This window comes from Pipistrellus kuhlii, unplaced genomic scaffold, assembly GCF_014108245.1.
Source record: "Pipistrellus kuhlii isolate mPipKuh1 unplaced genomic scaffold, mPipKuh1.p scaffold_m20_p_40, whole genome shotgun sequence".
Lineage (NCBI taxonomy): Eukaryota > Metazoa > Chordata > Mammalia > Chiroptera > Vespertilionidae > Pipistrellus > Pipistrellus kuhlii.
Window position 1 is genome coordinate 249975 of NW_023425541.1, and position 546838 is coordinate 796812.

Below are 546838 nucleotides of genomic sequence, written 5' to 3' on the forward strand. Positions count from 1 at the left end.
AAGGAGGAGGAAGAAGGAGGTGAAGGTGAAGAAGATGCCCAAGAAGCTGAAAACGAGAAGAAAGATGAAGGTGCTGGGGCGGAGCAAGCAACCAAGAAGAAAGATTGACCCCCCCTTTCCTTAATTATTTCAGGAATAATCCTCCTGAAACCAGGTCAACCCCATCACCAACCAAGCAGTTGAGTTCCTGATACTATATGAATTAAGAAGTCAATATATGTAACATTCTGATATGACTAAGGTTGTACATTATATGTTATGCTATGACTTTTCTCTTTATGCAGAGTATCTGTTTGCTTGAAGAGTGGCTTTCTGGCTTGCTGCCAGCCTGTTCATGGTCCACACTTATGAGTTCAGGATCTATGACAATGTGAATAATTGATATGTTTACAATAAAAACACATGAATACATGAATTCACTAATGTTAATGTTAAACTTCATGGAAAAAAATAGTCCTTTGAGTTTTGGTGGTTTGAAATTAAAGATCTCAAATCATTTGCAATAACATTAAATTACAAAAAAAAATACATTAGGGGCCAGGAAACGTTCGAAGAACTGGGGAACCATTCCCAAATCAGGAAAGGAAGTCACAGGGTGTATATTATTGCTATGAATACAGTATTTCCAACTATTCACAAGATATTCAATATAATGTATTAGATGGTTTTCGATCGCATGAAGTATGTATTTTCATAGAGTAATACTGGTCCATATGTTATAGTTATTGTGGTATGTCATATCCTATCTATATTAGTAAAAGGTCATAGCCTATCTATATTAGTAAAAGGGTAATGTGCTAATTAAACAATGAGACCTTCCAGAAGTTCTTCTAGACAAAACCATGGTGGTGGGGTCAAGGCAAAGGCGTTTAGGGGTGATAAGGCCAGTAGGGGAAGGCAGTTGGGGGTGATTAGGCCAGGAGGGGAGGGCAGTTGGGGATAATCAGGCTGGCTGGGGGATCCAGTTGGGGATGAGCAGGTCAGCAGAGGGGACCAGTTCGGGGTGGGCAGGATGGCAAGGAGGTGCAGTTAGGGGCAATCAGGCCAGCAGGCAGAGTGTTTAGGGGTGATCAAGCAGGCAGGCAGCTGAGTGGTTAGGAGCCAACAGTCTCGGATTTGGAGGGTGTTGTCTAACTGCCACTTTAGGCCCAATCCCACAGGGGTCTCAGATTGGAGAGGATGCAGGCCAGGCTGAGAGACACCTCTCCTCCCCCCTCCCCACCCGTGTATGCATTTCATGCACCAGGCCAATAATAATAATAATAATAATAATAAAAAAAAAAAATACCCTTCAACATTTCTTGTAATACTGGTTTGGTGGTGATGGACTCCTTTAGCTTTTTTATATCTATGAAGCTCTTCATGTGACCTTCAATTCTAATGATACCTTTGCTGGGTAGAATAATCTTGGTTGTAGGTCCTTCCTATTCATCACTTTGAAAATTTCCTTCCATTTTTTCTGGCCTGCAAAACTTCTGTTGAGAAATCAGCTGACGGTCATATGGCTGCTCCCTTATATGTAATTTCTTTTCTCTTGCTGCTTTTAAGATTTTCTCTTTGTCTTTCACCCTTGGCATTTTAATTATGATGTGGCTTGTTGTAGGCCTCTTTGGGTTTCTCTTATTTGGGAATCTCTGCACTTCCTGGACTTGTAAGTCTATTTCTTTCACTAGGGAGGAGAAGTTTTCTGTCATTATTTTTTCAAATAAGTTTTCAATATCTTGCTCTCTTCTCTTTAAGGCACCCCCATAATGTGAATGTTGGTACACTTGAAATTACTCCAAAGGCTCCTTACACTAACTTCATATATTTGGATTCTTTATCCTTTTTATATTCTGATTGGGTGTTTTTCTTCCTCATATTCCCAGTTGTCTGTTTGAGTTTAGGAATCCTGTGCTCTATTGTTGAATCCTTATAAATTAGTCTTTATTTCAGTCAGTGTTTTCTTAATTTCTGACTGGTACTTTTTCTTGTCTTTGAAATTCTCACCAATATCCTTGAAAGTCTCACTAAGTTTCTTAAAGCTCTCATCAATATCCTTCAGCAGCTGTATAATCATTGTTTTGAACTCTGTGTCCAGTAATTTTCTTGCTTCCATTTTATTTAGTTGTTTTCCTGGATAGTTCTTCTGTTCACTCATTTGTGACATACTGCTGCATATTGGCTGCTTCCCTGTGTTTGTTTCTATGTATTAGGCAGATCTTCTATGTTTGCTAGAACTAGTAAAGTGGCCTTGTGTATTAGGAATACTGTAGGATCCAGTAGCTCAGCATCCCCAGTAACCTGAGCTGGGCACTTTTGGTGAGCCCACGGTGGGCCATGTGCACTCTTTTGTTGTTGTTCAACCTTGATTGTTGTTGGTGTCACTGGGAGGAACTGACATCCAGGCCAATTGGCTGTGAAGACCAACTGAGCTTACAGTGGAAGAACTGTGCAAGAAACACCTCTATGGAGCAGGACTTACTTCAATGGGGTGTTGGTGCTCACTGAGTTTTCCCCTTGAGTGTGTCACTTGCAGATGTGTAGAGTTGTAATATGGTATGTTCTGAAGCTGTCCACTGGGTGCACTGGCTCTGGGACCCCTGGGAGGTGAGAGGTCAGACACTACCTGTGGCCACGCTCCAGGAGCTACAGAGCAATCTGTAGATGGCTGCTACTTGTATTGGGCTTAGAAGTGCCAAGTTGAAGCCAATCTTTGAAGCAAAGCAGGCTGGTGTTAGTGCCAGATCTTGGGCCTCTTATTGATATGTATGGGGCATGCTGATGCTAGCTTCTGCTTGTTTGAGATATTTTAGAAAAGTTTGAACCTGAGCCAGGACAGGACATTCATATGGAAAAGCCACTGTAAACAATTTGGGTAGGGCTGCAAATTGGATGGTATGAGGTCTCAGGGAATCACCAGAAGCAAACAGTGTGACCCATGCTGATAGAAACTCAGATATGGATTTCAGTCAGCTCTGTCATTAGGGGGAAGTCCCAGCGCTGGAACAATGGCCTCTGCAATCAGCCCTATCTGGTAGAAAGTTGTACCCGAGTACCTGCCCTGATGCCAGACAATTCAGTACCTCCCTATATGTCCTTGGATCCCCCAAAGCCACAGCCCTGTGCTGGAGCCTATAGGGAGTGAGTCCATGGAAGTTTATGCTTCAGCCCTTTAAGAGGAACTGCATGGGTATCCAGCAGCTTCTGTGTCACTCAGCCACAATTACCACTGGTTTTTACAGCCCGCTATTATGGTGACTTCTCTTCCCAGCTCTGGAACCCTGGTCTTGGGGTCTGGATTGAGACTGGGACTCCTTGTTTCTCATGGGAGGCCTCTTCAGCTAAGATATCCTTCCCAATTAAAATCAGGCTAACGTGGGTGTCAGACCAGCCTAGTTAGTGCCTCTGCCTCCCTACCAGTCTCAATTTATTTTCTTCTTTACTTCTCCACTTGTAGGACTTCCATTCAGCCATATTTCAGGCAGTTTTGAATGATTGTTATTCTGTATTTTACTTGTAATTTTTATGTGGTTGTGGGAGGCAGTGAGTAATAGTTTTTACCTATGCTGCCATCTTGGTTCTGTCCTTCCAAAATATTCTTTTTTTAAAAATCAAATCAAATTATACTATTCAGCTGCTCAATATCTCCAATAATGTGTTATATGATTAAAAGAAAGTTACTATAAAATTCTAAATAAACAGAAGGTGTTCAAAGATGGAGATGTAAGAGAATGTGTAGGAGTCTCACTCCTTTTATGAACACACTGAAGGCACACCTATATTTAAAGAAACTCATTTGGAGTGACAACTGAAAAGCTTCTATACAATAAAAACATAGAAAACACAAAACAGATTGAGGAAACATGGGAGCCTCCAGATCTGGAGGAACCCATCTAGAACAGAGGATGTGGTTATTACTATTGTTTCAATTCTCCCTTCACTTAAATAGTTCAGGAAGGAGCTCTATCCAGGTACTCTAGCTGACTTACAAGGTTACTGTAGTGCATTCCCAACTGCCTGTCTTGGAGTTAGCTCAAGCAGGAACAAGATGGTGCCATAGCAGACATGCATAGGGATTCCTCCACCACATCTTGAGCTTGATCTAATGGGTCCAACACGATGCTGAGGCTTCCCTGCACAGGTCACTGCAGCACACACTCTCTGGAAAACCTCACCTAGAGCAAAAATGGTAACAGCAAGGAACTGCAGTATATGCACCCAGAACATCCTTGCCCAGAGTAAGAGGAAAACTGAAGGACACTGCAGCACTTTGTAAACGTTTATTGAACATTTCATCCCAAAACAATATAATACACGTTTGTTGAAATGCACCTGAAACATTCTCCAAGATTAATCACATATTTGGCCACAAAACAAGCCTCGATAAATACAATAAAATCTAAACCATATCAACTCTTTTTCTGAAGACAGAATATGAAACTAGAAATTGACTATAAGAAGAAAACAAAAAAAAAAAAACTCCAACATATAGAGATTAAACAACATTTTACTAAACAACCAATAGATCAAAGAGGAAATTAAATAGGAAATCCAAAAATGCACTGCACAAATAAAAATGAAAGCACAACTTCCCCAAATTTATGGGATGCAGCAAAAGCAGTTATAAGAGGAAAGTTTATAGCTATACAGTCATAAATAAACTACAAAAATTACAAACAACTCTATTTTATACCGTATTTTTCGGACCATAAGACGCTCCGGACCATAAGATGCACCAGTTTTTAGAGAAGGGAAATGAAGAAAAAAAGATTCTGAAACAAATAGTGTCCTAAAATATTTTATGTGCATTAAAACCCAACATCACAGTCATAAACACATGTAATCAACCCTGTAAAGTAAACAGCAGCATTTAGAACCATTTTAGAGCCGGGCAAGCACACAGAGACCACACAGAGCCGGGCAAGTAAAAAAAACTTTTTTTTTTTTAAGTATATGTGTAGGCTATATTTGGACCATAAGACGCAGGGACTTTTTCCCCCCACTTCTGGGGGGAAAAAAGTGCGTCTTATGGTCCGAAAAATACGGTACCTATAAGAAATAGAAAAAGAAGAACAAACAAAATCAAAAGTAAGTAGAAGAAAAAATAAAGATCAGAGTGGAAATAAAGGCTGAAATGAGGTATAAAAAAATCAATGAAACTGGGAACTTATTCTGTGAAAGAATAAACAAAATTGGCAAACCTTTAGCCTGACTCATCAAGTACAAAAAAGTAAGCCCAAATAAATAAAATAATGTATGAAAGAGATGTTACAACCAACACCACAGAAATAAAATGTCCATTAATAATACTGTGAACAATTATAGGCCAAAAAAATTGAATAACCAGGGATGGATAAAATTCTAGAAACATAAAACCTTCAAAGACTGCATTGAGAAAGAGGAGAGAGAGAGAGAGAGAGAGAGAGAGAGAGAGAGAGAGAGAGAGAGGAAATCTCAAAAGACTGATTACTTGCAAAGAAAACGAAGGAGTTAAAAAAAAAAAAGAAAAAAAAACTTCTCCTCCAGACATATTGTACCAAGCATTTGGAGATAAATTTACACCTATTGATTTCAAATTATTTTTAATGGGAACACAGAAACACTGCCATACTTATTTATGAAGCCAGCATTAGCTTGCCAAAACTGAAGACTACAAAAAAAGAAAAATTCAGCCCAAAGTCTTTAATGAACTTACATGCAAAAATTCCCCCCAAAATATTAACATAGTGAATTCAACAATGCATTAAAAAGATTATACACCAGGATAAAGTGGAATTTATTCCAGCAGTGCAATAACACTGTGTCCACCACACAATATCAACAAAATCAAAGATAAAAATTATATGTAAGATTATCAATTCAGAAAAATAATTTGATAAAATTCAATAATCATTTATGATTATTTTTATCATTTATGATAAAAATGATAAAAATGATCGTTTATGATAAAAATGATCAGAAATATGGGTATAGATGGAATTTACCTCAACAAAATAAACATTATATATGACAAATCCATAGCTAACATCATATTCAATGTTGAAAAGCTGTTATATTTTCCTCTAAGGTCAGTAATAAGACAAGAATGCACAAGCTCTACATTATTATCTCTATAATAAAGAGTGTAACAACCTGTTGGGGTGCCAGGGCAACCCAGCACTAACTGATGAGGGGGCTGCAAATCAGGGCCAGAGAGAGGCCTGAAGAAACAGGGACTGATCAGTTGCCTCTATGGTAGCTTTTGACCAGTGCTTGTCTCTCTCTTTCTCTCCCAGTCTGGCCAGCAGCTGCACTTCCATTTCTCTCCAGGACTCCACCAGGGCTGCTGATCAGCCCTACTTTTCTGACCAGGCCCCGTTGATAGGCCCAGAGATGCTGACTGGCATGGAAACTGACCAATCAAAACCAAATCTGAGTAAAGTGTGAGGAACCAATGGAACCTCGGAGGCAGAGTTTTTTATGCTGACTGGCGTAGAAACTGACCAATCAGAACCAAATCTGGGAGCTTAGAGGTGTTTCTGTCCAGGGAGAGCAGTAGATCCCTAGGCCAGCTCCAACAATGGCCTTTGCAAATCTACAGAAAGTGCTCATCAGTGACAGCCTGGACCCTTGCTGCCAGAAGATACTGCAATATGGAGGGCTGCAGGTGATGGAGAAGCAGAATCTGAGCAAAAAGGAGCTGATAACTGAGCTGGAAGACTGCGAAGGCTTTATTGTCCGCTCAGCCACCAAGGTGACCGCGGATGTCATCAACGCAGCAGTGAAGCTCCAGGTGGTGGGCAGGGCCAGCATAAAAAACTCTGCCTCCAAGGTTCCATTGGTTCCTCACATTTCATTCAGATTTGGTTTTGATTGGTCAGTTTCCATGCCAGTCAGCATTTCCATGCCAGTCAGCGTGGACAATGTGGATTTGGAGGCCACCGTAAGGAAAGGCATCTGGTCATGAACACTCTCAATGGGAACAGTCTTGGTGCCATGGAGCTCACCTGTGGGATGTTCATGTGTCTGGCCAGGCAGATTCCCCAGGCGATGGCTTCTATGAAGGATGGCAAATGGGACAGAAAGAAGTTCATGGGAACCGAGTTGAATGGAAAGACCCTGGGAATTCTTGGCCTGTGGAAGATCGGGAAAGATGTGGCAGTCTGGATGCAGTCCTTTGGGATGAAGACTGTAGGGTACAACCCCATCATCTCACCAGAGGTCTTGGCCTCCTTCTATATTCAGCAGCTGCCCCTGGAGGAGATCTGGCCCCTCTGTGACTTCATCACTATGCACACCCCTCTCCTGCCCTCCACGACAGGCCTGCTTACTGACAGCACCTTCATCCTGTGCCAGAAAGGTGTGTGTGTGATGAACTGTGCGTGCAGAGGGATCGTAGACGAGGGTGCCCTGCTCTGGGCCCTGCAGTTAGGGCAGTGTGCAGGCGCAGTGCTGGACACTGTGTTCATGGAGGAGCTTCCACAAGAACATCATCAGCTGCCCCCACTTGGGTGCCAGCACCAAAGAGGCCCAGAGCCACTGTGGACATGGTGAAGGGGAGAGCCCTCACTGGGGTCATGAATGCCCAGGCCCTTACCAGCGCCTTCTCTCCACATACCAAACCTTGGATCGATCTGGCAGAAGCTCTGGGGACTCTGATGCAAGCCTGGGCAGGGTCTCCCAAAGGGATCATCCAGGTGGTTAATGCAGGGCTTATCCCTGAATAATGCAAGGAACTGCCTGAGCCCCACAGTGATTGTCATTCTCCTCAAAGATGCTTATAATCATGCCAATATGAACTTGGTCAATACCAAGCTGCTGGTGAAGGAGGCCGGCCTCAATGTAACCACCTCCCATAACCCCAGTGTGCCAGGAAAACAAGGATGTGGGGAAGGCCTCCTGAGCAGGTGGTCTTGGCAGGTGACCCCTAACGGGCTATGGATTTTGTCCAAGGCACCACACCTGTGCTACAGGTACTCAATGGAGCTGCCTTCAGACCAGAAGTGCTTCTCCCCAGGGGTCTGGCCCTGCTCCTGTTCCAGGCTAAGCCCTCCAATCCTGCCAGGCTGCCTACCATGATTGGGCAATTGGCAGAGGCAGGCATGCAGCTGCTGTCCTACCAGGTCTCAGTGGTGTCCAATGGGGACACCTGGCACATAATAGGCATCTCCTCCCTGCTGTCCAGCCTGGATGTCTGGAAGTAACATGTAACCAAGGCCTTTCAGTTTTATTTCTGACCTTGGAGCTCACCAGAACCAGCCCTGGGGGCTTTGTGAGCAACATTGACAGGTCATATTCCCAGGGCTCACACCACTTATGTGGTCTGACCCCTGTAATAACCACTTAATAAACAGCCCCCAACCCCCCCCCCAACAAAAACACAAACGAACAAACAAACAAACAAAAAACAAATCTGGGTCAACTGTGAGGAGCCAATGGCTGCCTAGGAGGTGGAGGTTTTGACTCTGACTGGCATAGAAACCAACCAATCAGAACCAAATTGCTGGCAGAGAAGGGAAGTTGGGGGCAAGATCAGGTTGGCCAGGGAGAACAGTTGGGGGCAAGATCAGGCCAGCAGAGGAGGGCAGTTAAGGGGTGATCAGACAGGCAGGCAAGTGAGCGGCTAGGAGCCAGCAGTCCCAGATTATGAGAGGAATGTCCGACTGCCAGTTTAGGCCCAATCCCACAGCATTCTGGTCACTGGCTTTATATATATATATAGACTAGTGACTCGGTGCATGAAATTCACGCATGGAGGGTTTCCCTCCACCCAGCCTGCACCCTCTCAAATTGTGGACTCCTCAGGAGATGTCAGACTGCCAGTTTAGGCCTGATCCCTTGGGCAATCAGACAAACCCTGATGGGTCCCTGATTGGAGAGGGTGCAGGCTGGGCAGAGGGAACCCCCACCTCTATGCATGAATTTTATGCACCAGGCCATTAGTTCAATATAATATTGAAAGTTTGAGGCACAGCAAAAAAGAAATAAGTGGCATCCAAATTGCAAAGAAAGAAGTAAAACTGTCATTATTTTCATATGGCATGAATGGAATATATATTCCATTAAAACATTAGAATAAATCTGTTCAGCAATAGCAGGATATAAAATTAATATACAGAAATCTATTGCATTTGTATACACTAATAACAAATTATCATGAGAAATTGATAAAACAATACCATTTACTTAAAATTGTGTTGAATTTATTAGTGTGATATTGGATAATAAAATTATATTAGTTTCAGGTGTACAATTGTCTAATACATCATCTACAATTGTACAATTGCATCAAAAAGAATAAAATCCTTAATAATAAGTTTAACCAAGATTAAAGACCTGAACTTGGAAAACCACAACACATGAAGAAAAAATTGAAGGAGCACAAATAAATGGAAATATATACCATGCTCATGGATTGAGAGGGTCAATATTATTGAAATGTCCAAACTACCCAAAGCATTGTAGAGATTTAATGCAATCCCTATTAAAATATTTTCTTCAATATTTTATTTATTTTTAGAGAGAGAGAAAGACAGAGAGATAGAGATAAAAAACAATGATGCTAGAGAAATATCATCAATTGGTTGCCTCCTGTATACCCCATACTGGGGATTGAGCCTGCAACCTGGGAATGTGCCCTGACTGGGAATCAAATGGGTGAACTCTGGGTTCCCGGGTTGATGCTCAACCCCTTAACCACACAAGCCAGGCAATCTCTATTAAAATATTAATGATATTCTTCTCAGAACTAGAATAAGTAATTCTAAAATTTATGTAGAGCAGCAAAAGACCACAAATAGTAAAAGCAATCTTGATAAGGAAGAACAAATTTGGAGGTATTATGGTCCTTGATTTAAACTATATTACAAAGCTATAATAATCACAACAGTGTGCTACTGGCACAAAAACAGGCACATAGAATAATGAATGAGACAGAATAGAGAACACAGAAATAAAACCTCTCTTACATGGTCAATAAAACTAGAACAAAAATACAAGAATTTATAATGGAGAAATGACAGTTTCTTCAATATGTGGTGCTCTGAAAATTGGACAGATGCATGGGGAAAAAAAGAGAGAGACCGGACAACTCTCTTACACCACCTACAAAAATAAACTCAAAATAAAGATTTAAATGTAAGACCCAAAACTATAAAGCTACTAGAAGAAAACATAGGTGGTGAACTACAGGTGTACAAAAATGTATTCACACTTTAAAAGATGATATCTCAATTTTGAAACTGAAATGTATTTTAATAAACACTGCCTTTTTAATTATTCAAAGAGTGTGTATGAATTTTTGGACCACCCTATATTTAACATTACCAATATCTTTTTGAACATGACCCCTTGGCAAAGGAAACACAAACAAAAGAAAAAATTTAAAAGGCTACATCAAATTTAAATGCTTTTGCACAGTAAAGGAAACCACTAACAAAACAAAAAGTCAACCTGCTGGATAGAAGAATAGATTGCAAATGATATATATAATTAGGGTTTAATATCCAAAATATGTAAGAAATTCATACAGTTCAATGGCAAATAAATAAATAAATAAACAATCTGATCCAAAAATGGGCAAAGGACATGAAAAAAATATCTCTCTAAAGAAGACATACAGAGAGTTCAAAATGGCAGCTGAATAGGCAGGCATGTCCTGTGTCTTTTCACAGAGCAGACAGAAGGAACAACTAAATCAAATAACATTCACCCAGAATTGGTGAATTAAACATAGCTGGTGAGACAATCCACTGCCAGAAAGGACAGAGGATGTCTAGAGAACAGTAGGATCAGGTATCTGGGCTGGAGAGAGAGACACATGACCAGTGAGACTAGAGGGTCAGAAGGAACCTGCACTGCACAAGTCCAAATCCCTTGGGGACACATATAACACTCAACTGTGGAAAGGGGTCCACCTGGCTGCTGGCAGCCAGGGAACCTAGATCTAAGTCCACAGCCACAAGAGGCTGCTCCCATAAAGGCAGCATGAAGAACTTCCGGAGCTGTGTAGTAGGGGAGAAGGGAGGGGGAAACTCTCACAGTGGTGTGATTTTTTTGCCTTTATATTTTCTTTGCTTTTGTTTGCTAAACCCAGTTCATTGGAACTTTCAATTATAAATATTCACTGAGTCTGGGGTGCAGGTGGAGGTGCAGTTTTGTGGAGGCTGGGGAGAGGCTATGGATGGGAATAGGACAGGGAGAGGTGACCAGCAGCCCAGTACTGGGACATTCCGGACCCTCCAAAGGTAAACAGCCATTTTTTTTTTTTCTGAAGAGCCAGCTCCTCAAAGCAGCACCCACAGGGCAACTATTGATAGTACAGCTGCACCCAGTCTACAGCTTTGCAGAGGAAAATGAATAACCCCAGGGAGCCCTGGGGGACTGGGTTGAGCAAATATTTGGTCCTGTATACAGCCTCACATAAAGCCCATATAAGAAATTGATAAGCCTGAAAGCAGGCAGATAAATAAAGTGGGCAGAATGGTACAACCAGCCTGCAACCAAGGCTGAGAAGATAGACACAGAGGAGCAGTGGATCACGAGGAACTTCAACACAGTACTGACTATTTAATAGGAAACTGAGAAGTGGCCAAATGAACAGTAGAGAGGGGTTTTAAACCAGCCACAATGGAACATTAAAACTCAGGTGAGCTGAAACCAGTTTGGCTCAGTGGATAGAGCATTGGCCTGCGGACTGAAAGGTCCCAGGTTTGATTCCAGTCAAGGGCATATACCTTGGTTACAGGCACATTCCCAGTAGGGGGTGGGCAAGAGGCAGCTGATCGATGTTTCTTTCTCATAGATGTTTCTAACTCTATCTCTTTCTTCCTCTCTGTAAAAAATCAATATGATAATTAAAAAAAAAAAAAAACTCAGCTGAAGTGAATGACATTTCAATTTTATTTTTAAATAAATTTTTTTCTTTTTTCTTTCTCTCTTTTTTAACCTGTTATTATTTGTATTATTTTTATTCGTTATATTTTTATTTTTATATCATTATTTTATTTTATCTTAGTTTTTTCTTTTGTCCACACTTTTCTTCCTCATTTCTTCCATTTTCACACTGTTTCTCTTCTGTCTCTGCTTTAGTTTTTTCTCTCCTCTTTTGTTAAACTCCTGCTAAAAATTGATCTTCTATATATGCATTATTATTATTTTAGTCTTTGTTGGTTTACTCATATATCTAATATCCTATCCCTTAGACGAAGTCCATGCACCCTTCTCTTATCTCTCTCTTCAATAGCCAATTTTTTAATCTTATGTTTTTCCTCTCCTTCCTTGGTCTATGCTTTCTTAATTGCTTAATTAGTTTCACTCACTAAACCCAAGCCTATCTGCTCTCTCCTCTATTCTCCTTTTCCAAAAATAGATAAATATATAGATAGATAAATTTTAATGTTTTTTTAATCTTCTTACCTCCTTACCCACTCATTCTCTTACTACCTATACTATACTAAACTGTGACCATTCCCATATTAATTAGTTTTTTAAATTAAATTGATATCTGTGTACATATACCATATCCCCCCCTTCCATACATGCCCTCCCTCCCCAGAGTTTTGTGTCCATTGATTGTACTTATATGCATTTATACAAGTCTTTTGGTTGATCACTTATCTTCCACAGATCTACCTACCCTCCCTGCTGTAATTTGACAGTTTGCTTGTTGCTTTACTGTCTCTATATCTATCTTTTGGTTCATCGGTTAATAATGTTCTTTATTATCCATAAATGAGTGAGGTCATGTGGTGTTTATTTTTCATTGACTGGCTTATTTCACTCAGCATGATGTTCTCCAATTCCATCCAGGTTACTGCAAATGATGAGAATTCCTTCTTTTTATGGCAGCATAATATTCCATTGTGTAGATGTACCATCGTTATCTGATCCAATCATCTGCTGTTTCCAAATCCCAGCTATTGTAGATTGTGCTGCTATGAATATAGGGGTGCATATATCCTTTCTGATTGGTGTTTCTAACTCCTTGGGATATATTCCTAGGGGTGGAATTACTGGGTCATATGGGAGTTCCATTTTCAGTTTTTTGAGGAAACTCCACAGTGGTTGCACCAGTCTACATTCCCACCAGCAGCGCACAAGGGTTCCATTTTCTCCACAACCTCGCCAATACTTGACATTTGTTGATTAGTTGATGCTGCCCATTCTGACAGGTGTGAGATTGTACCGCATTGTCATTTGTATTTGCATCTCTCAGATAATTAGTGTCTTTGAGCATGTTTTCATGTGCCTCTTGGCCTTCCTTCTGCCTTCTTTTGAAAATATTCTATTTAGGTCCATTACCCATTTTTTAATTGGATCATTCATCTTCCTTTTATTTAGTTGTATAAGCTGTCTGTAGATGTTGGAGATTAAACCTTTATCAATGATAACATTTGCAAATATGTTCTCCCATACAGCAGGCTTTCTTCTTGTTTTGTTGATGGTTTCTTTTGCTGTAAAAAAGCTTTTTATTTTGATATAGTCCCATTTGTTTATTTTATCTTTGGCTTCCATTGCCCTAGGGGCAGCATCAGTGAAGAAGTTCTTTTGGCATATGTCTGAGATTTTGCTGCCTGTGGATGCTTCTAGTATTTTTATGGTTTCCCGTCTTATGTTTAAGTCCTATATTCATTTTTAGTTTATTTTTGTGTATGGTACAAGTTGGTGATCTAGTTTCATTCTTTTGCATGTATCTGTCCAATTTTCCCAACACCATTTATTGAAGAGACTGTCTTGACTCCATTGTATATCCGTGCCTCCTTTGTCAAATATTAATTGAGCATAGTGATTTGGGTTGATATCTAGGTTCTCGATTCGATTACATTGCTCTATATGTCTGTTCTTGTGCCAGTACCAGGCTGTTTTGAGAACAGTGGCTTTGTAATACAGCTTGAAATATGGTATTGAGATCCCTCCTACTTTACTCTTTTTTCTCCTGCTTTTTAAGATTTGTTTTTCTAATTGCTGCTTTGCTTGGGTGTTTTTTCTACCTTGTCTCCTTGCTCACTGATGCTGTCCTCAGCTTCTTCTAGTCTGTTGTTGACACTTTCTATTGTGGAATATTCCAGAATATTCAAGAGGAAGGAACACTTCCAAACTTCTTCTATGAAGCCAGCATCTCCCTAATACCAAAACCAGATAAAGACAACACAATGAAAGAGAATTACAGGCCAATATCCCTCATGAACGTAGATGCCGAAATTCTCAACAAAATTCTAGCAAATCAGATCCAGCAGCACATCAGAAAAATCATTCACCATGACCAAGTAAGATTTATCGAGGGATGCAAGGATGGTACAATATCTGAAAATCAATAAATGTGATACATCACATAAACAAATTGAGAGATAAAAATCACATAGTCATATTAATTGAGACAGAAAAAAACAATTGACAAATCCAACACCTTTTTTTGATAAAAACTCTCTGCAATGTGGGAATAGAAGGATCATACCTCAACATCATAAAATCCATATATGAAAAACCCACAGCCAACATCATACTCAATGGGAAAAAATAAAACCATTTCCCCTAAGAACAGGAACAAGACAGGGATGCCCAACCTCACCACTCCTGTTTGACATAGTACTGGAAGTATAGGCAATTGGAGATAAGAGATCAACGGAAGGACTGGTATGCATGCATATCAGCATAACCAATAGATTGAAAACACTGGGGGGTGAGGACATGTATGAGGGAGGGGGGGAGGGGGCAATGGTAAGATATGTACACATATAATACCTTAAATAAATAAATAAATAAATAAATAAATAAATAATAAAAATAAATATTGAACAGCATGTTTCACAGATCTAGAACAAACATTTGAAAAATTAATATGGAACCAGAAAAGATCTCAAATAGCCATAGAAATCATGAGAAAGAAGAACAAAGTTGAAGCAATCAAAAGACCAGATATCAAGTTATACTACAAAGCCACTATACTCAAAACATCCTCGTATTAGCACAAGAACAGGCATATATAGAACAATGGAACCAATGAGAAATAAACCCAAGTCATTGCGCTTGGTTAATATTTGACAAAGGAGGCAAAAGCATACAGTGGAGTCAAGACAGTCTCTTCAATAAATAGTTTTGAAGAAATTGGACAATTAGATGGAAGAAAATTAAACTAGACCACCAAATTATACCACACATGAATAAACTCAAAATGGATAAAAGACCTAAATGTAAGTCACAAAACCATAAAAATCTTGGAAGAAACCATAGGCATCAAAATCTCAGACATCTTTTTATAAATCTGTTTACCCATACATTTCCATGGGAAAGGAAACTAAAGAGAAAATAAACAAATGGGACTATGTCAAAATAAAAAGCTTCTGCACAGCAAAATAAACCATTAAAAAAATAAAAAAGGGAGCCTATTGAATAGAATATATTTGTCAATGATACATTCAAAAAGGAAATCATACAACTTAACAAAAGAAAGAGAAGCAATGTAATTTTTAAAAATGGCAAAGGAGGGACCAAAAAGGGCAGACCTGTTTTGCTCCTTGTCCCAGGGCCATACTGGAAATACAACTAAATCATAGATCATCCAACCAGAATTAACAAATGAGGCACAGCTGAGGAGGTGACTTAGAGTAAGGAAGGACAGAAAACACCTGGAGTCCAGTAGGGAGGGTGGTGAGGTTCCAAGAAGGGTGACAGGTTGGTGGCCTGAGAGGGAGTAGAAAGCTGCATTATGGTGAAGCATAATAACCTCCATCTTGGGTAAAAACTGCTGTTCTAAATTTTACCCCTGCTATTCTGGCTTCTGTAAATGTTTGCTTGCTTAAATAACAGGGAAAAATAAGACTACTCCCATTCCAGAGAGGCCACAAACTATGCCCCAGACAGAGTTGTCAGTGTTGGCTCTAGGCCAGACCTTGACATATGGTCTCATGGCCCGTCCCAGAACACAGAACTTTTTCTCAGAAAGTTTGGAAGTCTCATTCCAAATTTGGAAGACAAAGAGCTGAACAACAAATAAATATGAAAGACTTCCACCATATTGGGCCCCAGAATTTGAGAAGCAAGATTTCCTCTGGGCCCGCTATCACTAGTGAAATGAAAAGGACTCCAAATAAATTTGGCTTATAGATTAAGGTGTCTTCTGACTTACAATATAACAATGGAAGAATCTGTTCCCTCAGAAAAATAGAAACCCAGCCCAGGCTGAGCACCAGAGCCCAGTCCCATGGTGGCAGGCATAACATCCAGCTGTGAAAAGGAAAAGCTACTCCCTGCTGGCTAAAACCACAGCCATGAAACGCTGTGCCACAAAAGGCAGCCCTCTTGAAAGGGGAAAACAGTGTGGTGTTGGTAGAAGAGAAAACCAGTTTCATTGTGGTTTTTATTTTGTTTATTTCTTTTGTTTTTATTCTGTAAACAAAGGACTTTTCCGTTTCAACCACTCACCAGAGCTTTGGCACAGGGAGGGAGGCTTCGTCTTTAGGTGCCTGAGGAAAGGCAGGGGTGGGAAGCAGGGCAGGGAAACTTAGGAAAGTAGCCAGGAATCCTGCATTGGAAGTTCATAAGCTCCAAACCTAAGAGCTTCCAAACCTAAATGGCCATTTCTCCACAGAGGAGCTAGCTCCTCCCAGGAGCCTCAGGGCAGGTGATAGAGCCTGCCATACCTTGCATTTTAAGTTTTACCAAGGAAACAAAAGCAGAGGCCAAGCTTAAGGTTCTGAAAAGTCTCATGGAGCCCTCAGTGACTGGATTAGAAGAGGGGCCATCTGCTCTGCTCTTATGGGAGCCAGCATGATAAAACTCCGAGGTCCCAACTGATCCCTTTGGTCTCCATACAAGGATCTCTGTCCAACCAAGAGCAGGTAATATTTTTGCCACTCTCAGAAAAGGAGCTTTAGGACAGGAAAAATCACCTATCATATTCCCTGAAAGCCAAACAGCAACAAACCCACCAAAAGCCCTATCAGAAACATACTCTTGAGTGTTTAAGATTGACAGCTGGCAGACAGAAAAAGAGGGCAGATTGCCCATCCCCCTTGCTTACAGCCAAAGCCTGTGGAGATAGACAATGGATAGGTGGATCTCTTTCAGATTCAAGCAGGTGCTAAAAGCCATAAAACTGTACTTGACAATGATTTGCACCTAAGTACCTAATAGTAATCCCAGAATTGACAGACAGAAGAGAAGAGTAGACTCCTAAGTCATTTCCCATGGGCTATTAAAACTTGGATGAATGACACTTCACATTTTTATTTTTTAAATTTTATTATCTATTTTATTGCACCATTTATTCCTCTCTTCTCCTTTTTTCCTCCTGTTTTCCTTCCCTGATCTCCTTTTAAGTTTTCTCTTTCCTATCTCCCCCCCCGCTTTTTAAACAGCATAACTATTATTGCTTGTCTCATTTTTTATTCTTATAAGTATATTTCCAGTAGGACATGATCTCACTCATCTAGGCGAAATGGTGAACAACAAGACTGATTAACAAGAACAGAGTCAGAGATAAGGAGCCATGCGTCAGACTGTTGGACCTCAAAGGGAGAGGGGATAAAAGGGAAAGATCAACCAAAGGACTTACGGGCACACATATGAGCTTAAATTGATCTTTTTTTATCTATCTGCTTTATTGATTTGTTATTATTCGAGTCTCTGTTTCTTTATTCATATATATAATTCCTTCTTTCCTGCTCCTACTCAATTCCCCCTTCTTTCTTTAAAATTATATTACATATGTGTCCCCCCCCCCATCGACCCGCTCCAATTCACTCCACCTAACCCCCCACCCAGATCTTCAACACCCTATTGTCTGTATCCATGAGTTATGCATATATGCATACAAGGTCTTTGGTTAATTACCTCCCACCCACCCAATCTCCCCTGTGCCAGGGCTCACCAGAAAATCCTGAGTAATGGATGAAGGATTATTCTAACACACGTTTCTGTGAAAGAAAGCCTGGGGGCTGCCTGGCTATATATTCTACATATGAGTGTGATCATCTGATACTTGTCTTTCTCTGACTGACTTATTTCACTTAGCATGATACTCTCTAGTTCGCTCCATGCTTTCTCAAAGCATAAGAGATTATTCTCCTTTATTGCTGCATAGTATTCCATGCTATAAATGTACCAGATATTTTTTTTTATTCACTCATCTGCTGATGGGAACTTGAGCTGTTTCCAGATCTTAACTATTTAAACTGTGCTGCTATGAACATAGGGATATTCTTTCTCATTGGTGCTTCCAGGTTCTTAGGATATATTCTTAGAAATGGGATCCCTGGGTCAAATAGCAGATACATATTTAATTTTTTGAGGAAACTTCATACTGTTTTCCATATTGGTTGAACCAGTCTGAATTTCCACCATCAGTGTACTAGGGTTTCCTTTCCTCCACATCCTCACCAGCACTTGTCATTCATTGATTTGTTGATGGTAGCCATTCTGACAGGTGTGAGATGGTACCTCTTTGTTCTGATTTGCATCTCTCAGATGATTAGTGATTTTGAGCATTTTTCATATGTCTCTTGTCCATCTATATGTCCTCTTTGGAGAAGTGTCTATTCAGGTCCTTTGTCCATTTTTTAATTGGATTATTTGTCTACCTTTTGTTAAGTTGTATGAGTTCCTTATATATTTTGGATACTAAAAATTTATCAGGTGTATTATTTCCAAATATGTTCTCCCATACAGTGGGCTTTCTTTTTGTTTTGTTGATTGGTTTTTTTGTTTGTTTGTTTGTTTGTTTTGGGGGGTGTTGTTTGTTTGTTTTTTGTTTTTCTTGTGCAGACAATTTTTATTTTAGTGTAGTCTCATTTATTCATTTTTCTCCTTAGTTTCCTTTGCCTTAGGAGATGTATCTGTAAATATATTGCTACCAGAGATGTCTGATATTTTGCTGCCAATGATTTCTTCTAGGATTTTTATAGTTTTCCAACTTACATTTAAGTTTTTTATACATTTTGAGTTTATTCTTGTGTGTGGTGTAAGTTGGTGGTCTAATTTCATTTTTTGCATGTATTTTTTTCAATTTTCCCAGCACCCTGTGTTGAAGAGACACTATTCACTCCATTGTATATTCTTGCCTCTTTTGTCAAATATTAATTGAGTATTATGGTTTGGGTTGATTTCTGTGTTCTCTGTTAGGTTCCATTGATCTATATGCCTGTTCTTGTGCCAGTATCAGGCTGTTCTGATTATGGTGGCTTTGTGGTATAACTTGAAATCTGGTATTATGATTCCTCCAACCCACCCCCCTCAAAATTGCTGGAACTATTTGGGGTCTTTTTGATTCCATATAAATTTTTGGCTTATTTATTCTAACTCTGTGAAATACGCCATTGGTATTTTAATAGGGATTGCATTGAATCTGTAGATTGCCTTGGGTAATATGGACATTTTAATGATGTTGATTCTACCAGTTGATAAACACTGTATATTCTTAAACTTGTTCATATCTTCTCCTATCTCTTTTTTCAACATCCTATAGTTTCTTAGTACAGGTCTTTTGCCTCTTAAGTTACGTTTATTCCTATGTATCTTAATTTTATTGTTATTGTTGCATTGGTAAATGGGTTTGTTTAGTTTCTCTTTCTTAAATTTCATTATTAGTGTATAAAATAGCCATTAATTTTTGAGTGTTGATTTTGTATCCTGTTACTTTGCCAAATTCATTTATTAAATCTAGTAGTTTTTGTTGGAGTCTTTAGGGTTTTCTATGTACAATAGCATGTCATTGGTAAATGAGAGTTTTACTTCTTACTTTCCAATTTGTATGTCTTTTATTTCTTCTTCTTGTCTGGTCACTGTGGCTAGGACTTCAAGTATTATGTTGAATAAAAGTGATGAAAGCAGACATTCCTGTCTTGTTCTAGTTCTTAGGGGAAATGTGTTTAGTTTTCGTCCATTGAGCATGATGTTGGCTGTAGGTTTGTCATATATGGCCTTTATCATATTGAGATATTCTCCTTCTATTCCCACTCTCCTGACATACCGTGTTTCCCCCAAAATAAGAAATCCTCTGAAAATAAGACCTAGTGCATGGAAAGATAAGACATCCCCTGAAAATAAGGCCTAGCACAACTTTGGGAGAAAAAAATAATATAAGGCACTGCCTTATTTTCAGGTAAACAGGGTATATATATTTTTTATCAAAAAGGGATGTTGGATTTTGTCAATTTTTAAAATATATTTATATGTTCATGTGATTTTTGTTTTTCAATTTGTTTATGTGATATATCATGTTATTGATTTGTGAATACTATACCAGCCTTCCTTCCCTGGAAGAAATCCCACTTTGTCATGGTGTGTGATCTTTTTAATATATTGCTGGATGTGATTTGCTAATATTTTGTTGAGGATTTTAGCATCTACATTCATCAGAGATATTGGCCTGTAATTCCCTTTCTTTATTGTGTCTTTATCTTATTTTGGAATTAGAGTAATGTTGGCTTCATAGAAAGAGTTTGGAAGTGTCCCTTACTTTTGAATTTTTTTGGAATAGTTTGAAGAGGATAAGTGGTGTTAGTTCTTTGAATATTTGGTAAAACTACCCTGTGAATCCATCTGGACCAGAGCTTCTGTTTTCTGGGAGTTTGAAAACACACGTTTGTTTGTTTGTTTGTTTGTTTGTTTGTTTTTATTACTGCTTCAATTTCATCAGTAGTTACCAGCCTATTCAGGTTTTCTGATTCTTCCTGATTGAGTTTTGGAAAGTTGTATTTTTCTAGAAATATATCAATTTCTTCCAGGTTGTCCCACTTGTTGGAATAAATTCATTTATTATGTTGTTATTTCACCTTTTTCATTTCTCATTTTGTTTATTTGTGCCTCTTTCTTTCATGGAGAATCTGGCTAGAAGTTCATCAATCTTGTTTATCCTTTAGACGATCCAGCTTTTGGGTTTATTGATCTTCTATATTGTTTTTTGGGGGATTTCTGTGTCATTTATTTCCTCTGTGACATTTATCACTTTCTTGCTTCTACTTGTTGTAGGCTTTCTTGTTGTTCTCTTTCTAGTTCTTAAATTATAGTGATAGATAACCTATTACTGGTTTTTCTTTTTTTGAGGTAGGTTGGTAGTGCTTTGGACTTCCCTCTCAGGACTGTTTTCATTGTTTCCCATGGATTTTGGTTGGTTGCATTTTCATTGTCATTTGTTTCAAGTATGTTTTTTTTAACTTATTCTTTGATCTTTTTTTGTAATCTATTCATTGTTTAATAGCATGCTATTTAGCTTCCATGTATTTGATTGCTTTTAAGCATTTTCACTGTAGCTGATTTCTAATTTCATTCCATTGTGTTCTGAGAATATGCTTGATATGATTTCAATCTTCTTGAATTTGTAGAGACTTAGTTTGTGTCCTAAAATGTGGCCCACCTTTTAAAATGTCCCATCTGCATTTGAGAAGAATGTATATTTCATACCTTTGGGGAGGACTGTTCTGAAGATATCAATTAGTTCCATCTGTCAGAGAGTGTCATTTAAGATTTCTGTTTGCTTATTTACTTTCTGTCTAGAAGAGTTATCCAACAATATCATTGGGTATTATGGTCCCCTACTATGATTATATTGCTGTCAATCTCTCCCTTGATATTCTCTAGAAGTAATGCATATATATATATATATATATATATATATATATATATATATGCTCTTGCATTGGGTGCATATACACTGAGTGGCCAGGTTATTATGATCTCTGCATAATAATCTGGCCACTCAGTGTGTGTATGTATTTATATGTGCATATATATATATATATATATATATATATATATATATATATATGTGTGTGTGTGTGTGTGTGTGTGTGTGTGTGTGTGTGTGTGTGTGTATATGTGTATGGATGATATATATATATATATATATATATATATATATATATATATATATATTAGAGTATTAGAGACCTGGTGCATGAATTTGTTCATGGGTGGGGTCCAGCCTGCCTGGTCAGTGGGAGGGGACATGGGCGGTTGGCTGGCCTGCCTGCTGGTCGAACTCCTGGTCAAGGGGGAAACTTGCATATTAGTCTTTTATTATATAGGATATATACTGAGTGGCCAGATTATTATGCGCTCAGAGATCATAATAATCTGACCCTCAGTGTATATTGTCAAGAGGTATATCCTCTTGTTGTATCGATCCCTTTAGTATTATGAAGTGGCCTTCCTTATGTCTTTTTATGGCCTTCACTTTGAGGTCTATTTTGTCAGATATAAGTATTGCTACCCCAGATTTTTTTTCATTTTCCTGAAGAATTTTATTTTCCCATTCCTTCACTTTCAGTCTGTGGAAGTCCTTTATTCTGAGGTAGGTATCTCATATACAGCATATATATGGTCATGTTTTCTTATCCATTCAGCTCCAATAAGTCTTTTGAATGGAGCATATAATACACTTATGTTTAAGGTTGTTATTCATAGGTACTAGTTTGTTGCTACTTTTATTCTTTATGCCTTCCTCCCTTTCTATTTCTTGTTTACAACAGTCTCTCTAGCATTTTTGCATTTCTGGTTTGGTGGTAATAAAGTCCCTTTGTCATTTTTGGCTGTGAATCTCTTGATTTCACCTTCAATTTTGAGTGATGGCCTTGCTGGATAGAGTATTCTTGGATTCAGTCCCTTGCTTTCTATCACTTTGTATACTTAATTCCATTCTCTTCTGTCCTGAAATGTTTATATTGAGAAATCAGTTGATGGTATAATCAGAGATTCTTTGTAGTTAACTTTCTGTCTCTCTCTTGAGCCTTTAAGATTTTTCTTTGTCTTTTTTATTTAATAATTTAATTATGACATGTCTTGGTGTGGGTCTTTTGGAGTTCACCATGATTGTGACTCTGTGCTTCCTGGACTTCTGTGACATTTTTTTTCCCCAAGTCAGGGAATTTTTTTAATTGTTATGTTTTCAAACAGGTATTCTATTCCTTGCTTAGACTTCTCTCCTTCTAGCTCCAGTATTATGTAGATGTTGTTTCATTTCATATTGTCCCAAATCTCCCTTAGGTTCTCTTCCTGCTTTTAATTTTTTTTTTCAGTTGCTTCTCTGTTTGGGAGTATTTTTCTACCCTGTCTTCTAACTTGCTGATTTGGTCCTTAGCTTCTTTTAGTCTACTGAAACATTACATCATATTTTCTTTTCCAGCTAGGTCATTGTTTATTTAATCTTGATTCTTACTCATGATTTTGCATTTCTCATTCAGCTCCTTATAATTCTCATTGAGTTGCGTGTATTTTTCACCCAGACATTTGAGCATCCTTATAACCATTACTCTGAATTATTTCTCTGACAAATTACTTGCCTCCATTTTATTTAGTTCCTATTCTGGAGATTCCTCTGTTTCTAGCATTTGGGGTTGTTTCTTTGTCTCTCCATTTTTGCTGTTCCATTATATTTGTTTCCAAGTATTAGATCAAACTGATCTGCCACTCAGATTTTTTGAGTTGGTCTTATGTATTAGATGTTTTGTGGGAACCAGTGATGCAGTCTCTGAGGCTGGGTGTTCTAGGTAGTCCCCCTGCTTGAGATATTTGGGTTCTCCTAATGTAGTTGGGTCTTGAATATTATTGGCCCATCATGGATGGAGTCTCCTCTCAGGAGAATTTTTTGGAATTTTTTATTCCAAAAAATTCAAGAGGAAGGCACATTCCCAAGCTCTTTCTATGAAGCCAGCATTCCCTCTGGTTGAGAACCACTACTGTATAGACTAAGAACATCAGAAAACATGAATATTTACATTATGATTCTTAACAGTAGCAAAATTACAGTTATGAAGTAACAACAAAAATAATTTTATGTTTGGGGGTCACCACAACATGAGGAACTGTATTAAAGGGCCCCAGAATTAGAAAGGTTGAGAACCACTGCTCTAGAGACTTTGAGTCTTCGCCGGATCTAGTAAATTAAAAACAGATTTTGACACTGCCCTGCAGTAGAGATAAAGAAGCATAGAGGGTTTCCCTAATATATAGCCACAAACTGAAATAGGCAATCAAAATGAGGAGACAAAAAAACACCCCCAAAGAGAAAGAATAAGATAATTTTCCAGAATAAGAGATAAATGAAGCAGAAGAAGGAATTTATCTGAAACAGAGTTCAGAGTAATGATAGTAAGGATGCTCAACCACATGAAAAAAGATATAGTAATTATGAAAACGAACAGACAGAAATAAAGAATGACATGGTGCAAATAAAGAACACATTGGAAGGAATACAGAGCAAATTAGGGGAAGCTAAGGATCAAATCGGTGAATTAGAAGTAAGGGTTGAAAAAATCACTCAGTTAGAGAACCAAAAATAAAAAAGCAATTTAAAAAGAGTAGAACAGCTTAAGGGAGCTCTGGGACAATATGAAACATAACAATATTTGAATAGCAGGTGGGTCAGAAGAGGCAGAAAGAAAGAAAGGGATAGAGAATATGTTTGGAGAAATAATGGCAAAAAACTTCCCTAACCTGGTAAAAGAAAAAAAATCACACAATTTCAGGAGGCACAGAGAACCCCAATCAAAATGAACCCAAACAGACCTATGCTCTGACACATCATAATTAAAATGCCAAAAATTAAATACAAAGAGTATCTTAAAAACAGGAAGAGAAAGATTACTGTTATCTACATAGGAGCTCCCATTATGCTGACACCTGATTTCTCATCAGAAACTCTAAAGGCCAGAAGGGAATGGCATGAAGTACTTAAGGTAATGGAAAGCAAGAATCTAAAACTAGGATTACTATATCCAGCAAGGATATCATTCAAAATAGACAATTAAATAAAGAGAAATAAAAAGCTTCCCAAGGAAAAAAAAAAAAAAGAAAAGAAAAAAAAAGGAGTACAACACCATCAAGCTAGCAAGCTAGCATTACAGCATTACAACACTGGTTAAAGAGACTACTAATGAGAGAGAAAGAAAACTAGACATCCAGAATTAAAATGGCACTAAGTAAGTAACTACCCTGTTTCCCCGAAAATAAGACAGTGTCTTATATTAATTTTTGTTCCCAAAGATATGCTAGGTCTTATTTTCAGGGGATGTCTTATTTTTCAATGAAGAAGAATACAGTACACATTTATTGTTAAATGAAAATAAAGGAAATTTATTACCTGTGTACAGTACGGCAGTACTGTAGTTGTCAACACAAACCAGACAAACTGTGAATCCTACAGTATCAAGAATTTACTCATTTATTCAATGACAATCATGTCATCATCTTCTGGAACATCATCATAATAATCCAATTCCTGAATTTCCTGGTGAATTTCTTGTGACTGCATTTCTTTCAGAATCAGTGGACCAAAGCTCTCATGTTTAGCCTGGGGGGGGGGGGCGCCTTATTTTCAGGGGGATGCCTTATATTTCACTCAGAAGGAAACCTGTAAGTAGGTCTTATTTTTGGAGGATGTCTTATTTTCGGGGAAAAACAGAATCAATAACACTAAATGTAAATGGATTAAATGCTTCAATCAAAAGACCTCATATAGCTGAATGGATCCAAAAACATGACTCAACTATATGCTGTCTACAAAAGACCCACCACAGAACAAAAGACACACAAAGGATAAGAGTGAAGGGATGTGAAAAAAATTTTCATGCAAATGGAGAGAGAAAAAGCTGGAGTACCAATGCTCATATCCAACAAAATAGACTTTAAAATGAATGCAATCTCAAGAGACATCAAAGTTCATTACATAATACTAAGTGGACCTATCCAACAAGAGGATATAACCCTGGTGAACGTATATGCACACAATATAGGAGCACATAAATATATTTTAACAAACTTCTAGAGGACTTTAAGGGAGAGATCAACAACAATATAGTCATAGTAGGGGGAAATAATACCCCGTTGGCTTCACAGGATCAATCGTCCAGACAAAAACTTAACAAGGAAACAATGGCTCTAAAGGACACACTTGATCCAATGGATTTAATTGAAGTTTATTGAATATTTCACCCCAAAGCAGCAAAATATTTATTCTTCTCAAGTGCACATGGATCATTCACAATGGTAGATCACATGTTAGGAAACAAAACAAGTTTTTACAAATACAAGAAGACTGAAATCATATCAAGGCTCTTCTCATATCACAGTGGACTGAAATTAGAAATCAACTACAGTAAACACACCCTAAAATATTCCGAAACATAGAGACTAAATAGCATGTTATTAAACAATGAATGGGTTACCAAAAAGATGAAGAAAGAAATCAAAAACTTCATGAAAACTAGCACACAACAACCCAAAAGCTCTGGGACACAGCAAAACAGTCATGAGAGGGAAATTTACAGCACAGTCAGCATGCCTCAAAAAATAAGAAAAATCAGTAATAACTTATTTAACAGTACAACTTAAAGAATGAGAGAGAACAAAAAGAAAAGCCCAGATTGAGTAGAAGGAAGAAAGTAATAAAGAAAAAAAATCAATGAAACCAAGAGCTTGTTCTTTGAAAGGATAAAGAAAAGTAATACACCATTAGCCAGACTAATCAAGAAACAAAGAGAGCAGACCAAAATAAATAAAATCAGAAATACAATGGATTGTAAGAAAACACTATGAACAACTACCAACTAGTTGGACAATGTGAATGAAATGGAAAAATTCTTAGAAAAATGCCATCTGCCAAAACTGAATTATGAGGAATCAGAAAACCTTAATAGGTGAATAACAACTGATGAAATATAAGAAGTACTAAAAAAAAAAAAAAAAAAAAAAATCTCAGCAAACAAAATACCAGGTCTAGATGGCTTCACAGGGTAGTTTTGCCAAACATTCAAGGAAGAACTAAAACCAATCCTTCTCAGACTATTCCAAAAAATTCAAGAGAAAGGCATATTTCCAAGCTCTTTCTATGAAGTGTAGTATTACTCTAATCCCAAAACCTGATAAAGACAACACAAAGAAAGAATTACAGGCCAATATCCCTGATGAACATAGATGTTAAAATCCTCAACAAAAGATTAGCAAATCAGATCTAGCAATATATTAAAAAGATCATATACCATGATCAAGTGGAATTTTTTTATAGGGATGTAAGGATGGTACAATATCCACAAATCAATAAATGTGATACATCACATAAACAAATTGAGACACAAAAATCACGTAATTATATCAATTGATGCTGGAAAGACATTTGACAAAGTCCAACACCCTTTTCTGATAAAAACACTCAGCAAAGTGGGAATAGAAGGATCACACCTCAACATAATAAAAGCCATATATGACAAACGCACAGCCAACATCATATTCAATGGACAAAAACTAAAACCATTTCCCCTAATAATAGGAACAAGACAGGGATTCCCACTTTTACCAATCCTGTATAAGTCCTAGCCACAGTAATCAGACAAGAAGAAAAAATGGCATCCATATTGAAAAAGAAGAAGTAAAATTGTCATTATTCATATATGATATGATAGTGAATATAGAAAATCCCAAAGACTCCATCAAAAACTTATTAGACTTAATGAATGAATTCAGCAATATAGCCAGATACAAAATTAACATGAGGAAACCTATGGCATTTTAATATACCAATAGTGAACTTACAGAAATAGAAATTAAAAAAAAAAATCCCATTTACCATTGCAAAATAAATAAATAAATAAAAATTGAGGTACCTAGAAATAAACTTAGCTAAGGAGGTAAAAGACCTCTACTCAGAAAATTATTGGCATAATTTTACTTCTTCTTTTTCAATATGAATGCCATATTTACTAGTGAGAGTCATCACTATGAATTAAAATGTTATGTGCATATTTAAGCAGCTTCATGTTTGTCTTCCATTCCATAAAGCTTGTTTTTATAGGACAAAACCAGCCATAAATTTGCATATATCTCTGTAGTCATCATGATGATTGTCTCTCTGTCATTGTGGACTCTGTACTACTCAAGCCCTCCTCTTTACATACACACAAACACACACTTTCATATTCCATGCAACTGACTGAGTCAGAGAAGTCTGAATATGCCCTTGCATATATTTTTTCTTAATCTCCTGATTCCATGCAGGCAGTTGGAGGTAGTAAAGATGGAAGTTTCTTATTAAGAGCCCCAAATGCTCTCAAACAGGATCCTCACTGTCTCAGAATACAAAAAACATATATGAAAAAGATCCTGGGTTTATGATCCTAGACTCCTGGAGTTTGCGTTTTCCAAAGTAATGGGCTCAGAACACTCACTCATATAAAATCTGATAGTCTGAGAGAGGAGGGACAAGATGGCTACCAAACAGATGGACTTGTTCTGATCTTGGCCCCAGAACACATAAAAGCAGCGTCTGAGTCACTCAGGGAATATTGATTGGCAGCTAAGGGGCAGCGGAACTCTAAAGGAAGGTATGGAAGGGTCCGCTGGACAGGATTTCCTGACCAAGCAGCCAGCACTGTGGCAGTGGCGACTTCTCCCGGTAGCTACAAGCTCAGAGGGAAGGCTGCACCATCTTACCAGGAAAGGAGGATCTTCTCTGAGGCCTGGAAAACCCACAGCAGAGGAGTCCATTGAGCAGCTGTGATGCCCCAGTCGGCACAAACACATGGACTCAAGGGAGTTCTTCAATCATTCACGGAAAGGTCAGAGTTTGCGGGGATAGCGTGAGGGTTCTGGGTCCCTGCTGCGGCAGCAGCAACTGTAGCCACAGAGCTCCCAAGAGGCCCCGCCTCCACTGTAGCCCCCCCCCCCCCCCCCCCCCCCCCCCCCCCCCGCACCGAGCTGCACCCAAAGAAGGCTGAAGCAAGAATCCTGCCCGGCGATACCCAGTGCTGGGTTTGGCGTAATCTTCCCCAGAAGTGGGACTTTTTTAAAATGCCAAGGGACACGGGACAGATTGTTAAGAATCGGGGCTGTCCTGTCAAGGGCAGAACATCTGGACACCTTGGCGCCTGATCCCTTTCTCCCCCTTGCTTCTGAATACTAGGGAAGGACTGCCCAGTTGGGCATATCTGGGGAAATTGTAATTTCCTGGAAACAAGGGATCAGAGCCAGAAGAGATAGTCTGGGAGCCAGTAGGCACTGTGGCAGCTAGAGCCATAGAGAAAGAAGGCCAGAGCAACCCAAAAGACTGGGAGATCAAACCAGAAACACTGGCCACCTAGAGGCTGAATTACAAACTGCCTTTTTTTTTTTCTAACTTTTAACTAATCAAAAATAAATGGACACAAATAACTGATGTGCAGTGGAACGCTGGGAACTGCAAGACTGTCTGGCCCGAGAATCAGGCATGCCAAATACAATAACAGAGGAAGTGAATGACCACTACTGGACATTTTTATGCTAATTTTACTATTCTTTATTTTATTTCCATTTTTCACATCTTTTATTTTATTTTCATTTTTTTACTTATTTTACTTAAGAAACGAATTTTTTTTCTTGTTTCCTTACTTGATTTTACCTTTTCAATTATTACATCTTTCAATCTCAATCATCACTATTACTACTGCTTTTTTGCATTTTTTCCCCTTTTTCTTCCTTTTTTTTTTTCCTCCAGTACCATTTTATTTTCTCTTTATTTTACATTGGGATTAGTCTTTATTCTATTTTAATCTCTACTATAGCATCGCTCAACCCAATTTCAACTTGACCTTTACACCATCATTCTCTTACTAATCTTTACCCTTATTGTCTCCTGTTTATCCTATCCCTTTCCAGCTTCAGTTTTTCCTCTATTCTTTCTGTATAACCCCTGCTAAAGCTCCCACCATACCTATAGATCTAATTTAAAATCCCTGATCCAAGTGTATAAATATCACTCTCTTCACTATATTAACTAGTTAAAAACAACACAAAACAAAACAAAACAAAAACCTGTTCTCCTCTCTATCATTTTGTCATTGTTTCCATGAATGTTGATTATAGTGAATTTTTATGCTTTTTAGTGAAATTGTTATGCTTATTCTTGTGTTGTTATTGGTGTTTTGCATTTTTAAAAAAATCCTTTGTTTTTGTTTGTTTTTTACTTCTGTACACCATAGTCTTACTTAATAATAGTGGATATTGTAGTTTGTATTAATCTCCAAGTATTGTTGCTGGCATTGGCTGGGATTAGTGGTTGTTCTATGGGAATTTTCTTCACATAAATATAGTTTGTTTCCCCTTTCTCTTTTACTCTGCTTCTTGTATCTCTCTCTCTCTCTCTCTCTCTCTCTCTCTCTCTCTCTCTCTCTCTCTCTCTCTTCCTTTTTTTCCCTGTTTTCCAACGTCATTTAGTCATTACTTTTTTCTTTTTCTATCTCTTAATTTATCCCTCTTTTATTTATTTTTTTATTTTCTATTTTATTTATTTAGTTTTTAAACCTTTCTTCTTTCTCTCCTATCCCCTAATTTGCCTTTCTCTAGGGGTCACCTTTAGTAAAGCTTATCAATATCACAAATACATTCTTGTTCAGTGCTTTTTGTGTTGTACCTGGCAGTGTTGCATTTTGTGCCTTTAAATCACCACAGAAGAAAGATAACCACATAACCAGACACCCTGAAAAGAGAGACCATGGGCAGACAAAGAAATAGCCCACACATGAAAGAAAAGCAGGCATCACCAGAAAAGGAAGTAAATGAATTAGAGGCAAGGAACCTACCAGAGCAAGAATTCAGAGTAATGATCATAGGATGGCTAAAAAGAATGGAAGAGAAATTTGATGATATGAATAAGAAACGAGAGGAAATGAAGAAGAACCAAGAGGAATTGAAGAAGAACCAAGATAAATTGAACAGGAACAAGACAGGGATGTCCACTTTTGCCACTCCTGTTTGACATAGTACTGGAAGTACTAGCCATTGCAATTAGACAAGAAGAGGAAATAAAAGGCATCTAAGTTGGAAAAGAAGAAGTAAAGTTATCCTTATTTGCAGATGACATGATATTGTACATGAAACACTCAAAAGACTCCATTGAAAAACTAATTGAGTTAATAATTGAATTTGGCAATGTAGCAGGATACAAAATTAATGCCAAGAAATCCATGGCATTTCTATACACTAACAGTGAAATTACAGAAACAGAGACTAAAAAAGCAATTCCATTTACCATCTCACCAAAAAAATTAAGATACCTAGGAATAAATTTAACTAAGGAAGTAAAGGACCTATTTGCGGAAAACTACACAACACTGAAAAAAGAGATAGAGTAAGATGTAAACAGATGGAAGAACATACCATGTTCATGGATTGGTAGAATCAATATCATCCAAATGTCCATACTTCCTAAAGCAATCTATAGGTTCAATGCACTCCCCATTAAAATATCAATGCCATATTTCACTGACCTAGAAAAAACTCTGATTAAGTTCATTTGAAACAATAAAAGACCCCAAATAGCCACAGCAATCCTGATAAAGAAGAGTAAAGTAGGAGGGATCTCAATACCATATTTCAAGCTGTATTACAAAGCCACTGTTCTCAAAACAGCCTGGTACTGGCACAAAAACAGACATATAGATCAATGAAATAGAATTGAGAGCCCAGATATCAACCCAAATCACTATGCTCAATTAATATTTGACAAAGGAGGCACGGATATACAATGGAGTCAAGACAGTCTCTTCAATAAATGGTGTTGGGAAAATTGGACAGATACATGCAAAAGAATGAAATTAGATCACCAACTTACACCATACACAAAAATGAACTCAAAATGGATACAGGACTTAAACATCAGATGGGAAACCATAAAAATACTAGAAGCATCCACAGGCAGCAAAATCTCAGACATATGCAAAAAGAACTTCTTCACTGATACTGCCCCTAGGGCAATGGAAGCTAAAGAGAAAATAAACAAATGGGACTACATCAAAATAAAAAGCTTTTTTTACAGCAAAAGAAACCATCAACAAAACAACAAGAAAGCCCACTGTGTGGGAGAACATATTTGCAAATGTTACCACTGATAAAGGTTTAATCTCCAACATCTACAAACAGCTTATACAACTAAACAAAAGGAAAATGAATGATCCAATTAAAAAATAGGCAATGGACCTAAATAGAATATTTTCAAAAGAAGACAGAAGGAAAGCCAAAAGGCACATGAAAACATGCTCAAAATCACTAATTATCTGAGAGATCAAATCAAAACAACAATGCAGTACCATCTCATACCTGTCAGAATGGCCAACATCAACTAATTAACAAATGACAAGTGTTGGTGAGGTTGTGGAGAAAAAGGAACCCTCGTGCACTGCTGGTGGGAATGCAGACTGGTGCAACCACTGTGGAGAACAGTGTGGAGTTTCCTCAAAAAACTGAAAATGGAACTCCCATTTGACCCAGTAATCTCACTCCTAGGAATATATCCCAAGAAACTAGAAACACCAATTAGAAAGTATATATGCACCCTTATGTTCATAGCAGCACAATCTACAATAGCTAGAATTTGGAAACAGCCTAGGTGCCCGTCAGCAGATGATTGGATCAAAAAACTATGGTACATCTACACAATGGAATACTATGCTGCCATAAAAAAGAAGGAATTCTCATCATTTGCAGCAACCTTGGTGGAATTGGAGAACATCATGCTGAGTGAAATAAGCCAGTCAATGAAAGAGAAACACCACATGACCTCAGTCATTTATGGATAATAAAGAACATTATAAACTGATGAACCAAAAGATAGATATAGAGACAGTAAAGCAGCAAGTAGACTGTCAAATTACAGCAGGTAGGGTAGGGAAATCTGGGGAAGATAATAGTTCAACCGAAGGACTTGTATACATACATATAAGTACAACCAATGGACACAAAACTTGGGGGAGGGAGGTATGTATGGGGGGCAATGTTAAATTATGTACACAGATAATAATTGAATTTAAAAAAAGTACCACAAAAAAATAAAATAAAATCTGATAGTCTGCGTTGGGTTTGAGAATATCTACTTGTAGGTATAGAAAAGAGTACCAAATTAACTTCACAATGAACATCATTATCTTTGTATGAATGCCAAACTTTTCAAGTCCCTGACATTTGAACCCTTTGATAGATACATATTTAAGTTCAACCCTACCTAGTTTTTCAAGTTTCCATCTCAGTCTGGGATCTTATGACACAATGGTAGGCAATGGATTCATACATAGTTTCTAGATATTAATCTCTAGTTAGACCTGAAGACTCCAGGATGTCTCTCAAAGCCAATCACAGATATCTATATTAGGCTTTTACTATTTCTCAATTCAATGAGACAATGAGTTCTGTCTTCTGCTTTTACCTTTACTATGAATTTCTGCTTGCTCACCTTTACTTATGTTACAACCTATCCCCTGAAGACAGAATCTGTGTTAGTGAACATTATAATTTTGGTCAGTTAAGTAAGTTCAATAATCCACATGCTGTGCCTCAGTCAGTCAATAAAAACCAGCATTAGGTCAAAACCGGTTTGGGCTCAGTGGATAGAGAGTCAGTTTGTGGACTAAAGGGTCCCAGATTCGATTCCGGTCAAGGGCATGTGCATTGGTTATGGGCACATCCCCAGTAGGGGGTGTGCAGGAGGCAGCTGGTCAATGTTTCTCTCTCATCAATGTTTCTAGTTCTCTATCCCTCTCCCTTCCTCTCAGAAAAAAATCAATAAAAAATATATTTTTTAAAAAACGCATTAGGCATTGTTCCTGACTACCTTGTGTATGCTTTTATCTCCCCATCCCTTATTTCACAGCTTCAAACCTTTGCTTCAACTGGGAGACTCTTCTGGCTTTTTGGACTTTAGTTTCCACATAAAAATTTTTATTCTGCCCTTTGCTTTGGTTTTGGCATTACTCTCTTGCCTGAAATGAAAACACAGTGAATTGGGAAATTTGGACAGCCCAGAACTTAATATTCACTCTACTTTGGACTTAGCAGGGCACAGGAAATTCAAGTATCTCCTTGGCTCTGGATTCTATTTTTCTATTATTGCAGTTTAAGTTGGCAATGACCCTTTTGACAATATTTTCCACAGAACACTCAATGAGCTTATAACTTAAAGAAACTATAAACTATAGTCAAAATTTCTAAGAAAATTTCACATCTGCTACTACTAAGCCAGGTATTACCCATCCTGGTCTTTGTTTAATTAACAATATGAATGTGAATGCTGTTTTGTGCATTTAGTTCTATTAGATGTATTTTGGTTTCATCACATTATTCTTCTCATTTAACAGTTGGGAGGGGAAAAAATTGATATAATTCACCCATTCAAACCCTGATTATAATTAAAAGGGACTACCATTCATTTTGCATTGTCAGTGCCTCGTATACTTGAAGGCTATTAATTTGAATCCTGAAAATCAATCTTTTGGAAACCTTAAGATGAACATAACCATGTTCCCACCACCTGACAAAGGTCATAATGCCAATCTGATGGCAATGAACATATTATCCTAATTATTATCTTTATAATAATTATTTCCTTTAAGAATTGTTCTATTATAGCCCTAGCTGGTTTGGCTCAGTGGATGGAGCATCGGCCTGCAGACTGAAGAGTCCTGGGTTTGATTCTGGTCAGGGGCACATGCCTGGGTTGTAGGCTCAATCCCCAGTGGGAGGAGTGATCAATGATTCTAGTCATTGATGTTTCTCTCTTTCTCTCTCTCTCCTTTCTGAAATCAATAAAAAGATTTTTTAAAATAATTGTTCTATTCTCAATACCTATTCTAGTGTTTCGAATTTCTATTCATATATACCCATCCCAATGATTTCTATTTCTACCTGTGCACAGCCCATTATGTGGAAATTGATAGATAAATGCTGAATAGAATATTTACTATATCTCCTAAATATGTGTAATTATAAATTCACCTTCTTTCACACTGCACATTTTGCCTAGGTAGTAGAATATTCTCCTTTAAACAGAATTACACCTTCAAGCATTCCTACAATCTCACCATGTAGAGTTGTTAAAAGTCAACACGAATCCTCAAACCTATAGAATCCAGAACTAAATGTTCAACTGACTACACAGATTCAACCTATTGTCCATCACTTCCTCTTTTGCCTAGCCCACAAAGGACTTGCTTTTTACTTCATGTTGCCATGTCTTCCTCATAAGCATAATATGAGACACTGTATCATATTGTGGAAGAACTTCTGGACTCACATGAGCATTGTGGTCAGCACCACTCTTCTGTTCAATGGCTATGTATATTAGAGTGATCATGGGAAGCTGCTGATTCATAATTCAACAGCTTTCAGAAAAAAAGTTAAAGCTTCTTAGTAGGCAAATTCAGGTGAATCCCAATCCTAATCCTAGAGAGGAATGGCATGAATGTGATGTGATAGTAGTGGAAGGTATCTTTTCTGTTCTGAGTCTGTGCAAACTTACCCACCCACCATATACTAGTACACCTACAGGCTAATAAAGTAAACAACCAGCCCAATTTTGTTCTAAAAAAATCAACCATTGTGTAAACTATGATATATTTACACAATGGAATGGTATGTGGCAATAAAAATGAAAGAACTCTTACCATTCTCAAAAACATGGATGGGCCTAGAGAGTATTATGCTAATCAAAATAAGCCAGTCAGAAAAATATAAGTATCACATGATCTCAGTCATATGTGGAATCTAATAAACCAAAATAAACTGATGATCAAAAAGAGAACCAGAGTCACAGAAGCATGAAAAGACTCTTGAACCTCAGAGGAAAGGCAGGAGGGGGAAGAGATGAACCAATGAACTTGTATACATACATGCATAACCCATGGACTCAGACAATGGGGTGGTGTGGGCCTGGTGGGGGAGGACAGGAGCAGTATGGAAGAGGTTAATGGGAGGGGAAGAGAAGGACATATGTAATACTTTCAACAGTAAATATTAAAAAAAAAAGAATCAATGCCTAGTACTGCTTCCTTCCCACTAATTATTATTGATTCCACATTGATAATTCTAGCACATGCTCTGGCCCTCTTCACCATTGGCAGTCTGTTTCTACAACCAAGGAAACTGTACTTCCTTCAAAGTTAGCTCTCTTTTACTTTTCAGACATGTTGCATTGTAAAGGTTTAAGTTTACTAGATAAGAGTGCCTGGGGCTTGACCACATATAAAGTGTTCAGTAATTAGGATAATTGACTATAATTCTGAATCTTTCCTACTTAACATTTTTTTAGAATAATGTACCAGTGGCTATTATAACATTACTATAGTCCTGGTGGATGAAATTTATGCACAGATAGGGTCCCTAAGTCTAGCCAGTGATCAGAGCAGATTGGGGCCTTCCAGATGCCAGCCAGGGTCTTCATTCAGCACCCACCCCTGGTGGTCAGTGCACATCATAGTGAGCAATAGTATTCCTGGTCTCCCAGTTGAACTTCCAAGGGAACACTTCACATATTAGACTTTTATATATATAACTAGAGGCCTGACACACAAAATTCATGCATATTTGAGGTCTCTATGCCTGGCCTGTGATCAGAGCTGATCTTCTCCAGCTGCTGGCAGCCAGCCCCGCTCCCTGTTGCTGCCACCTGTCTCCTTCTGTCTGTGGGGCAACTGGTGGGACAATCAGCACCCTGCTTGTTGCACTCACCTTGTCCTGGCACCACTCACATCTGTGCCACCCTCCCCTAGTTTATCTTTTCCCATCAGGTAATCGTAAAATGTAAAACACATTTTGTTATTTGATAGTTGGCTATTCAGCTGTTAATCAGTAAAAAAAGTTTTTTTTATCTGTTTTGTAGTTTTCGTTTGGCGTTCGTTGAAAAATGGAAAATCAAAAGGAACATTTTCGTCATATTTTGCTTTTTTATTTCCGCAAAGGGAAAAACGCATCGCAAGCTCATAAAAAGTTATGTGCTATTTATGGTGGCGAAGCCTTAAAAGAACGGCAGTGTCAAAATTGGTTTGCCAAATTTCGTTCTGGTGATTTTTCACTCAAAGATGAAAAATGCTCTGGTCGTCCAGTTGAAGTTGATGACGCCCTAATCAAAGCAATAATCAATTCGGACTGTCACAGTACAACACGTGAGATTGCAGAGAAGCTTCATGTATCACATACATGCATTGAAAATCACTTAAAACAACTTGGCTATGTTCAAAAACTCGATACATGGGTTCCTCACGAACTGAAAGAATCACAGTTAACTCAACACATTAGCAGCTGCGATTTGCTAAAGAAACGTAATGAAAATGATCCATTTTTAAAACGACTGATAACTGGTGATGAAAAATGGGTTGTTTACAACAATATCAAGCGGAAAAGATCGTGGAGCAGGCCAGGTGAACCAACTCAAACAACATCAAAAGCTGATATTCATCAAAAGAAGGTTTTGTTATCAGTTTGGTGGGATTACAAAGGAATTGTCTACTTTGAACTCTTATCACCCAACCGAACGATCAATTCTGATGTCTACATTGAACAACTAACGAAATTAAACAATGCAGTTGAAGAAAAGCGGCCCGAATTGACAAATCGAAAAGGTGTTGTATTCCATCATGACAATGCAAGGCCACACACATCTTTGGTCACTCGGCAAAAATTAATGGAGCTTGGTTGGGATGTTTTGCCACATCCACCATATAGTCCTGACCTTGCACCATCTGATTACTTTTTGTTTCGATCTTTACAAAACTCCTTGAATGGTAAAAATTTCAATAATGATGATGATGTCAAATCGTACCTGATTCAGTTTTTTGCTAATAAAAACCAGAAGTTTTTTGAACGTGGGATTATGATGCTGCCTGAAAGATGGCAAAAGGTCATTGATCAAAATGGGCAATACATTACAGAATAAAGTTATTTAGTTCCATGAAAAAATTGTCTTTGATTTTCTTTAAAAAATCCGCAATTACTTGCTTGCCGACCCAATATATATATATATTCAGAAAGAGCTAAGTTCAAATCCTGGCTCTGACACTAATAAGCTGTCACCAAGTAACTTAGTCTCCTGAACTTCAGTTTACACATACATAAAATCTGAATATTAATTTAAAAATGTTGGAGAGTCAAGATGGTGGCTGGCAGGATAGCAGTGAGGAGAAGTGTGAGTGAGTGATGGAGCAAAAGGGGAGTGTGGGGACATATGTGGTGTGTGTGTGTGTGTGTGTGAGAGAGAGAGAGAGAGAGAGAGAGAGAGAGAGAGAGAGAGAGAGAGAGAGAGAGAGAGATGGATCCTTCAGGAGTTTCAGAGGTTGTTAGTCTGAGCTCTACTTGAGGGGGAGATCCTGATACTGCTACAAGCACTCCCAGGGTGGCCAGCTCTGGAACAGAAACCATGCCATCTTGAAGGGGAGAGTTGCTGAGCCTGGGAGCCCAGCCTCACAACAACCTATACTGGCCTCAGACACCATACTGAACCCTACAGCCACTTTGACCAAAGATCTGCTACCTTGACTGCCAACCCACAGACACCAACCAGGACTCCAGCATCCCTGGTTGAAGGCTCCTATGAGACCTGGAGTGCATGCCCCTCCTGACAAATTGCCACTTGGGCCACGGGCCACACGTGTCCCAGTACCTGGGCCCTCTGGTGAGTCTCAGAGTACACAACTCTCCCACCAAGCCTGTTGCATTAGCCACAGGTCCTGCACAACTCAGCACCTGCACCCTTTGATGAGAGCAAATATGGAAAGACAAAGGACAACCGCTAATGAAAAGAAAAGGAGGAATCCAAAAAGAAGGAAATAAATGAAAGAAGGACATGAAATATGTCTGAAAAAGAATTCAGAGTAAGGGTCCCATAGTCCATAAACAGGTGGATAAGAAAGTCAACAATTTATTTAAGAATCAAGGGGAAATCAAGAAAGATATTGCTACAATAAAAATCACAATGTAAGGTTCCAAGAGTAAACTAAAAGAAGATCACCAAATAAGTGAATTAGAAGACAGTGAAGAAAAATACACCCAATCTGAACAACAATTGGGGGGAAAAAAAAACAAAAAAAACCCACAGAAAATAGAAGTAGAGCCTAAAGGAGCTTTGGGACAACATGAAATAAGGTAACATAATGTATAATAGGGGTGACAGAAGGAAAAGAAAAAGAGCAAGGATTAGAAACCTATATGAAGAAATAATAACAGAAAACTTCACTGATTTGGGGAACTAAAGTCACACAAGCACATATAGTTTCAAACAAGATGAACCCAAAAGACCCATACCAAGACATGTAGTAATTATGATGGCAAACATTAACAACAAAGAGAAAAATCCTAAAAGTTGTAAGAAAAACAAGATTGAGCAGAAAGAAGGAAATAATAAAGATTAGAGTGGAAATAAATGACATAGAGACCCCAAAAAAGGTACAAAAGATCAATAAAACCAAGATTTTGTTGTTTGAAAGGATAAACAAGATTGATGAACTTCTAGCCAGTATCATCAAGAAGCAAAGAGAGAAGAGCCAAATTAAAAAAAAAAAATCAGAAACTAAAGAAATGAAATAACAACAGACCCCACAGAAATACAAAGGATTGTAAAAAAAAAAAAAAAAAAATCTATGAACAACTCTATTCCAACAAACTGGTCAACTGAGAAGAAATGGATATATTCCTAGGACACATGACATTCCAAAACTCACTCAGGAAGAATAAAACACCTTTATAAGCTGATAACTATGGAGGATATTGAAGCATTCATAAAAATAAAAAATAAAAAATAAAAAAAAACTTCTAGCAAACAAAAGCCCTGGGCCAGACAGCTTCACAAGGGAGTTTTAACAAGCATTAAAAGAACTAAAACATATCATCCTCAGACAATTCCAAAAAATAAAAGAGGAATAAACACTTCCAAGCTCTTTCTATGAAGCCTTCTTTTCCCTAATCCCAAAACCAGATAAAGACACCAAAAGAAAGATAATCAGGATAATATTCCAGATTAACATAGATGCTAAAATTTTAAACAAAATATTAGCAAATTGCATCCTGCAATACATTAAGAAGATCATACAACATGACCAAGTGGGATTTATTCCAGGGATGTAAGGCTGATACAATATCTGCAAATTAATAAACGTGATAAATTCAGAGACAAAAATCACATAATCATATCAATTGATGCAGAAAAGCATTTGACAAAATCTAATACTTTTTCTTTTTTCTTTTCTTTATTGATTAAAGTATTACATATGTGTCCTTATCCCCCTTTAGTCACCCTACACACACTCACTCATGCTGTCATCTTCTGATGTCTCTGTCAATTAATTAGGCTTATATGCATGCATGCAAGTCCTTTGGTTGATCTGTCACCAGTACCCCTACCCTTCCCACCCTCCCCTACATTCCCTAAGGTTTGACAGTCTGATCAATGCTTCTCTGACTCTGTATCAGTTTATGTTGTACATTATATTCCACAAATGAGTGAGATCGTGTGATATTTATCTTTCTCTGACTGGCTTATTTTGCTTAGCATAATACTCTCAGTTCCATCTATGCTATTGCAAATAGTAAGAATTCCTTGGCTTTTACAACTGCCTAGTACTCCATTGTGTAGATGTACAATGTTTTTTAATCCACTCATCTGCTGATGGGCACGTAGGCTGATTCCAAATCTTAGCTATGGTAAATTGTGCTGCTATAAACATAGGAGTGCATATATCCTTTCTGATTGGCCAACACTCTTTCTTGATAAAAATTATCAGCAAAGTGGGAATAGAGGGATCATGCCTCAACATAATAAAGCCTCATATGACAAACCTATAGGAGAAACCAAGATAGTGGCATAGATAAACACCTAAACTGCTGCCTCACACAACAATTTCAAAATTACAACTAAAAGACAAAATGAAAATCAACCATAACCACAAGAAATATGAGTGGAAATTCTACAACTAGAAGAAAAGAAGAAAGCAACACAGAGAATCAGAGGAGCTGCAAAAGGCTGAGGTATGGACACAAGTGAGCAGGCAGCTGAGTGTCTGGCTGGCTTTCTCTAGCAGGAAGGAGACAAAAGCTCCCGACTGTGCTGAACCCTAGTTCTGATTGCACTGAATCCCAGCTCCAGGCAAGACCCTCGGATTTTACTGGGGGAATCTAGAGTGTCAGGCAGAAACTCATGGGAGCCATGAAAGGCAGAAGTCTGGAGGCGCATGCACAAGTGCTCTAAGAGAGGACTGATTGCTGAATGCCACTGGCTTTCTCTAGCGGGTGGGAAACTGAAGCTCCCTCACTATGCTGAATCCCAGTTCTGACTGCACTGAACCCCAGCTCCAGGCGAAACCCTTGGAACTCAGGCTTATAGGGGAGAATCTGGACTGTCAGGCAGAAACTCAGGAGAGCCAAAAAAGCAGAGGTCTGGAGGTGCACACATGAGTGCGCAAAGAGAGGACTGACTGCTGAATGCTGCTGGCTTTCTCTAGAAGTTAAAAAAAGAGACTGGGGTATTTGTTAAGCTTCCCTATATTTTATTGGGCCCAATATCTTCCCTGATTTTTCCTAGGCTTGCATCTTTATCCTATCTGATCTTTCCCCAAAATTTCCCACGTTTGTCTCCTCCCCTTTATGGTCACCATTTTGGCTTCTATTGTACTCAATGAAAGGACTTCACCCTGCAACATTGTCTCCCTAACCCCCATTAGTGGGGCATACACATAGGGGTTACTTTAAAGCTTTATTATTCTTAATCATATATCTGCTTCTGATTGGTTTAATCCCTCCCTTTTTGTTAATATCTAACTAACTACCTATAATAACAAAGTGGCTATATATATTATCTAGTTGACAATCATTCTTCTGACCTATACATATTTGTATGTCTAAATTCTGATACTGCTGCATGTGAGATTCTTCATGGCATACTAGGAAGACAATTGAGACTTTAAAGTAAGAAAATCTTGGAATAAAATCTTGCTATGAGGCCAATTAATTCTTTAAACTTTAGTTTCTTTTACTATAAAAATCAAATGACCCAACACATAGTATGTTCTCAATAAATACTTATCCCTTCTTCCATTTCTTAAAGAGGTTGAACTAACCTACATTTTTGAAGTTGAGGAAATGTAGGGAGGTGGGTGAATTTTCTCTCAGAGATGTAAAAGAGGGCTCTAGAATGCAAAGAGGCTGCTATGAGTGTGACCAAAGGAGCCAAAGGAGCCATAGAGAATAAAGAAGAGTTCCAAATTAAAACAAATCAGATTAAAGCCATGGCTCTCTTTGCATATTTTTTTCTTCTGGTTTCCTCACAGTATTCCTTCATTGTTTATCTCATGTTTTTCTCCCATTCTGATATCTGTTTTCCAGCCTCCCCACCCCAACACACACACACACACACACACACACACACACACACACACACACAAGCACACGCACGCACATACCACTACACTTGGAGTGAGTGACAATAAAATCCTACAAGCACAAAGAGCTTCTCTAGGAAACAGCAGAAAATGGAGGGGATAGGCTAACCCCATTCCCAACTCTGTGAGAGTGTTAATTTGAAGGATGGAGTGGTAGGTATGATTAAGAGGAGAAAAACAAGTTGATTCCTCAGGGCAAGGAAACTTGGTGGCTGAGGGTAGTCAATGTGACTCAGAACACCTTGTGTCCACAAGGCAATAGACCAAAAGATACACTTCTCTTTGTCCTGAAACCATGGCTTAAGCATATCCATGTATATATACAGTAGAATAACAAAGCACTCCACAACACATTTCATCCTTAATGTTGTTGCAATAGAAAACACATGTCCATTTTCCTGAAAGCTCAGCCAATTCCAAAAAACCTTTTCCTTGTTGCCACTGAATTCAGAAAGATAGCTTTAATTCATAAACTCTTTCAGGCAACACAACAGCTATGTAAGCAGCACTGTTTAGTGAAAACGGAATGAGATATTGAATAATAGTATTTTGTTTCAGATCTAAATTTGTCACTTACAAGCTGTGTGACCTAGGGCCAGAACTTATGTCTTCATTTCTGAGTTTATAAAATTGAAATCTTATTATATTACTCATGGTTGTTGTGAGAGCCAAGTGAAATAAGAATTATAAATTATTTGACAAGAAGATTCTGTGACTACTGCTTTCCTGGATGCTGAATCTTGGGCCCCCTGGTTAATTGCTGAGTGTGCACTACTCTAGCCATGGGCACATGGCTTCAGCAGCAGACCCCATGACACCCATCTCCATGGCTTCTGGCTCCTGGGCCCCTCAGAGAGTTACTGAGTGTGTGTCTCTCCAGCCAGGGGTACACTGCATCAGCTGCAGACTCCACAGCTCCAGCACTCTTAGTCACTGGATCATGGACCCTTTCATGATTCTAGAGTTAAGCCACCCTGTCTAGAGTCCTGCAGCCTTACCTACAGACTCATGGACACCTGAACCCCACATCAAGGGCTCTGAAACCCTTGTGTGATTCACAGAGTGATACCATCCTGGAAAGAGTCACTCTACATTAGCCATAGTTGCACTACCCCAGCTGCTGGCCTGGGACCACCTCCACCCAGGTTGTGGATTCCAGGACCTCACAGTGAGCTGTACACCAGTTACAGTTCAGGCAACTTTTCCACAAGTACATCCATAACTGCTTGCACAATGAGGCTGGGGATGAGTCACATTATCAGACAACCTGTAACAAGATTTTATCCACAAATGAGAAACTAACATTCAAGACCCAACTACACCAGGAGAACTCAAATAACTCAAGTAGGGGGTTCCACTAGAACACCCAGCTCAGGACATCTGAGATACTGCTCCACTGGGTCCCACAAATCACAAACTACATAGGACCACCCACCAAATAACCTGGGTAGCATAGCAGTTGGATTTAAGACATAGAAACAATTGTAATGGAACAACAAAAATGGGAGACAAGAAACAAACCCCAAATGAAAGAAAAAGGAATTGCCAGAAAATGAATTAAATGAAATGGAGCTAAGTAATTCATTAGAGAAATAATTAGGAGTAATGGTTATAAAGTTGCCCAAACATCTGGATGACAAATAAACAAAACTCAATAGGAATTAGGAGGAGCTGAACAAGAATTTCACTAACATGAATAAGAATCAAGAGGAAATGAACAATGACATAGCTGCAATAAACACAATGGAAGGTTTTAATGGTAGACTAGAAGAAGTTGAGGATTGAATCAGTGAGTTAGAAGGCAAAGTAGTAAAATCCACACAAACAGAGCAGCAACTGGAAAGAAATTAAAAATCAGGAAGAGAGTCTAAGGGAGCATTGGGTCACTTGAAATGAAACAAGATATGCATATAGGGGTGCCAGACATAGAGGAAGCTAAACAAGGAATAGAAAAACTTTTGAATAAATAATAACAGAAAGCTTCCCAGACTTGGGGAGGAAAGATGTTACACAAATAAAAGAAGCATGGAGTCCCAAGTAAGATGAACCTAAAAAGACAGATCATAATTAAATTGGAAAACATAAAAGACAAAGAAAGAATCTTAAAGGTTGCAAGGAGGAGAAATAAAGTTACCTACAAGGGAACTCCCTTTAGACTACCAACTGATTTCTTAATAGAAACACATCAGGTCAGAAAGTAACGGATTGAAGTATACAAAGCGATGCAAAATACAGATACTCTATCCAAAAATACTCTATCCAACAAGGCTGTCATTCAAAATTGAATTTGAAATCAGGAGCTTCACGGAAGAAAAAAAAATGGTTAAGGGAGTTTATTACCACCAAGCCACAATGCAATGATTGCCAAAGGGATTGCTATAAAGAAGAAATAAAAAGGGAGGAAAGAACACAGGCATAAAGAACAAAAATGGCAACAAACAAGAACCTATCAATAATAACCTTAAACGTAAATGGATTAAATGCTCCAATCAAAAGACCTAATATAGCCAAATGAATAAGTAACATAAACCATATATGTGTTGTCTACAAGAGACTCATCTCAAAACAAAAGACTCATACGGACAGAAAGTGAATTGATAAAAGAAAATTTTAGGCAAATGGAAGTGGAAAAAAAAAGGGGGGGGTAGCAATATTTATATCTGACAAAATAGACCTCAAAATGAAGGCCATAAAAACAGATAATGAAGGCCACTTCACAATACTAAAGGGATAGATACAACAAGAGGATATAACTCTTGGAAACATATATGCACCCAAATACGTAAACAACCTCTGGAAAATATCAATGGAGAGATTGACAGCAACAAAATCATTGTAAGAAGTTTTTTTGTTTTGTTTTGTTTTGTTTTTTTTATTGTCTAAAATTTTATATATGTCTCCTTTTTCCCCAATTTACCCCCTCAGCCATTCCCACTCAGAGCAACCTCCACCACCACAGGGTCTCTGTCCATTGGTTATGCTAATATGCATGCATACAAGTCCTTTGGTTACTCTATAACACCACCTCCATTCCTACCATTTGTCTTTGGATCAATTCTTGTTCATCAAATTATGTTGATCATTATATCCCACATGTGAGTGAGATTATGTGATATTTATCTTTCTCCAACTGGCTTATTTTGCTTAGCATAATGCTCTTCAGTTCCAACCATGCTGTTGCAAATGGTAAAAGTTCCTTCATTTTTATAATGGCATAGTATTCAATTGCGTAGATATACCACGGTTTTTTAATCCACTCATCTGCTGATGGGCCCTTAGTCTGTTTCTGAATCTTAGCTATTGTAAATTGTGCTGCTATGAAAAATAGGGGTGTATATACCCTTTCAGATGGGTGTTTCTGTTTTTTTTGGGATATACTCCTAGTAGTGGGATTACTGGGTCAAATTGAAGTTCCATTTTTAACTTTTTGAGGAATCTCCATACTGTCTTCCACAGTAGCTGTACCAGTCTGCATTCCCACCAGCAATGCACGAGTGTTTTCTTTTTCTCTACATCCTTGCCAGCATTTATCATTTGTTGACTTGTTGATGGCAGCCATTCTGACAGTTGGGAGATGATATCTCATTGTTGTTTTTAGTTGCAACTCTCAGATTATTAAAGACTTTGAGCATGTTTTCATATGAATCTCAGACTTCTGTAGGTCCTCTTTTGAAAAGTGTCTATTTGCCCATATTTGGTTTGAATTGTTTATCTTCCTTTTGTTAAGTTGTATGAGTTCTCTATAAATTTTGGAGATTAAACCCTTATCTGAAATATATTGGCAAATATGTTCTCCCAAGGACTGGGCTTTCTTATTGCTTTGTTGATGGTTTCTTTTGTTGTACAGAAGCTTTTTATTTTGATTAGTCCCATTTGTTTATTTTCTCCTTCATCTCCAATGGCCTAGGAGCTGTGTCTGTAAAGCTATTGTTACAAACTTTTTCTAATATTTTGCTGAAATATTTCTAATATTTTGCTGGCTATGGAATCTTGGAGGATGTTTATAGTTTCCTGTCTTACATTTAAATCCTTTAGCCATTTTCAGTTTATTTTTGTGTATAGTGTAAGTTGGTGATCTAGTTTTTTTTAAATTTTTTTTTTTTTTTTTTTTTTTTTTTACATGAGAGTTGTTCTGGATCTGTGGAATACGCCATTGGTATATTAATGAGTTTTGCATAGAATCTGTAGATTACTTTGGGTAGTATGGACATTTTAATGATGTTGATTCTACCAATCCATGAACATGGTATGTTTTTCCATTTGTTTATATCTTTTTCTAACTCTTTTTTCAACATCTTGCAGTTTTCCGAGTACAGGTCTTTTACCTGCTTAGTTAATTCCTAAGTATCTCAATTTAAATGGGATTTTTTTTTCATTTCTCTCTCTGTGAGTTTGTTATTGGTATATAAAAAGGCCATAGATTTCTCATTGTTAATTTTGTATCTTCTACATTGCCAAATGCATTTATTAGGTCTAGTAGTTTTTTGATTGAGTCTTTGGGATTTTCATGTCATCTAAATAAGGACAGTTTTACTTATTTGGATGCCTTTTATTTCTCCCCCTTTTCTGATCTCTATGACTAGCACTACTAGTACTATATCTAACAGGAGTGGTGAAAGAGGGCATATATGTATTGTTCCTGTTCTTATGGGAAATGATTTTATTTTTTCCCCATTGAGTATGATGGTGGTTGTAGGTTTGTCATATAAGGTTTTTATTATGTTGTGGCATGATCGCTCTATGCCCACTTTGATGACGGTTTTTATCAAGAAAAGATGTTGCATTTTGTCAAATGCTTTTTCTGCATCTATTTATATGATTATGTGATTTTTGTCTCTCAGTTAGTTTATGTGAAGTATCACATTTATTGATTTGGGGATATTGTACCATCCTTGCATCCCCAGAAAAAGAATCCCACTTTTTCATTGTGTATGATTTTTCTAATGCAGTGCTGAATCCAAATTGCTGGAATTTTGTTGAGGATTTTAGCATCTATGTTCATCAGAGATATTGGCCTCTAGTTTTTGTTTGTTTGTTTGTTTTTGTTTTGTTTTGTTTTGTTTTTTGTGGTGCCTTTATCTGGTTTTGAAATTAGGATAATACTAGCTTCATAGAAAGAGCTTGGAAGTATGCCTACCTCTTGAACTTTTTGGAATAGTCTGAGGAGGTTAGGTTTTAGTTCTTTGAATGCTTGGTAGAACTCCCCTGAAAATTGTCCAGACGAGGGCTTTTGTTTGTTGGAAGATTTTTGGTCACTGCTTCAATTTCTTCTGTAGTTATCAGCCTATTCAGGTTTTGATTCTTCCTGATTGAGTTTGTATTTTTCTAAGAATATGTCCGTTTTGTCAAGGTTCTCCATTTTGTTGGAGTAGATTTGTTTATAGTATTTGTTCATATTCTTTGTATTTCTGTAGGATCAGTTGTTACTTCACCTCTTTCATTTCTGACTTTGTTTATTTTGGTCCTCTCTCTCTGCTTCTTGGTGAGCCTGGTTAGAGGTTCATCCATCTTAGTTAACCTTTCAAGGAACCAGCTCCTGGTTTTGTTTATTCATGTATATTTTTGTCTTTGTTGTTTATTTCTGCTCTGCTCTTTATTATTTCCTTCCTTCTGCTTACTTTGGGGCTTTTCTTATTGCTCTCTTTATAACTCTTTGAGGTGTAGGGTTATATAATTTATTACTCTTTTTTTATGTAGGCCTTTAGAGCTATGAACTTTCACTGTGGCCCATAGATTTTGGATTGCTGTGTTTTCATTGTCATTTCTGGCAATGATGCTTTTCATTTCTACTTTAATCTCTTTGGTTACCCAAGCATAGTTTAATAGTATGATATTTAGCCTCCAGGTGTTTAATTCTTTTATTGTTTTTACTAGTGACTTGTTGTAGAAATATTCCTGTAAGACTTCTGGAGGGCTTCCCTCTAGGCACCACCATCTCTGCCGCCACACCCCCCTACTCTCCCGCTGTGGTGGGCAGTGCAGAGCCATCACCACCACCATCTCTAGGGCCCTGCAAGCTGCCACCACCACTGCATGCCTCACCCTGCATGCCCAATCCTCCACTGCTGCCTCTGGGGAAATGAGCACCACTGCTGAACCCCCTGCCCCACTCACCCAAACTGCAATGCCCACCACATCCACCACCCCCGCTGCCTCACATCCCTACCACCACCGCTGCGTGCTTCATCCTGCCCTGGCCCACATGCATGCCAGTGCTTTCCCTCTAGCAGCCGCAGCCATTTTATTTCCATTTTCCCTCCCTCTTCCTTCTATGCTGTCTTCAGTCTTCACTCCTCCCTCCCTCTGCATATGCAAATTAACCACCATATTTTTTACTCAATTTCCATACTCGCTCTGATTGGCTGGTGGGCGTGGCTGGTGGGCATGGCAGAGTGATGGTTAATTTGCATATTGCTCTATTAATAGGTAGGATTTAGTTGATTTCTAATTTTATGCCATTGTGATCAGAGAAGATGCTTGATATGATTGCTATCTTCTTGAATTTGAAGAGACTTTGCCTGTGTCCCAATATGTAGTCTATCTTTGAAAATGACACATGTGCACTTGAGAAAAATATATATTCTGTGGTTTTGGGGTGAAATGTTCTGAAGATGTCAATTAATTCCTTCTGATCTACTGAGTCATTAAGATTGATGTTTCTTTGCTAATTTTTTGTTTAAATGATTTATCCCGTGATGTTAGTGGGGTATTAAAGTCCCTACTATGACTGTATTGCTGTCAGTCTCTCCCTTGATACTCTCCAGGTTTTTTTTTTTTTTTTTTAATGTATTTGGGTGCTCCTGTATTGGGTGCATATAAGCTCCCAGAGTTAAATCTTTTTTTTGCATTGCTTCCTTTAGTGTAATATAGTGGCCTTCCTTTTCTCTTATTATTGCCTTCACTTTCAGATCTAGTTTGTCAGACATAAGCATTTCTATCCCAGCTTTTTTCCTCCCGCTTTCCATTTGTCTGAAACAACATTTTCCATTCCTTCACCATCAGTCTATGTGAGTCCTTTGTCCTGAGGTGTGTCTCCTGTAGACATAAGATATATGGGTCATATTTTCTTATCCACTCAGCTATCCTAAATGTCCTTTGATTGGGACATTTAATCTATTTACATTTAAAGTTATTATTGATAGGTACTTGTTTATCACCATTGTTATTCTTTAACTCTGTGTTCCTTCTTTTTACAGCAGACCCTTTAGCATTTATTGCATTGCTGGTTGGGTGGTAATAAACTCCCTTAGTCCTTTTTTGTATGTGCAGCTCCTAATTTCACTGTAAACTTTGATTGATAGCCTTTCTGGGTACATAATTCTTGGATTCAGACCCTTCCTTTGCATGACTTTGTATATTTAATTCCATTTCCTTCTGGCCTGATGTGTTTCTGTTGAGAAATTGATTGATAGACTGATGGGAGATCTCTTGTAGGTAACTTTCTGTATCTCTCTGGCAGCCTTTAAGATTCTTACTTTGTCATTAGTATTTGCCAATTTAATTATAATGTGTCTTCATGTTGGTTTTTTTGAGTTCATCTTAATTGGTAGTTTTTGAACTTCTTGGACTTCTGTGAGTTTTTTCTTTCATATATTAGGGAATTTTTCTATCATTATTTCTTCAAACAGGTTTTCTATTCCTTGCTCAGTTTCTTTTCCTTCTGGCTCCCCTATTATGTGGATGTTGTTTCATTTCTTGTTGTCCCAAATTTTCCTTAGGCTCTCCTCCTGTTTTTTTAAGTTTTTTTTCTTAGATGCTGCTCTACTTGGGTATTTTTTCCTACCTTGTATTTTAGCTCACTGATGCAGTCCTCTGCTTCTTCTAGTCTACTGTTGATGTTTCTATTGAGTTCTTTACTTCAGCAATGTCATTTTAAATTTCTTCTTGGCTCTTCTTCATTTCCTCTTGGTTCTTACACATATTGTTGAATTTGTCTTCCATCCTTTTCAGTGTCCTTATGAACATTGTTCTGAACTTTTTCTCTGACATATTGCTTGCCTCCATTTCCTTTACTTCATTTCCTGGTTATTCCTCCTTTTCTTTCATATATGGGCTGTTTCTTTGTCTTCCCATGGTCACTCCTCTCAGAGTGTCTAGTTATGTAGCTCTCTCTCCCCTCCATTGACTTAAAGGCACAAAATACAACATGAGAAGACACAATGCATAGGGCACCAAACACAAATGTGTTCACAATACTAGTAATCCCAAATAAAGGGGACCACTAGAGAAAAGAGAATTAGGTGATAGAGAAGATTGAAAAGATGATATTGACAGAAAAAAAAATATAAGAGATAAAGAGAAGAAAAAATAAAGGGGGAGAAATATATGTATATGGGGAGAAAATTCCAATAAAAGAACAACTTAACCAAAAACTGCAAACAACAAACACCCAGAGATGAAACAAACAACAAACAACAACTAATCCAAAAAATGCAAATAACAAACATCCAACCAATAAGTACCCAGATGAATTCGATGAGGCAGAGCTTATTTACAAAAGATAAGGTGAAGGAATTGAATGAATGTGGAAATAGCCACATTTCAGTATAGTGGAGGTAGAAAGAGAATGAGTGTATAAGAAAAAAAGGTAAAAAACAAAATACAAAAAAAAGAAAATAATATATATGGAAAATTATTTTTTTAATAATATATCTATGTAGTTGTCTACTATTGGAGGAGATAGGACTGAGTTGGTGATTGAAATTAACTAAGGTATTAGTAAAAGAATAGAGCAAGTGAGGAGAGGAAAAACAGAATCAAAGAAAAGAAAAAGAAAACACACAAACAAACAAGAACAAGACAGAAAGAAAAAGAAAAAAAATAAGAAAAAATTGGATAGTAAAGAAAGAGTAGAGAGAAGTATGCATGGACTTGGAGCAGGGGAGAGGAGATTAGATATATTAGCAAGATCAATTTTTAACAGAGAGTAAAAATAAAGGATAGAGAATCACTAAAGCAAGAACATGGTAAGAGAAACAGGATGAAAAAAGGGGAAAAATGAGGAAGAGAGTGTTGGCATAAAAGAAAAATTGAGATATAGTAAAATAATGCTAAAATAAAAATAGAACATAGAACACTAATCCCAAAATAAAATGCAATAAACAAAAAAACTTAAAAAGATAAAATGATAGTAGTAGTAATAATAATTAAAAATTAAAAATATAATAATAAGAAAAAATAAAATCAAGTGAGAAAAACATTGTTTCTTAAGTAAAAGATAAAAAATAAAAAAGTGAAGTAGTGAAGGTTGTTCACTTCCTCTACTGTTCTGCTTGGCATATCTGTTTCCTGTCAAGTAGGCAGCACCATACTGAAGTTCCCTTCAATCCACTGCTCCTCTCTTTCATTAGACACACTCTTGTTTTCAGGGAGGCAGGTTCTCTCTGCTCACTTTGTTTCTCAGCCCCCTTCAATTATATTTATACAAGAGTCAATTTTTGACACAACCCTTGGGTGGCAGTGTTTCTGTATTAATATCTGGGCTTAAAAGGCCCCTCTAATCAGTGTTTACATTCTTCTTTCCCTGCTGCACTTAATACTGGGGTTGGAGGGACAGACTGATCCAGAACTGGTTACCTGTTCATTTCTCCCGACTCTGATCCCAGTTTCCACAAAAACAAGTTTCCCTGGCAGTCTCGGTGAGTGTTTTTAATTGTACTGACTTAGCAAGCAAAAGAAAGGAGGTAAAAAGAAAAAAAGCCAAAGAAAGCGTGTTGACTCATGGTAACAAATTATCTAACTCATGTCTTTTTTCCCCTGGCACTGCACAGCCAGGATAAAATTTCAGGCTGCCTTTCTGGGCCCAGCCCAGCTGTGGGCTAAGATCTAGAGTCCCCTTCTGCCAGCAGCCTGGTGGAAACTCTTCCACATTCGAGGGCTACACTGACCCCAATGGCCGTAGATTTTGTGGGGGCACAGTCTATTACTGAGACTCTAGTTCCTGCTGCATGCATTTCTCTCTCCAGTCTGGATCCCAGATATCGCTTTTATCTATCCATGGATTGCCTCACAAGCTGTATTTAATTCACCAATTCTGGGTTTGTGTTGTTCGATTCAACTGTTCCTTCTATCTGTTCTATGAGAAGGTGTAGGACCCATCCACATAATCAGCACTGCTTTGTCTTCCCCTGGGCAGACTTTTTAGGTGCCCATGGTTAGGGAAGCTGGAGTGCTGGTATTTGTGGGTTTGCAGCTGAGGCAGCTGGTCCCTGGGCATTATCATTGCAGGGACCTGGGAAGTATCTAAGGTCTTCCCAGTTGAAGGCAAGGCTGGGCTTTCAATCACAGCCAGTCTCCCCTTCAACATGGCAGAATATCTGTGGCAGAGCTAGCTGCTGTAGGAGATATTTTAGCAGTGTATATGATTCTCAGCCAGAGGAGCCAGGTCCACCAGTCCCCAACAGTCCTGTGGAATATAGCTGTCCCTCACTCACAAACACAGCCAATCCCAGCATGTCCACACACGCGCAATTCATTCTTTCTCTCACACACTATCTTGTAGCCTGATGTTCCATCAGCAGCCATCTTTGATTTCCCCTAGTAAGAAGTTTTAATACCTCATTGACATCACTGGATAAATCTAGACAAAAAATCAACAAGAAAACAGAAATCCTAAATTACTCAATAGACAATTGATATCCTTAGATCATTTTACCCCAAACCTACGGAATATATAGTCTTTGAAATGCCCATGTGGCATTTTCCAAGATAGACCACATGTTAGGATAATTTGTTACCATTTTTTTTTTTTTTTTTTTTTTGCAATAGGCTTGTAGGGATATGAACTTCCCTCTCAAAAGTGCTTTTTGCTATGTCCCAATTTTGGATTGTTGTGTTTTCATTGTCATTTGTTTCCAGGATGTTTTTAATTTCTCCCTTGATTCCTCTGGTAACCCAGTCCTTGTTTAATAGCATGCTGTTTAGTCTCCATGTGTTTGATTTCTTTGGATTATTTTTATTGTAGTTAATTTCCGGTTTTATGCCACTATGATCTGAGAAGATGCTTGATATGATTTCTATCTTCTTGAATTTAAAGAGACTTTGCCTATGTCCCAAAATGTGTTTTATCTTTGAGAATGACCCATGTGCACTTGAGAAGAATGTATATTGTGTGCCTTTGGGGTGGAATGTTCTGAAGATGTCAATTAATTCCATCTGGTCTAGTGAGTCATTTAGGATTGATATTTCTTTGCTGATTTTTTGTTTAGATGATTTGACGAAGGATGACAATGGGGTATTAAAATCTCCTACTATGAGTGTATTGCTATTATTCTCTCCCTTAATGTCCTCCAGCAGGTTTTTTGTTTTGTTTTGTTTGTTTTTTATGTATTTCGGTGCTCCCGTATTGGGTGCATATATATTTACCAGGGTTATTTCTTCTTGTTGGATTGATTCCTTTAGTATTATGAAGTGGCCTTCATTATCTCTTGTTATGTCCTTCACTTTGAGATCTAATCTGTCAAATATAAGTATTGCTACCTCAGCTTTTTTTTAATTTCCATTTGCCTGGAAAAGCTTTTTCCATCCCTTCACCCTCAGTCTGTGTGTGTCTTTTTTTCTGAAGTGGGTTTCTTGTAGACAACAGATGTATGGGAATTGTTTTCTTATCCAATCTGTTACCCTATGTCTTTTGATTGGAGCATTTAATCCATTTAAATTTAAAGTTATTATTGATAGGTACTCATTTGACGCCGTTTTTATTCTATACCCCTGTGTTCCTACTTTGCTTCCTATTTCTTTATTTTTACAGTAGACCCTTTAGCATTTCTTGCATTGCTGGTTTGGTGGAGATAAATTCCTTCAGTCTTTTTTTGTCTGTGAAGCTCCTGATTTCCCCTTCAATTTTGATTGATAGCCTTGCTGGTTACAGTATTCTTGGATTCAGACCCTTCCTTTGCATGACTTTGTATATTTCATCCCATTCCCTTCTGGCCTGATAAGTTTCTATTGAGAAATCAGTTGCTAGACTGATAGGGGTTCCTTTATATGTAACTTTCTGTCTCTCTCCGGCTGCTTTTAAAATTCTTAGTTTGTCGTTTGTGTTTGCCACTTTAATTATAATGTGCCTTGGGGTCGGTGTTCTGGGGTTCATTTTGCTTGAGACTCTGCGAGCATTTTGGATTCGTGTGGGTTTTTTCTTCTCTATCTCAAGAAAGTTTTCTGTCATTATTTCTTAAAATACGTTTTCCATGTCTTCCTCAGTTTCCTTTTCTTCTGGAACCCTTATTATTCTAATATTGTTTTGTTGTGCATTGTCCCAAAGCTCCCATAGGCTCTCCTCCTGTTTTTTAATTTTTTTTTCTAGAAGCTGCTCTAATTGGGTATTTTTTTCCATCTTGTCTTCTAGCTCACTGATGCGGTCCTCTGCTTCATCTTGTCTACTCTTGATTCTTTCTATTGAGTTCTTCATGGTAGCAATGTCATTTTTCATTTCTTCTTGGTTCATCTTCATTTCCTCTTGGTTCTTCTTCAACTCCTCTTGGTTCTTCTTTAATTCTTCATGGTTGTTCCTCATTTCTTCTTGGTTATTATCAAATTTGTCTTCCATTCTTTTTATCCATCTTAGGATCATTACTCTGAATTTCTGCTCTGGTAGGTTTCTTGCCTCTAACTCGTTTACTTCCTTTTTTGGTGATGCTTGCTTTTCTTTCATGTGTGGGCTATTTCTTTGTCTGCCAATGGTCTCCCTTTTCAGGTTGTCTGTTTATGCGGTTATCTTTCTCCTGCATTGATTTAAAGGCACAAAATACAACACCACCAGGTACAACACAAAAAGCACTGAACAAGAATGTATTTGCGATATTGATAAGCTTTACTAAAGTTTACCCCTAGAGAAAGGCAAATTAGGGGATAGTAGAGAAAGAAGAAAGGTTTAAAAAATAAATAAATAAAATAAAAATAAAAAAATAAAAAAGGAGTGATAAATAAAGAGATAGAAAAAAGTAATGTCGAAATGAAGTTGGGAAACAGGGAGAAAAAAGAGAGAGAGAGAGAGAGAGAGAGAGAAGAAGCAGACTAAGAGAGAAAGGGGAACAAACTATAAATATATGTGGAGAAAATTCCCATAGAACAACCACTAATCCCAGCAAATGCCAGCAATAATACTTGGAGATTAATACAAACTACAATATCCATATTATTAAGCAAAGCTATGATAAACAGAAGTAAAAAAAGAAACAAAAACAAAGGAATTTAAAAAATACTGAGCAACAATAACAACAGAAGAATAAGCATAAAAATTTCACTAAAAATCATATAAATTCACTGTAATCAATATTCACATAAACAACAACAAAAGGATAGAGAGGATAATAGTTTTTTTGTTTTTGTTTTTTAACTAATTAATATAGTGAAGAGAGTGGTATTTATACACTTGGAGCAGGGGGGTGGAAATTAGGTCTATAAGTATGGTGAGAGTTTTAGCAGGGGGTATATAGGAAGAATAGAGAGAAACTAAAGCCGGAAAGGGATGAGATAAAAAAAAAAAAAAAAGGGTAAAGGTCAGTAAGAGAGTGATGTCCTAAAGGTCGAGTTGAGATAGGGTTGAATGATGCTATAGTAGAGATTAAAATAGAATGAAGATTAATCCCAATGTAAAATAAAGAGAAAGTAAAATGGTTCTGAAGGGAAAAAAAAGAAGAAAAGGGAAACAAAAAATGCAAAATAGCAGTAGTAATATTGATGACTGAAAATTGAAAAATATAATAATTGAAAAGGTAAAATCAAGTAATGATAAAAGGAAAAAATTCATTTCTTAAGTAAAAGATGTAAAAAATGAAAATAAAATAAAGAATAGAAAAATTAGCATAAAAATGTCCAGTAGTGGTCATTCACTTCCTCTGTTATTGTATTTGGCACGCCTGATTCTCAGTCCAGACAATATTAGAGTTACCAGCGTTCCCCTGTACATCAGTTTTGTAAGGTAGTTCTTAATTTTAAGTAGGCTATATCTTAGTTATTTGTGTCCTTTTATTTTTGATTAATTAAAAGTAATAAAAAAAATAAAAGGAAAGGAAAAAAGGGGAACCAAAAAAAAAGTCAGTTTATAATTCAGCCCCTAGGTGGCAGTGTTTCTGGTTTGACTTTTCAGTCTTTTTGGTTGCTCTAGCCTTCTTTCTCTATGGCTCTATGTTTTGTCCCAGTAGGCTGCCAGGGTGCAGGCTGGCCCCCAGACTGTCCTTTAATGCTCTGATCCCCTGTTTCCAAGAAGGCAATTTCCCTCTGCAGTCTCAGGATATGCCAAACTGGGCAGTACTTCCCTAGTACTCAGAAGCAAGGGGGTGAAGTGGATCAGGCGCAAGATGTGTCTGCACCCAGGTGTCCAGATGTTCTGCTTTTTGGGGTGGTCCCGATTTTTAACAATTTGTCCCACGTTCCTTGGTGTGTTTTTTTTTTTTAAAGACCTGATTTTGGGGAAGATCACAGCAAACCCAGCGCTGGGTCCTGCAGTGCGCGACTCCCTCTGCAGCTGCTGTCTCCCTCTGTGCAGCTCCGGGCGTGGGGCCAGCAGGGCTAGGGCTGCTGGTGGTGCAGAGCTGCTGGTGGCATGGAGTCGTGCAGGGTGAAGGTGGTCAGCAGCGCAGGGCTGCTGGTGGCACGATACCGCTCTGGGCTAGGGCCGCTTGTGGTGCGGGGCTGGGGCCGCACGGGACTAGGGCCGGTTGTGGTGCAAGACGAGTGGGTGCGGAGCCCATGGGGCGCACTGAGGCTACAGTACCTGCATGCTCTGTAGTGACCCAGAACCCTCATGTTTTCCCCGCAAACTCTGACCTTTCCATGGGTGACTGAAAAACTCCCTTGAATCCACGTGTTTGCACTGATTGGGGCATCACAGCTGCTTGATGGTCTCCTCTGCTGTGGGTTTTCCAGGCCTCAGAGAAGGTCCTCCTTTCGTGGTAAGATGGCGTAGCCTTCCCTCTGAGCCTGTAGCTCCAGGAGAGGTCTCTGCCGCTGCAGTACTGGCTGCTTGGTCAGGAAATCCTGTCCAGATGACACTTACCTTTTTTTTTTTTTTTTTTTGAGTTATGCTACCCCTTAGCTGGCCAATCTGTACTCCCTGAGCGACTTTTAGAAGCTGATTCTATCTGTTCTGGGACTAGGCTCAGAACCAGTCCGTCTGATCGGTCGCCATCTTGTCTTCCCCCTCTGATGTAGGACCTCTCTCTTCTTATCCCCAGTGAAATCTGACTTTTCTGTGTCGGAGTGAAGAACTCCTTTATATCTGCATATTTGTGCCAAATGGGGACAGGTGTTCTGGTGCTTCCAGCTGTTCAATGATTGCTGCAGTTGTGGATTTTCAGGCTTCTGATAAGATCCACTTTCCCTCTGCCACTGCGGGGCCTGACTGGACAAGCATTTAGTGAATATAATTCATTCCTCCAACTATGCATTGGGAACCTATCACACACCAAGTTATACTCTAGGCCAGTGTTTTTCAACCTTTTTTGGGCAAAGGCACACTTGTTTCATGAAAAAAATCACGAGGCACACCACCATTAGAAAATGTTAAAAAATTTAACTCTGTGCCTATATTGACTATATATAAAGTAATTCTCTTGAATAGGAATCAAATAAACACAAAGAAAGTATTTTATAATTACTTTATTATGAAATATTAAGTAAACAAAATAGTGAAAAATTATAAAATTCTTGTCTTGTCTGCACCTACGGCACACCAGGCAACATCTCGCGGCACACTAGTGTGCCGCGGAACAGCGGTTGAAAAACGCTGCTCTAGGCACAAGCAGTAAATTGTCCAAGAAGTGTCTTGGTGCTCAGCAGCTTCTGGTCTCTGCAAATGATTTTGGGTAATAACAAATGTATTCTTTGGCTGTCTTGATTTTTGTTTTGTTTTGTTTTGTTTTGTTTTGTTTACCCTTACGTGAGGGTAATTTTAACATTGCTTTTTAGATATAATGGGAGGGTGTTGGAGACAGGAAGTAAAACATTGATGTGAGACACATTGATTGGTTGACTCCTGCATGTGGGTTTTTTATTTATTCATTTTCATTTGTTTCCAGAAGTTTTTTATTTCTTTGGTAACCCTTTCATTTTTTAATAACATGATATTTACCATCCATGTGTTTTAATAGTTTTTTTTTAATAGTTGATTTCTAATTTCATTTCATTGTGATCTGAGAGGTTGCTTAATATGATTTCAATTTATTTTTTTTAACTTGTAGAGATTTGGTTTGTGTCCTAACATGTGGTCTATCTTTGAAACTGTTTCATGTGCACTTAAGAATGTATATTCTGTAGCTTTGGGGTGAAATGTTCTGTAAATATCAGATAATTCCATCTGATCAAATGTGTTGTTTATGATTGCTATTTCCTTGTTGATTTTTGTCTAGATCTATTCAGTGGTATCAGTGGGGTGTTAAAGTCCCCTATTCTGATTGTATTTCTATCCATTTCTCCTTTAAAATTCTCCAGAAGTGCTTTTATATATTTTGATTTTTCTGTATTTGGTGCATATATGTATACCAGAGTTCTATCCTTATGTTGTACTGATTCCTTTAGTAATATTAAGTGGCCTTAATTGTATCTTGTTATAGCTTTCACTTTGCAGTCTCTTTTGTCAGATATTTGTATTGCTAACCCAGATTTTTTTTTTTTTTCATTTCCATTTGCCTAGAAAAAATTTCCCCATCCCATCACTTTCATTCTGTGTGAGTTTTTTGTTCTGATGTGGGTTTCTGGTAGACAGCATATATATAGCTTTGTTTTCTTATCCATTCAGCTAACCTATATCTTTTGATTGGATCATTTAGGCCATTTATGTTTAAGGTTATTATTGGTAAGTACTTATTTACTGCCATTCTTATTCTTTATGCCTGTGTTCTTCTCTTTCTGTCTATTTCTTCTTCTTACAACTGTCCCCTTAACATTTCTTGCATAACTGGTTTGGTGGTAATAAACTTCTTCTTTTTTTTTTTTTGTCTGTGAAACTCTTCATTTCACCTTCAATTTTGAATGATAGCCTTGCTGGATAGAGTAGTCTTGGGTATAGTCCCTTAGTTTTCATTACTTTGCTTATTTCATGGCACTCCGTTTTGGCCTGAAGTGTGTTTTTTTTAATTGAGAATTCAGCTGACAATCTAATGGGAGCTCCCTTGTAGGTAACTTTCTGTCTCTCCCATAGCTTTTAAGGTTCTTTGTTTTTGCCCTAACCTGTTTCTCTCAGTGGATAGAGCATTGGCCTGCGAACTGAAAGGTCCCAGGTCCGACTTTAGTCAAGGGCATGTACTTTGGTTGCTGGCACATCCCCAGTAGGGGGTGTGGAGAAGGCATCTGGTCAATATTTCTAACCCTTTATCCCTCTCCCTTCCTCTCTATAAAAAAATCAATAAAATATATTTTAAATTTTTCATTAAAAAAACACCACACGTGTTACATTTTGGTGTAGTCTCAAAGAAAACTATGCATGTACTTGAGTGAGGCCAGATTGTATGCATTTTCTTCAAACAAAACAACATAATAGATTGTGTTCAGAAACAGCCATAAGAATCTAGCTATCTTCTATTAAACCAGACAATAAAAAGTTTTGCAAAAATCTAAAATGATATAATTCTTCTCTATATATTTTGTTTTAGAAAAGTTATGTATAGGTCAGTCTCTTCAGCCTCCACTGCTGCTGCCCCTCTGCCAGCACTCCAGCTCCAATTGGGCTGTCCATCTCCATGGGAGAGAGGGAGGCAGTGGTCGGCTGGGCCCGCAGCTGATGGCAGTGGCTGGTGGTCCTCCGTGCTCAGTGGTGTCTCCATGGGGTTGGTGTGAGGCGGCCAGTGCTTTGAGGCATTCCCGCTGCTGCACAGAGAGGACCCATCTCCCATGGACTGGGAGTTCCTGGAGGGCCACATCTGAACAGCTGGCAATGATTTCCTAAGTCCCATCTCTTCATTTTCCTTTGTGTTGCATTTCGGAACATCCAGAAGTCATGAACATGAATATCGTTGGCAATGAAGAGTTTGACTGCCATTTCCTTGATGAGGGCTTTACCACCAAGGACATCCTGGACCAGAAAATTAATGAAGTATCTTCTTCAGATGATAAGGGTGCTTTCTATGTCATGGGCCCAGAAGACATTCTAAAGAAACGCCTGCGGTGGCTAAAAGCTCTTCTGCGGGTCACCCCCTTCTATGCAGTCAAATGCAATGACAAAAGGACCATAGTGAAGACCCTGGCTGACATCGGGTTGGGCTTTAACTGTGCCAGCAAGACTGAGATACAGTTGGTGCAGAGTCTTGGGGTGCTTCCAGAGAGTGTAAACAAGTGTCTCAGATAAAATACACCGCCAGTAATGGAATCCAGATGATAACTTTCAATAACGAAGTCAAGCCGATGAAAGTTGCCAGGGCACATCCAAAGGCAAAGCTGGTTTTGCAAATTGCCACCGATGACTCCAAAGCAGTGTGTCGTCTCACTGTTAAATTTGGTGCCACACTCAAGACCAGCAGGCTTCCTTTGGAATGGGCCGAGGAGCATCAATATCATTGGTGTGAGTTTTCACGTGGGCAGTTGCTGTACTAACCCTGAGACCTTTGTGCAGGCCATCTCTGATGCCCACTGTGTCTTCAACATGGGGGCTAAGGTTGGCTTCAACATGTACCTGATGGATATCAGTTGTGGCTTTCCTGGATCTGAGGATACTAAGCTTAAATTTGAGGAGATCACCAGTGTAATCAACCCAGCCCTGGACAAATATTTTTCATCAGACTCGGGAGTGACACTCATAGCTGAGCCGAGCAGATACTATTTGCATCAGCTTTCACACCTGAAGTTAATATCATTGCCAAAAAACTGGTCTTAAAGGAACAAACGAGCTCTGATGATGAAGATGAGTTGAGCAAGAAGACCTTCATGTATTATGTGAATGATGGAGTATATGGGTCCTTTAACTCATACTCTTCAGTCATGCGCATGTGAAGCCCCTTTTGCAGAGGAGGCCCAAACCAAAAGATAAGTACTGCTCCTCCGGCATCTGGAAACTGACCTGTGAGGCCTCAATCACATCGTGGAGTGCTGCGGCTTGCCCGAGATGCACGTGGGGGACAGGATACTCTTTGAAAACATGGGTCCTTACACCGTGGCGGCTGCTGCTTCTAATTTCAGTGGGTTCCAGAGGCAAACAATCTACTATGTGATGTCAGGGCTGACTTGGCAACTGATACAGCAAGTCCAGAACCGTGACTTCCTGCCCGAGGTGCAGGAGGACACCCGGCGCCCTGCCTGTGTCCTGCACCTGGAAGAGCGGGATGGAGCTCCTTCCAGCAGCCTGCACATCGGCCCGAGTTAACATGTAGACGCCATTCCTGTAGTTGTTATGCAAGTATAGCTTGACATAAAGATTTGGGGGGACCACTTAACTTAATGATTGCTAGTTTGAAATGTCTTTGTAAGTTGAGATGACACAGATGGAACAAGGTGGAAGGCCTAGGCGATGGGGTCACACTTATGTGTTCCTATGGAAACCATTTGATTATTTCTTTTATATGGATTTTTATTCAATTCTCAAACATGCTATTGCAGAGTGCCCCTCAGCTGCCAGGAAATCATTTGTCGCTTGTGTATTGGCAGAATCAGGAAAGGCTGAGTGCTGTGACCTGTTTTACCAAGTACCTTGGAAATTAAAATAAATAAAATAAATAAAAGACACACACACACACACACACACACACACACACACACACACTAAAGGGGTGTCCATCAGCCCATCCTGCACCCGCTCCAAGCTGGGACTCTTCAGGGGATGTCCAACCAACGGTTTAGTCTCAATGCCTTGGGATAGAGCTTAAACCGGCAGTTGAAAATCCCTCTCACAATCTGAGACTGCTGGCTCCTAATCAAGCAGCTAGGCCTGATAGCCCCCTAAACCACTCTGCCTGCCAGCCTGATAGCCCCCTAACCACTCCCTTGCCAGCCTGATTGACACCTAACCGCTCCTGCCCCATGATTGACACCTCACTGCTCCCCTGCCAGCCTGATCACCCCCAACTGCCTTCCCCTGCAGGCCTGGTCCCCCACAACTGCCCTCATCTGCAGGCTTGGTCCCCCCAACTGCCCCCCCTGCCGGCCATCTTGTGACAACATGGGGCTGCCATCTTGTGACAATGTGGGGCAGCCATCTTGTGACAATGTAGGGGGGCATCTTGTGATGTAAGGGCGTGAGGGTCAATTTACATATTGCCTCTTTATTATATAGGATATATATATTTCATTAAAATATGTTATTTATTTTAATAAATAGTTACTATAGTAGTTTATTATTGTTATTTTAAATGAATTAATAAAAACTTTTAAAAATCCAAATTTGCAATATGGTAAACATCAATATATCAACTACAAAAACAAAAGCCCTCTGAGGTCCTCAATAATTTCTAAGAGTATAAATTGGTCCTGAAACCAAAACATTCTATAATAGTTTCTCCACTAGCTATGCCATCTCCTTGGTTCTTAAGTCTCAATACCTTACAAGCATTGAAGTCTTTTCACAGACATTCTCTTTAAAAAATATATATTTTATTGATTTTTTACAGAGAGGAAGAGAGAGGGATAGAGAGTTAGAAACATGGATGAGAGAGAATCATCAATCAGCTGCCTCTTGCACACACCCCCACCGGGGATGTGCCCGCAACCATGGTACATGCCCTTGACCAGAATCGAACCTGGGACCCTTCAATCCGCAGGCCGACGCTCTATCCACTGAGTCAAACCAGTTTTGGCTTCACAGACATTCTTAAAGCTTCCCTTCAAGTGTCATCTCCTGTCATTCACATCCATGCACCCTACATATCAGCTGCATCTGCATCAGGGAACTTGCTAGTTCTTCAATCTTTCATGCCCTTCTTCACCTCCATGCCTAGCACATCTAACCCAACTTAAATATCACATTGTCTCTGGAGCCTTCCTTCCTGATTGGAAAATTTATTGATCTCTTCTTACTTTCTCCAAGGCATTTTATAAGGCGAATTCAGAATTGCCAATTTTGAAAATAAAGAAACAAGTCAAAAGACAGAGACTACATTCCACAGCAAGTGAGTGGCAGAGATAGAGCCTAAATTCTTAGCATTATTTGACACTTGTCTTCATGGAAGTTGTTGCAGAGACTCAGAAAGCGTTGGAGGCACTGGACAGAAAGGGAATTAAGTTAAATTGAGCTAAAGAAATATTCTGGGTTAAAACATTCAACCTTTGACATTGGCTTGGTCTAAGAGCACTTAATCAGTCTTTACTCATATTGACTGCAGGTGAAAAGCAGCTCATGGGAAATATTCTTTCATTTTTCTTTTCTTCTTTAATTCTATTTCACATCATCCAATAATTATCCTTAAATGAAATGGTTGAGGTACCTTCAGGTACTCTGAAGATCACCTGAAGAGTACTGCCTCCATCTGAAGAAGCCTACTTAAGCTGATGTTGTTCTGTCAAGACTGCCTGCTGCAACAGTTGCCCTTATTTGGCTCCCTAGACTGTGATAAGAAATCTAGGTGAAACTAAAGCAACATTCAAGTACTGATAGAAAATGTAACTGTTTTGGAGCACTTTGCTTTTTCTATAATTTGTCAAATTGTGGGTATTTTATCTTTACAGAAAATTGGTTGTAAAATTTTGGTAAATGTCAAGAGATAGTTTCTGTGAGGTCTCCAAATGAAGCTAATCCTAAGGAATGTTACTTGTTCCACAGAATCTAGTGCTCCCAGCGACGGGGTGACAGGTTGTTAATGAAAATTAAATTATCTTGTTGGTATCTGAATTTCTTTAAAACACCCTCCCATGTATAAAGCTTTTAGGGTGGAGATGATCAGTTCAGTTTAACCCACATTATTGCAGCACACGTGAGCCAGACCCCATACTAAGAGCTTGACCGCACAGTTGAATAAAACTAGTCCCCTGACCCTAAGAAGTTATTTGACTCTTTAGGGATCCAGGCAAAAATACACATACTTACAACATAGAATTATTAGTGTTTGCGTAAGTATGACTGGAGAATGAATGGCTATAATACAACAGAGAAGGCTTTTTTATGGAGGTTATATTTGAGCAAAGCCTTAAGATGAATATGTTCACAGAAGGTCATTACAGTTTTAGTGAACCAAATGTAAAAGGCATGGAAGTAGGAAAGTTGAGCTTGTTAGTTATTCTCTAGTTATTTCTCTTCCCTCTTCTGTATCCCATGAGGCTGAACCTGTGGAAATGTGTCAACTTGTCTGTTGGATATGGCAGAGTTTGGCTAATGGGAGGTACTCGCAGATCAAGAGTGGGAGAAGAAGTTCTTGGAATTTTATCTTTATTCCTTCCTTGCTCTGAGTCTCATTTCTGGCACTGACTGAAATCTTCCCTGATTATAACTCTTACTAAAAACTTCTCCACAGCTCTAGCTCTCACTATGCTTTGGCAATACTGACCCATTGTGTTAGCCCTCCAGACCAAGGGTATAATGACTTACTGGTCTTCCTAAACCCTGAGTGCTTTACCATTCTTGTTGGTATCCTTAATCCTGCCCATACTTCTGAAATTTGTGGATTTTATTTCATATAGGACTTTTGCAAATATAAGGAGAACATCTATGGAATCAGATGTTATAAGATATAAAGTGCATGGCTGTGAGTCACGTGAGAGGAGACTGGAAGAAGATGAGACAAGGTCTACATAGAGTCTTCTATGTTCCTTTTATTAAAGACCTTGTGTGAGTAGGTCATGAAGAACCTTTACAAACCAATTTAGTTGGCAATTGGGAACTCTATTTTTTTTTAAATCAAAATGATCTTTCATTAATTTTTCAATTACAGTTTATATTCAATATTATTCTATATTAGAGGCCCAGTGCATGAAATTCATGCATGGGTAGGGTCCCTAGTTCTGGCAGGTGATCAGGGCCAACCAGGGCCTTCCAGCTGCCAGCCCAGCTGCCAGCCAGGGCCTCCCTTCCCAGGCTGCTGGCTGCTGACCAGGGCCTTCCTTTGTTCCTCGCCACCCCCTGATGGTCAGCGTACGTCATAGCGAGTGATTGAACTCCTGGTCTCCCAGTTGAACTCCTGAGGGGACATTTTGCATATTAGCCATATCTATCTATCTATCTATCTATCTATCTATCTATCTATCGATAGATAGATAGATATAGATATATATACACACAATATATATATATACAATATATATATATATATATATATATATATATATATATATATATATGTGTGTGTGTGTGTGTGTGTGTATATATTTGTTTGTTTCAGAGGAATTCTTGAGGTTTGTTGTTCTATTGATAGTTGATGCCAGAATTAATAGCTTGATCCTATTTAACATTTTCTGTGTCAGACACTTCACCTTCATTATCTCATTAAATCCTCACAGCAACTATTGAAGATGAGCACTCATTGTTTCTATTATAGAAGAGAAAAAACTAAGACTCAGAGAAGTAACTTGCCCTCTTGATTGTTAATGAATTTAAGAGGAAGAATTTGAACCGATGTTGTCTGAGTCTAGCTTTTGGATGGTTCATTACACTAAGTTGCATGGTGAATTGGTCTACAAGATTTTTAGGTTAAGCAGGCATTTCCAACTAAGTATCCTTATATTCCAGTCTCTGATAAAAGGTTGGGCACCTTCACTTTGCACCCCACTGGCCCCATAAAACCCAGCAACTATCTACATTTAACAGGATCCTTGAGAAAACTCAGCTGTATTGACTTAGGTTACCAAAATACCAGTACTCTGTGAGCAAGCTTAGAGGATCAAAGGTGCAAAGGACTTTGAAATCAACTTGGCCTCAATCTCTTCTCTGAATTGATTAACTAAACCACAGGAGATTAGTTAAGGGGATGGTCTGGGTTTGAATCCTGAATTCCCCATTTCCTGGCTGTAGGAACTTGAGCAAATGAGTTCAGCTATTTTGTGCCTCAACTTTCTCAGCTGTAAAATGAAGCTTAGACCAGTACTTACATCATAGAAATATTATCAGAACAAACATAGTAAACCCATGCAAAGCACTTAGATAACACATTTAGCATGCAGTAGTGTCAAGCATCAAGTGACCAAGTGATATGGGGAATACACATCTCATCTTAGCCTTTGGGGAAACTGCTTCTGCCTCCTTCTACAGAATGAGACTAGTTAAGGGATTGGTAACCAGCATCAAGGTGTCATTTAAGAATATATTCAGTTTCCAAAGAGCACTCCCCACCCCTTTTGTTACAGTTATGTGTTATAGTCACCACTTTCTTTGATGTGTTGTATATTTCAGATGGGAAAAGTTGGGCAATACCAGGGTTCCTAACTGCCTACAGGATTAAGCATGTGTCTTTATGCTGAGAGACAGGGCTTCTGCAGGCAGCTGCTCTATGCCTCTTATAAGCAGCATTATGGTATCCAAGAAGATCCCATACCCTAAACTCTAGTATCATGATTACATGATAGATGGGAGGTTGAAGATGTGATTTAGGTAATTATTTATTTTTAAACTAGAAGCCCAATGCATGAAATTCATGCAAGAGTAGGCCTTCCTTCCCCTGGCTGCTGGCACCGGCTTTCCTGTGGCACCTGGGACTAGGGCTTCCCTTGCAACCCTGGCTTTGTCTGGAATGTCGTCCAGAAGGATATCTGGTCTAATTAGCATATTATATTTTATTATTATAAATAGGGAAATTGTCCTGGGTTATCTGTATGAGCCCAATAAAATTACCCCAATGAAAAGTGAGCAATTTAACAACAGAGGCAGAAGAGGAAGTCAGAAGAAGGGGAAGCAAAATTATTTGATGTCACTCATTGTAATCTTGAATATGAAGGGGTCACACGTCAAAAATGGAGACCTCTCCTACTACAACAAGGAATTGAATTCTGCCAATTGAACTCTGCCAATTGAATTCTGAACTTAGAAGAGGATTCTGATCCCCAGATGACAACCACATCCTTGCTGATATCTTGATTTTAATTCAGTGAGACCCTAAGAAGATAATCAAGCCATACTATGCAGAATTTCTGACCTATAAAGACCATGAGAAAATAAGTGGATTTTTTCAAGCTGCTAAATTTGTAGTTATTTGTTATAGCAGCAATGGAAAACTAAAACAATGGTCCTGTGCCTCAATTTGTACATCTGTCAAAGGGAGGCAAAATACGTGGTCTTACCTACTTTATGGGACTGTTAGGACAAAATGAGAAACAAAAGAGTGTTCTGCAGTCTCAAGTCATAAAAATATTAGGTTATACTATAATAGAGGGGAAAATAAATCTGTTTTCAAGCAATTGGGTTGAAGTAATTAGGAATTTAACGTTCCTGAAATTTCCCAGAAGTGCCAATGTTTTGGAGGAATGCTTCTCCTCTCCTACAGAAGCAGTGCAGCATAGAGGAACCAGAAAACCTATGTCTCAATCTACTTCTTAGAGCAAGTTATGTCACCTCTCTAAGTCTCAATAATATGAGAGAAAACACCTGCTTACCCCCCATCTGCCACTTATCTTTCTAAGTGATTCTCATGTCCATTAGCTACAGATAACTGGCTATAAAGCAAATAGTATGCATGCATATAAGCCTAACCAATGGATTACAGACAACAGGGGGAGGGGGCAGTGAGGGCATGAGTGGGAGGGTTGGGGGTAATGGAGGATGAGGACACATATGTAATATCTTAATCAATAAAGAAATTTTAAAACATGGAGAAACAGATTCAGAAGGGATTTATCTAAGGCCACACACTAGAGCTCTGCCTAGATGGCTGTGTGAGACTCATCTGAAGCAATGAGTGTACACATATGATAGAAATAAAGTAGTGCCCATTTGAAAGGCCTATTTGTCCTCCGCAGTGTGTTCTCTGTTACTGGAAGAAGATATCTTTATTCTGGTAAACTACTCACCTAAAGAAAGCAAAGTTGAAAGACCGTTGAGTTGATACTCTGAGCATGTTTTGTGCCATTGGCATCTACATATTATAGTAACACAAGCAATGACATTGCTATAGCAGCTTCCCTTTAACAAAAAGAAATCAGAAATGTCTACTCAGATTTTTCAATAACTAGACCAATTATGTTTTAATTACTTTCCAATGATCTAGATGGCAAATGAGGAAGACTAAGAGCTTTTGTTTGGGAATTTTTTATTTGGTGACAAATATGTGGGGAATTAATAAAGAAGGTAAAAGCCAACCCCTAAATAATGACCACTAAATCCACCCATCATAATACCCTTTGCTAGGTAACTGTGGTATAATGGAAAGAACCTTGAATAGAATCCCAAGGACTTGGGATCTTCTTTAGGCATGACTCCTCATGTGTTCTGCCTCAGCTTCCCCAATGGTAAACTGGGCAATTAGACTAAATGATTTTGCAAGACACTACCAATCAAATACTATATGAGTTGTAAAAAGAGTCTACCTCAAGGCTGTGGTTCTTAACCTTTATTGGGTCATAGGCCCATTTGAAATTCAGTAGAATGTTATTAACATCTCTCCAGAAAAGGCAATTATTGAGGAATTCTGAACACCATTTCAGAAGCTTCGTGAAGTTCCTGAATCCATGAGCATTGTGTTAAAAACTGCTTCTTTCAGAAGATAAAAGCGATTAACTGCAAAAGACAAATATGATGCAAAGTGACAGCTGCCTGGCCTCAATCCATCTTAACATTTCCCCCCAGCATTTGACCTAAAAATTAAACTCCTGCAGGACAAACAGCAGCTCTCTTCTTTAAAGAACTGTTTTCAGCTCTTCTTTATTTCTTTCCTGCTTACTTGGAAAAGAAGCTGTCAGGGCAAAACAAACAGAAGAATAATTCAAATAGACCGAGGCTCTGACATGCAAAATGTGCTTTGCAGATTTATCTTAGGTGGCTGTATGCAAGAGTAGGAAGGCTACCTTCCTGAGTTCACATGGACAGTTTGTGGGGGGCATCACCCAAGCTGTCTAGTCCCTCAGGAGCAGACAGGTTCTTGGTAATATATTGCAGCATCAGAGCTCCAACCAGCCACCAGGATCCATATAATCAGTAAGAGACATGTTATGATTCTCTGATGTTTAGCAAACATTCCTACTTCCCTGCTTCCTAGGTAAGGCCCCAACCCAGGCAGCTTTCAGTTCAGAGAAAGACTTTGAGATCAGTGGTTAGTCCCAAATCATTCAGAGTTCGATGTCCTTTTGAGGAGACAGGAAGTTCAGGAAGAGTTGAAAACTGAGCTTCCCTCTTCAACTCAGGTCAGTGGATAGCTTGGTTTCTGCAGAGTCTGGCTTGAGGGAGTTTAGCCATTCACAGTCTTACAAGAGCTCAAAATAGAACTTCTGATGGGATAAAGACAGAATAAAAAGGAGAAATAAACTAGTTCTAGGACATGTGCCCCCTATTTATAGCATCCGAGAGCCTAAAAGTTCAGGGCCAGGAAGGAGCTGCTCTTCAGCACAAAATGACTCAGCACACAAGGTTTGAAGAAGATACTTCCAAAACATGGAAAGGGTCTTCAGAGGTCAAGGCTTTTTAAACCTGAAAGGGAAAGAGGAGAATAGGGAATTAGCTAGCACTGGTGAAGCACTTAACAAGCCGCTGAGTAGTGGGGCCTCTCATGGTAGGTAGCTAAGCATGCAATTGGTAGCTAATCTGAATAATAGGGACTGGCTAGGAAAAGGCCCTTATAACTCTGATCCCATGAAACAGGGCCTAAGATGGTCCCTATACGCAAGAATAGAAACTGTGTGCCTTTGGCTTCAATTCTAATCCCCCAAAGGTCTATAGGGGATGCAGAAGCCTGATACCTCTGAGATTATTCCCCACCCTCAGAACAAGGCCACTGTCTTTATAGCATTTATAACATTACAATAATTCCACACTTCCTTTTACTGGGACATCACATCCATTAGGACTAATAAGAAAAAAACTTATCTACCTGTGCATCTCTGAGTACTGCCAGTGATAAGAAAGAAAAGGTAGCCTGGGATAGACACCTGGATCTTATTTATGTGTATATTGGTTCATGTTATGCCAGCAATCTGATAGCCAATCACAACTCCTAGATTAAAAAAAAAAAATTCCATGAGCTCCATGGCTCCTGTTGACTTTAGCTAACTTATCCCCTCAGAACCTCAGTTCCTTATTTGTTGAGTTAAAATACATATTAATCTCCCTTTATCTAGCAATTTGATATGCATCAAATGAGCTAATGAATGTGAACGTGCTTTACATCAGACAAATATAAAGAACTAAGAAAGAAGTTTAGGGGGGGTAACAGTGAAATAGTGATTGGGTCTGAAAAAATAAAGTCCTACTACAGATACTGAGCTATACTCTTGGTTCCTGCTATAATGCCAAAAGAGAAGTTACAGATCTTCTTATAGACCCAAAGAATGCCAGAGTAAGAAAGTTACAATCTTTTCATTTTACAGATTGAGAAATTGAGGCTCAGAAAATGAAGTATACTTGCCCCAAATATCATAGTCTAGGATTCCTAGCAAACTTGTTTCAAAAGCAATTTGTAAAACTACACTGTAGTTTTGCTGGGGGAGAAAAAGGAAAGAAGAAAGAAACTTAAAAACACAAGAGAATCTTAGAATTAGAAGGCAGTAAGTAATTATAGGGTAATGAACTGGGACAAAGTTTCCAGTCTTTGAACCAACACAGTATTGCAATTATCAGAAACTTAGATCCCATAAAGAAGTCTTATGTGCACCTGGCCAGTGTTGCTCAGTGGTTGAGCACTGACCCATGAACAGGAAATCACAGTTTAATTCCCAGTCAGGGCACAGGCCAGGGTTGCGGGCTCAATCCCCAGTGAGGGTGTGCAGGAGGCAGCTAATTGATGATTCTCATTAAGGTTTTTCTCTCTCCCTCTCCCTTCCTCTTTCTGAAATCAATAAAAACATCCTAAATAATAAAAGGCTAATATACAATCAAATCGTAGAATGATCTGTCTCTATGATGCGCACTGACCACCAGGGGCAGACGCTCAATGCAGGAGCTGCCTTCTGGTAGTTAGTGCGCTCCCACAGGATGAGCACCTCTCAGCCAGAAGCAGGGTTCACCTTTAGTGAGGCAGCAGTGGTGGGAGGAGCCACTCCCACCTCAGCAGCAGTTGGACATCCCCTGAGGGCTTCCAGGCTGTGAAAGGGAACAGGCCAGGCTGAGGGAGCCCCTGAGTGCACGAATTTCATTCACTGGGCCTCTAGTGTATGTGTGTGTGGTGTGTGTGTGTGTGTGTGTGTGTGTGTGTGTGTGTGTGTGTATATATATATATATATATATATATATATATATATATATATATGGCATATGTTTAGCAAGGTTCTATAATCAGGGGTGGGAGACTACATACCTGAGTCTTCAACTCTCATCTCCAGGAAGTCTGCCTTGAGAACTGTGAGTAAAGAAGGAAAAACATTTCACTAAGACTCTAAAAATCAGAACTGGAAAGGCAAAGCAAGGGTAAGGGTCCTTACATACCAGTGTCAATGTGGTCATTTTAAAAAATGAGGAAGTGATTCCATCTAGATTTTTCAAAGCATTTAGCTCCATGCTTGTAGATTGAACTACCTCTCTGGCAGATTTAGAGAGTGCAGCCCAGACACAAAAACATCTTTCAGGTGCCAGACCTTGAGTGCCAGACTGTGGAAAGCTAGGAGAGCCCAGAGAAATTGGTCCAAGACCAAATACTACATTTGTTATGATCTCTAATAGAGAGAAGGGTAAGGATGGAGGCCAAATGCCATGTGAAACATGAATCCTTTTTTAACATGAAGAACAAACTATCCTTTCCTGGCCTCTTGATATACTTAGATCAATCCTAAATTAGACTTATCTAAAGAAAGCTGGAGGGAAAAGACAATCCTGAAGAGTCAAACCCCCATATAGTGTGGACAGAATATCCCAGACAAGAGCTGGTCCCAGGGCTCTATCCTCAGCTTTATTTTTTTCCTTCTCTCTTAAGTCTGTTTACATCTACTAGGTGTACCAATTAATAATGCAGATTTTTTTCAATAGATGGAGTTACACATATGTTGATATATATGCGATTTTGATATGTATGCTATTTTGTTATATTGACAGCAAACTTCAAAATTTTATGTCAAACTTGCTGAAGGTGTTAACATCATAGATATTTTTACACTTAAAAATGTCGAATTTCATGCCAAAAAAAGAGAGCATTTTGAGAAGTTTTAATTCATTACTTTATTTTGAAGAAAAAGTTATCATATACTTCAGAAACCTTAAGGCGAACATGCTCCATTTCAAAATCCTTGTGAACGCTGGTTTAAATGCTTTAAAAGTGATGATTTCAATGTGAAAGACAAAGAAGATCCAGTTCAACCGAAAAGTTTGAAGACCAACAATTACAAGCATTATTGGATGAAGATGTGTGTCAAACTCAAAATTTTATCTCAAACTTGCAGAAAGATTTAAACGTTGCTCAGTAAAAAATCTTTTACAAGCAACGGGAAAGATTTTTAAAGGAAGGAAAATGGGTGCCACATCAACTGAAGGAAAAACAAACGGAAAACCGAAAAGTCATCAGTAAAATGTTGCTTCAATGGCATGAAAGAAAATTTTTTTTGCATCGAATTGTGGCTGGTAATGAAAAATGGATTTATCTTGAGAATCCCAAATGCACAAAATCATGGGTTGATTCAGGACAACCATCAACATCAACTGCAAGGCCAAATTGCTTTGGAAAGAAGACAATGTGTTTGGTGGGATCAGGAAGGTGTGATGTATTATGAGCTTCTAAAACCAGGTGAAACCATTAACACTGATCACTACTGACAACAAATAATCAATTTGAACCATGCTTTGATTGTGAAATAACCAGAATGTGCCAAAGTAATTTTGCTTCATGATGACACACCATCGCACACTTCAAAACCAGTTAATGGCACATTAAAAGATCTTGCCTGGGAAGTATTAACCCACCTGCCATATTCACCAGACCTTGCTCATTCAGATTACCACTCGTTCTGAATTATGGCACACACACTTTCTGAGCAGCACTTCAAAATATACCAAGAAGTGGAAAATTGGGTCTCTGAATGGTTTGCCTCAAAACAAGATAAGTTCTATTGGGTTGGTATCCACAAATTGCCTGAAAGATGGGGGAAATGTGTAGCTAGCATAGGACATTACTTTGAATAAAGCACTTTTGATGTTTCTCTTGAAATTATCGTGTTTTCTTTTATTACAAAATCCGCCATTATTAACCGGTACACCTAGTATTTATTCCCTGAGTGATCATATGCCCACCCATGCTTTCAATCACCACCATATACTGAGGATCCCCACTCCCAAAAAAGCTACTATTCACATTTTTGTAAATTTGAATACCCCATGAAGTGTAATAGCTATACTAAAAAGTTCTACCCTAACTATCTGTAGATCCAGCCCCAAATACTAGTCTAAGTTGCAGTTACCTAGTGAAAATCTGTATCTGGACGTTCCATAGGGCCTTCAAAAACAGTGTCCAAAATTGAGTAGAGCAGCTTTTCCATAAAACCTGCTCTTTCATGGTTAATTATTATTACTGTCTATTTAATTACCCAAATTATATTTTCCTCTCTTAATCCTTCTACAATGTTCCATATTTGAAAAGTCAACAAGGTTTTATTGGATCAATCTAAAATCTCTCCTTCCATTTTATTCCTACTGGCAATGCCAGAGGTCAGGTCCTTGTAAAATCTTGCGAGGATAATTATCATCCAGTCTTTACTGGTCTCCCTGCCTCCAGTCTTTACTTCCCCATCTATCTTCCCCATTATCAACAGAATGATTATTTTTACAACTCAGTCAGCTCTGGATATGCACTGTCATGCTTAAAAATCTTTCATAACTCCCAATGGAATACAGTATAAAGACTGTTGCATAAGCTGTTCTGCCTTACTGAAATGTTTTCCCCCAACCCCCTTCACAATGAACCATTTCTCATTTTTCCTTGTTGTTGTTTTTTTAATTGTTGTGGAAGGGAAATGAATGAGGGAGTGAGGGAATTCATATGTCAGGTATACAAATAAGAAGCAAAAGGGGACAGGGCAAAAATTAAACAGATCATAATTTACATTAGAGATAGGAGAAGAGCCTGGCAACAATATCCACAGATGGGATTGACTATGGCTAGCCTGAGGATCTTGACCAGTAGCCAGCATATAGTCTTATTGATAAAAGTGGTGGTTAAAGCATAGGGGACCATCCATAGACACAGAAGCATAGAACAGACTGATGAATCGCAGAGGGAAGGCAGGGGTGGGGGGTTAGGAAAGTGATTAACCAGTAAAGATACATTTTAAAAAATGTGAGGGACAATACAGAAGGGATGGCTTCCCTATGTAAATGTTGAGTGAGAGAAACCTGTGGGTACTTAGGATGGTGGTTGATGACATACTGAAGAATAGGTGTATCTACTTTGGTCTTATCCATACTCTCAGCAATATGGAATCTGGGGGAAAATATTAAATCTAAGTTGCAGAGGCCTAGACATAAGATAAACAGAATGGCGCTCCAGCTTAAATTATCACCTTATATTATAGTTGGTTCAAGACTTCCCTGAACACTAGTTGACAAAGCCCTGGAAATAGTAACCAATCTTTCCATGGTGTCAACACTTGTTTGGCTATAGTTTCCATATGGGTAGTCAGTCTGCCTTAAAGAATCTATTGGACTTTGTTCATTCATCTTATATATTACTTCTCAATGTTTTGGTTCTCTGTCCAAGGCTATAGGTCAATCTCTCACATTTTTTGGTGTATTTCTATTTATCTTTTAAGCCCCAGATCAGATATCACCTCTTATAAAAAGCTTTCCTTCAGATGTTCAGTTTATTATGCTAATTTTTAGCCTATTTCATTCTATTTCCTTGGTATTTTTTATCATATGGTTTATTTTAGGAAGGGAGAAATAACCACCAGAAAGTAGAAAGTAGCCCTGTTCATATGTGGGTACTTTATTGACAGTATTAATCCCCACTCTTCTCTCTCCTCTTCCCTCCTTTCCCCTTCCTCCCTCCTTTTTTATTTATCTCTCCTACTTTTCTCTTTATCTGTTTTTCTTCCCCCCCCCTCAAAATAGACATTTGATTAGGCCTGCTTAAAAATGTCCTAGGTAAAAACTTTATTTTCAATCTATCAGCAAAAGAAATCTGATATTTTGACCTTACTTTTATTTGTTATAATGGAATAAATGGAGTATTTGGCCTGGTCTAGGGTTTCCTATGATTACTGCTAAGCAGAACTAGGGTGACCTGCTGTGGAGAATCATGTCCTGGTGAGGATATGTTTGACTAGATGATGTCAAACCTACCTCGGTTCACTACTGATAAAGGCACATTTTTCTGTTTTTAACCACCTACAAGAGTTATACTTCTGTCATCCATCCAGCAACATAATTTGAACATTCTTATAAGCAACATGAAACAAATTCATAAGAGTCTCTGAGGCTATGCAATCATTTGTCCAGGTGTTCTAGTAAAAATGATCCCAAATGTCAGGTCTTGGACAGTCTGTATTAGTACTTGAAAAGAAGGAAGAAGTGAAAGGAATGAGGGAGGGAGGGAAGGAGGGAGGGAAGGAGGGAGGGAGGGAATGAGGGAGGGGAAGAGAGAGAGAGAGAGAGAGAGAGAGAAAGAGAGAGAGAGAGAGAGAGAGAGAGAGAGAGAGAGAGAGAGAGAGAGAGAGAGAGAGAGAGAGAGAAAAAAGATTCTCAGGCCCTATCTTAGAGATTTTGTTTTAGTGTGTCTAGGATAGAAGGCAGGATTCTTTGTTTTTCCTTGAAAATTTTCAAGGTGATTCATAAGTGCAGCTAGTATGAGAACAATAACCTAAGTAGAATGTTTAGCTTTGAAATTAGGGCTATGCTTTTCTAAGGCTGTTTATGTTAGAGTGTTGCACTCTATATATATTTTCCAGCTTCCCCTTAAGAATATAATAGGCATAAATAAGTAAACTAATAAAAAATAAAACCTACATTGAGTGCAAAGTTTTTATAATATTGCTTGGCATGTGCATATTGTGTGTGTGTGTGTGTGTGTGTGAGAGAGAGAGAGAGAGAGAGAGAGAGAGAGAGAGAGAGAGACAGAGAGAGAGACAGAGACAGAGAGAGAGACAGAGACAGAGAGAGAGGCAGAAGGAGTAAGGGATGGAAAGGCAGTCAGGAAGGCAAAGAGACAATGTACAGAGACAGATAAAGAAAGAAAGACATGAGGAAAGAGAGACAGAAAAACAGAGGGACAAAGACAAAAACAGATAAAAGTAAAAAACACAAAGAGAGACTGATAAAGACTGAGAATGACAGAGATACTGAAAGCAACATACCACAGTTCTTCCTCAGCACATGCCCATGCCCACCTATCAAGGTGCCTGAGCTGAACTGAACAGGAAATCATGAAGCTCGTTATTGGCCAAACTGAAGAGGAAGCTAATGATATAGAAACTGATGGGGATATAAAAGAATTTATACCTTAAGAGAAGATGTGCTGGGGAATAAAGCAATGACCAAAAGAAGCAATGCTCCTTACCTTATGAAGCATCACTACTAGTGGGACAAGTTTATGGGCAACAAATTTCCTCAATTTTCATTTGTCTGAGAAAGTCATTATTTCACCTTCACTTTTGAAAGTTACTTTTGGAGAGTGAGAACTATATAAACAGACACCCAGAGAAGAGAGATCATGGGAAAACACAGAATCAGCCAGCATATGAAAGAAAAACAGGCAACACAAGAAAAGGAAGTAAAAGCAATGGAGGATAGCAACCTGAGAAAGAATTCAGAAAAATGGTCATAAGGTGGCTGAAAAGAATGGAAGACAAATTACACAATATGTGTAAGACTAAGAGGAAATGAAGGCCGAAACCGGTTTGGCTCAGTGGTAGAGCGTCGGTCTGTGGACTGGGAGGTCCCAGGTTCGATTTCGGTCAGGGGCATGTACGTTGGTTGCAGGCACATCCCCAGTAGGGGGTGTGCAAGAGGCAGCTGGTCGATGTTTCTCTCTCATCGACGTTTCTAGCTATCTATCTCTCTCCCTTCCTCTCTGTGAAAAATCAATAAAATATATTTTTTTTTAAAAGAGGAAATGAAGAACAAAGAAAAAATGAAAGATGACATCACTGCTGTGAAGAACTCAATAGAAAGCATTAACAGTAGAATAGAAGAAACAGAGGACTGCATCAGTGAGCTAGAAGACAAGGTAGGAAAAAAATACCCAAGGAATGCAGCATCCAGAAAACAAAGCAAAACATACACAAAAAATGGGAGAAGTCTAACAAAACTTTGGGACAATACCAAAAGAAACAACAGCCACATAATAGGGATGCCAGAAGAAGATGAAACTGAGTAAGGAATAGAAACCTGTTTGAAGAAATAATGACAGAAAACTTCCCTGATATAGGGAAGAAAAAACTCACACAAATCCAAGAAGCTCACAGAATCCTAAACAAAATGAACCCCAAAATATTGACACCAAGGAACATTATAATTAAGTTGACAAACACCAACGACAAAGTAAGAATATTAAAAGTGGCTAGAGAGAGACAGGAAGTTACCCTATTAGACTAGCAACTGATTTCTCAACAGAAACGTATCAGGCCAGAAGGAAATGAAAAGAAATATACAAAGTCATGCAAAGGAAGGGTCTGAATTCAAGAATACTGTAACCAGCAAGGCCATTAATCAAAATTGAGGGTGAAATCAGGATTTTCAAAGTAAAAAAAAAGGACTAAAGGAGTTTATTACCACCAAACCAGCAATGCAAGAAATGTTAAAGGGTCTGCTGTAAAAAGAAGAAGAAGAAGTAGGAAGAGAAGAAGGAACATAGGGGCAAATATTATTAATGGTGACAAACATGTACCTATCAATAATAACTTTAAATGTAAATGGATTAATAAAAAGACGTAGGGTAACTGAGGCATACAAAAACATGACCCATATACCTGCTTTCTATAGGAAATCTTTCTCAGGAAAAAAGACGCACACAGACTGATGGTGAAGGGATGGAAAAAGGTTTTTCAGGTGAATGGAAATGAAAGAAAACAAAAAAGCTGGGGTTGCAATACTTATATCTGACAAATTAAATCTCAAAGTGAAGGACATAACAAAAGATAAATAAAAAGGCCATTTCATAATACTAAATGGAGCAATCCAACAAGAAGAAATAACTCTGGTAAAATTAAATGCACCCAACACTGGAGCACCAAAATACATTAAAAAAAAAAAAAAAACACAAAACTTCTGGAGGATATCAAGGAAGAGATTGACAGCAATACAATCATAGTAGGGGACTTTAATACCCAACTATCACCATTGGACAAATCCTCTAAACAAAAAATCAGCAAAGAAACATCAATCATAAATGACTCATTAGATCAAATGGAATTGTCACAGAATATACATTCTTCTCAAGTGTACCTGGGTCATTTTCAAAGATAGACCATATATTGGGTCACAGGCAAAGTTTCTTCAAATTCAAGAAGACAGAGTTTATATCAAGCATCTTCTCAGATCACAGTGGCATAAAACTAGAAATTAGCTATAATAAAAGAAATCCAAGAAAATTAAACACCTGAAGGTTAAATAACATGCTATTAAACAATGACTGGGTTACCACAGATATCAAATAAGAAACAAAACATCATGACAACAAATGACAATGAAAACACAGCAATTTAAAATCTATGGAACACAGAGAAAGCAGTCTTGAGAGGGAAGTTCATAGCTCTATAAGCCTATTGCAAAAACAAGAAACAATGGTAATAAATTACCTAATCCTACAACTCAAAGAGTTAGAAAGAGAGCAACAAGAAATTCCCAGTATAAGCAGAAGGAAGGAAATAATAAAGATCAGAGCAGAGAAAAACAACATACAGACCAAAGTAAACAACATAAAAGATTAACAAAACCAAGAGCTGGTTCTTTGAAAGAATATACAAGACTGATGAACCTCTAGCCAGGTTCACCAAGAAGCACAGAGAGAGATTACCCAAATAAAACAAATCAGAAATAAAAGAGGAGAAATAACAGCAGACCCCACAGAAATACAAAGGATTATTACAAAATGCTATGAACAACTCTATTCCAACAAACTAAACAACCTGGAAGAAATCGCATATTCCTAGAAAAATACAAATTTCCAAAAATCATCCAGGAAGAATCTGAAAATATCAATAGGCTGATAACCATGGAACAAATTGAAGCAGTCATCAAAAAGCTTCCAACAAACAAAAGCCTGGGGCCAGACTGCTTCACAAGGGAGTTTTATCAAATATTCAAGAAAGAACTAAAATTTATCCTCCTCAGACTATTAAAAAAAAAATTCAAGAGGAAAGAACATTCCAAGCTCCTTCCATGAAGCCAGCATCACCCTAATACCAAAACTAAATAAAGACAACACAATGAAAGAGAAGTACAGGCTAATATCCCTCATGAACATAGTTGTCAAAATCCTCAACAAAATTCTAGCAAATCAGATCCAGCAGTACATCAGAAAGATCATACACTGACCAAGTAGGATTTATCCTCGATATTCAAGGATGGTATAATATTCGCAAATCAATAAATGTGATATATCACATAAATAAATTGAGAAATAAAAATCACATAGTCATATCAATTGATGCAGAAAAAGCATTTTACAAAATCCAACACCCTGTCTTGATAAAAACCCTCAGCAAGGTGGGAATAGAAGGATCATACCTCAACATAATAAAAGATAAATATAACAAACCCACAGCCAACATCATACTCAATGGGCAAAAACTAAAACCATTTCCCCTAAGAACAGGAACAAGACAGGATCATATCTCAACATAATAAAACTCTCTCCATTCCTGTTTGACATAGTACTGGAAGTACTAGCTATTGTGATTACATAAGAAGAAGAAAAAAAAGGCATCCAAATTGGAAAAGAAGAAGTAAAGCTCTCCTTATTCACAGATGACATGATATTGTACATAAAAAGCCCTAAAGACTCCATCAAAAAATTATTACACTTAGTAAATGAATTAGGCAATGAAACATGATTCAAAATTAATGCCAAGAAATCAATGGCATTTATATACACCAATTGTGAACTTACAGAACGATTGACTAAGAAAGCAATCCCATTTACCATTGTACCAAAAGAACTAAGTTATCTTGGAATAAATTTAACTAAGGAGGTAAAAGACCTATAGGTGGAAAACTACAGTATACCAAAAAAAGAGATAGAGGAAGACATAAACAAATGGAAGAACATATCATGTTCATGGATTAGTAAAGTCAACATCATTAAAATGTCCATACTACCCAAAGCAATCTATAGATTCAATGCACTCCCCATTAAAATACCAATAGCATATTTCACAACCTAGAAAGTACTCTCCAAAAATTCATCTGGAATAAAAATAAGACCCTGAATAGCAGCAGCAATCCTGAGAAAGAAGAACAAAGTAGGTGGGATCTTAATACCAGATTTCAAGCTGTATTACAAAGCCACTATTCTCAAAACATCCTGGTACTTGCACAAGAACAGACATACAGAACAATAGAATATAATAGAGAACACAGAAATTGACCCAAACCACTCTGCTCAATTAGTATTAGACAAAGGATACATGAACATACAATGGAGTCAAGACAGTCCCTTCAATAAATGGTGTTGGGAAAATTGGACAGATACATGCAAAAAAATGAAACTAGACCACCAACTTGCACCATACACAAAAATAAACTTAAAATGGATAAAGATTTATACATATGACAGGAAAGCATAAAAATAATAGAGGAATCCACAGGCAGCAATGTCTCAGACATATACCAAAGCAATTTCTTCAATGATACCATTTCTAGGGCAATGGAAACTAAAGAGAAAATAAACAAATGGGACTCCATCAAAATAAAAAGCTTTTTTATAGCAAAAGAAACCATCAACAAAACAACAAGAAAGCCCACTGCATGGGAGAACATATTTGCCAATGTTATCACTGTAAAGGTTTAATCTCCAACATTTACAGGAACTCATACAACTTAACAAAAGGAGGATAAACAATCCAATAAAAAAAAATAGGCAACAGACCTAAATAGATACTTTTTGAAAGAAGACAGAAGGAAGGCCAAGAGACATATAAAAACATGCTCAAAGTCTCTAATCATCTGAGAGATGCAAATCAAAACAACAATGCGGTACCATCTCACACCTGTCAGAAGGGCAATCATCAACAAATCAACAAAGGGCAAGTGCTGGCAAGGATACTGAGAAAAAGGGACCTTTGTGCACTGCTTGTGGGAATGCAGACTGGTGAAGCCACTGTGGAGAACAGTATGGAGTTTCCTCAAAAATGGAACTCCCATTTGCTCCAGTCATCACACCTCTAATATATCCCAAGGAACTAGAAACACCAATCAGAAAAGATATATTCACCTCTATGTTTATATCAGCAAAATTTACCATAGCTAAGATTTGGAAACATTCTAAATGCTTATCAGCAGATGAATGGATTAGAAAACTAAGGTACATCTACAGAATGGGATACTACGTTGCTATAAAAAAGAAGGAATTCTTACCATTTGCAGCAGCATGGATGGAACTGGAGAGCATTATGCTAAGTGAAATAAGCCAGGCAATGAAAGAAAAATACCACATGACCTCACTCATTTATGAATAATAAAGAACATTATAACTTGATGAATGAAAAGATAGATACAGAGGCAGTGAAGCATCGAACAGACTGTCAAATTACAGCGGGGAGCCTAGGGAGTGTTGGGAAGGTGTGGAAAGAGATCAACCAAAGGACTTGTATGTATGCATATAAGCACAACTAATGGACAGAAGACACTGGGGTGGGGGAAGTTGGGATGAGGGCATGTCCCACGGGTTAGGGGATGCTGGGAGAAGGTCAGTGGGGGGGGGGGGGATGGAGATATATGTACTAATATTTGTGATACTTTAAACAATGAAAATAAAATTTTAAAAAAGGAAAGAAACAGTACATGAGAGACAAATAGAGTGACAAAAGTTAGAGGGGAAAAAGATTAAAATACAGGGTGACAGATGGAGACAGAGTTGTGGGAAAGAAAGGGACAAATAGAGAGACAGAGACAAAAATAAAGAGAAACAGAAAAAGAGAATATAAAGAGCAAAGAGATATTTATGATACAATCATTAAAAAGTTATTTTGTTTTTCTTCAGTCACCTGTTTCTTACCTTCCTGTTTTCCGAGATGCTGTTTCAAAGAACCTGGTCCTGGAAGCCACCCTGTAAACAGAAGCCAACCAAGTCCCATGAATTGCTTTTGAATTTGTATGAGAACTAATTGCCAATGGAAGAACAAGAAAATATGAACCAGATGGGCCATCAATGCCAGGGTCTGCTTTACCTTATAAAGAACCTGGGTCTGATGAAAAACCTAAGTATCAGAATGTGAAATAGTTCAGAGATAATACCAGTAGGCACTCTCAAGGCTATGGTTGATATATTTTGCTACCTGTTGGTTGAGAATGTTCTAAGCATGTTGCCCATTCAGGCTATTCTTGGAAGAAATAAGTGAAACAAGTCCTAAGTTGCAAAGCATAATGTTTGGCATTGTGTAAATATACTTAGCTAATTAGTCAAAATGGCGAAAGCTTTAAAAAAATTGGTTCCATGCCATGGCTGGTGTGGCTTGGTTGGTTGAGCTTTGTGCTGCAATGACGGCCACCAGTTTGACTCCTTGTCAGGGCATATGACCAGGTTGTGGGTTCAATCCCCAATAGGGGTGTGCAGGAGGCAGCTGATTGATGTTTCTCTCACATCAATGCTTCTCTCTCTTTTTCTCTCCCTTCTCCTCTGTCTAAAATCAATAAAAATCTATTAAAAATAAATAAATAAGATGAAAATTGCCTCATTTTATAATTACGGAAAACAAGAGAGACAAAAACAGAAACACCAGGAGGAAATATGCTGAGAGGGTTATCAGACAATGACTGAGGAGAGGCCAGCCAGTTTGGCTGTGGCAGCTTTACCTCTGGCTCCTTTGTTTGCAGCCCAGCCTCAGGAAATGTGTGGGACATCAACTCAGCTCATACCTTGCAAGAGGTTCTCTGGAGAAGCTGAGTCATTTTGAAAGATTTTTAAAAAGTCATACCTTGCTTAGAAAAAAAAAAAGCCTATAGAGAACCTAGAAATTGACCCAAAACACTATGCTCAATTAATATTTGACAAAGGAGGCAAGAACATACAGTGGAGTCAAGACAGTCCCTTCAATAAATGGTGTTGGAAAAATTGGACAAATACATGCAAAAAAAAGTAAACAACCAACTTGCACCATACACAAAAATAAACTCAAAATGGATAAAGAATTAATTATAAGATGGGAAACCATAAAAATATTAGAGGAATCCATAGGCAGCAAAATTTCAGACATATGCCGAAGCAATTTCTTCACTGATACCACTTCTAGGGCAATGGAAACTGAAGAGAAAATAAACAAATGGGACTACATAAAAATAAAAAGCTTTTGTACAGCAAAAGAAACCATCAACAAAACAACAGGAAAGCCCACTGCATGGAGAACATATTTGCCAATAAGGGTTGAATCTCCAACATTTATAAGTAACTCATACAACTTAACAAAAGGAAGATAAACAACCCAACCAAAAAATGGGCAATGGTCTGACCTATCAGACTGGACCTCAAAGGGAGGGTAGGGATAAAAGGGAGAGATCAACCAAAGGACTTATGTGAACACATATGAGCCTAACTAGTGGTCAAGGACAATAGGGGGGTGGGGGCATGAATCGGGGAGAGGGATATTGGAATAGGGGGTTGAGGACAAATATGTGATACCTTAATCAATAAAGAAATTGATTTTAAAAAACAAAGAGAAACAGAGGAGCCTTTAAAAAAAAAAAAAAGGGCAACAAATCTAACTAGATACATTTTGAAAGAAGACATAAGGAAGGCCAAGTGACACATGAAAACATGCTCAGAATCTCTAATCATCTGAGAGATTCAAATCAAAATGACAATGTGGTACCATCTCACACCTGTCAGAATGGCTATCATCAACAAATCAACAAATGACAAGTGCTGGTGAAGAGGTGGAGAAAAAGGGATCTTCGTGCACTGCTGATGGGAATGCAGACTTGGAGAACAGTATGGAGTTTCCTCAAAAAATTAAAAATGGAACTCTCATTTGACTCAGTGATCCCACTTCTATGAATATATCCCTAGAAACTAGAAACACCAATCAGAAAGGATATATGCACCCCTATGTTCATAGCAGCACAATTCACCATAGCTTAGATTTGGAAACAGCCTAAGTGCTCATCAGCAGATGAGTGGATTAAAAAACTGTGGTATAGCCGAAACCAGTTTGGCTCAGAGGATAGAGTGTTGGCCTGGGGACTGAAAGGTCCCAGGTTCAATTCCGGTCAAGGGCATGTACCTTGGTTGCAGGCACATCCCCAGTAGGGGGTGTGCAAGAGGCAGGTGATTGATGATTCTCTCTCATCGATGTTTCTAACTCCCTATCCCTCTCTATTCCTCTCTGTAAAAAATCAATAAAATATATTTTAAAAAATAATTAAAATAAAATAAAATAAAAAACTGGTACATCTACACAATGGAATACTATGCTCCAGTAAAAAAGAAGGAATTCTTACCATTTGCAACAGCATGGATGGAACTGGAGAACATTATGGTAAGTGAAATAAGTCAGTCAAAGCAAGATAAATATCACATGATCTCACTCATTTGTAGATTATAATGAACAACATAAACTGATGAACAAAAACATATTCAGAGACAGAGAAGCATTGATCAGACTGTCAAACCTCAGAGGGAAGGTAGGGGAGGGTAGGAGTAAAGGGGAGAATTCAACCAAAGCACTTGTATGCATGCATATAAGCCTAACCAATGGACACAGACACCAGGGGAGGGGTGAGGCCTTGAGTTGGGGGAGGGGGGACAATGGGAGGATAAAGACACATATGTAGTAATACCTTATTCAATAAAGAAAAATAAAATAAAATATTTCAGGAAAAAATATAATCTATACTAATAAATGAGTAATATGCTAATAAGACTGGACATCTTTCACTTGTTCTTCTGGACAATACCACGGTGGCAAGGGCTGAGGCAGAGGCAATTAGAGGTGATCAGGCCAGCAGGGGAGAGCAGTTAGGGGCGATTAGGCCAGCAGGGGTGGGCAATTAGAGGTAATTAAGCTGGCAGGGGAGGGCAGTTAGGGGTGATCAGGCAGGCAGGGGAGAGCAGTTACGGGTATCAGGCAGGGAGTCAGAGGGGTTAGGGCGATCAGGCAGGCAGGCTGGTGAGTGGTTCGGAGCCAGTGGTCCTGGATTGCAAGAAGGATGTCTGTCTGCCAGTTTATGCCTGATCCCACAAGGATCTCTGTGGGATGGAGCCTAAATCAGCAGTTGGACATCCCCTGAGGGGTCCTGGATTGCGAGAGAGTGCAGGCCAGCCTGAGGGACCTCCCTCCTGTTAATTATTTCATGTACCAGGCCTAGTAATAATAGAAAGCCTCAAGGCACAAGTACAATGAATGAATCTGTTTATTAAATTACTTTTAAAACCAGTAGTAATAACAAAAACAAACAAACCAAAAAAAAGATAACTTCCAGAGCCAAGGGAGCATGAAAACAGAAGGTAATCTTACCACCCATCTGACATCAATATAGCTAGAAACAATGGTCTCCTATTACGCACTAAGGCCCAAGCTCGACAGCTTTGGGGAAATCTCTCAGCCCTCAGTGTAGAGTAGAACACTCTGAACAGAGTTGGTCTGTGCATTCCCCTAGGCCAGTGTTTCCCAAAGTGTGATACGCGTACCCTAGGGGTACGGGAAGAGTTTGGTGGGGATATGCACTGCACCGTGCTTAGCTGCGCCTAATTCTATGTTCTCATGAGTACGAGGGGTACTCAGCGTTACAAAAATTATAGAAGGAGTACATATATGTCAAAAGTTTGGGAAACACTGCCTAGACCATTAGTAGGCAAACTCATTAGTCAACAGAGCCAAATATCAACAGTACAATGATTGAAATTTCTTTAGAGAGCCAAATTTTTAAAACTTAAACTTCTTCTAACATCACTTCTTCAAAATAGACCTGCCCAGGCCGTGGTATTTTGTGGAAGAGCCACACTCAAGGGGGCAAAGACTCACATGTGGCTCGAGAGCCGCAGTTTGCCAACCATGGCCTTAGACTATGAAGTAAATAATGCCCAGGATTGTGTACTGTACACCCTTCAAAACCATAATAGTAATCCTGAAAGCCTTGCTGGTGGCCTAAGATTGGCCTTAGGTCAAAGATGAGGAATAATCCTACTTACACAGATGATGGGATTTCCCCTGCATTGCCAGCTACAATATCTGGCTTTGTTTTCTGGGGAGTAGCTGCCCAGAAGAAAGGATCTGGAGGTCTCACTGGGGGACGAATGATGGTTGGCTTTTCTCCTGGATGCAGCACTTTGCTGAAACTGTCAGAGTCTCCTAGAAGGGAAAACAATATAAAAAACCTTGATGGTTATCCAAATGTAAAACTACACAATATCAAAGCTATCTAGGCCATCTCCTTAGTGACCCATTTCTGTTTGGTCACTAACAACTCTGGATTTTTGTTTCTTTATAATTCTTCCAGCAGGTATACATTCAGAAAATCTATGTTTGAAAATCAGATCTGAAGTTTGTATTTTTGTGACCTAGAGTATTCACATCAATTTGCTGGTCTTATTAATTAAGACCAATAATATAGTATTTACAAAGATATTGATATATTTTAATTATGTACTAATATGTTTAGTACAGTGCCAGGCACAAAGTAGGTGCTTAGTCAATGTTTGATGATGAATTTCAATTTATTAAATTCATCATCATCAAAACTCAAGCTTTTTTCACTTAGGTCTTGACTATTGTAGCAGCCTCCTAAGTTGCCTTCCTGCCTGTCTCCAGTTTCCAAGTTAGTCAATAGAAAATACACATAATAATTTTACAGGATGTTTCTGTAAGTAGTATGGTGAAATGGATGAACTTACAAATTGGTGGTGGTACTGTACACCTTGCTTATTCTATCTTGCAATAGTGTGGATGAAATGCAAAATCATACATATGAGACATTTCATACTCAGTGACCTAATTGGTGCACTTTGGGGATAAGGTCCCTAGGAATTTAACCCTTCAAAAAGTAATTAAAACAACAACAACCCTTATGCACTGCTGGTGGGAATGCAGATTGATGCAGCCACTGTGGAAAACAGTATAAAGTTTCCTCAAAAAATTAAAAATGAAACTCTCATTTGACCCAGTAATCCCACTTCTAGGAATACAGAAACATCAATCAGAAAGAATATATGCACCCCTATGTTCATAGCAAAATAATTTACAATGGCTAAGATTTGGAAACAACCTAAGTTACAATCAGCAGATGGGTAGATTAAAAAACTGTGGTACATCTACACAATGGAATGCTATGCTGCAGTAAAAAAAAAAAAAGAAGGAATTCTTACCATTTGCAACAACATGGATGGAACTGAAGAGCATTATGGTTAAGAGAAATAAGCCAGTCAGAGAAAGATAAATATCACATGATCTCACTCATTTGTGGAATATAATGACCATAAACTGATTAACTAAAATAGATCCAAAGACACAGAATCATCAAACAGACTTTCGAGTCCCAGAGGAAAGGTAGGGGAGGATAAGAGGGGTGGGTAAGAGATCAACCAAAGGATTTGTATGCATGAATATAAGCATAACCAAAGGACACAGACAATAGGAGGGGGCTGGGACATGGGCTGGGCAGGGGAAGAGGCCAGGAGAAGTCAAAGGAGTGGGGGGAGAAGACATATGTAATACTTTCAACAATGAAGAATTTAAATAATATATATATTTAAATATATATTCCAATATATATTTATATTATGTAAGTAGTATGGTGAAATGGATGAACTTCCAATATATATATATATTGGAAGAATACATGTTTCTTAACGGCAAAAAGTCAGACCCAAACAAATGAGTCAATGCTTAGAAGCATTTAACCAAAACATATTATGTATGAACTGACAAGGACTTGGGCCAGATAAAAAAGTATATGCATGTAATATAAGTGAAAAGTGTCCACAAAAATAGTCATGGCCTAATGAACACAATATGGAAATAGACACATGCACAACTATGCAACTATGATATTCATTAAGTTTTCTTCTATAAACATTTTAAAGTAAACGTAAAAATATTAACTTTAATATTTTAATCCTATTATAAAATTTACCCTAAGCATTTTTATACCGTTTTTCTCCACCTTAAAGATCTTCTCAGTGAAAATTGAGGAAAAAACCAGGATGGTGGCATAAAAAACCTAAACTGCTGCATCGCACAACAATTTCAAAACTACAACTAAAAGACAGAATGGACATCATCCAGAACCACAGAAAAGCTGACTGAGTGGAAATTCTACAACCAGAAGGAAAGAGGAAAGCACACGGAGAATCAGAGGAGCTGCAAAGGAATGAGGTCTCCCAGCATAGACAGAGTGAATACACACAGCCTATTGGCCTGGAGATCAATTCCTCCCAGTGATACCAACAACGATCAAGACTTAACTACAACAAGGCTGTACACACAGTCCACAAAGGGGAGCACCAAGAGTGTCCACCTCAGGTGACTGGGGAGACTGACCCACTGGGCCATATAGGACACCTAGCACACAAAGCTACCCTTCCAACTCAGTGAAGCAGTGAAAATGCAGAGACAAAGTAACAGATCACAAATGAAAGAAATGGAGGAAAATAAACGACTGGATATAGAGTTCAAAACCACAATTGTAAGGTTTTTCAAGAATTTCCTAGAAAAGGCTGATAAATTTAGCCAGACCCTTGAGGATATGAAAAAGGACCAACTAGAAATTAAACATACACTGATCCAACAGAAGACTAAAGAAACACAACAATCAAGTCAAAGATTTGAAATACAAAGAAGCAAAAAACACTCAACTGGAAGAGCAAAAAGAAAAAAGAATCCGAAAATTTGAAGGTAGCATCGACCAGGAGGTCTCAGATTCTTAGAAAGAACAGACAGGTCTTACTTATTGTCTCCATTTTACAAAGAAGGAAGCTAGACTGTGTCTTACTGGGCATGCTATTCCCCTTAGCATCAAGCTAGGTACACTGAAGAAAAATGACCCAAATAATAATACAATAGTAATCTAATTTTTCTAACTTACTATATACCACTCAAAGCACTCTCCCAGAAGACTATTTGGTATTCACAATAAGCTTGGAAGGAAAGAACAGACGGATCTTACTTATTGTCTCCATTTTATAAAGAAGGAAACTGAACCCAGTTGATGTGGCTCAGTGGTAGAGCATCGACCTATGACCAGGTCTCAGTTTGATTCTTGGTCAGAGCACATGCTCGGTTGTGTGGTCCATCTCCAGTGTGGGGCATGCAGGAGGCAGCCAATTGATGATTCTCTCTCATCATTGTTGTTTCTCCCTCTCTCTCCACCTCCTCTCTGAAATCAATAAAAACATATTTTTTTAAAAAAGAAGGAAACTGAGGATTCGAAAGGTGAACTGACTCACCCATAATTACATAGGTAAGTGGTAGAGCGAGGATTGAAACCCCTATCTCCTGTATCTGCATCCACTGTTCTTCCCAGTGCCTGCTGTTTTATTATTATCTATATATAAAAAACTGTAATATGCTAATAGACCAAATGGTGGAACAACCAAACAACCAAACAACTGGTTGCTATGACTTGTGCTAACCAAAAAGGGGCACGCACGGAACATGGCAGGCATCAGCCATGGCAAGATGGTGGAGCAGGTGAGTGGTGGCTGCCAGCCCCGATTGCCCCTAAGGGCTTCTCCATCTCCTCTAGCCCCTGAGGGGTAATTGGGGCAGCAGCTGCTGCTGGCACCCACTGATGGCGCCAGTCCCACTTGCACCCACTACCAGCGCTGGCCCCAATTGCTCCATCTGTTAGTGAGTGTGAGCAGGGCTGGTGTAGGAGCAGCAGCAGCAGGATGGGAGCGGGGCTACAATGGGAGGGTCTGGGTAGGGGCACGGAGGAGGGGCTGAGACCCGGCCCTGTACCCACCTCAGCCTTGCACCCCACAAGGTGCATAAATTCATGCACTGGGCCCCTAGTTAGTAATAATAACAGTGGTAATGATAATAAAATATAACTGGTATAACTTTAGTTATCTTTTTACTGAACACCTGCTCTCTTCCAGATAGGATTCTTCTCTGTATTCACAAAAGGCCCAAGTAAATTGCTTAGCATGCAACTGATATTTAAAAAGTATTGAGTAAAGAAAAATATAGTTATGCCCATTAAAGGGATGATGAAAAAAGCTTTCCCTCTTTAAGTCCCCACTTGTGCTATCTGTGATACATACAAACAATGATATACTCATATTTCAGGGCTATTTTGAAACCTAAATAAAAATGTGTTCAATATGTTGGATATTGCTTTGAGAGCTTTTGTTCCCAGCCTTATGCTCTCATAAGAAATGTACACATATGATCTAACAGACTTCACCTCCAGAGGCTTAAAACTGAGTTGGAGAATGAAGTCACACTCAATGCAAATATGTGAAAAATGTAACTCTGCAACCACATTAGAGGGCCAAACTCAGGTGCCCAAAATAAGTAAGTAAAAGGAGAATTCCCTGGGGCAAAATTGTCAGAAGGCTCCATAGAAGGAATAGGATTTGAGCTGGACCTTGAGAGAGAGCTAAGAATCCTTCCTTGCCTCTTCCCCTCAACAATGGTCCTCCTCTTTCTGGATGTTTTTGGCATTGCCAGAGACAGGTTGAAGATGGAAAGAGTATATCTGAGCTCTTTTATAGCATCCATATTTGAGGCCATATTTCATAGGATCCAAAGTATGTAAGGTTATACTTCTATCATTTTCCATGCCTGTCATTTCCTGGGAAGATGTCACCCACCTACCCACTATCATTTTTTGAACTTCTATATATACCAGATGCCTTGTATATAAAATTTAATGAAACCTCACAAAAACCGTGTCTGCAATATAGGCATTCTCTCACAGTTGAGAAAACTGGCTCAAAGAAGTGAAGTTTATCTAACTAAAATTATATAGTTAGTAATTAGATTCTTATAAAAGCCAAGCAACTGCTGCCATTTTACTGAATACATATTATGTGCCAAGCACATAGATATTTCACTTTTACAGAAATCCTATGGACACAGTTATCTTCATTTTACAGATGAGAAAACTAAAGTTCACAGATCACAGAGATTATGGCATGTTCAGTGTCCCACACCTAGCATGAAGGAGGATTCAAAATCAAATCTGGGAGACTCTGCAGCCTAAGTTGTGTCCAAGACTCCACTAAGCTTTTGAGCCTATGGTCTTTCTACCAAACTGTAGTTCATAATAATTTATTTTCAACCTTAGTCCACAACCTGACTTTTACTACAATCTGACCTCCCTCTCCAACCCAATTTGTTCTCTCCCTTCCCATTCTCTGTCAAATGACTATAACCAAAAAAATCTTAGCATTCATAGATTTCTTAGGCTATCAATCTTCAACCTTAACTAACTTTCTTCTACCTTCTCTTATACCCATCTATACCCAACCTGAAGACACAGAGTAAAGGGAGATTGTTCCTTCATATAGATTCCTCCAGTTTTCTAGAATTATATCTTTCTTTCTATGACACTACCCATACTCAGCTATAAGTCTCATATCTTTTAGCCACTTATTATCCTTTTGGATCAATCTGAAGTTAGGCTTCAAGGAAGGCATAGAATGAAAAACAAACACAGTAGATAATTAAAGCATAATGAATCCAAACAAGAAAATTTGGATAATGGCCAACACAACCCATTATTGCAAGAGCAAGTCTATTACTAATACTTTTAGAGCAGATGCAAATGCCACTCATAAGATTAGTCACCCCAGTGACTAATCAATGGCCCTATGGCTGAGTAAGGCCTAACAAGCACTATTTCTCCAAGCCTAAGAGCATGCCATCACAATGCAGTCTTTTCCCTCCCTTAAGACAGAGGGAAAGAGCTAAGTAGGACCCCTAACCCACATGGCATAGGGTCCCAGTGTGGATATATTCCATACTTTTATCTCAGAACCTCACATAGAATGAAGGGCTTACTCCATGCTCCTACTGGAATTTTTTCTCACCCCCAATAGGAACATGGATCACACTGGGCTACAACTGACTGCTTACATGCCAGCCTCACCATGAACCTTGAGAGGCAGGGACCATAGACTTACATCTTCCTCTGTCCTATTGCATAACACTATGCCTGAATAAATAAACAAATACATGCAAGAATATGTCTTGCCCTTCCATTCTCCAAAGGAAACCCCAAAGTCCCAATGTAGAAGCTACATAAATACCCTTTCCAAAGCCAGGTCTGGAAACAGGTAGTAACATCAAAGGAAGGGAGGAAACTGGGCTTGTATAATTTTTCTCCCCCCAAATGAATGGTTCTTAGAAAACAGAAAAGGGAAGATAGCTCTAGCCACTTAAGAAATAAGAATGTGGTACTCCAATGGACATAGACACTAGGGGGGTGAGGGCATGAGTGGGGTGGTGGGGACCGTGGGGGGGGGGTAGGGAAACATATGCAATACCTTAATCAATAAAGAAAAATAGAATGTAGTACTCAAGAAGTCTGGGTTCAAGTCTTTTCTCTACATCTTACAAATTGGGTGGCTGGACAACTTATTTCAATTCTCTGAGTCTCTGTTTCTCCATCTATGAAATGGGGATACAAAGCCTACCTCATAGGACTATCACATGATTAGATATAACAGACATAGAGAAAGTATCCTGTTCCATGTCAGGAATAGAAAAGGACCCTTGGCAAAATTACATCAGCAAACAATATTGATCTTATTGTAAAGTTGACTTGCATGGAACAAAGTGATTTAGCATGCTCATTGTTTTTGCTATTTTTAATCACTGAGAAAAAATTTGGAGACTATCAAGTCCACTCAAATATTGGAACAATTCAAGGTAAGGGACAGGACAGTGACATAATTGGATCAATAAAGCAATGAGGCCTGTGCACTGACTTTCAGAATGATAGACAAAGCTTTGAACAACACAGGTGAAATAGAGTGACAATTCTAAGGTAGGCCTGCTGAGATGACAGCTCCCTCCCTCAGAAACTGCCATTCAAGCTGTTGTCTTATAGCTCAGAGTCACAGAACTTTTTGCAGCTTTGGCTTAATTGATATCTGTACTTATGCCTGGAATCTATCCCTGGAGTGGGAGCAAAACTGGGAGGAAGGGAGAAAGTAGGAGGTGGGAGTGAGCAAGGTCCAAAGAGGCAACACCAGAGGTTTGATTAATTTTCTATCAAGGCTAGAACTACTGCCTCAGTTATGTTTTCTGTAACCAAAGCTGGAGGCATGAAGCTTTGAAAAAAGCTGCGTCACAGTAGCCTTAGGCAGCAAGCAAAGCCAGGCAATGCTGTGGCAGAAATTTAAATAGTCTGGCTAACATTGCATAGTCAGGTCAGTACTTTCATTAACTGAAACCATTAGATCAGAGCAGTGACCACCAGCAGCGTGGGACAGGACTGTGAAGAAAGGGGAAGAGGAGAATGCAGCTGGGATTTAACTTTGCAGCAGCAGATGGTGAAAGCGGAACTGATAGGGAGGGCTAAGTTACTGTGTGTGCTGATATGATAGAATCTGGCTGACCTTAAGGGTTGGCGACAGGCAAGACAAACTTTACTGTGATGAACATAAGCTAAGTTACACAACTCTCTACCAGACTGATGTGAAGGTCAATATATGACTTATAAATTGAAGCAGATGTCTACATAGAAGTTTGGCCTTACTTGGCTACTTCCTAGAAGAGGCAAGTCTTACAGAGGGGAAAGGGCAAAGGGAGGGAAATAGTAACATATTTTGAATATTTACTTGTTATTCATTTTTAACCCTAGTAATAATTTTGTGGAGTGAGCTATTTTTTCTCATTTATAGGCATGGAAACTTAGGTGCAAAGAGGTTAAATAACTTAACTGTAATAATACAGATGCTTCAGTGTGTTGAGCCAAAGAATGCAGTCAGTTACTTAGTTACTGACTGTATTTCCACACCCCCCCCCCACACCACCCAAAGCATAGCTTTTACTGAATTGTGCCCTGAGACAATTTCATCAACCCATGCTGAGGCTGTTATATGCAACCATCCATGGGAGAAAATGCTTCTTAGAAACATTTTCTGTTCTCAAAAGCAGAAGAGTTGTGCTTTACTTGAATAACTGGGTTGTTGTTGTCACTTTAAGAACTTGGAATTATATAACCATCGAGGTTCCCCCCCCCCCTTTTTTTGTTTTCTCGAGAAAGTTTGGAGCCAAATGCTAAAGCAAGTGTATAAAGTTTCATGACAAACATTTTGTGTACTAACTCCAGTCTTTCCATCTTCCTACAATTATACCTTTTCACCCTCTTGGCCTTAACTTTCTTACCTATACTCTAGAATTTTTGGCTTTGCAGGCCACAAAGTCTCTGTTGCCACTACTCAATACTCATATAATTCTCATGTGTTATGACATACAATTTTTCTGTTGAGTTTTTATAACCATTTCAGGCCTTAGTTAGCTAAGCCCTGATATGAGCCTCAAGCATGCAGGGACTTTATATGTCTTATTCACTTTAACATCCTCAATACCTATTGTAGAATGGGGCCAGGCACACAATAAATAATCAATAAACATTTGTTTATTAAATAAATTATTCTTACTATTTTAAGTACTTATATTTTTCTATATTGTGAAATGCCTTAAATTGTTTTTGGAACAGGCCAAGGTATAAAACATAAGGCTCATTTTTAGAAGGTTATCAAAGTAAAAGAATCAGGGTTTGGATCTAAGCCTGGGTGCTATCAAAGTCCATATTCTTTCCATTATACCATACTGTTTTCATAGACTTATATTCTCCACATATTCCCGCTGGATTAGTCCCAATCTCCCTACTTGGGTCTTCATATGTTGTAGCCAATTAAATATGCAGAAGCCAGCCACATTGTGAATTTGTAATTTTTATTTATTTTATTCTTTTCAATTACCATTTATCCCCCTATACTCTCTTCCACCTCTATCCCCCCACAATCATCACACTATTGTCTATGTCCATGAATTCTTTCTCTTTTCTATTTTGCTCAATCCCTGCACTCCCTAACTCCCTTCGCCCTCTACCAGAGCTCTCTGCCTGTTCTTTATCTATTTTGCTTGTTAGTTCAGTTTGTTCATTAAATTCCACATAGGAGTAAAATCATATGGCACTTGTCTTTTTCTGACTGGCTTATTTAGCTTAGCATGATACTCTCCAGGTCCATCCATGCTGTTGCAAATGGTAAGAGTTCTTTCTTTTTTGCAGCTGTGTAGTATTCCACTGTGTAAATGTAGCACAGCTTTTTCTACCTGCTCATTTACTGATAGGCACTTGGGCTGTTTCCATGTCTTAGCTATTGTAAATAATGCTGTAATGAACATAGGGGTGCATATATTCTTTTGAATTAGTGTTTTGGGTTTCTTCAGATAAATTCCCAGAAGTGAAACTGCTGGGTGTTTTGCAGAAGTTGTGTCCCTTTGTCCTTATTTTTACAAAACTGGAGAGTAAGAATCTATAATAATAAATGTATAATATTCCAATTAGACTGGATGTCCTTTCAGACATCCTTCTGGATGAAGCCAGGACTGCAAGGGAAGTCCGGGTCCCAGGTGCCTGCTGGTGGCCACAGGGAAGCACGGATTCCAGGTGTTAGAAGGAAGCTGGTGCCAGCAGCTGGGGAAAGGAAGGCCTACTCTTGCACAGCTTTTGTGCATCAGGACTCTAGAAAGAAAATAATAGTTCACAGATTCAAAGCTTCTTATAAAAAGGTAAAGTGGTACTTGTGCCTTATTGAAAAAAAACAAAGGATTTGGTGCCTAGGAGACTTGGTAAGATTTAGAACACAGCTCTGCCAGTTAGTAGCCTTTGGCAAGTCACTTACCACTAGGAACCTCAGGTATCTAGTAGAAAAAAAACCAATAATAATAATACATTCTTCACAGTAAGGTTATGAGGATCATAAAGAGCATGTCAGTGCCTACTGCAATGCCAGGCACATAGCAAATACCTAATAAATGGCAACAGTAGCAATAATAATAATAATAATAATAATAAATATAATTATTATTAAATTACTCCACAAATAATGACTACCTTCTATGGGACAATTAGGCATTGTTCTAAGCACAGGGGATATAGAAGTAAATAAAATAAGTTAAAATTCCCTGCCCTCATGAAGCTTATATTCTAGCAATTACTGTGAATGATTTTTATGTTATTGTCTACCAAACCAATATTAATGGCAGTAAAATGGAACAGATTTCTACTTATATATCTCTAATTTCAGAAAGACCTGAAAGTGAAAAGTAGTTGGGTTCAATTTTGGTTCCCATGGGATTCCCAAGCACTTACCCTCCTTGTGATGAACTAGGGGCCGAGGAGCTGGTCTCTTTATGTGTAAAGAGGGGGCCTTGGTGGGCCCAGAGCCTGACACAGGTCCATTGGTGGCTTTGGTCCTTCCTTCATCGTGCAGCCTAGACACCAATTTCCCCATGTCCACCTCGGGGCAGGACTCCAATTTGCCATCTGAAGCAAGTCTGCTTGGGGACTTTCTCCCAGGATCAGGTTCCCCACTCTTCTGAATAGGCAGGTTGGGGTATTGTGGTGGTTTGGGGATTTCTATACTGCTGGTGATAGTACCATTGGGTGTTTGATGTTGAATTTTATCTAGGAAGAGTTGGTGCAAAGTGTAAGATTAATGATAATCTTTATCACCTTTTCATTGAATACATGCATACATGGTTTGAAAAATTGTACACATTTGCAAAGGAGCTATTATTATGGATTAAATCAATAATATCCTAAAAAATCAATCTCTGCCTGTCCCAATTCCTATGAAGTCACAAGTCACATCAGATAGGGAATCAAATTCAAGTTCTGAGTATAATTTTTCACCACTACAATTCACAATGAAACCACAATCTAACAAGATGCTTTATTTAAAAGGAATTTAAGAGTTGTCAATTATATATTCTATTAAATTTTTAAAAGAGACAGCATTTATTCCTTAACTAATTCTATTGACCTCAAATCTAATTTGTAAAGACCTCTCAGATTTCAAATTAATAAACTTAACAGAACTTAACTTCTTTCTCTATCTTCATAGAAAACAAAACCCAACTAGCTATTTTATGATCTAGCTTTTGTGATCTATATAATTTCCTGTGGCAGCTGAAAAATATAGGATTTTGTTCATGCTTTTTAGTTGCTCTGAGTCTTATTTACTTACAGATTTGAGACTGTAATGAGAACCAGGGATACTTTCTCTAGAAAAATTAATTTACATGAAGACATGCAAAATTTGGACAACTAATTTTAAGAAATTAATGTAGTCCTCTAAAATCACCTTCCTTAGTTACAGAGGACCTGTATCAGAGTATAGTGGTTAAGAACAGAGCTTCTGGTCAGTTAAACGAGACATGTCAAACAATTGTAATACATGCATCTTATTTGGATCCTGATTTTTTTAAATATTAAATATGAGAAAATGAGAATGTGAACATTAATTACATAGGTAGTAATCTAAAGAAATTACTGTTTTGTTTTTTCTTTTCTATTAGATATGATAATGCATTGTGATTTTGATTAAAAGGAATGCTAATCTTTTAGAGAGACATACTGAAACATTTATAAACAAAATGCCGTGATGTCATGATATCATGATGGGGCACTGAGTATGGTATAGATGAAACACAACTGGGTGTGTGGTGGTAAAAGTTAAAGCTGGGGGCCGAAACCGGTTTGGCTCAGTGGATGGAGCATTGGCCTGTGGACTGAAAGGTCCCAGGTTCGATTCCAGTCAGGGGCATGTGCCTTGGTTGTGGGCACATCCCCAGTGGGGGTTGTGCAGGAGGCAGCTGATGGATGATTCTCTCTCAATGATGTTTCTAACTCTCTATTCCTCTCTCTTCCTCTCTGTGTAAAATCAATGAAATATATATATTTTTTAAAGTTAAAGCTGGGGAATAGGTACATAGGGAGTAAGTTATACTTTTTTTCATCTTTTGTTTATGTTCGAAATGCTCCATAAAGAAAATGTTATAGAGGTATTGAACAGACTGTCAAACCTCAGAAGGAAGGCATGGGAGGGAAAGGAGGTGGGGTAAGAGATCAACCAAAGGATTTGTATCCATGTATATGAGCATGACCAATGGACATGGACAATAGGGGGTAGGGGCATGTGCTGGGAGATAGGAGCGGTCAGGGAGAGGTCAATGGAGGCGGGGAGACATATGTAAAACTTTCAACAATAAAGAATTTTTAAAAATAAAATAAAATGGCAGAGAATTAAAAAAAATTGAAAATAAAATAAAATGGCAGAGAATTAAAAAAAGAAATACAGGTTTAGAAATTAATAATAATAATAAATAATAATAATAATAAAAGAAATGCAGGCATTGGCCCTGGCTGGGTGGCTCAGTTGGTTAGAATACTAAAAGGTTGTGGGATCTATTCCCAGTAAGGGCACATACCTAAGTTGTGAGTTCAATTCCTGGTCAGGGCATGTACAAGAGACAACTGATCTCTCTCTCTCTCAATAAATCAATCAATCAATAATAATAACAATAAAAACACAACATATCCTCAGTAGAGAATTTAAAAAAGAAAGAAAGAAAGAAATGAAGGCTCTGGAGCTGGATGCCCAAAACTGATTCCTAGTTCTGTTTCTTACTAACTGTGCGATCTTAGGCAAGTTCATAATATCTCTCTACCTCAAATTTCTCCACAAAGAAATAGGAATAATAATCATTCCTACCTCTATGTTGCAGCAAGGCTTACATGGTATAGTAAATTTATTTCAGGGCCTTGTACATAATATAAACTCAATAAGTGTGAGTTAGTATTTATACTATTATACTCCAGGTAGGCAGTGAGGCAATGGATTCCATCTGGGAAGGAAGGGCGCTAAGTCTTGCTGCAAAGACTTTTCCAACCAGAGAGTTTTTTTTCTCCTTGGAACCTGTCACTAATCACTGCTGCCATTACCACAGGGGCCAAGAGGAGTTCATCTATAGTTCCCCTACTCTGGTCCAGGATAGATACATGATCCTACTTTCTTAACCCTAAAATAATTGCTATCAGACTAGAGCAACCAAATAAAAAATTAGCAGACTCATAAATATCAGTAGGGACATAAACACAGGACAGCCGTGTAACTAGATCATGTGCTTCCAGGACATGCCTTGTAGCAGAAGCCACCTTTAACATCTAGCACTTAGAAGTAACTGCAAGCACATTTACCCTCTCAAAACAATGATATAAATAGTGACATGAAATCCTTCCCCCATATGCTTTAGGCCCAACATCTCAGTTACTTGTTTCTTTCTGAATACTTTCTTCTTCTGGTGGAGGGACCTTAGAAAATTATACCCCTATTCTCCTTTAGGGGACACAAAAGGGGTGAGCTGTGCCTTACATGTCATAACAGTATCATCACCATCTCAATACAGTATAAGAGAATACAGTCTCATTAAGATATGCACCTACATAGCGTCACTTCCACATGGGAAGGATCTTTTCTTAGCTCACAGAAATAGGGGATGGAATGATAAGAGTGATGGGGACTTTGGAATTAGGCCCTTCTGCCAGGGTAACCATTTCCAAGTTCCTGATATGTTGAAAAGTAATGACAAAATGGCAATGATAATAGTGACAGTAATAATAATGGCAATACTAACAGATGGCATTATTTGAGCACTTTCTCTGTGCCAGGCTCTGTTGTAAATATTTTACATGGATTATCTTATGTAATTTCAAAACTAGTCTATAAAGTAATAAACTCCTTTTTAAAAATATTTTTTATTGATTTCAGAGAGGAATGGAGAGGGAGAGAGATAGAAACATCAACGATGAGAGAGAATCACTGATCGGCTGCCTCCTGCACACCCCCCACTGGGGATCGAGCCCACAACCAGGGCATGTGCCCTTTACTAGAATCAAACCCGGGACCTTTCAGTCCACAGGCCAATGTTCTATCCATTGAGCAAAAGACAGGGATAAAGTAGTAAACTCTTACTAGTCCCTTTTTACCGATGAGGAATCTAAGGCACTAAGAGGCTCATTGTTAAAAGACCAGTGTGGCAGAACTAATTGTCAAAGCTTGAAGTCTGTTTCCATAATCCACACTCCTTCTGAAGAGAGAAGTCATTGTTCCTTGAGATAATAAGAGTTCAATATCATCCCCTTTTCCTAATGAGACATCTGTTTTCAAAGAAAAACACACAGACCAGATTCAGAAACTGCAGAGTATTGGGAGTGAATCCTTATCCGACAGGGAGGCCTCTCTTCTATGTGTGAGAAAGTAGTGGGGAGAAGTTTTGAGAGATTGCACACTAGCCCAGCAAGATAAATACATCAATTATTAAAATATAAGCAGAATCACGAAAATAAGTGCTATGAGGAGGACAGTGCTAATTCTATCTGATGGGGTGGAGAAGATTTTGTAAAACAGGTCACATTTCAGCTGGCACTTGAAGAATTACAATAAGTGGGGATAAAGGAAAGGGGGATTTCAAACAGAACTTGGAGGCATAAAATATCATGGTTTGTCTAAGAAAATATAAAATTAAAAGTTCAATATGGCTTGATCATAGAAATCTATTTTAGATGAAAAGTGTGAGTAGCTGGATATGAGATTGTTAAGGTGGATTGGGGCTATATCATGAAAACCATTTTCTAGAACACTAATACCATGCTCAAGAATATGAACTCTATCATTGGGGTGCAGAGGACCATGACTTTTTGCAGAGAAATGGTATTATTACATGTGTTTTTAGAATATCCAATTAGATTCATTATGAAAAGTATAATAGATTAGAGAAATTAGAGGTAAGAAGACCAGATAGGGGACTGCTGATGAGAAAAATCTAAACTGGAGTAGTAGCAGCAAAAATACAGATTTAAGATATGTTAAGGGGCAGATGGACAGAGTTTATATACAGGGATGTGAAGGAGCCCATTATGATGGTGGAATGACTCACTAAAATACTACATATAAGTGTAATAACAAGTGTGGAGGGAAAAAATAAAATTCTACTAGAAAAGAACTGTGGTGAGTAGGAGTGGCTCCTTCTTAGAATAGCATTCAGACGGTATAGGAAGTACGCTATTATAGTACAAAAATGAGCTTTGGAATAAGATGAATGCAAATTATTGCTCTGTTATTTAGTAGTTGTGGGAATCAGGCAAACTATTCACCCTCTCTAAACCTCCAATATCTTCACTATATAGTGAATATATACCTACCTCATATAGTAAGTGATGAGCACTAAATGAGAATGAATTCATGCCCATTTAGTATGTCTATAATTCAAAAGATAATAAGCCATGGACTCAACTTAAGTGTCACTCAACAATGAATGAAGAAATTTGACATTTAGCTTAAAAAGAAGGATATCTGGCCATTTTCAACAATATGGATGAACCTGGAAGATATTATGCCAAATGAAATAGGCCAGATAAAAAGAAAAAAGACTGAATAACCTCATTGGTATGTGGAATCTAAAATGTTGACTAAATAGACGCAAAGAGAAGAATGATAATTATCAGGAGCTGGGAAGGGCTTGGGGAACAGGGAAATGTTGGTCAAAGGGTAACAAGTGGCAGTTATATAATATGAATAAGTCTGAATATCTCATGTACAACATGATTACTATCCTATAAATTAAAAGCCTAATATGCAAATTGACCAAACTGTGGAATGACCTGTCGCTATAACATGCACTGATCACCAGGGGGCAGATGTTCAACAGGCCAGTCAAGGTGGGTGCCAGTGGCAGCTTCCCCATTACCCCGCCAGTTGCCTCCCACAGAGGGAGGTGACCGGCAGCAGAGGTGGGCAGTGCCAGGCAGGCCTAGAGACCCTATCCATGCACGAATTTCATGCATTGGGCCTTTAGTTGTTAATAATAATATATATTTTTTAATTGAGTAGATTTTAGGTGGTTTCATAAAGTAGTAACTATGTGAGATGATATATGATATGTTAATAAGCTTGATAACAGAAACCATTTCACTATGTATATGTGTATGAAATAATCATTTTATATACTTTGCATATATAAAATTTTACTAAAAAACAAGTGTTGGTGAAAATGTGGAAATATTGAAACACTCATCCATTATTAGTGGGAAAGCAATACAGATGCTTTAGAAAACAGACTCAAAATAGTTCCTAAAAAGTTTAAAAATAGCATGGTCATATTACCCAGCAATTCCACACCTAGGTCTATAGCCAAGATCACTGAAAACATACATTTATACAAAAATCTATGCACAAATGTTCATAGCATCATTATAGCCAAAAAGTGGAAACAATTCAAGTGTCCATCAACTGACAAATGGATAAACAAAATGTGATATGTCCATATAAGTCAATATTACTTATCCATAAAAAGGAATGAAGTATTTATATATACTACATCATGGATGAATCTTGAAATCATTATGATAAGAAGACAGCTACCCAAACCACCACATATTATATGATTCAATTTATATGAAATGTCAAAAATAGGAAAATCCATAGAGAAAGATGGTAAATTAGTGATTTCCAAGTGTTGAGAGGAATGGGGTTTTAAGATATATAGGATTCTTTTGAGGGTGATGAAGATGTTATGGAATTAGATGGTTGCATAAGTTGGTGAACATACTAAAAACCACTGATGTGTACTTTAAAAGGGTAAATTTTATGCCACGTGATTATATTTCAGTAAAAAATATTAAAAATATAAATGTCTAGATTAGGTGATCCCACTGGTGATCTTCTGGTACAAAGCCCTCATCACACAGAGTAGCAAACTGAATCTCAGAATGGGGAAGTCACTAGCCCAAGTCAATCAGCAAGCTAGTGACCAAGATACAATTAGACCAATTTAGGTCTACTACCAACCAACTTGCTTATTTATTATACACATTTATTGAAGACTTACGATATGCCAGGTTATATGTTAGTACTATTGATACAGAATGAAAAAAAGGCTTTCTGCTGGCAAAAAGATTATACTCTCTGGTGTTTACTTGTAGAGATTATAAATAAGCCAATATATGAATTTACTCAGTAAAAATGAGATTATAGAATAATAGAGTAGACATTCAATGTGTCTCCATTTTCTCCTGAATGCCAACTCACCTCCTCTATGAAGGAGGTTATCCCTTAAACTGGATAATCCCTTTCTCTTCACACCCTTTCTCTCCTTAAACACACATTCATGTATTATAACGAGTAAATACTGAACACATGCAACTTATAAAAATTGTTCTAAAGGAAGGTGATAAAGTGGATTTTACACTCTAATGGAAAAGACAATAAGCATGCAAACAAATAGTAGTCAAGTGATATTAATAAAATAAAGCAGTATAAAAGAATAGGAGGAGAAGGGACTCTTTAACTAGAGTACTCTGAAAAGGTCTCTATGAAGAGATGGTATCTAGAGGAATTCTGAATGAAGGAATGAGCCTTGCAAAATTCTGGAGGAAGAATGTTTAGGGCCAAGAGAACAGCAAATGTAAAGGCCCTTAGATAAGTTTAGTAAATATAAGGAACAGCAAAACAAATGAGATTAGAACAGAGATTCTAAAAGGGACAAAGAGACAGTGAATTTCAGAAATGAGGACAGACAGGCAATCAAGGATCATAAAAAGCAGAATGAAATTTGAATTTTCTGCTAAACATAAAAAAGTCACTGAAAATGTGTAGCGGGAGAACCACATGGTCTGAATTATATTTTTAAAGTACGTACATCTTGCTGGTTGCTGTGCAGAATGAATTATAGTCAGGCAAGAAGAAAAGCAAAGATAATTGTTTGGAAGCTACTGTAGCCACCCAGGTAAGAGATGACAGTGGCCCAACCAGAAAGATAGCAGTGGGAATTAATAGGGTTTAGCATATAAGGTGAATGTAGAGCTAAAAGGAATTGCTGATGGATTAGATGTAAGGTAAAAGAGATAGAGAGTAATCAAATAAGATTCCAAAGTCTTGACCTTAGTAATTCAGTGACTAGTACTGCCAATTACTTAGATGGGAGTGATCAGAGGAAGAGCAGGTTGAGGAAAAATATGGAATCAAGAGTTTTGTTTTCAAGGGGGGGTGGAGGGGGCTGGGATGAGGGCATGTGACAGGGGGTATGGGAGGCTGGGGGAAGGTCAATGGGGGAAAAAGGGAGATATATGTACTACTATGTGTAATAATTTAAACAATAAAATAAAATTTAAAAAATGAACAAAGACAAAGAAGAATAAAAAAAAAAAGAGTTGTGTTTTGTGAATTTTTATACTTGAGATGCCCATGAGTTATCCAAGGAAAGCTACTGAAAAGGGAGTTTGAGATGGAAATAGAGGAGTAACAATAGTCCTAGATACATATATTTGGAAATCATCCTCAAATTTATGATACTTTAGAGTTGTAAGTTTGAATCAGATCATACAGGTAACAAGAAGTGGACTTGATTTTGCTTGAAAAAGTTTGTGTTTGGTTTGGTTTTTGTTGCAAAACTAGGGCTAAGAAGATGGCGAATGAAGAGCATATTCGGCACTGCATGCTTTACGAGTTCCAATTAGGAAGAAAAGCAAGTGAGGCTGCAAAAAACATCTGTAGTGCTCTTGGTCAAGATGCAGTTAGCGCCAGAAAATGCCAGCGTTGGTTTGAGAAATTTCGTGAGGGAAATTTTTCGTTAGATGACAAGAGTGGTCGAGGCCGTGTGTCCAATTTTGATCAAGAAGCTCTTCAAGCTCTTTTGGTGCAAAATCCTCAAATTACCCAACAAGAGCTTGCGACAACTTTAAATTGTTCACAAAAAGCAATTTCCAATCAATTGCGAGCACTTGGCAAAGTCCAAAAGTTTGGAAAATGGGTTCCTCATGAGTTGACCGACAACAACCGTAATCAAAGAGTCACAATTTGCAGTTCGCTCCTCTCTCGTCAAAACCGTTTGCCGTTTTTAGAGCATATTGTTACCGGAGATGAAAAATGGGTGCTGTATGTTAATTTGAAAAGGCGGCCTCAATGGTTGGACAAAAATGAGGCTCCGCAGCCCACGCCAAAACCGACTTGCATGCGAAAAAAGTGATGTTGTGTGTTTGGTGGAATTTTAAAGGAATTCTTCATTATGAACTTTTACCATCTACCCAAACCATTACAAGTGCAGTGTATAGTGCCCAATTGGAAAGGTTAGCCCAAGCTTTAAGAGAAAAAGAACCCGCGCTGATTAATCGGAAGGGCGTAATTCTTCACCACAATAACGCACTATCGCATACTGCAAGAATCACTGCTGAAAAACTGCGCCAGTTGGAATGGGAAGTTCTCCCTCAACCTGCATATTCTCCTGATATTGCCCCTTCCTATTACCATTTGTTTCGTTCTTTGCAAAACTTTCTTCTTGGAAAAAAATTTAATAATGAAGAATGCCTCAAAAATGCATTGACCGAATTTTTTGCATCAAAATCACAAGAATTTTACAACAGAGGGATTAAAATGCTTCCTGAGCGTTGGGCACAAGTAGTAGAAAACAACGTCAACTATATTGTTGATTAAATTTTGTTGTATTGTTTAAATAAATTCGATTTAAAAAAGTAAAAAAAAAAAAAAAAAAAAAAAAAAAAAAAAAAAAAAAAAAAAAAAAAAAAGTGGACTTGAAAAAAATCTGGGATCTTCCAACATGTAAAATTTGGCAAGAGAAGGAAACCCAGAAGAGATCAAGATAGATAAATTTAGTGAGGTAGAAGGAGAGCTTGGTGTCCTGAAAGCAACGTGAATTAAGGAGTTAATTAACTGTGTCAAATGTTATTCACAAGCTGAATATAATGAGAATAGGGGTGTGGGCATTTGGTTTGGCCATATAGAAATTATTGGTAATACTGGGGGAAAAAATGGTTTCAGTAGAGTAGGGGGGAGGAAGGCCGATTTAGAATGAGTGCAGTCTCCATACTACGCAATTATTCTACTGAATGGCATTTATTTGTTCACATACATCTCTCTTCAATTAGCCTATAAATTCCTTTGAGAGTAAGGATTGTGTCTTAATTCTACCTAATCAACTAGCACTGTTCCTGTCAGATAGTGGTTTAATCCATGTAAGCTGATTTTCTCCCCAAATTTATTGAGATATAATTGACAAATAAAAATTGACTCATAGAGAGTAGGCTGCCAGTTATTGGGAGAGGGTGCATAGAGAGACTGAGCAAAAATGGAAAAAACAACAATGTGTGTGTATATTTAGGTACACAATATGATGTTTTGATACAGGGATATATTGTGAAATGATTACAATAATCAAGTTAATTAATATCATCACCTCAAACAGTGATTTTTTTAATGTAATAAGAATATTTAGGATCTACTTTCTTCAAATGTCAAGTACACAGCAGTGTTATTAACCACTAGAGGCCCGATGCATGAAATTCGTGCACAGGAGCAGGGGGGGTGTCCCTCAGCCCAGCCTGCACCTCTCCAAACTGGGACCCTTGAGGGATGACCTAAATGGGCAGTCGGACATTCCTCTCACAATCCAGGACTGCTGGCTCCCAACTGCTCACCTGCCTGCCTTCCTGATTGCCCCTAACCACTTCTGCCTGACAGCCTGATCACCCCCTAACCACTCCCATGCCAGCCTGATTAATATCTAAATGCTCCCCTGCCAGCCTATTTGCCTCCAATTTCCCTCCTCTGCCAGCCTGGTCACCCCTAACTGCCCTCCCCTGCAGGGTTGTTCGCCTTCAACTGCCCTCCCTTGCAGGCCTGATCCCTCCCAACTGCCCTCCTCTGCTGGACATCTTGTGTCAGATAGGGCCAGGATCTTTGACCACATGGGGGCAGTCATCTTGTGTGTTGGAGTGATGGTCAATCTGCATATTACTCTTTTATTAGATAGGATAGAGGCCTAGTGTATGGGTAGGGGCCAGCTAGTTTGCCCTGAAGGGTGTCCCGTATCAGGGTAGGGGTTCCCTTGTGGCATGGGGTGACCTGAGCGAGGGCCTGTAGTGGTTTGCAGGCCAGCCACACCCCCTGGTGACCCAAGTGGAGGTCCTGGTATCTGGAATTTATTTATCTTCTACAACTGAAACTTTGTAGCCTGGGGCGGAGCCAAGCCTCCTGCTTATTCAGTGGCAGCAGCCATTTCTGCTTGGATTTGTTTTCCTTCTATAATTGAAACTTTGTAGCCATGAGTGGAGGCTTAGGCTGGTTAAGGCAGGCAGAAAGCTTGGCTTCTTCCGTTGCCTGCGAAATCCAAGCCTCCCTCCTGCTCTCTGTGGCTGTAGCCATTTTGGTTGGATTTATTTGCTCACTCACTCTGATTGGCTGGTGGGAGTGGCTTGAACACAATTTATTTTTTCACTTTATATCTTCCTCTATCCCTTTTTCCTGTAGTTTTCTGAGTACTGGTCTTTTAACTTCTTAGTTAAATTTATTCCTAGGCATCTTAATTCTTTTGTTGCAATAATAAATGTGATTTTTTAAAATTTCTTTTTCTGTGAGTTACTTATTGGTGGATAAAAATGCTATAGATTTCTAGGTGTTTATTTTGGGTCTTGCTACATTACAAAAATCATTTATTAAATCTAGTAGTTTTTTATGTAATCTTCAGGGTTTTCTATGTACAATATCATGTCATCTGCGAATAATGACAGTTTTCTTCTTTTCCAATTTGGATGCCTTTCATTTTTCCTCTTTGTCTGATCACTCTATCTAGCACTTCCAATACTATGTAAAACAGGAGTGGTGAAAGTTGACATTTTGTTCCTGTTGTTAGTGGAAATGGTTTTAGTTTTGTCCATTGTGTATGATGTTGGCTATAGATTTATCATATAAGGCTTTTATTATGTTGAGGTATGATCCCTCTATTCCCACTTTAATTAGTTTTTTTCAAAAAATGGTGTTGGATTTTGGCAAATGCTTTTTCTGCATCAATTGATATGATCATGTGATTTTTGTCTTTCAATTTGTTTATGTGATATATCATGTTTACTGATTTGGGGATATTGTATTGGCCTTTCATCCCCAGAATTAATCCCACTTGGTCATGTTGTATGATCTTTTTAATGTGGAGTTGTATGTGATGTGCTAGACATCTGTTGAGGATTTTAACATCAATGTCCATCAGGAATACTGGCCAGTAATTTTCTTTGTATCATCTTTATCTGCTTTGGGGATTAGGGTAATGCTGGCTTCATAGAAGGAGCTTGGGAGTGTTCTTTTCTCTTGAGTTTCTTGGAATAGTCTGAGGAGGATATTGTTCTTTGAATATTTGGTAAAACTCCCATTTGAAACCATTCTAGACCAAGGCTTTTATTTGCTGGAATTAAAAAAAAATTGCTTCAATTTCCTCAGTACTTATCAGCCTATTCAGATTTTCTGATTCTTCCTGATTGAGTTTTGAAGATTGTATTTTTCTAGAAATATGTCCATTGTATTCGTCTAGGTTGTCCAGTTTGTTGGAAATTAATTGTCCATAGTATTTTTTTTCTACAATCATTTGTATTTCTGTGGGATCAGTTCATTTCTTTCATTTCTTCATTTCTGATTTTGTTTATGTGGGTCCTCTCTCTTTGCTTCTTGGTGAGCCTTGCTAAAGGTTCATCAATCTTTTTATCCTTTCAAAGAACCATTTCTTGGTTTTATTGATCTTTTGTAATTTTTTTGTCTCTATATCATTTATTTCCACTCTGATCCTTATTATTTCCTTCCTTCTACTTACTCTGGGCTTTTCTTGTTGCTCTCTTTCTAATTTTTTTAATTGTAGTGTTAAATAATTTATTACCAGTCTTTCTTGTTTTGTGAGTAGGCTTGTAGTGCTATAAATTTCCCTCTGAGGACAACTTTCACTGTGTCCCAGAGACTTTAGATTGCTGTGCTTTCATTGTCATTTGTTTACAATATTTTTTTTTATTTCTTGTTTTAATCCCTTTGATAACCTACTCATTGTTTAATAGCATCCTCTTTCAACTCCAAGTGTTTAATTTTTTTATTGTTTTAATGGCAGTTGATTTCTTTTTCATGCCATTGTGATCTGAAAAGATGCATTATATGATTTCAATCTTCTTGAATTCAAATGGACTTATCCTTTGTCCTAATATGTGGTCTATCTTTAAAAATGTCCCATGTGCACTTGAGAAGAATGTATACTCCATAGCTTTGGGTGAAATTTTCTGAAGATGTCAATTAGTTCCATCTGATTTAGTGAGTTGTTTAGGATTGTTGTTTCTTTGTTGATATTTTGTCTAGAAGATTTATCTAGTGATGTCAGTGGGGTATTAAAGTCCCCTACTATGATTGTATTGCTGTTGCTCTCTCCCTTGATATCTTCCAGAAGTTTTTTTTTTTTTATGTATTTGGATGCTCCTGTATTGAATGCATATATTTTTACCTGTTCTATCGATCTCTTTAATATTATAAAATGGCCTTTATTTCTTGTTATGGTCTTCATTTTGAGGACTATTTTGTCAGATATAAGTATTGCTATCCCAGTTTATTTTTTCATTTCCTCATCTTTGAATATTTGACAATACTCCCCTGTAAAGCTGCTCTGGCCTTGTCTTTTGTTTGCTGGGATTTCTTTTGTTTACTGTTTCAATTTCATCAGTTGTTATTGACCTATTTAGATTTTCTGATTCTTCTTGATTCAGGTGTGGAAAGTTGTATTTTTCTAGGAATTTTTCCATTTCGTCCAGGTTGTCCAACTTGTTGGCATATTGTTGTTCATAGTATTTTTTTATGATCTTTTTTATTTCTGTGGGGTAAGTTGTTACTTCACCTCTTTTATTTCTGATTTTATTTATATTTTTTCTTGATGAGTCTGTCTAAAGATCCATCAACCTTGTTTACTGTACCTTTTCAAAGAACCAGGTCTTGGTTCTTTGAAACCAAAGCTGTACCTGGCCACACTTTGCTGTAGCTCAGTCTGGTTAAATGGAAGAAAAAAAAAGGAAAAAAAAGAAGAAAGCACATGTTTCTAATGTTTAATTTCACAATGCTTGTGAGTATACAATATTTTTTGTTGTTCCATTGTCTGTGCAGATATAGAGATTGTCTGGTTTGCTGACTCTAGAACATGTAACATATAATTGTCCATGTGAGAAGCAATCCGTGTCTAGATCTAAACTGCACAATTCTAAAGATTGGCCCTGAGCTTTGCTGATGGTGATTGCAAATGCCATTCAAATGGGAAATTGCAATCTCTTAAATTGAAATGGCATATCCGTTGGAATCATAGGAATGTAAGGACTGAGGACATCTTCACCTTTGAAAGGTCCTATCAAGATTGTTGCTTCTACCACGTTGCTCATTAATTTTTGTACTGCAAGCCGAGTGCCCCTTCAAAGCTTTGGCTGGTTGATATTTCACAACATGATAATTGGCTAGCAGTACCGGTATGTGTGGTGGCATCCCTGGCAGATCAAGTGAATTAAAAATTTCTGTTGGATAATTTCCCTTTTCATGTTTCCACAACAGTGTCGACGGACTTGTACGTGACTGATTCACTTTGAATGTTAATAATATTGTTAAGTTTGTAGACATCTTTGTTCTTGGCCGCAAGAATAGCTCATTCACTCAGCCAATCGTCATTCTTATAATTGGTTTGAATAATGGGAAATACTTTTTCAACCAATTCTTCTTTTGACGTCACTAAATTGCAGAAGTTATGAGGCAATGAAATTCATCCTGAAGTCAGATCAACTAGCACCTTTCCATTCCCAATTTCCAGCAATTGATGTGAGAATATCTCAGCTGATAGATCATTTTGCAGCTGGACACATATTTGTAGTTAATTTTAACATCTTTATGTGTTGCCACAAAGTAGAGTATTTCAGGCAAGCATTTATTTCGTCTGCTTGTGTTGATCGAGGAATTACAGGTAATGTTTGCCTGAAATCTCCTGCAAGCAATATTAATGCATTCCCAAATGGTCTGATGTCTCCATACAAATCTTGCAATGATCAATCAAGAGCCTCGAGTGATTTTTTTGTGCGCTATTGTGCATTCATCCCAAACAATAAATTTGCATTTCTGCAATACTTTTGCCATGCCGGATGCTTTGGAAATGTTGCACATGGGAGTGTCAATGAATTGTATGTTCAATGGCAATTTCAAAGCGGAATGAGCAATTCTTCCACCTGATAACAATGCTGCAGCTATTCCGGATGATGCAAGAGCTAAGGCTATATCATTTTGGGATTGAATTGCTGCCAGAATCAATCTAATTAGGAACGTTTTACCAGTTCCTCTGGTGCATCTAAGAAGATTTCTCCAACCCAGTTATTGACAGTTTGCATTATTTGATTGTAAATGCCTTTTTGCTCAAGCTTTAGCTTAGGAATATTTGATTGCACATATGACAAAAGATCACCCAAGTTATAATTTTGTTCACGACACAATTCTACATCAAATGAAGTAGCAGCAGATTGATTCGGTGATGGCATTCCCAATTGATTGAGAACTTTGTTCATGATTTATAAGCACAAATCTTCAATCATTATCAACATTGAAATGGAATCATAAAATAGGAAATTTGGAAATTGTAAATGGATCATAAATCAGAAACACTGAAATGGAATCGTAAAATATTTAGTATAACGTGTGTTGCTTTTACATCCAACAGATGGAACTGCTTTTCAAAAAAGCATGTTTTTACTTGTCACAGTTGTGACATCTATATAACAGTGGGTATAATGTATATAAAAACACGTGCGTATTCAAATGCAATGTTGTGTCAAAATTTCAAAGCAATCAGTGAAGCACTTTCTGAGATTTAAGATTTTGAACAAACAAATATTTATATTTTTATTTATACAGACTGTGCTTTTAGTCTTTATGTCATTTATTTCTGCTCTGATCATTACATTTTCCTTCCTTCTACATACTCTGGGTTTTTCTTGTTCTCTTTTTTAATTCTTTAAGTTGCAAGGTTAAATTGTGTATTAGACATTTTTCTTGTTTCTTGAGATAGGCCTGAGGTACTATGAATGTCCCTCTCAGGAATTCTTTTGCTTTGTCACATAGATTTTTTTTGTTTCTTTCTTGATTTTATTAGTAATCCATTCATTGTTAATAGCATGCTTTTTAACTTCTATGTGTTTGAATGTTTTACGGTGTTTTATTGCAGTTGATCTCTATTTTCATGTCACTGTGATCTAAAAAAGATGCTTGATATAATTTCAGTCCTCTTGAATTTGTAGAGACTTAATTTGTGTTCTGACATGTATATTACCTTTGTGAATGTCCCATGTGCACTTGAGAAGAATGTATATTCTATAGCTTTGGAGTGAAATGTTCTGTAAATGTCTATTAAATCCATTTGATCTAGTGTGCTGTTTAGACTTGCTGTTTCTTTTATTTTTGTCTAGAAGATCTATCCAATGATGTCAGTGTGTTGTTAAAGTTCCATACTATGATCATATTGCTGTCCATCTCTCACTTAAAATCCTCCGGAAGTTTTTTTTCATATATATTTAGGTGCTCCTATATTGAGTGCATATATGTTTACCAGTTATATCCTATTGTTGTACCAATCCCTTTAAGATTTGAAGTTGGCTTCATTGTCTCTTGTTATTTGTATCTGACAAAATAGACTTCATTTTGAAGTCTATTTTGTCAGATACAAATATTGCTAACACAGCTTTTTTTAAATTTCCATTTGCATTGAAAAAAAATTTCACATCCCTTCACTTTCATCCTGTGTGAATCTTTTGTTCTGAGGTTAGTTTCTTATAGACAACATATGTATGGGTAATGCTTTTTTATACATTCAGCTACCCCTTTGTCTTTTGATTGGAGCATTTAAGCCATTTACATTGCCCTTTTTATTCCTTATATCCATTTTACTCCTTCTTTCTCTATTAGTTCTTCTTGAAGAACTTCTTTAGCATTTCCTACATGTAGATTTGGTGGTAATAAACTCTTTTACTCTCCCCCCCCCCAATTTTTTTAATCTGTGAAGCTCCTATTTTCACCTTCAATTTTGATTGATAGTTTTACTGGATAGAATAGTCTTGGATTCAGTTCCTAGCTTTTCATTACTCTGTATACTTCATGCTACTTCATTTTGGTCAGATGTTTTTCTGTTGAGAAATCATTATCTGTCTCTCCCTTGCAGCCTTTAAGTTCCTTTCATGTCTTTAACATTTGTCATTTTAATTATGATGTGTCTTGGTGTGAATCTTTTTCAGTTCATTTTAATTGGGACTGTCTTTTCTTCACAATGTCAGGGAAGTTTTCTGTCATTATTTCTTCAAACAGGTTTGCTATTCCATGCTCAAATTCTTTTCCTTCTGGAAGACCTATTATGCAAGCTGCTGTGACAGTTTTGTGCATTTGGGTGCATCAGGCCATGGCTATTAGGTGGTTTCAAGCAGCAGGGCTATTTTTCCAGGGGTACCAGGTGATACACAGTGGGTCGCAGTGGCAGGTCTGTGCATCTGGGGGCATTTGGCCATGGTAGCAGGGCTGGTCACACCACATGAATGCAGTGGGCCCAGTTGGCCAGAAGCACCTGGTCTGTCATGGTGTGAGGGGGCAGCAGACCCCTGGTCCAGGTGTCAAGGTGGTGAGGTGGGATGTGCACTCCACTGGTGGAAGAGGCAGCCCAATTTGGTGCTGCTCAACTGGTGCAAGGGGGTGGCAGAGGATGCTCAGGTGGTGTAGGGGGTAGGGTGAGCTTGGCACTGCTCTGCTGATGGAGGAAGTAGGGTGGGAAAAACATCTAACTTGTTAATATGCCAGGGCAAGCCAGATGCTCCATTCACAGAGGGGGTGGGCCAGGTGCTCAGCTCACGGAGGGTCAGGGCTCTGCTCACCAACATGGCAGGGCAGGCCCCAGACTTGCTTGTCAAAGCATCTGGCTGGTCCTCCAATGCCCATAGTCAAGGCACACCAAGCAGCTATGTCTAGTCTGTGTGTCCAGGGGTTTCAGGTCCCAGCAGTGGGGGCATGTGCATCCATCTTTGGCTTAGGGGTACTGGAGTAGGGCCACTCTCTGCAGCCTCCTCCCACAGAGGACCCTGTATTTCCTTCAAAATGGCATGCTCTGCACTTTCAAGTGTAGAGAAACACCTGACTGTGCAGTACACAGCAGCTCTTCTACTGGAGCAACCAACCCCTAACACCTTCCCTCCTCCTCCCCACCCAGCTCCTTCTGAAAGATGCCCTCCCATACTTACACCCACAAACACTCTACTGCACACCAACTCACACACTAACCCTCATTCCAGTCCTGTCCTCTATCATGTTGCTCCTGCCATTTTCTTAATTGTTTCTGACTCTTACATTTTTCTTCCTTTCTTCCACTTTTGGCTGTCTTCTTTGATGATTTTATTTTTGTAGTGGTATACTTTGATTCCTTTCTGTATATATTTTGTATATCTGCTACAGGTGTTGTGTTTATATCATAAATTTTACATAAAGCATCTGTTCCATTGATATAGCAGTCTGTTTTAAGTTGCTAGCAAAGTAACAGACAACATGAAGATTACACTTTAACTTCTCCTTCCCCTACATTTTGTTATTAATATCATAATTTATATATTTTTAGATTATGTAACCATTAACTAAATATTACAACTATAGTCATTTTTAATAATTTTGTTTTAACTTTTATACTGGTCAAAAGTAATTTACACACCTTCATAGTATTAGAACATTCTGAATTTGACTATATACTTGTCTTTAGCAATGAATTTTCAATACCTTTATGTGTTTCCATGTTGTTAGTGTCCATTTATTTTAACTTGAATAAAGTCTTTCAGATTTCTTGGAAACCAGGTCTATTGGTAATGAAATTCTTCAGTATTTGTCTGAAAAAGCTTTGTCATTCTTTCATTCAGAAAGACTGCTTTGTAAGGTATAGTATTCATGGTTGACAGGTTTTATTCAATACTTCCTTTCAGTACTTATCATATATCCTTCCACTTTCTTGGGACATACAGAGTTTCTGCTGAGAAATCTGTTCACAGTGCTACAGTTTCTTTGTATGTGATGATTCACTTTTCTTGTGCTGCATTCAAAATTCTCTTTGTCCTGGTATTTTGAGAATTTAATATAGTATGTTCTGGTGATAATCTCTTTATGTTTGATCTATTTAGGTTTCTTTGCACTTCAATGATCTGGATGCTCATTTTCTTCTCCAGATTTAGTAAGTTCTCTTTCATTATTTCTTGAAATAAGTCCCCTCCCCCACTCTCCCCTTATCATCCTCTGCTCCTTCTGGGACTCTCATAATGTGTATATTACTTTGTAGACAATGTCCCATAAGTCCCTTAGGTTTCCTTTACTTTTAATCAATCTTTTTTTTTCCTTTCTCTTTGTTCCTCTGACTGGATAATTTCATATTACCTATCTTTATGCTCACTAAGTCTTCTGCTTGGTCAAGGTTGAGTTGAAGCTCTTTATTGAATTTTTCTATGTAGTCATTATGTTCTTTAGTTACAGAATTTTAGTTTGGTTGTTTTCTATGGTTTCTATCACTTTCTTGGACTTCTCGTGGGTATTCCTAGTCAGACGGTTCAAAGATCTCTGTTTCAATAGATTCAGTTTCTGGTGATTTATGTTGTTCCTTCGAGAGTGTAATATCTATGCAATTATTGCTAATCCATGAGGCCTTGTGATGTTGTCTCTTTGAAGAAGTAGGAAAACCTTCCAGTCTTAGAGAGTGGCTTTGGAAAAGAAAACCTTTATCAGTCAGCACACAAGAGATTCTGAGTGGGCCATTTGATGAGATCCACTGGTGGACTTGCTGCTGGAGTTCTTAGGAAGGCTGATCCAAAACCTAGGTCATTTGGTAGACAAGTCTGATGCCTGAATCTGCTGGGACAAACTTACAGCCTGGTGTCATAGGGCTGGTGCATCACTGGGGCTGGGTACACAAGGGTACATCCTGGATGCTGGGTCTGTGGTTATATCATGGAGACTAGGGGAACAATGGCTTGCCTGAAGCCTGGTGCCACAAGCTGGCCTGGTTCTGAGGCTAGCCTGGAGCCTGTGTCTGTAGAGGCCAGAAGGGAATGGGTTGGTACTGGGGTTAACTGGGGTAGACCTTATGCTAGTGTCCAAAATGAAGTTGCATGTTCACTTCATTCTCCTCCCCTCTCGTGCAGGGTAATTTCCTCAAACTTCACTATGTGAACTTGGGGGAAGAGTGGCATGGGTAATATAAAAATGTTCTTCCTGTCATATGCCATGTACTTTTTCTTATTTTATATCCTACTCGGGTGCTATAATCTCTCAGCTGGCTACCATAGCTCCCATGAAGGTATTCTGATGCATGGATAGTTGTACAGATTGATGTTACCCTGAGGGGACATGCTCTGGAAACTGTTCTTCAGCCATCTTGCTGATATCATTCCTCCATTTTAGCTGTTTGAAATTAAAATTTCAGAACATTCAGAAAGCACATTGCTCACCCATTTCTATGTACTGAGGTATAAATCTAAGAACATCTTGGATCCTCCACTGGCCTCCTAAGGGATCATGGTAACTGGCTTTATAGATTTATCCTCATCCTATTTACTGCCAAAAAACTAATTTGCTCTCTGGGCATACATTTTTAAAATCAGGCTTTGAGTGGCCCAGGAAATAAGAAAAATCTACATTTACATGGAGGAAAATGGTCACACCTCCACTTGTGCCTTCTTTGTGTCTAATTACTGTTAAGAAGCTAAAGGTAAATTTTATTTTATTATTTTTTTAAATATATTTTATTGATTTTTCACAGAGAAGAAGGAAGATGGATAAAGTTAGAAACATCGATCAGCTGCCTCCTGCACACCCCCCACTGGGGATGTGCCCACAACCAAGGTACATGCCCTTGACCAGAATTGAACCTGGGATCTTTCAGTCCATAGGCCGACTCTCTATCCACTGATTTCAGCTAGAGGTAAATGTTAGTACTGACCTTCACTTTCACCTAGGGAAGAGGTATGATAGCCAAGTGTCCTTTCCCGCAGTAAGCGCTTTGAAATCGTGATTGGTTTGTGCCTTCTAGCTGTCACTCGAGGTGGAGGCACTGGGGGTGCAGCACTTTCCTCAGGTGGGCCTGAATAGATCTGTAAAGGAGGAATATTTCCAGGAAACAATTAGAAAGATCAAGTTTTTATCTCCCTATGCTAACTACTAGTTGATGCCAGCCAATCTGCCATAGCAATTCTAAAATGACGAAAGAAATGGGGGAATTGTTTTAATCACTCTAGCTACCAGCAAGAGTTTAGAAATTTCCTACCATGTTCAAGGCATAGGATCTGGCATTTCTCAGTGTGGATGAAATAATACAGACAAAAACTCCAACATCAGTAGTAGATTGTCCACTTACAGCCTGGGAAACCTTAGTTAGGGTCACCTCTCATGTCTGAGCCTTAGCTTCCTCATCTGTAACACAGATAGGGTGTGGTGATAATGAAGTGAAAACTGTAATCAAGGTATATCGCATGAGTAGGGGAGATTTGGAGATGATGAAAAATGCCTACATGTACTCAATATTTCTAAAAGGATATACAAGAAACTGGTTATATTATTTGCCTCAAGACAGGATTGAGTGGCTGAGGAAAGAATGAAGGAAACTTGTTTTCACTCCTATATCATTTTGATCTTTTAAAATTTCATACCATTTATGCATTATTTATTAAAAATAGGGCAAAAACAAAGTGCTTTGGAAAATGTAAAAAGTATTGGATTTATGAGAGAGGGAGTTTAATTAAAATTTTTATATAGTGTCTCACTTTTTTTTTGTGGAGAATGATATTTTGGCCAAAGAATACACACTTTGGGAGGACACACATATGTGCAGAGGGAGGGAGGTGACCCTTATTCAGTGCAATAATGCAATCAACTCCAATGATTAGCGTAAAGAGAAATGCCAGAGCCCAACATTCTATCAAAAAAGAGTCAACATAGGCTGCATACTAGTAGTCACAGGGTTTATATATTTGGAAACACAAGGCAAACTTGTGTTACAGCTGAATAATGATAGAGAACAATGCAAGAATATTCACAAGATAGCACATGTCTCAATGTCTCATGGCTTAGGGAAGAGAGACTATGACATAATAGCAATCAGATGAGCTTTCAGACCATACAGTTTTGGGTTATATTTCTGGTTCCACTACTATTTAGTAACAATATTATAAATATCTAAAATTTTGTGAGCATTTGCTTAGGCATTTTTATTCCTTGTATTTCACCAAATACACCAGGGCCTTTGCAGTGAGAATTTCATCTACTTGCAGAGCTCTACCTCCAAATATCCATGTAGTTTGCTCTCTCAATTCAAATAGGATTATGGTCAAATATACTTTTAATAAGCCCTTCTAGGTGAATGTATCTAAAACTTTGACTTGATTCCCTCTATCCAACACTACCTATGCTCTTCTCCTGTTTAAGTTTTTGTGTGTGTTTTTCAATTCTCACCTGAGGTAATTTTTCCACTGATTTTTTAAAGAGAGAGTAGAAGGGAGGGGAGAGAAGGAGAAAGAGAAGCACTGATATGAGAGGCACATTGACTGGCTGCCTCTCTAGGTGCACAAACCAAGGCTGGGAATCAAACTGCAACCGAGATACATGCCCGTGACAAGGAACTGAACCCGTAACCCTTTGGCCCATAGACCAATGCTCTAACCACTGAATTAAACCGGCCAGGGCTCCTGTTTAAGTTTTTTTTCTTCTAAGCATTCCTTATCATTTTACAGCCTAGTATATGTGGTTATTTATTTATGTTGTTGTCTCTCTCCCTAGTCAATTGTAAGCTATATGGAGGTATATCATCATGTTCACTGCTATATCTCCAGCAATTAGTAGAGTGACTAGAATTGCTGAGCCAAAGGTCAAAACACATTTAACATTAAATGGCCAATTTGTTCCTTGAAAAGACCACTATAGCTACTCTCATTTTCCAGCTATGAGAGGACAAAAGGGACTAGATTAATATCTTCAGCCTGTAACAATTAAAAAAAAAACTGGAAAAATACATGGAACACTGGTTTTTAAGGCATTTAAAATATGTCCATGAAGGACAGTGATACACGAGAGATAGGAAAAAAAAAATAAGATGAGTCTTATGATTGGTCCAGCTTATAGACTGGAGTCTGCACAACATAATGCAAGGAGGGGAATTCAGAGAGAGCCCATCAGTCTCCCTAAAATGATGACAATGAATTGCAAGTATGAGGAGGGTTAAGAAGTGAGAGTTTTCAGGGCAGACTACCAGAGAGAAGACTGATGCACATAGAGTTCTGGAAATCTGTAGGGGTTCTCTGACCAACATATATGTGTGAGGCAATAACCACATGATAGAATTGCAGGGAACAATATTTAAGATCACAGAGTACCTGGAAGTGTTCCTGTTCTCACCAACTACAATGAAAAATAGAACAATTCAATAGAATACACAGAAAAGTTTTGCCTCATTATTAAAAAAAGCACACACACAAACACCCTAGAAGAAATACTATTCTTTTTTCTGCCTAACAAACACTAAAAGAAATACTTTTAAAAGAAGTACTTTAAAAGAAAGCATCAGGCCAAAGCCGGTTTGGCTCAGCGGTAGAGCGTCGGTCTGCGGACTGAAAGGTCCCAGGTTCGATTCCGGTCAAGGGCATGTACATTGGTTGCGGGCACATCCCCAGTAGGGGGTGTGCAAGAGGCAGCTGCTCGATGTTTCTCTCTCATTGACGTCTCTAGCTCTCTAGCTCTCTCCCTTCCTCTCTGTAAAAAATCAATAAAATATATTTTAAAAAAAGAAAGCATCAAACTGTTTTCAAGTAACTTAAATGTATCTCAGAAAATACTTTAAGAATATTATTTATAGAAATACAAAAAAAAAAAAATGGCCAAGATCCAAGAAGGCAAAATTAGCAATGTGTTGCACTGAATAAAAATTACCAGAAATAACTTATACCTCTTTTTGAATTTGATGATTTTTATTTCTTTTTCTTGCCTAATTATTCTAACTAGGAATCCAATACTAAGTCGAATATTAGAAGTACTGAAAGAGAACACGCTTATATTGTTACTGATCTTAGTGAGAAAGCTGTATACCTTTGACATCTGAGTACAATGCTAGCTGTGGTCTTGTCATACATGGAGTGTTTTGTTGAGGTGCATTCCTTCAGTATCCAATTTTTAAAATATTTTTTATTATGAAAAGATGTTGAATTTTGAAAAATTCATTTTTTTGCACCTAGTAAGATTATCATATGCTTTTTATTTTTAATTCTGTTAATGTGATGTCACATTTACTGATTGTGTATATGGAACCAACCTTGCATAATCATGGTGTATTATCCTTTTAGTATGCTGTTGATAAATCCCACTTAATCATGGTGTATTATCCTTTTACTGTGCTGTTGAATTTGATATGCTAGTATTTTGTTGAGAAATTTTGTGTCTATATTCAACAGATATATATGCCTATAGTTTTCTTTTTTGTAGTCTTTATATGACTTTGGTATCAAGGTAACTTTGGCATCATAAAATAAGTTTAGTAACATCACCTTCTTTTCAAATTTTTTAAGTTGGAGGAGGACTAGAATTAACTCTTCTTTTAATTTGGTAGATTTCACCAATAAAACCATCTAGTCCTGGGATTTTCTTTGTTGGGAGATTTCTGATTATTGATTCAATCTTCTTGCTTATTATTAGTCTGTTTATATTTTCTATCACTTCATGATTCAGTATTTGCAGATTGTATGTTTCCAGAAATTTAACCTTTTTAAATATATATATAGATATAGATATAGATATAGATATAGATATAGATATAGATAGATATAGATATAGATATATATTGATTTCAGAGAGGAAGGAAAAGGGAGAGAAACATCAAGGATGAGAGAGAATCATTGATCAGCTGCTTCCTGTAGGCCTCACACTGGAGATTAAGCCATCAAACTGGGCATATGTTCTGACTGGGAATTAAACTATGACCTCCTAGTTCATAGGTAGATGCTCAACCATTGAGTCATGCCAGCCAGGATATCCTTCTTTTCCAGGTTGTCCAATTTGTTGGCATACAATTATTTATAGTAGTTTCTTATTATTCTTTATATTTCTGTGGTATCACCTTTTCATTTTCAAATATTTGAGGCTTCTCTTTTTATTTCTTAGTCAAGCTAAAGGCTTGTCATGTTTTATTTATATTTTCAAAAAAGCTTTTAGTTTCATTGATCTTTTCTATTGTTTATCTGGTCTCTACTTCATTTATTTCATATATAATTTAACTATGATATCCTCTTGATGAATAGACCACTTTATCATAATATAATGATCTTCCTAGTCCCTTTTTACAGTTGTTAGCTTAAAGTTTACTTTTTCTGATATAAGTATAGCTACTCTTCTCTCTTTTGGTTTTCATGTACATGGAATAACTTTTTCCATACTTTCACTTTGATCCTATGTGTTTCCTTAAAGTTGAAGCGAGTCTTGTTGGATCTTGTTTACTTTACTTTTTAGTTACATTTGACATATACTATTATATTAATTTTAGGTATAGAATATAGTGATTAAACACATAGCTTATGAAGTGATCACACAGACAAGTCTACTATGTTAGACCTTGTTTTTAATTGAGTCAGCCACTCTATGCGTTTAGATTAAAGACTTTAGTCCATTTATATTTAAAATAATTATTGAAAGGATTTACCAATTCCATCTTTCTGTATTTCTCATAAGGCAGGTCTAGTGTTGATGAACTTACTCATCTTTTCTTCACTTGCTAAAGTCTTTATCTCTCCATTTCTGAGAGATGATTTGCTAGGTAAAATATCCTTGATTGGTAGGTGTTTGTTTGTTTGTTTGGTAATTTTTTTTGTTGTTGTTTGTTTTTGTGGTTTTTTGCACTTTGCATATCTCATCCAACTTTCTTTTGGTCTGTAAGGTGTTTGCTGAGAAATAGGCTGATAGCTTTATAGGGGTTTCCTTTATATGTGAGGGGTTTTGTTTTTTTTCTCTTGCTGCCTTTAAAATTCTGTCTTTGATTTAAGAAATTTTTTTATTATAATGTGTGTTGGAGATCATTTGGGGGTGAAAATTTTAGGTGACTTGTTAGCTTCAGAGTTGAGTAGTTTTCAGCCATTATTTCTCTCCCTGTCCACTCCTCCGTGAAAGAGAGGATATTTTTTCCATTGATTTTATTTTCAGTCTACTTTAAAAAAAATTTAAATTCTTAATTATTTAAAGTATTACATGTATCTACTCCCCACCTCCCAATTGACCTCTTCCTGGCCACTCTCTCCCTCCAGCACATGCATACTGTTCTATGTCCATTGGTTTTACTTATATGCATTCATGCAAGTCATTTGGTTGTTCTTTTACCCTCCCCTGACTTCCCTCTGAGGTTTGACAGTCTATTCAATGTTTCTGTGTCTCTGGATCTAATTTTGTTCATTATATTCCACAAATGAGTGAGATCATGTGATACTTATCTTTTTCCGACTTGCTTATTTTGCTTAGCATAATGTTCTCCAGGTCCATCTGTACTGTTGCAAATGGTTAAGAGTTCTTTCTTTTTTACAGCATCATAGTATCCCATTATATACATGTACCACAGGTTTTTAATCCACTCATCTGCCATTATTTCTTTAAATATGCTTTCTCCCATTACTCTCCTTCTGGGATTTTTGGAACTCAAACAATTAATAGATTGTCTCTTTTAATTAATCCCTTAATTTGCATAGACTATCTTCACCATTTTACATTCTTTTTTATTTTTGCTCCCCTGACTTGATTATTTCAAATAACCTGCCTTCTAATTCACTAATTCTTTCTTCAGTTTGGTTGAATATGATATTGAAGATCTCTACTGAATTCTTCAGTTCAGTCATAGTTTGTTTTTTAATGGTTTCTTTGTTTTGTTTTGTTTTTCTTTTCACTTGTTTATGCATTATATTCTGAACTTTATTTAGTTCTCTATCTCCTTTTTCTTGTAGTCCACTGAATTTCTTTAAGAGTATTATTCTGGCCCTCCTGGTATGGCTCAGTAGTTCAGCATCAACCTATGTACCAGGAGATGACAGTTTCCAGGTCAGGGCACATGCCTGAGTTGTGGGATCCATTCCAAGGAGATGGTGTGCAGGAGGTAGCCAATCAACGATTCTCTCTCATCATTGATGTTTCTATCTCTCTCTCCGTTTCCTTTCCTCTCTGAAATCAATGAAAATATCGTAAAACATTTATTTTAAAAGATGATTCTTCTTCATTCTTTGTCAGACCATTCCTAGATCTTCATTTCCATGGAGTCACTTATTGGAGATTTATTAGTTCATTTAGTAGTATCATTCTCCCTGTATCCTTTATTTTTATGGCCTTACATTGATGTCTATGCATTTTAAAAAGTAGACATCTCCCCCATTATTTACAGACTGGCTTCCACAGGCAAAGCCCTTCAGAAGTCAGCCCACACTGAGATTCTGGGTAGGACGTGTGGTGGTGTACAGGGAGAGGCTTGCAGCTAAAGTTCTCATGTAGGCAGGTCTGGGGCCTGGGTCAGCAGGTTTGGAGCTTGGGTCCACAGAGACAAGCCTGGTGACTTATTCTAAATGGATGAGCCTGAGGTTGTGTTCACTTGGAGAGACCTGTTCCTTAAGTCTGCAGTGATGGGACTATGATCTGGGTTCAGGTGGATGTATCCATGGGGTGGTCTTAGCATCTAGCTCCACACGGACTGTTCTGGTGATGGATGGGGCTGGGAAGCCTGGATTCATAGCAACTAGCCTAAAAGCTGGGGCCATGAAACCTGGCCTGACACTAGGGAAAACCTGGATTTTAGGGCCACAGAAGTAGGCATGAGAGCTGGGGCCCTGGGGCTAGCCTGGAGTTTGGGTCTATGGTGCCCAGCCTGGTACTAGGGCTGTCCAGAAGCCTCAGTTCATGGAATCTAGCCTAAAGGCTGTTGCTGGTGCTGGCGTGGAAGTGAGGTAGGCCAAGAGTTTGGATCCATAGAAGTTTTTATGGAGCCTGAGCAGGAGAAACAGTTTTGGTATTGAAGTAGCCTGGGAACCTATGTCTGTGAGAGGTGGTCTAAAAGCTAGGTCTGTGGAAGGTGCCCAGTTCTCGAACAGACCAGAAGTGTGGGTTTAGGAGAGCCTACCAGAAGCCTGGTGACATGGGAGCAAGCCAGAATTTGGGTAAGCCAGAAGCCTGGCTTTGTGGGATCCCACTGGTGCCTTGGGGCCTGATTGGAGATGTGGGAGCTGAGTGATATCGATATGGTTTAGGAACTTGGGTTTGCAGGAACCAACTAGGAATCTCATGCTGCAGGATCCATCTCGGGTTATGGAAGTCATATGGGGTCACAGAAGTTGGTGGACTCCTGAATGAGCAAGGAGACCACTGGGAAACTAGAGTAAACAGTGAAGTCTGTAGGAGTTGACCTGTTGCTGGGTAGATCAGCACTGGAGTCTGCAGTGAAGTCAGGTTCTCACATCACTGTCCTCCCATGATGAGTGTGTACCCTCTGTGCTGGACTTCCAAGGTTTGGGAGGGGGTTGTTGGTAGTGATATAATTCTATCTTCCCTCCTCAATAAATCTTATTTCTGTGATCCACCCATGTGTTATAATCCTTCACCTGGATTCCTTAGCTCTTGTAAAGATATTTGGGCATGTAGATAGCTAATCAATTTGATGTTTTGGGGACAGAACCAGGGCTAGAAATTCTTATACTGCCATCTTGCTGATGTCATTCCACAGTTGCTGACCTCCATATCTTCACATCCCATTTGCTCATTAACCTGGTCTCTGCCTACACTAATCTTTTGGAACTGTTTTTTTGTTTGTTTGTTTGTTGTTTTTTAAGATATTCATACTTTACTTCCTTAAACTACATAAAGTATAAGATAAAATAAAGGAAACTGTGCTTTCATGGATAAGAACCTACACTTTTTTAAAAAATTAAATTCTTTATTGTTTAAAGTATTACATTAGTCTTCTTTTCCCCCATTGACCTCTCCCTGGCCACCCCCACCCTCAAGCACAAGCCCTTACCTCCCTACTGTCTGTGTCCATTGGTTATTCTCATATGCATGCATACAAGTCCTTTGGTTGATCTCTTACACCCTCACCCCCAACTTCCCTCATAGCTTGTACAGTCTGTTTGATGTTTCTCTGTCTCTGGATCTGTTTTTGTTCATCAGTTTATGTTGTTCATTATATCCCACAAATGAGTGCAATCATGTGATATTTATCTTTCTCTTACTGTCTTATTTCACTTAGCATAATGCTCTCCAGTTCCATCCATGCTGTTTTAAATAGTAAAGTTTCCTTCTTTTTTACAGCAGTGTAGAATTCCATTGTGTAGATATACCACAGCTTTCTAAGTCATTCATCTGCTGATAGGCATTGAGGCAGTTTCTAAGTCTTATCTATGATAAATGTGCTGCTATGAACAAAGTGGTACATATTCTTTCCGATTGGTGTTTCTGTTTTGTTGGGATACATTCCTAGAAGTGGGATTACTGGGTCATATGGAATTTCCACTTTTAATTTTTTGAAGAAACACCATACTCTTTTCCACATTAGCTGCACCAGTCTGCATTTCGCCAGCAGTACAAGAGGGTTCCTTTTTCTCCACATCCTCGCCAGCACTTGTTTGTGGATTTGTTGATGACAGCCATTCTGACAGATGTGAGATGGTACCTCATTATTGTTTTGATTTGCATCTCTCTTAGGATTACTGACTTTGAGCATGTTTTCATATGTCTCTTGGCTTCTGTATATCCTCTTTCAAGCCTTATTTTGACTTTGCCCCAACAATTGACATGGGTGAAAATCCTATTCTAAAATAGCCTTTACCATGGGTATGTATGGGGGAGGGGGACAATGGTAAAATATGTACACAGATAATAATTTTAAAAAAATTAAAAAACAATAGCCTTTACCTTTTGACTTTCTGCATGACTATATTCCTACTCTCTGAACACTGCCCAGTTTCTTTCACTGGCTCTTCCTAAAGGCTGATTTTCCCCAAGATTGTGTTCTCTGTCCTCTATTGATCTCACCAAAACTGTTAGACACATTCTCACTAAAACAATTTTATCCACTCCCATGGATTGCAGTACTAATTTTCTCAAATTACTTCTATACTAATATATCTAACATCTGCTTAATACTACCATCTGGGTATCTCAGAGCTATCTGAAACTCAACACTTCTAAAATTGAACACAGTTAAATATTTTCTTATAACTATTTATTATTTAACCCTTTGTATGACATAAGCATCTATAGACGCAAGCAGTGGACCTTCCCCACACACCACATACATCTATAGTCACAAACCTCGCATATCAACTTTGGTCGTCCAATTTTAAAATCAAGACTTGTTACTGACATTTCTGTTTAAAGTATTTCAGTGATACTCTCTTTCTTTAAGACCAAGTCAAAATTCCTTAGTTTGTACACAAGGTGTTCCATAATCTGGCCATTGTCAACAATCTCCAGTCTCATCTTTTACTAATTCGATATCCCTCTTAAATTACAGACATTCCAGGTTATTATAGTTCTTTGCATGCTATGTTTTGTTATTCCTGTGCATATACAGAGTTTTCTATGTGGCAGAGGCTGCTAATTGCTTCCCAGTATTCAGTATCCATTCTTCCTTTTACTAATAGAAATAATTGAGTTTTAGCTGTGTACCTACGCCTATATTTCCTAGCTTCCCTTGCAGCTAGGTAAGGCCATGTATTTAAGTTTTAGATAATAGAATACAAATACAAGTTATGTATGAAGATTTCTGGATCATGTTTTTATGAAGAAATTGTTTGCATTGCATTGTTTCTTTCATCCTCTCTGGGAAGTAATTTGAGACCAATGGAACAGGTTTCTGGGATAGAGATTGAGGCAACATGGTGAAGAGAGCAGAACTACCCCACCAATTTAAGACTGTTCACCTCTGGACTTTTACATGAAAAATAAATAAACTTCTGAATTCATGTTTCTCTTTGTTATAAGAGGTTAGACTGTCCCTTAATTAATCTACTTCTCTTTAACTTTCAGGACTCCTGCATTACCCACTGTATGAAGCATTTTCTGACTTCCAAGACAGATATGTTTCTCCTTCCATGTGGTCCCATAGTATTTGATGTACATTTTCATCATAGTAGTTATCACACTGTATCCTGAGTATTAATTAGTTGGTCTACATTCCCTGGCAGTATCATGAGTCTCCCAACAGTGGAGATTTTTGTCTCATTCATCTCTAGAAGTAAGGCCTAATAAAGCACTAGGCAAAAGGTATCAGCTCAATGACAGTTTTTAAACTGTATTGATGAATTTTGGCTGCCCCTCAATAGCTGTTAAAAAGTAGAGCCTTGCCCTAACCGGTTTGGCTCACTGGATAGAGCTTCAACCTGTGGACTGAAGGGTCCCAGGTTCAATTCCAATCAAGGGCATGTACCTTGGTTGTGGGCACATCCCCAGTGGGGTGCATGCAGGTGGCAGCTGATCGATGTTTCTCTCTCATTAATGTTTCTAACTCTTTATCCCTCTCCCTTCCTCTCTGTAAAAAATCAATAAAATATATATATTAAAAAGTAGAGCTTTTTATCACTTATTCCTTCTCCAACTGGAATTATGAAAAGAAAGTATAACATAGAGATTAAAGAGTCAGCTATGAAACTGGACCACTTTCTTACACCATATTATAAAAAGACATAAAATGGGTTAAAGTCTTAAATGTAAGGCCTGAAACCATAAAAATCTTAGAGGAAAATATAGGAAGTAAACTATTTGACATAGTCTGAGTAATATCTTTTTTGATACATCCCCTCAAGCAAAGGAACAAAAGCAAAAATAAAAAAATAAGACTTCATCAAACTAAAAAGCTTGTACACAGTGAAGGAAACCTTAAATAAAACAAAAAGACAACTTACTGAAAGGGATAATATATTTGCAAATAAGATATCTGATAAGGGGTTGGTATAAAAAATATAAAAAACTCATACAACTCAATAACAAAAAAAGTAACAATCCAGTTGGAAAATGGGCAGAGAACATGAAAATACATTTCTCCAAAGAAGGCATATAGATGGTTAGCAGACATATAAAAGTATGCTCAGCATCACTAATAATAGGAAAATGCAAATAAAAAACACGAGATACCAACACACACTAAACAAAATGGCTATTATAAAGAAGTCAACAAGTAATATGTGTTGGTAAGGATGTGGAGAAAAGGGAATCCTTGTGCACCATTGGTGGGACTGCAAGCAGTTGTAGCTCCTATGGAAAACAGTGTGGAGATTCATCACAAAATAAAAATTGATTATTATACAACAGAGCAATTCTACTTCTGAGTATTTATCCAAAGAAAACAAAAACACTAATTGGAAAACAGTTGTGCTATGTTCATTACATCATTACTTACAATAACCAAGCTATGGAAGAAAAACCTATACTCAACAGACAAATGATGTAATGAGAAAACCAAGATGGCTGCATAAGGTATACACCTGTACGTGCTGCCTCTCACAACCACACCAAAACTACAATTAAAAGACAACATTTCTATCACCCAGTACCATGGGAAAACTGGCTAAATAGAAGTTCTATAACTAGAAGGAAGGATAAAAGAGCATTGAGACTAGGTAGGACGTGCACAAGTGCGGAAAAACAGAGGTATGGAGGTGTGTGAATTGGGCTGGCAGCTAGCAACTGGGTGTGCTGTTTTTTTCAATCCGAAGGGAGACACAAGCTCCCTACTGCTCTGAACTCCAGTTTCCAGTGAGAGTCTTGGGACCCAGACTCCTACAGGGAGAAGCTGGAGGATGGCTTTCTTGCAGAAGTGCATGCAGGAATCATTGTTTACTGCACTGGGGCATCAACGCAGAGACACAGAGAGGGCTAACTGGCAGCCATTGCTGTTTGCCACACCCTAGTGATTCCCTGAGACCCAACACTGCCCAATTTACAAACCTACCCAAACTGTGCACAGCAGCTTTTGCATATGAATGGCCTGCCCAATCACAGCTTAACCTAACAAACAGCAGATCAGTCAGATAGCTCCAAAACTTCCAAACCCCAAGCAAAGAGGAGAAATCTGAAGATATCCCTGTAGCTCCAGCTGGGTGGCCTCAGACAGGAAGAGAGAGTGAGAGAGAAGATGAAGAAAGAAGGCAGAGTAAGCAGAGGAGGGAGGGGGGCTAATATTGGAGCAGTAAGGGTGACGTGGTTATCTTCTATGCAAATCAGGGATTGTGGACTTGATACCTGATGGCTCTTCAAGATCTCTTTTGGATTAAATGATTTTAGCTCCCTTTTTCAGTTATACAAATTATTCATGTCTCATTAACAAAACTCTTTCCTCACAGCCCGTTCCTCTTCAAGGAACTACCCAACCCCCAAGATGGGTTCAATTAACTTCTATGGGTGGTAATGAGAGCTACTAATTCCATCTAGAAAGGGTACAGTCTATAGGCCCTGTCTCTTCCAAGTAGACTGACACATAATTTGGGAGCCTTTTGAGACCAGTTCTGACTATGTGGCAGTAGGCAGGGCTCAGAGAAGATACTCACTAGGCTTAAAACCACATTCTCTAAACGAGAAAAGTCTAGAAAAACAGTGAGGGTATTTCCTAATGTGTATCCTTTCTAAAATTAAAACATGGCCTGCAATATGTATTGCAACATCTTCCCCAAAGCTGGCCTACAGATGTAAACCTTGGAGCTAAGCTTTAATGTGGAAATGTTGGCAATTACTGTGGTAGGAAGATTCCAGTTATCTGTCTCTCTGTTCTGTCTGCCCTCCAAAGGCCACATTTCATATCTCTTTTAAATGATAAGCTGTAACCTATCTGTTACTGCTATTGCCATTGAGAAGAATAATGGAGTGAATGATCCTCCTTGCTCATTCAACTTGAGTCACTTTGACTTCTTTGATGTTCAACATGCCAAGTACCCTTTTGCCTCGGGAACTTTGCACTATTCCTGGATCTTCACTTCTCTAAGATAGCCACCATGGTTTATACCCTTACTTTATTAAGTTCATTGCCTAAATATCAGCAATCCACCTTCTATAAGATAATAATCTCATATCCTTTTTATTTTTATTCAGAACAGTTTTTACCACCTTATAAATATACCAAATTATTTGTCATCAGTCTCTCCCCACTAGAATATAGGATCTATAAAATAAAGTTCTCTGTTTTGTTTACATGTATATCTCCAGTGCCTATAACCTTGCTAGTATGTAAAATAAATTTTGGTAAGTATGTATAAAATTAATGAATATTATTAGCTCTTTGAAAATAGGACTACAAAGTCCTATTTAGATATAACTAGTGGGCTTGGGAAGAAAAACCTAGTAAAATATCTACAGTTTCTCTTAGAAGATGAGGAAAGAGTTGATGGGCTCAAGTTCTCTGGACTTAACTTCTGACACCGTAATTTTAATGAGAAGAAAACTTTTAGAGATGAAAAAATGGGTTTAAAAAGACCCAAGGAAAGAATCTCAGGCTATTCTATTAAATTCCCTATTGACTTCTTGAGTATTTATTAAAAAATTATTCTAATCATATTCTGTGAAATAAATAACAATAAACCCTTTGAAGACAGAAAAACAACAACAAAAATAAATCCTAAATGAATGGGAAACTCATAGTGTTTGATGATTTCATACAGGGAACGATGGGACCAAATACCAAATGAAATAGGATACAAAACTAGTTCTTCTGCATCTTTTCAATCATTGTAAATAGGAAGTGATAGCAATGGCAGGATAAGGTGAAAATATTGAGGTAGTTGTATCAGGTGCTATACTAGAGATTGACTAAAACATGGCTTTGGTGGAATAAACTTTTTCTATGTTCAAGCCATGGGTCAGAACTGTTCTTATTTTTTAAAATATAATATTTAGAAAAAGAGGAAGGAGGAGGGATAGAGATATAGAAAAATCGATAAGAGAGAAACATCAGTTGGCTGTCTCCTGCATGCCCACTACTGGGGATGAAGCCCTCAACCCAGTCATGTGACCTAACCAGGAATCGAACCAGTCACCTTCTGGTTCCTGGGTCAATGCTCAACTGAGCTAAACCACCAGGCAGAACTGCTTTTAATAGTGTACTCCTTCCTATATAATGTGTACTATGTGTTAGTTACAGTTCTAAATAATTTACATATATTAACTCATTTATTGATTGTATACAAATCTCTTTCCCTGAACTTCAAAGAAGATTTGGGAATAAAGGACATGGTTGATCAATAAGCACATTCCCTAAATTGCACCATTGAATAAATTCCTCTATCTACCTTTTTCATAGGATTACTAGTAAAGGAGGAGAGAATAACTGGAAGTATAAATGAAAAGTTAAAGAAATCATAAAATACTGACAGGGTATAAGCCCTCATTTTTCTTCCTCTGAACACAAGTGGCTCTACCATCAGTGAAAAACCAAGCAGGTGTTCTTAACTCTAGATTAAATCAATTAACTAGGAAGAAGATTAGAGAGGGAATTTGAGGTCAAAGGGTTGGCTAAGAATAAAAAGTGTACATTGGCCAAGGTCACCTGATAAGCAAGTGGCAGGGCTATGATATAAACTCAGATGTGTCTGACTTCAAGGTTAACACTCTTTCCTGTGTATAATATTAAAATCAACATTTTAAGTTTAAAAAGGAATTCCTTGGGTGGGAACAGTATCAGGAACAATTTATTTTCCCATCCTCCAAAACTCCAGCAAGAGGACAGAAAGATTTGTGTGTTTTTTAGGTTTTTCTGTTTGTTTTGTTTTGTTTTTAGATCAGTTAAGAACACTTAGGGTTTTGTTGTCTTTGATAGGGGGTGCAGGAAAAATCCCAAATGATATACAAAGAAAAATCTGATAACCCAGTGTTCTTTGTTTCCTGAAAACATGGTTAACAATGTGTGAATCTTAGCTGAATTAAAGTCCTGGACTAAGAGACCAAAATACCCAAAGAAAACGACTTCACTCTGCTGGGCCCTGGTTATTGCCTGGGGTTGTAGTCAGGAGTCCAACTCCTGGGAATCCTTTTTCTGAAGGCTCATCAGAAATCTGGATGGCAACATTTGTTGGGCTTTGAGACAAACCAAGGTAAGTACCACTTTCACTAGGAAAGGGGTTCATGATCTGCTTGCCTGTGTTTAGCCACATATTAATCTCCTTCCAGTTTCTTCTTTGCCATGCCTTAAAATGTGAAAGAGAAGAATTTTAACATAAAGCAATCATTTTTCAGTTGCCAAAAGCCATGATATCCAGATTTAAACATTTGGAAATTTTGGCAGAACAGAGCAACTATCCAGATTCAACCCAGATGCCGCTTCAAGGCTGCAAATATCACATTGTTCAAAAAGTATCTTGCCTTTCCATAAATCAAAGCTATAGGACTTGGCCCTGATGAATCCCAGATTTCCACCGAGTCTCCATTTACTAGTACACTCTGGCTGAGGCTATGTTGCACTTTCTGGGATTTGGTTATATTAGCAAAAACTGTACTTTGAACTTCATTAGAAACAAAAGTGGTAATGGGGTCAAAAATAATGAACTCAATATTTGAGAGAGGCCATTTTAAACATCAAGTATGTCACCAAGTTTTCAAGTTTTCTTTGAAAATGTCATGTATGTTGTTATCAAGAGCCAACTTTTTTTGTAAGAGGGCTGTCACCAGTTTTATATTTGGTCTTTGCAATAGTCTTTAAGGCCCTTCTAGAATCCTATCTAGTCTATCTATTCATTATACTTATGGCAAAACTCCAAAGGGGATCATTTATTCAAGGCTCCAAAACCAGTAGGTGGTAGTCCCGAGACTAAGACCCAATAATTCTAATCCCCAATCTGGTGCACCATTCCCTTAAAACACAGTACCTCCTATATGAACCAGTTTTAGACACCCACTGATTATATCTATTGGGTCTATAATTCGTACTCTGTTGGTCCATTACCCTGCGCAATTGTCTTGGGGAGAGAATACTGAGAGAGAGAGAAAGCATGAAGTCAAATCTTCATAAGGACACCTCCATCTACTTGGCCTGGATTATGTGGTTTCTAATAATAATGGTATGACATATTTCAAGTGTAATTTTACTTTTAGACCTATTTAGGATGATTTTAGGCTTGGGAAGTAAATAGTTTCTGTATCATTAACAACCATAAATTAAAAATGATCTAAGAACTTTTTTAAACAGCCCCTTTAACTATAAAGACTTAGTAGATATCAAGGTAAAAGGACTGGAAGAACACCATAATGGGCACTGGATCTAAATAGATCCTTTTCAAAAGAAGACAGGAGGAAGGCCAAGAGGCACTTGAAAACATGCTCAAAGTCACTAATTATCCGAGAGATCAAATCAAAACAACAATGCAGTACCATCTCACACCTGTCAGAATGGCCAACATCAACAAATCAACAAACAACAAGTGTTGGAGAGGTTGCGCAGAAAAAGGAACCCTCGTGCACTGCTGGTGGGAATGCAGACTGATGCAACCACTGTGGAGAACAATATGGAGTTTCCTCAAAAAACTGAAAATGGAACTCCCATTTGACAAAATAATCCCACTCCTAGGAATATATCCCAAGAAACTAGAAACACCAATCAGAAAGAATATATGCACCCCTATGTTCATAGGAGCACAATCTACAATAGCTAGGATTTGGAAACAGCCTAGGTGCCCATCAGCAGATGATTGGATCAAAAAACTGTGGTACATCTACACAATGGAATACTATGCTGCCATGAAAAAGAAGGAATTCTTATCATTTGCAGCAACCTGGATGGAATTGGAGAACATCATGCTGAGTGAAATAAGCCAGTCAATGAAAGAGAAACACCACATGACCTCACTCATTTATGGATAATAAAGAACATTATAAACTGATGAACCAAAAGATAGATATAGAGACAGTAAAGCAACAAGCAGACTGTCAAATTACAGTGGGAAGGGTAGGGAGATCTGGGGAAGATAAGAGATCAACCGAAGGACTTGTATACATGCATATAAGTACAACCAATGGACATAAAACTCTGGGGAGGGAGGGCATGTATGGGAGGGGGGCAATGTACACAGATAATTTAATAACAAAAAAAGGAAAAAATTTAAAAAAAGAACACCATAATTAAGATAAAGTTAATGTCATCTCAGTACAGTAAATGGGTAATTGTATAAAGCATTGGGAAGTATTAAAATTTGGTGGGAAATACTATGTGCAAAGTACTTGACATATTTATCTCACTGAATCCTCCCAATCGAGTAAAGAAGGTCTAATTATTAGTTCCATTTTTAAAATTTTCTTTATTAAGGTATTATATATGTGTCCTTATTCCCCCATTACCCCCCTCCCATTCATGCCCTTACTCTCTTGTTATCTGTGTCAATTGATTGGGCTAATATGCATGCATATAAGTCCTTTGGTTGATCTTTCCCCCTTACCCCCACCGTCCCCTACCTTTCCAGAGGTTTGATGTTTTGATTGATTTTTCTCTGTCTCTGGATCTGTTTTTATTCATCAGTTTATGTTTTTCATTTTCCAGTTCCATTTTTAAAATGAGAGGGGAAAGGCTCAGAGAGTTAGACTTGCTTGCTTAAGGATGGAGCTGGGATTTAACCTCAAGGTTGTTATCAGGTTCCAAATCTATTTTCCCATTCTTTACATAATATTCTCACCTCCATGGATATTTGGAAAGCCTATAGAGGTAGCCTGGGAATTACAAGGTTATTTCAAGAACTCTTAATCCAAGAAAGTAGCAGTAATCCGGCCATCATTCCTAAAATCCCAGAGGAAAGAAAAATCCTCCCCAATCTCAATGCTCCTCCACTGGACTGGGGAACTTGAGTCTGCTTCAGGTCTGGCTGCTAAAGTACACCTTATCTGGCCCTCTAGCATACTGTCAACAGTCTTTCTGCATTATCCGGATACTGATCTTCAAACCTGAGACTCAGACCATTCAAAGGAAAATAGCAAAGGTAAAGGTATATAATATGAGAAAATCACTGGCCATATAAATAAATGGACTATATCATCCTGAATATCTTTTTCAAATTCTCAAAACTATGATCCTATATTTAATATTTCCCCCCTTCCCTCCATCTCTTCCTTCCTGACTTTCTTGCTCAAATACAATAAAAAAAAATAAAAACAGTCCTAACTGGTTTGGCTCAATGGATAGAGTTTTGACCTGAGGACTGAGTGGTCCTGGGTTGGATTCCGGTCAAGGGCATGTGCCTTGATTTGGGGCACATCCCCAGTAGGATGTGTGCAGGAGGCGGCTGATTGATGTTTCTCTCTCATAGATGTTTCTAACTCTCTATCCCTCTCCCTTCCTCTCTGTAAAAAATTAATAAAATATATTAAAAAATAAAAAATGAAAATAAAAACAGACATTTAATTTTGATAGCCCATAACAAATTTAATCCTTCTCAGCCTCAGTTTACCTTTAAGTAAAATTAGGAATTACCTCATAAGTTTTGAAGCTTCAACGAGATGTTGAATGTTAAAATTTTAGCATAGTGCATGGCACATAGCAAACTCTCAATAAATGTTTATAATTATTTTACTGTTATAATTGTTATTTTAGTGCCATCTGGGCATATGAAAAAAGAAGCAAAAGGTATTTCCATCTGTTGCTTAATCTTGAGGATAATTCTTAGGGTGAAGATAATAATAATAAAAAAATATATGAGTCCTGGGGAATGTTTCAGCTCTTTGAACATTGGGGGATAAACCCTAACTCACAGATATATCCTATACCTATCACATTATCTCATCAGGATCGGAGATTCATATTCATTTCAAACAGGCCCTGACCTCACTTCAAAGTTAAGAGAACTAGGCCTTTGGGGGGAAAAAAAAGAGAGAGAGAATTGAAAATTTGAATACATGTTTTCAAAAGATTCACTAAGACTAATAAGCATGTCTGAAATTTCTCAATCTTAACAATTTTCTACTCAAAGGTGTTTTCTTTAGATTACACTTTGCTCTTAACATTCATTAATTAAAGATTTTTTTTTCCTAAAGATTCATTTGAAAATTTATGCTAAATCCCCAACTAACTACATATTAGAATCTGAGAATGCCCTCACATGTACAGGCTAATAAATTATTTTTAATAACTCTTATCTTTATTATTTCATAAATTAAAGGTAATGAAGTAGATGTCTGGCTTAATTAGATTTTTTCTCTCTGTCTAGCTCTCCATGTATGTGTATGTGATATATTTTGAAATATATAAAATATACATCTGTATAGCATAAATCTATATTTACATGTACTTCTATTTTTAAATATCTACCTACTAACATCCTTCAAAGAGAGTACAGGGAATATTTATTCTTTTGCTGCCCTCTAGTGGCACACAAAATTTACATAAATCACATTTCAGAGAATAAAGGAAGATCAGACTCTGACTAGAAGTTTCTTCTGGGTTGTTAGACTGTGTATTGGAAAAATACACAAATCAGAGTTGTTCCTTAAAAGAATTCTTGATCGCCTCCCCAAATCCATTACATGGCTATGATGTTGGGTTTTTCCTGGCCAAGGTCCGATTTGGCCATTTGAGAACATAGGCAGCATCTGAGTTCCCACAACCCAGTCAATTTACAGGAAGAACTGTCCTCCACGATCTACATCTGCAGCCAAGGCTGTACCATTCAGTTTCCTCAAACATGGCTTCTAAACATATATTTTTAGAGGTAACATGAAAATCCATTTTCACAGCATTGGTAATAGATGTTCTAATTATCTTAAAAATAATTATTCTCCCAAAAAACTATATTTAACATAGTAAAGCAAGACCCTGCAAGATTAAAAAGTAGCTTCGAACCCAGTAAAAGAGAAAAATTGGCAATGGAAGAGAACTCAAGGGAGGTTAAAAGTGCTAAGTCAACACCAGTAATGCAAAGACAAGTACAACTCTTTTTTTTCTTGAACATCTCACATAAAACAGATCTCCATCCCCTGAAGTGCAGCCTTAACACAAAAGACCTAGATTTAAGTCTAGACTTTGCCACATACCGCAATCAGTGTCTCTCTTTCCAAAGCCTCCCCACCTCCGCCAAAGGAAATAATAATATCCATTATTCAAGGGGTGGGGTGGCCAGGTAGAGGTAGGTCAATGGGGGGAAAAGGAGACATATGTAATACTACATGTAATACTTCCCAGCGGTCGCCTACATTTCAGACCTCACGAACCACCAGTGGTCTGCGGACCAATTAAAAAAAAAAAGAAGAAGAAGAAGTACATTGCCCCAGGAGAGGATGCGGATGGGTTAGAAGAGGTCAATGGGGGAAAAAGGGATATATGCAATACTTTCAACAATAAAGATTGACAAAAAAGAAAGTATCATTTTGAATAAAATAACAAGGTGAAAGGAATGGGGAAAAAAGGTACATTGCCCCACACTGGGCACATAATAAAAATCTAAATCCGAAAAGGCAGAACTGCTGGTTCCTAGCTCCAATCCAGTGATCTACACAGTAGTAAAGGAAGAAAGTGGATAACAATAAGTTGTGTAGTAATTGAGAAGATAGTTTTGCAAAGTGCAAGTGGACAACTGTCAAGACTTTGGGGCTGCTACAATAGAAGTCAACTTTCCTCTGTCAATTCAAATTGCTTCTATGTCTCAAGGTAGTAGCATCAGGTACATACCCCTCAGTGAGATGGGAAGCAAGAGAACTTAAGAATGATTGACATTGTTCTAGCGATCAGTGTAGCGGTAGATCTCTTACCTATCCATCACTTACCTACCCACCAGAGAATAATTTAGAGATTATTTAAATTGTCTTTTAAAATTCTTTAAAAAGACTTATAAATTGACTCCTTTAAGCATCAATTCTTCTGATGCATTTAAATTATATTTACAGGCCCTGGATATCCTTAAAAGAGAAACTGAAGAGATGGGCTGGCAGAAACTTAACACTAATATGTTTAATCCATTTTTCTATTAAAGAACAAGTGTAATGGAAAACACACATTACTAAAATTATAATACATGTCAACTGAAAATCATATCCCATTAACTGAATAACTTGGCAGGAACATATAATCCCCAATACTTGCAGAGCAGCAATAGCTCTCATATATATTATCTCTTTTAATCCTCAAAACCATTCTATGAGATTATACCTACAAAGTCCAGATTTTCTAGAACATATCATTTTGCTCCTTTTCAAAAGAAGCAATTTGATAAGTGTATTAATAACCTGGGGATTCATTTCATATCTCCATATGTTTTATATTAATGAATTCATAAATCAGAAAAGGTCCTTGGTTACCATGTCTTTGTTTAGAAAACATGGTCCGAGTACATCTCTGGTATTGCACAAAGGTCAAAACTTTAATAATTTAACACACTTGACAGTTGTTTATACAAGGGCCGAACAACTCCACCCAAAAGCTATCACTGGTTAGTTAAAATAACCCCCTACTGAATCATAAGGATAATAGGTAATTAGCATTTTAGTTGCTCTACAAAACACAGCGCAGATTATGCTTTTGATATCCTGCCAAAAGCACAGCAAAATCACACATTTATGAACTCAGTAGGGATTGAGGTCAATCATGGATAAACTGATTTTCTGGTAAAACTGGAGTTGGCCTTTCTCCTAAAAATTATATAGACAAAAAGAAAACAAAACAACAACAAAAATAAACACCCCACCTATTTTGTAATGAGAGACTAAACATGCTGGTGTCAGTCTCGTGTCTACTGTAAATTAATCAGAACATCTAAAATGCAATGAATAATGCAATGAGCTTTCAGGGCTCCTTACTATCTTCAGGATCAAGACAAAATTACTTATCAATTATTCAAGATGCATGATTTGACCCCAAAATGCTAGGGTAAGAAGAACATCCTCTAATACAAAATCACAGTCTGTATGAACGATCCTTAAGCAATTCTTGCCTCAAAGTTATTTGTTTCTCATCACCAATGAACTTTAGTTCTACTTCAGGTATCTATTTCTATGATCATAACAAATATCTCGAGGTAGTATAGTATATATCTAAACTGTCTGGTTTCAAATCTGAGCCTTAATACTTACTCACTCTGTGACCCTGGACAAGTCTCAACTTCTCTGTGCCTTGGATTTTCTTATATATAATTAGGTTTAAATGTTCTAATATGTGTAAAGAGCTTCAATGTTTGATAAATACTAAGGGCTTTATAAGTGTTAGCAAATACTTTCTTGTCATCACCTGAAAATTTGCTTCATATCTGACATTCAAAATACTAGTATCCAGCTCTGATGATAACTTCCTATCCTTCTAAAAATCTAATGCTTCCAGTCTTCCTATTTTAACACTGACTTCAATTCCCTTGATTCTTCCATTGTTCTCACTCTACCAATTCCCTCATTTCCTTCCCCTCCTTTTCAGTTTGGTCTAAATGGTGGGTAATAAACAATTACCAACAACCTCAGCATCTTTGGTCCCTGTTCATATTCTGCAATCCCCTAAAAACACCAATGGTGACAGCAGCACATAGTCTTTTCTAATTCAACATACCAGCTTTTAAACAATATTGTGAGGTATAAATCCTCAACAGGGATGGTACCACTCTAGATTTATGGTGTGCATTTTCCTTTAACAACAAAAAAACTTTAACAAATCCTTCGTCAGTTCTCTCTCCATTTCTTTGTAGGCTGTTCTAAATATGCTCTTATTCCCTTATGCCTCTAGTCTTACACCCATTTTCCCTTACTCTCAGCAGATAAAATAAACTTACATTCCACTTGAGAAAACAGTGCAACAATCATAATCACCCTCAAGTGTTCACAGACACTGCTTCTTCATGCCCCCAGTTGGCAAATTATATACATACTAGAGGCCTGGTGAACGAAATTTGTGCACAGATAGGGAAGATCAGGGCTTTCTGGCTACCAGCCAGGGCCTTCTTTTGTTCCACACCACCCCCTGGTGATCAGCACACATTCCAGCAAGTGATGGAACCCCTGGTCTCCTGGTTAAACTCCCAAGGAGACAATTTGCATATTAGGCTTTTATATATATAGGTATTCCAATTTATCTCCTTCCATAAAAGGCCATGCAAAGCCAATCTTTCCTCAAGTAATCAAGAGGACATCTGCTCAAACCTACTCACGAACCTCCCTACATCAATTATCCTCTCTCACTTGGATTTTTTTTTTCAATTATAGTTGACATATAATATTATATTAGTTTTAGGTGTATAGCATAGTGGTTAGACATTTACATAATTTATGAAATAATCCCTTGATAAGTTTAGCACCCCCTGGCACCATACATAGTTACTACAATATTATTGGCTATATTCCCTAGGCTGAATGTTACATCCCATGACTATTTTTGTAACTGCCAATATGTACTTCTTAATCTATTAACTTTTTTCACCCAGATCTCCACCCACCCCCCACCAATCTGGAATCACCAGTTTGTCCTCTGTGTCTATAAGTCTGCTTCTGTTTTGTTCATTCATTTATTTCATTCTTTAGATTCCACATATAAGTGAAACCATATGGCATTTGTGTTTCTCTGACTTCACTTAGCAGAATACCCTTTAAATACATCTATGTTGTTGCAAATGTAAGAATTTTTATGGCCATGCAACATTCCATTGTATATATGTACGACATCTTCTTTATCCATTCATCTATTGATTGGCACTTAGGTTACTACCATATCTTGGTGATTATAAATAATGCAGCAGTGAGAGGTATAGAGGATCTACCTAATACATAGACACAAAGCCAAACATACAGCCAAAATGAGGAGATAAAGAAATAATCCCCAAATGAAACAACTAGAGAATTCTCCAGAAGAGCTAAATGAAGCAGAAATAATAAATTTATCTGAAACAGAGTTCAGAGTAATGATGGTAAAGATGCTCAACAGCATGAAAAAAGATATATAATTATGATAAAAAGAAGAGTGTGAAATAAAGAATGACATAAAACAAAACATTGGAAGGAATACACAGCAGATTAGGGGAAGCTGAGGATTGAATCAGTGAATAAGAAGTCAGAGTTGAGCCCTAACTAGTTTTGGCTTAGTAGATGAGCTTTGGCCTGTGGAATCAGGGATCCCAGGTTCAATTCCAGTCAGGGGCATGTACCTTGGTTGCAGGCACATCCCCAATAGTGGGTGTGCAGGAGACAGCTGATTGATGTTTGTCTCTCATCGATGTTTTTAACTCTCTCTCTCTCTCCCTTCCTCTCTATAAAAATCAATTAAATATATATATTTTTAAAAAGAAGAAGAAAAAGTTGAAACTATCACTCAATCAGAGAACCAAAAAGAAAAAAAAAATTAAAAACAGGAGGACAGTTTAAGGGAGCTGCGGGACAATGTGAAAGGTAACAATATTAGAATGGCAGGTGTGACAGAAGATGCAGAAAGGAAGAAAGGAATAGAGAATGTGTTTGATGAAATAATGACAGAAAACATCCCTATCCTGGTAAAGGAAAAAGTCACACAAGTTCAGGAGGCACAGAAAACCCCAAGGAAGAAGAACCCAAATAGGCCCACAACCAAACATATCATACTTAAAATGCCAAAAAATTGAAGACAAAGAGAGAATCTTAAAGGCATCAAGAGAGAGAAAAAAAGTGTTAACTACAAAGGAGTTCCCATAAGGCTGACACATGATTTCTTATTATAAACTCTACAGGCCAGAAGGGAATGGCATGAAGTACACAAGGTAATGGAAAGCAAGGATCTGAGACTAACATTGCTATATCCAGCAAAGCTATCATACAAAATAGATGGTCAAATGAAAAGCTCCCCCACACCCCCCCCCCAAAAAAAAGGCTAAAAGAGTATATCAGTATATCATTACCAAGCTAGCATTACAAGAAATGCTAAAGGGACTGATGTACTAATAAGAAGAAACATAAACTAATGAAGAAAAACAGATCCAGAGACAGAGAAACATCGATCAGACCATAAAACTTTAGAGGGAAAGTAGAGAGGGTGGGGGGGGGGGGAGGGGAAAAGATCAACCAAAGGACTTGTATGCATGCATATAAGCCTAACCAATGGACACAGACAACAGGGGGTTGAGGCCATGAGTGGGAAGGGTTGGGGAATAATTGGGGATAAGGACACATATGTAATACCTTAATCAATTAAAAAAATTTAAAAAATTAAAAATAAAATAAACAAAAAAGGTAAAAAAGAAACACAGAGAGAAACCTAGCCATACAGAATTAAAATGTCAATAAATAAGTACCTATCAGCAATAACCCTAAATGTAAATGAATCAAATGCTATAATCAAAAGGTATAGGGTAAACTCACATGCACTGCTGGTGGGAATGCAGACTGGTGCAGACAATGTGGAAAACAGTATGGAGTTTCCTCAAAAAATTAAAAATGAAACTCCCATTTGACCCAGTAATCCCACTTGTAGAAATATATCCCAAGGAATCAGAAACACCAATCAGAAAGGATATATACACTCCTATGTTCATAGCAGCACAATTAACCATAGCTAAGATTTGGAAACAGCCTACGTGCCCATCAGCAGATGAATGGATTAGAAAACTGTGGTACATCTACACAATGGAATACTATGCTGCTATAAAAAAGAAGAAACGCTTGCCATGTGCAACAGCGTGAAGAGCATTATGCTAAGCAAAATAAGCCAGTTAGATTAAAATAAATACCACACGATCTCACTTATTTGTGGAATATAATGATCAACATAAACTGATGAACAAAAGCAGATCCAGAGACAGAGATGCATCAAGCAGACTGTCAAACCTCAGATGGAAGGCAGGGGTAAGAGATCAACCAAAGGACCTATATTTATGCATATAAGCATTACCAATGGACACAGACACTAGGGGAGTGAGGACATGTTCTGGGAGGTGGCCAGGGAAAGGTCAATGGAGGAAAAAGATAATATTGTAATAGCTATATACAGGACAGGGGAGGTAATTGAAATATAAGGGAGATCACTCTGTAAAATATATGACTGTATAATCACAATACACACACACACACACACACACACACACACACATATAAAAGAGAAATATGTAAATTGAAATTACCTCCATGACATCTACCAGCCAATCAGGAGGGAATATCAAATTAACAGGACAAAGATGGCGGCAGCTCCACCTCCCAACCACTCCAGGCACAGAGTGGCCTGGGAGGGCAGGATGCCTGCTATGAGGGAGAGGGCAAGGGGCAGTGGGAGCTACAGGAGTGGTGGTCTGACCAGAGTGAAGCAAAGCCTGTAGATTCCAGCTGGAGTCTTCGCTGACTCCAGCCGGAGAGAAGGCAGAAGGCAGTAGCCAGAGCGAAGGCCTGGGTCCCAGGTGCCGGAGGAAAACTGGTGCCAGCAGCCAGGTGAAGGAAGGCCTATTGCATGAATCTTCATGGAATGGGTCTTGTGTATGTGTGTGTGTGTGTGTGTGTGTATAACAATTTTTAAAAAGACATAGGGTAGCTGAATGGATAGAAAAACGTGACCCAAATATATGCTGTCTACAAGAGAACCACCTCAGAAAAACAGGATGGGAATGAAGGGATGGAAAAAAAATTCATAAAAATAGAAAAGAAAAAAGAAAAAAAAAGGTTGAGCAGCAATACTCATATCAGACAAAATAGACTTCAAAATGAAGGCCATCACAGGAGGCAACAAAGGTCACTACATAATACTAAAGAGATCGATCCAGCAAGAGGATATAACCCTGGTAAACATATATACATCCAATATAGAAGCACATAAATATATATTTTTTAAAACTTCTAGAGGACTTTAATGGAGAGATCAATACTAATACAGTCATAATAGGGAACTCAAACACCCCTCTGACATCACTGGATAGATCTTCCAGACAAAAACTTAACATGGAGACAGACTCTACAGGACACACTGGATCAGATGGATTTAACTGACATTAATAGAACATTTCACCCCAATGCAGCAGAATATATTATACATTCTTCTCAAGTGCACATGGATCATTCACAAAGATTGAACACATGTTAGGACACAAAACAAGTCTCTATAAGTTCAAAAAGATTGAAATTATATCAAGCATCTTCTCAGATCACAGTGGAATGAAATTAGAAATCAACTACAGTAAAAACACCTCAAAACAAACAAATACATGGTAGCCAAGTACAATAGCATGTTATTAAAGAATAAAAGGGTTACCATGAGATCTAGAAAGAAATAATAATAAAAAAAAATCTTCCTGGAAATAAATGAAAATGAACACACAACAACCCAAGATTTCAGGGACAAAAAAGAAAGTCTCAGGGACACAGAAAAAGTAGTCCTGATGGGAAAAAAAGATGGTGATCAGAAAGAAGGTAGGGAGGGTGAGTGTGTGAGAGAGTCAGGGAGCGATAGAAGAGTGTGTGGATGTGTGTGGGTGTGTGTGTGACAGAAATAGGGACAGTTAGATCCTGCAGGTCTTGTAAGGGGTTGCCAATCCAGGCAGTCTTAGACAGCAAAACCCCGCTGCCACCACAGACACTTCAGGGAGGACACCAGCAGCACAGAGACCATGCCATCTTGAAGAACAGAACAGCTTGAGACTAGGATCCTAGCCTCACCACCACCCAGTCTAGTTCAGTAGCAAATTGAGACCCTACAGCCACTCGGGTAAAAGACCTGCAACCTCAGATGCAGACCCAGAGACACCAAGACTCCAGGCACCCTGGCCGTAGATTTCTGTGAGTCACAAAGCCAATCCCCCTCCCTGCTGGCCCCAAGGCAGTGGCATAGGAACTGCCAGACCCTATCTGCACAATAGGGCTTTCTGCCCACACACAGCAGCAGCAGCTCTACTGTGAATTTGAGCCTTGGTGTGCAGGCATGGGAAGTTTGTTTCCTGTGACCAGGCTCCATGCCTCCAGAGGGCTCGAACCAGGGGACTTTGTTTCCCATGACCAGACCCTGCACCCAAGCAGGGAGGCTGTGCTGAATCTGAACCTGAATGTGTGAACTCTGGGAGTTTGTTTCCCATGACTAGACTCCATGCCCACATTGGGGGGGGGGGGGGAGAAAGGGGGGCATTGCTGAATTCGAGCCTGGGTACATGGACATGGGGAGTTTGTTTCCCACAGTGTACACCCATGTGACCTGACCCCATACTCACACTGGGCAACAGTGCCACATGACTTTGATTCAGGACAAGCGCACACAGAAGGCTGCTTTCCACAGGGCAAGAGTGGAACTCTTGCTGACACAGTGCGACTATGCAACCAGGTCTCCTAAGCAGAACGGGGACCCTGAATCTCCATGCAAGAGACAGCAATGGGCACCAGTGACTAGGCTCTGTTTCTCATTGTGTGCACCTGGGAACCCTGATTCCCAGTACATTCACACTAAGAGCCAGCGACTCCAATGCTTGATACATGTGTACAGAGGACCTTGATTCTCAATGCAAGGCTGCAACAAGCAAGAAAGACTCTGATACTTAATTTTCAGCACAGTCACAGGGAGCCTCTGACTCCTGACACACAATAGGGGACTTTGAATTTTGGCAAACACCAGCAGGTTTTCTATTTCAGCATGGTGCAGGCAGGGTCCCTGATTCTAGGTGTGCAGACGAGGCCACAATAAGCACCAATGACTCTGATCCAGGGCAAGCGTGGCTCCAACGAACCCACAGCAGCAACACATAGTGTGTCAGAGCAATTCAGGGACACTTGGAGGGGTGCAAAACTCTTACTGCATGTGGCCCAGGCCCCCACAACTCAACAATTGAACCTTCTGGTGATAATCAGAATGGGGAGACAATGAAACAATCCCCAGAGCAAAGAAAAAGAGAAATCACCAAGAAAAAATAAGTGAAACGGAAGCATGCAACATGACAGAAAAATTCAGAGTAAGGGCATACACTTCATACACCAGATGGACGAGAAAATCAACAACCTATGCAAAAATCAGGAAGAAATAAAAAATGATATAGCTACAATAAAAAGGAAGGCTTCAAAAGTAAACTAGAAGAAGCAGAGGACTAAACTAGTGAGTTAGAAGGTAAAGTACAGAAACAAGCGCAATGTGAACAGCAAATGGGAAAAAAAATTAAAAAGCAGGAGGAGAGCCTAAGGGAGATTTTGGACAACACGAAATGAAGTAATATATGTATAATAGGGCTTCCAGAAGGACAAGAAGGGCAGCAAGAATTAGAAAATTTATTTGAAGAAACAATGACAGAAAACTTCCCTGATATAGGGAAGAAAAAAGTTACATAAGTATAGAGAGTCCAAAACAAGATGAATCTCAAAGACCTACACCAAGACAGGTCTTAATTATAATAGCAAATGTTAATGACAAAGATATAATCTTAAAGACTGTAAGAGAGACAGAAATTTAACTACCAAGGGATCCCCCATTACATTATAAAATGATTTCGCAACAGAAACACATAAAGCCAGAAGGGAATGGTAAAATATACAAAGTGATGCAAAGCAAGGTACTGAATCCAAGAATACTCTATCCAGCAAGACTTTCAATCAAAATTGAAGGGGAAATCAGGAGCTTTGCAGAAAAAAAAAAAAAAAAAAAAAAAAAAAAAACAGGCTAAGGGAGTTTAAGGGAGTTTATCGTTATAAAGGCAGCAATGCAAAAAATGCTAAAAGGAATGCTGTAAAAAGAAGAAATGAAAAGGTAAGAAGGAACGCAGACTCAAAAAATATAAATGGTTACAAACAAGTACCATTTCAATAATAATGGTAAACGTAAAAAGACTAAAAGCTTCAATCAAAAGAAATCGAGTGTGTGAATGGATTAAAAAAATGACCCATATATATACTGTCTACAAGAGATCCACCTCATAACAAGAGACTCACACAGACTGAAAGTACAGGGATCGAAAAAATTTCTTTCAGGGAAATGAAAATTTAAAAAAATCTGGGGTACCTATACTTATATCTGACAAGACAGATCTCAAAGTGAAGGTCATAAGAATAGATAAGTAAGGACACTTCATAATATTAAAGGGATTGATACAACAAGAGGATATAACCCTGATAAACATATATGCACTCAATGCAGAAGCACCCAAATGCATTAAAAAAAAAAAAAAAAAAAACAACACCTGATGAACTAAAAGATAGATACAGAAGCAGCAAAGCACCAAACAGACTGTCAAATTACAGCGGGTAGGCTGGGAAGTATTGGGGAGAGGGGGAGATATATCAACCAAAGTACTTGTATGCATGCATATAAGCACACCAACGTACACAAGATACTGGGGGTGGAGGGGATGAGGGCATGAGACAGGGGGTAAGGGAAGCTGAGGGAACATCAATGGGGGGAAAAGGAGATATATGTACTATTATACATAATACTTTAAAAAATTAAAAAAAAGAAAGAAAATCAATTCTGAAAATAAATAAAAATAAAAAAACTTCAAGAAAAGAAAAAAAAAAAAAAAGCCCTTGTCCGATGCAGGGGAGTTTTACCAAACATTCAATGAAGAAATAACACCTATCCTCCTCAGACTATTCCAATAAATTCTAGAAGAAAGATCAAGTCCAAGCTCTTTCCATAAGGCCAGCATTAACCTAATTCCAAAAACAGATGAAGGCACAACAAAGAAAGGGAACTACAGACCTATATCCCTAATGAACTTAGATGATAAGTCCTCAACATTTTAGGAAATCCGATTCAGCAATCCATTAAAGAGAACATACACCATGACTCAGTTGGATTTATTCTGGGGATGCGTATTCTGGTAAATATTTGCCAATCAATAAATGTGATACAGCACATAAACAGATTGCAAGACAAAAATCACATGATCATAATGCTCCCTAGTTAGCTGGAAGATTTTTTGATTGCTGTTTCAATTTCATCAGTAATTATTGGCCTATTCAGGTTTTTTGATTCTTCCTAATTGAGTTTTGGAAGCTTGAATTTTTCTAGGAATATGTCCATTTCATGAAGTTTGTCCAGTTTGTCGAAGTAGAGCTGTTCATAGTATTTTTTTTTTTTTACAATCTTTTGTAAGTATGGGGGGTCAGTTATTACTTCACCTCTTTCATTTCTGAGTTTGTTTATTTGGGTCCTCTCTTTGTTTCTTGGTGAGCCTGGCTAGAGGTTTATCAATCATTTTTATCATTTCAAAAAACTTGCTCTTGGTTTCACTGATCTTTTGTGTGTTTTGTTTTGTTTGTTTTGTTTTGTTTTTTGTCTCTATGTCCCTTATTTCTGCTCTGGTCTTTATTATTTCCTTCCTTCTGGTTACTCTAGGCTTTTCTTGTAGCTCTCTTTCTAATTCTTTAAGTTTCGAGCATGATCCTAAGCAAAATAAGCCAGTCAGAAAAGATAAATATCATATGATTTCACTAATTTGTGGAATATAATAAAAAACATAATCGGATGAACAAAAATAGAACCAGAGACATAGAAGCATCAAACAGACTGTACAGCCTATGAGGAAAAGTGGAAGGAGGATGAGGGAGTAAAAGATCAATCAAAGGACTTATATGCATGCATATGAGCAAAATGGACACAGACAGAAGGGGATGAGGGCTTGTGCTTGGGGGAAGAGGTGGTGAGGGAGAGGTCAATGGAGGAAAAAGGAGACTCTTAATACTTTAAACAATGAAGAATTTCTTAAAAATCACATGATCATATCAGTTTCAGAAAAATGCAGAAAAAGCATTTGACAAAATCCAATACTCTTTTTTGATGAAAACTCTCTGCAAAGTGGGAATAGAGGTATCATACCTCAACATAATAAAATCCCTATATGACCAACCTACAGCCAGCATCATACTCAATGGGTAAATACTAAAAACCATTTCCCCAAAGAACAGGAACAAGACAGGGATGCTCCCTTTCCCCCTCTTATTCAGGATAGTAATGGAGGTACTAGCAATAGTGATCAGATAAAGAAAAGAAATAAAAGGCATCAAATTGGAAAGAAGGAAATAAAACAATTCATTATTCACAGATATTGTACATAGAAATCCCTAAAGACTGCACAAAAAACCACTAGATTTAATTAATAAATAAATAAATATGGCAACATAGCAGGATACAAAAGTAATTTCCAGAAATCTATAGCATTTTTATACACTAACTAGAGGCCCACACGGGGGTGGGGGTGTGTGTATGTCCCTCAGCCCAGCTTGCACCCTCTCCAATCTGGGACCACTTGAGGGATGTCCGACTGCCAAAAGGGCAGTCAGACATCCCTCTCACAATCCAGGACTGCTGGCTCCCAACTGCTAACTTGCCTGCCTTCCAGATTTACCCTAACTGCTTCTGCCTGCCAGCCTGATCACCCCCTAACCATGCCCATGCCAGCTTGATTGATGTCTAACTGCTCCCCTGCCAGACTGTTTGCCTCCAACTTCCCTCCTCTGCTGGACTGATCCCCCCTAACTGCCCTCCCCTTCAGGGTTGATTGCCTCCAACTGCCCTCCCTTGCAGGCCTGGTGCCTCCCAAATGCCCTCCCCTGATGGCCATCTTGTGGTGGCCATCTTGTGTCCACATGGGGGCAGGATCTTTGTCCACATAGGGGCAGCCATCTTGTGTGTTAGAGTGATGGTCAATCTGCACATTACTCTTTTATTAGATAGGCTAGAGGCCTGGTGTATGGGTGGGGCTGGCTGATTTGCCCTGAAGGATGTCCCAGATCAGGGTGGGGGTTCCCATGGGCATGGGGCGGCATGGGAGAGGGGCTTGTGGTGGTTTGTAGGCCAGACATGCCCCCTAGCGACCCAAGCGGAGGCCCTGGTATCTGGAATCTATTTACCTTCTACAATTGAAACTTTGTAGCCTGGAGTGGAGCCAAGCCTCCTGCTCGCTCAGTGGCTACTGCCATTTCTGTTTAAATTTGTTTACCTTCTATAATTGAAACTGTAGTTTTGAGTGGAGGCCTGGGCCAGCCAGGATGTGTGGAAAGTTTGGCTTCCTCCATTGCTAGGGAAACCCAAGCCTCTCTCCTGGTAGCCATCTTGGTTGGGTTTATTTGCATACTTGCTCTGATTGGCTGGTGGGCATGGCTTGCAGAGTGATGGTTAATTTGCATATTACTCTTTCATTAGGTAGGATAAGAAACTCTCAGAAAAAGAAACTGAACAATTCCATTTACCACTGCGACAAAAATATTGATTCTTAGGAATAAACTTAACCAAGGAGGTATAAGACCTGTACTCAGAAAACTACAGGACATTGAATGTAGAGATAGAGGAAGTTTTAAAGAAGTGGAATAATATACTATGCTCATTGATTGGTAAAATCAACATCACTAAAATATCCATACTACCCAAAGTAATCTATAGATTCAATGCAATCCTGATTAAAATATCAATGGCATATTTCACAGACCAAGAACAAACACTCCAAAAATTAATGTGGAATAAAAAATAATAATAAATAAATAAATAAAACATGCCGAATAGCCACAGCAATATTGAGAAAGAAGAACAAAGTTGGCAGGATCACAATATCAGACATCAAGTTCTACCCCAAAGCCACTGTATTCAAAACAGCCTGGCACTGGTACAAGAACAGGCATATAGACCAATGGAATAGAACAGAGACCCTAGAAATCATCCAAGTTATTATGCTCAATTAATATTTGACAAAGGATCCCTAAGGGTTCAGTAGATAGAGCACTGGCCTGTGGACTGAAGGGTCCCGGGTTCAACTCTGGCAAGGAGAACATGCTTGGGTTATAGGCTCAATCTCGAATAGGGTGCATGCAGGAGGCTGCTGATCAATGATTTTCTCTCATCATTGATGTATCTCTCTCCCTTCCTCTCCTTTCCTCTCTGAAATCAATAAAACTATTTTTAAAACTATCTGACAAAGGAGGCAAGAATATACAATGGAGTCAAGACAGTCTCTTCAATAAACAGTGTTGGGAAAACTAGACAGGTACATGCAAAAAAATGAAGCTATACAACCAACTTAAACCACACACAAGAATAAATTCAAAATGGATAAAAGACTTAAATGTAAGATGTAAAACCTTAAAAATCTTAGAATAAAAAGAAAAGAAAAAGAAAACTTAGAAGATACTATAAGCAGCAAAATCTTAGACATCTCTCATAGTGATATGTTTTCCTATACATCTCCTTGGACAATGGAAACTAAGAACAAAATGAACAAATGGAACTAAATAAAAAGTTTCTGTACAGGAAGAGAAACCATCAACAAAATAACAAGAGAGCCCACTGCATGGGAAAACATATTTGCCAATTATATTTCAGATAAGGTTTTAATCTCCCAAATTTACAGAGAACTCATACTTAACAAAAGGAAGACAAACAATCTAATAAAAAAAAAAATGGGCAGAGGACCTGCATAGACACTTTTTCAAATCATACGTACAAATGGCCATGACACATATGAAAAAATGCTCAAAGCCACTACTTACCAGAGAAATGCAAATTAAAACCATAGTGAGATATCACCTTACAAGTATCAGAATTGCTAAGATCAACAAATCAACAAACAACAAGTTGCTGGTGAGGATTTGGAAAAAAGAAAACCCTAGTATACTGCTAGTGGGAATGCAGATTGATTGATGCAGCCACTATGGAAAACAGTGTAGAGATTCCTCAAAAAAATTAAAAATGGAACTCCCATTGATCCAATGATCCTGTTTTTGGGAATTTGTCCAAAGAATCCCAAAACACCAATCAGAAAGTATATATGAACCCCTGTGCTCATAGCAGTGTTAATTACAATAGATAAGATTTGGCAACAACCCAAGTGCCCATCATTGGATGAGTGGATTAAAAACTGTGGGACACTTACACAATGGAATACTATGCAGCTGTAAAAATGAGGCATCTCTTATCCTTCGGGAGAGCATGGATGGACCTGGAGAATATCATGCTAAGTAAAATAAGCCAATATGAGAAAGACAAATATAACATGATCTCACTTATTTGTGGAATCTAATGAACAAAACTAATTGACCAACAAAATAAGACTGGAAGCATTGAGGCATGGAACAGACTGCCATACCTCCATGTGGGGGTGGGCAGGCAAGGAGAGATAAACCAAAGAATTGATATACTTATATGCATAGCCCATTGGTATGGACAATAGAGTGGTGAAGACCTAGGGGTGGGTAAGGGCTAGGCAGAGGGGGGAAAATGGGTGGGAAATGAGAGACATGTGTAATACTGCTAACTACAAAATAAAAAAAGATAAAATAAAAGATAAAAAGAAAAACCTTTGGAGAGCTTGAATTTTGAGCTCTAACTCTCCGGTCTTCTGCTTTGGCACCCTGATAATAAATGGCTTTAATTTCTCTACTGCAAAAAAAAAATTAAATTAATTTTTTGCATGTTGGCTTTGTATGCTGTGGCTTTGATAAACTCCCTTATTAGTTCAAGGAGCATTTTTATAGATACTTTGGGATTTGCTATATAAAAAGTCATCCCATTGGCAATAGGAAAAGTTATATTGGTTACTTTCTGACCTATATGTGTTTTGTTTTTTGTTTTTGTTTTTTTGCTTGTTTTAAATATATATAATTGTATTCGTTTTAGAAAGTAAGGGAGAGGGAGAGAGAGAGATAAAATCATCAATGATGATAGAGAATCATTGATCAGCTGCCTCCTGCATGCTCCACACTGGGGATCGACTTCATGTGCCCTGACCAGGAATCAAACCCTGACCTCTTGGTTTATAGGTCAACACTAAACCACTGAGCCATGCAGGCTGTATGTGCTTTTTAAATTGAATTTATTAGGGTGACATTGGTTAATAAAATTACACAGATTCCAAGTATATAATTCTACAATATATCATCTATATATTGTATTATGTATTTACCACCCCAAGTCAAATCTCCTTCCATCACCATTTATCCCCCCTTTATTCTTCTATACCTCCACCAACCCCTTTCCTTTTAGTACTTCCCACACTATTGCCTGTGTCTATAAGGTTTGTTTTCTTAATCCTTTCACCTATTTCACAAATCTCAGCATATTCTTAATTTTTTTAGGAACCTCCATACTATTTTCCTAATGAATGTACCAGTTTACATTTCCACCAACAATGAATGAGGGTTCATTTTTCTCAACAACCTCTCCAACCCTTGTTATTACCTTTCTTGTTGATAATAGCCATTCTAATAGGAGTGAGGTGGTATTTCACTGAAGTTTTGATTTGCATTTTCCTAATAGTGAAGTTGAACATATTTTCATATATCTGTTGAATATTTGTATATCTTCTTTGGAGAAGTGTCTATTCAGATCCTCCGCTCAGTTTATAAATGGATTCTTTTTTGGTATTGAGTTGTATGAGTTCTTAATATATCTTGGCTGTTAACCCCTTATCAGAGCTGTTGTTTGCAAATATCTTCTCCCATTCAGTCAACTGCTTTTTTATTCTGTTGGGAGTTTCTTTTGCTGTGCAGAAGCTTTTTAGTTTGAGACAGTCCCATTTGTTTATTTTTGCCTTTACTGCTTTTGCCTTTGGGGTCATAAAATGCCCAAGGTCCATAAGTTTAGTATCTATGTTTCCTTCTATGTAATTTATTGTTTCAGATATTGCATTTAGGTCTTTGATTTATTTTGAGTTAATATTTGTATATGGTTTGACTTATATGTGGAATCTAAAAAACAAAATAAATGAACAAACAAAACAACAAATTCATAGATACAAAGAACAAAATGTTTGTTGCCAGGTAAGAAGGGGGTGAGAGGCTGGGTAAAAAAGTTCAGGGATTAGGAAGTACAAATTGACAGTTGCCAAGTAGTTACAGACTATAATAGTCATCAATATTGTAATAACTACATATTGTATTAGGGGGCGTACTAAACTTATCAGGGGAATCATGTTGTAAGTTATATAGTCTAACCACTATGCTATATAACTGAAATAAATCTAATATTGAATGTCAGATTTAATTGAAAAGTGAAAAATAAATGAAACTGTAAAACCACTTCCCTTTTCTGCTTTATTTTTTTCTTAAAGCTTCTTATAATTAGATCAAGTAAAAAAGTATAAATAAGGATAGAGACAGAACCTAACATACTATATATGCTACTAATTTTAAATACATACTCTTTCTATACTTTCTTTAGAATATAAAGTTATGAGGGCTATATCTCCAGTGCTTTAAACAATACTTGGCAGATAATAAGTACTCAATATATATTTATTGAATAAATCAACCAGTCAATAAATGATATCTGGACTTTAGAACAATGGTCAGGGAATTATAGCCCACAGGCCTCCTGCCTGCTTGTAAATAAAAGTTTATTATAATACTAGAGGCCTGGTGTGTGAAATTTTTGCACTGGGGGGGGGGAGGGGAGTTGTCCCTCAGCCCAGCCTGCACTCTCTCCAATCTGGGACCCTTCAAGGGATGGTCCAACTGCCGGTTTGCAGAAATCGGGCCTAAACTGGCAGCCGGACATCCCTCTCACAATCCAGGACTGCTGGCTCCTAACCACTCACCTGCCTGCCTGCCTGATTTCACCTAACCACTTCTGCCTGCCAGCCTGATAGCCCCCTAAGTGCTCCCCTGCTGGCCTGATTGACCTAAATGCTCCCATCCCAGTCCAATCGCCCCCAACTGACCCACCCTGCTGGCCTGATCGCCCACAACTGCCCTCCCCTGAAGGCCTGGTGGCCCCCAACTGCCCTCCCCTGCTAGCCATCTTGTGACAACGTGGAACGGCCATGTTGTGATGACATGGGAGTGGCTATCTTGTGATGACGTGGGGCAGCCATCTTGTAATGACATTGAGCGGCTATCTTGTGGCAGCTATCTTGTGATGATGTAATGGTGGCCATTTTGTGACAACATGGGGCAGCCATCTTGTGATGACACGGGGGTGGCCAACTTGTGATAGCATGAGGATCAATTTGCATATTATCTCTTTATTATATAGGATTCACTTGTTTACATGTTGTCTATGCCTTTCCAATACACAGCTGTATGTGAGTAGTTGTGACAGAGTTCTATAACCTGCAAAGTCTAAATATTTACTATATGGTTCTTTAAGAAAAGGTTTGCCAATCCCTGGTTTAAATTCAGAGTCAATCTTTCAGGAATCTCTAATCTAATCTACCTAAAACTGAGCTTTTTTGTACCTCACTGAAAGTTTCCCATTCTGCATTTCTTATTTGTATGAAATACTAGGCACATGGATGCCCCCCCCACCAAAAAAACAAACAAACAAACAAACAAACAAACAAACAAAAAACACTATACTTCCCTGACTCTCTTCTAGCTAGATGTGACCATGAGATTAAATTTGACAAATAGTAAGTTAATGAAAGTAATATGTATGACTTTCAGGCCAAGACCTTAAAGGAAAGAACTGTATCCTCTACTTTCCTTTATTTTATCCTTCTCAGTTGATATAATATAGAAGATATTCGGCCATGCACATGAAGCAGTACCTTAGCAACGGCACAGAAAAAAAAGAAGAAACCTGCATTTGTGCCCATCGAATCACCATACTGGCCCTGGACCATCTTGCTGGATTATTCCACAATAAAAAATAAATGCCTCTTGTGTTGGAGCCAGAGTGTTTATATATAGAGTCTTAGAAGACTAACTTCTATCTAATGTAATACATTTGGTGGACATTATATTTCAACTGTGGATATCACCTGGATCATATCATCAGTCTTATCCACTTGTAGAAAAGCTTTTATTGAATTATGCCCTGTTAGGATAGCATTGGCTATTACAAAGTGTAGAATCAAATGTAGGAACATCTGAAGCAAGTGCACAAGACTTGTCAATAAATAATTTTTGTCTTGCTTACCGTATTTTTCGGACCATAAGATGCACTTTTTTTCCCCCAGAAGTGGGGGGAAAAAGTCCCTGCATCTTATGGTCCAAATATAGCCTACACATATACTTTAAAAAAAAAGTTTTTTTACTTGCCCGGCTCTGTGTGGTCTCTGTGTGCTTGCCCGGCTCTAAAATGGTTCTAAATGCTGCTGTTTACTTTACAGGGTTGATTACATGTGTTTATGACTGTGATGTTGGGTTTTAATGCACATAAAATATTTTAGGACACTATTTGTTTCAGAATCTTTTTTTCTTCATTTCCCTTCTCTAAAAACTGATGCGTCTTATGATCTGGAGCGTCTTATGGTCCGAAAAATACGGTAATTCCTGGGTCCATTTTCTGTCTCTATTCTCATTTATACTTTTTTACTTGATCTAATCATAATGGATAATACCTCATATTTTACATATTGTAAAAAATATAGCACTTTATTTCAGGATGATATAAGTTTAACTAAGTATAGGTATCACTTTCTTTATAGTTTCATTGTACATATAGCTTTCATTTCCTTTGTTTAAATGTCTATCACCATATTACACTGCTAACTCCTTATAGTTATAGTGATATTTTTCTCCTTCTATACCAAGAGCATGGTGCTTGATAATGAAATAGTTACATAATTAAGCAATATTTGCTGAATAAATTAATTTCACAGTGGCAAACATGTTATTAAATGTAATTGTGCCATAATGGAATTTCCTTCCATTATCAACTTGACCCAGGAAAGGAGACACAACTCTAAAAGGTAGCTAGGAAAAAGTGTTACATGCTTGAAGGAGTGATGGTGAGGGCAGGAAATACATACCTTAACAAAGTGCTCAATTAGGATTTCTACGACAATGTTCTGGAATTTGATATTCATCATGGCAGCCACAGTATCCTCCTGAGCTCTCATCAGCGTGGGACCAAAGATTACCCCCATGTTGGAGGGGGTCATAAAATTCTCTTTGCTGTGCTCACACACACTGCCAAAAGAGAAAGAAAATTATTAACAAGATTTTTACCAAGACTCTTAGATGATACAGAGGGTAAGCGAAATTAAAATGTAGATGAAAAGAAAAGTTGTAAATTGGGGAGACAACATTATAAAGAAAACAACTAATAAAGAATACAAGACAGTATATAATTAGGGGCCAAAGTGAGAAATAACTAACTTAGTATTAGTAGCACTATAGAAGCTAAGAGAAGTGGGTTGGGGAGCTATACTAAGAAAATATTTGGAAAGAAAAGAAAGAAGCAATATGGCATTCCAGGCAAGGGTATCTATACTAATAAAAGAGTAACATGCATTTCGAATGAAGGTTAATTTTCTAAAGTACAAATTTTTTAGATGTAATTTACTCGCAGTATATTTCCCCTTACATGATATTCTTCCACTGTCACCCCCTTTTTTAATTTAAATAATAGGAAGCTTTTGGAAATTTTATAATGTAGTCTTGATAGCTTTTACATTTTAATTATTTGTGCTAAACTATGACTGCTTTAGGTTCATTACATGTTATGAAATTTTACCATGAGACGCTCTGCCAATAAGAATTTTTGTTAGTACTTTAAGAACAGCTTTGTGTACAGTACAATCAGTTTTTCTAGAGTATTTGTTTATTTCCATTAGCCAATTTATTTCCTCTGAGAAATTCGCTGCTATTCAACTGTCACACTCAACACTCTAACAACAATCTTATTTACCATGTGTGTATTAGTGGAAATTATTATTTGCCTTCTTGAGAAGGGCCTGAGAATTCCTGCTACTAGGCTGGACTTGCATGCTAATTAGAGTGGATGTCTTCAGACAAAGCCACAGGGGCTTCAAGGCTCCAGGGCTCAGGCAGTCATGGGCTCAGGCAGCTGCAAGGCCCAGGGTAGGTAGGATAGAATGTGATTAGAGGGGATAAGGAAGGAGAAGGAGAGGAAGTAAGGCCTGCATGTAGACAGGCCAAGAGGAGAAAAAGAAAGAGAAGGAGAAAAAGATGCAGGAGTGGAAAAAGGAAGGAAACACTGGGCTGCAGTCTGGAGGGGGTGGTGACCACAGGGGGCAGAGCAAGGGTACCCAGCGAGGGGTGGAGCACAGGCTGCAAGGAAGGTGACAGCCCCACAGGTCTGGCCAGAGGGGCTGAGGCACTCCAGTTTCTAGGCAGAAGTGTCCCAGCCCAGTAGGCCTTGGCCATCCTCTCTGGGCCAGGTTCCTGCACTAGAAGGGGAGGCGCAGCTTAGCTGCAGTAGAGTAGGACACTAAGGAGGGTACCCTTTTCGCCCTCAAGGGCTGGACCCCAAAGACACTGGCAGGGTTAGGTTGGTGACATGTCAAGCGTAGTTTGTTGACAAGTTGGGGGCAGGGTAGCTGGAAGAGGGGGGCCAGTGAAAGCCTGGCTGGGGCTGGCCCTGGGCTGGGGGTTAACACCCCCACACACACCGGAAGCTGTAATATCAAAGTGTGCTCAGGCTGGGCTGGAAGCAGGTCCCAGAGAGGAAAGAGGAAAGTTTAAAAGAGAAACCAATGAACATGTGGGGGGGGGGGGGGGGGGGGAAGCAGGGGACAGGGCTGTAATAATAAGGAAGAAGGGAGGGAGGCAGGTTTCAGGCTCATAAGGGAAAGGCTAATAGGGGAGAAGGTAGGAGGAGTAAGAAAGAGACAGAAACGGGAAGTGAAGGGAGAGAAGTGAGGAGGGAGGGAGATAAAGAAAGCAGGAAAGAGAAGGATGCTAAAATGGGTGAGGCCAGGAAAATAGTCAAAGAAAAATAAGAAACAGAATGTGAGAGCGAGGGGAGTTTAAAAGGAGGCGTTAGTAAAAAAAAATAAGTACAGGGTGATTTTTTTAAATGTATTTTTATTGAGTGTGATTTTTAAATGAGAAGTCAGTACTAAGAAAAGCATGGACAGAGGGAGAAAAAAAAGTATTTTTTTAATTAGCCTGTAAAAAGAGTAAAAGAGTGAGGGAGGAGGGGGAAGAATGGGAAAAAAGGGAAAGAGGGACAGTAGAACTTTAAAAAGGAGTCAGTAGAGAGCAGAGTTAAAGAAGGAAAGAGGATGAGTGAACTGTAGGAGCTACAATGAAAATCAAGTACAGTTGTCTACTGGGAACAGATTTTAAAAGTAGGAGTAAGAAAAGAATAAAAGAAATGATAGTGAATAATTAGGTAGGTAGGTAGGTAGAGAGATGATAGATAGATAGATAGATAGATAGATAGATAGATAGATGATAGATATTCAAAAGTGGAAATAGAGAAGAATGTATGGGAAAGGTAGGATAAGGGAGAAAGAGGAGGGGAAAAAAGGTTTTAAAAGGGGAGCCAGTAGAGCTTAAAAGGAGGATGGCAAGAAGTAAGGAATGGGGGAGGGAACAAAGAAGGTCCAAGGGAGAAAGAAAAAAATTAAGGTGGGAAGGAAGGAAAAGGGGAAGGAGAAAGATGGGAAGAAGGATGATGGAACAGAAGTAAGAAAGGAGGAAAGAAAGTTTATAAATGAAGGAAAACGTGTTACATAAAGGAGAGAGAAAAATTGTGTGAGAGGAAGGAGCCAATAAAAAAGTCAAATACAATTGTGTGTAAAGGGGATACGATTTTTTTTTTTAAAAAAAGAGAGAAGTTAATAAAAAAAAATAGAATAAAGATAGCTAGGTAGATGTGTGAATGAATAGACACTTGCACAGGTAGATAGAACTAATTTGAAAAAGGAGAAACCAGTAAATAGTAAAAGTAGAGAGTTAGAAAAGAGAAGAAATGAAAAATGTTAAAAGTTGTCAGTAAATAGAGGGTAAAAGAAGGAGTGGGATGGAATAAGGTGGAGAAGGGGAGTGGAGGGAAGAGTAATAAGTTTTAGGGAAAAGGGATAGAGAAAAAGAAGTTTTAAAAGGAGAGCAGAAAAGAAAATGCTTTTTTAAAAAATGAGAGAATGTGTACAAGAGAAATTTTAAAAAGGATGAGCCAGGAAAAAGAGACAATAGGAGGAAGAAATGAGAAGTTCAAGAGTAGGAGTCCGAAAGAAAAGAATTCAGTACAATGGGATGATGAGTTTGTAACCTGCCTCTGGGATAATAAGTCACTTTAGCTCCCTCTACCTTCAACCTTTAACTTCTACTTCCAGTAGAAAGTTTCAGGTAGGCATCTCAAGCACTGGCCACCTCAAATGCTTTTTGAAAAAGAAAGTATAAAAGAAATTATTGTGAAATAGACTTATCCTATATAATAAAAGGATGCAAATCAACCATACTGGGGGAACGACCTGTCACTATGAAACACACTGACCACCAGGGGGCAAGTGCAGTGTCCACAATCAGACATCCCCTGAGGGCTCCTGGACTGTGAAAGAATACAGGCTTGGCTGAGGGACACCCGCCCCCCGACCCTTAGCACATGAATATCGTACACCAGGTTTCAAGACCGATATAATAAAAGCCTATAAACTGATGAACCAAAAGATAGATATAGAGACAGTAAAGCAACAAGCAGACTGTCAATTTACAGTGGGGAGGGGAGGGAGATCTGGGGGAGATAATAGATCAACCGAAGGACTTGTATACATGCATATAAGTACAACCAATGGACATAAAACTCTGAGGAGGGAGGGTATGTATGGGAGAGAGGGGGGAGGGCAAAAAAAAATCGATAAAATATATTAAAATAAATAAATGAATAAATATGCTTTTATGCATTTCAATAAATAAATAAATAAATAATAAAAATATTAAAAAAACAAAAAAAACCCTCCTGACATGCCCTGAATTTGTTCTCCCTATCAATGTAAATCATTCCATTCAAAAACAGAATACTCAATACTATAGTCTTAAAAAAAATGTTTAAAATAGAAATAAAATTCCTGAAATATAGAAATAAATAAATAAATAAACAAAAATAAAAGCCTCATGTTTAAATTGTCCCTCAACCCGGAGTTCAACTGCTCACTATGATGTGCGCTAACCACCAGGGGGTGGCGCAGAACATGGCACCGTCACCTCTTGCCGGCTACCTGGGGATGGGGGTGATAGGGACAGAGGTGCAGTGAGAATGCAGGGTGTACATCAAGCTTGTTCTCACTCCCTCTGCTACCCTCCCCTGGGATGCCAGGGCTCAAGCCTCAGGGAGGCCCCTGTGCTCAGGTGCCCGGGGCCTGTGAGGCGCTTGCCCCACACCAGCACAGCATCTTCCTGATGAGCTGGGTCGCAACTGCTGGGACCACCGGGGCCAGTCAAGCTCCCTGTGGGTTTGAGCAGGAGCTGGTCTGTGAGGTCAGCCAGGAGAGAGCACGCTGCTTGCCTGGCTTCTGTGTGGCATCGCTGGGTGACCCAGAGGACCATGCTGTGCCCCAGACTGCAATGTCCAGCTGTGCTCACTGCATCTCAGTGTGGGGACTCGGGAGACATTACTCGGGCTGAGGGATGCTTGTGGGGGCCTGAGGACCCAGGTGCGGCCCAGGGCTCAGAAGTCAGCTGGCACCTGTCCTTCCATGCCAGACGCTCATACTTCCATTGCCGGCCAGGCCTAGGGACCACTCCCATACACGAATTTTGTGCACTGGGCTTCTAGTACTATATATAAAGAACAGTATATAAAGTGTCTACCAGTCTCTCCAGTTAGGAATCCACCCTCCCCTACCCTGAGTTAGAGATGCAAAAAATTTAAAGAACTGAAAGTGATCCTTAAGATTAGCCCTTTATCACTGTCCTCATTTTATAGATTAAAAAAAAAAAAACACAAAAAAAACAGAGGTCCAAAGAAGGAAAATATTTGCCTAAAGTTACTGAGAACCTAATTATCATAGGGCCTTTAATCCCCAATTTTCTGATTCCTAGTCACCTCCTGAGTTAAATTTCCTTTACTGATGTCCTGTTTTTCATAGGACAGGACAAACTCTTGTGAAAGTTACAATTAAGGCCTTCTATAACTTAATAACTATTTCAAATCCACAATGTGCAGCTTGGGCTCTGAAGCTGATGTGAGTGACTCATTACCTGTGCACAGTGACTGTTAGTGACTTAAACTCTCTGGGCTTCAGTTTTTCCACTAGCAATAAAATAATTTCCACTTCAGAGGTTTGTTGGATAGAGCTAAATTGCTTTAGCATGGTATCCTAAAAATAAGCCATTAGAAGTACCTGCTTTTATTATTACTTCTCCAGGAGGCTCCATGGCCTCAGACTTTGATATATTACACTGCTTGGGTCATATTTTCGTGATAAACCATGTTGTTTCAGACCTCCATGTCTTTGCTCATTCCCTTTGCTTATAATGTTGTCCTTCTCCTAGATCTAAAGAATGTACATTTCTCTATTGAGATTCATTTTATCTGATATCTCCTTCAGGGTAATTCTAGCCTACTTTCCTCATCTTGATTGTCAGACACCATTGGCAAGTAGAGTATATTGCATATATCTGTTTATTACAACTTCTCGTACTAGGAGGTAAACAACTTTCAAGTATGTGTACCTTGTGCACAGCAGGTAGCAATTAATTCTTTTTAATGGAACTGAGTACCTCTATTGCTCATTAAAATAATACTGGAGGTAGCCAAGTAAAGGATGTGCTGCCTTTTGGTCAAAATAGCTGTGAGCTTAGGGAAATGAGGAGACAGGGCAGCTCATGACAAACCCTAATTTCTAAAATCCATCCAAGATGGCAGAGTAGGGAGAAGTTGCACTAACCTCCTCCCATGACTACATCAACATTACAACTAAATTACAGAACAATCAACCTGGATAACCATCTGAAGACTAACTGAACAGAAATCATATAATTACGAATATATACAGAAGATGCCACAAAGAAACTGGTAGGAGAGGTAGAGAAGAAAAATGGACTGGCCCCTCATCCATGTGTGGTAGTGAAGAATCTGGAGGAATATCTCAGCTGCAGAGGTCCCTCCTCAAGAGCAGGAGGTCTCAAACCTACTCCACGCTTCCCAGCCTCAAGCACAAGTGTTGAGAAAATGAGCCCACATAACATCTGCCTGTGAAATTAGCAAGGATTAAATCTTCCCAGGTTACATGGAGGGCTGCTGGAAACCCAGGCATGCACTAAAAGAGATGGTACAGAAAATCTTATTCAATAGGCACTCATGTGGGCTCCAGTGAAGGGGCAGTGCCTAGGAGGTTGCCATGGTCATACAGGATGAAACTGAGTTGTGTAGCTTCAAGGGGAAGGCTGGAGTGAAAGCTGCCAAAGTCCATGTGTGGAGTTCCACAGAGGACATCTTTGCTTGGTTCACCACTGCCCCACAGGGCATTAGCCTAAGGAGCTAACTAGCCCCACCCTGATGACTTCCAGAGATCCTGTCCTATCCAGGTCACACACAGTTGTGGGCTCTGCCAGTGGCAGCCAGCCTGAGCTTATGTTGCAGTCTTCCTTAAAAAATCTCTTCAAGGAATTTTGGGCAAGCTTGGGGCATGCCAGAGACATACAGGGAGAAGCCGTTATATGGTTTTAGCACAAGGGCCATTTTCCTGTGCAGAGCCCTAACTGAAACTGCTGTACACTAGTGAACTCTACTGGCTCCCACTTGACAACTTCCTTAGACCCTGCCTCACCACAAAGGTCCACAGGACACAAGTCAGTGAGAATGGGCTGAGTGGCCTCAGAAGCAGTACTGATACAATCTGAATCTGTATTAAACTGCTGAACACAAATTGCTCTTACATGATGACTCAATGACACTTACCTCATTCAAATTATGTACCACATGAGGCTATTTCAGGGGCTGAGTCTAATAGACAACTAGCAGGTGGATGAAGGACTCAGGTGATATGGGACATTTGTTGACATGACCCACACCTGGTCCTACTATCTGCCAGCCTTTAGTTACATAGCTGGGCTTTCCAACACACAACCAGGACCACCATATGCAGTTAACAACAGTGATTCCTAACAGGTAGCTCAGGGATAGTCACAGGCAGAATCTGATATTGACCTGCACTGGATTCCTGCACAAGATTTCCCAGAATCAACATACCAAGTGGCTGCTTTCAAATCAGAATAGAGCACTACATGATTACCTAGCTGTACAAAGAACATACCCAGAGGGAGGTCTAAGAAGGCACCAGATCATGCTGGGGGAAATTCTACTTCCTGGAGTAAGAGCCCACACAGCAGCTTGCATACTGAGCTCAGGCTCAATTCTCAGAGTTAGCCAGCCTGAGGGTCAACTCCAACAGACAGGCAATGAACACTCAATTACATGACCCCCCCCCACACACACACACACAAAAATAAACAAACAAACAAACAAACAAAAAACACCTCAAGTGATCAGGTGAACTGCACAACTGAGTCCACATGATATTTACAACATGATGTCATCATATAAACACTAGAAGACACATCCAATTTAACTAATACATAGAAATAAATACAGAGAGACAGCCAAAATGGGGAAACAAAGAAACATGCCCCAAACAAAGGAATAGGAGAATTATCCAGAAAAAGAACTGAATGACAATGGAGGCAATCTACAAGATACAGAGTTAAAAACAATGATGCACAAAAAAAATAACAATAATAATTAATAAGAACTTAAACAGAATATAAAAAGACATAGAAACCATCCTACCTAATAAAAGAGTAATATGCAAATTAATCATCACTCTGCTACACCAGCAAACCACACCCACCAGCCAATCAGAGCAAGTATGCAAATAAATCCAAACAAGATGGCTACAGCCACAGAGAGCAGGAGGGAGGTGTTTCCCCGGCAACAAAGAAAGCCAAACTTTCCGCCTACCCTTGCTGGCCTAAGCCTCCACTCAAGGCTACAAAGTTTCAATTATAGAAGGTAAACAAATGCAAACAGAAACGGCTGCAGCCACTGAGCAAGCAGGAGGCTTGGCTACAAAGTTTCAATTGTACAAGTTAAATATATCCCAGATACCAGGGCATCCACTTGGGTTCCTGGGGGTGTGGCTGGCCTGCAAACCACCACTGGCCCCTCACTCAGGCCGCCCCACAACTCAAGGGAACCCCCACCCTGATCCAGGACACCTTTCAGGGCAAACCAGCTGGACTCCACCCATGCACCAGGCCTCTATCCTATCTAATAAAAGAATAATATGCCGATTGACTATCACTCCAACACACAATATGGCTGCCCCCATGTGGTCAAAGATCCTGCCCCTATGTGGACACAAGATGGTCAGCAGTGGAGGGCAGTTGGGAGGGACCAGGCGTGCAAGGGAGGGCAGTAGTGGGTGATCAGGCAAGTAGGGGAGGGCACTTGGGAGGCATCAGGCCTGCAAGAAAGGTCAGTTGAGAGGGACCAGCCCTGCAAGGAAGGGAAGTTGAAGGCAGTCAACCCTTCAGGGGAGGGCAGTTAGGAGTGACCAGGCCAGCAGAGGACGGAAGTTGGGGCCAAATGGGGTGGCAGGGGAGCAGTTAGACATCAATCAGGCTAGCATGGGAGTGGTTAGGGGATGATCAGCTGGCAGGCAGAAGTGGTTAGGGGCAATCAAGAAGTCAGGCAGACGAGCAGTTGGGAGCCAGCAGTCCTGAATTGTGGGAGGTATGTCCGACTGCCTGTTTAGGCCCGATGCTGGTGGGATAGGGCCTAAATGGGCAGTCGGACATCCCTCGAGGGGTCCCAGATTGGAGAGGGTGCAAACTGGGATGAGGGACAATGCCCCACTACAGCCCCCATGCACAATTTCATGCACTGGGCCTCTAGTTAAAAATAATAAGTCACCGAAACCAGTTTGGCTCAGAGGATAGAGCATCAGCCTGTGGACTGAAAGGTCCCAGGTTCGGTTCCAGTCAAGGGCATGTATATTGATTGTGGGCACATCCCCAGTGGGGGGTGTGCAGGAAGCAGCTGATCAATGTTTCTCTCTCCTCTCATCGATGTTTCTAGCTCTCTATCCCTCTCTCTTCCTCTGTGTAAAAACTCAATACAATATATTTAAAAAATAATAATAATAAGTCAAGGAGGAGAAAAATGGTGCTGACAGAATGGAGGTGAGGGAGAGATTGTGAGTGAAGGTGAAAGGAGAGTGTGTGAGTGAGTGAGGGACAGTTAAATCCTGAGGGAGCAGCAGGGGCTGGCAGATCAGGCTCTCTTGGATAGGGAGAACCCACACCACTACAAACACTCCCCGGGTGTGGGGCTTGGGCACAGAGCACAAGTCATGTTGAAGAGGAGAGCAGCTTCTTCTAGGAACTCATCAGCATCACCACCCAGACAGGCCTTAGACATAGCCCGCGAGCCTGCAGCCACTCCAGACAAAATCCTGCTGTCCTAGCTGCAGACCTGCAGACCCTATGATCTACACCTCCAAGGGTGCACAGCTCTCACAGTAGTGAAAGTAACCCCCGCCCCAGCTGCTGATCTCTAGAAGTCACAGTAGCGCTTCTTCAGTGCACAGGTCTCCAGAGCCAAATGCTCCAGAGGCCATACTTGGGTGCCACTGTGAGCCCCGCTGGGCACTCTCTTATCCAAAAAAGGACAGACTGCCCCGACAGTAGAAATTCTGAATTCCTCTTTCCTGAATACCTGCCCGCAGATACCTCTGTCACTCAGTTTCAGTGCCAGGGCCCCTCTGAGTATGGGAGTGAGCCACCCTGGCAAATGCACTGCAGATGCCCTGCAAGCCTCCACTGGGCATGTACAAATCCAACCAAGAGCACAAGGCCTCCTGCAATAGTATTTCGGACTTCCCCCACTCCTGGCTGCCTACCCACAGACACCTCAGTCACATGGCTTTAGCTCAAGGGACCCTCTGAGTACATCGGCCTGGCAAACAGCATCACGATGCCTGTTAGCTGCCTCTGAATGCATGCAAATCCAACCAAGGGCTCAAGGCCCTGGCAGCAAAAACTGAGTCGTCCCACTCCACAGCTGCCAACATCTGGATCGCATCAGTAGATTAGAAGACAAGGTAGGAAAAGGACAGCAGCAACTAAAAAATAAACTTAAAAAACAAGAGGAGAGTCTGAGAGCTTTGGGACAACACAAAACGAAACAACACCCACATAATAGGGGTACAAGATGGAGAGGAAGAGGTTCAAGGAAAAGAAAACCTATTTAAAGAAATAAGGACAGAAAACTTGCCTGATATGGAAAAGAAAAGAAAAAAACAAAAACAAACAAATAAAAAACAAACAAACACACAAGTCCAAGAAGCACACAGAGTGCCAAATAAGATGGACCCAAAAAGTTCAACACCAAGACACATCATAATTAAATTGGAAGACATCAACAACAAACTAAGAATCTAAAAGCCTGTCAAAGAGAGACAGGAAGTTACTACAAGAGATCTCCCATTAGAATATAAACTGATTTCTCAACAGAAACGCAAGAGGCCAGAATGGAATGGAATGAAATATACAAACTGATGCAAAGCAAGAAACTGAATCCAATAATACTATACCCACCAAGGCTATCATTCAAAATTGAAGGTGGAATCAAGAGCTTAAAAGGCAAAAAAGGGCTAAGCCAGCAATGCAAGAAATGCTAAAGGGACTGCTGTACAAAGAAGAAACAGAAATGCAAGAAGAAATACAAACATTAGGAATAAAAATAACAACAAACAAGTACTTATCAATAATAACATAAAACATAAATAAATTAAATGCTCCAATAAAAAGACATAGGGTGGCTGAATAGATAACAAAACATGACCTATACATTTTCTGTCTGCAAGAGAGAGTTCTCAAAACAAAGGATTCACACGGATTGATGGTGAATGGATGAAATAAAAATTTTTTTCAGGCAAATGGAAATAAAATTTTAAAAAAGCTGAGGATGCAATACTTATATCTGAAAACACAGACCTCAAAGTAAAGGCCATAACAAGATATAAGAAAGCCACTACGTAATACTAAAGGGAGGAATTCAACAAGAGGATATAACTGGTATACATACATGCACCCAATTTAGGAGCACCCAAATACATAAAACAATTTGTGGAAGATATAAAGGGAGAGATCGACAGTAATACAGTCATAGTAGGGCTCTTTAATACCCCACTAATACCACTGGATAAGTCTTCCAAACAAAAAATCAGCAAAGAAACAGCAATCCTAAATGTCTCACTAGATCAGATGGACTTAATTGACATCTTCAGTACATTTCACCTGAAAGATACAGAATAAACATTACTCTACAGTGGACATGGAACATTTTCAAAGTAGACCACATATTAGTACACAGGCAACGTCTCTTCAAATTCAAGAAGATAGAAATCATAACAAGCATCTTCTCAGACCATAATGGCATAAAATTTGAAATCAACTACAATAAAAACAATAAAAAAATAAAACACTTGGAGGCTAAATAGCATGCTATTAAACAATGGTTGGGTTACCAAAGAGATCAAAGAAGAAACTAAAAGCATCATGGAAACAAATGACCTTGAAAACACAACAATCCAAAATCTATGGGACACAATGAAAGCAGGCCTGAGAGGGAATAGCTCTACAGGCTACCTCAAAAAACAAGAAGAAGAAAAAATGGAAATAAATTATCTAACTTTGCAACTGAAAGAACTAGAAAGAGAGAAACAAGAAAATCCCAGAGTGAGCAGAAGGAAGGAGATAATAAAGATCAGGGCAGAAATAAATGACATAGAGTCCAGACAAAACAAAAATCAAAACAAACAAAAAAAACAATACAAAAGATCAATGAAACCAAGAGATGGTTCTTTGAAAGGATAAGCAAGATCGATGAACCTCTAGCCAGGCTCACCAAGAAGCAAAGAGAGAGGACCCAAATAAACAAAATCAGAAATGAAAGAGGCAAAATAATAGCAGACCCCACAGAAATGCAAAGAATTGTTAAAAAATACTATGAACAACCGAAACTGGTTTGGCTCAGTGGTAGAGTGTCTGCAGACTGAAAGGTCCCAAGTTCGATTCCGGTCAAGGGCATGTACATTGGTTGCGGGCACATCCCCGGTAGGGGGTATGCAAGAAGCAGCTGGTCGATATTTCTCTTTCATGGACGTTTCTAGCTCTCTATCTCTCTCCCTTCCTCTCTGTAAAAAATCAATAAAATATATTTTAAAAATACTATGAACAACTCTATTCCAACACACTAGACAACCTGGAGGAAATGGACATATTTCTAGAAAAAATCAACCTTCCAAAACGCACTCAGGAAGAATCTAAAAATCTCAATAGGCTGATAACTATGGAAAAAAAAATTGAAGCAGTCATCAAAAAGCTTCTGGTAAACAGCAGAAACCAGTTTGGCTCAGCGGTGGAGCATCGGTCTACGGACTGAGGGGTCCTGGGTTCGATTCCGGTCAGGGGCATGTACATTGGTTGCGGACACATCCCCGGTGGGGGGGGTGCAGGAGGCAGCTGGTCGATGATTCTCTCTCATCATCGATGTTTCTAGCTCTCTATCTCTCTCCCTTCCTCTCTGTAAAAAAATCAATAAAATATGTATTTTTTAAAAAAAGCTTCTGGTAAACAAAAGACCGGGGACAGATGGTTTCACAGGGGGGTTTTACCAAACATTGAGGAAGAACTAAAACTTGTTCTCCTTAGACTATTCCAGAAAATTAAAGAGGAAGAAACAATTCCAAGCTCATTCTATGAAGCCAGCATCACCCTAATACCAAAACCAAATAAAGACACCACAAAGAAAGAGAATTATAGGCCAATATCCCTGATGAACATAGATGCTAAAATCAATAACAAAATTCTAGCAAACAAGATCCAGCATTACATTAGAAAGATCATACACCATGGCCAAGTGGGATTTATTCCAGGAATGTAAGACTGGTACAATATCTGCAATTCAATAAATGTGATACATCACATAAAAAAAGTGAGAGACAAAATTAAATAATAATATTAATTGATGCAGAAAAGGCCTTTGACAAAATCAAACACTCTTCTGATAAAAACGCTCAGCAAACGGGGAATAAAGGGATCATACCTCAACATAATAAAAGCCTTATATGACAAACCTACAGCCAACATCATATTCAATGGGAAAAACTAAAACCATTTCCACTAAGAATAGGAACAAGACAGGAATGCCTGCTTTCACTACTCATGTTCAACATAGTACTGCAATCAGACAAGAAGAAGAAATAAAGGGCATCAAAATTGGAAAAGAAGAAGTAAAAATTGTCATTATTCCCAGATTACATGATACTGTACATAGAAAACCCTAAAGACACAATAAAAAAATTATTAGACTTAATAAATGAATTTGGCAATGTAGCAGGATACAAAATTAATGTCAAGAAGGCAATGGCATTTCTATACACCAACAGTGAACTTACAGAAAGAGAGATTAAGAAATTTCCATTCACACACACATACACACACACACACACACACACAAAAAAAAATTAAGATACCGAGGAATAAAATTAACTAAGGAGGTAAAAGACCTCTACTCAGAAAACTACAGGACATTGGAGGGAAAAAGATAGAGGAAGATATAAACAGATGGATGAGCATGCCGTATTCATGGATTGGTAGAATCAACATCATTAAAATGTCCATACTACTCAAAGCAATCTATAGGTTCAATGCACTCCCCATTAAAATACCAGCAGCATATTTCAAAAACTTAGAAAGAACTCTCCAGAAATTTATCTGGAATAAAAAAAGACCCTGAATAGCCACAGAAATCCTGAGAAAGAAGAACAAAGTATGTGGGATCTCAATACCAAATTCCAAGCTGTATTACAAAGTCACTATTCTCAAAACAGCCTGATACTGGCATAAGAACAAACATATAGACCAATGGATTATAATAGGAAACCCAGAAATTGACTCAAAACGCTATGCTCAATGAATATTTGACAAAGGAGGCATGAACATACAATGGAATCAAGACACCCTCTTCAATAAATGGTATTGGTAAAATTGGACAGATACATGAAAAAAATGAAACTAGACCACCAACTTACACCAAACACAAAAATAAACTTAAAATGGATAAAGGACATAAACATAAGATGGGAAACAATAAAAATACTAGAGGAATCCACAGGCAGAGAAATCTCAGACATATGCCAAAGCAATTTCATCAAGGATACTGCTCCTAGGGCAATGGGATATAAAGAGTAAATAAACAAATGGGACCACATCAAAATAAACAAGCTTTTGCACAGCAAAAGAAACCATCAACAAAATTAACAAGAAAGCCAACTGTATGGGAGAACATATTTGCAAAGTGACCACTGATAAAGGTTTAATCTCCAACATCTACGGGCAGCTTATACAACTTAATAAAAGGAAGATAAATGATTCAATAAAAAAAAATGGGCAACGGACCTAAATAGAATATTTTCTAAAGAAGACAGAAGGAATGCCAAGAGACATATGAAAACATGCTCACAGTCACTAATTATCCAAACAGTGTTTCACAAAGTGTGGTACGCGTACCCCCAGGGGTACGGAAAGAGTTTGGTGGGCATACACGTTGCACCGGAGTTTGGTGGGGATATGCACGGTACTGTGCTTAGTTGCGCCTAATTCTACATTCTCATGAGTACGAGGGGTATTCAGCATTACGAAAATTATAGAAGGGGTACACATATGTCGAAAGTTTTGGAAACACTGATCTAAGAGATGAAATCAAAACTACAATGTGGTACCATCTCACACCTATCAGAATGGCTATCATCAACAAATCAACAAACGACAAGTGTTGGCAGAGATGCAGAGAAAAAGGAAACCTCCTGCATTGCTGGAGGGAATGCAGACTGGTGTAGCCACTGTGAATAACAATATGGAGTTTCCTCAAAAAACTAAAATTGAAACTCCCATTTGACCCAGTAATCCCATTAATAGGAATATATCCCAAGAAAGTAGAAACACCAACCAGAAAGGATATATGCACCACTATGTTCATAGCAGCACAATTCACCATAGCTAAGATTTGGAAACAGCCAAAATGCCCATCAGCAGATGACTGGATCAGAAAACTATGGTACATCTACCCAGTGGAATACTACACTGCTATAAAAAAGAAGGAATTATTACCTTTTGCAGCATCATGGATGGATCTGGAGACCATTATTTTAAGTGAAATAAGCCAGGCAATGAAAGAAAAATACCACATGATCTCACTCATTTATGGAAAATAAAGAACAAAAAGATAGATACAGTGATAGTAAATACTGAATAGTCTATCAAATTACAGCTGGAAGGCTGGGGAGTCTGGGAAGGTGGGGAATAGAGCAACCAAAGTACTTGTATGCATGCATATAAGCACAACCAATGGGCACAAGACATAGGGGGATGGGATGAGGAACATGCGACAGAGGATAGGGGAGGCTGGTGTAAGTTCAATGGGGGGAAAAGGAGATATATATATATACTACTATATGTAATATTTTAAACAATAAAAAAAGCAACAACAACAGAAAGTTTCACATTATAATAATATTACTAGTACTAAAGAATGTACGGGGTGATGTTTACAATTTTTTTGCAGTTCTCTTTTTAGAATATATCTCATTAAGAATGAGTCAGAGGACTTTGTTGATATGTTAGTTGGAATCGTTATCAATTTGATAAACATTTAAATTTGTTACCATTTTGTGTTTAGTTTTAGGATTTATAATGCTTTCCTTTTGATTAAATTTTACTTTTTGGTTATATGAAACATTAACATGGCTCAAAAGTCAAAACCAGCCCAGTGACCTGTGGACTGAATGTTCCAGAGTTCGATTACAATCAAGGGCATATGAAGGAAGGAGACAATCAATGATTCTCATCATTGATGTTTTTTTGGGAACATATATTTCATTTCTCTTCAGTATATACCTAGGAGCAGAGTTGCTGGTTCATGTGGTAAATATGTTAGCATTCTACATCATTAAGTTTTATTTATTTATTTATTTATGTTATTGTGCTTCCTTTGACAAGGGTAAGGAAATATGTGTTTATATTCTTATTTCCCTCTTTTTTTTTTCTCACAAGAAAGGTAGATTATATATCCTGTTTTATACCTTGGGTTTTTTTTATTGTTGCTGTTTGTTTTATATTCTGGAAATTTGTAACATCCTGAAAGTCACTATAAAAACATCCTGGATATTACTCCATAAACAAAGTCAATAGTTTTTCCCCCCATTTTTTTTATGACCACACTGTTTGAATTATTTATTTAACTAGTCCTCTATTATTAAACATTTGTGTTGTGTCCAATTTTTTTTTATTAAAAATTATGCTGCAATGATGAACCTTGTGCATATGTTGTTTTGTGGAGATGTCTTCAAAGTAAATGCCTAGAATTGGGATTGCTGTGCGAAAGGGTAACAACATGCAGATTTGTTAGATATTGCCATATTCCCCTCCTCTAGGTCTGTATGTATTAACACCAGCAATATATTAGAGCTTTGGTTGCCAACCTTCCAGACCTCAAGGACCACCAGTGGTCCACGAACCACCGGTTAGTGACCACTATATTATAGTACCTGCTGCCTGAAGTCTCATCAACCGAGAATACAGTAACACCTTAGGATTTGACAAAAGATGGTATCTCCATTTAGTTTAATTTGCATTTTTTCTTATTATGAGTAAAGATCAGTTTCTTTTTCAAATTTTCAGGGTATTTGTCTTTCTACTTCTTTGTTCTGTATGTTTGTTGTCTCTTGCTCATTTTGTTTTAAGGATTTTAAGAACCAAGATTCTTGCAATAAGGCAGGTGGCCAACCTTTGGGTGGATGGAGAAAGGTGTTACTCACCCACTGCTAACAGGAGACTCCTCAACCAAGTCCTTGACTGTTGCAACATATTGATATTCTTCAAAAAATCAGTTGGAAGAACATTTCGAGATTAGCTAGTCTAGTCCCCTCATGTTATAGATGAACAAACTGAGGCCCAGAGAGTAGGTAGAACTTTCTTAAGGTCACACAGCAAATTAGTGATAGAGCTCAAACTTGAACGCAAAGTTTGTTTCCCTCAGGGCAACTTCAAATTAACATTGAAATGGCTTATATGCTGATTTTTGTACTTTCACTGAGATTATCACAAATAACACTTTTCAAAAGAAAGTATCTCTTAATATTCTTTGTTAGCCCAAATTGGAAACATTGGCAACAATTATAAAATCCATCCTCTTATCAAGTCTACTTATCTGCATTAGTGTTTGTAATACTCATTTAAAAATGTAGAATACCAGAGCTGAATCAGATCTCAGAGATATTTTATTATATCACAGGTAACCCGAAATCTAATGAAGCAGAGTGATCAGGAGTTATCACAAAGGGAGGCCAGGAGGGCCACTTAGCCTGGAGCCTCACCTTCACTTAGGACCTAAATTATCAGTACTTGAGATCCTTTCCAAATAAGGTTAAAGTATATCATCACTGCATTTTTGTAAATGTGTGGGTAGCTTTATTTTATTAAATATACTTAAAATGCATAAAATTTTCTAAGATTATTATCTTATTTCTTTACTTTTTAAAATACCAAGAGTGGCCTAGAAAGTGATCTGCCCATGATAATCAAGTAAGCTAACAGCAGTACTGAAACTCTTGGAGATACTGCTTTCTGCTGCACCAGACTGCTTCCAAAGAGGCAGCAACTGGCTGTTTATGAGTCAAGTAAATTTGTCTTTATTCACATCATTGAACCTTTTAGTCAGGAAGCATGCCCCTTATACACATCCATCTTAGAGCCCATTACTATCCCTATTCTCCAGAATGCTGCAGTCTGTACTGGCCTTCCACACCCAAGCAAGAAGTTGACTATAATCCTATATTATAAAAGCCTAATATGCTAAGTGTCCAGTAGTCTGGCTGTCCCTTCAACCAATCAAAGCATAATATGCTAATCATATGCTTAACCTGCTCAATCGCTCGCTATGATGTGCACTGACCACCTGGGGGCAGATGCTCTGACTGATAGGTTAGCTTGTTGCTGGCGTCCAACCAATTGAGACTGAATGAGATGGGGAGAACACATACTGGAGCCCTCTCTTGGTTCCTCCCTAGCTGGTCAACCCGCCCTGGCACCGATTGTGCACTGGTGGGGTCCATGGCCTGCACCCTCTTGCAATCTGAGACTCCTCAAGGGATGTCAGAGAGCTGGTTTTGGCCTAATCCCGCAGGCCTGGGGGAGTGACCTCACTAATGCATGAATTTGTGCACTGGGCCTCTAGTCTTAACAATAATTCCCATTTCTTGAAAGCTTCCGGGGCATCATGTACTTTACCTGTGTTCATTCAAATCCACAAAACAATCCTGCTGCATGGTAAGCAATATTATTGTCATTTCAGAGATGACCAATCAGAGGCTAAGAGAGGGTTGCTTAACATTTTCCAGCTAAATAAATGGTAGAGATGGAATCACAATCCAGGTTTATCTGAGAGCAAGGCTTGTGTACAGCTCACTATACCTTGCAAGATTGTCTCAGTTATGACAACCCTTCAAATAAGATGCATGACACTGGGAGGATATAGACTAGGAACCAGGCAAAATCATCTTCCTTACAGAGCACTCAGCGTGTCCAAGATCAAGCAGTTGAGGACTTGGAATTAGAGATGGCAGGCAATTTCTTTTTAGTGCTATCATGTGGGCCAGTCCTCTAGTATGAACTCTTCATGAAACACCAGAATTTACTTACTTGACCAAGTGCCTTATAAGAAGTTCTAGCATCTCCCGGTTTTTTTCTGGTAGTTTATATACTAAGGAGTGAATAGCTCCCAGCCGATAATCCAGGTTGTCAGACTCTGAGAGAGAACAGAGACAGAGAAAGGTTTGTCTTCTAGGCAATTGTATCAAGTAAACTTTCATACATATACACATGTGTACGTGCAAAGATAAACAATAAGAGACAGCGAGAGTGTCAGAGAGATGAAAAGAGACAGAAAGATAAATAGGCACAGAAACACAATGGCAAAAAATATACTAAGACACAAAGACAATGTGACAGATAGAGGAAAGGCAAAAAGGTAAAAAAAAAAAAAGAGAGAAATAAAAAACAAGATAGGCCTAGAATGATGAAGAAATTAGAACAGAGTGGAGAAATATGAGAAGAAAAGACGAGACTTTTAGCAGTCAGAATTTGGGGTACAAAAGGTTGCTCTTAAAATTCCACATGTAAAATTTCAGATGGAAACCTTTGCCCACCCACCATCCTTGTGGTTCCTAAGAAAATTACTGAGGGGGCTCAAAATAAAGACCAATAGGTATCTTGCCTCAACAAACATTTATTATAAGGACAAGCCTCATGATTGTTTTTCCTGCACACCACACAGTACATGATGCAGGAGGAGGGTCACGTCGAAGTAGGCAGAAATATTCATACATGGGTCTCGGCCAAAATTTTTAATGCTTCTTCAGCAGCCAATTTTTGGGGTGATGCTACATGTCTTATTACCAATGCACCTCTCCACCCTCACTTGCAGTTTTAACATCTAGAAAACGTACTACTAGAACTAACAGATTTGGAATAAAGACTCACAACACAAAAGGCATTTGAAAAGGAAAATGCTGGAAATGACTTGAAACAGCAAGTATAATGGAACCATTATGCTGTCCCCTGGTAGTGTGAGCCAATGTTCTTGTTCTGATGGAAGAGGCACAATCAATCAATAACCTATCACATCCCTCAAGTTAGCCAGTTTTCTCCAAACTATTCAACTATTATTGACTTATGAAAAATAACACAACACTTAAATTAGACAGCAAGTGAGAATACTTTCATTTGGCAGCGCATAAAAATCTATGTGTTTTTCTCCTCCTTCGCCTGCTCAATTACTTTCCTTCACGAAGTTTTCTAGGCCTATTGCTGTAAATATTAAGAAATCAGGATAACACAATTAATTAGTAACAGAAATACTTACTGGCAGCAGAGACCAGCTCTTTATGTAGTCTAAAGGTCATTACAGGTTCAGAAAGATTCCTGAAATTAATGAAGACTGTAAGTTCCTTTGGGAAGGGAGTATTCAGGCCATAGATACTCAGTTCTGTGCATAGCAAGGCTGAAGTTTTTGAGCCCCACAGTTTAGTGACTACACACATTATTCTCCTCACCTGAAACTTTGTCAGAGGAATCCTATTTGCTAGTAATTCAATAGAAGACCTGTAAAACTATCGACTATGACTTTGAGCAAGATCGTTAATTCATTCCCCAAAATGAAAAGAGGCACAAGCCAATCCTGCAAAATTCCAAGCGAACCCACTCTAAGTGCTACTATGAAGTCTTTACAGTTTGATAGTTGCTTAGTGGTTTTCACATCTGTCTTCCCATTTGATCCTTCCAATGATCCTGTGTGGTGTAGCAGTTATTCAAATAAGAATTAAATAAAGGAGGCTCAAACAGGTTTATTTAGTAAAAGCAAAAATATTCACTTAGCATCTACTTGTGTCTGGCATTATGCTAAGTATTGGGGATCCAGAGATAATTATGACATAATCCAAAGTTCCAAGGAGCTAGTAGTCTAATTGAGGAGAGTGTCATATACAAGATTTCCAATGCAACAGGACAGTGTGACAATAAAATAAAGATAAGTGGTGGGTGGTTCAGAAGAAGAAAGTAATCCACTAAAAAATAAATAATAATAATAATAATAACAATAATAGCAAATTCTTCACTGTTCTAAGTTATATACATACATTTACTCATTTAATCCTCATGTCAACCTTATCAAGTATATATTAATATTATTAATATCTCCATTTTATAGACAAGAAACTGAAGTTCAGAGAAGTTAAATAATTCATCCAAGACCACACACCCAGTAAGTGCAAAACTAGGCAGTCTGCCCCATCCATGCTCTTAATCACTGTGCTATACTGCTTGCCACTGTTATTACTGTAGTAATCCAGGAGAGAGTTAATAAAGGTCTAAATAAAAATAGTGGAATTAGCAACAAAAATACCAGTAAAAGGTGAGGAGAGTTATTGAAAGATAGTAAAGACAGAAATCCAACAATTGGGTTTGTTGATAAGGGAGAGAGTAATCCAGTTTAGGTGATTGGGTAGAATAGAAATTGATTCAGAGGGTAGAGGAAATGCTATGTCAGAGGGGTCACTGGGATAGCCAAAGAGGTATGTCTTTTAGAAAAATGTATAGAGTGAGCTTTTGGATCTGCAAAGTAGATATAAAAATCATGAACCTAGGACAGTGGTTAAAACCACGAGAACAGATACAACTGCTCAAGTAGAGACAGCTATCTGGCAGCCAACACCTACATGAGGCTTTTCAACATTTATTTGTCTAGAATAGTGTATAAAAAAGAAATGGAGTTGAATCAGATATCAGAATATAAAAAAATGAAATATTTCACATAAAAATGCATGTTTCTATTAAAAACTTTGAGGGGATCAGTGGGAAAAGGGGGGACATGATAATACTTTCAACAATAAAAATAAATAAAAATTTGCTAAAAAATTTGAAAGATATGGCTACATTGGGCCCATATGATTATTTGTGGAAGTAAAGAATAATGCTGTTTATATATAAACAAAGGGATTGTGATACAAATAATTATTCCATGTGCAATATGTTTAATATGAAAGTAGTCTATTTCACACTAATTTTCAGATCCTGTCTCCTGTGGATATCTAAATTTTCCATCCCTCCAGTGTAGGAGAAAGAGAAGAGAGTCCTAGAAAATAGCAGATAGAAAATTCATAAATGAATGAGACTGCTAAAAATGATGAAATAGGTGGGAGAAAAATCTAAAACCAAGCAATATAGCAGGATCTAAAAAAGAGGAAGTTAAAGGAAAAAAAAAAAAAGGCTTGTTAACAGCTTCAAATGATACAAAGAGTTAAAAGAAAGACTAACAGCTGAAACTGGTTTGGCTCAGTGGATAGAGCATCGGCCTGCAGACTGAAAGGTCCCAGGTTCGATTCCAGTCAAGGGCATGTACCTTGGTTGCGGGCACATCCCCAGTAGGGGGTGTGTGCAAGAGGCAGCTGATCAATGTTTCTCTCTCATAGATGTTTCTAACTCTCTATCCCTCTTCCTTTCTGTAAAAAATCAATAAAATACATTTAAAAAAAAAGAAGAAGAAGAAAGAAAGACTAACAATTGTCCATTGTGTTTAGGATCAAAAGAGTCACTAGTGACCTTGACAAGAGCAGCATCAATAGAGTGGAGAGGAAGGGTCAGATTACAATGGGTGAAGCAGTAAATTGGGAGATTAAGTAGAGACAGGGAGGATATATTACTTCATATACTGAAGTTTAGTTTGGAAGAGGTAATCTCATCTAAGCTCCTGCTTCCAATTATCTTCTACATTGTCAAAGATTCTAAAAAAAAAAAAAATTATCCATTTTATTGGTTTTTTAAAAAATTTTTTACAGAGAGGAAGGGAGAGGGATAGAGAATTAGAAACATTGATGAGAGAGAAACATCAATCAGCTGCCTCCTGCACCCCCCCCCTACTGGAAATGTGCCCACAACCAAGGTACATGCCCTTGACCAGGAATCAAACTTGGGACCTTTCATTCTGCAGACCAACACTCTATCCACTTAGCAAAACTGGTTATGGCAAAGATTCTCAATTTTTTTATCTGAAACCTAGAACTCATTTTTTTTATATTTACCATATATCCAATTGCCTATTAAAGATCTTGTCCTGATTTCTTCAAAGACATCCAAGTTTGACATTTCCAAAACCTAACATCTCAAATCTAGGATTTTTCTTGTGTTTCCAAAATCAGTAAAGGCATGACCGTCATTTGGTTATATAGGCCCAAAACATGGAAGTCACTGTTTTATCTCCCTATCCTCTATCCTAATACCAAATTTTTCTCCCTAAATCTATTTTTATAACCTTTTTTTTTAATTACAACTTACATTAGTTTCAAGTGTACAGTATAGTGGTTAGACAATTATATAGCTAAATCTCTTGAGTTAGCTTATTTCTATTAATACTCCACTGCCATCCCAGGCCAAGGAGAAGCACAATATTTTTCCTGGATCACAGAAATACCCTTCTAATTGGTTTCTACCTCTACCTACTTTGCTTTAGTCTAATGTGATCTCTCTATATTTTTTCAAAATACAAATCTCATCATGCAATCTCCTAATTAAACTCTTTTAATACAGGGGTTGGCCAAAATAGGTTTACAGTTGTTTATATGGAAAATACTTAATAAATAATACAAGAATAAACTATGTTAGACATACTGACAACTGTAAATCTACTTTTGCCCACCACTGTATATTCCCATAATTTTAATATAAACTTAGGCCCCAATTCTTATAATGTCCTATAAAGCTGTGCATGACCTGGCCCCTACATATCTCTCCCCACTCTCTATACTCAATACCCCACCTCTACAGGTACATGAAGTTTCTTGAAGGGGTCTTCCTCCCCTGTATTTCAGGCCTTTGCATGTTTAATTCTCTCTATCTGGAACAGCCTCCCACAGTTGATTCCAAGTTACAATTCAAACCTCAGTTCAAACAAACAACCAGAATAAATCAGGTCTTCCTGTTATTTGCCTTCACAGTACCTTGTATCTTTCCTTCAGAGCACTTATTATATCGATAGTTTGTTATATTTGTACTAGAGGCCCGATGCATGAATTTGTGTATGGGTGGGGTCCCTCAGCCTGGCTAGCCCAGTGGGGAGGGCCGGGGATAGGGACCACAGGAGGTTGCCAGCTGGCCCTGCCCCGATCAGGGCCCATTAGGGCCAGACTGGGTTTGGGGATGGGCTGAAGGAGGTTGGCTGGTCAACCCTGCCCATATCAGGGCTCATCAGACTGGCCAGCCAGGGGGAAGGACCACAGGAGGTTGGCCAACCACGGGAGGCCAGCTGTGGGAGTGCAGTGACCACCAGGGGGCAGCTCTTGCATTGAGCGTCTGACCCCTGGTGGTCAGTGCGCATCATAGCGACTAGTCAACAGGTTGTTCGAGTCATTCAGTCATAATGGTTGCTTAAGCTTTTATATAGATAGATGATAGATAGAAAGATAGATAGATAGATAGATAGATAGATAGATTTTTAGATAACTATTTGTCTTTGTCTGCCTCCCTCACTGTTCTATAATATATGCCTATAGCCTAACACTATGCTAGACTTAGAATAGGACATGTTTATTGAATGACTCTGAATGGTGGGTTGAATGAATGAAAGGTCAAAGAGATATGCACTAGTAAAGCATATTTATATTCTGAGGGGAAAGAGTCAGTTGAATGAGAAAAGGTAAAGATACAGGAAAGAGAAAGGATCATTTTTAGAGTATATATATATATTTTTTCCTTTTTTTTTGGAAATCTTAGAGATAAGGGGTGAGTTAGGTACCTAGAACACAGATGCAGGAGACCCACTGTGAAAATACTGATATCTTTGAGGAATCTTAAGAATGTTGATTAGCTAGTGCATATTAAAGGCCCATAAATAAGAATCTTAAGGATTAATATCTCTTATTAGGGGTGCTATCCACTCACACTTGATTTTCTCATCTTTTAAAAGGGTCATACTGTTTATTGAGGGATGGGCTGGAAAAGATGTAATGTGGGAAGGAACTTAAGCTATATAAAACTTTTAAAACATTGATTCATTTTAAGGAAGCTACAGACAATTATTTATTTTTATTATTCTTGTCATCACAAGTCTTCTGAAAGTAAGCAGATTGCTGTCTTTAAAAAATTACTGAAGCAACTCCAAGAAAGCCACATTCCTTGGCAGAAAGGAATAAAGAGAGAAGATGCTCCAATATCAGTGGCCTTACAAGTCAGACATATTTAGGTTCAAATAATATGAGTTGTGACCATTGATATTATTAATAGGAAAAGGGGTGTACTTCAATTACCCCATCTTTAAAATGAGTATTAGTGCTACCTACCTTATATAGAGTTATTGTGAGGGGAAAACAAACAAACAAACAATGAAACTGTCAGTATAAACAAGTAGAAAACTGGCTAGCAAAGGATAAACCCTCCACAAAAGTATCTCTTTTACTTGTCAGATGCAAAAGAAATACTCCTGGAAAGAGTATTCATATTCATATAAAGTTATAGGATGATGCTACAGTAGAAGGTCATTTAACAGCAATATCTGAGATCCAATATATTTTGGATTAGTGATGTTTTCCAGAGCTTAAGTAACTATCTTAACGACTAAAAGGTATACCAGTAATAAGTGAAAAGAAGACATTTTAGCACATAAAGTATGATACATACTATGAAACATAAAAAATAGTAAGAAATTCATATGTTTAAAAATATAGATATGTGACAAATATTTTTACATAATACAGATTTATGCCAATAAATTGAATAATATATTAATCATCATTGTGAGGCTAAAAAATTTGCTGGGGAATAAACTTTTTCCCCTACTGCTGCTACTTCATTTAATTCCAACATTTTTGTGGTTGTATTTTATTTTTCCCCCATTATATTGATTAAAGCATTAGGTATGAAACCCATACACAAGCATACAGATTATATTTGTGCAAATGTAATTTAATGTTTCAAAATGGTTATTATCTACCAAAACATGTTAAGAACCTTAAATGGTCACAAATCCCGATTATATAATACTAGTGAGCACATAGTGAGATCACTATCGAAGCAAAATAGCAAAACTTAAATTTTAAGGGCATAATTTAGAAAATAAAATGTTCCCCTTAAAAAGAAGCACACACCTCATAAACACAGATAACACAGAGGCAAAGGGGAGTGGAGGCAGTTAGGAAAGGGTAAACAGGGGGTAAATGGTGACAGAAGGAGACATGACTTTAGTTATTAAACACACAATATAATATACAGAGGATGTACTAGTATTATAGAATTATACACCTGAAACCCAAATAATTTTACTCACCATTGTTGTCACAATAAATTCAATAAAAAGTAATTAAAATAAAATAATTTTCTCCTTAAAAACCCAGTTTTCAATAACTATTCTATTATTTTGATGCTTCCCTTGCTTAAATTCCCAGATTTAATTTTTTTTCCAATATACATTCTCCTTTAACAGAAATCCTTTTCCCTTGCTTTTTCTTTAGCAATCTGATTCAATATCCTGAAACGTGGACCACATTAACTCCAATTTCCATCTAGACACTTCCATCTATCTATCTATCTATCTATCTATCTATCTATCTATCTATCTATCTATCTAAAAGCTTAAGCAACCACTGACCAGCCATCCAGCCAGTAACTATGATGTACACTGATCACCAGGAGGAAGACGCTCAATGCTGGAGCTGCCAAGCTGTGGTGACTTGGCAGCTGAGGATCTTGGGTAATGACCCCGGAACCAGAGAGGAGGGAGCCCCATTTTGGGGGTGTCACCCGAGAATAGCCCTCTCGCAATCTGGGACCCCTCAGGGGATGTTGGAGAGCCAGTTACAGCCCAATCCTCACAGGCCAGGCAAGGGATCTCACCATCAGGCCTCTAGTCAACTATAAAAAGCAAAGTCCCAAATCATATCAGACATACCTGAGGTAGAATTTCAAGGAGCTGGTGATTGTCTTAATGTCCCAGTCATTATTATGAAAATCAACATCTCCTGGGCATTTAGGATCTAATTGAGAAAAAAAAAAGAGGAAAAAAAAGTTAACTTTCCAAAAATCTTATGTTTTACCCCTTTAAAAGGAAAATAAAGTGCCTTAATTAAAAGACAGTTACTCTAAATAGTTTTCAAGAGATGAAAATTTATAACAAAAATATATTTGATATCTCAAAAAATTCCCTTGAATTTATTTCAGTCAGGCATGTAAAGAGCTTGGAAATCATCTCTTCCATTCACATGATAAGAAAACATGTAATAAACAGGAAAAAAAAAAAAAACTCCTCTTAGATCAATTAGAGGACTGAGGTCATACTTAGGGCAAATTATTGTCCCCAGAACTGAAGAGATACACAGGCAGATACAGAAAATTAAAATTTACTAGCATCAAAGCACAGGAGTAAAATAAACCCTTGGGAATATGTACAGTGTCAGAAAAACCCAATCTGCAACTGAGAAATTGCTAAAGGCTTGGTATGGATGACTTTGAGAGTGAAAAATTCTATAGGGATCCAGTCCTAGGTGGAGACTCCACACTTTTGTGAGTTTTATTTCCAGGGAGTCCTATCAGGTTCTCACAATGAAGATCTGAGAAAAATCCCTCATATTTCTGTGCTTTTGAGAGGAGAGAAAAAGTGGCCTTTTAGAATTTATGCAAAGAGCATTTCATTTTTCTTCACAAGAAACCCTCAAGAGAAATTATTTTATCAGATTCTCATGTACTGGCATTTTACCAGGGCTTAACTGACCTAGGAAAAGGGAAATTCCCAACTACAGACAAGCTTGTCTTCTATCTTTGCTAAGTGGTAAAACCAAAATAAAACTGAAGGACACTTGTGATGGTCACAGGTCAGGAGCACAGGATCACTAAAGACTAAGATGTAATTATAGGAATGTAGAATGCTACCCTTTATCTGACACCTTGCCACCACATCAACAGGCCTTCTTGATAATAACATGAAAATATGACTAAAATAACTATGCTTCTCAGATAATATTTAAGAAGACTCTAGGGAAAACCAAAATCAAGAGGGGAAATAAAAACAAGGATACCAGATATAAGTTTGGCCTCTGATTTATAAATACACTTTTTAGCAATTAACACAGGCTAAACCCTAACAAGATAAACAAACATCACACTAAAGGTTTGTTTATCGCATTTCTGTTTATCAGTTCCCTTTACTGATTACATCATGTCTGGCTTGAAACAAAAAAATTGCAAAATACTAAAAAACAGATACTTTTCAAGAGATACTAAAAAACAAACAATAAAACACAATTTGAAGAAACATAGCTGACCAAACAACAAGAATCAGATATGGCAGAGATGTTGGCATTATCAGACTGGAAGTTTTTATGATTAATAAGCTAAGGTCTATAAATGATAATATGGGCAACATAAAAGAGGAGATGGATAATGTAAGCAGAGAAATAGCAGCTATAAGAGAAAATCAAGAGGAAATTCTAAAATAAAAAACACATTAACAGAAATGAACAATTCTTTTGCTATGCTCATCCATCAATGTGGGGAAGTATGGGACTTGGTTGGAAAATCTGTAAGGATTCTCTGAAAAGTCAAAGCCCTCTGTGGGACCTTGCTGAAGGTGGTAGTTCTTGCCTTGACTTTTCCAAACAAGTCTAAGCCCCCAGGTGATTTACTAGAATCTTTATGTTTAGACTTCAAAATGTCCTTGTTTGAAAGATACTACAAATGCAGGTGTTTTCTCAAGAATGCTTACCCTGCTGATTGTATCGAGATATTAATTTTAGTTCAAGCAGTTATGACAATAAAAGCCTAGGGAGGCAGGTGAACAGGGCTGTTTGCTCCTAAAGTCAAATAGCTCCTAGCTTTCTCTTTCACAGAAACACATCAGAGTAATCTATTCATCTGTCGCTCAGGGTCTCCTGGTCAGCCCCAGCAAAGTGGTGCACTGTGTGAGGAGCCAAGAATGCAATGCAATGCCACGGAACCCTTGAAAACAAAAAGTAAGAAAATGAAAGTGACTGCACAGTAAGTAATTGGAACCCACTTGCGATTTCCAAGTTCAAGGGAGTTGTTTCTCAGCTAAGAAATTCACTATCTCTGTTATGCTTCTTAAAAATGTGAGTTTAGTCAAAACCGGTTTGGCTCAGTGGATAGAGCATCAGCCTGTAGACCAAAAGGTCCCAGGTTCGATTCTGGTCAAAGACATGTACCTTGGTTGCAGGCACATCCCCAGTAGGGGGTATGCAAGAGGCAGCTGATCAATGATTCTCTCTCATCGATGTTTCTAACTCTCTATCCCTCTCTCTTCCTCTCTGTAAAAAATCAACAAAAAATATATTTTAAAAAAATGTGAGTATATCTTCCATTAGAAAAATAAGCTTATTTCTGAAAGTAAGAAAAAAAGGTTTTTCCTGTATATGCCTAGAAAGCAAAGGTTATAAATTTATTATTAAAATAATTATGTTATTTTAATCAGAAAGTTACTTTAAATGAATAGATTACTTAATATTGTTTAATAATACTACCTAATAAAAGAGTAATATGCAAATTAATCATCACTCCACTCAAACCACATCCACCAGCCAATCAGAGAGAGTATGCAAATTAACCCCAACCTAGATGGCTGCAGCCACAGAGAACAGTTGAGAGGCTTGGGTTTCCCCGGCAACAGAAGCCAAGCTTTCCACATACTCTGGCCAGCCTAGGCCTCCACTCAATGATACAAAGTTTCATTATAGAAGATAAATCTCAAGAAAAATAGCAGCAGCCAGGTGCTGGAAAGAACAGGCTAGGGTTGCCCCCAGCAATGGAGGAAGCCAAGCTTTTCACACACCTTGGCCAGCCTAAGCCTCCACTCAAGGCTACAAAGTTTCAATTATAGACGATACAAGAACCCCAATAGAAATGGCTAACAGCCACAGAGGGAGCAGGGGGCTTGACTCCACTCCAGGCTACAAAGTTTCAATTGTAGAAGATAAATAAACCCTAGATACTAGGGTCTTTACTTGGGACGCCAGAGGGTGTGGCCAGTCTGCAAACCACCACAGGCCCCTTGCTCAGGCCACCCCACGCCTAAGGGAACCTTTACCCTGATCCGGGACACCCTTCAGGGCAAACAAGTTGGCCCCCACCCATGCACCAGGCCTCTATCCTATCTAATAAAAGAGTAATATGCAGATTGACCATCATTGCAACACACAAAATGGCTTCCCCCATGTGGTCAAAGATCGTGCCCCTGTGGGCACAAGATGGCCATCACAAGATGACCAGCTGGAGAGAACAGTTACCCTACAAGAGAGGGACCAGGTCTTCAAGGAAGGGCATTTGGAGGTGATCAAGCCTGCAGGGGAGGGCAGTTAGGGGTGGGTCAGGCTGGCAGAAGAGGGCAGTTAGGGGCAAACAGCCTAGCAGGGGAGCAGTTAGGCATCAATCAGGCTGGCAGAAGAGTGGTTAGGGGGTGATCAGGCTGGCAGGCAGAAACAGTTAGGGGCAATCAGGAAGGCAGGCAGGCGAGCAGCTGGGAGCCAGCAGTCCTGGACTGTGAGAGGGATGTCCAACTACCTGCTTATACCAGATCCCACTAGGTCTAACATCCCTCGAGGGGTCCCAGATTGGAGAGGGTGCAGGCTGGACTGAGGTACACACCCCCAACCCGTGCATGAATTTTCTGCACCAGGCCTCTAGTAGTAACAATAGTAACAACATATCTCTCTATATAAAAGCCTATTATGTAAAGTGTCCCTTCGGGAGTTTGGGAGATCAGGAATTTGATCGCTCGCTATGATGTGTGTTGACCATCACAGGGTGGCATGGAATGAAGGAAGGCCACAGCCAGCAGCTGGAAGGCCCCAATTAGCCCTGATAGCCCACCAGGCCTAGGGACCCTACCTGTGCATGAATTTAGTGCAATGGGCCTCTAGTAATAATCCTATCTAATAAAAGAGTAATATGCAACTTAATATGCTACACCCACAAACAACCACCAATCAGAGGCGAATATGCAAATAAACCCAACCAAGATAGCTATGGCCACAGAGAGCAGGAGGGAGGCTTGGGTTTCCCTAGCAATGGAGGAAGCCAAGCTTTCAACCTGTCCTTGCTAGCCTAAGCCTCCACTCAAGGCTACAAAGTTCCAATGATGGAAGATACCTAAACCCAAACAGAAATGGCAACAGCCACAGAGCTGGAAAGAGCAGGAGGTAGGGTTGCCCCTGTCAATAGAGGAAGCCAAGCTTTCCACACACTCTGGCCAGCCCAGACCTCTGCTTAAGGCTACAAAGTTTCACTAATAGAAAATACTTAAGTCCCAACAGAAATGGCTGCCACCACAGAGCAAGCAGAAGGCTTGGCTCCGCTCCAGGCTACAAAGTTTCAATTGTAGAAGATAAATAAACCCCAGATACCAGGGCCTTTGCTTGGGTTACCAGGGGACATGGCTGGCCTGCAAACCACCACTGGCCCCTCGCCCAGGCCACCCCACAGCCCAAGAGAACACCCACCCTGATCCAAGACACCCTTCAGGGCAAACCAGCTGGCCCCCACCCATGCATCAGGCCTCTATCATATCTAACAAAAGAGTAATATGCAGATTGAGCATCACTCCAACACACAAGATGGCTTCCCCCATGTGGTCAAATATCCTCCCCCATGTGGACACAAGATGGCCAGCAGTGGACGGCAATTGGGAGGGATCAGGCCTGCAAAGGAGGGCAATTGGGGGCAATCAAGCTTGCAGGGGAGGGAAGGTAGGGGTGACCAAGCCAGCAGAGGACAGCAGTTGGGGGCGACCGAGCCTGGAGGGAAGGGCAGTAGTGAGGAACCCAGGTCTGCAGGGGAGGGCAGTTAGGGGTGACCAGGCCTGCAGGAGAGGGCAGTTAGGGGCAAACAGGCTGGCAGAGGAGCAGTTAGACATCAATCAGGTTGGCATGGGAGTGGTTAGGGGGTGATCAGGCTGGCAGGCAGAAGCGATTAGGGGCAATCAGGAAGGCAGGCAGGCAAGCAATTGGGAGCCAGCAGTCCTGAATTGCAAGAGGGATGTCCTTCTGCCCGATTGTAGGATCAGGCTTAAAAGGGCAGTCGGACATCCCTCGAGGTCCCAGACTTGAAAGGGTACAGGTTGGTCTGAGGAAAAGCCCCCATGCACGAATTTGATGTACTGGGATTCTAGTATAATATATTTGACTAGAGGGAAACCAAGATGGCAGCATAGGGTAGACACCCGAATGCGGCCTACCACAACAAATTTGAATTTAGAACTGGAAAACAGGGGAGGCATTGCCCTGAAGCACTGGACAGCTAGCTGAGAGAAGGCTCTGCCATCTGGGAAGGAGAGAGAAGGTGCACTGACCCTCAGAAACTGTGAAGGTATGGAGAACTGAGCACGCGAAAGGCTCTGGCTTACTCCCGGTGGGCGAAGAGGGTGGGCCGGGCTGAGTTACCTACTGGCCGACTGAGTTCACTGCTGGTTTACTCCTGGTGTGTAGAGAGGGAGGACAGCTAACGCACAACTGGCTTTCTTGTTCGGGAGGAAAACAGAATCACCCTATTGCTCTGATAGACAGTCCCAGTCAGGGAGGCAGGACTGTCAGGCAGCAGGCAGAGATCTCTCAGAGGTGTGTGAAGCCAATGGCCATTACTGCAGGACTCGGGAAGGGGCCGACGGGAAAACAAAGTTTGTATGCACCAACCTGAGACTCTGCCCCATCCAAGCTGAGCACAGAAGCTCTCCCAGAGGTTGGCTTTCTCTAAGGAGGGACTGGCCAGAATCCAAAGCCTGTCTGCACCTCCACCAAAGAGGTGCATGCGCCTGCAACCAATTTAGGGAGACTCACCGTGAACAGGACTTTTCTAAGGTGAGACTAACAAGGAACCAAAGATTGTCTGCGCCTCCTGAGACTCTGCCCTATCCAAGTGGAGTATAGAAGCCCTCTTAGCTGAGACACTGCTGATTCTTACAGCCAATTGGCTTGGAGTCAACGCTTCCCAGTGATACCAACAATAAGCAAGGCTTAACAACAAGTCTGTACACACAGCCCACAAAGGGCTACACCAAGACTGTCCACCACAGGTAACTGGGAAGGCTGTGCTACTGGGCTCCACCAGAACACCTAGCACACAAAACTATTCCATCAAATCAGGGAAACAACTAAAATGCAGACAAGAGGCAGGACACAAAGGAAGGAGATGGAGGAAAAGAAAAGAATGGACATTGAGTTCAAAAGTACAGTTAAAAGGCTTTTCAAGAATATCCTTAAAAAGGCCAATAAAATAAAAGACCTATGAGAAGATGAAAAGGAATCAACTAGAAATAAAAAGGGATCAACTAGAAATAAAGAATACATTGTCTGAAATAAAAAATATTACACAGAGTCCTAAAAACAGACTGGAATATTGCAAGAATCAAGACAAAGATTTAGAACACAAAGAGCCATAAGGACACTCCTCTGGAGAAGCAAGAAGATAAGAGAATCCAGAAAGTTTAAGATAGTGTAAGAAACCTCTGGGACAATTTCAAGCGAACCAACATCAGAATTATGGGGTCCCAGAAGAAGAGAGAGAGCATAATACCGAAAGAATACTGGAAGAAATAGTGACAGAAAACTTTCCCCACCTGGGGAAAGAATTAGACTTACAAGTCCAGGAAACGCACAGAACCCCAAACAAAAGGAATCCAAAGAGGACCACACCAAGACACATCATAATTAAAATGCCAAGAGCAAAAGACAAGGAGAGAATATTAAAAGCAGCAAGAGCAAAGCAGGTAGTTACCTATAAAGGAGCACCCATGTGATTGTCAGCTGATTTCTCAACAGAAACCATGCAGGCCAGACGGGAATGGCAAGAAATATTCAAGGTGATGAATAGCAAGAACCTACAGCCAAAAATACTCTACCCAGCAAAGCTATCACTCAGAATCGAAGACCAGATACAGAGCTTCACAAATAAAAAAAATAAAATAAAAAAGCTAAAGGAGTTCATCACTGCCAAACCAGAATTATATGAATTGCTGAAGGGGTTATTTAGGAAAAGGAAGAAGATAAAGATAAAAATTATGAACAACAAATACATAACTATCAACAAGTGAATCTAAAAACCAAGGGAATTAAAAAATCTGATGAACAATATTAACTGGTGAATATAATAGAATCAGAGGTATGGAAGGGGAGTGGACTGATGATTCTCGAGGAAAAGGGGAGTGGGGGTGCGGGAAGAGACTGAACAAAAACTGTGCACCTATGGATTAGGACAATGGGGGGGTGGGGAAAGAACAGAGGGTGGGGTGGCAACCTGGTGGTGGGGGAACAATTGAGGGGGGGAAGAGGAACACATTTGTAATAATCTTAACAATAAAGATTTTTTTAAAATAGTAATATATTTGACTATCTTCCCAGTGTTTCAAATTTTTTCCTTATAAAGGAAAATTTTATACTCAAGGTATATATGAAGCTCTGTCAAATAAGGTAATAATAATATATTCTATTTATATTAGAATATTAAGTAGATTCTAATATGCTTTCATTTATAACTAATTGTTACAAGTTAATATATTATGGAATATTGTGTTGTACAAAAAGGACAAGATTCCATGTCATTTGTATTATAATCAAATCAATAACTGTCATTTTAAATCTCTTCTCATTTGGAGACAGTCACTATTTTGTTATGATACATTTTTTTAAAAGTTACATCTTCTCAGGGATCCATAGTAAGGACTTTGAATTATTTCAAGCTACATATCTCTGAGAATAAAATTTCAGATCACCCCCTTGAATTGGATAAAAATAATTAGAACTCTATAGAGTATCTATATTTATAGAAATACAGTCAAGAAAAATCAGGAGAAAAAAATTAATTATAGGACTAAATGAACTAAAAATAATCATGGTTTTAGTGATTATTGTTATGGCAATGTGCTTGTTTGCATGAATCCAATAAGAATCTGATTTCTTCATAACAGGACATAGGTCAGTTTCTAATTGTAGTATTATTAACCAAAACTTTACTGGAATGTCATGTCTAAAAGAGAGAAATGCTAGGACTTTGAATGTCACCAGAAAACTCTGAGGAATGAAAATTGACTTTGAAGCTGATAAGCCCCTTGGATAAATAGCCTGGTACCATGCTTGGTCACGTGATTCATGGCAGTCTTTCCAGGTAAGGAACAAAGGCTGCTTCCCTGAGAGAAGGCATGAAAGGAACCTCAAGACACCTGTAGGGACCTCAGCTTGAGGAATGCACCCCAATTCTGTAGGTATTGCAGGCAAAGCTTGATGGCAACTGTGTAGCTTGGCTTCTTGGCCGTAGGAGTACATTTTCTCATTAAATTCCAGCAAAGCATGTTTTTTTTAAAAAAAATAGCATATATAATAAACTGTTATTCTTGCTGTGTTCATGCAAATAATCAGGTCAAATTAGAACTAGACTTACTGCAGTAAGTACATTAGTCTTTAATAAAAATGAGGGTGATTTTAGACATAAATCATTTCAACAGGAAATTATTAGAAACTGTTCTAACTTTTGCCCAATAATATTAATTTTATAACACAGTTTGTCTTCACCAGATTACAAGCTCTACTTACATCTTGGGAATACCACCTCTATGTACCATTGCCACCTCCTTCTGTGCTCAGGCCTCATCACCCTCTAACAGAGAGCTAGGATCTCTTGGTTCTAAGAGAAACCTTCAACCTGCCTCAGCAGGAAGAAGTTACAGAAGAATTCCAGTGTCCCCTTTCCCTAAAAGAATTCAAAAGCCAAGATCCTTGAGAGTGGTATAGTAGGCAGTTAGACAGATATGAGCAAAGCAAGGAAGCCAACTAGAAGATAGACTCTAAGACATACTTCTCACCACTCCAACTACTCTGAAACTAGGAATAAAGGAATCTGTGTAGAAATAACCTTTCATTATAACTAGAAGGAATTTATAGTTTTCGAGTAATAGAAGGTATAGAGATAAAGGAAAAAGGAAATGAAGTAGACAAACAGAAAGGATATGTATAAGTTACAGAAAGTATGTGTAAATTACAAAAGGTATATATAAGTTACAGAAGATATATATAAATTGTAAAAGGTATGTATCAATATAAGTTATAGAGTCTGTACAAGAAGAACTAGAGTTGAGGAAGTAAAAATTGAAAGAAGGAATATAAGGAAAGAAATATAAGAGGAAGAAATAAAATTAGAGTAGGAATACTTAAGAATAATTGTAAAAGTCATAAGAATGTTTATAAATGCTATAGAAGGTTTATAAAGAGAAATCTTAAAAGGAATTTTAAATATACTGAATAATAAATCCAATAGAGCACCTGAATTAATCTGAAAAGTAACCATATTATTTTAAATCTTAAAACACATATACTTATATGTGAATAGGGGGTTAAGTTTTTTGTGTGTTTTTTTTAAGTTTCCTTTTCAAGGCTTATGTGAAGTAATTAGGAAGGTGACTCAGCTGTGAATCCAACAAGCAGAATCAAAAAGCATGGTCAGACTGACCCACCAGGAGTCAAAACATCATCTCATTGCCTGACAACAGCTAATGTCTACAGACCCCAGGCCTGCAAGTAACTACATTCCTCACCCTACCCCACTCCCCTTTATAATCCTGTCCCCTACATCTTGCTAGAAGGCAAGATTTAATAACTATAAGTATACTGTCTTCTTGATTAGTCTAATCAGTACTGTCATGGTAATTCTCTTTGTTTTTCATATAGTCTACAAAATAGGAACTCGAGCAGTAAACACACTTCACAGACCAAGACATTCCAAGGCAGAAAGTTTGCCGCCTCCCTCTGTCTTCTGCAGCCAGCAAAACAAAAAGGGGTAAGATGTGGGAAAGCATGGGACTTGGTTGGAAAGTCTGTAAGGAGGATTGTTTGAAAGGTAAGATGCATGTAGGGGACCTTGCTGAAGGTGGCAGACCCTGCTTTGAATTTCTTAAACAAGTCTGAGCTCCCAGGTATTTCACTGGAATCTTTATGTTTAGAATCCAAAATGTCCTTGTTTGAAAGTCACTGAAAAAGGGTTGTTTGCTCCTAAAGTCAAACAGCTTTTGACACTGTCCTGAATTAGGGACTGAGAGGTATAGACTCTATACTATAGTGGATCCACCTAATACAAAGTCACCAACCCAAACAGACAGCCAAAATGAGGAGAAAAAGAAACAACCCCCTAATGAAAGAACTAGAGAATTTTCCAGAAGAAGAGATAAGTAAAGCTGGGATAAGAAATTTATCTGAAACAGAGTTCAGAATGATGGTAAAGATGCTTAACAGCATGAAAAATGATATATAACTATGAAAAAAAAGAACAGTCTGAAATAAAGAATGACATAAAACAAAACACTGGAAGGAATACACAGCAGATTAGGGGAAGCTGAGGATCGGATCAGTGAATTAGAAGACAGAGTTGAAACTATCAATCAGAAAATCAAAAAGAAAAAAAAACAATTAAAAAACAGGAGGATATGGAAGGGGAGTGAACTGACAATTCTTGGGGAAATGGGGAGAGGGGGATGTGGGAAGAGACTGAACATAAACTGTGCACCTATGGATGAGGACAATGGGGGGTGAGGAAAGGGCAGAGGGTGGGGTGGGAACCTGGTGGAGGAGAGCAATGGAGGAGGGGGGGGGAAGGAGCATTTGTAATAATATGAACAATAAAAATTTATTAAAAAAAAAAAAAAAAAAAAACAGGAGGAGAGCTTAAGGAAGCTGTGGCACAACATGAAAGGTAACAATATTAGAATAGCAGGTATTCCAGAAGAGGTAGATAGAGAGAAAGGCATAGAGAAGGTGTTTGGAGAAATAATGGTAGAAAACTTAGCCCTAGTAAAGGAAAAAGTCACACAAGTTCAGGAGGCACACAGAACCCCAAGCAAGAAGAATCCAAACAGGTCCACACCCAGACACATCATAATTAAAATGCCCAAAATTAAAGACAAAGGGAGAATCTTAAAGGCAGCAAGAGAAAAGAAAACGGATACCTACAAAGGAATTCCCATAAGGCTTACATCTGATTTATCATCAGAAACTCAACAGGCCAGAAGGGAATACAGGCATGAAATAATCAAGGTAATGGAAATCAAGGATCTGAGACCAAGATTACTATATCCAGGAAGGCTATCATTAGATGGTCAAACAAAGAGCTTCCCAGACAAAAAAAAAAAAAAAAAAGGCTAAAGGAATATATTACCACCAAGCCAGCATTACAAGAAATGCTAAAGGAATTGCTGTAATGAGAAGAAACAGAGAAAGAAACCTAGCAATACAGAATTAAAATGGCAATAAATAAGTACCTTTTGATTATAACCCTAAATATAAATATATTAAATGCTCCAATCAAAAGACACAGGGTAGCTGAATGGATACAAAAACATGACCCAACTATAAGCTGTTTACAAGAGACCCACTTCAGAACAACAGACACACACAGGATGAGAATGAAGAGATGGAAAAAAATGTCCATGCAAATAAAAAGAAAAAAAAAAAAAGCTGGAGTAGCAATACTCATATCCAACAAAATAGATCTTAAAATGAATGACATCACAAGAGACAACATGGGTCACTACATAATAATAATAAAGGGATCGATTCAATAAGAGGATATAATCCTAGTAAACACATTTGCACCCAATATAGGAGCACTTACATGTATTAAAAAAAAACTTCTAGAAGACTTTACCGGAGAGATTGATAATAATACAGTCATAGTAGAGGACTTTAACACCCCTCTGGCTTCAATGGATAGATCTTCCAGACAAAAAACCTAACAAGGAAACAGAGACTCTACAGAACACAATGGATCAGATGGATTTAATTGAATATTTATAGAACATTTAACCCCACAGCTGCATAATATACAGTATATTCTTCTTAAGTGCACGTGGATCATTGACAAAGATAGACCACATGTTAGGACACAAAACAAACCTTTACAAGATAAAGAAGATTGAAATCATATCAAGCATCTTCTCAGATCACAATGGAATGACATTAGAAATCAACTACAGTAAAAAGACCCAAAAATATTCAAACACATGAAGGCTAAATTGCATGTTATTAAACAATGAATGGGTTAGCAACAAGATCAAGAAAGTAATAAAGTCACCATTTGGTAGTATCCTAGTAACACAGTAATTACTAATTTAACAAAGCATCATAAATAGAAGCTAAAAGTTAGTGGGTGAGTTTGATAAAGAAAATGATCATCTCTAAATACTCTGCTAAATAAAACTTTTCATTGCAAAGGAAAGAAAAGTAACTTTACAGTGGAGAAACCAGGCAGATACTACTTTTACCAAATGATCAAATTAACAACATAATAATGGCACATAGGTATCATGTGCCTTCTCATATGTTGTACTGAGAAAGATACAGATAACTTCTCTGATATTCCTACCCAAAACCTATAACATGAATCTAACCACAAGAAAACATCAGACAAATACAAAATAAGGGATGATCCATAAAGTCACTGGCCTGACAAAATATGCATTTTTCTCAAGTGCAAATGGAATGTTTTCTAGGATAGACTATATGTTAGAACACACACACACAAAAAAGTCTCAATGAATTTAAGAAGATTGGAGTAATATCAAGTATCTTCTCTGACCATAATGATATGAAGTTATAAATCAATCACAAAAGGATAAAAATGAAAAAACACACAAAGATATATAGGCTAAATAACATGTTACTAAACAAATGAGTGGGCTAAAAAAGAGATCAAGAAAAAAATTAAAAATTACCACCAAACAAATGAAAATGAACACAAAACAATAAAAAATTTATGGGGCACACAAAAGCAGTCTTGACAGGGAAGTCCATAGCATTATAAGCCTACCTTCAAAAGCAAGAAAATTCTTAAACAATGTGAAACCAGCATTACCCTAATCCCAAAACCAGATAAAGACACCACAAAAAAAGAAAACTATAGGCTAATATCCTTGATGAGCATAAATGCTAAAATCCTCAACAAAATTCTAGCAAATCAGATTCAGAAATACATTAGAAAGATCATACACCATGACCAAGTGGGATTTAATCCAGGAATATCCACAAATCAATAGATGTGATCTATCACATAAAGAAACTGAGAGACAAAAATCACATAATCATATCAATTGATGCACAAAAAGCATTTGACAAAATCCAACAACCTTTCTTGATAAAAAAAAAAAAAAAAACTCCCAGCAAAGTAGGAATAGAGGGATCATACCTCAACATAATAAAAGCTCTATATGACAAACCTACAGCCAACATCATACTCAATGGGCAAAAACTAAACACATTTCTCCTAAGAACAGGAACAGGACAAGGATGCCCACTTTTACCACTCCTGTTTGACATAGTACTAGAAGTACTAGCCATAGCAATCAGACAAGAAGAAGAAATAAAAGGAATCCAAATTGGAAAAGAAGAATGAAAATTGTCCTTATTCTCTGATGACATGATACTATACATACAAAATCCCAACAAATCCATCAGAAGACTACTAGACCTAATAAATGAATTTGGCAATTGATCAGGATACAAAATTAACACCCAGAAATCTATGGCCTTTGTAAACACCAATAATGAACTCTCAGAAAGAAAAATGAAGAAAAAAAATCCCATTTACATTGCACCAAAAAAAAAATTAAGATACCTAGGAATAAACTTAACTAATGACATAAAAGACCTGTATTCAGAAAACTACAGGACATTGAAAAAAGAGATAGAGGAAGACATAAACAAATGGAACAACATACCATGTTCATGGATTGATAGAATCAACATCATTAAAATGTCCTTACTACCTAAAGCAATCTATAAATTCAATGCAATACCTATTAAAATACCAATGGTATATTTCAAAGATCAAGAACAAACTCTACAAAAATTCATCAGGAATAAAAAAAAGGACCCCGAATAGCCACAGCTATCCTGAGAAAGAAGAACAAATTTGGAGGAATCACAATACTGGACATCAAGCTATATTACCAAGCCATGGTCCTCAAAACTGCCTGATACTGGCACAAGAACAGACATATAGACCAATGGAAAAGAATAGAGAACCTAGAAATTGACCCAAGCCATTTTACTCAATTAATATTTTACAAAGGAGGCAAGAGCATACAGTAGAATCAAAAGTCTCTTTAATAAATGGTGCTGGGAAATTTGGTCAGATAAAAAAAAAAGAAAAAGAAAAAGAAACTAGATCACCAAATTACACAGTACACAAAAACAAACTCAAAATGGCTAAAGGACTTGAATGTAAGACATGAAACCATAGAAATCCTACAAGACTGCATAGGCAGCAAAATTGCAGACATATGTTGTAGCAATATCTTTACAGACACAGATCCTAGGGGAAGAGACAATAAGGCAAAAATAAACAAATGGGACTACATCAAAATAAAAAGCTTGTGTACAGAAAAAAAAAAAAACCATCATCAAAACAACAAGACATCTTACTGCATGGGAAACATATTTGCCAAAGTTATCTCCGATAAGGGTTTGATCTTCAACATTTACAGGGAAGGCATACAACTTAACAAAGTAAGATAAACAATCTAATTAAAAAAAAAAAAGGATCTATTATATATACTTTTCAAAAGAGGACATTTGGAAAGCCAAGAGACATATGAAAACATGCTCAAAGTCACTAATCACCCAAGAGATGCAAATCAAAACAACGAGGTACCACCTCACACCTGTCTGAATGGCTATCATTAACAAATCAACAAAGGACAAGTGCTGGAGAGGATTTGGAGAAAAAGGAACCCTTCATCACTGTTGGTAGGAATGCAGACTGGTACAGCCATTGTGGAAAACAGTATGGCATTTCCTCAAAAATTTAAAAATGGAACTGACTTTTGACCCAGTAACACCACTTCTAGGAATATATTCTAAGAAAAGGAAACACCAATCAGAAAGGATATATATATGTGTGTGTGTGTGTGTGTATGTGTGTGTGTACCCCTATGTTCATAGCAGCACATTATATATATACATATATATATATAGATATATAGATATAGATATAGATATAGATATAGATATAGATATAGATATAGATATATTGATATATATTGATATATATTGATATATATTGATATTGATATATATATTGATACACACACACACACACACACACACACACACACACATATATATATATCCCTATGTTCATAGCAGCACAATTTATAATAGCTAAGATTTGGAAACAGTCTAAATGCCTATCAGCAGATGAGTGGATTAGAAAACCATAGTACATCTACATAATGGAATACTATGCTACTATAAAAAAAAGGAATTCTTACCATTTGAAGCAGCATGGATGGAACTGAAGAGCATTATTCTAAGTGAAATAAGCCAGTTAGGGAAAGAAAAATACCAAATGATCTCACTCATTTATACATAATAAAGAACATTATAACTTGATGAACAAAAAGATATATACAAATGCAGAGAAGCATCGAACAGGCTGCCAATTACAGAGGGAAGGCTGGGGGGTAATGGGAGGTAAAAGATCAATGTAAGGACTTGTGTGCATGCATATAAGCATAACCAATGGACGCCCGACACTGGGGGTGAGGGTGAGGGCATGTGCCGGGGGTAGGGGAGGCCAGTGGAAGGTCAATGGGGGGAAAAAGGAGACACGTGTACTACTATTTATAATACCTTAAAGCAGTGTTTCCCAAAGTGTGGTATGCGTACCCCCAGGGGTACGGGAAGAGTTTGGTGGGGGTACGCGTTGCACCGGAGTTTGGTGGGGATATGCACTGCACCATTCTTAGCTGCGCCTAATTCTACGTTCTCATGAGTACGAGGGGTACTCAGCGTTATGAAAATTATAGAAGGGGTACACATATGCCAAAAGTTTGGGAAACACTGCCTTAAAGAATAAAAAAAGACTTAAATATATATTTGCTGTATGACTCAGAACTTGCTTTCCTGGTTACACATGTAAGAGAAATGAAAATGTATGTGGACACAAAGGCTTTGACATAAATATTCATAGCAACATTACTGAAACTAGCCCAAAACAAGAAATAACTCAACTGCTCATCAACTTCAATAGTCTACTATGCAGGAATAAAAATTCATGAAATATTAATACAGAGGTACATTATGCTAAGTGAAAGAAGCCAGACAGTACAAACCACATATCATATAATTTCATTTTAATAACATTTCAAAAAAAGGAACATTCATAGAGAAGAAAGGAGTTTACTGATTGCCTGGGACTGGGAGATATTATCTATAAATGCACGTGTAGGATCTTATTGCAGAAATGAAAATGGTCATAACTCATTTAAGGTATGGGTGCAACATTCAACAAAGTTATTAATATCATTGAGTTGTACACTTGAAATCAGTGATTTTATTATATTAAAAAAAACTAAAAGTTTTTAAAAACCTGAATATATACATATTCCACGACCCATAAATTTTCCTCCTAGATATATCTGTAATATATATCACACATGTATGTTCGCCTTAAAGGCATGTAAAAGAATTTTCATAGCAATGCTATTTGTAATAATCCCAAACTGGAAACAATAATAATGTCTATTAACACAGAATGGATAAATATGCTATAAAATGTTAATACCCTGGAATAGTATACAACAATGAGAATGAGAAAATTCCAACCATAATAATGACACAGATGGATCTTACAAACTTATTGTTTGTTGAAAGAAAGATTCCAGGCACAAAAGAGTGTAAGATGTTTGATTCTATTTATATAAAAAGTAGTAATAAAGAAAACTAGTCTGTACTGATATAAGTCATAATAATGCTAAACTTCTGATATAGGATTATGATTAGAAGGGGTCAAAATTAAACTTTTATATGTAGGTTATACTCTAGGACTTTTTTAACTTACCCAAGGATATGTTTATTCATTTTAGAGAGAGGAATGAAAAGAAAGAGTGAAACATCAACTTGAGAGAAAAATATTCACTGATTGCCTTTCATTGGCACCCAACCTGGGGACCTAACCTGCAACCTAGATATTTGCCTGACTGGGAATTGAATGTTATTTTCTTTAAGAATAAAGCAGAACAACTTTTGTCTTTGAACCTTTTTCACCCATTTTTAATTGAGCTCTAATTAACTGAGAGAGAAATAAACATAGATCTTACATGTACATTTTTGACACTTTTTAAAATGTCATATCATGAACTAAAGCACACCACACAGTTAATACAATATTATTGGCTACATTCCCTATGCTGTATTTTACAACCCCATGCCTATTTTGTAACTACCAATCTGAACTTCTTAATCCATTCACCTTTTTCACTCAGTCTTCCAACCATCCTCCCCTCTGGCAAACTCCAGTCTACTCTGTATCTATGAGTCTGTTTCTATTTCATTTGTTTATTTTATCCTTAAATTTCTGCATATAAGTGATATCATATGGTACTTATCTTCATCTGACTTATTTCATGTAGCATAATACCCTCCACACCCATCCATGATGTTGCAAAAGGTAAGATTTCATTCTTTTTTATGGCCATGTAATATTCCATTGTATATATGTACTTCATTTTGTTTTGTTTTTTTACCTGCTCATATATCAATGGACTTTTGGGTTGCTTCAATATCTTGGCTATTGTAAAGAACATGACAATGAACATAGGATGTATACAGTTTTTCAAATTAGTGTTTTGGGTTTCTTCATATATATTCCCAGATGGAATTGCTGGGTCATAAGACAATTCCATCTTTAATTTGTTGAGAACTGTTTTCCACCGTGGCTGCACCAGTCTGCATTCCCACCAACAGTTCAGGAAGGTTACTTTTTCCCCAAATCCTCACCAGCATTTGTTTGCTGATTTCTTGAGGTTAGGCATTCTGACTAATTAGTAAATCACTAACATTTCTCTTAGAAATATTGTTTTCTGACCTATCTCCTCAGACAAGGGAAATAAAAAGAAAAAGTAAGAAAACGGGACTATAACAAACTAAAATGTTTTTGCATCGCAAATGAAACAATCAACAAAAGTAAAAGATAACCTACTGAATGGAAGAAAATATTTGACAATGTTACATTTGATAAGGGGTTAATATTCAAAATTTATAAAGAAATTAGACAACTCAAAAGGAAAATAATAATAATCCAATTAAAATATGGGCAGAGGCCCGGCTGGTGTGGGTCAGTGGTTGAGTGTTGCTCCATGAAATAAGAGGTCACCAGTTGAATTCCCAGTCAGGGCACATGCAAGGTTGTGGGCTTGATCCACAGTAAGGGGCATGTAGGAGGCAGCCAATCGATATTGCTCTCTCCCATGGATATTTCTCTCTCTCTCTCCGTCTCTGTTCCTCTCTCTCTAAAATCAATTAAACATATTATTTTAAAAATTTAAGTGGGCAGAGAACCTGAATAGATATTTTCCAAAGCAGACATACAGATTTCCAATAGACATATGAAAAGATACTCACCATCACTAATCATCAGGGAATTACAAATTAAAACCACATGAAAATAGGTGGTTTTGGTTTCTTCATACACACACACACACACACACACACACACACACACACACACTGAGTGGCCAGATTATTATGATCTCTGAATGCATAATAATGCATAATAATAATGCATAATAATCTGGCCACTCAGTGTATATCCTATATAATAGAAGTCTAATATACAAATTGTCCCCTCGACCAGGAGTTCAACCAGCAGGCAGGCTGGCCAACCATCTATGTTCCCTCCCCCTGGCCAGGCTGGCTGGACCCCACCAATGCATGCATTTATGCACTCGGCCTGAGAGAGAGAGACCAGATTACAGTGTGTGTGTGTGTGTGTGTGTGTGTGTGTGTGTGTGTGTGTGTGTGTAGGGCATTGGTACATGAATATTCGTGCACTGGAGGTGGGCCCCTCAGCCCCACCTACACCCTCTCCAATCTGGGAGCCATCAGGGGAGCCATCTCCAATACGGGAGTTTCTGTTTGTCTTTGCAATTATATGAGCGAATTGTCTGAGACCCCAACCCAGTTTGGTTTGTTGCTCACAGAATAATAGAGGCTTTTTTTTCTTTGGCTCATTGGTAGAGATTTACTGGAAGTTTTAGAATATCTTCCCTTTTATTTATCCTGGACACTCTGATTTTACTTATGTCTCTCACCTTTACTTTCCCTCCATCCCCCACCTCAACAATTACTTGCTCCAGGCTCACTTTGCTCTAGTGTAGGGGTGTCGAACTCAATCAGAGAAGGGGTCAAAATCTAAAATCCAGCCTAAATCGCGGGCCGAATGGTTTACTGAACAGTCATAAACTGTCATTGTGATGGAAAGGCAGCGGAGTGCAGTGATGACAGCGCGGTGCGGGCCACATTGCAAGGCCTGGCGGGACAGATTTGGCCCGCGGGCCTTGTGTTTGACACATGTGCTCTAGTGTCTAGGAGATCCATCTGCCATCAGAACTACGATTCCCAGCATTCCTGGTGCTCCTTGCTCTCTGGGCTTCTGCTTCTGGTCATGGGGCTGTCATCAGAATTACTATTCCCAGAATTCCTGGTGCTCCCCATGCTCTGGGTTTTCCCTTCCTGCTCTATCTCCTTCCCAAGGCCTCCCACTCTGCCACATCCTCGAAATCGCCAGCTCTCCCTTTCTGCCCTCTGTCTGGCAGCCACTCCACTCCCCACAACCTCTCCTGCTCTGCTCTCCACCAGGCACCTATGTATGCAAATTAACCCACCATATTTGCCATGTTAATTTGCATACTCACTCCTGATTGATTGGTGAGTGTAGTGGAGGTATGGTCAATTTACATGTGTCTCTTTTATTATATAAGATAATGCTGTGGAATCTCCCAATAATAATAATTACATGAATCAGAATCTTCTCTACTCAATAAGAAACAAGCCATCAAAGTTGAGTTATGTATTTTTAGCCCTATCTAAAACTTCAGCAAAATCATTGGCATGAAAACACAAATTCTAATCATTTGGTAAATGCATGGCTAATCTTGTGATTGCATGAGATTGGTCATGCATTCACATTACAAAAAGGTCTCCAAACAACCTCAGGAGCACTCACATACCTGGAGTTAATGCAGTCCTGTACTTCGTCATGATAGATAATATTTTTTGCAAAAATTTGAATAGTTGCATAATTATGCCCTTTATAGATGTATTTAAATAGATATTTGACACTTTTAATTGATTCACAGGCTTCAACATATATATGACAGTTATATTTGAGGCACAAATATGGGTTATAAGGAATAATCCAAGTATTATCAACAATTTTATTTCCAGTAAAAATGGTACTACCAGATCTTCATTTGTATTTGGGATATTCATCAATATTTCCAATGGTTGCATTTTGAAATTCTTTTGGATATCCTTTTGAACATTTTCCATTTTCCATAGATGGACTATTTTAATTTTGTATTCCACATGGCCCATGTAACATATTTGATTTTATAATTTGCAAAAAGTTGAGGACACCAGTCCTTATCTGAAATTTCTGCCTTAACAATATGGTCAATGTCATCTTATGAACATAATGTGGACTCACTATCTAATGTCAATAATATGTGAGAGTGAGGTAGTCCATGTTTCTGAAATTCAATGACATGAATTTCAGCTATTACTTTGCCAAATAAATGGAATTTACATATATCATTTAAAAGAACATTCAGGTTAATGTTAAAAATCCTGGCTACCAAGTCAGGTCTGTTTTCAACTTTTTGCCAGCATTGTAAATTGTTTGCAATATCTGCCCATTTGGGGTTGCATGTCATGGTTATGAATAAATCAGGCTTCCCATACTTCGTTACAATTGCCATAGCATCTTGATATCGCTGCTGCATATTTCTGGGTCTACCCAGATGGAAGTATTATCATTTTACCAATCAGCACATTGTCATTTTCAGATCTAGATTTGAGATAATCCATCAAACCACTATATTTTTCAACTCTCAACTTAGATTGGTTTGGTTTAATGAAATTTATCTGATTGGCCTTCATTTTTTAATATCAATCCGCAATAAACTGTTAATTTTCCTGCATTTAAAATAGATTTAACATGTCCCGCACAGAAAGATGAAATCCATAATATTGCATTTGTGTGACTCGTGTCCTTACATTTTGTAGCAAATGTAAGTAGTGTTGTTGTCAATTACACTGTTGTCTCTGAGTGTTAATGCAATATTCATTCCCCAGCCTTTTTCACCATGTGGGAAAAGAATAGGCTATGTCATTGCATCTAATGTAGGAAATAAGATACTGATTTGTTTTAGTGGCATTTGAATTATTGGAATATAGTTTACAATGAATGAGAAAGTCCCTTTCAAAAGGAGGTTCTCCATCTTCATTTCTGAATATGATAGCAACCTGGATTACACAGGGAGAATTATATCTACCTGGGTCACTGTTACAGTTGTATTTAATTGCCATTTTTACTTCTGTGGGAACAATACCTTTTGTTTCTACTTCAGATTGGGCTTTCTTTTCCTACCTCATGTAGCATCTTGTATGATTTTGTTTATTCATTTATTTCATGCATGAGGTTGTTGATGTTGATCATGAGTCTCTCTGGGCAGCCTTGGTTTTCTGGCATTGCTAATCTTTTACTTGTAGCTTCAGTTGTATCCAAAATATAGAGTTGAGCAAACTTCTGAAAAACACCATCCAAAGGATGTAAAGTTCCAGTAAAGTGATAAACTTGTCTGTGTATTCTAAAAAAGTATGGCTCATATCCTAATGGCAATGCAATATTTGCACCCATGGATGCAAAAGCAAAAGAACTATTTATGGAACGAATATTTTCCATGAAATTTTTACTGTCAGAATCTTTGTTTGTCATTAATCTTTTTAAATATGCCGGGTAATCTGGAAAATGTATATCATTTGGACAGACTTACCCTTTGCTATAACATCAAGTACATTTCCCATTGGAAGGTTTTTCATTAGAGAAATTTAGTGGTAGGCAAAACTCACATCTAACAGTCATTCCACCACAACTATGTTGAAGAATTGCATCCTCATGTATTCCATTTTCACTGAGAAGGCAGTTCCTACCAGTATTGGTAGTATTTGTTGATGACTGTTCTCTGGACATATTCTGTCATCACCATCACCTTCTTTCAACTTCAAAGGTACGTTGGTCTTTAGACATTCTGTCCATGATGCCGGTGTTTTTTAGCTTCAGAGAGCCTTTTTACCAATAGCTGCTCTTCAGACACATTATGTTGCAGGCACCACCTTCTTTCAAGATCAGACATACGTTGCTCTTCAGACATTTTTTGTCGATAATGCCGGCATCTTTTGGCTGCAGAGCTACGTTGTATAATATCAACGTTTGTTCTTTAGACATTGTCCCACCTCTCTACTGTCATGGCATGAGATGCAGGTGAATGAGAGTCCCGGCTATCAGGCCGCTGAAAGCTGTCTGACCAAAGGTTAGTTCTGTGGGGGTGGGACTTCCTCCTCCCTGCTGTCAGTTTCCACAGCTATGATGAGGAAGCTGGGTACGACCAAGGGAGCCAGGCCCTACAAGCTACCCACTCTCCACCTGCTCTCCTGTTCTGCTCTCCATGCCTTCAGGCTAGGCCTGGTGCCACCAGCGCCACTACCCTCACCTCCCAGGGCCCATTGATGGTCCCAGAAGCCTGTGGGCATGACCAGCACTGATGCCCTCACCTCATGGGGCCCGACAATGGTCTTGGGAGCCTGCCCTCACCTCCCAAGCCTGGGATGGTCCCGGAGCCTGTGGGTATGGCTTGGCACTGCTGCCCTTGCCTCCTGCCTGGCAATGGTCCTGGGAGCCTGCAGGCATGGATATGCAAATTAACCCACCATGTTTGTTGGATTACTTTGCATATTCACTCCTAATTGCCTGGTGGGTATCACAGAGGTACGGTCAATTTGCATCTTTCTCTTTTATTTGTGTGTGTGTGTGTGTGTGTTTGTATATATATATATATATATATATATATATATATATATATATATATTAGAAAGTATATTTTTAATAGAAAAAACAGTCAACTACTTCTGATAGCAAGAAAGTAGTATTAATGACTAAATAATAGAACAATAGAACTTTAATAATTAGGATTATAAAAATAGTGCCCAGCCAGCATGACTCAGTGGTTTAGCGTCAACCTATGAACCAAGAGGTCATGGTTTGACTTGGAGTAAGGGCACTTGCCCAGGTTTTGGGCTTGGCCCCCAGGGGCATCCCTCTCCCTTCCTTTCTAAAATCAATAAAAAGATATATATATTTTTAAATGTAAGGCCAGTTTTGGAATGGTTCATCTAAAATCTCAAGAAACTGTAAAATATTCAGAATTTTGTGAAAAAAATAGAAAATTTCTTTTACATAGTATGGATATAATCATTATTATATGTGAGATTGTTTTACCAATATCAATGGAGAAAGAGATTTAAGAATAAACTTTATACTGTAAACCTAACAATTATGTTCCCTAAGTATACAGAAACTGTCTTTTAAGTCACATACAAAGTATTATTTTGGAAGGCAAAGAGTAACTTGAGTACACATTAGGTTATGTTTAATTTAGTTGGCTGGAAAAAATAAACTGTAGCATACAAAAAAAAAAAAAAAAAAAGAAAAGAAACTATTTACACCAATAGATTTTTCCTATTTAAATATCTAAATAAAAAAAATAACCTAATTATTTTCTATTCAAAATCCAGGATAATATTTTAACCAAATCTTGGCAAGAAAAGGAGTTTACTTAACTACATGACAAGAGTGAACTTTACCTGAACCCTGTGCAACAAGGAGACAGAGAAGGTTTAGAATTCTCCCCATCTTTTTGGTTGTGAGAAACAACTAACTTCAAAGGACCACCTTGCCCTCGCTTATAAGACAAATCTCAATCTTTTCATATGACTCATGCAAAACACATGATAACTCTCCTTACCTGCTTCTATAAAACATCAAATTTCATTCCTCTTACATGAGATGCATCCCATTAATAAGGCTCTTTCCATTGCAACAGTCTGCATAAAATCACCCCCTTAATTATTTGTCCTTTACAAAGCTACAGAAATCAAAACACAGTGGTAACTAAGACAGTAGGTATTAAAAGTTATCAACACAAAATTTAAAAAGAGAAGGTGTCATAGCAGCATAAAGAGACATAAACTAATGGAACAAAACAGAGATACCAGAAATAAATCTCCCCATATATGGTGAAATGATTTTTTGTAAGGGCACCCTTCAATGGGAAAAGGACAGTATTTTCAACAAATGGAGCTAAGAAAATTCGGTATCCACATAATTTGGGATTCCTTATGGAAAGTTCCTGCAAAGCATACATACGTAGTCAATTACCATTTTTTGTTGCACTTATTTAAATAATCATGTCAAATCTAATTAGGCTAGACTTATTTTGTAAAGAGGATTCAAAAAGGGGGGTGACTTGTCATTAGAGACATTTATGTTTCAATGGAAAACTATAGTACACCTTTAAGGATCATTAGATTCTTGTTCTGTTTATTGTCTTTGAACTGTCTTTACCCTCTTGGTAATTACATTTTGTCAGTGCCTACCAAATTCTTAATTATTCTAGTTTCCTTCAATATTTGATTCCAACTCCCCAAACTAACATTTCCAGTTTTTCCCAGACTCCTGACTTGTCATCACCAAGGACAAAAACTGCCAACTTCCCAAAGCCCTGGAAGCTGAATTCAGACAACAATCTTGATTAGAACTTCATACAAATTAACACAACATATCATGTATGGGGAACATTCATGCATGAGGTTGCTGCTCCATATGCCACGCAGGATGCCATTAGTTCAATATCTAGAAATCCTCATAATTGATTGCCCAAACATCAGGTCTCAACAAATAGTTCAGCTGCTTTGTAACAAACAAATGGTGACCAAATGAGAAATTGACTTATATTGTTCAAAGAATAAAGAATGTGTAGTCTTTCCTTAATCAAGCAAAAGGACAGACATGAAATCAGGGTCAAGATGGAGTATTATAATAGGATGATCCTGAGCTCACCTCTTCCCATAACACACACACACAAAAAAAAAAACTACAACTAGATATAGAACTATCACTGTGAACTACCTGAAGATTAGCAGGACATATTTTTCCATAACTAATATAAAGAAAAAGCCACATCCAGGTGGGTAAGAAGGGCAGAGATATAGTCTAGTTAGGACCCACACTCACAGTGTGATGACCCAAAGTAATAGGGATATCACAACTGTAGAGGTCTATCCTTAGGAGTTAGAGATCTGAACCCTACATGGGCTCCTCAGGGCAGCACATCCACATCAGGGAAAGGAGTACCCATATTCTCTATACTAATAAAAGCTATATTATTATCTCTATAATAATAATATGTTAATTAGACCAGACGTCCTTCCACGTGAAGATGGGGCTGCAAGGGAAGCCTGGGTAGCAAGTGCCAGAGGGAAGCCGGTGCCAGCAGCTGAAGAAAGGAAGGCCTACTCTTGCACGAATTTCATACATCAGGCCTCTAGTCTAGTTATAAAAATCAGTGGAGCTTACATTTGGGAGAGCTGAAGAGCTGTAGGAAACCGAGACTCTTCTCTTAAAGAACCCAAGCACAGCCCAGCCAATGTTGCTCAGTGGCTGAGTGTTGACCCAGGAACCAAGAGGTCAGCATTCAGTTCCCAGCCTGGATGCATGCCTAGGTTGTGGGCTCAATCCTCAATAGGGGGTGTGCAGGAGGCAGCTGATCAATGATTTTCTCTCATCATTGATGTTTCTCTTTCTCCCTCTCCCCTCTTCTCTATAAAATTAATAAAAATATACTTCTGTGGTTTTCTAAAATATATTTTTATTCATTTCAGAGAGAAAGGGAGAGGGGTAAAACAGATAGAAATACCAATGATTAAAGAGAATGATTGATTGGCTGCCTCCTGCACATGCCTCACTGGGGATCGAGTATACAACCTGGGCATGTGCCCTTGACTGGAATTGAAACTGGGACCCTTCAGTCCACTGGACAATGCTCTATCCACTGAGCCAAACCAGCTAAGGCTAAAAATATAGTTTTAAAATGAACTTATACACAAAATGCCTCACAATGACTCCCAGCACAGAGATGCACCAGTCTAAAAAACGCCTAGGTCCTATGTGAAGGAGATACATTGATCAATCTTAAGACAAGAGCTGGAAGAGCAGGTATCTGTTGGAACTTTCTATAGGGATGGAAGTACTTGCAGGTACCATTTCTATTTTTTTTATAATGTTTCTTCTTATCTGTATCAAAACTCATACTGAACAATGAATTCTGGGTTGCAAAAGAGGCTTTATTTTTAGCACCTCTATGTAGTTTTTGTCCACAAATTACAAAAACAAATACAAGTGCTATCTATGTACCATTTAAAACAATTTTCTTCCACCTAGCTGAGAGGTGCCATTTTTGACATTCTTAATTAACCTTATTAATGCTGTTTACCCCAGACTGGTGTTTTAGAGAAGCTGCCCACTCAACCTGCCTACCCCAACTTACACCCCTACAAAGTGGTTCCCACTCTATCACAAAAAAGCAGACACCCTCAGCCTATACCAAAACTCAACCAAAACATCTCCAGACCTACACCCAGCATGCAGATCCAGCAGGCACTAGTATCTCTCAAAAATGGCCCTCACCATGTCATAATTGAGGGGATGGGCTCAGATAGCATCAGAGCCCTTCAAAGCAGGTCCTGCACCACCACACCAAGTAGATAGCCTCAGATGGTATCAGTACTGTCTCTAAAGTGGCTTCCATTTTAGGAGCAAACCCCCACACACCAAAGCATTCTCAGTAGTCAAGGCCAAGCCTTCCAGCCAGCAGCAATGAAGACCTATTGCTCACATAAGTGTGCCAAAGCCATTGTGGTAAAACCCACCAGAGTTCTGACCTACACACCAGTGTTCCCACAGCAGCCACAGCCAAACCTCAGACATCCAGGGTGGGAGACAGCCCCACCCATCAGAACACAGGCAGCGGTTGTAGCTGGGCCTTACAGACAATCAGGCCAGAGGCTAACCCTACCCAACAGTGTACCCACAGCAGTCATAGCCAGACCTCACAGACAGCTAGGCCAGGGATGTGTCCTGCACACCTGCATATTGACAAGTGTTGAGGCTGAACCTCATAGCCAGTAGATTTTGGGGCCAAACCCTTCCCACCAGCATGTCCCAGAAATCACATCCTATCTAATAAAAGATAAACATGAAAATTGGCCATACCTCCCTATGCCCACAAGCCATGCCCACAAGCCAATCACGCATGAGTATGCAAATTAACCCAACCAAGATGGCAGTTGATTTGCATATCCAGGCATAGAGAGAAGACTGAAGATAGCATAGAAGGAAGCCAAGCGCCACAGAAGACAGCGATGCTGCAGAGAAGCAAGTTGGGGGCGGAGATGGGAGAAAAGCAGGCAGGGCAGAGGGAAGCAGGCGGAGCAGCAGAGAAGTGAGGGAAGCAAGTGGGGTGGCGGAGACAGACACAGAAAACCTTATTCTTGCAGGAATAGGTCCAAGGAAGCCCTATTCTTGCAAAAATCTAGTCAGATTATAATAGGTGAGTGGACACAACCTATACAAGGGAAACCCCTGTACCACATGACTCTGGAGACCAGGGAAGATTGTGCCACTGGGTACCACAGGAGATCTTCTACATAAGGCTACTCTTTCAAGAATGGAAAATGTATCTACCTAATACATAAAAACAAGTGCAGTTAGGCAAAATGAAGAGATAAAGGAATATGTTCTAAATGAAAGTTTATGACAAAAACAAGAAAAATAACTAAACAAAATAAAGATATTCAATCTACCATATAAAGAGTCCAAAGTCATGATTTTAAAAGTGTTCACTAAATTCAACAAGGAAGAACACAGTAAGAACTTCAACAAAAAGATAATAAATGCTATAGAAAAGGATCAAATGAGACTGAAGAATACAAAACTGAGATGAAAATTACACTAGTGTGAATCAACAGTAGATTAAATGATGCAAAAAAGAATATTCACTGGTCTAGAAGGCAGAGTACAGCAGTGAAAATCACCCAATCCTAACAGTAAACAGAAAATAATAATTTTTAAAATGGGGTTAGTTTAAGGCACGTCTGGGCCATCAACTGAACTAACATTCATATTATAGGGATCCCAGAAAGAAGAGAGAAAGGGACAGAAAACCTGTTTGAAGAAATAAAAGTTTCCCTGCCTGGTGTGGCTCAGTTGGTTGAGCATTATTCCATGTACCAAGAGGTCACTGGTTCGATTCCTGGTCAGGGCACATGCCTGGGTTGAGGGCTCAATCCCCAGTAGGATGCATGTAGGGAGCAGCTGATCAATGTTTCTCTTTCATCAATGTTTCTCTCTCCCACTCCCTTCCTCATTCTCTAAAATCAATAACATATTTAGAGGGAAAAAAGAAATAAAAGATTAAAACTTCCCTAATCTGTGAAAGAGACATCCAAGTTGAAGAACTACAGAAATTCCCAAACAAAATGAACCAAAAAAGGCTCACAACAAAACACATCATAATTTAAATGCCAAAAGTTAAAAATATTCCAAGTGTCCATAAGTAGGTAAGAGGATAAAAAAACCTTTGGTACATTTACACAATGGAATACTACACAGTCATAAAAAGAAGGAAACCTTATCCTTTGGGACAGTATGGATGGGCCTGGAGATTATTATGCTGAGTGAAATAAGCCAGTCAGAGAAAGACAAGTATACATGATCTTACTTATATGTGGAATCTAATAAACAAAATTAACTAACAAAGTAGAAACAGTCCCATAGATACAAAGAACAGACTGACAGCTGTCACAGGGAATAGGTGATACAGAGATGTGTGAAAAAGTTGAAGGAATTAAGAGAAAACAACAGTACAGTAAAACACTGATATAATGGATTAATTTGAGCAAGGGGGTGTCAGTTGAAGCTGAAAGTAGGTTTTCCAAATGCATATGTTAAAAAAATGACAAATTAGTTTACCTGTTTTTACTTATGTAGAAACATTTGTGTAATTAAAATTAAGTGTATGTACAAAAATTTTAATTTCACAGATAAGTTTTCTAGTTGTATTACTGTAATTTTAAATTTATACTGAATAGGTATAGTAAATGCATGCATTCACCAGTCACCCGAATAAACAAATAAACAGGGCTGAGACATGGCTTACTGCACATGTGAACATTGTAGGCATGCAAAAACAGAACCAGTTACCTCAAGATGCAACATGATCATGTGCTAAGCATTCCTCAAACATTGTTTATGAGTGGTGACTTGGATTTAAATATGTAGACTATAGTTGTAGATATGAAATATTTATGTCAGCAAAATTACTAGTCTTTTTTTCTTAGAGAAAACATGTTAGATATATTGCCTATTCACTAAAATTTGTCAAAAATAACAGTGAATTAATAACAAAGAATTACCTGTTAATTTAATTATAAGCAAATCTTATTCAAAAGCATTTTAAAATTAACAGGTTGTTAATTTTTACATATGGCATACAGACTGGAAATTCTGCCTGTTAAATCCAAAGTCCATTAAACTGAGGTCCTCAAAATCAAAGGTTTACTGTGAACCGATTAACAGAGGAAAAGGATGTGGGGGAGGTAGCAGAGGGTAAGGGGAGATAAATGGTGATGGAAGAAGACTTGACTTGGGATAGTGAACACATTATACCACACACAGATGATGTATTATAGAACTATACCCCAGAAACCTCTATAATTTTGTAACCAATGTCACTCCAATAAATTCAATGAAAAGTTTGTTAAAAAGTTTTATAGAGAGGACCTTAAAAAAAGCAAGAGAGAAACAACCAGTAACATACAAAGTAGCTCCTATAAGAGTAAAAACTGATTTTCAGCAGAAACTTTCCAGGCCACAGAGGATAGCACAATATATTCTAAGTGATGAAAGGGGGGGCGGGGGGGAGGGGAAATTTCCATCCAAGGCTACTATCGATATATCTGGCAAGGCTACCATTCAGAATTAATTGAAAGACAGGTAAGCAAAAGCTAGAAGCATTCTGCAACACTAAACTGACATTATAAGAAATGTTAAAGGGAATTCTTTAAGCAGAAAAGGAAAGGCTAAAACTATAAATTATAAAATTCATAGAAGAGAAAATCACCAATGGTAAAGGCCAAAATATATTAAAGGTAGTTAATTAATGACTTACAAAGCTAATATAAAGAGTAAAAGAGGAAAGTAATAAAAATTACCTATATCTACAATAATTACTGAAAGACACACAAAAAGATGCAAAATATGACATAAAAAAACATAAAACATGGTACAGGAGTAAAATATTTGATACTTTCAGAATGTTGTCATACATAAGCAACAATCAACTTAAAATAAAATTCTATATACATAGGTTGTTATATATGAATCTCATGGTAACAAAAAAAACCAAAAACCTATAATAGATACACACACAAAAAGAGAAGAGAATGGAATCCAAACATAATATACCTTTTAAGCCTGGTCAAAGTAGCTCCAGTGGAGAGGTTGAGGAAGAAGCCAGATTGCAAAGGGTTTGAGGAGTAAATAAGATATGAGGAAGGAGAGATGCCAGTCATTTCTCCCAAGGCAAGATTGTCTCTGACCCAATGTAGAAAAATATGTGTACATTTTACCTTTGGAAATATCTCCTTTTTAAAAAAATTCTACAACCTCTTTAGTAATGTCTCCTTTTTCTTACAGTCATACTTCCTAATACAAAACAACAATAAATAAAAATTATGGAATTAAAATTGTTACCAAAAAAGGCATTCAGCAGCTTCTGAACTTGAATATTGCTGCCCACGGTTCGGTACAATCCCTCTGTCTTGATCCCTAGGAAAGAAAATCAGGTCAGATTTGTTTATACAGCTAGAGCTTTCATTTACCTCAGGGTAAAAAAAGTAGGTACTTACACACTGGAGTCAGTTCAAACAGGAAAGGGTTACCCTATTCTCTCCAAGCTCTCCAGATCTCTCCTACAATAGGGGAACAATCCTCAAGCATCTCTAGAAATTATTATCTTCATACTTTCATTTGGATTGTATCAAGCCCTCATTAATTTGAACAGAAGTGAACATACACTATAGTAAAAAGAATAATTTGTTTAGGTGTGTAGCAGCAGAAGATTGAGAATGGTGCTACCATCTTGGAAAGGAACTAGAATCTAATTGAAAAATAAAATAAAATAAAGCAATGTCAACCTTCAAGAGATCCCTGAGCAGTGACAGAAAGGAAGAGAGGGTTGGAGTATGGAAGATGAAAAATAAAAGGCCATTTTATGCATGGAGAGGACTGAAGCAACATTTCAAAGAAAAAAAATAGACTGGTCATACAGTACACTGACCCATTTATAATAATCTATAATAATAAAAGCATAACATGCAAATCGACTGAATGACCAAACAGCAGAATGACCATCCTGATGACCTCCCAGTCAGCCACGCTATGAAACCCACTGGCAACAGGCCAACGAAAGCAGGTGCAATGCCATTGGTCAGGGGCCTGGCCATTGCCCCATGACCACCCTGTAGAAAGAGGCCTAGGCCACTCGCCAGCGGGGTGATCGATCGATCAGGAGGCTCCACAATTGCCCCAAAAAGGGAGGCCCAAGCCACTGACCAGCGTGCTGTGGTGGATGGACAGGGCCTCCCCCTGTGTGGGTGACATATCACGGAGCCCAAACTAGGTGGGTGGGCAGGGCCTACCTCTTTGGGGCGATGGATGATGGGGCTCCTGGATTGTGGATTGTGAGAGGGCACTGCCCCATCTCCGAGTACATGAAATTCATGCCCCGGGCCTCTAGTTTCTAAATATTATGAAAAAGAAACTTGAGAATATCAACAACCTGAAAAAAATGTTTATTCCACATTTGTCTGAATTTGGTTTTGCATCCATCAATTTTTAAACCAATATCTATTCTGGCACAAACTGAACTACAGTTTATTTAGGACTATCATCACAGTCCTACTTGAGGAGTACCAGGTAGTATTTAGGAATACTTTAAAAGCCATTTAAAGATCATTCTCTTAAAAAAGCAGGAAACCACAAATTACCCAAATATGCTTGTGTATCACTGGGTTTGGAAATCACTGAAATTATACAAATTGCATTAGTGTTCAGTGTTTATAAACAGTAATTGGTCCTGAACAATTGATTACATCATTGCTACTTTCGAGAAATTGGCCCAGGATAAATTCACATTGGCTATATTCAAGCAATACCAAGCTTATGGTTTATTGCCTTACCTTTTGTCTCAATGACATTGATGCATTTTCTAACAAACTTGAAGCCTACTTCATTCAGCTCCACTGTTTCGAGTAAAGAAAAACAGAGTTAGATGTTGATGTACACAAGCTTCACCTACCAAGCATTCAGTTATCTTGCTAAGATATTGCAGAGAGAACTAGGGGTTTGACTGGTCATATCCAATCATCGGAACTATCTAGAAAGGTCCTTTTCATGGGTGGGGGGTAAGAGTTTTTACTCTTTATAACACAAAATGCTTTTAGTTAGTCCTTTGCATTATGTCTGCTTTAGGCATGAACAACAACTAATGTGAAATGTCAGGCTGGAAATGGACACAATTTCCATGTGTTTAGAACAAGAAGGATATAATGTGCTTTTTATATCACTGCTGCTATACCCACCATAAGCTAAGATAAAGTGACTTCCTCAAAGGACAATTTTTTTTTCAAAATAGGTATTAATTTCATTCCACAGAGTGACATCCATAAACACACTTGCATCAATATTACATATCATTGATGACATCATTTACTATGAATAAGACAGATGGCAGTTTATAACATCAGTAGATCAGCAATTTGACTCACTTTCTTCCTGTTTCGTTATGGGGCTGTGGTAAATCTACAAAAGAAGAGAAACAGAAAGATCCATAGCTGTAGTGAATCATTATAGGTAAGTATGGCTAATAAAATTAAATAAAAACCATTAACAACTCTAACAAGAAGGAAAAGTGGGCTAAACAGAATCATCTTTGTCTAAATCTTTAGGAGACAGCTGAAATAATCCCTGAAGATTACATTGGATTTCACACTGCTCACTGCAACTAAAGTTATGACCCTCTTAGACATTTATTTAGATAAAGCTTGGAGGGTTTTTCCAATGGAGCAAGAGAGCATAAGAGAAAGGAAGTGGATTTCAAATGGGTACCTGGGTAATGGGCATGTGATGGTAAAATTTAAACATTCCCAATACTAGCCTCCCTGTCCCCAAAGACTGGTTAATAGGTGTTTCTCTGTGGAAAGACAAGTGTCCAACTGAAAGAGATCCAGGAAGTGAGAAGATTTTTCTGCATCATCTTGAACTATACATTTTAATAGCTATGAAAAGACCAAAGAAGAGATTCTTGACTCTTCAAGTCTAGCACTGGTTCTACCTCATTATGAAATCTAGAACATGTCCTTTTCATTCTCTAGACTTCAAAATTCACATATCTAAAATGATCAGAATTAGATATGTTCCTTCAAGCCTATCAGCCAAACAAAGCCCATAAAATTATTCAGTCTGCCCCTGCCAAGACATTAGGGGTGAGTTAATTAAATGTTTGGCCAAATATAACAGGCTAATTTTTAAGTTGACAATTTTGTATGGCCCGCAAATCAATCAATCTATCTATCTATCTATCTATCTATCTATCTATCTATCTATCTATCACTTATCTATCTATAAAGCCAGTGACTAGAACGCCATAATGACTGGAACTACCAATCACTATGACATCCACTGTGGCCAGCAAACTGGCCTGATTGGGGTGTGGGGCTGGCCAGCCAACCTCCCAAGGCACGGCTCTCCAGCCGGCCACGCCCCTGATCTGACTCTCCCATCGCAATTGAGGGTGGGGCAGCCAGCCAACACCCCCATGGCCCTTCCCCCTGGCCGGCCCCACCCCTGATGGGCCCCCACCACTCTGATTGGCCCACAGCCTCTCCCTCCAGCCAGCCCCAACCCTGATCAACCCCCAACTCCAATAGGAGGTGGGGCCGCCAGCCAGCCAACCTCCTACAGCCCCTCCCCCTGTCCGGCCCCACCCCCAATTGGCCCTGCCACCTCAATTGGGGCAGGGCCCGCTGGCCAAGGCCAATCTCCTACCATCTCCTCCTTCCGACAGGCCCAATCCGTGCATGAATTTGTGCACTGGACCTCTAGTGATGTTATAAATATCCAAATGGCCCTTGACAGAAAAAAGGTTACCCACCCCTGCTTTAAGCAAAGCATGCAAAACATGTATAAGTTTAATAGATTGGTAAGTTAAGTAAAGCAGCAACAACATTAGCAATGTTGGGATACAGGAAAGCAATGTTAGGATACAGGAAATAAGTTCTCTATATGCCATCTGTTAGCATGCTGTAACAATCTTTTATTTTAAAAGAAACAATTTTGCATATGTGTATATACCCATGAATATTTGAATGAGAGAGGTTTCCATGCTGGCCCTTGCTGCCACTTTGACAAACAATATATTTGTATTAAGTCTGCCATAATCAAGCTGGTAAAGTTTCACATTCAGTGAGCCCATGTTCTAGCATTATTCTCCACAAAAACCCTTCTGTATCCTAAAAAAACTAAAGAGAGAACAATTTCAGGAGAGAGATTCAAGAGGAAAATGCCTTGCTAAGCCTTCTAGCATCCTCCTAGAGAAACACCAAAGACATGTAATAGTTAAGCTCCAGATTACTGGGAGGGGAAGGAGAAAGGACAGGTCCTGGAATACATTCTGGATGGCATTCCTCACGATATCATTTCACATTTATAGCTATCTTCTTGGTTGCTATAAATGTAATTTTGGATCTGTGCACTCCTTTTTCGATTCCAGGGAACTGATGACAATGAAAGAAAACCCTGGAATATATTTTCCCTCCTAGTAAGGTAAATAAAGCAAGGAGATTATACTATATCCAAATACTGTTAAATCACAGTAGCTTTGCACCCACATTTCAGACTAGTTAAAAGCACCTAACAATAAAATATCACATTATGGTTGACAGACTGACTTTCATTTGATTTTTAAATAAATCCTGCAAGATAGGTAGAAAAGAGATTATTAAAGCCATTTTACTAAAGAGAAGAAAACTGAGTCTCAGAGAGATGAAATCACTTGCTAAAGTTTATACAACCACTGACTGGCAGAACCACGATCCAAATCTAAGCCTTTCATATTCCAACAGTATGAAGCTGATATTATTTCATATGTCACCAGAAAAAACCTACAGGAAATATACTGAAAAGAGAAAATTCTTTTCAATAATTTCTTACTGTTCATATTGGTCTTTATAGAATAATCACTAATACTAACACTTTAAAGACTCTATCCTCCTGTACAAGAAGTTTCTAAATAGAATGGTACATCTTGGCACACAGGATGGCAATGCCATCTCCTCCACTAAATGTGCCCTTAAAGATAATAAACTGATTTCTGGGAGTAAGAAGGGGCAGCAAAAACAATTTTGAATAAAATTTTAATAAATGCTTGTTTACAGCTATGCCAATTATTTTCAGTCTTTCTATATGAACATATATTAATTATATAAAATGAAAAAGGCTTAGTTTTCTTTACGAAGATCTTGTAGCCACAGCTGCATAATGTAAAACTGGAGCAAGAATTTTTGGGCCCTGGATTCTAGGCCCAGCTTTGATGTCTTCTGTGTGGGCAGTCCTAGAGATGCTCCTCACCTTACTGTTGTTTTTTAATTTATGGGTTTTAGAGGGGGCGGGGAAGAAGGAGGGGGGGGATATCAATTTGTTGTTAACTTGCCTTACTTGTTAAAAAAAAAAAAAAAAAGAGATGGTAAGTCAACAAAATTCCTGCTGGCTCTAAAAAATTTGAGTCAGATGGATCTATTACCCTTTAACTGTCCTAGACCTACTTGTACCACTAGAGGGGACTCATACGCTTGGCAATGCTGTAGAGGTATCCCCAGTGTCTGAAGTAACTTACAGGCTCTTTCCCATCCATGGCCTCCATCCATAGCCTTCTATTAGCTTCTGAAAGGGCCTGTAGGGTGATGGTTCCTGGCCTAAGGGAAAAAAAATGAGAAGTTGAAAGCAAAACACTCATCTGAGAGAATGGAGTCTTGTGATTTAAGGTCCCTCTCAGCCCCAGGAAGTGTCACACTGCATAGGCACAGGCCTAATCAAATTTTTCAATCTGTTTTACTCAGAAAATTTTTCAAAGTATTTTTTACTCAAAAAACAACAGAATATTGCCGAAACCGGTTTGGCTCAGCGGTAGAGCATCCGTCTGCAGACTGAAAGGTCCCAGGTTCGATTCCGGTCAAGGGCATGTACGTTGGTTGTGGGCACATATCCGGTGGGGGGGGGTGCAAGAGGCAGCTGGTCGATGTTTCTCTCTCATCGACGTTTCTAGCTCTCTGTCTCTCTCCCTTCCTCTCTGTAAAAAAATCAATAAAATATATATATATTTTTAAAAACCAGAATATTTAGAGAACAGTAACTCTGGGAACCCCGAGGCAAGGGGTATCTTGGCTAGGGTGGGGAAAGAAAATAGGAGGGCAGATGCCAGGACACCTCACCATAGTACACTTAAATTGGCCCTATACTGCTTGAGCCAAATTGAGGCTCTCCCTGCCTCTCTCAGAAGCCAGCCATTTGTTCTGAGCTATAGGGTGAGCATGTTCATCATGGGCACATTCATCTTCAGGAAATTCGCTTTGCTACTTCCACCAATAGGATGCCCAGGAGAATTTCCAATTGGCACAGCATGCACAGTGTCTAACGTAAGCAATCTTATGACTAATAATAACTAAGAGTTACTAAATGCTAACTAGGTATTAGGTCCTGTTCTAAGTATTTTATAGGCATTAATTTATTTAATATATCCAGGAAGCCCATAAAGCAGGTACCACAGAGGATGTTTTATTTTTTTTTAAATCCTATTTTACAGAAGCAGTAATTGAGGAATACAGAGGTTACCTAAATTAACATATTGGGTAAATATAGTAGATCAGAATTTGAATTCAGTAATTCTGGCCTAGAAGCCATGTTCTTCCTTAACCACTTAGCCAGTTTGGCTCAGTGGATGGAGCGTCAGCCTGCGGACTTAGAGGTCCTGGTTCAATTCCAGTCAAGGGCGTGTATCTTGTTTGCAGGCACATCCCCAGTAGGGGGTGTGCAGGAGGCAGCTGATTAATGTTTCTCTCTCATCTATGTTTCTAACTCTCTATCCCTTGTCCTTCCTGTCTGTAAAAAATAATATATATATGTAGCCTGCAAGTAAGTAAAATAAAATTGCCATTGAGGCCCTCTGCCATGATGAAGAGGCCTTATAGTGTACAGTACACTATAAGGCCTCTGTAAACAGTACACTATAAGGCCTCTTCATCATGGCAGAGGGCCTCAATGGCAATTTTATTTTACTTACTTGCAGGCTACCTATACCCAGAGATATCCCAAGTTGTTGTATTGTCTTTTTCAAACTTCAAAAAACAAAACAAATTGGAAATTTGGGATTGACAATATTATTACAAGCATAAAGTCTCCTTGCATTCTTTACCTCACTGTGCCATTATGAGAAGCTTGCTCCTCTCACTACTTGTATAAGATGAGACCTCTCTCAAGTCATGAAATTATGAGAACAATGATGAGAGACCTGGAAAAAGTCATTGGAGCTCTGTGGGCCTCTTTCGTTATCCATAAGGGTATTAAAACACACAAGTTGGAAGGTGCTTTCTAGTCCTGATATCATGCTATTCCTGTTCTACCTGCCCTTTCATCTCTTACTTCATTAAAGTACTCCTTAAGAAAGAACACTCTTAAATCATCTTTAAAAAATAATCAATTGAAAACCAAGACTTGGCTTTGGATAGTGAATTCTTTCATGTCTATCTTTCTCTTAGAAACCCCCAACCTTTTGGATATATCTTACAGGGCTAGAAAGTCTAGAAATCTTTGTAAAGGAAGCTATGTAGATGAATCCTGCAGCCAGAAAGAAAGAAAACAAGAAAATGAGCAACAGACAGAAAAGCAGAAACTGAAGACCGGATACAATATTAAAACCATTCTGAAACTGAGTTTCTTTAATTGGGAAATAAAAAATCCAGAATATGTCCTTGCTTCACTTTACAGAGAAGCTGAATAAACAAGTATTGTACTATTCAGGAAGCATTTATAGATTTTTAAGTGCTACAGCAAGTCAAATTCAAAGAACAATACTGTTTATGAACAGAATGACAAAGTACTGACATCTAATCCAGGGTCTTCTATTCTGACCTAAGATAAATCTTTTGCCCTTCCTGAGGTCTCAGTGACCCATTTGGAACAAAAAGGCATACACAGCATATTTCCAGAAGAGTGTAGTGATTAAAAGTGCGAGCTTGGAAAGTAGAATGACTGGATTTAGATCTTGGCTCTACCATTTTCCAGTTATGTAATCTGACTTGTTTACTTTCTCTCTGTCTCCTTGTCTTCCTTTGTAAAATTGGAATAATAATACCCTTACCTCATGTGACTGTGGTAAAGAGTAAAGGACATTATCACTTAAAGGGCTGAGAATAGTGCTTGGCATATAGGAGGTATTCAGCAAATGTCAGCATTTGTGCTGCTGCTGCTGTAGTTGTTATTATTATTATTATCATTGCGATTCAAGCTCTGATGGGTTATGAACCTGTGGCTTCAAATGTTGGTAGGAACACTAATAAAAAGATATCCTCTATTCCTACCAACATTTGAAGCCAAAGGCTCATAGCCCATCAGAGCTTGAATGGCAATGATAATAATAGCAATAACAACTACAGCAGCAGCAGCACAATGCTGACATTTGCTGAATACCTCTTATGTGCCAAACACTGTTCTCAGCCCTTTCTTTAAGTGATAATGTTATTTAATGCTGCTGCAGCCACTGCCAATCACCACAGCCACCAAGGTGTTTTTATCAACACTGACTCCAGTCCCTTCACCAAGAAAAAATGATAAACTTCATTAGGCATTTTCAAGATGTGTCTTTCATAGGATATGCATTTCTTTCTTTTTCTTTCTTTCTTTCTTTCTTTTTTTAATCCTCACCTGAGGATATGTTTCCATTGACTTTTAGAGAATGTGAAAGAGAAAGGGAAAGACAGAGAGCAACATCAAAGTGAGAGAAACACTTTGATTGGTTGCCTCCTGCATGAGCCCTGATCTGGGCCCTGGCCAGGGAGGAGCCTGGAATCTAGGTACATCCCCTTGGTCAGAATCAAATTCAGACCCTGCAGTCGGCAGGCTGAGGCATTATTCACTGAATCAAACCAGCTAGGGCAGGATAAGACATTTCTTAGCCCTCCAGCAGCGGATCTTCGTTTTTTCTCCAGAACTGTGGTGGAAAAACTCTAAATCACCTTTTTGGATTCTTATTACCCAAGTTACTAAGAATATTACCAGTGGCATACAGGAAGCTTAGCCAATGTGCAGTCAGAAAAGATGTTTCCTCTATAGTTCACACCAATCGCAGGATGGGCCCTGCCCAGGCCTAAAGCCTCTGGCCGAAGCTCCCTATGATCACCAGCTCTGCCCCTGCCCAGGCCTGCCCAGGCCGAAAGCCTCTTGGAAAGGAATGGAACCCTAGCTCCTTACAATCAATCACAGGGGTTCTGCTCCTGCCCAGGCCGAAAGCAGACCCCACAGCTCCCTGTGATTGATTGCAGGGGGTACACTCCTGCCCAGGCGATCAATCACAGGGGGCCCACTCCTGCACCAGGCCAAAAGCCTTCAGAGCTTTCGGCCTTGAGCAGGAGCGAAGCCCCAGCTCCCTACGATTGATCGCAGGGCGTATGCTCCTGCCCGGGCCTTACCTCACAATGACCTGGGTGCCAGGATGCTCCTGGGACACAGGTGCTGGGCAACTGTGTATGCAAATTAACCGCCATCTTGTTTGGGTTAGTTTGCATAGTTACTCTGATTGGCTATGAGTGTAGTGAAGGTACAGTCAATTTACATGTTTGTCTATTATTAGGTAAGATTATAATTGGTCCTCCAGGTTCCTTTCTAGTAATATGATCATTCCATTAAATAATATTCTATTACTCAGTACCTATTCCATAGAAGCAATAGACTGAAATAAAATATAGAAGCCTATTTATTCACTGAAATTTGGACCAACCTCCCACCTACATAACATGTGTTTATCCAAAGTAATTTCAATTGCTCTCATTTTAAAGTTTAAAGGTTAAATTCCTCTCTTAAAAAATGTCCTCAGGTCAAGGGGGGAAAAAAAATGGTGGGGGGGGGGGGGCACCAAAGAGAAACAAATAAAATGAAGTCCAAAATTTGTAAGCCTTGTCTGAAATCAGAAAGTTGATAATCAAACTAATTCCACTAGACATAAATATCTGCAAAGTAGGAAAAGTCTGTATGAAGTTTGCACCAAGTGGAAGAAAATATTACTCCCCAGTACTATTACCCTTCATCACATCTAGCTCCTATTAAAATGTTGTCCAGCCCAGTCAATATAGCTCAGTGATTGAGCATTGAGAAATTCACTGAGAGGTTGCTGGTTTGATTCCTGGTCATCATTGTTGTTTCTATCTCTCTCCCTCTCCCTTCCTCTCTCTAAAATCAAAAAAGATATATATTTATTAAAACTGTGTTCCAATTCACTTGTTCTTATATGCTACTAGAGGCCTGGTGCACAAAATTCATGCACTCAGGCGGCGGGAGGAGACAACCTCAGCCCAGCCTGTGTCCTTTCACAGTCCGGGAGCCCTTGGGGGATGTCCAACTGATGGCTTAAGCAGGCAGTTGGACATTCTTAGTTCTGCCAGAGAGGCAGCAGAGGTTCCCGATACTGACGATACTGACGCTGCACTCACCAGCCATGAGCCCAGCTTCTGGCTGAGTGGCATTCCACCTGTGGGAGCACAGTGACCACCAGGGGAAGATCCTGCATTGAGCATCTGCCCCCTGGTGGTCAGTATGCGTCATAGCTACAGGTCGTTCCATCATTCAGTTGATTTACATATTAGCCTTTTGTTTTATAGCAGAGTTTGGCAAACCTCGGCTCGTGAGCCACATGCTGTTCTTTGGCCTCTTGAGTGTGGCTCTTCCACAAAATACCATGTGCAGGTGCACATGTACAGTGCGATTGAAACTTTGTGGCTCATGCGCAGAACTCGGTTTTCAGCCTGGGCGAGTCTACTTTGAAGAAGTGGCATTAGAACACTCAAGGGGCCAAAGAACAACATGTGGTTCGAGAGCCTTGGTTTGCCAACCACTGTTATATAGGATATTAGGAGATTTTAAAAGGAATGAGTTTTGTTATCTTGTCCTTTTTGTCACATCGTTAAACACTGACCTTTTGCATATATGATAGCAAATTAAATCCTAGGAATGACTTTTTCTGCCTAGAGCAGGTGAGGCAAAGCTGATTGAAGCTTTCATAGAGAGAACCAACACTGGGCCAGGTCTAACAGGGATCTCTGTGAAGGGTGGCCAGAAGAGCTAAGACAACGATATCATGAATAGATTTGCTCATTTTCATCAACAAGAGATGATAGAGGAAAAGATCTACCCAGGCTCAGCACCTTGTACAGGGGACATAATCAATCCACACCAGCACAGCTTACCTTTCATTAGTTTCTATATCAAAACAGAATCTCTTGTCAATAGACTCCGTCTTCCTTCTCACGCAGTACTTCAGGGTTAAGTCCAAGGGCCCCTGATAGAAGAGAAGGATTAATAGTCAATTTGGGAGGGGGGGGTGCACAAAAGCTTCTGCATTCTACAGTGTCCTTTGTGTCACTTGGAAGGCATCTGTATAGCCTCACTGAGAACCTTTGTCTCTTCAGATGGTAGTTGCAGCAAGATGGCAGATGGTTTCTCCCTGCTCCAAAAATCAATAAATGGCTGAGATGAAAAGAAAATTATATTCAAGGTAGGCCATCACTCTTTTCCAAATGCACCAGATTAAATAGGAAGCTCATTTCACATCATGTAAGCCTTACCTTGTAAGGGGAGTGAAGGAGAAACAGGCTGCCCAGAATCACATTAAGTGTCCAAAATAAACTTTTTGTTAGATGTCTAGGTAGGGAGATTGCTATGATTAAGTGGCTTTCTGCAACCCTCCTTTCATTAAAGTGGCTAATGGAGGAGGGGGAGACAAACATTTCTCTTCTTCACTTCTAGACTCTCGAGAATGTCAGAGTTTCCAAAAGCAATGACTCCAAAGATAGGGTTGGAGTAAGGAATTTAATGTGTGTATTAGTTAAAGTGGCATTTGGTATTTCATATGCGCAGAATGATTTGGCCCACCTTAGCCTTGTGGGCACTTAACAAGGCCAATGAAATCCACCTTTTCCATAGGTTAAAATTCCCCAGCCTTACACTAATTAGTTTCCCTCTATTATTTCAACAGAGACAATGTGGTATAGGTAAGAGAAGTAACATTTATTAATCTCCTACTAGGTGCCACATATTACACTAAGTATTCATAAGCCAACTTTCTTCATAATCTTTGGAAGAAGCTCAGAGAGGTAAAATGGCTTATCCCAGGTCACCCATGTTGGTATAATGAAAATGGCACTAAACTAAGAGGCTTAAAACCTGGGGTTTTGTCTCAATTAGGCCATTTACTAGCTATAGGATCTAGGGAAAATAATTTTGACTCTCTGAATCTTAACTCCACAGCCTATTAAATGGGAATAATACACACACCTTACTGTTTCAAATTGAGAAACACTCCCCAAATACCAGGCCTATGCCTAAGCACTGTACCATCTAAACTGGCTGATACAGCTGATAATCCAATTATTTTCTCTCTTTGACACACTCAACCACCAAAAGCCTATTCTTCTGCTGCTCCTGCACTATGCAAACTCAACTCTAAATTCATCTTTCAATCTGTCTTTCCTGCCCCAGGATTTAGAATATCAAGCATTGTTAGTTGCTCAAGATGAGAATGATTCATAACTGCATTATGTACTCACCCTCCTACTTTAAATTCTGAATTCCCTCACATTTGGTGGCATCACAGTTCAGGGGCCTAGGTCTTGCCCTCCACTCCAGGTTCCCTTGCAACCACCCCCATGAATGTAAAACTACTATTTCATACATGTATCATGCTCTTTAATGATTCCATAACTTTGCATATACTGTTTCCTCCACCTAAAATGACTATGTATATTATTTGCCTGGTTAAACTCCTACTTGTTCTACAACCTGCAATTTAGTTTGATTTCCTCTAAAATCCTTCCCAAATCACATACATTGACATTATGTGTTTGCACAATTAATTTATATTAAAGCTTTATATTTTCATGAATCGTTTCCTTACTTAACTGAGAAATCCTCAAGAATGTGGGCAATGTTTTATTTATCTTTATATCTCTAGTGCATAATAAACAGCACTAATAAATGTTTACTACGTCATCAACCTTGCCATTTTTCTAAGAAGAAATATGACACCAAGCAAAAAGTACTTTACTCAAAATCAAAAAGCTTCTATGCCACCCTGGTCAGCGTGGCTCAGTTAGTTGGAGCATCATCTTATGCACCAAAAGGTGGCAGGTTCAATTCCTGGTCAGGGCACATACTCATGTTGTAGGTTCAATCCCTGTTAAGATCCATGTTTCTCTCTCACATTGATGTCTCTCTCTCTCTCTCTCTCTCTCTCTCTCTCTCTCTCTCTCTCTCTCTCTCTCCTCTACCCCCACACACACACTTGCTCTCACTTTCAAATCAATATAAAAAATATCACCAAAACCGGTTTGGCCCACTGGATAGAGTGTTGGCTTATGGACTGAAAGGTCCCAGGTTCGATTCCGGTCAAGGGCATGTACCTTGGTTGCGGGCACATCCTCAGTAGGGGGTGTGCAAGAGGCAGCTGATCGATGATTCTCTCTCATCGATGTTTCTAACTCTCTATACCTCTCTCTGTAAAGAAATCAATAATATATATATATATATATATATATATATATATATATATATATATATATATATCTCCTCAGGTGAGGACTAAAACAAACAAACAAACCATGTTTGGGAAAGTGATCTGTAAAGTGAGCAGCACAATACAAATGGAAGCTGATAGGCTGAAATAATAGGGAACAGTGTTGAGTACCATAGTCAGAAAGAGGGCTAATTAATCTATCTTCAAATTCAACTAACCATACATCACAGTGTTATTGCGAGAGTAAATGAGGCACATGATGGAAAGTATTCAGCACCTGACACACAGCAGACATTCAATACACAGTGGCTTTTTTCGATTTTATAATACTCATTTATTTGGATTATTTGGATTTCTAGAGCACAAGTTAATGATAGGAACTAAGTCAGAGAACTGACAAGAAGTCATTTCCAACTATAATTGAGAAAAATTCAAGTAATTATTTCCACCTCCCCTCCCTTCATAATGGAAAAACATGTTCCTCTTTCCATTCCATAAGAAATACCATAGGAAAACTATTAAGGCTGTGACAGGCTGCAATTTTGCAAGCAGCCACTCAATGAAAAGGGAACATGGGGAGATAAACTAAAAGAAGGGCTTGCTCTTATATGTTAGGAGGATGTGAAATTGGCATTCACTGCCTGTCTTGAGTTTTGCAGTAGGCACCTCTGAGCAGGAGAGAAAGGGCCTAAATGACCTTACTGTCTAAAAAAGGAACTTTCAAGTCCAGGATTTGGAAAGTAATCCTATATAATGAAGAGCTACTATGCAAATGGTCATCACACCATAATAGCTCAGACACTCAACAATGGGAAAAGAGGAATGCGGACCAACCAGTCACAAATGAGCTCATGGGAGAGGAATGGGGACCAGCCAGGCAGCGACCCAGGAGAGAGACAAGCCGCCCACCCCACGGTTCTGGGTGCCAGCAGCTGCACCTGTGCCCTGGGAGAGGGACAAGCTGTCTGCTCTGCGGTCCCGGGCACCAGTGGCTGGGGCTGGGGCTGGAGCCCGGGAGAGGGACAAGCCACCTGGCCCACAGTCGCCAGTGCCAGCAGCTGTGCCTGCACCTATGGTCTGGGAGAGGGACAAGCCACCCGCCAAAGGTTGGGGCTGCAACCCGGGAGAGGGACAAGCCTCCCACTCAGTGGGTCCAGGCACTAGTGGCTGCGGCTACACCTGCACCCGCAGTCTGGCCCAGTAGAGAGACAAGCTACACACCCCGCAGTCCCAGGCGCCAGCAGCTAGGGCTGCAGCCCGGGAGAGGAACAAGACACCTGGCCCACAGTCCCCAGTGCCAGCAGTTGCACCTGCGCCTATGGCCTGGGAGAGAGTCAAGCAACCTACCCTGTGGTCCCAGGTAACCAGCACCTGCGGCTGTGCCTGCAGCCCGAGAGAGGGACAACCACCAACCTTGTGGTCCCAGTGCCAGTGGCTGGAGCTCCAGCCCAGGAGAGGGACAAGCTGCCCACCCAGTGGTCCGGGCCACCAGCATCTGCACCTGAGCCTGCAGCCTGGGAGAGGGAGTAGCCACTCGCCCCAGAATCCTGGGTGCCTGCGGCTGTGGCCCAGGCGAAGCTGCCTGCCCACAGTCACCTGCGGCAGCGGATGGCCTGGACAAAGCCAGCCCAGATTCTGGGTGCCTCTGGCCAGCCAGAATGAGGGAATTCTGGGTCCGGGTGCAGGGCGAGGCAAAGGTGGTTAGGGGCAATCAGACCAGCAGGGGAGCAGTTAGAGTCAATCTGGCTGGTAGCAGAGCAGTTAGTGGTGATTAGGCAGGCAGGTAGATGTGGTTAGGGGCAATCAGGCAGGCAGAGGTGGTTAGAGGCAATCAGGCAGGCAGAGGGATTGGGGGTGATCATACAGGCAGGCAGGCGAGCAGTTAGGAGCCAGTGGTCCTGGATTGCAAGAGGCAGCCGGACATTCCCTGAGAGATCCCCAACTGGAGAGGGTGCAGGCCGGACTAAGGGACACCCCTGTGCACGAATTTTGTGCACCAGGCCTCTAGTCCTTGCTGCGTGCCTGCCTCCAGAGTCCCCGTCCCTTCAGCACCCCCAGCCACCCAAAGCCAGCCTGAGGCACAAGCAAGCCTCAGATGGTGGCTTCCCAGCCACCCAGGGCCCCCTGAGGCTCAGGTAACCAGGGTCAGCTGAGGCTTGCACTGCCAGCAGTGGCATCAGAAGTAAGATAGGGGCATCACCTTCCCCTGATTGCTGGATTGTATCTCGCACCTGAGGGCTCCTGGGCTCTAAGAGGGGCCAGGCCAGGCTGAGGGACTCCCCCTCCAGTGCATGAATTTTCATGCACCAGACCTCTAGTGTATATATAAAAAGAAAAGAAAGAGACTGCAGGACAGTATTGTTTATAAGCACTTGCCTATCAGGTACATCAGCTCAGTTCCAACGGAAAAGAACTAAGATCTGTGCTTTGGAATCACATCTAAAGGTGCATTAGCAGTTGGCAGACTGAAAAGTAAGGAAAACTTTGAAGTCATGAATGAGTAACAGGCCCATATGGAAACATGGATGAAGGTTCTGAAACACCTTCATACCATTTGGTATCCTTATTTAGAGTTGCATCCCTTCTCCAGTTGACATTAGAAGCAGAGTAACAAAATGTGTGGTTAAAGAACAAAAAAAGCAGTTTTTGGCATCCTGCAACTAAATCTCAATCTTCTCTAATTTTCCATGAACAAGCCACACAAGCAAGATTGTCTATGGAAAAGACCACAATAAAGAAAAATTAACCCAATTACCTTTCTACATAAATTGGGTCTTCATGTACTACAACTTTCAATGCTAACAAGTCACTTTGCCAATTTGTAAAGAATTAAAATACTTAAATATAATCACTAAGACCCATTCTGAGAGACAATTAAAAGGGCACATTGAGCCCCACCAGTGTGGCTCAGTGGTTGACCTCCTATGAACCAGGAGGTCATGGTTTGATTCCTGCTTAGGGCACATGCCCTGGTTGTAGGCTAGATTCCCAGGCAGGGGAGTGCAGGAGGCAGCCAATAAATGTTTCTCTCTCATCAATGTTTCTCATTATATATATCTCTCCCTTCCTTTCTCTAAATCAATAAATATATATATATTTTAAAATGAAACATTGAACTACTTTAGCATATTAATAGTCTATCAGCTTTTATCTTAAGAGTGTGTGTGTGGCCGAAACCGGTTTGGCTCAATGGATAGAGCGTCGGCTTGGGGACTGAAGGGTCCCGGGTTCGATTCCGGTCAAGGGCATGTACCTTGGTTGCGGGCATATCCCCAGTGGGGGGGGTGCAAGAGGCAGCTGATCGATGACTCTCTCTCATCGATGTTTCTAACTCTCTATCTCCCTTCCTCTCTGTACAAAATCAATAAAATATATTTTAAAAAAAAAGAGTGTGTGTGTGTGTGTGTGTGTGTGTGTGTGTGTGTGTGTGTGTATTCCCAAAAATCCTGCAAAGCTAGGCAAAAGTGAGATGACAGAATAAAAGTTTTAGCTCTATGGTCTAACATAACATACATAGCATATCAGATTCTTCCAGTTAAGTAAAATATGTTTTCAGTATATTAAAGTCATTTGCCACTTTGGGTAGTGGAGGAAAGTTTGGAAGGAAGAAGAAGAGGCATTAACTGCTTAAAGATATTTTAGTATTATTACATAGACTGTGAAGAATAGGTTATTCCAACTTTAGACAACGGACTAACTCTTTTAAAAAGGAAGTTTGGTAAATTATATTTTAAACTCTTACTATTTAAAAGACTCCTATAATAGAGCTTCCTTAAAAGCAAGACATATTCTCCACCCACAATTCATCCATACTTTTGCAAATTTTCTTTCTACAACATGACAGGCAGTTGTAATAATTTAGTAAATGGTATGAAAGAGTAGAGGCACTTTCCAAAGCCCTGACATAATTAACAGAGATCTTTTGCTCAACTGAGAAGTATCCGGCCCAATGCCAAAGAGAACATATGAAGCCATGGCTTGACATGACAGTGATGGATTTGATTCTTTGACACTAAGTCAACATATACTCTTTTCTGAGATGCAGGCCTAGATGCATTGCAAAAAATGTGGCACCAAGAAAAACTGACCTGCTTAGCACCTGGCTTCTGCTCCATTGGCGTCATGGTGAGTGTTTTGGTCTCTTTCTCATACTGGCAGTAGTATTTCATCCAGGATATTCCCAAAGCCCCTAGAAAGAGAGGCAAAAGTGAGCTAATAAATTAATTTATTGGCTGCATGGTCAGTCCGACTCCAAGATGGAAGCTGTTTACACCTTGGCCTTCAGGGTCATGCTCCCTGTACATATGGAGATCTAAACCCTCATCAACTCTTTCCACATCTACTCTGGCTTGCTCCAAACCACTCATCTTGCCATGTTCCCTATGAATGCTGCCACTATGCATCCTATTGCATAAGCTGGAAACATATCATCAAAAAAAATTCAATACACAGTGGTTTTTTATGATATTATCATTGTTTCATTTATTGATATTATTTGCCTTTCTAGACAACAAGTTAATAATAGGAACTAAGTCAGAGAACTGACAAGAAGTCATTTGTGTTTTCAACAATGTATTAAAGTTTTAGGGTTTCACGTCTAATTTCCCTACTTAACTGAGAAATCCTTAAGAATGTGGGTAATGGTCCTATTTCCCTGTAATGTGCCCCATTTGATTAGTGGTTGGGTTCTGCACATTCTATCCCCTAAATGCCTGTCTTTTAGCTGTCAAATAGTCTCCATCTCTTTTAGAACTAAATTAGTCCCACACCCTATTGCTGACTTATCTTTTCATCTTTTATAAGATATTTCAAGCAAAATAAAGTAATCATTTTTCCAATTAATTATTTCAGTGGCCTTCTATCTGGTTTCCCCCATCTCTGTTCACTCCTTTCTAGTCCATTCTCTACTATTTTATTAAAGGAATATTTTAACTATATAACTCTGTCATTCATCTCATTATAAACCATTCATGATTTTTCCATTATCTGAAAACTCCTAAAGTTGGCCCACAAAGCTCTTCATGTTGTGACCATATTTAGCTTTTCTAACCCTTCTATCTGTGTTCCATCTCATTTAATTACTCTCAGTTACCAAATAAATATGTGGCCATATAATTTATCAACCATACTCAAGACATATTTAAGAGTGAATGGGGCACCACTGATAATTACATCAGGACAACAGATATAAACCAGGACTATTCTTGGCAAATCAAGACCCTACAAATAAACTATTTCCTCACACACCTCTGTGTCTCCATTCATGCAGTGGTATACACCTGGAGTATTATTTTCCTTTTTCTTTACCTGTCAGGATCCCAGTCATAATTCAAGTCCAATTTGAACATAACTTCCTCAGTGGGGAAAAAAAATAATAATAATAATAAAATAAAATAAAATAAAATAAAATAAAATAAAATAAAAAAAATAAAATAAAATAAAATATATATATATATATATATATATATATATATATATATATATATATATATATATATATCGATGCATGAAATTTATTCAAGAGTAGGTCTTCCTTTCCCCGGCTGCTGGCACCGGGACCCGGGATTCCCTCCAGCTGCTGGCAGACACCTGGAACCTAGGCCTCCTTCACAGTCCTGGCTTCATCCAGAAGGTCATCCAGAAGGATGTCTGGTCTAGTTGGCATATTACTCTTTTATTACTATAGATATCCCTTATATATATATTCTCAACACATTTATACTAATAATAGGGTAATATGCAAATTGGTTGGGATGCCATCACAATGCCTATCTGCAGGCTGCGTGCAGAGTAAGCGCAGGTGGGTGGGGACTTGCAGCATCGAGGATGGGGGCGGCTTCGGCCATGGGTCCATAGGTGCATGCAGATGCCCCTCTGCCACAGGTCTAACCTGAGGGCAGAGCCGCAGTGGAGCAGACTCTCCACCATAGCCCCAGCCATGGGTCCACAGGCATGTGGAGGTCAGCTGGTCTCCATCGTGGCCTTGCCCGGAGGTCTGCAGGCCTTCCCTGGCTCCAGCCTACCTCTTTGGGGAAATCATCGAGGAGCCCCAGATGGTGTGTAGGGCCTACATCTTTGGGGTGATGGATCACAAGGCTCTTGCACTGTGACAAGACTCAGGCCAGGTTGAGGTACACCCCCCGCCCCACCCCGAGTGCACCAATGTTGTGCACCAGGCCACTAGTTTCATTATAATTATTGATATGCTTTCCATCTTCCTCATCAAAATGTGTAGTTCTTGAGGGCAAAAATGAAGGTTTTTCTTTTGTTTGTTTTTTTGTATGCCTAATGTACTGAACATTATCTGGAAAAAAGAATGCTCAGTAAGCATACATTCAACTGAATAGCAATGCCATATCCATTTGACAAATTAGAAAACAGGGACATAGAAGGATCATATATCTAAAAAGTATTAGAGCCAAGATTATAAGCCCATTACTCTATACTTTTTTTTAAATAATATTACAGTGGTTCATAACCAGGGGCAATATTCCCTCCCAGGGGACAGTTGGCAACATCTAAAGACATTTCACCTAGGGAGTTTTTAAAAAATAAAGTGGGGATAAATGCTGCTAAACATTCTAGAATACATAGTATGCCCCCCTCAAAACAAAAAATTACCAATCCCAAAGAGTCAATAGTGCTGAGACTGAGAAATCCTGCAAGGCAAAGTTGAAGGAATGACTATTGCTTAAGAGAGGAAAAGCAAAATAACATCACTGCTACGATATTATGCTTTGTGTATTCAGTGATTTTTGCCACAGGTAAACCTCTGGGTAGCCTCTTTTGCCTACTTTCCAGGTAGAATTTTGGGCAGGGAATAAAATCACAGGCTTTATGAGCATTAGGTCATAGTTCATAAGGAAAATCAAACTATACATACAGGTTTCCATAATGTAATTTAGGAGGCAGGAATATGTGAATCATCTGCAATGTTTAGTGAGTGCATAAGTTAACACATTTTCCTTGGCTATCAGTGAACAATTGCCTTGCCCACTGAAATCACAATGATTATTTAGTGACTTATGGGCAACCATATAATCCTAAGGCAGTGGAAGATACAGAGTATGGAGATAGGAGCAAAGGTTTTGACTTTTCATACACATGAGTTTGCTCTTAGGCTGTTACTTGACAGTTGGCTGACTTTCAACTAGTGATATCTCTAAGCCTAAGTGGCCTCATGTGAAAAATGGCAAAGTGGTTTCAAAGATTAAATGAGATACAGTACTTAGAGCACTTAGTAGGTATAATAAATATTATTTTTCTGCCTGTTCCCTTATCTCCCTTTTTGCCACAGTAAGAGTCATTAAAATGACTAAGTGATTAACAATCACCATTTTTGAATCTCAGAGAAAACCTGCAGTCTTATTATCCCAGAGCCTTTGGAAAACAATTACTTAACCTTCCCCTCAAATTTATGCTTCCTTCTTATTTTTACTATTCCCAAACTTTTCTCCAAAGAGGTATAGTTCTCAGGGGTCTATGATCATTATTGGTGCCTGAAGTTTTGAAGGGCAAGGAAGCAGTAGGTGACTGCCTACTTAAAACAAGTGGGTATCCATGTATTCCCACTTACATTTCTCTTGGGTATAGAGATAGCCTTCAATTGTTGGCTGTCCTGGAAGTTTGCAAGTCTGTGGAGCCTCTTTCATCCTTTTCTTAAGTTCTTCCATCTCTTCTCTGGTACTGGAGAAATGATTTCTTGTCTGTCAAGATATTATCATCATCATCATCATCATAAATAAGCAATTTTTGGTCAGAGACCCACTGTTTTCTTAGCTCTTATCATATGTTACAACATAGCAAAAAAAAAAAAAAAGTGTTGAATGCCATAAAGACTAGAAAACAATTTTATGGAGTTGAACAACAGTAAAGACACAAAAAGAGCAACAAACATAAATAACAATATACCATAAAACCACATTTGGGAGATTTTTTTTTCTGATAGGAATCACATAAAACTCAAATAAATAAGGGCTCTTAGAATTCTGAGACTGACCACTGCCTCACCAAGAGAACAACTTCTAACTTCTGCCTCAAGTAAAGTTACTGCCTACTGAACTCTGATATAAATTCTGACCATTAGAATAAAATGTATGAAAGGGTGCTTATTTTGAAGATAGGTGAACAAAAAACCTGTTTTCATAACCATGAATAACAAAAGTTAATGGTAAGAAGTAATATTTTAAATATTCAAAACTAAAACACAGTGGCAAAACACAATATGAAATGTGGGAATGAAAATCATTAGAGGTCAACAGCATTTAATTTCAAGATTTTCACATGAGAAGAGAAAAAATGGCGACCAAGCAGGCAGACCTGTCATGCACCAGGGCTATACAGAAAATACAACTAATTTGGAGCACATTCATCTGGAATTACCAACTGAGGTCCAGATGAGGAGGAGACTTACATCAAGGGAGGACAGAAAACATGTGGAGACATGTAGGAAGGGTGAGGTCACGAGAGGAGGTGACCCAGTTTCCATGGGCGGCAGGCCAGCGGGGCAGAGAGAAGAAGGAGCACTGAGTTACAGGAGGGTCTTTTCCCTCAGAAGATAGAGGCTCATAAACCAGGCTGGTATTCACAGCCCAGAGCACCAGAGCCAAGACCTGAGGCCCACATAACATCCAGTCATGAAAGGTGGCAGGGTTGCTGACTACAGTGGAGTCTGGAGTAGGAAGATCTGAGGCAGTTGGAGAGAAAGCCTAAGTTTCATTTTGTTTTTGTTGTTGCTGCTGCTGTTTTTTAACCCCAGAGCACAGGAGTATTCATTTGCAGCTACTCACTGGAGACTTGGGTGCAGGAAGGGACATGTAGACTTGAGGAGCCTAGAGAGAGGCTGGAGTAGAAGCATTATAGGAATATGTGAGAAAGCAGCAGCCAGGAGTATTTCATCTTAGGCCCCTAAAACTAAAGGGCCATTTTTGCTGAGAGGAACTAGCACTCCCAGTAGCTGAAGGGCAGGGGGGAAAAAAAAAAAAACCTGCCCTAGATGATACACCTGTTTCACCATCAGGATCCCTCATGCCAGACCCTGCATTTTGACCTTTTCAGAGGAAACAAAAGCAAAGGCCAAGCCTATGGGTCTGAACAATCTCAGGAGCACTGGTGACTGGATTAGAGGAAGGACTACCCAACCCACTATGCATAAACAGACTGGTTACTTTCCCTGCACAAGAGAGCTGATAAAAACTCCAGGTTTTTAGCCACCCCACTGGTCTCCATACAAGGATCTCTGCCTAGCCTAGCTGAGGGCAGAGTAACATTTTGGGCCACTCACAGAGGAGTAGCTCTGGGACTGAGAAACACACCCACCACATTCCCTAAAGGTATAATAAACAGCACCTCCCCAGCCCTTTCAGAAACAGACTTTTGAGTGATTAAGATTGACAGTTAGCTAGCAGGCAAAGGCAGGCAGAAGTGGAGCTCAGGGAACCAGAGAAAGTTTGCTGACTCAGCCCTGTGTCCTATGCTGCTAACATCCTATGTTAGAGGGCAGACTGGCCCCTCCTGCATGCAGCCAAGGCCTATGGAGACAGACACAAAAGGTGCATATGTGGTTGACTTGGAGTTTCAAGCAGGTTGTTGAAAGCCAAAAAAGGTCAGATCCTAACAGAGGCACCCAAGTACCTCAAAGGAAGTCCAGAATTGGCAGACAGAAGGGTGGGGTCCAAAGAGAGTTCTCATGGGACACTAAACTTGGCTGAAACAAATGCCACTTCACATTTTTTCCTCCCTTTTTTCTTTTTTCTTTTTTTTTCCTCCCTTTTGTCTTCTCTTTCTTTTCTCTTTCCTTCCTTTTTCCCCTTCTAGTATTTATCTTTACCTGTTTTATTGATTTATTATTCTAGTCTGTTTTTTCCTTCATATAGCTAATTTTCCTCTTCCCTTTTTCTACTCAACTATTTTTTTTATTTCTATTTTTTTTCTCTTTTCATCCTCCCTTTTCTTTTTCTCCTGCTTTCTCATGTTTTTACTTTTTCCTTTTTTTAGGTCAATGTGCTTTCTCCTCTAATTTATTTTTCAAAAATGTTCTTGTATTTTATTTTCATTTATCTCCCTTCATTATTTTAAACCATTTTCCTTCCTGTATTACCATAATTCTCTATTTTTATTTTTTTTATTTCAGCTCTGCATCTACATATTCCATACCCCCCTTTTTGGGTTGTTTTTTGTTATTGCTGTTGTTTGTTTGCTTGCTTGCTTTGTTTTGTTTTCTCCTCATATTTTTCTTTCTTTTTTTCTATCATTATTGCTCTTTTCTCTTTTGCAATTCTCTATTCTCTGGTGGTTGCTTTTGTTGGTGCTGTAGGGGTCTTGTGTGCATTTTTGTTTTATTTCTTCTGTTTTGTGTTTAGTTGTATTGTATTTTATTCCATTCAGTCAGCATCTTCACAACAGCTCACAAGACGTGGTCAGCGGTGAGCCACATAGCCAGCAGCCTGAGAAGAGACTCCATCCATAAACTGGATAATAACATTCAAGACCCAACTACAACATGAGAACCCAAATAACTCAAACAAGGGGAATTCCTAGAGGACCCAGCTCAGAAGATCAAGAGACCATACAACTGAGTAACATAAAATATCTACTACATAAGACCACCTCACACAATCTGGGAGGCATAGCAGTTTGATCTAATACATAGAAACAAAATTAAAGAGATACCAAAAATGGGGAGACAAAGAAATAATTTTCAAATGAAAGAAAAGGAGGAATTTCCAGAAAAGGAACTAAATGAAATGGAGGTAAATAATTTGTCTGATAAAGACTTCAGAGTAATGGTAATAAGGGTGGTCAAACAATTCAGTTAGACCTACAAGCATTTTAATGAGAACTATAAGGGTCTTAATGAGGGTTACACAAACATGAAAAGAGAGGTTGTAACAATAAATAAGAATCACTTGGAAATGAGGAATTACATAGCTGAAATAAAGAACACCCTAGAACAGTGGTCGGCAAACTCATTAGTCAACAGAGAGGCAAACTGCTGACCACTGCCTTGGAAGGATTCAACAGTAGACTAGAAGAAGCTGAGGACTGAATCAGCAAATGAGAAGACAATGTAGAAAAAAAAAAAAACATTCAGAGCAGCAAATGGAAAAAAAAAAATTTTAAGCAAGAAGGAGTCTAAGGGAACTTTTGGACAACATGAAACAAAGAAATTCACATTTTAGGGGTACCAGAAGGAGTAGAATCTGAGAAAGGAATAGAGGACCTATTCTAAGAATGACAGGAAATTTCTCTAAATTGGAGAAAGAAAAAGTCACTCAAGTTCAGGAAACACGGAGTGTCCCAAACAAGTTGAACCCAAAAAACCCACACTTAGGCAAATTTTTAAAAATATTTTGGTAACTATTTTGATAATTACTTTATTTTTTAATTTTTTTTCTTTATTGATTAAGGTATTACATATGTGTCCTTATAACCCTATTGCTCGCCCACCACCCCCAACTCATGCCCTCACCCCTCACCCCCCCCCCCCCCCCCCCCCCGGTGTCTGTGTCCCACTGAGGTTTGACACTCTGATTAATTAAAATGAAGTAACAAAAACAGAATCTTAAAGGCTGCAAAAAGAGACAAAGTTACCTATAAGGGAGCTCCCATTATACTATTAGCTGACTTCTCAAAGAAACACTTCAAGCCAGAAGGGAGTGGAATGAAATAGTCAAAGTATCACATGATCTCACTCATATTTGGAATCCAGTAAACAAACTTATGAATAAAATAAAACCAGAGACATAGAAGCATGGAACAGACTGATGAATTTCAGAGGGAAGGTGGGGGTAGGGAGTGAGAAAGAAGTGATTAACTGGGGGAAATTATATTCATATACTCATCAGCCATGGACACAGACAATAGAGTGGTGAAGCCTGGAAGGGGAGGGTATGAGGTGGAGGGGGTCAGTGTGTAAAAGGAAAACACAAACAAAGGGGACATCTGTAATACTTTCAACAATAAAAATAAAATGTAAAAAAAATTATCATCACATGACAGTGACAAAGGTGATCTGAGCTACCTTATCTAGTTGGACCCATTCCTCTAAATGAGATAAGCACATATATTAATGCAAAGGCTTCCTAAACTCATACTTGTCAAGCTATATTTGAAGAAGATTCAAATGATTAACCTGGTTATAAGAATACTTTATAAATCAGGAGAAGATAAGGGCTCTCATAATCTGGTAAAGAAAATTCCCCAGTAATGACAGTCCCCAGAAATAAAAACAACAACAATAGCAACTGTAAGTCAAGATCCTCCTAAACAAACAAGTCCAAATTTATTTCCACTGCCACTTACCATCCATTTTCATCTAAAAATACACCTATAAATTTCATGTACTGAAACAACTAGCTCAAAGTTACTGCCTCAGTGATGCCTTCTTTTACTATACTAGTTGGTCAATTGTTAAACTCTCTGTGCATCTTTGAAATTTTTGTTCTTAATTTTATTATAGCATTTATCAAAAGGCATTATGAGTTATCTGTGGTTATGTCTCTCTGCACCAAGAGACTGTATATTCATTGAAGAGAGAAAAATTAACATGTCTCATTATATGTTACAATATCTGGCATACTATATATGCATGTTTATATCCACAAGCATTCATTAAATGTGAGATAAATAAATAAATAAATAAGAAAAAATGTAACAAGAATGAGAAGGCTATGCCTATGCCCATCTATAAGGGCCAACATGGGAATAAAGTGGAGAAAACCATTGAAAATAATCTATCAATAGTTAAATCTAGAAATAAGTAGTGGGGTGGGGGGGGGCATGGGCATTCATTGTAATAAAACCTACAATGAGAGTGTCTTGATTGATCAGCAGGAAAATAGCATAAACCTGTGCATAAACAAGCCAATAACTGAATTCTGATCTGGGAGAAAGATAGCAAATTAACAACTCTAAATAAATATTGGATAGAGTTATCAGTGGGTGGGTGGGATTGAGCAACAATCACTGCCAAAGACAGGAAAGAGTTAATAATGGAAGAGCAAGAACTATCCAGTACACTAAAATATCTGTGCTCTGCACCAGTGTGTCTTGACAAATTGGCTGGGGTGCAAAAACCTAGAATTCAAAAGTCAAGGTCATCAGGGTTTAAATCCAATTGTAATGCAGAGTCAAGTAAAAAGCCCACATACAAACTTACATTCTGCAAACTTAGCTGGAGCTTTTGTTTGTAAGGGAGGAAATCTTGTGTGAGCTCCACAGTCAAGTTGTTAGAAATGAAGAGGCTATGGAGAAAGGCCAAGACCTAGGGAAAACAAGGAAAAATAACTTTACCACCAGAGCCTTCTCATTGATCAAATAAAGAAAGCAGAAGCACAGAAAAGAAATTCTACACAGTGTTTACCCAGTATAGCCTTAAAATCAGTCATGCAAACACAAGCATGTCTACACATAGCTATTGTCTTATTTACACTGAATTCAGTTCCAGAAAATAAGAACTACTAACAAATGTATTCATTCAGATCCTTTTCAGATAGCATATAAAACCATTCATAATTTTGACTGCATGAAGATAGACTGTGTCTTTTCTCTCTAAATGCTAACGATTAGCAGAGTAGGTACTCAATAAATATTTGCTGAATAGGTAACTAAATAAATAAATGAATAAAGTAAGCATCTGTATCTTTATGAAGACTGCCATAATGCTAAAAAATTCAAAGAGCCTAAACCCAATTTTAAATGAGAAAAGTATTGAGGGAGTTGCAGAAGACAAACAATAAGTAAAGTATTTTAATACTTGAAATGTTCAATCCCATTAAAAATCAAACATACATAAATAAAAACAAAAAATATGAATTTTATCTATCAAATATAAACATTTAAAAAAATAATGCTCAATGCTGGCAATAGTAAAGTATAATAAAAAATACCAAAAATTGCTATATAGTTTGTAGAAAGTAAACAAGTTAGCAAAAATAAAACGCACACACACCATATACATATAAACACATATGTATATATAAATACAAATATATATGTTTATATACATAAGCACATACAAAACTATGTATATAAATGCATGTTTGTGTATGTGTGTGTGTGTGTGTGTATCACACACAGTGCTATACACAATCTTCTTGTTTCTTTCCCAAGCTTTCCCATCTCAGGAAATTACATTACCCAATCAATGAAACCAGAATGTAAGGAATAATATCTGATTTCTCTTTCACTCTCATCTCAATAATCCAATCTATCAATAATTACTGTCAGTGTTAATTCCAAATATGTCTCTAACCCAGCCATTGTTTTCTATTTCCACTACCACTAATGTATCCCAAACCAACCTCTTCTCTTGCTTAAAGCACTGTTCTAACCTCCTAATTGGTGTCTCCAGTAACAATATTGGCTTGTTCCAAGCCATTCTCTATATAATATCAGCTCATATTATATCCTGCTTAATACCCATTAGAGGTTTCCCTTAGACTACAATCCAAACACCTTACCATAGCTAGAGGTCCTAAGGCTTCCTTTCAGATATTTTGTGCTGTGATTCCTTTATATCTCACCAGTATTTCATTCCTTGATTATACCATTCTTTCCTAGGTTAAGGACTGTGTATGTTTGTGTTTCTATGCCTGAAATGTTCTTTCCCCATTATTCACATGGCCTTACCTTTGCTTTCTTTAGATCTTAATGACAATTTCAGAGGCCTTCCTTGACTACTAGATCTAAAGTAGCTGCCCATTTTTGTTGTTTTAGTGCTTATTACAACTTACAATTATTTTACTTATGTACTAGAAGCCTGCTGAACAAAATTTGTGCATGAGTAGGGTCCCTAGGCCTAGCAGGCAATCAGGGCTGATCTGTGGGGTGATTAGGAGCCCCCCACCAGCACCTGCCTTGGCCAGCCTGGAGCTGCCCACTCATCAGCCCTGCCCTCTGCTGCCACTGCTGGTCACCTCCCTCTGTGGGGCGATCTGCAGGGTGATCGGGGGACCCTTGCTGGCACCTGCTTTGGCTGTCCTGGGGCCCGAGGGCAGCTTCTAGGTTGAGCATCTAACCACTGGTAGTCAGTGTGAGTGGGCCCTGAACCACGAGGGAACCAGGAACAGGGAACCAAAACCTAGCTTTGTCATTGGAGATAAAATGTAAAAAGTGCTATGCGACCTTGATGGCTCTGAATGGTCAGAGGCATTAACTCTTTGTATAGTTGAGATAGTGGTGCTTGAGGCAACTTTAATCTGTTAATCATATGTAAATGTAAGTTGATTTTCTGCTGTTAGAACTTCCTCCTTAAGAGATATCTTTGTTTCAGAATCTCAATAAAAGGAATGGTAAAAGGCCAAAGAGCGGTTAGTCTTCCCACTAGAGGTAGACTTCCCGCCTGGCCCCCATTTTCCCAAATTAACTCTTTTCCAGTCTCTCTCTTCATTTTAGTGTGCGGCCTTCTCCAGAAACCGGACCCTGAGTGGGCCCTGAACCACGCGGGTCGTGTTAAGGGATCCCACAAGTGTGCATCATAGCAATGGGTCATTCTGCCAGTAGTTCCACCATTCAGTCAATTTGCATATTAGGCTTTCATTATATAGGACTAATGGCCCTGTGCATGAAACTCGTGCATGGGGAGGGGTGGGGGAGGAGAGTGTCCCTCAGCACCTTCTCCAATCTGGGACCCCTTGGGGGATGTCCGACTGCCAGTTTAGGCCCGATCCCTGTGGGACATCCCTCTCGCAATCCGGAACCACTCACCTAACTGCTCACCTGCCTGCGTGCCTGATAGCCCCAAACCACTCTGCCTGCCAGCATGCTCACCCCCAACTGACCCCCACCATCCTTCTCGCCCCCAACTGCCCCATCATGCTGGCCTGATTGCCCCCAACTGCCCCCTGACAGCCTTCTCACCCCAACATCCCCCCTGCCAGCCTGCTTGCCCCCAAATGCCCCCCTGCCAGCCTGAGCACCCCCAACTACCCCCCCATGCCATCCTGCTTGACCCCAAAATGACCCTCCTGCTAGCCTGCTCACCCTAAGCTGTCCCCCCCCTGCTGACCTGCTCACCCAAATTGCCCACCCCTCCTGGCTTGATCGCTCCTAATTGCCTCGGCCTCGGCCCCACCACATATCTTTGTCCAGAAGGACATCCAGAAGGTCTCCCAGTCTAATTAGCATATTACCATTTTATTAGTACAGATATTTTTCCTTCCCTTTGGTCTACTGACATGAGACAGTAGCATTCATAACAACAGAAACTGAGTCTGCCTTGTTCACTATAGCATAACCAGTGTTTAGCACAGTGCCCAAACACATAATAGAAGCACAATAAATGAGATGAGCGAATAAATACGTGTTTGCACATATACATAAACAGACATATGTAAATGACAGATACATATAAACACGGATGCATATATTAGTTTGCAATATATGCATGTTTATACACATAGGTATACACACATCCGAGTCTACAAGTACATGGGTATATGTAGATAGAGAAAAAAAATGTAATAGGTACATAAAGAACATGGGAAGAAAATGCCACAATATTAACAGTGATTATCTCTATATGGGGAATTTTGTTTTTTGTTTTGTTTTTCTCATAATTTTTTATAGTTTTTCTGCAGTAAGAATACATTTGTTATAACAATAAGTTGTTAAAATTCAACTGTAAAATCAAAGCACACCATATTTTATAATAAATTAAACAGATTTAAGTAAAGAAAAAGTTAAGGAAATAGAAGTAAAAATGTTAGAATGGAAAGTCATTGAGTATATAGAACATGAGTTCATAGCACATGACTGGGATATGATGAGTATTTTAAAAGGCTTTATGAAAGCATGAGAGAAAGAAAGAAAGGAGAATAAGGTAAAATGAAGGGAGACAGAGTCTATCCAATGTAACTAAGAGGTTGAGCATCAAGCCAGGAACCAAGAGGCCACCATTTATTGTAGATTCCCAGTCAGGGCACATGCTCAGGTTGTGGGCTCCAATGATGATGTTTCTCTCTCATCTATCTCTCTATATCTCTCTCTTCCTCTCTCTCTAAAAAAAAATAAAATAAAAACGTGTGTGTGTGTGTGTGTGTGTGTGTGTGTGTGTGTGTTAAAGGGAGACAGCAAAAGCCAAGGGAGCACAAGAACAATAAAGGAAGAAAAGAAAGAATAAGCATAGCTAGGGACAAAAAAATGCATGAGGAAAGATTCATTTTTAAACAGGGACTATCTTCCACATTCCTCGAGGTTCCAATTTTATGATCAAAGTTCTCTGTTTTTACCAAGCATTTGGTAAATATTTTTAGGGTATTAACCAACAGATAGAACTTACCGGCTCCACAATATTGAACTTCTTGGACTCCTGGACTTCCTGTATTTGATAAACATAATCAAGGGAGGACTCGAAAAAAATGTGCCTCTCCTTGTCCACCTGCAGGTCTGCCTGTATAAAAAAAAGTAGCAAATGTTACAAATCAGCATAGTCATTTATGCAAGTCAGTGCTTATGGGATCAATAGAATGCTAGAGCTAGAGAAGATTTTAGCCACCAAATAGTGATCTTATTTCTTTGTTTTACAATTAGGGAATATGAAGCCAAGAGATAAAAGATGATTGATACAAGATTTCAGTTTCTGGTCCCAAAAGTAAGAAGCCTCTAAGTTGTCATGCCCATTGTCATTCAAGAAAAAAGCTGAACAATGTAAAAAAATCAACAACTCCTCTTGATACAACATAGAATAGAAATCAGAGAGAACAATGTCTCAAAAACTGTATAGACAATTGAATATGGAGAATCAAAGCTGTTGCTGCAGCCTATATAAGATATTTAAGAACTCTCTAGTATGTCCAAGATGGTGCCATATGTGAACAGTGAGCTTGCACCCTCCCAAAAAACACATCCAATGTACCCCTATATTTACAGAAATCCCTTCTGAAAGACAACCGAGAGCCTTTTTCCAATAGATTTTTGCATAACAAACAAGAGAGAGGGAGAAAAGCAGGGTGGCTTGGGGGGGTGAGGTAGGGAAGGCTGAGGAACCGCGAGAGCTCTACAGAAGCTGAGGGAACAGCCCAGGATGACAGGAACTGGCACACATCATTATTTATAGGTCCTAGGCATGTGGATAGCAGATGGAAGCTCCATCCATGTTCTATAGCCAACCTGCAGGCATTGCAACACATCCTCAGCCACCATTCCTGGAACTAGATCAAACAGAAGAAGGAGGACATGATAGCTTGCATCAAAGGAGCTTCTTAGCTCAGAGACTGATGCAGCAGATGTGGCAGGGTTATATTTAAGTGTTATGTTTCACCCATTGGGTTGCACATACATGTGGCGCTCCTCTGCCTGGAGAGAATAGAGAAGTAGCAAAAGACTGTGGTCCCTGGTTATAGGAATGTTCTATCTTGAGGAAATGCAGAGATAGTGGGGCACTGCTACTCCTAGAAAGAGTATGGAGCTGGTAAATCAGCTGTGGTACCAGCAAACAGAACTGCCCCATCAAAGGAAGAACAGAGATGGGGGGGCACTGCTGCATGAACACATGGGGATTCTCTGCCAAAGAAAACATAGATCTAGCAAAACCTTGCAGATCAATGCAGAGTGAGTGGGGTGCTGCCAAGCCAAGAGAAGGTAAAGAACTAACAAAGCAATGATATTTGTATGCACAAGACTGCTCCACCAAAAGAAAGGGTGGTGCTAATAAGTGGTTGTGATACAAGAAAGCAATCATACAGAACAGCCCAGCTCAAACAATTAAAACAACAGGACATGCTGAGCATACACAAAGTAGTCCCTTCTATCATGCAGCCCTCCCCATATTAGAATGGCAAGAAAGCACACACACACACACACACACACACACACACACACACACACACCAGGCTACCCCAAATCAGAATCGACTCCTTCAGACCATGTGAAACAATACATATTTCAGGGACCTACCCCAACTACAACCATCAAGCTAAAAGTATACAACACACAAACTAACAGGGACCTCTGTTTCAAACCAACTCAAAGGTATAGACACAGAAAGTCAAACAAAATGGGGAGACAGAAAAATATACTCCAAATGAAGGAACAAGAAAAAATCCAGAGGAAAATCCCAATGAAACACAGTTAAGTAGTTTGCCAGATAAAGAATTCAAAGCAATAGTCATAACCATATTCAATGAACTTGAGCATAGAATAGAAGAATTCAGAGAGCATTTGAATAGAGATAGAAAATGTAATAATCAATCAGAGATGAAGTATCCAATTACTAAAGTGAAGAATACATTATAAAAAAAACATCAGCTTATTAATACAGAAGGACAGATTAGTGAACTGAAGGCAAAATAGTGGAAATTATCCTATCAAAAACAAAATGAAAATATATACTTTTTTAAACTGAGGATAGAATAAGAAATCTCTGAGATACATAAAGCAACCTAACATTCACATTATAGGGATTCCAGAAGGAGGAGAAAGAAAGTGTGAGATAAATTTTTAAAGAAATAATAGCTGAAAACTTTAATAATCTAGGGAAAGAAACATATATTAATGTCCAAGAAGCATAGAGAGTCCCAAACAAGATTAACACAAAGGAAAAGAAAACAAAGAAAAGAAAAGAAAAGAAAAGAAAAGAAAAGAAAAGAAAAGAAAAGAGAAGAGAAGAGAAGAGAAGAGAAGAGAAGAGAAGAAAAGGAAAGAAAGAAAAGAAAAAAAAAGAAAAGAAAAGGAAAGAAAAGAAAAAAGATGAACCCAAAGAGACCCACAACAAGATATCCTATATAATAAAGAGCTAATATGCAAATGGACATCACACCCTGACACAGTAACAGCTCAGATACTCAATACTGGGGAGAGAGGAAGGGGGACCAACCAGGCTGAGGCCCAAGAGTGAGACAAGCCACACACTCCATGGTCCCAGGCACCAGTGGCAGGGAGAGAAACTAGCCACCTGTCCCGTGGTCCTGGGTGCCAGCAGCTGGAGCTGCAGCCCAGAAGAGGGACAAGCCACCTGCACCACAGTCCCGGGTGCCTGCAGCTATGTCATGGGCTAAGCCATCAGCCCATGGTTCCTGCAGCTGCAGCCGGACTGGGCAACAATGAGATTAAAGAAGAAATTAAAAACATCCTGGAGATTAATGACAATAAAAATACAACAATGCAAATACTATGGGACACAATGAAAGCAATCCTGAGAGGAAAGTTTATAGCTCTATAGGTCTACCTCAAAAATGGAAATAAATCATCTAATTCAACAACTCAAATAATTAGAAAGAGACCAACAAGAAGAGCCCACAGTGAGCAGAAGGAAGGAAACAATAAAGATAAGAGCAGAAATGAATGACATAGACACCAAAAAAAAGAAAAAGAAAAAAATAATACAAAAGATCAACAAAACCAAGAACTGGTTCTTTGAAAGGATAAACAAGATTGATGAAACTCTAGCCAGGCTCACCAAGAAACAAAAGAGAGAGGACTCAAATAAATAAAATCAGAAATGAAAGAGGCATTCTAACAACAGAACCCATAAAAATACATAGGATTATTTAAAAATACTATGAACAACTCTATTCAAACAAACTAGACAAACTGGATGAAATGGACACATTCTAAGAAAAATACAACCTACCAAAACTTACTCAGGAAGATACTAAAAATCTCAATATGCCAATAACTGTAGAAAAAATTTGAAGCGGTCATTAAAAAGCTCCGGGAAACAAAAGACCAGGGACAGATGGTTTCACATGGGGGGTTTTACCAAACATTCAAGGAAGAACTGAAAACTATCCTCCTCAGACTATTCCAGAAAATTCAAGAGGAAGGAACACTTCCAAACTTCTTCTATGAAGCCAGCATCACCCAAATACCAAAACCAGATAAAGATAACACAATGAAAGGGAATTACAGGCCAATATCCCTCATGAACATAGATGCCAAATCCTCAACAAAATTCCAGCAAATCAGATCCAGCAGTACATCAGAAAGATTATACATCATGACCAAGTAGGATTTATCCCAGGGATGCAAGGATGGTACAATATTCGTAAATCAATAAACGTGAAACATCACATGAAAAAAATTGAGAGATGAAAACCACATAGTCATATCAATTGATGCAGAAAAAGCATTTGACAAAATCCAACACCCTTTCTTGATAAAAACTCTCAGCAAGGTGGGAATAGAAGGATCATACCTCAACATAAAAGCCCTATATGACAAACAACAGCCAACATCATACTCAATGGGCAAAAACTAAAACCATTTCCCCTAAGAACAAAAACAAGACAAGGATGCCCACTTTCACCACTCCTGTTCAACATAGTGCTAGCCATTGCAGTAAGACAAGAAAAAGAAATAAAATGCATCCAAATTGGAAAAGAAGAAGTAAAACTGTCCTTATTTGCAGATGACATTGTACTGTACATAGAAAACCCTAAAGACTCCATCAAAAAATTATTAGACTTAATAAATGAATTTGGCAGTGTAGCAGGATACAAAATTAATGCCAAGAAATCTATGCCATTTCTATACACCAATAATGAACTTATAGAAAGAGAGACTAAAAAACAATCCCATTTACCATCACACCAAAAAATTTAAGATACCTAGGAATAAACTTAACTAAAGAGGTAAAAGACCTATACAAGGAAAACTACACAACACTGAAAAAAGAGATAGAGGAAGACATAAACAGATGCAACACATTATCATGTTCATGAATTGGTAGAATAAACATCATTAAAATGTCTATACTGCTGAAACCAGTTTGGCTCAGTGGTAGAGCGTCGGTCTGTGGACTGAAAGGTCCCGGGTTCGATTCCGGTCAGGGTCATGTACGTTGGTTGCGGGCACATCCCCGGTGGGAGGTGTGCAAAAGGCAGCTGGTCAGTGTTTCTCTCTCATCGACATTTCTAGCTATCTATCTCTCTCCCTTCCTCTCTGTGAAAAATCAATAAAAAAATAAAAAATAAAAATGTCTATACTACCCAAAGCAATCTATAAATTCAATGCACTCCCCATTAAAATACCAACAGCATATTTCACAAACCTACAATGAACTTTCCAAAAATTCATCTGGAATAAAAAAAGACCACGAATAGCTACAGCAATCCTGAGAATGAATAACAAAGTAGGAGGGATCTCAATACCAGTACATCTGTTCCTGATCCACCAAATACAACACTACTTTAACTCTACCCTTGTGTATAATATGAAATAAAAAACTTAGAACTGAAAGCGATTATGGAGATTGTGAGTACCACTCCTCCTTTGACAGATAGGGGAACTCAGACCAAGAAAGAAAAATGTTTTTCAAAATCATACAGTGAGTCAGTGGAGGAACTGGCTTGAGAACTCAGGACAGCTGAGTCCCAGGCCATGATTTTAACTGCAAGAAATACTATCATACATGATTCTCGGCTGAGGCAGGGTAAAATGAAAGTATTGCAGTAGGAAGCTACCACAAGGTATAGCTGGCAATGGAATGGGGACACGTTTTTTAACATACCTCTTGTAACTGAGATTCTTTCTTTTTGGAAGACAGATGTAAGTGTCGATCCAACAAAGAATAAAACCTCTCACCATCCTTTTCAAATTTCTTTTTCCGCTCCTAGACATGGAAGAAAAGGCACAGATTAAGATATCTATAGTTTTAGTTTCGTTTGCTCAGAACTGAGAACACAGGGCACAGTGCCAGGTTTCATGTGGCCAATCTCTCTATTTCCTGGGAAGAAAAAAAAAATAGCTAGAGAGTATTTGTTTTTGCGTTGGTCATAGTAGTTTTGACTTTCACAAATGTAGCCCTCAATGGCTCAATCTAGACAAAGAGCAGTTCCTTCCAGTACAGCTGAAGGCTCTGTGAGCTGCTGCTCAGGAATGACATTTAAAAATGGGCCTGAATGCTGGGTATTTTTATTCTCCCCAAATTTTTTCATAGTGGTTAACTACTCATTCAATTTTTTTAAAAAGGCAGAAGAAGGAACACAGTAATGAACTAAATATATGCCTTTAAATGGTTAATCTACAATGTATTCAGACAACCTAATAAGTAAAACATTTCCAAGGCAATAGGAATCTGGGACTGCCTCTATGAATGACGAGTTCTTTAGTATTGTTTAAGCATTTCACTGCCGCATATTAAAAGATAATGTTATAGATGATTAAAATATCCTGAAAGGTTTAGCTGGAAAGCAAGTGTTGGAAACCTTTATGGGAGATGGAGGACTCAACTGTCACTCTCCTCAAGTATGAAATTCAATTTAGCTCTCAGCCTCTCAGCAAAACAGCTTCCAAAGGAACACTAGCCATGCTTATTTGTCATAGACTAAAGCTGACAATCTGAAATCCTGTCAGCAATGTGCTGGAAAATCCAAGTAAAAGGCTTGTGCTGTCTTACAGAAAATCCAAAGTCATTGAGCACCTACAATGTTCCAGGTATTGGAAGAGGCACAGTAGGGGACACACAGATAAAAAGACAAAAAAATACCTCAACTCATGGCTTATTTCTAGAGGCCATCTGTTGCTAGGCAGAAAGACAGGACACAAATGAGTGACCTGACTTGTAAGGAATGTGCTTTTAACAGAGGGAAAGAAGTAGAGAGGAAGCTAACATTAAGTGAAGCCTACATCAGTCGAGGCAGTGGGCTGGGTACTTAAATTCTATGGTCTCATTTAGTGATTGCACTGCCGAAAAGTAGATATTGTAAAGGAAATTAAGGTTCTAAAAGGTGAACTAACTTGTCCAAGATCACATAACATGCAGATCTATTCGATTCATTCAACATAGTCAAATAGAAACCAAATGATTATTGGAGAAATTACACTTAGGCAGCTTATAATTAATCAGGGAGCCTTGTGAGTAAACTTCAAGTAGGTCTACAGCAGGAACCCCAACTCAGATACCAAAACACAAGACAGAGATTTTCACACAAAGTGTCTTTCCAGCTGCTGAATCTACTTAAAGTAGGAATTGTTTGAAGAAAACATAGCAGCCAGAAAAATGGCAAAGACTTTTGTGGATAACTTTCTACTCCACTTCCATTTTTTAAATAAAAACTATGAGATATTTAACAAAACAAAACAAAAAAAAACCACTATGAGATATAATTCACTTACAAAATTCAACTCTTTTTTAAGGGGACAATTAAGGATGTTTTAGTATATTTAGAAAGTTGTGTCACCATCACTGCTATCTAATTTCAGAATATTTCTATCACCTCAAAAAGAAAGCCCATACCTATTAGCAGCATTCTCCCACTCTCCCACTACCTGTCTCAAGAAACCACAACTGACTTTCTGTCTCTATGGATTTATCTATTACAGACATTTCAGATAACTGGAATCATACAATATGTAAATATCGTCTTACACATAGCACAATGGTTTCGAGGTTTACCCATTTATCAGTACTTCGTTCCTTTTTATGGCTAAGTAATATTTGATTATATAGAAACACCACATTTTCTTTTATTTTAAAAATATTTTAATTGACTTTATAGAGAGAGAGGGAGAGAAAGAAAGAGAGAAACATGGATGTGAGAGCGAAACTTAAATCGGCTGCCTCCTGCACACCCCCTACCAGGGATGGAACCTGTAACCTGGGCAAATGCCCTAACCAAGCATGGAAGGATGCTCAACCAACTGAGCTGCACTGGCCAAGGTAAATACCCATTTTCTTTACTATCAATTAAGCATAAATGTACACATTTATGGACTCAGTTCTATTTTATTGATGTATATGTCTATTTTTATGTCAGCACCACACTGTTTTCATTTCTATAGTTTCACAGTAAGTTTTAAAATTAAAAAGTGTGAGTCTTTTTCAAGATTTCTTTTTCTATTCTTACATTTTATGGATTTTAGGGTCACCTTATCAATTTGAACAAAATAATCAATGGATTTTCCTAGATATTGCACTGAACCTATAAACCAGTTTGTGAGTATTACCACCTTTACTATATGAAGTCTTTAAATTCATGAATATGGGATGTCTTTCTACTTATCTATTTATTTAGGTTTTCTTTAATGTCTTCCAAAAAAATTTAGTGTAAAATCTTGTACTTCTTTTGTTAGATTTACGCCCAAGTAATATTTTATACTACTGTAAATAAGATTATTTTCTTAATTTTCAAATTTTTCATTAAGTGTGTATAGAAATAGTTTCAGGCATGCCACACAATGGTTAGACCATCAAATACTTTACAAAGTGTTGCACCCAATATTTCCAGTACTCACCTGGCATCAAAACTGTAACTGAGAAGTAAAATTTATGGAAAAAAAGTATATAGAAATGTATTTTATTTTTGTATAATGATCTTGTATCCTGCAACATTGTATCCTAACTCCTTTATCAGTTCTAATAGTATGTGAGTATGTGGTGTGTGTGTGTGTGTGTGTACTCCTTAATATTTTCTATATACAAAATCAAGTCATATGCAAATAAGCATAGTTTTATTTCTGCCTTTCCAATGTTGGATAATAACCTAGGATAGAACCTCCAGCATAATATTGAATGGAAGAGAAAAGAGTACATATACTTGTATTATTTTTTAACTTAGATTTTAGTTTTTCACTATTAAATATATTAGCTGTTGGATTTTTTTTTTTATTTTTGTATCAGCCATTTATCATGTGGGGAAACTTCCCTTCTATTACTAGTTTTTATAATATTTTTATAAAGAAAAGGTATTTTTCAAATGTGTCTGACATGTTTATGCACTTCAGTCCTTTAATCTATTAAATGGTGTAATTCATTGATAGACTTTTTATTTTTAATTTTTAAAAAGTATTTTTATTTATTTCAGAGAGAAAAGGAGAGGGAGACATAAAAACATCAATAATGAGAATCATTAATCGGCTGCCTCCTGCACACCCCCTACTGGGGATTGAGCCCACAACCTGGGCATGTGCCCTGACGAGATATTGAACAATGATCTCTGGTTCATAAGTTGATGCTCAACCACTGAGCCACATCAATTGGGCTGATTGAATTATTTAGATATTAAAACAGCAATGTATTCTGGGGATAAACCTCACTTGGTTGTGTTGTTGAATTTGGTTTGATTGAATTATTTAGATGTTAAAACAGCAATGTATTCTGGGGATAAACCTCACTTGGTTGTGTTGTTGAATTTGGTTTGCTAGCTTTATTTTTCTGGGGATTTTTACATCTATATTCTTGAACAATATTCATCTGTAGTTTTTGTTTCTTGTTATTTTTGGTTTTGCTATCAGGCTAATACTTACCTCAAAGAATGAGTAGGGAAGTATTTAATGGGGTGACATTGGTTAATTAAATTATATTGGTTTCAGGTGTACAATTTTATAATACATCATCTAAATATTGTGCTAGGGGCCTGGTCCATGAAGATTCGTGCATGGAGGGTGGGTCCCTCAGCCCACCCTGCACTCTCTTCAATCTGGGAGCCCTCAGGGGTGCCCTCTCCAATCCAGGCATTTCTGTGTGTCTTTGCAATCATATGAGTGAATTGTCTGAGACCCCAACCCAGTTTGGTTTGTTGCTCACAGAATAGAGGCTTTTTTTTTTTTTCTTTGCTTCATTGGTAGAGATTTCCTGGAAGTTTTAGGATATCTTCCCTTTAAATTTTCCTAGACACTCTGATTTTATTTATGTCTCTCACCTTTGCTTTCCCTCCATCCCCCACAGCAACAGTAACTTGCTCCAGGCTCACTTTGCTCTAGTGTCTAGGAGATCCGTCTGCCACCAGAACTATGATTCCCAGCATTCCTGGTGCTCCCTGTGCTCTGGGCTTCTGCTTCCAGTCCTAGGGCTGCCGCCAGAACTACTATTCCCAGAATTCCTGGTGTTCCTCACTTTCTTGGTTTTCCCTTTCTGCTCTGTCTCCATCCCACAGCTTCCCACTCTGCCAAGTCCTCCAAGCTGCCAACTCTCCCTCTCTGTTCTCCATCTCGCAGCTTGGGGAGCCAAGTTCTCCAAGCTGCTCCACTTTCTGCCAGTTCTCTCACTCTGTTGCCTGTATATGCAAATTAACCCTCCATATTTGTTGGGTTAATTTTCATACTCACTCCTTATTGGCTGGTGAGTGTAACAGAGGTAATGTCAATTTACATGTTTCTCTTTTATTATATAGGAGGATTATGTGCTTACTACTCCAAGCCAAGTCTTCTTCTATCACCATTTACCCTTCATTTACAGCCTCTACCTCCCCGCAACCCTCTTTCCTTCTAGTAATCATCATAATATTTTCTTTGTCTATGAAGTTTTCAGGATAAAAATCTCACAACAGGAAATGAACCTAAAGCAGTCATAATATAGTGCAAAAAATTAAAATTTGAAAGCTATCAAGACTACATTATAAAATTTTCAAAAGACTCCTAATATTTATATAAATCAAAAAAGGGGGAAAGTAGAAGAACATCATGTAAAGAAAAATATCCTGAAAGTAAATTACATCTAGAAAATTTGTACTTTAGAAAATTAATTGTAATGTTATCAGCAGGACACCCATGAAAAACACACATGGTGTCAAAATAAGCCAGAGGAAAATCATTTGGGCAAAAATGAAAAAGGATCCCAAGTCAAATTGATAAAAAAAATATTCCTCTATTAACTTTTGGTTGAGAATACATTTGTATATTTTCAGAAAACAACTCCAAGACCATCTGGATTCTGGCAACAGAGAGGAATTGACAGGACTACTCCAACCATGAAGACAGAAGAGAAGCAGTCCAGAGATGGAAGTCACTGATGACCCCTTACCATAATAGCAGTCAGAAGCTGTGTATCACTGCAGGTTGCCCAGGACCAAACCAGACAGGTTTGAACCTGCATTACCACCATTTTCCTACAATCCAGAACTGAAATATCATTGCTGTCATGTACACATAAGAAACTGACATTGAAATTGGGTCTCAAAAGAACTGGTGGCCCAGAAAGAAGCTCATTACAGACTGATGCATATGCCTTTCAGCATAACGATTATTGCTTGCCTCATTTTTTATTCTTGAGGGGGGGAATGGAATGGGGGGTTGAGGACAAATATGTGATACCTTAATCAATAAAGAAATTAATTTTAAAAAAATAATTAAAAATTTAAAAATAGATAAATAAAATCTTCTGCACAGCAAAAGAAACCATCAACAAAACAGCAAGAAAGCCCACTGCATGGGAGAACATATCTGCCAATGTTATCAACAATAAGGGTTTAATCTCCAGTATTTACAGGAAACTCATACAACTTGACAAAAGTAAGATAAACAACCCAATCAAAAAATGGGCAATGAACCTAATAGACACTTTTTGAAAGAGCACATTCAGAAAGCCAAGAGACATATGAAAACATTCTCAAAGTCACTAGTCATCCCAGAGATGCAAATCAAAATAACAGTGAGCTATCATATCACACCTGTCAGAATGCTATCTTCAACAAATCAAGAAATGACATGCAGAGAAAAAGGAGCCCTCCTTCACTGCTGGTGGAAATGCAGACTGGTACAGCCACTGTGAAGTAAGTATGCCATTTCCTCAAAAATTTACAAATGGAACTGCCATTTGACCCAGTAATACCACTTCTAGGACTATATTCCAAGAAAACAGAAACATCAATCAGAAAGGATATATGCACCCCTATGTTCATAGCAGCACAATTCAGAATAGCTAAGATTTGGAAACAGCCTAAGTGCCCATCAGCAGATGAGTGGATTAGAAAACTGTGGTACATTTACACAGTGGAATAGTATGCTGCTATAGAAAAGAAGAATTCTTACCATTTGCAACAGTATGGATGAAACTGGAAAGCATTATGCTAAGTGAAATAAGCCAGTCAGTAAAAGAAAAATACCATATAGTCTCACTCATTTATGGATAATAAAGAACATTATAAACTGATAAACGAAAATAGATACAGAGGCAGAGAAGCATAGAACAGACTGTCAAACGACAGTGGGAAGGTTGGAGGGCTGGGGGGAGGTAAGACATCAACTGAAGGACTTGTATGCATGCATATAAGCATAATCAATGGATGCAAAACACTGGGAGGGGCGTGAGGGCATGTGCTGGGGGATAAGGGTGGCTAGGATAAGGTCAATTTGAGGGAAAAACAGACATGTACTACAATTTGTAATACTTCCAGTGTTTCCCAAACTTTTGACATATGTGTACCTCTTCTATAATTTTCATAACTCTGAGTACCCCTCGTACTCATGAGAACATAGAATTAGGCACAGCTAAGCACGGTGCAGTGCATATACCCACCAAACTCCGGTGAAATGCGTACCCCCACCAAACTCTTCCCGTACCCCTGAGGGTACGCATACCACACTTTGGGAAACACTGCAAACCATAAAAAAGAAATGAATTGTGCACTATCTGATATAAACTGAATCAACAGTAGAGTAGAGGATATCATGAATCAAATCAAGAAATTTGAATATAAGGAAGGAAAAAACACCCAATCAGAACAGCAAAAAGAAAAAAGAATCCAAAAACTTGAAAATAGTGTAATAAGCCTGTGGGACAACATCCAAAATTCTCATCATGGGGGTGCCTGAAAGATAAGAGAAAGAGCAAGAGATTGTAAATCTATTTGAACAAATAATGACAGAAAACTTCGCTTACTTGATGAAAGAAATAAACACACAAGTCCAGGAAGCACAGAGAATCTCAAACAAGAAGAACACAAAAAGGCTCAGGCCAAGACACATCATAATCAAAGTGCCAAAGGTTAAAGATAAAAACAGAATCTTAAAAGCAGCAAGATAAAAGCAGTTATTCACCAACAAAAGAATCCCCATATGGCTGTCAGCTTATTTTTCAACAGAAACTTTGCATGCTAGAAGGGAAGGGCAAGAAATATTCAAAGTGATGAAATGCAAGGACTTACAACCAAGATCACTCTACCCAGCAAAGCTCTCATTTATAGTTAAAGGTCAGATAAAGAGCTTCACAGACAAGAAAAAGCTAAAGGAGTTCATGACCATTAACTAATATTACATAAAATGTTAAATGGTCTTCTATAAGGAAAAAAAAGGTCAAGAATAAGAACAATAAAATGGCAATAAATACATATCAATCAACAATTGAACCTAAAAGCCAAAAATACTCATATAGAGAACATTTTAACGGTTGCCAAGTGTGAGAGGAGTTGGAGGTATGGGTGAAAAAGGTAAAGAGATTTAGAAGTACAAGTTAGTCATAGCCTGTGGACCCAGACAATAGACAGTGAAAGCCTGAGATAGGGCAAAGGCGGGAAAATGGTGGACATGGGTAATACTCGCAACAAAAAGATACATTAAATATCCGCCCCTCCAAAAAATAAAGTGATTAGCATATATCTATCAGTTTTAAAAAATTGAAATAACTTTCTCTGGCCAATGTGGCTCAGTTAGTTAGAGTATTGTCCCATACATTGAAAGTTTGCAGGTTTGATTCCAGTCAGTGCATATACGTAGGATATGGGTTTGATCACTAGTTGAGGTACATATGGAATGCAAAAGATCAATTTTTCTCTCTCACATCAATGTTTATCTTTCTTTCTCTCCTTCCCCCCCTCTCTAAAGCCAATAAAAACATATCTTCAAGTGAGGATCACAAAATAAGGTAAGAAATCCAGTTAAATATATGAACAAAGATGAATCTCACATATAAGGGTGGGCAAAAGTAGGTTTACAGTTATGAGTGGTACATGAAACAGTGTACTCTTGTATTATTTATTATTGATTTGTATTATCACTGTAGACCTACATTTGCCAATCCCTGTACATAATTTAGAGTGAAAAAAACAAGGTACAAAAAGAATACATTACAGAATCATTCATTTTTATAGATATGAAAAGCAATAATAGCAAAGACAAATCATGCTTACTTTGTATCAGACACTGTTCTAAGCATTTTATATATAATAACACTTTTCAATACTCATGATAACTCTATAAGAGAGGGACTGTTATTAATCTCAAATAGATAAGGAAGCTAAAACTGAGAAGTTAAGTAACTAACCTAATCTCAACTGCTGAGTAAATTGAAGAGCTAGGATGCAGACCCAGGTAGTCTGCCTCCAGAGTCCACATTTTAATGGCTGTACTACATAAACCAACACTAAAAATTGCTTAGGGTAATTCACCTATGTGGGCAAAGGGAGAAAAAGTCATAATAGGGTAGGAAGGTCCATATCTAAAGATTATCAGGAGCATAAACCCATAGCACTTACATAAACCACTGCCCTCTTTATGTACATACACACCAGACTTCCAGTGGAAGACATGCTATGAAGAAATATGTTAATGTTCTTTTTTGAATTTTTAAAATATATTTAAAATTTATTCTGAAATATATTCTGCACAAATCACAATAAATGTTCAAAATTGAAACATCTGTGTAATCAGCACTCAGATCAAACAAAACAACATTAACAACATCAGTAAGAGTCCCTTAGACCAGTTTTGTCACTGATAACCCCACTTTGGGTTAACCATTATCCTAGCTTCTAATACTATCACTTAATTTTACCTGTTTTAAGAGTTTATAGAAACGGGCTCATATAGTGAGTACCTGGTTTTATAACTTTTTTTCATTTCGACCTTATACAGGGATGAACAAAAGTAGATAGATAGTACATGAAAGGGTTTATTCTGTGTTATTCTTTATTAACTAGAGGCCCAGAGCATAAAATGGGTAGGGTTCCTAGGCCTGGCTGGCGATCAGGGCAGATCAGGGCCTTCCAGCTGCAGGTTGGGCCTCCCTTTCCCAGCTGCAGGCTGCCAGGCGGGGCCAACCTTCATTCTACACCACCCCCTGGTGGTCAGTGCATATCATAGCAAGCGATCAAACTCCCAGTCTCCCCATCAAACACCTGAGGGGACAATTTGCATATTAGGCTTATATATATATAGATTATTATATTATTTATTATTTTTGTTGTTAATATTATTATTATTAACATACTTTGCCCACCCTGTATTTGTTAGATTTATCCATATTGTGGTAAATATCACCTCTAGTTCACCCATTCTCATGGCTGTAAAGTAATATGAATTTATCACAATGTATTTACCCACTCAATTGTTGACAGGCATTATCAATTTTTTTTCAGTCTTTCCATTGCATCCCCACAAAACCAGGTTCAGAGTGGAGTGGAGTGGAAAGCATACAGTTTCTGAAGTAACAAAAATCTGCTTAAAGCTTGCTTCTGTTAATAACTTGATATTACATATCATTTATGTGTTATTGGACTGTTTATTTGGCCATTATAAGTCTTGATGTATGATATGGATAATAATTCATGGCTGTGATGACATATAGCAAGTAGCTAGTAGATAGTAATCATTACTATAAGGCCTATAAAAATATTTGATGTTGGCTTGAAAATCACTTATGGATTACTTTCACATAACTTAACTCTTGTAGAATTCCCCTCTGACAGGGCATGCACTGGCCTTTGAAATGCAGGGTAGACATGTATCCTACCATGTTTCTGCCTTGTTCCATTTTCTGTATTTTTTTCAATCACATCTGTCTCCGAATCAGGTCCTTATCCTAAACTTCTTTCTATAATCTCTATTCATGGAGAAAAAACAGCAACAAGTCTGACAATCCCATGTTTTATAGCCAATTCCTTTTTGCCTGACATCTAGTAGGTGATACCATAGCTTCCACAACAGCTCCAACTTTCAAAAAAGGGGGCTAAATACATCCTCTGATGTGTCACACAGTTTGGCTCTGGTTCCATCAGAGACCACAAAAGCTTGATTCAGTGGCTGTTCCTCTCTGGCAAGGGCATTCTTGTAAGAGAACTAAAAACATCATACTGTGGGCAAATCTGACAAGACCCCAAAAATATGAATCAAAGGGTACAAATGCTTTCCCTGTCATGTGTCTAAAGGGGGTGACTGAGTCTTTATTCTGAAGTCTCCAATGGACAGCCCAGCATTCTGCACTGCAGGATGAAAGATTCATTATGAACAGAGATAGACTGAGCCTTATTTATTCTCCCTTGACCTTGGAGAGAAAGGAGCGAGTTGCATGGTGCTGAGAAGGGAAATAATGGTGGAAAGGGTTCTTCTAATCAAGTGATATCTAAAATATACACATACTGGTGACTCACCAATTTTGTGTGTGCTGGGACTTTTGAGAGTTAAGAGGGATAGAAAGAGTTAACCAAACAGGGGTTTAGCATAGGTAGACCAAGAACTCTAAAGCTAGTAGACAAGAAACTGGAAGAAAAGGCAAATAAGTGGATCATACTTGATCTATCCTAGTCAGCAAAAATAAAGACTTAGATTAACTCAATATAAGAAATATCAAAGTGCATGGACTCAGAGCCAAGAAACTTGAGTTCAAATCCTGGATTTATCACTTGCTTTTGTCACTGTAAAATAAGCCTAATAATAATCACCAACAAGATTTAATTAAGGTTTCAGAATAGAAAAATAATGTTATCAACCCTAACAGTGAAAAATAAAGATGTGGCTGACAAAAGTTGAAGGTTAAGAGGTAGTAAAGGATGTCAGAGGTGCTTAATATCTTCATCTTACCAAGATACAGTAAAGAAAAAAAAAGGTTAATGGAGTAAATAATAAGGGTCTAAATATATTAAAGTACAGGTAAGCAAAAGAAGCACTAGAATGATGTTATAATTGTCAAAAATTTCAAGAAGAGGAAAAAAAAAAGTATGAGCAATGATCTCCTGTATTCATAGCATGAAGAAATAAATTATAAACTTGATAAAGAAATAGCAATATAAGCATTTTTTTCAAAAATACAAAAATAACCATCAAAATAATAAATGTTTTTATCAGACAGATGGGCTTGAAAAAATACAGAAGATGGAATAAAGCAGAAACCTGATAGGGTACATGAAGTTGCCCACAGTATGATATTTTTAAAATGGTTAAAAATGAATGCCTATGAGGAGTAGAGAAATATGGGAGACTGTTGAGATATTTATAGATCTTATTGTACTACTTTATATATTTTTTAATATATTTTTTATTGATTTCAAGGAATAAGGGAGAGGGAAAGAAATAGAAACATCAATGATGAGTGAAAATCATTGATCGGCTGCCTCCTGTTTCAAGAAATAAAATCCTATTTTAAAGGAAATAGTGCCACAAAAGTCCACCAGATAAAACAGATCCAAGGGAAATTGCTTTAGCTAAAGTAGGGAGCACCACATAAACAGTTTCTGGGTGGGGGGTGGAGGGACCTCTAATGGAGATGATACCTGTGAAATCATTTAGCGGGTGATTTCATGCTTGGGAAGGCAATCAGAAGCCATTGGAGAACAGAAGCTATTTCTCAAGGCATCACAATGGTTAACCTGATGGGAACTGGTTATCTTTGTGAAATGACTCATTAGAAAATAGCCTTCTGACAGTTTGTTATTGAATAGCCCTATCTATTTGGATGCAGTCACCCAAGTGGAACCGACAATAGGGTTCACTGGCCTGCAAATGGATTTTGCAAAGTAACTTGCATTAGCCCGCTACATCTCTGACCAATAGCTCAGAATCTATCCATAAGAGAAAAATTATTTGAGCATCACAATTCACTCCCCCCCATATTTGTCCCATTACCTTTCCATAAATTTCACACAAAACAATTATTTCAAGCAGTAATAGCATCAGTGTCATTTGAAAAGTTTAATCGTGTTTGATAACCAAGATGTTTATTCACAATGTGTCCCCTCTTAGTTCTCAGAACTTTGTTATTTTGTGAACTTTTAAAAAATATCTATGACAAAAAGACATCACCAACATCCTGCACTGCCGCAGACACAAATCTGAAGGCCTGGTGATATGAAACCTCTCCATAAAACAGTAGTTTCTTGGGAAACATTCATTGCCTCTACCCTTTATTTCTGCCTCACTCATTAAGTTCTATTTCTTGGTTTGTAAATCAGAGTAAGGCCATCATAAATTGGAAAATTTCATTGGAAGCATTCTATTCTCCCCATTTTGCTGCCAAAGATAATGATGATGGTGATGATGGTAATGGTGGTGATGATGATGATGATGATGGCGACGACAACAATGACAGAAAACAGGTACTATTTTCAGGTATTGTCCCAAGAACTTTATATTTGAATTTAAAAATCACTCATAGTCACATTAAAAAAGGAAAAAAAGATCTTGTGGGAGCGAAACCAACGCCTGGCTCGGAGTAGCAGCAGCACCGCGGCTGCCGAGGGTTTCTCTGGCCAGTGTCTCTCCCTCCAGTCTACAGCATGGGGAATATCTTTGCTAACCTCTTCAAGGGCCTTTTTGGCAAAAAAGAAATGCGCATTCTCATGGTGGGCCTGGACGCCGCGGGGAAGACCACCATCCTGTACAAACTGAAGCTGGGTGAGATCGTGACCACCATCCCCACCATAGGTTTCAATGTGGAGACCGTGGAATATAAGAACATCAGCTTCACTGTGTGGGACGTGGGTGGCCAGGACAAGATCCGGCCTCTGTGGCGCCACTACTTCCAGAACACACAAGGTCTCATCTTTGTGGTTGACAGCAATGACCGAGAGCGTGTGAATGAGGCACGAGAGGAGCTTATGCGGATGCTGGCGGAGGATGAGCTCAGGGATGCTGTCCTGCTCGTGTTCGCAAACAAGCAGGACCTCCCCAATGCCATGAACGCAGCTGAGATCATGGACAAGCTGGGCCTCCACTCTCTGCGCCACAGGAACTGGTACATTCAGGCTACCTGTGCCACCAGTGGGGACGGGCTCTATGAGGGACTGGACTGGCTGTCCAATCAGCTCCGGAACCAGAAGTGAGCTGAACTCCTCTCTTCCCCCTCACTCCCTCCTTCACCCTTGCTTTCCTCTCAGGTGGCAGATGTGCCCCTGTGGTGTGAGTGCCAGAAGCTGTCTCCATTTTCGGTCTCAGTGTGCTTCATCATGCTGTACATGTGCAGACGCAGCCTGCAACCGGGTTTTTATTTAATGTAAATAGTTCTTGTTTCCAATGAGGCAGTTTCTGGTACTCCTATGCAATATTACTCAGCTTTTTTTATTGTAAAAAAAAAAAAAAAAGAAAAAGAATCAACCCACTGTTTAGTACTGAGAAGGGATTTTAGGCACCGGGGCGGGGCCTCAAGGAGCTGCTGTGAGATCACCTCAACGCTCCTTCTCTGGGCTTTAAATCTGTGTTGAGATCCATTTTTGGTGGTTGGTTTTTAACCCAAACTCAGTACATTTTTTATAATATAAATATAAGGAGACACTTTAACACAGAGAAGGGAGAAATGTGCCTAGTTCTGCAGTAATGGCTTGAGTCCAGTCTGCCTGTGGTCTGTCTCCCATCTGGAGTGTGCAGTGGGCAGAACCAGCCACAATACATTCTGCATGGTCACTTAGGTCCTTGATTGGCTTTGTCTTGCTGGGTCATCTGCATCCCATAGCACTCATGCTTGTACCTGTGCTTACACCACTGCCTGTGGGTGTGGGCTGGGGGCTGTGGCCACCGCTCAGACCCCTTGGAAGGACTCCAGCCGTCCCTCTGGTCAGTGTGGGTCAGCACAGGTGCTTTGGTGGGACCACTCTGGCCAGAACAGGAGACCCCCATGGTCCCTACACAAACTCATTTGCTTCAGGTTGTCTGGGTCTCACCAGTAGGAACGCAGACAGGTGACCGGTCATCTTAGAGCCGAGCTCCTCAGAGCCCCCGTCCACATGTGCTTTCACTCCCTCAGCCTGCAAGGGTCAGATTGACATCAAAAACAACAACCTCTACTTTTTTCTTTTGTATTTTGATAAAACACTAAAGAAACTAGAGCTGTTAAAATTTATCTTGGGGAAAAACTCAGAACTGGTTTATCTGGTGTCGTGGAACCTCTTACTGCTTTCAATACACGATTAGTAATCAACTGTTTTGTATACTTGTTTTCAGTTTTCATTTCAACAAACAAGCACTGTAACTATAGCTATTAGAATAAAATCTCTTAACTATTTAAAAAAAAAAAAAAAGGAAAAAAGATTTCCATTTTATATCCCACAAATGAGTGAAATAGTATTGTTCTAAACTTTTTCTGTCTGATATATTTTGCTTAGTTTCACCCGACAAATTTAATTTTTAAGATCCCCCCCAAAGGGAAAAAGTCAGGTGAAATCAGCTTCAATAATATATTTTATTTAACCAAATATAACCAAAATTATATAATTTAAAAATGTAATCAATATAAGGTATTAATGAAATATTTCTATTTTTTTCATATTATCCTCAGAATAGTTTACATATATAGTACACTAAATTCTGATATGCCAATTTCAATTATTAACAGATGCAAATTTAGTTAATTGCCCTGATAATTACAAACAGACTAGATAACTAGGGAGTTATTTGTCCATGGTTCATGTTGTACACATGAGAAAACTGAAACTCAGAGAGAAGTGGTATTTCTCATAAAGGGAAATGAGCCCTAGTCTGACAACCAGAAGAACTGAATTAAAATCCAACCTCTACCCACAAGAGAAACCAAGATGGCGGCATAGGTAAATGCCTAACTGCAGCTTCACACAACAATTTCAAAAAAAATACAACTAAAATACAAAATGGGAATTATCCAGAACTACAGGAAAGTTGACTGACTGGAAATTCTACAACTAGAAGGAAAGAGAAAACAAGAAGGAAAATCAAAGGAGCTGTAAAAGCCTAAGGTACAGAGACACTGTGCTCGCGGGGAGAGGAAGGAGCCAGAGAGGAGACGTGGCCGAGTGCCTGGCTGGCATTCCCTAGCGGGAAGGAGATAAAAGCTCCGGACTGTGCTGAACCCCAGCTCCGACAGCACTGAACCCCAGTTCTGGGTGAGATCCTGGGGACCCAAGCTCATAAGGAGGGAGTCTGGGCTGTAAGGCGGAAACTCAGGGGAGTAGCAAAAGGCAGTCCCGGAGGTGCGCATGTTGCACACAGAGGATGGACTGTTGACTCCGCTGCTAGATTGCCCTAGCGGGAAGGAGACAAAAGCTCTGGACTGTGTTGAGCCCCAGTTCCAACTACACTGAACCCCAGTTCTAGGCTAGACCCTGAGGACACAGGCTCATATGGAGGGAATCTGGGCTGTAAGGTGGAAACTCAAGGGAGTGGCGAAAGGCAGTCCCGGAGAGAAGGGAGTGTTGACTGAGCTGCGGGATTGCCCTAGCAGGAAGGAGACAAAAGCTCCAGACTGCTCTGAACCTCACTTCCAACCTCATTGAACCACAGTTCCAGGCTCATTGGGCAAGAGCCTAGACTTTTTGGTAGTGGGCGAAAACTCGAGGGCACCTTTCTCTCAGAGGTACTTGCAGCGAGTACTGAAGGACACTGAGGAACACTGAGACTCAGGAACCTCATAGGGTGAGGCTGATAAGAAGCCAAAGCTGTAGACTCCACCCTGAAACTCCTCCCTATCCAAGCTGAGCACAGAGGCTTTTACAATTTTCCAAGTCTAGTCGAATAAGGCTGTCTCCTGGCATAGGCACAGCTGATCCTCACAGCCAATTGGCCTGGAGGTCAGTTCCTCCCAGTGATACCAACAACAATCAAGACTTAACTACAACAAGGCTGTACACACAGTCCACAAAAGGGGGCACCAAGAGTGTCCACCTCAGCTAACTGGGAGACTGACCCACTGAACCATATAGGACACCTTAGCACACAAAGCCACCCGACCAACTCAGGGAAGCAGCGAAAATGCCGAGACAAGGAAACAGATCACAAATGAAGGAAATGGAGGACAAAAAGCAACTGGATATAGAGTTCAAAACCAAGCTTATAAGGTTTTTCAAGAATTTCCTAGAAAAGGCCAATAAAATAAATGAGACCTATGAGAATATGATAAGGGATCAACTAGAAATAAAAAGGGATCAACTAGAAATAAAGAATACACTGTCTGAAATAAAAAATATTATACAGAGTCCTAAAAACAGAATGGAAGATAGCAAGAATCAAGTCAAAGATTTGGAACATGAAGAACCAGAAGACACTCCTCCGCAGAAGCAAGAAGACAAGAGAATCCAGAAAGTTGAAGATAATGTAAGAAATCTCTGGGACAATTTCAAGCAAACAAACATCAGAATTATGGGGTTCCCAGAAGAAGAAAGCATAATACCGAAAACATACTGAAAGAAATAGTGACAGAAAACTTCCCCCACCTGGGGAAAGAATTAGACTTACAAGTCCAGGAAGCGCACAGAACCCCTAACAAAAGGAATCCAAAGAGGACCACACCAAGACACATCATAATTAAAATGCCAAGAGCAAAAGACAAAGAGAGAATATTAAAAGCAGCAAGAGCAAAGCAGGTAGTTACCTATAAAGGAGCACCCATATGATTGTCAGCTGATTTCTCAACAGAAACCATGCAGGCCAGACAGGAATGGCAAGAAATATTCAAAGTGATGAATAGCAAGAACCTACAGCCAAAAATACTCTACCCAGCAAAGCTATCACTCAGAATCGAAGGCCAGATAAAGAGCTTCACAAATAAAATTTAAAAAAAGCTAAAGGAGTTCATCACTGCCAAACCAGAATTATATGAATTGCTGAAGGGGGTTCTTTATGAAGAGGAATAAAATAAAGATAAAAATTATGAACAACAAATACATAACTATCAACAAATGAATCTAAAAACCAATGGAATTAAAAAATCTGATGAACAATATTAACTGGTGAATATAATAGAATCAGAGGTATAGAAGGGGAATGAACTGACAATTCTCAGGGAAAAGGGGAGTGGTGGGTGCGGGAAGAGACTGAACATAAACCGTACACCTATAGATGAGGACAATGGGCGGTGGGGAAAGGGCAGAGGGTGGGGTGGGAACCTGGTGGAGGAAAACAATGGAGGGTAAAAAAATGAACATTTGTAATAATATGAACAATAAAGATTTATTTTAAAAAATAATAATAAATAAAATAAAATAAAATCCAACCTCTGCCTCTTCCTGGTTGAGTGCTTCAAACATTACATCTCACTGAATCTTGGTGTCTTCGTTTGTAAACATGGTATAATAACCTCTACTGTACAAGGCTTCTCTGGGTTTAAATGAGAATATACATCTATATTTATAAGGTCCTACAAAGCACATACCACCATCAATAAAGTCAGAGGAGCCATCACCCAGCAATGCTGGGTATATCAGTCTGGGCCAAATAAAGAGATAGAAATCACTATAAAGAATTCATAAACTATAAATTTACTAAACTTAAAAAAAAGGAAATACAAGATATATGGAAACTAACTCTGTACAGTACCAAAAGCTGAGGAAAGGTACCCCAGGGAGAATGAATTTGGAATGGGTTTAGATCTCACTGAAAAAGGTAAATAATTTAAGCCACTGAATAGCAGAGAAGTTAGTTAGCTTAGCCTAATGGTCTGCAGTAACTAAGTAAGAAGGAGGTAACTCTCCAGAATACAGATGGGGAAAAGACAACCATCAGCCAGTGGAAAAGGTATACAGAGAGGATGGGGAAAATCCCTAGACTTAAGTGAGCTTTGTAGGGCCAGCCTGCTTCAGTGGGAACATCTTAAAGGTACAACTAGGCTTATGAGGGCTGGCAAAGGAAGCATGGAGTATAAGCTCTTTCATAAGCCTTTATTCAGTAGATATGTCACATAGGGGACCTAAAGAGGAAAGGTGGGGGAAAGCATGGGTGGGGAGCCCTTCAGGTAGAGACCTGCAAAAAGATTATCACCAAGCCAGGCAGAGGCTTTGAAATTACTGAGGGACCATGTATTCCAGGTGTGTGGCGCAACCAGAGTCCCACCAAATATCTCACTCCCACTCTACTGGCCCACCTGTGCAACAGCCAGAAACTTCAGGAGTACCCTTCCTCCAACAATGTCCTCCTAGCACCCTCTGCCGAGAAAACTTAACATCTTATGCACTGTAAAGGAGAGATGTTCAAAGAATTCTGTCCACTTTCACACAACAGGTATTGCGGAGTGTTCAAACTGAGAGACAATAAATTAATAAAACAGAGGGGTAGAATGGAAGCTACACTACCTTAAATTTTACTACTAGGAGAATTTTGTATGGTTTCTTGAAAATGACTCTCACACCAAATGTTGATCACTTTCCTTGTATGTGTACAGGTTGGTCCCACTGATAAAGTAAAGAAAAAAAACTGATAGGAATTTAACCTTTCCGAGTCTCAGTTTCTTCATTGGGATAATGGATATTATACATCCTACAGGTTTACTGTAATAATTAAGGAAGGCAGTGTATGTAAGATCCTCAGCCCAGGCCTGTGACATAGGAAGTATATAATAGAAATTCATTTCCTTCCCCTCAGACGACATGAGGTCAACCACTGCAGCAAATTCTTCCTTTCCTTTTTCTTATTCCCATCCAGGAATGAATGAAAACCGTGTGTAAAGATTTTGATGTCATCTATCCTTCATCCTTTTTATTCAGTATTATGTAACAATTATCAAATCAATTAGCAAGTAGTTAATTATTTTCATACCACACTTGTGATTGTAAAGATTCTTCTCTCCTATTATATACTTGTCCAATTAAGTATTTAAGTTAGTAAGACTCCACATAAACTAAGTAGAATCCAGAATTGCTGTGCTGTCCAGAGAACTGGCTTTGCTTGAATGCCAATCACTCAAATAATGTCCATGTCAACTTGAATGATGACATCAAGCAATGGGAGCACTTCTACTAGTCTGCTATTTCTTCTCATAACTTACTACTTTCCTATCCAAACTGTTTGTCATGAATATCCCAGATAATAACCACTGAATGCTGTGTTCTTACTATTAAAATGGCCAGACGCTTGGTCCAGTTGCTACATTTAGTTCTGGTAGACACTCTTGATTACATGGTGCATACATATTGTAGCTCACAAAATAGGCCTACTCTTAGCTGATAAGAATAAATTTCATGATTATTCTTACCCCTTTATGAGAAACTGGGAAATCAGTATTCTGTAACTACTCAAGCTGAGATTAACTGGCATAAAGCTGTCCAACTGAAATTTCTACATTGAAGGAAATGTTCTATATTTGTGCTGTCCAATTGAGTGGTTATTAACCACATGTTCCTATTGAGCACTTGAAATATGACCGGTATTACTGAGCAACTGATTTGTTAATTTATTATATTTGCACAGCTATCAGCAACTATATTGGACAGCACAAATCTGGATATTATGGCTTAATGCAGTGTTTTTTCAACCTTTTTTGGGCAAAGGCACACTTGTTTCATGAAAAAAATCACGAGGCACACCACCATTAGAAAATGTTAAAAAATTTTAACTCTGTGCCTATATTGACTATATATAAAGTAATTCTCTTGAATAGGAATCAAATAAACACAAAGAAAGTATTTTATAATTACTTTATTATGAAATATTAAGTAAACAAAATAGTGAAAAATTATAAAATTCTTGTCTTATCTGCACCTAGGGCACACCAGGCAACATCTCGCGGCACACTAGTGTGCCGCGGAACAGTGGTTGAAAAACGCTGGCTTAATGGAATGAGAGATTTGAAGCTAAAAAGATCATTAGATCTAAATCCTGGCTACCTGTCACTTACTAACTATACAACTTTAGTCATGTTCTTTCCTTTGTCCAAATCTTAGGCCTCATTTGTAAATGTGTCCTAAAATTTAGACCCTCAGATGTGTTTGCTGATAATACAAGAATCTCACAGGTCTGTTGTAATTAGAAAATTAATATAAAGCATATAGCCTAGTGCTCAGTACATAAGTAGTCTTCACTTTTAAAAAATAATTTTTTTATTAATTTCAGAGAGGAAAGAAGAGTGAGAGATAGAAACATCAAAATGAGAGAAAATCATCCATCAGCTGCCTCCTGCATGCCCCCTACTGGGGATCAAGACCGCAACCTGGGCATGTGCCCTGACTGGGAATCATGACCTACTTGGTTCATAGGTCGATGGTCAACCACTGAGCCACAGAAGGCAGGATAAGTAGTCTTTAAACAATAGCTATTATTATTATCAAACTCATTTGCCAGATGGAGAACCTAAAACTCCCAAAGGAGAAGTGTCTTGTCCAGAGACACATAACTAGTTGAAGGCATAGCCAGAAGCTAATTAATTTTCTCATGATTTGATCATGAGTTTTCTTATCGAGATAAACTCTTCTCACCCAAGAAAACTGAAAAGTGGTTGCCTAACAACTATTCAAGTTCTGTTAAAAAAAAAATACATGTTATGTATATAAAGTAAATGTACCTTGGTGAAGCCTATTTGTTCCTTCCGAAAACTTTCCAGGGGTTTGATCAGCAAGTCACTAGCATTGTGTACCTAAAGAAAAAGGAAAAAACATACAAAACAATTTTTAGTTTAGCAAAATCAGTACAAGATTCCTTGTTACTAGAGCATTTCTTTGTAATACACCATACTGCAAAATGTTAACCAGTGTGCAGAGTCTGGGTTTTGTTGCTGTCATTTTCCTATAATGGTCTCTTAAAATCAAATCCTTTGAGAGGAAATGAGAGCAGGAATATTGAAGGCATTTCTCTGTAATTTTACCAATAGTATGATCAGATATTTTAATTGGAAAATATTCAAATAAATCAACAAACTACAAGTGCTGATGAGAATGTAGAGAAACAGAAACCCTCATGCACTTGGCACTTGGAAAGGCACCCGAGCATTCTATATTGGCCCCTCTTGCCCTTTTAGCCAAGAGGGACCCTCTACTCATAATCCAATTGCCCACAGCTGTTGCCTGAGCTTTCTCTTCATGCCAAGGTTGAAGCCCCATGATGACTGGTGCCCTGGATCTATCTCTCGCCCAGTGGGGTGAGCTGGGCCCTCCCTGGAGAAGAAACCCGGGTTCCCCAAGATATGTGATCAGTGCTGGGGCCCCTCCAGCAGGTGGTTGATCCCAAGGCAGGTGCTAGGTGTGGAGGCCACGGGGGCATAGGCTACCAAGGAGACAGAACTGAACCTCACATCACTCTGCTTGGCCCCAGAGGATGGCTGGTTAGCCAAAGATGGGTAAGATTCCTCAGGGAAGGAACAACATAAGACAGGCATAGTCACAGAGAACTTGGGGGTCAAGAGAGGTGGGGCACAGACCCTCACTGCCAACTTTGCAGGGGCCTGAAACCTCACTCCTTCTGAGGGAGGTATCCTGCCCCCATGGCTGCTTAGCTTCCCATGCCCAGCTCAAATCAGGACCCAGGTAACAGGATTAAAAAACGGTGGTATATCTAAACAGTGGAATAGTATGCTACTCCAAAAATGAAGGAACTCTTCCCATCTGCAACAGCATAGATGGACCTGTAGAATATTATTCTAAGTAAAATAAGCCAGTCAGAGAAAGATAAATATCACATGATCTCACTTATTTGTGGAGACTTGGCTGACAACAGCTGCTCTCTCACTGCAACAAGACTTGTCTTTCCATGGTGTGGGGAAGTGGGTTTTTGATATCTAAATCCAGGCTAACACCAGGAATGCTCAGGGACTACACAAGAATGCAAATAATCCTTTCCACAAATATTTACAGGGTAAAATAAGATTGTTGATAGAGTATTAAATTTGACAGTAAAGTAGTAGTCAAGTTTTTAGGCTAATTTAAATTGGCTAATTGAAATAAACAAATATTCTAGAAACATTAATTGTACTGGACAAAAAGCTGTTCCTAAAGTGTTAACTAAAATTTGTATTCATAGTTCATCTCAGGGTAAAATTGTGTAACATGTAATGAACCTAAAGCAGTCATATTTTAATGCAAAAATTAAAATTTAAAAGCTATCAAGACTACATTATAAAATTTTCAAAAGCCTCCCAATATTTAAATAAAAAGGGGGGGTAAGTAGAAGAATATCATGTAAAGAAAAATATCCTGTAAATAAATTACATCTAGAAAATTTTTACTTTAGAAAATTAACTTTCATTTGTAATGCTATCAGCAAGACACCCATGAAAAACACACAAGGTGTCAAAACAAGCCAAAGGAAAATCTTTTGGGCAAAAAATGAAAAAGGATCGCAAGTCAAATTTATAGAAAATATTCCTTTATTAACTTTTAGTGGAGAATGTGTTTGTATATTTCCAGAAAACAACTCCAAGACCATGTGGATTCCTGCAACAGAGAAGAATTGACAGGACTACTCCAGCCATGAAGACAAATGATAAACAGTCCAGAGATGGAAGATGCTGATGATGCCTTGTCATACTAGCAGTTAGCAGCTGTGCGTCACTGCAGGTTGCCCATGACCAAACTAGAGAGGGTCACACTTGCATTACCACTATTTGTCCACCACCCAGAACTAAAATATCATTGCTGACATGTACACATAAGGAACTATTTGACATTGAAATTGGTACTCAAAAAAACTGTTGGCCCAGAAAGAAACTCACTACAGACTCATTCATTTGCCTCTCAGCATAACCATTATTGCTGTCTCATTTTCGGTTCTTATAGGTGTATTTCTAGTAGCACATAATCTCACTCATACAGGGGAAATCATGAACAACATAGACTGATGAAGAAGAACAGACCCGGAGACAAGGAACCATAGATCAGATTGTCGGACCTCAGAGGGAAGGTAGGGGAGGGTGGGAATAAGGGGCAGAGATCAACCAAAGGACTTGTGTGCATGCATATGAGCCAAATGAGTGGTCACAGACAATAGCGGGTGGGGGCATGCATGGGGAGGGGTTTGGGATGGGAATGGGGGTATGAGGACAAATATGTGATACTTTAATCAATAATTTTTTAATTTTTTTTTTTAAAGAAACCCTCATGCACTGCTGGTGGGAATACAGACTGGTACAACCACTATGGAAAACAGTATGGAGTTTCCTCAAAAAACTAAAAATGGAACTGCCATTTGACCCAGTAATCCCACTTCTAGAAACATATCACAAGAAACCAGAAACACCAATCAGAAAGAATATGTGCACCCCTGTATTCATAGCAGCACAATTTACAATAGCTAAGGTTTGAAAACAGCCTAAGTGCCCATCAGCAGATAAATGGATTAAAAAACGGTGGCATATAAAGCAGTGGAATATTATGTTCCTCTAAAAATGAAGGAACTCTTACCATCTGCAACAGCATAGATGGACCTGTAGAACATTATTCTAAGCAAAATAAGCTGGTCAAAGATAAATATCACATGATCTCATTTATTTGTGGAATATAATGAACATAAACTAATGAACAAAGATAGATCCAGAGACATAGAAGCATCGAACAGACTGTCCAACCTTAGAGGAAAGGTAGGGGGAAGGTTAAGAAAACAACCAAAGGAGTAGTTTGCATGCATATAAGCATAACATATGGACACAGAGGGTAGGGAAATGAGAGCATGTGCTGGGAAGTGGGAATGGTTGGCAAGAGGTCAATGGGGGCGGGGGGGGAAGCAGACATGTGTAATATTTTAAACAATAAGAAATTAAAAATATATATATCCAGAGTCATGTCCAGAAATACACAAATGAGGCCTTAAGTATGTGCTGTAAGTAGAAAAGAAAGAGAATGAAAAATACATGAAAAGGCCAATTGCACCAAGCACAAACCACTTCATGGGAGGCAAATGAGTTAGCAATAATAGCTTCAGGATAAATTGTTCTAGTCTCCTTCTAGTATGTCATAAAACCAGAAAATTTCCTTCAGAATTTTGAATATTATTAAAAGCAACACACAACACTAGACCAGGCCTCCCAATTACCTTATTATAGATGTTCAGAAGCTGATAGAAACAGACTGCCCAGGTACTAAAATATTGGCATTGATATGTTCTAGAGATATAAAAACATCATCTCTAAACCAGATCGCTTATTAAATTGGCAGAGAGAGATATATAAAACTTTGTCTTTATGTAAACCTCTTGGTATATGGCATCTGCCCAAGGAAGCAAGTGGGGTTTGTTTCTTCAGTGGTGTGAATTATTTGCAGTTTATTGAAGGACTTTAGCAAATGCATCTGAAGGGCTGAATTTTAGGATGCGTTGCATTAATTTTGATCTACTAAAAGATGTGGAAATGAGAGACTGGCTTTCTTATCAGATAAGACATAAAGTATCAGTAAGACAAAATAAGAAAAATAGAAGACAGTCAAAAGCCAATTTTGACCAGTCCTGTATTTTCCAAACTAAGAAGCAATTTTTAAACTACCACTAAAAAGCATGGCAAATTGGGGTTTTGTATATACATTTATCCAGGTCTTACTGTTGTAGAAAACTGGAGAAAAACCAAGCAATGCTTAGAGAAATGGAATCACATTTTATTATTATTAAGCGTAGGCCCAGAGAAAAAATGCCTTGCAAATTGTGGGCAAAGAAACATGGAGGAAGCTTCCCTATTTATATTTTTTCTAGCTCTTTGTCTCCAAATAAAGGATTTTTCCAGTCCCCTTTGCAAGTTCTTAAAGAGCCCTATGTGCTGGGGCTTTGAGACCTCAACCAAAGGCTTGGCCTGGCACTAGCACTGATAACTTCATCTGGGGAAGGTTTATGGTCTCTCTGGAATGAGAGTAGTCTTATTTTTCTTGTTATTTAAGCAAGCAAGTGTTTACAGAAGCCAAAATAGCAGGATTAAAGTTTCAAACAGCAGGTTTTTTGTTTTTGTTTTTTATAAGATGGTTGCTTCCATTCCCCACATGAGTCAAATCATTGACTCTTTTGGGTCATTATTGGGGTCAGAGTTATATTGACCATTGAGTACTATGAGTTTGATAGAATTAATTTTCTGCCAAATAAAATTAGTGGGCCTGTTTATAAAATGAGGGCCAGGAATGAGGGCCAGGAATAATCTCTAGAGGGCATAAAGAGTACTGGACTCTCTATTTTGCCTGGGCTGTCTTAAGCCAGGTGGGATGAAGCCACTCAGGATCCCGATGACCATAACTGCTGTGGGGATGGTCCTTTCCAGGTAGGGTCAGTCCTTGGGTGGCAAATTTCTTTACCTAAACTGTCACCAGGGTAGAAGAGATGAACCAGATCAGAGTTTGTACAGGAAGAGTGTCTCAGATATGCTTCTGGACTGCTTTCTGAGTGGACTTTAAAACCTGTAAGAACTTGAGTAAAGATTGGTTATGGTTTTCAGCTTTTCTAGATTGGGTTTCTGTGTAAGCTGGTGAGGTGGGTAGATCATCGTCTGGAAGAGTCACTAGAATCTATAGAGGCCTTACTTGTTTTAGGTGGCTTCGTCTGCTTCCTTGACAAGTATAACAGTGGCTTCTCCTGCTCAGAGGCAGGCAGGCTATCTAGATGCAATGGGATCAAGTTTTTTTTTTTGTTGTTTTTTTTTGTTTTTTTGTTTGTTTGTTTTTTTTAAGTAGGCTACTGTCCTTTTTAGGGGCCGAGACTTTGGGTGAGAACCCCTTTGGCTATACCCCTTGTCTTACATACGTAGAGGTGGAAAGACTTAGTTTCATTTGTTAGCCTCAGGATCCTTGCTCTGAATTCTTTCAGGGAAAATGGACATTGGTGGTGTTTTTCTGGCTACTTCCATGCTGAAGAAGGGCAGAGTTTTCTTTCAGAGCCAATATATCCTTACTGTCTATCAGAGGAACGATGAGGCCTGGGCATAGAAGGAGGTGGGCTTGTGACCTGGCAGAGACAAACTGTAACAAATGGTCTTTTGGAAGAAAAAACATTTTTTTGGTTTTAATAACTTCTATTGAAATAAAAAATGTTTCTCCTTAAAATTATCTTTCTGTTTATCAAAAGAGCCAAATCAAGACTAGTTTATTTATTACACTCAATTTGGCCTGATTGTTTGCATAAACAGAATAAGAATGGTAACTGACCATCCTTGCCAGAATTTCATGATTGAATCTTAATGTGCCCCCATTGGACCAGGAAACGAAGCCATCCAAGTTGCCATCAGGCTTGCCAGCAGTATCTGCTGAGATAGGTGAATCCCTCACCTGCAGGGACTCTACTCAGGCCTGCGCCCTAGGCTTCAAGGCCCATCTCAGCAGCCCTCCTACTCGTTGTGGCCTAGAGTGCATGGTGTTTCCGCAGGGACACAAAGGTGGCCTTATTGCTCCCCTTCTACTCTGATCAACCGCCAGAAATGGTAAGGCAAGGGCCTGATGCTCCAACATCAGCTATTTTCAGGGCTACCAAGCAGGATACCAGACTTTCTTTATGGGACTTATATTGGCTTCAAGTCTTCAGAGTCCAGACAGGGGTCTTTAAAACATGATACTCCAATCAAAGTTCTCAATGACTAAAACCATAATTGGAAACCAGTCTTATTGAATTTATGCAAAGAAATGAATTGCCATGATTTATTTATTAAGTATTGCCAAATTTCAGAGGAATTATATAAGGTGATAAATATACTGACCTGCTTTAAGATTTTCTGATTTTCCTTGCCAGTCCTTTCTATGGACTCTTTAGAGTAATATTTTTCTAAATGTATGATAACAAAACAGTAACTGCCTTTAAATGACAAGAAGAAATTTAAAATGTATCTGTACCAAAATAGTCACAACTGTCCCTGTAGTAGGGTTCTCCCTCTTGACTTGTCCTTAAATTATATATGGTCTCTGTGTGGGGTGACATGCCCTCTCAGAACAGACAAAGGGAGCTTTATCCCTTCAAAGGTCTCACATTTCACAGGACCTCACGGTGTCTGTAATTCCTGTAACAGAAGGCTGGTACTCACTACTTTCCTCTGTTCCAAATAGGCCTCCCCCAGTTTCCTAAAGTTGAGGTCTGTACTAACCCTGACATGGGCATGGTCACATAGGCCTCCAAGGCAGTATACAGGCTGCCAACTGTCTCTCAATAGAGACCAAAGCCTGATAGGTAATTTTTTTTTTTTTTTTGCCCATTTGGGCACCTGTCCTTTTGGCAACTATATTCAAATCTGCAAGAGAATGAAAGGTTAATATATTTACATAATGAAGTAAAACACTGCTCCTGCGGCTTCGTCTGGAAGCCAAATCTTCTGCTACCAAATATGATACATGGTAGGACTATACACAGTTTTCTGCAGGCCACTGTCAGGGCTGTGTATGATGGCCAGTTTTTCTTTCTAGCTACAAACACAGTCTGTCCAATTTCCCTAAAATGTATTCTGGCATGGGAGAAAGTTGTTTGCTGCACACAGGCAGCTTAACCCCTAACAACTGGTCTAGGACCTCTGCCCAGCAAACCGCAGTCTATAAGTTCAATATGCAGCCTCCAGTGCTCCTAACCCAACAGGGTCCCGGCCAGTCCCTCAGTCAGACTCCTCCTCTCTGGGAGAGTCTGAAAGTCCTGAGCTGCTCTTGTAGTCCTGAAATCTTGCAGCACATTTGAAAATGGGAAACTTTACTAGCTTCATCCCCAGCCACTTTCACAAATCCCAGGGTCCGTTGCTTGTCTCACTTTCCTATTGTGAAGCAGAGGAAGACAATTCCTACAGAGGGGAGAATGGAAACAGTGGGAGATCTGGAGAAAACTACAGACTACCGCTGTAGCAGTCCTCCCTCCCAGAGGCTGGGGTCGGACCTGTGGAGAAAATGACTCTTAGACTGGAAAAGAAGGCAGAGGATGACAAGGGTGTGCAGGGAAATTTCTTGTGGACTGAAAGCATGGAGGGTCTCCTGAAAGAAAAGATCTTTAATCTAGTTACAGATGCTGTCAGGATCAAGGGAAAGACCAGGTTATGTCCTCTAGGAAGATCTTAATAAATAACTGAAAATGGCAAGCCAAACAAGACATACAAGATATATAACCAGAGTAGACAGGGTTTATGAATAGATGATTATGGTAATACTAGTTGGATTTATTTTTAACATTTCTCTTTTCCTTTATACATTTCACATTTTCAAATTAGCCTTTAAACCTTTTTTCTTTGTCCTTTAAAAATGCATAACCATGTCTCAAACCTTCTATTCAGTAATTCCTTATTCTTAGAAACCTCCATCCTTTAATGATTACCAAAAAGTAAACAGCCAGCATTTCTTAGATTAACATATGAATATATTTAAATGTACTTTTACTTTCAAGAAAATATACTTTAACAAAGTATAAGAGACCTTCCTCCTGTAATAAAACTAAGAGCAGGTAAATTAAAACATGTCTAGTAAAAACTGCTACATTCTTCCTTATGCAATTTCAAGTATATTGTATTGATTTAATTTAGTATTGGAAGTGTTAAAGAGGACAAAATAGGGGCAGAGAAAGATTTATTATGCTTTGTAAAAGCTGTGGCCTTGAAGAAACCAGCCAGCACAAATCAACAAAAACTTTCTCCCTTATTTCCCTTTCTGCATTAGCCATTTACTCTGTAGCAGGAGAAACAAGACAAATGGTCTGAGATCCTGTATATTCAGGCTTTTTACACTCAAGGACACATTCTTACTACCTTTCATTTCTCCAACTATCCTCAGCCTAGGGCTCCTCTATCTCAGCAGGCTGAGATTGAATTCCACTGCCTCTATCCTATCTCACACCTGCTCTGGAGCAGCCCTCGGCTCTCCTCTTCCCCTACTCCTAAACCACCCTCAAAGTGCCCTCTTCGAGAGATTGCTGGTGCCAAATCTGGCTTCATGCCCAGGGCCACGCAGATAGTCTCCGCAGGCAGCCTCCCCTCTAGTCAGAGCTGGTGCTGTTGCTGACAGAGACCCACTGTAAATCCATCAGGAAGAGCAGGGAGGTGGCACGTCTCACAACCACATGATTCTCTGCTTGATAAAAGGGCTGAAAACGCAGCCCACAAAGCAGTTTACCCAGGAAAGCCATAAAAATTCAGCAGTCCTTTTCTCTCTCCCTACACAGGCCATGAGAAAATGTACTAATCTTAACCCCATAAAGTTGAGTAAGGGAGAAAAGGGTAGTGGTCTAGCCTTTGTTTAAACTTCTCTGGGTTGCAACCTTTACAACTCTTATACCTCTAAATTAAGCTTAGAATTTTAAAATTTTAACCTAATACAGTAAAAACACAAATCAGGGAAGAGCAAATTAAAAGTTCTCTACTGTACAAAAAAAGAGATAAATTCCTCTAGCTAAGTGGGCTAATTCCCTCCATGATAGCAAATGTATCAGGGGGGAAAAAGGAATCCCAGCAGCTGCTTGAGACCTTGGCAGTCTGTCACAGAGTTCAACCTTTAATAAATCAATGTTTTAACCAGACAAGTCAACAGAAGTATAGAATAAATCAAAGTAGCTTTGGCTTTTACGCAGATTCTCACACTAACATTTGTATACCAGACAGTCCCAAGTTTTTTACTTATACCAGATATTTACTCAGAGTTTAAACAGTCCATATGATTCCTAATCAATTGCCTGAGAAAGCTGTATGACTTTCAGAGAGGTGATCAAGCTCCCCCTTTCACTCATTGGGAGTGGGTCTGAATGAGACTGGGGCCCCTACCGTACTGATTCTGTTGACAGGTCCAGAAGTGTTCATCCACTCTCTCCAAATGCTGGCTGAATCCTAGGCTGAGGTCTGGGAACACCCAGAGCACGCCTCCCACCCCCCCACCTCTCTACCTCCCCATTCAATTCTGCTAAATCAGCAGAGTGGTGCATCCTGGAGGCCTATCCTGCGCCCCAGGGCCCCAAACCCAGCCCACACAGCAGAGGCCAAAAAGGCCAACCATAGTTGATTTCCCAGTGTTTCAGGGAATCATTAATTTTGCAGAAACCCAGAAAAAAACTAAGCAATGCTTAGAGAAATGGAGTCACACTTTATTACTATTACACGCAGACCCAGAGAAAAGTGCCTTTCAAATTCTGGGCAAAGAAGCATAAAGGAAGCTAGTTATATTTCTTCTAGCTCTTTGTCTCCAAAATAAGGGTTTGTCTGAACCTATTTGCAAGTTCTTAAAGAGCCCTATGTGCTGGGGCTTTGAGACCTCAACCAAAGACCTGGCCTGGCACCAGCACGGAAAACTCCATCCAGGGAAGATTTATGGCCTCTCTGGAATGGGAGTAGTCTTATTTTCCTTATTATTTAAGCAAGTTTACAAAAGCCAAAATAGCAGGGTTAAAATTTCAAACGGCAGCCGAAAGCGGTTTGGCTCAGCTGTAGAGCGTCAGTCTGCGGACTGAAGGTCCCAGGTTCGATTCCAGTCAGGGGCATGTACATTGGTTGTGGGTACATCCCCGGTAGGGGGTGTGCAAGAGGCAGCTGGTCAATGATTCTCTCTCATCTACTCTCTATCTCTCCCTTCCTCTCTGTAAAAAATCAATAAAATATATATATTTTTAAATTTCAAACAGCAGTTTTTATATAAGATGGATGCTTCACTACAGGTACTTTGGATCTCCTGTTTTATATCCAGGTATAAGTCAAGGTACAATTAAATGGACAAACTTTTATCCAATCAAAGAGCTCTACTAGCTGCTCTGGTACAAAAAATAAAGACACCAGTGATTTTTTATTAAAAACAGGAATTGTTCGACTAAAAGTACCAGGCTGTCACTCTTGCCCCACATGCTCTATACTTCTGTGGATTATGGATTATGTGCTATTAACTTTGTATGCCCACATGGAAACAAATTAAGTCTTGGTGTCAGATTCAGTGCAGGGAGTCATTTTTTGAACTATGTAGAGGTTTGAAAACATGGCCAAAATATTTTGTGACACTCCTCTCATTGTGAGGTTAGGTCTCTGTCCCCTACCTTGAATATGATGGATTTGTTACTGCATGGAAACAACAGAGTACAGAAGAATTGATACTGTGAGACTGGCCACTTCTAAAGAGAGTAGCATGTGTCAAGCTGCTATATGAGTATTCATTCAGGTGAGCCCTGGCATATGTATTGATAGGAATTCAGGTAGTTGTTTTTTTGTTGTTGTTGTTTTTTGTTTTTGTTTTTTTATGTTCCAAGAGGCATTTTGTTGCATAAGCAAGTGTCATATCAACCCCTTTTATATGTTTGGCCTGTCTCAGTCTAGAAAGTAGTGCATGATTCACCAAAATTGGAGTCTATAGTTTTCCCTTAATCACATTGGCAATATTGCTGACAGTCTCCTACAAAACAAATAGATACTCTGAACCTCTTCATCTCTTTGACACTAACTGGTTATTTTGCTACTTTCTGCCAAAACACAGAGCTAGAGATGTATGAAAAGGTCACACTGAAGCTTGTTTCTGTTTTCTTTTTCATTCTGTTTTATCCTTAAATAACTTAAAATTATAGCAACTACTTATTCTCTATCAACTGTAATTAGAAAATAAATTAATTTTAAAAAGAAGAAATCTAGCAACAATTCATAAACGCTGTCCCTTATTCCCCTTTGTGATCACTGCATCCATTTTGTGAGCTCTCTAGGAGAAAAGTTCCTACCTGTTATCTAAGAGTAGAATCCCCAGAATAATAAGTGATATGTTAAACGTATTAGTGAGTATAACTAATCAGGTTTCTATTGAATGAAGCACATATTAACACTAGATAGGGCATTTAGCAAGATAGAGATGGTATTCAATCCAGTAGTGCAAAACTGTTTAGGAATCTTGGATGGTTAACCAATTACCAAAAGAAGGCATGTAGGACAGACTGTTTTAAATATCATGGGCCATTTTAAGTTATGCTTGACAGTCCTCAAAGACAGACCTTGCACACTGCCTATAAAGTGCCCTTCAGAGTCATAAAGGCATTTAGGCAAACCTCCTATCTTTAACCATACAGGAAGTCTGTCATTCAGACTGCTAAAGGTCACCTTCTAAGGTACTACAACCTCCCCTAGGGTACTGTTTAAGAAATCACAGCTGGGATGCTCCTTTTCATTTCTTCTGTCCATAGTTCTTTCCACAATTTAAATTCATTCCTGAGAGTGATTAGAACATTTGCAATTGTCACATGCTAAGACTTTGAACTTCCTATTTGTTCTTCTAAAGCTTCTTTTGGTCTCTTCTTAAAGAAAGGATCAAAATTGATTTTAAAAAGCTTATTAACATCTCCCACATTATCCATACTGGGGTATTGGAGTCCAAGAAACAGAAGAGGTGCAGTTAAGAAATGAATTTCTGGCATATTGTGAAAGGCCCTCATTGAGCCTAACCTTCACGGCATTCATGAAATTACTGGTAAATGGGAAATGGGGAGCCAACACTTAGTACATAACTGAAGAGTTATAGAGACAAAAAGGCGCAACATAATTTAAGACAGAAGAAAATGAGTCACTCATTTGGCAAACAGCCAGCAAGAGAGGTGAGAAAAACATCATCTCAAAAGATGAATCCTACTTCAATATTTGAGAGCTTTGTAATTGGGTAAATAAAAGAGATCAAGAGCCAAAGAGAGCACAGTTGAGCTTTTTCTAATAGTATTTGAATAAAATGGGGGTAAATGGCCATAAGATCAACTTTGGCAGCAGTCCATAAACTCTTCAGGCAGGAAAAAAAATATTTAGTAGAGTGTGGATTAGTTAGTAAGTCAGATACCAGATTCCAATAAAACTACCCATAATGGCCTTTCAGTACCCTTAGAAGCAAATATTTTGAACTAAGAAATTTTCCAAGTGAAATTTCCATAAGCAAAATCATGGGAGCAACAAAAGGTAACTAAACACAACACACATAATCAGTGTTTTTTTATATTAATAAATCACTTAAGTATTCATTATATTTGGAGTATTTAAAACAACTTTTAAAGTTGAAGATCATTTTCATCATTTTACATATAAAGAAGGAGAGACTCAGGGAAATATGTGATAAATCTAAAGTTAACAAGTAAATTAGTGGAACAGCCATTATTAGACCCTAACAGTCTCTAATTCTCTTACCTCCAAGCTCTGCCTTCAATGCTACATCTCTAGAAGCCTAGATGAAATGACAACAGTATTCTGAGAAGCCAGTACCACAAGTTGAAAAGGAAGAGTGATTACAGATTAAAGAACTCTTGATATCTGAATAAATGGGCTTAACAAAATGGTCTGTCAATAGGAAGACACCCTATGAGGGAAAGAGAAGGTAAAATTCTTTGTTGTCCTCCACAAAGTTCCAACAACCAAAGGAAGAAATGAGCAAAAGACCTGAACAAACACACCTTACCAAAGATGATCTACATATATCAAATAAGCATATGAAAAGATGCTCTACATCATACATCAGCAGGAAAATACAAATTACACTAGCAATGAGATCTCACTATACACCAATTAAACACATTGCAGACCAGTAGTTTTATTGCTAGCTTTACCCAGTGGCCAGAAAAATTTCTATTGAACGAGTACAAAAATTGTTTTACATAAATGTTAATGGCACGCTCTAAAATTAAATACTATTGCATTATTTATTACATGTTCTTACAAGCTTATTAGTATATCTTTTTAAAGAATTCTCATGATTGGCCACAAGCCTTAGAACAGAAAACCAGAGAATTCTTATGATCAGTCTGCAATGTGTTCAAAGGGTAAAATTCAAAATACCTGATAGCATCAAATCTGGCAAGAATGTGGAGCAACAAGAACCCTCATTCAATGCTAGTGGACATTCAAATGCTACAGTCATTTTGAAAGTTTGTCATTTCTTACAAAACTAGCCTTGCTACTGTCATAAAATCTGGCAAATTCATTCTTTGAAATTTATCCAAAAGAGTTGAAAATTTATAGCACAAAAATCTGCACACGTTTATTGCACCTTTATTCGTAAATGCCAAAATTCTAAGCAATCAGGATGTCCTTCAATAGGTGAAAATATAAAGCAACTATAGTACTTCCCTATAATGGAATATATATCAGTGATAAAAGGAAATGAGTTACCAAGCAATGAAAATATGAAGACATGAACAATCTTTAAATGAATATTGCTAAGTTAAAGAAGCATATCTCAAAAGGTTTCATACTGTATGACTCCAATGATATGACATTCTAAAAAAGATAAAACACAGTAAAAGGAAAGATCAATGTTTGCCAAGTGTTCTTATACAAGGGAAGGAGAAAGGGATGACTAAGTTAAGAACATGGGCATTTTAGGTTTGTAAAAACATTCTGTATGATGATACTTTATTGGTGAATTCATGTTGTTACTCATTTGTCAAAACCCATAGAATTTTCAACACAAAGAGACAAAGAGTAAATTTAATGTAAACTATGGACTTCAGTTAATAATATTATGTTAATATTGGCTCATTAATTGAAACAACTGTATAATACTTGCAAGATGTTAAAAATAGGAGAAACTGTGTGTGGTAAGGGGTAGGAGGCTATAGGAAGTGTATGAAATCCCTCTGTACTTTCTTGTAAAACTAAAATTGCTGTAACTATTAAAGTTATTTTAATTAAACTTTAAATGTAAGAAATGTTTTCATAATAGATTTGACTTAATCAATCATCTATAATAATAAAAATGTAATATGTTAATTAGACCAGGCAGCCGAATGACCTTCAGGATGACCTTCCAGAGGAAGCTGGGCTGCAAGGGCCCAGCCCTTTGCATAAATTTCATGTATCGGGCCTCTAGTATGTAAATAAAGCCCATATTATTTCTGGAAGCAGAGACAGAAATAAACGGATAATTTGCTTAAGAGCAAAAGGACCACAATTTTGGTGAACTTATTCAACAGTCCAGTTTAGTGTCCTCTGAAATACTTTCTCACTGAAATGAATAGGAATAGCATTTCCACACTAATTTCTCTTTACCTAAGATGCTAAACTCTCAGGGTGAGAGCTTAAGATAGTATAACCATATCTATTTTCTAACTGTCTTTATAGTACCAGGAAGCCATGAGACAAAAACCAAAACAACAGAGCATCCATCTAACCAGAGAAGACAGGAAAAATCCCCAATATAAGCAATGATCTAGATGTCAGGTCCAGGGGCAGTGACCTACCATCATCATCCTTTCATTTTCAACTTCATTGAGTAATTCAGCAAATTCCTTGAAGGATTCAGCTGGAAGGATAAAAAATAAATAAATAAAATTAATCATGGTATTTGATGGGCAAATGGACAGAGCTCTGTGCAACAGGAGGTAAGAACCTGTGCCCCACACCCATATTGCCACTAAAAGAATGTATCAAATATAAGGTCAATAGCAGAATGTGTTTAGTGCTATCCAGTGTTTGTTTTATCTTTTCCTTTTTTGATTTTGCCAATCCCTCTATGCAAAAGATTTTTTTCTCCAGTTTTATTGATATAATTGACATACAACACTATTACAAGTTTAGGGTGTATGGCATAATGATTTGATATACATATATTATGAGATGATTACCAAAATAAGTAGTTAGCATCCATCACCTCATATACTTAAAAAAAAACTTTGTTTTTCCTTGTTATGAGAACTTCTAGGAACTACTCTCTTTATAACTTTAAACTGTACTGAAAGGAGTTCTTAGGGGTAAAATAGGAGTTTTTAGGGGTGAAATAGGCAGGTTTAGGAAATTTGAGTAATTAAGGGGTCCATGGAAAAAGCACAGGGCTACAGAGCTGCAAATGGTACATTTCCATAGAATATGGGAGCTGGAAACAGCAGAAGGCACATTTCCATAGAATAAGTGAACTGGGAGCTGCAGAAGGTATAAATTTATAGAATAAAGGGAAGGATCCCTCTCATTTAAAAAGCAAAGAAGAAAGCCCAGAGGGAATAGGGAAACAATAAGGAAGGAGGGGAGGAGAGCCTCACTTGTTCCATGTTAGGTTGACCTTTGAGCTCTGGATTTCAAATCAGAGGGGATAGTGACCAATCAGAGAGGATATCAAGGCACAAAGATCTGCAGCCTTTATAAACCTTAGGAAAAAAGGACTCACTGGAACTCTTTCCCTCTCCCCACATGGGAGTCTGTGCTTGTTTCTCAATAAATTTCCACCTTTGCTGTACCACTTTTCCTCCTTGGTTTCATTCTTTGACTCCACCAGAAAAGAGCACAGGAACCATGCTGCTCAAGGGAACACCGTGCATTTCCAGTCCAAGTTTCCCATTTCAATACTATACAGCATTATTAACTTCATTTATCATGTTGTACATAACATCAACAGTACTTCATTATGACCTGAATGTTTATAACTTTGAACCACTTTCACCCAATTTCCCAGCCCACCCCCACCTCTGGCAATCACGAATTTGCCTTTTTTTTTTTTTCGTGAGTTTGTTTTGTTTATATTCCATATATCAGTGATATCATACAGTGTTTGTCTTTATCTGATTTATTTCACTTAGCATAATTCCCACAAGGTCCATCTATTCTGTTGCAAATAGCAGGATTTCCTTCATTTCTGTGGCTGAATAGTTCTATTTTGTGTGTGTGTGTGTGTGTGTGTGTGTGTGTGTGTGTCACATTTTAAATATTCTGTATATCATATTTTTTTCATTCATTTGTCAATAGACACTTAGATTGTTTCCATATCTTGCATATTACATATAATATTGCCATAAGTATGTGTGCAGATATCTCTTCAGCATTGTAATTTCATTTTCTTTAGATATATAGCCAAAAGTTGACTTGCTAGATAATAAGGTAGTTCTATTTTCTCATTTCTTGAGGAGCTTCCATACTGTATTTTATAGAGGCTACACCAATTTACATTATCACCAACAATGCACAAGTAATCCCTTTCCTCCACATCCTTAGCAGCAATTACATCTTGTCTTTTTATAATAGCAACTAGGGGCCCAGTGCATAAAATTATGCACGGGGGGGTGGGGTGGGGGGGGTTCCCTCTGCCAGACCTGTACCCTCTCCAATCTGAAAGACCTCTGGGGATGTTCTGCTGACTGCTCAGGCCTGCTCCCCATGGCTCTCTGCTCTCTGCAGACCTGCCTGTTTGATGACACCACAGGCCCTGGTGTCTGCTCTGTGTGAGGGTCTGCTTGTCTTTAGCCACCAGGGCCAGAGGCAGGAAGGGCCCTGACATCTGCTCTCTGTGAGGGCACTGCATGGGACTGCTTGCCCCTCGCTGCCACAGCCAGGGGCAAGCAGGGCCCTGCTGTCTGCTCACTTACTGCAGGGGACATTCCTGTCCCACCCCTGCCCACTTGCATGCACACCAGCTAGGAGCACCTGGGTCCCGAAGATGTTCCCACCCTGCCCCCGGTTGTTCTATGCCTATGCATGAAGGCCTGGAGTGGAAAGGGGGAGAGGGTGCAGGGGGGCATGTTGGGGGTCATTCTGGGACCCCAGCCACTCCAGGCCTCCTGAGGACACCTGTCCCTGGGATGCAGATCACTTAGCACTGGCTCCTGCATAAGTATCTGTGGGGCAAGAACATCCACAGCATCGCCATGGCGACACTGCGAATGTTCCTGCTCTGCCTCTCACTGCTCCACTCCTGTGGGCGTAGGCCCAGAGTGGCCTGGGGATTGTTCCAGGACACTGGCTTCTCCGGGCCTATGCTTGGACCTATAGGCTCAGAGCACCCTGGTTCCTGAAGACACCTGTTCCTGGGGCACAGGCCACTTGGTGCCTGTGCATGTGCACAAGGCTGCCCCGCCCCCAGCTGCTCTGTGCCAGCATATGCAAAGTAACCCACCATCTTTGTTGGGTAAATTTACATGCTCATTCCTGATTGGCTGGTGGGTGATGTGGAGGTATGTTTAATTTGCATATTTCTATTTTATTAGTGTAGATTCTAACAGGCAAGACATGCTATCCCATAATGGTTTTAACTTGTATTTCCCTAATGACTAGTGATGCTGAGCACCTTTACACGTACCTGTTGACTACTTCAATATCTCATTATGAAAATGTCTATTCAAAACCTTTGCCCATTTTTTAAATTGGATTATTTGGGGGTTTTTTTTGCTATTGAGTTGTATGAGTTCTTTATATTTTTTTATATTAACTCTCATCAGATAGATGGATTGCAAATATTTTCTCAATTCCATTGGTTGGCATTTCATTCTGTTAATTATTTATTTGATGTAATCCAACTTGTGTAGTTTTTTGAAAATATATTTTATTGATTTCTTACAAAGAGGAAGGGAGAGGGATAGAGTTAGAAACATCAATGAGAGAGAAACATCCATCAGCTGCCTCCTGCACACTCCCTAATGGGTATGTGCCCACAACCAAAGTACATGCCCTTGACAAAAATCGAACCTGGGACCCTTGAATCTGCAGGCCGAAGCTCTAGCCACCGAGCCCACTGAGCCAAACCAATCAGGGCAACTTCTGTAGTTTTTATTTTATTTTATTGCTTGTGTTTAAAGTGTCATATCAAAAAAATATGATTGTTTTTCCCCTGTTTTCTTCTCAGAGTTTTGTGATTTCACGTTTTAACATTCAAGTCTTTAATCCATTAAGAGTTAACTTTTGTGAGTACTGGTCATTAGGGAATGGTGTCATTCTTTTACATGAGACTATCCACTTTTCCCAGCACTATTTATTGAAAAGATTGTCATTTCTCCATTTAGTATTCTTGGCTCCCTTGTCAAACATTAGTTGATTATATATTTCTGAGCTCTCAATTTTGTCCCATTGCTCTCTGTGTCTATTATTAAACCTAAATCTATCCCTGCATTATAGCTTTGTTTCTCAGATTTCTGAAAAGCTTTTGTGGGATTGTAGGTGAAAAGGCATGTGGTATGTAAAAAAATAACATTAGATGGGATAATAAATGACAAAGGTTCCAGTTTAAGAACAAAATAGAAGAAACATGAACTTAGGATAAACTTGGATTTCCAATCTCAGTCTACCATCCTCTTCATGTACAATTTTTAATATTTCAAATATTTAAGTGACTTGGCCCCTTTGAGATTCAGTTGCCAACCTTATCAAATAGGCATGATGAAATACTTCAGAGTGTTGTTTTAAGGACTAAATTAGTAAGTAAATGTACAATGCCAACTCACAGTCAATAATAAACATTACCTTTTCCCCATTCCAGTCCTACTCTTCTAGTGGCAGGTCTGTCACTTACGGGTGAGGTGACTGGGCAAGTCACTTCTACCTGAATATAATTTTCCTAATATAGTAAATAAATAAACTAATAAACAAAAGCCAAATTGAGCTAGATAGTCTTTACCATTCCTTTTGATTCTAATAACTTCTATTTTAAAGTTCCCAACTTCTCACCAGAAATAGGAAGTATATTCTTAAATGGTATCTGAAATACAACAAACATTATAAGTACAGAGACAAATGAATCCATGTTAATATTTTTAGATAAAAAAATAAATTTCCCTTTTTAAGAGAACTGCACAACTAATCCAGCATTCCAAATACAAATGAAACTAAGTTCAGTATCAATACAGAAAACCAAAAAAATGGCATTTTTTACTTCTGAGGATTAAGTTACTACACATATTCAGGAGAGTAACCTTTGCAAACGCCACAAATTAAAAGCTCAATCTCAGTACAAAGAAGAAAAAATAGCCGAATCAAAAAGTGTAAATAGGAAAAAATGAAAATGTTCACTGACCTGCTGTTCTTAAATATTTTAGTTAAGACTCCAAGAGATTGTTTGTTATTCTGGCATTTTTCCATGCAAGCTCAGTTCGTTTCTTATCTTCTTTGTAAACATGTCTATTCAATTATATTGCCGATTTTATAATTGGGTTATTTGGGTTTATTAATGAATTGAAAAAGATCTTATATATTCTGGACAAAAGTTCCTTAATAGATAGAAGATTTTAAAAATTTCCTCTCATAATGTGGGCTGTTTTTTCACTGTCATTTGAAGACGAAAGGATTAAATTTTATTGAAATCCAATTTACCTTTTATTTTGTCACTTGTACATTTAAGTCTCAGCTATTTTGACTTAATTTTTGTGAGTGGTGGGTGATTGTGCTATACCTTTGTTTTTTATTCTAAGAGATCTGTACTTTTAACACCTACTTTAGTTTCCTAATCCATTTTGTTAATTTAAAAAAATACTTATTGTTCAGATTACTACAACTGTTCCTCTTTTTCCCCCTCATAGCCCTCCTCTACCCTGTTCCCATCTCACCCTGTACTCATACCTCCCCCACACTGTACTCATCCATAGGTGTATGATTTTTGACCAGTCTCTTCCTGCACACCCCACACTCCTTTCCTCTTGAGAACTGTCAGTCCACTCCCTTTCTATACCCCTAATTCTATTATATTCACCAGTTTATTCTATTCAACAGATTTTTAATTCACTTGATTTTTAGATTCACTTGTTGATAGATATGTATTTTTGTGCATAATTTTTATCTTTACCTTTTTCTACTTCTTCTTCATTAAGAATACCTTTCACCATTTCATATAATACCAGTTTGGTAGTGATGAACTCCTTTAGCTTTTTCTTATCTGACCTTCAATTCTGAATGATAGCTTTGCTGGGTAGAGTAATCTTGGTTGTAGGTTCTTGCTATTCATCATTTTGAATATTTCTTGCCACTCCCTTCTGGCCTGCATAGTTTCTGTTGAGAAATCAGCTGACAATTGTATGGGTGCTCCCTTTTAGGTAATTAACTGTTTCTATCTTGCTGCTTTAATATTCTGTCTGTCTTTTTCCCTTGGCATTTTAATTATAATGTGTCTTGGTATGGGCCTCTTTGGATTCCTTTTGTTTTGGGGTTCTGTGCCCTTCCAGTACTTGTAAGTCTATTTCTTTCACCAGGTGGGGGAAGTTTTCTGTCATTATTTCTTCAAATATCTTTTCAGTATCTCTCTCTCTTCTTCTGGCACCCCCATTATACTGATTTTGGTATGCTTGAAGTTGTCCCAGAGGCTTCTTACGCTGTCTTCAACTTTTTGAATTCTTTTTGCTTTTTGCTTTTCCAATTGAGTATTTTCTTGCTTCTTTGTATTTGAAATCTTTGACTTGATTCTTGTGTTCCTCTAGTCTGCTGTTGGGTCTCTGTATAATATTTTTTATTTCCGTCAGTGTATGTTTAATTTCTATTTGGCCCTTTTTCATATCCTTGAGGGTCTCACTAAACTTATTGGCGTTTTCTAGGAAATTCATGAGTAACCTTATAACTGTGGTCTTGAACTCTATATCCTGTAGTTTGCTTTCCTCCATTTCTGTTATTTGTGACCTATTTCTTTGTCTCCACATTTTGGCTGCTTCTCTGAGTTGATAGAGTGGCTTGTGTGCTAGGTTTCCTATAGGCCCCAGTGGCTCAGCCTCTCCAGTTACCTAAAGTGGACACTCTTGGGGCACCCCTTTGTGGGCTGTGTGCACAGTTTTGTTGTTGTTAAGCCTTGATTGTTGTTGGTATCACTGGGAGGAACTGACCTCCAGGCCAATTGGCTGTGAGGATCAGCTGTGTCTATGCTGGGAGAACTTCTGTGCTGGAGAAACACTTATGAGACAATACTTGCAAAAGCCTCTGTGCTCAGCTTGGATGGGGCAGAGTCTCAAGGCTGAGAAGACAGCTTTGGCTTTCTGTCAGGAGTGCCCTAAGTGGCCCCTGGGTCTCAGTGTTCCGTGGTAATTGCTGCAAGCACCTCTAATGTAAGCTGCCTTCAAGTTTCACCTGCTGCCAGAAAGTCCAGTTCCTCCACCAATGAATCTGGATTTCAAGATTCTCACACAGAACTGGAGTTTAACATAATGGGGAGCTTCTGTTTCCCACCCACTAGAGAAAGCCAATGGCATTCAGCAATAGGTCCTCCCTACACGCTTGTGCCTCCAGACTTCTGCCTTTCGAAGCTCCCCTGAGTTTCCGCCTGATAATCCAGATGCCCCGGTATAAGCCTGGGTCCCCAGGGTCTCACCCAGAGCTGGGGTTCACTGAAGTAGGAATTGGGGCTCAGCGTAGTGGGGGAGCTTCCGTTTCCCGCCCACTAGAGAAAGCTAGTGGCATTCAGCAGTCAGTCCTCTCTTTGCACACTCACACATATGTCTCCAGACTTCTGCCATTTGCGGCTCCCCAGAATTTCTGCCTAACAGTCCAGATTCCCCCCATATAAGCCTGGGTCCCCAGAGTGTCACCTGGAACTTGGGTTCAGGGAAGTCAGAACTGGGGTTCAGCACAGTTGGTAGCTTTTTTCTCTTTCCTGCTGGAGAAAGCAAGGCAAGCACTCAGCCGCCCACACTCATGTCTCTGTACCTCAACCTTTTGCAGATTCTCTGATTCTCCGTGAGCTTTCCTCTTTCCTTCTAGTTTTAGAATTTCCATTCAGCCACCTTTCCTGCGGTTATGGATAATGTTTGTTTTGTCTTTTAGTTGTAGTTTTGAAATTGTTGTGGGAAGCAGCAGTTAAGGTGTTTACCTATGCTGCCATTTTGGTTTATCCTCTTAATCCATTTTGAATTAACTTTTGTATATGCTGTGTGGAAACAGGTCTAACATCATTCTTTCACATTTGTCTATCCAGTTATCCCAGTATTATTTTTTATTAAATTTATTAAGGTGAGCCGAGACTGGTTTGGCTCAATGAATAGAGCGTCGGCTTGGGGACTGAAGGGTCCTGGGTTCGATTCCGGTCAAGGGCATGTACCTTGGTTGCGGGCATATCCCCAGTGGGGGGTGTGCAAGAGGCGGGCATATCCCCAGTGGGGGGTGTGCAAGAGGCAGCTGAGCGATGACTCTCTCTCATCGATGTTTCTAACTCTCTATCTCTCTCCCTTCTTCTCTGTACAAAATCAATAAAGTATATTTAAAAAATAAATAAATAAATAAAATAAATTTATTAAGGTGATATTGGCTAATAAAATTATATGGCTTTCAAATGTACATCTCAATAATACTTCATCTGTACATTGCATTATGTTTTTAACATCCAAAGTCAAGTCTGCTTCAATAACCATGTATTTAAACCCCTCCTAATCCCACATCCCCCGCCCTCTGGTTGCTATCACACTGTAGTCTGTGGCTATGAGGTTTTCTTTTTCTTGTTTGTTCATTTGTTGCTTTCAGTCTTATATCCCACATATGAATGAAAAGTATGGTTCTTGACTTTTTATATCTGATTCTATTCCTTAGCAGCATGATATTTTCAAGATCCATCCATGTTGTCAAAAATGGCAGTATACTTCTTTATTTATGGCTGAAAAGTATTCCAATGTATATATGAACCAAATAAGACATTGTCTTCACAGCATTATTTATTGAAAAGAGTATTCTTTCCACAATGAATTGTCTAGGCACATATGACAAAAACCAATTAACCATAAGTAAGGAATTATGTTTGGTCTCTTAAATTCTATCAAATTCTGTATCTGTCCCATAACAGTACCATACAGTCATGAAAGCAATATCCCTGCAATGAGTGTTGAAAAGGTAAAATGTAAGCCATTCAACATCGTATTTTTTTTCAAGATTGCTTGGCTATTCTAGCTAGAGCCCTTGAATTTCTATAAGAATATTAGTATCTAGTTAATAGAAAAGTGGCGGTGAAAATAGACAGATGGGTCCCAAGCCTTGTCCTGTACAGAAAGAAAAAACAGCTGAGGGTCACACCGGTAGTATTTCCTAGTGAGATAAGGGATAGCTAAACTGCAAGAGAAGGTAGGGGACTGCTGGACAGGGTTCTCCTAACTAGGCAGCCCCTAATGCTGCTGGGTTCCCTCTCAGTGAGACAAGATCAGATGCAGACACTGCGGCATCTTGAAGGGGAAAGTGGATCTTATCAAAAGCTTGAAAAGCTACACAGAACAGCTGCAACCCCCAGAACACCGACCCCCGCTTGGCACAAATACACAGATTGAGGAGCTCTACACTCCACATTGGAAAGGTCAGATTTCACATGGAATAAGGTGAGGTATCTGGTCCCGGTGGAAGAGAAAAACGTGTGTACTGTGGGAAATGGAGAACCAGGGAAAGTCGGTGCCTAGAAAAATCCATGGTTGTTGGGGCTGGTGTGATCCTTGACTATGAAATGGTGTTCTCAGAGCTGCTAAAAGAAGAGATCTCTAAAAAGCAACCTATTTTGTTCTGACGCAAAAGGAAAGCCTAAAAATCTTAAAAGTGTGCCGGCTGCTTAGACCCAAGGGGGAAAGGAGGACTGCGCAAACTTGCCTGCAGCCCCATTGTTCGCACACTTGGGCTTTTTCCTCTTCAAATTTTTGTTTCTTATTACTAAGCCCAATACATAAAATCACCCAGTGGGAGAAGCCATGGGAGATTGCAAAAGAAAGTTGTTTTTCTGGAATCTAGGGATCAGAACAGCAAGTAACCATCAAAGAGACAGCTCTGAGGGAGCCCTCTCACACAAACCGGTATTGAGTTCCACAGGGAACGAAGGCTCTAAACACAGGCTACAGAGGCAATATATAGACCTGGAAGTCAATCCAGAAACACTACCACTCAGGGACTGAATCAAAAATTGACTCTTGTGTAATAAAAAAAAAATAAAGGAATACGAGAAATTAAGAAACCGACTGCTTAAAAAACCAGGATGGGCATACAACATTGAGAAGCACTGGAACACAGGGATCTACAACACTGTCCTAATAGGGAAACAGGAATGCCAAACAGAACAATAGAGGAAGTAAATGAACTTCTCTACTGCACATTTTATTGTTTTACTCTGTTTTTTTGTAATTTTTATTTTCTTCATCTTTTACTTAAAATAATTTTATTCTTTATTCCCTACTTGATTTTACATTTTTAAAAAAATATATTTTATTGATTTTTTACAGAGTGGAAGGGAGAGAGATAGAGAGCTAGAAACGTTGATGAGAGAGAAACATCAATCAGCTGCCTCTTGCACACCCCCTACCGGGGATGTGCCCGCAACCAAGGTACATGCCCTTGACCGGAATCAAACCTGGGACCCTTCAGTCCACAGACCAACGCTCTATCACTGAGCGAAACCAGTTTCGGCTGATTTTACATTTTTAATTATGACATTTTTATTTTCAATCATTGTTACTACTACTAATATTTTACTTTTTTAAGTATCATTTTATTTTATCTTTATTTTACTTTGAGATTAGTGTTCTACAATCTATTCCTTTTGCATCATTTGGTCTATCTATTGTAAACACTATCTTTATGCCATCACTCTCTTCCTAACTTTTCCCCATCTTGGAGTCCTATTTCTCTAATCCTTTTCCTACTTTAGATATACCCTATTCTTTCTGTTTACCCCCTGTTAAAATTTCACCCTACTTATATATCTAATTTTCAATCCCCAGCTCCAAGTCCATACGCACTTCTCTCTTCTCTGTCTTAACTCTTCAAAAAAATTTGTTTTTCTCTCTGTCGTTATGCTGTTGTTTGCTTGAATGTTGACTATATTGATTCTTTGTGCTTTTTTGTGAGATTTTTTTGCTTATTTTTTTTGTTTGTTGCTTTATTTTTGTTTGTTTTTTGCTTGTATTTTCCCTAGCCTCACTTGATATTAGCTGTAGTTTGTACTTTGTATTAATTTCCAGGTAATTGTTGCTAGCATTTGCTAGGATTAGTGGCTGTTCTCTTAGAGTTTTCTCCATATATATAGTTTGTTCTCCTTTTATTTCATAGACTCTTTCCTCCCTTACTTTTTTATCCTTTTTGCAATTGCATTTTAGCACTCCTTTTTCTTTCTTTTTTTCTTTTTCCTCCTCTTCTCTCTCTCCTATTTGTTAATTTGCTTTTCTCAGGTGGTCACCTTTATTGGGGGTTATTAATATCGTGAATACATTTCTGTTCAGTGCCTTGCTTTTGTACCTGGTTGCATTTTATTTTGTGCCTTTAAATCAAAACAAGATAAAGAAAACTACATAAACAGACATCCAGAGAAGAGAGACCATGGCGAGAAAAGAAACAGCCTGCATATGAAAGAAAACCAGGCATCACTATAAAAGGAAGAAAATGAAATAGAGGCAAGCAACATGTCAGAGAAAGAATTCAGAGAAATGGTCATAAGGTGGCTGAAAAGAATAGAAGACAAATTTGACAATATGAGTAAGAACAAAGAGGAAATGCAGAACCAAGAAAAAATTTAAAAATGACACCGCTGCTAAACAAAGCTCAATAGAAAGCCTGGGTCCTCACAAAATGCCATTACCTGCAGACCTGGTCACCCCTAACTGACCTTCCTCTGCCAACCTGATCACCCCTAACTGACCTCCCCTGCAGGCTTGATCGCTCCCTGCTGCCCTCCCTTGCAGGCCTGGTCCCTCCCAATTACCATTGCCTGCTTGCTTGGTTGCCCACAACTGCCTTCCTTGCAAGCCTGGCCCCTCCCATTTGCCTTCCCCTGCTGGCCATCTTGTGGTGGCCACTTTGTGTCCACATGGGGCAGACATCTTATGAATTTTAATGATGGGCAATTTACATATTACTCTTGTATTAGACAGTATACAAGTCCGGTGCACAGGTGGGGGGCAGCTGATTTGCCCTGAAGTGTGTCCCAGATCAGGATGGGGGTTCCCTTGGGGCATGTGGTGGCCTGGGGGAGGGGCCTGTGGAGGTTTACAGGTAAGCCATGCCCCCTGGAAACCCAAGTGGAGGCCCTGGTTTCTGGGATTTATTTTTCTTCTATAAAAGAAACTTTGTAACCTTGAACAGAGGACACAGCAAGTCAGGGCGGGTGGGAAGCTAGGCTTCCTCCATCACCAGGGGCAACCCAAGCATCCTGCTCTCTCCAGCTCCGTGGCTGCTGCCATTTTTGTTGGGATTTATTTATCTTCTTAGATTGAAAATTTGTAGCTATGACTGGAGGCCAGGGCGGGCGGGTAACTTGGCTTCCTCCATCGCTGGGGACAACACAAGCATCTTGCTTACTCCAGTTATGTGGCCACCAACATATATGTTGGATTAATTTTTATACTCGCACCTGACTGGCTGGTGGGTGTGTCTTGTGGACATAATGGAGGTATAGTCAATTTGTATGTTTCTCTTTTATTAGATAGGATAACATTTTCAGAAAGCCAAGTCAGCCCCTCCCCTCTTAGGCTCTCCTATTGCTTTCACTATCTATGCATGTCCTTATTAACCTGTCCCCAGTTTTAATAAACATACTTTCAAAAATCATCTGGACTCATCTTATGAAATCGTTTCTGCATGAAGTCAAAAATCCATACACTACTGGCTGGCCCTAATCAGACCCTCTTGGGGTCAGGTGCCTTTTCAGTAATATCACAACTATGTATAGAAAAGTATGGTCAGGAGAAACCAGGATTTCGTCATAGGTAAACACCTAAACATCTACCTTTCCACAACAATTTCACAACTAAAAGACAAAACGGAAATCATCCAGAACTACAAGAAAGCTGACTAAGTGGAAATTCTATAACTAGAATGAAAGAGAAAAGCACACTGAGACACAGAGGAGCTACAAAAGGCAGAGATACAGAGGTGTGCATGCAGAGAGAACTGGAAGCTGAATACACAGCTGGTTTTCTCAATTGGAAAGGTAACGAAGGCTCCAGACTGCTTAGAACTCCAGTTCTGGGAGAGAGTCTGGGGACCTATACTCATTTGGATAGAAACTGGACTGTCTGGCAGTAGGCAAAACTTGAGGGCAGCTTTCTCTCAGAAGTACATGCAGAAATTACCACGGGACATTGAGACCCAGGGGCCACTTCGAGCACCACTGACAAGAAGCCAAGGCAGTGTGCTCAGCCCTGAGACTCTGCTCTATCCAAGCTGAGCACAGAGGCTTTTGCATATATTGTCTCATAAATGTTTCTCACAGCCAATTGGCCTGGAGGTCAATACCTCCATATGATACCAACAACAATCAAGGCTTAACTACAAGAAGACTGTGCACACAACCCACAAAGAGGTGCCCCAAGAGTGTCCACTTCAGGATACTGGAGAGGCTGAGTCACTGGGCCCTATAGAAACCTAGCACACAAAGACACTTTATCAATTCAGGGAAGCAGACAAAATGTGGAGACAAAGAAATAGGTCACAAATAACCGAAATGGAGGAAAGCAAACTACAATATATAAAGTTCAAAACCACAGTTATTAGGTTTTTCAAGAATTTTCTGGAAAAGGCTGATAAAATTTAGCAAAAACCTGGAGGATATGAAAAAAGACCAACTAAAAATTAAGCATACAATGACTGAAATAAAAAAATGATATACAGAGATACAATAGCAGACTATAGAATCAAGTCAAAGATTTTAAATACAAAGAAGCAAAAACACTCAATTAGAAAAAGAAAAAAAAAGAAAAAGAAAAAGAAAAAAGAATCCAAAAAGATGACAACAGTGTAAAGAGCCTCAGGGACAACTTCAAGAGTGTCAACATCCGAACTATGGGGGTGCCAGAAGAAAAGAGAGAGAGAAAGATACTGAAAAGATATTTAAAGAAATAATGACAGAAAACTTCCACCACCTGGTTAAAGAAATAGACTTACAAGTTCAGGAAGCTCAGAGATCCCTAAACAAGATGAATCCAAAGACGACTACACCAAGGCACATCATAATTAAAATGCCAAGAGAAGAAGACAAAGACAGAATATTAAAAGCAGCAATGAAAAAGCAGGTAGTTACCTATAAAGCACATGTGTCAAACACAAGGCCCGCGGGCCAAATCCGTCCAGCCAGGCCTTGCAATGTGGCCCGCACCGCGCTGTCATCACTGCACTTCGCTGCGTTTCCATCACAATGACAGTTTATGACTGTTAAGTAAACCATTCGGCCTGCGATTTAGGCTGGATTTTAGATTTTGGCCCCTTCTCTGATTGAGTTCGACACCCCTACTATAAAGGATCACCCATATGATTGTCAGCTGATTTCTCAACAGAAACCATGCAGGCCAGACGGGAATGGCAAGAAACATTCAAAGTGATGAATAGCAAGAACCTACAACCAAGATTACTCTACCCAGCAAAACTATCATTCAGAATTGAAGGTCAGATAAAGAGCTTCACAGATAAGGAAAAAGTTAAAGGAGTTCATCAATGCCAAACCAGTATTATATGAAATGCTGAAAGGTGTTCTTTAAGAAGAGGAGGAATGCAGGGGACTGAAACTTCACCCCTGCTGAGGGAGTCTACTGGCCCCATGCCTGCTTAACTTCCCATGCCCAGCTTAAATAGGGACCTGGGTAAAAGACAGAGACTTGGCTGACAGCAGCAGCCCTCACACTACAAGACTTGTTTGAGTTGTCTTGTAAACATGGTGTGGGGAAGTGGGTTTTTGATGCATAATCCAGCCTACCACCAGGAATGCTCAGGGTCTACTCAAGAAGGCAAATAATCCCTTCCGCTAATATTTACACAGTAAAATAAGATTGTTTTAGAGTAATAAATTTGACAGTAAAATAGTAGACAAGTTTTCAGGGGAATTTAAATTGGCTAATTGAAATAAGCGAATATCCTAGAGCACATGTGTCAAACACAAGGCCCGCGGGCCAAATCCGTCCAGCCAGGCCTTGCAATGTGGCCCGCAACGCGCTGTCATCACTGCACTCCGCTGCGTTTCCATCACAATGACAGTTTATGACTGTTCAGTAAACCATTCGGCCCGCGATTTAGGCTGGATTTTAGATTTTGGCCGCTTCTCTGATTGAGTTTGACACCCCTATCCTAGAGAAACTAACCACACTTGACAAAAAGCTGTTCCTAAAGTGTTAACTAAAATTTTTATTGGTAGTTCATCTCAGGATAAAATCTCACAACAGGAAATGAACCTAAAGCAGTCATATTATAGTGCAAAAAATTAAAAGTTAAAAGCTATCAAGACTACATTATAAAATTTTCAAAAGACTCCTAATATTTAAATCAAAAAAAGGGGGAAAGTAGAATATCAAGTAAGAAAAAATATCCTGAAAGTAAATTACATCTAGAAAATTTGTACTTTAAAAAATTGATTGTACTGCTATCAGCAAGACACCCATGAAAAACACACATGGTGTCAAAACAAGCCAGACGAAAATCATTTAGGCAAAAACTGAAAAAGGATCCCAAGTCAAGTTGATGGAAAATATTCCTCTATTAACTTTTTGGTTGAGAATACATTTGTATATTTTCAGAAAACAACTCCAAGACCATGTGGATTCTGGCAACAGAGAGGAATTGACAGGACTATTCCAACCATGAAGACAGAAGAGAAGCAGTCCAGATATGGAAATCACTGATGACCATAATAGCAGTCAGCAGCTGTGTATCACTTCAGGTTGCCCAGGACCAAACCAGAGAGGACTGGACCTGCATTACCACCATTTTCCCACCATCCAGAACTGAAATATCATTGCTGTCATGTACACATAAGAAACTGTTTGACATTGAAATTGGGTCTCAGAAGAACTGGGAGCCCAGAAAGAAGCTCACTACAGACTGATGCATATGCTTTTCAGCATAACGATTATTGCTTGTCTCATTTTTTATTCTTATAAATATATTTCTAGTAGGACATGATCTCACCATCTAGGAGAAATGATGAACAACATAGACTGATGAACAAGAACAGACCCAGAGATAAGGAGCCATGGGTGAAACTGTTGGACCTCAAAGGGAGGGTGGGGATTAAAAGGGAGAGATCAACCAAAGGACTTATATGCACACATATGAGCCTAACCAGTGGTCAAGGACAATAGGAGGGTTGGGGCATGAGTGGGGGAGGGGGATTGGAATGGGGGATTGAGGACAAATATGTGATACCTTAATTAATAAAGAAATTAATAAAATAAATAAATGAAAAAGAAGCAGCTGGGCCTAGAGCAGCCGGGTCGGGAGCAGCCAGGCCCAGAGCAGCAGCAGCCAGGCCAGGAGCGGCAGTGACCAGACCCGGAGCAGCTGGTTGTGGAGTGGACCAGAGCAACAGAGGCCAGGCCTGGAGCAGCCAGGCCCGAACAGCTCGCTCCTCACCTGCCCATGCCTCAGGGCTGCCTCTCAGACATGGCTGGAAACTTTTGGGGGAACTTGAGGGTCTGCTGAATCAAGTGATAAAGGCTTAGATCTGCATGTGTTGAGTTATTATTGGGGTGTTGATCTGTGAGTGCCTTGTGTGGGGTCTGGATGAGGTTGGTTGATCTATTTGGAAATGTCTTTTGTGTGAAGTGTATCCTTGGGCATGTGGAGGTATTATTGATTTGAGAAAATGCTAAGTAACTGATTTACTACCTGAAAAATTTAAAGTTCTGAAAGTTTAAGGTCTCTTGCCAAAAAGAGGTTTTAAAGCTAACACCTTAATTTTAATGGAGAAAGGGGAGGACAAGCCCTTCCCACCCAGAACAGGTAATCCAACCAACCAGCAGCTATCTTTAAACAATGTGTTTATTTACATTTGAAGGGCTACACCTTTTGATAGCCTAGGGGCAAGTTTACATGTAAACAAGTTTGTTTCTCAATTCCCAGGGCAGAAAAAACAAGGTTTAAAAGTATTAGATTTTAAAATTTATTTTTAAAAGTGAAAAAGTTTATTATTTTAAAAAAAACAACAACAACAAAAAAGGAGATTGAAAAACTTGATGAACAATATTAGCTGTTGATTGTAGTAGAGTCAGAGATACAGGAGGGGAGTGGACTGGCAGTTCTCGGGGAAAGGGGGAGTGGTGGATGCGGGAAGAGACTGAACATAAACTGTGCACCTATGGATGAGGACAATGGGGGGTGGGGAGGGGGTGGAGGGTGGGGTGGGAACCTGGTGGAGGGGGAAGAAATGAGGAACCTTTGTAATAATATGAACAATAAAGATTGATTTTTAAAAAATAAAATAAAGAAGAGGAGGAAGAAGAAAAAGGTAAAGATAAAAATTATGAACAATAAATACATATCTATCAACAAGTGAATCTGTAAATCAAATGAGTAAAAATCTGATGAACAGAATATAATAGAATCAGGGGCATAGAAAGGGATAGGACTGACAATTCTTGAGAGGAAATGGGTGTGCTGGGTGCAGGAAGAGACAGGATTAAAATGGTACCCTATGGATGAGGACAGATGGGTGGGAAGAGGTTGGGGTGGGAACGGGGTGGAGGGGTGCTATGGGTGGGGGGACGAGGAAAGATTTTAATAATCTGAACAATAAAGATTTATTTTTTAAAAAGTATGCTCAGATATTTTATTTACATAAATCTTTATTCTTCATATTATTACAATTGTTTCTCCTCCCCACTCCCCATAGCTCACCTCCACCTGGTTCTCACTCCACCATCTGCCCTTACCTCCCACTGTCCTCACCCATTGGTATATGATTTTTGTTCAGTCTCTTCCCATACCCCCAACACAGACACCCCTTTCCCCCAGAGAATTATCAATTCCCTCCCATTCTATGCTCCTGATTCTATTATATTTACCAGTTTATTCTGTTCCTCAGATTTTTAATTAACTTGACTTTTAGATTCACTTGTGATAGATATGTATTTGTTATTCATAATTTTTATCTTTACTTTTTTCTTCTTTTTCCTCTTTTTAAAGAACACCTTTTAGCATTTCATATAATACTGGTTTGGTGGTGATGTACTCCTTTAGCTTTCTCTGAACCATGAAGCTTTTTATCTGCCCTTCAATTCTGAATGATAACTTTGATGGGTAAAGTAATCTTGGTTGTAGGTTCTTGCTATTCAACACTTTGAATATTTCTTGCCACTCCCTTCTGGCCTGCATAGTTTCTTTCTTTCTATTTTTTTTCTTGTTTACTTTTTATTATTATTATTAAATTATTATCTGCATACATACACCATTGCCCCCGCATACATGCCCTCACTCCCCAGAGTTTTGTTTCCATTGTTGTACTTATATGCATATATACAAGTCCTTCAGTTGATCTCTTATTTTCCCCAGATCTCCGTACCCTCCCTGCTGTAATTTGACAGTCTGCTTGTTGCTTTACTGCATAGTTTCTGTTGAGAAATCAGCTGATAGTCATATGGGTGCTCCCTTGTAGGTAACTAACTGTTTTTTTCTTGCTGCTTGTAAGATTCTTTGTCTTTTGCTCTTGGCATTTTAATTTTGATGTGTCTTGGTGTGGTCCTCTTTGGATTGCTTTTGTTTGGGGTTCTGTGTGCTTCTTGGACTTGTGAGTCTATTTCTTTCAGCAGGTGGGGAAGTTTTCAGTCATAATTTTGTCAAATAGGTTTTCAGTGTCTTTCCCTCTCTCTCTCTTCTTCTGGCACTCCCATAATTCTGATGTTGGTAAGCTTGAAGTTGTCCCAGAGGCTTCTTACACTATCTTCAACTTTCCGCATTTTCTTCTCTTCTTGCTTCTCCGGAAGAGTGTTCTTTTCCTCTTTGTATTCCAAATCTTTGATTTGATTCATGCATTATTCTGGTCTGCTGTTGAGTCTCTGTATAATATTTTTTATTTCAGTCAGTGTATTTTTAATTTCTAGTTGGATTAATTTCATTAAATTTATCAACCTTTTCTAAGAAATTCTTGAAAAACTTTATAACCATGGTTTTGAATTCTATAACCAGTCTTTTGCTCTCCTCCATTTCTTTTGTTTTAGATCTCCTTCCTTTTCTCAGCATTTTTGCTGCTTATGCAAAAGCAGCTGTGTGCAGCCTGGGCAGATTTGTAGAATGTGCAGGTCGGAGCCTCAGGGCAGGGCGGGGCATCAGGACAGAGCAGGATCTCAGGACATCACTAGGCTGGGGAGTGGCAAACAGCAATGGCTGCAGTCAGCCCTCTTTACCTTTCAGTGTTTCTAAGTCTCTGCACTCCAGTGCAATAAACGATGATTGCTGTGCGGACCTCTGCAAAAAAGTCACCCTCACTTTTCGAACTGATGTCTGACAGACCAGTTTCTCCCCGTAGGCGTCTGGGTCCCCCACATGACCCCAGAAACTGGATTTCAAAGTGATTGGGAGCTTGTTTCCTTTCTGGTTGAAAAAAAGCCATGCGCCCAGTCGTCTGCCACCAGCCCAATTCACGTGCCTCCGTAACTAGGCTTTTCAGCCTTCCAGCACTTGTGCTCCTTTGTCTTTCAGCCAGCTTTCCTGTGGTTTTGGGTGATAGATGTTTTGTCCTTTAGTTGTAGTTTTGAAATTGTTGTGCGAGGCTGCAGATTAGTTACTCACCTACACCACCATTTTGGTTTTCCTGCTCAGATTTTTTAAAAGACTAGAAGGAAATACCTCAGAGCAATTTTTGTTCTTTGAGTGGAAATGATGATTAACAATCCCACTTACGCTACTTATTAGCTACATTATCCTAGGCAAGTTTCTTTACCTCCCTTAGTCTCAGTCTAACTCCTTAGCATTGCTCTGAAAATTAGATAATAAATACAAAGCATTTTTCACATAGTACGTGCTCAGCAAATTACAGCCATTTATATTCTTTTTCTCTATTTCCCATATTTTACAATGTATATTTATATTATCTTATATAATAAAAGCCTAGTATGCAAATTGTCCCCTGGACTGGGAGTTCACTTGAGAGTTCAAAAGCTCACTATGACGTGCACTGACCACCAGGGGGGAGTGCAAAACAGGGCGGGCACTTGCAATGTGGTGCTGGCAGCAAGTGGCAGTGAAGGCACTGATGGCCCCGATGGGCCCCAATGAGTTCAGAACTGTGGAGGGATGGTGGAGCAGGTGAGTGCACAGTACCAGGCCAAGGCAGGTGTGTTTGGAGGCCTGAGCACCCTGCCGACCACCCAAAATATGGCAACCAGGTGCAGTGGTGGTGGTGGTGGTGGGGTCACCTCCTAGCTCACAGGTGCTGAGGGAGCTGGCAGGGGGGCCTAGCCCTGATCAATTGCCCTGCAGACAACCTGTAGCCAGCAGGCCCAGATTGCCTGATCAGGGCTGAGCCCCACCTGGGATAGAGAACTGGGGCTGGGTGGCTGCAAGCAACCTGCCGCAGTACCCAGGTGGGGGGGAGGCTGTGAACTTTACAGGCTACCTGGGGGTGAAGATGACAGGGACGGAGCTGCAGTGAGAATGCAGGGTGTCTGCCAAGCTGTCTCACTCCCCCTGCCACCCACTCCTGGGACACCAGGACTCGCATGCCAGGGAAAGTCCTGTGCTCAGGTGCCTGGCACCCATGAGGGGCCCACCCCAAACCCAGGAAGCCTCTTCCAGGTGAGCAGGGAGGCAGCCGCTAGGACTGCAGAGGCCGGTCTGGCTCCCCGTGGGTTCAAGCAGGAACCAATCTATGAGGCTGGCCAGAATAGAGCACGTGGCCCGCCCAGCTTTGTGCGATACTGCTGGGTGGCCCAGAGACCCCCACTGTGCCATGGCCTGTAATGTCTGGCCAAGCTCACCACATTTCCACATGGAGACTCAGGTACTGTGATTCAGGCAGAGAAGGGCGTGCATGGGCCCGGAGGCCCAGGTGCTGCCCAGGGTCCTGAGATCAACTAAGACCTGCCTTTCTACATTAGACGCTTATGCTTCAATCGCTGTCCAGACCTAGGGACCATACCCATAAATAATTTCATACATCAAGCCTTTAGTTACATGATAATGCAAAAATACCAATAAGCTCAATTTTTATTTTTAAAAACAGAAAACTGCCTAAGACCATACAGCTAATAAATAAATGTGTCTGGATATTAACCCAGATCAAGGCAAATACAAAACCACGGACCTAACTCCTATCATCTCCCCATCTATAATAATAAAAGCATAATATGCTAATTAGACCAGTCAGCTGAAGGCCGTTCTGGACATCATTCTGAATGTCCTTCTGGATAAAGCCATAGTAGTGGGGGCCGAGGCAGAGACGGTTAGGGGTGATCAGGCAGGCAGGCAGAGGGGTTAGAGGTAATCAGGCAGGCAGGCACAACAGTTAAGAGCCAGCCCTCCCAAATTGCGAGAGGGATGTCCAACTGCAAGTTTAGGCCTAATCCCACAGGGGTCCCGGATTGTAAGAGGATGCAGGTTGTGCTGAGGGAGACCCCTCATGTACGGATTTCATGCACCAGTCCTCTAGTACATATGATAAGGGGTTAATATACAAAATATATAAATTATTCATACAACTCAACTAAAGCAAGACAAATAATTCAGTTAAAAAGGGGCAGACCTGAATAGACATTTCTCCAAAGAGAACATACAACTGGCCAAGAGACATGAAAAAATGCCTCTAGTAAGGAAATAATGAGCCAAGGTATTACAATAGAATAGTTATTACCATTGATATAAAATGGTGGGAGGGGTAGAATAGAGGGGATAGCTCAGAGTACACAATTAGTGAGTCTGTGTGAACTTTAAAGTAAAGCAAGAGTGAATGGCAGACAAGCCTAAAGCCTAGGCCTACTAAAGGATGTACTGGAGAAACACATTCACTTCAGTGAATTCTGTATCCACAATCAGGAATATGTTGGGATTGTTTCGTACCACTTACTTGCCCCTGGCTGGCACTTAACCAATAGGAGAGTATAAAAACTCTTCAAGTGTTAAAAAAGGTGATACTCATATCTTGCATTCTCCTCATTTTGTGTGCTCAACATCTTCAGTCAAATGCTCCCATGGGAACTCAGAGGGCCCTAAGAACTGGTACTTTCCTTTGAAAGCACTCTAAGTTTTTCCCTGCTTTGTGAATCCTAGTCCCCTAAGAGTGTTGAAATTTATCTGTGCCTGGGTTCCAGGAAAACAAGAACTATTAAGAAATCCCTCACCTTTTTGTGTTCTAAAGCTTAAATGTTTATCTACAGGTCAAAGGTTATCTTCAATAGATATATTGAAAGCAGAAGCAAGAATAGAAGCAGCTTTAATTTATTCATTACAAAAATATATTTTTCATGTATCAAATTCTTTAAAGAAAAACTCCCTTTCATACTAACTCAGTAAAAGGCCTCAATTAAGGTTTTAAGGTAGGGGTGTCGAACTCAATCAGAGAAGGGGCCAAAATCTAAAATCCAGCCTAAATCGCGGGCCGAATGGTTTACTGAACAGTCATAAACTGTCATTGTGATGGAAACGCAGCGGAGTGCAGTGATGACAGCGCGTTGCGGGCCACATTGCAAGGCCTGGCTGGACGGATTTGGCCCGCGGGCCTTGTGTTTGACACATGTGTTTTAAGGGATATATTTTGACTACTATTGGTGAGAAAGATATGGGAATGGGAGGAAATGTTTCTTTATCTCTCTTAAGGAATCTCCCAGGAATAGGATACTTGACCACAGATAAAAAAAAAAAAAAAAAAAAAAAAGATACCCAGGTTCTCAGATTCCACAAACAAGAAGGATAAATAATCTCAGACCTGCCTTGAGGTGGCATGTGGCCTCTTGTAACTGAAGACTTACCAATATTAATCTCATCATCAGTCAGAGTATCTCCAATAAAATCAAACTGAAAGGACTGCAGAGTCTGGGAAAATTTCTGAACAGCTGAAGAATAATCTGCAATAGAAAACAGGAGAAATGGTCAACACTGATTTACTTTGACTAATATCCTCAACTGTTAGGGAAGATAGGAGAAAAGCAAAGGTAAATGCTTCTTTCAGGTAACAACTTACACTGAATGATGTTAAACAAAAAAATATTACATTGTCAAATAGAAGACTTGAGAAACCAAAACTACACATTAAAGAGGGGCAAGGGTCAGCTTGAAAAGCTACAAATGCTACAACCACTGAACAGCTGCAAACCCCAGAACATTGGTCCCCAATTGGTGCAAACATGGCACATTCAGAGAAGCTCTACACTCCACCGCTGAAAGGTCAGATTTCACCTGGGATAAAGAGGGAGAGAACAACATAACCAGACATTGGGAGAAGAGTGACAATTGGGAGACAAAGAAACAGCGTGCATATGAAAGAAAAGCAGGCATCACCAGAACAGGAACTAAATGAAATAGAGGCAAGTAACATGTCAGATAAAGAATTCAAGGAAATGAACATGAGGTGGCTGAAAAGAATGGAAGACAGTTTTAAAAAATGAGCAAGAACCAAGTAGAAATGAAGAAGAATCGAGACGAAATGAAAAAATGACATCACTGCTGTGAAGAACTCAATAGAAAGCATCAAAAGTAGACTAGAAGAAACAGAGGACTGCAACAGTGAGCTAGAAGACAAGGTGGAAAAAATACCCAAGTAGAGCAGCTTCTAGAAAAAAAAATTAAAAAGCAGGAGAGCTTTAGGACAACACAAAACAAAACAACATTCACAAAATAGGGGTTCAAGAAGGAGAGGAAACTGAACAAGGAATAGAAAACCTGTTTGAAGAAATAATGACAGAAAGCTTTCCCTATATATAAAAGAAAAAAAAAAACACAAATAGCAAAAAGCTCACAAAGTTCCAAGCAAAATGAACCCAAAAAGACTGATGCTAAGGCACATTATAATTAAATTGACAAACACCAATGACAAAGTAAGAATCTTAAAAACATCCAGAGAAAGACAGAATGTAACATACAAAAGAACCCCCTTAAGACTAGCAACTGATTTCAAAACAGAAACTCATCAGGCCAGAAGAGAATGGAATGAAATATACAAAATCAAACAAACAAACAAACAAACAAAACAACACACAAAAACAAAACAAACAAACAAACAAAAACAATAAAGAAGATCAACAAAACCAAGAGCTGGTTCTTTGACAGGATAAACAAGATTGATGAACCTCTAGCCAGGCTCACTATGAAGCAGAGAGAGAGGACCCAAATAAACAAAATCAGAAGAGAAAGAGGTGAAATAACAACAGACCCCACTGAAATATAAAGGATTGTTAAAAAATATGAAAAAATACTTTATTGCAACAAACTGGAAAACCTGAAAGAAATGGACATATTCCTAGAAAAATATAACCTTCCAAAATTCAATCAGGAAGAATCTAAACAGTTCAATAGGCCAATAACTATGGAAGAACTTGAAGCAATCATAAAAAAAAAAAAAAAACTTCAAGCAAACAAAAGCCCAGAGCCAGACTGCTTCACAGGGGAGTTTTACCAAACGTACAAGAACTAAAACCTGTCTGCCTCAGACTTTTCAAAAAATTCCAGAGGAAAGAACACTTCCAAGCTCCTCTATGTAGCCAGCTTCATCCCAATACCAAAACCAGATAAAGACAACACAATGGAAGAGAATTATAGGCCAATATACCTCATGAACATAGATGCCAAAATCCTCAACAAATTTCTATCAACTTGGCTCCAACAGCACATCAGAAAGATCATACACCATGACCAAGTAGGATTTATTCCGGGAATATAAGGATAATACAATATCCACAAATCAATAAACATGATACGCCGGGACCGGTTTGGCTTAATGGATAGAGCGTCGGCTTGGGGACTGAAGGGTCCCGGGTTCGATTCCAGTCAAGGGCATGTACCTTGGTTGCGGGCATATCCCCAGTAGGGGGTGTGCAAGAGGCAGCTGATCGATGACTCTCATCGATGTTTCTAACTCTCTATCTCTCTCCCTTCCTCTCTGTATAAAATCAATAACATATATTTTAAAAATAAATAAATAAACATGATACATCACATAAATTGAGAGATAAAAAGCATATAGTCAAATCAATTGATGCAGAAAAAGCACTTGATAAAATCCAACACCCTTTCCTGATAAAAACTCTCAACAAGGTGGAATAGGAGGAACATACCTCAACATAATAAAAGCTATATATGATAAAGCCACAGCAAACATCATACTCAATGGGAAGAAACTAAAACCATTCCCTTACTCAATGGGCAAAAACTAAAACCTTTCCCTTTAAGAACAGGAACAAGACAGGGATGCCAACTCTCACCACTCCTGTTTGACATAGTACTGGAAGTATTAGCCATAATATTTATATAAAAACAGCTGTTTAAAAATTTAACCCTGCTATTTTGGATTCTGTAAATGCTTGTTTGCTTAAATAATAAGTAAAATAAGACTACTCCAAAGAGGACACAAACCTTCCCAGGATGAAGTTCACAGTGCTGGCACCAGGCCAAGCCTTTGGTTGAAGTCTCAAAGACCAAGCACATAGGGCTCTTTAAGAACTTGCAAAGGGGACCAGAAACACCCCATATTTGGGAGACAAAGAAGGTAAAAACATATAAATAGGGAAAGTTCCTCCATGTTGGGGCCAGAATCTGAAATACAGTTTCTCTCCGCCCTCTTGTAATAATAATGTGTATTCCATCTCTCTAAGTGTTGTTTGGTTCTTCTCCAGTCTTCTATGACAGGTATTGGCAGTAGACTAGATGCTATCTTGCCTATCACCAAACAATATTGACAATCATTTTACAAAGAAAAAATTAGCTTCAGGTTCCAGAGCTAGCTGGAAAACCTGAAACTAGAAGCAAGGTGGTTTGTCTGCCTCTCAAAGACCCTTCCCTTGACAACATAGACAACATCTAGAGTTTTTACACATTAACCAGATGACAGCTTGGGTTGGAATACAATCTGGTAAGGGAACAAATTTGACTTGCTCACTGAATATTCACAAAAGGACCTAAAGTAAGAGGCAATGAATGTAAAAACTGAAGGTGGTATGGCCAGACACATATTTCGGCACCTTTTTTTTTCCCAATAATTTAGAATTGTATTATATAAAAGGATAATGATGGTATAAAATAAAATCACAATTACCTACCCATTTGACAAATGATCTTTATTCAAATTTTAAAAATATCACCTCCATGAAGAGGTCCAGCCAAACATTCTCCCATTGCTACTTCAAGAGTGGTTCTTAGGGAGAAAAAACAACATGGTGGCCTAGGTAAGCACCTACACTTCTGCCTTGCATAACAATTTCAAAACAACTAAAAGACAGTTCGGACATCATCCAAAATCACAGGAAATCTGGATGTGTGGAAATGCTACAACTAAAAGGAAAGAGAAAAGCTCATGGATCAGAGGATCCTCAAAACGCTGAGGTACAGAGACATGCACACGTGCAGAGAGGAAGGACAGCCGAGTGCCTGGCTGGCAGGAGGGGAAAGTAAGCCACCGAATACACTGAACCCCAGTTTTGACTGCACCGAACGCCATCTGTGGCCGAAATCCTGTGGACACAGGCTCATATGGGTGGAGTATGGACTATAGAGAAAGGCACACACGGAGACTCGGAGAAATGGAGACCTGAGGGAGCTGCAGTGGGCAGGGGTCAGCAGGATCACATGCACATGTGACTGTGTGCAGAGAGGTCTGACTGCAGAGATTGCCACAGGCTTTCCATAGCAGAAGGAGTCGGAAGCTCCTAACTGCAATGAATCCCAGTTCCAACTGCACTGAAACCCAGTTACAGGCAAGCCCCTGGAAGACCCACACTCTTACAGGGGGAATCTGGACTGTCAGTCAGAAACTCAGGAGAGCTGCTAAAGGCAGAGGTTTGAAGGTGTGTGCACAAGGGCAGGGCTGACTGAAAGCAAGACTGTCAGCTCAGCCCTGAGACTCCACCCCATCCAAGCTGAGCACAGAGGCTTTTGGAATTATGAAAGTCTGGTTCTATAAGGCTGTCTCCAATACAGAAGGTATCCTGGCATAGATACAGCTGATACTCACAGCCAATTGGCCTGGAGGTCAATTCCTCCCAGTGATACCAACAAGAATCAAGACTTAATTACTGAGGGAGATAAAATGGCGACCGATCAGATAGACTTGTTCTGAGCCTAGTCCCAGAACAGATAGAATCAGCTTCTAAGAGTTGCTCAGGGAGTATAGATTGGCAAGTTAAGGGGTAGCAGAACTCTAAAAGAAGGTAAGGGTCCTCTGGACATGATTTCCTGACCAAGCAGCCAGCACTGCGGCGGCGGAGACCTCTCCCAGAGCTACGGGCTCAGAGGGAAGGCTGCGCCATCTTACCAAGAAAAGAGGACCTTCTCTGAGGCCTGGAAAACCCACAACAGTGAAGACCATCGAGCAGCTGTGACACCCCAATGGACACAAACACATACATTCAAGGGAGTTCTTCAATCACCCACAGAAAGGTCAGAGTTTGCAGGGAAAACAAGAGGGTTCTAGGTTACCGTGCCAAAGGCAGTGACTGTACCCGCAGCGTGCCCGAGCGGCTCCGTGCTCCCAGCAGCTCCGTGCCCCCAGCGGTTCTGTGCCCCCAGTGGCCCTGCGCCACCACACTACGAGCGGCTCTGTGCCATGAGAGTCCCTAGGCCCGCACGGCTCTAGCCCCGGGCGGCCCTGTGCTCAGAGAGTCCCAAGTCCCTAGCAGCCCATGCCAAGCTGCGCCGAAAGAGACAGTGGCTGCAGAGACAATTGCACCAGGCAAGACCCAGTGCTGGCTTTGGCATGATCTTCCCCCAAATCGGGTCTTTTTTAAAAACACCAAGGGACACGGGACAAATTATTAAGAATCAGGACCGTCCCACCAAAAGCAGAACATCTGGACACCTTGGCACAAACCCATCCTGCACCTGATCCCCTTCAACCCCTTGCTTCTGAGTACTAGGGAAGGACTGCCCAGTTTGGCATATCCTGGGAGACTGCAGGAGGAAATTGCCTTCCTGGAAACAGGGGATCAGAGCGAGAAGAAACAATCTGGGAACCAAGTCAATCTGGGAGCCAGTACCCAGGCAGCTTTCCTCAACAAAACATAGAGCCATAAAGAAAGAAGGCTAGAGCAGCCAAAAAGTCTGGGAAGTCAAACCAAAAACACTGCCCACTAAGGGCTGAATTACAAACAGATTTTTTTCCCCTTTTTACCTTTCTTTCTTTCTTTTTTTTTTAATTACTTTTAATTAATCAAAAGTAAATGGACACAAATAACTAAGGAATAGCCTACTTAAAATTAAGGACTATCTTACAAAACTGAGGTGCAATGGAACACAGGGAACTGCAATACTGTCTGGACTGAGAAATAGGCGTGCCAAATAAATAACAGAGGAAGTGAATGACCAATACTGGACATTTTTATGCTAATTTTTCTATTCTTTATTTTATTTTCATCTTTTACATCTTGTAGTTTATTTTCATTTTTTACATCTTTTACTTAAGAAGCGAATTTTTTTCTTTTTTCCTCACTTGATTTTACCTTTGCAATGATTACATTTTTCAATTTCAATCATTATTACTACTGCTATTTTGCATTTTTTGTTTCCTTTTGTTTCTTTCTTTTTTTTAGTTCCATTTTAATTTCTTTTTATTTTACATTTGGATTAGTCTTCATTCTATTTTAATCTCTACTACAGCATCATTCAACCCTATCTCAACTCGACCTTTATGCCATCATTCTCTTACTAACCTTTAACCTTTTCATCTCCTGTTTATCTTATCCCTTTCCAGCTTTAGTTTTTCACTATTCTTTCTGTATACCCCTGCTAAAATTCTCACCATACTTATAGACAAAATTTTCAACCCCCTGCTGCAAGCTAATAAATACGACTCTCTTTGCTATACTGTATTAACTAGTTAAAAAGAGAAAAAACTGTTTTCCGCTCTATCCTTGTTATTGTTTCCATGAACGTTGATTATATGAATTTTTACGCTTTTTAGTGAAATTTATATGCTTATACTTTTGTTGTTATTGTTGCGTAGTATTTTTTTAATTGCTTTGTTTTTGTTTATTTTTTACTTCTGTTTATCATAACCTTGCATAACAATAGTGAATATTGTAGTTTGTATTAACCTCCAAGTATTATTGCTGGCATTTGCGGGGATTAGTGGTTGTTCTATGTAAATTTTCTCCATATATATATATATATATATATATATATATATATATATATATAGTTTGTTTCACCTTTCTCTCTTAGTCTGCTTCTTGTTTCTCTCTCTCTCTCTCTCTCTCTCTCTCTCTCTCTCTCTCTCTCTCTCTTTCTTTCTCTCTCTTTTTTTAATCCTGTTCTCCAATTTCATTTCGATGCTACTTTTTTCTTTTGATCTCATTATTTATCCCTCTTTATTTTTACCTTTCTTCTTTCTCCCCTACACCCTAATTTGCCTTTCTCTAGTGATAACCTTTATTATAGTTTATTAATATCGCAAATACATTCCTGTTCAGTGCCTTTTGTGTTGTACATAGTAGTGTTATATTTTGTGCCTTTAAATCAACGCAAGAGAAAGAAAACCACATAACCAGACATCCTGAAAAGAGAGACCATGGGAAGACAAAGAAATAGCCCGCAGATGAAAAAAAAAGCAGGCATCTCCAGAAAAGGAAGTAAACGAGTTAGAGGCAAGCAACCTACCAGAGCAGAAATTCAGAGTAATGATCATAAGATGGATTTTAAGAAAATTGAAGGAAAATTTGACAATAACCAAGAACAAATGAAGAAGAAACATGAGGAATTGAAGAAGAACCAGAAGAATTGAAAAAGAACCAAGAGGAAATGAAGATGAACCAAGAAGAAATTAAAAATTACATCGCTACAACCAAGAACTCAATAGAAAGCATCAAGAGTATACTAGAAGAAGCAGAGGACCGCATCAGTGAGCTAGAAAACAAGATGGAAAAAAATACCCAATTACAGCAGCTTCTAGAAAAAAAATTAAAAAGCAGGAGGAGTCTACGGGAGCTTTGGGACAATACAAAACAAAACAATATTCGAACAATAGGGGTTCCAGAAGGAAAGGAAACTGAGGTAGACAGGAAAAACGTATTTCAAGAAATAATGACAGAAAACTTTCCCAATGACAAAGTAAGAATCTTAAAAGCAGCCGGAGAGAGAGAGAGAAAGTTACATATAAAGGAACCCCCATCAGACTAGCAACTGATTTCTCAACAGAAACTCATCAGACCAGAAGGGAATGGTATGAAATAAACAAAGTCATGCAAAGGAAGGGTCTGAATCCAAGAATACTGTACCCAGCAAGGCTATCAATCAAAATTGAAGGGGAAATCAGGAACTTCATAAACAAAAAAAGACTGAGAAATTTATACCCACCAAACCAGCAATGCAAGAAATGTTAAAGGGTCTGCTGTAAAAATAAAGAAATAGGAAACAAAGAAGGAACACAGAAGTATAGAATAAAAATGGCATCAAATGAGTACCTATCAATAATAACTTTAAATGTAAATGATTTAAATGCTCCAATCGAAAGACATAGGGTAACAGATTGGATGAGAAAACAAGACACATATACCTGTTGTCTAAAAGAAATCTATTTCAGAAAAAAAAAGCTGCACACAGACTGAGGGTGAAGGGATGGGAAAAGGTTTTCCAGGCGAATGGAAATGAAAAAAAAGCTGGGGTAGCAATACTTATATCTGACAAATTACATCTCAGAGTGAAGGACATAACAAGAGATAACGAAGGCCACTTCTTAATACTAAAGGGAGCAATGCAACAAGAAGAAATAACCCTGATAAATATATATGCACCCAATACGGGAGCACCCAAATACATTAAAAAAAAAAAAACTGCTGGAGGACATTAAGGGGAGATTAATAGCAATACAATGATAGTAGGAGATTTTAATACCCCACTGTCATCCTTAGACAAATCATCTGAACAAAAAATCAGCAAAAAAATATCAATCCTAAATGACTCAATAGACCAGATGGAATTAATCGACATATTCAGATATTCCACCCCAAAGCCACAGAATATGCATTCTTCTCAAGTGCACATGGGACATTCTCAAAGATAGACCACATTTTGGGACATAGGCAAAGTCTCTTCAAGTTCAAGAAGATAGAAATCATAGCAAGCATCTTCTCAGAACATAGTGGCATAAAACTGGAAATTAATGACAATAAAAATAATCCAAAGAAATCACAAACACATGGAGACTAAACAGCATGCTATTAAACAACATTTTTCTGGGTTACCAGAAAAATCAAGGAAGAAATTAAAAACATCCTAGAAAGAAATGACAATGAAAACACAACCATCCAAAATCTATGGGACACAGCAAAAGCAGTTTTGAGAGAGAAGTTCATATCCCTATAAGCCTATTGCAAAAAACAAGAAAAAATGGTAACAAATTATCTAACTCTACAACTCAAAGAGTTAGAAAAAGAGCAACAAGAAAAGCCCAGTATAAGCAGAAGGAAGGAAATAATAAAAATCAGAGCAGAGATAAACGACATAGAGACCAAAGAAACAATACATAAGATCAACAAAAGCAAGAGCTGGATCTTTGAAAGGATAAACAAGATTGGTGAACCTCTAGCCAGGCTAACCAAGAAACAAAGAGAGAGGACTCAAATAAACAAAATCAGAAACAAAATAGGTGAAATAACAACACACCCTGCCAAATACAAAAGATTGTTACAAAATACTACGAACAACTATATTCCAACAAACGGAACAACCTGGAGGAAATGGACATATTCCTAGAAAAATATTATCTTACAAAACTCAATCAGGAAGAATCTAAAAATCTCAACAGACCACTGACTTTGAAAGAAATTGAAACAGTCATCAAAAAGCTTCCAGCAAACAAAAGCCCAGAGGCAGATGGCTTCACAGGAGAGTTTTACTAAACATTCAAGGAAGAACTAAAACCTATCCTCCTCAGACTATTCCAAAAAAAATTCCAGAGGAAGGAACACTTCCAAACCCTTTCTTTGAAGCCAGCATCACCCTCTTACCAAAACCAGATAAAGATAACACAATGGAAGAGAATTACAGGCCAATATCCCTCATGAACATAGATGCCAAAATCCTCAACAAAATTTTAGCAAATCGGCTCCAGCAGAACATCACAAAGATCATACACCATGACCAAGTAGGATTTATTCTGGGAATGCAAGGATGGTACAATATCCGCAAATCAATAAACGTGATACATCACATAAACAAACTGAAAGATAAAAAGCATATAGTCATATCAATCGATGCAGAAAAAGCATTTGATAAAATCCAACACCCTTTCCTGATAAAAACTCTCTACAAGGTGGGAATAGAAGGATCATACCTCAACATAATAAAAGCTACATGTGATAAACCCACAGTCAACATCATACTCAATGGGCAAAAACTAAAACTATTCCCTCTAAGAACAGGAACAAGACAGGAATGCCCACTATCGCCACTCCTGTTTGACATAGTACTGAAAGTACTAGCCATTGCAATTAGACAATAAGAGGAAATAAAAGGCATCCAAATTTAAAAAGAATAAGTAAAGTTATCCTTCTTTGCAGTTGACATGATATTGTACATAAGAAAACCCAAAAGACTCCATTAAAAAAACTGATTGACTTAATAAATGAATTTGGCAGTGTAACAGGATACAAAATTAACGCCAAGAAATCTACGGCATTCCTATACACCAACAGCGAACTTATAGAAACAAAGACTAAAAAAGCAATTCCATTTAACATCGCACCAAAAAATTAAGATACCTAGGAATAAACTTAACTAAGGAAATAAAGGACTTATATGTGGAAAACTATAATACACGACACTGAAAAAATAGATAGAGGAAGATGCAAACAGATGGAAGAACATACCGTGTTCATGGATTGGTAGAATCATCATCATCAAAATGTCCATACTTCCTAAAACAATCTATAGCTTCAATGCACTCCCCATTAAAATACCAATGGCATATTTCACTGACCTAGAAAGGACTCTCCAAAAGTTCATTTGGAACAATAAAAGACCCCAAATAGCCACAGCAATCCTGAGAAAGAAGAGTAAAGTAGGAGGGATCTCAATACCACACTTCAAGGTGTATTACAAAGCCACTGTTATCAAAACAGCCTTGTACTGGCACAAGAACAGACATATAGACCAATGGAATCGAATCGAGAACCCAGATATCAACCCAAATCACTATGCTCAATTAATATTTCACAAAGGAGGCATGAATATACAATGGGGTCAAGACAGTCTCTTCAATAAATGGTGTTGGGAAAATTGGACAGATACATGCAAAAGAATGAAACTAAATCACCAACTTACACCATACACAAAAATGAACTCAAAATGGATACAGGACTTAAACATTAGACAGGAAACCATAAAAATACTAGAGGCATCCACAGGCAGCAAAATCTATGACATATGCCAAAAGAACTTCTTCACTGATACTGCCCATAGAGCAATGGAAGCTAAAGAGAAAATAAACAAATGAGACTACATCAAAATTAAAAGCTTTTTTACAGCAAAAGAAACCATCAACAAAACAAAAGGAAGACCAGTGTATGGGAAGACATATTTGCAAATGTTACCACTGATAAAGGTTTAATCTCCAACATCTGTAGACAGCTTATACAACTAAATAAAAGGAAAATGAACAGGAACAAGACAGGGATGATCCAATTAAAAAATGGGCAATAGATCTAAATGGAATCGTTTCAAAAGAAGACAGAAGGAAGGCCAAGAGGCACATGAAAACATGCTGAAAGTCACCAATTTTCTGAGAGATGCAAATCAAAATAACAATGCGGTACCATCTCACACCTGTCAGAATAGCCAACATCAACAAATGAACAAACGACAAGTGTTGGAGAGGTTACAGAGAAAAAGGAACCCTCATGCACTGCTGGTGGGAATGCAGACTGGTGCAACCACTGTGGAGTTTCCTCAAAAAACTGAAAATAGAACTCCCATTTGACCCAGTAATCCCACTTCTAGGAATATATCCCAAGAAACTAGAAACACCAATCAGAAAGGATATATGCACCCCTATGCTCATAGCAGCACAATCTACGATAGCTAGAATTTGGAAACAACCTAGGTGCCCATCAGCAGATGATTGGATCAAAAAACTATGATACATCTACACAATGGAATACTATGCTGCCATAAAAAAGAAGGAATTCTCATCATTTGCAGCAACCTGGATGGAATTGGAGAACATCATGCTTAGTGAAATAAGCCAGTCAATGAAAGATAAACACCACATGACCTCACTCATTTATGGATAATAAAGAACATTATAAACTGATGGACCAAAAGACATATACAGAGACAGTAAAGCAACAAGCAGACTATCAAATTACAGTGGGGAGGGTAGGCAGATCTGGGGTAGATAAGAGATCAACTGAAGGACATGTATACATGTATACATGCATATAAGTACAACCAAAGGACACAAAACTCTGGGGAGGGAGGATATGTAAGAGAGGGGTGGCAATGTTAAAATATGTACACAGATAATAATTTAATTTAAAAATAAAAAGACTTAACTACTACAAGGATGTACACACGGTCCACACACAAAGGGGAGCACCAATGGTATCCACCTCAGGCAACTGGGGAGGCTGAGCCACAGGTCCATATAGGATACATAGCATACAAAGCTACCCTACCAACTCAGGAAAGCAATGAAAATGCAGAGTGAAAAAACAAACCACAAGGGAAAGAAATGGAGGAGAACAGAACACTGGATATAGAATTCAAAACTACTGTTATAAGAATTTTTCAAGAATTTCCTAGAAAAGGCCGATAAATTTAGTGAGACCCTTGAGGAAATAAAAAAAAAAGGACCAACTAGAAATTAAACATACACTGACTGAAATAAAAAATATTTTACAGAGACCCAACAGCAGACTAGAGGAACATAAGAATGAAGTGAAATATTTGAAATACAAAGAAGCAAAATACACTCAACTGGAAAAGCAAAAAGACAAAAAAATCCAAAAAGTTGTAGATAGTGTAAGAAGCCTCTGAGACAACTTCAAGCATACCAGGATCAGAATTATTGGAGTGACAGAAGAAGAGAGAGTGCAAGATACTGAAAAGCTATTTGAAGAAATAGTAAAAGAAAACTTTCCCTACCCGGTGAAAAAAATAGACTTACAAGTTCAGGAAGCACACAGAACCCCAAACAAAAGGAATCCAAAGAGGACTGCACCAAGACATAACATAATTAAAATGTCAAGGGCAAAAGACAAAGCAGCAAGAGAAAAACAGTTACTTACCTACAAGGGAGCACCCATACAATTGTCAGCAGATTTCTCAACAGATACTATGCAGGCCAGAAGGGAGCAGCACAAAATATTCAAAGAGGTGAATAGCAAGAAGCTACAACTAAGATTACTCTACCCAGCAAAGTTATCATTCAGAATGGAAGGTCAGATAAAGAGCTTCACAGATAAGAAAAAGCTAAAGAAGTTCATCACCACCAAACCAGTATTATATGAAATGCTGAAAGGTATTCTTTAAGAAGAGAAAGAAGAAAAAAGTAAAGATAAAAATTATGAACAACAAATATATATCTATCAACAAGTGTACCTAAAAATCAAGTGAATTAAAAATCTGAGGAACAAAATAAACTGGTGAATATAATAGAATCAGGGGTAAAGAAAGGGAGTAGATTGATAATTATCAATCCTGTGGGGATGCAGGAAGAGACTGGACTAAAATTGTACACTTATTGATGAGGACAATGGGGAGGAGGTAAGGGCAAAGGGTGGGGTGGGAACCGGTTGAAGGGGAGGAATGGGGGGGAAATGGAAAATAAATTGTAATAATCTGAACAATAAAGATTTATTAAACTTTTAAAAAGAGTGGTTCTTAGGACAGCAGTATCATCATCACCTGGGAGCTTGGTGGAAATACACATTCCCAGGTCACACCCAGATCTGCTGAATCAGAATATGCATTTTTATACATTCCCTAGGGGATTAGCATGCTCTTCAAGTTTGAGAAGCACTGTTCTCAACAAGCAAAGTAACTCTTCTGGGAAAACTCAAGTTTCCTGGTTATTTATGGTCCCCTATTCCTGTTTTTGCATTCACACCTTAGTTTCATCATCATTCCCCTTTATATCTACCAGATATACAGGCTTACTAAGAGTTTTTTCTCTCAGGCTAACAGAAAGTGAGACAATACAAACAAAAGCATCTATTTCTTTCAATAAAAAATCTAACTCAGTTTAGCTATCATGATTAAACACAATAAAATGTGTTCAGGCATTTGGCTAGAATAGATTAACCTGTCAATAATTGTATTAACTTGTTGTCTATGCCCCCTATTCAGAAGTACTTATTTTCAGTACTTAGAGGCCTGACCTATTGAACACACCATTGATGATCATCATGATGGTGATAATAATAATAAAAGTTTTATAGAGAATTGGGACTGCAGACCATGTTACCATGCCTTCTCAAATTTCCACAATTTAGAATCACATTTTCCACTTCAAATCTGGGTCTCATTAGTGTGAAAGAAACATGCATACTCTACCTTCCACATTTCATCATCAAAGAGAACACAAAACTGGTTCCATGTCTGGAAAACAATCCTTTTCTCTGGCCTTTTTGGCCAACAGCAAAAAAAGGACAAGCCCAGAATTACCCATGTGCTCAGTTTCACTCATGAAAAGTAAATGAAAATATTCATTCCATTTCCCTTTCACACATACCAGAATTTCTTAAATGTTATAGAAGCCAAACAAAGTACAGTTATTATGCATTTCTCTTTTAGAATGATGCGAATATTTCATAAACCACAAATAATATGATTTTCAACATTTATAGTATTATGCATATATTAAGGATGGAGTTACATTAATTCCCTCTTTATTATATGTACCATTTCTTTTTTTAATGTTTCAATTATAGTTGACATACATTATTATATTAGTTTCAAGTATAGAACCACTTATCTTCTCCACACTTCTGGACTTCAAAATACTACCTTACATATTCCCAGAACCTGAAAAAGTTTATTAAAATCTTTCTACGAACATTCTCAGCTATTCTTTCCAATTATCCAAAGGTAGATATTACTATCCTGACCTTATAAACAAAGTGAGACAATGCAGATAAATTGCATTGAGAAATATGAATAACTATAAATTAACTGCTCTTCATGGAAAGGTATTATTGATTCAGCTTCTGTACTTTGCAAAGTGCCAGGAAAGACTCATATATTTTAGATAAATGAGTTAGGTAACTTCTGGACTCAAAATAATCAACAGATGAACCTAAAAGTGTTTGTCATGTATAGGACATTTATTTTCTTATCATCCTTAGAATGAATAAATCATTCCAAGGCATGTAAACTAATCATTTTATCCTTCCAATACTTCCTTATCCTTGTCCATCAATCCACTATCCCACAATTTTTCATACTATATTTGAGGGTTCTCTGTCCACCACCTTCTAATTTAGTCATGTGTTTTCTATAATGTTTTTCCTCTCCTTTTCCTTACACATTCCAGATGATATTTTTTTAGTAAATTGAAAATCTCTGTAAATGAGGTAGACTATAGGAGGATTAATTGGTACAGTAATTAACTAATGTTGTATAAATACCAATTTTCTTTCTACCCCTATACTTTTCTATGGAATCATACAGAATATACTTTTATGTCTAACATATTTAGGTCTGGAACATGTCTTAGAAATACACCAACATGAAAAAAAATAAATAAAACAGAAGCTATTGGAACGAACATTGTAAGAGATGTGTAAAACAGTAAGCGGTTCACTGCAACCAACCAAAGAAAAAAATATATTTAAAATGGCAGGAAATATTTTGGGTGTTTTTACTAGCCCTTTCTGCCTTCATGGCATGGTGGGGTCTTGAGTTTAAGCAAGTGGCAGCCTGTTTCCCAATTCCAGACTTCAAACCATAGGAAGCAGAGCAGACTTTATTTACAAATTATTGTGTACATCTATTCTAAACTGTCTGAAAGTTCCCTAAAGGGCTGTACAAGGTGGTCATCTCAGCTTCACATAGAATGTCAAGTAAAGAATGCAATGGACACTGCTTATGAAAGATAGAAGGTCACTACAATCCTACTATATTAGCTTGCTAAAAGCTGCTATGCCAACATGGCATATATTGGTTGGCTTAAACAATAAAAATTAATTTTGTCACAATTCTGAACACTAGATGTCTGATATTAAGGTGTCAACAGAATTAGTATTTTCTAAGGCCTTTGTGCTTGGCTTACAGATGGCCATCTTCATTCTGTGTCTGCTCATGGTCTTCCTACTGTGTGTTTCTGTGTCCTAATCTACTCTTCTTATAGAAAACCATACATGCACATCTAGCGTGGCTCAGTAGTTGAGTGTCAACCTAAGAACCAGGAAGTCATGGTTTGATTCCCCAATAGGGAACATGCCAGAGTTGCAGACTTGATCCCCAGTGTGGGGCAGCAAGAGGCAGCCAATCCAAGATTCTCCCTCATCCTTGATGCTTCTATCTCTCTTCCCCTCTATTCCTCTCTGAAATATGCTTCTATCTCTCTCCCTGTGTTCCTCTCTAAAATATATAATATATAATATGATAATATGTAATATCAAGTATATAATATGATAATATGTAATATACAAATTAATCATCACTCTGCTACACTCACAAGCCATGCCCACCAGCCACACTCACCAGCCAATCAGAGCAAGTATGCAAATAAACCAAACCAACATGGCTACAGCCACAGAAAGCAGGAGGGAGGCTTGGGTTTCCCAGGCAACGGAAGAAGCCAAGCTTTCCGCCTGCCCTTGCTGGCCTAAACCTCCACTCAAGGCTACAAAGTTTCAATTACAGAAGGTAAACAAATCCAAACAGAAATGGTGGTAGCCACGGAGCAAGCAGAAGGTTTGGCTCCACTCCAGGATACAAAGTTTCAATTGTAGAAGGTAAATAAATTCTAGATACCAGGGCCTCTGCTTGGGTGGCCAAGGGGTGTGGTTGGCCTGCAAACCACCACAGGCCCGGTGCTCAGGCCGCCCCATGCCCAAGGGAACCCACACCCTGATCCAGGACACCCTTCAGGGCAAACCAGCTGGCCCCCACCCATGCACCAGGCCCCTATCCTATCTAATAAAAGAGTAATATGCAGATTAACCATCACTCCAACACACAATATGGCTGCCTCCATGTGGTCAAAGATACTGCCCCTATTTGGACACAAGATGGCCAGCAGAGGAGGGCAGTTGGGAGGCACCAGGCCTTCAAGGGAGGGCAGTGGAGAGGGACCAGGCATGCAGGGTAGGGTAGTTGGAGGCGATCAAGCCTGCAGGGGAGGGCAGTTAGGGGTGACCAGGCTGGCAGAGGAGGGAAGTTGGGGACAAACAGGCTGGCAAGCAGAAGCTGTTAGGGGCAATCAGGAAGGCAGGCAGGAGAGTAATTGGGAGTAAGCAGTCCTGGATTGTGAGAGGGATGTCTGACTGTCCCAGGATCGAGCCTAAACAAGCAGTCGGACATCCCTTGAGGGGTCCCAGATTGGAAAGGGTGTGGGCTGGGCTGAGGGACACCCCCTCTGTGCACGAATTTCGTACACCGGGCCTTTACAGAGAGACAGAGAGAGAGAGAGAGAGTATAATTTTATTTTTTAAAGAAAACCAGTCATGTTGGATTTGGGTACACCCATATGACCTCATTTACCTTAATGCCACTTGTAAGGCCCTATCTCTAAATAGAGTTACAACATGAAGTACTACCCTGTTTCCCCAAAAATAAGACAGTGTCTTATATTAATTTTTTCTCCCAAAGTTATGCTAGGTCTTATTTCCAGGGGATGTCTTATCTTTCGCGCTAGGTCTTATTTTCGGAGAATGTCTTATTTTGGGGGAAACACGGTAGTACTGGGGGTTAAGACTTCAACATATTAATTTTAAGGGACGCAACTCAGCCAATAACAGCCAAGATTATGAGGGCAAGAGATAATCAGTGGAGACATACAATATACCATCTAAAGTCCATAGGAGAATCTAGCGTGAGAATCTTTGGAAAATTATGACATTCAAAAGCAGCCAAATATATGGGAGAAATTTAGAAAGACATGAACAAGCCAAGGAAAGATACATGCTCAGAAAAGATGAACCTTTTACCTCAGGCTATTTCCCAGGCTCAGAGACTAACTAAATGTTGGAATATCCCAGCAAGCACAGAGCCAAACTGAAAAGACTAGAAAAAGAGCTGGTTTGTCTGGGGTTTTTTTTGGTTTTATTTTGGTTGTTTTTTTTTTTTTAATGTACTTTTTGTTTGTTTGTTTCTTTGTTTCATCGATCTTCTATAATTCAAGGAAATATCTGTCAAAACATGAGCTGAAAAGAGCTAAAAGAACACTTTTCAGTGATCACAAATGACAAGACATAGTAATTGTGAAAACAGTTTGCAAATGTCTCAAAATAAATGGAATACAACAGCATTTAAAAATCAAACTATAGAAATGGGAGAATTTAATCTGATTTCCTGTGTTATCACATTATAATACTCAAATGCCCAATTTTCAACAGTAATTAAAATCACAAAGCATAGCCAAAACCGGTTTGGCTCAGTGGTAGAGCGCCGGTCTGCAGACTGAAAGGTCCCGGGTTCAATTCCAGGCAAGGGCATGTACCTTGGTTGTGGGCACATCCCCGGTGGGGAGTGTGCAAGAGGCAGCTGGTCGATGTTTCTCTCTCATCGATGTTTCTAGCTCTCTATCTCTCTTCCTTCTTCTCTGTAAAAAATCAATAAAATATATTAAAAAAATAAAACCACAAAGCATAAATAGAACCAGGAAACCAAAGTCTCATTCAAAGAAACAAAATAATAGACAGAAATTAAAAAACATTGAACTTAGTAGAAAGATTGTAATAGTTGTCTTAAATATGCTCAAAAGCTAAGGGAAAACAGAAAAAAAGAGCTAAATGGAATCAGGAAAACAATATTTCAATGAAATAAGAATGGTAACAAAGGTGAGAATCATAAAATGAAAATAAAAAAGGACATTATATGTTAATAAAAGGGTTAATTTACCAAAAAAGATATAAAATTATGAATATATATATGCAGCAAATATCAGAGCCCTAAAATATATGAACAAAATTTGACAGGGTTAAAGGGAGAAATATATAGCTCTGCAATGATATTTCTGAAAATAGATAGAATCAGACATAAGGTGAGTAAAATTAGAGTACTTAATATGATAAACCACTTAGACATAAGTTATGTATAAAGAAGACCCCACACCACAACAGAATGCATATTTTTTAAGTATACACTGAACATTCTCCAGGATAGACAGTGTGTTAGGCCACAAAACAAATTTTAATAAGTTTTAAAGGGTTGAAGTCATACAAAATATCTTTGCTGATCGGAATGAAACTAGAGATTAATAATAGAAGGAACATTGGAAAACTCACAAATGTGTGAAAATTAAAAAGCACACTCTCAAACAACCAATGAGTCAAATAAGAAATCAAAGTAAATTAGAAAATAAGTTCAGACAAATGAAAACAAACAAAAAATACATGCCAGGCAGTGCAAAAGCAATGCTAAAATGAAAATTTATAATTAAAAGTGCACACATTAAAAAAGAAGAAATAGCCAAAACCAGTTTAGCTCAGTGAATAGAGCATCGGTCTGCGGACTGAAAGGTCCCGGGTTCGATTCCGGGCAAGGGCATGTACAGTGATTGCGGGCACATCCCCAGTAGGGGGTGTGCAAGAGGCAGCTGATCGATGACACTCTCTCATCGATGTTTCTAACTCTCTATCCCTCTCTCTTCCTCTCTGTGAATAAATCAATAAAATATATTTTTTAAATAAAATAAATAAATAAATAAAATAAAATAAATACCTCAAATAAATAATCTAACTTTGCACATTAAGGAACCAGAGAGGGAAAAGAAACCTACACCCAGGTGAATGAAGTAAATGAAGAACAGGAAAACAATATAGAAAATTAACAAGATAAAAAGTTGATTCATTTAAAAATTTAACAAAATTAACAAACCTTTAGCTAGACTGAATGAGAAAAAATAAAGAAGACTCAAATTACTATTCAAATCAGAAATGAAAGCAAGAACATTACTAACAATTTTACAGAAATAAAAAGGATTATGAGAGAATATTATGAATACTACGAAGTTAAATCACTTAAATGAAAAGGGGAAATTCCTAGAAATATACTATCTAAGCTGAACCATAAAGAAATAGAAAATCTGAATAGATGAATACAAGTAAGGAGATTGAGTCAGTAACCAAAAGCCTCCCAATAAAGCAGAGCTTGGTGAAATGGTTTCACTACCAAATTTTACCAAACATTGAAATAATTAACACCAGTCCTCAAGAGTGGGGAATACTTCCTAACTAACTGTATGAAGCACACAGTACTCAAATACCAAAGCCAGAAGAAAAAACAAACAAACAAACAAAAAAAAAAAACAAAAAAAAAAAACCAGAGTATAAGAAAGCAAAACTGCCGAAACCGGTTTGGCTCAGTGGTAGAGCATCGGTCTGCGGACTGAAAGGTCCCAGGTTCGATTCCGGTCAAGGGCATGTACGTTGGTTGTGGGCACATCCCTGGAAGGGGGTGTGCAAGAAGCAGCTGGTCGATGTTTCTCTCTCATCGACGTTTCTAGCTCTCTATCTCTCTCCCTTCCTCTCTGTAAAAAATCAATAAAACATATTTAAAAAAAGAAAGCAAAACTATAGACAAATATCCTTTATAGATAGCAATGCAAAAACCCCCAATAAAATAATAACAGACTGAATCCAGAAACATATTAAAAGGATCAAATTACCTAACTATTTGCAATTTGTCCCCAGAATGTAAAAGTGGTTCAATATACAAAAATCAATCAAATGTAATACATTATACTAATAGAATTAATGGCGGTATCTCATGATATCTTAATTGATGAAAATATTTTGATAAAATTTACACTTTTTCATGATAAAAGAAAAACACAATAAATTTGGACTAGAAGACAGCTTCCTGAATGTGATAAAGGCCATATATTAAAAACCCACAGCTAACATCATACTCAATGATATAAATCTAAAATCTTGCCCAGTCGGCGGGGCTCAGTGGTTGAGCATCAACCTATGAACCAGGAGCTCATGGTTCAGTTCCCAGTCAGGGCACATGCCCAAGTTGCAGGCTCCATCCCCAGTGTGGGGCATGAAGGAGGCAGCTGACCAATGATTCTCTCTCATCACTGATGTTTTTATCTTTCTCTCCCTCTCCCTTCCACTCTTAAGTCAATAAAAATATGTATATTTTTTAAAAGGATCTTATATCAAAATGGAAAGAATAAAACAAGCATTCTCACTTTTGCCACTTCTATATAATATGCCTTTCAAAATTCTACACAAAGAAATGAAGCAAGAAAATAAATTCAAATTGGAAAGAAAAAAGTAAAATGATATCTGTTCTCAAATGACATGATTGTGTAGAAAATACTAAATGTTAACAAACATATTATTAGAGCTAATAAACACAGCAAAGTCAGAGGATTCTAAATCAACACACACACACACACACACACACACACACACACAAACAAACAGTTGATTTCTATACACAAATAATGAAAAATTTAAAAAGTAGATGATGAAAACAACTGCATTCATAATAACATTAAAAAGAATAAATACTTCAGAATAAATTTAACCAAAGAGGCAAAAGACATGAACACAAAAAACTACAAAGTATTAATTAAAGAAACTTAAAAAAAAAACAATTAGAAAAACATCGTGTTCATGAATTGAAAGACTTAATTCTAAGATGACAATATTAGCTAAAATGACCTACAGTTGGTTAGGCATTGTGCTATGCACAAAAAGGTTGGAGGTTTGATTCATACTTAGGGTACATGTCTGGGTTGTAAGCTCAATCTTGAGTAAGGGGAATGCAGGGGGCAGCCAATCAATGTTATGCTCTCACATCAGTCTCTCTCTCTCTCACTCTCTCTCTCTCTTTCTCACAGAAAACACACACACACACACACACACACACACACACACACACACACTAAAATATTTAGAAAATAAGGGAGAACCAAGATGGCGGCCTAGGTAAGCACCTAAGCTGCTGCCTCGCACAACAATTTCAAAACAACAACTAAAAGACAGAACGGACATCATCCAAAACCACAGGAAAGCTGGCAGAGTGAGAAATCTACAACTAGAAAGAAGGAGAGAGGCTCACGGATAGGATTAAGAGCCGCAAAGCGCTGAGTTAGGAAGATGCTCCTGCACAGACAGGAAGGGCGGCAGAATGCCTGGCTGGCAGGAAGGGAAAGGAAGTCCCCGATTGCACTTAACGCTTTCTGATTGCACTGAACCCAACCCTGGCTGAAACCCTGTGGAACCAGGCTCATATGGGTGAAGTCCTGACTGCAGAGAAAGGCTCCTGGAGACTCAAAGACTGGGAGACTGGGGGAGCCAGGAGCCACAGCAGACAGGGTATACAGTTCTGTGAGAGTGAGGTGCGCACACAGAGGTCTGACCACAGAGGCTGTGGTGGCCTCTCCATAGCGGAAGGAGTCAGAAGCTCCAGACTACAGAGACACAACCCAATTCCGGGTGAGCCCCTGGGGTACCCACGCTCTTGCACGGGAATCTGGATGGTCAGGCGGAAACTCAGGGCAGCCGCGGAAGGCAGAGGTCTGAGGCTCATGCACAAGGGCAGGGCTAAAGAGAAGCCGAGACTGTCATCTCAGCCCTGAGACTCCGCCCCATCCAAGCTGAGCAACAGAGACTTTTGCAATTTTGCAAGTCTAATCCTATAAGACTAGGGGTGTCGAACTCAATCAGAGAAGGGGCCAAAATCTAAAATCCAGCCTAAATCGCAGGCCGAATGGTTTACTGAACAGTCATAAACTGTCACTGTGATGGAAACGCAGCGGAGTGCAGTGATGACAGCGCGGTGCGGGCCACATGGGCCTGGCGAGACGGATTTGGCCCGAGGGCCTTGTGTTTGACACGTGCTACAAGACTGTCTCCAATACAGAAGGTATCCCAAAGTAGACACAGCTGATACTCACATCTAATTGGCCTGGAGGTCAATTCCTCCCAGTGATACCAACAACAATCAAGACTTAACTACAACAAGGCTGTACATGCAGTACACAAAGGGGAGCACCAAGAGTGTCTACCTCAGGTAACTGGGGAGGCTGACCCACTGGGTCATATAGGACACCAAGCACACAAAGCGATCCTACCAACTCTGGGAAGCAGCAAAAATGCCAAGACAAGGAAATAGATCGCAAACGAAAGAGATGGAGGAGAACAAAAGACTGGATATAAAGTTCAAAACCATGGTTATAAGGTTTTTTCAAGAATTTGCTAGGAAAGGCCAATAAATTTAATGAGACCCAACTAGAAATTAAACATAAACTGACTGAAATAAAAAATATTATACAGAGATTCAACAGCAGACTGGAGGAACACAAGAATCAAGCCAAATATTTAGAATACAAAGAGCCAGAGGACACTCCTCTGGAGAAGCAAGAAGAAAAGAGAATCCAGAAAGTTGAAGATAGTGTAAGGAGACTCTGGGACAACTTCAAGTGTACCAACATTAGAATTATTGGGGTGCCAGAAGAAGAGAGAGTGCAAGATACTGAAAACATACTCGAGGAAATAATGACAGAAAACTTCCCCGACCTGGTGAAAGAAATAGACTTACAAGTACAGGAAGCACACAGAACCCCCAAACAAGAGTAATCCAAAGAGGACCACACCAAGATACATCATAATTAAAATGCCAAGGGCAAAGGACAAAGAGAATTTTACAAGCAGCAAGAGAAAAGCAGTTGGTTACCTATAAGGGAGCACCCATAGGACTATCAGCTGATTTCTCAACAGAAACTATGCAGGCCAGAAGGGAGTGGCAAGAAATATTCAAAGTGATGAATAGCGAGAACCTATAACCAAGATTACTGTATCCAGCAAAGTTATCATTCAGAATGGAAGGTCAGATAAAGAGTTTCACAGGTAAGAGAAAGCTAAAGGAGTTCATCACCACCAAACTAGTATTATATGAAATGCTGAAAGGTAATCTTTAAGAAGAGGAAGAAGAAAAAAGATTAAAAAAATCATGATCAACAAATACATATCTATCAACAAGGAAATCTAAAAATCAAGTGAATTAAAATCTGAGGAACAGAATAAACTGGTAAATATAATAGAATCAGGAGCAAAGAAAAGGAGTGGATTGATAATTATCGGGGGGAAAGGGTGTGGGGGTAAGGAAGAGACTGGATTAAAATCGTACACCTATGGATGAGGACAATGGCGGGGGTGAGGAAGCACAGAAGGTGGGGAGGGAACTGGGTGGAAGGGAGCTATGGGGGGGTAAGGAGAAAAAGTTGTAATAATCTGAGCAATAAAGATTTATTTTTAAAAAATAAAAATAAATAAATAAAAGTTGGAAAAAAATTAGAAAATAATAAGATAGATTTAAGATAATTCCTACCAAAATCTCAATGATGTTTAATAAAGAAATAGAAAATTCTGTTCTAAAAAAAAAAGAATAGGAATCTCAGGGCAACATGAATAGCCAAAACAATCCTAAAAAGGAAGAAAAAAGTTGTCCAACTAATATTTCCTGATTTCAAAACTTGCTACAAAGTAACAGTAATCAAAATTGTGTGGTATTGGAAAAAGAACAGACATTTAGACAAATGTAACAGAATACAGAACCAATAAATGAACCCTACACAGATGGTCAATTGATTTTCAAAAAGGGTGCTAAGACTGCTAAACGTGGAAAGGTCTCGTCAACAAATGGTTCTAAGAAAACTATATATCCACAGGTAGAAAAATGAGGTTGGATCCATAATTTAGGCTATATAAAATACTAACTTAAAATGGAATAAACACCCAGCCCCAACAGACAGAGCCACAAGCTGTGGATTCCTGATATCTCTAAATATGATACTCAGGTCCATTCAGAAACAGTGTCTGATGCTGTCCTGCACTGGTGATTGGAGTCATTGCAGATCAACCTAATTCAGCACAAACCCAAATAGGTAGTCAAAATGGAGAGACCATCTCCAAATGAAAGAATAAGAGAATTCTCCAGAAGAGTTAAATGAAATGGAGATAGGCATTGTCAGAATAATGAGTTCAGAATAATGATGTTAAAGATGCTCAACAGCATGAGAAAAGATATAGTAACTAAGAAGAATGACATAGCATTAACAATGGGAGGAATACACAGAAAATTACGGGAAACTGAGGATCAGATTAGTGAATTAGATGACAAATTAGAAAAAATTCCTCAATCGGAGAACCAAAAAGAAAAACCTATTAAAAAATAAATAAATAAAAATAAATAAAAATAAAAATAAAAACAACAGGAGGACAGTTTAAGGGAACTGTGGGGCAACATGAAACAACAGTATATGCATCAAAGGAATTTAAGAAGGAGAAGGAAGTGAGCAAGGGATAGAGAACCTGTTTGAAGAAATAATGACACCTAACCTGGTAGAGAAAAAAGTCACACAAGTTCAAGAGGCATAGAGAGTCCCAAGCAAGAAGAACCCCAAAGAGGCCCATGTCCATACACATCATAATTGAAATGCCAAAAATTAAAGACAAAAAGAGAAACTTAAACACAGCAAGAGAAAAGCAATTAGTTACCATAAATGAGCTTTTATAAGGCTGTCAGCTGATTTCTCAACAGAAACTCAATAGCCAGGAGAGAATGACATGAAGTATTCAAGATGAGAAATAAGGATCTAAAACCAATATTACTATTTCCAGCAAGACTATCATTCAAAATAGATGATGAAATAAAGAACTTCCCAAATAAAATAAAAAATGGTGGTAGAATAGACAGACGGGTCCCGAGCCTTGTTCTGGAGGAGAAAGAAGAAACAGATGAGGCCGCACAGGGAGTATTTGTTAGCGAGTTAAAGGACAGCTAAACTCAAGAAGAAGGTAAGGGATTGCTGGATGGGGTTTCCCTGACCGGGCAGCCCTTACTGCTTTTGATTTCCCTCTCAGAGCGACTGGCTCAGATGTGGAAACATCGCCATCTTGAAGGGGAAAGTGGATCTTATCCGAAGATTGAGAATTTGCAACTGTGGCAACCACCAAACAGCTGTTAGCTCCAAAACACTGATCCCCAACTGGCACAAACACAGGGTTTCAGAGGAGGTCAACACTCCACCTCCAAAAGGTCAGATTTCACCTGGGATAAGGTGAGGTCTCTGGTCCCCATGGGAGAGAAAAACGTGTGCACAGAGGGAGCTGAAGGACCAGGGAAGGTCTGTGCCTAGAAAAGTCTGTGGCTGTTGGGGTTGGCATAATCCATGAATGTGAAAAGGGGTTCTCAGAGCTGCTAACAAAAGGGATCTCAAAAAAGCAAAGAAAAAAAAAACAAAAAACCTAAGGATCTTGAAAGTGTGCCAGCTGCTTGGACCCAAGAGGGGAGAAAGAATCACAGCCTTGCCTGCAGCCCCTTTGTTCGCGCACTTGTGATTTTTCCTCTTCAAATCCTTGCTTCTGATTACTAAGCCCAATACATATAGGATCACCCTGGGAGACTGCAGGGGACAGTTGTTTTTCTGGAACCTGCAGATCACAGCTGGAAGTGAGTTTTGGAGAGCCAGCTCTGAGGCAGTCCACTCCCACACACCCATGGTATTGAGTGCCACAGGGAAAGAAGGCTAGAGAGTCCACGTAGACCTGAAAGTCAATCCAGAAACACTGCCACCCAGTGGCTAAATCACAAATTGACTCTTGTGTAATCAAAAATAAAGGACTACAAGAAATTAAAACACTGACTGCTTAAAACTCAGGATTGGCTTACAACACTGAGGAGCAGTAAAACGCAGGGATCTGCAACACTGTCCTGACTGGGAAACAGGCTGGCCAAACAAAACAACAGAGGAAGTGAATGATCTTCACTACTGTACATTTTATTTTTTTACTTTTTTTTAATACTTTTTAATTTTTATTTTCTTCATCTTTTACTTAAGAAACTAATTTTTTTTCTTTCCTGGTTGATTTTACCTTTTTAATTATTACATTTTTATTTTCAATCAATATTATTACTACTACTATTTTACTTTCTTTTAAATCTCATTTTATTTTCACTTTATTTTACTTTGGGATTAGTGTTCTACATTCTATTTTCATCTTTCCTTTTGCATCGTTTTACTCTATCTCAACTTTACCTTTATGCCATCACTCTCTTCCTAAACTTTCCCTTTTTGATGATCTGTTTTTCTTTTCTTTCTTTTTTTAAAAAAATATATTTTATTGATTTTGTACAAAGAGGAAGGGGGAGAGATAGAGTTAGAAACATTGATGAGAGAGAGTCATCGATCAGCCTCCTCTTGCACACCCCCTACTGGGGATATGCCCGCAACCAAGGTTTGACCGGAATCAAACCCAGGACCCTTCAGTCCCCAAGCCGATGCTCTATCCATTGAGCCAAACCGGTTTCGGCTGATGACCTGTTTTTCTTACCCTCTTCCTCCTTTATATTTTCCCTATCCTTTCTGTTTACACCCTGTTAAATTTATTTTCTTTTATAGCCTAAGATTTTGATCATAACCAGACATCCAGAGAAGACAGACAGAGGGGAGACAAAAAAACAGCCTGCATATGAAAAAAAAAAAAAAAAAAATCAGGCATCACCAGAACATGATGCTAAGTGAAATAAGCCAGTCAATGAAAGAAAAGTACCACATAATCTCACTCATTTATGAATAATAACATTATAAACAGATGAACAAAAAGATAGATACAGAGGCAGTAAAGCATCAAACAGACTGTCAAATTACAGTATGAAGGCTAGGGAGATGTGGGGGAGATAGATCAATAGAAGGACTTGTATGCATGCATGTAAGCATAACCAATGGACGCAAAACACTGGTTATGTAGTTCTTTCTCTCCTGCGTTGGTTTAAAGAACTATGGAACTCTTATAAGAAACAGAGAGGAAATCTTTATGGCATTAGATTTGAAAATTATTTCTTAGATATATGATCAAAATAAATAAACTGTACTTCAAATTTTTAAATTTTGTGTATCAAATGACACTTTTACAATGATGAAATCTAGCCCACAGAATAGGAAAAAATATCTGCTAATCATATATCTGATAAGGGATTAGTATCCAGGAGAGTTAAGGTACTCCCACAACTCAACAGACCCTTCCTTTGCATGACTTTGTATATTTCATTCCATTCCTTTCTGGCCTAATGAGTTTCTGTTGAGAAATCAGTTGCTAGTCTGATGGGGAATCCTTTGTATGTAACTTTATGTCTCTCTCTGGCTGCTTTTAAGATTATTACTTAGTTGTTGATATCTGCAAATTTACCGTATTTTCTGGCATATAAAACTTTTGAAACAAAAAAAAAGCCTGCTCAGATTGGCCAGAGTCAGAGAGGCCATCTATTAAAAAAAGAACTGGTGTTGCCTCGGAAGTGGGGGGTAGTCTTATACAGCGAATATAGGCCTAAACCTATGTTTTAACTGTAAAATTAGGGCAGTCGTCTTATACGCTGGAAAATATGGTAATTACCGTATTTTTCGGACCATAAGACGCACCAGTTTTTAGAGAAGGGAAATGAAGAAAAAAAGATTCTGAAACAAATAGTGTCCTAAAATATTTTATGTTCATTAAAACCCAACATCACAGTCATAAACACATGTAATCAACCCTGTAAAGTAAACAGCAGCATTTAGAACCATTTTAGAGCCGGGCAAGCACACAGAGACCACACAGAGCCGGGCAAGTAAAAAAACTTTTTTTTTTAAGTATATGTGTAGGCTATATTTGGACCATAAGACGCAGGGACTTTTTCCCCCCACTTCTGGGGGGAAAAAAGTGCGTCTTATGGTCCGAAAAATACGGTATAATGTGCCTTGACATTGGTCTTTTGGGGTTCATTTTGCTCGGGACTCTGTGAGCTTCTTGGATTTGTGTGGGGTTTTCCTTTTCTATCTTGGGGAAGTTTTCTGTCATTATTTCTTCAAACAGGTTTTCTATTTTTTGCTCAGTTTCCTTTCCTTCTGGAACCCTTATAGTACGGATATTGTTTTGTTTCGTGTTGTCCCACAGTTCCCTTAGGCTCTCCTACTTTTTAATTCTTTTTTCTAGAAGCTGCTCTAATTGGGTTTTTTTTCCTACCTTGTTTTCTAGCTCACTGAAAGAAGAAGAGCAATGAGAAAATAAAAAGAGTGTCAGAATGAAATAGGGAAAAGGAATTTAAAAAGTAAGAGAGAAAAGAAAGAGACTAAGGAAGAAAAGTGGAATAAAATATATATATGGGGAGAAAACTCCACTAGAACAGCCATTAATCCTAGCAAATGCCTGGATTAGAGATTAGATATATAAGTAGGGTGAAATTTTAACAGGGTGTAAACAGAAAGGATAGGGAAAATCAAAACAGGAAGAGGGTAAGAGAAACAGGTCATCAAAAAGGGAAAGTTTAGGAAGAGAATGATGGCATAAAGGTAGAGTTGAGAAAGAGTAAAACGATGCAAAAGGAAAGATAAAAACAGAATGTAGAACACTAATCCCAAAGTAAAAGTGAAAATAAAATGACCCTGGGGGTTGAGGGCATGTATGGGGGGCAAGCATTGGAAGATATGTACACATATAATACCTTTATAAAAAAAATAAAATAAAAAGGCTAAAGGAATTTGTCACCACCAAAGGAGCACTGCAAAAAATATAAAGGGATCCAAAACCGGTTTGGTTCAGCGGTAGAGCGTTAGTCTGTGGACTGAAAGGTCCCAGGTTCAATTCCGGCCAAGGGCATGTACATTGGTTGCGGTCACATCCCCGGTAGGGGGTGTGCAAGAGGCAGCTGGTCGATGTTTCTCTGTCATCGATGTTTCTAGCTCTCTATCTCTCTCCCTTCCTCTTTGTAAGAAAATCAATAAAATATATTTTATAATATATATATATATATATATATATATATATATATATATATATATATATATAGGGAATGCTGTAATGAGAAGAAGGGAGAGAGAGAGTTGGTTTAAAGGCACAAAATACAAGACAACCAGGTACAAAACACAAGACACTGAACAGAAATGTATTCATACTATTGATAACCCCCAATAAAGGTGACCACCTGAGAAAAGGAAATTATGAAATAGGAGAGAAAGAAGAGCAATGAGAAAATAAAAAGAGTGTCAGAATGAAATAGGGAAAAGGAATAAAAAAAAGTAAGAGAGAAAAGAAAGAGACAAAGGAAGAAAAGTGGAACAAAATATATATATGGGGTGAAATTTTTTTAAATTAACTATAAGTATTATTTAATTAGGGGAGAATGGGGGGTAAATAGTAAAGTGAAACTAAAATACCAATCAACGCCCTAACAGGTTTGGCTCAGTGGATAGAGCATTGGCCCACAAACTGAAGAATCCCAGGTTCTATTCTGATCAAGGGCTTGTACCTTGATTGTGGGCTCAATCCCCAGTAGGGGGCGAGCAGAAGGCCGATGACCAGTGTTTTTCACCTATGTTTCTGACTCTATCCCTCTCCCTTACTGTTAAAAAAAATCAATAAAAATATATTTTAAAAATAAAATAAAATACCAGTCAACAATGAAATAGAATTCAGGAGAAGGTAGTTAAATTTTAAGTATTCTAAGGACATTGTCTTGTTATGAAATATTTAAGTGTACCAGTAAATGAGCACTGGCCAGTGTGGCTCAGTAAGTTGTGGCATCATCCAGCACATCAAAATGTGGCAGGTTCAATTCCCAGTCAGAGCACATACCCAAATTATGGGTTCAATCCCTGGTCAGGGCATGTACAAGAGGCAACCAATCAATATCTTTCTCCCTCTCTTTTTCTCTCCCTCGTCAATTTTTTTAAAATAAAAAACCCAATGTCATTAGTGAAAACCATAACAAAACAAGTTACAATACAACAGAAGGTAGGAAATGAGAAAAATATATATATACATATCAATGAGAAAAAAAATAACATAGCAGAAATAAATCTAACTATATAAAAAGTACAATAAATGTAAACAAATAATGAAAGAAATAAAAGGAAACATTGGTTTTCCTTGAAGAATGGAAAGTTGTATAGGAAGCACAACTAAAACATAAACACTCAGAATGGCTGAATATAATATAATGGAAAATAAATATACTAAGGAAATGCTAACTAAAAAAGACTTAAAAAGCAATATAAATATCAGACAAAAAAGCAAATAAAATCATTAACAAAAGAACTTATATGCATTATACATAGCCCTTGGACAAAGATGATAGTGCAGTGAAGGCCTGGGGTGGAATAGGGGACAGATGGAAGAGGACAAAGGGGGTGGAAATAGGGGATATCTGCAATACTGTAACAATTTTAAAAACCACTGGAATGGCTAAAAGCTTATTTTAATAATAGGTACAATACACCAAGAATATATCTTAAATCTGTATGTATCTAATAGATTGTCCTCAAGTAGATATACAGAATTAAAAGAAATGACAAATTCATAATCATGAGAGAATTTAATAGCACTGATAAAGAAGAAAAAAATTGTCAATATGAGTATAAAAAGTTGATCATAAAGACAAGCAATATCTAATTTTTACAATCTACAGCCCTGTGCCCAACATTCTGGTATTGTGTGTGTCTGTTTTGTTAATCCCCACCCAAGGACATTTTCCCATTGATTTATACATAGAGTGGAGGGGGAGAGACAGAGAGAGAGAAACATTGATATGAGAGAGACACATCAATTTATTTCTTCCCATATGGGGATTGAGCTTGCAACCATGGTAGCTGCCCTTGACCAGAACTGGTCCCTGGATGGACCCTTCAGTCCACAGGCCGATGTTCTCTCCACTGAGCCAAACTGGCTAGGGCCCAACATTCTGTTATTTAGTGCATTTGTAACATTAACAAAAACTAACTACATGACAGACTGCAGAGAAGTTTAAATATCACCATGCAAACTGTCTTATGAAACCATAAAGCAACAAATTCAGAAAGCAATAATAAAGATAGCCAAAACACAAAGAATAATTGGACCTGAAAGATTCACCACTAAATAATTCATAAGTTAAAGAAAAATTCATTTTAAAAATTGAAAATACAATGAATGACAAAAACACAACATATCAAAAGTTATATATGCAGCTAAATTGGTTCTTATGTGACATTTGTACCTTAAATGGATATATTAGAAAACCTCTAAAAAAATAACCAACTTATTTTATTTCATATTCCAGCTTATTGTGATTTCAGTTAATTCATAAATAACTTTAAAAACGTATGAATGAAATGTACCATATTATGCCTGTGTAAAAAGCCATCATGTTTTAATTATGGGCTAAAATGAATAATAGGTAAACTTGTATTCGAAAAATTAAGATTCTAAATAAACTGCTAAGAAATTTCACAATGTCAATGAAAATTTGTCTCTACATATGATCATTAACAGACAAGCAAATGTTATATGGAATGATAAGGCAAAAATAGTAAAACCACACTTTTCCTATAAAAAGTGGCACGTTACCTTTTGTAGGAATAGCTATTATACATGAAGAAAAAAGATGTGACCACTCTATTACACCCCCAGTAATTTAGGGATTCTGGTATTAGAATGATCTAATCATCTTATCCTCCATCATCCTCAGCATCTGGTTTCAGTTTTTCTCCTCAAATACCTTCTTCTTCTATTCTAAATGATAGTTTTGCTGGGTACAGTAGTCTTGGTTGTATTTTCTTGCTTTCCATCACCTTGAATATTTCTTGCCACTCCCTTCTGACCTGCAAAGTTTCTATTGAGAAATCAGCTGAGAGTTGTATGGGTGCTCCCCTGTCTGTAACTAACTGCTTTTCTCTTGCTGCTTTTAAGATTCTCTATTTGTCTTTAACCTTTGGCATTTTAATTATGATGTATCTTGGTGGGGAGCCCTTTGGGTTCATCTTGTTTGGGACTTTCTGAGCTTCCTGGACTTGTAAATTTATTTCTTTCACCAGGTGGAGAAACTTTTCTATCATTTTTTCAAACAGGTTTTCCATTTCTTACTCCCTCTTTTCTCCTTCCGGCACCCCATGATATGAATGTTGGCATGCTTGAAGCTGTCCCAGAGGCTCCTTACACTTTCTTCATATTTTTTATTCTTTTTCTTTTTGCTTTTTTGATTGGGTGTTTTTTGCTTCCTCATATTTCAAATCACTGATTTGATTCTTGGTGTCCTCTACTCTACTCTTCATTCTCTGTAAGTTTTTTTTTTTTTTCATTTCATTTAGTATAGCCTTCATTTCTGATTGTACCTATTTTATGTCCATGAAGTTTCTTGAAGTTCTCATGAAGTTCCTTGAAGTTCTCATTAAGTTCCTTGATTATCTTTAAAACCATTGTTTTGAACTCTGTATCTGGTAGTTTGCTTACTTCCATTTCATTTAGTTCCACTTCTTCTTCTTCTTGACATTCTTCTCCTTTCCCTTCAACAAAGTCTCATCATCTTCTCCATCCTGAATTTCTTCTGTCATTAAGTATGAGAGGTCCACTTCCTCTTCCCCTTCTCCCAATTCTGAGCCTGCTTTTATCTTCATCCTTATCCTCATTTTCTTGCTCCTCCTCTTCCTCATATCCTTCAGGTGGACCAGCTTCAGCTTCCCTTTCATCATCTTCATCTCCATCCTCATTCTGAATTGGTGCTTCTTTATCCTCCTGATCAGATCCATCTAAGTAGGTGATTTGCTGCAGCAGTGTGTTCTCACAGTTAAACAAGTCAAGACTTTACAAATTTTTAAGATTTTGAAAAGCTTCTAGGGCACTGAGATCTTTGAATTTGTTTCCAATCAGATTGAGGTAGGTAAGATTAGGACATTTCTCTGCCAGGACTTCCAATCCTCCAAAAATACTATTGTTACTAAGTTCCAACATTCTAAGTTACTTAAGTTGGGAAGCCAGGCCAGTGAACTTAGTTCCACATTAATCATACTCAGAAAATCTACTTTTTAAAAACTATCATCCAAGCCCTCAATTTCCCCATTGACACAATAGCAATTATCAAGGACTAACTGTGCCACCTCCTCTGGGATTCTGTTCCGTAACTCCAAATTAACCCTCATCTTCATCTCCATGTCCTCCTCCTACTATCCTACTACTCTCCTCTGTTACCATGTCCTGCCTTTCCCACTACCCCAACCCTCAAACTGTAAAAGATTTGTAAATGAATGTAAAGAAATGCAAATATAAATGCCCACCACCAGCCGATAGGTGTGGGGGAAGAAAAAAAGAGAATAGCAAATGGAGTCCAGGGAGTTGGGACTCTAAATTGGCTGCCAACACCTTCTTCTCCACACTTCTCTCACACACACACACACACACACATATACACACACTCTCCATTCCTCAACAGAATTCTTAAGATATAACAATATCAAATGTGAATAATGGTGTGGATAAATGAAGAATCTAATATATTTGTTGTTGGGAACCTAAATAGGCATAACCATTTATAAAGCAATTTGGAAAGATCTGACAATTTTATAAAAATGTTCATTACCTGAGAAACTCTTGCACATATCCCAAGAAGGCATATATGAGGATGTTCATTGGCATATTGCCAGCAATAATGAAAAATTAGAAACAGCCTATATGCCCATTGATAAGGAAATTAATAGATAAGTATGTTGCAAATGGACAAGGATACACACCCAATTCACTCAGGATTGTGATTGCATCTCTTGAGGAATGAAGAGAGGGGTAAAAGCAGACTTCACTATCTCTAATGTTTTATTTAGAGAAAGAAAGCAATGAAGCAAACAACAAAAGGTTCATCTGGGGGAGGGTGTTGGTACAAGAATGTTTATTACCAGGTGTACCATTTAATAATGCAGATTTTTTTTATAGATGGAGTTACACATATGTTGAAATATATGTGATTTGATATGTATGCTATTTTGTTGTATTGACAACAAGCTTCAAAACTTCATATGTCAAATTTTCTGAAGGTATTAACATCAAAGATATTTTCATTCTTAAAAATGTCAAATTTCATGCTAAATATAAGAGCATTTGCAGGAAATGTTTAATTTTTTAAAATTTTGTTTAAGGTATTACAAATAGTAGTACATATGTCTGTTTTTTTCCCACTGACCTCCCCCCAACCTCCCCTAGTCCCCAGCACTTGCCCTCGTCCCCCCTCTCCCCAGTGTCTTGAGTCTATTGGTTCTGCTTATATGCATGCATACAAGTCCTTTGGTTGATCTCTTAACCTCCCCCCCAAACCTCCCCTACCTTCCCGCTGTAGTTTGACAGTCTGTTCGAAGTTCAATGCTTCTTTGTCTGTCTGTTTTTGTTCAACAGTTTGTAATGCTCTTTATTATTCATAAACTAAAAGGGCAGTCAGACATCCCTCTCACAATCCAGGACTGCTGGCACCCAACTGCTCGCCTGCCTGCCTTCCTGATTGCCCCTAACTGCTTCTGCCTGCCAGCCTGATCACCCCCTAACCATTCCCATGCCAGCCTGATTGATGTCTAACTGCTCCTTTGACAGCCTGTTTACCTCCAACTTTCCCTTCATGCCTGGTCACCCCTAACTGCCCTCCCCTGCAGGCCTGGTCCCCCCAACTGCTCTCCCCTGCAGGCCTGGGTCCCACCCAACTTCCCTTATCTTCAGGCCAGGTCACCCCCAACTTCCCTCCTCTGCCAGCCTGGTTACCTCTAACTGCCCTCCTCTGCAGGCTTGATCGCTCCCAAATGCCCTCCCTTACAGGCCTGGTCTTTCCCAATTGCCCTCCCCTGATGGCCATCTTGTGGTGGCCATCTTGTGTCCACATGGGGGCAGGATCTTTGACCACATGGGGGCAGCCATCTTGTGTGTTGGAGTGATGGTCAATCTGCATATTACTCTTTTATTAGATAGGATAAATGAGATCATGTGGTATTTATCTTTCACTGACTGGCTTATTTCACTTAGCATGATGCTCTCCAGATCCATCCATGCTGTGGCAAATAGTAAGAATCCCTTCTTTTTTACAGCAGCGAAGTATTCCATTGTGTAGATGTACCAATTTTCTAATCCATTTGTCTGCTGATGGGAATTTAGGAAGTTTTATTTTTTTTTAATATATCTTATTGATTTTTCACAGAGAGGAAGAGAGGGATAGAGAGTTAGAAACATCAATAAGAGAGAATCATTGATCAGCTGCCTCTTGCACACCTCCTATTGGGGATGTGCCCACAACCGAGGTACATGCCCTTGACTGGAATTGAACCTGGGACCTTTCAGTCCGCAGGCCAATGCTCTATCCACTGAGCCAAACTGGTTTTGGCAGAATTTAGGAAGTTTTAATTCATTACTTTATTTTGAAGAAAAATGCTTCTGAATGTTATCATATACTTTGGGACGTTATGGTGAACATGCTCCATCTCAGGATACTTGTGAACGCTGGTTTAAATGCTTTAAAAGTAGCCAAAACCGGTTTGGCTCAGTCGATAGAGCATCCATCTGGAGACTGAAAGGTCCCAGGTTCGATTCCGGTTAAGGGCATGTACCTTGGTTGTGGGCACATCCCCAGTAGAGGATGTGCAAGAGGCAGCTGATCGATGACTCTCTCTCATCGATGTTTCTAACTCTCTATCCCTCTCTCTTCCTCTCTGTAAAAAATCAATAAAAATATATATTTAAATGCTTTAAAAGTGATTTAGATGTGAAAGACAAAGAAAGTCCAGGTCAACGGAAAAAAATTGAAGATCAACAGCATTATTGGATGAAGATGTGTGTCAAACTCAAAAACAACTTGCAGAAATATTAAACATTGCTCACCAATCAATTTCCAATCATTTACAAGCAATGGGAAAGATCTTAAAGGAAGGGAAATGGGTACCACAGCAACTGAACGAAAGACAAATGGAAAACCTAAAAGTCATCAGTAATATGTTGCTTCAACTAAATGAAAGAAAGTCTTTTTTTGCATTGAATTATGACTGGTGATGAAAAGTTGATTTATTTTGAGAATCCCAAATGCACAAAATCACGTGTTGATCCAGGTCAACCATCAACATCAACTGCAAGGCCAAATCGCTTCAGAAAGAAGACAATGCTCTGCATTTAGTGGGATCAGGAAGGTGTGGTGTATTATGTGCTTCTAAAACCAGGTGAAACCATTAACACTAATTGCTACCAACAACAAATAATTAATTTGAACCACTCTTTGATCGTAAAACCAGAATAGGCCAGAAGACACGGCAAAGTAATTTTGCTTCATGATACCACACCATCACACACTTCAAAACCAGTTAAAGACATGTTAAAAGATCTTGCCTGGGAAGTATTAGCCTACCCGCCATATTCACCAGACCTTGCTCATTCAGATTACCACTTGTTCAGATGGATGGCACACGCACTTTCTGAGCAGCACTTCAAAATGTACAAAGAAGTGGAAAATTTGGTCTCTGAACGGTCTGCTTCAAAACAAAAAAAGTTCTATTGGGAAGGTATCCAAAAATTCGCCGAAAGATGGGGGAATGTGTAGCTAGCGATGGACATTACTTTGAATAAAGCACTTTTGATGTTAAAATTATCGTGTTTTCTTTTATTACAAAATCCGCATTATTAACTGGTACACCTGGTACATGACCATCTGTACTTTTAATTTTGCATTAATAATAAATAATTGGCTTTGCCCTGTATCTCATATCCTCTTTCCAACCACAGATTTTTTTTCACCAAGTTTCCTACATTTTTTAGGAGCAATTGGCATTTCAGTACTCAGTAGCAGCTGTGGTTAAGGACACAGAGATAAAGCCAAAAAAAAAAGTGAAAACCTGGCACCCAAATAGGTGCCTGGTGTTGCCAGTGCTTTTTTGCTTGCTGTGACTTTTGGAAGTAGTATTGAATTCTACCTTTGTGGCCATTTCTTAAATTATCACCAATAAGATAACCTGGCTACAGGTTAGGCAAAGGTTATGTTAGGGTCAGAAATAGAACATTGGGGACTAGCTATAGTTATAAGAAATATTAATCATGCTCTGTTAAATGTGATGGTTTTGTTTGGATTAAAGAAAACACATTTTAACCTGGCTGGGAATTGTAAACCCCAGGGACCTGGGAATCTATTCTCACCTGAGAACTGCCTATTATTATGGAAAAATTATCAACCTTGTTGCCCAAGCAATGGAAACCCCCAGCTCACACTACCTGTAATCTGTGACCATTATACCCATTTTTATTCCTTTTACCTAGTTCCCAATGCCTGTAATACCCTTCTTATACCCATTCTTTTATTTATTTTGCCTACCTCCCCATTTAATCTTTGTCCTGCCCAATATAAGGGGGTGGGGGTACAAAGATGATTTTCATGGATGACATGCTGCTCTCTCATACTGCCGGCATTATTGGAATAAATGCTCATATATGATTCAACCCTGTCTCTGCTTAATTGGCTCAACTAGTGACAGGAAGCCTGGACCCATTGGTTGTAGGGTTAGAGTTATACTGCTTGGGTATTTAATCTGGCCCCTCAGGCTGCAGAGTTTCCAGGGTCCAGCTTAGACTTATTAACATCTGAAAAGCTTGTCTTTTTCAGATTTACTGAGTACCAGGCCCTCCTTGGATTCCCATGGGAAAATTTTAGTTCTCCTTGGCAGAAACTCTACAAAAGACTCGCCTTTGAAAGAACAAAGCAGGAGACTTCTGGGACAAAAAAGAAAGAGGCAAATCCTTATAACCTTCCAACCATTTCTCCCACTCTAATTGGTCATTTGGGAAGGGGGGGGGGGATTTGTTTTTTATCAGAGATTTTTAAGCCTTCAAATCATCAGAAAATAGGCTCCTAGGCAGACCCAAAGACCTACAGGAGGTGAAGCAGATTCTGCTGCCTGGATGCAGAAACAAGAGCAATTGTTCATTGGGGGGAAATTTGTTTCTTAAGCACAGGAAGACAATAGTCTTCAGAGATTGATTCCTCCATTGCTGGCTAGCTTCTTGATCCATTAAAAAACTTACAGAGAAGGGAACCAAAGTGCTGCAAGTTAAAGTTCACATTCTAACCCCTGTTAAGTCACAATCACATTACATATTGGTATAATGGTGGCCAAGAAATGCATGTAATTGTGATATAAAGTGATAATATTCAGCAGTGAGATCGGTACTTCAAAGCATATACACATGTATACACACACACAAACACACACATACAAAAGAAAATACATACAATGTTCACATTCACAGTGAGTACCTCTCTCTGTGAAAATAAGTGTCATTAGAGAGTAAGTCGCTCCCCTGACTTTTAAGAGCCTCTAATCACACTCCTAAGGACCAATATTGACAGGGAAATTTTCTCTAATTCAACTGGCATTTTCTATTCTGGTCCAATACAATCAGTTCTAACCTTATATAAGGCCGCTCTGTCCTGTGCTGATAGTCCAATTGAGAAAGACAACTGTCTTAATACTTCTTAAAAACCATCAGGAAAACAATTCTTATGGTTTTTAACAATCACTAAATTTCAAACCTAACAGCACAACTTAAACTAACAGACTGAAATGGAAAGGCTAATTTAAAGATTTTTTTTTTTTTGGTTGAACTGCTTATTTTAAAATTAAAGGAAGCATTATTTTCCCTATATCACAGAATTAACTGGTGCAGTGTCAGAGCTAAGTGTTAACAAGCATTAGCTAATGATAGGACAAGACCTGATTATATTCTTTGCTAGCTGAGGTGGAAGGGAAACAAAATGCTCTTAGTATTTTAATAAAAATCATTCCTCCCCTAGCTCTCCTATTGGATTATAAAATTTGATATTTCATAAAGTTAAATTTTTACATAGATGAATTTTGAGAAAATTGTTTTTCAATTTGTATGTCAATTTTTACATTCAAATACCATTGGGAATTAATTGGATTGCTAAATAATTCTACCAGTACTTGTAAAGTGGTTAAAAAATAAATGAGATAAAATATACAGAGCTCCTGGTCGAGAACAAATGCTCAATAAATTACAGTTTCCCAAGTTCATAATGATGCCTTACATATGCATCTAGACTTAATTATTTGAAAAGCGGCTTTGACTCTCTGATTAGTCTCATGACTGCATGAGTGAAAGCAAATATTCTTCTCCTTTAAAAAAAAAAAAAAAAAAAAAAAAAAAAAAAAAAAAAAAAAAAAAAAAGGCCGGGACCGGTTTGGCTCAATGGATAGAGCATAGAGCGTTGGCTTGGGGACTGAAGGGACCCAGGTTCGATTCCGGTCAAGGGCATGTACCTTGATTGCGGGCATATCCCCAGTAGGAAGTGTGCAAGAGGCAGATGATCGATGACTCTCTCTCATCGATGTTTCTAACTCTCTCTCTCCCTTCCTCTCTGTACAAAATCAATAAAATATATTTTTTTTAAAAAAAGGTAAAGGGGGCACAGAAGATATAAGTCAGTTGCCCAGCATCACCCCAGAGGTGGCCAAGTCTCAGAAGAAGTCCTTGGATCTCAAAGTATTCTTTCCCTATCCCAGTAGTTCTCAAATTTCAATGCACAACAGAATAAACTGAAGAGACTAAGTTTGTTAAAACAGTCTACTGTGCCCCACTCCCACAGTTTCTGATTCAGTAGATGTGGGATGGTGCCTAAGAATCTGCACTAACATTTTGATAGTTGCTGCCCATTAGGGACCACACTTTGAGAACTAGACGTCTACCATACTCACAAGTTAGGAAGAGGTATTCTAATATATCAATAGTTAAGGATCCCAGGGGTAACAGCTCACTTGCTCAGAGTACCACAGAATGTCAGAGCTGCAGGGGACCCTGGAAATAATCAATCCCAGTAGTTATAGTCCGTTGTTTATTATTTGAATGAAACAATACAATTTTGAAAGTCACCTTTGAGTGGCTCTACCCTCAGAGATGTTGAATTCAACTGCATGAGATGAAAATGAGGTTCTACTGACAGAATCCTTTGATAATAGACTCACAAGAAAAGCTAAAAGACTTCTTCAGGCTAAAAACAACTGAAAACAGAGAATAATTAAAATTCACATTAAAACCTGAGATCTCTTGCAAAATTAGGTATCCTATATAATAAAAGTCTAATTTGAAAATCTACCAAATGGCAGAATAACCAGTTGCTATGACATGCACTGACCACCAGGGCATGGACACCTGACACAGGAAATTTCCCTGGTGGTCAGTGTGCTCCTACAGGAGGAGTGCCACTCAGCCAGAAGCCAGGCTCACAGCTGGCCAATGCAGCGGTGCTGGCAGGAGAGCACTAAGAATGTCAGACTGCTGGCTTAGCCATCAGTTACACATCCCCCAAGGGCTCCTGGATGGCAAGAAAGTTCAGGCCAGACTGAGGGAACCCCCCACCACCAACAACAAGTGAACAAATTTTGTGCTCCGGGCCTCTAGTGTATTTTAAAAGAAAATAAATGTATATTTCCTCTCTTTTCCTCTCTTAACTAACATAAAAAGAAATCGTACAACACAATATTTATATAATTATAGTAGAGGTCTGGTGCAAAAAATTTGTGCATGGGGGGAGGTCACCTCAGCCCAGCCTGCACCCTCTCTAATCTGGAACTCCTAGGGGGATGTCCACTGCCGGTTTAGGCCCAATCCCTCTCACAATCTGGGACCACTGGCTCCTAACTGCCTACCTGCCTGCAAGCCTGATTGGCCCTAACTGCCCCCTATGCTGGCCTGGTCACCCCCAAATACCCCCCCCCCCACTGGGCTGGTCACCCCACACAGCCTGCTGTCCAGTCATTTGGTCGCCCCATGCAGCCTGCTGTTCAGTTGTCCATCTGGTTGTTTCAGTCATGATGGCCCCTGGCTTTTTATATATTAGGATTTGGGGGCCTGTAATATAAGGAAGCATATTTTACATCAATTCACAAAGGAAGAGTTTAGGTAAAAAGCAAAGCCATAAAAAAAGTAAGGAAATGACACAAAACGGTAACTTAAATCACAAAGAGAACCAGAAGATGCACTCAAGAAGGTTAATAAAACAAACTTTATTTTGCCTACTCTTTCTTCTCTCAACTTATTTAAAAGACATAATGTCTGCCGAAGCCGGTTTGGCTCAGTGGTAGAGCGTCGGTCTGCGGACTGAAAGGTCCCAGGTTCGATTCTGGTCAAGGCATGTACATTGGTTGTGGGCACATCCCCGGTGGGGGGTGTGCAAGAGGCAGCTGGTCGATGTTTCTCATTCATCGACGTTTCTAGCTCTCTATCTCTCTCCCTTCCTCTCTGTAAAAAAATAAAAAATAAAATAAAATAAAATAAAATAAATATATATATATATATATATATATATATATATATATATATATATATATATAAAAGACATAATATCTTATAAGGTAACTAGAGGCCCAGTGCATGAAATTTGTGCATGGGTGCAGTCCCTAGGCCTGGCCAGTGATCAAAGTGCAAGCGTCTGGCATGGAAGGGCAGGTCCCAGCTGACTTCTGGGCCCTGGGCAGCACCTCAGTCCTCAGACCTCAGACCCCCACACACAACCTCTGCCTGAGTCACAGTGCCTATGTCCCCATGCATAGATGTGCTGAGATGTTGGGATGCTGCAGTCAGGGTGCAGCGGGGGCCTCTGGGCCACCTAGTGGCCCTGCACAGAAGTCGGGTGAGTAGGGCACTCTCTCCCAGCCAGCCTTGCAGACTGGCTCCTGCACAAATCCATGGGGAGCCCAACCAGTCCCTGAGTTTCTGGCTGCTGCAGCCTGGCTCACCCAGAAGACATCACACTGGTGCAGGGCAGGCTCCTCACAGGCGTCCGTCACCTGAGCATGAGGGCTTCCCTGCATGTGAGTCCTAGCATCCTAGGGGAGGGTAGCAGGGGGGGTGAGAGCAAGCTCAGTGGACACCCCACATTCTCACCGCACCTCCATTGCATCACCCTTGCCCCCAGATAGCCAGCTAGAAGTCGCAGTGCATTGCTGATGCCGCCATGTTCCAGACCACCCCCTGGTGGTCAGTGCACATCATAGCGAGCGGTTGAATTTCGGTTGCACTCCTGGTCAAGGGGGCAATTTGCATACTAAGCTTTTATTATATAGGATTGTTATAACAAAAGTCTTGATTTCTAAATATACAGATGTAATATGTATAACAATAAGAGCAGTAATAGCACTTAATACAAAAGAAAGCAGTAAGTGTGGGATATATGGACAAAAAACAAGATGTATTAGAAAGTAAAAATGGCAGACATATTTCCAACAATATCAATAATTTTAATGTGAATTAATCAAAGATATACACAAGTGGAAGAATATACTGCGTACATGGATTGGTAGAATCAACATCATTAAAATGTCCATACTACCCAAGTAATCTATAAACCCAACATAATCCTTATTAAAATACCAATGGCAGCCAAAACCGATTGGGCTCAGTGGTAGAGCGTCGGTCTGCGGACTGAAAGGTCGCAGGTTCGATTCCGGTCAGGGGCATGTATGTTGGTTGCGGGCACATCCCCGGTAGGGGGTGTGCAAGAGGCAGCTGGTTGGTGTTTCTCTCTCATCGATGTTTCTAGCTCTCTATCTCTCTCCCCTCCTCTCTGTAAAAAAATCAATAAAATATATATATATTTTTTAAATAAATAAATAAAATACCAATGGTATATTTCACAGATCTAGATCAAACTCTCCAAAAATTTATATGAAATCAAAAAAGACCCAAATAGATGCAGCAATATTAAGAAAAATTTTTTAAAAATTGGAGGGATCACAATACCAGATATCAAGTTATAGTGCAAAGTCACTGTACTCAATGAGAGGGCAGGGTGGGGCAAGGATAAACTCCTGACTCCACTGTGGGGCAGGGTGCAGTTATCCTCCATTTTGTGTAACTGGACCCTAGCCCAATCAGGGTCAGCCAAAACAGTGACATCACCACAGGAGTAAAACCCCAGGGCTTGGCGAAATTCGCTCTCTCTTCCGCCATGCTGTCGGCGTGAGTGGGACAGAGCCCATGCTAGCATGGAAAAGGCTCTTCTGTTTATTGCATCGGCTCAGCTCCCTGATGGTCCTTGGGGATCACGAAGTCTGGTAGTAACACTCAAAACAGCCTGGAACTGGCACAACAGGCATATACGCCAATAAAACATAACAGAGAATTGAGATATCAACCCAAGCCATTAAGCTCAATTAATATTTGACAAAGGAGGCAAGAGCATACAACGGAGATAAGACAGTCTCTTCAGTAAATGGTGTTGGGAAGATTGAACAGAAACAAGCAAAAAAAAAATGAAACTAGATCACCAACTTACACCATACACAAAAATAAACTCAAAATGGATAAAGGACTTTAATTAAGTTGGAAAACCATAAAAGTCCTGGAAGAAACCATTGGCAGCAAATTTCAAACATCTGTAATAGCAATATGTTTATGGATACTTATCCTAGGGCAAAAGAAACCATGGACAAAATAAACAAATAGGACTACATCAAACTGAAAAGATTCTGCACAGCGAAATAAATCATCAATAACAAAAAATATCAAGAAAGTCCAGTGGATGGGAGAACATATTTGCCAATAATACATTGATATGGGGTTAATATCCAACATTTACAAGGAACTCATACAACTTAACAAAAGAAAGACAAATAATCCAATTTTAAAATGTGCAAAGGACCTAAATAGACACTTTTTGAAAGGATATTCAGAAAGCCAAGAGACATATTAAAACATGCTCAAAGTCTCTAATCATTGGAGAGATACAAATCAAAACGACAATAAGGTACAATCTCACACCTGTCAGAATGGCTATCATAAACAAATCAACAAATGACAAGTGCTGATGAGAATGTTTAGAAAAAGGAACCCTCGTGCACTACTGGTAGGAATGCAGACTGCTGTAACCACTGTGGAAAACAGAATGGAGTTTCCTCAAAAAATTAAAAATGGAAATCCCATTTGACCTAGTAATCCCACTTCTAGGAATATATCCCAAGAAATCAGACAGACAAATCAGGAAAGATGTATGCACCCCTGTGTTCATAGCAGCACAATTTACAATAGCTTAGATTTGGAAACAGCCTAATTACCCATCAGCTGATGAGTGGATTAAAAATGGTGGTACATCTACAAAATGGAATACTCCCCTGCTGTAAAAAAGGAAGAACCCTTACAATTTGCAGCAGCATGGATGGAGCTGGAGAGCATTATGCTAAGCAACATAAGCCAGTCAGAGAAAGATAAATATCACATGATCTTAGTAATTTGTGGAATACAACAAACAACATAAACTGATGAACAAAAACATCCAGAGACAGAGAAGTATCAAACAGACTGTCAAGCCTTAGAGGAAAGGCGGGGGGGGGGGGGGGGGGGGGTAAGAGCTCATTAAAGGATTTGTATGCATGCATATACGTATTACCAATGAACACAGATACTAGGGGGTTGAGGACATGTGCTGGGGGGTGGGAGTGGCTGGGGAGAGGTGAATGGGAGAAAAAGGAGACAAGTGTAATATTTTTTTTAAAAGATGGCAGAGTAATTAATGCTATTTTCATCTCCCCATAGGAACACATCAAAATTATAACTAAATTATAAAACAAAGACACTTGAGAACCAATTGAAGATTGGCTGAAAAGAATTCCTATAGCCAAAACTGGTTTGGCTCAGTGGATAGAATGTCGGCCTCCTACTGAAGGATTCCAGGTTCAATTCCGTTCAAGGGCACATACCTTGGTTGTGGGCACATCTCCAGTAGGGGTGTGCAGGAGGCAGCTGATCGATGTTTCTCTCTCATTGATGTTTCTAACTCTCTCCCTCTCTTCTCTTCCTTCCTCTCTGTAAAAAATATCAAATATTTTTTTTTAAAAAAGAATTCCTATAAATAAGGATAAAAAGAGGAAATTACAAGCAGGATGGCCCTACACCCAGATATAGCAGCTTATGATGGAGAGAAACATCTTAGCTGTGGAAGTCCCACCTGAGGAGTCCCACACCTGTCTCCTGAATCCAAAGCACCAGTAGCAGGAAGAGAAGTCCTCACAAAATTTGGATGTGAAAAATCAGTGGAGACTACATACTGGTGATACAAGTTACAACTGTAGACGCAGGTGTCCTCTTAAAAGATTACATACCAATTCACTCACAAGCACGTACCCTAAGCTCCAGTGAAGGAACAGAAACTTTTTTAAAATTTCTTTATTGATTAAGGTATCACATATTTATCCTCATCCCCTCCATTCCCATCCCAAACCCCTCCCCACACACGCCCCCACCCCATTGTTGTCCCTGACCACTGGTTAGGCTTATATGCATGCATACAAGTCCTTTGATTGATCTCTCTCCCTTTCCCTCACCCTCCTCTACCTTCCCTCTGAGGTTTGACAGTCTGATCAATGCTTCACTGTCTCCGGGTCTGTTTTTGTTCATCAGTTTATGTTGTTCATTATTTCCCCTAGATGAGTGAAATCATGTTATACAAGAAATACATTTATAAGAACCGAAAATGAGACAAGCAATAATGGTTATGCTGAGAGGCAAATGAATCAGTCTGTAGTGAGAAGAGACAGAAGCTTGAAAAGTATTAGGGACATACCTCATCAGGGACATACCCGGAGGAAGTGAATTGTCTGGCTTCTGGGAGAAGGTGGAAAGGCATCTCATTCCAGGAATAAAGTGCTGGCAGGAGCCATTGTTCCTTTGATGAGACTTCCCATAACACAACTGGAAGATGTAGGCATGCACCAAGTCTGAATCTTCATTAATTTGTTTAACAGAGCTCACACCACCCTGTTGATGCTCTGAGGTGCAGCCCCACCAATCCACACATAGCCAGAACCTCTTTCAACAGCTGTTCCACTCAAGTGGCCAGACTCAGCCTATACTTCAGGCTTTCCTGAAATATCCAAAGGTCCACATGCAGCTCTTTGGCCCCTTGAGTGTTCTAACGCAACTTCTTCAAAATAGTCTCGCCCAGGCCAAAAACCAACTTCTGCGCATGGACCACGAAGTTTCAATCGCACTGTACATGCACGCCTGCACGTGGTATTTTGTGGAAGAGCCACACTCAAGGAGCAAAAGAGCCACATGTGTGTGGCTCACGAGCTGTGGTTTGCTGACCACTGCCCTAAGAGCTGTGTCGATTTCTGGGTTCTCTGTTCTGTTTCATTGGTCTATATGTCTGTTCTTGTGCCACTACCAGGCAGTTTTGAGAACCATGGTTTGGTAATATAGCTTAATATCTGGTAATGTGATCCTCCAACTTTGTTCTTCTTTCTCAGGATTGCTGTGGCTATTAAGGGTCTTTTTATTCCAGATGAATTTTTGGAGAGTTTGTTCTAGATCTTTGAAATATCCCGTTGGTATTTTAATGGGGAGTGCATTGAATTTATAGATTTCTTTGGGGAGTATGAACATTTTAATGATGTTGATTCTACCAATCCATGAACATGATATATTCTTCCACTTGTTTATATCTTCCTCTATCTCTTTTTTCAATATCTTGAAGTTTTCTGAGTACAAGTCTTTTATTTCCTTATATAAGTTTATTAATAACTTAATTTAGGAATTAAATATCATAAATTTTTTGGTGCTATGGTAAATGGGATGGTTTGGTGTTTGTTTTTTGTTGTTGTTTTGTTTGTTTGTTTTTTCATTTCTCCTTCTTCAGGTTCATTATTGTTGTATAAAAAGGCCATAGATTTCTGGATGTTAATTTCATATCCTGTTACATTGACAAATTCATTTATTAGGTCTAGTAGGTTTTTTTATATGGAGTCTTTCAGGTTTTATATGTATACATCATGTCATCTGAGAATAAGGACAGTTTTACTTCTTTTTCAATTTGGATGCCTTTTATTTCTTCTTGTCTGATTGCAATGACAGTACTTCTAGTACTGTGTCAAAGAGACATGGTGAGAGTGGGCATCCCTGTCTTGGTCCTGTTCTTACGGGAAATGGTTTTTGTTTTTGCCCACTGAGTATGATGTTGGCTATGGGTTTGTCATATATGGCTTTTATTATGTTGAGATATGATCCTTCTATTCCCACCTTGCTGAGGGTTTTTATCAAGCAATCGTGTTGGATTTTGTCAAATGCTTTTTCTGCATTGATTGATATGATTATGTGATTTTTTGCCTCTCTGTTTGTGATGTATCACATTTATTGATTTGAGGATATTGTACTAACCTTGCATTCCCAGAATAAATCCCACTTGGTCATGGTGTATGATCTTTCTAATGTAATGTTGAATCTGATTTGCTAGAATTTTGTTGAGGATTTTATCATCTATGTTCATCAAGGATATTGGCCTATAGTTCTGTTTGTTGTTGTTGTTGTTGTTGTTGTCTTTATCTGGTTTTGGAATTAGGGTAATGCTGGCTTCAGAGATAGAGCATGGAAGTGTGCCTTCCTCTTGAATTTTTTGGAATAGTCTGAGGATGATAGGTTTTAGTTTTTCTTTGAATGTTTGGTAGAACTCCCCTGTAAAGCCGTCTGGACCAGGGCTTTTGTTTGTTGGAAGATTTTTGATATTATAGCTTCTTCAATTTCTTTGGTAGTTACTGGCCTATTCAGGTTTTTTTATTATTCTTGATTGAATTTTGGGAAAGTGTATTTTTCTAAAAATTTGTCCATTTCATTTAGGTTGTTGGAATAGAGTTTGTCATAGTATCTATTCATAATTGTTTGTATTTCCGTGGGGTCAGTTGATACTTTACCTCTTTCATCTCTGATTTTGTTTATTTGTGTCCTCTCTCTTTGCTTCTTGGTGAGCCTGGCTAAAGGTTCATCAGTCTTGTTCATCCTTTGTTTATTTGGGTCCTCTTTCTTTGCTAAATATATATTAAATTCATGCTATAATCATACAAAGAATTATTTTTAGTGTCTTTACTACTATTTTGACTGTGCATCATTAGTGGTCTATGTCCTGGGAAAAGAGCAGCAAAGAAATCTTAAATTTCATTCAGTTTTATTTTTATTAATAATATTGGTACTACTTTATCACTATTTATAATAAGATGAAACATGTAATTATAAGAATGTTAGGAACCAAGATTTACAATGTAAAAATATACAATTATAAAATCAGGTAAGCTAAGTAGAAACTGTACTACTAAATTTTAATTGGAAATATCAGAATGAGCTCATTTATTCAATATTTCTGAAATGCAAAAAGTTTAAAATGTTGATGGTCTAGTTTATCAATGTTTTTCTTTTGCCATTATATCTAAGAAATCATTGTTTAATCTTAAGCTCTGAAGATTTACTCATATGTTTTCTTCTATGGATTTTATAATTTTAACTCTTAACTTTAGGTCTGTAATCCATTTTGACTTAATTTTTATGCGTGATGTGAAGTAAGCATCCAAATTCCTTTGCCAAATGGATATCCATTAATCCCAGCACCATTTATAAACAAGATTATTTTCCTATTGACTTTTCTGTCACCTTTTTTAAAAATCAGTTGGCTATAAATGTTTATTTCTTGATCCTCCACTTTATTTCATCAATTTATAATATGTCAGTTCTTATGCCTATACCACACTGACTTGATTACTATAGATTTGTAGTGTTTTTTTAAATGAGGAAGTATGACTTTTCTAGCTTTGTACGTTTTTCGATATTGTATTTTGCTATTCTGGGTCTTTTGCATTTTTCTAAGTATTTTAGCATTTGTTTGTCAATTTCTGTAAAACAGTTAACTTTGATTGTTATAATGATTTTGTTGAATATGTACATTTAGAGAGCATTGTCATCATAGTTACATTAATTCTTCCAATATATTAACATGGGATATCTTTCCACTTATTTAAATCTTTCCAAATTTCCTTCAACAAAGTTTTATAGTTTTAGTATACAAATATTGCACTTTGATAAATTTATTCCTAAGTATTTTATGCCATTGAAAATAGAATTGTTTTCTTAATTTCATTTTTTGACTGTTACTATTGCACATAAATACAATTGATTTTATATATTGCTCTTGTATCCTATGGCCTCACTGAAGTTGTTTGCTTTAGTATTTTCAGTGGATTCTATATATAAGATTGGTGTTATTTGTGAATAAAGCCAGTTTTACTTTTAAAAAAGAAAAGAAGCCGAAACCAGTTTGGCTCAGCAGTAGAGCATCGGTCTGCGGACTGAAAGGTTCCAGGTTCGATTCCGGTCAAGGGCACGTACGTTGGTTACGGGCACATTCCCGGTAGGGGGTGTGCAAGAAGCAGCTGGTTGATGTTTCTCTCTCATCGACAAAGGGTAAAACTGTCCCTGGTTCAAGATGACATGATTTTATATATATAAAAACCCTAAAGAGTACCAAAAACTTTCAAAAATAATAAATAAATTCAGTAAAGCTTTAGTATACAAAACCAATATATAAAAATCTGTTGTTTCTATATACTAAAAAAAAACTATCAGAAAGAAAAAATTAAAAACAACCCTACTTACAATTATATCAAAAGGGATAAAATACAAAGGAATAAATTTGATCAAGGAGGTGAAAGACCTATACACTGAAAACTATAAGACTCTAATTTGATATCATCTGGATCCAGGATTCCTCCATCTGTGTATTCTAAGTGATGAATCTTCACCCAGTAGCCAGGATCCTTCTCCCGGGTCTTCAGGTACCTCTGCAGCACCTGCTGCTTGAGCTCCCGCACCGCAGCTGGCCCTTCTTGCAGAGCATCACGATGCAGGTCCTGCCGGTCACTTTCATCCTGGCCGCCGGCGGTCAAACAGGTGTCTAGCCTGGCGGGGGCAGCCCCCCTCTCAGAGCACGAGCATAACAGGCAGGCCCGGGGTCTCTTCCTGGTACCCCCTCAGGGCCCGGGGCTCGCAGCAGGGCCCCTAGGCCCTAGGGCAGGCAGGCTCTTGGGGGGCAGGGATCCGGGAAGGGGAGGCAGTGGGAAGGGCTACCTCCCAGGTGGCTGGGCCAGGATGCGGCGGGGCTCCTCCCCCTGTTCAGGGCTCCCACAGCTCCTCAGGCTCCCCCTGGGGCCCGGCCCCCAGCTGTGGTGGTTGCTTGGAACGCGCCAAAGCAAAATGCCCGCCCAGCCTGGCCCTGGCCCTGGCTGCGGGGGCTGAAGTGGGTGGCGGCCTATGCTTTTATTATTATAGACTAGAGGCCTGGTGCAAGAAATTTGTGCATGGAGGCGGGGTGTGTGTGTCCTTCAGCCCAGCCTGCAACCTCTCCAATTTGGGACCCCTCGAGGGATATTTGACTGCTGGTTTAGGCCTGATCCCTCCAGATGGACATCCCTCTCACAATACAGGACTGTTGTCTCCCAACTGCTTGCCTGCCTGCCTGATTGCCCCTAACCACTTCTGCCTGCCAGCCTGATCACCCCCTAACCACTCCCCTGCCTATCTATCCCCTGATAGATGCCTAACTGCTCCCCTGCAGGCACGATTGCCCCTAACTGCCCTATCCTATAGGCCTGGTCACCCCCAACTGCCCTCCCCAACAGGATTGGTCCCTTCAACTGCCCTCTCCTGCAGGCCTGGATCCCCCCCCCCCAACTGTCCTCCCCTGCTGGCCTGATCACCCACAACTGCCCTCCCCTGCCAGCCATCTTGTGCCAGCCATCTTGTGTCCACAAAGGAGAGAGAGAGATAGAAACATCAGTGATAAGAAGAGAATCATCAACTGTCTGCCTCCTACATACCCCTACTGGAGATCAAGCTTGCAAGCATGGCATATGCCCTGACCAGGAATCAAACCATGACCTCCAGGTTCATGGGTCAATGGCCAACTACTGAACAACACTGGCCAGCCTAAACAGATTTTTAATATCCCCTTTTGCACTTGGAAAAAAACTAAGAATCAGAGAGGTTAAGTAACTTGACCAAGATAATACAGCTAGTCAGTGGCAGAGTGTGTAATAGACCCTGTTTATATATTTCTTCTGAGGTTTCTAAATTCTCCAAAAACTGGGATATATTGTAAAGTTCAAAAAGAAGCCAGCTTTCTAGAGACAGAGGGTATCTGTATATTCGAGGACAGAATGCCCACACACAGCTCCATTAATAGCGGCTTTAGCTATCAGAATGAGCCACTTTGAGTTAATTAATGCCAAGTACCTGGGAATGTAGGCAAATTCAAGGATTCAGAGCTATTATTATATGGAGACCGACCCTCTATACCCACAACTGTGCATCATTGGTACTGTGCTTTCTTCTAAGCCAACTCCATCTATACTAATAAAAGGATAATATGCTAATTAGACTGGAAAAGCTTTCAGGAGACCTTCTGGACATCCAGACAAAGCCATGGTGGCGGGGCTCAGGCAGAGACAGTTAGGGGCAATCAGGCCAGGAGGGGAGGGCAGTTGAGGGCAAGCAGGCCGGCAAGAGGGCAGTTGGGGGTGAGCAGGCCCGCAGGGGGCAGTTGGGGGTGATCAGGCCAGAGGGGGGCAATTGAGGGTGAGCAAACTGGTGGGGGGCAGTTGGGAGTGATCAGGCCAGCAGGGGGGCAGTTGAGATGAGTAGACCAGCAGGGGGGCAGTTGGGAGCGAGCAGGTTGGAGGGGGACAGTTGGGGGCAAGCAGGCTGGCTGGCAGGCAGAGTGGTTAGGAGTGATCAGGCAGGCAGACAGGCAGGGAGGCAGGCAAGCAGTTAGGATCCAGCAGTCCTGGATTGTGGGCAGGATGTCCAACTGCCAGTTTAGGCCCAAGCCAACAGTCTGACATCCCCCAAGGATTCCCAGATTGGAGAGGGTGAAGGCCGGGCTGAGGGACAACCCACCCATGCAAAATTTCATGCACTGGGCCACTAGTCTGCCTATAAAATCCATGCCATGGCCACCCATTCTTTCATACACTCCCACCCTGACCCTTTTGTTCAACCTCAGCTCTAATGAAACACACAAAAAAGGGGTCCTCCCTATTTTTTTGTAATTTCAATAGCTAGGAAATCCTAGAAAAACATTGTACTTTGAATTGCCATATGGCACTCTCATTGCATTTTTAGCCTACTCTCCTAATTTACCGTGTTTCCCCGAAAATAAGACCTACTTACAGGTTTCCTTCTGAGTGAAATATAAGGCATCCCCCGAAAATAAGGCCCCCCCTAGGCTAAACATGAGAGATTTGGTCCACCGATTCTGAAAGAAATGTAGTCACAAGAAATTCACCAGGAAAGTCAGGAATTGGATTGTTATGATGATGTTCCAGAAGATGATGACATGATTGTCGTTGAATAAATGAATAAATTCTTGATACTATAGGATTCAGAGTTTGTCTGGTTTGTGTTGACAACTACCATACTACCATATTGTATACAGGTAATAAATTTCCTTTATTTTCATTTAACAATAAATGTGTACCGTATTGTTCTTCATGGAAAAATAAGACATCCCCTGAAAATAAGACCTAGCGCATCTTTGGGAGCAAAAATTAATATAAGACACTGTCTTATTTTCGGGAAAACAGGGTAGGTAGAAGAAACCAAGGCAGTGTTTTTGGTGCCAGAACAGTTTTCATGAGTGGCAGGGCAATATTCTGGATTGGAAATTTTATATATATAAAATAGGAATAAAGAAATTTTAAAAAATAAAGGAAAAATGTGCTATAAAAACTCTGATAATAAACCACTCATTTAAAAGTAGTTTGAATAAAAGCTTCAAAACTCAAAATTAATTTTCTAGTAAGAACTTCAACCACTATATATCAGAGAGTGTAAAAAGTATTTTAAACAGAAAAAAAGAAATCCTTAGGCCTCTCAAAATGGAATCTTTTATTTTATTTTTTTAATATATTTTATTGATATTTTACAGAGAGGAGGAAGGAAGAGAGATAGAGGGCTAGAAACGTCGATGATAGAGAAACATCGACCAGCTGCCTCTTGCACACCTCCTACCGGGGATGTGCCCGCAACCAATGTACATGCCTTTGACCGGAATCGAAGCCGGGACCTTTCAGTCCCCAGACCGATGCTCTACCACTGAGCCAAACTGGTTTCGGCATCAAAATGGAATCTTTTAAATATATCCTCAAAATATATGCAACAGTGTAAGATTTTTCCTGAAACATGGAAGAACTCATTCAAATGGAAAAGGAGGACATATTTAATTTTACTTATATTGCCCACTACATGAAAAACAAAACGTGTACATTTTCTATTTTACAAAATAGCAGTTTTCATAATTCAAAACCAGTTTGCTACCAGAAGTAATGGCAAGTGTTAAGAGTAATAGAAAATTAGAATAAAGAGCCATTCAACTTCAGTCTTTACATACCATGAATAAAATATTAAAAGTTCCCATGGTGATTTGTTCACCTGCAGTACTGTGGCCTTTTAACATTTTGTCCTCTTTTCAGTGAACCAGAGTAAAAATATTCATCTACCATTATTGCTGTTTGCTTAATTTTTTAAGCTAATATTCTATCCTTATGACACTATTGCAACCAAACTAGCTTCACCATCTTGGCTTTTGTAAGTAAAGAAGACAATGGCTTACATCTTTATTTCTATAATGTCTTAAGCACTATAAGCTAGTAGAATCTAATGTAATTCTGTCAGGTGGAAAATATTCTTCCAGTTTCCATTTTGAATGTGTTTGGACTAAACAAACAATAAAGGACTGATGTTTGCAGCATTTATCTATGCCCCTAATTTAACCTATATGCTTGCGTTCCAAAATGTTTTCTCCCAATTACATTTCACATATCCTAAGTAAAAATAAGGAATTGGCCAAAACCAGTTTGGCTCAGTGGTAGAGCGTCAGTCTGCGGACTGAAAGGTCCCAGGTTCGATTCCAGTCAGGGGCATGTACATTGGTTGCGGGCACATCCCCAGTAGGGGGTGTGCAAGAGGCAGCTGGTCGATGTTTCTCTCATGGACGTTTCTAGCTCTTTATTTCTCTGCCTTCCTCTCTGTAAAAAATCAATAAAATATATATTTTTTTAAAGGGAATTGTTCTAAAACCAACTGCTTATTATTTGAGAAATGTGATCTATTAAAAGTAAAACATTTAAGTAATTCCTGAACATTGTTAGATCCAGTTCAGCTGGATAACTGTTTTACAAGTTAAAGAATGTTAGAACAATAATTAGTAGTAAGGAAGGTGAGAATGATCTAAAGCAGACTACTGAACATTTATTTTAAAGAAAATCTTGCTCTTTCCAAAGGTTTGCTATGTTGTATCTCAGAAGGACAGGAGAAAATGGATGGGAAGATTGAGGCTCTCTAAAATTATGGAATTGACCCAGATCAAAAAATGACAAGTGCTGGTGAGGATGTGAAGAAAAGGGAACTCTAGTACACTGCTCATGAGAATGCAGACTGGTGCCACCATTATGGAAAACAGTATGGAATTTCCTCAAAAAATTAAATATGGAACTTCCATTTGACCAAGTGATTCCACTTCTAAGAATATACATTAAGAAATCAGAAGCACCAATCAGAAAGAATGTATTCACCCCTATGTTCATAGCAGCACAATTTGCAATAGCTAAGATCTGGAAACAGCCTAAGTGCCCATCAGTAGACGAGTGAATAAAAATGCTGTGGTACATTTATACCATGGAATACTATGCAGCAGTAAAAAGAAGAATCTCTTAACCTTGGAGACAGCATGGAGCTACTTGGAGAGTATCATGCTAAGTGAAATAAATCAGCCAGAGAAAGACAAGTATCACATAATAATACTCATATGTGGAATCTAAGTAACAATAACAACAACAACAACAAAAAAAAAAACAACAATTGATGAACAGGGTGGATCCAGAGACATGGAAGCATGGAATAGAGGGCAGAATCTCAGAGGGAAGGAGGGGGAGGGTGGGGTAGGTGGGAGGTAATCAACCAAAGACCTTGTATGCATATATGTATAACCCATCAATATATGCAGTAGGGTGCTGAAGGCCTGTGGAGACAGACTGGAGGCAGTCAATGGGGGGGGGGGGGGGGGTACATGTAATACTTCAACAATAAAGAATTATAAAAAAATAAAATAAAATAAAGTTATGGACATGACCCAATTCAGAAATTGAAACAAATTTGTCAAGCTCCAAAAGAATATTAAAGAAATTATCATTTAATCATATTTATGAGTGCTAAAGCATATGTAATTTCAGAATTTGAAACTTTTTTACATTAAAAGGGATGGTATAATTGAATTCTTCCTAATATATTCAATGAAGATTAATTAATTAGATGTTGCAAGTTTTTATTGAAGAGAAGCCAGAGTAACCATTATTTAAAATACTCTTAAGGAAATAAGACTTGACATTTTTATAAATGTATATTAAACTCACTTTCCATTTTAATTATAATGGAAATACCTATCTAACTTTAAGGCTTTGGAAAAACATTTTTTGGAAAGGATAAAAATTTGTATGCCATACTATTGAAAACAACCAAATTTTAAGGATCAAATTATCTTTGGTCCAGGAAATTTATATGAAAAAAAATATTGGAATATTTTAGCCACCTAAGATGTTTCATTTCAATTATGCTTTAGAGAAGTGTCTATTTAGGTCCTTTGCCCATTGTGTCTTCCTTTTATTAAGTTGTATGAGTTCCTTATTTTGGAAATTAACACTTTATTAGATATATCATTGCCAAGTATGTTCTCCCATACTTGTGGGCTCCCTTTACATTTTGTTGACAGTTTCTTTTGCTGTGCAGAAGCTTTTTACTTTGATATAATCCCATTTATTTACTTTCTCCTTAGTTTCCTATGCCCTAGGACCATGGTTGGCAAACTGCAGCTCGTGTCACATGCGACTCTTTGGCCCCTTGAGTGTGGCTCCTCCACAAAATACCACAGCCTGGGCAAGTCTCTTTTGAAGAAGTGGCATTAGAAAAAGTTTAAGTTTAGGGAGAATCCAAGATGGCTGCTCGGGTAGGCAACTAGCCGCAGCCGCACACAACAATTTCAACAAAATACAACTAAAATATAAAATGGACATTACCCAGAACTACAGGAAAGTCGACTGACTGGAAATTCTACAACAAGAAGCAAGGAGAAAACCAGAAGGAAGTGCGGAGGAGCTGTAAAAGCCCAAGGTACGGAGATACACGGCGCGCGCGGAGAGGACAGAGCCGGAGAGGAGGGAGGCCGAGTGCCTGGCTGGCGGTCCCAAGCGGGAAGGAGAGAAAAGCTCCGACTGTGCTGGGCCCAGCTCCAACCGCTCTGAACCCCAATTCTAGGCCAGACCCTGGGGACCCAGGCTCATCCATAGGGAGCCGGGCTGTAAGGCGGGACTCCGGGGAAGTGGCGAAAGGAGGACCCGGAGGCGCGCACACTGCACGCAGAGAAGGGCCGGCCGGCTGTGCCGCAGGATTGCCCTGATGGGAAGGAGACAGGGGCTCTAGACTGCTCTGAACGCCACCTCCAATCCCACTACCAACTGAACTAAACCCCAATACCGGACTCATTAGGGGAGAGCATAGACAGTTTGGCAGCAGGCGAAAATCAAGGGCACCTTTCTCTCAGAGGCACCCGCAACAAGTACTGAAGGACCATGAGTCTCAGGAGTCGCATAGGGCGGGGCTGACGGAAGCCAAGGCTGTAGGCTCCACCCTGAAACCCCGCCCCATCAGGAAAGCTGCCTGCGAAAATGCCTAAACCAAATAGATCACAAACGAAAGAAATGGAGGACAAAAAGCGACTGGATATAGAGTTCAAAACCACACTTATAAGGTTGTTCAAGAATCTCCTAGAAAAGGCCGATAAAATAAACAAGACCTATGAGGATATGAAAAGGGATCAACTAGAAATAATAAGGGATCAACAAGAAATAAAGAATACATTGTCTGAAATAAAAAATATTTTATGGAGTCCTAAAAACAGAATGGAAGATCGCAAGAATCAAGTCAAAGATTTGGAACATAAAGAGCCAGAAGACACTCCTCCGCAGACGCAAGAAGGCCAGAGAATCCAGAAAGTTGAAGATAATGTAAGAAACCTCTGGGACAACTTCAAGCCAACCAACATCAGAATTATGGGGGTCCCAGAAGATGAGAGAGAGCAAGATATCGAAAACATACTGAAAGAAATAGTGACAGAAAACTTTCCCCACCTGGTGAAAGAATTAGACTTACAAGTCCAGGAAGCGCACAGAACTCCAAACAAAAGGAATCCAAAGAGGACCACACCAAGACAAATCATAATTAAGATTCCAAGAGCAAAAGACAAAGAGAGAATATTAAAAGAAGCAAGAGCAAAGAAGGTAGTTACCTATAAAGGAGCACCTATACGATTGTCAGCTGATTTCTCAACAGAAACCATGCAGGCCAGACGGGAATGGCAAGAAATATTCAAGGTGATGAATAGCAAGAACCTACAGCCAAAGATAATCTATCCAGCAAAGCTATCACTCAGATTCGAAGGTCAGATAAAGAGCTTCACTAATAAAAAAAAGCTAAAGGAGTTCACCACCACCAAACCAGAATTATATGAATTGCTGAAGGGGGTTCTTTCAGAAGAGAAAGTAAGTAAAGATAAAAATTATGAACAACAAATACGTAACTATCAACAAGTGAATCTAAAAACCAAGGAAACTAAAAAAAACAAAAAATATCTGAGGAACAATATTAACTGTTGAATATAATAGAATCAGAGGTATGGAAGGGGAGTGAACTGTTTATTCTTGGGGAAAAGGGGAGAGGGGGATGTGGGAAGAGACTGAACATAAACTGTGCACCTATGGATGAGGACAATGGGGGGTGGGGAAAGGGCAGAGGGTGGGGTGAGAAGGCGGGGGAAAGGAACATTTGTAATAATATGAACAATAAAAATTTATTTAAAAAAAAAAAAGTTTAAGTTTAAAAAATTTGGCTCTCACCGAAACCGGTTTGGCTCAGTGGATAGAGCGTCGACCTGCGGACTCAAGGGTACCAGGTTTGATTCAGGTCAAGGACATGTACCTTGGTTGCGGGCACATCCCCAGTAGAAGGTGTGCAGGAGGCAGCTGATCAATGATTCTCTCTCATCGATGATTCTAACTCTCTATCCCTCTCTCTTCCTCTCTGTAAAAAATCAATAAAATATATATTTAAAAATTTGGCTCTCAAAAGAAATTTCAATCATTATACTGTTGATATTTGGCTCTGTTGACTAATGAGTTTGCTGACCACTGCCCTAGGAGACGTATTTGTATACATATTGCAACGTGAGATGTCTGAGATTTTGCTGCCTATGGTTTCATCTAAGATTTTTATGGTTCACATCTTATATTTTAATTATTTTATCCACTTTGAGTTTATTCTTGTGTATGATGTAAGTTGGTGATTTAGTTTCATTTTTTGCATGTATCTGTCCAGTTTTCCCAATACCATTTATTGAAGAGACTGTTTTGACTCCATTGTATGCTCTTGTCTCCTTTGTCAAATATTAATTGAGCATAATGGCTTGGGTCAATTTCTGGGATCTCTATTCTGTTCCATTGATCTATATGTCTGTTTTTGTGCCAGTACCAGGCAGTTTTGAGTATAGTGGCTTTGTATTATAGTATAACTTGATATCTGCTATTATTATCCCTCCAACTTTGTTCTTTCTCAAGATTGCTGCGGCTGCCAAGACTGGTTTGACTCAATGGATAGAGCGTCGGCTTGGAGACTGAAGGGTCCCAGGTTCGATTCCGGTCAAGGGCAGGTATCTTGGTTGCGGGCATATCCCCAGTAGGGGGTGTGCAAGAGGCAGCTGATCGATGACTCTCTCTCATCGATGTTTCTAACTCTCTATCTCTCTCCCTTCCTCTCTGTACAAAATCAATAAAATATATATATATATATATATATATATATATATATATATATATATATATATTTTTTTTTTTTTAAAAAGATTGCTACGGCTATTTGGGGTCTTTTTTGGTCCATATAAATTTTTGGAGTATTTGTTCTAGATCTGTAAAGTAAGCTCTTGGTAATTTAATAGGGACTGCATTAAATATATAGATTGCTTTGGGTAGTATGGATATTTTAATTATGTCAATTCTACCAATCCAAGAACAGAGTATTTTACCATAAATGTTTTTGGAAAATATACTTGGACTTCAGAGACGAACATTTAAGAGGATGTAATTTTTAAATATGTTTTTCATTAATACACTCAATGACCAAGATTAGTATTACTGTCTCTACTTACAGTTGAAGACACAGATTTAGAGGCTGGTGGCTTACAAAATGCTACCCAACTCATCAGTGGCAGATGTTGAATTTGAACCCAGGTCTGTGTGCTTCCAATGCCAATGCTCTTTCTCACAACATCATGCCACTGTACTAAGTCTCATCATGTCATTCCTTGCTGATGAGATTGATTTCCTAGATGAGAATAAGCTGAAATCTAAGCTCAGTAACAACTTCAAACAAGACTATATTTTTAACTACTTTAGGTGAAATTTTTTTAAAAAATACTTGCTTGGTTCCAAAATGGCAACGGATTACTAGGTGGGAGCTACACTGACACTCTCCCAAGACCAAACTGGCATTACAACTAAATTATAGATAAACAATTCTGAATAATCAACTAAAGACTAGCATAAAAAAGCTGTGGTACATTTACACCATTGAATACAGCAATAAAAAAATTATCTCTTACCCTTTGAGACAGCATGGAGTGACCTGAAGAGTATTATGCTAAGTGGAATAAGCCAGTCAAAGAAAAACAAAAATCACATATCTCACTTACATGTGGAATGTAATTAACCAAATAAACTGATGAACAAAATAGATCCAGAAACATAGAAGCATGGAAGAGACTGTTGAATCTCAGAGGGAAGATGGGGGGGCGGGGGGGCGGTAGGTGGGAAGAGATTAACCAAAGAATTTATATGCATACTAGAGGCCTAGTGCACAAAATTCATGCAAGGGGGGTGGGTCCCTCAGCCCAGCCTGCACCCCTGCACCCCCTCCAATCTGGGATCTCTCTCACAATCCAGGTCTGCTGGCTCCCATGCTCACCTGCCTGCCTTCCTGATTGCCCCTAACCGCTTCTGCCTGCCAACCTGATCACCCCCTAACTGCTCCCCTGCCAGCCTGTTTGCTCCTAACTGCCCTCACTTGCAGGACTGGTCACCCCTAACTGCCCTCCCCTCTAGGCTTGGTCACCCCCAACTGCTCTCCTCTACAGGCCTGGGTTTTCCCCCAACTGCCCACACCTGCAGGCTTGATCAACCCCAACTGCCCTCCCTTACAGACCTGTTCCCTCCCCTGCTGGCTATCTTGTGGCAGACATATTGTGTCCACATGGGGGCAGCCATCTTGTGTGTTGGAGTGATGGTCAATTTGCATATTACTCTTTTACTAGATAGGGTATGCAAATAATACTGTGATGAAGGCCTGGGATGGGACGGGTGTGGGCTAAAAGGGATCAATAGGGAGGGAAGGGGGCATCTGTAATACTTTCAACAATAAAGATAATTTTTTTTTAAATAGAAGACTTTGTTGAAGGTCCAAAAATTATATTTCCCTACCAAACTAGTTTCTAGTGCTCCCCAAAGTACAGAATTTAATGATAAAAACATTCCCCAGGGCAATATTCTAATTTAATTCCTCTTCTTACACTCATGTATACTGGCAGATTTAGATGACTGGAAAAATGGAAATTGACTCCATGACCTCCCAAACTCCTTTTAACACTATAATACTGATTTTCTTTGCCCTACTTACATAGGGGAACTAATGGTTATTCTTTAAAATTGGGTTTTAAAGGCGAGATTGTTCCATTTTAGTAAAGATACCGCAAATAACATAAAATTACATCTAGCAACGACCACACTTCAAAAATTCCTAGTAAATCATACCAAGATAATCCTCTCAAAATACCAGAATCATGGCTATCGATCACAAGGAATAAATATGAACCAGGGAAGCTGAGAGGGAACCCTGTTCATAACATTTCATTTCTTTAAACCTCAGTGAAATATCATCTGAGAAGTTGGAAAAAGTCTGCCTGGGCAACATGCCCTGTTGTGACTTTTGTGGTTCTTATCCCACCACCTTCACTACTTGGCATATATTATAATTGTTAACTGTAAAAAGAACTGCTGTCTGACCTTTAATTTCCCAAATCTGTCAAGGAAAGAAAAAGGCTCCTGTTATCTTATGACACATAATAGATCAGAAATCATGGGTTTCCCTTCCAGCAGAGCCATAGATTACTTATGAATTACTCAGTTGTACCAAATTTCAAAACCAAAAAATGCCTACAAACTATTCAGGGGCTTCATAAAATATCCTAATAACTGTCCATAATGGGAAAGAGGAACTGGGTTCACGACCATATGCCAAAATACAATAAAAAAGGTAAATATTTGCACCAGACATAATGTTTCTAATTGGTCACTGAGGAAAGCAGAACTCCTGAATGACAGCTTCCTGAGACCAGAGCCAGGATTGTGTAAGGCCCTATGCTAGGCACTAGGAATACATCACTGATAATGAAGATTGTGCCCATTCAAAAAGAAAAACATTGACTAGCAACATATGGATTCTGTCTTTATTAAGCATGAGAAAATATGCTATTTCAAAACCATTTCTTTGCATACCTCTCTACATACTGATAAATCCAGATGAATCTAGACAAAAACAAGAAGGTCCAAGGAACACTCAAGGAACTCAATGTCATGCCACTCAACAATAGCCAATTAATGTTGCACTGCCTATTTTAGTGTTTGAGGGCTGTTCTATCATAATTACTTTACTTTGTCTTTTTAGCACAAAAAGCAGCCATAGACAATATACTAGTATAAACAAGTGGGCAAGTCTATATGTTGATAAAATATTATTTACAAAAACAGACATTATTTTTTATTGTTTTCAGAGAGGAAGGGAGAGGGAGAGAAATATATAGAAACCTCAATGATAAGAGAGAATAATTGATTGGCTAACTCCTGCATGCCCTCTACTGGGGATCAAGCCTGCAACCTGGGCATGTGTCCTTGACCAGAATTGAGCCTGGGACCCTTCAGTCTGCAGGCCGATGCAGACTGAGCCAGACCAGCTAGGGTTAGACAGACTTCTTAAATCCACCCTGTAAGGCATAATCACTGACCCCCATCTACAGAGAATACGCCTAAATGCAATAGGAAATTTAGAGCCATTAAGAGCCATAAGATCTGAGTTTGGACCCAAATTTTCCACACACTAGCTGAGTATCTCTGAACAAATCACTTAACTCTGAATTTCAATTTCCTTGTCTATAAAACTAAGAAACCATTATCTGCCCTTGGTTACTTCACCTGTGTAAGAGGAACACTAATAACACCCTTGCCCAATTAGCTCCTATGGTTGTTGTAAAGATCAAAAGACATTATAAGTCAAACTGTTTGGTGAACTGAAAAATACTAAGAAAGGTATTATGCTTTCATTATTTTTATAAAACACTAGAGGCCCAGTGCATGAAAATTGGCCAGGCCTGCCCCAGGTGCATGAAAATTCACCAGACTGCCTCCTCTCACAGTCTGGGAGCCCTCAAGGGTGGGAGGCAACCTGGTGATCGGGGGAAGGTGACACCCCATCACACCTCTGCTGCTGACACTACAGGCAGCACAAGCCTCACCCGGCTCTGGTTACCTGAGCCTTGGGTGGCCCTGGGCAACTGGGCAGCCGCCATCCAAGGCTTGCCTGCACCTCGGGCTGGCCCTGAGCAGCTGGGGGCTAAGGAGATTGGGGGTCTCTAGAGGCAGGTGTGTGGAGCTGCCAGGCCAGCCTGGGAACAGGCCCGAACTTACCACACGTCTGCTGCCCCAGCAGGGCTGAAGGAATTGGGCACCACCATCTTGTGGCTGTGGGCACCTCCATCTTTGAGGGCATGGCAGTCAATTAGCATATTCCCTCTTTATTGCTGTGGGCACTGACATCTTTGAGGGTGGGGCAGTCAATTAGCATATTTACTCCTTATTGATTATGGGCACTACCATCTTTGAGGGTGAAACAGTCAATTAACATATTCCCTCCTTATTGGCTGTGGGTACCACCATCTTTGTGATAGTATGAATGTCAATTAGCATATTCCCTCTTTATTAGATAGGATTATTATGTATGGCATCAATGTGAAAACACATGTCTATCTAAGGATGAATCTGGTTTCAAACAAGATGTGTATTACTCCCCAAACTCACTAACCATAGATAACTTGGGCTAAATAATGTCTGCACCACCTATGAAACTTCTAGAATAGAGAGCCCAGTAAGAACTGCTAGGCTGAGAGAAACCAAGATGGTGGCCTAGGTAAGCACCTAAGCTTCTTCCTTGCACAACAATTTCAAAACAACAACTAAAAGACAGAATGGACATCATCCAAAACCACAGGAAAGCTGGCTGAGTGGAAAAATCTACAACCAGAAAGAAGGAGAGACGCTCACTGATCAGGGGAGCTGCAAAGCGCTGAGGTAGGGAGATGCTTGTGTGCAAAAAGGAAGGGCGGCAGAGTGCCTGGTTGGCAGGAGGGGAAAAGAAGCCCCTGGCTGCATTGAACCCCAGTTCCGACTGCACTGAACCCCAGCCCTGGCCGAAACTCCATGGACCCAGGCTCATAGGGGTGGAATCTGGACTGTAGAGAAAGGCACCCAGAGACTCAGAGACTCTGTGAACTGCAGCGGGCAGGGTGTACAGTTGGGTGTGAGTGAATGCACGCAGAGAGGTCTGACCTCGGATTGCAACAGCCGCTCCATAGCAGGAGGAATCTGAAGCTCCAGACTACCGAGACCCAACCTAAATCCAGGTGAGCCTCTGGGGCACCCACACTCTTGCAGGGGGAATCTGGACTGTTAGGTGGAAACTCAGGGGAACCACAGAAGGCAGAGGTCTGAGGCGCGTGAACAACATAGACTGATGCACAAGAACAGACCCTGAGACAACGAGGCATGGATCAGACTGTCGGACCTCAGAGGGAAGGTAGGGGAGGGTGGGGATAAGGAGGAGAGATCAACCAAAGGACTTGTGTGCAAGCATATGAGCCTAACTAGTGGTCAAGGACAACAGGAGGGAGGGGCATGCTTGGGGAGGGGTTTGGGATGGGAATGGGGGATGAGGACAAATATGTGATACCTTAATCAATAAAGAAATTTTTAAAAAGCAACGTGGAACAGCAGAAAGAATACTCAGAAAATCTCAGTCTTAGCTCTACTAATGACTAGCAGTTCGAAAGTACTTCAGCTCCCTAAGCCTTCATTTTCTCATCTATAAAATGGAGATAATAACACTTCCCTGCCCAGATGAAGTTATATAAAGTATGTGAAAGTATCTTGAATACTATAAAGTGCTTTACAAGTATTAGTAGTTGCCCCTATCTATATTTATATCCACATCCAGGTAACCAATCATCCTGAATAAGATCACAATCACAAATCCACCCTTCCTGTTTACCACGAGCGCAACCCAATTTGTATTAGAGCTGCTCCCTCCTTATTCATAATTGGATTCTCTAAATTCCTCATATATGGGGGAGGGATCTATTATAGAAGGGACGTCTCTCTTTTAAAAAAAAAAATATGTGTTTATTGATTTCAGAGTGAGGAAAGGAGAGGGAGAGGGAGAAAGGGAAAGAAACATCAATGATGAGAAAGAATCATTGTTCGGTTGCCTAATGTATCCCCCCCTCACTGGGTACCAAGCCAAAAAACCGAGGCATGTGCCCTGATTGGGAATATAAGCATGACCTCCTGGTTCATGGGTCGATGCTCAACCACTGAACAGCACTGGCTGGGCAGGGTTGTCTCTTGATCTTCTATTTCATCAAGCTTCTACTTGGGAAGTGCCAACCAGAAAAAGTACAGCAATAAATTCAGACTCCCTGAATCTTCCCCTACTCCATTCCAACAAGTCTATGAAACACTTAGCTCCTTCAAGCCAATACTGGAGGTGCATTCTTGGCAAGCAGAAGTAAAGAGAAAATAATTCTTTCACAAGCTGTAAGATGTAAAAACAGAAACCTGAAGAAAAAAATATCAGCCTCAAGAAAAAGATGTTGGTGAAGGATAGAAATTGTTTTCATAAGGCACAGTAATATTGAGGAGAACCCTAGAGTGGGACTGATTATTTGGTTCCAGTACAGTCTGTGATTAACTGGCTCTGTAACCTTGGACTAGGACGATACACTCAGGTTTGTTTCTTCATCTGAAATATGAAAAAATAAAATGAAATGTTCTCTTAAGAGCCCTTAGAACTCGATGAGTCCATTTCCAGCAAGATGTTGCCCATTAGACAAAAAAAAAAAGGGACCATTAAAACAGCATATGCTTTTCACACTGGAAAAATGAAACAAAATGCCAAGAATCCTCAGCTTTCCCCTCCCCTTTTGTTCTGCTAATGCAGCTATATAATCCCTGGCTGGGCTATTACCCAATCAGCACACTGGTACTCTGCTTTCTCATTTGGTACCACAACAGAATAAGTATTCCCATAAACCCTGAAACATGAGCCATGCATTCAGAAGACAAATCTCTCCATGTAAACCAATTATAGATAGATACCAATATTTTCCATGTTAAGAGCAAGAGAAATTCAGCATGGTGATGATGATAGTGGGAATATTGTTTACAACCCTCTTTTCAGTTTTATTTTTGCTGCTCTAAACTAAAGCTGTAAGGAATAGCCAAAAAAAACACCTCAATTGCTTGTAACCCACCCTCCTCCCCCCACCTAATAAATTCAGGATGAATGAATTCAGGATTAGTCTCCTGTTGTCAAACACCACATACATAATACATATTTTTCCAATCACAGGAAGAGACTTTTCCACAACAGCTTGACTTTGGAAAGAGAGCTGGAAGCTGAAATGTGGCCCTCCTGCTATTGGGAAGTCCTTAATGAAAGCCTTTTGCAAAGAATTGCCTTGAAGTTCCGAACATGGCACAATAACGCTGGGCCAACTGCTTAGCACTTGTAAGAAATTCCATGCTGCCTTTGAATCAAAAATAATATGGGAGGGGGGTTGGGGAGCCTTTGTCACACATGTCCCACGATACACTACTGCTACATAGTAAAGCAGCTGCATTTGCCAAGAAGTCACAGATGAGCAAAGAAGAGGGGAACTGCCCAACCAGCTGGCATAGGCTCTTGGGGCAGGAGACAAAAGGACAGGTTTCACACCATCAAGATGTATTGCCATTCTTCTATGACAAAGAAAATAAAATAAAACCAGAACCTGATTAATTTTGGACTAGATTGCCCAAACTGATCCCAGCCATGATAGTGCTGGTGAAGGAAAAAAGGAAACTTTCCACCAGCACAGCCCTTGGCAGTCAATCGAGTCATTTCAAATAAAAGCAGCCTTGGCCTTAATAAAGAAAGAACATCCAGACAGTTGTTTTTTCAATCTTCACCCAAGGATAAGTTTATATTGACTTTTAGAAAGAAAGGGAGATGTAGAGGGAGAGAGAAATATTTATGTGAGAAAGAAACATTGATTTGTTACCTCCCATATGCACCCTGACTGGGGATTGAAACCACAACCTAGGTATGTACCCTGACAAAGAATCAAATCTGCAACCTTTAGGTGTATGATATGATGCTCCAACCAAATGAGCAACTCAGCCAGGACCAAACAGTTCTCCACCTCCTCCTGCTCCTGAGAGGCAATTGGGAATCTTAAAAGCGGCAAGAGAAAAACAGTTACTTACCTACAAGGGAGTACCCATACGATTGGCATCTGATTTCTGAACAGAAATTATGCAGGCTAGACAGGAGTGGCAAGAAATATTCAGCCAGAACCAGTTTGGCTCAGTGGATAGAGCGTCGGCCTGCGGACTGAAAGGTCCCGGGTTCGATTCCGGGCAAGGGCATGTGCCTGGTTGCAGGCATATCCCCAGTAGGGGGTGTGCAGAAGGCAGCAGATCGATGATTCTCTCTCATCGATGTTTCTAACTCTCTATCCCTCTCTCTTCCTCTCTGTGAATAAATCAATAAAATATATTAAAAAAAGAAATATTCAAAATGATGAATAGCAAGAACCTACAACCAAGATTACTTTACCCAGCAAAACTATCATTCAGAATTAAAGGTCAGATAAAGAGCTTCACAGATAAGAAAAAGCTAAAGGAGTTCATCACTGCCAAATCAGTATTATATGAAATGCTGAAGGGTATTCTTTAAGAAGAGGAAGAGGAAAATTATGAACAAAGTGGCAACAAATACATATCTATCAACAAGTGAGTCTAAAAATCAAGTGAATAGGCGGAGAAAATGTCAGCAGAATAAACAGACGTGTTCTGAGCCTTGTCCCAGAGCAGAAAGAAAGAAAAGCTGAGGGTTGCACTGGGAGTTTTTGTTAGCAAGCTAAGGGACAGCTGAACTCCAGAAGGTGGAAGACTGCTGGATGGGGTTTCCCTGACAGGGAAGCAACCACTGCGGCTGGGTCCCCTCCCAGAACTACGGGCATGGGTGGGGAAATCTCGCCAACTTGAAAGGAAAAGTGTATCTTGTCACAGGCCTGAATATCCACAGCTGTGGCAACTGCCGAGCACCTGTGAGCCCCAGAACACGTGTCTCAGGTGGCATGAATGCTTGGACACAAAGGAGCTCTTCACTCCACCACAGAAAGGTCAGATTTCGCGAGGATAGGATGAGGGCTCTAGTCCTGGCGGAAGACAGAAACACATGCTCTGCGGAAGCTGGAGGACCGGGGAGGTGTTTGCCTGGAGAAGCCCCGGGCTGTTGGGCTGGGGTGTGCTGTGATTGTGGAAGGGGTTCCTCAGAGCTGCTAACAGGGGGATCTCTAAAGAGCAACCGTTTTAATCTGACATGGAGGGATAGCCTGCAAGTTTCAGGGGTGAGCAGTCTGCTTGGATTTGCCCTTTTCCAGCCTCCACAAAATGGTTGAGTGTCAAAGAGAAAAAAAGCTAGAGAGGCCTCAGAGTTCTGAAAATCAACCCAGAAACACTACCACCAAGAGGCTGAATCACAAATTGACCCTAGTGTAATAAAAAATAAAGGAATACCAGAAATTAAGACACTGCCTGCTTAAAAATCAGAACTGGATTACAACACTGAGAAGCAGTGAAATGCAGTGAATTGCAATACTATCTGGACTAGGAAACAGGCATGCTAAACAGAACAATAGAGGAAATGAATGACCTTTACAACTGCACATTTTATTAATTTTTTTTATTTTTAAATTTTTGTTTTTATTTTCATTATTTGCATGATTTACTTAAGAAACTATTTTTTTCTTTTTTCCTCACTTGATTTTATCTTTTTAATTATTACATTTTTATTTCTAATCAGCATTATTACTACTACTCTGTTTTCCGAAAATAAGACAGTGTCTTATATTAATTTTTGCCCCCAAAGATGCGCTAGATCTTATTTTCAGGGGATGTCTTATTTTTTCATGAAGAAGAATATGGTACACATTTATTTTTTTATTTTTTTATTTTTTAAAAAATATATTTTATTGATTTTCAAAAAATAAAGTTCGAGGCTTGATCAGAAAAAAAAAATATATATATATATATATATATATATATATATATATATATATATATATTATTGATATTTCACAGAGAGGAGGAAGGGAGAGAGATAGAGAGCTAGAAACGTCGATGAGAGAGAAACATCGACCAGCTGCCTCTTGCACACCCCCTACCAGGGATGTGCCTGCAACCAATGTACATGCCCTTGACCGGAATCGAACCTGGGACCTTTCAGTCCGCAGACCGACGCTCTACCACTGAGCCAAACCAGCCTCGGCTCACACATTTATTGTTAAATGAAAATAAAGGAAATTTACTACCTGTATACAGTACGGTAGTATGGTAGTTGTCAGCACAAACCAGACAAACTGTGAATCCTACAGTATCAAGAATTTACTCATTTATTCAATGACAATCATGTCATCATCTTCTGGAACATCATCATAACAATCCAATTCCTGAATTTTCTGGTGAATTTCTTGTGACTCCATTTCTTTCAGAATCAGTGGACCAAATCTCTCATGTTTAGCAATAGCACTGTCTTTAAATGAGTACTTCTTGTCAAGGTAGTCTGCTCTCAGTGCATTTGCAATGCAGCTGTCAGTGATTTTCTCCCATGAATTCTTCACCCAAGTCACAACTTCTTGCAGTTTAAATTTCACAAAGTTTCCACACTGATTTCTCTCCATTCTATTTTCAATGTAGTCATTAATTTCCATGCACAAATTGTCTTTGAATGGCTTGCTTATTGCAATATCAAGAATCTGGAGATAGGCCGTCATTCCTGAGAGAATCATTATCTAATATATTTTTCTTTTGTGAAGAAATGTCTTCATGTCTTTAGCGCGGTGAGTGCTGGCTGCATCCCAGACTAGCAGACCTCTTTGGCTCCCTCACATAACAAGCGGCAGCATTAAATCGACCCACTTCCTTATAACTGCTTGTGTGGCCCAGGCTTTTTCAGTTTCAAGAATAAAAACGCCCAAAACACGTTCAATCTTTTCCTTCTTGCTCTTAGAAATGATTAAAGGTGGAATTTTAGTGCCATCCAGACGAACTGCCAAAATACAGGAAACACGTGCACTTTCCTAAGCAGTGGAGGGAATGTACACTGAGGCACCCTGCTGTTCAATTGTTGTTTGAGATGATTGGCCCATAAACACTGCAGTTTCATCCATAGCAATCATGTTGGAAAGATTGTATTTAGAGAAGTCAGCATCATCAATAAAGGACTTGAATGCAAGTGCTCGCTTAATAACTTGAGTATCTTCCAACCTAAACAATGTTGTAGATCTTCTTAAAGACAGTTCACTTTGCTGAAGGAAATTATCCAGCCAGTATTGTGATGCTTTGAAGTCTTCGGGGGCTATGTCAAACTGTGGTGCCATTGCAAGGGCAAATTCTTGAATCTGAGCCCTATTCACAATCAAAACCTTTGCTCTCCTATCAACAATCAATTCACAGATCAGGTCTTCCAGCTCGGAAAATAATGGTTGCTGACCTGATCCATACTTGTGCTTTTTAGCATTTCCCTTGTCCACTTGTTCAATGCGGTTACCATATTCTGCTCGCCATTTTCAGACCAATCGGATACTCAACATCTCTTTGCAGAAAGCAGTAAGATTTTGGCCCCAAGAGTCTTCCAGGATTCCTTTCTTGTACTCCACGGAGTAGCTTTTTCTTTTTGCGCTCATTTCTAGGGGTAAAAAAAAGGAATTGGGGTATCAAGGTGGGGGGAGGGGGATCACTTAAAATGACACATGGGGGATTAGAGGGGGGAATCAAAATGGCACAGGAGAATCAGAGGGGAGATACCACTTTAGTAACCCCTTTTGATCCTCCTGTGTCATTTTGATTGCCTCCTCTGATCCTCCTGTGTCATTTTAAGTGATCCCCCTCCCCCCACCCCTGTGCCACTGAACACCTTCACCAGACATCCCCCCTACCCCTTTATCAGACATTTACCCCCTGGGGCCTGCCTGGGGACTGTCACTGGGCTTGCTGGGGCCTGGATCTGGGCTGGAGCAGGGTCTGCCACTGACTGAGAACCTTCAGTCATCATGAGGGCGGCCGTGAGCATCAGGTAGTGTCACCAGAGACAGAACATCACTCACCACCTTCACCATCCACTCTAATCCTCCTGTTTTTCTACACGCATCTGCGAAAGTCTCCCGCCCCGTGCTCACCGCTCACTTCGACCTCCGCTCTGCCTCTACACAGCAGTGACGTCAGGATTCCACATAATGTCACCGGTTGCTATATGCCTGTCAGGGCGGCCCTAGCGACCAGTTTTCAGTAAATTAATTTTCATTCTGAGACAGAGCCTGGGGGGGGGGGGGCTTATTTTCGGGGGGATGTTTTATTTCGGGGAAACACGGTACTATTTTACGATTTTTATTTTATTTCTTTTTTTTTTTTTAAATGCCATTTTATTTTACTTCGGGATTAGTGTTCTACAATCTATTTTCACCTTTCCTTCACCATCACTTTATTCTATCTCAACTCTACCTTTATGCCATCACTCTCTTCCTAACCTTTCCCCTTTTGGTGTCCTATTTATCTTAACCCTTTCCTGCTCCAGATTTTCCCTATTCTTTCTCTGTATCCTCTGCTAAAATTTCACCCTAATAATATATATCTAATTTCCAATCCCCTGCTCCAAGTCCATAAACACCTCTCTTTTCACTGTCCAAACTAAAAAAATAAAATAAAAAAATAAAAATAAATTGTTTTTCTCTCTGTTCTTTTGTAGTTCTTTGTTTGAATGTTAACTATTTCAAAGTTTTACGCTTTTTTGTGAGATTATTTTGCTTATTCTTTTTATTTGAATGTATGTTTTTGTTTGCTGGATTTAGTTTGTTTTTTAGTTCTATTTTCCCTTTCCTTACTTGATATTTGTTGGTGTTATACATTGTATTAATCTCCAGGTACTTGTTGCTGGAATTTGATGTGATTAATGGTTGTTCTATTGGAGTTTCCTCCCCATATATATAGTATGTTCGTCTTTTCTCTCTTAGTCTCATTCTAGTCTCGCTTATTTTTTTTCTACTCTTCCCAATTTCATTTTGACACTTTTTTTTAATCTTTCTTTTTACTCTTCTTATGCTGAAAGAACTTCTTCACTGATACTGCTCCTAGGACAATGCAAATTAAAAAGAAAAATAAACAAATGAGACTACATCAAAACAAAAAGCTTTTTCACAGCAAAAGAAACTATCAACAAAACAACAGGAAATCCCACTGTATGGGAGAACATATTTGCAAATTTTATCACTGATAAAGGCTTAATCTACAACACCTATATGCAGCTTATACAATTTAATAAAAGGAAGATAAATGATCCAATAAAGAAATGGGCAATGGACCTAAATAGAATCTTTTAAAAAGAAGACAGAAGGAAGGCCAAGAAGCACATGAAAACATGCTCAAAGTCACTAATTATCCGAGAAATGCAAATCAAAACGACAATATGGTACCATGTCACACTGGTCAGAATGGCTATCAACAAATCAACAAATGACAAGTGTTGGCAAAGATGCGGAGAAAAAGTATCACTCATGCACTGCTGGTGGAAATGTAGACTGGGGCAGCCACTGTGGAGAACAGTATGGACTTTCCTCAAAAAACTGAAAATGGAACTCCCATTTGACCCAGTAATCCCACTCCTAGGAATATATCCCAAGAAACTAGAAACACCAATCAGAAAAGATATATGCACCCCTATGTTCATAGCAGCAAAATTTACAATAGCTAGGATATGGAAACAGCCTAGGTGCCCATCAGCAGATGATTGGATCAAAAAACTATGGTACATCTACACAATGGAGTATTATGCTTCCTTAAAAAAGAAGGAATTCTCATCATTTGCAGCAACCTGGATGGAATTGGAGACCATCATGCTGAGTGAAATAAGCCAGTCAATGAAAGAGAAACACCACATGACCTCAGTCATTTATGGAAAATAAAGAACATTATAAACTGATAAACAAAAAGATAGATACAGAGTCAGTAAAGCAACAAGCAGACTGTCAAATTACAGCAGATAGTGTAGGGAGATCTGGGGGAGATAGTAGATCAACTGAAGGACTTGTATACATGCACATAAGTACAACCAATGAACACAAAACTCTGGGGAGGGAGGGGATGTATGGGGGAAGGGGCAATGGTAAGATATGTACACAAATAACTTAATAAAGAAAAAAAAAAGTTTGGAATAACCCAGCCAGTGTAGTTTAGTGGTTGAGTATTGACCTATAAACCAGGAGTTCATAGTTTTATTCCTGGTCAGCATGTGCCCATGTTGTGGGTTCGATCCCCAGTAAGGGGCATGCAGGAGGCCGCTGATCAATTATTATTATCAATTATTATCTCTCATTATTGATGTTTCTGTCTTTCCCTTTCCCTTCCTCTCTAAAATCAATATATATAAGTTTGGAAGAATTCAACAGTGAAGCCATCTAGGTCTGGGCTTTTCTTTATAGATAGTATTTTGATTACTATGCAACCTAGGCATGTGCCCTTGACCATAATAGAACCTGCAACCGTAGGCCAATACTGTATCCACTGAGCCAAACCAGCCACAGCTAATTTCCATATTTGTGAATTTCTTTGTGTTGTGAATTATCCTTCTGTTATTGACTTGTATAATAATTTCATTCTGCTGTGATTATACAACATACTTGGTATAAACAAATATATTCAGGCATGTTTTGTGTCCTAAGAGAGGGTCTATCCTAGATAATGTTCCACGTGCATGTGAGAAGATGTATATAATAGATCTAGTTGCTTCGTAGTATTGTTTAAGTTGTCTATTTCCTTGTTGATCTCTATCTACCTAATATAACTATTATTGAAAATGGAATATTAAAATCCTCAATAATTGTAAGGTTATCTATTCCTCCCTTCCATTCTTCTACTTTGTTTCATGCAGTATTCTGGAGCTGTGTTGTTAGTTGCATGTTTATATTGTAATTCTACTAAATCCAGTGCACTAGATTCATGCACTAATGGAGCGTGGCCTGAGGGATTGGCCCACTGTGGGAGCACTGCTCATCCCAGTCTGCCAAGCAGCTGTGGACCTGCCCTTTGAGTGGTTGCTCCCTGATCCATCATTTTCCATGGATCCAGAGCACTCACCTCTCCAGGGAACCTGGTCAAGCCAGGCCCAAAGACAATACCACTAAGAGGTAGTGGAGTAGGCCTCAGTCCTATGGCGGCAACAAAACTGCCTCCCAGCCTCTGGGGTCGGCTGTGCGAGCCTGGCAGCAGCACTGCGTGGCCTGCAGGTGTCCAGGGGAGACAGCAGGAGGCGAGGAGGAGGAGCCTAGAGCGAGGAGGCGATGATTATAGCCCAGGTTCCTGCCTGTCGGCCCAGGATTCACAGCTAGAGCAGCCACTCATCCTGGTCAGCCGAGTGGCACTCCCACTGTGGCAGTACACTGACCACCAGGGGCAGCTCCTGTGTTGAGCATCTGCACCAAGTGACCAGTGCGCATCATAGCAACTGATCAACCAGTCGTTCTGGTAATTCTGCTGTACAATCATGGGGCTTTTATTATATAGGATATCTTCCTATATATTGACTGTTTCAACATTATAAAATATTTTTCTTTGTTATATCATAGAAATTTGGTCTTAATGTCTATTGTCTATTTTATCTGATATTAGTATAGCAATCTTAACTCAATTTGATTACAGTTTTCATGGTATATTTCTTCATCCTTTTACTTTCAACCTATTTGTGTCTTTGAGTCAAAATGTTCCTTTTTAAAACAGTATGTATTTCAATCAATTTATCCACTTTATCAATTTATCCACTTTTGTCAATTTATCCATTTTGCTAATCTCTGCCTTTCTATTGCAGTATATATTCCATTCACATTTAATAGTTACTGATAACGTAAGATTTATGTCTGCCATTTATATAGTTTTCTATATGTCATATTTTTCTATATTCTTGCATTATAATCTTCTATTCTGTTAAATAGATTTTCCTAGTATACTATTTTATTTTTATTTTTTTAATATGTTTTATTGATTTTTTTACAGAGAGGAAGGGAGAGAGAGAGAGAGTTAAAAACATCAATGAGAGAGAAACATCGATCAGCTGCCTCCTGCACACCCCCTACCGGGGATGTGTCCACAACCAAAGTACATGCCCTTGACCGGAATCGAACCTGGGACCTTTCAGTCTGCAGGCTAATGCTCTATACACTGAGCCAAACCGGTTATGGCTAGTGTACTAGTTTAATACCCTTGTTTCTATTACTGTATATTTTAGTTATTTTCTTAGTGCCTGACCTTGAGATTACAAATACTATTTAACTTAAAACAATCTAGTTCAGATTAATTAAACTTAATTTAGAAAACATACAGAAATTCTGTGCCAATATACTCATTTCCCACCCCCTCCTTTATGCTATATATTTTCATACATTTTGCATCTTTATATATCATAAGCTCATCAACAGTTTTATAACTACCACATTATACAGTGGTCATTTTAATCAGAGAAGAAAGGAGTAAGTAAAAAAGACAGTCAGCACTAGTTGGTTTTCCTCAGTGGTTAGAATGTCTGCCTAAGGCAGCGTTTTTCAACCGCTGTTCCGCGGCACACTAGTGTGCCGCGAGATGTAGCCTGGTGTGCCGTAGGTGCAGACAAGACAAGAATTTTATAATTTTTCACTATTTTGTTTACTTAATATTTCATAATAAAGTAATTATAAAATACTTTCTTTGTGTTTATTTGATTCCTATTCAAGAGAATTACTTTATATATAGTCAATATAGGCACAGAGTTAAATTTTTTAACATTTTCTAATGGTGGTGTGCCTCGTGATTTTTTTCATGAAACAAGTGTGCCTTTGCCCGAAAAAGGTTGAAAAACACTGGCCTAAGGACTGAAAGGTCATGGGTTCGATTACAGTCAAGAACATGTACCTTGGTTTCAGGCTTGATCCCCAGCCCCAGTTGGGGCATGTGTGGGCACAAACCAATTGATGTGTCTCTCTCATGTTGATATTTCTCTCTGTCTCACAACTTCCTTTCACTTTATTTATAAATCAATGAAAAGAATATGCTCAAATGAGGATTACCAAAAAAAGACAGTTATACTGTCTTTATGTCTACCTATCGATATATGGTTACATTACTGATTCTCCTAATATTTCTTTATCTCTTATGTTTTATTTTTATTTTTTAATGTTTATTCTTGAAAGTATTACAGATGTCCCCGCATTGTGCTCTTCCACTCAAATCTCACCCATCCCAGGCTTTCACCTTATTATCTGTGTCCATGGGTAAAGCATATATGCAAATGAGTTCTTTGGTTGATTCTTACTGATCCCCTCCCTTTTTTTCTCTGAGATTCTACAATCTGTTCCATGTTTCTATGCCTCTGATTCTATTTTATTCATCAGGGGGTTTTTTCTGTTCATTAGATTCCTTGTTCATTTGGTTTGATTTATTAAAGATATATTTTTATTGATTTCAGAGAGGAAAGGAGAAGGAGGAGATAGAAACATCAATGATAAGAACAATAAAAAGCAAGGATCCAAGATGGCAGTTGACAGGACGGCAGGCTGCAAAATAGAGCAAAAGGAGAGTGTGTGGACGTGTGGGAAGTATCTGTATTTCTGAGTGGGGGACAGCTATATTCCACAGGACTGTTGGCAACTAGTAGACCAGGCTCCCCTGGCAGGCCAGCCTCTACTACTGCTAAAATCTCTCATGGAGTGGCCTGCTCTGTCACAAAGATTTTGCCATCTTGAAGGGGAGAGTGACTGTGATTGGAAGCCCAACCTTACCTTCAATTTGGGAGGCCTCAGATACCCTACAAACACATTTCCCAGGGATCAGCTGCATCAGCTGTGAACTCAAGAATACCATGACTCTACTCTCCCTGGCCACGAGCAATGGAAAAAAAAAAGACTGTGAGAAGGTGCATGTCCAAATATGAGGATGGAACATGCACCTTCTCACAGAGCATACAGAGGACCAGCTGAATAGAACATCTACCTGGAATTGGTGAATTAGACACCGCTGGTGAGGCTATCCATGGATGGAAAGGTTAGATATCACCTAGAAAAAGCTCTGCCTCCTCAGATTAATTTGGGTGTTTGTTGTTTCGGTGGTTTTTGTTTGTATTTTTTGTTTGTGATTTACATTCATCTCAAACTGTTTGTTGTTTGCATTTTTTGGATTTGCTGTTGGTTTTGGGGGGGTTTTCTCCCCACATATATATAACTAGCGGCCCAGTGCACAAAACTTGTGCACATTTAAAGGGGATTAAGTAGAGGAAATATTTTAATATTGCTATTTGTCAGAGATGAAAGAAGAAAATTAGTAAAATGTATATGAAAATATTCCTCATGTCAGTGTCTGGGGTGCACCACGAGATCCAGAGTCAAGTCCATGCCCACCCATTTGCACCTCAAAATCGTGAGACTCAGACCTGGCTGCCCCCCACTGGGCAAGATCCAGATCTGGCCAGTCCCACCCTTGTCAAGCCCTGCAGTGCCAGGGGCACAGCCTTAAATCCCCTGGTCCAGTGCCAGGGAGAGAGGTATGGCCTGGGGTCCCCTGGCCCGGTGCTGGAAGGGGGACACAGACTCAGGTCCCACATCAAGCCCCACTGGGAGGGAGGAGCAGCCACAGGTCCCCATCAAGCCCTGCTGGATAGGGGGCATGGCCTGAGGTAACCCAGATTAAGGGGAGGGGAGCAGCCTGAGGCCCCCTGGCCCAGCACTGGGCATGGGGAACACCTTGTGGTCCCTCATCAAGACCTGCTGGGCGGGGAGGGGTACAGGCTGACGTTGCCCATCAAGCCCTGCCAAGTGAAAGGCATGACCTGATATACCCTGTCAAGCCCTGCTGGGTGTGGTGCATGGCCTGAGCTCTCCCTGCCTGGTGCTGGAATGGGGGCATAGTCTGAGGTCCCCTGACCTGGTGCCAGGGTGGAGGCAGGGCCTGAGGTTCCCTGTCAAGCCCCACAGGGGCAAGGGCAAGGGGCAGAGACTCAAGTCCCTACTGATTGCTTGTTAAGGCTCATTACCTGAACTTTGCCTCCACTATGGGTGTAGTTATCTTGTGTTACAGAAACCCCAGCTCTGCTGTGGGCACAGCCATCTTTGTTATGGAAACCCCCACCTCCACTGTAGGCACTGCCATCTTTGTGGTGAGTGACAGTCAATTTACATATTCCCTCTTTATTATATAGAATTTTCCCCCCTTTCGTTTTGTTTTTTTTTGTTTTGTTTTTTCCTCTTTCCTTTCTCTCTGGGATTTTTTCCTTTTCTCAATATCATTTTTGCAATCTTTTCTATCCCCTAAAACTCTTTTCTCCGTGGTCATCTTTATTTGGGGTTATTGGTATCATCAAAGATAGACCACATATTGGAACACAGGTAAAGTTTCTTCAAATTCAAGAAGATAGAAATCATATCAACCATATTCTCAGATCTCAAAGGCATAAAATTAGAAATCAACTACAATAAAGATAATAAAAAAAAATCAAACACCTGGAGGCTAAATAGCATGCTATTAAACAATGATAGGGTTATGAAAGATATCTAAGAAGAACTAAAAAGCATCTGCTAACAAAAAACAATGAAAACACAACAATCCAAAATCTATGGGACACAGTGAAGGCAGTCTTGAGAGGGAAGTTAAAAGCTCTACAGGTCTACCTCAAAAAAGTAAGATAATATGGTAATAAATTATCTAACCCTACAACTTAACTTAAACAGTTAGAAAAGAGCAACAAGAAAAGCCCAGCATAAGGAGAAGAAAGTAAATAATAAAGATCAGAGGGGAAATAAATGACATAGAAAACCAAGAACTGGTACTTTGAAAGGATAAGCAAGATTGATGAACCTCTAACTCACCAAGAAGCAAAGAGAGAGGACCCAAATAAACAAAATCAGAAATGAAAGAGGTGAAATCCCACCAAAATACAATTATGATAAAATACTATGAACAACTCTATTCCAACAAAATGGACAACCTAGACGAAATGGGCATATTCTTAGAAAAGTACAAGATCCCAAATATCAACCAGGAATAATTTCAAAACGTGAATAGGCTGATAATTACAGAACAAATTGAAGCAGTGATCAAAAATTTTCCAGCAAACAAAATCCCTGGTCCGGACGTCTTTACAAGGGGGTACTACCAAGCATTTAAAAAAGATTTAAAACCTATCATTCTCAGACTATTCCAAAAAATTCAGGAGGAAGGCACACGTCCAAGCTTTCTATGAAGCCAGGAGTAACCTAATTCCAAAACCAGATAAAGATACCATAAAAAAGAGAACTATAGACCAATATCCTTGATGAACATACTGTAGATGCTAAAATCCTCAACAAAATTCTAGCAAATTGGATTCAGCTTTACATTAGAAAGATCAAACACCATTACCAAGTGGGATTTGTTCTGGGGATGCAAGAATAATACAATATCCACAAATCAATAAATGTAATACATTAAATTAAAAAAAAACTGAGAGACAAAAATCACATAATCATATCAATTGATGCAGAAAAGCATTTGACAAAATCCAACACCCTTTCCTGATAAAAACTCTCAGCAAAATGGGAATAGAGGGACTACACCTCAACATAATAAAAACCTTATATGACAAACCTATAGCCAACATCATACTCAATGGGCAAAAACTAAACTCATTTCCCCTGAGGACAGGAACAAGACAGGGATGTCCACTTACACCACTCCTGTTTGATATAGTACTGGAAGGGCTAGCTAGCCATAGTGATCAGACAAGAAGAAGAAATAAAAGGCATCCAAATTGGAAAAGAAGACGTAAAACTGTCCTTATTCGCAGATGACATGATACTATACATATAAAACCTAAAAGACTCCATATCAGAAAACTACTAGATCTAATAAATGAATTCAGCAATGTAGAAGGATACAAAATTAACACCCAGAAATCTATGGCCTTTTTATACACCAATAATGAACTCACAGAAAGAGGAAAAAAAATATTCCCATCTACCACTGCATCAAAATAAATAAATAAATAAATAAATAAATAAATAAATAAGATAGCTAGAACTAAACTTAACTAAGGGGGTCAAAGACCTGTACTTGGAAAACTACTGTAGACTAAAAAACAATATAGAGGAAGACATAAACAAATGGAAGAACATACTATGTTCATTAATTGGTGGAATCAACATCATTAAAATGTCCATAGTACCCAAAGCAATCTACAGATTTGATGCAATACCCATTAAAATACCAACAGTAAACTTCAAATATCTAAAACAAACTCTCCAAAAATTCATCTGGAATATAAAAAGACCTTGAATAACCACAGCAATCTAAAGAAAGAAGAACAAAGTTGGAGGGATCACAATACCAGATATCAAGCTATATTAACAAGCCACGGTTTTCATAACTTCCTGGTATCTGCACAAGAACAGACATATAGACCAATGGAACAGAACAGAGAACCCAGAAATAGACCCAAGCCATTGTGCTTGATTAATGTTTGACAAAGGAGGCAAGAGCATACAATGGAGTCAAGACAGTCTCTTCAATAAATGGTGCTGGGAAATTTGGTCAGATACATGCAAAAAAATATAACTAGATCACCAACTTACACCATACACAAAAACAATTCAAAATGGCTATAGGACTTAGCTGTAAGATAGGAAACTATAAAATTCCTACAAGACTCCATAGGCAGCAAAATAGCAGACATATATCACAGCAATATCTTTACCAACACAGCTACTAGGGCAATGGAAACTAAGGAGACTTTAAGCAAATGCGACTACATCAAAATAAAAAGCTTCTGCACAACAAAAGAAACCATCAACAAAACAACAAGAAAGACCACCCCATGGGAGACCATGTTTGCCAATGCTATTTTAGATAAAGGTTTAATCTCCTTAGAAAATAAGGAAGATAAAAAACCCAATCAAAAACTGGGTAAAGGACCTATATAGACACTTTTCAAAAGAGGACATACAGAAGGCCAAGAAACATATGAAAACATGCTCAAAGTCACTAATCATCCAAGAGATGCAAATAAAAATAACAATGAGGTACCATCTCACACATGTGAGAAAGGCTATCATCAACAAATGACAAGTGCTGGTGAGGATGTGGAGAAAAAGGAACCCTTGTGCACTGCTGTTGGGAATGCAGACTGGTGCAGCCACTGTGGAAGACAGTATGAAGTTTCCTCAAAAAGTTAAAAATGGAACTCCTGTCCCCTTAAGCTTTGCCGGCCCAGAGCTCCTCTGCTCCTGGAGGCCAGAACCAAGGGGTAGAGTAGCACTTGGCAGCCCAGGGAGCAGGTGGCCTTGCCTGTCCTGTCACCATGCGAGGCACAGACAAAAAAAAAAAAAAAAAAATGGAACTCCCATTTGACCCAATAATCCCACTTCTAGGACTATAAAAAAAAAATAAATAAATAAAAAAAAAATAAAAAAGAAAACACCAGAAAAACCAATCAGAAAGGATATATGTGCCCCTATGTTCATAGCAGCACAATTTACAATAGATAAGATTTGGATAAATTCCCATCAGCAGATGAGTGGATTAAAAACCTGTGGTACATCTACACAACGGAATAATATGCCACTATAAAAAAAAGGAACTTTTACCATTTGCAACAGCATGGATGGAACTGAAGAGCATTATGCTAAACAAAATAAGCCAGTCAGAGAAAGATAAATATCACATGATCTCACTCATATGTGGGATATAATGATCAGCATAGTTTGATGAACTAGAATAGATCCAGAGACAAATGACAGAGGAGGGGAGGGAAGAAAATAGCAACCAAAGGACTTGTATGCATGCATATTAGCATAACCAATGGACACAGACTGGACCAGTGGGAGCTTGCCTGGGATGGAAATGGCTATGGGGAGGGTGTTTCAAGAGGGTGGAGGGAGGGAGGAGACATATGTAAATTTTTAGACAAATAATAATAATAATGAGCATTTTAAAAAAAAGAAAGAAACATCAATGATGACAGAATTATGATTGGCTGCCTCCTGCCTGCCCACCACTAGTGATAGAGCCCACAACATGTGCAGAATCGAGCCTGGGACCCTTCGGTCCACAACCCAAAGCTCTAGCCACTGAGCAAAGCCAGCTAGGGCTGTTTATTCTTATTTTTAAATTCAAGTTTTAATAGCTATGTATTTATTTCCATTTTACTATTCTTATCACTTCTTCTTCTTCCTCTACTCCTTCTTCTTCTTAAAAAAGACCTTCAACGTTTCATGTAATACTGGTTTGGTGGTGGTGAACTCCTTTAGCTTTTTTCTTTTCTGTAAAGCTCCTTATCTGACTTTTAATTCTAAATATTTAGTTCCTTCCCAATGTTCCTGAATCCGTTCAAGCTGCTGCCCTAGCACTGGAGCTCAGAGGGAGTGAGCTTGAATAAATCCATGCATGGGCCCTTTAGGAGGAACTGATGGTTTTTACATCCCAAAGTTACTGGGACTTCTCTTCTTAGCACTGGAACCGAGGCTGACAGTTCTGGTGTAACGTTGGAACCCCTTCCTCCTCATAGAAGGCCTTAGCCAAGATTTCCCTTCTGATTGAAAAACAATGCCACACCTGGGTGTCGGACAGCCCATTCTGCATCTTTGCCCCTCTTATTAGTCTCAATGTTGTTTCTTTAATTCTCAAGTTGCAGGGCTCCAATTCAGTCAGATTTCAGATGGTTATGAATGATGGTTGTTCTGTATTTTAATTGTAATTTTAAATTACAATGTGGTTGTGGGAAGATGTGAGTACCATTTTTACTACATCACCATCTTGATGATTAATTAACCCCTAATATTTCATGCAGATTTTAGTTATCATCTATCATACTTTCATTTTATTCTGAAGGATTCCCATTAGTATTTCTTTTTGGGTAAATCTGGTAGTGACAAATTGTTTTTATCTTTATTTGTATTTCTCTGATGATGTATTAATTTATCCCTTATTTTTGAATGACAGTTTTAATGAACACAAAATTCCTGGTTGACATTCTCTTTCCAGTAATTTGAATATACACTGAGTAGCCGGATTATTAGGATCGCTGAAGGCATAATAATCTGGCCACTCAGTGTATATGCTATATAATAAAAGGCTAATATGCAAATTGTCCCCTCGACCAGGAGCTCAACCAGCAGGCAGGCCAGCCAACCACCCATGTCCCCTCCCCCTACCAGGCTGGCCGGACCCCCCACCCATGCACGAATTCATGCACCGGGCCTCTAATACATATATATGTGTGTGTACACACACCCACACACACACACACACACTCTCTCTCTCTCTCTGAGTGGCCAGAGTATTATGCATTCAGAGATCATAATAATCTGTCCACTCAGTGTATAAACCCATTGCCTTCTGGTTTACATAGTTAAGGATAAATCAGCTCTTGATCTTATTGAGGATCCCATTCACCTGATGAGTTGTTTTCCTCTTGCTTCTTTCAAGATTCTCTCTGTCCTTAGTTTTTGTCAGTTTGACTATAATGAACCTAGATACAGATCTTCTTAAGTTTATCCAATTTAGAATGTGTTGAGCTTCATGCATCTGGAGATTAGTGTTGTTCATCAAATATTAAGAATTTTTCTAGCCATTATGCCTTTAACTATTCTTTCTGCTCCTTTCTAGGACCCCCATTAATTCACTTCATGGTGTCCCAGTTTCTGGAGCTCTATTCATTTTTGTTCTTTTTTTCCCCCTTTCTTTTGCTCAGACTAGATCATCTCAGTTATCTTCAAGATCTATAGCTCCTTTTTCCTTCCAGCTCAAATTTATTGTAATCTATATAGTGTATTTTTTAAATATATTTTGTTGATTTTTTAAAGAGAGGAAGGGAGAAGGATAGAGAGCTAGAAACATCTATGAGGGAGAAACATTGATCAGCTGCTTCCTGCACACCCCCTACTGGGGATGTGCCCGCAACCCTGATACATGCCCCTGACCGGAATCAAACCTGAAAACCTTCATTCTGCAGACCAACGCTCTATCCACTGAGCCAAACCATTATTTTACTTTCAACTACAGAATTTCAATCTGATGCTTTTTAATAATCTGTATGTCCTTATACTGTGTCTTTGGTGAGACACTGTTCTCATGCTTCCCTTTAAATTTTCAGACATGGTTTCCTTTATGTCATTGAATATATTTGTATTACCTGATTTAAATTTTTTGTCTAAATTCCAACATTTAGGCCCTCTCAGGGACAGTTTTCACTGATTGCTTTTTTTTCCTGGGTAAGGACCATACTTTTCTGTTTCTTTGTATGTCTGGTCATTTTTTTGTTGTTGTTGAAAATTGGACATTTTAGGCAATATAATGTGGCATTTCTGGAAATCAGTTCCTGACCCTCAGGTTTTATTGCTATTATTGTTTTTTTCATTGTTGCTGCTACTGTTTATTTGTTTAGTATCTTTATTGGACTAATTCTGTAATATTTATATTTTCTATAGTGTGTAGACACTAAAGTCTCTGCTTGGTTATCTTAGTGGCCAACTAGTGAGTGTTCATAAATCTCATTAAATGTCTAGGACCATTAAATCTACTTCCTTTTGCTGAGGGGTTCTATGTGCATGTTAGGTCATTTCTTTAACACTCACCCAGGCAATTTATAACTCTGCCTCAAGTTCAGCCAGAGTAGAGAAACTGGGGTCCTCTCAGGTCTTAAACACCCTGAGGACAGAACTTTTCCCACTGAGCTAGCTCCAAGCCAGGTGACATAATGAGAAGCCCTATCAATGGGGTTTTTCTAGGTAATTTTGAAACAGGTTAAGTAGTGACAAGATTGTGGATATGAGTTCTGTGGATATGTGAGTTTTTAAGAAGGTACAAACTGAGTCTTCCCCCTCAGGTACTGAAAGGCTGCTGATTTCCACAGCTATTGTTGTAATGAAGCTATGGGTTTTCAAGGCTACCACAAAGATTTCGAGAATGAAATGGGAGGCGAGGTAAGTTAAAATGCCAAAATCCCTTGATGCATCAGAGATTCACCATGTTTTCATCAAGAAACACCCTTCAGATTATTGCAAGCCTTTTGGCTAATTTTGTGAGCTCTGAAAAAGTTGATTGTGACAATTTTTGGTAGTGGAGTTTTATTTGCTTTGATGTTTGTTTGTTTGTTTATTTGTTTTGCTTTTATGAAGGAGCTGGTTTTCTGAGATCTTTAGTCTACCATCCCCTCCAAGTACAATCTGAAAGAAATATTGTCAGAGTGTGCCTGAAAATTTGCCTACAATAGGACATAATCCTGAGAAAGCAGAAGTTGAAAGAAGCACTGAGATAGTGTTTTTATGAATCAATAAGCAGTTGCCATTGGTGGAGAACTAGGTAACTGGACATAGAAGGAGGGAAAAGATTTACCCTTTTGTACCTTTTGAATTTTGTACCATGTTCATGTGCTTCCTATTAAAAAAATTATCTATCTATCATCTATCTATCTATCTATCTATCTATCTATCTATCTATCTATCTATAATAAAAGGCTAATATGCAAAGTGTCCCCTCAGGAGTTCAACTGGGAGATAAGGAGTTTGATCACTCACTATGCAGTGCCCTGACCACCAGGGGGCGGTGCAGAACAAAGGAAGGCCTCAGCCAGCAGCCAGTAGCTGGGGAAGGGAAGCCTCAGGGGCAGCAGGAAAGCCCAGATCTGCCCTGATCACAGGCCAGGCCTAGGGACCTTACCCAGGCACGAATTTTGTGCACTGGGCCTCTAATATATTTATAAAAGAAGAAGAAAGCAGTCGGTAAAAAGTATTGCTCATTACCAGGGCCATTAACTACCAAGTTAGTAAAACTGGGAGCTTTGACTTAGGAGCTCTTCTTCCTTTGTTTACTCTTTTCCCCTATGGACAGTTATATCGCCATGGTCTAGCTCAGTGGTAGCCCACCAGTGGTCTGTAGAGGTCTGAAAGGTTGGTAACCACTGGTCTAGCTCCTTTTTGTCCCCACAAAGCCCCATTCTGTAACATGTGATAGAATATGTATCATACACTCAACTTCTTTGTAGCTCTTCTCACAATTGTAATTAAATTATTTAAGTGGGTAATCAAGTATTTAATGTATGCTCATAGCAATCTTATTCATCATTATATCCCCAATTTCCAGGATAGTGCCTGATACATAAGCAGATGCTTAATAAAACCTTATTGAATTGCCTTTACATTATACAAGGATTTAACACTTAATCCAAGCCAGATAAAGCATCATGAAACCATCCACCCCATACAAAAATATCAGCTCAAGATTTCCAGAGTACTTACAATAAAAAAAAAATATGTATGTTTCCAGATCCTCATGGGCTTTTGGAAATTTCTATTAACTGATTAGAAAAACAGATGTTAAACAAAAGATTCTGGCTATGCTTTAAAAATGAGGCTATAAAAATGAAGCTACAAAGTAATTTTCCTTCATCATTCTTAACTCTGATTGGAAAATTTTTCTTAACAAGCAAGTCAAGCCATAAATTTCCTTATTCTGCCCCAACACCATCCCCCATCCTTTAAAAAAGCACAGGTTCTATACATGGTCACACTGAAAGCGTGGCTTGGTTCACTTTCCACCTTAGTTCTCACAGAAATCTGCCCCCCCACCAGTCCAGTTACTTTGGAATCTGGATTGCTGAGGACCTCTAATAAACATGACAATATAGTCTCCATTGCTTCATCTCTACTAACATCAGTACCATAACACATACTCATTACATTGATCTGAGTTATTCTGAAGAATATCTAAAATAACTCCATGTGCTCCAAGGCACTGATCAAATATCACTGGGATAATGACAGTCTGTCTGCAGACTGAGAATGTATATTATATAACCAACTCCTCCCTGCACACCATGGCACTACACCCACCCCAAGGGGATTAAATGCTTTGTTCTCCTCACTATAGAGCTGTTCAGGACAGAACTGAAGGGCATCAGGTTAACACCTGTCAAGATGCATTCAAGAGGATAATCAGATAGGTTAGTACAGTTAAAGTCATCTGCTCATGGTGGACATAGCATTTAGATTTTCCTTTTGCCCACTCTTCCAGATAAAAGATAAATTGGCTCTAAATTGGCTCTAAAGCTTATGTTATAATCTATTGAGGTTGGTCTAACTATTTGAGCAAGACAGTTGACAGTCCAGAAAACAATGATCATGCCAAGAGGAACCCTGAAGCTCAATGACCAAACTTCCAATTTTACAAATGGGAAAACTCAGGCTGATGGCACTAAAGGCTTATTCAATGTTATATAGCTAGCTAACAGCAGGATTGGAACTAACACCCAGGTTTCTCTTTGCCAAGCTAAAGATGACTCCAATAAGTATATTCAATATCAAATTCACCTCAAAGATGGAAGCAACCCATCCTTCTAGAAAACTACTCACTTACCAGATAGGTGCCCCAGATATCAAAGCAAGAGCTAACCAGGCAACCCAAAAGGTCACCTAAACATCTAAAACTCTTCTGTTCAAAGGAATAACATGTAAGAAAGGGGACATTTTTTGTAAAACTTTAAGAGTAGGTTGTAATTTCAACTTTATCAACTTTATGTATATTTTTAATACAGAATATATCTTTATATTCTTTTAAGACATAACTTTTCATTAGTACAAGACAGCCTATGTATATATGGCTGTGCATATATATTGTAGGCTTAGTGAAGTAATTCTTCTTTCTGATATCTCTTTTATATATATACAAACCTACATACATATAAGGTATGTCATCCTTATAGTTTTGACAGCTACTTAATTTTTAATTTTTAATTACCGGTAAGTACTGTCATGAACACTAAAATAATATGACAATTTATGTAGGCATAAAGTTAGAAGCTATAATTGGGTTAGTCATTTCCCAAATGATTAAAATACAATATAAAATGAAATTTAAAAAAGTCATGGAGACCTGGCCAGATGACTTAGTTGACTGCAGCATCATCCCATAGACCTAGGTATGTGCCCTGATCAATTCTTGGTCAGGGCACATACCTAGGTAGTGGTTTAATCCCCAGATAGGGTGCATACAAGAAGCAACCAATCGCTGAAATCTGTTTGGCTCAGTGGATAGAACATCAGCCTGCGGACTGAAGGATCCCGACTTCAATTCCAGTCAAGAGCATGTACCTTGGTTGCGGACACACCCCAAGTGGGGGTGGTGCAAGAGGCAGGTGATTGATGATTCTCTCTCGTCGATGATGTTTCTAACTCTCTATCCCTCTCTCTTCCTCTCTGTAAAAAATCAATAAGATATATATTTTTTAAAAAGAAGCAACCAATCAATGTTTCTCTCACACTGATATCTCTCTCTCTCTCTCTCTCTCTCTCTCTCTCTCTCTCTCTCTCTCTCTCTCTCCCTCCCTCCCTCCCTCCCTCCCTCCCTGCCTCCCTCCCCCTCTATCTCTTCCTCCTTCCTCTCTTTCTAAAAGTCAGTAAAAACATAACCTTGGGTGAAGATTTTTAAAAAGTAATGGAATGTTAGAGCTGAATGTAACCTTATAGGTCCCCACCTTTATAAAGCTGCAGACCTAGGGCCCCAGTGAAATAACTTACCAAGGTCACAGATTCCATTAGAAGCAGAATTAGCACTATATCTAGATATCTAGATATCTAGACATCATTTCTATTATTTTTCCCCATTATACCATCCTCCTGCCTTTATCACTTGCAAACAGTGCACAGTGGTACTTCCACAGAGAAATTTCTGTTACCTTCCACTTTCCCAGCCAATTAGAGTCCAAGACTCACAGACTGATATAGCTAGGTCATCTAGCTCAGGAGTTGCAACCTAACTGAAATTAGGTTGTGAATATATTTTATTTAGCTAGCATATTTTTTTTTAAGTAAGTAAAGACTTTTTGAATGGGGTAAGGCTGCCATATTTTATCCCAATTGCTCCAATCCTATTAACCCACTTCCAACAGCTTCATATTTTTTCTGTTTTCTCCTTGGCCTCTCACAGCATTTGAGCCTGTGATCCCTGAATCCAGAGGAGGCATAATTAACAGCATGACAAAGTAAAACTAGTTTATGGGAAATGTGAAATATTTTCCCAATAGCTATATTCACTGTTTTACCCGTAAAAATCCACTTAGGTTTTTTTAGGTTAACTAATTATTTCAGAGATCCACAAACGACAACCAGTGAGACAAACCCAGCCTGCCACTTATTTTTGTATGTATCCTAGCTGAGCTGACAATAGTTTTTGCATTTTTAAACAATTGAAAAATTCAAAGGAATAATAATATTCTGTGACATGTAAAAGTTATGTGAAATTCACATTTCAATGCCAATCAAGTTTTATTAGAACACAGCCATTCTCATTTCATATATGTATTATCTATAGCCGTTTTCTCATAACAATGGCAATTAGTTAATCGCCACAGTGACTGCATGGCCCTCAAAGCCTAAAATATGACCCTTTACAAAAGAAGTTTGCAAACCCCTGTGCTACATCAAAGAAAATTTAAAACTGCCAATTAATTGCTGAAAAGTCACAAATATTTGTGTGAAATTGCTAACACTTTACCCATCACTATCAGATGAATCTTCATAATACATAGCTCAATCCATTCCTCTCTCCCACCAAAAACATTTTTAGTAGTCTCTGCTTATGAAGAAAAGTTAATTGCAGCATTATTCATGGTGGCCAAGACATGGAAACTACTGGAGTGTCCCTCAATAGATGATTGGATAAAGAAGATGTGGTACATATACACTGAGTGGCCATATTATTATGATCTCTGAACGCATAATAATCTGGCCACTTAGGATGTATATATTCATGCCTGGTAAATGAATTCGTTCATGGGTGGGGTCCGGCCAGCCTGACCAGGGAGAGGGGACATGGGCAGTTATCCAGCCCGCCTACTGGTCAAACTCCTGGTTGAGGGGGCAATCTGCAGATAAGTCTTTTATTATATAGAATATACACTGAGTGGCCAGATTTTTATGCATTCAGAGATCATAATAATCTGGCCACTCAGTGTACATAATGGAATACTTACTACTCAGCCATAAGAAAAGATGAAAATACTGCCATTTGCAACAACATGGATGGACCTTGAGAATATTATGCTAAGTGAAATAAGTCAGACAGAAAAAGTTAAGAATCATATGATGTCACCCAATAAGTTTAATTTTTAAAAGTCTGAAGTGCCCAGCCAGTGTCGCTCAGTGGTTGAGCATCAACATATGAACCAGGAGGTCACAGTTCAATTTCCAATTAGGGCACATGTCTGAGTTCCTGGCTTGAACCCCAGTGTGGGGTGTGCAGGAGGCGGTCAATCAATTATTCTTTCTCTTCATTGATGTTTCTATACCTCTCTCTCTCTTCCTTCCTCTCTGAAATCAATCAATCAATATATATATGTATATATATGTGTGTATATATATATATATATATATATATATATATATTCAATATATATTAAAGTCTGAAGTATTTAACAGTTCCTGCATGGTCAGGACCTCAACCTCCATTCTAACTTTATCTCCCAAACTTCCCTTCCTGCACCTCATATTCCATATGATTTGAATTAGTTGCTGTCCCTTTACATTCTGTGTCATTACTACCCCAATAAATGCACTGTCCTGAATACAGTGCAATGCAATAAAATAAGCAGGGCTTTAGGGTCAGGTCTGGGTTCTAATTCAGACTCTTGCCTTATTAGTAAAGAAAGTTACATAAGGCCTCTAAGGGTCAGTTTTCTCATCTATAACATGAGAATAATAATTCTTACCTCTTGCCGGGACCGGGTTGGCTCAATGGATAGAGCGTCGGCTTGGGGAATGAAGGGCCCCGGGTTCGATTCCAGTCAAGGGCATGTACCTTGGTTGCAGGCATATCCCCAGTAGGGGGTGTGCAAGAGGCAGCTGATGGATGACTCTCTCTCATTGATGTTTCTAACTCTCTATCTCTTTCCCTTCCTAGCTGTACAAAAATTAATAAAATATATATATTTTTTAAAATAATAATTCTTACCTCTTAAGGCTGTTGCAAGATTTGAATACATTGCACGTGGGAACAGCTAAACAAGTGGTAAGTGTTATTCATTCTGTCCATTTCCAATGCTCCTTCTTCCTTTTTCTTTGTCCTCCCATTGGGCAATGAGCTCTCGCTCTGATGTCTCACACAGTGACATCCATCTGTCCCACTCTTATGGCTCTGATCCATATTTACTACCTTATACAATACTAATCTCTCCCTAAATCTTATCTGGGAACTCCTTAAGGGCAGGATCCATCTGTGATTCACTCTGCCACATCTGTGACAGCCCTGAGAACAATGACTTAAATACAGTATGTGCATAAATATTTACTGAATGAATGGTATGTATTTATGGAACTATAACACTTATATGGTATATCATGTTCCATTGGGAAATAAGCAGGAGCCACAAGATACTTGTTCTGAATACCTAGTTTGAAAGCTTAGAATATACTGAGATACATCAGGGACCAAAACTGTCAACATAAAAACAAAGAACAAACAGAAAAAAAGGACAATATTATTCACCTTCAGAGTAGCAATGTGTTTATTTTCATTACTTTAAGTTATAAGCTTCATCCTGTACTTCAACAATTATAAATGGATCAAATTTAAAGGGGGAATCAACCATGTCCCCAAGGAAAACAGGTTGAATACCATTAATAACATCAATTACCTCTGAGCACAGAGCTAAATAAATCTATATATTCAAACCGGACCTACATTTAATAAATTCAGCATCACTGTAACTAAAACCTCTTCTAGAGCTCTATACAAAATCAGACACCAGCAGGATAAATGTAAGAATCAAGTTCCACCTAGGCTAACAACTGTCACAAAAATTGCAGTGGGGGTTTACAGCACCATGCACCATGTTTCATTAATTCCTAGAAACACTAGCCATTTGATTCCATGATCAGCTTCATAATTTAAATAAATAAGGTATTAATCATTTCCCTGACTTTTTAAAAATATATTTTATTGATTTTTCACAGAGAGAAAGGGATAGGAATAGAGAGTTAGAAACATCGATGAGAGAGAAACAACGACCAGCTGCCTCCTGCACACTCCCCACCAGGGATGTGCCTGCAACCAATGCACATGCCCTTGACCAGAATCGAACCTGGGACCCTTCAGTCCACAGACCAACACAAACCGGTTTCGGCTCCCTGACTTTTAATGCCAGACTCCAAAACCCAAAATGAATCCACACACATTAATACAAAATGAACTGCTGTGACATTTTCCAACAAGATGATAACAAAAATATGCTCCCAACTATGTCTGCTGATGCATTTCCTTTTGGAAACCTCCTGACAAGTACACATTCAACAGCAGATATATTATTAAACTGAAGCTATATTATGAACAACTTACAATGTTTAGCTGTTTCCATTTACAAAGCACTTTCATAATCTATTACCTTCTTTGAGCCTTACAAAAGTCCTGTGAGGTGGGTATAATTACCCCCATTCTACAGATGAAGTAATTGATTTGTGCCATCTTATCCTAGGTAGGTGAAGCCAGGATGGTAACCCAAGTCTTAAAAATCCAATTCCCAGTGTTCTCTTCTCCTTTTTCTTCCACACAAAGCAAGAGTCTACATTCGTTTTACTCCCACCCCCACCTACTCTCAAACCGATGCCCTGCTAGCACAGATGAAGAAGCAAGTGGGAGTATAAATATTACTGTGGTCAACACACTGAAAAACATCCAGCCTTTGCCTCTTGCTAATTACAGTTTAGAATCATGCAACTTACAGGAAAGAAATGGAGTATGGGTTAGCTTCTTGATTTTTTTTCCTACTTGTCTTCTTTTGGGCTTTCTATGCATATTCAGAAACAGAAAGCCAATGTAAAATATCAAGAATGCCCCTGGATCAAAATAGCTCTTGGATCTTTTGCACATATTCAAAGGTGTAGGCCTGCATAATTATTGACTCTTACCAGGCTCAGTCTCAGAAAATGAAAGAATAAAATTAAATCTTGCCCCTAGCTTACTGAGTTTTTGCCTTCCTCAAATGTTTCATTGAATTATTTACTTTTTTTTATGAATCTTAACCTCTATGATGTGCCTTTGCTGGTCATTTCATTTTAGCACAAACACTTTCAAGTTGCCTTATACTTCATAAAGCCACTTCCTTCCTGGGGCTTTTATGAGGAGCTTTACTTGACTATGGATACTGCACCAAGCAGTTTACTGGAATAAGTAAATAAAAAATAAATAAATAAATAAATAAATAAATAAATAAACAAACATTCCCCCTTTTCCTTTTGGTGAATGCTCACTTTTCTAACTACTTTTGTGGCACAACCTGCATATTTTAATCTCTAAATGAACTTGTCAGTGGGAAAACATCCCAAAGCCTATAAGTCTCTCCTAAGGATCAACATCAAATACCCCATCTTTAAGATGCTGCCACAACAGGACAAACCATTAAATGAGCAAAGTCAATCAAACGACAGGCAGGCACTTGGACAATTTATATTTTTTGACTAAAGTAGGCAGTCAGGCCCTAGACAGTTTGGCTCAGTGGACATAGCATCAGCCTGTAGACTAAAAGGTCCTGGGTTTGATTCTTGTCGAGGGCACAAGGCCCAGGTTGTAGGCTTGATCCCCTGTAGGGGGTGTGCAGGAGGCAGCCAACCAATGATTTCCTCTCATTGATGTTTTTCTCTCTCTTTATCTCTCTCCCTTCTTCTCTGAAATAAATAAAAATACATTTTAAAACAAATAAATAAATAACAATAAATAAATAAAGTAGCCAGACAGCATGTGCCAGGAAAGCACAGATTCCAAAGGGCAAATCGGAAGAGCTACACAACAAATACCAGCTGGTAGTAGTTACCAGTGTACTGATGCTCCAAGCCTTTCTCTCTCCCTGCTCTTGGTTGGCTGCATCTGCCTTAAGAAGGTCTCCACACTGGACCTGGACACAGTGTGTTTGGGATAAATCCACTCAAAACAAAGTCATAAGCATGCAGGACATTTTTGCCAGTGAGTCTGATTTTATTTTTCACAAGCATCTTTCAGCCAAGAAAATAAAAAAAATAATGATCACTCCACCCAATCACTATTATCCCATTCTTCTGGGTATATACTTTGGCACAAATGGTTGGTTTTCCTGCACTCTTGTTGGGAATGTTTATTATTCTTTCTCTTATGCCAAGCCTTCTGCTAACTTGCAGAAATAAAAACTCCACACACTGGGGGTGGGGAGTCAGAGTCCCACAGCTGTCTGTGACCACTGGTAAAGCCAAGCTAGGTGAGGTTCCTTGAGTCCTATGGCTCCCAACCCTAGCCCTATAATTTGCTCCCTGGTGGGGGGGGGGGGGGAGGGTGGACGGGAGAGGCTCCTTATGCCAGGGACTAGGCAGGTCTTTGTTCCAAACTCAAGCAGAATTAAATGGCATGTGAGGCCATCCAATAATTCTGGGTTTAGACTGAGCTTAACCAAAACCATAGCTCAGTAACTTAAAAAAAAATTACCAGAGAAAACATGCTTTCCTTAGAAAATAACTTGCCATGGGGAATATTTTATTGTCTCCACACTTATCTGTAGCAACTAGAAACCAGGGCAAAACTACTACTCAAGCTGCTGACCCTAATTCACAATTCTTTTTTTTTTTCTTTCAAATTTGTCTTTTGGGTTTCTTTTTTGTTTTGTTTTGTTTTGTTTTTATTAAATTATTATCTGTGTACATATTTTAACATTGCCCCCCCATACATAACCCCCCCCCAGAGTTTTGTGTCCATTGGTTGTACTTATATGCATGTACACAAGTCCTTTGGTTGATCTCTTATCTCCCCCAGATCTCTCTCCCCTCCCCGCTGTAATTCTTTAGGAGGTGCTGGAGCAGTTACTTGGTCAGCTTGGATGTCCCCTTGCAGGCATGAGTGCTAAATATGTCTGACAGTACAGGCAGATTGTCCCTTTGGAGCAATGTGCCATGATAGTTGAAGAGCAAGAGGGTCCCTGGCACAGCAATAGATCCTGACTTACAAGGTCAAGGCCACTAAATCCTCCCTTCCCCCAGCGGTGAGAAAAAGCTTGAAGGCCGGAACCACAGGATCAAGGAAGGACACACCTTATCCCCAAGCCTTTCACTTACTTCTCATAGCGCTGATAAGCGCGTTGCCGTCTTTGATCACGTCTTTGATGAATTTATTGGTCCTCTCCAGCTCCTGCTCATAACACTTGAGCCTCTCACGAAAATTAGGGCTGTCCAGGTAGCAGTCCCTGAACTCCAGAGGGGGATGCCCCATGTTTCTGGTGGCGGAGGTTGGGAAGAGAAAAGAAAGACCAAGAGCATCAGTGGCACACTAGGGGTAGTTGATGGGATGGATTATACGCAGCCTCCCTCCTTTTGGAGGGCAGATACCTGTTCTGATGAGATTCCTGGAGACAGCTGGCTGGTCTGTACCGGAAACTGGCGATCCAAGGATTGCTTCAGTTGACCAGGAGAGCTAACTAAGACAGTCGGATCCCAGCGGGGTTCTTCCTAGCAATCAGCATACTCCCTAGGCATCACCTCCCCAAACCGGCGGCAGAAACCACAGCCCAGCTCTCCTCCAAAGACGGGCCGAATAGCAACTGCAAACGTGACACTTCAGCCCGCCCAAGGTGTAGGCGGGGCGGGAGCTGGGGATGGGAGCCGCCCCTCCTCCCTGCTCCTCGCTTCCGAGCTAGCAAATTTCCTTTGCAGAAGTCCGCTGGCAACCCAGATTGCACTCTCCCCCTCCCCCTTTTTCTTAAAGCCAGCGGCTCTGTCCCACCCCAGCAAAGCTGGGGTACCGAGCCCTAGCACTCATGCTCCTTCTTCAACTGACTTCTTTGCGCCCTAGGGTCTTGTTACCGGAGTCCTCCAGCTCCCAGGAGTTTTTCCTGGTCGCAGGGAGCCGGCTTACAGTCCAGTGAGGCACCGGAGGGGTTAAGCCGAGGCGGCAATGAAACGTAGGCTTCCTCCACAGACACCAGAGCGGGAAGCGGAGAGCGAGAGCGCGACACACAATAGGTGCAGTAGCCCGGCGCTTCCCTACGGAAACTGAGGAGCAGTCAGCGCCTTAGGACTCCAGATGGAAAGCGTGGAAATCTGGGAGATGTAGTCTTTCCTCTCAACCCCTCAAGACTCCTCCCATCGATCTCCAGACCACCCCGCCCCAGTGGCAGCTTTTCCAGACAGGCATTTCCAGCCTCCCCCAGGCTCGCAGGCCCAGCCCAGCCTCCAGGGGTAGGTGCGCCACCCTGGAGTCTTACGTGGAAAATTTCAGAAACTGCAACAGAGCCCGGGAACATATTGTGGAAGGCCATTTCTCATTTACCATTATCTGGCTGGACTGTTTATTTGTTTTCCTTACCACCTCCCTTTGACTTACCAACTTCTTTTTCTCTACCCTATTGATTTAATTCTGATGGGCCTTCCACCAGCAGGACCTCTAAGTTAAGTTCAGAACCCCCTGCCAAAAAAAAAAAAAAAAAAAAAAAAAAAGCCATAATTAGGAGTTCACTTTTCACTAAAGAGGATCTCAGAACACGGTTTTTATGTCCCAACTCATTATATAGACCATTGATTAAAGCACATAATTTTCTTTCTTTTTTTAATATATTTTATTGATTTTGTACAGAGAGGAAGGAAGAGAGTTAGAAACATCAATGAGATTGAGTCATCAATCAGCTGCCTCCTGCACACCCCCTACTGGGGATATGCCCGCAACCAAGGTACATGCCCTTGACCTGAATCGAACCTGGGTCCCTTCAGTCCCCAAGCCAACACTCTATCCATTGAGCCAAACCGGTTTCGGCAAAGCACATGATTTTCCATGTGGAAGTGGCAAACCTAAAAAGAGGATGTTTTGAATATAGCCTTGCAGCTTACCTAAGAGGCCCCTTATTCGTTGTCCGTTGTCCATTGTCCATTGCAGAGAATGGTGACTACTCTTTTTTTAAATCCTCTTCACCTAAGGACATGCTTAAAGAGACAGAGAGACCTAGATGTGAATGAGAAAGAAACATCCATTGGTTGCCATCCACAGGAGCCCCAAATGGGATCCAGGAATCTAACCTAAAATCTTTCGGTGCATGGAATAATGCTCAATTAACTGAGTCACTCTGGCAATACGGGCTACTCTTAACAGGTGGCTTCCTTGACATTAAGATTAGCTAGGAGCTGGAAAATGGTGTGCACACGGACAGGAAGATCTATTTTGGTTTTGGAGAAGTCTTTAAAATTACATTTCCCTATAAAGAAAGTTTAGAAAAGCCAGAAGTGAAGGGATTGTAAATAGAGTAATAATCACCTAGATTAGTATCCTACTGCTGCTATAACAAATTACCTACAAATTTGGTTACTTAAAGCTCCACAAATATATTATTTTACAGTTCTGGAAGTCAGAAATCTGAAATGGATTTCACAGACCCAAAATCAAGATGTCAGGATTGTCTTCTTTCTAAAACCTATAAGAAATATCTAGCCCCATTGGTTTGGCTCAATGGATAGAGTGTCAACCTGTAGAATGAAGAGTCCCAGGTTCGATTCTGGACAAGGGATCATGTCTGGGCTGTGGGCTCGATCCCCAGTAGGGGGCGAGCAGGAGGCAACCAATCAATGATTCTCTTTGATCATTGATGTTTCTATCGCTCTCTCCCTCTCCCTTCCTCTCTAAAATTTATAAAACACATTAAAAAAAAAGAAAAGAAATATCCAGATCCTTGCCTTTTCAAGCTTCTGAAAAATATCCATGCCCCTTACATAATAGTCCCCTTCCTCCATCTTCAAAGCCAGCAAAGACAGATTAAGTATTTTCATATATATATTTGTTTTATTGATTTCAGAGAGGGAGAGATAGACAAAAGCACCAATGATGAGAGAGAATCATTGATCAGCTGCCTCCTGCACACCCCACACTGGGGATGGAGCCTGCAACCAGACATGTGCCCAGACCTGGAATGGATCCTTGACTTCCTGGTTCATAGGTCAATACTCTAATCCAGTGGTCAGCAAACTCATTAGTCAACAGAGCCAAATATGAACAGTACAATGGAGACCAAAAAAAATGGCTGCACAATAAACAGATGTGTCCCAAGACTTGTCCCAGAGCAGAAAGAAAGAACAGCTGAGGGTCGCACAGGGAGTGTTTGTTGGTGAGTTAAAGGACAGCTATACTCCAGGGGAAGGAGGGGTGGACTGCTGGACGGGGTTCCCCTGACTGGGCAGACCCACTGCTGCTAGGTTCCATCCCAGAGCCACTGGCTTGTACACAGAGATGACACCATCTTAAAGGGGAAAGTGGATGTTATCAGAAGCCTGGAAATCTACAACTGTGGCACCCTAGAAAACCAGTCTCCAATTGGCACAAACACGTGCATTCAGAGTTCTACATTCCAACAAGGAAAGATCAGATTTTGCCTTGGATAAGGAGAGAGAGAAATACATAACCAGACATCCTGAGAAGAGAGACCACGGGGAGACAAATAAACAGCTCGCATATGAAAGAAAACCAGGCATCACCAGAAAAGAAAGTAAACGAAATGGAGGCAAGCAACCTGTCAGAAACAGAATTCAGAGAAATGGTGATAAGGTGGCTGAAAAGAATGGAAGACAAATTTAACAATATAAGTAAGAACCAAGATGAAATAAAGAAGGACCAAGATGAAATGAAAAATGACATTTCTGCAAAAGAGAACTCAATACAGAGCATCCAGAGTAGACTAGAAGAAGCAGAGGACCGCATCATTGAGCTAGAAGATAAGGTGAAGAAAGATATCCAACTAGAGCAGCTTCTAGAAAAAAAAAATTAAAAAGCAAGAAGAGAGCCTATGGGAAATTTGGAACAACACGAAACAAAACAACATCTGCATAATAGGGGTTCAGGAATGAAAGGAAACTGAGCAAGGAATAGAAAACCTGTTTGAATAAATAATGACAGAAAATTTCCCTGATATAGGGAAGAAAATACCCACACAAATCTAAGAAGCTGACAGAGTCCCAAGCAAAATGAACCCCAAAAGACCACATTATAATTAAATTGGTAAACACCAACAACAAGGTAAGAATCTTAAAATTGGCCAGAGACAGAAAGTTAAATACAAAGGAACCCCCATCAGACTAGCAACTGATTTCTCAACAAAAACTCATCAGGCCAGAAGGGAATGAAATGAAATATACAAAATCATGCAAAGTAAGGGTCTGTTTCCAAGAATACCGTACCCAGCAAGGCTATCATTCAAAATTGAAGGTGAAATCAGGAAACTCACATACAAAAAAGAAGTAAGGGAATTTACCTCCAAACCAGCAATGCAAGAAATGCTAAAGGGTCGGCAAAAAAAAAAAAAAAAAAAAAAAAAAAAAAAAAAAAAAAAAAAAAAAAAAAAACCCAATAGGAAGTGAAAAAAGAACACAGGGATAAAGGATAAAAATGGCGACATATATGGGCCTATCAATAATATCTTTAAATGTAAACAGATTAAAGGTTGCACTCAAAAGACATAGGGCAATGGATAGGATAAGAAATCAAGACTAATATATCTGCTGTCTACAAGAAACCCACCTCAGAAAAAATGACCCACACAGACTGAGGGTGAAGGAAGGGATGGGAAATGGTTTTCCAGGTGAATGCAAATGGAAAAAAAAAAAGCTGGGGTAGAAATACTTATATCTGACAAATTAGATCTCAAAGTGAAGGACATAACAAGACATAAGGAAGGCCACTTCATAATACTAAAGGGAGCAATCCTACAGGAAGAAATAACTCTGGTAAACATATATGCACCCAATACAGGAGCACTCACATACATAAAAAAAAAACTTCTGAAGGATATAAAGGGAGAAATTAACAGCAATAAAATCATAGTAGGAGATATTAATACCTCACTATCAACATTGAACAAATCCTCTAAACAAAAAATCAGCAAGGAAACATCAATCCTAAATGACTCACTAGACCAGATGGAATTGATTGACATCTTCAGAACACTTCACCACAAAGACACGGAATATACATTCTTCTCAAGTGCACATGGATCATTTTCAAAGACAGACCATATGTTGGAACATAGGCAAAGTCTATTCAAATTCAAGAAGATAAAAAATCATCTCAAGCATCTTCTCAGATCACAGTGGTATAAAACTGAAAAACAACTACAATAAAAACAATCCAAAAAAATTAAACACATGGAGACTAAACAGCATACAATTAAACAATGCCTGGGTTACCAGAGAGATCAAGGAAGAAGTAAAAAACATCATGGCAACAAACGACAATGAAAACACAACAATCCAAAATCTATGGGACAAAGTGAAAGCAGTCTTGAGAGGGAAGTCCATAGCTCTACAAGCCTACTGCAAAAACAAACAAACAAACAAACAAACAAAAAAAAAACACAAGAAAAAATGGTAATAAGTTACTTAACCCTACAACTCAAAGCATTAGAAAGAGAGCAACAAGAAAACCACGTTGTAAGCAAAAGGAAGTAATAAAGATCAAAGTGGAGATAAACAACATAGTGATTAAAAAAAAACAATAAAATAGAGGATCCAAGATGGCTGCTCGGGTAGACACCTAACCGCAGCAGCACACAACAATTTCAATGGAATACAACTAAAATGTAGAGTGGACATCGCCCAGAGCTACAGGTAGTCGACTGACTGAAAATTCTACAACAAGAAGGAAAGAGAAAACCAGAAGGAAAATCAGAGGAGCTGAAAAAAAGCCTAAGGTACGGAGACATGCTGCGAGCTCGCACGCACGCGCGTTCGCGCACGGAGAGGTCGCAACCAGAGAGGAGGAGAGGGCTGGGTGCTGCCTGGCGTTCCCTAGCGGGAAGGAAATAAAACCCCCAGCCTGGGCTAAACCCCCGAACCAGCAGCGCTGACCCCCAGTTATGAGCCAGACCCTGGGGACCCAGGCTCCGGCAGGGGGAGACGGGGCTGTGAGGCGGAATCCCAAGCAAGCAGCGAAAAGCAGGGCCCCCGGAGTCGCGCGCACATTGTGCACAGAGGACTGAATGTTGACTTTGATGCTGGATTACCCTAACGTGAAGAAACAAAGCCTCCTGCGGCGCTGTGCCTCAGTCCGGACTGCTCTGAACCCCAGCCTTGGACCAGACCCTGTGGACCCAGGCTCGGGCAGGGGGAGACGGGGCTGTGAGGCGGAATCCCAGGGGAGTGGCAAAAAGCAGAGCCCCCAGAGTCCCGCGCACCGCACGCAGAGGACAGTCTGTTGACTCTGATCCTGGACTCGCCTAGCGGGAAGGAGAAAAAAAAAAGCTCCAGACTGGAGGAATGTGACAGGGAGCAGGAGCCCCTGCCAGACACCAGCCAGCCGGGCGCAGGCAGGGAGCAGGGCCACGGGGCCTCCAGGTGGGGGGGTTGCCCCTGAGCCATCGACCTCTGAGCGCGGGCAACAGAGCCAAGGCCGGGGGCTGCATCCTGGGCAGCGCCGACCCCGGCACCAGGCTGGAGCAGCACGGGAGCCCGCGGAGAACAAAGGGGTGCCACAGGTCAACCTGCTGAGCTCCCAGGACAGGAGGAAGAAACCAAAGTTCTCAATGTGAAGACATCAAGTGAGAGCAAAAGATAGTAAAATTACTTAAGAAAGAATACAAAGAAGATCTTGAAAATTCAAAGACTAAGTCAGAACTCAACTCACCAGCCAACATTGCAACATAAATGCGTTTAAAAAAAAAAAAAAAAAAAAAAAAAAGGACAGAATGTTGGAACAGTGGCGGCCAGGCCTAGAGTGCCCAGGCACAAAGCAATGGCAACTGGGCCCGGAGCAGCAACGGCCAGGCCCCAGAGCAGCAGCTGCCAGAACCAGAGCAACAACAGCCAGCACTGGAGCAGCCAGACCTGGGGCAGTGGCAGCCAGGCCTGAGGAGGAGGCAGCCAAGCCCAGGGAGGCCAGTCTAGGAACACCCAGACCCGGAGTGGCCGGGCCCGAAGAAGCCGGGCCCAGAGCAGCCGGGTTGGGAGCAGCCAGGTCCAGAACAGCAGTAGCCAAGCCTGAAGCATCCAGGCTGGGAGCGGCCAGACTCGGAGAGGCCGGGCCTGGGCAGCCGGGCCCAGAGCAGCCGGGTCTGGTGCAGCCAGGCCCGGAGCAGCGGCTGCCAGGCTGGGAGCGGCCAGGCCCAGAGCAGCCGGGTCTGGTGCGGCCAGGCCCGGAGCAGTGGCTGCCAGGCTGGGAGCGGCCAGGCCTGGAGCAGCCAGGTTGGGTGCTGCCAGGCCCGGAGCAGCAGCAGCCAGGTCCAGAGCAACTAGATCGGGAGCGGCGGTGACCAGACCCGGAGCAGCTGGTTGTGGAACGAACCAGAGCAACAGAGGCCAGGCCCGGAACAGCCAGGCCCGAAACAGCTCGCTCTTTGCCTGCCCCTGCCCCACGGCTGCCTGTCAGACATGGCTGGAAACTTTTGTGGGAACTTGTGGGTCTGCTGAATCAAGTGATGAAGGCTTAGATCTGGATGTGTTGAGTTTGTATAGGGCTGGGGTGTTGATCTGTGAGTGCCTTGGGTGGGGCCTGGATGAGGCTGGTTGACCTATTTGGAAATGTCTTTTGTGTGAAATGTATCATTGGGCATGTGGTGGTATTATTGATATGAGAAAATGCTAAGTAACTGATTTACTATCTGAAAAGGGATTTACTATCGGGGAAAGGGAGGGAGGAAGAGACTGAACATAAACTGCACCTATGGATGAGGACAATGGGGGATGGGGAGGGGGCGGAGGGTGGGATGGGAACCTGGTGGAGGGGGGAAGAAATGAGGAACCTTTGTAACAATTTGAACAATAAAGATTGATTTAAAAAAAAAAAACAATAAAAAAGATTTAAAAAATCAAGAGCTGGTTTTTTGAAAGGATATAGAGGATTGATGAATCTCTAGCCAGGCTCACCAAGAAGCAAAGAGGGAGGACCCAAAACCAGTCTGTCATTCTTTTTCATTATGTTTTCTTTATCTGGTTTTGGTATTAGTGTGATGCTGGCTTCATAGAAGGAGCTTGGAAGTGTTCCTTCCTCTTGAATTTTTTGCAATAGTCTGAAGAGGATAGGATTTAGTTGTTCCTTGAAAGCTTGGTAAAACTCCCCTGTGAAGCACTCTGACCAAAGGCTTTTGTTTTCAGGCAACTTTTTGATGACTGCTTCACTTTCTTTCATAGTTACTGTCCTATTGAGCTGTTTGGATTCTTCCTGATTGAATTTTGGAAGGTTATATTTTTCTAGGAATATGTCCATTTCCTCCAGGGTGTCCAGTATGTTGGAACAGAGTTGTTCATAATATTTTTTAACAATGCTTTGTATTTTGGCAGAGTCTGGTCTTATTTCACCTCTTTCATTTCTAATTTTATTTGGGTCCTCTCTCTCTGCTTCTTGGTAAGCCGGCTAGATGTTTTATCAATCTTGTTTATCATTTTAAATAACCAGCTCTTGGTTTTGTTGATCTTTTGTATTGTTTCTTTGGTCTCTACATTATTTATCTCTACTCTGATCTTTATTATTTCCTTCCTTCTGCTTACAATATGGTTTTTTGTTGCTCTCTTTCTAATGCTTTGAGTTGTAGGGTTAAGTAACTTATTACCATTTTTTCTTGTTTTTTTTTTGTTTGTTTTTTGTTTTTTGTTGTTGTTTTTTTGCAGTAGGCTTGTAGAGCTATGAACTTCCCTCTCAAGACTGCTTTCACTTTGTCCCATAGATTTTGGATTGTTGTGTTTTCATTGTCGTTTGTTGCCATGATGTTTTTTACTTCTTCCTTGATCTCTCTGGTAACCCAGGCATTGTTTAATTGCATGCTGTTTAGTCTCCATGTGTTTAATTTTTTTGGATTGTTTTTATTGTAGTTGTTTTCCAGTTTTATACCACTGTGATCTGAGAAGATGCTTGAGATGATTTTTTATCTTCTTGAATTTGAATAGACTTTGCCTATGTTCCAACATATGGTCTGTCTTTGAAAATGATCCATGTGCACTTGAGATGAATGTATATTCCGTGTCTTTGTGGTGAAGTGTTCTGAAGATGTCAATCAATTCCATCTGGTCTAGTGAGTCATTTAGGATTGATGTTTCCTTGCTGATTTTTTGTTTAGAGGATTTGTTCAATGTTGATAGTGAGGTATTAATATCTCCTACTATGATTTTATTGCTGTTAATTTCTCCCTTTATATCCTTCAGAAGTTTTTTTTTTATGTATGTGAGTGCTCCTGTATTGGGTGCATATATGTTTACCAGAGTTATTTCTTCCTGTAGGATTGCTCCCTTTAGTATTATGAAGTGGCCTTCCTTATGTCTTGTTATGTCCTTCACTTTGAGATCTAATTTGTCAGATATAAGTATTTCTACCCCAGCTTTTTTTTTTTCCATTTGCATTCACCTGGAAAACCATTTCCCATCCCTTCCTTCACCCTCAGTCTGTGTGGGTCATTTTTTCTGAGGTGGGTTTCTTGTAGACAGCAGATATATTAGTCTTGATTTCTTATCCTATCCATTGCCCTATGTCTTTTGAGTGCAGCCTTTAATCTATTTACATTTAAAGATATTATTAATAGGCCTTTATATGTCGCCATTTTTATTCTTTATCCCTGTGTTCTTTCTTCACTTCCTATTGCTTTTTTTTCTCCCCCCGACCCTTTAGCATTTCTTGCATTGCTGGTTTGGAGGTAATAAATTCCCTTACTCCTTTTTTGTATGTGAATCTCCTGATTTCACCTTCAATTTTGAATGATAGCCTTGCTGGGTACAGTATTCTTGGAAACAGACCCTTACTTTGCATGATTTTGTATATTTCATTTCATTCCCTTCTGGCCTGATGAGTTTTTTTTTGAGAAATCAGTTGCTAGTCTGATGGGGGTTCCTTTGTATTTAACTTTCTGTCTCTGGCCAATTTTAAGATTCTTACTTTGTTGTTGGTGTTTTCCCACTTAATTATAATGTGCCTTGGTTTTGGTCTTTGGGGTTCATTTTGCTTGGGACTCTGTGAGCTTCTTAGATTTGTGTGGGTTTTTTCTTCCCTATATCAGGGAAGTTTTCTGTCATTATTTCTTCAAACAGGTTTTTTATTCCTGACTCAATTTACTCTCCATCTGGAACTCCTATTATGCATATGTTGTTTTTTTTTTCATGTTGTCCCAAAGTTCCCTTAGACTCTCCTGCTTTTTATATATTTTTTCTAGAAGCTGCTCTAGTTGTGTATTTTTTTCCATCTTGTCTTCTATCTCCACGATGCAGTCCTCTGCTTCTTCTAGTCTACTACTGAAGCTTTATATTGAGTTCTTTAAAGCAGAGATGTCATTTTTCATTTCTTCTTGGTTTCTTCTCCATTTCATCTTGGTTCTTACTCATATTGTCAAATTTGTCTTTCATTCTTTTCAGCCACCTTATCACTATTTCTCTGAATTCTTTCTCTTATAGTTTTCTTGCCTCTATATCATTTACTTCCTTTTCTGGTGATGCCTGATTTTCTTTCATATGCGAGCTGTTTATTTGTCTCCCCATGGTGTCTCTTCTCCGGATGTCTGGTTATGTAGTTCTTTCTCTCTTCCTCTTATCCCACGAAAAATCTGACCCTTACATGGTGGAGTGCACAGCTCACCCGAATCTGCATGTTTGTGCCAATTGTAGACTGATGCTCTGGGGCTCACAGCTGTTTGGCAGCTGCTGCAGCAGTAGCTTTTCAGGCTTCCAATAAGATCCACTCTCTTCCTCAAGATGGCATCTCCGTGTCTGACCTTGTAGCTCTGGGAGGGGACCCAGCAGCAGTGGGGTCTGCCCGGTCAAGGGAACCCTATCTAGTAGTTGCCCACCTTCTGCTGGAGTCTTGCTGTCCCCTAACTTGCCAACAAACACTCCTCAAAAAAACCTCAGCTGCTCTTTCTTTCCACTCTGGGACAAGGTTCAGAACATGTCTGTCTATTCTTCCACCATTTTCTGAATTCCTGAAGGAATCTTTAGGGTTTTCCATTATTGTATCATTTCATCTGGTATTTGTGAGTGTTTTACTTCCTTCTTTCCAATTTGAGTCACTTTCATTTCTTCTTCTTCTTCTCTGATTGCTATGGCTAAGACTTCCAATATTATGTTTTGGAAGAAGGCAAACTTGTTTTATTCCTGTTATTAGGGGAAATAGCTTAAGTTTTTTCCCCCATTCATAATGTTGTCTATAGGTTTGTCATATGTGGCTTTTGTTATGTTCAATTATGATCCCTCTATTCCCATTTTGCAGAGTTTTTATCAAGAAAATATGTTCTCTAATTCACCTTTGGGAGAGGAAAAATGTCGACTGAATAGGCAGACATGTCTTGTGTCTTGTTCTGGAGCAGATAGAAGTAGTAGTTAAATAGGATAGCATCCACCTAAAAATGGCAAATTAGACACAGCTGGTGAGAAAATTTGCAGCTGGAAAAAGCAGGGGACACCTGGAGAATGGTAGGTTAAGAGATCTGGGCTTGAGGTAGACATCCAAACTACCAGGTTGAGAGGGTCAGGTTGAAGCTGCACTGCACCATGTCCACATCCCTTGGGGAGAGGCATAACATCCAACTATGGAAAGGAATTCCACAGGGCTGCTAGTGGCACAGGAACCTATATCTAAGTCCCCAGCCATGAGAGATTACACCCAGAAAGTTGGCCTGAAGAGCTATCTGAGCTGCATGGTGCAGGTGGTGAGAGCAACTCACAGTTGCATGGTGGTTTTGTCTCTGTTCTGTCTATGCTCTTATTCACTAAACCCATTTCATAGGACCTTTCAATTACAAACATTCACATGAGGCTGAAATGCAGGTAGAGGTATATATTTGTGCAGTCTTGGGAGAGTTTGTGGAGTAGAACAAGGCAGGGAGAGGTGACCAGAAATCCTGTGCTGAGACAATTGTGACCATTCAAACCTAAGCAGCCATTTTTCTCCTCAATATCCAGCTCCTCCCAGCAACCTCAAGAAAGCTAATACAACCACACCCAGCTTACACCTTAAGGTTTACAAAGGAAACAAAGACTCTGGATAGCCTCAAAGAGCCCTTAGGGACTGAGTTGAAGAAGGGCCACTCAGTTCTGGAAAAGGATACAGTAGCACCTCCACCTAAAGCCCTGTCAGAAACCAATGCTAGAGTTATTAAGATTGAAAGCAGGTAGACTGGCAAAGCAGCCAAATTGGTTTTACCTGCTTGCAGACAAGGCCTGTGGAGACAAACAGAGGAGTGGTGGATCACTTGAAACTTCAACATGGTGTTGACTACCTAACAGGAAACTAAGAAGTGGCAGACAGAACAGAAGAGTGGAATCTTAAACAAGCCCACATGGGACAATAAAACTCAGCTGAAGCAAACAACACTTCTTTTTTTAAAAAAATTTAATAAATCTTTATTGCTCAGATTATTATAATTGTTTTTCTTGTTCCCCAATAGCTCCCTTCCACCTGGTTCCCAACCCAGCCTCTGCCGTTACCTCCCCCCTCCATTGTCCTCATCCGTAGGTTTACCATTTTGGTCCAGTCTCTTCCTGCACCCCCACACCCTTTTCCCCCTGATAATTATCAATACACTCCCTTTCTTTGCCCCTGATTCTGTTATATTCACGAGTTCATTCTGTTCATCAGATTTTTAATTCACTTGATTTTTGGGTTCACTTTTGATATATATGTATTTGTTCGTATATAAATTTTATCTTTACTTTTTTCTTCTTCCTATTCATAAAGAATACCTTTCAGCATTTCATGTAATAATGGGTTGGTGGTGATGAACTCCTTTAGCTTTTTCTTATCTGTGAAGCTCTTTATCTGCCCTTCAATTCTCTTTTTTTATTATTATTATTTTATTTAATTAATTTCTTTATTGATTAAGGTATCACATATTTGACCTCAATCTCCCATTCCAATCCCCCATCCCCTATTGTCCTTGACCATTGGTTAGGCTCATATGTGTGCACATAGGTCCTTTGGTTGATCTCTCCCTTTTATCCCCACCCTCCCTTTGAGGTCCAACAATCTGTCGCATGGCTCCTTATCTCTGGGTCTGTTCTTGTTTATCAGTCTATGTTGTTCACCATTTCCCCTAGATGAGTGAGATCATATCTCACTGGAAATATACTTATAAGAATCAAAAATGAGACAAGCAATAATCGTTATCCTGAAAAGCATATGCATCAGTCTATAGTGAGCTTCTTTCTGGACTACCAATTCTTTTTTTTTTTTAATTATTATATGTGTATATATCTTACCATTGCCCCTCCACTCCCATACATGCCCTCCCTCCCCAGAGTTTTGTGTCCATTGGTTGTACTTATATGCATGCATACAAGTCCTTCGGTTGATCTCTTATCTCCCCAATATCTCCCTACCCTACCTGCTGTAATTTGACAGTCTGCTTGTTGCTTTACTGTCTCTGTATCTATTTTTTTGTTCATCAGTTTATAATGTTCTTTATTTTCCATAAATGACTGAGGTCATGTGGTGTTTCTCTTTCATTGATTGGCTTATTTCACTCAGCATGATGTTCTCCAATTCCATCCAGGTTGCAGCAAATGATAAGAATTCCTTCTTTTTTATGGCAGCATAGTATTCCATTGTGTAGATGTACCATAGTTTTCGGATCCAATCATCAGCTGATGGGCACCTAGGCTGTGTCCAAATCCTAGCTATTGTAAATTGTGCTGCTATGAACATAGGGATGCATATATCCTTTCTGATTGTTGTTTCTAGTTTCTTGGGATATATGCCTAGGGAGTGGGATTACTGGTTCAAATAGGAGTTCCATTTTTAGATTTTTGAGGAAGTTCCATACTGTTCTCCACAGTGGTTGCACCAGTCTGCATTCCCACCAGCAGTGCACGAGGGTTCCTTTTTCTCTGCATCCTCCCTCGTTTGTTGATTTGTTGATGTTAGCCATTTTGACAGGTGTGAGATGGTACACATTGTCGTTTTGATTAGCATCTCTCAGATAATTAGTGATTTTGAGCATGTTTTCATGTGCCTCTTGGCCTTCCTTCTGTCTTCTTTTGAAAAGATTCTATTTAGGTCCATTGCCCATCTTTTAATTGGATCATTTATCTTCCTTTTATTAAGTTGTATAAGCTGCCTGCAGATGTTGGAGATTAAACTTTTATCAGTGATAACATTTGCAAATATGTTCTCCCATACAGGAGGCTTTCTTGTTGTTTTGTTGATTGTTTCTTTTGCTGTGAAAAAGCTTTTTATTTTGAAGTAGTTCCATTTGTTTATTTTCTCTTTAGTTTGCATTGCCCTAGGGGCAGTATCAGTGAAAAAGTTCTTTTGGCATATGTCTGAGATTTTGCTGCCTGTGGATGCCTCTAGTATTTTTATGGTTTCCCGTCTTATGTTTAAGTCCTGTATGCATTTTGAGTTTATTTTTGTGTATGATGTAAGTTGGTGATCTAGTTTCAATTTTTTGCATATAACTGTGCAATTTTCGCAACACCATCTATTGAAGAGATTGTCTCCACCAGTTCTTTTGAGATCCAGTTTCAATGACAAACAGTTCCTTATGTGTACATGTCTTCAATGATTTCTCAGTTCTGGGTGATGGGCAAATGGTGGTAATGCAGGTCCAAACCTCTCTGATTTGGTCCTTGGCAACCTGCAATGATATACAGCTGCTGACTGCTATTATGGTGAGGCGTCATCAGTGACTTCCATCTCTGGACTGCTTCTCTTCTGCTTTCATGGTTGGAGTAGTCCTGTCAATTCCTCTCTGTTTACCAGAATCCACATGGTCTCAGAGTTGTTTTCTGAAAATATACAAACATATTCTCGACCAAAAGTTAATAAAGGAATATTTTCTATCAATTTGACTTGGGATCCTTTTTCATTTTTTGCCCAAATGATTTTCCTCTGGCTTGTTTTGACACCATGTGTGTTTTCATGGGTGTCTTGCTAATAGCATTACAATTAATTTTCTAAAGTACAAATTTTCTAGCTGTAATTTACTTTCAGTATATTTTTCCTTACATGATATTCTTCTACTTTTCCCCTTTTTTGATTTAAATATTAGGAGGCTTTTGGAAATTTTATAATGCAGTCTTAATAGCTTTCAAATTTTAATTTTTTGCACTATAATATGACTGGTTTAGGTTCATTTCCTGTTGTAAGATTTTATCCTTAGATGAACTACCAATAAAAATTTTAGTTAACACTTTAGGAACAGCTTTTTTGTCATGTGCAATTAGTTTTTCTAGGATATTCTCTTATTTCAATTAGCTAATTTAAATTAGCCTGAATATTTGTCCACTATTTAACTATCAAATTTATTGCTCTAAAACAATCCTATTTTACCATGTAAATATTAGGGGAAAGGATTATTTGCCTTCTTGAGTAGGCCCTGAGCATTCCTGGTGGTAGGCTGGATTTAGATATCAAAAACCCACTTCCCCACACCATGTTCAAAGACTACTCAAACAAGTCTTATTGTAGTGCAAGGGCAGCTGCTGTCAGCCAAGTCTCTGTCTTTTACCCAGGTCCTGATTTGAGCTGGGCATGGGAAGGTAAGCAGCCATGGGGGCAGGAGACTCTCTCAGCAGGTGTGAGGTTTCAGACCCCTGCAAAGTTTTGAGCGTGAGGGTCTGTGCCACACCTCAGTTGACCCCCAAGTTTTCTCCTGATGGACCCTCTTTGACTGTGACTGTCTTAGGTTGTTCCTTCCCTGACGAATCTTACCCATCACTGGCTAACCAGCCATTCTCTGGAGCCAAACAGGGTGATGTGAGGTTAGGTTATGTCTCCTTGTTATCCTTTGTGCCCTTCAATTCTCAATGATAACTTCGCTAATAGAGTAATCTTTGTTGTTGGTTCTTGCTATTCATCACTTTGAATATTTCTTACCACTCCCATCTGGCCTGCATAGTTTCTATTGAGAAATCAGCTTATAATTGTATGGGTTCTACCTTATAGGTGACTAACTGTTTTTCTCTTGCTTCTTGTAATATTCTCTCTTTGTCTTTTGCCCTTGGCATTTTAATTATCATGTGTCTTGGTGTGGTCCTCTTTGGATTCCTTTTGTTTGGGGTTCTGTGCACTTCCTGGACTTGTAAGCTATTTCTTTCACCAGGTGGGAGAAGTTTTCTGTCATTATTTCTTCAAATAGGTTTTCAGTATCTTGCTCTCTCTCTTCTTCTGGCACCTCCATAATTCTTATGTTGGTATGCTTGAAGTTGTCCCAGAGGCTCCTTACATTATCTTCAACCTTCTGGATTCTCTTCTCTTCTTGCTTCTCCAGAGGAGTGTCCTTTTTCTCTTTGTATTCCAAATCTTTTACTTGATTCTTGCATTCCTCTAGTCTGCTATTGGGTCTCTGTATAGTATTTTTTATTTTAGTCAGTGTATGTTTAATTTCTAGTTGTTTCTTTTTTCATATCTTCAAGGGTCTCAGTAAATTTATCGGCACTTTCTAGGAAATTCTTGAAGAACTTTATAACCGTGGTTTTGAACTCTATATCCAGTCATTTGTTCTCCTACATTTCTTCCATTTGAGATCTGTTTCCTTTCTCCTCATTTTTGCTGCTTCCCTGAGTTGGTAGGGTGGCTTTTTGTGCTTGGTGTCCTATATGGTCCAGTGGGTCAACCTCCCCAGTTACCTGAAGTAGACACTCTTGGTGCTCCCCTTTGTGAACTGCATGTACAGCCTTGTTGTAGCTAAGTCTTGATTGTTGTTCGTATCCCTGGGAGGAATTGACCTCCAGGCCAATTGGATGTGAGTATCAGCTGTGTCTACTCTGGGATAGCTTCTGTATTGAAGACAGTCTTATAGGATCAGACTTGTAAAATTGCAATAGCCTCTGTGCTAGCTTGTATGGGGCGGAGTCTCAGGGCTGAGTTGACAATCTTGGCTTCCCGTCAGCCCAGCCCTGTGCTCATGCCTCAGTCCTCTGGCATCCACGGATCCCCTGAGTTTCTGCCCGACAGTCCAGATTCCACCTGCATAAGCATGAGTGCCCCAGTGGCTTGTCCGAAACTGGATTGGGTCTCTGTATAATATTTTTAATCCCAATGCAGTCAGAACTGGAATTCAGTGCAGTCAAGAACTTCTGGCTCCTTCAGCTATGGAGAGGCTGTGGCAACCTCAGCAGTCAGACCTCTGTGTACACACTCACTTGTGCATGAGCACCTATAGAGCCTGCCAACTGCGTATCCTGGCTCCCCCAGTCTCCGAGTCTCCATGTGCCCTTCTCTACAGTCCAGATTTCACCCGTATGAGCCTGGGTTCATGGGGTTTCAACCAGGGCTGGGGTTCAGTGCAGTTGGAACTGGGGTTGAGTGCAGTCGGGGGCTTCCTTTCCCCTCCCGCCAGCCTGGCACTTGGCCGCGTTTCCTCTCTGCATGATGCTTTGCAGCTCCCCTGATCCGTTAGCCTCTCTCCTTCTTTCTGTTTGTAGAATTTCCACTCCACCAGCTTTCCTGTGGTTTTGGATGATGTCTGTTCTTTTAGTTGTTGTTTTGAAATTGTTGTGAGGTAGCAGTTTACATGCTTACCTAGGACGCCATGTTGGTTCTCCAAACACTTTTTTTTTATTAAAATGTTTTTATCCTTACTTTTTTTGTTTCAAATTTTTTGTATTATTTTCTCTGCATTCTATTTTTAGTTTTCATTTTTATTTTATCTTTTGTCCACCATTTTCTTACTCACTTCTGCCTTTTTCATATTGTTTTCTCTTCTCCTCTCCCTGCTTTAGTTTTTCTCTTTCTTTTATTTATACCCCTTATGAAAAAATGATCTTCTTTAGACTGTCAAACTACATCAGGAAGGTAGAGGAGGGTTGGGGGAGGGTGAGAGATGAACTGAAGGACTTTTATGCATGCATATAAGCACAACCAATAGATGCAAGACACTGGGGGCAGAGGGGTGAGGGCAAGTGCCAGGGGGTAGAGGAGGCTGGGGGGAGGTCAATGCAGAAAAAAAGGAGACATATGTACTGCTATTTTTAATACCTTAAACAATAAAATTAAATTAAATTTAAAAATAAAAAAATAATCTTCTTTATCTGTTTTATTAATGTGTTATTGTTATTATAATATCTGTTGGCTTACTTATACATCTAATTTCCTCTCCTCTGATCCAAGTCCATGTATCCTTAAGGCCCTTTTGTCTTTTTTTGCTAGTCAATTTTTTTATGCTTTTGTTTTTCTTCTCCTTTCGTCTTCTCCTAATTGTTTCAGTAGTTTCAGTCACTAAACTCAAGCCTATTTTCTCTCTCCTCTATTATCATTTTCCAAAAATAAATGAATAAATATATAAATATAAAACCTTAATGTGCAAATAGACTGAATAGCAGAACAACCAAACAACTGAACAACCAGTCACTATGACATGTGCTCACCACCATGGTGGCTGTTGGCAGAGGGCAGTAAAGTGTGGAACATTGAGGGGGTCTGCCGTGGTGGGATGGTGGAGCAGGTTACTGGGGGTGCCAGACCAAGGCGGAGCACTTATCACTGTCATTGGGGTGATCCTCCAGTGGTTACTGAAAATACTTTGCTCCTGCACACTGCAGCCTCACCCAGCACTTGCACCTGCTGCCGGTGTCAGTGCTGCTTGCACCCACTGCTTGTACCTGTTGCTGGCACCCGGAGCTGGCCAAAATCACTTGGCACCATCAGTGGGTGCAAGTGGTGACTGCTGGCCTGGATCGAAGGGCTTCTCCACCTTCCCTGCTCCTGAGGGGCAATCTGGGCAGAAGCCACTGTTCGCACCTACTGATGGCACCTACCCCACTCACACTTGCTACTGATGTTGGCTCCAATTGCTCCATGCCATTAGCGGGTGCAAGCAGTGCTGATGCCATCAGTGGCAGTGGCAGAAGCGGAATTACTGGCAGACAGGGGACCAGGGGCTGCAGCAGGAGGGGCTAGGCAGAGGCACAGAGGATGAGCCAAGGCCCACCCCTGTCCCCACTGTAGCCTCATGGCCAACAGTTCCTTTCAAAGTGCATGAATTTGTGCATTGGGACCCTAATCTATCCTAATATATAAAAATCCTGGGGCCATCATGACCAGAGGCTCAACCAACCGGAATTCAGTCCTGACTGCTGCTGTTGCAGGCACGGTGACCCAGCACTGATTGCTGAGGGGGCTACGAATCAGGCCCAGAGAGTGGCCTGAAGAGAGAAGCAGTGTCTGACCCATAGCCTCTGTGGCAGCTGTTGATCAGCACTTGCCTCTCTCTTTCTCTCCAGGCCTACCTAGCCAGGAACTGCACCTCCATTTCTCTTCAGGCCTCCACCATTGCTGCTGATCAACTTTGCTTTTCTGATCAGGCCCCATTTGTTATGCCCAGAGATGCCGACTGGCATAGAAACTGACCAATCAGAACCAAATCTGTGTCAACTGTGAGGAGCCAATGGCTGCCTAGAACGTGGAGATTTTGACACCGACTGGCATAAAAACTGACCAATCAGAACCAAATTGGCTGGCAGAGGAGGGAAGTTGGGGGCGCAATCAGGTCTTCAGGGGAGGGCAGTTGGAGACGAGATCAGGCTGCAGGGGAGGGTAGTTGGGGGTGACCAGGTCAGCAGAGGAGGGTAGTTGGGGGTGATTGGGCCAGTAGGGGAGCAGTTAGGTGTTAATCATGCCAGCAGGAGAGCAGTTAGGGGGTGATCAGGCTGGCAGGCAGAAGCGGTTAGAAGCAATCAGGCAGGTAGGCAGGTGAGCAGTTAGGAACCAGCAGTCCTGGATTGTGAGAGGGATGTCCGACTGCCGGTTTAGGCCCAATTCTACAGGGATTGGGCCTAAACAAGCAGTCGGACATTCCCCAAAGGGTCCCAGATTGGAGAGGGTTCAGGCTGGTCTGAGACAACCCCCCCCCCCCAAAAAGCATGAATTTCGTGCACTGGGCCTTTAGGATATATACAGAAGCCTAAGTGACTGAATGACTGAACTACTTGTTGACTGTTTGCTATGATACCCACTGACCACCACAGGGCAGACGCTCAATGCAGGAGTTGCCCCCTGGTGGTCAGTGCCCTTCCACAGTGGAAGCGCTGCCCAGCTGACTGACTGGTCACAGCAGCCCACCAGCTGGGCAGCAGCCACTCACTCCCTCACTAGTCCTACAGGTTCAATCTCTGGAGAACAGGCCAGGCACCGATGAACCTGTGCCTCCTCCAGGAAGATTCCAATAGCACTGCAGGCCTCCTAAAAGTTGGCCTCAGGCACTGTAGCTGCTTCCCCTCCCTATATGCTCTGCAAGAAAGAAATGATATGAAAGCAACCAACAGGTGGCTCCTGACAACCATCAAGAAAGAGTGATGGATCCAGATCCCCAGAGGGCCAATCACATACTCTGCTCCTAAGGATGGGCACCAGATGCAGGGCTCATGACTGGTGAGCTCAACTGACTGTGTGCCAGTCTATGGCAGGTGCAGTGAGACCAGGATAAGCAGGAGTGGCAAGCAGGAGTGGCAGGCAGTGTTGGACTGTGGGTTTCTGCCTTATCCCCAAGGGAGCCCACCCATACATGAATTCATGCACCGAGCCTCTAGTAAATAAAGAAATTTATTTATTTATTTATTTATTTATTTATTTATTTATTTATGTATTTATTTATTTATCTTTTCTTCTTATCCACTCATTCTTTTTCTACCTCCTCTATACTGAACGATGGTCCTTCCCCTATTCATCTAATTCCTTAACTTTACTTTCTGTATATAAGTTCTGCTTCTATAGATTATGTCCCCCCCCCCCCTTTTTTTTTTCTGGGTGTTTGTTGTTTGCATTTTTTGGTTTGCTTGTTTTTTGTTTTCTCCCCATTTTTTTTTTTCATTTTCTCTTGTACCATTTTTGTTTACTCGATATCATTTTTTGCTCTCTTTTCTCTGGTGGTTACTTTTATTGGGATTATTGATGTCATGAATAAATTCATATTTTGTTCCTTTTGTGTCATGTCTTGTTGCATTGTATTTGGTGATGTTTGGTCAGCATTGTAGAAAGTGAGCCATATAACCAGAAACTCTTAATGGAAATGCCTGAAGCAGATTTCTTTATCATGTCAAATAAGAATCTATCCTGTCAAGGACCCTCCCCCCCTTCTTTAGTTCTTATGACTGGACTAGTAATAAAATAATAAAATTGACACAAGACTAAATTAACAGGAGAAAAACAAATTTATTATCTATGCCCTAAAGATTCACAATACAATGCTCAGACCATAAAAGAAGATACAGAGACATGGCAGAACCAGGCACCTTTTCATACTTTTTAGGCAAACAATAAATTTGTGAGAAATTGACAGGAAAAAGAAAGTTAGTGCTCATTGGAAAAGGATCTAAGCAAGGTTTGAGTATTCAGTAATGAGAAATTTAAATAAAGTAGTAAATTACACAGACTTTTTGGCTCTGATTTGTTTTACTCTAGCAAAAGGGTTATCTTTTAGGCATGAGGAAAACACCTGTCACAGGGGAGATTTATTTCTTCATTCAAGGAGACAAAGGAGGGTCTGGTTGCCCTTCTGATACTAGCTGCTGGTCAAGTAACTTTAATTAAAAATAATCAATATGCCATTGTGGGATATTTTGGGGTGGCCAGTCTTGGGCCTGACATTTCCATCCTTTGAAAGTTCCCTGTATATTTCACATATTAAAAGCTGGGCTGGCAGTTGCAGAGAGAGAAAATGGGTGAAAACCTGAGTGTAAGAGATCTTCAAAGAAAGAAGAAAAACCACATAGATTAGAATGAGTATGAACAAACAGAAAAGAACAAATCAGAGCACATTTCCTCACACCCCATTGAAGCAGTCCCCCATTCCTGGGAATACGTCAGTACAATATAATGTCTTTTCTTCATTTATCTGATGGAAATTATTAATCCTCTTTTAAGTTAGGTATGATTTGTCAGTTTGGCTTATATGGAAGTAACATTTTCCAATGATGATTGCATAAGCTCCTTCTTGTTGGGAAGTCAGTGTATGTAAGGCATTATGATTCTTTTTATTGATTTGAGAGAGAGAGAGATCAGAAGGGAGGCAGAGTGAAGCATCGATTTGTTGTTCCACTTATTTATACATTCATTAGGTTAGGAGTGTCGAACTCAATCAGAGAAGGGGCCAAAATCTAAAATCCAGCCTAAATCGCGGGCCGAATGGTTTACTGAACAGTCATAAACTGTCATTGTGATGGAAACGCAGCGGAGTGCAGTGATGACAGCGCGGTGCAGGCCACATTGCAAGGCCTGGCGGGACGGATTTGGCCCGCGGGCCTTGTGTTTGACACATGTGCATTAGGTGATCCTTATTTATTTATTTATTTATTGATTGATTGTTTAAAGTATTACATATAGTAGTACATAGATCTCCACTTTTCCCCTTATTGACCTTCTCCCAGCCTCCCCTACCCCCTGTCACATGCTAGGTGATTCTTGTTATGAGCCCTGACTGGGGATCAAACCCACAATTTTGTGTATCAGGACAACATTCTAACCAACTGAGCCCAGGGCTTGTTTTGCTGTTTTTGTTTAATTTATTGAGGTGACATTGGTTAACAAAATTATATAGGTTTCAGGTGTGCAATTCTATAATAGATCATCTGTATATTATATTGTATGTTAACCACCCCAAATAAAGTCTCCTTCCATCACCACTTATCCTTTCTTTACCTTCTTCTACCTTCTCCCACTTCCCTTTCCCTTTGGTACTATAATTTTGAAGTACCACAGAGGCTAATCTCCTAACTTCTAACTAGAGAATCCCTAAAGTTTGTACAGTGGTGTTGAACCCTTGTTTAATCACTATGGAGAACTTGATTATTGCCTTTTCTAATTCATAATATTCAAAGCTGAGGAAGACTCTCAATATTGAAAAGAACTTAGAACTGTGATACACAAATGTGTGTTTTTTTCTGATTTCTCTACTGGCATGTTTATGTTGTACAGCTTTATGAACAAGGGAGACTAAATTTGCAATTATACTATCATTTAGGGAGAAGTCTTTTGTGACAAAAGGATCCAGTATCTGTGTCCATCTCACTTTCCCATTTAGTTGGGAAAAGTATATAGTTTGTTGGCACATAAAGTAAAAGGACCAGTGTGGGTTTACAGACTAGGTTCAAGTGGAATCTGTCATTTCCAGTATTTCATTATTTATACCAGTATTTATTTAAATATATTTTATTGATTTCAGAGAGAAAAAAAGAGGAAGAGAGAGATAGAAACAGCTCAGAGCCAAAAAGTCTGTGTAATCAACTCTTTATTTCCTCTTTTCTAATTTACTACTTCATTTACTACTCCTGTAGGCCCTACACTGTGGACCAATCCCACAACCTGGGCATATGCCCTGACTGGGAATTGAACCGTGATCTCCTGATTCATAAGTCAATGCTCAACCACTAAGCCATGGTGGCTAGGCATTTATGTCAGTATTCATAGATTCTATCAACCTGTGATTCAGAACAAATTGCAAAATAGAATAATAGAAATCCTATGGTTTGGTTATGGCGGCCATAAAGCTTGGTTCTGTTGCCTGGCAAAGTAGGTCCAGATTTTTTGTCCAAGTATATAGAATCTATAGTATCAGGCAGCTTAATCAGTGGATCTGCTGCAAGAAGTTGCACAAGGGTGGCTTTTAAGCCATCCAAAACTTTTGGCAATTTGGCAGATACTTGTGCCAAAAAGTGTAATGGTAGAGTCACAATTTGCTTAGCAGATTTGAAAAGACCACATGTGGAATCAAACCAGTCACCCAGCAAAAATCCAATATCATGTTTGTTTTTAATGTAAATGGAAACATTTTTATTTATTGTCTTTATCTGGGTAAGGGACAGTCCTTTAGCTTCTATTGAGTTTTCCCAGGCTCAAATAACTCATCAGAAGAGGAGGCACAGTAATGTCTGCCTTTTCGTACTTACCATACTTGGTCATTCACCCATCTTCTGTACTTAGTCCACCAGGTGTTTACATTGGCATTGACAAAGACTAGTTTCTGCTTTTTCTTTGCATTATTGAAATGTTGATATAACCAACAAATGTTGATATAACCAACAACCAACCTTGATTAGTTAACAAGGCCAGCCTTTGGTAAACTGGCATAAGATTGTCTGGTTTCTACCTTTCATATTCTTTTATTTTGATGGCAGGGTAGTATGTTAGTAGTATCTCATAGGGTCTTTCCCAGTAAGGTGACAGCATGTGTTTTCTTCTACAGACCTTGATGTACATCCATGGTTTAAAGGGATGGCAAGTCAGTTGGTGGAGGCCATGACTCTTTTTCCTACTGGCAATATGCTTCAAGTATACTAGTTAGTTTTGGTATATAGCTAGTCATAGCATCAAATTCTTCACTCAAGGTTCTACAAAATTCATTTAATCTAGGAATGGAAGGTTTAGACATGCCTATAAGTATTAGGTGTCCAGATGCTATTTCAAATGGGATTAATCCATGTCTCCAATTTGAAGTTTTTTGGATCTTTATGAGGGCTAAAGGCAAAGCTTCTGGCCATTTAAGTTTCGTACCTTGAGAGATCTTTTCTAAAGTCCTTGTTATGTCTAGACTTTTAATTTTCATTTGCCCTGATGATTAAGGATGGTATGGAGTATGAAATATTAATGACTAACCCAGAATTTCTGCAAGTAGGTGGTTAATCTCTGCTGTGAAATGAGTTCCGTGGTCTGATTGAATCCAGAAGAAAATGCCAAAAAGTAGTAATTCCAGTTATTAGTTTCATTACCACTGTTGGGCCACAAGCATATCTGGTCAGGTAACATTCAGTCCACCCACTAAACATGCAGATAATAACCAACTAATTGTCTTTTGGTTTCTTAACTATCCTCCATTTGCACGTATGTCCCATTTGGTGGGATATAAGTATAAGCCGAAAAGTCAAAAGAAAAAGGAGCTCTAGGAAGTCCATTCGGCCCAATATATAATCTAACTAGAGGCTCGGTGCATGAAATTTGTGCATACGGGGAGGGGCTCCCCTCAGCCTGGCCTGCACCCTCTTGCAATCCAGGACCCCTCAGGGGATGTCTGACTGCTGGTTTGGGTTCAACCCCACAGTCGGACATTCCTCTCACAGTCCGGGACTGCTGACTCCTAACTGCTCACCTGCCTGCCTGCCTGATCACCCCTAAGCACTGTTATGGGGCGACCCACAAGAGACAACCACCAGAGACAGAGATCAAAATCTGTGAGCCTTTATTAAACTGGCCAGTGACTGCAGTTGCAGCATTCTACCAGGGTAAAGGCCAAACTGCAGTGCAGATTACAGGTGTTACAACAAATTTATACTCAGAAACCACAAGAGGGAGTTAGGACATTTACAGTGACAACCCAAAGGTTACAAAAGTTATTTTAGCCCTCTCCAAAATACTCAGGGCACAGGTGCAATGCCTGGGCACACTTGTCTGGAGTTTGAATTTCTACCTTCCCCTAAACTCCAACCAACCCATTGTTCAGTGTACCTCCCTCTATCCCAAGGCATCCTGCCTCCAGGCAATGGAGGAGCTGTACAATGTTTGCAGCCCAGAACACCACTCTGCCTGCCTCATCATCCTAACCACTCGCCTGTCTACCATTATCATCCCTAACTGCTTGCCTGCCTGCCTGATCACCCCTAACCACTCACCTGCCTGCTTGATCACCCCTAACTGCCTCTTCCTTGGGCCCCACTCTCGTAGCTTTGTCTGGAAGGATGTTCAAAAGGTTATTCAGCTGTCTGGTCTACTTAGCTTATTACATTTTACGTATTATAAACTAGTGACCCATTGCATGAAATTCGTGCACATTAAAAGGGAATTAATTAGAAGAAATAGTTTAATACTAGGCCAGGTGCATGAAATTCGTGTATGGGGGTGTGTGTCTATGTCCCTCAGCCCAGCCTGGATCCTCTCCAATCTAAGATCTCTTGAAGGATGTTTGACTGCCCTTTTAGGACTGATCCTTAAACATGTTTGAGCATGTACAGTGAGTGACCTGATTATTATGATCTCTGAATGCATAATAATCTGGCCACTCAGTGTATATTTCATATAATAAAAGTCTAGTATGCAAATTGTCCCCTTGACCAGGAGTCCAACCAGCAGGCAGCCTGGACAACCACTTATGTCCCCTCTCCCTGGCCAGGCTGGCCACGCCCCCCCCCACCCCATGCACAAATTCATTCACTGGGCCTCTAATCTACATTAAGAAAAGAGAAGCATGCAAATTGACCATCCCTCCGCTATTTGAGTATGTAAATTAACCCAACAAAGATGGTGGCAACCATGGAGCTGAAGTGAGCAGGAGGCTTGAGTTGCCCTTGGCAACAGAGGAAGCCAAACTTCCCACCTGGCCTCCACTCAAGGAGGGGCTGAGGGCCTGGGCCACCAGGTGAGTGTGGCCATCCTGAAAATGGCCCTCAGCCCCTTACCCAGGTTAGCCACACCCCATGGGGTGAGGGTCCCCGCTGGGGGACTTGGCCAACCTGAAAACAGTTATTTGCCCCTCAACAGGCTGGCCATCTACCCCAGCAGGGACCCCTAACCTGAAGGGGGTGTGGCCAGATTGAAAACAGCCCTCAGCCCCTCACCCAGGCTGGCCATGCCTCCCCAGCAGGAACACACACCCCATGGGGGCATGGATGGCCTGCAAACCACCACAGGCTCCTTGCCTAGGCTGCCCCATGCCCCAAGGGAACCCTCAACCTGATCCAGGACACTCTTCAGGGCAAACCAGCCAGCCTCCACCCGTGCATCAGGCCTCTATCTATACTAATAAAAGGGTAATATGCTAATTAGACTGGGAGACCTTCTAGGAGACCTTCCGGACATTTTTCTGGACAAAGCCATGGTGGCAGGACCAAGGTAGAGCCGGTTTGAGGCCAAGAGGGGAGGGCAGTTTTGGGTGATCAGGCCAGGATGGGATGGAACTTATGGGTGATCAGGCTATTTGGGAGGGCTGTTGGGGGTAATCAGGCCAGTGGGGAGGGGCAATTGGGGGTAAGAAGACCAGCAGGGGGGCCAGTTGGGGGTAAGCAGGCTATCAGTGGGGGTCAGTTGGGGGTGATCAGGAAGCGGGGGGCAGTTTTGGGTGAGCAGGCCAGCAGGGGGTGAAGTTGGGGGTGAGCACACTGACACAGGGGGCAGTTGGGGGTGATCAGGCTGGCGGGGTGGGGCACTTGGGGGCGAGCAGGCCAGCGGCGGGGGCAGGGGACAGTTGGGGTTAAGCAGGCTGGCAGGTGGAGTGGTAAGGGGCAATCAGGTAGACAGGCAGGTGAGCAGTTAGGAGTCAGCAGTCCTGGATTGTGAGAGGAATATCCGACTGCCAGTTTAGGCCCAATCCCTATAAAGCAGCAGTAGAACATCCTTCAAGGGGTCCCAGTTTGGAGAGGGTGCAGGCCGGGCTGAGGGATACCACCTTGCCCATGCACGAATTTTGTGCACTGGGCCACTAGTGTGTGTGTGTGTGTGTGTGTATATATATATATAGTGGGTTCAGAAATCATAATAATCTGGTCACTCTGTTTATATAGTTAATCATTTAATAATTTAATCAGTTAATCAGTTAATCAAGTCACAGCAATTTCATAGGCAATTAGAGAAAGTTACACAGTTGAGGTAAGAAGTCTCAATTTTAGGCAATCAAAAACATGATAAAGACAGTGTGAAGCATAGTAAGACACAAAATCTTTGCTTTCTAGGCAGAAAACTTCTCAGAATATTTTATCAGGACTAATAGTCCTTTTAGTAGATGAAAGAGAATTAAGTTTTTGTTTTATTTAAGTACATTATTGATATAAAAGTTTATTTAAAGACCCTAAACAACTTTATTCAATCTTACTCAGCTTAATCATACATAAAATTTATTTTTCAAGATTCCTTTTTAATAAACATTTTATAACTTTCTGGACCCATTTTAGTTTGTCCCTTGTTCTTTACCCATTCATAAATAACCAACTTTGTTTAGGACAAAATCATTTTCAATTTGCTTAATAAAATGTATCTCCATACTTCACATCTTTTCTTAGCCTAAAAACACATCTTATTGCCCTGGCTTGTATGGCTCAGTTCGTTGGGCATTGTCTTGAGCACCAAAAGGTCATGGTTTGATCCCTGTCAGGGCAGATGCCTGGGTTGCAGGCTCCATCCTCTGTAGGGAACATGCAGGAAGCAGCTGATTGATATTTATTATCAATGTTTCTCTCTCTCTCTCTCCCTCTTCCTTCATTTCTCTCTAAAATCAATAAAAAGTATTTAAAGACAAAAAAATCTTATCATACAAAGTTGTTTCCCTCATCATTTTAGTACCTTTAATTACCTATAGTAGAATTTTTAACCTTTAGAATCACTTAATTTCTAGTGAAAATTAAGAAGTAAACAATCAGGTACCATCTTTTACTGGTAAATTTATGAATACATTTCATAATGTTTAGAAATACAGTTCACCTTTAAACAATGTGGGGGTTAGGAACACCAACCCACCCCCACCCCATGTTGTAAAAAATCTACATATAACTTTTGATTCCTCCAAAACTTAACTACATTCATCTCTTGGTATCCACAAGAGATTGCTTCCAGGAATCCCCACAAGTGCCAAAATCCATAAGCTCAAGTGTCTTATACACTGAGTGGCCAGATTATCATGATCTCTGAATGCATAATAATCTGGCCACTCGATATATATTGTGTGTATATATATATATATATATATATATATATATATATATATACACACACACACACACACACACACACACACACACACACACATATATATATATATATATATATATATCTCGAGTGGCCAGATTATATATATACCGGACCTCTGATATATATTTATTAGAGGTTCAGTGCATGAATTTGTGCGTGGGTGGGGTTTGGCAAGCCTGGCAAGGAGAGGGAACATGGGTGGTTGGCTGGGCTGCCTGCTGGTCAAACTCCTGGTCGAGGGGTCACTTTGCATATTAGCCTTTTATTATATATGATATACACTGAGTGGCCAGATTATTTTTTGTTCAGAGATCATAATAATCTGGCCACTCAGTGTATAAAATAGTATAGCCCAGCCGTCATGGCTCAGTGGTTGAGCATCAACCTATAAACCAGAAGATCAGTGTTCAAGGCTCAGTCAGGGCACATGCCTGGGTTGTGGGCTTGATTCACAGTGAGGGCATGCAGAAGGCAGCCGATCCATGATTCTCATCATTTATGTTTCTATTTCTCTTTCCCTCTCCCTTCCTCTCCGAAATCAATAAGAATACATTAAAAAATAAAATGAAAAAGATAAGGACAGAGTTGAAGGAAGGAATATGAGTTTGATGATTAATCCAAATTTACGTCAAAAGTCATAGCAAGAGTAAACAAAAACCAGGAGGAGACGTCACACAAATGTCAGGGCCTGGTATATGCACCTTTAGGGAAGGAAAAGCAATGGAAAACAAAGGAGCTGGAGGAGTCTTTCTCAGAGAGATCCAAAGAAGAGTATCGGGGAGGGCTCGAGAGAACAGAAAGTGAGCATAGAGGGTTTGTGCCTGAAAAGAACTTGAGTGACTGCTTACAAAGCAGTCCAGAAGAAAAGCTAATCACCTCCCCCAAGAAAGACCTCGGAGAGCTGGGAGAAGTTATGAGCCAAAGGAGACTTTTCCACAGGGAAACCTTCCTTTTCCATTACTTGAGAGGCCCAAGTTAATGTCCAGATGTACTCTTTTGATGAGGGCCTTACAAGACCCAGTGGCATATTGTCTCAGGAATGCAAGCTTTGTCAGGATCTAGTTCATAGCAATGAAAAGAAACAGGAATTTGGTTCCATTTTCCAGCAAATAGTCAGCTCAGTCTTAGCAGAGCCTCTTGGAATTGTTTACCCAGTACATAATAACCATTGTTCACCACGTTAAAGAGCATCACTTTGGGTCCTCAGGAATGACATTGCATGAACATTTCACTAAATACCTAAAGAGAGGAACTGAGCAGGAGGCAGCTAAGAACAAGAAAAGCCTATAGGTACACAGGAGGATAGACATTTACCCCAACACATTCAGAAAACATGGGTTGGCTAATGATGAAATAAGGCTAAGGGAAAATATAAAGATGATCCTGTTGATCTCAGCCTTGATATTGAACATTGTAAAAATCACAAGGAGAGAGATCAAGGTAAATCAAGATAATCAGTAGATTCTCCTAACTCAAGACACTTGAGGGAAAGATCGGCAGAGAAAACCTATAAAGGATCAAAGAAGCAAAAGCACTGGAGAGCAGGAGACTTGTCCAGGTCATCAGTCTCTTCCTCCCAGTCATTCCACTACTCTAAAGTAGAAGAATACACCGAAGAAATGGAGGTGAGAGAGGAGAGTACCATGGGCTTTGACAAATGAGGCCTGGGGACCATGAGCCCTAGCCGGTTTGGTTCTGTGGTTAGGGATCATGGGCCCATGGACTGAAGGGCCTCCGATTTGATTCCAGTCAAGGGCATGCACCTTAGTTGCAGGCTCGATCCTCACCCTGGTCTGACTCTCTAACATTGATGTTTCTCTGTGTGTGTATCTTTCCCTCCTTTCCAGTCTCTCTCTTAAAAAAAAAAAAAAAGGAAAATAATATCCTCATGTGAGGATTAACAACAACAAAAAAGCTACCAGCAGCTCAGTGCTTAAACATTGACTTATGAACCAAGAGTTCCTGTTTCTTTGTTTTTTAATATATATTTTATTGATTTTACACAGAAAGAAATTGAGAGGGACAGAGAGTTAGAAACATCGATGAGAGAGAAACATCGAACAGCTGCCTCTTGCACATCCCCCATTGGGGATGTGCCCACAATTAAGGTATATGCCCTTGACCAGAATCGAACCCGGGACCTTTCAGTCCACAGGCCAACGCTCTACCACTGAGCCAAACCGGTCTCGGCAAGAGTTCCTGTTTCGATTCCTGGTCAGGGCACATGCCGTGGTTGTGGGCTCTATCCACAATAGTGGGCGTACAGGAGGCAGCCAATCAATGAGTCTCATCACTGATGTTTCTATCTCTCTCCTTCTTCCTCTCTGAAATAAAATTTTAGCCTTAGCCAGTTCGGCTCAGTGGATAGAGCATCGTTCCTCAGACTGAAGGGTCCCAGGTTCAGTTCTGGTCAAGGGTACATACCACAGTTGCAGGCTCAATGCCTGACCCTGGTCAGGACATGTGTGGGAGGTAACCAATCCATGTGTCTCTCTTACATCAATGTTTTTCTCTCTCTGTCTCTCCTCCTCCCTTCCACTCTCACTAACAATCAATGGGAAAATATCCTCCAGTGAGGATTAAAAATAATAATAAAAGCATAATAAAAATGTAAAAAAAAAAAAAAAAAAAAAAGCCTGGGACCATGACAAGTGCAGTGGAGAAAATGGGGAGAATGAAGATGATGAGAGTGGGACAGAGAACTGAGCAGAGGACAGGCTGAGGGAAAATATAAGACCAGGAAGAGAGACTCTGGGAAGATGGCTGGTGGAGAACTAAAGAGAGGAGCCCCAAGAAGATTCTGAAAATCTCTCCATCCTCCACCAGCCATGAGTAATCCTGCTATAGCTGAAAGCATCCCTGGTGCAGTGTCTCACTGGAAGAGGCGGCCAGCCCTGGAGCCTGGGGTCAGGCCCAGCTTTTGAGCAGAACACAACACATTTGAGCTTTAGCTGTGTTACTCATTTGTTGTTGGTGTGTGTGGTGGGGTATAGGGTAGGGAGAGGAGAGCAATATTTAGATTTTTTTTGTTCCCTCTTAGAAACCAGTTTTGTTCTTAATTTAATATCATTTGGAATTAATAGGGCTACTTTGATGATTTTTTATTTCTTCTCCCTTTTCCTGGCTTTTTAAAGTCCTCCTCTTTCTTCTTTTTTTAAGGCATAAGTAGTAACATTAGCAGAAAGATTTAATTTAGACAACTTTGATTCTTAAGAAAGAAAACAAAGCATGTGAATAAACATTGAAGTGTTAAAATTAAAACAAATTAAATTAGCTTCAATAAAAATATTTTTCTAGATCATGCAAACTTGGAAAACAGTAGGGTTAGTTTTTATTATTTCTTAATTTATATAAGCACCTAATTCCTTTAAGCCAATTAAATAGAGGTCTTTATAAACCACCTTTAGAAATATCCTCTGGAGGCAGACAATAATATTAGCAAAATTAATTAATTTATAAATAACATTTAGAATAAGCTTATCTGCTCAGATGGTTAACTAAGGCTTTTTATTATTTGTGGAGGAGACTTAAGATTTGCATTTGTCCCTGACAAATAAGGGAACTGGGGAGATTTTAAGGAAACTAGACTAGATTCTTGGTGGGACTAGAAGCCTTCCTAGCAGTTTGTACTTTTTTTTACAAATGGATTTTTAGAGAGAGAGAGAAAGATCAATATGTTGTTCTACCCATTCATGCACTCATGGGTTGATTCTTGTATGTGCCATGACCACGGATCAAAACCTCAACCACAGCGTATGATGAGGACACTCCAACCAACTGAGCAATCCGGCCAGTGCTGTAGTTTCCTTTAAATATTTATTTTTCCCCTTTATTTTTTGTGGGTACAGGTTTTCCTGGTTGAATTCATTGGATTCAGTCTTAGGAAATTGTGGGATATTATCTCCTGAGGTGTTTACATTCTAAAGACATGGTAAAATTTATAACGTAAAGGGAGAGAGGAAACCCCTTCTAGGAGTTTAAGGTAATTGCTGTTTCAAATTTCCTTCCTTTAGGTACAAAATAATTGTACTCCTAATGTCCTGAATTTTATATCTGCAAATGTCTGAAGGTACATGGTAAGGGGTCTGAGTGGATTTTGATTTTTGTTTTAATCTTTGTCCTTTTATTTTATTTCTCATTTTTAATTAAGGTATTATATGTGTACATACCTTACCAATCCCGCCCCCCTGCCTGCCACTCCCATACATACTTTCTCTCTCGAGATTTTTCATCCATTGGTTATGCTTATATGCATGCATACAAGTCCTTCGGTTGATCTCTTATCTGTCCTTTCATTTTATTAAGGGAGTCTTATGGCTAGCCGTTATATCAAGATGAGAGCTCTCTAAATTTCTTTTCTCAATTTCAAAGTTTCTCCAATTAATCTCAATAGTGATTTAAGTCAATAAGTCTTTTATCACCAAAGCACAAGATCTGGAAAATTTACTTCTAGAGTTAACTGAAGAATTATAATGGCCCTGTCTTGTTATTTTTATTTATTTATTTATTTTTAAACAGCAGTTCTGGAACACAGGAAATCATATATTTTACCCCCTTTGAATAGAACTGAGTTGTTTTTCTTTAATATATTTTTTATTGAGTTTTTATAGAGAGGAAGAGAGAGGGATAGAAAGCTAGAAACATCGATGAGAGAGAAGCATCGATCAGCTGCCTCCTGCACACCCGCCACCGGTGATGTGCCCGCAACCAAGGTACATGCCCTTGACCGAAATCGAACCCGGGACCTTTCAGTCCGGAGGCTGATGGTCTATCCACTGAGCAAAACCGGTTTCGGCTAGAACTGAGTTTTAGATTTTCTAAACTTATACGGCTGGCCACCAGATGCATATGCATCTTCTAGCTGGCAGAGAAAAGTAGACATATGAAAACAATGACCATCTCTGGGAGGAAAAGATCAGTAGAAACAAGAATACTAAAATTAAATTTTTACCAAAGTTCCTATATGTCCAAGGAACTAGTTCCACAAATATTTTCTCCTGCTAATCTAAATTTAGAAAGAGAAAATTTTAAAAATCATTTTCTTTTATTTAAATGAGACTCAAATAGGTTTTAGGAGGCTGACAAGGTAGGATTAAAAAAAGAAAAAGCTTACCTGCTTCTAGCTCTATTGTTAGACACCAAGGACCCCTTAGCTGCAGTTGTCTCAGGATAAACATCCAAGAGTGAGGTTCTCCTAGCTGGCCTGCCCAAGTCACTGGGCAGGCAGAGAATTCTTCCCCGTCCCAACCCTTCTTTATTTCTTATGGCTGGACTAGTAATTCAGTAATATTGACACAGAACAAGATTAGCAAGAGAAAAAAACAACATAATACCTGTGCACTAAAGAATCATAACACAATACTTAGATCATAAAATGAGTCCCAAAGAAATGATAGAAGCAGGCATCTTTTAATACTCTTTAGATAAAGAGACAATAAATTTGTGAGAAATTGACAGAACAAAGAAAATTAGTGCTCACTGGAGAGGAATCTAAGCAGGGTTTAGGTATTCATTAATGAGAAATTTAAACAAAGTAAATTAGAAATGAGGGAATAAGAGTTAATTATACAGACTTTTTAGCTCTGAGTTGTTTAACTCCAGCAATAGGTGCAGGAAGCATACCTTTCACCGGGGAGTTTTATTTCCTTCATTCAAGGATACAAGGGAGGGTCACCGGCTGTTGATCCCCTAATTTTAATTCAAAGTAATCAATATGCCACTGTGGGATATTTTGGGATATTTGAGCCAGTCTTGGGCCCCAACATATCCTTCTCTTCCTCTTTTATTAATGTATTTCTTTTCGGGAATGGAGTTGAATTTTCAGTATGGAAATGATGGTTTTTTTTCTTTGACCTGTTAAAATGATCAGTTATCATCACTACACATCCAGCTTTATATTTCTGGGGAAAAACTCTACTTGATTATGGGGTATTATTTTGTCAGATTTGATTTAACAATTTAAGATGTTTGTAACTACATTAATAGTAAGACTGATATATAGTTCTAATTTTTAGTACTGTGTCAGGTTTGATACCACCTTTATAGCAGGTCCATAGACTTATAAATTTTTCTTTTTTCCTCTCTCTGTAAAAATTTATATAGGGTAGAAATTACCTGTTCCTTGAAGACTTGAATAAATAGCCTGTGAAACTATCCAGTCCTTTGGAAATGGGAGGGGAGGATAGATCTTTGGCAATTAAAAAAATATGTTCTTATTAATTTTAGAAGGAGAGGGATAGAGAGATAGAAACATCAATGACAGAACTCCAATCAGTTGTCTCTTATGTACCTCCTACTGGGGATCAAGCCAGAAACCCAGTCATGTGCCCTGAATGGGAATCCAGCCAGTGACCTCTTGGTTCAGGGGTCCACCCCTATGTATTCCCTTCCCTATGGATGGCATACCATACAAACTGTTCTGTACATTGTTTTGTATATATTTAAAATATTTTTCTTCAAAAATTGTCTTAATTAAATTCCCTACTTCCTTTTTGAATGAATTTTGATTATTTTTCTAGGAAACTGCTTGTTTTGTCAATATTTTCCAGTTGTTAACATGCAGTTGTACATTATATTATCCTACAACTTAGAACTAGTAAAGTTCTCTATAAATATTGGCCTAAATGTTAATCCCAATTCCATCACTTACAATGTTTCTAAGTAATTCTGGGTAAATCACGCGAGTCGTGCTATACTGTAAACGTTCATAGCCTAACAGAAGGTAATAACTGTAAGTGTATTGAAAAAAACTGAGTTTTTCTGGCAATTCTGTGACATATATTTGCAACTGCAAACATAAAATAATTCATATTTTAGCAGCTCAGCGCTATGCTACCTTCTTCCTTCACAACCTTCCATCCAGAGTTCTTTCTTCATAGCATATTACCTCACAACCAAATTGTACCCTATTAGTTAAAGGAGGAAAAGTGGCATTTTGAGTCTGAAAAATGGCTATGTGACCTAAATACTGACTACCTCAACTATTATTTTATGGCCTGTTCTTTTCTTCACTCAGCATCAAGGCCATCTAGAAGAGTGGCAAAGAGGCCAAGGGATGAGGTTAAGTGGCAGAAGTTGGGGTTCTCGGTTAGGGAGAGATAACTAATTTTGGAGGTTGCTAAGGAAATGGAAGAGGTTATCAATGGCTCCAAGGAAGTGGGAAGGGACTTGATAATCCCATAAGTGGTGAAAATCAGGAGGGGGTGTGGGGGTTCAGGGCCAGGGTGCTGTGGTAGGGGTAGAATGGGTGTGTGGGAGGCTGAATATGAGACATTGTACATAATATTCTATTGTAATTTAAAAAGGTATTATAATTACTGGTCTAAACTTTAATAAACACTGTCATCAGTATTTGCACAAGTACTAAAAATTTCTTGGTTGGAAGGAGAATTATAATATTTGAACAAAACAAAACAAAACAAAACAAAACAATTCTGTTAGTTTAGGAACTTCATCCTAAACCAATTTCCAGAATCTTTCTCCATAGATTTACTAGTAGGGGGTTTCCCTGCATTGCCTATCCAAAAATATAAAGTACTTTATTTTACACCCATCTCCTACCCTGTGTTTTAAGAGCTGAAAACTGGTATTCACATCCCCAAAGGGCAGTACACCAAATGTACTGCCACAATTTAGCCTGGAATTCAGGTGAATTGGAATCATAAACATTAGAAAAACCTGTGATGAGGTTGGGACATGCAGGGTTTTAAAAAGTTATTCTTGCCGAAACCGGTTTGGCTCAGTGGTAGAGCATCGGTCTATGGCCTGAAAGGTCCAGGGTTCAATTCCGGTCAGGGGCATGTACCTTGGTTGCGGGCACATCCCCGGTAGGGGGTGTGCAAGAAGCAGCTGGTCGATGTTTCTCTCTCATCAATGTTTCTAGCTCTCTATCTCTCTCCCTTCTTCTCTGTAAACAAAACAAAACAAAACAAAACAAATCAATATAATATATTTAAAAAAGTTATTCTTACAACAATCATCCTCTTTTAGGCATCGAACGTATTAAGTACTTCCCCCAAATCGTTTAGCAACTTTAGAAGTTGTAGTGGGTTTAAATTTTGGGCCAATGTCTATAGAGAAACTCCCCCCTCTCCTCAAAGTGGGTGAGGTAGAAAAGTAATCTTGGAGGTCGGTGTGGAGCCAGTATACAAGTTCATAAAATTCGAGGATGTGGAAGGAGCCGGATGAGAAGTGCAGGGGATAGGCAGGGCAGGGACAACAGCCAGCCATAGGAGCAGCAGGTTAGAGAGGGCTTGGTCCCTTTGTTCAGGATTCAGGAACCGCCTTGTTTTTTTTTGGTGTGTGTGTTCAGGATTCAGGAAATGCCGTGTTTTTTTTTTTGTTGTTGTTGTTTTTTTGGTGTGTGTGTGTGTGTGTGTGTTGCAGCGCTGAGGGGACGGTGCTGTGTGTGTGTGGGGGTGGGTGCGGGCTGGGCGGGGCAGGCTTGTTCAGGGAGGCGCTGCGCTGAGGGGATGGCGCTGTGTGTGTGTGTGTGTGTGTGTGTGTGTGTGTGTGTGTGTGAGAGGGGATGGCGGTGTGTGTCTGTGTGTGTGTATGTGTGTGTGTGTGGGGGGATGGCGGTGTGTGTGTAGGGGGTGGGGGGCGGGACAGGCTTGTTCCGGGAGGCGCTGCGCTGAGGGGATGGCGCTGAGCCTCCTCCAGAGAGCGGAGGCCGATTCGTGGGCGGGGGAGGGAGCGCAGTCCAGGTCCCGAGACCCAGGGAGCTATCTGAGAATCGGGCTTGAGTGTGGAAGGGTGACCCCAAAGAAGCAAGCGAGGAGACGGGAACCTCTTCCCAACACCGGGTGCCAGGCCCTTTCGGTGACGCGATTGTCGCGCGACGACGCGCGGATGAGCTGCGGCTTCCACGTCTCAGGTTCCGCAAAGGCCTGTGGGAGCGACTCGGGAGCAGGAGGGCCAAGATGGCGGAGGCGGCCGAGTCTCCTGGAGACCCGCGTACCACATCGCCCAGGCCCCTGGTGAGCTGGGGACCTGCGACCGAAGGGACCGCGGGTGAGGCAGAGTGTCCCTCAATGAAGTCGGGTGACGGGCTCGCGGCCTGAGAGAGCCGGAGCCCCTTTCTCCCCGCAGGCCCTCCCGGTACCCATTGCCAGTCCCAACACTGCACCTGTTCTTGGGGCTCACCGCTTCGCCCCCTGCCCTCCTTGTTCTTTTTCCAAGTCTCCTCGTGAAACTCCCGTTCACTTCCCTTTCTCATACTCTCAAGGCTTGTCCTTGACACTTACATTGTGTTAAATGCGGAACTTTAGCTGATTTCTTAAGTAACTTTGCTTCTGCCTTCCCCAATTTTATCAAGACCTGCCGCTAGTCCGTGTTAGAGTAGCAGCATTCTGGGGTTAATGAGAGATTGCAGCGTAGTAACTTAATTATTTATTTGTTCAGTGACCCAAATAGTCTTGGTTTAATCCCTGCCCTCCCTGTCGAAGCTCCGTGCAGTCCCGGTCATGATGCTCTCTTGCTCCTGGGGATGTTTGAACAGTGGACAGTATTTTTATCACACATAAAAGCCCAAAGCCGGGACAGGTATTTAATAACACAGCTTTTGGAGTTAAACTTACTGGACTGGAATCACCCACTCTGCTGCTTGTGTGAATTTGGGTTAGTCATTTCATAGAGAGCATTTCTTCGTCTGTAAAATGGAAATTAAAATATGTACCTCAAATAATTTTTAGGAAAATGAAATTACATAATTTATGTAAAGTGTCTAATACCATCATTGCCACAAACCGAGGAGTGTAATTAACTCAACATTCTGCCCTTAGGTCTCTTATCCTCAACAGTGTTTAGTTACTCAGTAAATGGTACATCCCAGTACCTTTGTTTTAAATTGGCAGCATAGTAGAGGACTGCACTGGGAGTCAGGTGAAATTCATTCTAGTCCTGCTTACTAGCTCTATTTGTTCATCTCTTCATTCAACACGTATTTATTGAATATCTATTATGTTCCAGGCACTCTTAGACTGGGAATACAGCAATGAAAGAGAGTGACTAGGCCCAAGTTCTCATGGAACATTTGTGACCTTGAGGAAATCACTCTGAACTCATTTCCTCATTTGGAAAATGGGGATAGTAACTCATTGCACAATTAGAATACTAAATAAACTAATATACACATATTGCCTGGGGTGACATAGTTACAGGTGTCTAGCTGTTTTTAGTTCCTTTCTTTAATTTAAACTACTCTACAATTAATTGTGGTTCTGGTTACTCATTACTCAGTATCCAGTCAACTTGAACATATTAGGTCTAGAACATATTCAGTAATGTTTATTCAACTCATACAATGTACTGTGCTAGTTCTTTTGGTGCTTATATTCTAATTTGTAGGGATAATACAAATGTACAATATTAAAATAAGGCAGAAAATATTAACAAAATTTAAAAGAAGATGCTATCATGTCTAGTTGGAGTGATAAACCAAGCTACACCATGAACTTATATTTGAGTGGGCCTCAAAGGATGGATAAGATTTGAAATTCCAGGTGAGCATAATAGTTACCAGTGATTGAGTACCTGCTACTTGCCAGGATTGTGCTAAACATCCTCTGCATATTTTCTAAACTTCACAGCAACCATTTCAATTAGGTGATTTTTAAAACTGTGTTTTACTTGCAGATGAGATGGGACTAAGAGAGGTTTGATAATTTTCCTAGAGTCTCACCAGCAGTTAGTGGTCAGGCCTGAAATTTGAACCTAGGTGCTTCTGAAGCCCAGGTGATTCCAGTAGTACTACACAGACTCTTATTGCAAAGGTACAGAGATTGGAAAGAACTAATGTACTTCTAGAAAAACAGAAAGATCACTTTGGCTGAAGCACAGGCAAGTATTAGGAGGTAAGCCCTGCCTAAAAGATAAGGCTACTGAATTAGAGAGGCAGTATGGAACAGTGGTTAGGAATGTGAACTCTGGGGTCAAATTGCCTAGGTGTGATTCTAAGCTCAGTCATTTAACTAGCTGTGGGATATTGGGGAAGTTTCCAACCCCCTTCCATGCCTCAGTTTCCCATCTATAAAATGGAGATCCAGTAATACTTGGGTGATAGGGGTTTTAGGTGAATTAAACGAGTTAACACATGTAAAACGCATGCAATAAGTATTATTGACTACTAAGATGGGAGGTTTAATAAGCAGTGAGAAGACATTGGAAGCTTTTGAGGAAGAAACTGTTTAAAATCATGAATTTGACAACGTAATAAAGAGTTACCATGGGGAATTTCTGGAATCTAGGAGACTAGCAGAACTGTTGCAGAATCCTTGAGGGTTTTCAGTGCTTGGGAGGGCGTGTCTTAGATATATCAGTTTTGCAAACTTCAGTGTGCATAGCAATTATCTGGAGAATCATGTTAAATTGTGGATTCTGATTCAGTAGGTCCAGGATGAGGCCTGAGATTCTGTATTTCTAAAAGCTCCCAGGTGATGGTGCTGCTGATGGTCCTGCTCCCACTAACATTTTGAAAAGCAAGACAGTGAGCATATGGGGGGATAGGAGGAGGAGGAAGAGGAAAAGGAGGAAGAGGAGCCTAAAAGTTGATTAATTCACTTTTACTATTGTAGATGTACCTGTTAATAATACGGATTTTGTAATAAAAAAAAATAATTTCAAGAGACACATCAAAAGTGCTTTATTCAAAGTAATGTCCATCACTAGCTATACATTTTCCCCATCTTTCAGGTAATTTGTGGATACTGTTCCAATAGAACTTTTCTTGTTTTGAGCAAACCATTCAGAGACCCAATTTTCCACTTCTTCATACGTTTTGAAGTGCTCAGAAAGTGCATGTGCCATCAATCTGAACAAATGGTAATCTGAAGGAGCAAGGTCTGGTCAATTGGCAGGTGGGTTAATACTTCCCAGGCAAGACCTTTTAACGTGTCTTTCACTGGTTTTGAAGTGTATGATGGTGTGTCATCATGAAGCAAAATTACTTTGCCATGTCTTCTGGAATATTCTGGTCATTTCACGATCAAAGCATGGTTCAAATTGATTATTTGTTGTCGGTAGCCACCAGTATTAATGTTTTCACCTGGTTTTAGAAGCTCATAATGCACCATACCTTCCTGATCCCATCAAATGCAGAGCATTGTCTTCTTTCTGAACTGATTTGGCCTTGCAGTTGATGTTGATGTTGATTGTTGACCTGGAGCAACCCATAATTTTGTGCATTTGGGATTCTCAAAATAAATCCACTTTTCATCACCAGCCACAATTCGATGCAAAAAAGACTTTCATGCAGTTGAAGCAACATTTTACTGATGACTTTTTGGTTTTCTATTTGTCTTTCGTTTAGTTGCTGTGGCATCCATTTTCCTTCCTTTAAAATCTTTCCCATTGCTTGTATATGATTGGAAATTGTTTGCTAAGCAACGTTTATCTATGACACCATCTTGGTTTCTCCTGCATCTATTTTTGTTCATCAAATTAGGTTGAGCATTATATCCCACATATGAGTGAGATCATATGATATTTATCTTTTTCCAACTGGCTTATTTTGCTTAGCACAGTGCTCTACAGTTCCATCCATGCAGTTGCAAATGATAAAAATACCTTCTTCTTTTTTATAGCAGCATAGTATTCCATTGTGTAAATGTACCACAGTTTTCTAATCCACTCATCTGATGATTAGGCTGTTTCCAAATCTTAGCTATTGTAAATTGTGCTGCTATGAACATAGGGGTGCATATACATTTTCTGATGGGTGTTTCTGGTTTCTTGGGATATAGTCTTAGAAGTGGGATTACTGGGTCAAATGTGAGTTCCATTTTAAACTTTTTGAGGAAACTCCATACAGTCTTCCACAGTGGCTGCACCAGTCTGCATTCCCACCAGCAGTACATGATGGTTCCTTTTTCTGCACATCCTCTCCAGCCCTTGTCGTTTGTTGATTTGTTGATGATAGCCATTCTGACAGGTGTGAGATGGTACCTCATAGTTGTTTTGATTTGCATCTCTCGGATAATTAGTGACTTTGAAGATGTTTTCATATGTCTCTCAGCTTTCTGTATGTCTCTTTCGAAAAGTGTCTACTTTTATATTTTGCTACATTGCCAAATTCATTTATTAGGTCTAGTAGTTTTTTTGATGGAGTCTTTTAAGGGTTTTCTATGTATAGTATCATGCAGTTTTACTTCTTTTCCAATTTGGATGCCTTTTATTTCTTTTTCTTTTCTTTTTTTCTGATTGCTATGGCTAGCACTTCCAGTAATATATTGAACAGGAGTGGTGAAAGTGGGTTTCCTTGTTGTTTTCTCGTTCTTAGGGGAAAGGAGTTTAGTTTTTGCCCATTGAGTATGATGTTGGCTGTAGGTTTGTCTATAAGGCTTTTATTATGTTGAGGTATTATCCCTCTATTCCCACTTTGCTGATAGTTTTTATCAAGAAAGGGTGTTGAATTTTGTCATATGTGTTTTCTGCATCAATTGATATGATTATGTGATTTTTGTCTCTATTTAATTATGTTATGTATCACATTTATTGATTTGAGGATATTGTACCATCCTTGTATACCTGGAATAAATCCTACTTTGTCATGGTGTATGATCTTTCTAATGTAAAGCTGGATCCAATTTGCTAGAATTTTGTTGAGGATTTTAGCATCTATGTTCATCAAGGATATTGGCCTGTAGTTCTCTTTTTTTGTGGTGTCTTTATCTGGTTTTGGAATCAGGGTAATGCTGGTTTCATAGAAAGAGCTTGGATTTGTGCTTCCTCTTGAATTTTTTGGAGTAGACTTAGGAGGATAGGTTGTAGATCTTCTTTGAATGCTTAGTAGAACTCCCCCATAAAGCCATCTGGAACAGGGCTTTTGTTTGCTGGAAGACTTTTGACCACTGCTTAAATTTCTTTGGTGGTTATTGGCCTATTCGTGTTTTTATTTTTTTATTTTTTTATTTTTATTTTATTTTTTTATTTTTTTATTCTTCCTGGTTAAGTTTTAATAGCTTAATTTTTCTAAGAATATATCCATTTCGTCTAGGTTGTCCATTTTTTTGGAATAGAGCTGTTCATAGTATTTTTTAACAATATTTTGTATTTTTGTGGAATCACTTGTTACTTCATTTCTTTCATTTCTAATTTTGTTTATTTGGGTCCTTTCTTTTTGCTTCTTGATGAGCCTGCCTAGAGGTTCAAGATTCTTGTTTATCCTTTCAAAGAACCAGCTCTTGGTTTTGTTGACCTTTTATATTGTAATTTTTTTGGTCTCTATGTTGTTTATTGCTCCTGTTATCTTTATTATTTCCTTCCTTCTGCTTATGCTAGGCTTTTTTTGTTGCTCTCTTTCTAACTCTGAGTTGTAGGGTTATATAATTTATTATCATTGTTTCTTATTTATTTTTTTAGGTAGGCCTGTAGAGGTATGAAATTCCCTCTCAAGACTGCTTTCACTGTTGCTCATAGATTTTGGATTGTTGTGTTCTCATTGTCATTTGGTGACATGATTTTTTTATTCTTTGATATCTTTGGTAACCCAATCATTGTTTAATAGCATGCTATTTAGACTACAGTTTTTTTTCATTGTTTTTATTATAGTTGATTTTATGCCATTGTGATCTGAGAATATGTTTGATATGATTTCTATCTTTTTTAATTTGAAGAGACTTTGCCTGTGGCCCAATATGTGGTCTATCTTTGACCCATGTGCACTTAAGAAGAATATATATTCTGTGGCTTTGAGGTAAAATGTTATGAAGATGCCAATTTATTCTAGTGAGTTATTTAGGATTGATATTTCATTGCTGATTTTTTATTTAGAGATTTATCCAGTGGTGTTAGTGGGGAATTAAAGTCCCTTACTATGACTGTATTGCTATTGATCTTTCCCTTGGTATTCTTCCACAAGTTTTTTTTTTTTTTTTTTTTTAATGTACTTGGGTGCTCCTATATTGGATGCATATATGTTTACCAGAGTTATATCTTCTTGTTGAATTGCTCCCTTTAGTATTATGAAGTGACCTTCCTTATCTCTTGTTATGGCCTTGACTTTGAGTTCTGATTTGTTAGATATAAGTATTGCTACCCAAGCTTATTTTTCATTTCTATTCACCTGAAAAATCTTTTTCCATCCCTTCACCATCAGTCTGTGTGAGTCCTTTGTTCTGAGGTTGGTCTCCTGTAGATAGCAGATGTTTGGGTCATGTTTTCTTATCCATTCAGCTACCCTACGTCTTTTGATTAGAGCATTTAATCTATTTACTTTTATAGTTATTATTGATAGGTACTTGTTTGTTGCCATTTTTATTCTTTATGCCTGAGTTCCTTCATCCTTCCTGTTTCTTCATTTCTTGCATTGCTAGTTTGGTGGTTATAAACTTCCTTAGTCCTTTTTTTTGGTTTGTTTATGAAGCTCCTGATTTCACCCTCAACTTTGATTGATAGCCTTGCTGGGTACAGTATTCTTGGATTTAGACCCTTGCTTTGTATGATTTTGTATATTTCATCCCATTCCCTTCTGGCTTGATGTGTTTCTGTTGATAAATCAGTTGATAGTCTGATGGGAGATCTCTTGTAATTAACTTTCTGTTTCTTTCCTGCAGCCTATAACATTCTTACTTTGTTGGTGTTTGCCTGTAAATTATGATGTGTCTTGGTGTTGGTCTTTTGGGGTTCATCTTGTTTAAGACTCCGTGAGTTTTCTCAATATCAGGAAAGTTTTCTGACATTATTATTATTATTATTATTTTTTATCAGATTTTCTATTCTTTGCTGATTTTCATCTCCTTCTGGCACTCCTATTATGTGGATGTTGTTTTGTTTCATGTGGTCCCAAAGGTCCTTTAGGCTCTCCTCCTGTTTTTTTAATTTTTTTCCCCCCAGTTGCTTCTCTGCTTGGGTATTTTTTCCTACCTTGCCTTCTAGCTCACTGATGTGGTTCTTTGCCTCTTCTAGTTTACTGTTGATGCCTTCTATTGTGTTCTTTATTGCAATGATATCATTCTTTAATTTTTCTTAGTTCTTTTTCATTTCCTTTGATTCTTACAGATATTGTTGAATTTGTCTTCCATCCTTTTCAGCATCCTTATGACCATTGCTCTGAATTCTTCCTCTGACATAAGGCTTGCTTCCATTTCGTTTACTTCCTTTTTTAAAATAAATATTTATTTTTCAGATTATTACAATTTTCCCTACATTTCCTCTCATAGCTCCCTCCACCCAGTTTTCACCCCATACTCTGCCCGTAACACCCCCCCCCCCACTGTCCTCATCCATAGGTGTACAATTTTTGTCCAATCTCTTCTCTCATCCTCCACACCCAATTGTCAGTCCGCTCCCTTTCTATCCCCCTGATTTTTAAAATATTCACCAGTTTATTCTGTTCATCAGATTTTTAATTCACTGATTATTAGATTCACTAGTTGATAGATATGTATTTGTTTTTCATAATTTTTATCTTTTTTCTTCTTCCTCTTCTTAAAGAATACCTTTTAGCATTTCATATAATACTGGTTTGGTGCTGATGAACTCCTTTAGCTTTTTCTTATCTGTGAAACTCTTTATCTGACCTTCAATTCTGAATGATAGCTTTGCTGGGTATAGTAATGTTGGTTGTAGGTTCTTGCTATTCATCGCTTTGAATATTTCTTGCCACTCCTTTCTGTCCTGCATAGTTTCTGTTGAGAAATCAGCTGGTAGTTATATAGGTGCTCCCTTGTAGGTGTTTTTCTCTTGCTGCTTTTAATAGTCTAACTTTGTCTTTTGCTCTTGACCTTTTAATTATTATGTGTATTGGTGTGGTCCTCTTTGGATTCCTTTTGTTTGTGGTTCTGTGCACTTCCTGGACTTGTAAGTCTATTTCTTTCACCAGGTGGGGGAAGTTTTCGGTCATTATTTTTTCAAATAGGTTTTCGGTATCTTTCTCTCTCTTCTTCTGGCACCCCCATAATTCTGATGTTGATATGTTTGAAGTTGTCCCAGAGGTTTCTTACACTATCTTCATGTTTTTGGATTTTTTTTTCTTTTTGCTTTTTCAGTTGAGTGTTTTTTGCTTCTTTGTATTCCAAGTCTTTGACTTGATTTTTGTGATCCTCTATTCTGCTGTTAGACCTCTGTATAAAATTTTCTATTTCAGTCAGTATATGCTTAATTTCTAGGTGGTCCTTTTTCATATCCTCGAGGGTCTCGCTAAGTTTATCGGCCTTTTTTTTAGAAAATTCTTGAAAAACCTTATAACCATGGTTTTGAACTCTATATCCAGTTGTTTGCTTTCCTCCACTTCTTTCATTTGTGATCTGTTTCTTTGTCTCCACATTTTGGCTGTTTCCCTGAGTTGATAGAGTGGCTTTGTGTGTTAGGTGTCCTATAGGGCCCAGTGGCTCTCAGTATCCCCAGTTACCTGAGGTGAACACTCTTGGTGCACCCCTTTGTGGGCTGTGTGTCCAGTCTTGTTGTAGTTCAGCCTTGATTGTTGTTGGTATCACTGGGAGGAATTTATCTCCAGGCCAATTGGCTGTGAGGATCTGCTGTGTTTATGCTGGGAGAACGTATGAGACAAGACTTGCAAAAGCCTCTGTACTCAGCTTAGATGGGGCAGAGTCTCAGGGCAGAGCAGACAGCAGTGGTTTCTCGTCAGCCCTGCCCTAATAGGCCCCTGTGTCTCAGCGTCCTGTAGTAATAGCTGCAAGCACCTCTGAGGGAATGCCACCCTCGATTTCCACCAGCTGCCAGACAGTCTACTTGCTCCCCGAATGAGTCTGGGATCCCAGAGTCTTATCCAGAACTTGAGTTCAGTGCAGTCCGGAGCTTTTGTCCCCCTCCCGCTTGAGAAAGCCAGCCATGTACTCAGTTGCCCACCCTCTCAGTGTGCGCACGCTACAGTACCTCTGTTCTCCTCAGTTCCTCTGAGTCTCAGTGTGCTTTTCTCTTTCCTGACAGTCCACTTTTACCCCGTATGAGTCTGGGTCCTCAGGGTGTGGCCTGGAACTGGAGTTCAGCATAGTCGAGAGCTTTTGTCTCCCTTCCGCTTGAGAAAGCCTGTCACGTACTCAGTTGCCAGTCCTCTCTGCACACGCCTCTCAGTACCTCTGCCTCCTTCAGCTCCTCTGAGGCTCAGTGTGCTTTTCTCTTTCCTTCTAGTTGTAGAATTTCCCCTCAGCTAACCTTCCTGTGGTTCTGGATGATGTCTGTTTTGTCTTTCAGTTGTAGTTTTGAAATTGTTGTGTGAGGCAGCAGTTTTGGCGTTTATCTATGCCACCATCTTGGTTTCTCCCCTCAAAAGAAATTTCAATCATTGTACTATTGATATTTATCTCTGTTTACTCATGAGTTTGCCAACCACTGCACTAGAGGCCCAGTGCACAAAATTTGTGCATGGGAGGTGGGGGCGTCCCTCAGCCCGGCCTGCACCCTCTCCAATCCAGGACCTCTCATGAGATTTCTGACTGACTCTCGGAATCTGGGACTGCTGGCTCCTAACTGCTCTACTGCCTGCCTGCCTGATCGCTCCTAACCCCTCTGCCTGCTTGCCTGATCATCCTTAACCACCTCTGCCTGCCTGCCTGATCCCCCTAAACTGCTCTCCTACCAGCCTGATTGCCCCTAACTGCTCCCCTGCTGGCTTGATCACCCTTAACTGCCTCTGCTTCGCTCCATACCCGAGACCTAGGATTTCCTACTTCGGCCAGTCGCAGGCACCTAGGACCCGGGGTTCCTCCCTCTGGCCAGCGCAGGCACCTAGGACCCAGGTTGTCTACAGCCGCAGGGTACTGTAGGTGGACAGCTTTGCTAAGGCCACAGCCTGGGACTGTGGGGCAGGTGGCTTATTCCTCTCCCAGGCTGCAGGCGCAGGCATAGATGTTGGCACCCAGGACCGCGGTGTAGGCGGCTTACCCCTCTCCCAGGCCACAGGTGGAGATGCAGCCGCTGGTGCCCAGGACCTCTCCAGGCCACAGGTGTTGGAGCCTAGGACTTGGGGCAGGTGGCTTGTCCCTCTCCTGGGCCACAGGCACAGATACAGCCACTGGCGCCTGGGACTGCAGGGTGGACGGCTTGTCTCTCTCCCAAAATGCAGCCTGGCTGGTCCCCATTCCTCTCTCATGAGCTCATTTGTGCCTGGCCGGTCCCCATTCCTCTCTCCCCTGTGTTGATTTTCTGAGCCATTATGACATTACGGCATAAGGGTATGACAACCATTTGCATATTAGCTCTTTATTATATAGGATGTCCTATCTATGTTTTCTTTATAAACTCTTCTCTTTCTGTTTTAGTGTGTATAATTATGGCTGTCCTATCACTAATTTCTTTCTTTGGCTCTCTTGAGTCTACTGATAAAAAGCTGTTAAATGCATTCTTCATCTGTTACTGGGTTTATTTATTTATAGCATTACCCTTTGACCTTTACAGTTTCCTTCTCTTTGCAGAAATTAATCTTAGTTTGTGCATGCACCTTTTTACTAGTGCTTTTTAAAAATTTAATATGTTGATTTATTGATTTCTAGAGAGAAATCAAGAGAGAGAGGAGATAAACATCAGTGTGAGAGTGAAACATCGATCAGCTGCCTCCTGCAAGCCCCCTATTGGGGATTGAGCCCTTAACCCGGGCATGTGCCTTACCAGGAATTGATCCAGCAAATTTTCAGTGCATAGGATGATACCCAACCAACTGAGCCACACTGGCCGAGCTTTACTAGTGCTTTTAACATATTAATTACAGTTATTTAAAAATATTTTCTTCTGATAATAACAACATTTGGGTCATTTCAGTCTGGTTTTATTGATTGCTTTGTTTTGTCACAGTGGGTTTTGTGTGTGTGGATGGGAGTGTATATTTGTGGGGATAATTTTTTATTGAATGTTGGGCATCATTTAAAGATCAGTAGAGACATCCTGGAAATGATACAAGTTTTCTGCTATATTGCTAGTATGGAAGTTAAGTCAATCTAGTCAGGAGTTTTGCTGTCTTCATGGTTTGCTACAGATGAGCTAGTATTCATGTCCAATCTCTTCTTGGAAGCACCTGTCTTTCCTTAGGTTTCATTTAGGATATTTGGTAGCCCTATAACCTCAGCTCTCTGGTGGGTTCCAGGAAAGTTACAATTTTATCTTTTATCTACTTTTTTCTCATTGTTCTGATGGGAGGAATGCTCTTTCCAGCTTTCTACATCCTAATCAGAAGTAAAATTACAGTGTTGTAAACCATTTGAAATAATTTATTTCTGTGTGGTTGTGTATTTAATTGGACATACAGTAGATTCATTTGTTCAAATTTTCTTTCAGTTTTAAGGGACTGACTGCTTTTAAATTTTAATTTTGTTTCATATTCATGTGAACTATTTGTATGATTTCAAGTCTCTATCTAGATATCTATATAATAGAGAAATATGCTAGTTAACCAGGACGCTGTAATGGGTCAATCGGACAGGAGGAGGTTGCATGCGCAATGTCTGGGGCAGGGTGTCAGGGGCCTCCGCACTCCTGTGCTGGGGGGAGGGGGGAGAGGGCCTGATCAGCAGTGTCTGCAGTGGCTTCAAGGGCCTGAGAGAGAGGCAGGGTCAGACCGGCAGTGGCCATGGCTGTTGCAGGGCCCGGGGAATAAGACAGGGCTGGACCAGCGATTCAAGAGTTGGCGGCACTATGTGATTTGAATTGTGCGCTGGGCTCCTAGTCTATATATAAAAGCCCAATATGCAAATTGTCCCCTTGGGGTTTAACTAGGAGTTCTATCACTTGCTATGATGTGTGCTTACCACCAGGGGCCGGTGTGGAACCAAGGAAGGCCCTGGCCGGCAGCTGGCAGCTGGGGAAGGAAGGCCCCAGATGGCAGCTGGCAGCCAGGGAAGGAAGACCCCAGTCAGCACCTGGCAGTTGGGGAAGGGAGGCCCCAGCTAGCAGCCAGAAGGCCCCGATCAGCCTGATCACTGGCCAGGCTGAGGGACCTTACTCATGCACGAATTTCATGCACTGAGCTTTTAATATATACAGAATAATAAGTATATTCAGAGAAGCTTTACTTCTCCCTGTCTCCTCAACCTTATTTTCTCTTTTTCTCAGTAAGCTGCCTCATTAAAACAAAAATCATAATTTATTTCTTACATTACATATGATTGTTTCTTACACATTTCTTCCATTTAAAAGATAACATTCAGATATGTGCAAGTATTTGTGTCTCCTTTTTCTTAGGTAAATGGTAGCATATATGGTATACAAACTTTTCTCCACATTGTTTTAAAATTTAAAACTTCACACTAGTTCTTTAGAAACATTCTCATTTCTTCCTACAGCTGCATGGTAATCCATTATGTGGACTTACCATACTTGATTCAACTATTGATAGTTCTCTGTTGATGAACATTTGGTTATTCTCAGGTTTTTTGCTTTTACAAATAGTGTTGTGATGAATAGCCTTGTGTATATGACTGTTTGTATTTTTTGCCATTTTATCTTTAGACTCTTTTAAAAGTAGTATTGCAGAGTTACCGTATTTTTCAGACCATAAGACACTCCGGACCATAAGACGCACCAGTTTTTAGAGAAGGGAAATGAAGAAAAAAAGATTCTGAAACAAATAGTGTCCTAAAATATTTTATGTGCTTTAAAACCCAACATCACAGTCATAAACACATGTAATCAACCCTGTAAAATAAACAGCAGCATTTAGAACCATTTTAGAGCCGGGCAAGCACACAGAGACCACACAGAGCCGGGCAAGTAAAAAAACTTTTTTTTTAAAGTATATGTGTAGGCTATATTTGGACCATAAGACGCAGGGACTTTCCCCCCCCACTTCTGGGGGAAAAAAGTGCGTCTTATGGTCCGAAAAATACGGTAATAAGTGATTCATATACACTCTTGAGATATTGCCAGATTTATTTTCAATAGTACCATTTTGCATCCCCACAGAAATGCGTGAGTGTTCTTTTCTCTGTAGAGTATGTTGAGAAACTAGGATTTTTGCCAATCTAACAGGCGGATATATATATATTTTTTATTTCTGAGAGGAATTCATTTCTGAGAGGAAGGGAGCGAGGTACAGAAACATCAGTGATGAGATAGAATCATTGATTGGTTGCCTCCTGCAAGTCCCCTACTGGGGATTGAGCCTGTAACCAGGCATGTGCCCTGACCTGTAATTGAACCTTCTGATTCATAAATCAACTCTCAACCACTAAGCCACACTATCTGGGTGAAGTGGAGATTTTTATTTCAAGAAGTTTTAATTTTTATTTTTCTTAATAGTATGATTGAGAAGTTGCTTTTTATAAGTTCTTTGAACAACCTTATTTTTCTTAAAATTTCAATATACTTGTATTTTATAAACGTACAACTGTTGCCCAGAAAAATGTTCTGCCTGTTAGGCCAAAAACCATAGAAGAAGGTACTGCTTCTCTTTTCTTAGTGATTTGTAGATTCCAGAGTTTCAGTCATAATAATCAAATTTGGCAGATGACCATAGAGTTTAAAGGTTTGCAAATGTGCAGTTCACTTTGGAAATAGTACTTGATCTGTGGTTGCTAGGTAACCTGGTAAAAAGAGTGCAGATCAAGGTGGATGCCGCTATAAAAAATAAGGATGGAGTGGGTCAATGGGCAATAAAAAGGGGACATCTCTAATACTTTCAACAATAAAGATAAACTTAAAAAAAAACAAAACACACCCACATAATATCCCAGAAAAAAGGAGGGATGTAGATCAGGATGTATTTTGCTATTTCCCTGTTCTTCCCAGTTACACTTTGTCTTCACATGATGCTCCATTTTAGCTAGCAGAGGCCACTAAGGAGTAGAAATGCAACAGAATTGTGGCTTTGCTAAAATATGATTGCTGAAAAGTCACCAATAGCCCTGTGGTCTTGCTAGCTTGTGTCATGTGAAGATTTCATGCTTGGAATAAAGCAATTTGCTGGAAGCCAATTCCAGCATGTAATAATTGCAAGAGTTTCATTAAAATGTTGATGGAACTTGGGGGCTCAACAAGGACTGAGTCCCATACACTATTGCCTATTAGGAATGGCTAAAGGCATTTCTCCAAACTTGAAAAGGATGATTGATTGCTGCCAGACAGCTCAGGGTATCTTAATCTACATGTTATTGCCTCCTACTGGCCAAACACCTGAACCAGCCATAGGCTCATCCCCAATTTGACAATGCTTCCATACAGAAACCCTACCTTTTGAAGTGTATATCTCCACCTTGCCTTAGGACAATTTGTCTTAATAAAAAGCAAGGGGTCCTGAGACAAAGAGAACTTGGTTTCTTTAGCCAGGTTCCTCTGACCTCCAATGCCTTTCAAAATTATCTTTCGTCTCTGTACTCTTAAGTTACACATAGACTTTCTCCAGAATGCTGAACCCTTCTTAATGCCAGAACAAGAACCCTGACACCAAATATTTGAGGGCAAGTATCTATTTCATTTTCATTATACTTTTTTCCCATTATATGCCATTTCCTTTGAATTAAAAGGAATAAACATTTGAGGTTTTAAGTAACTACATTGTTTGTCTGGTGAGCTTTTACTTTAAAAACTGTATAAAACCCTACAAAAAGACATAGTCCCTATTCTCTAAGAAATGGTGATGCCTTGGAGGAATGACAAGCTTTTAATGTTTTTTCTAACTCTTATCAGTTCGCAGGCCTTTCAGAAATATCTATCTCACAAGACATCCCTGTGGAAGGAGAAATCACCATTCCTATGAGATCTCGCATTCGGGAATTTGACAGCTCCACACTAAATGAATCGGTTCAGAATACCATTGTAAGTTAGACTAGTTAAGAGAATTTCTGTTTAATGTCAGGGGACTAAATAACTAATAGCTCTTTGTAATATTTTTGTTTGGTTCGTTTGATCTTCAGTATAATTTATTTATTGAAATTTGAGATTCTTTCCTCGAGAATTATTTTGCACAGGCTTTCTGAAAATCAGTTTGGCTATAATGTCTATTAAGAATCTTAAAATTTCCAAATATTTTTATGCTGCTTATTCTGCTTCAGATATAGTATAAAGACATTTTTTTAAAATAGGAAACTATTTTTTAAAAAATACTGAGAAATATTAATATGCAAAGATATTCATTACAGCATTCTTTATAATAGGGAAAAGTTGAAGAACAGGTTATGTTACACCTATGTGGTAGAATGCTAAACAACCATTAAAAATCATATTTAACACAGAATTATTAATGATATGAGGAAATTTCTAGGTGAAAATTTAGGATGGAGTTATCTCAACTATATTTTGAGTGGTTATATTGCCATACCCTTTCTCAAATGTCTTGATTATTAGTTAATCTGGCTTCTAGGATTTATTTGCCAGTAAAACTGGGAATGTTGAAAATAATTTATTTTATATATTGTGGAGAATATGGTGGCCAGGGAGCAAGCTAATTGGCCCTTGGGATGTCATTATGTATAAACTGAAATCCAGATGCTGTGTTTTACAGAACAGATTTTAGTTTCTATATGTTAACATATTAGGAGAGCTATATTTCTCTTTTACAGTTTAAATAATCAAAACAGAACCGGTGGATATGGTAAAGAGATGTAAGCTTAAGGAGTTAACAGAAAAAAAAACCTGTCTCTGGGTTGTATAGTGAAAGGGCTGAACTAGAATTTTAACTCTAAAATTCAACAAAGGCCTCCCAGGAAATTGAAATAAAGGAGATTTTAGCAAATTAAGTTAGGGGGCTGCCTGGCAACCTTGGTTCTCACAATATAATAGTTGTGTATGTCTTTCAGATGCGTGATCTAAAAGCTGTTGGGAAAAAATTCATGCATGTTTTATACCCAAGGAAAAGTAATACTCTCTTGAGAGATTGTAAGTATGAGGTTTTTGAGGATTTGCTGCTTCTCATCATACCTTATCATAAGTACTTTATAAGGCACAGGCTTTGTGGTAGAAAAAAAACCCCAAAAAACTGATAACACTTTGCAATATGAAAAAGTATATAAATGAAATTTTTGGAAGAAATTAAAAGTTTAGAATGTAATTCCAGAGATTGTCCTCACCAATAATATACACTATATCCTCACCTGCTATAATTGACACTGTAAAATGTATTTCTATTGATAGAAGCTGTAAACGCATAGGGACTTTGTTCAACCAAAGAGCTAACAATCCCCAAGAAAAAGGCAAAATGTTCAACTGTTAAATTAGAATAATAGCTAATATGCATTAAGGGTTAACAAATTAATAGTACCTTTATTGACATTTCTATTTTTAGAACTATCATTTAATCGGATGACTGCTTTGTTCAAGATTTCTATCGACAATGTTAGCAATAAGTTATGCTGTTATTTAGAATTCTTCAAATTATTAGACCTTTTTCTTATCAAGTATTCTTGGTTTTCTTAGTATCTTTTGTTAGAAAACTTGAATTTGAGAATAGTAACAATTATGTTGTAGATGAGTGTACCTTGTATTTTTTATAGCATTTCAGCTGTATTTTAGGGATGTCAAATGTGTGGCAATGTGCCATCACTCTGAGTGAACACTGGATGCAGTGTCAGAATTTTTTCCAACGCAGTGTATTGTGGGCTGGAGCTGACAGATGATTTGCCACCATTGGTTTATAGTGGAAAGAACATGGACAAATCTTGGTTTAAATAGTGGTAGCTCCACTAGCTGTGTGATCTTGGAAAAGACAGTTAACTTTGCTGAGCTGAAGTTTCTTTCTCTGTTAAAGTGAAGATAATAGCATCTACCTTCTGGTAAGGGTTAGAGATGGTAGTGCATATCAACCTCCTTGCATAGCACTCCATAAATGCCAGCTATTACTCTAGTGGAGTGGTTCTCAACCTTCCTAGTGCTGCAACCCTTTAATACAGTTCCTCATGTTGTGGTGAGCCCCAACCATAAAATTATTTTCGTTGCTACTTCATAACTGTAATTTTGCTACTGTTATGAATCGCAATGTAAATATCTGATATGCAGGATATCTTAGGTGAGCCCTGTGAAAGGGTCATTTGATCCCAAAGGGGTCTCGACCCACAGGTTGAGAACCGCCTTTCTGTTCCCTCAACACATTATCATTTTAATCCTTACAACAACCTTGTGAAGGAGGAGTTATTATTTGTGTTTTACAGATTAAGAAAATGAGTCTCAAAGAAGCTGAGTGCCTTGTTAAGATCACACAGGCTGTCTAGTATTTTATATTTTTGAATTTCAAACTTATCTGTGGGATTCCTGGTCAGCCTAGAAAAAGAGACTTCTGTATAAAGAGAATTCACATTGCATCTTGCAGATATCCTAGAATATAAGTAACGCAGGACCACTTTATGTTAATTTCTTAGCTCAATGTTTTCCACACAGGTAAGCAATGAATTGAAAACTGAATCCCAGATCAGTATGACAGCAGGCCCATGATTTTGAATTCTTAAAAAGACCCCTACACCACCACCCTGTGCCCAGGCCCATCCAGACACAAAATTCCATTTTTTCTAGTGAACTTTTTTATAGTCTTCCTAGACCTTGGAGAAAGTCACTGCCTAGAGCAGGTGTATTTAAACTGGCCAAATTATTTAATGTCTCTGAGCTTCAGTTTCCTCTTCTATCTAATTAGGATTATAACATGTGTCCTTTATTGTCAATGAGAGCATAATAACTGCACTCAACAAACAGTGGCTTCTTACTAAAATATTTTTCTGTTCTCATCCTAATGATTAAATTGGATTATATCAGATTACTGGAGGCCCGATGCATGAATTCATGAACCAGTGGGGTTCCTCTGCCTGGCCTGTGGGGTTCAGGCTGAAACTGCTCTCTGACATCCCCTGAGGGTTCCCAGATAACAAGAGGACGCAGGCCAGGCCGAGGGACCCCCACCAGTGCACAACTGGGGCCAGGGAGGGATTGCGGGAGGGCTGTCTCACCCAGTCCTGATTGGCCAGACCCCAGCAGCAAGCTAACCTACCAGTCAGAGCGTCTGTCCTCTTATGGCCAGTGTATATCACAGCAACTGGTCAAATGGTTGAACAGTTGCAGGCGTCTTCAAACTATGGCCCGTGGGCCACATGCAGCCCGCAGAGGAGCCTGATCCGGCCCGCCAGGTTTTTTGGGCAGTGAGCGCAGCCGAGGTGTTACAGTAGGAATCAGTAGTTCATATAGTCCGGTCCTCCAGCTCTCTGAGGGACCGTGATCTGGCCCCCACTTTAAAAAGTTTGAAGACGCCTGAGTTAGAGGGACTATTAACTAACAACATATTAGGCTTTTATATAGAGAGATGGCTATAAGAATTAATTGCCCTGGCCAGGTAGCTCAGTTGGTTAAAACATCATCCAGATACCACAAGGTTGTGGATTCAATCTCTAGTGAGGACACATACAGGAAACAACTAATGAATGCATAAATAAGTGGAATAGCCAATCAATGTTTTCCTTTCTCTCTCTCTGCTTCCTCTCTCTCTAAAATCAATAAATAAAATTAAGAATTCACACAGACAGGATTAGAATACAATTTTCAAGTTCAGCACCCTTTCCAATCTACCATTACAACCCCAGATGTGAAAATCCTTTTAAATGCTGCTCTGGTTCAGTTCAAAGCAAGGTTGCTTCTCACAATACAGAACCAGTGTGTTAGTTTGCTGATTAATTATGAATATTAGCTTATGTCATACTAGAGGCCCTGTGCACGAAATTTGTGCACAGGGTAGGGGGGTGTTCCATCCCACTGGGGTCGAGTCTAAACGGGAAGTCGGATATCCCTCTCACAATCCAGGACTGCTGGCTCCCAACTGCTTGCCTGATTGCCTTCCTGTTTGCCTTCCTGATTGCCCCTACTTCTGCCTGCCAGCCTGATCACCCCCTACTACTCACATGCCAGCCTGATTGATGTCTAATTGCTCCCCTGCCAGCCTGTTTGCTCCCAACTTCCCTCCTCTACCAGCCTGGCCACCCCTAACTGCCCTCCCCTGCAGGGTTGATTGCCTCCAACTGCCCTCCCTTGCAGACCTGGTCCCTCTCAACTGCCCTACCTTGCAGGCCTGGTCCCTCCCAACTGCCCTCCCTTGCTGGCCATCTTGTGGTGGCCATCTTGTATCCACATGGGGGAGCCATCTTTGATGACATGGGGGCAGCCATCTTGTGTGTTTCAGTGATGGTCAATCTGCATATTACTCTTTTGTTAGATAGGATGTTGAGGTATATTCTCAAACTTCATGGGGATAGATAGATAGGCTGGCACAAAGGGTGAGCAGTCATGGCCAAAATTTGCACTTTTGCCCTATCGTGTTATAGCTGTTGGCAAAGTAACAAGGAAAAAATTCACAACTTAAAAAATAATCTTTTAAAAACAAAATATATTTTATTGATTTTTTACAGAGAGGAAGAGAGAAGGATAGAGAGTTAGAAACATCCATGAGAGAGAATCATTGATCAGCTGCCTCTTACACACTCCCTACTGAGGGTGTGCCTGCAACCAAGGTACATGCCCTTGACCAGAATCGAACCTGGGACCTTTCAGTCCGCAGGCCGGCGCTCTATCCACTTAGCCAAACCGGTTTCGGCACAACTTAAAAAATAATCTAAAAAAACAACAACCACTCTAACCGGTTTGCCTCAGTGGATAGAGCATTGGCCTTCAGATTGAAGGGTTCCAGGTTTGATTCTGGTCAAGGACATGCACCTTGGTTGTGGGCAATCCCCAGTAGGGGTGTGCAGGAGGCAGCTGATCGATTTTTCTCTCTCATCGATGATTCTAACTCTATCCCTCTCCCTTCCTCTCTGTAAAAAATCAACAAAAATATATGTAAACAAAACAATAAAAAAACAACCAACAACATAATTAAATACCACTTCACACCCCTTTGGATGGCTGTTATCAATCAAAGAAACTGAAAATAACAAGTGTTGTTGAGGATGTGGAGAAATTGTAACCCCTGTATGTTACTATTGCTGGTGGGAGTGTAAAATAGTGCAGCCACTATGGAAAACAGTATGGGCGGTTCCTCAAAAAATTAACCATAGAAGAATTCAACAATTCCACTTCTGGTTGTACATCCAAAAGAATTGAAATCAAGGATTTGAACAGATATTTGTACACCCATGTTCATAGCAGCATTGTTCTCAATAGCCGAAAGGTGAAAACATCTTAGAACAGCAGTCACCAACTTTTCGGACCTTATAGACCACCAGTTGGCGACTGCTGCTCCAAAGGTTTCCTTAAACCAGAGATCGCCAACCTTTTGGATCTCATGGACCACCAGTGGTCTGCAGACCACCAGTTGGCAACCACTGTCTTAGACATTTGTTGATGGATGAAGAGAAAAAAATGTAGCATATACACCATAATATTTATCATAAATGGATAGAATATTACCCTTAACAATGAGTGAAATGCTGACACATGGATAAACCTTAAAGATATGCTGCTATGTGAAATATGTCAGATTAAAAAGGACATATATTCAATGATTTCCACTCATATGAGGTTCCTAGAGTAATCAAATTGATAGAAAGTAAAGTGATAGTTGTCAGGGGCTGAGCGGAGAGTGGGGAGTTATTGTTTAATGGGTTGGAGTTTCAGTTTGGGAAGATGAAAAAGTTCTGGAGATAAATGGTGGTGATAGTTGCACAACAATTTACTCAGTATCTGTACACTTAAAAGTGACTAAAATTGTGAATTTTGTGGAGATTTTATATATATATAACAACAACAAGAAAAGAGTTTTAAAATACTGTTACAGAGCCCTGGCCAGTAGGCTCAGTTGGTTGTAGCATCATCCAGTACCCTGAAACATGTGGATTCGATTCCCAATCAGGACACATACCCAGGTTGCTGGTTTGATCTACAGTTGAGTTCACACAGGAGGCAACTGATTGATGATTCTCTCTCTCTTTCTCTCTTTCTCCCTCCCTCTCTCTCTCTCAAAATCAGTAAAAACGTACTCAGGTGGGGATAAAAAAACACATTTAAAAATACTGTTACAGATTTTTTACAAATTACAAAAATTTTCAGTGCATTGAAAAGCCAGTTTATTAAATGTCAATTGTACTTGAAATCAGTTTTTCAGTTGATAAGTGTAGTGTTCTTTTAGGTAAATCTATATATGTGAGGAAGGTAATAGTGCTCTAAGCTGCATATTATTGAATTGCTGGAATATTAATCACAAATCATTACTGATTGAGAATCACTGTGGTTAGACCTGATGTTGGCAGAACCTTTTATACTTTTCAAAAAGCTTTCATGTTATTTGTTAAAGTTTAACCTTATTGTTCTGGCTGGGTAGAACAGCTGTTTGGAGCACTGTCTGGATGTGTCAAGGTTGAGGGTTTGATCCCCTGTTAGGGTACATACAAGAATTAACCAATAGATGCATAAGTAAGTGGAACAACAAATTAGTGTTTTTTTCTCTCTCTCCCTCTAAAATCAGTAAAGAAATAAAATTTTAAAACAAGTTTAACCTTATAAAATTACCAATATTGGGCTGATTTTTTACCTTTAACAACAGCAATCCCATTTTAGTTCAATGTAGTAATTATAAAAGAAAAGCAGTGTGGCAGAGTGGAAAGAACTTCATAGTAGGAATCAAAAGACGTTGGTTCTGGCCCCACCTCTATATCTAACTGTTGATATAAACTTGGGAAAATGACTTGCTTCTCAGCTATATTTTTCATGCTAGAGGCCCGGTGCACAAAATTTGTGCACAGCAGGGCCGGGGGGGGGGGGGGGGGGGGGTGGCGGCGCAGGAGTGTCCCTCAGGCCAGCCTGCATCCTCTCCAATCTAGGATCCCTCTCACAATCCAGGATTGCTGGCTTCCAACTGCCTGCTTGCCTGATTGCCTTCCTGATTGCCCCTGACTGCTTCTACCTGCCAGCCTGATCACCTTTTAACGACTCCCCTTCCAACCTAATTGAGGCCTAACTGCTCACCTGCCAGCCTGTTTACCCCTAACAGCCCTCCTCTGCAGGCCTGGTCACCCCTAACTGCCCTGCCCTGCTGGCTTGGTCCCCCCCATCTGCTCTCCTCTGCAGGCCTTGATCTCCCCACTCCAACTGCCCTTCCCTGCAGGCCTGGTTGCCCCCAACTTCCCTCCTCTGCCGGCCTGGTCACCTCTAATTGCCCTCCCCTGTTGGCCATCTTGTGGTGGCCATCTTGTGTCCACATGGGGGAAGCCATCTTTGATGACATGGGGGCAGCCATCTTGTGTGTTGGAGTGATGGTTAATCCGCATATTACTCTTTTATTAGATAGGATAGAGGCCTGGTGCATGGGTGGGGGCCAGTTAGTTTGCCCTGAAGAGTGTCCCTGATCAGGGTGGGGGTTCCCTTGGAGCATGGAGCAGCCTGGGCAAGGGGCCTGTGGTTATTTGCAGGCCGGCCACGCCCTCTGGTGACCCAAGCAGAGGCCCTGGTATCTGGGATTTAATTATCTTCTATAATTGAAACTTTGTAGCCTTGAGTGGAGCCAAGCCTCCTGTGTGCTCCGAGGCCGCAGCCATTTTTGTTGGGATTTCTTTATCTTCTATAATTGAAACTTTACAGCCTTGAGTGGAGGCCTGGGCTGGCCAGAGTGTGTGGAAAGCGTGGCTTCCTCCATTGCCGGGGAAACCCAAGCCTCTTGCTTGCTCTGTGGCCACAGCCATCTTAGTTGGGTTAATTTGCATACTCGCTCCTGACTGGCTGGTGGGCGTGGCTTGTGGGTGTAACAGAGTGATGGTTAATTTGCAAATTACTCCTTTATTATTGTAGATAGGATTTGTGAGATGGGCCTGATTATACTTGCCTTGTTTAACGTAGTCTCAGATTAGTGAAATTACTTGAGTCTAGTCTTTCTGAGGGTGCAGGATGGGGTATTCCTCATCCATTGGTCTTTAACTATAGCATATTGGAATGGGACTTAGTGAGTGGCGAGAGGGGTAATTTGTGGGATATGAAATAAAACTTAAAGGATCTATAAAGAAGAACATTTAAAATTGGGGACCAGGTAGGGCAAGGAAAGGGGTAATAGAGGAGGGAAGGCTTAGGCAGACAGTGCATTAATGTCTGAATTCCAAGAGTGAGAGAGGTAGCTATTGGCATAAAGATATAAAATACTGCATGGTTGTTTCATAACAGTCTTCTGTCTTTTCTTGCCTTGTAGGGGATTTATGGGGCCCTTTGGTCCTTTGTGTGACACTCGCACTGTAAGTACACATATTTCCTTTGTCATTTGAGATATACTAAACCTTTTTTGGAATTTTAAAATTGGGGAATTTTGACGGAATGTTTTATTTATGACTTCTATGACATATTATACTCCTTATGTATTTAAATCTAAAAAGTCAGGTAGCATAAAAATAAAAATCCTAATATATAAAAAGCCAGGGGCTGTCATGATCTAAACGACCAGATGAACTACCAAATAGCAGGCTGCGTCGGGCAACCAGGCCAGCAGGTAGGTAAGTGAGGGTTGACCAAATAACTGAACAGCAGGCTGCATGGGGCAACCAAACTGGCAAGGGGGATAGTGAGGGACGACCAAACAACTGAACAGGCTCTGTGGGTGACCAGGCCAGCGTGGGGGACATATAGGGGTGACCAGGCCAATGGGGGGGAAGTTGGGGGTGACCAGGCCAACAAGGGTCCAGTTGGGAGTTACCAGGCAGGCAGGGGGGAAGTTGGGAGCAACCAGGCCAGTGAGGGGGGGGGCAGTTGTGGGTGACCAGGTCAGTAGGGGGGCAGTTGGGGGCTACCAGACTGTAAGGGGGGCAGTTGGGGGCAACTAGGCTGGTGGGGGGCAATGAGGGACAACCAAGTTGGCAGGGGGGCAGTTAGAGGTGATCAGGCTGGCAGAGGGGGACAGTTGGGGGCTACCAGGCCGGCAGAGGGGGGAAGTTGGGGATGACCAGGCTGGCAGGGGGGCAGTTTGGGGCAGCAAGGCCAGCAGGGGGGGGCAGTGAGGGACGACCAGGACAGCTGGGGGGCAGTTAGGGGTGATCAGGCTGGCAGGCAGATGAACAATTAGGAGCCAGCAGTCCCGGATTGGAAAGGGTGCAGGCTGGGCTTTGGGGACCCCTTCCCCCAACTCCTCCGGTGCATGAATTTTGTGCATCGGGCCTCTAGTAAATAAAAAGTCAGGTACTTTCTAGATCAGTTCAAAGAGTTATGGCATTAAAGATGTAAAAATTATGTCTACCTGTGTTTACCAATGACTTCTTAGCATGTTTTAGCTATTCAACAAATATCGGGTCTAGTAATAATTAATGTCGTTTTTAAACATTCATTTAAAATCTTGCTTGGCGTTGACTTGTATTGACATAACCTTCAAACACGTGGTATCTACAGAACGTGTGAAGTGCAATTAACAAGTTTTGCTTGAAAAAGTTTGTGTTTGGTTTGGTTTTTGTTGCAAAACTAGGGCTAAGAAGATGGCGGATGAAGAGCATATTCGGCACTGCATGCTTTACGAGTTCCAATTAGGAAGAAAAGCAAGTGAGGCTGCAAAAAAATCTGTAGTGCTCTTGGTCAAGATACAGTTAGGCCAGAAAATGTCAGTGTTGGTTTGAGAAATTTCGCGAGGGAAATTTTTCGTTAGATGACAAGAGTGGTCGAGGCCGTGTGTCCAATTTTGATCAAGAAGCTCTTCAAGCTCTTTTGGTGCAAAATCCTCAAATTACCCAACAAGAGCTTGCGACAACTTTAAATTGTTCACAAAAAACAATTTCCAATCAATTGCATGCACTTGGCAAAGTCCAAAAGTTTGGAAAATGGGTTCCTCATGAGTTGACCGACAACAACCGTAATCAAAGAGTCACAATTTGCAGTTTGCTCCTCTCTCGTCAAAACCGTTTGCCGTTTTTAGAGCAAATTGTTACCGGAGATGAAGAATGGGTGCTGTATGTTAATTTGAAAAGGCGGCCTCAATGGTAGGACAAAAATGAGGCTCCACAGCCCACGCCAAAACCTGACTTGCAGGCGAAAAAAGTGATATTGTGTATTTGGTGGAATTTTAAAGGAATTCTTCATTATGAACTTTTACCATCTAACCAAACCATTACAAGTGCAGTGTATAGTGCCCAATTGGAAAGGTTAGCCCAAGCTTTAAGAGAAAAAGAACCCACGCTGATTAATCGGAAGGGCGTAATTCTTCACCACGATAACGCACGACCGCATACTGCAAGAATCACTGCTGAAAAACTGCACCAGTTGGAATGGGAAGTTCTCCCTCATCCTGCATATTCTCCTGATATTGCCCCTTCCGATTACCATTTGTTTCGTTCTTTGCAAAACTTTCTTCTTGGAAAAAAATTTAATAATGAAGAATGCCTCAAAAATGCGAATTTTTTGCATCAAAATCACAAGAATTTTACAACAGAGGGATTAAAATGCTTCCTGAGCATTGGGCACAAGTAGTAGAAAACAATGGCAACTATATTGTTGATTAAATTTTGTTGTATTGTTTAAATAAATTCGATTTAAAAAAGTATTAGAAAACGACATTAATTATTACTAGACCTAATATTTATTTATTCGTGTACACTTCCCTATAATTAACTTAATTAAATATCTATAGGTTAAATAACTGTTTATTTGCAAACATAATTCTTTTTAAATCTTACTAATATATGAATGAGAATTTATTACAGAGAAGTGGTAGAGTTCAGAGCAAGATCACATTTCGAAGTGTGATGCTGTCCATATGCATTGTATGTAAAGGGAGACTCAGGCAGAAGGAGAGCAAAGTTCTATTGGAGATGGGAATATAACAAGGGGTAGAATGGAAAATATACTGTACTAGGACTCAGTTCTTGATTCTCATCCTGCCTCCTATCAGCAAAGTGACTTTGGGCTATTAGTAACCAAAATTTGTATAATGATTTTTTCCAGAAATGTTTAAATGCCTTTTCTTATAATAAGAGGTGAATGTGATTTCCCTTTTTCAACAAAAAACTTAGGTTCATGGAGAGTGAGGATGAATCAAGATCACATAATCAGTGGTAAACTTGGGATTTACCTTAGGTTTCCTCGACTGTCCATTCTCTACCTTTATGAATATTGCACATCTCTTCCCACCTAACCTCTCTGGGTTTTCTCTTATTTATCTGTAAAAGAATTTGGTTGAGAGTCCTTTCATGGCCTAACCTTTTATGATTCTAAATTTAACAAGTTTCTTACTGGCTTCTCTACCTATTTTTTTAATGTGTCAAGCATATGCTAATTTATGTAATAACATTGACTTCTATTTTTTATGTTTTTAATAACCATAATAACAAGGAAATAATTTAATGCCTTGATGGAAGGGTTTATTAGAAGCTCTGAGCATATACTTTTTATTTTTATTTTTTTTCCAAAGATTAACCTTAGAGATTATGTCATTTAACTCCTTATTTGCAGAGAATAAAACTGGACACCGTAATGTTCTCCAGTTTACGTACCTAGTAATAGAACTAGAATCAGTATCTGGCTCTTTTGTTTTCCAGGCCAGTTCATATTTTTTTCATTATACCATGCTGAAGCAATAGGGATTTCAGGCAACATGTGATCATGAGTGCTGGAATTCTTTGCATCGGGTTATTAGGACTCAGAATGGAGTATGCACAACCACAATATAAAAGCCTTTACTGGCAAACAGCATAACAGGGCAAGCCTTACTGTGTGACTTCTCAATACCATATAATAATAAGAGGTCATGAACTTGATGTTACTTACTATTTTTCTGAAAAAATGAACACTGAGTCCAAGTGTTCTAAGTCCAGAATTTGAGACAGTTTACATCTGTAAAATTCTTAGACAAAAAAAGGATATTTAAGTGACTGTTCAACTACTCAATTTGAAAGCAAAGTCTTTTAGTAATAATCTGAATATTTTTATTTAAAAAAATCAACTAAATAGGTTTATAGACTTTTAATTTTTAAATGTCAGAACTGAAACCTTAACCCAAGGATTACAAATTCAAATGTGTCTAAGGGCTAGAGAAATAAGTTGAATGTATGCATTATGAATTGGTGACTGTAAGCCCTTTGTGGAACCGACTGCTATGCCAACTACACCTGATTGTCGTCATTTAGAATGCTAGCTTCATGTTAGAAACTTCTGATTTTTCAAGAAAACCCAAAAATAAGCTCTGGTCGGATAGCTCGGTTGGCTAGAGCATTGTCCCAATATTCCAAGCTTGCGTGTTTGATCCCCATTCAGGACACATACAAGAATCAATCAATGAACACATATAAGTGGAACAACAAATCCCCCTTCCTTCCCCTCTTCCCCCTTCTTTTCTATCTCAAAAAAAAAAAAGAAGAAGAAATACATTATTTTTATGTGAAACTTCTCAATATTAAAATAACATCAACTTGAATTTAAAAATATTTCAAGCACATCTGTGAGCCAATTTGATTTTTCAGTTTATAACCTCTGCTTAACAAAAAAAGGTCATTGGTGATACTTTTAAACATTCCAACAAAGCCAAATGGAGTATTCCTTGTACTCGTGAGGCATTTGAAGTTGGAAAGAATGGAGGCTTAGTCTCTCTTTCTGTAAGTTCATTATTGGTGTATAGAAATGCCATAGTCTTCTTGGCGTTAATTTTGTATCCTGCTACATTGCTGAATTCATTTATTAAGTCTAATAATTTTTTTAATTGTCTAAAGTATTTTATTAATAGTAACACTTCAGAGTTAAATGTTCTTTTCTTGCAGATTCATGCCTTAAAAATTATCTTTCAAATATAAACATTTGAAATAAAATTTTATTGGGGTCTACTATATGCCAGGTGGATACAATAATAGGTAATACAGAAGGTCTATTGTCAGGGATCTTACATAACACAAATCAGCTACCATTTACTCATTTTTTCAATGTATATTTTTATTTATTTTTTATTAAGGTATTATATGCGTACATATCTTACCATTGCCCTCTCTCCCACTCCCATACCTGCCCTTCCTCCCCAGAGTTTTTCATCCATTGGTTATGCTTATATGCATGCATACAAGTCCTTGGGTTGATCTCTTATCTTCCTCATATCTCCCTACCCTCCTTGCTGTAATTTGACAGTCTATTTGTTGCTTTACTGTCTCTGTATCTATCTTTTTGTTCATCAGTTTATAATGTTCTTTATTATCCATAAATGAATGAGATAATGTTGTGTTTTTCTTTCATTGACTGGCTTATTTCACTCAACCTAATGTTCTCCAATTCCATCCAGGTTGCTCCATATGATAAGAATTCCTATTTTATGGCAGCATACTATTCCTTTGTATAGATGTACCATAGTTTTTTGATCCAATCATCTGCTGACGGGCACCTAGGTTGTTTCCAAATCTTAGCTATTGTAAATTGTGCTGCTATGAACATAGGGGTGCATAGATCCTTTCTGATTGGTGTTTCTAGTTTCTTGGGATATATTCCTAGGAGTAGGATTACTGGGTCAAATAGGAGTTCCATTTTCAGTTTTTTGAGGAAAGTCCATACTGTTCTCCACAGTGGTTGCACCAGTCTGCATTCCCACCAGCAGTGCACGAGTGTTCCTTTTTCTCCACAACCTTTCCAACACTTGTCATTTGTTGATTTGTTGATGTTGGCCATTCTGACATGTGTGAGATGGTACAGCGTTGTTGTTTTGATTTGCATCTCTCAGATAATTAGTGACTTTGAGCATGTTTTCATGTGCCTCTTGGCCTTCCTTCTGTCTTCTTTGAAAATATTCTATTTAGGTCCATTGCCCATCTTTTAATTGGATCATTTATTTTCCTTTTATTAAGTTGTATAAGCTGCCTGTAGATGTTGGAGCTTAAACCTTTATCAATGATAACATTTGCAAATATGTTCTCCCATACAGTGGGCTTTCTTGTTGTTTTGTTGTTGGTTTCTTTGCTGTGAAAAAGCTTCTTATTTTGATGTAGTCCCATTTGTTTATTTTCTCTTTAGCTTCCATTGCTCTATGGGCAGTATCAGTGAAGAAGTTCTTTTGGCATATGTCAGAGATTTTGCTGCCTGTGGATGCCTCTAGTATTTTTATGGTTTCCTGTCTTATGTTTAAGTCCTGTATCCATTTTGAGTTTATTTTTGTGTATGGTGTAAGTTGATGATCTAGTTTAATTTTTTTGCAAGTATCTGTCCAATTTTCCCAACACCATTTATTGAAGATACTGTCTTGACTCCATTTTATGTTCATTCATCTTCTGTCAAATATTGAGTATAGAGGTTTGAGTCGATATCCGGATTCTCTATTGTATTCCATCGATCCACATGTCTGTTCCTGTGCCAGTAGCAGGCTGTTTTGAGAATAGTGGCTTTGTGATACAGCTTGAAAAATGGTATTGAGATCCCTCCTACTTTATTCTTCTTTCTCAGGATTGCTGTGGCTATTTGGGGTCTTTTTTTGTTGTTGTTCCAGATGAATTTTTGGAGAGTTCTTCCTAGGTCTGTGAAGTATGCCGTTGGTATTTTAATAGGGAGTGCATTGAACCTATAAATTGCTTTGGGAAGTATGGACATTTTCATTATGTTGATTCTATCAATCCATGAACATGGTTTGTTCTTCCATCTGTTTACATTTTCCTCTATCTCTTTTTTCAGTGTCGTGTAGTTTTCTGTGTATAGGTCTTTTATCTCCTTAGTTATGTTATTCCTAGGTATCTTAATTTTTTTGGTGCAATGTTAAATGGGATTGCTTTTTTAGTCTTTGTTTCTGTAAGTTCACTATTGGTATATAGAAATGTCATAGATTTCTTGGCATTAATTTTGTATCCTGCTACATTGCCAAATTCATTATTTAATCTATTAGTTTTTTGATGGAGTCTTTGGTTTTTTTTATGTACAATATCATGTCATCTTCAAATAAGGACAATTTTACTTCTTCTTTTCCAATTTGGATGCCTTTTATTTCTTCTTCCTGTCTAATTGCAATGGCTAGTACTTCTAGTACTATCTCAGACAGGAGTGGTGAGAGTGGGCATCCCTGTCTTTTTCCTGTTCTTAGAAGGAATGGTTTTAGTTTTTGCCCATTGAGTATGCTGTTTGCTGTGGGTTTATCATATATAGCTTTTATTATGTTGAGGTATGATCCTTCTATTCCCACCTTGTTGAGAGTTTTTATCAGGAAAGGGTGTTGGATTTTATCAAATGCTTTTTCTGCATTGATTGATATGACTATATGATTTTTATCTTTCAATTTGTGTATGTGATGTATCACGTTTACTGATTTGCGGATACTGTACCATCCTTGCATTCCCAGAATAAATCCTACTTGGTCATGGTGTATGATCTTCCTGATGTGCTGCTGGAGCTCATTTGCTAGAATTTTGTTGAGGATTGTGGCATCTATATTCATGAGGGATATTGGCCTGTAGTTCTCTTTTATTGAGTTGTCTTTATCTGGTTTTGGTATTAGGGTGATGCTGGCTTCATAGAAGGAGTTTGAAAGTGTTCCTTCCTCTTGAATTTTTTGGAATAGTCTGAAGAGGATAGGTTTTAGTTCTTCCTTGAATGTTTGGTAAAACTCTCCTATGAAGCCATCTGGCCCTGGGCTTTTGTTTGCTGGAAGCTTTTTGATGACTGTTTCAATTTCTTCCTAAGTCACTGGTCTGTTGAGATTTTTAGATTCTTCCTGATTGAGTTTTGGAAGGTTATATATTTTTTAGGAATATGTCCATTTCCTCCAGGTTGTCCAGTTTGTTGGAATAGAGTTGTTCATAGTATTTTTTAACATTCTTTGTATTTCAGTGAGGTCTGTTGTTATTTTGCCTCTTTCTTTTCTGATTTTGTTTATTTGGGTCCTCTCTCTCTGTTTCTTGGTGAGCCTGGCTAGAGGTTCATCAGTCTTGTTTATCCCTTCAAAATACCAACTCTCAGTTTCATTGATCTTTTGAATTGTTTTTTTGGTTTCTATATCCTTTATTTCTGCTTTGATCTTTATTTTCTCCTTTCTTGTGCTTACAATGGGCTTTTCTTGTTGCTGTCTTTCTAAATCTTTGAGGTGTAGTGTTAGATGATTTATTACCATTTTTTTTTAGGTATACCTGTAGTGCTTGCTGTAAGCTTCCCTCTCAGGACTGCTTTCATTGTGTCCCATAGATTTTGGATTGTTGTGTTTTTATTGTCATTAGTTTCCAGGATGTTTTTATTTATTTCTTTATTTTCTATTATTTTTTATTGTAACAATTATTAAAGCACATTGTTTATTTCTTTTCTTTTAAATTTAATAAATCTTTATTGTTCAGATTATTACAATTGTTTCTCCTTTTTCCCCCTATAGCTCCCCTCCACCCAGTTCCCACTCCACCCTCTGCCCTTACCCCCCCTCCCCCGCTGTCCTCATCTATAGGTATATGATTTTTGTTCAGTCTCTTCCTGTACCTCCCACACAGACACCCCTCTCCCCCTGAGATTAATCAATCCCCTCCCATTCTATGCCCCTGTTTCTATTATATTCACCAGTTTATTCTATTTCTCAGATTTTTAATTCACTTGACTTTAGATTCACTTGTTGACAGATATATATTTGTTGTTCATAATTTTTATCTTTACTTTTTTCTTCTTTTTCCTCTTTTTAAAGAATACCTGTCAGCATTTCATATAATACTGGTTTGGCGGTGATGAACATCTTTTGCTTTTTCTTATCTGTGAAGCTCTTTATCTGCCCTTCAATTTGTTTCTTTTTAATTTTATTGATTTTTTACAGAGAGGAAGGGAGAAGGATAGAGAGCTAGAAACATTGATGAGAAAGAAACATTGACCAGCTGCCTCCTGCACACCCCCCACTGGGAATATGCCCTCAACCAATGTACATGTCCTTGACTGGAATCGAACCTGGGACCTTTCAGTCCGCAGACCGACGCTCTATCCACTGAGCCAAATCGGTTTTGGGCTGCCCTTCAATTCTGACTGATAACTTTGATGAGTAGAGTAATCTTGCTTGTAGGTTCTTGCTATTCATCACTTTGAATATTTCTTGCCACTCCCATCTGACTTGCATAGTTTCTGTTGAGAAATCAGCTGTGTATGGGTGTCACCCGCCACTAGCCTGATTTGTGTGCCTCTGTACCTCAGCTTTTCAGCATTTGTGCTCCTTTCTCTTTCCTTCTAGTTGTAAGACTTCCATTCAGCCTGCTTTCCCATGGTTCTGGGTGATAGACGTTTTGTCTTTTAGTTGTAGTTTTGAAATTGTTGTGTGAGGCAGCAGTGTAGTTGTTTACTTTTGCCGCTATCGCTATCTTGGTTTCTCCACCATGTCTGTTTCTTCTCCAGAATGTTTGTTTTTAAAAATATATATTTTATTGATTTTTTTTTTACAGAGAGGAAGAGAGAGGGATAGTTAGAAACATCGATGAGAGAGAATCATCGATCAGCTGCCTCTTGCACACCCCCTACTGGGGATGTGCTCGAAACCAAGGTACATGACCTTGACCAGAATCGAACCTGGGACCCTTTAGTCTGCAGGCCAACGCTCTATCCACTGAGCCAAACTGGTTTCGGCTTCTGGATGTTTTTAATTTCTTCTTTGATCTCTTTGGTAACCTAAAAAAGCAATCCCATTTACCATGGCACCAAAAAAATTAAGATACCTAAAAGTAAACTCCTAGAAGTAAGGAGGTAAAAGACCTATACGCAGAATACTACAGGACATTGAAAAAAGAGATAGAGGAAGACAATAACAGATGGAAGAACATACCATGTTCATGGATTGGTAGAATCAACATCATTAAAATGTCCATACTACCCAAAGCAATGTATAGATTCAATGCTCTCCCCGTTAAAATACCAACGGTATATTTCACAGACCTATAACAAACTTTCCAAAAATTCATCTGGAATAAAAACCCCCAAATATATGCAGCAATCCTGAGAAAGAAGAACAAAGTAGGTGGAATCTCAATACCAGATAGCAAGCTGTATAACAAAGCCACTGTTCTCAAAAAAGCCTGGTTCTGGCACAAGACATACAGATCAGTGGAATAGAATAGAGAACCCAGAAATCGGTCTAAACCATTATGCCCAATTTTCAACACAGGAGGCATGAATTACACATAAGACAGGAAACCATAAAAATACTAGAGGAATAATCCACAGGCAGCAAAATTGCAGACATATGCCAAAAGTACTTCTTCACTGATATTGCTCCCAGGACAATGGAAGCTAAAGAGAAAATAAACAAATGGGACTACATCAAAATAAAAAGCTTTTTCACAGCAAAAGATACCATCAACAAAACAACAAGAAAGCCCACTGCAGGGGAGAACATATTTCCCAATGTTATCACTGATAAGGGTTTAATTTCCCACATTTTCAGGGAACTCATGCAATTTAACAAAAGGAAGATAAACAACCCAATAAAAAAATGGGCAACAGACCTAAATAGATACTTTTCTAAAGAAGACGGAAGGCTGAGGCATATGAAAACATGCTCAAAGTCACTAATCACCAGAGAGATGCAAATCAAAAGGACAATGTGGTACCATCTCACACCTGTCAGAATGGCTATCATCAACAAATCAACAAATGACAAGTGCTGGTGATGATGTGGATAAAAATGAATCCTCGTACACTGCTGGTAGGAATGCAGACTGGTACAGCCACTGTGGAGAAGAGTATGGCTTTTCCAAAGAAAACTAAAAATGGAACTCCCATTTGAGCCAGTGATCCCACTTCTAGGAATGTATCCTAAGAAACTAGAAACACCAATCAGAAAGGATATATGCACCCCTATGTTCATAGCAGCACAATTCACCATAGCTAAGATTTGGAAACAACTTAAGTGCCCATCAGTAGATGAATGGATTAAAAACTGGTACATCTACACAATGGAATACTATGCTGCAGTAAAAAAGAGAGTTCTTTTTTTTTTTACAGTGAAGAGCACTTTATTTATTTTTATTTATTTATTTATTTATTATATTTTATTGATTTTTTTTGCCTCCCTCCCTCCCTCCCTCCCACACATCCCCTCCCTCCCCAGAGTTTTGTGTCCATTGGTTGTACTTATATGCATGTATAAAAGTCCTTTGGTTGATCTGTTATCTCCCCCAGATCTTCCTCCCCTCCCTGCTGTAATTTGACAGTCTACTTGTTGATATACTGTCTCTATATCTATCTTTTGGTTCATCAGTTTATAATGCTCTTTATTATCCACAAATGAGTGAGGTCATGTGGTGTTTCTCTTTCATTGATTGGCTTATTTCACTCAGCATGATGTTCTCCAATTCCATCCAGGTTGCTGCAAATGATGAGAATTCCTTCTTTTTTATGGCAGCATAGTATTCCATTGTGTAGATGTACCATAGTTTTTTGATCCAATCATCTGCTGACGGGCACCTAGGCTGTTTCCAAATTCTGGCTATTGTAGATTGTGCTGGTATGAACATAGGGGTGCATATATCCTTTCTGATTGGTGTTTCTAGTTTCTTGGGATATATTCCTAGAAGTGGGATTACTGGGTCAAATGGGAGTTCCATTTTCAGTTTTTTGAGGAAACTCCACACTGTTCTCCACAGTGGTTGCACCAGTCTGCATTCCCACCAGCAGTGCACGAGGGTTCCTTTTTCTCTGCAACCACGCCAACACTTGTCGTTTGTTGATTTGTTGATGTTGGCCATTCTGACAGGTAAAAAGAGAGTTCTTACCATTTGCAACAGCATGGATGCAACTGGAGAGCATTATACTAAGTAAAATATACCAGTCAGAGAAAGATAAGTATCACATGATTTCACTCATTTATAGAATGTAATGAACAACATAAACTGATGAACAAAAAACAGATCCAGAGACACAGAAACATCAATCAGATGATCACACCTCAGAGGGAAGGTAGAGGAAGGTGGGGGTAAGAGGGAGAGATCAACCAAAAGACTCGTATGCATGCATATAAGCCTAATCAATGGACACAGACACCAGGGTGCTGAAGGCATGAGTTGGGGGGATTGGAGGGGTAATGGGGGAATAAGGACACATATGTAACATCTTTATCAATAAAGAAATTTTTTTTAAAAAAGAATGGAGACTTAACAATTCCTGGAATTTTCCTTTCACAGAGCCTACATATTGCAGATCTTCAGGTGACGTGTAGGGTAACTCCCTGATTCAAACTTTGAGAACCCATGTCTTAACTTCATTGCTTTAAGTAAAAGAATAGTCAATTCTCATGCCATTTTTCTTTTGTCATAGAATGCTTCAAAGAGGCTCTGCAGATAATGAAAATGATGGAGGGCCCCAGTTTGCAGAAGTGTTTGTCATTATCTGGTTTGGTGCAGTTACCATCACCCTCAACTCAAAACTTCTTGGAGGAAATATGTGAGTATTATTAAAATCTATCCTTTCTTATTTTTTTAGATAGCATATCTAAGATTTTTAAGGGAGCCTGGCTAGTTAGGTAATATTTTTTATTTTTATTGATTTTAGAGAGGTAGGGAGAGGAAGAGAGAGATAGAAACATCAGTGATGAGAGAGAATCATTGATTGGCTGCCTCCTGCATACCCCTTACTGGGAATTGAGCCTGATACCTGGGCATGTACCCTGATTAGGAATTGAATTCTGACTTCCTGGTTCATAGGCCGGTTCTCAACTAATGACCTTCACTGGCAGGGCTAGTTAGGTAATTTTTTAAAAGAAAAATCAAAATAAATGAGGGATAAAGAGGATGTTCTCATAAAAACCACTGAACAGAGATAACTTGGTTGAGTTAAATTATCTTAAATTATCCAGAGTCCTTTGATAAGCTTCAGATGCTCTCTCCAGCTCTAAAATCATAGGCAGAATTTTTGTGTTAAAGGATTATGTCCATTTTGGGGAACAGATGGTCCGTAGCTTTCAACAAATTCTCAAATAGGTCTATAAACTTGAAAAGATTAAGAACTTTCTGAGAGGTTCAGTGGGAGAAAGGTCTTTAGGAATTAGAGTAGATCATCTGATATCCTAGATGGTTGACTCTTAAGGAGTTTAAAAGGAGAGAAGGAAGAGTATGGAGAGAAATTAAAGCATATGCTAATGCAGAGGCCTAGCCTCATAAAGTTAATTTTAGGGTATAGGTATTATATAGAAGTCTGTAATAACTATCATGATACTATGTTTATGATTTTTTATGTGTGCTTTGTTTTTTAGATCTTTTTTTCAGAGCCTCTGTGTGCTGGGCTATTGTATACTTCCCTTGACAGTGGCATTGCTGGTTTGTCGGCTGGTACTTTTGGCCAAGCCAGGACCAATAAACTTCATAGTCCGGCTTTTTGTGGTGATCGTGATGTTTGCCTGGTCTATAGTAGGTAAGAATGTACTTTTTTGTTTTGTTTTGTTAACCCGAGGATATTTTTCTATAGAATTTTAGTGAGAATGGAAGGGAGGGGGAGAAACATCAGTGTGAGAGAGACATATTGATTGGTTGCCTGTCACAGGAGTCAAAATGTACTTATCCTTACAACAGCAGAGCAGAAAAAAGCGTGTGTTAGAGATAAAGATCAGATGAAAAGCAGTGTAACTCCTAACTCACATGTAAATAATATGATTCTTGACTATGTTGTCCATAGAACCCTCTGTTCTAAATGGGCATTTTAAAATATGATATCCATCTTATCTGAATTAGGTATCTGGACTTCTAAAATGTGGGAGTGATCCTTTAAAAAAAATATTTTTTATTGATTTCAGAGGAGAGAGATAGAAACATCAATGATGAGAATCATTGATTGTCTGCCTCCTGCATGCCCCCTCCTGGGGATGGAGACTACAACTCAGGCATGTGCCCTGACTGGGAATCCAACTGTGACCTCCTGGTTCATAGGTCAATGCTCAAACATTGAGATACACCAGCAGGGCGGAGTCATACCTTTTTTTTTTTTTTTTTTAATCCTTAAATATTGCATAGGGTTGGAAAAGGAGATTACAGTAGACCTAGCTCAGTCGTGGTATATACACAGTGACCAGATCATTATGCATTCAGAGATCATAATAATCTGGCCACTCAGTGTATAGGAAGCATAGGTGACTTGAGAAATGCTGGGTCTTTTCCTGACAGAATAAAAATAATAACTAGCATTTATATATTGCTAATCATAGATTAAGCACTATTATAAGTGATTTATATGTATTATCTCATTTACCCCTCACAATGACCCTAATAAATAAAAACTATTGTTAATAGTCCTATTTTTATAGATGAGGAACAGACTCCAAGAGGTGAAGTAACTTGCCTTAGGACATATAACTACTGAATAGATAAATCAAGTTTCAAACCCAAGCAGATCACATTTAGAACTTTACTACCTCCCAATATAGGTTGTTAAATATCATAATATAGCACTTTCCTGCTTCAGTAGAAAATTCTGCTAAAGATTAGGAAGAATCTATAGCAGTGGAATTGAATGCTATGTGCTGATTGTTTTAGCATTCCTAAAATTATCTTAAAATTCTACTTTATACTAGAAGTGTTCACTGGCATCTTATTAAATGAGATAAACAGTCTGCCTAATATTTTAAGTGCAGTAATATCTCTTTGCTTAGAAAATAGTTAAAAGCCAAGAAGTAATAATAATTTAAAAAAGGTTTGAGAGGGCCAGAATTGATTTTCCAAAGACTGTTTATTAAGCTTGGGTGCTTTACCTATGGGAAAGTCCCAGAATTCTTCACTTAGAGTCTGATAATTTATCATACATGTGGTTCTGAACCGCTTAGGTATCCAGTATCCAGGCCCACAGCAGTTCAGAAAGTAGAATTTTGGAAGCATTCATTCTTTAATTCAGCAAATATTTATAAAGCACAAATTATGTCTTAGGCACTGTGCTAGGCATGAACTCTGTCTTCAGAGTCCACAGTCCAGTGGATCAGCTAGACATATAAGTACGTAAAGACTATATAGTTTCAGGTGGGACATGGAAGTCTGTGTAGGCACAAAAGGGACCCAGAGGAGGGAAGTGGGCAGTTTTACATGAGCTGGCAGAATACCAGCTGGTTGTTCAGGAAAGGTTTCTTAGCAGAGTGATCATTGATAATTAGGTGTTTTCTGGGTAGACAAGAGGGATGGCATCTAAAAGAGCTAACCTAATAAAAAGAACAATTACTCAAAAGACCCAGCAGTATATGGCCATTTGCCATAGTAGCGAAAAAACTTGTACATTATTGTAAGCCTATTCATCACAGTTTAATGATATCTCGGAAAACAGTAAGAGACCCCTTTTGGAAGGGTTTCCATCTGAAATGTTGAAAACTTGCAAAGCTTTGGTACTTGAAACAAGCAGCTCTCAGCTGTCAGGAAAACTGTGCTGCAGAATGCCTTTTTCTCGGATTTGCAAATATAAGTGAACCTTTAGTATAACTCTATGCCAGACACATTAAAGTTAGTAAATGTTAGTAGTTATGACAATCTCATTGTATTCAATATTCTTTTTTGTTTTGTTTTATTTTCTCCAGCCTCTACAGCTTTTCTTGCTGACAGCCAGCCTCCAAATCGCAAAGCCCTTGCCATTTATCCTGTTTTCTTATTCTATTTTGTTATCAGTTGGATGATTCTCACCTTTGCTCCTTAGTAAATCAGGAAATGGAAATTAAAAACCACTGAATTGAAAGCTCATCTGAACAATGTAATTCCCCATGGAACTTTGCCTCTGTCTTTATTTTGTCTAATTTTGGAGGTATTTTGTAACTGGCTATGTGAAGCACTGTCACCACTTATGTAAGGAACTGATGTTTGAAAGGCTGTTCTTTTTATCTACTCTTCTCTATTTCTTTAAAATACATGTGCATAGTAATAGTATAATGTTTTCTAAAGGCATGATAGTGGACACTGTGATCCATTTGGGTGACTACAATGACTTGGAAAGCACATGGATACCTCCCACAAGTTGAACAGATTTGGTAACTTATTTTCAATTTTGAGAATACTAGTTTAGGTGTAGCTCTTAAACACATTGTCTTAAGACTATTAGAATAGGCCTCTCTTATTAGAATAAGTAAGTCTATGTCCATTTTCTTTTATTTCTCTCTTACGTTTAAAAAGACAATGACAGATGATGGCAGATGGGGTTCATATATGTGGGAGAAGAAAACATGCATTAACCTGTATTCAGATTTTGATCATAGAAAATTCTGCACCTGTTGCTTTAAATAAAAGCAAAAGACACTTAAAGAATTAGCTTATTTCAATCTTTCTGTATCATCACCTTACTGCCCTGCTTAACAGCAGCTCAGTGACAATATAGTTTTAATGTCTTTAAAAAAATATGTTCTTATTAATTTCAGAGAGTAAGGGAGAGGGAGAGAGAAATATCAATGATGAGAGAGAATCATTGATTGGCTGCCTCCTGCACACCCCTACTGAAGATAGAGCCCACAACCCAGGCATGTGCCCTGACCCGGAATCAAACCTTGACCTCCTGGTTCATAGGTTGATGCTTAACCACTGAATAATACCAATGTGGCTCTAGTTTTAATCTTATACCCTTGCTCTGAATACACAAGTTAAGATGTTAGCAACATGTAGTGTTCCTTTAACTGAAGCTCTCAGTGGTCCAATGCTTGAATTTATCCAAGTAGAACTCCTCCGAAATATAGTTTAGCGGTTCCTTAAGGCATATGTGGGCGCCTTCTCCTAAAGGTAGAATGAGGAAGTTTAAATACAGCATAGGTGTAAAGAATTCTTTATTATTCTGTGTAGTATGGCCTACATTAAAGCATGGTGTAGGATGAATTGGCTTTACAACTGCCATCTTTTCATTAGATGTGGTTTTAGGGGTGGAGAATAGCAATTTATTTTCTTGGTTTTGGACTATTTGTAAAGCAAATTAGCTCTCCTTAGACATGTGCACTTACATGTATTCTTAGCTATTTATGCACACAAATGTGAAGGCTTTTCAGGGAGTAGAGTGTCTGGGGCAGGCTGATTCTAAGCTAAATGGAGTTCCTTTAATGTAATATGAGCTGCTGCCTTCTACAAATTGCACACTGAAGAACTCTGAATAGACAAAGACTAGGTATCAGGCAGAAAACATTTATTGTAAATATACAATTACTTAGACAGGAATTTCTTATTCCACATTATTTCTTTAGCATAGAACTTATTTATTCATTTTGTATTTAAGGACTACCTAAATAGAGATATGTGATTTTAAAAACATATATTCTCCATCCTCAAATTAACCAGGGGAACAGTACTTCGACAGTTAGGTTCTTAGAATGATATTCAACTACAAAAGCATTACAAAGTTAGCCCCCTCTGTCCCAGCCTAGGCTAACATTTTTGTATTTATTTCAAATTCCCTTTTAAATTTTAAAATAAATCCTATGCAAGGACTAAGCCAATGCTTTAGTTAGGTAAAATCAATATTTTGAAACTGGACCTAATTTTGAAATTAGTCCTAAATTATCATCCATATCAATTGTCTGAAATTTTCTAACTGCCACTAAAAAGATCTCTGTTCCAAAGTTGTTTTATAATCTGTCTCAGTGATTATAATGTAAAATTAAAGAAATAACCATGCTTCTCAAAAAACAAAAACAAAACTAAGTATCAAATTTTACTCAGGCTAAATATTTGGTGAGAAATTCTTAAGGCCACAACTCTGAGGAATTTGTGTGTGTACATATGGAAAAGGGTTATACATAGTAGGTGTGAAGGCAGTTTGTTCTGTGTATTAATCTATTGCTCTTGGGTGACTTAGCAAATGGGTTTACTTGATTTAAATGAAGGTGAAATGGAAATTTAATTATCTTTCTGAAAGTAAGTAGTCAGTTTGAGGGTATAAATATTTTCTTATACACAAAAAGTGCATTGCTTTCTGTGACAAAACAGCTTTCCCTGATTTGCTGCAAAGGCACATGGCTAATTTATAGAAAGGAGGACTATAAAGGAAGGGGACTCCAACAAAGGCAACTCTGTTACAGGAATTGGGAAGTTTCATACTTCAGATGAAATTACAGTGTGCGATTTATCACTTGCATCATGGCTTATCACTTGCTCCTACTTCTGTGATAGAGACTCATTGCTATATTCTTTAGCAATAGGAATGGTTAAGACTGGATTTAATCACTGTCCAGGTTATAAAAACTTAATTGATGCAAACATATTTGAATATGCAGTATAGTCTTAAAAGTCAGTCAGTCATTGTTAAGTCTTTTACCTCTTACAAGGCTTATTACATGGGTTGCATTGGGTCTTTTCATTGTGGCAGGGGTTTTCTATTGGACAAGGTGGAGCCATAGGACATGGGACTGAAAGCATTTTTCTGTTGACTACAGTTGTCTTTTTATAAAGTACCCTCTAAATGTGATTAGAAGGCTAGCAAGCCTGTATATGAAGACTTAATTATGTCATTTATATATTCTATTTACTGGACTTTCTGTTTACTCCTGGAGATGAATGAAAATCTCTAGTCATTTCAAAATTTTAGATAACATCTAATCATTGGAATTTATCTAAAGCCTATCATAATGTGATCAGATGTCCATTGCATGTAGCTGTTTGATTACAGACAAATAGTGAAATTGTGATTCTCATACTGTTAATTTCTGAGGCAATTCAGATAGAAGTAAATGTGTGAATGTTAATCCATGTATGTAAATTAGAAATACTTTTGTAGATTCTGTGGGCTTTTATTAAAAATAAAGAATTTTTAGGGATTTACTTAGGCCATAGGATGGCCAAATAATAATGACAATAATATTACTACTAATAATAGCTAATATTTATTGGGCACTTACTATGTGCCAGGCACTATTCTATTTTTTAAAAATTTTTATAGCTTTATTAAGATCCCTTAATCATAAAATTCATCCTTTTAAAGTGATGTACAAATCAGTGATTTTTTTCAGTATATTTATATAATTGCAACTATCACCACTCTCGTTTTATTGGGTCGGCAAGTAAGTAAGTGCGGATTTTTTAAAGAAAATCAAAGACAATTTTTTCATGGAACTAAATAACTTTATTCTGTAATGTATTGCCCATTTTGATCAATGACCTCTTGCCATCTTTCAGGCAGCATCATAATCCCACGTTCAAAAAACTTCTGGTTTTTATTAGCAAAAAACTGAATCAGGTACGATTTGACATCATCATCATTATTGAAATTTTTACCATTCAAGGAGTTTTGTAAAGATCGAAACAAAAAGTAATCAGATGGTGCAAGGTCAGGACTATATGGTGGATGTGGCAAAACATCCCAACCAAGCTCCATTAATTTTTGCCGAGTGACCAAAGATGTGTGTGGCCTTGCATTGTCATGATGGAATACAACACCTTTTCGATTTGTCAATTTGGGCCGCTTTTCTTCAACTGCATTGTTTAATTTCATTAGTTGTTCAATGTAGACATCAGAATTGATCGTTCGGTTGGGTGGTAAGAGTTCAAAGTAGACAATTCCTTTGTAATCCCACCAAACTGATAACAAAACCTTCTTTTGATGAATATCAGCTTTTGATGTTGTTTGAGTTGGTTCACCTGGCCTGCTCCACGATCTTTTCCGCTTGATATTGTTGTAAACAACCCATTTTTCATCGCCAGTTATCAGTCGTTTTAAAAATGGATCATTTTCATTACGTTTCTTTAGCAAATCGCAGCTGCTAATGCGTTGCGTTAACTGTGATTCTTTCAGTTCGTGAGGAACCCATGTATCGAGTTTTTGAACATAGCCAAGTTGTTTTAAGTGATTTTCAATGCATGTATGTGATACATGAAGCTTCTCTGCAATCTCACGTGTTGTACTGTGACAGTCCGAATTGATTATTGCTTTGATTAGGGCGTCATCAACTTCAACTGGACAACCAGAGCGTTTTTCATCTTTGAGTGAAAAATCACCAGAACGAAATTTGGCAAACCAATTTTGACACTGCCGTTCTTTTAAGGCTTCGTCACCATAAACAGCACATAACTTTTTATGAGCTTGCGATGCGTTTTTCCCTTTGTGGAAATAAAAAATCAAAATATGACGAAAATGTTCCTTTTGATTTTCCATTTTTCAACGAATGCCAAACGAAAACTACAAAACAGATCAAAAAACTTTTTTTACTGATTAACAGCTGAATAGCCAACTATCAAATAACAAAATGTGTTTTACATTTTTACTACGTCTGCAAACCTAAAAATTCAACTGAAGCCATATATGTGTGAAACCCGCAATTACTTACTTGCCGACCCAATAGAACTTTTCATCACCCCACAAAGAAAATGTATATCCGGTTACTACCTATTTCTTTTCTCCCAAGTTTCCTGCAACCACCAGTCTGCTTTCTGTCTCTGTTGATTTGGCCAGGCACTATTCTTAAGTGCTTTTTATGCATCTCTAATTCTCAACATAAAGAACTACAATTCTCCTTTTTTACAAGCAGAAAATTGAGGCACAGAAAGGTTAACTATATTAATTTAAAACAAAAAAAAAACACACCAAATTAGATGAGAACATAGTTGAGCACAAATTTGAATTCCATTGTTGAGTACTTGAAATGAATATACTTCTTCCCCAGGGTAAGTTCTCTGTTATTACCCATTATATCCTACAACTGACTGAAGGTAGACAACTCTCAATCTTTTTTTCCTGAATATGATAGAATACTATATTAGCAGCCTCTGAGAAAAACACAAGGGAAGTTGTATATGGGAAGCGTTAGGTTTACCGTCTTTTCCCCTCCTTGAACCCCTTTCGTCTCCCCTCCACTTCCACCATGACCACACATGTATACCCCTCCCCGTTTTTCTTTTAAAGTCTTAAGGATAAAACAACTCTGCCTTTTTTAAATTCTCCCAGAGGGATGGTTAATACATCAAAATTTCACTTGTCTGTTCAGGTGTTTATAGTCAAAGGATACATCTGGTTGCTTATAATACCCGTTATATTAAGACCTCAGAGAGCAGTAGTGTGAGAATAGAATGCCTTTTTTTTTTTTTTTTCATTTGAGTTAAACTAGGAGGGGGGAAAGAAATAACAGAGTAAAGGTTTTGCCTTAATGAAGTCAGTGTTCCTGCGGCCTGGTAGGGAGTGGCCACACACTGCTCTTGTTTGCTCTGTTCTGTCTTTCTGAGCTTTTGTACTCCGTGCCATTCCTGTTGGTAATGTTTTGGAACCATTCACTCCGTGCCATTCTTACTGGTAATGTTTTGGAACCATTCAGTGCTCCACTTTAATCCTGATCTTGCCTATAAATAATGAATCTGTAAAATAAGGACACATATGTAATACCTTAATCAATAAAGGAAAGAAGAATAAATGTGTAAAATTATTTATGAATGTGAAATGTGCAAATAAACACTGGAAAAGGAGACTTTGTGTTTCCCTGTTCTTGTTATGGAAGGCATAAAAATATTTGTAACATAAGTGAAACCTCTATGTAACAGATATTTCGGGTGCGGAGGTATCAAAGCTGAAAGTCTGTTATAAAATAAAGTAGGTTTTCTGAATGCATTATGTTAAAAAAAATAGTTTACCTGTTTTTACTTATGTAGACATGTTTGTGTAATTAAAATTCTGCACGAAAAGTTTAATTTCACAGAGGTTTTCTATACGTATTACTGTAATTTTAAGTTTATACTAAATAGGTCTAGTAAATGCATGCATTCACCAGTCACCTCAAGGAAACAAATGCACATGGCTGGGGTTTGGCTTAGCACACATAGGAACATCTGGCCAGCACCAGTTAAAACTGCAGAAAGTCACAGGACAACAGAACCAATTACCTCAAGATGCAGTGTGATCACAAGCTAATCATCTGCCGAGCATTGTTGTGAGTAGTGACTCTTGGATTTAAATATGCAGACTATAGTTGTAGATATGTAATATTATTATAGTGTTTTTCCCAACATATGACCAATTTGCTAAATGTTTAAAGTAACAAGTCTGTTAATTTATAAGCAAATCTTGTTTAAAAGCATTTTTAAAGTAACAGCATGTTAATTTTCACATATGACATACCAGAAATGTTGTCCGTTAAATCTGAAGTCTGTTATATCATGATCTGCAAAATTGAGGTTTTAGATCTAGCCAGTTTGGCTCAGTGGATAGAGCATCGGCCTGCAGACCTGGTTTCGATTCAGGTCAAAGGTACATACTTCGGTTACAGGCTCCTCCCCTGCCTGGACCCTGATCGGGGAACGTGCAGGAGGCAACCAATTAATGTGTTTCTCCTACATTAATATTTATCTCTGTCTTTCCATCTTTCATCCAGTCTCTGAAAATCAATGGAAAAATATCCCCAGTGAGGATTTTTAAAAAAGTAGTAATAATGATAACCTTTAAAAATTTGAGGGTTTACTGTTTTCATGTGTAATATATTGTCATACAATATTGATGGCTGAGTAGGATTGCACAGGCAACAAATTAGAAAAGGAAGTCATATTTACTGAGCAAATAATATATGCTAGGCACTATATTGGCAGTTTTATAAACAACAACCTCAATCACAAGCCTTTTGAGGTTGGTGGTATTTTCCTGAAGTGGATCAGGAAACTCAGGGAGGCTAAATAAGCTGCCCAAAGTCACATAGTAAGTGGTCCAGCCAGGATTCATACTAAGGTTTTGTGACTTTGGTCATTTTCCTATATTCCAGTTTTTTGAAACTAAAATCATACCTATACACTTTAAGTCAATAAGGCAGTTTAAGAACGCGGTGATAAACTGGGTTTCCAGCCTTCTGATGTGGACTATACCTATTCCTGATCTCAGTTTACAATCTACTTGAAGAACTCAAATTCCCTACCCCTCTGCACACATAAAAGTTGGAATATATTGTGGTTATTGTTTGTGGTACCACATAAGATATCAGAATGATCAGTAAGAACAGGAGCATGTCTTTGAAATATTGGGGGGTCTGCATCCAAGAAGAGAGGAGGAAGGGCTTCGGGTGACAAAGAAGACATATGAACAAGTCTGTAAAGCTCTGTGTACACATGGGAGAATGTGGCACATTGTCCTGTACATAACCACAATGCTTTGTGACATTATTCTAGTTGCCTTTTTATATTTCACTTTGTGAGGTAGGTACAGTTTCTAAGCTTATTTTATAACTAAGAAAATAGGCTTAGAGTAGTGATGTAAATACGTATTGGGTTACAAAACCAGTTTCAGTACAACTGGAAAGTAGTTCTTTGTGTTGATATAAGTTTTTTCTAATAACTCATATATTGCCATGAATTCATCTGAATTGGGAAAATATAGTTGGTTGGATGAGACCAAATTACTGAGGGTAGTTATTGAAATCTAGAAAATAGCGAATTAGGTCTTATTGTAGAATTTAGGGTGTCTGCAAAAGTTCTGGAGCAGATGAATATCTTTTTAAAAAATATATATTTTATTGATGTTTTACAGAGAGGAAGGGAGAGGGATAGAAAGTTAGAAACATAGATGAGAGAGGGACATCGATCAGCTGCCTCCTGCACACCCCCCACTGGGGATGTGCCTGCAACCAGGGTATATGCCCTTGACTGGAATCGAACCCGGGATCCTTCAGTCTGCAGGCCGACACTCTATCCACTGAGCCAAAGCAGTCTTGGCAAGATGAATATCTTGATGAAAGTGACTTTAAAGGAATAAATGGAATGTGTTGAGAAGCTGAATTGGGAGGAGGATAGCAGGAAGAAAGGAGTGGCAATATATTTCTAACTGGTAGGCCTGGAAGAATAGTGTGTTTCTGATAATGGTTATGTAGGAGCTGACTTTGGCTATAAAAGTGGTCACATCATACAGACAACTGGAAATACAAGTTGAAAGAGTAGTAGAAGTTATAGCTGAAAATCTAAATTTGAGCTTTACTAATCTGATGCATATTGAGAGAACACTTTCAGTCTTTTTAAAAATATATTTTTATTGATTTCAGAGAGGAAGGGAGAGGGAGAGAGAGAAACATCAATGAAGAGAGAGAATCATTGATTGTCCTGCCTCCTGCATGCCCCACACACTGAGGATCAAGCCCGCAACCCTGACCGGGATCAAACCTGAAACCTTTCAGTCCGTAGGCTGATGCTCCATCCACTGAGCCAAACCGGCCAGGGCGTGTTTCAATCTTGATGAAAACCATAGTTGCTAGAGGGCGGTGCTATGAAAAGGAACCGAAAAGATGAGAAGGAAGGAAGCTAAAATTTGTTTGCCATGGATTTCTGAATGCTTCCTTCATCTTACACTAACCCTATGAGGGTAGCTACCCTAATTTTTTACAGAGGAGGAAGCAGTTTGGATTCAATAAGTGCCAGACTAGAATGTGAACATAGCTCTGTCTTAAATCCAAAGCCTATGCACTTCGAGAAATTTTTATACTCTGAAAGTGTAGGTTGTGTGCCTTGCACAAAGTAGGTGTTCAGGAAATGTGCTGAATTAGTTAAAAGAAAACTGGGTAGTAAATATGTATTATATGCTGAATATGGGAGTATCATGAAAAATAAGGATTGAGAAATTGTATTTGGCTAGAAGGCATTATTGGTCCCAATATTTTACCATTCTCTGAACCCCTGCTCTTTGCCATGTGATTGTAATTCCTCTCAGTGAAAGGCAGAACCTATTCCCCCACCCCTTGTTTCTTGGTGGGCCTTATGGCTGGATTTGCCTAATAAAATGTGGCAAAAGTAATGATGTACTAGTTCTGACCTTGAGCTTTTCTGTGTTTACATTTGTCTCTTATTTCTCAGCTATCTCTGTGAGAACAGCCTGAGTTAGCCTGCTGGACAAGGAACAGAGCCCAGTCACCTCAGCCAGAACCATCCTAGATTAGCCTACCACCACTTGACTGCCAGACAAATGACCCTAGAACTGCTCAGCTGTCTGTACCCAGCCTATGCTGCCAACCTACAGACTCAAGAACTAAATAAATGCTTATTGTTTTAAGCTACTGAACCTTTAGTGGTTTGATATGCAGCATTATAGCAGCAGTATGTAACTGGATATAAAGGCCATTTTAAAAAGAATTTTCCAAAGGTATTTGATAGGAAATGGAGGCACTAAATATTGGTTCCTTATTTGTAGTTATATCAGGCACTGTACATCAGAAATGAATTACTGAGATAATTGATTGCTCATTTTACCAATGAAAACCTGAGGCCCAGAGAGGTAAGTAACTTACTCAACTTTATTGGAAGGAACCAGGATAAAATTGATTTTTGTTAATTTCTGATCCACTGCTCTGTAACATGAGAGCATAGAGAAGTTAAAAGGGCTATAAACTAATGCAAAAAACAACAACAACAAAAAAAAATCCACAACCCACTCTTTTTGGTCTACCGATATGTGCATATTTAAGAATGAAAAAGGAAGGAGCTCATGTGAAAGTGATAGGTGTCAAGGAAAAGAGTTTATTGAAGGAGCAACTCTCCAAAGGAGATGAAAAGGACAGTGATTCAGAATATAGTCAGTAGATTTAGCTTTAGAGAAAGAGAACCCTCTTGTGAGGTAGAAGGGAAGAATGAGTGTTATATGCAAGGATCTCTTGGCTCTGAAGGAAAACTTTGTCCCTCTTCAGCATGAAGCAGCTACAGAAGAGACCCTGTACTCCTTTTCTCTGGAAAGATTCAGAGCTAAGATCATTGAGGGAGGGATGTTATAGGCAGTTACAATAGATGAACATGAGCAGAACAACGATGATGGGCCAGGTCTGCTACATTCCTACAAAGCAGGAGACAGAGTTCAACTCAAAACATGGAAAACTGGATGACCAGATAATAAACTGGAGGAAAAATGGATGGGATTCTGGGATGTGCTGCTCACCACTCCAACTGATCTGAAGCTGGCAGGGGTAAAGCCCTGGATCCATCTCACCAGGATGAAGAGGAACACCTCAAGGAGGAAGCTATGTAGAACAACCTTTACATCTTGACTAGTAGGAGTTGGGACACCTATTGCTAATATACAAAATTTTACTCATTCTATTCATTTTGGGAAGAAAGTCATAATTGGGAACCACTATTCATTGGGACCTACTGTCCAGGAAAAGGATGCAGGGATGTTTTCTCTAAATGTTGCTATAGTAACTTTCTGTGGTGAATGTCTGACTTTTACCAGGTATTTTGTTATTGTCTTTCAGTATCTAATAACTACAATATGAATTGTTCTGATAATTAATATTATAGTAATAGACATACTAAGCTGCTTTATAGTAATAGACATACTAAGCTGCTGGCCAATTGGTTTCTGATATGTAGGGTCACTGCTTATTCATATATCCCTGCCAAGAGTACCAGGGGACCTTGTTCCATAGGATGACTGGCTATCTTTATGCCATAGAAACATCGCAAGTCCAAATCAAAACAGACCTTTTCATGGCTATGGCACTGGACTGCAATATTATCACCACCTGTTGAATGTATTGCTTTAACCATTTTTTTATCCTATCTAATAAAGAAGTAATATGCAAATTGACCATCACTCCAACACACAAGATGGCCACCCCCATATGGTCAAAGATGGCTGCCCCCAAGTGCACACAAGATAGCCACCACAAGATGGCCAGCAGGAGAGGGCAGTTGTGGGTGATCAGGCCTGAAAGGGAGGGCATTTTGGGGGGACCAGGCTGGCAGGGGAGGGAAGTTGGGAGAAAACAGGTTGGCAGGGGAAAGCAGTTAGGGGCAACCCGGCCAGCAGGGAAGGGCAGTTGGGGTGACCAGGCCTGCAGGGGACAAGGCCTGAGGGGAGAGCAGTTGGGGACGACCAGACTGGCAGGGGAGGGCAGTTAAGGGCGACCAGGCCTGCAGGGGAAGGCAGTTGGGGATGACCAGGCCAGCAGGGGAAGGCAGTTGGGGGTGACCAGGACTGCAGGGGAGGGCAGTTAGGGGTGACCAGGCCTGCAGGGGAAAGCAGTTAGGGTTGACCAGGCTGGCAAGGGAGGGCAGTTAAGGGCAACCAGGCCTGCAGAAGAAGGCAGTTGGGAACAACCAGGCCAGAAGGGGAGGGCAGTTCGGGGTGACCAGGCCTGCAGGGGAGGGCAGTTAAGGGCAACCAGGCCTGCAGAAGAAGGCAGTTGGGAACAACCAGGCCAGAAGGGGAAGGCAGTTGGGGCAACCAGGCTGGCAAGAGAGGGAAGTTAAGGGTGAACAGGCCAGCAGGGGAGGGCAGTTCGGGATGGCCAGGCCTGCAGAGGAGGGCAGTTGGGGGTGACCAAACCAATAGGAGAGGGCAGTTGGGGGCGACCAGGCCTGCAGAGAAGGGCAGTTGGGGGTGACCAAACCAGCAGGGGAAGGCAGTTGGGGCAACCAGGCTGGCAAGGGAGGGAAGTTAAGGGTGGACAGGCCAGCAGGGGAGGGCAGTATGGGGCAATCATACCTGCAAGGGCGGGCAGTTAAGGTGACCAGGCTGGCAGGGGAGAGCAGTTGGGAATGACCAGGCCTGCAGGGGAGGGCAGTTGGGGGTAACTAGGCCTGCAGGGGAGGACAGTTAGGGGCAGTCATGCCAGCAGGGGAGCAGTTAGGCATTGATCAGGCTTGCAAGGGAGTGGTTAGGGGGTGATCAGGCTGGTAGCAGAAGTGGTTAAGGTAAGGTGACCAGACGTCCCGCTTTTGGCGGGACAGTCATGATTTTTAACAATTTGTCCTGCATCCCGTGATGTTTTAAAAAAGTCCTGTTTTTGGGGACGTCTGGTCACCTTAGTGTAGTGGAGTGATGGTTAATTTGCATATTACTCTTTTATTAGGTAGAATGTGTTCTTTTGATAGGCAGGAAATCCTTTCCCTGAAGGTCCCCATCAGACATCCCTTCCAGTCCCCTGCCCATGCCCTAAAGGCAAGGGAGGCTGGGAATGTGAGTATATGGCATTTTCAGCTTATATAGTGAGAGGCACAACTGCAAGAAAGGGCTGGCAGCATAAAGAGCCTAAAAAGGAATAGCAGGAAAAGAACCTAAAGAAAGCCTTATATGCCTGACTAAGAATTTTGCATTTTGTCCTACAGACTATATGGAAGAAATTTAATCAGAGTAGTGATATAATCAAATCTGCATTTTGAAAAAATCACATTGCTATATATCAAGGGTGGGGAACCTTTTTTCTGCCAAGGGCCATTTGGATATTTATAACATCATTCGAGGACCATACAAAATTATCAGTTTAAAAACTAGCCTGCTATATTTGGTCAAAAATTTAATCAACACCTCTAATGTCTTGTCAGGGCCAGACCAAATGATTTATTGGGCCTTATATGACTCGTGAGTCAGATATTCCCCACCCATGCTATATACATACATATGTATGTGAATACACTAAAAAGGTCTGGAATGATAGTTATAAACTGATATTAATGATCTCTGAGGAGGAGAGTGAGATTGATGGAGGTGAAGAGGGCACGCACTTTTTTTACTCTTTAGCAGTTGTTCTCAAAAGAGGGAGGTTTTACTCTCCAGAGGATATTTCCCAATGTCTCCAGATGTTTTTTAGTTGTCACAACTGGCAAAGCAGTACTGACAACTAGTGGACAGAGGCCAGGGATGTTGCTAAACATCCTACAATGCATGGGACAACTCCCACAGCACATAATTTAATCCAGAATATCACTAGTGCAGAAGCTGGAAGAGCACAGTCAGAGACTTTATTGTTTGGGCGGTTTACTATTAAACCATATGCATGTAGTATTTATGTTTTAAACTATTTTAAAAAACATTAATGCATAAGCCACAATTCATAGCAACATTGCTAAGCATATTGGAAGGTTAGAAACTGGAGGTAGAGAGACCAGTTAGGAAGTTGTTGCAATATTTAATTCAATGGTCTTCATTTTTCTTTCTTTTTCCTCCCTTCATACCCTTTTTTTCTTTCTCCCTCTCTCTTTCTTTGGGCAGAAGGAACCCTTTATTCTAATGACATTTTCCTGGATCCCAGTATACAAGTCAATGAATCAATTAGCACTGCTCTGATTGAAGCAGTAGTGGAGTCAAGAGCCCTAGCTTTTGATGATGAACCTCTTCTCTCATGGTGGCATGACATATTTCCACAGAGAATTTTGAATCCTTCCCCTGGGTGTAAACCAAGGCCTTACCCAGGCAGAAGATGGAAAGGATAGAGAGAGAGGCTGAAAAGATTCAGGAGTTAGGTATGTTTAGTATGCTTAATAACTCACATAGCCAATTACACTGTTTGTTACAATTTTGTGAGTAAGAAGGGACATTTTGGACTATTTCTAATTTATAACAAACAACTCCATTACCATTAATATCAAATAAAGGGGTAAAACTGACAAACCAAGAGAACAGCAGGTAGAACTGTTAAAACATGGTGGTTGAATATTAGAATGAGAGATAAAAAGAAAGCTTGGAGGATTCCTAGGTTTCTGGCTTAGGTTACTGTGAGTGTGTGTGTGTGTGTGTGTGTGTGTGTGTGTGTGTGTATGGTGCTAGTCATTAAGATGAGGAGTACAGGAAAAAGAAAAAAATGAGTTCAATCTTGGATGTATTGCATTTGAGGTGTCTGTAAACATTCAGGCAGAGGTGTTGAATTGGCAACTGGATACATGGTTCTGAAGCATGAAAACAAAAGTTGAGAGTCATCAACACATAAATGGTGACTGAAATCTTGAAAATGAGTGACTTTATTTGGGAAGTATAGAGTTTGCTTAGAATAGAGATTTAGAAAAAAGTGGTTGTGAGGAAATAATTAGAGAAAATTGTCATTCTATAGCAGAGGAGAAGGGATGAAATAGAGGCAGAAGGGGAGAATAAAAAGATCTTCAACATAAAAGAAGTGTTTCAAAAAAGATAAATCAATTGGAGCAGAGATGTCAAATAAGAAAATGACTAAAAAATGAGTTGCCTTGGTTTCTCCCTCAGGGCTCTTTGACAGTGCTGGTTATAAATGATGTGAGAATAAAAAACCAAGGGTAGAGAGTTTTCAGGACTCCTTGTTAGAAATTGAGCCCCAAACCCAATTTAATTAAAAGTAGCTTAGGCAAAAAGTGTAATGTGTAGAGTTGAACAAGAAAACCTCAGGAGACACAGGGATACAGCTGGGCCTCAGGAACAACTGGGACCAAGGCCTTGAACACTGCCAAGACTTGAATCCAGCTGGATCTCACTAATCAGCTTCTTTTCTTCCTTCCTTCCTTCCTTCCTTCCTTCCTTCCTTCCTTCCTTCCTTCCTTCCTTCCTTCCTTCCTTCCTTCCTTCCTTCCTTTCTTTCTTTCTTTCTTTCTTTCTTTCTTTCTTTCTTTCTTTCTTTCTTTCTTTCTTTCTTTCTTTCTTTCTTTCTTTCAGTAACCTCTAATGCAGACTGGCCCTCTTTACATGATAGCATGACCTTTGTGCCTTGTCTAACTAGACAGTGACTGAATCCCTTTAGGAAAGTCAATTTGATGGCCCAGACTTAGGTCAACCAACCATCCTTGGACCCATTTATGGGACTATAAGCTATGGTCAGGAAGTATGTTTTTGAAAGCAGTGGTATTATTTGGTATCTAAGAATATGACAGATTTTCTTTAAAAACTAGAGGCACGTTACATGAAATTCATGCACGGAGGTGGGGGCGGGTGTTCCGCAGCCCAGCCTGAACCCTCTCACAGTCTGGGTGGGGGATGTCCAACTGCTGAAGAGTGGGCCTAAGCCAGCAGGCAGACATCCCTCTTGCAGACCGGGACCCCTCAATCTTTACTGCCCGCCTGCTTGCTGCTTCTTACCACTCAGCTCGCTGCTTCTTAGCGCTGATGTGGAGGTGGGAGAGACTGCTGCCACCACCACTGCGCTCACCAGCCATGAGCCGGCTTCTGGCTGAGCTGCACTCCCCCTGTGGAAGTGCACTGACCACCAGGGGGCAGCTCCTGCATTTTGTTTGCCCCCCTGGTGGTCAGTTCACATCATAGTGACCGGTCACTCTGGTGGTTCTGCTGTAAAAGTTGCTTAGGCTTTTAGTATTGTATAGATGGAGGATGGAACATTTATCAGAAGGAGAGTTGCTGAGCAGAGAAAACAATTGAACATGAGAGATTAGTGAGCAGTCTCTGAAGTCTTTGAGCTATTGAGACTTCACATATCTCCTCCCACTTCTTCCCCATACTTTTGCCAATGGAGATACATCTGCACACAGACACGGGCACAGGAGGTCATGTGGTATATCTAAGGCCTGCTGGTTTTGCCCTCACCCCTGTATCCTTTGATTGCTATATTCTAAATGCCAGGGAGAGGGACTAAATGAGATATTCTTTACCCTGCCAGATCACGTCCCTCTCCTCCTGAAGATTTTCTCTGTGAGGAAATTGCCAATCTCCTCACCAGGGTCCAAAATAGTGCATCTTGGTGTCCTTCTTTGTGAATCTCAGCTTAGCCCAAGGAACCCATTTCCATCCCAATACTGTGACAAGGCACTCACATTTATGCTAAAATGTCCTGATCTGCTGACAATTAGGTAGATCTGCTGCCTCTCGGCCTCTGGCTACTCCCCTTCTAATACGAATGTGTGTTCTATTTCTGAGACTACATTTCAAGCTCTTTGAGGGGAAGATTGTGTCTTATTCATTTTAGATAAGTCCATAGTGGCCTATTCTCTAAAAAACTGCTGACTGTCTGACTTTCTGAATGGGGCCCAGATTTCCCCATCTGGAAACCTAGGGGTTCACCACTAGTGAGCTCTAAGAACTTATGAGAAAAATGACCTCTCCAACCATTGCTTGTCCTTGCCACCAGGAGTCAGAACTGGTGCTCAGAAGCCCAGAGCCCGGGGTGGTGGGGAGCAGGTAGAGAAAAGACAAAAGCAAACTTGAGCTTCTATTCCTAATGGCTAGTGAAGGAACTCCCATTATTCATGAGAAGAATCAGCCCACCACATCCACTGAGCCCTAGCCTTGGTTAGATGTGCCAGAACCCAGGGCTTGGTGAGATGTGGGCTGGAGGGTGAAGAGACAGAGTCAGATAGCAATAGGAAGTCTAGGTTGGCATAGAGAGAGACCCAGGCTCCTGTCCCAGCCCTGATGCTTTGACCTGCTGTGTGACCTCAGGCAGATACTTTTTACTCTCCTCAATTTTCCTATCTGTTACCTAGGAGGTTAAGCCAGACTCAGAGTGTTGGTTCATAAGCAGGTTTGCTTATCAGTATAGTCTGAGGAGCTTATTTCAAAACACACTAGCCAAGCCCCAAGACCTTCACTTCAAATCTACTGAGGCACTGATGCAGAATCTCCAGGAGGTGGCGCAGCCATTTCATCTTCAAAGAGAGGTCCCAAGCTAATTCCTCTGCAGATCCCTGGTGTAAGAGCTGCTGGTCCTTGTATGGGGGGGAGGGGAGGGGCAATGGTATATGTACAAAGATAATAATTTAATAAAAAAATTAAAAAATATAACTGCTGGTCTTGGGTTGTTGCTAAGTGCCCTACCAGCAATGTAGCCCCTGCCTCTTCACAGCAGTCTTTGGCAAAGGGATTCACAGGGCACCTTCTGAGCCTACCTTCAAGCTCTTCTCTTACTCTATTCCCAGTAGTCACAATGGCTATCTAGGGAGGTTATTTGCCACTGTACTCCCTAATCACACCCTGGCTCTGTGACCTTGCTTGGTGGAAGTCACAGGGCTTTAGAAGTGCCACTTCATAGGCTCATGAACAGCACACCCCAGGCTATCTGTTCTGCCTCCTCCTCAGGAAGTGTCATTTGTATAAAGAAGAACTTCAGAGATCTCTGGGAAAGAGCCATCACAAGACTGTCAGGGGGAAGGAATCATCTATAAGACAGGAGCTGGGAGATAAGGGTCTTTAATGCGATAGAAAAGAAAAAACGAAGAGCAGACCCTCCTGGCACTAAGAATAAGAGTAGAAACCACTCCTATCTGGGCAGTTATTATTAACCACTTTATATTTTGAGCCTCAACGGCAGCCCTTGAAGGTAGGGGCCATTATCCCCAGGCCTTCAGGCCCCATTTTCCTGACTACTGTTAATATATTGATAAAAACACCCAAACATGTAAAGAATTTGTGATGAGCCATCTTTTGGTTGGATAATGAAGTCCGGAGTCCCATGGTGCTAGGAAGCCTCATTCCTAGGAAGCCTCAGTGTTAGCATTTGTCTTGCTGAACAGGGTGGACCATTGGGAATGAAGTAAGGCCATAACCTTAGATGGCACTTAGTTGAATTATTATTACTCAAAATAAAAGACAGGTAAATGAGAGGCAGTCAGATCTTGTATGTCCTTGTTAAAAAAGTATCTTGGCCCTAACCAGTTTTGCTCAGTGGATAGAGCATTGGCCTGAAGATTGAAGGGTCCCAGGTTCAGTTCTGGTCAAGGGCATGTACCTTGGTTGTGGGCACATGTAGGGAGTGTGCAGGAGGCAGATAATCAATGTTTCTCTATCATTAATGTCTCTCTCTATTCATCTCCCTTCCTCTGTAAAAAAAAATCAATAAAGTATATTTTTAAAAAGTATCTTGGATACTTTCTAATTTTTGAGACACCATGATCCAAATCTTTTGCTGCTTGTCTTAAGTTTTGTTTTTCTGCATCTAGTACAACATTTATACACCAGGAAAAAAAGCAATATTAAACCAGTAACACTTGTTAGGAACAGAAAATGTCTAATATTAAACAAGGAATGATCCGAGGGGAAACAAGTATCTACTATTATCCAGAAGTTCCATTTTTTTCTTCTGGGTAGTTAATTACATCCATTCTATATTTAAACAATATTCATCTAAAATACTCATCTAGATTAGATCCATATGTAATTCTACTGGGGAATTATTAGGGAGGTGTTCTTGGAGAGGTTTATCCAAGATAGGCCCCTTATAATAGATATAGCCTGAAAAATGTACCAAAGCTTATGCTGTTAGTAGACCACCAGTGTGTGGCTATAGCTGATAATCAGAATATCATTGTCTAATAGGTGGGAAAGATTAGCAGATACCCAAGTTAAATTTTTCATGTCTAGTAAGGAGAGAGGTATGGGGAGACAGATATTGTTTCGACTAGGAAACCATAAGGAAGATAGTAACAATATAAAAATAATTTTATATGCATCCAATCAATAACAATTAGGTGATATAAGAACAAGGTTTGAGTAGCATCAATTTGTGAGCATACAGGCCTTGTTAATGTCTTGGGATGGCTGTCTACCCCTACCGTAGTCAGTGGCTTCTCATCTTTGAGATGAAGGCAAGTGTCAAAGACAGGGGCGATGTCCATTCATGGTTAAGTACCTGATAAGGTAAGGTACCTTTAACATTGTTGGAGAGAGTTTTTCATTAATGTACTTCCCAATGGACAAGAATCTCCTGGTTGTGGTCTTTGAAATTTTTTTCTCCTGCAAGTACTGTGAATTGAATGTTACTATTTTATTAGTTTTTATAATGCAGAATGTCTGATTTTTGGTTTTCCTTATATTTGGGAAACAAAAGATTTAAAAATCAACAATATTTTAAACAGACATAAGAATAATTATTCTCAATTAAGTTAGTTCCATAACTATCTCAATAATTTGCCAGTTTTTTTTAAATCCACTTATTCCTTGAAGTTCTATAAATCTTCATCCAGTTCAAAGATATGACCTTCTTATAAGCATGCAATTTAGAGTAGGTCTGCCGAAACTGGTTTGGCTCAGTGGATAGAGCGTCAGCCAGCAGACTGAAAGGTCCCGGTTCGATTCCAGTCAAGGGCATGTACCTTGGTTGCGGGTACATCCCCAGTAGGGGATGTGCAAGAGGCAGCTGATCGATGATTCTCTCTCATCGATGTTTCTAACTCTCTATCCCTCTCTCTTCCTCTCTGTAAAAAATCAATAAAATATATTTAGAGTAGGTCAGAGTCCTTTCCATGGATTTTTCTAAAGATATAATATACCTGCAAATGCATCAGAGTAAAACAATGAATATCCATGAATGATAAAACTTAAAAATGGCATGGTTATAGATTTGATTACAATGCAATTGATAAAAAAACTTTGCTTTTCTTTAAGATATAACATTCAAAGACAACAATTTATTGGTAAATAATAATTACTGTAAAAAGAAATAGATAATAATATAAAATCTGTGTGTACATATATATATATATATATATATATATATATATATATATATATTTAGATTCAATATATAATTTCAGCATATAAAAATAAATAATATGTAAGATTTTAAAATGTGGCAAATCTTTTTTGAAAGGGTGTATTGAGCACTGAAAATAATTCATAAACTCCCAATATATGAAACATAAATATCCAGAGTATCACTGGGGAATCATCACTCTTGGCTTGCCTGGTGTTTCTGATTGGACACCTGCTATCCCTGAGAGTTTTCCTGTTTGAACTTGGCTCTGAATCTTTGCACGTTCTTTTCTGAAGTAGACTGAAAGTTCTATAACATTCATTTTAACAAAACATGTATATAAATAGAACATAGTTATTAATTTTATTTGACAAAACTTCCCACATAATTAATAGCCCTCAACCCATACCATATCATTTTTCATCTTCTTCTCCATATTTTATATCCCTTATCACTTGTTTGACATTTTATTTCATTGCATATTTACTTGATTAGTTGTTTATTGTCTATCTTCCCCACTAGAATGTTAGCTTCAGTAGGGCAAGGACTGTGGCCATCTCATTCACTATTGAAGCCCCAGTAGTTAGAAGAGTATCTGGCATATGATGAGAGCTTAGTAAATATTTGTCTAATAAATAAGTGAAATCTATAAAGGGGTAAATCAAGATCCACAAAGGAGAACAGGTTTGTCTCAAATCACACAGTCAGTCACTGCTTCAGACAGGACTAGATCCCATGTCCCTCTCATTCTCTCCTGACTCCCAGGACAGTGCTTAGCTCAAAAACCACTCTGTTGATTTGGGGGCCAGGAAACTGAAGAGGGGCATTGGGTTTGGTGGCTACAGTGAATGTCAATCACTACAGCTTTGAGAAGTCCTGTTTGCCTCGTATAGAAGAGAGCTATGGCTTTAGCCATAAACAGCCCCTTACCCAGATAGCACCCCAGTGGTCTAGGGGACTGGGTGAGAGCATGGATGATGACCACTGGTGGAGACATTCCTGCTAACTGCAGATGGGATAGCAAAAGTAGCCTGGGATTGTTTATTATTATTCTCTCTATACGACTCCTTGTGAGAGGCTGTTGAGTATGAGAGTTACGTATTCAGGCCCAGGAGCCAGTCAGCCAGGATTAGAAAGCAGACTCTACTACTTGCCACTTGTATGACTCCAGGTAAACATCTCTGAACTGCCTCTATTTCCTCATCTCTACCTACCATACATGGTTACTACCAGTGTTAAATGAGGTAATCCATGAAAATTGTTTAGAGGGGTGTCTGGTACAAAGTAATGCATGTGATCCATGACTGTGGTTATTTTATTATAATTCATTATTAAACTTCCTTGTTATTATTGCTTTATTGTGGGGAAGCATGGGACTTGCTTGGAAAGTCTGTAGGAGCAATCTCCGAAAGGTCGAGGGCCTCTAGAGGGACCTTGATGAAGGCAGCAGACCCTACCTTGACTTTTCCAAACAAGTCTGAGCCCCGGGGTGTTTTACTGGGATCTTTATGTTTAGATTTCAAAATGTCCTTACTTAAAGGACACATGTGTTTTCTCAAGGATGCTTACATTACTGATAGTATCTAATAGTTAATTTTAGTTCAAGATGTGAGATGAAAGGGAGAGATCAAGCAAAGGATTTATGTGCACACATAATAGTCTAAGCAGTGGTCAAGGACAATAGGGGAGTGGGGACATAAGTGAGGGGGGTGGGGGATTGGAATGGGGGTGGAGGACAATTATGTGATACCTTAATCAATAAAGAAATTAATAAAATAAAATAAATAAAATAAAATAAATTAAAAAAAAGATGTTGTTACAATAAAAGCCTAAGGAGTCAGGCAAACAGGGCTATTTGCTCCTATAGCCAAGCAGTCTCTTAGCCTTTCTTTCACAGAAACATATGTCGGAGTAATTCAATAATCCATTGCTCAGGGTCTGCCAGTCAGTCCAATAAAATAACATTTATTGAGAATAATTTCCACCAAGCTGCACTAAATGCTTTAACTTTTTAATTTAAACCTCCCACCAAAGTAGGTGCTATGATTTTCTGGCTGTGGAGGGAGAGCGCATAAGCTCAGAAGAGGGAACACTGCTCTGCTCTAACTCTTTACGTTACTCTCCTGTCACATGCAGGGGACTTCCTCTTATAAGCCTCGAGCCAGTTGGAAGTGGGTGAAAAGGAACCATTGCCTTGTTGCTGGCTGACTACCATCCTGATGGAGCCACAAAATGGGCTAGATAAAAGGGGAGAGATCAGCTATAGCAACCTCCCCAGGATACAAATGGGAAAACTGAGGGTCACAGAATAAATTTTAAGTTGAACTGGAGGGATACTTACAGATCCACCCCCCTCTGGACAAATCTCTGAAGCACTGATGAGAAAAGTCCTCAAAGATAGGCACAGGTGTGTTCAAAGCAGGCTTCAGACCTTCTAGGGTTCCAGCATTTGGCCCTTTGATCATCTCAGGTCTCTTAAAGGGAAGTGAGCCTAGGGGGAGTAAGTTATTCTGGGCCCTGTCATGACATGTGCCTCCAGAGACCCAAGCCTGGCCTTTTGCCATGGGGTCTCTGGGAGCCTTCTGGCTGCCAGCCATGGCACTCTGCCTTTGGAGCCTTGGGAGAGGAGGAATCACTGCTTAATGGCTTCCTGCCCAGAAAGTCTCTAGAACTGCTTGCTGCTAACTATACTAAAAGAACAGAGTTCAGTGCATCCATTGTGTCAGGTTCAGATAGCAGGCTACACTTCTGGATCTGGAGAGGTTTGAGGATGGGAGTGACTGAAGGAGGTAAGACACCATCTCATCAGAAGATGTTCACAAAAGGACATACACCTAGGTTATCTGAGCTAGGAGAGTGCTGTGATGCCCCGAGTCCAGGGGAATGGAAGAAATGGCCTTTGAAAACTCAGATTCTCATTGGGGCACTACCTGACTTCCTATGGATTCCCAGGACAGCACAGGAGTTCTGAGTGGAGTTGTGATTATTGGCCAGAATGGAGATTTTCCCAGACTTACTCTGTTCTTAACCCCATACAGGAGTCACACAATAATAGACTTGAGACTTAGAGACTTGCGACCCCACTTCTCATTATATAGCCAGGAAAGCTGAGGCCCAGAAAGGGAGGGGAATCCTGGAGGTGCTAAAGTGAATTGTGATTCCTGACTTTAGTGCAGGGCTAGAGAATGACCCCTTAACCCAGGGACCAGAACTTCCAGTTTGAGAAGGTTTCCTAAGGCTACAGCTTTTCCCTATCCACCAACTGCCTTCACACCTACCTGGGGCTCTCCTTCCTGAGCCTTTTCCTGGGCACTTTTTTTTCACAGCCCCTGTGTGGTCTTGGTTGTAACCACAGTTCCCCAAGGAGAACTGGTGTATCACTGGGCAGGAGAAAAGCAAGGAAGCATGCTTGAATGCAGGTGTTGGGACTGGCTGGTGAGCATGCAGGCGGGCTGGACATTCCAAGCTTGGAAACTGTAATGTTCAGGGAATTTCAGTTGTCATTGCTGTCCAGTCCCAGCCAAATGGTTAACAGTGCCCAGTTTGAATCAGTGACCCGCCTCCTGGTCCCTCCTCCTGGTCCCTCCTCCAGCCAGCCTCTTATCTCCCTCCTTTCTTTCCTCCCTCCCTCCCTCAGCCTGGGAGGCGCTTGGAGTGGAGGCAAGCTGAGCTCAGGATAGCCGCTGCTCTCCACTTCTCCCCTCTCTGTGCAGTGCTGGCTGATGGAGCACTCACCAAACCCCTGGTCCCCTGTAGCCTAGTCCCCAGAGAGGAAGAGGCCTGTTCCCAGCAGAACTCAACCGGGGCCCTGCCAGCTTCCCGTACCCCACTATGCCTCTGCTGGATGTTTTCTGGGCTTGTTTCAGGAAAGTAATGGTAAGTGGCTTCTCAGCCCCAGCCCACCCTCTGATCTGGGGAGAAGGAGGCAGCTGGGGACAACTGTATGCTGGCTGGAAGACAGATGGGCTTCTGAGACTACCTTGACACTAGAAAGACTTGAGTTCAAGTCTTACCATTGTCATTTAATCAGATCTGTGATCTTTTGCAGCTTTTCCAGAAAAATGAGTAAGCTAGCTGGCTCTTTTTCATAAAACTTGTCCTTTTGCTTCCTTGGCCTAACCACTTAAGGCAATATTCTTAACGATTTTGAGCCCCCTGCCCCCAGTTGCCTCAGTTTTAAAATGAAGACAATAGCAATACCAACTTTATAGGGTGAAGAGATTGGTGTTATTATTGGTATATTAAATGTTTACAAATATAAGCAGTAATGTGTGTAAGGTTCCTAATGTGATAACTGGTATGTAGCATCTATAATGGTAACTATTATTATGATTATTATTACTGATTTGCATAAACATTTATCAAGCACATTTTCTGTGTTTGGCACCACAAGAGTTACCTACAGGCACAAAGGTACATAGCTTCTGTCCAAAGAAAAGGGATCCTTACAGATCCACCCCCCTCTGGACAAATCTCTGAAAATCACTATTAACATTTTAGTGTATTTCTTTCAGTTTTTTTTTCATCTACAATTAATTCTTCATCTTTCAAAGCTGTGATTGTCCACTTTGCATATATTACACTGAGTGGCCAGGTTATTATGATCTCTGAACGCATAATAATTTGGCCACTCAGTATATGTATATATATATATATATATATATATATATATATATATATATATATGACAAATATTTATCAGGCATCTATTATATGCCAGACTATGCTAGATAGTCAGTTAAATATTTGCTGAGTACTGCTATATCCTGGACTCAGGGAGCACAGTAGCACGTCAGGACCCACAGGCTGTGTAGGGCATGATTTCTGCTCTCAAGAACCAAGGAACTGATATTTATTTAGTATCCTTTATGTACCAGACATAGGCACTTCCCCCCCCCCCGCCCCATTTTTGGGGATTGGTTCTTTAAAATGATTTTTTTCATTAAAATAGTTGTATCGCCCTGGGTTAGTTGGTTGGAGCATCATTCCATACACCAAAAGGTGGTGGGTTTGATTCATGGTCAAGACATAGAGGTTTCGAGTTTGAACCCCAGTTGGGGCACGTTGAAGAGGCAACCGATCTATGCTATGTTTCTCTCTTGTATCTCTTTTCTCTCTCTCTGTCTCTCTCTCTCTCTCTCTCTCTCTCTCTCTCTCTCTCTCTCTCTCTCCCTCCCCCTCCCTCTCTCTTTCTCTAAAATCAATTAAAAAAATAGTTGCATCTTCTTACTGAGACAACATTGAAAATAGAGAACTAGAGGGGAAAAAATAACTACCATCATTATTTTCAATACCCAAGAAAATTACTATTGAAATTGGGACTCAAAAGAACTATTGGCCCAGAAAGGAACTCACTACAGACTGATTCATTTGCCTCTCAGCATAACCATTATGGCTTGATGCAGTTTAGGTTCTTACAAGGGTATTTCTTGGATCACATGATCTCACACATCTAGAGGAAATAATAAACAACATAAACAGACCCAGAGAAAGAGAACCAGCGATCAGACTCTCAAACCTCAGAGGGAAAGTAAGAGAGGAGGGGGGTAAGGGGAAGAGATCAATCTAAGGACTTATGTGCATACATATGGGCCTAGCCAGTGGCCATGGACAACGAGGGTTGGGGGGGGCATATATAGGGAGGGGTTTGGAATGGGAATGGGGGAATAAGGACAATTATGTGAGACCATAATCAATAAATATTTAAAAAATTAAAAAAGAAAATCACTATTAATATTTTAGTGTATTTCTTTCAGGTTTTTTTTTCCATCTACGTTCTTTCTTCATCTTTCAAAGCTGTGATTCTCCACTGTGCATATATTACACGGAATGGCCAGATTATTATGATCTCTGAACTCATAATAATCTGGCCACTCAGTATATATATTAGAGACCCAGGGCATGAATTCATGCATGGGTGGGTGGGTGGGTGGGGTCCGGCCAGGTTGGCCAGGAGGAGGGGACATGGGTGGTTGGCAGGCCTGCCTGCTGGTCGAACTCTTGGTTGAGGGGACAATTTGCATATTAGCCATTTATTATATAGGATATACACTGAATGGCCAGATTATTATGTGTTCAGAGATCATAATAATCTGGCCACTCAGTGTATTTTGAAGGCAAATTTTAATTTTAAATATTATAAAATAAACATAATGAATGTATTAAACTACAGAGTAGACTTTGGACAAGGAGCAATACCGGAAAGCGATAAAATTAAAAAAAAAATTTTGTATTCTATTATATAACTCATTTTATTATTAGAAGCTTTATTATCAGAAATAGAATTGCTAGAAGACTGGATGGGGAGAACAATGATTATTTGGGGCCCTCTATATGCCACGCACTGTGCTAAGTGATCTGTGTGTGCCATTTCATTTTACCTCACACAACACCCCAATGACAGGCTAGAATACTTAGTCATGAGAGTCCCAGACACATGCCCAGAAGAGTAGGAATTTGAACCCAGATCTTTCATAATTTCACTTAACCAGACATCCACTTGTCATGACAAAGGTTTGTTGAGAATCAGTTGTTTCCCACAGAAATTTTCTTTTTCTTTATATGTATATTTATTGTAGACAGAATTAGAGATGTCTCCCATTTCCCCCTCTTTACCTCTTTCCACCCAGCCTCTACTCCCCACCCCTAGGTCTTCACCACCCTATTGCCCATGTCCATGGGTTATGCACATAAGTAAATAAATTCTTTGGTTTGTATCTCTCATCTGCCCACCCCTACATTGAGGTATGTCATTCTGTCCCATGCCTCCATGCTTCGGGTCTTATTTTGTCAGCCAATTTATTTTGTTCATTATATTCCATAAATAAGTGAGATCATTTGTTTTTCTCAGATTTGCTTATTTCGCTTAGCATAATAGTCTCCAGGTTCATCCGTGTTGCACCAAAATTAAGTGATCCTCTTTTTTATAGATGCATAGTATTCCATTGTGTAAATGTCCCACAGCTTTTTTATCCAATCATCTACTGATGGGCACTTGGGCTGTTTCCAAATCTTAGCTATTGTAAATAATGCTGTCATAAATAAAGGGGTTCATATATTTTCTGATTGGTGTTTCAGGGTTTATAGGATATATTCCCAGAAGTGGGATTGGTGGGTCAAAAGGCAGTTCCATTTTTAATTTTTTGATGAAACTCCATATTGTTTTCCACAGTGGCTGCACCAATCTATATTCCTACCAGCAGTGTACTAGAGTTCCCTTTTCTCCCCAACCTCACCAGCACTTTTTATTTAACTTAATTTATTGATGGTAGCCATTCTGACAGGTGTGAGCTGATATCTCATTGTGGTTTTAATTTGCATCTCTCTGATGATTAGTGATTTTGGGCATTTTTTATATGTCTCTTGGTGATTTGTCTGTCCTCTTTAGAGAAGTATCTATTTAGGTCTTTTGCCCATTTTTTAATTGGATTGTTTGTCTTCCTCTTGTTGAGTTGTATGAGCTCCTTATATATTTTGGAGATTAACTCCTTATCAGATGTATCATTAGCAAATATGTTCTCCTATATAGTGGGTGCCCTTTTCATTTTGATGGTGGTTTCTTTTGCTGTGCAAAAGCTATTTTGATGTAGTCCCATTTGTTTAATTTTCCTTTGTTTCTCTTGCCCTAGGAGATGTATCAGCAAAAAGTCTACTAGATTTTACTGCCTATTTTTTCTTTTAGGATTTTTATGGTTTCCTGGGTTACATTTAAGTCCTTTATCCATTTTGAGTTTATTCTTTTAAAAAAATATTTTATTGATTTTTTTACAGAGAGAAAGAGAGAGGGATAGAGAGTTAGAAACATCAATGAGAGAGAATCATCGACTAGCTGCCTCTTGCATACCCCCTACTGGGGATGTGCCTGCAACTAAGGTAGATGCCCTTGACAGGAATCGAACCTGGGACTTTTCAGTCCATAAGCTGACGCTCTATCCACTGAGCCAAACCGGTTTCAGCTTGAGTTTATTCTTGTGTATGGTGTAAGTTGATGGTCCAGTTTTACATTTTTGCATGTGTCTGTTCAGTTTTCCCAGCACCATTTCTTGAAGAGACTATCTTTACTCCATTGTATGGTCTTTCTTCATTTGTTAAATATTAATTGACAGTAATGGTGTGGGTCAATTTCTGGGGTATCTGTTCTATTCCATTGGTCTATATGCCTCTTCTGCTGCCAGTACCAGGCTGTTTTGATTACATAAGTTATTTTTATTCTGAATTGAAATTCCTTTAGCTAAAATTTCCCCTAAGGCATATTTTATTTTTTTTGAAAATAGGTTTTATTGTGCAGTAATTTACATAAAATAAAATAGACTAATTTTTTAAAACATTTTGATGAGTTTTGACAGATTTATGTGTCATCTGCTTGCAAAAGCTCCTTTGTGCTCCTTCCCATTCAAATTCCACTTCAGACCCTGTGAGGCTTATTTTTGTCTTTTAATAATTTTTTATTTCTAAATTATACTCGACATACAGTATTATTTTAGTTTCAGGTGTGCAACCCTGTGAATGGACATTTATACAACCTACAAAATGATCATCCTGATAAATCTAGTACCCATTTAAAACCATACATAATTATCACAATATTATTGACTATATTCCCTATGCTGTCCTTCACATCCCCATGACTATTCTTTTTTTTTTAATTGATTATGGTCTCACATAATTGTCCTTATTCCCCCATTCCCATCCCAAACCCCTCCCTAGATATGCCTTAAACTTTGTGTAGTATGTCAATTTAGTTTGCTGCAATTCAGTTAATCATTGCCTTAATATTTTAAAATTAATTTCTATTTTTTAATCACAGTTTTAAATAATATTACAGTAAACATCATTTAAGTTCTTTTTTTTTTTGTAGTGATTCCCAAAGATTGAATTTCTAAGCTAAAAAGTTATGAGCAATTTTTTTATGGCCCTGGATGTGATTACCAAATGCTTTTATAAAGAAGGTCTCACTGGCAGTGAATGCCCTCCGAGGCTATGGTTATCTGTCCTTCAGAGGGCCAGCTGATAGCTCTCAGGCAGTAAGACCAGTGGGCAGCAGCTAAACATGCCTCCAGACATAAGGGGAAGTCAAGCCATCAAACATTTGCTGGCTGGACAGTGGCTGAACATTTGGAGTCAGTGTTGCTCCTCTGCTCCCTTCCAAGGTCATCTATGATTTGGGAGGTGCCAATTTGGTAACTGAAAGCCTTTGAGGTCTATAAAATAGAAAGGATGATGATCCAAGTGAATACTAAACAGTGATCCCACCAATTTATTAATTGTGGTGGTAATCTATACCGCAAACCATTGTTTTCCTGCTTTTATAGATAGAGAAAGGACCTTAGGAGCTACTGAGAATTGTTTACAAGGTCACTCAGGTATGACTGATAGAGTTGGGGTCCACACTTTTCTTGACAATGTATGGCTTTTCACATTTCAACCTAATAGGAAGATCTTCAAACAACTAGCTTGACTATGAGAGGATGAATGTAAGTCTGGGACCCTTTAAAGTAAATATCACTTCCAGCGGAAAGGACTTGAAAAGGTTTCATAAAAGGTCACATTTGGACTGAGAATGAGGCTTTAAGGAAGAGAAGAATTTGTTGGTCCAAAAGGGGGAAAGGACATTATAAGCATGCCTGGCAGAGGGAACTTCATGAACAAGAGTCTGGAGGCAGTCAAGTGGTGGTGGGTTGGGGAAAGGGCCGGTTTCATGATGTGCCTCAAATGCAGGGTTTGCGGGGAGAGGAATTGATTCGTGGGTTTGTGATCTTAACCTAAAGAGGGTCCCAAATGAGATTTTCTAATCTGCAGCAAAATAAGAGAAAAGTGGAGATAATGTAGTGCAGTATGGGTTCAAATGATCTTTCTTTAATGAAATAGGAGTAAGAGATTTTTAAAATTTTCTAATCTAAGAAAAATGAAAACATTTGTGACTTCTGACTGCTCCCCTATTTAATTATTTAAACACTAGAGGCCTGGTGCATGAAATTCGTGCATGGGTACAGTCTTAGGCCTTGGCTGTGATCAGGAGGAATCTTCCCCAGCTGCCCACAGCCAGTCCCACCACTACTGCCACCCCCCCCATTCCCCTTTTGCCATCAGTGCCTGACCGCCAGGAGAAGGGAATGAGAGGTCAGCTGTTCCTGTGGAACAGGGGTGGTCAGCCCCACCCCTGCCACAGGTTGCCCTCTGTGTGTGGGGTGACCGGTGGGGCGGGGGTCTTGGCCTGGCACCACCCACACCCCCCACCTCCCACCCCTGGTTCCCCATTTGCCATCTGGTGATCAGAGCCTGTTGACTGGGGAAAGGGACTGAAAGATGGCCAGTGCACCTCATAGTGACTGGTCCAGTGGTTGTTCTGGTCATTCCACCTTTAGGGTCAATTTGCATATTATCCTTTTATTATATAGGAATAGAGGCCTGGTGCACAGGTGGGGAACAGCTGGCCTGACCTGATGGGGTCCCTGGATCTGGATGGGGGTATCAGCCAGCTGGGATGAGGGGCCGCAAGTAGTTTGCAGGCCAATCACGCATCCATTAGAGTGGGGGTCCCCACTGGGGAGCAAGGCCAGCCTGATCAAGGGGCTAAGGTGTTCTGGTCTCTGGTCATTCTAGTCATGATGGCATTGAGGTCACTGGAATTTTATATATAGATAGATTGTCTTCCAGATCAATGAAATTCCAAAGTCTGGAGACTGTTGTATTAGGGGCCATGGAAATTTTAATAAAGTGTGGATATAATTAAATGGATGGTTCTAAGAAAAATGTTCTAGCAGTCTCCAGTAGCAACAATGTGGAAGGGCCCACATGGTAATATGGAGTCCAGTAAGGTAGCTACAATGGCAGTGAGGATGGGTATGGAAGATATGAGAGATAGGTCTAGTGATAAGGATAGGGCAAGGGGAAAGTGAAAGTACTTGAGAGGTTTGATGCCCGAATGGCACTACCACCACCCTGGCCAACCATTTTGGGTGCTTGACATAGATTTAACTCCCTTTATGCTCATTATCCCAATTTTTTTAGACTCCCAGAAAATACTCCCAGCCCGTGCTAACCTCTTAGAAATTGTTGGGGTAAGAAAACCTCAAGAAAGGCCAGGGACCTCTAGCCCAGGTCCTAGACACTAGCACTCACACACACATTCACTTATGTGTATATACACAAACAGAGTGTACACATATGTTTGTTCACACTCTCAGATAAACATACATATGCCATTAAAGCTTGCATACACACCCACATAGAGACAAACACATGCAAATACACATGCACACATAGACAATGCACAGCGTTAAGCATATAAACTCACATACAAATGCCTGAATGCACATACAGAAGTAGGCACACTTGCACACTAACACATGCCTTCCCATATACAGGCATAGCATGCAGACACACATGGACCCAAAACATTCACAAAATTATGTAGACATACAGAAGCATGCAGTGTAAAGACATGTACATGCACATGTACACACAGGGCTGTGGCAGATGCCAATTAACACTTGGTTAAATCTCAGTGAAAGGAGGAAGCCTGCCAGACCACCACAAACACTTGAGTTTTGTGTTTCCTTTTCCAATGCTACTGCTTTGAGGCATGGGTTGCTCTAAGTTCCCTTTCTTCTATGAGACAGGCCCCCTTGTGAGCAATTGCATGGCAAAGAGGGTCATGGCTCTGTCAGAGTCTGTCATAGCTGAAAGGGCCATTTTAGATAATCTAATTCAACCTTGGAGTTCTGATGGGGAAACTGAGTCCCTGGCATCCCATACCATATGGAGCTCTCCCTCAGCTGGGGAGGCATGAGGAGTGGACAAAACAGAGAAACTTGGGTTTGAATTCCACAACCCTACTCCCACTCAAAACACACACACACACACACACACACACACACACACACACACACAAGCTCTGTGCCTTTGAGCAAGTCCTCTCAGTTCCCTACTTTACAAAAGCAGTGCCTGCCTCACAGAGATGTCACAAGGATTTGGGGAAGTTGTCTTTAAAGTAACTGGCATGAAGTGGGTGGTCAACACACGTGACTTGTTAGAAGCAGATTTATGAACTGTACATAGAGCACCAGAGCAAAGAACAAGAATTATTCCATATTTGAAAACTCCAGGGTTAAGGTATCAGGTCATATCTACTCTTTTGCTACAGCCTCCACCCCGAGGTCTCTACTCTGGACCTGCCTGAGTCTAGGATGAGAAGGAATCCATTTAGGAGCTGAAGGATGACACCTTAGAAGCCAAGGATATTGGAAAGTGGCAAGAAGTCAAGCTAGGGATCAGGACTGATTTGAGCTTCATTGAGATTTAGAGGTAGCCAAAGGACAAGATGCTTGGATGTGAGATGAACCCAGTATAAATAGTTCCATATGTGTCTGATGTGCCTTCCCTGGTGATCTGCTGGCCTAGAAGGTATCTATGGTCACTCAGAACAACTAAGCAAACATATGAGTGTCCCCATCCCACCCTCACACTTTCACACACATAACTGTTAATTCGATGTGTCCTTTACCCCCCTTCCAGCACCTAGCATGGTGTTATGTATATAGCAAGTACCCAGAACATGGATCCTCTCTCATGTTACTCTCTTGTATCAAATGGGCATATCATTTCCTGGAGAGAACTCGCTTAGGAGGTAGAGAATCTGGCTAGAGCTCCATCTTAGCAATGACTACTTTTCCAGATCTTTGCCCTTGTCATCTCAACCAAGATCAATTTGCCAGATATAGTGCATACTTGCTGTAGGAGGTGCAGGAGGGAGTGTAGAGAATTTAGAAGAGCATATGAATGCATAGAAACCCTTAAATACTTCTGAATGCCATTCCCACATTCCATGTAGGCATCCTCTTTACCAAGTGGATGGCCAGCCACTGTTGCATACCTCCAACGATGTGGAGCTCACAACCTATTCAGATAGCTTGTTTCATCTTAGAATACTACCACAGGTACCTTAATCAGCCTGAGTTTGGGTGTGTATATCTGAGACTTGTACAAAGGGCCACCTCTTAATTACTGGATCCAAAGAAAGGAGTTTTAACATAGACTCTCAAGTCATGGCAAAACCACTTAGTAAGAGTAGCATAGGACCATATACCCCAAAGAAGAAGGTTTCACCCCCAAAACCCCTCTCTGTGGTTCCACAGCTCAGTCAAATAATGTGTAAGTTGAGTGTTGGGTACTAGCTCTCGACATGGGTAAAAAATCCGCACTGGGATTGTTCCTGTGTGGCTAATTATAAATCATCTAGATGCTGACATATGCTATATATCTGTGAAGCATAGCTGCATGGGCTTAGGGGAAAGACTAGGCCATTGACATAGATGGACTTAAAGAGAGCTGTGACTTCATTTCCGGGTGATCTAGGGATCTTTCTTAGTAGTTTCCTGGTTCAGAACAGAAGGCAGCTTGGTGTGGCAGAAAGAGAATTGAACAAGGAGTCAGACTGACCTGGATGTAATGTCCACCTTTGCCACATCTAGGCTGAGTAGTGTTGAGCAAGCCACCTCTCTTCAGTGGATAAAACTCAGAGGATTTGCCACTACTACAAGCTGGCACATGATAGATGGACAATCAGAATGAAATCTGGAAGGATGATCCATAAAGAGAAAAAAGGGAAAATTCTTCAAGGAAGAGTAAAGTTAGAGATAGGAGAGGGAAGAGGCACAGAGCCAGGAGACTTGTCCTGTATGTAAGCATTGAGTGTGAATGGTCATGGGAGAAGGGGCTAAAATGAGATACTTGCAAATGTGTGTGTGGGAGCTCGGCCTTGGCATTCATGCAGTGAAAAGACCAGGACCTCTTGAGTAAGAAGACATGACGTCAATCCCTTTACATCTGAGCCACAACTTGCTAGCTGTGTGCCTTTGACAAAATTACTTCATCCTCAGAGCTTTAGTTTCTTCTCTGCAAAATGGAGCTAATAATAGCACCCACCTCGTAGATTGTTATGAGGCTTAAGTGAGTTCAGATATATAAACAGCTTAGAAAAGTACCTGGCCTGCAAGCATTAACCTTTGTTATTATTCATACACAGCAATATGGATTCAGGTTCTACTATATGACAGGCTTTTGGAAGATCTATAATGGTTAGCAAAATTGTTACCCATGGTCCTTACCCATGGAGCTTTCTGTCTAGTAGATTAAACATGAGAGGTTTTCCTCATTCACAACCCCCCACCCCAAGTACCCTATAGTGGTGTATGACTGATTTATTCTAGAAAATGTCAGGTATGAAACTTTCTGATTAATTAATAATTGTTGTCTCTCTAGCACCAGTGTGTGGCAATCCCACCTGGTTGGCAAGGTAAAGGGATGGCGATAATGGGGTCCAGGGTACTTCCTGCATCAGCACAGCCTGGGTATGGGTATGGGGAGTTCACTCCTAATGCTTGCCCTCCTTCCCCAGTTGTCCATCTCAGCAAAATGGGTGTAGTTTGCTCAAGAGTCATCTGAGATTGGACAATGTTTGTTTTGAGCAGTGGGAGAGATGGGGATGAGCCCTGGGTAGGTAAGATGGGAAGTAGGAAGCAAAGCCTTGACTCTGACATGTATTGGACACAAATTTTTTTTAAAAATTCACTATATATCTTTTTATTGTTTGTTTTTCCCCCCATGACTATGTATTGATATCTATAATTTATTTTTTATATTTGTTGATTATAAATAACTAATTGTATAGAGAAACAAAATAGAAAGACATAAAATAATAAAAATGCTAAGATACTTTCTATTTATATAATTCTTTATGCTTATAAAATATTTATCTAATTCATTTAACTTTTCACACAGTTTTTACTTTAAAATGTCCTTACAACAAATGTCTACACAAAAACTTGTACATGAATGTTCAGAGTTTCATTATTCATTATAGTAGAAAAGTAGAAAAAACCCAGATGAGTGGATAAACAAAAGGGGTATATACAATGGAATATTATTCAGCTATAAAGAGGAGTGAAGTAATGATACATGCTACAACATGGGTGAACCCTGTAAACATTATGCCAAGTGGAAAAAGCCAGTTACAAAATACCGCATATCGCATGATACCATTTATATTAAATTTCTAAAATAGTCAAATTTCTGGAGACAGAAAGTAGAGATTGCCTGAGAATTAGGTAGGTTGAAAGGAAATTAGGAGTTACTGCTAACGGGCATTGCCTTTCTTTTTGAGATAATGCAAAATGTGTTAAAATTGTGATGGTGGTTACACATTCTATGAATATAATAAAAATCACTGAATTTTACTTTCAGTGGGCCTTTTGTCTGATATTTGAATTAAATCTCAATAAAGCTGTTTTAAAAAATATGCCTACATTGTTTTCCCCAGAACCTAAATTTCCAGGCACTTCAGTTTTTTTTCTTTATTGATTAAGGTATTACATATGTGTCCTTATCCCCTATTCCCTCCCCACCCCCTCACTCATTCCCTAACCCCCCTGGTATCTATGTCCATTGGTTATTCTTATATGCATGCATAAAAGTCATTTGGCTGATCTCTACTCATTACCCCCACCCTCCCCTGAGGTTTGATGGTCTGATCCATGCTTCTCTGTCTCTGGATCTGTTTTTATTCATCAGTTTATGTTGTTCATTATATTCCACAAGTGAGTGAGATCATGTGATATTTTTCTTTCTCCAACTGACTTATTTTGCTTAGCATAATGTTCTCCAGGTCCATCCATGCTGTTGCAAATAGTAGGAGTTCCTTCCTTTTTACAGCAGCATAGTATTCCATTGTGTAGATGTATCACAGTTTTTTTTCTTCATATAATTTTTTTATTATTAAGGTATTATATGTGTACATATCTTACCATTGCCCCCCTACCCCACTCCCATACATTTTCTCACTGCCCCCCAGTGTTTTGCATCCATTGGTTATGCTTATATGCATTTATACAAGTCCTTTGGTTGATCTCTTATCTCCCACATCTCTTCCTAACCTTCCTGCTGTAATTTGACAGTCTGTTTGATGCTTTACTGCCTCTGTATCTTTTTGTTCATCCTATATAATAAAAGAGTAACATGCAAATTAACCATCACTCCACTATACCCACCAGCCACTCCCACCAGCCAATCAGAACAAGTGTGCAAATTAAACCCAACCAAGATGGTTGCAACCACAGAGAGCAGGAGGGAGGCTTGGGTTTCCCTGGCAATGGAGGAAGCCAAGCTTCCCTCACACCCTGGCTGGCTCAGGCCTTCACTCTAGGCTACAAAGTTTCAATGATAGAAGATACATAAATTCCAACAGAAATGGCTGCTGGCCATGGAGTGAGCAGGAGTCTTGGCTCTGCTCCAGGCTACAAAGTTTTAATTGTAGAAGATAAATAAATTTCAGATACCAGGGCCTCCACTTCGGTCATCAGGGGGTGTGACTGGCCTGCAAACCAACACAGGCTCTTTACCCAGGCCGCCCCACGCCCCAAGGGAACCCCCACCCTGATCTGGGACACACTTCAGGGCAAACCCACTGCCCCACTCATGCACCAGGCCTCTATCCTATCTAATAAAAGAATAATATGCAGATTGACCATCACTCCAATACACAAGATGGCTGCCTCCATGTGGTCAAAGATCCTGCTCCCATGTGGACACAAGATGGCCACCACAAGATGGCCAGCTGGGGAGGGCAGTTGGGAGGGACCAGGTCTGTAAGGGAGGGCAGTTGTGGGTGATCAGGCAAGCAGGGGAGGGCAGTTGGGAGGCACCACGCCTGCAAAGGGAAGGCAGTTGAGAGGTACCAGGCCTGCAAGGGAGCCAGTTGGGGGTGATCAACCCTGCAGGGGAGGGCAGTTAGGGGTGACCAGGCCAGTGGAGGAGGGAAGTTGGGGGCAAACAGGCTGGCAGGGAAGCAGTTAGACATTAATCAGGATGGCATGGTAGTGGTTAGGGGTGATCAGGCTGGCAGGCAGAAGTGGTTAGGGGCAAGCAGGAAGGCAGGCAGGCAAGCAGTTATGAGCCAGCAGTCCTGGATTGTGAGAGGGATGTCTGACTGCTAGTTTAGGCCCGTCCCGGTGGTGAGTCGGTCATCTCTGGATGGGCCCCAGATTGAAGAGGGTGCAGGCTGGGTTGAGGGACACCCCCTACCCAGTGCATGAATTTTGTGCACTGGGCCTCTAGTCAGTTTATAACGTTCTTTATTATCCACAAATGGGTGAGATCATGTTGTATTTTTTTTTCATTGGCTTATTTCAATTAGCATAATGCTCTCCAGTTCCATCCAGGTTGCTGCAAATGGTAAGAATTCCTTCTTTTTTATGGCAGCATAGTATTCCATTGTGCAGATGTGCCAGAGTTTTCTGATCCAGTCATCTGCCGATGGGCACCTAGGCTGTTTCCAAATTTTAGCTATTGTAAATTGTGCTGCTATTAACATAAGGGTGCATATATCCTTTCTGATTGGTGTTTCTAGTTTCTTGGGATATATTCCTAGAAGTGGGATTACTGGGTCAAATGGGAGTTCCATTTTTAGATTTTTGAGGAAACTCCATACTGTTCTCCACAGTGGCTGCACCAGTCTATATTCCCATCAGCAGTGCACGAGGGTTCCTTTTTCTTTGTATCCTTGCCAGCACTTGTCATTTATTGATTTGTTGATGATAGCCATTCTGATAGGTCTAAGAAGGCACCACATTGTCATTTTGATTTACATTTCTCAGAAGATTAGTGACTTTAAGCATGTTTTTATATGTCTCCTGGCCTTTGGTATGTCCTTTTTTGAAAAGTATCTATTTAGGTCCATTGCCCATTTTTTTTATTGGACTTTTTATCTTTCTTTTGTTAAATTGTATAAGTTCCCTGTAAATTTTACAGAGTAAACCCTTATCCGTGATAACGTTGACAAATATGTTTTCCCATGCAGTGGGCTTTCTTGTTGTTTTATTGATGGTTTCTTTTGGTGTGCAGAAGCCTTTTATTTTGATGTAGTCCAATTTGTTTATTTTATATTTAGTTTTCATTGCCCTAGGAGCTGTATCAGTGAAGATATTGCTTTGGCATATGTCTGAGATTTTGCTACCTATGGATTCCTCTAAGATTTTTATGGTTTACTGTCTTACGTTTAAGTCCTTTATTTATTTTGAATTTATTTTTGTGTATGGTATAAGTTGGTGGTCTAGTTTCATTTGTTTGCACATATCTGTCCAGTTTCCCAACATCATTTGTTGAAGAGACTCTCTTAACTCCATTGTATGCTCTTGCCTCCTTTGTCAAATATTAATTGAGCATAGTGGTTTGGGTTGATTTCTGGGTTCTCTATTCTATTTTATTGTTCTATATGTTGGACACAAATTCTTACTTTGAGTTCAGCTTCTTTGGTGCCAAAAGAAATATCAGGGAGATTTTGGGGGATGGGTGGGTTGGAATACCATACCTGACAATATGGCTTGTGGGAAAGGCTGCAGATCGGTATTGCTAGGTTTGTTCCCCACCCCTCCCCAAATCACTAGAGAGAGTTAGAACTAATATTAGCTACCATTCATGGAGCACATACTATGTGGCAGGTAATGTTCCAAGCCCTTGACATATATTAACTTATTTCACCATCACAATAACTCAACAAAGCAAGTGCTATTATTTTTGTCTTCCTCATTTTAGTGAAACACAGAAAAGTTAAATAATTTATCCAAAGTCATAGAGATCTTGTGATAATATTTGAATTTTAAACCCAGGTAATCTAGGTCTGAATTATATCCACTGTGTTTATGTAATCTGTGCCTCAGTTTCTCTATCTATAAAACGAGGGCATTAGATTAGTTTCTCAGAGTCCTTCTGGCTCTGGCACTCTCGTTATATTTTTTTACTTTTTAAAATTGGATTTATTAAAGTGACAAAGGTTAATAAAATTATATAGGTTTTAGGTGTACAACTTAATAATATATCATCTGCATATTGAAGTGTGTGTTCACCACCTCAAGTCAAGTCTTCTTTCATCATCATTTATATTCCCTTTACCTTCTTACACCTTCTCCCACCCCCATTTCCCTCTGGAAATTACCATACTGTTCTCTGTATCTATGAGTTTAATATTTTTTATTCCCTTCACCTTTTTCACCCAGCCCCACAATGCCCCTGCCCTCTGACAGCTGTCAGTCTGTTTTCTGTATCTATGATTCTGTTTCTATTTTTTTTTCTTAGTTTATTTTATTCATTAGATTCCAAATATAAGTGAGATCATGTGATACTTATATTTCTCTGACTGGCTTATTTTGCTTAGCATAATGCTCTCCAGGTCTGTCCATGTTGTTCCAAAGGGTAAGATTTCCTTTTTTTTTTTTTTTTACAGATGCATAATATTCCATTCTGTAAATGTACCATAGCTGTTTTATCCACTCATCTACTGATGGGAATTTGGGCTTCTTCCAAATCTTGGCTTTTGTAAATAACTCTGCAATGATCATAGGATGCATATATTCTTTTAAATAAGTGTTTCAAGTTTTTTTGAAAATATATTCACAGAAGTGGAATCATTAGGTCAAAAGGCAGTTCCATTTTTAATTTTTTGAGGTAACTCCACACTGTCACACAGTGGCTATACCCATCTGCATTCCCACTAACAATTCATAAAGTTTCACTTTTCTCCACATCCTTGCCAATATGCATTCCCACTAACAATTCATAAAGTTTCACTTTTCTCCACATCCTTGCCAATACTTGTTGTTTATTGATGGTAGACATTTTGATGTGTGATGTGATATCTCATTTTAGTTTTAATTTTAATTTCTCTAATGATTAGTGACTTTGAACATCTCTTCATATGTCTATTGGCCATCTGTATGTCCTCATTGGAGAAGTGTCTATTTAGGTCCTTTGTCTATTTTAAAATTGAATTGTGTGTGTGTGTTTTTTTTTTTGTGGGTGTGTGTGTGTGTTTTTTTTTGTGTGTGTGTGTGTTGACTTTCATATAAGTTCTTTATATGTTTGGGACATTAACTCCTTATCAGATATATCTTTGGTGAATATGTTCTCCCATACAGTGAGTTATCTTTTCATTTTGTTGATGGTATCCTTTGCTATCTGGCACTCTCATTATATTTCATATATACTTCTCTAAACTTCCAGGCCAAGTGAAAAAAAAAACACAAAATCCTGCTCCCCAAATGTCAGTGATTTCCACTCAAGTTCCCTGGGGAGGAGAGGGAAGCCTAGGTCACGGAAATGAGCTTGCACTGGAGGCCAGTCCTCCCAGTGGCCCCTAGGTCCTGAGAACAGCTGGAGATTTGGTAAATTCTGGGAGCCATGTCTAGGACCTGGTCTGCATTTTCAAGTCACTAGAAACAATAATAAGGAGCAGAGGTTCACTCCATCTGGGTTGGGATGTGGGGTCAGATGTTTCACAGTAGGGTAGGGGAGTGGAGTTCTTTGACCCCACTTCTGAGCTCCTGTGGCTATAGGCTGTCATTAGGGATCTTAGAATCCAATTGCACCTGTAGTTCAAAGGCTGAGACTACAAAGGGGCAGAGGAAAGGAAGTCCTACACTTGGGGAACAGGGCTTGAGGCCCTAGAAATGGGCGTGGGCTGACTTTTTCTGGCCTTCCCTTTACCCTGGGTTGGATCACCCTGAGAACTTGAGAGAAGAATGTGATATAATATCATGCAGTAGCTGCTGGAAATAGAAAAGTAATGTGCTAGCCCAGCTTAGACCTCTTATTTCTCTTAGCCTCAGTTTCATCGTCAGCAACATGGGCAGAAGATTTCCTACTTTATAATTGGTTGCAATAATGATATATCTGGGAAGGACCTGCCACTTGTAGGTGCTCAGCAAATCCAGGTTCAATTTGAGGAAAGTTGGTTGGCTGCCCTACCTGATCCTGGGCCCATGGCTTGTACCCTCAGTGTCCTTGTCTATAACATAAGAGAAATTTTACTTTCCATGGAAGAGCCTAAAATTGGGAACATTCTGTGCAAGTGAAAGACAGTAGGAAACACTGATATTAGGACCACAAGGCTAAGAAAGTGGGTGGTTTAGGTAACTCACAACTCTTCCTATCCTCACACCTGGTTTAACTAGTTCAGAGTCTGGAAAAGAGATTCCATTCCATCCTGGAACCACTAACTCTCTCCCCTCCAGTCCCTTCCTGTATAAGGCCCCTCTCCTGGAAGGACTCCCAAGCTTTGGGCAGGAAGGAGAGTCCCTGCTGACCAGTGGGAAAGTCAAATCTTTGGGATATGACATTCCTGAGATTATCCAGAGAACCCCTGGGGATTGTAGCTGCTAGCTCATTCTTCCTGGCCCAGCTCTTGCTTACTGTGAAAGCGAAGATGACAGTAGGCTGGGAAAAACGGGGTGGGGTTGGGGTGGGGGTGGGGGTATGTTAGAAACTAGACATGGAGAAGCCCTGTGGGTCAGGTGAGGAAATGAGGAGTGGGGAAGATGGAAAGAAGGCCCTGCCAGGACTGGAAGAAGGGAATTAAGGTGAAAAGAGTCCAAGACAGCAGGGATTTCTGTCACAGGGTTATAAAATGATATGCAGATCAACATTCTTGAGGCTATAAGTCAGGCACTCTTTTGGGGGTGAGTGAGTGGGTATTAGACCACAGTAGTCCTGGTGGGTAGGCAAGGGGATTCAGGCCTTCTGAGAGGACCCTCACTCCAAACTAGTAGGGATAACTCATACCCTCAGAGAAGAAATAAAGGGGAGATAGACCCTCTGAGGATTTCTCAAAAAGGTGATCCCAGACCCTGAGTTCTAGAAGACATTTCTTCTGTTGTCATTTCCTGGCTGGGATTATTCCTCATCCTCATGTGATGGAAGGGTAAGAATTATCAGAGACTCACTTATAAATATAGGCAACAAGTCTGAAGCCAGGCAAAGAATTGGTCAAAGTCACATAGTCAGGCCAAATGCCTGTGTTGATCATTCTTACTCTGAACCAGGTCTCCTTTGTCCTTTCCAGGGAAGACATTGGAATCCTTCAGGGCTCTAGCACCCAACACTCAATAGACATCACAGCCTGAACAGTAATGCATGTTCCCAGGCCACTGGGATAGAATTTAAAAGTGGCTCCATGGCACAATACTATAATTTAGGACCTGGTGGTACACTCAATCCAGCCCCAGTTCATACATCACTCTCCGCGTACCCAGCTGTCTCTACCCAGGACTCTGAGCACCTCTGAGGACCCAGCCTTTATTTTATCTACACCTATATTCAGTCCAATACAGCCCCTATTCTAGAACTAGCCTGCAGGAATTGGCTGAGTGCATAGAACACACACATACACTCATGCACACACAAGTGGCCAAATTCACTGCACCCCTCCCCTTCCCAGTGGAGAGACCCCAAGAAACAAAAGAGTTAGCTCTTGAGGAGTCTGGGGAGCCTGATTCCCACAGTGACCATAGTCGTGTTGGCAGAACACGGACTCAGCCTGGGGACAGTGAGAACTCACTCTGGAGGAAGGGAGGGTGCTGTGAATAGGGCTCTGTGTGGTTCAGCTGAGAGGGCTGGGGGAGGCTGGAATGTGAAGAACGTGTTCTCATGACTGGCCTCAGGCTTGGGCCTGTGGCATAGAGCTGGCCAGGAACTGTGGGGAAACAGAGAAACCAGACAAAGAAAGGAAAAAATGTCTTTAGGCTTGCCCTCAACAAGATGAAGGCTGGTCATAAAGCCCACAGGTTTAGCAAAGAGGATAGCTGAGAACTCCATAGTCTGGACAAAGCCTGTCAGTAGCATTTACAGCTTGTCTCCAAGCCAGCCCTCTCAGACCTCCCAGCTTCTTCTGCAGCAACCAGCTTCTGTCCCATCCCCCTTTTCTCCCTCTCTCTTTCCCACTCATTCAACATGCTTACCTTTATCTCTCAAAAACTCCTGATTTGTCTTTTTATGTCTGGCCACTCTACCTGCCACTAGACTGCAAGCTCCTCAAGGGTAGGGACCATATCTGATTCTGTGCAACTTTGCATTTGCAGGTTGACCATAGCATCTATTGGGAAATTTGGAGCAGGTGCTCCACAGACTCCTCAAATCCAACAGGTCCAAATGAGATTCATTACAAAATGAAGACCCCCCCTGCCTCCAACCACACCTTTTCATCTATTCCTTACCTCAGTTAATAGCTCCATTATCCATCCCAGTTGCCCAGGTTAGGAAGCATGAATTCATCTTTTACTCTTCTCTATCCTCCCACATCCTATCATTGGCTTTGGGTCTAATGTATAAATAGTTCATATCTTGGTTCCCTCATTTCTATCCCACAGACCACTAGCCTGATCTGCACTGGTGTCCCTGTCTCTAGTTTTGTCTAACTTCCCCCACTCCCATTCCTAATCTATTCTTTACTCCACATATAGAGTGACATTTTATAAATCTGACTATGCCAATCCCCTGTTTAGACTTCTTCAATGGCTCCCCAATGGGCTCACCATAAAATTCAAGTGTCTTCATGTGACTTAGAAGGTTCTTCACGATCTGACCCCCATGTGCTGCTCCAGACTTACTTCTCACTCTCTCTTTGTCACTCTGCTCTTCAGCCAGACTGACTATACGTAGTTCCTCAAACCACATGCTTCCATATCTCCTTGCCCTTTGCTATGCTCTTCCTTCTGCCTGCCATATTTTTTGCCTCTTTGTCTGCCTCATGAACTACTATTCATCCTTTGAGACCTGTTCTAAATGCTGCTTTCTTCCCAAATGTCCTCATGACAATGCACTTGCACTCTCAGCAACTAATTACTCCCTCTGCTCAGTTCCATAAGGCTTTATACGTTTCAACAGCACTCACATGCAACTGTGATGATTTGTGCACATGTCCTACAACCCTCCCCCAAACTAGGCCATGAATTCCTCAAAGGCAGGGAACATGCCAGGTATAGTTGAATCTCTGAGTACCCAGCACAGGGCTTGGCCATGAGGAGTCTCATAATGAGTGAATTAATGGGAAGACTGTCACCACTAATCCTGGTCTTCTTCCAGAATGGCTGTCTACAAGCATAAAACAAACAAACAAACAAACAAACAAACAAAAATCAGAAAAAAAGAAAGAAAAAGAAAAAGATTTTACTTGGTAGCAGAACTTTCTGATACAAAAGTGCATAAGCATAAAACAAAAACAACAACAACAACAAAAAAGATTTTAACTTGGTAACAAAACTTTCTGATACAAAAATGCATGCCTCATTTTTTTCCTGTAAGTCTGTGAATAGTACCAAAATAGTGCCAGGATAAGGGTCCAAAGTAGAGTAGGACTCATAGTTCTGGCCCAGTCCTGGTTATTCTGACTGCAAAGAGAAAAAAATAGGATAGCATAAAATTGGCAGCCTCATAGGCCTAAATTAGTGTAAGCTCGGTTCTGACATTTACTAACTGTGTGACCTTGGGTAAGTGATTTCACTTCCTCCTTTTTCTCATGTGTCACATGATGATAATAAAGCCTACCATGCAGATTTATTGTAATAGTTGAACAAGGTCACTTATTTGTATCCTGTAAATTTAAAGCCAAATTAGCTCCTGAGCTATCTTTAATTCTGTTATATTTATGATAGGTTGAGGCAGAGTTGAAGAGAAGGGAATTTAATATGAACAGAACCTCAGAACAGTCTGTCCCTCCTGTCAATTCTTCCCCTAATTTCCTAGAATTGTCACATTTAGGACTCTCTTCCTTCATCTTTTCTTTTTACTAGCCTTTGTCCATTAGTGAGAATTATATTGACTTGCTGAATCATAAATAGGTTCAATTTGTAACTTTGTAGGGAAATTTCATATTTGCCTCTTTCATTGGTCTTACTCCTCTTTTGACACCTTATTCCAGAATTTATTTCCTTCACACTAACATCCCTCAAGGGCCTTGTCAATGAACATGGGGTGGGGGTTGCCTCCTATCTCTGCTCTCTCCTGTGGCCAATTGTGGGTTGAAGATTCACCAGGTTGTCTAGTGGTCTACCAGGATGGGTCTGACCTTTAGTCATTTTAGGGTGCTTAAATCTCCAAGGATTAGAGATCATTATTGCCTGCACCTGGTATGGTAATCATTGTTCAGAGGATAAGAGAGATGAAAAATACTGTGGCAAACTCTTTTCTGATAACCTTTGTTTGGTTTAGAGGCTAGCTGCACAAAAGCAGAAGCGGCAAGAAGATCCTTCTATCTATAAGGAAAACCCTTTTTCCTTTTCTTCTTAACTATTGAATTAACATTTCTACTACTACTTTTTTAGACAAAGCCACTGAATTTGCTCATCTAACTATTGCAAAAACCTCCTAAGAGATGCCCCTGCTTTCATTCTCATTCTACAATCCATTCCCCACACAGAGCCAAAATGATTTTTTTAACGCAGAAATCACATCTTGTTCCCCAGCTCTACACCCTCCAATGGCTACCTACTGTTATTTTAATCAAAGCCAAAATCCTAACCCTGGCCTCAAAGCCCTGTATAATTTGATTCCCACTTTTCTCTTCAACTGCTGCCTGAAATCTTCTGTACCCAAATAGTCAGATTGCTGGCTCCTTCTTATCATTCAGGCCTCCGCTCAAAGTTTAGCTCCTCTGAGAAACCCTCTTTGACCACCATTTCTAAAGTAAAGTATTCCTTTTGTTCTGACTGCCCTATCACTCTCTAACTTATCCTGTATATTTATGTCTATATCTATATCTATATCTATATCTATATCTATATCTATATCTATATCTATATCTATATCTATATCTATATCTATATCTATATCATCTATATCTATATCTATATCTATATCTATATCTATATCTATATCTATATCTATATCTATATCTATATCTATATCATCTATATATCATCTATATCTATCTATATCTATCTATATCTATCTATCTATATCTATATCTATATCTATATCTATATCTATATCTATATCTATATCTATATCTATATCATCTATATCTATATCTATATCTATATCTATATCTATATCTATATCTATATCTATATCTATCTATATCTATCTATCTAAGTGACTGTCTGACCATCAGACTGGTAGCTATGACATGCAATGACCTTCCAGTTCTGGTTTGCATGGGTATCTGCAGATGCTCCGACCGGTAGCCATGACATGCACTGACCACCAGGGGACAGACACTCAACGTAAGAGCTGCTGAGCTGTAGTGACTTGGCAGTGGCAGTTCTCCAGTGATGCACCATGGAACTAGAGGGGAGAGAGTCTGATTCCAGGGTGTGTCACTGAGAACCACCCTCTTGCAACCCCGGACCCTTCTGGGGATGTCAGAGAGCTAATTTCAGCCAGATCCCCACAGGCCAGGCCAAGGGATCCCCACCTGCCAGAGGGACCCTGCTCATCACTCCACAGATGCCCTTTGAGCTGCAGCACTGCCCCAGGTGTAGTCGGCTGGGAAGGGACTGAAGGAGATTGGCTCCAGGGCATGTTGGGCCTGCCTTGCCAAGTCCTGCCCTGCTGGCCATCTTCTAATTAATTTCCTTTCAATGTGCATGAATCCATGCACATGAATATATATTGATTTTATTGATTTCATAGAGGAAAAGAGAAGGATAGAGAGATGGATATATCAATGATGAGAATCATTGATCAGCTGCCTCCTGTATGTCCCAGACTGGGGATAGAGCCTGCAATGCAATCCAGGCATGTGCCATGACCAGGAATTGAACTATGAGCTCCTGGTTTATAGGTTTATAGGTTGACACTCAACCACTGAACCATGCTGGCCAGGGCTTCATCCTGTTTTTTAAAGTTTATCCTTCTTGGTTCTTAGTGATGTCAGAAATTTCTTATTTATTTATTGGCTTACCTATTTATTGTTTATCCCTCCTTGCATGGGTATCTGCAATGCTTTGATTTCTTCTCTGTTTCCTTTACAGTGCTTCCCGAAGCAGCAGGGGAGGAAGAATGCTGGTAAGTGTGTGAGATGGGGCTCACAAGTGGCATGCAATGGGACTTAGTTTCTCAGTGCTCCTAATGAGCTGGCTGATTAGCTAGGTTCCTGGGCAGTAAAAATCTGGAGACATCCTCTCTGTCTCCCTCCAGTGGACATTTCCTGGACTATTCAGGCCTGGCCTTTTGGAGCTGAGTGAGCATGCAGAGCTTCTTCATTTCTTGGGGTGACAAAGGTTAATAAAATTATAAGTTTTAGGTGTACAATTTAATAATATATCATCTGCATATTGTAGTGTGTGTTTACATCAAGTCAAGTCTCCTTTCATCATCATTTATATTCCCTTTACCTTCTTATACTTCCTCTCATCCCCCTTTCCCTCTGGAAATTACTATATTGTTCTCTGGTTAGGGAGCCAAGGAAGGATTTCTCTGAAGAGCTACCAGCAAGTGGCAGCCACCCATATGCTTCCCTTGTTCTCAGAGTCCTTTTGTCCACTAGGACGTATATTAGAGTTGGGAGGTATGCTGGGGAAGGAAACAGGTAAGTGGAAGGTGAAGGAAAGAGACTTGACATTTGAGTCAGTGTCTTTGGTGTATCAACCATTTGATTTATCTGGAAGACTACCAAGAAGTTTAATTAGGACTTGGGGCATATACGTAGTCTTGAGAGAAAAAAAAAAATCCCCTCATTTTTCTAACAAGTTTCTTTTAGCCTGACTGCCTAACTGCCTGACTGCCTATCTGCCTTCTGCCTCTGTTATCCTACTTGGATGTGGACAAGTGGCTGTCATTCCGAGAACAACTCTCTTTTTGTTGAGGAGGACACAGTAATCTAGGGGAAGATGATTTGGGGAAGAAGAGAAAGAATGATACTGGCCAGGAATGCATTTATTGCCAGAGCCTGAACTTCTGGCATCATCCTGGCTTTGCTGAAGTCATCTAGGTCATCCTCCTTGCTCCATCTCTACCTCAGCCATTCCAATTGTCCCCAATTAATCAGGATGAGCTTGTGACTTGAGTGAGCCTGGCTTCTGGGTGGCAATAAGGATTGGGGACTTGTGTGGAACAGAAAAACACCAATTAACAAGTGTCATGCTAAGGGCCTGTGTGAGGCCCTGAAGTCTTCCCCAAGTAGTTGCAGTTGGTTTGGGTACAGTCTTACTAGGAGGCAGAGAGAGCATCTGGTAACCTCCCAAGGACTTTTCCACCTTAAGACCTTGCGTTCTGGGGTGGTGGCTGCTAAAAAGGAAGAAGAGCCAGCAGGATGAGGTATTTATTTGCATTGCCATGACAGCAGATGAGAAGCAGGAATACTGCTTTGATCAGCACACAGCATACATCTGCTTCTCCACCCCACCCCCACCCCCATTCCCACCCCCACCCTCGCCTCCTCCCTCTTCATACCAGGGCTTCTTGCTGAGTACAGTTCCTGCTTTGCAACAGAGACTTGTGGAGGCACAAGATCTGTGGCTTGCCCATACTTGGGGAAAGATGAACTTCTCCATTTGAGAGACACCAGCTGCAAAAGCTAAAAGGGAACCCCTCAGGCCCTGAAATAGTGACCCCCTCCTCCAGATAAATGCATTTGCAGCTGCCAAGTTGCCTCCTTAGAGAATCTCTGCTAGGCTAAGTCGCCAGTGCTGAATCCTGGAAGATGGGCACCAGGTGATTGAGTGGTCTATGGCTTCCAGAGGACAGAGGAGTGTGGTTTAATGTGGGGCCAAGCAGAAGAGGTTGCTACTTACAGAGCTGAGCTGGGACTGGTTGTGCTAATTCTTTAGGTTAAAGTTTGAAAATGTCTATTTAAGGTCAAAAGTGAACACTTTGGTTCAGGCTGATCCGAGGACAGTCTGAAACAAATTATGAGCTTTGTAGATGTGGCTATGGAAGGGAGTAAGGGAGGAGAGAGAGAGAGAGAGAGAGAGAGAGAGAGAGAGAGAGAGAGAGAGAGAGAGAGAGAGAGAGAGAGAGATGTGAGAGAGACATATCCATTGGTTGCCTCCTGCATACACCTGGACCCAGGCTGGGGATCAAATCTGTAACTCGGGTATGTGCCCTTGACCAGACATTAAACCCATGACCCTTCAGTGTGCGAGCCTACACGCTAACTGCTTGGCAACACTGGATAGGGCTCAATGACTTCTTGACTTCCAAACCTCACACTTTTGCTTAACCCATTAGCTCCCCTTCCTAGCAATTGCAGAAGTGAGGAGGCTGCTGACTTCCTTCCCACCTTCATTGCACCAAATTTCCCCTGAGGCTTCTTGCTCCCAGTGCACAAAATTCCTTTTGTTGTCTGGAACCATTCAGGGCTTCTCTTTAAGCTCCTGGTGAGGGCTGGGTAATAGTTGGCTTGTAACAAGAGGCTTCGGTCCCCAACACAACTGTCTCCAGCCTGACTGCCGGCTTGGCTTTAGTACCAGACTCCATCTATTATATAAGCTACCTCAAACCCCTCCCTCAGTCTCTGAGGGGACACGGAGACAAGTTTATTTATTTAAGTTGTCATTAGGCATCACTTCCAAGATGCAGGAGGACAGTAGACTGAAATGCTGAGACGATGAAAATCATCAGAATGATAATTCAATTGATTTCCTTTCTTTTGAAAATTATTAAATAATTCTTGTAACGATTCTTTTTAAAAAAATATATTTTATTGATTTTATACAGAGAGGAAGGGAGATAGAGAGTTAGAAACATCGATGAGAGAGTGTCATCGATCAGCTGCCTCTTGCACACCCCTTACTGGGGATATGCCCGCAACCAAGGTACATGCCCTTGACCGGAATCGAACCCGGGACCCTTCAGTCCCCAAGCTGACGCTCTATCCATTGAGCCAAACCGGTCCCGGCTCTTGTAACTAATTCTTGACAGATCTGGTCAATTAGCATTTGCTATTGTATGAAGAACATTTGCAGGGCATAACTTATCTATCTTTTGACAGTTATTTTACGTACATGGCAAGTTGGACTAGTAGAAAGATTTATTTGGTTGGGGGGTATATGGAATTGATTATAATTTGAGACAGGAAATATTTCAACCATGGTCTATAGTGAATTCCACCAAGACAAAAACAGTGGGCTGTATATTGAAAATTCTAAGATCTTGTCCCAGATTTGACATTAACTTCTGTGACCTTCAGTTAGTTGTTTCCCTTCTCTGGGCCTCAGTTTCCTTGTATGAAAAATGACGTTAAACTAGAAGGTCCCAAGGTCTTCTGCACTCTGACTCTATGTTATACTCCACTGCTCCCCCTTCCCACCACCATGCCAGAGTCAGACTGAAAGGAAGAAAAGGCAGGGATACGGTCAGTGCGAAGGGCAATTGCAAGATGTTCTTTGGGATGGGGGAAAGATTTCCAGATCTGTGGAGGAGTGTGATAGCTTTTTTTTGTGGTCAAAAGGCACTTGTAAGCACAGGTTCCTGGCGCAGTAATGCAAAACACAAAGTCAGGCGCTGGCTTACAAATGCAGATCAGTTAAATGTTCTGAGACACTGCCTCATTGGCCATTTTCATAGCCTAGGTCAATCCAGAAGATCAGAGCAAGGGCTGGCTGGCATGGGATAGCTACACAGATACTCAGGAAGGAATGAAAATTGTAGGTGGAATGACAGGTCTAGAAAGGACCTGGGAAGTGCTATCAGACACTTCAACCACAAGATCTAACAGATATTTTATACTCAACACTAAATATCATAATTCTTTATCATTCTTCTGGAAAACTTTTTCTTCAAGATTCTCTTTCTTGGCTAATGCACTATCATCCACTCAGTCACTCAAGCAAGAATCATGAGAATCACCTGGATTCCTTCATCTCTCATTTGTTACCATCCAGTAACCAAATCATGCCCATGAAACTTCTTTGCAAGGTTTCCTAAATCTGCCCTTTTCCACCAACACTACCATAGCCCTCCATCTCAGCCCTTAGCAGCTCTGACATAGATGTTTGCTATGTCTTCCTGCCATCATGCCTTCCCTTCCAGTCATCCTCCCATATTACTGCCAGAGTTCTCTCTTTAAAATAAAAATGTAAAAAATTCCAACCTTTTGCATTAGCATTAAAAGTCATTTACAATTTAAATAGCCTATCTTTATTGCTTCACCTCTCACCATATCTCCACATTTCTGAGTCCCATAGGACAACTCATTATTTTCTTTATGTATAATGAATTATCATATTGGAATCTCTCCTGGGTGTGTCTTTGCCCCTCTAATTGGCCTGTCAAACTGTTCTCTGGCATCCCTTCCCATCTTGTCCATATTTCTATTATAACAGATCACACTCATCTGAATTTGCCTTTTTTTCTTTATCTCCCATAGAACATGAGCTCTTTGTGTACAAGAGCTATATCTGATTGACTCCTATATTCACAGAACTAAGCACAAGGCTTCAAATAAATAATGACTCTGCCAAAGATTGTCCTTTATTTATGATGGCATAGCAAAAGAGTTTTTGATAATCATATTATGCCTTCTTCTTCTCAGCAGCCTTTCTTTCCTATCATTTCAGCTCTGAACTAGCTATTACAATTGGTATAGAGTTCCCATTTGGTCCAGATGACAAATTGTTTTGAGATAGAGTCTTGAGAGTCCAGTAGTTTCAGTCAATGGTGCAAATCCAGTTAAAACACACTTCTGCCAAACCTTTGAAACTTGGAGGTTGCCATACATCTCAAGGCAGAAAGGGCATTCAAGGATGATATTAAGCAGTGGGTTTCAAAACTGTTTAATATTGAGATCCTCAAGATTCTTTGCAGGAAGTGAGGGCAGAACTGAGTTGAGAGATCCTTTATTCAACCACATCTATTTTATCTTTTTGAGATCCCATGAAGCTTTCATTTGGAGACTGTAGTTGGCCCATATAAAAGTGGATGTTGAAGATCACTTTTGTAGTCCAGTGTTCAAATGGCTAACAAGTTCCTTTTTATAACATTCCTAATGTGCCCTCTGGGCCCCACACTAAACTTTCCAGGTATGGTCAAGCATCCCTTTCCATTCTATACTTAAGGCAAAAGTTCTTTTTTATGCTGAGCCAAAATCTTCCTCACAACTTCCACTAAACAGCCCTATTTTCACCCCTTGGTGTCTCATGAAAATCATATGTTCCTTCTTCTCTATGACTAAACTGCTAGTATTTAGAGATGGAAGGGACCTGGTAGCTCATACAGTACAATTCTCTCATTGCAGTTGGGGAATTTGAAACCAAGAAAAAGTAGATGCTCTATCTAATCAACAGCAGGCAGCTTGTTGGTGGTGAAACTTAGACTAGAACCCAAATCCCCACTCATTTATAACGTCCTCCCCAGAATTGTTCTTCCCTAGAGTGAACCGTTCTAGGTCCTAAAATGATCACTCACAGTCATGATGACTTTTCCCTAAACTTACTCCTAGTTGGCAGTCACCAATGGCTAAAGATTAGCATCTTAGCTGGTGGAAGCCCCCTTGCACCCAGGCTTTAGTGAGGGTGGGTGGTGGGGGTAAGTGAAAAGGTAAAGGAGAGCAAACTGTCAGCACTAGAGCTGCTCCCCTGCCCCAACACACACAACCTTTTCCCTTGTCATCCTCCTTTTTCCATAAGACTAAATTCCATTCAAGCAGCCCTCCTCCATGCAGGGCAGCCAAGGGGTAACTTTCAAAGCCCCTTCGGATATATTAACTAGAGAGTCCCTGCTGTGTGATCTTCCACATCTCAAACTCAGAAACAGGAAGAGCTGGCTTGGTTTGGTTTTTTTGAGAAGAAAAATGAAAACATAGGAAGTAGAGCTCCTGAGAACAGAGGCTTCCAACTCTGTGTCCACGTGCTCCTGGAGCATGATATTTCAGGGAGGACATTCCACAGGGGAAGGGAACAGCCTTGTTATTAAAAACAAAACACAAAGCCCTCCAAGATTTGGAAAGAGAAAAAATCTAAAAAGGAGATTCTCAAAGAGGGAAGGGCAGTCATGTTCAAAATCTCCAACCCTTTCCCACCATGCCCCACTTGTGGCTGTCATCCTTTGATCTCACCGCTGTTATCACATCTGCCCCCCCCCCCCCCCCCGATTCCCTGATCCCTTTAACCTATGGCTGGGACTCAGAACCTGCTTTTAAAATAAAAAAGATAAAATCAGGAAGAAAACAGATATAAATTAAGTACAGAAAAGCAAATGGCAAAACAACATTTAGAATTTATAAAGTGCGTGTTTTTTTGTTTTAAGAAAGCCAGTAAAAGCAGGAAAGCTCTTTCCTGGTCCTCAAATATCTCTCAGGGCAACTACTTCATCACCCAGCATGAACTTCTGTAAGTTTGCCTGGCTTTCTCTCCTCTCAGCTCCCTGCCACTGGGAAGTGGATGTCATCTTGTTTTCCAACCGCAGTTACTAAAAGAACCAATGCAAAGGTATTTTAGAAAAAAATAAATCACTCCAGAACTTCATTGTTCCCTTCCAGTCCTGGTTTTGGGGCTGCAGTACATGGCTAGTTCACAACTAGTTGGCAGAATAGAAGTGTGTATTATTTGGGTGCTGGTCCTGAAGAAAACAGCTCTGGCCACTTCTGGAGCTTCTATAGGCACACATATACAATACATGTCACATATTTGCAAGTTCATAGCCTCTTTACCAAACTCTTAGTTTTACAGGGTAAAAACATCTTCACCACACAAAATCTTACTACTGTCTCTTGCTTCTCAAAGAGGTCTATTTGTCTTCCCTGGGCCAGAAGTAATCAGAACATCTTCCAGGAAGATATTTTCAAAATTACCTACTAGGAATGGTCCGTTTTCCAAAAAAGATCTGGGGAAAACATCATTTTTATATTAAAACAAGCATAGATATATGGTATGAAATAGCATGCTAAATTTACATGAATTGTAAGCTGAAAGTGGAGACTTCAAAATAATTTCTCATTTGCTGCATGGGCTTCTGTAGCTTTTTTGGGCTCTGTGGAGAATATTCAGCCATTGGGGGTACTTTGGTGCAAAAGTTTGAGGAGCACTCAATGACACATTGGGCTCCCTGAAGTACAAACTGTGTTTCATTCCTCTCTGTATCCTCATGTTTAATACAGAGCCAGTCCTAGAGAGAATGCTACAAACTATTTTGTCCATCCCTCTACCCAATGATCTGTCCATCCATCCTTGCTAAGAAACAAGCAAAAAAGGTAGCCTTAAACTGTCAGAAAGAGCTGTTTCTGAAGAATTCTGACAGCTCTGGGTCTGAATTCTGTCACTTATTAACTGTCTAATCACCTCACTGAGCCTCAGTTTTCTAAATTTTAAAATGAGGATCCAAATACCCAACTCTTGGGTTGTTGTGGGAACTAAGTGTGATAGTAGGAGAGAGAGTGTTCTATAAGCTCTCAGGTAATTATAGTTAATTTGTCCCAAATTATAGTTATTAAGTGATTATAAAATGATCACCATGACTAGCCCAGGCCAACAGGATGAGGGAAGGTGAAGATGTTTTCTCCAATCCAAAAGTCTGATTTTAGATTAAGAAGGCAGGAGTTGAGGTCTCAGGAATGAGCTCCTTGGCCTATGGGACAGGAAGGGCCCACGTTGAATCATGGGTCTGGAGTCCCACCCCCACTCCAAAGGAGGCTGTGTGTAGGCCAGAGGGCAACTTTAGATTGAGTAATGGAAATAATGGATATGTTTCATACACCTGAGGTCTTCAAAGACCAGATATGCTTGCCTTCTTGTGTCTGCCAAGGAGCCCCTTTGGAAGTCAGGCTCATAGCAAGGGTCATTTGTCAGTAAGGGCTAAAGTATAACCAGACATGATGACTTAAATGCTAGCAAACTCCACGACCTTGGGTAAGTACCTTCTGCATCTGAGCCCCAGCTTGCCTATCATCAAATGGGGGATTGGAGAGGGTAGTCTCTAAGGCCCTTTAAGCTCCTACACATGATGGTTATGTGACCCTTAATTGAAAATGGATTTGATTTCAATTTCCTAAAAATGTGATTAAAAAAATGTGATCAATCTGGTCATCTCATTGTTTAATATTACTTAATCTTGAACCTAGTAAAAACAAAAACAAAAACAAAAAACAGTTAAAAGCAGTGTGGAGAGGTCTGGTTAGGCCTCCCTTCTGTTTGTAAGTCTGCTGGTTCCTATGGCTCCTTCTGCCCCTGCCTGGCTGGACTGGCCCAGCTGGGCATCTCCAGAGCAATCCATGATCACAGTCCAGGTGAGGGATGGGTGGATGATGCAGGTGTTTCCCAAGCCCCAGGCTGTGACCCAGGTAGCTCACAATATAAAATGAGGAAAAGAAAGAAAACAGAAACTCCTGCCCAGTATAGTATGTACCTAATTGTTCAGGAAGAATTCCTTCTAGGCATGTCTGTTGCCTCAGAAGCCAGCAATAGCTGCGGAGTTGATAGGCTGACTGCTCCATTCTCTGAGATTCAGGGACTGCCATACCCATCTCAGTCTGATTAGATCTTTCCCATTCTATGAAGCTCAATTCAAATACTCTCCCCTACCCCCTTCAAGTTCCAAGCATACTGTGTATCTGTCTTACATCATGGATAATGTGGTGCCTTGTATCGAAGCTATTTCCTTTCACATATAGATTAGAATAAAATACATTTTCCAAAGAAACATGTCTGCTTGTATGTATGGATATAAAACCAAGAGCCTAAGTTTCATAATCCCTAACTCCCACATTTCAGAATTAGCCACTGTTAGGCAGGTTTTTTGGGATTTTTAAAATGCCATTGGTATTTTTTATTTTTTTTAAATTCTTTATTTTTTTCTGTTTATTTTTAATGCATTTTATTTTTAAAATCTTTATTGTTCAGATTATTACAGTTATTCCTCTTTTTCCCCCCCCATAGCTCCCCTCCACCTGGTTCCCATCCCACCCTAGGCCCTCATCTCACCCACTGTCTTCATCCATAGGTGTAAGATCCTTGTCCAATCTCTTCCCGCACCCCCAAAACCACTTCCACCCAAGAATTGTTAGTCCACTCCCTTTCCATGCCCCTGATTCTATTACATTCACCAGTTTATTCTGTTCATCAGATTTTTTATTCATTTGATTTTTAGATTCACTTGTTGATATGTATTTGTTGTCACTTTGTTGTTCATAATTTTTAAAAAAATATATATTTTATTGATTTTACACAGAGAGGAAGGAAGAGGGACATAGAGCCAGAAACATCGATGAGAGAGAAACCTCGATCAGCCGCCTCCTGCACACCCCCCACTGGGGACGTGCCTGCAACCAAGGCACATTCCCCTGACTAGAATCGAACCTGGGACCCTTCATTCCGCAGGCTGATGCTCTATTCACTGAGCCAAACCAGTTTTGACAATAATTTTTTATCTTTACCTTTTTCTTCTTCCTCTTCTTAAAGAATACCCTTTAGCATTTTATATAATACTGGTTTGGGATGATGAACTCCTTTAGCTTTTTCTTGTCTGTGAAGCTCTTTTTCTGACTTTCAATTCTAAATGATTGCTTTGCTGAGAAGAGTATTCTTGGTTGTAGTTTCTTGCTATTCATCACTTTGAATATTTCTTGCCACTCCCATCTGGCCTGCATAGTTTCTGCTGAGAAATCAGCTGATAGTCATATGGGTACTCCCTTGTAGGTAACTATCTGTTTTTCTCTTGCTGCTTTTAATATTCTCTCTTTGTCTTTTGCCCTTTGCATTTTAATTATGATGTGTCTTGGTGTGGTCCTCTTTGGATTCCTCTTGTTTAGGGTTCTCTGCACTTCCTGGACTTGTAAGTCTATTTCTTTCACCAGGTGTGGGAAGTTTTCTGTCATTATTTCATCAAATGGGTTTTCAATATCTTGCTCTGTCTCTTCTCCTGGCACTCCCATAATTCGGATATTGGTACACTTGAAGTAGTCAGAGGCTCCTTACACTACCAAAGAATTTTTGGATTCTTTTTTCTTTTTGCTCTTCTAGTATTTTTTTTTTTTTTTTTTGTGTGTGTGTGTGTGTGTGTGTGTGTGTGTGTCCTCATATTTCAAGTATTTGACTTGATTCTCAGGATCCTCTAGTCTACTGTTGAATCTCTGTATATTATTCTTTTCTAAAAAATATATTTTATTGATTTTGTACAGAGAGAAAGGGAGAGAGATAGAGTTAGAAACATCGACGAGAGAGAGTCATCGATCAGCTGCCTCTTGCACACCCCCTACTGGGGATATGCCCGCAACCAAGGTATGCCCTTGACTGGAATCGAACCCGGGACCTTTCAGTTCCCAAGCCGACGCTCTATCCATTGAGCCAAATCGGTTTCGGCTCTGTATATTATTCTTTATTTCAGTCAATGTATGTTTAATTTCTGACTGGTGCTTTTCTATTTTTTTAATAGCATTTTTACTAAGATACTTGAAGGTCTACTAAGTTCCTTGGAGGTTTTGAGAGAGAGAGAGAGAGAGAGAGAGAGAGAGAGAGAGAGAGAGAGAGAAGTTGACAAGAATATTCAATTTTTTCAATGGATGTAAACCAGTTGGAAATTAGAGCTGGAAAGCTCCTCAGATATCATTTACTTTAATCACTCCCCTTCAATCTTCAACAGAGAAACTAAGACTTAGAAAAGGGAAGGGACTTAGAGAGTTATTGGCTCTGTGGGCCAAGTAAAGGCAGGAAGGAACAAGGGCATTGGTCTGAGGGCATTGAAGTTGAGGGAAGTATCCTGGAAAGGTGAATGGGGCCCAAGAAAAGATGAACGTGGCCAGAGAGGGAGGATCAGTTGGGTGAAGCAATCAGACCAACTGCAAAATTCCCCTGGAAAGTGGAAATACAAGAAATACGAGGGTTGTGGTTTAACAAGTTATTATGGATCTTCCTTAATAAGGAGAGGGAGGAAAGATGAAAAGAAAAATAGAGGGGACTGAAAAAGGAGAAGAATGGAAAAAAGACAGTCTAAGTCAGGTGAATGGAGTACATTCATGGTGGTAGGGTCAGTAAGGGCTGAATACTGGACATTAATAGTCTTGTCTCATGCAGGACATCCAGATACTTTATAAGTTCCTAGCAACTCTGCTGCTTGGTTTCTTCTGGCTCTGCTGCTCCCGGCCTGGGTGCTCCCGACCTGGCTGCTCTGGGCTTGGTTGCTGCTGCTCTGGGACCAGCTGCTCTGGACCTGGCTGCTCCGGGCCTGGCTGCTCCCAACCTGGCTGCTCTGAGCTTGATTGCTGCTGCTCTGGGACCGGCTGATCTGGGCCTGGCTGCTCTGGGCCTGGCCACTCTGGGCCTGGCCGCTCCTGGCCTGGCTGCTGCTGCTCTGGGCCTGGCTGCTCCCGACCCGGCTTCTCCGGGCCCCACCACTCTGTGCCTGGCCGCTCCCGACCTGGCTGCTCCAGGCTTGGTTGCTGTTGCTCTGGGCCCGGCTGCTCCAGGCCTGGCCACTCCGGGCCTGGGTGTTCCTGGCCTAGCCACCCTGGGCTTGGCTGCCTCCGCCCCAGGCCTGGCTGCCACTGCCCCAGGCCTGGCTGCCACTGCCTTGGGCCTGGCCACTCTGGGCCTGGCCATCGCCATTCCAACATTCTGTCCTTTTTTTTTTTTTAAACACATTTATGTTGCAATGTTGGCTGCTGAGTTGAGTTCTGCCTCAGTCTTCAATTTTTCAAGATCTTCTTTGTATTCTTTCTTAAGTAATTTTACTATCTTTTGCTATAACTTGATTTCTTCACATTGAAAACTTCTTCGTTTTCTTCCTCCTCATCCTTGAACCTCAGCAGGCTGGCCTGCGGCACCCCTTGGTTCTCTGCGGCCTCCTGTGTGGCTTCAGCCTGTTGTCGGGGTTGGCGCTGCCCAGGAAGCAGCCCCCGGCCTCAGCTCCATGGCCCATGATCAGTGGCCAAGGGCCCAGCGGCACGCCCCCCGGACCTCCCCCTGGGGCCCGGTCGCCCAGCTCCTTGCTGGCTCCCGGCTGGCTGGTGTCTGGCAGCGTTTCCTGCTCCTCATCGCATTCCTCTCAGTCTGGAGCTTTTTTCTCCTTCCCGCTAGGGGAGTCTAGCATCAGAGTCAACAGACTATCCTCTGTGCGCAATGTGTGCGACTCCGGGGGCTCTGCCCCTCGCCGCTCCCCTGGGACTCCGCCTCACAGCCCCGTCTCCCTCTGTTTGAACCTGGGTCCCCAGGGTCTGACCTAGAACTGGGGTTCAGAGCAGTCGGAACTGGGGCTCAGCACAGCAAGAGGTTTTGTTTCCTTCCTGCCAGGGCAATCCAGCATCAGAGTTAACATTCCATCCTCTGCGCACAATGTGCACGACTCCAGGGGCTCCACTTTTCCGCCTCACAGCCCCCTCTCCCCCTGCCTGAGCCTGGGTCCCCAGGGTCTGGCCCAGAACTGGGGCTCAGCGCTGCCGGTTCTGGGGTTCAGCCCAGTCCAGGGCTTTTATTTCCTTCTTGCTAGGGAATGCCAGGCAGGCACCCAGCCTTCTCCTCCTCTCCAGCTCCATCGTCTCCGCAACATGTCTCCGTACCTTAGGCTTTTTCAGCTCCTCTGATTTTCCTTCTGGTTTTCTCTTTCCTTCTTGTTGTAGAATTTTCAGTCAGTCGACTACCTGTAGCTCTGGGCAATGCCCATTTTATATTTTAGTTGTATTCCATTGAAATTGTTGTGTGCGGCTGCAGTTAGGTGTTTACCTGTGCAGCCATCTTGGATCCTTCTCATTCTTCATTCAGTCTTTTAAGAAATAGTCCCTAAGTGTCAAATCCTTCCTTAGCAATGAATATGTCATAAATAATAAAACACAGTTCCTGCTTTCAGAGAATTTAAACTTTTATTGGGCAGGAAGACATATACTAGATAATTATTAGTAAACTCAGTATAGAATGATTGCTGGTGAAACTGAGCTGAGGGAGCCCCCAGAAAGGGAATGACTTATGTTATTCATAGGAGGGCCAGAAAGATTATGTAGGACTTTGTCAGATGCAGGGGATAGGGAAAATAACTTAACCTCTTTGTGCCTCAGCCTCTTCTTCTGTAAAATGGGATATTATCCACAGGGTTTCTGTAAGCAGTCTATAAGTTAAAATGTGCAAAGAGCTTAGAACAGTGCCAGGCACATTGAAAGCACCAAATAATTGTTCATGAAATAAGTCAAAGGAAATAATGATTAGCATTTTCATAAGAGAGAAGAACATATGTTAGACATTTAGAGGGTGATGAAGTTAATTAAGTTCTAAGAATGCCAGCTGATTTGGCTGGATGACCTTGTGCAGTACTTTGAATGTCAATCTTAGAAGTGTAGACTTGTCCCTGTAGATGGATGGGTAGCCATTTCAGAAGCTGAATCTTTGCCTTGGAGGGTAGCAGAAGACTCTTGCCTGAAATTTTAATGTTCTATCCACCAGCCCTATGCATGCCATAATCCCGGAAGCAGTCAGTTGCCACATATGAATGACAGTCCTTCTTTCCATGGCCCAGCCCCTGTTGTAGCATTAAGCTGATGAGCGGTGAGTTAGGGGTATATGCACTATATCTCTGCCCTCAAGGAGCTGCTAACCTAATTGGGATAAGCCTGCTTCTGCCAAGAATCAACCAATAATTCTGGTGGAGAATGGTGGAGATGGGCAGATAAGAGAGGCTCTGTTGTGCCTGAGGGGCAGTATGTATAATGGTTACTAACCAAGGCTTACAACTGTCTGGGTTTAAAGCCAGTGGTCACTTACAAACTGTGTGACCATGGGCAAATCACTTATCATTGCTACAGTTTTCTACTAAAAATGAGAGTGATGATAATAATTTGACAACCTCATAGAGTTGTCATGATGATTAAATCATATGTGAAAAGTACTTTGAATGCTGTCTTGAATATCACATGTTTCATAAACATTAACTCTTCTTAGTGATGCATTTAAAAGGCAGTGGCCTGGAGCATATGAATGCACAGGACCAATGTATTCCATCTTCCTGGAGTGACAACTTTCCTGGGAAATTCAAGCAGGTACTTAAAATAAAAGCAAGGACTTCAAAGACATTCCCTGCTTGGAGCTGAAGTTTCAGGGTTCATTTTCAGGCCCTCTTTCCCAGGGTTTCTTCTAATTCTTCCCCCTTGGCCTTTAGGGGTACTTGGGTACAAAAGTCCCAGGCACACAGACACATGAACTCCTAGAACTTTTAAGATAGATCATTATTTAGGGTTAGGATGATGACCACCCTTACAATGGTGAAAAGTGAGCTTCAGGGATCAAATTCTGCCATTGCCACTATTAGCTGTGTGAATTGAGCAAGTTACATTTGTCATTCCTCAGTTCCTCCATTTATAACATGGGGATGATGATGATGATGATGATGATGATGATAATGATAGTACCTACTTTAGTGATGACAAGCACAAAGTTAGCACTCAGTACACATCAGTTTTTATTAAGTCCCTTCTCACATTTCCTCCTACACCACACAACAACATTATCAGGTGGGTGTCATTCTGTGATTTTATATTTTATATTCTGTACTTGACCTTGGAAGAGTTTAGGTCAGATTTGCTAACATAGGGCATTCCTACAGTGGTGAAGGAGTGGGAATAAATGACCTTTGGGGTCCTTTCTAGTTTCCAGGTTCTGTGATTCAAGTTTACTTTTGAGCCTTTTCACATCACTGTCCTGGCTGGGGCTGAAGCAGAACTCAGGAAATAGGGGAGGGACTGGCCAGGGAGGGAGATGCCTTTGCAGGGTAGGAAATGGCTGCTGCCGCCCTTCCTTCTAGGCTGCTGCTGTGGAGGAATTGTGTCCTATACTATGCCTCACCAGTGAGCAAAAGGGAAACTCCTGTGTGCACAGGAAGCTGACTGAGGCTTCCTTTTCCCCAGAGGGGAATTTGCAGGGGTAATTGGAAACTTAGACATCACACGATTGGCAACACCAAGCAGGGCACACAGAAGCGTCTTCCAGTGGCTGTTCATCCTGACTGAGCTGGTCCAGAATGGAGATTGCTGATACGCCTGAGAATGCTGAGGGAGAGGAATGGGCTTCCCTGGTTTATGATTATGTGGAGAAAGACAAAAAGAGCATCATGGCCTAGTGGAAGGTGGAGTAGACAGGAGATCTGTCTCAATTCTGAAATGGAGTCACTGTGTGACCTTGGGCAAGTCCTCTGCCCCTGTGAAGAGTATGTTCATTCAATAAGTTTTTGTGTGAACACCTACTGTGTGCCACTGCATTGGGGGAAAAGGATGACTGGCATGGAGATCAAGATGTTAATCTCTTATTCCCTTCCAGCACTGACATTAAGTCTAGGAAAAATGGGTGCAAATCTCTTGCAAATAAGCATGCCTTGATTCACAAACTCCTCTTCCTTTTCCTAGCCAGTCCTTCCCACATGGGGTTGCTTAGCTCTAGTCTCATGGCACAAGATATGGAGCTGGTAGAGGGAGGAACTGTGACCTCTACCTGTGTATTCTCTTATCATGATTCCCACTGTGTCATAGGATTACTATCTTGTTATAGATGAGGAAACTGAGGCTGAGAAAGGAAAAATGCCCTAGGTCATGCTGTATTTCATGCAAAGCCACTATTAGAACTTTGTTCCCCTTACTGGCCATCGCCAGAAGTGGAGTGGAAATGACCAGATCTGAGACCTGGCAATTTTCTGTCTTTCTTCATTGTAAACAGAGACAGAACAGGTAATGCAAGTTTGCTTGCGGAGGACGGAGATTAGGAGTAAGGGAATTTAAGTTATGTAATTTAGGGTCTAGGTCCAGACTTTTTGTGTGTGTGGTAGATCTCCAGTGTGGATATCTTTGAGAAAAAAAGCAAATATTTATAGACACTGTATTCTGGCATCATGCTCAGCCCCTTTGTATCCTCACAACAGTCCTGCCACATAGAGATAATTGTTCCCCTTAGATAATTGCTAAGTCATCTGCATTCTTCAGCCTCAGTTTTGCATCTGTAACATGAGAGAGTCTATAAGGCATGCTTATCATAAAGTTCAGGATATTCTTGGCACTAGAAGGGTTTCAATGTGTCCTTGTTGGAACTCATGTTCCCCTTGCTCTGGTCAGACAGAAACCCTAGTTGGTGATGAGATGTGACTGAGTGCCTAGAAAGTGGGAGTCATGTCCCTGCCCTATTTCCTGAGTTCTGCTGCTTCAGCCCTCTCCCTCTTACTGTTGCATAAGATCTTCAGCCATGTTATATGTTTGGAGAGAGGCAGTGAAAGGGCTGACCAGGGACTAAGAAGACCCTCATGCTCTCACAATGGGGTAGAAGAGTAAGAAGGAGTAGGGTTGGTCTTGAGCCACCTCTCAATTAGGGGGCCAGGGTAGAAGGGGTCTGTGGGTGACTCCAACCTTGGAGATGAGGCCCCATGGTGGTAGGGAGCCAGATTATAGAAGCCAAATGATTTGAGGCCAGTGTGGGTTAGAGAAGGGGAGATTACTGCTCAAGGTGGGGGCGTGGAACTTTCTGGTTGCTATGAGGGGCAGGGCAACAGGGCCTTCACTCCCTCAGCCCCGCCCCCCTGTGGCCCTTCCAGGGCTGTTGGCTCAGTCTGGATGCAACCAGGGAGGCGCCAGCGACCCAGCTAGCTGCCTGCAGGCAGAGCCGCCACCAACCTATGGCCGAGGCGCAGGGCTGGGGTCAGCCACAAGGCTTCTTCAGAAGTCCAGGGTCGTGGGCTCCGAGGGCTCCGAGGACGCGATGGGGTGATGGGGTGTGAACGGCACCAGGGGTGACCAGCCCCGCTGGAAACAAGGTGAATGGGGAGGGGAGGACACTGACAGGTCAGAGCTCCGCTGTAATTGGCCTAGAGCTTTGGTGTTGAGGTTCTCTCTGCTCTGCTAAGTTCCCAGCCCCCCTTAGTCTTTGGTCCCAGTCTTGGTTTATTTATTTATTTATTTATTTATTTATTTATTTATTTTTACATATTTTATTAATTTTTTTGCCCCCCTCCCTCCCTCCCACACATCCCCTCCCTCCCCAGAGTTTTGTGTCCATTGGTTGTACTTATATGCATGTATACAAGTCCTTCGGTTGATCTATTATCTCCTTCAGATCTTCCTCCCCTCCCCACTGTTATTTGACAGTCTGCCTGTTGCTTTACTTTCTCTATATCTGTCTCTTGGTTCATCAGTTTATAATGATCTTTATCATCCACCAATGAGTGAGGTCATGTGGTGTTTCTCCTTCATTGATTGGCTTATTTCACTCAGCATGATGTTCTCCAATTCCATCCAGGTTGCTGCAAATGATGAGAATTCCTTCTTTTTTATGGCAGCATAGTATTCCATTGTGTAGATGTACCATAGTTTTTGGATCCAATTATCTGCTGACGGGCACCTAGGCTGTTTCCAAATTCTGGCTATTGTAGATTGTGTTGCTATGAACATAGGGGTGCAAATATCCTTTCTGATTGGTGTTTCTAGTTTCTCAGGCCAGTCTTGTTTTCATCTGTTGGTCCTATGTCCCTCCGTTTGTCTCAACCCCACCCCCAGCTATCAGTCCCCCCCTTTTTTTTCAGACCTTCCATCACAGCATGCCTGCTTTCTTCTAATTCTTAGCCAGCTCTTGTTCTGCTCTTTTATTCCTACTGTCCTCGCTTTGTTCCTACCCACCTCTCTCTGCCTTCATCCTCCATTAAAAAAAACACACATTATTTAATAAACAGTGTGTCCCCATTCCCTTATTCCTATAGCACTTTCGTTGTCTCTACCTCTGTTGTTGCACTCCCACTCTCCTGTTTGTCTTCCTGTACCACTATATGTCTGTATTTTTACCTCTTCATTCCATTGTTTGTCTGTCTGCCCTATCTTTTTGTCTCCACATTCTTGAGTCTCACTACCTATTGCATAGCTCCCTACACACCCTTCCATTACTCCAATGGTTCCTTACTTCCTAGCCCTGTCCCCTAGTTGCATGACCCAGCCCAGCTACCCTGACAGCACATTTTTGGTCACCTCAAATGGACTAAAAGCTCTATCCCAAGGCCTGTTTTCACTCAAACAGGTCTCTCTCAGAGTGCCTAGCACTTTGTCTTTTAAATAAATATGTATTTCTTTGAGGACTTAAAAAAATTTCTAGGCTTTCTGTTCCTTTTCCCCAGTAAATTCTCCCTTGCCCCTGCTCAAATGGCAGGGAGGAAATAGCAAATTGGGTTGGGTTTCTTGACATAGATTTGTCATGGAACATGAACACTCTAAAGGACATTGCTTCTGTGGAGATGCTCAGATCAGACCCTCTGATTATACATATGTGAACATTAAGGCTCAGAGAGGGTGACACTCCAAGCAAGGTCACACAGCATCTCCACAGAAGCAGGGCAGAAGCCAGAATTGCAGTGTCCTGCCCCTGATACAGGAGCCACTTTCCTAGTGTTTTATAGGAGTAGAAAGGGGGGGAAGGGTCTGTTGATCCAGAGACATAAGGTGCCCAACCTGGAAGCATTGCTGCCCTACCTCTCTCTCTGTCCTCTGGGACCTGACCTAGCTGCCCACCTACCTGTGTTGGTCATTTTCCATTTGGGGCTGCTGTTGCCTCTTCTACTGGTATAGCAGCTCCAGGAAGACAGGGACACCCAAGTTATTGGGCCTTTCTGTCCTGGTCTATAGTCCAGAGTCCTCCCCCCCTCCCCCATTGGTGCCTGGGTGCCCATGTTGATAACAGGTTGATACATATGTATAGGGAATCCCTAGCCCTGGCCCTGGCTGAGAGTTAGATCAGAACTTATTTTAGTGAGTAAATGAGAGAAGGAAGTAGGGAGGGGTGGAGGGAGGGAGGGACATAAGGAGAGTGTGGGTGGAGAATTGTACTTGGAGAAGGGCCCACTGAGATGGAACAAGAATTCCAAGACCAAGAAGAGCCTAGACATTTTGATGAGTGGCCCTCAAGCCTCATCACACATCCCAGGTCCTCTCTGATGTCATCCTGGGGCCTCTGTGGTTGTTTTCAGGGAAAGGAGAAAGGGTCGGTGGGTGTCCAGGGGCCAGCTGTGTCTGTTTGAATTGAGACTGCTAAGTCCTAGAGACCCAAATTCACAAGGTTGGGCTGGGCCAGGCTTTGGGCAGAGCCTGTAAAACTATATGCTCCCTCCATGCCCCCGTAGCCTTCCAGCTTCATGAGCAACATATTTGGTTGCACATGAGGTCAGGCTGATTGATTTGGGAGCCTGTGTCTTTCCTCTTCTTCCATCTCTTCCTCACCCTCCCAGGTTTTGTCTTGGGAGCTCCTTCCCTGGAGGGACATGTGTAAAGGGTCCCAGGGGGAAGGGGGAAGGGGGAAGGATACTGAATTCTGTTCAGGGACTCTGGGTGTCCATTGCTACAGGGTGAACTGGGGACAGTGCTGGAGGCAGAGGTCAGATCCCCAGTTTTCTAGGCCTGGGTGGCTTCAAGCTCCCTTATTTTTCCTGCCTTTCACTTGAGGCCTTCCTCCTTTTTCCCCCTCATTTTCCTTTGATTAAGAATCAGAGCCTAGCCAGGAGGGAGCAAGCTTGAGGGCCTAAACTAAATCAGGCAGAGAGGATCTTTTGGGGAAGGGTATAGAGAGGGTTCCTCTGACCTCAGCTACTTGTATGTGTGCATGGGGAGGGTGTGAGGGTGTTTGTGTTAGAAGTGGGTTTGCCTTTGCTCATCTTCCCTCATTACCCTGTGACCTTCCTCTGAGGTAAGGTGTGGAGGGGGTGGATATTCTGCTTTGGGTGTCTGTGCCACAATTCTCAAGAGCTCTGTCGAGGGTGACCTCACCTATTTGTTTAGGCCAAGGTAGGCAGACCTCCCTGTGGGAAATGGGGAGGGGTTGTTCCATCTGCCTCCAGCAGAGAACCTCTTGCCCCTTTGAGATGGGCCAGTAAAGCCAAATCAGGGGCCCATCCTGGGTGTGAAATGGGACCCATCACACTGTCATGGCTTGGTGGGTCTGTTACATGGATTCTGGGAGCCCTCCCATCATCAAGCTGACACTTTGGTGTTTGTTGGCGGAAAGAGGATAGGCTTTTGGGTGTCTGGGGTAAGAGTCGGGGACAGGCACTGTGTGGGCCTTGGTTTTCTGCCTCTAATTTGCCTAGTTCAGGTGCCTGGAGGCCTGATGAGCTAGCTCAACACTTTCTTCTCAATGGCTATAGGAGGCAGGTGGAAGGGAATGAGTGTCATAGCTTAAGGAAGGGGACCCCACAGAAGGTATATGATCCCTGAAACTCTCCTAGCCTGTGCCTAATTCAGCCAATGCTCCAGCTCCCTGCACAGCCAGCCTAGGGCTCCCAGCCCAGCACAGAGCTCCTCCTTCCCTTCTAGTGTCTTTGATGTGTGGGGTGAGCACCATCATGATGGTCCCTGGGCTGAGAAAGAGTCTTGTGCTCCTCTCAGGACCTAGTTTTCTATTCCTCACCTCCACTTAGCAATGCTCACTCAGTGGGCAACACCTGTTTCCCCTTCACCTTTGCAAGCTCCTCTCACTACTTCCTCTCTATCTCCCCACATCTGGCCCTACTCTGGCCACCCCTCTTAATGCAAACCCCCTGCCACAGACATGGCTCCTCATAATTTCTTTTATGAGCTGTAATTAGCTATCCCACGTTGTAGGTGTCTGATCAATAGCCCTCTTTCATGAGGCTGAATGTGGGATCCAAACAACCAGGAGGCAAGTTTTACCCTCTCAAGCCTGACTGGTGGGCTTTCAATGAGGCATGCAGGAATGTGTGTGGAAGTGTGAGGTCATGTGCTGGATGGGCCTGTCAGAGTGCAATTCATTTTCCCCTCAGACGTCTTCTCCCCCTTTTTCCTTCCCAGCTGAGTTTCCTGGAATTATTTGCTGCTGCTCCTTTAGCTCCATGGAAAAGAGTAGTGGAAGGGTCTGTTTGGTTCCTTCCCATATTACCCTCAGCCATTTCAGAGTGGGCCAAGAGTCTGCCTGCAACAGTATGTGGAACCCATATTCCTAGGCAGTGAGGGGTCTAGGGACTGTTCTAATTGCTCAGGCACTTATTAGGACCCAGGTGTCTTGGAGTGAGACTCAGAGTAATAGTATATGGAGTTGCTCTCTGCCACCACCTAGAAGAAAAGGGCTGATTAGCCCTGGAAAAAGCTTGGTTCTGCAACACATTTGGTGCCATCCTGCCAACTGTCACCAATAATATTACATTGTATATATGTATCATATCTTTATCCAATCTTCTCTTGATAGGCATAGGTTGCTTTACAGTATACCCGCATATTAATTGTCTCAACTCTGTCTGCTAGGGATTGTTCTCTATCCTCATTTAACAGGTGAAGAGATTGATGGTAGGAGCATACAATGACTTGCCTTGGGTGACACAGCCAGAAAATGGTAGATTTGAGACTAGCACCCAGCTCTCCTACTTCCTGATCCAAGGCTGTCACCATGTCTAACCTTTAGAAGCACTTTCTATGTGCCAGGCACCATTCGAAGTGTGATTTAGCCCCATGAATCTGCTTAACAGCTGTGTGAGATCAGGGTTGTGATTATTATCCACACTTTACGGATGAGAAAACTGAGACAGTGGAAGTTGGAAAGTAATTTTTCCAAGGTCACACAGCTAGTTAGCAGCAGATTTGGGCTTTGTCTGGCTTCAGAGTCTATTATGCTGCCTTTTGCATGACACAGCTGGGCTGTGGTTGTAGTAGAATGAGGGAAGTCCCATGTCTTGGGCATAGAAAAACATTCATGCATGCACACACTCAAGGTTTTTTCACCTGCTCTCAGCCAGCCCTCATGCACTCTACGTTTTCCTGCCTGGTGCTGAGCAGACATCCAAGACAGCAGCAGAACTATAGGACACACACTCAAGAGCAGGGGCTTGATTTTAAATGAGCATCTGGCAAGAAAAAAATAGAGTTGGAGCTTGTGGAAAAAAACTAAAGACTACAGTTTTCTCCAGAGCCACTCAAGATGCAGTCAGCAAAGAAGCTTGTGAAAAGGAACGATTTTCTCCTACATTCCAGGCACCGTCACAGAATACCTGTGTTATATACAAGACTCTGGCTTAGGTTGGGAGGTGGTGGTGGCTTGGGGAGCAAGAAATGGTGATGGGATTGAAAGAGATGAGCTATCTTTGTCTTTCCAAAGGGGTTGAACTCACCGTGCCTTTCTGAAGCTTGTGGGGTAAAGGAAAGAGATCAAATAAGACCCAAAGAAATAGCCCAGTCATTACTCGGGACACTTCAAAATGTCACAATGTGTGTAACAAATATTAGGATTGTAACTTTCTCTGACAATTGTGTGCACTCAAGTCATTCAACAGGTATTTTTATTAAGTACCTACTCTACACCAGACACTGGGAAGCTCTTGTTCTAGTTATTTACAGCAATTGCTCTTTTTGTACATTCTGTACTTTCTGTAGTTTTCTGGTTTGATTGCCTTAAAAAAAAAAAAAAGAAAGAAAGAAAGAAAAGAAAAAAAGAACTGGTGTTTCAGAACCCGTCATATCTGATTTAGTCAAATGTATCTACTGAAAGATAAGTTTGGTTTGCTCCTTATTCATATGATTGTAATTTCTTCATAGTTGTCCCTTCCATATCTTTAGGCATTCATTCGCCTATGAGCAAGCATTACTGAGAAACTGCTGTACGCACTGTGCTTGGTGCCTTGGGGTGGAAGAAATTGGTTCTGACATGGTTTCCTGCCCTTAGGGAAGCTATAAGATCATTGCAGGATGCACACTCTTGTATCCTTCTAGCACTTCCCAGAAGCAAGGCTCCAACTCAAAGCCTTAGGGATGCTGACAGATATAACTGCATGGACTCAGAAAGGAAGTCAGCTCCCTTCTCACCCATCATAAGGGTTCCTGACTCTGGGTAGGATTTTGTATCCATGAGTGAGTTCTGGTATACAGGCCTCATACACATACAAGATCCACAGGGATGTGACTCACCTTGAACAAAGTGCCACCTGCAGTATTGCCATTGAGAGGAAAGGAGGGGTACACACTGGAGGTAGCCTTGCTTCATCATTTTTCTTCCGATTCTCATTAGGGCTAGCAGGAGAGGAAGGTAGGAGAATTCAAGTTTGGCTCTGCCATTGCTTCTCGTGACTTTAAGAAAGTTGCTGTCCTAACAATCACTAATTCTTGCTCTCATCTGTGTTGGGTACTCTAGCAAACAAATTACATGAATGCAGCCCCTGCTTTCTTGTTGCCTCCGTTTCATTTCTCCCCTGTTAGGTATGGAGAAAATAACCACTATGCAGGTATTGTCCCTGCCATGGATTTACTGGGTAAACTTGAGTGAGTCAATTCTTCTCAGTTTCTGTACTTGTAAATGTGGAGGATGGTGGTTGGATGTATAGGCTCTTGGGTACTCCCTTCCCTGGCTAATAGGAGTCCCCAATTCAATAATAAAATCAAGGTTGTGAACTTGTGTTGGAGCCTTGTGAGGAAAGGTAAGAGAGAAATCAAAGCTTAACACTGTTCCTTAGTGAATTTAAACAGGCTTTCTTGGCTCTTGCTGTCACTACTCTTGGGAGCCCTGTCCTGCCATGATTAATGCAGATGCCTCCAGTTTGTACTTGGGGTAGAGAGCTGGGGGTATCGG

At 39.5% G+C, this 546838-nt stretch overlaps 3 protein-coding genes, 1 long non-coding RNA gene, 1 other non-coding gene and 5 pseudogenes across 8 annotated transcripts; 7 read left to right on the forward strand and 3 right to left on the reverse strand.

The window, feature by feature from the left end:
* The window catches only part of LOC118704094, a 1178-nt pseudogene extending 1070 nt beyond the window's left edge, over positions 1-108 (forward strand).
* Positions 109-6484: 6376 nt separating this feature from the next.
* LOC118704116 lies at positions 6485-8198 on the forward strand (annotated as a pseudogene).
* A 51611-nt stretch (positions 8199-59809) lies between these two features.
* LOC118704087 lies at positions 59810-61520 on the forward strand (annotated as a pseudogene).
* A 6968-nt stretch (positions 61521-68488) lies between these two features.
* Positions 68489-402320, reverse strand: OPHN1 (oligophrenin 1). 2 transcript variants are annotated; one of them, XM_036411403.2, is made up of 25 exons: positions 401635-402319; positions 401365-401522; positions 306765-306860; positions 284661-284722; positions 270151-270222; positions 249499-249600; positions 244330-244440; positions 240208-240312; positions 234625-234754; positions 231137-231237; positions 224725-224816; positions 219108-219186; positions 215983-216016; positions 215395-215457; positions 213908-213982; positions 183111-183195; positions 176541-176599; positions 175319-175424; positions 156613-156772; positions 117033-117183; positions 96508-96822; positions 86363-86522; positions 82235-82285; positions 71399-71440; positions 68489-69576 (listed from the first exon to the last, which is right to left on the reverse strand). In XM_036411403.2, the coding sequence occupies exons 2-24, from the start codon at positions 401516-401518 to the stop codon at positions 71407-71409; spliced, it is 2397 nt and encodes a 798-aa protein (XP_036267296.1). In that variant the 5' UTR covers positions 401519-401522; positions 401635-402319; the 3' UTR covers positions 68489-69576; positions 71399-71406. The 2 variants fall into 2 exon arrangements, with proteins under 2 accessions (XP_036267296.1, XP_036267297.1); XM_036411404.2 differs by lacking the exon at positions 96508-96822 and having other exon boundaries at positions 401635-402320.
* Positions 209375-209499, reverse strand: LOC118704187. Its single transcript, XR_004983322.1, has one exon. It is a non-coding gene; the product is annotated as a small nucleolar RNA SNORA40 (small nucleolar RNA).
* On the forward strand, positions 262099-263829 carry LOC118704088 (ADP-ribosylation factor 1-like). The gene has a single exon (XM_036411405.2). The coding sequence runs from the start codon at positions 262193-262195 to the stop codon at positions 262736-262738; it is 546 nt and encodes a 181-aa protein (XP_036267298.1). The 5' UTR covers positions 262099-262192; the 3' UTR covers positions 262739-263829.
* Positions 339402-340294, reverse strand: LOC118704089 (annotated as a pseudogene).
* Positions 402321-404843: 2523 nt separating the features above from the next.
* Positions 404844-431574, forward strand: LOC118704095 (annotated as a pseudogene).
* A 7018-nt stretch (positions 431575-438592) lies between these two features.
* Positions 438593-477948, forward strand: YIPF6 (Yip1 domain family member 6). Of its 3 annotated transcripts, none has more exons than XM_036411412.2 (7): positions 438608-438825; positions 453419-453547; positions 454528-454606; positions 461868-461910; positions 473867-473992; positions 474801-474958; positions 477096-477948. In XM_036411412.2, exons 1-7 carry the CDS (start codon positions 438769-438771, stop codon positions 477209-477211), a joined length of 708 nt encoding a protein of 235 aa, XP_036267305.1. In that variant the 5' UTR covers positions 438608-438768; the 3' UTR covers positions 477212-477948. The 3 variants fall into 3 exon arrangements, with proteins under 3 accessions (XP_045427850.1, XP_036267305.1, XP_036267306.1); XM_036411413.2 differs by having other exon boundaries at positions 438722-438859; XM_045571894.1 differs by lacking the exon at positions 453419-453547 and having other exon boundaries at positions 438593-438825.
* Positions 477949-496022: 18074 nt separating this feature from the next.
* Positions 496023-496399, forward strand: LOC123651244. Its single transcript, XR_006739820.1, has 2 exons — positions 496023-496119; positions 496342-496399. It is a non-coding gene; the product is annotated as an uncharacterized LOC123651244 (long non-coding RNA).
* Positions 496400-546838: the final 50439 nt, after the last annotated feature.

Bases quoted from the DNA above. Each gene is read 5' to 3' on its own strand.
- LOC118704088 (XM_036411405.2), top strand. From the start codon at position 262,193: ATGGGGAATATCTTTGCTAACCTCTTCAAGGGCCTTTTTGGCAAAAAA.
- OPHN1 (XM_036411403.2), bottom strand. From the start codon at position 401,518: ATGGGGCATCCCCCTCTGGAGTTCAGGGACTGCTACCTGGACAGCCCT. The intron at 270,223-284,660 runs GTAGGTCACTGC...CTTTTTCTTTAG, and splicing joins AAAATGAAAGGATGATGATG to GTACACAATGCTAGTGACTT. The intron at 96,823-117,032 runs GTCAGTACTAAC...AACTCTTCCTAG, and splicing joins TTCCCTAGGTGAAAGTGAAG to ATAAAATTCAACATCAAACA.
- YIPF6 (XM_036411412.2), top strand. From the start codon at position 438,769: ATGGCGGAGGCGGCCGAGTCTCCTGGAGACCCGCGTACCACATCGCCC. The intron at 454,607-461,867 runs GTAAGTATGAGG...CTTGCCTTGTAG, and splicing joins TAATACTCTCTTGAGAGATT to GGGATTTATGGGGCCCTTTG. The intron at 473,993-474,800 runs GTGAGTATTATT...TTTGTTTTTTAG, and splicing joins AAACTTCTTGGAGGAAATAT to ATCTTTTTTTCAGAGCCTCT.